Source organism: Ciconia boyciana, chromosome 3 (assembly GCF_034638445.1).
Source record: "Ciconia boyciana chromosome 3, ASM3463844v1, whole genome shotgun sequence".
Taxonomy (NCBI): domain Eukaryota; kingdom Metazoa; phylum Chordata; class Aves; order Ciconiiformes; family Ciconiidae; genus Ciconia; species Ciconia boyciana.
The window spans coordinates 122,691,010-123,203,130 of NC_132936.1; the positions used below are offsets into that span (position 1 = coordinate 122,691,010).

Genomic DNA, 512,121 nt, shown 5'->3' on the forward strand with positions numbered 1-512,121 from the left:
TGCCTTTCCCCGTGCTCCTCTGTTTGCTGTCATTGTGTGCCTGGTCTCAATTTTCCCTCTCTCCTCATGATTTACAAGAGAAGTGTTTTCCCCCGTGTCAAGAAAAAAACAGAAAACACCCACAAAAACAAAGCCGTGAGTTTTACAGCTGAAGCAGGTTCCCCATCCCTTTTCTCCTACAGCCCACCCTCTTGGACTTCGTTAGGGAACTGTCGAGTTTGGCCACCTGGGGCCTGCAGCCCGACCACCCCGAAGGGACACCTGCACCAAGAGCTGGTGGCAGTACTCAGAAGTAAGGAGAGGTGGCAAGCTACAGCTGAAGAAGTTATCTAGGGTGAGCTGAGGAAGCAGTGGAGGAAAATCTAAAATAGTTTTGCTAGCCAGTCATAATAAGGGTGTTGCATTGCCATGAACTACTCGATCTGGTAATGCGGTGGCCAGAGCTTACGGTTTATTATCCTATACCATCAACTGTAAAAATCTAGCTTGGAACTAGACCCCCTGCTGGCGCCAGGTGCTGTACCAGGATGTGATAAAAATCATTCTGCCTTCAAGAGCTGACACCGTGCTCCTGGAGCTGCCATGGAGAAATAAGCAAAGGGGTGACCGAGAACAACGGCAACGATGACGCATGATTTCAGGGACAGCCTGTCAGCACAGCAGACCTACAGTCTGAGGGGTTTCTGTAATTGAGGCAAGTGTTATTTTAAGGAGATGTTCGTATTTGCTTATGTCTACTCAATTAGAAATTCCTCATGGGCATGGTGGTAGAGGTAGGTCTTTAGAAATACATGAAGGGGAGCAAGGCTGCAGCTAAGGCTCTGGGTGGGCATATTGTGCAAAGGGAGGTGCGGGAAGGAAATAACAAAGGAACCTGCATGAGAAGCACATGAGCTGGATGAAGGCCAGTATCACTGGCAGGGCTAAAGGGATCGAGTTAACACACAGGATATGGGAGCCGCAATTATAGCCACTAAAGATGGAGGGCATCGGCTTGAATGTCAGATGGACACAGGGCTAGTGAAGAGGTTTTTGGTTGTGGTTCCAGAAGTGTTTGTTTCTAAATGAATGAAATGGATACATTTGTGGGTATACAAAGGAAGTGTTCCATGCTCTGTGTCTTTTTCATTGATTTTTAATTTTTTTTTTCTTTTTGCCATTGGGCTGCATGTAAATTAAGTAAATTATTATAAAAGTAGTAATAAAAAATATTTTAATTCCAGTGAGGCATAGTGGCTTACTCACTAGCAAACAGTATTGGACTCTCCCTAGGAATCCCTGCGTGGTTTGTGTTCAGACCTCTAGAGCTTGCACTGGCTGTAAGCACAGACACTGTTATTCTGGTCCATAACGCTGTCTGGCTTTTCCCATGATTTCTTATCTCCTTCCCCGCCAAAATGGCTTCTACGTGACAATAGGCCGTGGCTGCCTGCCTGTGCGAGGGGGTTTTATTCCAGGGTCAAATTCAAGCCTATATTATCTTCATTATTGTGGTTCTTAAAACAGTTTTAGCAAAATGTAGGGACTTGAAATGTTTGGGTAACTCCATGAAATGCAGACAAGTAGTGGCCTCTCAGAATTAGTGGAAGTATAGTTTCTTTAGAAAAAGCTGTTCTTTGTTCTTTCACAGTCTTTCCCTTTCCGATGTCAGCTCTCTGACCTGACTTGTTCATTGAAAGAAGGGCAGTCATCAAAGGAACAGTTGTCAGGACCATGGCTCTGCAAGAAAACGAGAGGTACTGACAATGTCAATTTTAACAGCAAGTGGACTTCACATTAAAAGACGTTTAAAGTCATGGAAAGTAAGGCCATACGGAGGGTTTGAAACTCCCCATGCAGCCGTGAGTGGCGGGGTCAGGCCCACATATCGAGATTAATTCCTGCGTTGCGAGTTTCATTGTGGTACAACTCTGTTTACACACTTGGACTTCTAAACACAGCGCAACTGATGGCAACACTTTCATCTTTGCTTCTCCACTGATTTCCTCCTGACTTCAGCAGTCAGTGTGACTTTGTCAGTTAGGGATGAGTTAGGAGTGAATCTGAGAACCTCTGATTTTACAGCTAGTTCTTAGGTTGACTTGCTGCCTTGCTGTGGACAAGATACAGCTGTACTGTTTCATTTTCTTCTCTGCAAAATATTAGTATTTCCCTCATGAAGAGTGGCTTGTCAATACAGGACAACATTTGCTAGTTATAGCTTTATAAATAGTACATATAAACGTATGCAAATGCTAAAGATTTCAGCCTTGTGACTTAGAAAGAAGACTTAGGAAAAAATGAACAATGCCAACAATTCATGTCAGTTGAAAACAAAATGCCCCAGGAAACACAGCAGAAAAATCCTAACCTCTGAAATGGTCAGCCGAAACCTGGTGCATTTAAAATGGTTGCCTCTGTTAGAGGTAGAGCGCCACATCACCTGATCATGTCGGCAAAAAACTGCAGCTGTCTTCAGAGGAACCTGCTCAATCTGCAACATATTCAGATTAAAAATTATTTTTCCAAAGACATTGAAAGTCTGGTAAAGTAACATGATATTTTGCTTTTATTTCTTATCCAATACAAGGGTGCGGGACATTTTACAGTCACAACCCCACTACGTCTCAGAATATCCACACAAAGGTGTTTATTCTCAGTGTTTTATTTCCAGGTTGTCTAAGGCAAAATTGTCCTTGGAAATCAGCATGCTCGGTGATTGAAAGCATGCAGTAGGTGTAGAAACACAGTAGCTATTTCAAGTTTGAGTATGCAAAATTCAGTGAGAATGTTGAAGCTGTGAGTCTACACCATTAGCTGACAGTCAGACAATCTCTGATACAGTCTGTGTTCATCCAGCATGTGTAGTGCTTCTTACCTCTTGGTCGGACCATTAATTTCTTTATTTCTAAGCCTGGATGTTTCTAGTAAAAAGATGTTGACATGGAATACTAAGGAAACCTTCATGTGCATAATTAAGCACCGTTATAAAATACTTGAATGAACACACCCTTCGCAGCTTTTATTTTGATCTTCTTGTACATAGATACTATAGTGCTGTGACACAAGTCAGTTCAGAGCTAGCAATGCAAGATATTTTTCCTCGGTCACAGTCCTTAGCATGTGCAAGCTCAAGAGGACACTTTTCATCTTTTTCACTCCCTATCTGCTGTTGACCTGCACATTGCACAAGAACGGTTTCCTATGCCACAGGCAGTACATCTGCATAGGCTTTTGGGGCAGACCACTCTGCCTGTGCTCAGAGCTTAATGGAAACTGCATTCGGATGATGCTCAAGCTAATATTCCTCATGATATGGCTTATTAACCTGTGCTCGGTGCTGCAGGCAGTAGCTACAGTGCATGTAGCTACATGGCTTTTGATCGGCACGCTCCCCGGGGAGGACTTCGCTGCTTCTTCTGACAAAAGGCTCTACTTGATGTGCTATCATCTGCCACTAATGGTACTGCGGTTGATATTGATGGGTAAAATACTGGTCTTGGTAAAGTCAATAGCAAAGCGTCCGCTTATAGCAGTGATTTTCCAAGTCTTACATTGCAGCCAAATCTGTGCGTCTTTAATGCGAAAGGCAATCCAATGGTCACTCAAGAGGCAAATTGCAGGCTGAAGCAGACATACACTGATTTCTCGTCTACTTCCAAAAAATGGCCGGGGCGAATAATTTTGATTAAAAATACCTTTTTTTTTCATAACCATTTTTGTGAACAATCCTGGACCATTACAGCTTGAGGCAGACAGCAAGCTTGGAATATTTTAGTCTGGTAGTTAAAATTTTGGCAAAATACTGAAAGTCTTGGCAGTTTAAACTGTAGATGTCTCTACCAGCTCTCCCTTGCAAAATGCTCAGCTACACAAATATTTTGGTAGACAGGACACAGCAAAATGGAAGAGATTTACTTCTTGAAGCTTTCCTTTTTTTGCAGGGTTTTTTTCCCAAGATTGTTCATTTTCCACACCTGTAAATACCATCCTGTTTGACTGTTCATGGTCCCAATCATTTGCATCAGCTGTGATAGCTTTGAGTTGTGGACCCATATCCCATCAAATACTTTGATTTTAAAAAGCTGAGGTTACCTTATTAAACGCTAGCTCTCTTGACAAGCAAAATTTCTTCCAGTATCAGATCCTTGATTCATTACAAAATAAAGTTATCGCTGATAATTTTTCAGAAAGACTGTTAGCTTCTTCCTAGGCTTTTCAGGAAGCTACACACACACAAAGATGCACGTAATAGGAATGCGTGGGAACAAAGGGAATGTTTTTCCTCTGCCTACAATATGGTATTAATGATAGACATTGCAATTATTATTTTTGAGGTCTTTCTTATTAAAAGGAGTGAATATTACTACTCAAAAGTGCAATAGTAGATCTATTCAGGATACTAAATAGTCTCCTCATTGTACTGGGAAATGTTTATCTTCAGGCTTGTGCTCCAGGTCTTCTGAATGCAGCAGGACAGAAGCATGGGGCTGGAGAAGAGTTCCTCCAGAAGCTGGATAATGCAGCAGGGAGGAAAAGAGAGCTTTCAGGATAATGCTGCTAATAAGATTGTGTTTTTCTGTTTGGATGTTAGAAGAAAGGGGTTGAGTTTCTTTGCCCAGTTTAATGACAAGAAATTAAATTTAGCATTGAACAATACTTTTTGAATCTTTTAAGGTACCGGTATCTCCACCTTCCAAAAAAATGTCATCAGTATCAAAAATATCACAGTACGGTTAAGCCTTTCAGACAAGGAGCCAGTCAGCTTTTATGCGTGTGAGACAATGATCTCTGTCCGTCATCAGCATCCCTGTCCTCATCTCCTGTGACCTGAACGGGGGCAGGATTTGTTGCTGCCGGACTTTACTATGTGCTAGAGGCAGCAGCCCAAGGTAGCCATGGGGCTCCTTTCTCACTTTTGAGATATAATTTCTCATTACTGTCTTAAGAAGAGCAAAGCCCCACTGACCCCAAACATGTATGAGAGAGTACATTTCACCTCCAATCTCTCCCTCCATGTATTTATGCATCGCTAATGAGGCTAAGATTGCCTGCTGAGCTCTTGAACCTGCTTGTACTCCCCCCCTCTCAGCTTACTGAGTATGTCTCTGCGGTGGTGCAAATCAAGTTGACTTTTGTCTAATGTTCAGGTGAGCTGAAGAGGTTTGGCATTGCCTGCAAGTAAATTGTAAGAGTATCAACACAACCACGGCTGAAACAACAATATTCAGTATTGTAAATGATATATAGAAAGACAAGCAGATTACATAAAAACTGCTCATTGGAATTCGTAAAGGAAAACTTATTAATCAACTGTAACAAATCTGTGCTCACTCGGAAGTACTCTGCTTTAATTATTAATGCAAAATGCAAGGATTTTTCAGTTTAGGATTTTTCAGTCTAAAGAAAGACTTCAACCCTAAAAGAAGACAAAGCGGTCCAACCCATGCATCTTCCTGTGTGATTTTTCGTTTAGCAGTTGACTGTCCTTTGTTTTCAGTCCCATCAGATGTTATTCACCACTCATTTTCCTAGTATCTCAATACTTGTGATCGGTTTATAACAATGGAGGTAAATTCACCATCAATAAATTGAAGTGGGAAATCTGAAGGTGCTCTCTAACATTAGTGGCAAGTTTTTGCAGTAGCCCTTCAATGTAAACAGTGAATTCGAGACACTCTTCAGTTTGTGGTTTTTATGTTTTTATCATGGATTGTATGACACAGCGCTTGCAGTGGAAGGTCCCTTCCAGTCCTATGTAAACATTTCCTGAACCTGCTTCTCTATATTTTCCTTCAGATCTTCTAGGGAAAGTAACTTAGCTAATAACACAACCCTGTATACCCCTCCTACAGACATACCTTCCTGTTCTTCCTTTGCCAGGGCTCAGATTGTTTTTTCTTTCTTGAAACTTCCCTGAGAAATTGTTGCATGATGTCATTGATCTTACTAAAGTGCAGTAAGCATTTAGATGTCATCTGACTCTGTATATGCATTTGTACAATGCAAGTCCTAATGCATGCCTGGAGTACCCGGAGGCTTTCCATACTGCCTCAACATCAGAGACGTCCCTTGAAAGTGGTGGTGTGTGCAATCAGACCGTGATTCTGGATAGAATAGTGAATAAACAAAAACATCACATCAGCAAACTGTCTGAATATCCTTGATATTTCAATTCTGCTGCTGCTTGTCACATTTCCCCTCTGGTACCACTGCAAAAAGTCAGTGACATCAGGCGGACTCGCCTGTCTTTCCTCCCCACCCGGGGAAGGCGTACAAGCCCACTGGGAGCCGGCCAAATGTGTTTTGTATGACAGCGAGTGCATGTTGCTCACTTCACCTGACAGTCAGCAACAAGGCGCAAGGCTGTCTGCTGGTGAAAAGGGAGGGTGGAAAGGACAGTGCAGGGCACCTGGATGCCAGAGGGGCCCAAGTATATTGATGCCACCCACTGCTGAGCCATCTGCACGTTATTACACATGATAGTGTCTTGACGGACAGTGAGTTATTAGAAAGGAATCACACCATGTCCACTGCATGGGCTTAAGTGCATCTTCTCCTGCTATGCTGTTATTTATCTCTTCACCTTACTTTCAGCATTTGTTTTTAATTCATATACTGGCAGTGACACATGGCAAGAGTCCACAAACGCATAAGATAGCAGCTGGTTGAGCCCCAAAGGAACTGTCTTTTAGCAATCAATCTGAGGAGCAGACAGCAAACCACACTTTAGTAGGTACAGAACAGGTTGGTCACTTGAATGCTTATGTACGTGCTTATTGCAGGGCATGTTACTCAGACAGGCACAGACAGCAAGAATGCGACATCAATGCAACACCAGTGGCAGTGTCATTCCCTGGGGACCAGTGGGGTGGGGATTACGGGACGTCCCTTTCGAGGGACCTCTTTGACATTAGTGCAGTATGGACAGCCAGTGGGTATCCTGAATGCACCAGGCTTGCACAAGGGAACTGCAGTTACCCGCCTCCTCCCTCCTTTTCACATGACTAGTTGCCACATCCTCTTCTTGAATAATTAAGCTACAGCTGAGTAATTCAGAGTGATTTGTCTATTGTCTGGTGTGGAGCAGGGGTTGGCTCTCTGCAGCACCACACAATGGTGTAACGTTCTTGCTAACTCCAGGGGTCACTTTTTTTACTAGAAGGCCACCAGTGGTTTTTTGTTATTTTTTCCTCCCTCTCGTCTCTACGTTAATACTGCCCTTAACCCTGTATCTTGAGGCATGAGTAACCAGCCTGCCCTTGCTGCAGAGTGGGGAGCAGTCTCTATCATCAGACCAGTGAAGAAAGGACTTCCTTCAAACATCACCTGGACAACAAGCTACATCAGAAAAAAAAAGTGGTGTCCTTACTAGCGGCCTTGATCGGTCATGCAATAGGAAGGCTCTGGCTTTCTCCTTGGGCTGTGTAACAGGATTTTATCCCTTGGCCCTAAAGATCTGACAGTGGATGGGCTTGAAGGAGCTGGAGAGGCTAGTATGATTGCAGCCAGGAGGAGCTGAGATGCAAAGGAAGGTTCTCACTTCTCTCAGGTACGAATCTGCTATCAGAGGCACATCTCCAATCTTTGTCCCCACTGTTGCCCCAGTGGGGAGTGCTTCCCCTGTGCTTGGCGTACAAGACCCTTTCCTGCTTGACCCCAGGTTGAATGGAGCGTGTGAGTACCGCTTGAACTGAAACTGCAGCATTGCCAGCCTCAGAATATATTCAAAACAGATAATAAAAAATGCTGTTTGTATGTTTCCTTTTTTGTCATCCTCCACTCCCCCTCACTTTCCTTCCCACCATCCGATACTACTGCCATCTCCCACTCCAGACCACCCACCACACGCCTTTTCCCCCTGTTCTGCTGGCCCAGCAAAGGAAGGGGGCTCTGCCTGTGGAACAGTAAGTCTACCCCAGCAGCACAAAGGGATTTGCAGCAGCAAAGCCAGGTACTCAGTAGCTGCCTCACTTCTCCAAGCACTACCAGGAGCAGAGGATATGCGTACCAAGTCTCCTGGCCTCAGCAGAAGCTGGAGTCAGAGCGCAGGGGATGCTAAGCAAGCAGTTTTGAGCAAAGGAAGTCAAATCAATTGCTGATGCAATTTCACCAGTTTCACCAACTCTGCCAAGGATGGATTTGGCCCAAGGAAGCAGCAGGAGCGCGGCACATGAAAAAGTCAGACCTTGGGAACCGGAGTCCCGTGCCCTACAACCCACGCTGACAATGCTGTGCGCACACGAGGACAGCCATACAACTTCATGATTGCTCATCTTCAGTTCTCTAACTCCATAGTATCACTCCTCAGACTAAAACCTTAATGAGTGCTTGCCAAGTTCTTGTAATCACACCAAATTTCATAATTTAAACATGTTTTGAAGCTCCAGAGAAAAAATGTACATCAGTGGGAACCAGCCATCTGGAAAGCTTTGGAGTCTTTTTTTGCTCATTTGTTTGTTTGCGATTCAGCTATTCCAGTACTGTAAGTGTAATTTAGTTATTTATTTAATTTTTAAGTTTTTAGCTTACAACATGAGTTTTGACTACGAGATGAAGGCACAACTCATGCTGGGATAATTCACTACTATGAAATGCAAATGATTTCCGAACGATGAATGAAGTTTGTGGCTATGCCAAGGTACCATCCGTACCATTATGACCTGTTACTTCTTCCTAATGCTCTTTGCACAATGCTTGATTGTAATGTCATTTTTCTCCTGCTTCTCAAATTGTAAGTGAGGGGTAGGGTCTTAAACCTAGGGTACAAAGGAAGAGACAGAAGCAGCCTCACCAGCCATGAGCTATTAGAAATATTATTAGTCAAATCATCAAAAAAAGAAGAGAGAGTGATACAAAATGCCTTCTAAAAACATCCTTTGGGATATGCCATGAACCCAGCCCAGGTGCACTGTGCATTATGTATTACAATATGTGCCAGCTCTGCCTTCATACAAAATCAAAACTGCTTTAAATAAGTGATTAGGTTATTCCTTCCATGTTCACACCTTTTTTTTTAATTATTTATCCTTGCTGACATGAGTTTATGTACCATATTATTCCTTTCTTTATATGAGTCTATGGAAGTTGCATAATTCTGTTTAAAGAAAAAGAAATCAGAGTGAAAAATAGATTTGTAGAGTATGCTTTGATCTCAGAAAACCTCCCCCTTTTTTTTTTCTCAGATAGCCCTGCACCCTTCACACAGTCCTGTTCTCACTGTGCAGGGAAAACATCAGTGTCGGTCCTGCCAGCATCAGGAATGGTGGACAAAGCACAAAGTGAGAGACCAGAGGAAGAAGCTGTAAGGTGGATTGCTTCTCAGTGCTGCCATATGTGAAATAAAATCACAAGAATATCCATATCGTATGGATATTCGAGAATCAGCGGTAGCATTTTTAGAAGTAAAACACAACTTGGATGTTCCTTATGGGATGTCTTAATGTTACCTTAACCGGAAAGACAAGCTGATATTATTTTTTTCATATCTGATGCTTCAAATATGATCCTCCCCACCATTAATTAAATAAAATAAAAAGGCAGAGTGAATTGAAGAAGACCTGCTCCATATTCAGTACCGCTCTCCCCAGCACTGTGTGACTGCTGCTTGTGGGGGCAGAAGAAGGCTCTGTCCACCGCAGGTCCTTGCACTCAGTACTCAGGGGACAGACAGACATTCTCTACCTTTCTGCCCAAAGCAGCAGGTTTCCCAGAAAATGAGAGAGGGTGGAGAAAAAGAGAATTAAGATACGTCTTCCTTGCAGCAGCTAGATAACCTACAAGTTCATCCAACACCTCACAGTTAGAGGTGGCAAAAGCCAGCTAGCGTCAGGCTACAGCTGCTAATTTCCGCAGCCTTTCTTTTCAGCCTTGGGAAAGTTTGAATACCAGGCTTAACCTTTCTCTTAAGTGCTCTCCATAACTAGGATGGTCTCGTGTCCCTGTGCCATCTTTTTCTGGCCAGTTTGTTTTGTTTTGTTTTGTTCTTGTTGTTTGTTTATTTGAGTGGTCCATTTAAGGCACCTAAACGAGAAAATAAAGTCAGGAGAATTGAGCATGAATTAAAGTGGAGGAAGAGAGAGACTAACAAGTGAGCTATGGCAGCAAAGACGATGACTTTTGTGGAAGGGAAAGCAGCACAAGCAGAGGAGTGGAAGGACACAGAAGAAGCAATAATGACAAGAAAGAAAGAAGACACAGTAAAAGACAAGAGATGGCAAAAAAGTGTAACACAAGCAAAAGCTACACAATCTGCTATAAGGAAAAGAAAAACATTGGACTGCAGGAGCAAAATGAGAAGGAAGTTAAAAGAATACACAATTTTATTCCAAAAACAATTAAGAGGCCAATAAAATGTCAAATATAGAACAAAATTGAATATTCCTTTAAATGGCAAGATATAGGACCTTGGAGGAGATGGCAGCAGTTTTCAGGGTTTTTTTCCCAGCCATATCTCAGGCAAAAACTGTAGGTATTGAGTAAATTTTTAATTGAGAGCATAAATGATTTACATGTTCACAGCAGTGCATCCGTCCTTCCTCTACCACCAGTGAAATTCTTTCAGCAAGTATCAAATCTTGATTTCCAGCGTCATTGTCATAAATAAAGGCTGGTCCTCTATGCTTTCTCTACTTTCTGATAATACATTGTTTTGCGCCCGCTGTCAAGCAAAGCTCCAATTGAGAAATTTCTCTTTGAAAATGTATTTTAGTGGAACATGGCAACCTAATCAAAATAGCTGTTTATAACCTTAGGAGGCAAAAAACCAACTGTTAACATTTGGATGATTCTACAATTAACATTTGTATGATCTTACATCTTAATGTGAATATATTTGAATGCTTTTGGGTGCTGCATAATAAAGAGCCGGTTACTAAACTTAGCAGCACTTCATGTAGATTAGACATTATAATTGATGCTTACAGAACAGGACCCAGAGAAATTAATTTTATGTTGCTCCAATTTCACTGGTTTAAATTAAAGAGTTACACAAAGGGCCTTTATACCATGGGGGAAAAAAAAGTGCATGTATTCATGGATGATCACAATTGTGTTTATTTGTTCTCTGGAAGCGAGTGGATGCGTTGTTATTCCTGCCCAGGGTGAGCTCCCCTGTGCTGCAGTCTCGCTGCATCAGACTTCAGCCTCCTCCAGCATCCCTGGGCTCAGACACTTTCCCTGTTTCCCTGCCCTCTGCTTCACTTCTTGTACAGCAATGCCATTACAGCCTTAAGTGACTCCCCTGCCCCAAACAAAACCAGAACAGTACTGCTCACATCGGGTTTTCTCAGTCCTGTAACCATCCTTTTCCAGCGTTAAGGCCTTGGACATACCATGGGTTTTCAGCTCACAATTCAGGAGCAATAGCAGGAGAGGTGTTTAGCCAGACGGGCTTGGGGAGTAGCCTACACAGCAATCCTCCTTTAGCTGGCCTACCTAGACAAAGAAACAACCCCAAATCCTTGTGTACCGGTACACATCCGTCTGCCTCCCTTCCCTCCCCATCCCTGCTCCTCCTCATGCTTCATTCAGCTCTTCCAGGGAGTCCAAAGCTGTGCTAACATCTCCTCCGGTTAGTCCAGGCTTTAGCAATTTTCCAGTCAAAGATCTGGCTCCGTGCACAAAGTTTGGAAGAGGAGGGCCTTACCTAGAACAGAAGTACTCTCGTTTCTTTCTCCAGAGCCTGCTCATGTATCAAAAGCCTTTAATGATCAACCTGGATAGATCCGCTGGCACCGCGCTGTGCCTTAAACAGAAAAAAGACTGCCAGAGACATAAGGTACAGATAATTCATACTAGTCAGGCTGGAACTTGTATATTGGGATAGATAACCCAAATCATCCCAATATTATATTATATGTGGGAGACAATTTACTGTATAGATGCCAGACCTGAGGCCAAGCAGCGAGATTTACACCTCCAGAGCCAGAAACATAATTCAGCTGCAGCTGATCAATGAAAGCCTGAAGTAGATGGAACAGCTCCAGGATTGTATCGAGGTACGAAGCCGTTAGTCCGAGCGCAGACTGCAGCCCTGGGCATCTTCCTCCCAAGCAGGTGCCACAAGCACCGACTCCTAGAGATGCTCTCTTTCCTGACTTTGCTGGGACAGTGAACAGGTTCTGCACCCTCCCGTATAATTTACTGTGGTTAAGGAGCTCCCTAAAGAGATCAACTCCCTCCCAGGCAGTGAAGGGGTTTGAACACAGGCTCCCCACCTGGCATTGAAAGGCAAAGTGGTACTGCCATGTTATGGAGTAAAGGAATAACTTGGGTATCTGACCCCAGAAGAAGACTTAGAGCGTTGAATCCGGCACAACTCAAAGGTACTCCTCCTGCTGTGAAAGGTGAGAAACGTCATCCTTCTCCTTCACACATCCTGCGAAGGAATATCACAGAAGACTTTTTGTATGTCGATAAGAAAGAAGGAATCCCCTGAATCTAGAATTTAACTGCAGCACAAATAATCCTGAATCATCACCATCAATGAGCACCGACAATGCTAGTATGAAATTCTGTCCTAGCAGCTCCTAGTTCAGCTGGCCCATTCCAAACACTCTAATCTAAAATTATATTATCAGGAAAGTCATAAAAGTGGGAACTCCAATCATCAATGTTTGATGAAAGGAAGGAATAGATAAGATTTTTTGTGCGTGTGGAATCCCTGGTTAAATATTGGCAGAAAAGGGAGGTGAAACCAACATCGGGCAGGAAAAAACCTGTAATTAGGCCTCATGAATACTGTAGTGAATTGATTTTCCGCTTAGATTCCGAGGAGCAGCAGGAAGCTTTCTTTGAGGTGGGGAATAGATTAGCACCTATTGGAGAGACAGAGAGGGAAGGAGGTACCTGTGTGTAAAAAATGTTAACTTTTCCACTTTTGAAAACTTTGATAATTTGCTTCAGAAGTTAGTATGAAACTCAGTGGTGCAGTTTTCATAGACTAGTTTAAGCTTTAAAATAATTTTTTTTTCCAACTTTACATGGTAAAAAAAATATCATTTTCACTGTTTGTGAGACCTTCGCTTTCCTTTTATCCTATCTGGGGAACCATAAATTGAAGAATCCAGCATTGCTCATCTCTGTCTAATCGCTTGGCCTACATTTTGATTCTTTTTTCATGCAGTGATTCAGATGCTATAACTAGTGAGACATGGAGAGAGAAGCAAAAATTATTTTCACAGAATGAAAAAAAGGGCAATATCATCCCAGGTACTACTCCATCGTACCTAAAGAGACACCAACACAGCTTGAACTGCTCTAAATTCTCAGGGTTTGTCTACACAGGGCTGTTTTAATTCAGTTCAGTTTAAACCAATACAGACTTTTAAGTGGTTGGTGCTGACTAAGCTTAAACAAGAGCAATACAGTGCCAGAAGGGTTGTCCAGGAATATCAAAGTAATGGTCTGTCTAAACACACAGATATGTTTAGATGGGATATAATGGGACTTAACCCTCGTACAGATGCAAGGCAGGTAAAGATGTCCCAAAAGACAGGTTATCTCCTACCGACCTACCTATAAACACTGTTGGATACTGGGTATGGTAGAGCAATAGCCTCATCACTGCTGCAAAGCCTGTATGCTTTTATTCTTGTCTTTAAGGATGTCATTGTAAGAAATCAGAAATCAAGTACGCATGCAAATGCACACCTGCTATACATATGACATTGCTGTGTACATAGGCTAAGTACTGTAGGCAGGCTCTGATGTTACAAGAGTAGGCAGATTAGTATTTCTCGCACCTCGAGATAACTTGAGTACAGGATGCAATTCTCACGATTGCTCTCAGAAATCCCATGCGCTGCGTCAGAAATCCCAGGGGCTGCAGAGCGGGGTTGGCTCGTGGTGTCCCCTGATGTCCTGGCTCACTGCCCTCCCCGTTCAGGGACTGTCCCAGTGAGAGGACGCCTTCGGCTCTTCCCCCAAGCTTTATTATCAGTGCAAGGAAACACAAACAGCACCCCACCCCCGCAAAACCCCAAGCCTTGATATGTCCATTATATTAGTGCTGAATTCATCCTAAATCCAAGAGCCATGCTGCCTTACACATCTTTCTAGCTCAAAGTGCACCTTTTTTTTTCTTCTAAAACCTTTTCCTATTTTTACCCTGCTTCAACAGCTGTGCCTTATTCCCCATTCAACATCCTTTTTCCCTTAAGAGGGATAATTAATTTAGAACTCCAGGCAATAAGACATAGGTGAGAAACCAGCTTTCCTGGTGTTGCCTTTCTTTTCTTAACCATTAAATGGTGCAATTCTGCCTCACATTTACATGGGAACAGGGGACTACACCTAAAATCAAAACCAAAACCAGAAAATAATTCCTTTTAATGCTATGCTAACATAATGAAACACAGGAGGAATTGCAGAAGTCATATTCCTCTACTGCAGTATTCATTCATTGTGGGTTCTTAGGTACTAAAGAGTCAAGAACTGACAAAATTAGGCTTTGATGTGTCATCTTCACTTAAGCAACCACATGCTTGCCCAAGTAAATAGTTTCAAGAAGTATTTTCAGGAACCTCAGGTGCAGGAGGAGTACTTCAGAGATTTCTTTTCCCCATCAAAGCGGACCAGCCTGTCTGCATTTATTTAAGCTTTCTGTACATGCTCCCTACTTTGTAGTCCTGAAGGCTGCTGGCAGTCAGGTGCTTCAGTTACCGGGCAAATCTCAGCCCTTTCTTACCTGACATGAGGGATCCAAGAGATCATACTGACCTTGCAAAAAGGCAAAAATGTGTCCCCAGGCTAAGGGAGCTGTCAACTTAGGTCTTTTGTCTGAACTGGTCTTAGGATGTTGTTGACCCTTACAAAGAGACTCATCCTCTGTGACTGGAAAAGGAAGAGGGGCAACTGGGGAAGACTCGGTGTCATCCTACTCCCAGTAGGTTTTTAAATCCTCAATTCTCCAAGGACCCATAATCTGAGAGATTACCTCCCTCACTGTCTTGAGTTACCTTGGTGCTCACAGCGAGCTTGTTCTGATATCTCAGGGAAGCTGCAAATGCATGCAGGTATCATGATAGGGCATAGGTGTCCTGAGAACATATAACCAGGCACATATTGATGATCTCAGTTATAATAAAATCCAGGTGATTCCACCTTTCCAACACAGCATGTGCTCACGCTATATGCATTGTGTTTTGCAGACGCTACGAGAGAAGCCTTATGGAGATGGACTTGCAGACAAGAGCGAGAGAAAACTACACTTACAGTAAATAAAAACATCACTCGCAGAGGATCTCTCAACTCCTAGCAGTGACCTTTGAAGTTGGAAGGACACACAGCCTGGACAGGTAAGGGAATTACATTGCTGATTATTTTATGTTATTTTTTGCTGTAAAGCATGCTTGTACAAAGAAAGAACAGTTTGCAAAACCGTGTTTAAGAAGAACGGGACTTGTCAGCTGTGACAATAGCTAGGGGAAGATTTAAATAAAATAATAGGTGTTTTTAATCTTTAATGTCTATAATTAGGTAATGCAGCATAAAAAAAAGCACATCATTACTCTTCCTCTCTCCACTGAAAAGAAAAAATCAACAAAGAAGAGAAAACATGCAAACCCAGTATTTTGTTAGCTCATCTTTTAAGAGCCTGGTTCCTATCTAGCATGTGTTTAGTGACGATGCATTCAAATGAATAATTTAGACCTCCGATGACAACTTTGCAAGAGCTGTTTTATCAATGTCAGACAGCTTCCCGTTTTTGACCATATAAACACAAGACAGGAATTGCCACTGACATTATTAGTTTTGGCTCATCTTCCTGCTGTTTGGATAGGAAAGCCCCATTTTTTTATTTTTTTTTTCTGGTGGTGAATTAGCATCGTTACTTTTAGAACTTCCTGATTGTAAATGCTAAATCAAATGTATTAACATAAAAGAAAAAAAGTCATGCCTTGTACCAGCGCTGCTAAAGTCACAAAGCCAGACACTCCTGGGAAATGTTAGAATTGCGTTTGCACCATCTTCATTTTGCAGGTTATTACTTCTGTGTTCTTAGGCACAGACAGCAACCTTACTGGTAGTAACGAGCCTGCTTACAACAGATCCGGTGATCCACGTTTACTCACACAGATGCTGAAAGCAGGAACCCATCCCCGCTCAGCGAAGCGTTTTGCTTTGTTGACAATACTTTTGGTGGTAGTTAAACACATGTGTAAGTAAGGATTATTTTAAGGACTTGTATGTTCAGCTGCACACAACTGCTCCGCACTCTGGTATTCACACCAATAACCTCACTGGCGATAGTTTTAAATTAATCACGATGTCTAGCCCTTTTTGTTGTGGGCGTATGGAGCTCGCGAGTGTAAGCAGCTCATCTTGCCCTGCATGAAACATCTCAGCTGAAGGCAAAACCAGCTCCAAGCTGACAAGAATTTTTTCCATCCCTGTGTTTTTTTTCCAATTGTGGCTTACCATTTCACTTTGTTCAGGGAAGGATATTTAGATTAAAAAGCACTTTGAAATAAAGAAATCAGCTAAAAAATATCACTAAGCATTTAGTATTCCCTTCCATATGCTCATGGAGATATTTTTTTCAGCTTTCTCTTCAAGCCTTATATTGTTTCCTGTTATCAACACAATTTTATGTAGGTGCACACCCTACATAAGGTGCCAAGCTGCACGGTGTTCTGTTGGATTGAGTAATAGACTTAAATTTAGCAATTTTCTGATTGAAAATAATGCCATTATTCATGTGCCCTTGTACCAACTCCCAAGCTACCGCCTGGCTCTCTTGATAATATTACGTTCTGATGCACATTATCTCAGAGGTCAATGCGAAAGGAAAGGTGTTACACAACTCTCAAGAACAAATCCTCCAAGGAGGAGATCTCAGATAGACACAAAAATGTTATAGCCTAATCTTGGCATAACATCTGCTGGGTTCTTACACACTTTAAATATATGCAGCGCTCCCTTTCTAAGTGTTACTTATAGCTGAGACATCTGCACTTCTTCAGTACGCTTAGTATAGTCATCGGGATATCTGGCCACAAGAATTGTAAAGAACAATGGTCTAGTGGGCTAAACTGGGGAAATATGAGCTTATTCTTATTTGAGGTTACATGGAGGTTTTTCTAATAGCTTATGTTACTATGTGAGTAACCTGCAAAGGCAAATACCTAAAGATGGCGATCTAAATCCAGAAGCAGCTGAGAAATGGCAATCAGTTTGTATTCAGAATTTTGCTTCCCCTACAGACCCAAATTTAAAATTTTGAATTTAGTTTCTTGGTGGCTTGATTGCTGTATCTGAAAAGTATGTGTAATGTCCTCTGTCAGAGAGGGCGTTGTGAAGAAGGAAAGGCTAAAACTGCGCCAGCACGACAGTCTATGTGTGACCACAGAGTAAGCTGGAGGTACAAGAGCCAGCCTTATAGTAGCTTGGGTACCAAAACATGCATTAGCCTGCGCTGACCTCCCTGCTGCTGCGGCCAACCTTACTCCTGCCTCCCTGTGTTATAGCCCGGTCACTTGTGCGACTGCGATGCAGGCACAAGTCGAGGCTGATGCAGCCCCGACGGAATGGGAGAAGCTGTGCGGCTACAAACAGCTGGCGGGGCCTGGGACAAGGAGCTGGCAGCTAATGGGTGTTAATGGGGAGGAGAGCACCTCTAGGCTTCTGCCCTCCCCACCCCCAGGTCTGCAGCTCCGAGCTTCTTCATGTAGTGAGTTGCATGCAATTGCGTATGAAAGCTGTCAAGAGCTGGAGATTAAAATATTTGATTTGCCTGAAAGGAAAGGACTTACTGACACAAGCCAGGAACTGTGATGAGATCTTGTTTACCAGGCGAGCGTGGGGCTAGAAATCAATACACCAAAATTGCCGTGACGAGAAATTAGAGTCACTTAGTGAACAAAATTCATTAAGACAAGCTATGCCTCTCATCAAACCTTTGCACGACTGATTTAACACTGTTACTTCCTTTTTGCTTTCTCTCAGAAGGACCCCTTTAGAGCAAAACATTTATACAGTGTCACTGTAAAAATTCTGAAGAATAATAAAAAATATTGGCAGTCCTTTCTAATGAAACACTCGGTAATAAAGGCTTTAATTAAAATGGTGTTGCAAAACTTAACAGAATATTTAAAAAACCACAAATGTGTGGAGAAAGTCACTTGTGCAACATCTTTAGCAATTGCTTTTGAAGAAGCTTCGATGGGAACACTTTAATTTTTTTTTTCCTATTCCTTTCCCCATAAACATCAATTGTCCCACACTTGCACTGGTCGTAGTCATATTAAATAGGTAAAAAGGTTTTCTTATCAGTACCATGCTAGGAGTTATTCTGCAAAAGTGATCTGAAGATGAAGTGAGAGGCTTTACGAACCAGAGAGGTAGCAGACACAGTAGCGGGAGTGTGTGAAATTGTAGAACAAGGGGAGAGATGGGAGTTGGTGACTGGATTACTAATAGAGCCGGGGAGCTCTAGAGGAGGGATGGAAGTGGGAGAGAGACACGAAGTACCAGTATCTAATAAACTCAGTGTATCTCATGCTAATATGCCTTTCTTCAGCTAAAGGACAGAAAGCCCCAAGGCCCTGCTCATGCAAATTGGCATGGTGCTGCTGGCTCTAACGGCACCCCTGGCTAATTTAGGCAAGCAGAAGAAAATAAGCCCAATAAAAGCTACAGAAGGAAAGATTTGTGCCCCTTGTATCTTCCTTTCAAACTGATAACCTTGGGATGGCAAACGAGAGTTGGCAGAAGGACCACCAGTTTGTGGTACAAGCATCTGGTACGTTTGCTGTATGCACATTTTTATAAAACACATTTTGGGGGGCTGATATTTCTTTTCTTTCCTTCCTCCCCCCTGACTTTTGCCTCCAAACAGAAACATCCTCCAGCTAGTGCTCATCCCAGCAAGAATAGTAGTACATATACTTGCAGACAGTGGAGAAAAAGAGCTTCAGTCTATATAGATACATGTATGTATTGCTGGCAATCAGCAGAAAGCATGAATTGTCTGCTTGCTCATAAATCCTTACGCACGAGCTCAGATTTCACCTGAACACACTAACCGTGCAGTTGTGGTGCACGAACTTGCCTAGCCCTCAGGCAGAGCTGTATAATAAGATTTTCATTGCCAGCAGATTAAAATTCCGTTTAACACCTATTTGCCCGCACAGAGCTGAACTGGCAGCAAAGCGAGATGAACAGGGTCTCTCCTTAGCACTCTGCTGTGCTGCCCTGTCGATGCAGGAGCTGACAGTGGTTATATATATCTTTGCAAAGTAGGTATAAAACACATAAATCATTACGGTTGTGCCTAGACTGGAAGACAGAGGTGTGTCAGCACACGCCGTGGTGGTGGTGCCTGAGGATTTGGGATGCGAGGCTGGGCTGGGGAAGGAGTGCACACGGCATGTGTGCCAGGGAGAGAGCAAGTGGCTCGCTTGGATCCAGAAGCTGAGATGCTACGTGATCCTACGGTCTGGTCGTGGCCCTGGGTAGCACCTGACAGTGAGGTAGCCACCACTCACGGGCAAGTCCTATGAGCTGCACCGAAAGAGTGGTTTTGTTAGGAAGAAATCCTCTGCTGACAAGGGAAGTGTGCTATTGCTATTTAAAAAAAAGAAATAATTCAACAGGAACTGGGATTTTAACTTTTGAAGGCACAGAGATCCAGAGCTATATAACTGTGGGTGACTTTCATTGCAACCATTTTCAGACTGGAGTTTGAGCCCCATTCTTTGTGCAGATCTTCCTTTCAAATAGTTCAAAGAAGGATGGGGACTAAGTTGAATTTAAAGCTTGACTATGAGTCATTCATCCACACATCCCACACATTTGGTAGACAAGATCTCATTGCATTATATTTGTCTTTGCCTTTCTGATTTAAGCAATAGCAGATCTTTCCTAGGAAACCCAACAGAATTTAACCAGTGCTGCATTTGAAATTACATAAGGGAAGCTGGTTTTACATGAAAAAAAGAAAAAATTCCGTTGCTTAAAGTTACCAGCTTAAAATTGTTTGTTCAAAGTTCATCTACTAAAGTGAAAACTCTCATAAAAAATGACAGTTTTGTATATGTATATAGTGTATGCATATAATTTGAATAGCTGTCATTGAGAGCCAGAATAGAAAATAAGAGGCTACACGCTTTTCAAGCTCTAACCCCAAGCCTCAACTGCTTCCACAGTCTCAGCACAGCTGGAGGTTTTTTGCTAAATTTATCAGCAGTAAAGCAGCGAACAACCGGGAAATATGAAAACGGCATAATTAGACTTCAGACTTCACATCCCTGGGATGGGAGTGGAGCAGCTCGCCACCCCTTTGAAACCAAAGGCAAATCTCAAGAAGCATTGCAAACCCGGCCAAAAAAGATGTCACTAAGTGGTTGCATTTCTATTTGGAATAGTTAAAAAGCCAGAACTGTATTTAATTGTACTTTTGAAAGAGAGATAGTCCAAAGCAGCTACAAATTTGATTTGAAACTGAAACGCTGTATTCTGGTTTGCTTTCCAAGTATCTATAAATGTTGCACTTCTAGGTGTTTTTTAAAAAATATTGCTGAAATCTAGCAAAGCTTTTTGCAACAGTTTCAGTGAAGCGGTGCTTCTGGTCTAGTGAGGTTATGGCACGTTTTCTGAAGGATGGATTAAAACATTGGGTAGGATTTTGCACAAGTGCCAAATCCTGCTGACATTCTAGATTATCTAAGCATATCTTCCTGTTTTGGAAAAGAAAAAAAGCAGTGAATTTTGAAAATTTTGCCTGTTTATCCTTTAGTTTCTCAAAAAAACACTCCATTTAGGGTGATGTCTCTGAAGTGGATATTGAGAAAAACGCTACTCTGGTCTGAGGATCCCCAGTTTCTCATGAAATCAATACCATGTGTTAGTTGCCCTCCCCATCTCTGAAAAATCAAGTCATAAATCTTTCTGGCATCTCTGTTCATTCTCCTAATTACACTGTATAATGCTGATGAACAAAGCAAGCTTTTTTTTTGCTAAATTGTTATGTCTGGAGGGGCTTGTGAGAGGGACTGTGTAGTTGTGTAGACAAAGCCTTTAACTCCACATTAATATATCATGCAAAAAGAAAATAAATAGGAGCTGCCTTTGAGTATGGAGTACAAGATACACCTTGCATTAGCATTTCTGAGCTGCAGGAATGGGCTATCAAGATTGAGGTGGCATAATATTCTGTATTCTATTAAAAAAAGCATCATTATCATCAGAGAACATTTAATATAAATCCTTCCTATGGATGCCCTACAGGAATAAGGTGGCCTAGCTTACAAAGCCTTGATTTATTCAATAAAACATACTCCTTTTTCCTTTAGAATGTAGACAGGGCACCTACTTCTACCATCTCCATGGCTGCCACTGCACAAATGTTCCTTTATATCCAAGGAGTACCTGGGCGCTACTGCATGTCCTTCCATACAATGGTCTCCATTCACACACCTTGCGAGAAAGAGCAAACAAGGACACAAGCAATTGCTAAACACACAGAAACTTATACAAACTCTCCCCCCACACACCACTTTCCCCCCACCCTGCCAGGATTTTCACATAACAACCTGTTAGCAGGCACATGAAGGACATCAAAACAAGAGCAGGATTTGCTGCCTTAGCTCTTCCCTTTGCAGCCTTGCAGGAGAGAAAGGAGAAAATCAGGGTCCTCACAACCCACAGTCTGGAAAACCTACGTCAGTACAGCTTTACCTGTTCCCAAAATATGCTTTTGCTTCTCGTTTATCAATCCTGCCTGATGAAAACGCTGTGCCATAGACATATATTCGTCTCTCTCATCCATTATATGGTGCCGCCAGGAGCACGAATGCCCCTTAGACCCGTTAAATGCCCATGGTTTGGGGCACATCGCACACCTGGGGCAAGCCAGCAGATGACCCAGATCTGGTCTGAGTTGGAGGCTCCCGCTGGCAATGCACGTTGGGGGTGATCCTTGAGGGGATCTAAAATAACGTGTCTATAGACTGAGTAGGTCTTATTTTTCAGCATCCCAGTGGGTGCTGACCCCCTGACAAATTCCAGCCCTAAATTAGGCACACAAGGAGCCCCGCTGGAGTCAGGGAGACTGTTCAGCTGAGCAAGGCTTACGCACAAGAACTGCAACTGAAGCTCCTGCTAATTGCAATGAGAGCAGGCTTGGCCCAAAGGAAAGGATGTACCAAAAGCATCGAAGAGGATTCTCAGGGCAGGAATTGTGTCCTTGTGTGAATTTACCTGTAGAGTACGCTCCCAATATAGGTACGTAATAGGAATGAGTGATACAGAAGCACTGATGGCATCCAGACAATATACCTATCATCCAGCACGCTGGCTATCTGATTATTTTCCTATATCCAGTCCGCTGTGTTACAGCCCTCCTTCAACCCAGTGTCTTACATTAGCGCAACGGTTTTTCCAAAGGAGACTTTCCACCGACCACGCATCAAAAACCTACTTCATGAAAGAAGTTGTGATGCTGTTTCCGATATAGCGATCAGAAACCCAACAGGGAGAGAAATGCAACTCAGGAAGTATAACTCAGAATTACGCTGCTGTAATATGTCTACTTTTTAGTGCGTGACTCGGATCAGATCATAAATAGCACGCAGTGAAGAGCAACCTCCAGACGTTCACCACTGAATCTATAAATGCACATGTTACCGCTACAATTAGGCTGAAGACATAGAGGGGTTTGGTACCTGCGTTATGAATTAGAACAACAGATCGCTTCCATTCCTGTGGCTTTCACAACCTGGCTATAAAAAAATAAATTGCAGCGTAGGGAGCTGGCAAGTTGCGGTCTGTATTTATAAGAGGAGGAGATGGCAAATAACTGCTGTAACATTTAGAGCTTTGCACTGAGAGTGTGTTACGCTATGAAACCCTCCCCTATTTTTCTCTGAACAATTATGCATAAAATAAAATAGCAGCCTGTCTTAATGCAGTTCAAACCCAGCCCCTCTGTGATACACGATTTAAAGATGCCTAAACCTAGTTTATTAGCAGCGTCTTCCTAGTTAGGATTAAAAAGCGTTCTGAGTATTAATCCTGCATTCTTCAGTGGGCTTAAAAGAAAGGAAAAGAAAATATATAGCAAAAAAATCTTCACTAACCAACATTAGCGCCAGGATGGCTACGAAATTGCTTTCTACGTACCTGCGATAATTTAAGCACAAATGATGCTTGGGAAGGAACATGAATAGTTGGTTACTTTGGGACAATACTCGCCTAGCTCCCTTCGGAAACCATTTGTGCTATTAAATCATTTATTCCCAGTACTGTGCTGAGATGATGGTACCATACATCAGCTCATCTCTGAAGAGCAGATCTATATAAAATTCGTCATCGAGTGGCACTTCCCCAGCGCGGGACTCTGGCGCCTTGTCCTGCAGCCAAGACATCGGTACAGTACAGTACCTCTTCTTTGAATTTATCAAACCTCAGGGAAGGCTGCTAATTTCCATTTCCCCCCTAAAAACCCAGACCTACTTTCCTTTAAAAACTCTGATCTTTGCATCCCGTCCCACCCCCTCGTACACCGCAGTTTCTATAATCGTCGCCTTATGTAAGAGACCCAGAACCTGGAGCGGTTATTTATCTGTGTTTGCGTGCCCTTGCTTTCTCCCCAGAGAGCACTAAAATAACCTAACAGATCCCCATTTGATACATGGGGGCCATCGCATATCCTTGTGCCCGGCGGTGCCTGCTGTCACCTGGTACCTGCCATTGCCCTAAGGGGAGTGACGCTGGGGACAGAGAAAACAGGTTCACACTGTTGGTACCATGGGCTCCGTGCTCCGGTGTGCCCCCTCTGCTCATGGCAGAGGTCCTGCGAGACACAGCAGGCAATGGGATACCCCGCTCTGCTGATGCCCTGGGTTTTGCATGACGGGAGAGATGCAGGAAAGCAGGAGGGAGCATCCACAGCCCCAGAGCCATTGCAGCGCGCGAGCGTGCATGCAGCCGGAGAGCTGGGCTTCCTTCCGACTTTGCCCCGGGAGCCCATTTCATGTCTTTTATCGTTCGCCTGTTTATTTTCAGGTGGTTCTTTTGCAGCATTGTCACTCAGCTGGTTTCTAACTGACCTGGCAGGTTTTTACTGCTCTCTTCCTGCTTGCTGGCAGAACAACAAAGTCTGGGGGTTTTATGTGCCCCGGCTCCCGTGCGGGAGCTGCAAGCGAAGCCTTCTCCCGAGGAGGGGAAGTTCTTGCTGACAGATGCCTCTGTTTGAAGTTTCCGTGTGTATTTAGGCCCTGATCCATCATAGTACCGGAGCATGCACTCAGCCTTAGGCACATCTATATTGCTGCCACCAGGCTATGTAGAGTAAGGTGAGTGTTTTAAGTCTTTTGTGGGCTTAAAGCTTCGGTTTATTGTCCTGGCAGCTCATGCAGTCGTTATGTAGCCTGCAGTGCTCTAGGTTGATGATTTACAGAGCAGCTAAAAAAGAAAGTTTGCAGCATGCATGTATTTCTGCAGTGAAAAAACACGGAATAACTTCCTTGATCCATTCTGGGGAAGGGCTTTTACAAGCAAACATGCATTTACCCTTTTTAATAGGCACTTTGGTCACTAAATTTATGAACTCAGCACAATTTTCCCCTGTGCAAAGCACCAGTAGGCAGGAGTTGCTCCAGGAGAAGTTGGTGGTGCATGCCCTATAAATGCCTGTTAGACACCATACAGGGTGCTGAGGCTAGCAGCAGCCTTATAGGGATAGATATGTTCTCCAAAATTTAGTCATTGCTTCAACCCACTCCTTGTCTTGGCTATTTGGTTCATGCCAAGCTCTTTTTTTTTTTTTTCTGATGTTGTTTTTTTGTTTGGTTGGTTGATTTTTTTTAAATCCCCCTTGACTTTGTCATGAGAAGTTACTTTGAGGGAAGCAGATGGGAACTAGTGTTAATCCCGAAGGCTGGAACAGTTTCTAAAGAGGCCAGAAAAGTCTGACAACAAAAAAAATCTAGTTTGTAGAATGATACTTTTCTTTTTTTAAAAAAGAAGAAGGTTGGTTTTATTGTGAAGAAATCTCAACTTATTATTATAAGTGAGCCAACTTTTTGGTGCAGACAAACCAGCATCCTAGTTTGAGCGTTGTGTTCCTGGTATCCTCCATCAGCTTTGTTCTTTGGGCAAACCATTTCTTCAGTGAGCTGCTGTAGCCTGGTGCCCTCAAAAGTCAATCATCCCTGCCCCATGCCAGACCACTTTCCTTCTGTTTCTCCCCATTTCTGCAGAAATGAACTCCAAAGACTGTACAAAGCAAATTAAAAGACCTCATTTTTATAACTTGCCACCCAGACAAAATTAGTTTTGCTGATAAGGGAAATCCGCTTCTTTGCTGGAAGAGATGGAGCTGTGCCAGCTTGGGATATCGTATGCAGCCAGGACTGGAAATAGCAGCACTCAACCTCAGAGTTCATCAGTGAGCCAATTCTTCACTAAAGTAACCCAAACAATTTCCTGATGCTTCCCTAATTGCCGCTCTCTGAAATTCTTCTCCTCCCCCTTTGGCTTGAAAAACAGTAATGCAAGTCCCTTTTACCTTTCTTCTCTCAAAAACTACATCGCTTTTACTGACAGGGTTGAAAACTCGCCTCAGGTTTTTGCTAAACAGAAGTTAAGCTTCTTGATTTTATTATTCGCTCATCTTCCACTGTGGTGGTATATAGCAATAACCAGTAAATACGAATTTTTACATTTGAAATGTAAAGCTACCTGGTGTCATCATCGCATAATCTGTGTTATAATAATGCTCAGTTTTTACCTGACCTTTAGAAATCAGCAGATTCAATTACTTGTAGCATTTGCTGAAGATCCTCCAGGGATCTCACCATAAATTATACTGTATTCTACAAATAGATATGACAACACTAATCAGCAAATTAAATGACAGCGATCATTCCTGCAGAGATACTTAAACATCTGATTGAGGTGGTACATTGGACCTACGCAGCCTACAGCTTCAGTCTGCAAGATCCTGCTCTCATGCATAGGAAATGCTGACCTTGCAAGCAGGAACCTGTAGGTTACTGAAGATGTCTGATAAAAGAAGAGAGAAAAAGGCTGATACCTCCAAGCGAACGCTAACGGACATTGACGGATGGTGACTCCAGTCCCTGCATTAATATTTTGCTCTGGTGTTGCTACCCGTTCGACTTTACACGATTATTTCCAGACTGACCAGGGCTGGACACTGTCTAATAACCACTCTTTCCCCAGCGTGGGGTAAGGCATAGGAGAGCCATCACTGCCCCAGCACCAAGATGCTGCCCCCCTCCAGGTGGTCCTCGCCAGATGGACCTAAGGCAGTACCTCCTGGAGGTATACTCAATAACCTATTCAACAGCCATTTCTCAGTGGATGTGGACCAGTCCTTGTCCCATCGCCATCCTCATTGCCTTGTCAAGTTGCAGTGGAAAAGCCTTTACTTGTTAAAACCCCACACTGTCAACTGGCTGCTGCTGGCACTGTGCCCCGTGTGTAGCCTGCACAGCGTGGTGAGAGCAAAAAAGCTGAGCAGGAAGGGCAGGATGCAGAAGGGCAAGACTCTTGGGTGCAAGAGACCTTCTACAGGTCATGAAGCAAAGGAGACCACAGCTGGGACCAGGCTTGTAAACCTTTGGCAAAGAGAAGCATGGAGGAACCCGAAGCCATGCCTCTGCTGGGAAGGTCGGCCAAATGAGCACTGAGACACATCCTGCACTCGCAGGCAGTGTCACCTTGATTTGGCCCCATCCTCAAGCCTTTCATTAGAAGCAGGTGCTGCAGGAGGTTGGGGCAGCGTGGAGCAGAGAGGTGCTATCGCATCCTCTACCGCAAGCTGTTATTTTGACAGCTCTATTACAGTCATATAGAAACAACTCCTGGGAAGTGTAAAGCACTGTAAAAAAAAGTCAGGGAAATCATCTGTCCTGTGATATGCCAGCTTTCACTGAGGAAAAGGACTAGATGCCAGTGAGAAGATATGTGATGGGTTCTTTCTCTGGCTTTTTCTTTGGCCATAGCTGGTTATTGTCCACCTGAAAACCACCATTTCTTCTCCTACTTCTGTCTGCGTGGCCCATCTCCTGTTTATTTCATAGCAGCCCTCTCCCCCAGGAGATGAATTCATTTTTCATATGAGCGTGAAGACCTCACCCCAGGTGAGGGGAAGAGATGAACAGCTCTTTCCCGAGGTACCGTTCTTGGAAAGATGCCGGACAAGCTCATCCCAGGAATCACTAGCTATGCTCAGAGTTGAACTTTCAACTCTGCATCCACATGAAGTAGTACCATTTGTGGGAGATACCGCAGTGATTTCCTACCCTAAGTGCCATTGGTGCCAAGTCCTTGCGTGCTGATGCATGCTGTGCGTGTCCATGCCAGGACTTTGGTGAGGGGTTTTGTGAAAGCAGCTGCATTTCTTGGTTTAACAATGGTGTCACATCCTATATAGACCAAGACTTGTCTCATATGAAAACACAGCAGCGCTTGAAGGAGCGTGATACAGTCTGGAGCCGCCTCCGCAATAGCAAATAGAGCCACGCGCTCAGCCTGGCACATAGCTGCAGCAACGCAGCCCTGCTGGGGCCCAAACGACGTGCTCCCACTGCTCAGCTCCTCTGGGAGCCTGCAGCATTGCCTGGGGGGGTTGATCACCAGAAGAGCTCTTTGCCTGCAGACCTCTGAGTGATAGAGATCCGTCTTCATAATCCAGCAACATGCTGGGAGTGGATGCACCCAGCCACTCTAACACCAAAAATTTGGTATTAACTTTCTTTCTTTCTCCTCTAAGCTGCACATAGTACTTCGTAGCAAACCATCTGATAACCCAACGCAAACAAGACTGCTCATTTGTATGGCCTCTGGCATTCTCCAGAGACATATACACAGTTTTCTCTTATTTACCACTCGTCCCACCTTGGGGAAGGAAAGCAGCAGAAATGCTGATGGAAGAGTTCCAGTCACACTCCCTTCCAGCTTCTGGTGGCATTTTCTCAACACTGATAGTTTGTAAGGCAGAACAAATGGCTTGCGAGGCAAGTGTGTGTTATGGAACCCTACCCAAAAGAAATGCCTGTCAAGTACTCCAGAAATTCACTGTGACTTTGGTACATTTTTGTTTGACAAGAGGTATCCTGAAAAGTTTAGATTTCATCCCTCATTATTGCAAATTATTCTGCCAGCTGAAGTGCCTTTTAGGCAATACACTGCAAATTGGTGCTGCACTCTAGCAGCCAAGGGAGGCTCAATCAGCAGCTTCCTTCTGTCAAGGGAATGCCTTTGAGGGCTGTGCTCTGCACCTGACACTTCTTGTGAAGGGGTCCTTGCAGCAAAAGGGAAAGTTTTCAACCTAAGGAGCAACACCTGAGCACTGCTGGCAGGAGGCATCCTCACTGGCAGCTTAGAGAAGCTTTAACTACTGCACAGACTGACATACTTAATCTCTTTCTTCCACTCCCAAATCAATGACGCTATCAAACACATCCACAGGAGGTCAGGTTGCACAGACTCAACTGTAGGAAGTAACGTTGCAACCTGCTGTAGGAAATCTGCATGCTACAGGAAGATGATTTCAATTTGAAACAAAGTATGGTTTAATTCATTTGTACTCTCATTTCCTTACTCACAAACAGCCAAAACCACATGTCCAAGCAGCCCCACAGGCAGTGTGATGCTGGTATCCACATTGCACATCCAGGGGCTTTCATGGTGCTATGGAAGCTAAGCGATGACCACTGCAGAACAACCCAACCTCTCTTTGAGATGATAACCACACACTGGCTTTGAGCTACCTTTTTATACCCATCTGGAGCTAATGAGGGTCCATCTCTCCACCCTGTCCCACCTGTGCATCATCAGGATTGACTCACTCCCCTGTCTCCTGCACCAGGTGGCCTGAGAAGTTGCCTGTAGATGTGTATTGTGTCTTCATAGCCTACTAACATATGTTCCAAGAGTATGTATCTTCCCATTGCCCTCATCATGCCCGCTTGCTCCTCCTGGTGCTTTCATACCCTGGTGTTCCTGTTCACACTGGTCTTAACGCTTCTACTGCCGTCTCTACAAAGGTGCACCAGGTCTGCAGAACTTCATCCCATGGGGGGCTGTGCTTTGGTGGGGATCTGCCACTTGTTTAGGTTGTCTTGTGCTACTGCTGATGCATGACACTCAGATGCTCAAACGTAGCATGTTGAAGAGGTGAGTGTACGTCTCTCAGGCAGAAGATTGTGATTTTGCTGTTAAAGCAGGTCTGGTAAAGACTGAAGCTCTGTGGCCACTTTTGACTTTCAAGCCCACATTGTACAGCAGGGGAAGTCGTACCCATAGCTTCTGCTGTGCTTAAGCAGCACATTTGCAATGACATTATCATTTCACCTCTAACAACACACTTCCAAGCGCTGATGCCAACCTCAGCTGATGGCACTGTCACCATGTCAAAGTGCCTTCAGTGCTTTAGGGTGCTAAAAAGTGGAAGCTATGTTCTCAAAGTTTAATTCTTCAAGCCCCATGCGTACGTGCTAGTACACCCTAATTCCTCGCTTCCCAAACTTGCTTTCTTTGGAGCCCTCCAGAAAGCTACAGTTTTGCTAAGGACCGTTCTCAGCCTCTGTACTCCTCGCAGGACAGCTCAGGGCTTGTCCCCTGTGGGGGGCCTCAGGATAGGTCTTACTTTGCCTTGCGGGGAGAGGTGTCCTGTCCTAGGGGTTGGTTTTTAGAGTACCTGGGAGGAGAGGACTTCATCCAAGCCCCACAGAGGACTGCAACACACTTTCTGTCCATCGGGATGGTGTGACGGTGTGCTTCCCCTGCCCCCGACCTTTATCTCCTGTAACCCTGCTTAGGTGATAACCACCAGCGGTGATTGTAATGGATGCATCTGGTCACGATGGCTGCATCAGCTCAAAGTGAATTCAGGAGACAGATAACAACACAATAGCCTAGGGCTATTGTGCAATGCGCCCACCGAAGAAATTAAAACCTGTGGTCGGCATGCAAATATGACTATGGGTCAATCATCTTATCCCCATAAATAGTGAGCAGCCCGAGAGCCCTTTGAGCTCTCCTGCACGGCAGCGGGCTGCACGCCAGGATCTCCCCTTGAGCAGGGACGCCTCTCAAGGTTACTCCTCGAGGTTGAGAGATTCCTTGCCGCAACAGATCCTCGGTAAGTGACTAATAGCATGCTAAACTTTGAAATCTTAGCTAAGTGATATAAAGGATTGATTGCGCATATATAATCCTTTAGATATAAACCGTTGACCAAGTCTGGGACTAGGACTGGATCTAGCCGCACCTAGACTCCTCTCTGAGAAGGAGTTTAGAAAGCAAGGGGATCCTTCCGAACCTCATGACTCAACGGGAGGGTCTCCCTGACAGTTTTGTCTGACCCTGTCCTCTATGCAGTAAATAATCAAGTGTGCCTCGCCATCGAATCTTGTTAAAACACTGTCGCATTGAACTTTGTTAACTCCCTATTCTGTATCAATAAACTATATTTTTACTTCTCTCTTGCGAGTGAAGTGCACTCTCACTCCTTCCGCGACAAATTGGCGTAGTCGGCAGGATGGCAAGTAGTATCACTGATTATTTACGGAGGCATGGAGTGAATCTGAGTCCCAAATTCTCAGCAGAATGGACTCGTGACAATTGGCATAATTGGGAAGCCATTGAAGAACACCTAAAAGTAACTAGAGGCCACACAAAAGATGGAAAAGGGAAAGGAATTATCTGCAAGATGCTAGGTGCCTGTTTAGAAGCTGCACATCAGGAAAGAGACAACAGAAATAAAAAGGAGCAGGACCTAGAGAAGGAAATAGAAGGTAGAAAGGCAACTGAGTTGTTACTATCTTTTAAAATTGAACAACTGCAGAAACAGTTACAGGAGGAAAAGGAAAAAAGACAAAAGTTGGGAGAAAAGGTCGAGATGATGCTTATACAGGCTCCCCGCCCCCCCGACATTGTACAGATTAGGAAACTAATAGTATCCCCTGAAGATTGGGATGGAGACATCTGGGGTGATCCCGATGACAGCGAGCCAGAAGACGACGACCCTTTGTTCCCCACAAATCCTCCTGAGTATGAAGCCAGACCCATTGTTAAAACAGAAAGAACTGTGGGTCCTCGGGGTGGTCATCCGCGACATACTACGCGAACCATCCCCTGGGATCCGTTGCAATTGACAAATTTGCAAGAGAGATATAGCAGAAAACCAGGTGAAACTGAAACGGAATACTTGTGGCGAGTATGCCTCAGTGGCGGTGACCGAATAATGTTGACTGAGGATGAAGCAAGTGGCTATTGGGGTCCGGGAGTTTTCTTAAATTTAGGACCTGACCCGACAAATACACCTCATTCTATCACCAGCCGAGTAGCTTATTGGGCTGGAGGAATAGACAGCATGGAGCGAGGTGAACCCTCCATAATTCCCATTAAATCTTTAAGTGAGCTCTCTACAGCCATCACAAAAGCCGCCTGTATACAAGCCATGCACAAACGAGGGTCCCATGATGTCCCACTGTCTGCTACAGTAGATTTTGCAATGTTAAAACCACTGATTAGAGGAGCCCGGCAATTCTTAAATCCCATTTAGTTGCAAAACGAGATGAGATCAAGAAAGACACAGAGCACAATGAGGGACTAGGTGATAACGCTCAAAATGCCCACAAGCAGCTCCCTACCTGGGCAGAACTGATGCACGGCATTGTTAACTACAGTCAGTGAGATGGGCTGGGACGATGCACCAGCTGAAAAACAAAACCTGAAGCCCCGGGGAGGAGATCACAAAGTAAGACCCATAAAACGGGGAACAGAAACTAGATCGAAGGGAAACAAATTTAAAACCCCCAAACGGAATCTCAAGAACAGAGGAATGAGTTGTGGAGGAATGCATTAGCTTTAGGCATTCCCAGAGCTGCAATTCAAGGTCAGCCTACTGGCATAATTTTGAGTCTAATTGAAGCATTTCAAAAACGAGATAACGGTGAAAGGGAAGGAGCGTATCTCAACTCCTCCTGCGCCACACCCCAGAAGGGGAGACAACCCCTTCCTCCCCTTAGGGAGGAATTGCAGGGCATGAAGTCAAAAACGAGTAGTGTCCGGAAGGCAATTGGGCCTGCCTGTCCCAGGAGGCTTATCAGTGGATAAGTGATAACGGCCCATACATTTTAATTCCAGTTGGTCCTCAAAGACAATTGGTAAAGTTTTGAATAGATACGGGAGCACAAATTTCACTATTAACACAACAAGATGCCGAGAAGCTGGGTGTACGACCCAGACGGCAAAGAGTTAAAATTACCGTCGTGAACGGAGTGAGTGTTCAGTGCCAAACTGCCAAGGTCAATTTATGGCTCCCGGGCGAGAAGCGCATGTCGAGTACTCGCTTTGCAATTAAAGATCACCATGAAAATATTTTAGGTTTCGATGTTTTAAACGGACGAACCTGGCGCCTGCCGAACGGCAGCGCGTGGTCCTTCGGCTCGAACATCGATCCCAACCCCAGCAGAAGCCGGGAGGCTGCAGTGCGGGCACTGCGCGCAGCCCCTGCGCTCCCAGAGTCAAAAATCACTAACGTACACAATACCCCATTTCTGCTGCGGCACGAAATGGAATTTCTGAAGTCATAGCTGATTTGGAGAAACGACAAATTATCTCCAGAACGCACTCCCCATATAACTCACTTGTCTGGCCCGTCCGGAAACCAGACGGGAGGTGGCGTTTAACAGTCGATTATCGGCGCCTGAACGCCAATACAGCCCCTGCTCACAGCTGCTGTGCCAAACATTGCCAACTTAACAGCTACTTTGCAAGCAGCTGCACACCCATGGATGGCAGCCCTAGATGTAAAGATATGTTCTTTATGGTTCCCTTAAAGGAGGAGGATAAAGAGAAGTTTGCTTTCACTTGGGAGGGAATACAATACACCTTAACAGACTCCCACAGGGGTATAAACATTCACCCACGATTGCTCAATGCTGCGCTTGCTGAACTTTACAGACAGTCTTACGTCCCCAAGAAGTGAAACTGTACCAATATATAGATGATATTCTGATTGGAGGAACTTGCTGAAAAGGTTGGGGAAGCAGCAGCAGCAGTATGGCAAGCACTAAATAAAGCAGAAATTGAGATTCCACCTGAAAATGTCAGGGACCAAGTAAAGAAGTAAAATTTTTAGGTACTTGGTGGATAGCAGGCAGTGCAGTGATTCCTCCAGATACCTTAAGAAAAATTGAAGAGCTGCAAATGCCCCAATCAAGGAAGGAGTTACAACAATTAATGGGAACTTTAGGATATTGGAGGAAACATGTGCCTGGATTTTCTATCATTTCCCGTCCCTTATACTCACTCTTACGGAAAGGCAAACCCTGGGAGGGAAATTAGAACATAAAGAGGCAGTCAAAACTCTAACTGAAGAGTTAAAAACATATCAGTCACTGGGACCAGTACACCCTCTGACCCTATTATAGCCGAATGGGTTTCGCTTCTAACATGCTACTTACTGTAACCTGTTCCAAACTGGACCCGATGGGCCAAAAAGACCTCTATTGTTTAGCTCAACTGCATTTAAAGAAACAGAACAACGATACTCTGAATGGGAAAAGGGACTTTTATCTTTAGTCCGAGCAGTTAAACAAGTTGAGAAAATACATCAGGGACAACCTGTGCAAACTAGAGGACCATTTAATTTACTAGAAGCAATCCTAAAGGGGACTGCTCCCCAGAAGGAGTTGCACAAAACCCACTGTCCGAAAAATGGTATGCCTATCTAACAGGAGTTGCAGAAAATATGCAACTAACTGAAGGACACACTAAGCTTTCCAAATTGCAGATGCCCATAAACACAGACCCTTTAGCTTTACAACAACCTTTTAAACCTTCACCCATTCTGGATGCACCACCTCACTGAGGGTACACCAACAGAAAACATTTGGTTTACAGATGCTTCAGCAAAAAGGGTAAAATGGTAAATGGCAATATAAGGCTGTTGCATTAGACATTACCACCGGCAAACAAGTAGTAGAAGAAGGTGAAGGCAGTGCACAAGTAGGAGAAATAAGAGCAGTTGTTTTGGCAGCACAGAATGGAGCAAAAATCATATATGTAGACTCCTATGCTGTGTAAGTGCCACACAGTGGCTCTAATCAATGGGAAACCTTGAATTGGGAAGTAAATAGATCCCCAGTTTGGAGAAACAAAGATTGGCAATTATTACTAGATATAGCCAGGAAAACACCTTTCAAGATGGGATGGGTAAAGCTCATGCTAAAGATAATCAACCAGCCACAAAGTGGAATCAAAAGGTAGATGAGCTAACTAAAATTAGGAAAATCACCTTAAATCCTGAGTGGTATCGACTGGGAGAATGGTTACATCAAAACCTAGGCCACACAGGTAAAGAAGCACTTTACTTTGCTGCACAGAGTAAAGGCTGGCCTATAAATAGAAAAACTTGTGAAACTATTCTTACAGAATGTCCTCAGTGTAGACTGAAATTACAAGCAGATCATCCTGCTAAAGCACCACCTTTACATATCAATGAAGGGAAAACTTTATGGTCTACATGGCAAATTGATTATATCGGACCATTCAAATCCTCTGCAGGATATCGGATACATCCTTACAGGAGTGGAAGTAGTCTCCGGCTTGCTTATGGCGACTAAATGTCGGAAAGCCGATGGGCGAAATACAGTGCGAGGGCTATCATTTTGGTTCTCAAATCTACCTACTCCTGATGTTATCCAGAGTGATAATGGCTCACACTTTTCTTGTAAGGAAGTGCAAGATTGGGCAAAACAAGAGGGAATTAGATGGGTTTTCCACACCCCATACTACCCTCAATCAAATGGGATGGTAGAAAGAGCTAATGGCTTGTTGAAAAGGAGTCTCAAACCACAGGAAGCTCAATGGGATACGAGACTTCCCAAAGTACTCCATCAATTAAACAATCGGTATGGGCCTACTGGAAGCCCTGTAAGCCGAGCATTCTTTGGTAAAACTGAGCTTAGCGCTCCACCTACTAGGAAAAGAGAATATCCAATGACATTACAGCCAGGACAGCCTGTGATGGTTAATTTACCATCTATCGGTACTGTCCCTATGACTTTAACTAAACCTCGTGGCCCACTTGCCTGGGAAGCTACTGATAGCAGTGGTGCAAAACACAGAATTAGTTCACGATGGATTTTTCCTTCTTCTTAATGGGGTAACCTGTTCGGACTCTCCCCACCGAAACAAGTCTCTATTTTCTCTTACAGCACCCCACAAGATGGCAGATGGAAATGCTGTGTTCATGTTACTATTCCAAACCCTAACAATGCTGCTCTTCTTAGCCTGTGGTCAAAGAACCCTAGAATGGCCATGGTCCCAAGCTCGTGTTAAGTACACTGGAAGTATGGGAATACACTCTAGTAAGGGGATTTAAAGCTTTCCACCGTGGTCATGCACGGAACTGAAACATACTTAGAAAATGAATGGAGCTGGGATAAAGATGATAAAGTTCCCCGGCTCCGAGGAACAGCAGGGAAAGAAATTAAAATAGGATGCCGGATGATCAATGGGTCTACCCATGAGAAGGCATCTCAGATTTCTGTGTACAACATTACATCAAAACCAATAGCCAAAGATACGAAACTTTGCGCCTTTGAAAAACTGGACTGTTGGTACAATTTTACCTTAGTACGACCTGTTTTTGTAGTCTGCCTCTGGGCTCACCATCGTGTGGGATTATCCTTTAAATTTAAAATAGACATTATTAAGCCTAGCACAACATCCGCCCTGACTGTAAAGGATGAGACAATTCTATCCCCACAGGTTTCTGAAGTTGGACCATATGTGATCAAAAATACAGGCCAACAACAAGTGTTATTTAATCCATCATGGTCTCTTAAACGAGTAGAACTACTAATGCAAATTAATATCTCTGCAATCAAACCGACCTGTTCACCATTCCTAGGTACGTCCTATGCAGGATGGTTAGCATGGTTACATGGGCGAACCCTCACCTCTCCAAGACGAACAAGGAGAGATGTGACCGGTATCATAGGGACAGGATTGGGAGTCTTAAATAGTATCGATGCCGAAGTACTCGTAAACAAACTGAGCACAACAACAAGTGATTTGAACAAATTAGAACACCCATTACGGTCTTCTCTATTAGCATTGGGAACTAACCAATGGCTCTTATCTGATATATTACCTCAGTGGAAAAGAATTAATGAAAGGGACCACCAACTGATTGTGGATGCACTTGGTGTAGCCCAAACCAATGTTTCTCTAGCTCTTAGTTGTATCCAAGCTCAACTGTGGATGCAATCTATGGTAGCAGCAATTATAAGAGAAGGTGAAGAGGGCACCTTACCCACTGAAATTCGAAAGGTAATTTGGGATAATGCAACTAAATTTGAGAAAGAATTCCAGTCCTGGTGGTATTTAGTCAATTTCACTTATGACCCCATTAGCAATAAGGCCACAGCTTTTGTCTTAACAATTCACAATGCTTCGGTATACACCATATACCCAATCATTGCGCTGGGATTGAATCACAATGGAACTGTACTCTATCCATTAGAACATAGAGTATGGGCCCACCGAAATGGAAACAAATGGCAAACTGTTGATGTTAATGCATGCGTTGTAATGGAACAACAAGGATTTATTTGTGAGAGTAACACCCTCAAAGCCCAAGACATTTGTCTTGACACTGAACAAAATGTTTGTCATTTTGAAATACGACCTGATGAAGCCCCTGAAACTGTACTTGTGTATACTGGAAAAGGATGTGTTTGTATGAGAACCCTTTGTGATGTTATATTTGTAGATAACGTTACTGTAGATACAAGCAATCGCTCAAATATTTGTGTTTGTAACTTTACTAAAATTGTGGGATGTGACTTCAATTATTCAGCTCCTGTTACGTCTTATCAATTGTTACAATCTAACTATACATTGAGTCGAGATTTATTGCCTACCCCCATCGGAATGAATCTTACATTGGTGAAGAAACTACTACAACACGATGACCTGTGTCAACTGCTAGAACGCATACGAAACAATGGACACAAAACTCTGATCACCATTCATCATGATGCAGAAGAGATACACCATGTCTTGGAAAGAGTAAAGAAGGATGGAGAACACCATTGGTGGGAGACTCTTCTTGGATGGTCACCGACAGCAACGGGAGTGTTTAATCTTATGCTTCACCCAGTTGTTATTTTACTAACTCTAACATTAGTGTGTCTATTGCTTATAATTATATTGTATATAAAGGTTTGGCACATGATAAAACAAATAACCCAACTTCAACCACCCAAAACATACAAATTAACGCATAACAAATAGCAGTGCTTCACTGTCTACTTACTGTGGATCTATAAGTGCATAAATTATCAATATACTATTTATGGCACAGAGGCAAGAGGTGACCGTACCACCACTCTGTGAGAATAAGATGAATTGACTATAGTCACGGGGTGGAGTGTGACGGTGCGCCTTCCCTGCCCCCGACCTTTATCTCCTGTAACCCTGCTTAGGTGATAACCACCAGCGGTGATTGTAATGGATGCATCTGGTCACGATGGCTGCATCAGCTCAAAGTGAATTCAGGAGACAGATAACAACACAATAGCCTAGGGCTATTGTGCAATGCGCCCACCGAAGAAATTAAAACCTGTGGTCGGCATGCAAATATGACTATGGGTCAATCATCTTATCCCCATAAATAGTGAGCAGCCCGAGAGCCCTTTGAGCTCTCCTGCACGGCAGCGGGCTGCACGCCAGGATCTCCCCTTGAGCAGGGACGCCTCTCAAGGTTACTCCTCGAGGTTGAGAGATTCCTTGCCGCAACAGATCCTCGGTAAGTGACTAATAGCATGCTAAACTTTGAAATCTTAGCTAAGTGATATAAAGGATTGATTGCGCATATATAATCCTTTAGATATAAACCGTTGACCAAGTCTGGGACTAGGACTGGATCTAGCCGCACCTAGACTCCTCTCTGAGAAGGAGTTTAGAAAGCAAGGGGATCCTTCCGAACCTCATGACTCAACGGGAGGGTCTCCCTGACAGTTTTGTCTGACCCTGTCCTCTATGCAGTAAATAATCAAGTGTGCCTCGCCATCGAATCTTGTTAAAACACTGTCGCATTGAACTTTGTTAACTCCCTATTCTGTATCAATAAACTATATTTTTACTTCTCTCTTGCGAGTGAAGTGCACTCTCACTCCTTCCGCGACAGATGGTGATAAAGTCTTGCTTGTAGAGGGTGGTACTACTGGCATCGGTAAACTGGTGCAGTTATCCTTGCACATCGGTCTGGACTATGGGGAGAGAAAATGCTTTTGTTGAAGCACAGCAGCTCTGCTTAGCCCAGAGGCACGTCGGGAATCACGGCAACTCGAGGACATTTTTAACTCTACACTCTGTCTCCACCACCTTGGTGCAGTTTGCCAAGGATGGAGAGAGCGGCTGCAGTCCCACGGAAACTGAGCCCTTTTCTCTTGCTTGCCTTTTTTGTCTACATATTTTTAAAGCAACATTTAGTCCGCTGGGGCCACAGGCTTAGCTGGGGCTTTGTGGGAGGCTCATTGTACAATATTAATATAGTAAAAGCTACAAATAAGGCCTTTTGCTTTCTCCCTCCCCCCTTCCCTGTGTCCTCTGCCATGGGTATCGCGGCATTGTTTTGAATGTTTATACAGCACCTCTTGCATCTGGGAATGGTTACAGGAAAAAATCAAGACAGGGCAGATATATTTTAGCTGTGGAACACCAAGGAGAGTTTAATTTGCCATGAGCTGGAGTAATTAAAAGTAATTTTTGCATGTTTTGGATGAGGGATGCTGACTTCAGTCAGGGCATGAGCTGTGCAAAGTGCTTATTTTTATAGTTTTGACGTAAATCATGGAATGTTTTCATTCTTAATTTGGAACACTTGCCCCACATGTTCCAAGTCTCTGTAGATAAGTCCAGGCTCTTTTCTTCCTCACGACGTACATCAATACACATTAAAGTCCCAGGGTTGACTGCCCAAGTCATTTAGCTGGACTGAAGACAAGACCGAGGCATCTTTTAAAAGTGGTAACTTCCAACTGTTTCCATAGACCACTGATCCCAGGTGAGATGCACAATTTTGCTATCTAAAATCTATCATCTTCTCTGCAGAAGTGCCATGGGTCATTTGCTTAACAAAACAAACTCAACCTCCTCCCCCAAACCCAGCATATACACAAAAATAATTTCTTTGGTTGTATTTTCCTCTGGGATGTTTAAACTGTCAACTTTGCTGAGCTACGTTCTCCCCTCTTGTTCTTTCTCATGGGAGATGTCCTATCACGGGGGACTCGTTGCAAACTCACATTTTGAAATTTTCCAGAGGATTTAATATTAATGCACATACAAGAGACTTGCAAAATCTTTCTCTCTTGAAATGGGAATATGCTATCAATAGCTTTTAGAGCTGGTATTGTTCACCTTTTGGATCTAGTGGCAAATATAGTCAATGCAAACACTTCTGATCCCAGGATAACATGGATATATCATTTTTCAGGTCAATCACGGTCTCAGGGTATGCGCACAGGATCGTTGGCTCACCGACATTGACACCCATTTCAAATCAACCCATGTTATTGGTATCATTTAGTGTTGAACGAGGAGCTTGCTGCATTCCTAGTTGTATCTTCACTTGTCCATGGAAAGTCCTACTTGGCCACCAACTACAAACTCTTGAGGATGGCAGGGCGCATCTCAAACCTCTAGAAGTGAATGTGGGAAAGGCAGAAGCTTTTATTTTGTTTTAATCTGAGACATTGGCTAGGAATCCATTATTGTAATGGACAGCAATACAAAACTTTGTGAACCCCCAGGGCCTGTTTCATATGAATACACCCTTAAGAAAAGGGTTTCTCACATGTGCAGTCTCAGCTGTCAATCTCTGCAGCCACTCACGGTCAGAAGTAATGGTGTGAGATCACCGCCAACACCCTCAAGTTGAAACTTGGCCTCAGTATTCAACATCCATGACAATCTATCAGTTAAAATCCACTAAAATCCAACTCTCAAAACAGTTTAAATGATTTTAAATAATTAAAAGCTGCCTATATAGAAACATAATGTGCCAAAACGCTGGCTAGAACAAGCAACTTGGCACAACAATTTGCTTTACAGCCTTTTCATTTGTTGCAATAAAGGAGATGGTGCAATCACTATTTCATTATTAAATGAATTTTTTTTTTTTCACTAACGTGGCAGAAATGTCTTTGTGGCAATAGGAGGGGTCTTGGCAGACCTGTGCCTAAATGGTGTGTCGATGCCTGTGCTTCTTGCCTTACAAGTCTCCTGTAGGGAGAGCACAGGTCTAGCCCGAATCCAGCCACCGTGATCATGAGTGCCTGGCTGTCAGCATGCCTGAATAGGCTTCATCTGCAATCAAAGCCACAGCGTGGCTCCCATGGAAAGCTGTCCGGTAAATTGATGTGATTTATTGTAAGACGAGTCCCATTCCTGCTGTAACCAGTGGCAGATCGCAATTTTACCGGGGAAAGCAGGATCAGGTGCTGTTGACTGGTGCCTGTATTTCTGATGTGGTAAGGAGTGCTAGCTAGACAGATAGCCCAAAATGGTTGTATAGAAACATCCTCCATCCCTTTTCCCGCCCCTTTTATATAAACACTGCATGCTTTTAATCAATTACCTGTCTTCTACAGCTCCCTCTGTTAGTGGTTTTGTGCCCTTCACTGATTTAGAGTCACTAACTCTGAATTTACTGCAGGTTTTACGATGTTTATTGGTTTTTTTGGAAGTATCTCCTAGAGTTATGTGCAAACAGCTTCCATTTCACAGCTCAGGAACGGTCCCACCTCTGCTGCTCGCCAAGGAAGGTGCAAGCATGCAACCAGTAACTGCTGTAAGCACCAGTAATGTTACTGGGGATAATTCTTACAATTACAAATGAAAATGAATTCTTTATTTAAGTAAAGCCTCATGAATGTCTTAGTTTGGTCTTTGAGTGGGTGGTAGTACTGAGGAATCAAACAACTCCCGCCCTACTTGATACTGCTGGTCCATCATCCCACAGTGAACGCACTACACTGATTTACACCATACTGACAGACGTACATCCTTACAATCCTGGCCCCAATTCTGAGGACTGTTACAAGAGATTAATTCGAGTGGCTGATACCAAGTCTTGATCCTCCAGCACTTGCATTTCTCCAGGCGTTCCTACCATCTGCTTCCATGATGCTGCTGGGTTGCTGAAAGACGACGTGGTTTGGACCAGATCCTCCTCTTGGCGGGGCGAGCACAACATTATTTTCATGCCACTATCTGAAGGAGGCAGATCTGGTGGCAATTTAAAGATCGTACATTATCATAGACTATGGAAAGAATAATTTATGCCCTTGAGCCCTTCTCAGATCTTTCAGCAAAATCAGACATCTAAAGGAAAATCTAGTTCTTTGGAGAGCCATAGTGATGAGTAATGCACCCAAGAGGATTTGGGGTCCAGACACGAAGGGATTAGCATGATCCACCAGCATGGTTTTGTCATCTGAGACAGACTCAGGCATATTCTTCATGTCTCCCTGTTTCATAACGGCCATCTGGACGTGAAAATGGGGGAAGACGGGAGCATGTTTCGTGGCTCTGGTTTGTCTTCTCATGGGCAGTAACAGCACTCTTGGCTTTTGCAGAGAGCTGTGGGATGCCTTTTCCGCTGTGAGCTTGCACCGCTCCCATTTCTTTCTGGTACACATTGCTGTAGACTGCAACAGCCCTTGGTAGGTGTAGCTCTGGAAGAGGGGAAATACTCCAGTAACACTTTAGCCAATATGATCACAGTCATCCAAAATGCTTTTATACCGGGGTGGAGCCCGCTGCTCTGTTGGGCATTTATCAAGCAGTCAAACAATGTAAGAAATACTTAGTGCTCCCCCCCGATCGTGTTGCATTCATGCAAGGAGACACTAGACGGCTTTGCCTCTGTTGGCATTTGCTTTCTGCTTCATGCTGGATAACCTCCCCCCAAAAACCCCCCACCCCCAAACCTGCCTGTTAATTGCTGCAACTGGGACAATTCCCATTGGAGATGGAGGGATCTATCTGCAGTTCCCTGAGCGTGCGGCAATGGGCAGTCACAGTCAGTTGACCTAAGGCAAGTCTAAGATGATCTAAGGATTAAAAAATAAAATAAATGTCCTCCCTCCCCTCTAAAAAGGAACAATACCACCCTGAATTCGTGCAAATGCAGGTTTTCCAGTCCAGCTCCCTCCCAGAACATTTGATGGTTCATTTAAAAAAGAAAAGAAAAGAAAAGAAAAGAAAAAAGCAGAGCAGAGGGTTCCCTGGTGGGCTGTAAGACCTCCAAAGGACTTTTGGCAGCATCTGGAGATATTATTAAGTTTTCAGACTAGGTTTGCATAGCACAATAATTAGTTCCCCTGAAGAGACCCCAGTAATTGATGGAATTTTCTGACGTCTATTTTGAAAGTACGGAACGGCTCTTCATAAAAACCAGCATTGGATTTTTCACTCTATATTCCAGATAAGCTAAAAATCAATATTAATACCTGGCTAATAAATTCTGTCACTTAAAGAGGTTTGTAGCACAAAGAGCTCACAACACTGCACACTAATTGCTGTGGAGCTAACGAGGGGAGGGAGAGCGCGGGGTGAGGAGGTGATGCTGCGGTGGTGCTCCTTAGGTGCTGCTACCTATGGGCAGGCAGACACGCACCAGTGGAGAGGCCGAGGCTCCCACGTTCCTGCACAGACACCTCGCCGCAGCCCAGAATAAACAAGGCAGAGCCGCAGCAGCCCCTCTGCCTGGCGAGAGGGGTGGCTGTGGGTGGCCGAGGTCCTGCTAAAGGGGCGGCAGCAGGCACGACGCACGGCAGCGAGACCCGGGAGGGAAGAAGGGTGGTCTTTTTGTGCACATGGAGCTGGTTTCAATCCCCCTCGATCTCTGAATTGGATTAGACAGGCTGCTCAAGAAACACCCTCTATATTTCTTTAAGAAATATCAAAGAAATCCCCTTCTGGAAGGAAAAGTTGTAAGTGTAATTTTGTAGAGCCGGTTCTTTACTTCTGGCAATGCTCCAGAGCGCTCAGAAACCAAATGAACGGGGAAGAAATAGGACGTGCACTGCACATTGGCATTGCGATTATAGTAGATCAAACATCGTACAGTTTTCATGCATTTTAGGATGGGGGCTGCAAACTAGCGAGTCAGGCAGAGAGTGCAAGTGCCGGTCGGCAGAGCAGCTCCAGAGGCCACCGGGTCTGCCCGGTCCTGCCTGACGGTTGTCCTCTGCCGGGGACGGCAGGGCTGCCCCTCGCCTCCGCAGCCGGGGTTTCTGCCGAGGCTGCTGCAGAGCGTCAGCTAGTGCCAATGGGTGGGAAAGGTTTTGAAAACGAAAGCGCAACCCAGGAGAAGGGCAGGAACGTGCCGGAGGAATCGATTTCTGTAAAAACCAGCTCCTTCCCATTTTACATGCAGCTCCCGCGCTGGTTGGCATACAAATATTTTTAAGGTAGCACTATATATATAGTCAAATAGTACTTTGCTGCAACTATCCCAGTGCTTGTAAGTGATTGGAATACGCAGAAAAAAATATGTTTACCTGTATTAACTCTATGAGGCAAGGTACGATAATTGTGTCAAATTCACCTTAGTCCGTAGTGAAGTGGGTCCAGTTAAAAACCAAGATTTGTACCACTATGTGGAACATCAGCGAATGCTTATCCCCATGCCCTGGCCCCATCCGGCACCCCCGGTCCTCAGCCGGCATGTGGCACGTCACAGTATTGGTTTGCAGGCAGGGACCTGCGACATCCCCCGAGGAGCTGAGAACAGCAGCATTTCCACAGAGAGCCAGATAATTTCCTTCTCATTAGTTACTTTGACACAAGAAAGTTATCACAGCTCCCCGCTCTGTTACCAGGCTGAGGGAACAGGAATTTGTAAAGCCGGATACGGGTTTTTTAAATTATGGCAATAGAAAATAGTTGCTTTTCATGGAAAGCTGCAGCGCAAAGGGAGAGTGCATGCCCAAAGCTGGATTTCCTCGGGGAAAGCAGAGCAATTATTTTGTTGCTATCAAGGCAATACCAGGGTGTTTTCTTCCTATTTCTAGGACCCTAATATAATAAAAGGAGCTAATAGCAAGATGTAGGAGGCAGTCACTGGTGAATGCTCCAGAGCACTGGGCTAAATTGGGTCCTGCAGAAGAGAGGCAGCGCAGGGTTTCGAGGCAGCGCAGGGTTTCGAGGCAGCGCGCAGAGAGTGGAGACCCTGTGCTGCCTGGGGTCCCAAGGCACAGCGGCATTTCATGGCATCGCTCCATGTGTGGTACAAACCCAGGTGACGCAGGACAGCACGTGCCACTTGCACCAGCTCTGCGCTGTCCCCAGCCCTGCCGAGGCGGGTACCAGCCCCGTTGCCCACCCAGTGCTTCCGCAGGCGCGGGAAAATACCTCCTGGGGAGCGGGGAAAGACCTTTTCCCCTTCCCTCCCTCTCCAGCTGGGCCTGGCAGCTGCCTGCAGGTTTCTGAGCGAGGCACAGAAGGCAGCGACGGCGTGAAGGGGCCTCTGTGGTCTCCTCCAGCCCATAAATCACAGCAGCTAACAGCCCTGCTGACGGCCGGGCTGCCGTCTCGGGCTTAACGATCAGAGGGAGCATTTTGCAGCAGCAAAGTGAAAGCAGGGCGTAATATTTGTTAACTGAAGGGAATACAGGCTGTTTCCTTCTAGAAGTCCCTTCTCATCAGGGGAGGCTTTTCCCCTAGATGGAGAGGGAAGCTCAAGGAACCGAGCTCTCTGCTGAGATCATTGCACCCTTGGATGGAAATCATGGCACTGCTGCCTCCTCCTCCTCCTCGCTGGGCTCCGTCTCCAGCTGTTTCCCCGAGGCCGACAGGCAGCACTCCATGAGCCAGAGACGCGTCTTACCACAGACTTTACGGCTTGGGTTAGCTTCCAGCCAGGGAGTTCATCTGCTCCGCTCAGCTGGTGGCGAGCTGCGAGAGCATTTGCATTGAGTTTCCTTATTTATTGCTGAGAGCTCCTGGGATGCCACACTTTTACTGATTTACACCCTTGGAGAGAGGCAGCTTGTTTTTTGGGAGACGTCTCCTATGGCTGAACTGCAGAGACCACGCTCAGGGCTACTTTACTGACCCTGGCAATTAAAGGACATTACAAAGCCTTTCCAAAGGGAATGACAACCTTTTGGGTGATCACATGTGAAAGTGCCCTCCTGGGGGGAAAAGAACCCTCCAAGAGAAGAGCCTTGTGATAAGATTCACAGACCTTAAGGCCAGGAGACACTGTGAGACCATCTCGTCTGGCTTTTCCATCGCATTCCTCTCTGCTGCATCTACACTGACCACATGGTGCGAGTAACACGATGTGGCACCGTCTTCTGCAGCTCATCATCAACCTTTTCTGTCGGTACTTGCAATTAACCATCTCTGGTGTGCTTATGCAGAAAGGAAGAAAATAAAGAAGACTGTGCTCTGTCTCTAACTCGTTTGCCTCCAGCTTCCCTCTGTCAGCTGGTGTTAAGCCCTTCCCAATGACCAGAGAGCTCACCAGCCTCCAGTGATTTTCTTGTGAAGCCCAACTTTCAGCTATCAGTCTATAGCCCAGGCAGGGCACAGAGCCGGCTTTTCTCTGCACCTTCCTGAAAATGCCGGTACAAAACCTGGACAGAGTATTTCACACCTGTAACCTCTTTCCCAGCTGAAGGCAAGTCACCTGCCCTGCTCGCAGCTCCTGCCAGCAGTAGATTAGATAATGCAGCGACATATACCAACTAAACTTAATCTTACCCAAGAATAGAACAAAGTTTGATTCCCCCCCACTTTTTTTCTTTTTAAATTATTTGATCCCTGTTACACAGGCTATAATCACTTATTTGAACAGACCAGTTATCCCACCACAGCTCAGTAACGCTAATTACATTACAGTTCTTGGCGATGGAAGTTGCCAAGCTCTCCTGATCATTAGCCAGGCTTCCATCATTGATAAAGCAGCAGGTTTTAAATTTCTTCTCTGCATCAGGTTGGCTTCAATTTGTTCCTAATTAGAGCTTGGCTCCTCCAGTGCTACTTAAAGCCCTTCTACCTGCTCTGGTTGGGATCCAGCCAAGAGGATTAGCACCCCTCACCACACCATGGTCTCCTCACCATGTTTTGCAGCCCACCATTCCACAAACCCCAGCCCTTTAAAATCACATCAGTTATACAGTAGTTAATGTGTTACCTCCAGTACTTTCTTCTTTACTGTCTGCAAGATGAACACCTGGATTTTTCATTTCTTCAGCTTTTTTCCCTCAGATCCTCCTTTCTGTTATGCTACCCCGTGATGCTGATCCTGAGGAACCTATGCCCTGAGCCTCTAAACCCACCCACTTAGAAAAAGTAAAAGGGAACTACGCTCCAGAAAGCAGCACAAGCCCCAAGCCCTCCCTCCTGCCGACTGTCCCACCAGTGCGTGCTAGAGGCTAGCCTCTCTTTAGAGGCCCTTTTTTAATCCCGGAAGGCATTTCTGCAGTCGGCTTCCGTACCTTCACTAGTGACCATCACCTGCTGCTTTTTGCACATGGCTTTAATTTCCTGCACTGACCCCTTTGCTAAGTAGACCTTCCTTCACTGCGCAGGGACTCCTTCTTCTCCTACTCAAGAACCCTTAAAGAAGAGAAGAGTAAGGCCAGGGCCCTGTCTGAGGAGGAACTAGGTCTAATGATGGCCAAGCAAATCCTGCTGTGCCTGTTTAGGGAAGCTCCATGTCTGGGCTGAGCTGGGAGGGGAGGTCAGCATTAACTGTTTCAACTCTGTGGGAAATGGCAGGGTCACAGAAGTGGTCTCACTTGGCATTCAGGTGTCTTCTGGTAAATCCAGGAGAGGACTTAGCTGTTTGCACATTAAGTAACCCTACCGTAGCCAGAAACTACCTGGCTCCTTGATGCCTGGTGTCAGAAGTGAAATTCAGATTTAGAGGTAGGTTCTTCTACTCCCTCTACAGTTACTGGAGCAAGCGAGAGGTCTCTGAAGGAGCGCCCAGACAAGCCAAATGCAGTTGTTGAAGCCAGTTTGTCAGTAAGAGATGCTGACCTGAATTTTGTAGCTGAAACTTATTGGCTTCAGGAGCTCGGGTGCTTCAGCCAGGGCTGGCAGATTTGACTTGTGCAGCTCCCACACTCAGAGCTCTCCTGAAGTGCAAGGGTCTGATATAGTTTTTGTGGGTTTAAATCCCCGTTCGTGTCTTTCAAAGGTACAGCTGCTTACCTTGCAATGACTTCCTAGGGTTCGAGTGCATGCCCAGGTTTTAGGAGGCCTGGTTGTACAGCCCTTCAGCCTGCTCGCCCGCTCCCAACTCTTCCTGCCCTGCTCAGTGACGTTCCCCGACGCCCCGACCCAACATCTCAGTTGGATCCAGACACCCTCCAGCTCCCGCCTGGAAGCTGCATCACTGTGAAGGAAACGATGTAAGGCTCACGAAGCTGAGGATCAGTTACTCGTGGTGGAACCTGGCACTGGCACCAGTTATCAAAGCATTCCCTTTGAGGGCAAAATGAAGTCTTTGGTCACCTTCCCCAGCTGGTAGCAGCAGACTTCTGCTGCTGGGGTGAGACTGGTTTTCTTCTGGCCATCACCAGGAGCATTTGCAGAATCCATCTGAAGCTTCAGCAACCCAACGGGCTTGCTTCGCGTAGTGTCCGCAGCTGCACGAGAGCACACAGCTCTGGCCCCGCTGCCTGGCCTCCGCGACACCGTCTTCCCCTGGGTCGGCCTCCAAACCGTTCTTCCACACATCCCAGCCTGTCGCCCTCTCTCCTCAGCAGCCAAGTCAGTCTCCCGTGGCCCAAGTACAACAAGCGCCGAGGTCGTCTGCTCGGCCGGCTGTGAGAATCCTGCCTCGCTGGGCCCTGTGGGAGCCCAGGGTTGGCTCCCGATCCTTCCCATGGCCTCCTGGCTTTTCCCTCTGTGCTCGCTGTCACCGTCTCCCCCTCATCCCCCTGAAATTCTCGCCACCGCGCTGCCTCCCCATGCCGTGGTCCCGTCTGCCTCCCCGCGCCTGCCTCGCTACACGACGGGCAGCTCGCTAACGGGGCCTCAGCAAGCCCCGCTCTTGATGGTTCCACACCCCACTGCTCCTCCTTTCGGAAGGAAATGTACCCATTTTTCTTTTCTTTTGCTTCCCCCCCCATGTTTCTGTCCTAGTCTTACTCCTCTCTGTCAAATTCACGGGCCCGACTTCCAGCTCTGTTCCTCCCTTCCTTGCCTGCTTTTACACCGTGCCGTGTCCATCCCCCTCGTCAGACCCCATTTCCCCACACCTCTCCTAGTGAGCAATTTGACTCTAGCTGCCTTGGAGACTATTTATTTTAATAGGTATATCCCTTAGTACACTGGATTAATATACCTGCTTATCTCTTCTCCCGGAGATAATTTTTTGCATTGTAAATTAAATAGGGAAAGGAAAGTGAAAAGCCAAAGGAATCGATTTATTCTTCAACGCTCTCAGTGGAAGGCCCCTGCAAAGGTACATTTCATAGCGCATATATAATTGCATAGATGTTTAGCGAAACAGCTGGGGCACTGGAAGAGAAGTAAGGCTGCTGTAATGTGTCGAGGCAGTTTACAGGTATGGCTGAAAAGCATGGAAGTGCTGTTCTACAACAGCCTGGCCTGTAAACCCATACATTTTCTTACCAGTTCAGTGCCTGCCGTGCCCTTTTTTGTTTTCCCTTGTTGCAGAGCACCAGCAAATACACATTTTGCTGGGAGGGGCGGGGGATGCCCAGGCACGTGCAATTTCTTGTTCTCGTCGTTGCGAACAGAAGAGGCCGCAGGGAAACTTCACTGACTCCTCGTGGCACTGCCCTGCCCGGGAGCAAAGGGGTCAGGGTAAGGTCTTCGAGGTCAGTAAGGTCTCCTGAGTCAACCGAGGCTTTTCAGTCAATGAAGAGAGAAAACAACCGTCTTGTGTTAAGAAATTTTTATTTGTCCTTTGGATCTGTAATGTAAGCACATAAAATTACAAGTGGAAGAAACATCATGCCACAAAATTGCATAGAATTTTTACAAAAATGTGAATTATGCCTCTGAACCAATCATAGATTGAGGAACCGAAAAATATGTACATGTTAGCTGAAATTTTTCATCCTACTTCGAAAGCAAATCATCAAGGACTAATCAATCACAGACACTACTAATACAATGTACAAGAGCAACACTGATTTCAAAGAAAGGCAAGCAATGATGTCCCCTTAGTTATCTTTCAGTGAATGTCTAGCTAATACATGAGCATTAATTAACATAATTATGAACATGTTAAATCTAAAATGTCTGGCCTTCATTAGAATTTTTAAAATTCTGTTTATACTGCCAAAACCAAGCTATTTTCAGTAGTGTAAAGATATCTGAAGTGCACGACCTAGTTTAATATAGACAGCTCTATTCTATACAGCAGAAGTCCACGATACAGCATTTCCACACATTCAACACGGAACAAGGCAAATACATAAAAGGCACAAGACTTGCACATCATAAAGACCCTTTTTTCATTATCTTACTCTAGTTCAAGTAATATCAATATTAAATGATATCTGTTTCACTGAAATAGTGTGAACAATGCAAGATGTACAGTATTACACGCTACCTTACACCTGCAGAAAGTGGCACTGTACAGATATAAAAAAATGTGAGTACAGGAAATGGTCAAATACAAACGTACTGTAAAATGACTACAGCTGATCGTATATTTAATCCAACCGGTACATTTATTTATTTGTAAATATAAATAAAAGGTTAATCGGTATTTGCCCAAGTTTCTTTGAAGACTGTGGTGAAGTCCTGGCTCCGCTGAAGTCCACGGGAACGTGGCGCTGAAATTCAAAGGAGCTAAGATTTTACCGAAAAGCCTGCGCTGTACAACGGTTTCTATAATGCAAGAGTCTTCAGTTTTATTGTGAACACTGCTATCGGTTCATTCTTTCAGTAATTTAGACAATATGTCATTTTTACTTTATAAAATGCAGCATTACCTCTTGACTCTCTACGTTTTCAATGAGTGATTAGGATTGATTTCAAAGTGCAAAACAAGGATTAACAGAGGATTCGCCTTTCCTCGCATTAAGGTGAAAGTCAGATTTTTGAATTTCATGTTCACTCACTTCATCATCATAAACCAGAACAGTTTAATCCAAAATATGATCTCCAAACAATGTGCAATTTTTCTTTCTTTCTGCTCTAAGTTTAAAAAAGAAACATGAAAATACTGCTTGTTTTCCAAGATTTGAACTTATATATATATACACACCATTATTTAACTGAAAACTTAAGCTTGCTTTGTATTTTATTGCTTAAATTTAAATAAAATAAGTTACTTTAGAGTACTAAAATCCTGAGGGAATGGAAGTAAAGTAACTTAACTGTTACGATGTATTAAAATGCCTCCCTACGCAATTGACTTCTTTCTCCGATTGCTTGTTAATACAAAGTAAGGCCCCGCTCTTGCAAACGTGTACGTGAACGGTATTCCCCAGAAGGGCTGCACTGAGCCCAGTGTGCGCAGGAAAAGTCATTTCTGCGAGTTTGCAGGGTCAAGCCCCTCGACGCAAATCTGTCTCTTCTGAGCCAGTTTATCCTTTGCCCTAAGATGCCGCCTCACCACACGGCTGAGGGAAAGGCCTTCAGCGTTATGCATTGGCTTGGGTACAAGGAAAGAATCCCTCCGTAATGTTTCATAATTCCTATTTCTGTTAGCACGGGAATCCAGAGAATAGCGTTTCTTTCCCTTTGCAAACATCCTGACTTTCACAAAGTCTCTCTGTCGTCCGATAGAAATTCCTCAAAATGTGCTGCTACTTCTCCCACGCATAGCACACAGTACGCTAACTTTGATTGTTCTTAGTTTAAGAAGTCAGTTAAACGGATTAATATACATTTTTAAATAACAGTGATCAGGTTTTTATCTTTCGCTTTTAAATTTCAGACCCTAGTAAAACTGAACCTCAGTCTTAAAAATAATGGAAGATTCTGTTAAATTTCCAATACTGTAGTCCTAAACATTTTATAATCCTATCAAATTCAGTAAGCTTAAAATATGATACTTAAAATCAATACTTTTGAGTCTGCAAAATATATATCAAATTTATATTCTAAAACTACTTTGATTTACAACACTAACACCACAAAAAGAATTTTATGATGCAATGCCTATTTTATAGCAGTATAACCCAGATGTTAGCTTTCATAAAGATTCTCTATTCACGTATCCCCGAAACTTTTCATTTGGCCAAGAGACCACACCGACTTCAAACAGAAACATGCCGTGTGTGTATACAGACGGATGTGTGCGCACATATAGCTATATATGTATACAAACATATATGCACTCACACAGTGTAACAAACACAGACGTACACAGACACCGACAATCTCCAGGCAGAGTTCTTCTCGCTGTTTTCCTCTTGTCCCCACAGTTCCAAGAATTTTCAGCAGCAAATATATTTCTTTCCACGTGATAAACATAATATCAAGACAGCAAGCCACCAGTGCTTGCAAAGCTAAAAAGGATTAAATGTTTCAGTGCAAATGTAAAATGATGGTACAGCTGTCAAGGTGCAGTTATAAAGAAGGAAACAAATATGATTAAGTACTGTTATAATATTCTCTAGGATCTGTGTTAGTTTGGAGCACCTCGCACCGGCACTTCAAAAGGAAAGCTGCACACATTTGTCTCTGTACAATACACTGGTCTTCATTAAACATTCTTAACAGTGAACATGGCCAGCAAATTACTCATTGTAAACTGGCCAAAAAAAAAAAAAAAAGGAAAAAAAAAGAGGGGCGGATGGTTAACATATTAATTTTCCCATTACGACCGCACTAAGCTTTAGAATAATAATAAGATGAAGAATGGGAATGAAGACCTTTGCACAATACTTTTTATAAAATGTTCCTTCTGGGAGATGTGCACTTGAATGCAGATGCCTCCTGCCTCCCGAAGCGCTTCAGCGGCAGCTCGCATCGGGAAAGCAGAGACGGGGCAGCTGGGGAGCGGTGCGCCCTGGCGCACTGATTGTTTCTTGGGCAGTTAAAAAGTAGTATCAAATACTTTTTCTGGATTATCTTCTTCCAATTCCTCTTCACTTTGCAGAGGTTTATGATTTGATTTTCCACTGTCAGATGCCAGGGAAGAGGGGGCAGAACTGTGGTCTCCATCTTCGCTGATTTTCCCTTTCATGGCCTCCTGTACGAACTCCAGAATTTCCAAAGGCAGTCTTTTGAATTTGTCTTGATATTCCTGATCAAGTTCCACCTGCAACTACAACAGAAGAGACAAGCTGTCTTCAGGTGTATCTAATGAGACCAGTGCTACAGTATGGGGAACATACCACACGAGGCAGGGGGGAAATTAATAACGCATTTTTGCATGATTCCAGGATATATTCCTCTCTTTTTCGTATTGGCACCACACATCCAATACGCCTATCGATTTCCATGCAGTCGTTGCAAAGCTGAAGGAACGTGCGGTCATTTGTGCGTAAGGCTGGTTTTGGGTACCATCCTTGGGTACCCAAATCCTTAAAATATATGTGGATTTAACTGTATTGGTGTCCATACTCCCACTGGCTTTCACAAGACTCGATTCAAGTGCAGTATGGATCACGGATAAGCCTTGGAAAGAGCAAGGCCTTTATTAAGCTTCAGGTAGCTAATCACGCATTAATCACACCACAAACATTGCTCTGAGAACAATGTAATAACTTTTGCCAGATTTCTTGGGTTGGAGAAGCCATTAGGAAAAAGTCCGTTGTCAAAGGGAGTCAAAAAGGGAGGGGAAAAAAGTTAAATTACATTTCTTAGGGCTAGATCATGGAAAGTTACATTATCTGATTAATGCAGTATGTGTCTTGGACATTACTGGGGAAAAAGTGTCATACCATCAACAGGATGCAAAAGGCATGCAGAAAGAAATCTGGCTATCAGTCTTCAGGAAGCTGTGGGCCCTTTCCCAGTATTTATTTGTATAGCCTTTGTTTTTAGTGCCCATATTAGGATCTGCACGATCCATTATTTAAAAAACATTAATGTGTATGAAGGTTTCAACTGAAGACAAAGCCAATTTTTTCATCGTGACCAATATGAGCATGGCAGGAAGCAAAAGGGGTGAGTTCCAAAGCCAAACCCGCTCTGTCTGTCCGTCCGTCCGTCCGTCCATCCATCCAACCATCCATCCACCCACCTTCTTAAAAAGAGGGAGTCAGGTTCTGCTAACTGTAGCTGCAGCAGTTTCACAATAGTTTCTTAGGCAATAGTTTTGAGCTGTATTTTTTTCCAGGATGCATAAAGGTGCTATGAATTCCAGTCCTTCAGCTCTATGCCTGAGTCTATCCTGTCTAGTTCCAAGTCTCCTTCACCCCATTGCGACAGCTCTCAACAGGCAATAGAAATTTTCACTCCAACATTAGGACCTATACTACTCTTACCATCCTTGACCTGTCCACAGCATGTGACTTTACCACTACGCCTCCCTCTGAGCCCTTCCAATCCCATTCCCCATGCTTCTGTCCTGGTTTTCATCCTGCATCTCAGATTTTATTTTTGTGAGGCTTCTTCTTCTTTCTCCTGGTGTGCAAATCAACGTCCTTAGCTCACCCGGTCTAGTTCTACATTCTTTAATTAGACAAATTTTGCAGTTTTTCTTCCTCAAGATCTAAGATCTGGCTTTTTCCTGCTGGTTCTCCTGCTAAAGCTCCTTTCCTGCCTTGTTTCTGGCAATTTTCCTGCTGTTCTGTCCTCAGTTTCCCACCTCCGTGTCACGGTGCTGACAAACACCCAGTCTGAGGCACAAACGGTTGCATCAAATACACCCTGGCTCTAAAATATATATTTGTATCAACTGTTAGACAATTGCTACCATAACACCCTTCTTTCATGCAGTACCCTTCTTTTTTTCCTGAGCTTCCTTTGTTTTCTGGCTTTATGTCTAGATACAAATTTTTGAAGGGCTCCTCCTTTCGTCTCCATTTTGATAACACTTCCAAGAGTACACGTATTATCGGAGGAACAGTGCCATAGCGTGGTTGGGAGGAAAACCCCACAAACGATGCTGGCCACCCCTCACTGCCCAGCTCACCGCCGGGGCTCTGCAGCCCCAGGACTCCACGCCTGCTGCCTGGTGACCTTCTCAACCACCAAGAGGCTACATCTGCACTGGTCTCTACTTCAGAGTGACGGCAGCATGGCACTCACGTCGGTCATATTGCAAATCCGAAGGTTGTGTTCTAGGCAAGAGGTCTACCATCGTGGTGCAATCATGCTTTTGCTCACAGTTCACTGCTAAATACCCGCACTGCTTAAAAAACAGGAGGGAGGGAGGGGAAGGTGAGTCCTTCTGTTTATTTATGACAATTACCCAAAGATGCTATCACAGTTAGAGGGAGATTTACGCCAAACGTGGGACAAAACATTCCTTGGGTTCATCCGAAACAGCAGCGATGGCAGAGGCAGTGCCTGCCAGTGGGCTCCGAGCACGCTGTGCACCATGCACGCCAAATGCCATCGTCCTTCCCTGTTCAGGAGCGTTTGCAGCCGGGCTCTGGGCCGCCGGTGCAGATCTGCAGCAGTCTCTGAGCACCCCACGAAGCCAGTTAAAGTTCTTGCAGGGCCAGGTAGCTCTGCGTACAATATTTTTTATAAATCTAGGAATCGTGGGAAAGGCTCCAGAGCACTGGAAGACAAAGCTTTCTATAAGGACATTAATTTCTTTATACACGAGTGTCTGAGCCAGGGATGGGCTGCTGCATTTCCCCGCCTCATTGTCGTACATGGAAGTGCTGAATATGTACATTTTGGGCACCTCAGGTATAGAAAGAGGTATGTAAAATCAAAAGTCAGAGAAAGTCTCCTGGCTCTCCACTTCCTTCAGAACCTTGATTTGCTTAATTAGGTTTAAGAGCAGTAGAAATATTTGAAATCCCTCAGAAACTGAACGTTATCTGAACCCAGCGCAACCATAAGCATGTTGTTAGATAGCAGTTGTGTCTAATATTCACATCCTAAAGCGCCTCCAGTGGATAATCCCCCCTAAGTCGAGCATTTAATAGAAATGACATGAATCTGGAGCTACGTCTCTCTCTTCAGTGTCTCCAGAGACAGTCTATATAGATATCTAATCATGAGAAGGTTGAAGTTAGTTGAGAAGGAGCAGACAGTAGACAAGGAGGGTTGATTAAAACTGCAACAGTGTGTAAAAATTAGTTTTCTTTTTGATTTCAAAGGCACTGTCGGTCCTTCCCCCTGCTCAGCACATTCCCTGACTTCCAAGCTGTCACCCAGGACGCCAGCTGCAACGAAGAGCACAGCGGGTGAGCCTGGGTGCCACGCAGCTGTCCCACTGCCGGACCCGATGACTCACCGAAGTCTTCCTCAGCGAGCCTGGGGCTTGCAAACCCACGAGAGTCTCACAGTGCATTGGCCGTGTTTCTGCTTAAGCCACCAGCCCCGGGCACAACACTGGCAAACAGCTGTGGGTCGAGGTTAAAGAAACAAGTTGCCTGCTTAAAACCAGCTGGCTCAGAAACCCAGCTGTTTTGCTTTTAAAAGCCTCAGTATCCTTCTGTTAGACAATGCTAACCATATTCTGTGGCTTTACAGGGACATAACCGTTATTCACTAATGGAAAGCTGCCCTCCCATTAGTAGCAGTAGTCATGTATGTCTTTTATTTGGCTTGCTGATGGCACGACAAAGTGCCACGTCTGTATGTGTGTAAGTAAAAACCTCTCTGCACACCCAGCTCCCCACCAGTCTCCAGCCCTGTGTAGCCTTACTGTTCAGTTTGCTGTCCCCTTGGGCTGCTTCCCATCACAAGTCCCCCTACCCCGATTTCTCTGCTCTCTAGCTACTAAACAAGGTGACCTATACTTGCTTTTAGGATTTTGGAGCCAGACAAGGGGGCGGGGAATGAGACTGATCATTCGATGGGCAGATCATTATCTGGACCACTGTTCCCATTAACACGTAACAACCTTCTTCCTTCTGTTATCTCACTATCTGCCCTCTTACAGATCCTCTGTCCTCTCTTTAACTCCCAACAAAACCAACTTATTAATGTCACCTCCATGCAGCTTCAGTATCCCACAAGGGGTTGGAAACATTATTTCTTGTTCAGGTAAATCACACTCCCATTTACTTTACTTACAGGCAATGAGTTAATACTTTAAGATTTGGAGCCATCATCAAATGTTTGCAGTGGGGTCCTTGGGGACAGATGAATGCGTTGGTCACTCTTGATGGCTGTGGCCAGAAGCTCTAACTCTTGAACGTATGCTCCTCTCTACCTACCCTTCATTTTTTACCCAACAGTGCTAGTTAAAAAACATCAGCTGATACTCACATCAGCTTTACAGATCGGGTAAGTATCGGTATTATTATCCCCAAATTACAGAAGAAGGAGAGAAATTAAGCTTAGGTAGGGATCAAAGCTCAGGAGGTGCCATCCTCAGCTGCTGCTGGTTTGAAAGGGCTCTCCTCTGCTCCCTTTATATGATCGCTTATCAAACTAGACATACCCCAGCACAGGCTTGGAACAGGCTGTGGACCACTGGGCCACCAAGTTGTCCTGCCCAAAATAACAGCAGATTCGGTGAGGCCTTGCTTGCGACTGTCCTGCCTCTGTTAGCTATACCCCCCAAGGGCTTCCACAGGGAAGCCGTGCCTGAGGGCCCCTCTGACTTCAGCCAGCCGTTAGGCAGTGTGGGTGACCGGGGGGCTTGGGCTCGCGCACCCTCGTGCCCCGGACGAACCCATACCACCGTATCCTTCGAACCTCGACTACAACCAACACAGCCCCTAAGCCTTAGGGATGGAAAACGAGCAGGGCTTTACATGACTAAGCCCGTACCTTAGGGAGCAGAGCTCCTGGCAGGCAGCCAGCTGCCCAGCTGATCGGCTCGCATTCCCTTGCAATGCAAAGGGCTCTTCGGCATCCTTGGCTACGACCGCTTTCCAAAAAGGGTCATCATTCAGAGAAAGGCCTCAGCAACCCTTCCTTGGAATGTGGGAGGTGAAAACAAATATGGTCATTCAGCTAAAAGCAAGGAAAATGCACTCAGGAAAGGAAACGGACGGTATTATTAAAACTGTTTATAGCATTTATACCTAGCTGTTATTAAACCTACCAAAATAACATAGGATAACATAGTGTTAAAATAGTGACCATAGCATTAAAACAGTAACTGTGATCAATAAAGAATTACAAAAGCAGAATTTGTGGTTTCAGACTATCCTGATCAAGCCCCTGTAGACTTCTGCATACTTGCAATGTGATCTAATGAACTTCTGTTTCTACCAAGAACAAAAATAAAACGATCACATGAAAAACGCAACGTGCTGCCAACACAAGTTACCAGGAGGACTGAAGTTCACATAGAGTGTTTAGGTTAAAAAAAATTAGAAAATTAAGAAAGAAAATAAATGTGTTAAACCCCTTAATCCTTAATTATTCCACATTTATGGTGTTTCATATTATCTTGTTCCTGAGTTTAGGCTTTGAATACTGAACTCCTCTCCCTTCTCACTACCTGCAATACATCTCATCCCTCCTTCCTGCTGCAGAATCTTTTTTTTTTTTTAATTTCAGGATTGTTTTAAGATAACTGTGGAAAAGCAAACAAGCTGGCCTAATGAGGTATAAGAATCTCATAATGAGCTACGAGAAGTTTCAGAGGTAGAGCAAAGTTGAGAAAAGTTTTGCAGTAGCTCAAGGCATGGGAAGTAGGTATCTGCACAAACGTAAACGGCATGCGGATCTAGGACCTCAGGTGTCAGGCGCGAAGACCTTACCGTGTGCATTAAAAACAACCAGCGGAGTGAAACGTGTCCCTATCACACACATAGCCAATTTGGGAACGCATCTGTGGGCTGGTGCTGTTGCTGGCGTCTTGTGAAAGTCTACTGCATCTACCCTACAGCCAGCCTCCACGGCTTGAAGACAAGAGGCGGATACGCAGCTGGCCGATATGCAGCACCGCTTCCATCTGACCTCCTCCCCCTCACTTTGGCAGCCCAAGGGAAAGGGAAATTGTGGGGGAAACCATGTCCAACCCATCTCCCTTCCTGCCACAGCACCACCTTTGAAGCTGTTAATGCGAACTCTGCTGCTCCTTCCCTTGTACCTTTACAGTGGCGTTTCGGAAGTCAGTAATGAAAGTGTTTTCCAAACAATTTTCCCCTCTCTTCCTTCCCCATACGGCCTGAGATACCCATGCTTGGTCTGCACAGCGCTGTGACCTCGTAGCATCATTCTGCTGATGTAAGATCCCACGCCAGAGGCAGTTACTTATCCGAAGCAAAACCAACCTACTTCCACACGGACTGGGATTCATTCCAGCTCACCCTTTTTTAAAAATATATTTTCAACTCAAAAATAACGGAAGGGTCACCACTTAAAAAGCATCTGAAGAATTAAATCTTCAAGCAAAAATGTTTTGATAAAGTTATGTATGAAATACAACTGGTTACACATTTTGGTGAAAAAACCCCCACCAAAATGCAGTTTTGTTGAATCAGACATTTATTAGGCCATTTTTGTTTTGATTAAGTTCTTCCACTGCAAAAATTTGATACGACTCAAAATAAACTTTTTTTAAGTCTCAGATTTTCCACTCCACTTGCGATTTTTCTGTAAGGCCAGTTTTTTGAGTTTTGTGTTTCTTTTATCCCTCCTTTAAAATCTATCTTAATTTGCATTATTTGTAGATACTTTGTTTTCCCGATCACACCCTTTCTTTCCCTGAATGATGCAGTGAATTATGAATGAAAAATAATCCAAATATCCTGGCTCAGCAATCCAGGTAAAAATGCACTCTGAGGACTAAACAGTTTGGTATCTCCAACGATGCCTGACATTTCCAACAGCAAACTCTTTATTCTCAAGTTTTTAAAAAGGTTTTAACAATTTTTGAGTTCCGAATCCAAATGTGAAAAATTTGTAAGTTGCATTATTTCCCCTTGAGGCAGAGGGCAGCGAAATATTAAAATAATGGCTTTTTGGGGGTATTTCGTTATTGTATTTCTTCACCAGTTGAAGCGTGATACTAACTCGTATCCATAATTACCGTGGCACTACCCACATGCAGTATAATATTTAATTCCACATAAACAGCACCTGTTCTTTTTTTTTTTGCTGATGAGAAACACAACTGCATCCATTCCTTCTGTGCAATTTCAGCACAATGTATTTTGACAAGAGGCAATAACTGGTCACTACACGATTCGTAACAAAAGGGGGACTGCAACCTCTGCAGGATACTTCTCTTTAGCAAAACTCCCTTTTTCCTTTTCACATATCATTGGAAATGTTTATTTTGTTGGCGTCAGCGACACTGATCTTTTCACTGGCCAGTGAAAGTGTACTGCAACAGAAATCCTGGTCTGAGATTGTGGCCCCTTTCTCAGTCCTCCTCTGTTTCTCTAAATCTGCTAGAGCTCCAAATACTTATTTTTCTTCCTGCAAATGTTTGACCCATGTGCCTAAAGAAAATTTGGAATAGAGAATTTGGGGCTTGTAAAACTGCATCAGACAACAAATATGCATAATGTCAGCGACCTCAATTTAGCTTCCAAAATAGCACATAGAGGACTCCCAGATAAAGGGTACAGAGAGCAAGCAAGCTGCTGTTCTGCTGCTTTTCATTTTCAGAGCTTACTTAATTAGAAAGCCATTCTGGAGGGATACAGCATTAAAAGACATATGAGTAGCAAGAATTGTTAAAAGCAGATGGAGGCTCAATAACAGGGAGAGTGAAATTGAGAAACAGAGCTCAGGGATCAAGTGATTTATAGGCAGCAATTTTTGTTTAATTGGAAACAGAAGGAGTTTCTTAGTAAGGACCATGTTATTCCCTCCACTAAGCAGATTTCTGCCGGGAAGGCGAAGGAGTAACCACTGCTTAGTCGTCCTCTCGCCTCATGGCTGCAGTCCCTCTGCAGCGCTCAGCGTGCTACGGGGGGCTGCAGAAGTCGGTGACTTGAGGCGAGGATGATGAGTTTGAGGAGAACCCAGGACTCATCTGCAGGACCTTCCCGAAAGCGGTATACCCACCTCTGCCACGTGGAAGAATGGCCCAAAGAAAGCAGCTGGGAAATGTGGTTTCTTGGGAAGCTGTTTATCCAGGCCTGGGAAAGGAGTTAACATCTCTACCTGTGCAGAGAGCACCTAAATGCTCTCTTTTTCTCCCAATGACTGCAAGCAAGTGCAAAAAGGAACACGCCACCATGTTAACATTTGGGCTTAACATAGCTACTCATAGACAATATAGCTAACCATGAAACGAAACTGTTCAGGTAGCTGAGGTTTTATCTCATAAGATGCTGGAATGTGGAATCATTAAAGAAAACCTTCGGGCACTTGGTATCAGAGACAGCGCAGGGAACAGCATTGCACTAGGTGAATGACAGCCAGTGTGGGAAATGTCTTTACACTGACTGGAAAGCTCCCATTAACGATTCCTGTCCTCGGACAAGGACATCTCAGTCCCGGTGCATGCCCATCACCGCGTTTTCAAATAATGGTTACCTTCCAGCCCATGACAGGCAGGAGAGACACCAACTCCAGGACTTTCTCTCCGCCAGCCCCACCCCACACCCTTTATGTCCCAGATGAAGCTCCCCTAGTTCTTCACACAAGGTCTAACACACCAAGCCGATATTCCCTCCCTGCAAGGCCTCCATGCTATTCCCGAGACCAGGGGCGCTTGCTCAGGAGTTGCTGTATTTTTGACTGCTCCACTGCTGCCGCCCCGGCCTTCCTACGTCAACAGGCTGCACAGTCCACATACTGTCCTTCAGAACTTGCCCCAAGCTGGGCTTGAAAAAATCACCGTAACACCTGAAGCATGTCACAAGCCGAGGAGTCTAGAAGCTGCCTACTGAGTTATCTGCCCTTATTCATATACTCCCCCTTTGACTTCCCCTGACTGTTATCTTCCGTGTTTCAGCTTTGTGTCTCTTCCCGTTAAGGGAAGGTGATTTCCTATGCCTCCCTAATGTACAAGCCCCCATATGAATGAGTCCTTCAATACCTGCTGTCTCAAGGCATTAGACTGTAACCTTAGGGCCTTCATCAATCTGTGTCTCCACGTTTATTAACTACAACCTCAATTAAACCAATGGGACTGTGAAGAAACCTGGGACCTGGGCTCCTAGATTTTAACACTCTCGTAAAGAAACTCATATCTTCTTTCTGTATAGTAAACCAACATCTATTCCAAGAGCTAATAAAAAAAAAAATGTTTGAGTGATGCGATGCCCATCAGTGTTGCCCAGGTTATATGGGTGTTATATATACACATGCCTGTACTGTACCTCTGATGAAAACTTTTGAGTTAGAGAAGCTCCTTACGGCAAAAGCCTAAACTGGTGATCTTTTCCTACCGGCAGTTGTATTATTATTAGTAATATCAGATCTCTTGCATTTTCTTTGAAGAGATAGCTTGTACTGAATTCTATGGGAGGATTTTCTTCACAATAACTTTGTTTCCTATTTCTTCATCAGTACAGCAGTTTATTCTCATGCAAAGCCCTGCTCTGTGCCTTGTAAGCTGCATACTTGGAATCATTCTTCTTTCTGATGACTATTTTGTGTAATTGTTTCCTTTTGTGGATAAAATGCTTTCTTAAGCTGTCAAGTGTTATTTTGATGACTCTATAAATACGTGACCTATGCATCTCATGATGCATATGAATAAAGATAATTTGAGCTGGTATGAATGGGAAAAAAATCGCCTCTCCATGAGCATGTATAACATTTTAAGGCTAGATTCTGCTCTTTTGCATTATCACTGGAGTAAGTTAGCGTCACGGTAAGCAAAGGAGAACCTGCTCAGTTTCAATGCAATAAATCCAGCGAAACTCCACTGAAGTCCCATCTATCATCAGATACTGCCCTTAGTTTATTGGGGTGGATCCAGGATTAAATAACTTTAGTGACATAGCTCAAATAGAGCTTCGCAAGTGGTCCTTTTACAAAGTGCTGTCCCTATTTTGGTTACTGTCTTCAAAACAAACAACTAAAAAAAGTCAGTGCATCCATTACCTTCTAACGAGTGAATTTTTCCACTTCCACGATGCCTCCCAAGGCACCCTGGTAAACAGGCAGCTGACTGTGCAACAGCACAGGCCTTGGAAGAGTAGCAGTATTGTAACTCTCAGCTCAAGAGATCATAACAGTCCCTTGGAAACTCCTTTTAAATGACATCTTGAGGTTTTAACAGCAACAATATATTCCAGAAATATTTCAAATCCCGGGTGGACCGGAGAACGCGGGACTCTCAGAGCTGCGCAGCACAGCGGCAGCTGAGCAGGATGTCTCCAGGGGGCCCTGGAATCCGCGGGGCCATTCTATATATAATGTGTTTTGCCTAAAAAGTGGTGCTGTCCCGCAGAGTGAGAGATTCTGGCTAATTTTGAAAGAGGAGAGAGACAAGAAATGAAAGCTTCAGGTGCTCAAGGCTTCCCATGTGAGGGCTCAGGAGCTGATGAAGTACAGATCTGAAAAAAATGTGGTGAAACCCACACCACAGCTTTTGGATCCTTGCCTAACCTGAACTCTGAAGACAGTTTAACAAAGTGTTTTTCAGTCTCTCACATTCACCTCGCTAATGGATAATTATAGTGTTGCCTGTGTCTGACTCTTGGCAGGACACCTCTAACAGGTCCCATCAGTATCGCAGAAAATTCCCTCCGAGCACAGAGATTTCTTCTCAAATATGACAACGAAAAGGAAATAAGTAATCTATTTCTCTCTCTCTCTCTAGTGGCATCACTGTGCTACTCAATGGAAAAGGAACAGAGTCATCCTATGATTAAGTCTGGCACCTCCTTTCACTGTGATACCCCACTCTGCGCTGCCTACTCAGCCCAGACTCTCAAGCCTCTTTAGAGTAATAAGAGCTCCTAACATACACTGAGGTCTGTGTGTCTTGAGACGGCGTGTTTCTTAAGGTACGTGATCACTATAATTTCCATGCCATTGATAATTGTCAGGGAACTGCATGGAGGTTTAGAAGTAAGCCATCAATTAGTTCAAAAAACAATCACACTGATAAAGCCTTATGCTGCACTTTGAAGTTTACCTTGCACTGACTATACCTCTTCACACCAGAAAGCCTCTGCAGGATGGAGCCTCATTGAAAAGTCTGCTTGGAAAATTACTGAGCAGTCAGTCCTTCTGTTAATATCCTGTTAAAAATGAATGTTTTTAGACTAGAAAGCAAGCACTCTCTGAATAAAGATCAAAGCTTTAGAAGTTTCTTTGAAAATCTTTTCAAGTAGTTGCAGTTCTGTAATCCCTTGTAACAAGGAAGGCTACTCCAAAATATTTCCTAACTCATTAACAACATGAATCTGGCTTCCTCTTTGCTCTATTAGCAGAGATGTGCATTGACTCTCCCCAAACGATGAGCCAATTTAGTGACCGACTGATTATTTTCTAACATAACAAGCTGATGAAAAAAAATCTATTCAGAACCTGGCAGAAGTTTAACAGTGGAGACAGAGCTACTGTCCCTCATTTTCCATCTTCCGGAAATGATGGTTCGGTATTTTGGCCTTTGTACTCCCAAGCGCCAGGGAAGTTTTGAGGCTGAGTTTAACAATGCTAAAAAGTTGGGACTCGATTCAAATTTATATATAGATGTGTATGTTCATTATTATATAATGAACATCAAATGGAGATGTATCATTGCTCCTAAGGAGACAGAGTCTGATACTGTTTATGGCTGCTCTGTGTTTATATACTACTACTATCTTCCCATCTCTCTACCTCCGCCATTATTTCATCCATGTACCCACCACTTCTCGTTGTTTCGTGCTGTGTTACACGACACTTTTTTTGTTTTGTTTTGACTTGAGGAGCAAAATTAGTGTGGAATTTTAACTGCAACTCTTAAAAACTTTATAGCTTAATGTAAGAGCGGCACTGCCCAGAGGTTCAACCTAATTAAAAATAGCCTGAAGGTTTTTACTTCCCGATACTCCAATGAACTTAAAAGGAAAAAACCTCCTCTTCTTGTCTGTACTGCTGTTACTGGGTTAAGTAGTACTACGCAATGGGAGGTTAATGGAGCCATCCTCATTAAGTTCAAGGGATTAATATTTCAGTTCAGTTGTTTTTTATTTAAACATTTTTTTCAAAGGTCACATTAACGCTGACTACTGCAAACTCGGGCAACTCTCTAATTACCCATCAAGTTTAAATGAACCGCGCAGAAAACTTTATTTCAATGTTCAGCAAGCATCCCACAATGCAAAAATTGACATATAAGGTAACTTCATAAAGCTGGATAAACAAGACAAAGCCTGTCCCAGCGCTGCGCAGAGTAGCTTGAACTCATGCCTGTTAAAGAGCATACCCAAAGTTCACTGAAGTCTACAAGAAGACAGCGGTTGACTTTGATGAGTTTTGGATCTACAGTACCAGCAACCGTATAAGTACAGGCACAAACTAACCAGGTCAAATGAAAGAACCACTGGCACAGAATGGCATGAAGTGCACACTCCTTCCCAAACCGCGATCTGAAGCTAATCTGACTCACAAAGGAGCTGTGCAAATGCCGTGTTTCAAAGGTTCAGGATTTTCAACTGTCTTGTCTTAGCAATTTAAGGAAGCTGCAAAGCATGAAAGGGTCTAGGAAACAGGACCAGGTTGCTGCTTAAAATCCAAGCCTGCTTCAACAGACAGGTAGAGATAACGAATTCCCACATAACAAATTCCTACAGAGAAGGTCAGATGCCATTCTCGCATCCAGACCCGCCCACCTTTCTCTCTCTTTGCATACAACCTGATGTGGGTTTCTGTTGAGCACCTGAGCTCCATGAAGAAGGGACACCTCTGAAGGTGTTTTGTTCTCTTAATGCTTAGTATGGGTGAAGGATTACCACCCTGAGCATGCTGCAGCCCAACCAGCCAGCACAGATCCTGAGGTCAGCTCTTCTCAAGTGTGGTGGAATATGTTCAGTGAGTTATGGTGACAGAAAATGTGCGTGTCATAGCGCTTGTGTGTTTAAGTCTGCACTATGGTACGCTTTTCATCTTGCTGTGCAGTTGGACATCTTAAAGTCCTCTTGAACAGATCTCTTAATGATATTGCCCATAGCACAGTTGGGTTTTGTGGTCAGACCTTCCTGTTGCCAGGAAAAGGGATATGCAAATTCCCTAGAAGCCAGCAGAGACAGAAGAATAAGGGATATTGCAACTTACAACCAGTTCAGTTCCTTTGGTATCTCCCTTCCCCACCGATCTCAGTGGGCCACAGCACGTGGAGGACACACTGGGGCCTCATCCACGTCTCAAGCCTACTACAGGAAGAGTAAGCTCTTCTATTGACATCAGTGTGTGCTGGATTTGGTTCTTGGCTTCTCTCCTTCTGAAGTTAATACAGTTCATCCAAGTTTAGTTCACCAGAGGGTCAAGCCTGAACTGAGATGAATCTCATGGAACTTCACTAAGTCCTTTGCTTTCTTTTCCACTGAGAGGCATGCCATCAAAATGTATAACAAGATCTCCTGAGAGCTCTGATTTGTTTTTAATCTGATTTCATTTATGTGTATCACTATTGGTAGCTTCTATCTTGGAAAAGTTTTGTACCACACAAAACCTTATTTAAGAAAAAAAAAATTGGCAGCAGAACAAAACCTCTTTCCATTATAGGAACTTATCTTTTTAATGCTCTATCAGTGTTTTGTTATTACTTTGGTATTTGACATCTTCCAAAAGCATTAAAAAGTTCTTGAGAGGTCTTAGAACTTTACAGTGTATTCTGTGATGCCGATTCTGATCACAATCTAGTTGAAGATAAGTTTAAGGAACACTAGAAAAATAAATGCCTTTCGTAAGCGACCAAGTTCTTTGAGGAAGCAAAAGAATACTTTAAAAACATTGGGTGCTTGGTTTAAAGCTCTATTTAAAATATGCATAGAGTACACATTTTTGTTGAGGATAATGGAAATTTATCTTGAATTTTGGGAGTATTCCAAAGGATGGTAGGCAACTATCAGAAATGAATGAGATTATTAACTTGCAAAAAACCCTTTTAGAACAATGACTATAAAATGTCATCTTTTCCCCATCTCATGTAAATGTATTTAGAACTGTAGAAATACAGTCAAGCATTAGATTTAGTGATAGTGAGTGAATAATTAAGTCATCTGCTACTCTATATAACAGTAAAAAGACTATTCTGAGTTAGTTACAGAAGTTATTCCTAAAAATTTCTTATCACTTATGTTATTTAAACTTTCTTACATATCAATTAGTTTGAAATAATAAGTCTTTAGGCTATCCATTAATTGCAGCACTGTAGACACGATCTGTATTTAAAATTATGCACTGAAAATTAAGCCGAAGCACCAAGCTGTCTTGGCTAACAAAAAAGGTTTCCTCAGCCCTTCGGATAAAGGAGGAGAGATAATGGGGGCACTGAATTCACAGGAGAACTCTTTCTCAGTTTACTAATCTCTCTCGTCACATGTTAACACAGACTACCGAAGCCACGAGCAGTTATCCACGTGTTTAATTTGCAGTGTTGCCTTTTCAGTGCATTCATTTTCCTATCGTACGGTATGACTGTTTTCAGAGAAAAAAGAAAAGAACTCCAGTGATTAATGCGAAGGAAGGACAGCAACATATATAACCTGAAGGACAGCTGATTAAGAAGATTCTGCAACGGGATCATTTACAAATGCAAGGTAAAGGTGGATGGGAAATTTAAATAGTTTAGTTACTCTCTTAGAAGTTAGAGGGAGGCTGGTTGCAGAGGAACATCTGGTCTATACATCAGGAGAAGACACCATTTTTAGTTTCTCTCTCTCCTGCTGTTATGGCTCTAGGCTCTCAAAGAAGGCTTCAACCCACTCTTTTAAGTCTTGCTGTCTTTGCAGAATAGATCTTAGGTCAACGGAACCTCTCTTGTCTGGTCATATTTTGCTTCACTGATACACTGCAACTACAACGTGGCATTTGTGCCATTGTAGCTGGTTCATGCCGGCATCTGTCAGAGCGTGGACTGCCACATCAGTCACAGCTGCTGCCTGCAGCCGCTGCCCTCAGCAGCAGCGATAATGGGAAGTGGGATTATTTCAAAAAGTGCAACCATTAATTGATAGGTGTTTTTTCCCAAATCCTGTACGCCTGCAGCATGAATGAGGAGTCAAAGATTACATTCAGCTGATTCAAACAGATCTTGGGAATGGTGTCTTCCTGCCATGGAAACGAGAAAAAAAGCAGCTGAAATATTTTCTGTTGAAAAGCATGCCTGACGGAGGTAATCACACCGGAGAGTGATGCTTCTTTCAAGTCAGACAAACGGCAGCAGCTCGCTGTCTATCGGTCTTCTCTCCATGCTACACCAGCAGTTACAGAGCTGTTCCACCTCACTGTCTCCTGTATTCTACGCTTAATTGTACTTTTAAATAGGAAAAGGCAGAGCATTGGGCAGTCAACTTTCTGTGTGTAATACAGCTCTTTTTATCCTCAGACAATAGCAGTTTACACTTCTGTGCACAAAAAAAAAGATATCCCCTTCAACATTCAGCCTAGCCACAGTGAGATTTCCTAATGTCAGTATCCTGCACTCGATATGTAACTCTCTTAAGAGACACTTAAAAATGTTCTCTATTATATGCATGTTTATTAAAGAAGTGCTCCTACTAATATTCACAAACAGTTACAGCAGGGAAACAAGGGTGAATACTGAGTCAATCCTCTTATAACATGTCTGTGTGCTTGTGGATGCATATACTCACAAATCAGGGGCAAAAAGGAAAGGCACCTGATTATTTTTAAGTCAATCAAAATAATGACTTCACTGGCATAAACACAGATTTTGTATAAAAATTCACGTTACTGAAATATTCACACAAAAGACACAGTTTGTTCAGGGAGGACAGGTAAGAAGAGGGTCTTTGGTGAGACATTTATCAAAGATCTTTTTTTTTTTTTTTTCTGATCTCCAGCATATTGTAAGAGAGGGACCTGCTGCAAGTCTCTGGGTAATGCCAAAATTGGACATGAAAATGGACATTGTCGTGGTGGGCACCTATAACAGATGATCACACTAGGAAGATTGGGTGGTGAAGCTTGCTTACTTGCCCAGAAAACTTTTCAAAAAGGGATACAGCAGGGCACAGAATACTTCAACTTCTTAGCAGGCAACTTTCATATTTACAGTATGTACTCTCTACTTTACTGGGGATTGGATGGGAAAGCAGACACCTATTTCACATAAAAGATCTGGACCTGTGAGCAGGCTTATTACTTTTTCACACTATACCAATTCCTGCAGCAGCCAATAGAAAGGATCTTGGCCTATGTAAAATCCTCAAGCATGGTTTATATCACTGAACTAAATCTGCTTTGAGGGAGTTGCAACCACTAAAGGGCAGCTGATATTACAAGAAATTAACCCCAGCCTTGAAAAAAAAATCACTTAAAAAGTAAAAAAGCCAAGTAATAATTTAAAAAATTGAATTAATTTTCAACCAATTAGTATTTTCAAGTGTGAGCCGCAGTAGCGTCTGTCTGAATACAAATGGGAATGAAGGGTACTCCAGGCCAAGAGGAGACGTTAACACTGACATGGAATTGGGGAGAAGTTACTGCAGAATTTATTCCATCGTGCCATGGAGAGCATGAGCCCCTGCTCAGAATTACAATGATTCCCTGAGAAAAAGACTGACAGTGAGTTACCGTTCCCAGAAGCTTCTACAATTTCCATGCTACTTAGCATCACAGGCTCGTACAACTATCACACCTCAACTTCAGCAGCATCCAAGCTATGCGGTGTATGGTGTATTACTAAAAGAACAGGGAAGGATTTAATTGCCACCAAGGCCATCAGTCCTGTCAGGAATACTGATTCCTGAAACCTGATCTCTGCTTTGAAAACTGAACCTGCAGACTTTCCAGTAAAAAGGAGCATTTTAAGAGCAGAAATATTACACTGCGATCTCACTGACCTATATAACACCCTGCAGAATAAAACTCTGATCCAAACAGGTACTTTTAAATATACTAATATAAATAATCTCAAGAAGGACCACAGATAAGCTATTCTATATACTAACAGAAATACTAACCTTCAGTATCAGCAGTTTGTGAAATAATTTGTCCTATGAGCTCCACGCTGTATGTTTTATTCAGGCATTAACACTTGCTTTGTGAAAATAAAGCTGTCAGAATGTGAGCTACCACGTGCAATATCATTCCCACAGGCTATCCAGTAATTAAACATGGAGGCTGACATTGCACCATGCACAATTCTGGTTGTGTATAACTGTTATTAAAAGACTTACAAAAATCCAGGTTTAGAAAAAATGCCAGCTTGATTCTAGACAACACCTACATATGGCTGCAGCCCCACTGAAAAAATCTGTCGTGTACTTAAGTGTTTATTTGAAACACAGCTTAAAGCATGAGGAAAGTGTAGCAGTAGCTTTTAGTTCCTACTTCTTAGAGCTCTACATGAGCCATCCCTACCCGGCCAAAACGTCCTAGTGGAAAAGCCATTTTGCATAGAATAACAAGAGCTGCGTGTTCAGACCAGACTTGTAAGTCCACGTTCTCTTTTTCTGTCTCAAAAATTTTATCTTAGGTTTCTGCTGTTGACAAACATAATTGTTAACTAAATCGAAGTTCCTCCCATAGATGACTAACGTTTAGTCACTAGTGGATTCAGACAGTTCCTGAATGAAGTTGTAAATTTAGGTCATTTCTCTAGATTTCCGCACAGCTATTATCATGGCTTAGAAGGATTATATGCCTTTCCTGCACAGAAATTTTTTCTAAGGTCATTAGTTTTGTTCAGCCCAAAGCCAGTGGTTTCTTACACGGCAGCGAGAGCTGAGATACTCCTTTATGGCCCGCAGGAAAACTTGACTCTTTCCTTCTGCGCAGCTTCCCCTCCTCCAATCCAGGTACTTCAAAGCATTCAAAATGCCTTGCCCTGTGGATGCAGCAGTGAGAGCTTAGGGCAGAAAGGGGTGGAAGAAAAAAAAGCTTCCTCCCATCATTCTCATATTTGCTTTGGAGAGAGGTAAACCTTGGAGCGATGGATTCCTTCACCCCAGTTTGGAGCTCCTTGTGTACTTGGTGCTAATCCATTTTGTTTCCCAATTTTCCTGCACAGGTAGGGTACACTGAATGGTAATTCCACCATGCATAGCTTCCCCTAATACCATTCTCTTTACACAGTCTATGAGGCTGAAGTCCTGAGAGTAAGACAAAGCAAAGGAAAGAATAACTCCAGTGGCGTCATAAGCGGTTACATGACATCACAGGAGGTTCTTCTCTGAGATCTCACTTCCTTCTAAATGTGCAGGAGCAACTGGATTGCCTAGTTCCCCAATATCCTCCCAAGATATCCTAATTTGACCCAGGCAGGTTATATGAGGTTGGCCTCATATTGTTCAAAATGTAAGTGATGTATGACAAGAATAGAGTTAAAACGAGTACTTTTGCTTTTTCAAATGTTCACCGAGTTGTTTTAAGGCAGCTCGGCTCTATTCTTACCCTCCTGCTTTTCAGGAAAGGAAGACAGAACATCCCTGTGGAAGAGAAATCAATATTCTTGTGACACTTAAACACAAACAACAAAGAAATCCCAGTTCCCTAGTGAGCAATTGCCAATTTAATTTTGCTGTCTTCAGTAAGCCACTCTTTTGAATACTGTCAAGGTGCCAACATATTCATTATGGGCTCTACTTTCTTTTGTTGCAACTACTCTGCTCAGGAAATGTACACTTTTAGTTGCCTTGCCTGTGTCCAAGAGGAAAACAACATTCATGAAATCAAGGTCCCACCTAGCAGTTTTAATCTCTAACTTTACCACAATGAGAGAACTAAACAATAGTTAGAATTGTGTTATTTTTAACAAGTGTTTGAAAAAATGCACACTTATTTTGCAACAATAAAAACATTAAAATAAACCATAAGCATGTAATGATATGTATAGATACATGAAGAATATGTCGGTGTCCATGTGGGCAGAGACAGGTGATTCACAGCAAAAAAGCCTGACAAATCAAGTTATAGTCACACTTTATAAGTCAGTCAAACTTACTTAGCATGTGCCTTTCAGTAAAGTATAGAAGTCAATCTGTATTGTGCAAGGCACAGATCAAACATACAGAGTTGGTTCCTTCTTTCTTGCCAGTACATGTCCATAGAAGTAGACATGATAAGTATTTAAAAAACAAACAAACAAAAAACCCTAGACAGGCTGATAAAACAACCCGGGGGGAAAGCACGAGGAACCACCACCCTGATGCCGGCCAGGGAGCAGAACAGCACTCACAGCAAACGTGTGCCTTCACTGCTGCTGAAGGTGCATCGCTGCTAACACTGGTACCGGCACCACACAGACTGGAAGAGGAGTAGTCCCCAAAACTGAGCCTTGGTTGTCATTAGGAAGGACTACGGATTACAGAACAACTATTAAGACCTTGTGCGGGATGGTGAAAAGCCACAGAAGGATGTTCCGTAGCAAGGAGGAGCTGCAGCTCTCTTGAGAAGGCTCCTTTTACTCCTGCACGCGTGTGTGAGTTGAGCCCGAGGACACTGAAAAGCAAACACTGCCTGCCTGGCAATTAACCAAAATCCCTTGCATCCAGATAACGGCAGCAGAAAGGCAGGTTTTGTTACCAAATACAGTCCTCACTGAGAAGCCATGGCAGTTCTCTCCTCAAAGACAAGCAAAGCATATCAAAGCATTCCAGAAGAAAGGAGTAGAAGGTGAAATATTAAATAAAAATACAAGGCTAGCAGGATTCACTGATTCAGTGACAAAGGTGTGTGGCTTATTGCTACCCCCTTGACAGTGAAAGCTCAAGACCTCCTGGCATGACTGTATTTACAGGCGGTTTCAGGAAGCTTGCTTATACATAACCATGACTCCTAATAGCAGAGATACCCCTGAAATAATACTTCAACCTATCAGCATGTTCTAATCATCAGCCCTTCCATAAAGCAAAGAAAAAAACTCTTTAATCTGCTTTCATCTTTCTTCCAGGCTTTGCCTGCCTTTCCCCAATTGTCTTCTGTTCCCTTCCTCCTCCCTGAAAAACTCACTCTCACCTCTAAATCTTCCCCTTTAGGCTTCACTAATCCTGTTTTACTCATTCACATTCATAAATTCTTTCTCTTTTTCCCCCATTTTTTCCTCCTGCTCCGATGCCCTGGTTAATCCTTTCTTTATCCCATACTCTGGTGTCCCAGATGACAAATCCTTTATTTATCTGCTTGGTAAGCTTAATCTTCAGAGGTACCCAGAATTCCTACCTTCAACACCTTTCCCCATCTCATGCCTCTACATTCAGATGCTCTCAATTCCTACCCCCACATCAATCTTCTCTACCTCTTGAGAGAGACATTTCATAGTGCCTGGTTTTCTGATCTGAGAGTACTGCAGCTACTGTGAGCAGAGAACAGAGGATATTCTGATGACCCAAAGGGCTGTGGAAAGAAAGCTTGTATAATCACGCTGTTACACACAGGCCCTGACCGCTGCACTGAGGTGGGGCAAAAGCAGCAATAAATAAAACAGGCAGGGAGACAATGGGGTGGGGTATGATTTGAAGAAGCCACAAATTGCTTTCACAGTATAAAAAGGATGTAATGGTCAGTGGCAGCATATGTTATGCAGCTAGCAGATAATAATCAGGGCTATAATTGCTCAAAGATTTCAGAAGAACCACCAGGCAGTAAATTGTGGACGCTCCTGACTTAGTTTTGACATGTAAAATGAAAACAACATTAGCATTACTAGATAAAAAGGGGAATGTTTCACTCACTTTCACTATAGTCTCATATTCCATTTCTACTTCTGTTTTTCCTCTACTTCTTGTTCTTCTATGCTCTTTAAAACAAAACCAAGGATCATTTCAATTCGATGTGATTAACAATTACTCTAAGCTGAAATGACATAATTCTGTGCATTACAGTAAAATAACATCTCTTTAATCTATGCACTTAATGAAAAACAAAAGATTACTTCATGCTTCTGTGTGCTGGCTCATTAATATTTGACTAGGTACATGTTAGTCAGAGAAATCAGTCTATTTATCACAACCTGTCAGTCCATACTAAAAGAGGACAACGTTTCAATGGTGTTATGTGGGAGATCCGGGTTTAGTTGAAGTTGCAGCTTACGCACATCACAAGAAGTGTCACTTTTTTCTGGGAGGGGGAAAGAAGCACGTCTCTGAAGGAAAAAATGAGCATCAGCCATGCCACCTGAAGTATGTGCTTGAAGAAATACCTCTGGCCATTGGAGCAGGAAGGCCTTAGACTGCAATCACGCCTAATCCCATGAACTCAGTGCAGTTCGGATGGAAAACCTTCAAGGACATCACCAAGTGCTTACAAGAGTGGTGCTGCTCCTTCACCAGACAGCCTGTTCCCTTTGAGTCAGTCTTGCACGAGTGCCTGAGCAGGACAAGGTGTGGGACACGCTGCTGTTGGAGATGTTACTACTGTTTACTCGCCTTCGTTCTGAGTTGGTGCTTATCTCTGGAGCTGAAACTTCTGTTTGATAGTTCAAAAGAGCAGCACGATTGTCAGACTGTCCCATCTACCTAGAAGACCCTGGCTTGCTGCAGGCAGCTACGTGCTACTCAGAGCTGACTCACTGGGGTAGCTGTGGTTCATCACGCACCACTCCGAGCACCCTGAACTTAAACTCTCTCTCCTGAAGACATCTAAGGTCTGGATCAGAGAAGTCCTGAAGGTAATCCAGCAGCAACCAAAAAGACCCAAGTTTTTTAGTTTGTGCAGTTACCAGAAGGTGGCTATAAAATTATAGCCAGGAACTGAAAAAATGGGTGACTTTTTGGCTCTTGCTAAGTGCAGTCTTTCAACAACGTTGCCATGCCATTTTCAAGTGGCTGCAGTATGTTTCATTCTCTGTTGTGTTAAATTATTGTGGTAACTGTCTTGTTTTACTCTAAAATAAGTGCTATTTCAGTACTAAGTGATTTACTGCTTCATATGGATGGTAATTGCATGAGTATATTGCTGAACTTGGTTCTGTTTGTAGAAGTTGAATCACAGCTCTTTTATGATACAGTTGGTGCCACTAAAATCTTGACACTTCCCACATCATATACTTTATACCCTACAATGTATTGAAGACAGTATTGTATTTATACTGTCCCGGAGTCAGAGCTGTAATGGTATCCAAGGTAATGTGGTGATACTAGGTGAGAGTCAGCCCTGGAATAATTGCATGCAAGTTCACTGAGGTAAACTGTATTTTGTCTTAGCTGTCAGCTTTGTTACAAATGAAACTGAAAATTAAAACCTTTAAAAAGAAATAGAAACAGACAATAGAACAAAATAAAGTTTCTCAATTAATATTTAAAGATTAAATAGCTTAATAACTCAAGTAGTACTTTTAAAATTTGTTACAAAACATTTCCTCTCCAAGCATTTTCTTAAACTGAACATAATTATTGAGTCACTTCCTTGGTAATGGGTGAAGAAGCAGAACAATACGTTTGAGCACTGTGTCCTCATTTTACTTTCATGCAGATTCATAAATGCCTTCTAATTGAGCCACAATGGCAGGCAAAAAAATGTAATTAGCTAACAATGTGGCTGGATTTGAAATTCTGTGTAAGGGAACTTATGCCACCTTCTTATATTGTGTTGCACCAAATGAAAGAAACCATTTTATTTATTTTCTCCTTGAACTCTTTCTCACCTTGATAGCAGCGGGCTGTAAAACTACTGCATTAACAGTGACACAAATGGTGTTATAAGATACATGTTGGGTATAAGATGGTCAGGAAACGGGTGCCAGTGATTGTGGTAGCTTGCACCATTTTGACATGCAAAATGAATCTAAAATATTAGCTGAGGAAGCAGAAGGTAACAGTTTGTAGCAGAAAAAAATGTAGCAGCAAGAAGGTGAAATGTAAAGTGAAAAAAGAAAGCTACTTTGTTTTGCATAGTTCCTTATCACTTCTCCTCATGCACTTCACTTTTCTGTCCCTTTGATCTACATACTTCACTGGTTTTGTGCTCCCACTGACAGACAAATCCGGTAAAATGCCTTACTTAAAATTGGCAATTTTTACAAAATTACATATATCTTTGCAGCACACAAACATTTTGTAACTGTGGATGTTGGCCTAGTTACTTCAATGAGGCAGGTTAAGATTCGATTAGAAATTCCCCTAAAACCAGTCTTGGAAAAACACTGCTAAGCATCCTCTTGCTAAATTCCTTAGTTTGTGCCACATTATTACTTTTCCTTACTTTTGGCACCGTTTTTAGCCAGCCTCCCTATTAAAGTACACATCTTGGTTTGTGAAAATGTGTGTCTACTTTGCACGCAGGTGACTGCAGGTATGTATTGGCTAGTGCTCACATGCCAGGATTTGGGTATGCAAAGTAGGCACACATTTGCAAATATGCAGATTTTACCTACCTGAAGGATGAACGTCAGGCTCAAAATAAGTAAACATTTCAAAAAAAGCAACATCCAAAAATGATAACAAAACCCCCTCTACTTAATCAAGCTGAGGATTTTCCCTTTGATTATTTATCAAAACACAGTCCACTGAAAGTAACAGAGATATCTGGATAGCATGAGTTCCACCGTGATAGGAAATGATAAGGTTACAAGATACAACTATTTAGCTGTAAGTAGGGTACACACCACTCAAAACCTATTCTGTTTATAGAGCTTTTAACAATATAGTCTGTGCACTTGCACCATTAGGATACTCCCGATCCAAATGACGCTAGTGTAGCAGACGTATATCATATATTATGCACACATGTTTACCACAGGGCTGCTCACTAGTTTTGGAGCTCCAGGCATTGTCTTGCAGCATAAGAAAGAGAAAGTCAGAGAGAGACACAGGGATTAAAACAAACACTGAATTTCAAGCTCTTTTCTATTCTGGTGGTCATGACTGTAGTTGTCATAATTACCTGGTCTTTAAAATCCCCAAGCAACTTCTTGATTCTATTGTGAGAAGTATCTTTCTGTATGTACAGACATTGCATTAAGCAGCTTTTTGTGCAGTCTCTAATGCATAGGTAATACAACACAGAAAATACGTATACTTTCCCAAATCATAACTAAGCAGCCAAATATCTATTGCTTTTATTAGTGCTGAGACATTTTAGAGAAGACACACATGGGAACTAGACTGTAGAAGAACACTAATGACAGGGGGAAGTGTTAAAACACTATCTGCTATTCAAAGGCAATGCCTACCTAATGCTGGTTTCCCAGCAGTTTTCTGGAGACACCAGACATCAGAAAGTCCAGAACTCAATCCAGTGCAAGTTTAAGCTTTTAAAATACTGAAGTTGAATATATTCTGGTTTATCTGATGATCCTGAATGTGTCCTCACTTGTGCAAAAAGCCACAAAAAAGGCTGCATTTTATATTTCTGGTTTCTAAGCTGTCGTGAAGAGCTGTGGTGTGTTCTCATTGATTGTGACATTACTATAAAGAACTACTACAACAATTACTCCAGATTTATATTCTTGCTAGTGCATAGAAATGTGGCACAGAACCTGGTTGTTCACCACAAGAAATTGTGCTGACCTAAGACCTCCAATCAAACGTAGTTAATATGACTGTATTCTTTACAATTGTCTTTTATGAACCTTTAAAAATACAATGAAGGAAAGTGTATTGTATTGGGGAAAAGAAAAAGGGAATACTGCTTATTGACAAGAGCTGCCTCACAGCACATCATTTAGTTCTCTTAATAATTCACACTTCTCTCAGTTATTCAGCAACTTACATGTTGTTGCTGTTGGCTCTGCCTTTGGCATACGCTTACAGTGTTTTCCGAGACCACGACAGCACAAAATCACCACATTAAAGAAAGAAGAAAAGATTTTAAAAAGCTGTATGAGGGGAAATGGAAAAAGTTTTAAGCAATGGTGCAACCCAAGTGACTTAAGATTTTTAGAAATGAAACATTCATGCCTAGCTCCTCCGGTTTCTGTACTATATTTCTCTTACCAAAGGTTCAGCTGGCTAAAGCATACCTCTTCACTGGTGGCAACTGGTGGGACATATTTCTCCTAAAACTCTGGCCAGCTGACTAAGAAGCAAGCAGTGCTCACTGGCCACTAAACTGGGGGAAAAACCAAGCCATCTGGAAAACAGTATATACTGTCCATTATTTAATCAATGGACCATGCAAAAGTGTCTTGGTCTTTATGGAAGAAACTCTGGCCTAAATTGCTAAGCCATGACTCCTTTTCAAAATTTGTTTCCAGCTGTGTTGTATGTTGTAGAGTTCATCTTCAAAATAATGGGCCAGATGTGTTTTACATAAGGGTGTTCTTTATATAGGTATCTAGAAACAGAAGATTGAATTGCAAAGCCAAGCAAAAAAGGAAAAGAAAGGATAGAGGGCATGCTTTCCCATGGGTGTAATCTACAGCAAGGTTGCACAAACAGACACTTAGGACAAAATCTAGCTCATGGCAACACAGAAACAGTACAAAAAACATTTAAGGTAGCAACTTGTAGTCATATTTTGAAAGTTGTGAAATCTTATATTCTCATCTTCCTTGGATCAGAAAAGATCCTCCACACCCCTATCACAAAGCCTACGCACATGTAGGTTTGCTTATTAATTGATCTGAGACTGACTGTGAAGTAGACAGACAGAGGAAGAAATGCAGGAGGAAGAGAATGGTCCTGGCTTTGATCTCCCTAAATGAAACAGTAAAACCAGTTCAGATTAATTCTACTCTGTGCCAGTGAAAATCACTGGTTTAACAACAATGTGAGTGAAACCCACCGCTATGCAATTTCACACTTAAGTTACACATACACAATCCAACTGCAGCAAGAATAGTTTTCACATGCACTCCTATTTCTCGTCCTGGGCAAGAAAAGTACATTTCCATTCCTGGTTCCTATTGATTACTTCAGTCATAACCTTTTTAAAACATCAGCTATTATAAACATCAGCTCCATAAATATCACAAGATTAAGTCAGAATATATGTTTTTCAGCTCAAAAAAGCCCCAAACGAAACTCCCAAACCTCAATACAAGATCCATGCAGAATATCACTGAAATTCTGTAGGTACAAAACGTATTATCTATCACCTTTACTGTATGCAGAATAACATTTATGAGCTTGCAAGCTAGACAAAGATCAAGAGAATGGAATTTATTTCTCAGAAACATATTGCCATTAACATAATAAATGACCGTTAGATACAAAAAGTCCAATCTGAGACTCTTTTATCCAGAGTTCATCTTCCTCTGGCCAAGCGTGAACAGTTAATGCACTGCGGTAATGAGGCCAACAAGATTCTGTGAATGTCTCAGTGGATGACTTAAATTAAAAGTCTCAGAGACTTACTCATTTAGGACCTGTGCTTGCTCCACTGAAGTCAGTCTGAATTTTGCTATTGATATCAGTCGGAGTACATTAAAAGTTGACTCCTCACTCCATGGATGCATTTGGCAAATTGCCTTAGTCTGAGAGGTAGTCAGGCAACCCCTGTGAATCAACTACTCATCACAAAGAAGTCAAAATTACTTTAAAAGCAGAAAGAATGCTAAGGGAGTCAGTATTGCTATAGCTAATCCAGAAGAGCAGGTTGGCAAGGGATTATTTTAGGTTTCATCAGCAGTTATGAAAGAATGCATTCCAATCTGGTCAATTGAAGGCAATGAAAGAATCAAAAGAGACTTTGATTACCATTGGGAGTGGGCTAAACAAAGAAAGGAAACATAGAAGTATAGTGTATTTTTATTAGTCAGAATGATTTTTTGTTATTATTCAGTAAGTACTAAAATAACTGCAGTGAAGTCAAGAGTTCTTTCGCTGGCCGTGGTGACATGGCCACCAAGAGCTTTAGGAACTACTAACTTCTTTCTTACATGACAATGAAGCCTTTTTAGCTGTCCTATAATAGTCCCATTACTCTAAAGCTGGATTCTTGTCTGAGTGCCAAGGCTCCTACACAGAAAACAATCAGTGTTCACAAAACCTGTTATATCATAGGAGAGTACGAAGCTGTCAAAGACTTTATGCAAGAATCTGCATTAACAAGGACACTTTTCTTCTCATAAAGACTTAGTCTGTCTAGATCACACATTCAAATATTCCTTTGATACACATTAAGTGTCTCAACATTTCATGTTAAGCAATGCTGAATTCTCACTCACCCTTTACAACTCAAGTGTTACGAAGATGTATATATATGTATAAGAATGTAACAAGGACTGGGAAGGACCTCTGTTCTCTGAGGTGAACCATAAAACTAAGAGAAATCAGCTTAGCTCCATCTTAAAAGTAGCTTTCTGTCCCCACAATGCGTAATTTTAAAATAAGGTATATAGTACCCAAAACTGGAACTACTTGTCTGATGCCTAGTTAAGCATCAGCTAACCTAGTTATTTCTGTAAGACCACAGCCTGCAGCAGTATTCTGCGATGGTTCAGTCTTCCCTCTGTCCTTATAGTAAACAGGTCAGAGAGGAACGCCCAAAAGCTTTTCAGTGAAACATACTCATTGCCCCAATTTAGCAAGTGTACCACATTATTTGATTGTTTTAAAGTGTTAATACTCGGATTTTGTAAATAAATTATTTTCAGGGGATGTAAAGGACCAAGTCCTCTGATCTTGATGGTGGCACAGAAATTGCTTTTCCATAACTGACACTCAAATTTGGAAGACTGCAAATTAAAAAAAATTCTTCTCCTATCCCAAAATGTCATTCTAAATCACACCAGTACATATCCAGAGTGGTATCAATAACATCTCTGAAATGATTACGAGCAAATGCCAGTGACATTGAGATAAGCATCAGGCAAGTGGACGTCTCATTGATTCAATGCTTCATACAAATGAAATAGTTTACTCGTCTTATCTGACAACCTGATTTCCTTTCCAACTTTCCATAAGTCACTTCACTGCTAAGGTCTCAACTCTCCCATCTGCAAAATTGTTTGAAATACAAGTTATTACTTCAAATTTTAACAGTATTAGAATCTGAAAGCAATCACATAGTCTTGTCTTACAGAGCTAGCATGATAGCTTAGGCAATTTTAGGTCCTTCTCTGTGTTAAATATAGCAGATTGCACAGCTTTCCCTGCAGTAAAAGGAGATTTATTTACTAAGAGTGTTCAAAATCCAAATCCTTTTCCTAATGAAGTGTCAGATAAAAGGATGTTTTACACAACCACCACATCAAGAAAACGTAATCTCCCAAAATTTCATGAAACATTAAATGATTGTGAAATAAACAAACAAAAATGTTGGATTTGACAAATTGTTATTAGTTCCATTTATTTTGTAAGATGTCATACATATACCAATTAGTTCTTCAAATGATTACACGGGGGAAGTCCCTTCAGTCCCAATGCTCCGTACTCTATGTTAAGCTCATTAGTTTGTGTCTAAGAACAGATTTTCAGCTTCATTCTTTTCTGAAACCAAAGTTAGCTCAGACAGATAATGTAGCTACTGCTGATAAACTCAAGATGGCTTAGTATCAATTTGCTCAATGGAAAATCCTGCTTATTTTGAACTAATTTAGTACAGCAGTACCTGTTTAAGATCAATTCACAGCAGACTATTTCCTATTTATTGCTAATTAAAATCATGGATTTCCTGTTCCAAACAGCATATGACCCTGAAAAATTAGCTACAAACCCAGTGTGTTATTGACTCAGCTGGTGGACTATGTCTAGACTTATCACCTAATTCTGAGGTTCATAAAAAAACCTACTCTAAGCAATGAGAAAATGGCCTAAGTGAGGTCAGGTGATGAGGGAAAAATAGGAGACACTCACTGAGATTTGTCTTCTCAACATTATGAAGTGCAGAATGGCTTAACTGTGTTTTTTATCTCCAGCCTGAGAAACCAAGAGCACAGTAGGCTGGAACTCTTTCTTGGAACATTAAATCTGGGGAACACCCAGCCTTTCTGTCTCAATTCCAGCCCTTTCCGGCCTTGAAGAGAATAATACTCTAGTTGTATGCCAAGGGGATATCTGCAGGTGGCATCTGGGTTTGACCTTACCCACCCACACTTTTGTTGTCAGGTTTATACAAAAATATTTTCAACTGATTGTGCTGGGTAGATACAGGCCAATTCTTTCACTTCTGGAACACAGTTAAGTCAGGAAAGTACACAAGCATGGGAACAGCTGAGAAAAATGGATATATTGGAGTGGTAATGAATTAAGGAAGATTCCACCCAATGCTTTCAGTACATTGCTCCTGAGCATTCACGTCGCTGAGGTTTGAGCCTCTATCTGAACTGCGGAGTTACCAGGAAAGCAGCACCCACTGGGCTCCATCATGATACCAAACTTCCAGAGGATAAGAAGGGGAGTGCAATCCCTGTCTCTTTTCACTAAACCTCATAAACTGAAAGAAGATGCAATTACAGGAAGAGTGTGCATAGCTTTTGTTTACCAGTGTATCAACTTTTTTTTCTTCTCCAAAAATCTTTGCCTCATTCCCACTGCAAAAGGCTAAAATCTGCCTAGGCTCATCTTAGGGCGATGTAATCAATCACAGCAGCCTGAACTGCATTTCCACCGAGAAGTCTGAGTTTAGGATGCTCTGCCAAAAGTGACGTAGAAAGGTAAAAACCCTCTAGGAAGCAACCCCGCAGACTTCAGAACAGGCATGTCTTCAGAGCTTTGGCAAATCAGGTGCCAACAAATGTTTCTTTATTTGCACCAAGTCCAGCAAAGCCTGGGTGAGACAGAGATACATCGCTTTTAAAGCCTCCTCTAAAGCTTTTATTTTACATGCCCAGATAAGCTAGTTGTCTGAGCATTGTACATGTGGATAATTTTAGAGTTTAAACTCCAACCAGTAAATGTTATGAAAGGTAACATTAACAAACGTCAGTCTGGAAGATTCCTAATTCTCAAAAGCTACAGTGATGCTTATCTTAGAGCAGTAACATTCAGAAGCAATTATAAGAAGATCCAGACCAAAACTGTACCAATTGTGGGCCAGCAGGTAAAATTCTCAAACCAGAAATAAGTGGAAGAACTCTTTATTCACCAGGCTAAATAGACTGTGATGACTGATGCTAGGCTACTACTATGTTTTAAAATGTTGCATTGAGTCTTACAAGACTTAAAAGGCAAACAAAAAATCTCAACGCTTTATAAAGCCAGGCCTGAAAATTTACAACTTCAGAAGAAACTGGATTCTAAAAGTGTCCAACTTTGTTACTAGCATTTTCTTTGACACCCCAAAAATACTTATTCAAACAGCTATCCCAGTCTGTCTCTTAGCTGTTGGATTTTTTTTTTTTAAAGTGTTTGGAGATATTAATCACATTGCAAAAAATATAATAGGTGTATAATTAATGTAATAATCATTCTGAATGTATATTCACTACATTTAATAGGAAAGAAGTACTTCAAGTTGTCTTTCATAATACAAGTGTTTAATTCTTGCTCGAATATTTATGTCATTCATTTGGTTGAAAACTATGTTCAGGAAGCAACTAGGGCAGGGACGGTCTTTTTGTGAGAGGCCCATGCAGAACCACGCATTTTAGGGTCTCTGTTCCTGCACTGAGCTATTGCAAATTCATGAACACTATAATTTCTCAAAGAGATGGAGTCCTACTCTATCTGCAAAAATATAAGGAGGCTAAAGTACTCTTGTCATGTTTCAAACTTACTCAGGCTACAGTTTTTTTTCAGGAGGGCTTCCATTCAAATTTATGGATAAATTAAATTGGTGTAGCTAAAGCAGATAGTATTCCTAGAAATCCTCCTTTTCTCTCCTGAAGATTATGCCATTCTTGCAGGCATAGCTGAGCAAATTCTGTATCTGCTTGCTAGTTGCTGTAGCTTAAATTAATTAAGTGCATTAATGTAATCTGCTGCCAACTGGAATTTACATTAACAAGCAGGACCACAAATAAGGAAGAAAGCTGGGGGTTACTCATCTCACTCAGCTGACTGCAGGGAAGGGTAGGGCAGAAAGCTAAGGTCGGTGTCGGATGCAGCTGACTCAGCATACAGTTCTGGAAGCGATCAAAGAATGAGAACCTATACATCGCCTGTGAAGTCTGATCAAACAGCAACATTTTTGGTTCCCTTCAACCTCATTTATTCGAGTAGTGCAACATGCCTGGCAAGCCAATAAAACCAGCAGTGCTGATACTCTTATGAAAGGGAATTGTGAAGTGATGGTGGGCAATTACCTCCCCCCTGGGGCATATCTGAGCTCTGCCAGGAGAAGGGCTGCAACTCTGAAGCTGTTTAAATGACAACTTTCCGAGGGCTCTGAGGGGCTGCCTCAGCTGGGGTCAGCTTTGAGGCTGCTCAACAGCACTAACCACTGATGAAATGCAGAAGTAATGGGAAGTGATACGAATGCAAGTAAATATTTGCAATGGCCCTTATTTTATCTGCGTTTCTTATGAAAAGAATGCAATCAAATTAATAACGATAAAATTAATATAAATATTAATGCATGTGTTGATATTTAGATTATGAAACGTACTTTCGTTGTTTAGAGGACTAAACAGTTCCTGTTCTTTGAAAGCTTGAAACAGGCCTTTGTTTATCTTCATCTTGTCTTCCGACATAACTTATTTACAGTATGTCAGGGGAGAAACCTAATTTCTAAGGACATTTTCCAATTAACTTTCTTAATTAAAAGAAAAAGTTAGACTCAATTGGTTTGTAAATAGTATTATCTAAACCCACAAAATTCACAGATACTGGGAAACGATTGAGAATACACCTACACAAGTACGATCAGAAATGTTCCCCATCTCCAATCTTGAGGTATTACACATGTTGTAATACTCCATCTCTTTGAGAAATGGTAGTGTTCATGAATTTGCAATAGCACTCTGAATGTCTGCTCATTTTTGCCTGATTTGGAATCAATTTCAAAAATCTCTAACTTTATTAGGGAATTATTGTTCCCTTTGGTTTCTGTCAGACAGTGCTATAAGCAAGCGCTTAGGTGGAAGTATGCGCTTAAAACTATTGGCTTTAATGAGTTTTAAGTTCTGCTCTGAATATGAATCTGTAACAAGAGTCTCTGTAGAGATCCATCTTCATGAATTTGTGCTAGAATCCTGTAATATCCTAGGAAATGTCTGCTGCTGCACTGATTCAAGTGCCTGCCATTCAGACTGAGATCTTTAGAAGTCACTGTAAGAATTCACAATTTCAGGAGGGGCCATGATTTCATCTTGGGCCCAATGAAATCCTTAATTAAGTTAGTATAAGCCTTTCAAATTATATCTTTGAAATTAAACCAGACTCATGAATAGGAACCTAGAAATCACATTGCTACGTCTGACTTGGTGATTGATTAGAAACAGACTCATCCAACTGAATAGTTCACAAGTACTAGAAAAAGATTTAAATCCAATAGAGTGAAAAAAGATGATTGCAAAAACCACTTAAAAGCACTAACACTACTTATTTCCCTAGCGCTTTTATGCCAAGTGAATAACCACACTCTTTGTGGATGCAAGGATATTTCACATCTAAAAATAACTTAAGTTGTACTCTGATCACAAATCTAGATATACCCAAGGCAGCCTGTAGTCATAGGTCAATTTATAATACTTATGTAAAATAAAGAAGAAAATAAGCTTAAAGCAAAATCAGACATTATACTTTTCACATATCCATCGTGGACATACGCTACGAGTTATTGTAAACTTTCTCTGAGACAGTTTCAGTACTAAACCAGATTTTTTTCCTATATGTTGAAAAAGGGATCTTCAGTGGACAATAATAACCTTACATTATGAGAACATGTATTATATTTCAACATTTGCTACTTCTCCTTTCATAATGCCAGTTGGCTTTCAGCAAGACAAATTCTCATCCTCAAACACATGCAGGTGAGTCAACCTAAAGCAGCACAACTTCTTACACCCTCACCTAAATGTTGGCCTGAGACATTCTTCATTGTGGGCGGGTATAAACATATGGCTAACTCCTGCTCACATCCCAACCATCTCACAACAGCTTCACATAACTTTTAAGCAGCAGTTTTCTTTGATTTAGTACTAGAGAAACAGAAATAAATGTGGTTCGATACATTTACTGTGCAAGAAGAGTAGTTTCTATGTTCCAAAAAAATGCTTTCAGAAATAGTAATAATGATAAATAATAATAATAATAATAATAATAATAATAATAATAATAATAATAATAATAATAATAATAATTTAATTATAGTAATAGCTGGAAACTCCAATAGGGCCTAGCCGTAACTGAAGAAACCAAATAACTCTGAATTTTGAAGACAATTAGTTCACAGTACGTGAACACACATTTTAAATTAGCATGTTTGTGTGCAGACAACAGCATTGTATTCTCATTTTGTAGTGGCATTTTTAACGGCATGAGTCATAATGCGGGGAAGGCAGGCTGAGGAAACCTGATGGCTTCCACGCTTCACAGTGTTTCCTTTGTTTAAGAAGAAAAAATGCTTCTTATGGTCAGGACAATGTTAAGAGTGAACTACTTTGCTGTAGGTTTGGCATACGTTAAATCCATTTCGTAGATAGCACGGAACCTGGAAATCCATAAATCTGCCTTTCCCTTTTTTGTTTTCCATACAAGGGAAACTCTGACTTCATTGTTAATGCAGTCAACTAGGAAAACTTGAGTAGACCACAAAACTCCTTCGTGGGATTAGTGGTTTCAAAACAGGACTGGGAACCATCAGAACTGGATTCTAATTTTGTCATGCAGACATGTCACTCAGAAAGATGCTTAAGCCAAAGTTTTCAAACATTGACACCTAAAGTAAGGCAGCAAAATGCAAAGTTAACTATGCACTCCAGCAAAGCCTTTAATACACGACAAATGCTGTACTGTTTTGAGTTGGAAACAACACAGGGAAGTTTTATTATACATTGCTTTCCTTTAGGAATTTTCTGTTGATTTTAGATTTCAGACCCACAGGTTTAAACTCAAGGCCAAATTTGTCTTGATAGTCTCATTTCAACTGAGCTACAAGTATTTTCTATTTGCTGGGTTAAGCTTCAGAGACTTTTAAAAACTGAGTGCTTCAAAAGCTAAGTTTCCTCAAAAACACATCCTCCGATAATATCTGGAATCTCTCTTTTTAGCAGCAATTGACCATAATGAACTATTTTTGCTTTTATTTGGTGTCTTCTGCCTCATTCATACCTCCTCTGAATTTCAGTGAATTCTCAGTCATTCACTAAAATGTAAGTATACCTGTAGCGATTAAAGTAATCCCTGATTTGAAACTAAATGTAGCTACCACTGACAAACAGCAGACTGCCAAACTGGTAGCGGTGGCCATAAGATTTCCTAGAATCAAGAATCCTTACTTTTGGATTTTCCCTTCAAGTATTCCAGTGATTGCAGGTAACCCTCTTGTAGTCTCTGCTCAGTGGACCAATCCTGTTACCAAGGTCACCTTTGCAGAGTTATATTTGCATCCAGCTGACGTTGATTCACGTTGCCAGATGGCTAAGGACGAAGCACAATCACTCAACACAACGTGTGACCTACTTACATGCCTAACAATCTGCTGTTTAATACTTCGTAAATGCACGGAGACTTTGATTAAAATTTTAATTTTGTTTCATAGTTAGCCCACATGTGGCATGTACATTTTGCATACCAGATACATCTGTTCCAACAGGGCAGTAGCATGATGCCTCCGACTTCTTTCTAAAACAGGGCATATGAATGCGTAAGTGTAATTTCCTTATTTCCTAAAGGCACTCTCAAAAATAATTACAAGTTATTGGTTTACATACGGACAACTAATGAAGAGCCAAACACTCTCACGCTGGCACCACATAAACAAATAATGACGACAGTAATATGTCAGCTCTAGAAAAGAAGAATGAGGACATGATACATACAAAATTCATGTAGGGTTTCTAATCAAATATATGGAAAGTCATGGGGAAACTCTCCATCTGTGTTCAAAGTCTCATACATATTTACAGGATAAGTGGGACAACAAAATTTCTGCCTTAACTACAATGTGAAGACATGCAAGAATACTAGAAGTGACATTTGGTCATTGTAGCTCAGATTCCCCAAATTCCTCAGGGCTTTAGGAAGATAATGATTACCAGACTGAATCAGACCCAAGGCTGACTAAGACCTGCACTCTGCCTCTGCCCTCGGCTAGTACCAGATGCTGTACAAAGGTAAAAGAGCTCTAGAGCAGACATAGATAAAATAAGTCCCACCTTCGAGTAGGCCTTCCTTGTCCTGATCTCTAGTAGTTAAAGACTGACTTAAGTCCCGGAGTTCAAGTTTTAGTAAAGTTTTAGTTCCTTTCAAAGTACTGGTCAACAAGAATTTCAACTCTGAAAATACTTCATTTCTGAAACAGTCCCCAGTCCCATTTTGAATCTACCTAGCTTTGACAGATTTTCAAGGGCTTGGCACCTATAAATGAAGTCGAACTGTTAAAAGTCTTGAGCATTCAGCAGCTCCTCTTGTGAAAGTTCACGGCCAGACCCTCAGGAGGAGTTTAGTGTGGTGTATGAAGCTAGACACATATAACTCAATAACTCCTCTAAATGAAAACAGAATGCTTTTTAAAATATAAATCCTCCAGACTATGAGAAAGGGAAGCAGAAACCAAAAAGTCTGCAGAGAAGCAAGTCTAATGTTTTATTATAGATTGAGGAGGAGGGGATAGATGCTAGCTGGAAATCATCTCATCACATATTAAAATTATTTATTCGGGGGGAAATGAGAAGGGAAAGCCAAATGCAGAGAGAAGCAGTTGTATCATCATAATGCAGACGGTGCTAATGAGGTGATTATAGATAACAGAGTAAATGAAAATAATTGGCAGGACATTGACTAAAATAAAACTTTATCAGTGAACCAAATATTTTATTATTGAATAAAGATGCGAAGAGTTACACTCAGCATGTATCATTACATTATTTGGCATTCTCAAGTTCTCCTGGTGAATACTATCTGAAAGTAGACACTAAATCAGGCTGAAGTGTGCTAAATGCAGAAGGGACCACTCCCTGAGAAGTTTTTCTCCAACTTACAGGTCTTGTGGGCCTAATTTTGTCTAGCACCACAAGTTCCTTCCCTCTCCCCATAGCTCTGCAAGGTTATCTTGCCAGCAGAATCACAGGAGGCTCATATAGGAACACTCTGACCCTGCTATGCCCCTGGTGTTTGCCACATAGCCAGAGACGGTGGTGTTTTTACTAAGAAGTTCCCTGCCCCTCTGAGACTTTAAAGATGCCTAGAAAGGACATTCCAGTTGCGGATGAGAGACAACAGAAATATCTTACAAAAAAACCCCCCCAAACAAACACAAAAAAAGATACAAAAAGCGTTTGTACCTATTATTTTCTCTACGCTCATGCTTTATAGGTAAGATTTACCCAGGGAAGTGCCATGTCTTAAAAGTTCTGTTACTTTGCCATAACTTAAGTTTTGAGAGAGCAAATAATGCATGCAAACAGAATCCAAAACCAGCAGCAAAAAACCAGCATTTATGTAATTATTGAGGAATGCACAATAGTTCTGCAAAAAATACCAGGCACCCCTTTTCAAAATGAAAAATGAGAGAAATCCCTTTTCCCTTTTTAACCAAAGGAAGCCCAAACCCAAATTTTAAGCCAAATCTTCATGTGTAAACTTTTACTATCCATAGAAGAATAACTTAAATTTAACTTTAAAAATAGTTATTAAGTATTTGTAGGAAGTGTAATATAATTATTACGATTACTCTGTCATACAAAACACAAGTAGCTTTCTCCTGAGCAGTGCATCAGCCTCAGACTCTGGTAAAAGCTGATCCTCATGGCACAGGTCTAGATCCTGCCACTATGTCCATCTGGTGGACCTGATTCCACAGCTTCTGTTCTGCATAAACCTTTTCATACAGACTGTCTTCAATTTACAGGCACCAAACGCACAGCAGAAAGCCTGTTTTAGCCAGTGACCCAGTTACAAATTTAAGGTTGTATATTGCCCTCAACCCACAGCACAGCTCCCACAGCTTTGCAGAGTCAGAGATCTGCCCAAAGAACCAGGAGACAACCTGACCTTCATGCAACAACAGCACTATTTACAAGCACTCATTATTATTTTTCTAGTTGCTGGACACTCAGTATGATAATATAGCGTGGAGAACACTTTACTACATCTGATTAAAACTTGCCATGTCTTGTGTCCATTAGGGCTGTGCAGTGGAACAACGAACATCCCAGTCCTGAAAGCACAGACTAAGTGAACTGAGATAGGTCTCTCGCTGGGCTGCTTAGCAGAGAGCATCCTCCTCCTTCGCTGGGTCTGATTATTTTTCGACTTAAAAGTCTGTGGAGGAGGCAAAGTGTCTGTTTAATTTGCTGTTGTGTGGGAAAGAGGCAAAGGTGTCTGTGACAGTATGCTGTGCTTGGGAATTGTTTGCTGTTGGTACAGCCTGCAGTTTTTAAGCAAGATGCCACAAAACCCAAACATAATTGGAGAGAGGCTCCTTAAATGAGAACAAAGTAAACAGAGATGCTTCATTAGAAGTTACATCCCCTGATCCTGCTTTTGCTGTCAAGTCCACTGATTTTTTTAGTCTTTGGCTCAACTTAAAAATTAATTATCTTTCATAGAAAACACAAGTTGTTATGGTTATGTTTACAATACTTTGAAGAAAAAGGGTTTCTTTTGGCAAGTCTGTCTTCAAGAAAATAGATACATCTAGTAAATATCATACATGCTTGCTTTTTAGATCCTTCAAACAGTAATTTGCAACTGCTTCGTGTGCACTGTAGCTTGATGTTTATATATGGGCTATGCTGACACATTTACAGGGAACAACAGCAATGTCTGTAACTGGCCAAGTGAAGTAGGACAGCTTTTGAGGGGTTCTGCCACCCCTTGACAAGATACAGCAGGAAGGGACCCAGGGACACATGTGGAGATGTTGCAGGTGCCCAGCGCCGTGAAAAGGCAAGCCTGCAATGTATGAAGAAATTATGAGTAAAGCTTAAATACTCCCTCACTCCAGTGATCACTAGCACACAAAACATCTGTTGGTGTGGTGCCTTGGCTTAGAGAACACAGAGGAGAAAGATAACTCTGTCTCTTGCGTTTCCCCAGCAGATACACACTCCTTATGTTCTTTTCAAATTATGTAGTTATGGAATATTTAAATTTTAATCATGGAGAAAACAAAGGAAGTAGGTTAGATAAAAAGTCATTGAATTTAAAGGAGGGGAATAATTGTTTCAAAATGTTTGAATTTTGTCCCAGTGATTTGTAGGAAATAATGGCAAAACTTGAATTCTTTCTGATGATGTTTAACAAAACTATGGGAGACTGTTGGCTGATGCAGACAAAATTTTTTATTTTTACAACCCCACCTGCATTTAGGATTCAAAATTGGAGTTCTGATTGTCTGTCTTTGCTACGTTTGATTACGTTTATTTCAAAAACGCTCTGCTATATTTGATTGAGAATAAAGATAGCAATGATAATTTGAGGTTACTTGATGGGCATTAGACATTTTTAAATCACATTCTCAGAAGCGCAGAGCATGTTAGAAAATATCATTAGTTTTATCACTCAGCTGTGGTTTGAGACAATCACTAAGCAAACACAAAAGGGAGAAATGTCTTAAATACTATGGAACTGGGGTAAACTAGGAATAGTAATACAATTGAACAGTTTTGCTTGGGTTAGTGCTCTGTTTTGGTTTTTTTGGAAGAGCTAGATGGATCATATTCAGGATGGCTCTTTATTTAAGGAACAGAGCACACACCATAAATTAGAAAGTATAAATATTTAAAGTTTTGTTGAAAGTGTACACAACCAATCTGTTATGGCTGAATTCCTTTTTCTAGGCAATGGCTACAATAGATGTCCTTAAAAGTGATCACTTAATATAATACTGGCCAAAGACCAAGAGAAATTCTGTTTCCATAATGGTGCGCTGGAGAATTCTTTATTTTAAAGTGCCACATCGAACGTCTAAATTAAGTCATAGGAGCAAAGAAATTTATGGTATCCAAAACCTTTGCTTGGGTGTATACTCCATGGCATCACTCAGTTAATCATACTGGAGCTAAACAAGGCTGTTCACCAATTATTAACTCAAATCATCAACTGCTTCAACGCTGTCAAGCCCGATGTCAGCTCTCTTCAGAACTGCACTCTTGACCACAAGTTTAGATGTGCTTTTAGGGTTATAATGAAGAGTAAGCCAAAAGAAAAAAAAAAAAAAGTGCCCAAAGTCCCATAGCCCATAGCAGGGCTATGTTTCAAATTCCCATAGCAGGAATTTGAAACAGTTCCCAATGCGGAAATGGCTGAGAGTAGAAGAAGAACGCAATCAAAACCAGTCTCCGGAAGCACGTGCTTGGAGAAAAGTATAGTTCAATGAGCATACCAAAAATCTCCCCAAACTAAAGGACAGTAAAGGATGAAGGCAAGCGGGGAAAATCAACACAGACTGGAAAGCACAGAGTTTTTTCCTCTCTCCGAAGTGGTTACAGAATAAATTCCAGAATTAAAACACATGGCCTGTCTACCATGTATTTTCACCTCTGTAAGATTCTTAAGTCATAACCACTACTTTAAGGTTCCTCTCGTTTTGTCTCTCCACTGTCTGTGAAGCTGTTCCCAGGCACATGGAAGCACTGCGACTGTTTCCCTAGAAGTGCGAGTGCCAGGCAGGTTTCTCCTTAACCACCCAGCTATAAAACACTTCCCTCCCCTCTCATACCTTGTCATGTACCATCAGCTGTGATCTGGGGTGATGTATCATCTCTGTGAAACTCTACTCGGGGAAGCAGTTAACACTCGTCTTCGTAAGCAAAGGGGAATGACCTTAATTTGTGGCCTGGCACGGCCAGGGAGCAGAGCACGGGAGGCACCCGAGCCGTGTCCCAGCACTGTCCAATGTACCACCGAGTCCTGCGCCGCTCCTCGCTGAGCATCTTGCTGCCAGCTCTTCCCAAGGATGGCCTTAGTCTGCTTGGAAACTGAAACTCTCATTCCTCTCTGAAGATTGTGATCAAGTGTCTAGAGAATGTGCCATTTTATATTTTTATACCCCAGCCTTTCTCTTTGCTTTGCCAGTAAAGCAATGCTGTGTATTTTTCCATGGATGAACAGCAGTGGCAGTTAAAATTTTTCTGAGTTTCAGCTGCTTAAACCGCTTTTGGAGGCTAAGCAGATACTGAGCATTCAGCTTTTGTTCTTATTGCATTAAAAAGCAAACCAGGAAAACAAAACTTGGATGTATACCTAGTCTTAAGTTGTTCACACAAGCAAAGACAGATGAAATACGACATATCTTGACAATAAAACCTACTCTTTCTTACTTAAATAGTCCCTCTTCAAATTTATTAGACTCAAAATCTTAGCAATTTTTGAAAGGTAATGAGAGATCTGAATGATCAAAACACTTAGCTGGTCCATGCTAAAGGTATGCAACAGAAATGGCTGTCAGTAAAACTCAGATGTGAACAGATAAAATGTACATCTGTAGCACAAGCCTCTGGCTGTCTGGCAGGATACGTATCAATATATCGAAGAGCCTTTTGTGCAAATGGAATAATTCTTCCCATAGTAAGTCTTAGAAAATAAAATAATTTCAGCTGACGGTATGCAATGTAAAATTCACTTCTTGTTTCTGTAGACAAGTGGTTACTAGACTGTGAAATTTCACTCTTTAACAGGGTTGGCTTTAATTTAAGCTCATGATTAAGGTCTGAATTTCTCTTTTAAAATTTTACTTTTTCCAAACAACAAACATTTTTTTTCCAATAATTATTTAGGAAATAATTTCATTAATTTCCTAAATTAATGAAAAGAGTGTAAAACATTTAACCTTAACTTTTATAATTTTCCCTTGTGTTTTTTTTATTAAATATGTGGTATATAAACATGAAACAAGGAATTAAGCCAGAACAGTGCTAATTATTATTCCTCTTGATTTGAAGGCATGCAATGTAAGTCATAAATCTTATTTAAACTTTAACTTAAGATTCACCAGTATGTTTGGGGTAATTTAAGCTGTTCTGGAATAGCATAAAACACTCAGAGCATACTGGCACTGCTTTGTATTGCCAGGCAACAAAACAGCTGAATACGCCTCCCAGATTTCATCTTCTTCCCATCTCTAAGCATTATCTTCCACACCACCACCTACAAACTGTCCATATCCGTGTTCTCTCATACACTTCCTACTGTTTTCTTCCTTCTATTCTTGATGTTTCATTTTCCCTGGAGGATGAAGAATATATTCTAACAGAAGTAATATATTTTTTTAAATGTTTGCCTGCCTTCATTTCTTACACAGGATTAAAACCTGAGGCTGCCCGAGCAAAGATGCTGTTGTTTCATTTGCTTGCTGTCCATCCGTTTTGAAAGAGAGGAAGTTCCCTGAGGACGCGCACTGTGCCTCATTCACAGTCCGGGGGTAGGTAGAGGTGGCTATTTAGAAAGAGGACGGCCAGGACCAGAGAGTCTTTGTACAAGACTTCAGTGGGGTTTATGGAAAAGTTTGAAAGTACTGCAATCTAGTCTTACTTTAGAGATAAATAGAGATAAAATAAATAGCTAAGATATTTAGAGATAAATTTAGAGATAAATAAATAGCTAAGATAAATCACTACTTTGTTTTAAAGAGCGATTTAAAAATCCTCTTTAACAGATAATCTAAAAACCAAGAAGGGTTATTCTAAGAAGATTTGTTTCACAGACAAAAATTAGGCGCAGTAGTTTTGAGAAGGACATCCCATATTCGTTTTCACATACATCAAGGAAGTTTCACACCTGTCAGAGGAGTTAATCTCAATTCATCCTTTGCTTAAGAAATGTAATGCCTGTCTCCTTAATTAGAGAGGTTTAAGCTGGTTCTGCTGACACCATTTAAAACCCACACACTCAATATAATTTTTAATCAAAATATATGTCACAGGTCCTATTGGAATCTCTACAAGTTCTATGTTAATCTTCTCGTAGAGCAGGCATATAAAATGGGTTAGGTGAATTGCTTCCTAGCACGATTTTGTTCTCTCGAAGGACTTGAGGACTTGCCCAGGTACACAGGTTTCTTGTAGGTATCTAAATTCAGATGAGATGAGTCTTACCTCTAGTTTTGCACCTATTGCCCTTGAAGTACTCTTCAGTTACATTTCATCATGACCCCTTTAATTCATAAAATTTTTTTAGAACTTTAAGACTCATCATTTAATTTAACTCAAAACAGTGCAGGAATGTGGAAAGATGAAAGTCTTGAAAACTGAGGAAATGCAATTACAGCATCCCACTTGGTCAGTTCTTGAATTGTTATTCATTGCATTTGCACAAATCCACACAAAATTAGGAAAAGGTGAAAGGGATGAAATATTCCCAGGGTAACAGTACTCTTTTGCACTGCTAGTTAGCAGCAGCATTAAATTTTAACAAATGATCTGCAGAACGCGCTACACTTCCTTGTATGTGTAGAGACTGAGACCCAAAAAACCCACGAGGAAGTGAAATATTATGCTGAAACTTAATCTGTCTCTTAATGATATAATAGTAATTATTTTCAAGAAAGGATGCTAAAAGAATCACTGGTACAGAAAACCAAGCTAAGTAACAATAATCTTCTTCAAAGACACTGATGATGTCTATCCATGCACCAGTAAAGAGGAATGCCAAAAAAAAAAAAGGGAAAAAAAAAAAAGAGGATGGCATGATTTCAGCCACTAAATAAAAGTAAATAAAACCTTTTAGAAATGCAGAATGGAATGATTACAGCCCACAGTTCTCTGCTGCTTATGGCACCAGATGAATTTCAAACTATAAAAAGGGTGAAAATTCAACATCTGGCAAGATATATGGGATAACTCTACATGTAGACATCTGGATGTCATTACAGGTAACATTTTCAAAAGGGCCTAACTCACTGAAGTACTTCACAGGTGGCATTTGTATTTATAATTTTACCTTTATCTATTTAGCAACTCTAAAGGTCTGTATGCTATGATCAGTTCATTAGGAAAATGAATAGGAAGTGCTATATATAATCTTCTGACTGCATAATGATCTACAGGGTGAACTATACACCATACTCTTAAGCATATGGTGTTAAGAAATCAAATTGTGTGTCTAAATAAGCCCAACTATCCAACCATTCTAAAAAAAACCCCCTTGATTTGAGGTGTTGGATGTTTTTAAAGTATAGTAGCCTAAAACAATAGATATGAAAGTTCAATAATATCTCATATATTAAAAAGACAGGACACCAGCTTGAAAGTTATTGCTCTTAATCAGTAATTTATAGTAAAATAACAAAAACTTCTGTTTCCGAAGAAATTAAAAAAAAAATCCACTATTCTATGTAAAAATAGAAAAACCAGGAGAAAATGTTGCCACTTAAGAGCTGTTTATCCAAGTCATCTCGTTCTAGCAGCTTTTCATTATTCACATTACTTGTCCTGCGGGCACCTCATGTGTGTCTGAAGTCTTTATTACCGTTATTTGAGAAACTAGTATTGCCTGTACAGATGTCTCCTGGACGGCACTAAGTACCATCTGCAATAGTCAAGAACACCCTGAAATTTTTCTGCTGCTAAATTGTGACACAGGCAAAAGCAAATCACTTAATAGGGCCTGTCTTTTGCAACAATTGAGAAAGACTAATCAACTGCACATTATCTTGAGTTGCCAAGAGAGTTTGGCAATGAAAAAGTACAAATTGGGGAAGAACAAGGAAAAAGTGGAAACTGGGAAAGCCTGACTTCTGGCAGCGGAGAAGAGAAACTGCTTCATCTGATGGGCTAAGATCCAGGGAAAGCTCAGGCTGATTCGAGCCCTGCGAAGGAGACGGAGGTATACAAAGAGCAGTGCTGAGCTTCCTTGCTGCACTGTGACTGTCTGATGCCTCTAACTCCTGAGAAAGCGCAAGTCAGGGACAGAAAATTCTTGAAGCAGATGCATTGGAAAAGAAATGTCCACCACATTCTGCTCAGCTTGGTCACTTGGTAGCCCCCAAAAAAGGTTACTTTCTATTCAGGCCACAAACTGATCCCAAATATTAACATGCAACACTTCTATGGATTAATGCCATAACTGAACATAGCTCTACAGAAATAATCCCCAAATGTCACCCCCAAGGAACTGAATCCTAGTTTTTTATTGGTGGATAACAATAACAAAAAACAAAAAACAACAACAACAAAGTAAGTCATTTCAGTGGAATTAAGGAGTCATAGGGAGGTCAAGGACAACATTTTGGTGTGTCTTCCAATACAGTATTCTGCACCAAACAATGAAGGAAGTGCAACACACACGCAGAGAAAGAAAGAGGGGGGACATGATTAAATGGTGGGTTAAAAGTTGGTTAAGATGCAGTTAAAAGATGTGTTAGAAATTTTGTTTCTTTACAAATTAACATGTTGATGTGACAAAGAATGCCTCAAAAGCCGTTATCTAACTGCATATTAAAAACACACATAACTGAAATGGTGGCTGCTGAGTATTTAAAACATTTTTAAAAGCCATTATGCGAAATGAGTAAGAAATATATAATGTGTAACTGCTGCCGGATATTGCTTTCTTTCCTCCCGAGCTGTGACGGGAAGCCTGACAAGAGCAATACAGTCTATGCTGTGGGAAGGCTCCCCTGATAGCTGGCGTCTCAAGAGCCACACTTGTAGTAACTAATGATCCAGTACTGCAGCCTGTACGTGCACTCTTACGAAAATTATGTTAAGTTTTATGTATGAAGGACTCAAGTGTGAGTGACAGGCTAAAACAGGAAGAGCATTAATAGCTGCAAATGGGATTGAGAGCGCCAGCTGAGGAATATTGAGGACTCCTGTGCCTATTGATAGGAAATACATAAAAGGGGAAACCGGAGTATTAGATAAGGGTAATTCGTGGTTCATATGTCACAATAATAGTATATTGCACAGAATATGGGATAGTACAGATGATCCTAACCAAGATGCTTCCTCAGAGAAACATAAATCTAGTAAGGCAATAGATGAAGTGGGATTGATTAATACTCTGAAGGCAGCTTTTCATATAAAACCAAAGGCCAAGTTGTTCCTAGTCACATAATGTGAATAACACACTTATAATTTCACACGCTGTATTATTAAAATTGCATGTTGTCATGGGCTTATGCATCAGACAATAAGTTTGCATAGATATCTGAAGGAGAAACAGAAGCCTTGACCTGAAAAGTCGTCATAAAACTTACTGGAGAACTTAGTGCTTTTAGTGGAAGCTGTGCAAAGCCATTTACCATCAGGAAAACAATCAGTAAGCCACCACAGAAAGGACGTTTCGTCAGTGCCCTTTGCATAGTGAGTAACTTTGCAAGCAAGGCAGACAATACACTCAACAAACCAACACAAGATGTTGGGGAATTTTTTCACAATATGTTATCAGCTCTAAATGTGACAATTTTCTGTATTTTTGTGAGCTACAAAGTAACATGATTTTTTATGATACAACAATCTACGAATGAATCTGACTGAAATGGGCTTGGGAAGGGGCTAACTAGACGAGCACTGACGACAGCAGCATTAGCAGTCAAGGTGATCATTACGAAGCTTTTAAACTTTGTGTGTAAAGATTAAAAATGTTAGGACACAGCCCTTCAGCAAAAGATAAAAATCAAAGAAAAATGCAGGAGCTTGAATCACTAAAGTATCTCAGTTAGCCTGCAAATGTACTTACACTACTATATGAATAAGCAAGTTATGGTGGATATACAGTAATTACATAATTAGGGCAGCAGGAAGTCCAGTACATCTTGTCTGCATGAGCAAAAATCGACTATCAGAATATAGCAGAAAAAACCTCAATGTAGAAACAGAAAGCATGCTTCATTACTGTCAGTATCAACATAATAAAGAATGTCAAACTATGAAACTATCACTATTAATCTGAACTTTGTTACAAGAAGTTCTCAGTGAAAGAGCTTTCCCTGTCTCCCACACCAGATGCAGCAGGTAGGGAGGTCAAGGCATCTGGATAATCCCAGGAAGCAGGAATGCCAGATTAATAAACATGAAAGCAAATGAAAAATACCATTTCCAATTAGAAAAATGGGAAAGGAAAGTGATTGGAAGAGAACATTTGTTTTCAAGCTATCAAACTAGGCATTCACAGTAAACAGGAGTGAAAAAATAAACACAGGAGAAGCTAGTGTTAGCCAGTATGGTTTATGTAGCTCTAGAGGTACGGATTTATTCCATTAAGAGGAGAGAGTCTATGCATTAATTGGGAAGTCATGCACATAATGAATGCATGACATTTTGATACTTCACTTATCTTCTCCCCTGCCAATCCATCTCTCTGGTTTGCAATCTGCCATTATTCACAATGTGTTAATCTTTGGGGTGAGGACATAAACATGTTTCAGCTCTTTCTGTATGAGGGCATTCAGAAACAGGTACTTGCTTAAACACCGCAAAGACTCTCTCCTTGGAGTGAACAGTCTCTGCAGTTTACACAGAGATTGCTGAAAAGAGAATTTATCTAGCAGCTAATTCTCAATGAAACCCTCTTTTCATTACTTTCTCCTATATTTATATCTAATTTGCATTTATATACGCCTTATTATCTAAACACCTCATAATCTCAAATGTGCTTAACCTAACATATCCCTAACATAATTCAGGAGCATTAGGGAAGTTTTATATAGATAAGTAGGGATGATGGTATTTATTTTGTCTAACTTAGGCACTGGAGCTAGAAGATTAGTCTTCTGCTTTCTATGGAGTGAAAGGAAGGGGATGGGTCCTCTGAATCGCTAATCAGCTGCTACCCTGGACATGTTCAAGCACAGGTACCTTCCTAAGCTGTGAAAAGCATGCACTGATGTTCAGTGCTGTGTCTTGCCTTCTCTTGGGCTGACCAAACCAGATCAATGTGGCATTACACCTTTAACTCCCATCAACTCCTTGCCCGATGTCTCTTTCCTCATGCCATTTTGCTGCGTTTGCTGCCAAGGAAGGCTCCCACAAAAAAAATTTCTCCACCATTTATTGTCTTTCTAGAAGGGAACAGAATATTAAGCAGGCAATTTTATGGGACAGAAAAAAACGTGGGGGTTGAATCATACTGTAATTAACAGAAAGGTGATCATGCCAGTTTTAAAATCACTAATATGTTTTTATAATAGTGACTTTTGCATCCTGCAAGGCTGTGAATAACTGTAATTTACCAGATGCATTCAAAATGTATATATGAAACTAATCTCTACAAACATAGCATGTGCATGTTCTTAATATATCTGGTGAGCATGCATGCATATGCATACACAATCAAATATTTACTGATATACACAAACACCCATATTAATCAATATAAACAAATGGACTATATCTACTCGATGTAAAATTTCCTTGTAATTTCCCTTTGACCAAAATTCATACCAGCCGGGAGGGGGTTAATGAGGTTACAGGTAACATTCTACTCATAGAATCATAGATTCTACTCATAGAATCATTAAGGCTGGAAAAGACCTCTAGGATCATCTAGTCCAACCGTCAACCCAACACCTCCGTGCCTACTAAACCATGTCCCAAAGTGACACATCTACATGTTTTTTGAACTCCTCCAGGGATGGTGACTCCACCACCTCTCAGGGCAGCCTGTTCCAATGCTTGACCACCCTTTCAGTAAAGAAATTTTTCCTAATATCCAAGCTAAACCTCTCCTGATGCAACTTGAGGCCATTTCCTCTTGTCCTATCACTTGTTACTTGGGAGAAGAGACTGACCCCCACTCCTCTACAACCTCCTTTCAGGTAGTTGTAGAGAGCCATGAGGTCTCCCCTCAGCCTCTGCTTCTCCAGGCTAAACAACCCCAGTTCCCTCAGCCGCTCCTCATCAGACTCGTGCTCCAGACCCTTCACCAGCTTCGTTGCCCTTCTCTGGACACGCTCCTGCACCTCAACACCTCTCTTGTAGTGAGGGGCCCAAAACTGAACACAGTATTTGAGGTGCGGCCTCACCAGTGCCGAGTACAGGGGGACAATCACTTCCCTACTCCTGCTGGCCACGCCACTCCTGATACAAGCCCGGTTGCTGATTGCTTTCTTGGCCACCTGGGCACACTGCTGGCTCATATTCAGCTGGCTGTCAACCAACACCCCCAGGTCCTTTTCCACTGGGCAGCTTTCCAGCCACTCTTCCCCAAGCCTATAGCGTTGCATGGGGTTGTTGTGACTGAAGTGCAGGACCTGGCACTTGGCCTTATACAATTGAACCTTATACAATTGACCTCGGCCCATCGGTCCAGCCTGTCCAGGTCCCTCTGTAGAGCCTTCCCACCCTCAAGCAGATTGACACTCCTGCCCAACTTGGTGTCATCTGCAAACTTACTGAGGGTGCACTCGATCCCCTCATCCAGATCATTGATCAAGATATTAAACAGAACTGGCCCCAAAACTGAGCCCTGGGGAACACCACTTGTGGCCGGCCACCAACTGGAGTAAACTCCATTCACCAGAAGTCTCTGGGCCCAGCCATCCAGCCAGATTTTTACCCAGCGAAGAGTATACCGGCCTAAGCCATGAGCTGCCAGCTTCTCTAGGAGAATGCTGTGGGAGACAGTGTCAAAGGCTTTACTAAAGTCCAGGTAGATGACATCTGCAGCCTTTCCCTCATCCATTAGGTGGGTCACCTGGTTGTAGAAGGAGATCAGGTTGGTCAAGCAGGACCTGCCTTTCCTAAACCCATGCTGGCTGGGCCTCATCCCCTGGTTGGCCTGCACATGCCTGTTGAGCGCACTCAAGATGAACCGCTCCATAATGTTCCCCGGTACCGAGGTCAGACTGACAGGTCTGTAGTTCCCCGGATCCTCCTTCTGGCCCTTCTTGTAGATGGGCGTCACACTGGCAAGCCTCCAGTCGTCTGGGACCTCCCCTGTTAACCAGGACTGCTGATAAATGATGGAGAGTGGCTTGGCAAGCTCCTCCGCCAGCTCCCTCAGTACTTTTGGGTGGATCCCATCCAGCCCCATAGACTTGTGGGTGTCCAGGTGGCGTAGCAGGTCGTTCATGCTTCCTCCTGGATCATGGGGGGTTTATTCTGCTCTCCGTCCCTGTCTTCCAGCTCACGGGGCTGAACACCCTGGGGATAACTGGTCTGACTAATAAAGACTGAGGCAAAGAAGGCATTAAGTACCTCATGAGCAATGCTTCATTTATTAACCTTCAGAAGATGCAGGGTGCAGACAATCTGATCTTCCCTGTAGCAGACCAGGAATGGCACTCTAAGATCACAAAGCCATGGGCCCATTCGGTCCCTCAGAACAGCGGGGCTGGGACAGTCTGCTCCAACCAAAGCGTCACTCGGGAAGAATTTACATAGATTTAAATTATATGTAGGCTACCTACAGTTATCATAATGCTTCCTTGTTCCCAGGGCTTTGAAGATGTGAATCTCAGTGCAACTGGCTATCAGATGCACTGTAAAATATTATTGTTGTATTCTGCTATAGGGTATCTGTACAGTACTATATGCATTTTGTTTATTCTATGATATGTATTTGCAGAGCATATTTTGCAAAAATAGAAAGCGGGTAATATTACCGTATCACAGAAATTAGCTTTCCTGTTTTTATCTCATCTTAATTGAGGTCTGTTTCTGTTGCCAAGCAAGGTTTAGTAGGCTTCCTTGATTTATAAATCAAGGGTGTTTGTTTCACTAAACCTGGTGTATAATTGCTTGTCAGCAGTCACCTTCGCTTTAAGAAAGGACTGAAAGAAATCAAAGGAAATGTAGAATATTACTGGAAACTGTTTTTGAACAATGAATAGGACTGTGTGAATAGCTGATCAGGTCCCAAAGAGGAAAAAAACCCCACATATAGGGAAGGATTTTGATATAAAAATGTTCAGATTTATTCATGCTGAAAATATAAGCTAAAAGGTTTTCATTTTGTATTTAATGAAATTCAATCTTTAACCTCAAAACTTTGTGCCTGTTTGGCCCTTTCACACAAAAGCACAGCAACGGAGCTGGTATGCGGGCTAGTCACAAGGAAAGGAGGGAAATCCATGCTATGAGCCTTTTATCAATACTTCTGTGTTCAGGATATTCAGCTTGTGCTCTGCCTAACAAGATTCAATCCCCTTCTGAGCACCGGGAAAATGGCCCAACCACTCTGACATGGGGTGATTTGGATTAGCTAGCTCAGTGTCGCTGGAGCTAATTCTACAACTGGAATATTTAAGGGGCCAAAGAAGGAGAGTGAGGGAAATGATACGGGCATGGATGTAAGTGGATCACTTTCCTCTGCACCATATGACACTATTTTGCAAATTCAACTTCTGGAAGTATTGGGGACACATTCTGGAGGGGGGAATACATTATTTACCAAAAAATCTATTTCCACACCGCTGGGCTGCACAGCCGAACAGAATGTACCCGTCCTGTAGACTCTCGTTCTGGAAATACGTTTGTAGTTAACTAATAGTTTCCTTTGCATTTGCTCCAGCATTGAAAATGTCAAAACAATGCATGCAAAATTTGATAAAGTGGGCTGAACACAACAGAGAATCCAGAAAAACTGTCAAATTATTGATAATTTCTCTTACTAGTTTCACATGCATAGCACACGGAGTGCAGCGCTGCCCAGCTCCCCGTTGTCATCAGTCCTGTGCTGCTCGTGCCCACCTACACGCTGCACGCTCCAGCAGCCCCTCTTCTCATACAAAACCTGCCATTAATCTCCAAGTTAGGGACAACAATTATCACAAGTGCTAAGCAATCCACATCTAATCCTCTATCAGTCCTTGGCCTTGATCTCCAAAGCAAGACTATAATTGCCCATTTCCTCATCATGAGACTAACTACACCAGCGGAACATCATCAGTCAGAACTCAAGTGGTAGCCATAAGGTGCAGCAGCGTACGGGTTGCAGCAGCGTACAGGTTGCACGCTGTTGCATAAACTTGGAATCATTAACCAGCTTGTCAGAATAAAGCCCGCTGGGCTTACGGCTGACAGAATTCCGAGCAGAGAAGTCAAGATTGCCACTTTGGTAGCTGCAATTCCGTTGCATTTTTTACTGTGTTGGACTGGATATAAAATTAAAATTGTAATAACTGAGAATGAGCCAAGAATCTATACTTAATTTCCCAGTAAAGAACCTTTCATCTATATTTCTCATTTTCTCCCTGAAGTCTTCACTCTTTCTCAATCTTGAATCTAAATTCTTTAGGCCCACTATCACATTTTTTTTTCTGTTGTCTTCTTCTAGTTTCAGTTGAGGTTTTTTTCATTGCTTCCACTTTAAATATCGCCCTTCCTATTACACCAGTTTTGGGGTGATCATTTCTTCATACATCTTTGGAATTTGTGTATCATATCTTTCACCTGATGGAAGACTTTGGAACATGTTCCACATACACAGTCAAGCTCGCACACACGCAGACCATGTCATCTCTTTAACATCTCTTCCCCTCAGGCTCCTTCTTCAAACATGTCTTTTAATCTGAAAGAAACACTATCTACAAGTACTTGTAGATACTCCTTGTAATTTAATAGCAGCAAGTGATGGCAAAGAGAAAGAGGGAGGGAAGAGTATAAGAAAAGAAATATAAGTAAAGAAAGTCTAAGAAAAGAGTATTAGAAAGAAATGACATACTGTGAAAAGAATGTCAATGCAACATGGAGAAGGACAAGTAGGAGACTGGGTAAAACTGAAGAAGTGGAAAAGTGGAGAAATAGAAGGGGGGGGAAAAAAAAGAAAATAAAAAGACTGAGAAAACACCTCCTACCATTAGCAGTAGGGTGTGGTATGCCTGATAAGCCTTTTCTCTTAGTAAATGTCTTCCTTAATTTCTATAAACCAGAGGCCAACCTGGAGAGCTGCAAAGTGGATAGAATGAACCTGGACTGAGATTTCCTGTCCCATATTCAGTAGGTTTGAAAAGAAAAATTTCCATCACATGAACATCAAAACTCTGATTTTTCTTTTATTTTTTCAGAGGGGGGAAGAACTAAAAATTGTCAACTTTCACCATCCTCACGACAATTTTCCTACAATCTCTGGACCCACTACTCACTTGGAAAAGTCAGTGTTACAACAGCTTAAAACTTCGCCTTGACCATCCTTGATATCTAACCATCTCTGCATTAGGCTTCTCCTTCCTGGACACATCCACTTATTCCACATAAAGCTTACAAATTTCTAGGACTCCATGAAAGAGATCATTTACAGGTTCATAGCTGTAGTTTACGTGCTTAGTCACACTCCACAATCTCTTGGCAAGAACCTCCTTCCATTAAACAGCTGAATAATAGGAAACTTACTGAGTCACCATAGTCAAACCTATATACTATCATCACCCACAACTAATGTATTTCTTTCAGAAAATGCTGATTTGTTGGAAATGAGTCTCAGGAGAAATGCAGTGAAAAGTAATCTTTCCAGGGAACATCTTTCTCAGCTATTCTGCTGCTAAAGAGGGCTGCCAGACCCTTGAAAGCTGCACCCACATAGCAGGGGAAGTACATGCTGAAACGTGGCTGAGATGCTGGTTTCCCTGTCACCACAGATGGGAGTGCACTTTCCCTTCAGCATGTACAGGGTTTTCTTCCCCTACCAAGCTCAGTACTCTTAAACTGCTGGGAAAGATACTGCATCTCAAAACAACAACATTTTCTTGTTGCAGAAATTGTTGTTGTTCCTAAAAACAAACCTCCCCCCCCCCCCGAATTAGGATTTTCGTCATGATTCTAAATATACTTTTTAATCCATGTATACTTTTGAAACTCCCACACTACTTTTGTTATTTCTCTTACCCTTTCTACTAGTATATTTATCATCCTGAAGTGTCTCACTGTAAATAAAATAAACTCAGCACCCATCTTGTCATGAGTGTACTAATAAAAGCAACCTGCATCTTTAAGGTGTACTGCAATGTGCACTACTACCTCCTTTACAGAAATGTAGTATTATTTTCATTAGCGTCTCTGCTCTGCAGATTGATTCTGCACGGAGACATAAGCACTGTCTTAACCAATGACTTGCATATGCAAAGCTGTGCATGTCTGACAATCTTTGCAGTGACTTTATTTCTCTGTTCATTAAGGAACATATTTTTTCCCCATTTCATGCATTTTAAAACATCTCTCTGATGAGTTTACACACTAAGCATTAATATTTCTTTTAACATTTTTCCATTAGCTGCGTCAAACCGAATCTCTTGTCATTTGTCATGTTGCACTGAAGGTCTAACAATTAACAAATACGTTGCTGCTGTTGCTTAATGATGAATGCAGTTGTATAAGAGCAAGTGGTTCTGCCTTTGTGGCAGTTCTTGTTCAATCTGACTCTGACTTAGAGTGATGAACATGAGTATAAGATGCTATATAAAGCACTACATTTGAAGAGTGCATGTGTGCATGCTTGTGCTACCATGTATTTCTTATATACTATATATACACACGCACAATGCATAATTTAGCTTATGTTTTATAATGTATTTTCATAGAGTACGATACCAGCTCATGAAAAGGTGAAGGAGAGTCAACAGCTTGTTGGTGCCCTCTTGCTCGCTTAGATGTAGCATGCAGAACACTTGCCTTTGCAGAATCACGATTATTTTCCTAGCAAGCACTTCTCTCGTCAGGTTGCAATATTGCATAGTCCAAGCTAAACTTCCCGACACAAAGTGTTTGCGGTCCCTGGCCTCTTTAACTTTTTCACATAATTTTCAGTTGTTTTTTCTTCAGAGATAATAATGTTAACACACCAGTTAATTTTGTGCTCTTTTTTCTCACAGGCAGAAGAGAGCTGCCTTGCAGCCTTGCAGCTTGCTGGCCACTTTGGGAAATTTTTGCTGCAGAAAGCAATAAATGCTGAACCAAAGTGAGTGCAGGAGTGGGTCACAGGGGCACAGGTTACTGAGTGACAGCTGGCATTTTGCTTTAACCCTAACAGATGTGCTCTACAGCCGAGCAGAGAATGGGATAGTGCAGATGAAAGTGCTTTGAGAGGTTACAGAGAACAGATAAGGGGCCTTTTCATGTTACACTATTCACTCCAGGTTCATACTTCCTTGTGATCCTTATCCACCTGCAGTACACAGAGGAGCATCTTCTGCAGAAAAACATGCTCTCTCTAGGACCTTATAATCCTGAACTTGACTTTGCAGAAAGAAACTATATGTTCATTTTTCACATCCTTTTCCCAGTTTTCTCTTCAACTACGGTAAAACACACTGCGCTCTTCTCTGCATAGGAAGTTCACTTGTTTTGAGAAGGATTAACTATTCACAAATGTTAAAATCAGAAGTTAGGTCCACTTTAGTAATTTATGTCACAAAGGGAGAAAAGATAATTTTTACTTTCTGATGTTTATGTTAAAAACATGTTTATGTTAAAAACAAAAATGATCAGTTAAAAAGCTGATAATTTTTATGGCAATTTATTACTTCCTTTTCCTCCCTTTAACTGAACTGCTTTCTAACTCAAATTAAGCATGTAAGAGAATTAGAGTAACAGTGCAGTATTGTAAAATGAGTTACTGTACAAATGCAAGTAATTTTCTTGCTTTTAACAAGTGGGTTTGTTTGCACATGGTGATGGTGTTCTGAAACAACAGTCCCAACTGCAAGAAAACACGGTCTGCTCTGTCATTTTGATGGATCATCATTGCAGCAGTCTATTATGAATTGGGGACATGCATATTTTTATCTGCATAATGGTAAATAATGACACATTTATAGCTTATTATTCATACCCAGTTGGGCTAATCTGTCCTCCCAACACCGCCATGATATTACAGAAGCCAAGGGTGGTAAAGGCATGCAGCTTGCCCTGGAGGAGCAGTATGGATGCCATATACTGCCCTGTGCTGCTGTGGCTGTCGGTGGATGCAAAGCTGGAGGCCTCTCCGAAAGCTGAGAGAGGTCTCTCAAACAGGCACCTCTGCGCCACCCCTAGACTGGACTGTTTTGGGTGCAGCTGTACTTTCTGCTGAGGAGAGGAGGGAATCTGGGGGACACTGCCTCTGAATCTGGGTATACGGAGTTACCTTTGCCATCTCTCCAGCCAAGTGGGAGTTTCTGAGCGCTGGGGACCTCTCTCAGTGCTGGGCTGGACAACAGTGGGGAGCAGCTGGGAACGCAGGACGGTCTGAGCTCTGCTTTGGGTTGCGTCTTTCTTATAGGTATCAGGAAGGCTAATTAAATAATTAACCACAGTGGGCTGAGACATGAGCCATGTGCTTACTGAGAGTCATTTGTGCAAATTAGAAAAAAAATGAGTGAGGTTTCTTTTTTTCAGGAAGAATTCTCAAGTTTGTGCCTTTTTTTCCCCCCCACAGACGGTAGCTGGATTCTGAACTTAGTTTTCTTAAAAAAAAAACCCCCTCACAGTTCTTATTTATTAGCATGTTATCCAGGAAAATCTCACCAGCCTTCACAAATCAAATCTGTCTGCCACATGACCTCCATTATGGACCATACTCTTGCCTTCACTCATATCAGTTTAAATCACCAGCGACTCTGCTAGCTTCTTAATGTTCCTTTTGATTTACACTAGGGCAAACTGAAAAAAAGTTTGCCCTTTCAAATAATTTATTTTCCTTTTTTTTTGCAGCTCCAGATCAAACCCAAGATTTTCTCTGATTTCTGGTAGAATGCTCCATGTGAGAAAAGTATCACCCTCTATCAATAAACTCCAATCTAAATTTCTCATATTTTCCCTCATGCCCTGTTCATTAAAATATATCTTTACGTTTACATTCTTCCTACAAAGGATTTGTGACATTTTTATTTAAAGGAAGTGACACTGGAATTCATTTAAATAAATTTTAAAAGCATTTTGCATATTCACACTGGAAATGTGATGCTGTTGATTTGAAAGTTAGTGTTCCCAAGACATATGTGTATATGCAAGATCAACACTGGAAGACATTTAATTAACACAATAAATATCACCTCAAATTGTTAGATGTATCTTTTGTGACCTGATACCTGTTTCTCACACTGTAATATTTACTGTGCTGGAAAAATAAACAATCATTAAAAATGTGGATTTGTGAAGAAAAAATGTAAACAAGCAACCAAGGTCATAATCGAAAATAATCCTTTGAGCATCCTGTTATTTGGACTGAAGTCTTTTGATCTCAGGCCTAGTGATGAGGTAGTCACTTCACAGAACTTACGGGAGTTTTATTGGTATAAAACTGGCATAGGATAAAGGTCAGTCTGTTTCATTTCAAGGAGTGAAGTGAGATTATTTACTACTCAATTTACAGGCTGAAAGTGTATTCTGGAGTGTTCATCCATTGGGAGAAACAGAAAAAAGGAGACAACTGTAGTTTCCCCAAAAAATACTCTGCAACTGGGGACTGCTTAGCAATTGCACTAATACAACATTTAAAGAAACATCAGGGCTTAAGCTACTCAAAGCTTATTAGATAATTAGGCTGATTGTCACTTAGGACTTGATGCTGAGAGGTGCTGAGGAAAGTGCCAAGATCCTCAAGCGACTAGTCCATAAAACCCGCATCCTTCAATTTAAATGCAAGCTCTGGTCAAGAAGTGGGAAGGTGCCAGCTCAAGTCACAGGGAGAGTTGGAAATCTCAGTCTAGAATTTTTTTTTTGTTTTTAAAATATTCCTTTTAAATATTTGCTGTTCACTGAGGCTAAGAAAATTCCATTAATTTCTCCATGCTGTTGCTCATTTAATGAGGCAGAGAAGCATTTTATTAGTCCCCTCTGATGAATATACAAGCACCAAAACCCAAAGCTGAACAGTGAAACAAACAGTAAATTATTTCAATCCTCTTCATTCTCTGCTTTTTTGGCAGATAACGCCATAAGTCATTTTAGCTTAGCAGCCACAGATTGAAGACAGATTTCTTTTTAAACTTTGGAAATGTTTGAACTGAATGAACGAACAGAAGAAATAATTTTTACCTAAACAGGGAGAAGATAAAAGGAGAACTTTTCAAATATTACAGTGGCTATCAATTCATTTTTTTCATGTCTTTTTGCAATGAGTCTGAATACAACTTTAGGAGGGCAACTTTCCCCCATTCAATCCAAATCCATGCAATGCAAAGTCCCACGAAACTCAGTAAACTAAAATAACCTTTTCCTCCAAACTCCTTCCCCAAAATTCTTGAATAGTTGCCTGTGGTTGAACTGGAATGCATTTGGAAGGGTTTGAATTAAGTGCAGCTAGCCCAAAAGGCAGTTTGGCTTCCTACAGAGGTGTAAAGGATAAAAAAGGCATTGTGGTGGACAGTGCATTGTTCCTGTGAATTATGTAGTGAGCTGAAAGGACACTGGAATAGTCATCAAAGTTCCTAAGAGCTGCTTGCTTCCAGATGAGCTAATAGAGTGGCTCTGAGCTCTGAGGTTAACTGAAATCAAATTTAACAGTGCTGTAAAATACATTTGCTGTATTTGACTTCTTTCTAAAGTTAGAATGGTGATTCTGCTGACCCTATTGTCACAGCTCCATTTAACTCAACATTATCTGCATGAAGATGACCACAAAGTTTTACCTAAAGCACATATGACAAGCTGTAACCTTCACAAAGATCGACGTATTTTTGGATATTCTAAGAAATCAGAAAGCATTGATCAGAAATCTATGAAACCATTCCTTGGGTTTTCAAATAACTTCATTTAAGTAACATTCAGAAGGAAGGAGTCATTGTCCAGCACTGTTTCATAAATAGGCTTACATGATATGTGATTGCTTGTAAAAACAGCTAGCCCTGAGAAGAAAGGCCTTGGAGGTCCTTTCCAGCCCTATGTAGTGGAAAGACGACACTGGAGTTATGAGAGACTTACTGCTGTAAACGATCAGCATCTCATTAATTTGTTCTATAACTTGACTATATATAATTTTATGTCCCTATACATTTTTCAGGTACAGTGCTAATATTAATTATTGATTGGATGTAGAAGTGTTGACTCCCACCGGGTACAATTAATAACACATGTCAAACTGCGAGATAATACATGTGTGTTCTTTGAAAGTGAGTTAGAATGCATCAGATGCTTTATTTTCCATTATCAAGACCTGATTTATAATATTAAAAACCTGTTTTCATTATACTTTTTGAAGGGAAGAAGGAATTTTATACCTTAAGGCTGTATTCTCTTCATTCATTTGGCAGACCACAGAGATGCAACACTTCGAGGAAAGTTTGCACATCTTATGCTGCCTTTGTAGATCTGTTGCACCTTTTCCCACAGATAAAGCCTTGGCCTGAATAGTGCCATTTTCCACATCCCTACAGGAGCCCATACCATCTGGCAGGCCTTGGCTAAGCTGGGGTTGTGAACAGTAGAGTAGGTGAGAGCAGAAACACGAACATGGGCTACAAAATGAGGAACCACATGAGTCACATCTTCCTTGACAGCTGGGGCTATAAGAATAGGGTCCACTGAAGCCGAAAGAGTCCAGTTAACTTGGCTGGGAGCAGGAGGTGACTGCAAGAGCACAGGAGTCTCAGCTATTACATTGAGATTTAAGTGTAATGCTGACCCATGAGCATGAATAACAAAAGTCTCATTGATTTCAGTTAGAGGAGGCTTGGGCCTATTTACTGTAACCGAGTAGATTCTCAGAAAAATAATTAATTCCTTGTCATGCCTCACGTGTATTGATTTTCATAATTACAACAAAATTGGAGGCAAGGGTGGGGGAAAGGAAATGCACTTGATTTATGTTTAATTTGATGCACAAGCTGTCAAGGTCAAAGAAATTGAGATGCAATGACCACGCCCATCCTCAATGCACTCCGCTGTGCTTAGATAACGAGTGCCAGACACACGCTGTAGCAGAGAATCTAAAATCACACACTGCTCTAACGTACAGAATTCAGTACTGAGGTGTAAAGAGCTGTGTTTCTACAGCACCCTCCACAGCATGCAGAAGAGATGCCCAAGGGGAAGAAGATAAGGATAGGACAAGCTTAACATGTATCAATGACTAAGAGGAGGAGACAAAGAATTAGAATGGGGGAGAAAAGAAATACAAGCTGTTGCTGATAATAAAGCTGCCAGGAGATAATGTAAGGAAAAAAAAAGGAGTGAGAGAAAAGAAAATACATATGGCCTTGCTTGGTAATGATGCTGTTAGGAAAAAGATAGTGGCAGTCGAGCATTTGAACTTTGTTTCCACTGTGCTTTCACTGAAATGGCAAGTTAGAAATTTTTTGACCTAGAGTCAGTATTTGACTTCTTAATTAGGTGACAGTCTCCTTTTCCAAACACGTTTGTGGGAGTGGTTGGCCTGTTTCCATACACACAGACAGAGATTTGGTGATAATACTCAATTTCTAGTTTCTACAGCATCAGAGATTAGTCTGTTATAAAGATATCCTCATTACTTACACAGATACAGCATGACATTTCGGGCCCATTAAACCCAATGCCTACTCTGATTTCAGCAGGACCAGAAGAAGCTGTAGAACTATTTCCAACCTTCTGCCTAACAGTATCAGTTCAGGAAGTAACGTCTCCAACTCTTACATGAGAAAAAAAGCTTTTTGTTACACAATATCCCTGCAAATGAAAGCTGCAAAACAGTCTCACATCCAAACATTAAAAAGAAATTATATGTATGAGGGAGAGGCAGAGTTTAAGGGTGTAAACCAGTTCTGAGTTAAGTACTTTCACCTAAACACATGTTATTTTAAACAAAAAGCAAGCCCTTTGCCTCCAGTACAGGGAACTAATTTGCATCCAGTTCGTGCAGTTTCTAAAAGCTGTTGTCTAAAATGTCAGCACTCTAAGGGAAATTTTCCTCTGGTGACCTACACACACCGCAACAAAGGAAGCTCCAAACTCATACTTTAAAAAAAAGAAAACCCCCAAAGCCTCACTGGTGTGGCAGTCTGTTGGCAACACTTTGTGAAACGATATTCTTCCTGGCTATGACAGAGCTCTGTGCACAAAGTCATAACACAACAAACTGTGAGTCAGTAATAAATAACCAAATGACAGTGATTCATGATGGCAAATCTGTCTCCAAAGGCATTATTGGTAAATATACTAAAAATTCTTTCCCTCTTTAATATATTAACTCTTTCTTTAGGGGTTGAGTTGATACTGCCAGAAAACCCTTTTAAAAGAGCTAGCGTAAATTTTAGTGGGCGTGTGAATACTGAAGTACAAGAGACTAGCCTGTTAAAAACGCTGCCCCTAGAAAGGCTGCTGTTTGCATAAAATACATTGGTTCTTCTCAGCTGGGAAATCATTTGATCTATTTTATATCATACGCCCTGTCACTAAGGAAGCAAATATGGATATGAAATATGAACATGAAGCAAAACATAAAAAGAGACTTAATAAAATGAGTAATTATGTTTTGCCTAAATCCCCTCATGCCAGCAAGAGGCACATACCATCATAAATTCAGCAAAGTCTGCCCATTTCAGTATGTGGGAAAGGAAAAAAAAAACTGCAGCCAGGCCCTGTGAGGCACATTACTGCAGAGGGTTTTCTCAGGAGAAATTGAGACCACTGACTGAGGAGGGCTGATTACTGCAGCGCTTTAACTGATGGCCAGATGCAGGGGAAGACAAGGGGTCTGGAGCCGCTCTGTGCCATGACCTAACGCTTGGCACGTGGACAGCTGATGGAAGAGTCTAACACTACCGGTCCAGCACAATCTTTCAAAATGCAACCCAAGTCCTTAGTGACAAATTTTCAGTGCTTTATGCTCAGTAAATCAATACATTAAATAAAAAATCAAGAAAAAAAGAAGAAAGGACATAGACAGAGGGAAGTAATCAAGTGCCCAAGTATTTGTGAAAAGCCAGTGTTACAAGTACTAGCAGAGTATTCTTTGAAATTTAAAATTCCCGCATTTAAATTCCAGTCTTTTTAGTTCACGTGCCTGAGAAGCTCATGATCTTACAGCACCAAATATAAAACATAATATTATGTATGGTCTTTACACCCAGATGCCCATGACATCGAAAAGTTCCAGCTTATTTATAAACATGATTTTTAAAAAGATGAGTAGAAAATCAGAAATGCAAACATTTTTATTTTTCCAAACTATTGTAAACTTCTAGCTATTCAGACCTTAGCCTAATTTATTCTCTGGATATTTGACGGAAATGACATGACAACACTGATTAGCTGACACCCAATGCTAGAATTCAAGCTGTAATACAAGCACAGAAACATCAGGACTGTGGACACAGACAAGAAATGACAAGTGAAGCCTAGAACACACATTTGGGCAAGTGCAGAAAAAATGAAAGCAGACAATGGGCTGTGAAAAATCATACCTGGATATGAACTCTGCTGAAAACAAGTCTCCCTCCGTACAGTAGTCTGATTATATAGTTACCTAGGTCTTCCTACAGGAAAATTGTGTACAAGTGGAGGACTCTGAACCTCCTCTAGTGAAGTCAATGGCAAAACTACCACCAGCTTCACTAGGAGCAAGAGTCAGCCCGCAATCTTTAGGATGAAAAACCGTATTTCAGAATATTACGTGTAGATGCAGTGCACAAAATCAAATAGAGGAAATCCAGCAAGCAATGTAGAATATTAAGCACTAATATTATGAAAACACTCATTGTTTCCCACAAAAATATATCCTCATCAATTATCACAAATATCTGCGGCAAGCATGCTAAAAAGATATCTCTTTTTTTCTTTTCAATGTAAACTGTGTTTTGTTTTTGTACTGCTAAAGCACAATAGAGTGAAGGGCACACTCTGCTGGTCAGAAGCACCATTTACACAGAAAGCTTTTTAACAATATGAGTACTAAAACATAAACCCCATTATATGACATCTGGACTTGAAGTGGTGCTCCATAACAGGCTGCTACTTGACTTTTTTTATCCTGAATATTAGAGACAATGGCTATGATGCTATGAATGGACTTTCTCATGTTTAAACATCAGCCTACCTGCTGTAAGAACACTTTCTTTCCTGAAGGACATTTTTTAGCAGTATAACATTGTTCAAAAACTCTTTACCTTAGGCTTTTCATCCAGTATTTGCTGACGAATCTCCTTGTGTTTTTCCACAAGTTTCTCCTGTCTCTTACTCTGAGCATCTTCTAGCTGTAAGAAAAGAGCAGAGAATCTTTTTTCAGAGATTGCACATCCTCACTTTCCCACCTCTTTCCCAACAAATACTTCATCCATCAAAATTAAAATGTTATCATTGAAACTATGAATAATTCTAATATAAACTTTCACACCATTGTCACAAGCATCCCTGAACACAACCGCTCTAACAGTTGTATGTGGACAATATATCTCAGATTTCACACATGGGATTTAGAATCAGAAATGTCTAAAGGACTTATTGTAGACTTCTAATGCTATTAAAAGCATTTTTAAAAATCATATTATTTTGCTTTAGCTTGTATTGCATGAGCTGTGTGAGATGGACCCTGTTCCCAGAAGAAGAGGATTTGCATCCTAGAGTCCTAAATGAACATGCTGATAAATTTTGGGCCTCATTTAATAAAGCACTCAGACATGTTTCTGACTCCAACAGGAATTAAGCATACTTAATTTGCTAATTCTTTAGGTTGCTTCCCGAATCAAGGCCTCTGTGAGCAAAAATGGGCCAACTTTGGAACTGAACTCTCTCTGCACTGAAATTAAGAGAAAATTCCTTACTGGCATATGTTTCATAGTGATTTCACACATCAAAACACTGCAGTGCATACTTTCAGACCAGTGCAAACCACCTATAGCTTCAGAAAAGCTAACACCTGCAATGGAATTCTTTGACTTGTATTTACAGAGCTCATAGAATGTTTTTTTGCATTTCAGTAACTGTACAAATGTAATTAAGGTTAAAATATACTCTGCAATTAAATGTTTATTGACTTCCAGAGTTCCTTATGCAATCTTTGCATTCATGAGACAGCAAGCCAATTAAAAATATTGGTACTTTTTCCATAAATAAACACAGGATATTCAAAGACGAAATCATAACTGTATTAAAATCTGCCCCACTTAGCACCATCCCCCAAACACTGACTAATGATTAATCAAGATTTGTCTGAAATTCCAGTTTTCCTTTAACTGGAATGTGAAGAGAAGTCTACACTGCATCTGTTAAAAATTGGCACTTGCAGAATCTTTATACCGAAGCTTAGAATCTGCAGTTTAATATGACCTAAAATTAGAAAGCTGACATTTTACCCCCCAAAATGAAAACTAAACATAAGGCCTGACATACCCGTTTTATGTACTGCACCACCTCCTGGATATATGATCGAATCATTTCAGTCTTCTCTCTGGGGAGAAGCAATCAACAAGTTATTGTAGTCAATAAGATCACACCAATATATTTTAATCCACCACAACTCCTTATAAAATAAGTAAAGCTATGTTTTGAATGTACAGATCTGCCTACTTAACTTTTATCCACTTCCTGAATGTGCCTTTTGTAACAGGCTGCATCTTTATTGTATGAAGGGCTCAGACTTCCCCACGACCTACCACAACAAACCCCCTGCTCTTTCACAACAGGCTTTTCCCCTAGGGTACTGCCACGTCTTCAAAGTGATGGTGGTGTTCCTTAAGGCCCAAATGTCAGTCTAGGAGAGTGCGCGATCATCAGTAGATGCACACTGCCACATTGTGGCACATTATATAGTAGAGAAATAGTCTCTGTCAGGGAGCAGATACTGCTGGTGACATCTCAGAGACAATGGCAAAGCTCCCACAAAGAGCAGGGCAGACTCGACTTCGGTCCCCGGCTTTGCTATGTAAACCACACAAAGCTGAACTTGGAGGAAATACTTGAACTTTAAGTGACTTGGTGAGATAGTTATTAGGTAACCTTTGGTCAAAGGCTGAAGATGAGATCCCCCAAAGGGATAAATACACATAAAATAACAATTTGTGGATACTTGTGTTGACCAGATTCAGGACAGTACTCTAAAACCTAATTAAGGGAATTTCTGTCTATTGAGGTGGCACTAAAATCTTATGTTTTTAGATAGTTACACAATCCCTGGGTGCATGTAGGAGTTAGAAAAATTAAGTACCAGTTAATTCAATGTATTATCTCTGTGTAATATTCTTTCCCAAATTTGTGTAAAAGCTTTAAATAAACAACAGCCTAGCCTGGATGACTTGAACGGGATTCACCAGAAGATCTCACTGCTCTCTGTCCTACTGCGAGAACGAAGACAAACTGTGTCACTTGACAGAGGAAAGCTGAGTTTCCCATGTAGTTCCCATCTCATCTTTCCCAAGGGCTCCTTGAAAAGCCTGGCAAAGGAAAGCCCTTGGGAAAAATGAGAAAAAAATAAAAGGAAAACAAAAAAGAATTTCTACTTGTCTGTTTCTGAGCCTTCTTACTAGTGTCTCTTTAACCTCTCAGCAAATCATTTCCTATTGCAATTGATTTTTACTGCTATAACATTTTCATAATGACTAACTAGTTTTTTCTAATATGACTTCCATGCCCTCTGACCAGCTCTAACCATATTAAGTATTTCTCCCTTTTTTCATAATCAATTAATTATCATTTTGTTATCTTTTTTCTAGGATGTTTATTAAAATTCTATAATATAGATTCTTAAATTATCTGATGCAGTTCATTGTGTGTGTGTGACCTTCTTTCAGTGCTACCAAATACACATATTCTATGTTGAGAGGCTCCAAAACCTGTATAAACCTTTTTACCTGTAGAAAACCAAACATAATTGTGTCTTTGTTACTTGGTAAAACTCAGATATTCCCTATTTTTCTTTTTTTTTTTGTTCATCCTGTATTTTTCACTGTCCTTAAATGTTACTAAAGACTGGTAACAAGAATATCCCAGCAAACAGTGCAAGACTAAAATGCTCCATTTTCTTTTTGAGCTGCTTGCCAAAACAAATGAAGGAGGACAAACAAACCTAGATACTGTGCCCTTGGGAAGAAAATAATCAACTTGCAGAACTACAGTTTGTATTGTCTGGTGGTGCACAAATAAAATTAATATTCCTGTCCCTGTTCACAGAAACGGCACCCTCAAGAGTTCAGCTTTCCTCTCTCTTCCACCCAAAGTGACTGCACACTGCATAACACTGTCACTGGGGGAGAATCAGTAGCACAGCCTCTGAGGGGAATTTATCACCGAAGTAGAGCAAACCTTCCAGCATGTTGCTGTTATTTCTTCTGGAGAGCAGCTTTAACAGTGTTAAGAAGAAAAGATAACTCACAAATAAAAAACTAAGTTAAAGTGAAATCAAACCCTGCAGGAACTGAAGCCACTAAGTCGATTTATACTCAGAGGAATAGTGTCTGGATTAACAGCATCTTGGTGAATCACTCTGTCATGCCACTCATAGGCATGTCCCCATACCACACATCAGCACCTTTGCAGCTGACCCGGACTCTCAATGCTTGCAGAACAGGAGATCAGATTAGTCCCAGGAAATTAAATTAGTACCAGCAGAAGTAAGAAGGACTTCACTGCTCTGGTGAGGTATCACAGTCTGACTAAAAGCTGCCTTGTATTCAGGGTCAAGACCTTTCTTTGATTTTCCAGTTGTGAAAAATCTTGTGTCTCCTCATAACATATAAGGATATGGATCTAGGGATATACTTACTCTTCCATTTGATTTTTATCCTTGGACTTTGCTTCTGTGATCTTCTCCTGCCTCTTTTTGTCCATTTTTTTCTTCAATTCTTTCTTTTCTCTAAAGCATAAAACATAAAGGCAAGTTCAAGATGTTTCTAAACAAAACCCACATGGAATAGTAATCAATTATAAGGGAATAGCACCTTACTTTTCACACGTTTCTTTCAGTTTCTTTAGCTGGCTGTTCTGACACTCCTCTGCTACATCTGTCAACTTCTGAATAAGCTAAAAAAAAACATCCGAAGAAATAAAAATATGTATTTGCAGCTAATCATCATACATACATCTAAGTTTCCTCAAAAGTCTGGAGCAGACATGAAAGTGTTACACCATTCCTTGATTAATTACCAACGATCAAAAGCCAGCAAACATTCTTATCGGTGTAAATGCATTCTTAACTTGTGGAGTCCAGCCAGACTTTCTATGTCCAACTTACACAGAAACTACTACTTCTCTGTACATCAAGGTGATATAGTTTCAGAATATTAAACGTAAAACCAAAATATATTTTGCAGATTTTACCTTTGCTAGGAATTAAAATGCCTATGATAACTCATAAATTGTCACAAACTGAATTTATGCAATATAAATTACAAACTGAATTCCTGTGTCACTGAATATTCAAGGTTTTCTGTGAGTGCTGAAAACATTCCTCTTGCATTGAGCATTACTACATGGAACAGCTTGGATTTCAGGGTGGTCAGGGGGATATTGAAAATGCATGCATGATAGCTAAGAAAGCTAATTATAGATAAGCATAGCCTATGTTCTGATCACAGAATGATGGATTTAAAAAATCTGCTGTGCAGCACTGGGTCCAACCTCATTCGGCTTGAAACTGCTAACAAAACCCATGCTTCTGGTGGTGATGCTGATGGGAGAGGACACAGACAGGGCTTGTGTGCAAGTTCAATGAATGGTGAATTAAAGTGGGAAATGGGACCAAATTGGTTTGATCACCCCCTCTAGTTTAAGTTTGATTCTGTAAAATAAACCTCAGGATGATGAACCAGAGAATGTATAATAATGCCCTAGCTAGTCTGATCCAGCTTTTTATTCCTTAGATAAAAGAAGAAAGATACTGACAGTAGCCTGTCTTCTAAAAGAAAGACATCATAAAGAATCTCTTGGCTGCAAAGCGTATTTTAATCAGAATATTAACTCCTGCACAGCTCAGAGGGAAAACTGTCTGAAGCTTCTGTGCTAAAATATGAATTTACCCTGACACTACCTAACTGGACAATGCTGAAAATGTAACTTTGCTTTGAGAAATGCCATTTCCCATTTTGAAATGAGAAATGAGTTAGCTTGCAATATAAGCTCAGCTATGTGGGTCCAAAATTGTTTGTTTTCATAAAAATTAAAACCCCTGAGATGCAGCCGACAACTGTTATTTGAGTGTGGGCTCTCTCCCTGCAGCACAGGTAACTGTGTCCATTCACCCACACTGGAGCAGCTCCTCTTGGGTAATGCTGAAGTGATTCACCTACAACTGGTGATAAACAGTGCACTGCCTGGGAACTGCAGCACCATGCTATGATCCATGGGAATGATTCTGTGAAAAGGCCTTGCTGAGCAACATCCATGCACTTCACTCCTCTGACCTGCTCTTTTTGGATGGCAGGGCAGAGTAGACAAATGGCTTCATCCAACAGTAATGAGGCAAAACATCATATAATAGAAAAAAATTGTGAGAGAGGATTGTCTGGAGTTGAGAAACAGCTTGCACTCCTGTAACACCCTTTAAAAATGTTCTTTTCTGCCTGAGAATATCCATCAGCATCAGCTGCCATCTGCCCAAGCTCCTCTATTTCAGCTCAGAGGGCCTATGATCCTGCTGTAGTTATCAGCCAAACTCCAGCTGTAAAAACACAAGCTGGCTTGGACTGATGGACGCAAAATATTTCTTCACCATATACAGATTATGTCCTGCATCCCTTTAAAGCACTCATCTGCAACAGGAACACTGTTTGGCACAACTCTGTGCCCTGGGGAATGTTTGAATCTATTTTCATTTATTTATTTTCATGGTATTCCAATTTATTTTCCAGCTAATCCTGACTCCTTGAGTGTTGTACGTTTAAAAAAGTGGCAGAACAAAATGGGAACATAATCCAAAAGCTGCAATAAACCGAGACTTACGTAACTAGAGGTAAGGACTCTGCATTAGCAGTAGTAATAATCCTGTTGCCTTTCTGCCTTCCATCCAAAGCCTTCCAAGTTGTTAGAAATGTTAGTGACAAAGTGACACAACCACCCCTTGAAGTTACAGCAGACCACAGGGAAATCAAGCTCTGAAATGGCCTCCAAGTAAGAGGAAGCCCCACTTAATTATAATGTCATGCTGCTTTCATTACTCACCCTGAGATCGCTAAAGAAAAGCAGATGACATAACAAACGTACCAGCTTAATGTGCTCTCGTTTCTGGTACTTTTCACTGTAATACTGCTCCTGTCGGAGATTTAGCAGCTGCTGTTGTTGCTTCTCCTTCAGCTCGACTAGCTTCTGGGTCATTTCAGAGTCGAGCGCAGCTAATTCCTGTTCAATAGTTGAAGAACTGTGGTCTGGGCTGCCCGTTTCAGATCTGCAAAGACACACACGCACCGTCAAGGCCTAAGTCACTAGGTATGTACACTCTGCCCCATATTTAAACCTTGTTTTTAAGGCAGCTGGTTATATGTAGCCCATTAAGAAGTTTCTCAGCACCACATATAGGGCCAGAAGATTATTTTAGCTCTACTAAGTCCAATAATTTAATCTTTTAGGAAAAAAATAGTGTTAACAATTTATTAATGGGATGGCTATTGCTTTTAAACCTCCTTTTCTAACCCATCAGGGTGGTGTGAACCAGACTTAGTATAAAGGAGCTATAAATGCAACTGCCAAGATCTCTCATAAACTAATGCCCATGGAACTTGTTTATCCACCTCCAGATATGCAACTTGAACTTTAAAGCTGCAAAATCCTCATCAGAAATGGTGAATGCTAAGTACTTTGAAAACCAAGTCATTCTTGCATACACTTAGCAATAAATTTAAGAGCATAACTTTACATCTGCATTTATAAAATGCTTAAAATGGTAGGACCATCCCTTTATTTGGTATTTTCTCCCCCCCTTCAGGAAATGCCATGCATAGCACACACAGAGGAAAGTGCTCTATGGACTGCTGACTTTAGGAGGAAAGTTAACAACCCAGTGGGGAGTAAATCTCAGAAAGGCAGCACATAGGAGCAAAGGAAAAATATAATGAGGAAGCTAAAAAGCAACACAAAGGAACAGTTTTGGGGTTTTTCTTCTTTCTTAAGACAGAAGGAAGGATAGATGTAATTGTGAAAGGAGACATGACATAACACTAAAGTGCTCAAGGAAAAAATAAGCAGCAAAAGCAATATCGTTCTCAGGCCAGCAGTAAACCAAACCCAAGAAAAACATTAAAAAAAATAATTATGCTGTGTCCCTGCTCTGCTGCTGTGTTTACTGCTGTACTCAGGTGTTCAATCAGTCTCCTGGGAAACATCAGGAACAGTGCATGAGATGGACAAAACAGCAAAACCTTGAACAGAGAGGGCCGACGCTGTGAGAAAAATGAGTTTGCTACTCAGAAATTTGCAGAGATTACAATGCAGAGAACTCGCTACACTGGCTGCCTCTCTTTTCTCTCCCAGGTTCAAGTTTGCAGCTGCTGTCAATTAGAGTAACTTCAACTGAAATAATGTGAAGCTGCTTTCATCAGTCTGAGGATATGAACCAAGGTAGCCTCTTTTTGTTTCTTGTATTTTTATTGTATTTGAATATTCTGCTAAGAGGTTAAGTGGTGTCAGTGTTATAGGTGAGGATAATTTAAATACAGAGCCAGAAGACAGCATTAATCAATATTAAAGTCAGCATATTATGCCATTACATTATACATTTTAAAGCTGACATCTCTCTTGTATTTTTGGGAAAAAGAAATAAGGCCTTTTTCTAAATGCTGGCTAAAATACTAAGACTGTGTTTTAAGGGACATAATCATTAAAAAAAAACCAACTTTGGAACAATACCAGCAAAACACTTCTGCATGTGTATGAATAAATACTTCAAACTTCCTATAGACAATGGCTTTACTGAGTCTTGGCTCAATTTTAGACAAGGGCATGAAACATGGAGTGCTTCTGACCAGAGACAACACATTTGTATGGCAATCTGATATAGGGACTCCTGATGAAGTAGTGATTTATACTTTGCAGTTACAGGCAAATAGCTTCAGTAATAATTTAAAATGATAAAAATCACCTTTTTCCTTGGGACGCAGTATTCTATTAGAAGTCTTCTGCATGAGATAATATGTACTTGCAAGTCTGAAAACCCCTAAAAATATTTTCCTGCCTTTTTAAAATTCAACCTCAGATTTTTTAACCTTCAGATTTCTCTGTATCTGCACATAAAACTTCACATCTCTGAAATCACTGTGACAGCTCCATGTAATAGACTGCAGGGTTTTATTGCCTGATATCATGAATGATTTATGGTCAGATCATAACAAAATAAATTTAAAAAAATATCCTTTTTACGCAAAGATAAATGAGTCATTTTATTTATTCAGTTTGTTTTTCTGCTTAAATTTGAATAGAATATGCTAGGGAAAAGAAACATCACATTGTTTTGTCTGCCACTATCTGTCACACACATTGATGATGGAAAATACAGTGGATAAAATAACACTGTGTGTGCAGTTGACAACCAGTCATTAAGGGAGTTTGTTAAACTCAAGTGTAGAACCCAGAAGCCTGAAAACTGGCAACAGTTGAGGCCAGCTGAACATAGATACATTATGAGTGCTAAGCTCTTACTAAGCCCAATGACATTCTGTCATCAGGCAGGCATAGATGAATAAGCTCCTTCCTAGGGACAAGTTATGGCCTGAATCCCAGTCACTTACAATGAGAGGTACTGTCAACAAGGTTAGCAGCCAGAGCATGCTTGCAGCCTTTTTCTCTGATGATCTCCTACCAAAAACTATCAAGTAATTTTTTTTAATGTTCATTCAGCGTCTTCATATTTAAGAACTGCAGCTATATCAATTTTATGTAAAAGTTAGAGGACTTCTGTGCTTATCTAATTACTTAAAAAATAAATTATGTTAAAATGAGAATACTGCACTAATGGGAGAAATAAAAATTTAGGAGGGTACCCCTACCTGATTATCATTCAACTCTAATAGTATCAGACGCTGATCGTACCTAGGTGTGTATATGTTTTGCCAGGAGTTAAGAACTGATCTTTATTAACATATAGTTCCTTACCATATGAACAAGACAACAATTGTGGAAAGATTAATGAGTCATAACAGCCTTTGCATTTCAAACTGATAATGATAAATACAACTCTCCTTTTTTATTATTACCTAAACAAATAACATAAAAATTATATCAGCACACACAAAGAGATAGGGCAATGCAAGATTTAGAAAGAGACATAGCACAGAAGGGGTGCGCAAGAAGAGGCAAAGCCAAGCAATCATTAAGAGATCCCCAAGTGGTCTGGATCAATCACAATTTAAACAGTAGTCAGATGTTAATAACTTTCAGGTGTTTCTTTCACCTAATTATACATCTGATGCCTTCTACTCTAGCATGGGTTTTTTCCAGGGCTTTGACTTGGAGACAATGCTCTTCATCCTCCAATTCAGAATAGCTGTTTTACCCATAAATAACATAAAAGAGGACTAAGTTTTGTTCCTGTTGTCCTGGTTTCAGCTGAGATAGAGTTAATTTTCTTTATAGTGGCTGGTATGGGGCTATGTTTTGGATTTGTGCTGAAAACAGCGTTGATAATACAGAGATGTTTTAGTTGTTGCTGCACTGGTCAAGGACTTTCCAGCTCCCCATGCTCTGCCAGGTGCCCAAGAAGCTGGGAGGGGACACAGCCAGGACAGTTGATCCAAACTGCCCAAAGGGCTATTCCATACCATATGGCGTCATGCTCAGTATATAAAGCTGGGGAAGAAGAAGGAAGGGGGGGATGTTCAGAGCGATGGCGTTTGTCTTCCCAAGTAACCGTTACGCGTGATGGAGCCCTGCTTTCCTGGAGATGGCTGAACACCTGCCTGCCCATGGGAAGGAGTGAATGAATTCCTTGCTTTGCTTCGCTTGCGTGCGCAGCTTTTGCTTTACCTATTAAACTGTTTTTATCTCAACCCTCGAGTTTTCTTACTTTTACTCTTCCAATTCTCTCCCCCATCCCACCCGGGGCCGGGGGGGGGGGAGTGAGTGAGCAGCTGCGTGGTGCTTAGTCACTGGCTGGGGCTAAACCACGACACAGTTTTGACACTTGGGTCTCTTTCACCACCAGACAGCACACTCTGGTGGCCCAGAGTAAAGTAATTGCTTAATATAGGCATGATGACCATGCGTGCTGGCTGCAAAAACTTCTCCTTGCTTGAAAAAGGAGCTACATTATAAAGTTATATTATTAAGTGTGGAGTAGAAGTTTCCATGGAATGGATACTCCTTGTCCTAAAGGAGGTCAGCATGGGAGAAGATGGGGTTCTCTGATGAAATATGCTGCAGCGGACCTCAGTAGGAAAGTAGAACACTTCATCCAGATAGGTTTGAGTGCTTTTGCACTGCAGTCTGGTTCCTGAACTGTCCCAGTACATAGGGGATGCCCCATCTCACATAGTTTGTAATTAAGCTCACTAACCAACCACTGGCTGCTGTTGCCAGTACAGCTGAGTCACCTACCCATACCAGTGGTCTAGGGAAAGTCCCAAGATAAAAATTGCGTGCCCTCATTTACAGGGAAAGAGGTATAACATGGTGAACAACTTATCTGGCTTCTAGCAGAGAAGCAGCACATCACGGAGAGGGCTTTTTCTGATGATTTCCATACCAAAGGCCCTGACTTCATTTCACCTAGGAACTTGCTGCTTTTGATTTTTTTCTGTGCTCTAATGTCACCTCTATATTAATTGTCTACTATAAAAGAAGACTTGAATAAAGATCTCCAATACCATGAACAGGAAAGCTACATGCAACATACCTTTTCTTACTGTCTCTTTTTGCTGTTTTTTCTAAAACTGCTCTTCGTCGCAGGTAGTCATTTTGGATTTCATTATACTTTGCAGTGTGCTCTTTGATAAGGTCAGTGGTTTTCTTGTGGTGCCTCTTTACAAGGTCCTTCATTTCCTTGTAGTGCTTCTTCTGAAGCTTAACAAAAGACTTCTGTTGTTTTAGCTCCTCAATAGTCTGTGCTTCCACTTCTACAATGATAACAACAAAAGCCACTTCAATTTTCTAATAACGTACACTTTCAATCAGAGAACCCAGAAATTGCCATTAGCAGGAATGAAACTAAGCATGCTTGTTTACTGCTGGTAAGTGAAATGTGCCAGCTTAAACTGAGTAGACTTATCTGGAAATAAACTAGCCAGATTGAAAATACTGTGGAAAATTTAATCGACATAAGAGTAAGGAGCGAGATGAAAATTTAGAACACCAAGATGTGTAGCAAAATAAAAACCATGTACTTTCTTTCCTCTACCCCTTTCAGATGCACAAGATTCCCATCAGCCCAACATATAAAAACATAATCTGACATAGATATGACTGCAGGTCTTTTTTGTACCCACTGTACCAATACTTCAAGTCTCCCTTCCCTCGGGATGGGCTATATAACATGCTGAAGCCTAAACCCCCTTCACAAAGAGCGCTTCAGCTGCCTGCTCTCCTGCCTTGACCCGGGCACTGGCTGGAGGCATCTGTCCTGGTATCATCATGGCATCTCAGGAGAGACTTCACTTCTCTCTTGATGGAGACCCTGCATCAGAGGAGTCATGGCCAGCTGGTTTCCAGTCCAGCAAAGGATCAATAGCTAAATGCTGAGAACTGCCCTCCAGTGCTGTCGCTCCAACAGCAGCCAGGAAGGATTGTCCTGCTCTGTGAACCCAGATCACAGCTCGAGCTCAGGGTCTGCTAGCCTGACCTCCACAAGCTCGCCCTAAATCAGCAATTTAAAAAAAAAAGTGCTGGAGGTAATGACGACTTTGCATGATCTGGGGTCACAGCTCTGGGAAAGCCAGGCTGAAGACCCCTTCCCAGACAACAGACTGACTGTATGAGGCCAGCAGGTACTTCCACAATCTAGGCCAGCCTCTTTCTACCGCACATGAGGGAGACTGAATAAGAGGCAACCAGCATGCAGAATTTTGTGTGTCTTACCTGTTTTCCACACCTAAATGTATGCCTACACAAGATTTGGACATGGAGTGGGTTCTAATGTAGGAGAATGACTATAAAATAAACTGAGTTATGAGATTTGCGATCTAAACTCTAACTCCAAGCTGGAGGACGTGACTCCCAACAGTAGGGCACTATCTAACTGACAGACCAGTTTGCTTGATGTAACAGTAATTTCAATTTTGTAGGAGCAATGGGAGCACTGCAAGGTTAATGGAGATAAAATGGTTTCACTACTATTCAAAACATTCAGAGCAAATTTAGCTTCTGTTCTCATAATAATGCTGGCCTTCTGTCTGCATTAGATGGTAACGCTGTGCTTGTGAAACTATAAAAATGGGATATTTTTAAAAAATTCCCTGTTGGCACCCAATACCAATCTCATGAAACATGCGCTCAAACATTTAATAACTTCAAAGCTGAGAAAGAAAACATGGTGTGTACATTTTCTATGAGTTACTGCAGTCCTAATCACGCAAAGAAATGGCTAATCCAGATGGCCTATTTCACAAAAAATATGCTTCTCTTGACAAAAAAGTGCATCATTCATGCAGTGTAAACTATTTATTACCTGTGAGGACACTCTGAATAAGATCTTCTGTCTTTGCAGGGGCTTTCACTGAACCTAGGGGTAAAAGAGACGACTGATTCTAATTCTTTTAAAGCAACAGCCATTATTGTGCTACTTGATTGCGTATTAAAACAGGCAGGTGACACAGGACATACGCTCACATTGGCATTTATTAATCATTCAAGAAAACACATCTCTTGAGCAGACGAGTAGCAACATGGAAAGCAACACTGGTCCTGTGAACCAACACGAAAAGGTAACCTTCCAAAAACCCACCTGAGCTTTGTTGTTTTACTTATGAGGAGGATGTTATTGAACTCACTGGTACCACTCACATAAGTCATTTAAGTGGTATTAGGCTGACAGTTAGTACAACTGCCCTACATTATGATGTCAGTGCAAAATTTCTGTACACAAGATGAATCCCAGCTCCCTGGAAGTCAGTTAAATCAAGCCAATGAAGACTGCTGTCATAAAATTATAAACACTGTCGTTTAACAAGCATTTGTTATAGGAGATATGTCAATACAAAATATGTAAGTTCTAAGAGTGTATTTTGTGTGTGGAACAAGTTGTAACTACATGCATAAATTAGGTGTATTTGTAAAAACAATTTAAAGAGATTCTTGCACTTGCAACAACAACAAAAAAAACCCCAGCAAACTTTCTTGCTTGTAATGAACTGCAGTTCCACCACAAAAGCAACTCTTAAATAGAAGATATTTGTATACTTAAAGAAGAGTGGCCCTAACAGCATACTGAAGTAGTGGGAAAATTTCTACCTATTTTATAAAAACAAAACAAACAAGCAAACACAATCCCCCCCTTTGCTCTTTAAATGCAAAGCACATGAAAAATTATTACCCAGATTTATTTTGAAAAGATGGGACTTTTTTGTTTTCCTTTGGTTTTTTTTTTTTTACCTGGTGCTGGCTGGCTATGGACAACCTGAGTTGCTGGTTTCGGTGTAAGAGAGGCAGTGTAATTTACTCCATTTTCTGCTGGTGTTGGCCTAGGTTCATTGTTAGCTTCAGATGGTGCATCTCCATGGTCAATCTGAAAACACATAATGATTTACATTACTCTTCCCGACTAACAGACTTAAAATTATTTATTTGTAGGTCTAGTTTAGCCTCATTTTTTAAAATGTAAAATTCTGTAAATGTTATATAAAAATCATTCTGAAAGAAAACAAACAAACAAAAGATATCCTTAAGAGCCACGGTAGTCCAGGTGGTTCATTTTTGCAGGGTAAATTTCAAGAAGAAATAGAGCATGTATTATTCTGAAAAAGCATTTTTATTTTAAGTGGATATAACTCATCAGGGACATTTTTCAGTACCATATATATTAGCTGCACCAGATGTGAAATCTGTATTTTATTGAAAAGCATTGTTCTCTGCCATAAAACCTTTCTAGAAATAATGGAGAAGCTGGCATGAAAATGCTACTCAAATCCCTACTGTGAACAAAATGTGTACACAAAATTACTTTTAAATTTCATAGATACACACAGCACGATCATTATTCACCGTTCTTACAGAACAGAGACATACTTCTGATTCTCAAGATCTTACATTCTTGTAATTACACTCCAAGGATAATATGTAAACAGTACCTCCGTCCTGCTGCATAAATACATCTGTGGTATCCAAATATTTAAGCATTTTCCACAATCTTTTCTTTCTCTCTAGTTTCCTAAAGGCTCAGGCTTACAGCATATATTGTACTATGCATTGAACATCTTATCATTTTCCTTATGACAATCAGGTTTTAAGCAAACACCCAGCACTCAGCAAGCAGAAGGTCATTCAAAGCAATTTTTATTTTGAGATGGCCAAGCCCCCCTTCCTGCTGTCCCTGCGAGGGGCCAGTTGCCATGGTGTCTCAGGGTAGTTTTGGATTTGTTCCTTCAGCTGCTTCCATTTCACTCTCTAATGGTAATCACATTACATGCAGAGGCAGGATACCACAGTTGTTGTTTTTTTTTCCACTTGATTACTCCACACTTGCAAAATATCAGCCTGCGCTGCATCAATGGAGGCAAAATTTTGATCTGTTTTGTGCTGCTCCTGCTGCTGATTTCCTCCATCTTGGCCCTGACAACATACTGTATATTGCAAAAGGATTTCTGTCTCAACAGCCTATTTCTATAAAATTATAGGAGAGAGGTACTGTAGTCAGAAACATGATGTAATTGAAAACCAATGCCAACAAATTCATTTATATCAAGCAGGAATTACTGCAATAAAATAAGGAAAACATGATCTAGCCAACATTTACGACAGTAGAACGATGTGACTGGCAAAAGCTGTAGCTGTGACAAACACACAGAGACACGGTTATCCCCTCAATTCTCCTTAAAATATACTCCTCCCAAGATGCAATTCATTAGTTTAATAAAAACAATGTTTGCTATATAGATCATCAACATTTAATACAAATAAAGGTGGAATTCCTAACTTCTGGCAAGTTTGTGCCCCAAAAGTCACTGCATGGGAAAGCGGGTATTATCTTCTTTTTTTGGGGCTAGGTTTGCATGTGGTGCGAAATTCTGCATCATGGCTTGTTGAGAAACTATTAATATAGCCCGTCAGTTTTGGACATAAAACATCTGTTTTCAGAAACGAAAGCAGAAATGTGAGACAGGATCAGGAAGTGAATAAAGAGTAATTTTCATGACATCAAGCTATCTAATTCATTAAAAACCACTTTCTCTTCTCATAATTCATCACACAGAATGCTAAAGTAAACATAATTTGTCCTTAGTGGAGAATATTTTAGGCTCTAAAACATGATGTAATCCAGCCTTATAATTTATAGTTTTAATCCTCACAGAAATAGTTTATATTCCACATGTTGCCATGTCTCTTGCAAGACAGTATATTTACTAAGTAGAAAGACAACATACCCAATACAGGTACAAATCTATATGGTCTATTTTTATTTCTACAGAGAAAAGGAGCTGCAATGTATTGGGGTTGGGACATGTCCTCTGTGCTGCACTGTTAGACTACATGGGCAGTTCTTAAGTCAGTTTGCCTCTATCCGCCTTGGCAAAGTATAAGCAAGTGTAAGCAAGGTTTCCCTATAAGAAGTGTCAGATCAACTTAATTTGCATTACTGTAACTTGGTGTGATCATTATGATTTGCAAAATTACGCCTGAATTTTCATTTTAAATAGTGGTATCAGATATGCTAAGTGCAGCTGCTCTCGTAGAGATGTTTTTGTTTACTTTCCCTATCAAAATAATTTCATTTAACCAAAGAAGCCAAGTGGAGTGATTACACACATTTGATTTATATGCAGGCATGCAAAACAATAGTTTCCATTTCAACACTGGTTTATGGGTAGAAACAACAGGTCAGACGCTCTGCTGCTTCCATGTCAGGCACGTTAATGAGCCAGCAAGGCCTCCCGACTCCCTGACTCCGCAGTGGGAATTAACATGCAGCCCCAGCGACATTACACCAGCAGGCACAGCCAAAACACATTTTGCTCTGGCTAGCTTTTCCTAGACCCCTACACACTTCTGCTCCTGTCACTGTGGGGATGAAAACGTACAAACTAGTTACATCAATCTACTTTAGGCTGGGATTAATTCAGCCCAAGAAACTCCCAGCTGCAAATTTTATGGCTTACTCCTCCTCTCTGTAAAGGACACCAGGCAGGGGAAGAGAAGGCAACATTCACTACCTGTATGCTCATAAAGATTTACTATGTATTCAAATAAGTACTGTTAAAAGTGCAAAACCCACACTGCAGGTATTACAATGCTTCCATTCTGCAAAAATTGCTGTTCTAAGGCCAGGCTGGAAAGCAAGAACTGGAAGTTATGCATTGACCAGAAAGCTAAAGGTAGGAATTCACGTCATGCTCATGACAGGAACATTGCAAATAAATACAGAAAAGACGCTGTAAACTTTGTCAGTTCTTCAGCATTCTTTGTTTACGTTATTGCACTGATAATTAACAGGCAGCGTAATTTGAAGCCTAAAGAAAGGCTACTTAATTTGTTCAAAACAATTCACTAATAGGTAGCTTATTTGACTACTGTTTTGCAAGAAGCCTGGGGAACTTCTTACAGACATGCCATTTAAACTTCTAGGTAGCAAAGAAAAAACCTCAGTTTTCCTGTGACAGCTGCAAGAACCCAGCTCAGATAAATAAATGTGTGCAAGGGGAGGGAAAGAGGAGTGGGGAGGTGGAATCTGTGCTAGGAGACAGCACAGCTTTGCACACAAACATTTATAGTGTGTAAATTTGAAACTGTACATAGGAAAATTGAATCCAGGTGCACTTATGTGTACATTTCTGGCAAACATACTTGGGTTTACTTAGCTATGTTGCCAGTGAACGTATTTGCAATTATTAACTGATGTGATTCTTGTGGGCCAATGTAAGTGAACAAAACAGTCAGCCCTGCTGACTGATGAAGAAAACGTTATCATCACGTAACGTGATCAGGCAATTCAAGATTTCCAAGTACAGCCCAGCTGCCAAATATCTTACACAGAATGGGTGTTTATAAATAGAAGGTAACACTGGTGTATTTAGATTGCCACTTTAAGCAGCAATTTTGTACTTGTCCCTTCCTAGTGCATCTAACTGAATGGTTATACATTTTAGCAAACACACCACTACAATCGTTACAGTTTTCTTTTAAAAAATATTTCCCTGCTACTGCAAAACAAGCTCCTTTATCCTATGAGCTTTCAAGCTCCTTGACATATGGTAGCACTACCTGAGCACTACAATTCATCTTTCCTTCTTCCCATTTGCTTTAGAAGATACTCTGTGACAGAATTTTTCTAACTGACAAATAAGCCTGTACAGACCAGGAAAATCTGTACTTTTTCAAAACTAAAAATGACCTCTAAGGTATTTAAAGGATTATGTTAAAAAAAGACTTTGCTATTAAAATAGAATCTCATGTGTAGAGCGTCCTAGATAAATGTCTAAGATACTATTGAGCATTTCACAGTGTCCTCATTCAGCCGAACTTGTGACACTGCACAAAGAGTAAATTGTTGGCCACTGAATTGTAATGACTTTCACTCATCTGGTCTGCTTTGGGAATGTATTCTTGGTTACAAAATCTAGTTCAATGAGGCTTTGCACATCTGAGAATTGAAGAAGACAGGCACCAGAGCTGAGAGCAGTTTAGGATTATAAAGCATTTCTCCATCTTCACTAGAGACCTGTACCGAGTGCCTTTGATTCACATGATGTGCATAACATCTGACACAAGCAATCTTCAAAAGAGAAGGCTGATATTTTCAAACACTGCTAGAAGACATCCCAATGACAATGTCTGGAACAGAGAGACTGAACATTTGAACGTGCATAGAGTTTATCAGAAACCAAAGCTGAACTACCAGTACTCTCAATTATGCTCAGAATAACATCTATGCATTTGTATGCACACCACCTCCAATTATACAGAAGAATAGGGTTTACAGGTTAGTCTGTAGGTAACCACATATACCCAAACAGATACCTAACAACTGAAAATGTGTCTCCCATAGCTTTCAGCTCAGCTAGAATAGGCCTGAACATGTATTTACTCTGTGGTCTCCTTCCTCTTCATCTCTCTTTCTAAGAGCTATGAAGGGGTGGATCAGTTGACGTCCAGAGGCCCTTTCCTGTGTAAATTATTGTATGATTATACCGGGTCTCTTTAGGGCACGCTTGCCCATGGAGAATATATAGAGACATCACAATCTGAGATACACGAATGCTTCTGAACAGAATAACCTCTCCAGAACAGAGCCTGAAATTCTGGAAAATTTGTAATATTTTCAGGAAAAGCTACTGATACAGAGTTATCTTTTTTGTAAGGGGAACTTCAGCATCACACTGGAAACAACAGGCAATGACTTACAAAGATTTCATTTACTACATAACAAAGTTGCAAATCAGCATACACATGTTTTTTTCACTCAGCTTTCAGTGTCTCTTTACCTCTCAACAATAACTTGCTACACGCACAACATGCTGCCTTCAGTGAAACCACACACACAATGCAATGCTTCTCGGCTGTAATGTACCCTAGTCTCATTGTAGGTGAGAAGTTTACAGGTGTTCAAGTAATCAACACATACAATTCCCAGGGTCTTTCTAAGCAAAGTAGGTGCTTGTAAATACTATAACATGATTTGCAGAGACTCTGAAACCTCCCTTACCTCTTTCTTTACCTCTTCTTCGTCTTCCAGAGTCAGTGCAGCCAGTTGCTTAGCTCTCTGCTCCATCAAGTTTACATATCTGATTGGATTGGATAAGGCCTCGATCACGTCTAGAAATGATGCAAATAATTTAGTTTCAAACCCCTTATGTTATGGTTCCAGTGCTCCTCAGGTTTTAAGAAAGAGACTGTATTTTTCATTCAGATCTGCTGCTGATAGGTACTCCTAGGTCCTAGAAACAACAGTGGAGGGGAGTACATCATCATGCAAAAACACTCTAATGCGAACTCTCTTTGAGTTTGTGCTTGGGTCTCGCGGATGTGGATTTTCTGCACAGCGTTCTGTGATGGATTTTCAAAGCTTACAGCATCAGCCAACTAGGATCCTGCTTCACAGGAGGCACAGAGGAGCATTAGTAAAAATCCTGTTTTTAAAAACAATCAAAACAGCTATACAGATACTCTTTTTCACTGAAGATGCACAGTATGGTCTTTAAAGCTATACTTGTTTAGAGCTGATTCCAAAATACAATGCTCTACATGGCACTTTGTTTAGGAAACAATTACATACTATTGTGTTGCGTAAGCAAAGTTTCATTTGTGTTTCAATGGCAAATGCCTCGGGTATTTCCTTCTTTAGAGTCATACAAGGTCTGCCGAAGATAAAAGAGTTGGCCCTAATCTTAAACATCAGGCAGGCTGCTGTAAATCAGGTCATCTTGTATGAGTGATGAGACATAATGATCCATCAGATGCAGAGGTTTGCTCACAGGACTGTTATCCCAATATGGCAAGCCATCTACACCACATTCATTTTGTGTTTCAATTAATCTTTATACTTCCCAGTAGGAAAATGTCACAGAATTACCTGCATAAGTATCAGGTACATAGTCTTTGACCTCTATGTACACAAAGAGAGCTGGCAGTGTCAAAGGTTGGTTCCTCTCATTCCTCAAACAGATGTAGTGATAGCCTGCAAAATAAGAAACAACCAGTTTAGAGCAAAATAAGAAACCACCAGTTCAGAGCATAAACTCTTCCACAGGCATTTCCAATGTAATTGTGTTATCATTTGTTATTTATAGTGTGGCTCCAACTGAGCAAGCAACCCCAGAGACTTCTGGTAAGGAAAGATTTACCTGAAGGGTTTCAGAGATAAGTATACAGACAAGGGACTGTTAGGAAGGCACATGCCACTGCAGTTTAAAATAGTATTTTCCCTTTATTTTTATATCTGTGAATAATGCTAAAAATTGTCATTTATGTAATTTTTTATGCATTCTATGTTATTACCTTTGGCTGGATTTTCTTTTTTCGTTTTGGAGCTCTTATGTAATTTTCAAAAGTGACCCTTGTAATACTTAGGAATCTGAATAGCCAAGTAAAACTGAGATGTAATAGTCCATCCACAACACAGTATCTAATTTAAAAACCAGACAACGTGGCACTGTATCTACAAAGTGTGTGTGTGCATATGAAACCTATCATGTGACCAACCTTAGAAATATATCTGAAAAAGGAGTATTTTCAGACTGTTTTGAAAGCTGGCTGTCTTGTAAGAGCAAGGGCGCACATTACAGTGCAGCTTAGCCAAGTTAATGGCGAGATATCACAGATGGGACGGCTGCAAACTCTTTCTCCCAGCCACCTACCACCATCACCTCTCTTGTGCACTGACACTTTTCTGACTTTGTAGATAGGCAGCTCAGCAAGCTAAGCTCTGGGCAAAGCAACCTTCAGAAACTGTGAAGAGTCTTCCATCAATTTAGCTCCCTAAAATGCCTCACCATAAAGTCAGACGTATTAAAACCAGTTTAAAGACAGTGATGGAAGTGCACAGGTAGGGGTGGGAGAAAGGGACTTTCAGTCCCAGCAAACTGTTACAGAATCACAGTGCTGCAAAGCTGCATCCTCTGCCTCACAGGCTGGTCCCTCCCGCACCATGGCTGAGGCTGTTCTTCTAAGGCATGATTACAGAGCCGCACATATGGGTAGTGTCAAGATACAAGTCACGAGCAGGATACACTTATCTGGGGGGATCCTCACTTGGCTGATGTGAACAATTCCCTCTCCAAGTAATGGTTAAATCCTCACTTTGGGAATAATGGTAATTCTGTGGATTTGTGTGACAGTATGATATAGTTTTCAATACTGTCTCAGAAAAGAGAGAAATTACATATTACAAAGGTTTCTCAGTTCCCTCAAGCTCCTCCAGCAAATTTTCAGCATGTACACAATCTACAGTCAACATGCTCTTCTCCATCACATGCTGTAAACTAATGATTACTGGAGTCAAAAGGACAGAAGATAGGCCTGCAGGTAAAAGCTCTCGAAAGTCCTTGTATGATTTAACACAGTGTCCTTTGTACTAAAAAGCACAAGCTTAAAAGCAGGTGCATGATTCAGTGCTCTGCTGCATGGACTCTGTGCTGCATGAAGGGTGAGTGCCATGAAAGGGGATCAGCCGTGGTAAGAGTTCACTTTCACCAGAAGAAGGAAATCCTCCACATCCCCCTTTCTCCTCTCCAATACCCTATCTTCCTCTGGAGCTCAGCAGATCCTCCATGAGGCAATTATACCCATTAAGCCAGGAGGAAACAGTGGAGAGTTGTCTGCTGCATTGATAAGCTGAGTTGGCTCACAAAAAAGGTGTGGAGATTGGCAGAGCTGGCACAACAGAATGGCCAGGGACGCATGGCCAAGAGCAGGGCAGAGAGAAGGGAAGGAGAAGGGAAAGCGAAGTGACAACTGGTGAGGAAATCCTGGAGCAGTGACATGCCCAGCAGCCACCTCCCATGGCTAGCCTGCTGGCACTTGCAGTGAGGCCATGTGACCCACACCAGCTAAGACAAAACTGCTTGGAGCTCTTCTTAGAAGAGCCCTGACATCACCTGCCACAAGAGAAGGGACTGATTTATACATTACCTGAGATCAGGTCTCCAGGAATAATATGGACAACAACTGTTAGATACAGATATATGTGAGTTTTGTGCTACTGCTGGGACTGGCGAAATAAGGTACAGGGTAGATACAGATATTCTTCCTTTTCCAGGGTGAGTGAAGCTGGGAGCATGTTTATGGCCCATATGCTTGCCCTAATTTAGTTTCCTCCCCTCCCCTCACTGGAAAAGCTGGCGCTGATGTCGAACGCTTCTCTTGTTCAAAATGCCAATGTCACCGCATCTTTCTGAAACATGATCTCTAACAAGTCTCTGGCCTGGAAAATAAGGGCTGAGTTGTTGCACAAGACAATTTCCAGTTAAGTGGCCACTAATTATAATAGAAATAATTATATGATTTGGAAGAGACCAGTAATAATTTTTTTTTTAAATTTTCAGCAAGAAAGATGAAAATAATTTTGGGTTGATTTAAAGGTTTTGCAGAGATACAACAGCTTGCATATAGGTCAGTCCTTGCATACATATAAAAATTACATTAAAGGACCATATTTTGCTTTCATTCCCAGCAATCTCCCATTCTCACAAAGATGACATCAAAATTGGCTGTTGCTGCCCTCTTTCCTCTTAAAAGTGTACAATTGCACTTTTTAGCATAAAACTGTGAACATGCAGTTGATCTACTGGAGACCAGTAAGTACCAACCATGCGTCTGACACTTAATTCTATTGGTTTTCCTGGTTCATTACAAATTTAAATTTCTGGTGAAATACGGTATTTTCCTTTTCAAAGTTGAGAGAGATTATTTAAATCCCCAGTTGCTATAGATCTGCAGAGTGGCTGCTGATTTACAGCACTGGGATTCTGGCTTGCTGCTTCTTTTCACGACACAATGTCCGTCTCAATGGAGAAAAAAGTTTACCTGGTCGAATTGCTGAGACTGGTAATATCCGATGACCAATAAATTTCCCTCCTTCTTCGTACACTGCTAGCCTCAAACATGCCAGGGAAGGTAAAACGACCTAGAAGGCAATATTGTTGCATTATTAACTTTCTGCTCTGAATGAAACAGCTCCTCCCAGACAGAGGTTATATAGCAGACAGAAAGAGAAAGTTCAGTCTAGCAGACAGCAACATCTACACATCCGTTGGAAGGTCCTACCATGTAAGAGGTCAGGGCATATGCACTTGTGTGTCAAAATAACTCTCATAGAAACATTTTTCAAGCAAGAAACTGGACGTGGGATATGGACATAGTATGCTGAACTCAGCAATTTGACCCTACATTTTCAATATGATACAAGGGACTTCGGCAGCTCAACTCCCATCACACTTGAATGCCACTCTGCTTTCTGCTTATTACTCATAGCCCTACAAGTTTTTTTTTTTTCCTTTGTGTTTGTGCCAATGGGATTACTTACTTCTGAGAAAAGTCACTGATAGGCATGTTAGTGTTGAAAACTCAACAAGCAACTCAACCTGTTTTGCAGAGCGTGAATGTATGAATTACATGAACCATGTCAACCCCGGTAGAATTTTCCAGTGCTGCAGCACACTCACTGGCTGGGCTAAAGACATTAATCAGGCAGGATGTTTACTAGCATTGGATGCTTTCTTGGCACTACATAAGAAAGAAGGCCAAACAGTGAAAAAAGAAAACAAGAAATCCAAAAAAGTTACTTAAACTACCCTACTAAGATAGAAATCCTTAATATTACTTTAAAAAAATGTGTAGCATAATTAATCTCATTGTCTTACTTAATGCAAATATACATACAAATACACATATTTTTAACCTGGGTACAGATATGCATTTTTTCAGAACATATGCTAAAATTTATCTAGACAATGAAAGAAAAAAAGAAAAAGCAACAATCCAAAACAAAGAGTTTCTCTAATTTATTTTCAAGATTACTAAAAATAGTAATCTATGCTTCTCTGAGCACAGAGGCAGTTAGGCACGATCGTTAACTAAATAGAGAAATGAAGTACACTAATTAGGAGTTCATTACAGAAGAAAAATGCTAGTGATGTTTCCAAACTTAAGGTCTGGCAGGCTGCCAAAGGAAAGTCATTCAGAAGGCCAAATATTCAGGGAAAAGGGCTGTCCTCCCTGGAAAGCAGGGCTGCAAGTGCCAATTGTATAAACATCTCTGTGAACTACATTTGCCTAGAGAAATATGAAAGAAATTGTTTTACAAACACCTGGACTCAGGATCCACTTAACCACAGTGCCCAATGAGCAAAACCCAGACATCCTGTTAGAAAACTGGCTGCCAAGTATATTGTGAAGCACAGTAAGACATTCATGTTGCACAATCCTAAAACATGCTCAGTATTTTCTGCCCCCTCAAAGTTTAGAGAATTGAGTCTGAGTAATATTGTTCAAATTGCATGAGTAACTCAGGAGCTTACGTCTCATTTCAAGTGGATGGGATTTATGTGGTTTCATCACCTAGGCTGTGTTTATATAGCACAATCTAGCGCTAAGCAGAGATAACAGATCGCTTTGAATGTGTTAGCTTGGACAGCCAGATTGTTTGTTATAGCTGTATTCACATCGTCTTGCTCACAGGTTAACAGGATCTGCTTTTCAGCAGGGCTATTCAGTCAAGGCAAAATGGTAATTCAGCTCAATTGCTTCTGGGATCTGTGCTTGCTCGTTCATAGCGTGGCACTGCGCTGTGCCATGCGGATGAGTCTATCGACATGTCTGCTGTTTCCAGCTGTGTCAGTGAAAGAATCAAGGTGACTTTAAACTCATTTATTTTAGTAGGAGCTGGCATGACTAGAGTAGCAAAATCACACCAAACGTAGTTAACAATAAACAGTTCAAGAAACAACTATTTTGAATCTCTTTATCTTCTTTCTAACAAATGCAAAGTTTCACTTATCCCCAGAATTAGTCTACTGGACAGTGATAAAACAAGCACAATGCATGTTTGGGAAGCAAGTGTTACACCGACCTTCTTAAACACTATGGTTTCCTCTTCCCAGACGGGATTAACTGCATTGCCTTGAGAGGTCTTGGTCTTCAAAGCTTTTCTTCTTGTATCCACAGGCAGGCCAAACATGTCGACTTCTACATAAGTACCGACTTTTTTATCAGAAAGAAACTGACCTGAAATTATCTAAAACCAAAACAAAGAAGGATCACTAGAGACTGCTTTGGTGGATTAGGAAATGAGTGGCTGAAATGTAGATGGATAATTCTCATTAATGATCAGATAGTATGCATTTAAAATAAAACCAAAACCACAATAAACAAAAAACCACTGTTTAATATTGCAGACACAGAAAAACAACTTATGAGGCCTGATTTCCTGTGACCCTGTGGTCCTGAATTCCCCTGTGAGCGATAATGTGGTTGAGATCATGCTGCTGCCCTCCCCTCAGCAGGAATACTCATTTGGATCTCATTCCTCAGTCTCGCTGCCTATTTCTACAACACAGTATCTTTGAGAGCTCTCATTTCTATCCAGTTTCAACAACAGGTTCAAAAAATGCTGAAAGAAAAGAGGTATAAGAAGCAGAGAAACTACATATGTTTTTAAGTGCAAGGGAGAAAACAAGATAAAAAGTTGGTATTCTAATAAAGGCTCTTTGCAGAGGGTGAGGAGTTTCACTATGAAAACAAGACAAGTATGAAATAGCTGGTCTTTTCTAGTTCTTATTTTTATCAGGAAACACAACTCTCAGCTTTAGGATGTTAAAGAAAGGTCTGCAATTACTTCAGAAAATGGAAGAAGCGCAGGAATATGTAGCAGTGTCACTGTACCTTAACAAATTCAGGCTTGCCTAAAGCCAATCTTACTCTGTTCTCAGCTGTATCTTGTATGGGCATTGACATTATAACCAGCAGAGTCTTCACCAAGCAGGCAGAAGCAGCTGACTTCTGACAGCTGTCTCATGACACCTGGATGTTCATTCCTGTTAAAAATGCTGTGCATCTCCTAATAGCTATTGAATGACTTCTACCTCCATTTACTAAAATTACAGAAGAAAGTGCCTCTAAACCCACAGGAGGACCTGAAAGCTTCCATGATTACAGGACACCACAAAAGGTCATTCCCACACAGTCATCTTTTTTTACCATGCATGTCATCAGATCATGACTTTATTCATATCCCTCCCAGCACTGCTCTGCTCTGCTCGTGTCCGCAGCCTGAGAGGAAATACTTGCTTTCTCTAAAAGAAAACAGGAGGATATTTTGCAGGTGGATTCTATAATATGGACACTGTTCTAATGGACAAGTCCATTAAAGGAATAACAGGATTTCAGGAAGTTTATGTTTTTATAACTAGAGATATACCAAGTATAAATTTGTGATCCTGTCATAGCCAATGCAATCTATCCCTCTAAACATTCATACAAGTAGTTTTCAATCTGCAGATTCCTGGTGGTCCTTGAACTTCATTAGAGGTCCTTAAAAAGGAAGGAAGAAAAGCAAGTTGGCAATGAATTGCAGCTGACATTTATGGTTCCACAGTTCTGCTGGAGAACTTAAAGGGAACCAGAAAATTTATTTGTACTAAACAGTGTACTGTTCTAGCTATTCCAGTGCAACCTACCACTTCATAACAGCGTGTTTTAAATTCAGCTCTTTGTTACTAAAAACACAGCCAAGCTAGTCTTAAATCCATTCACTTCCCAGTTACTTCTGCGGAAAAGAATACATACAATAAAAATACATTTATTTATCCTACAACATGAAATGTGAGGCAGAAGATCCTCTGCAATTTAAAAATGAAGTGTCACTTTTAAATTCATGTCTGGGGGGGAGTGAGCGAGTGGCTGTGTGGTGCTTAGTTGCCGACTGGGGCTAAACCATGACACACTCCATGAAATGAAATGCATTTTATTTTCTTGACTTAGTATGGTCATTTGCTACGCCACTGCATAACAGAAATACATCTATGCTCTAACTTCGTCATGAGAGCAGTTTTACCAGCTGCATACATACCTTGACAGACAAGGTGTTAGCTACTATTCCATCCACTATACTTTCAGTAAATGGATCAAAGTGTTTGTCTGGTCTTCTCATGAATTCGGGCTTTAACCTGTATCCGCTTTTGCCATTGTACTCGTACATTCCCATGTTTATTTGCATAGACAAATCTAGGTGTTAAAAATATTGATAAGAATAACATTCTGGTTAGATAACAATTTAAAAAAGCAATAAAATAATACTATTTACTGTAATTTCAAGTCCACTGTAATGTAAACAGCTATTTATGGCACATTGTTGCTTGTGAAAAGAGGTTTCAAATGTGATTGCAGCCACTCTCTTGGATTCTTTTGACAAGAAAAAGACATCTGCAAGACATCTTTCAGTGACTACTCAATAGATAACATTTGCAAATTTTAAAAGAAGCCTTGATACTTAGGTTTTGAGTCCCTCAGTGTTGTGCTGTTGTACCTGACCCAGCAGAGTATTTATGTTTCTAACCCCTTCTAACATCAGATGCTGGGTGCTTGATACTTGGCTGAAACTGGCTCAAAGAGGTTTTTATTACTCTGCAGGCTCCCAGCCTGTGTGGGGTTTTGATTTCCATGGAAAGGTGGTGTATACATGGGCACAACTGGGAAGGAAAAAGGGAATGATACTGTGGTACCACACGCCCAGCAGCAGAACATGGCCAGGATACGCCCTGGGATGCAGCAGATGGAAATATTTGCATGTCTCAGAACAGACAGAGCCTTGGAAGACAATACATTCTATTTCAAAAGTGACTTGTGCATCTAGGAGCCCAAATGTCTTTGTTTCTTAAACACTCACTTTTAAAATGGTATTTGCTGTCTAAGTCCCTTATGTCTTGATATACTGAGATTTTGGAAGACAGAGGAAAAAACCCCTGCCAGATCTGAAATGCTGCTCCATGGTAAGCCCTTACGAATGATGACAATATGGAGGGCATTATGTATGTGTATTATACTAGCTACAGCATGGTATTTATGAATATTCCTAGTTAAAAAACCAAACCAAAACAAAACCAAAACTGTGTTAAAAATGTTAATTAACAGCTCTGTAGTATCATTCAATCACTAGACATCTTTTGATGCATAAAGCCTTTCCTACCTACGAATCAGAAACTGTATCAGAGACATGGTCAGGTACAGCTTACAAAATCTATAGAGACCAGCAGAACTTACCTACAGTTTGGAAGTTAAGAGCAACCATTTGGCAGCCAGCGTTCCAAAAGACTTGTGGCATGTAGTTTGAAGAATCTACACGTGTTCCTTTTGGGTAAATTCGGCTTAGCTGCATTTTGTTGTATCTAAACGATGAGTAGTTAAGATATAGTACGTGTGACAAAAATAACTTTGCAGAGAAGTGCAACTGCAATATTTAAATGCAGGTGTTCTTTACAGAATGGCAGTGGGTTCCTTATTGGATTTCTGCAATCATAACGCTTCCAGAGGTCCACAATTTTGTAGGAGATATGATAAATATGGGGTAACTAGAGGTGCTGTTTGTTCCTGTACAGAGTACTCAGAATAAGCAAGGAAAGAGCACAGGCATATGCATTAAAAAGATAGCATTCATAAAATTCCATTTATCATCATGGTTACGAATTTGGGATATTCCTAAGATTGCATCTATACAGGCCGAATAGCTGTAAACAGCAAATCTTCCTCTGGCGGGGGGAGAGGTGGTCCGTTAAAAAGTAAGTGCTCTTTTGGGATAAGCATTAGAATTGGCCTCTACATACAGACAGAAATGATGAGTGTGCACTTCTTATAGTTGAGTCTACAAATCTCAGAGATGAGAACATGCTGGAGGTTATCTGTGGAAATAGCTTTCCATTAATCTTCTTTAAGGCACTATTTTATCTTGACCATTCATACTTAACTGCAGCCATCATGAGAGAGACATTGAGAAACATCAAAAGGTCTAAACAGAATGCTCCTTAGCTTTCCTTTAAAAGTTATTAAAAAACCCTAAAGAAAAAAGAAGAATTGTGTGGCAACAGAACAGCTCAGTGCTTTTAGAACTAGAAGTATGGTGGGAAAGCAAGCTTTCTCGTATGACTTTGCAAAAAACCGTCAGCCATGTTTGACAATTTGCTCACCGTAACTCATACCACCTTGTATAGGATGATAAATTTAACATTGAGAATACAAAGTATCAGGTCTTCCATATGTGGTTTATACCTATTCCCTCTAGTCCTAGCCCACAGCACAAGGACTCATGCCAGCTTTTAAATTAGCTCATCAGAACACAGGCCAATTAATTCATCTAGGAAGACAGTCAAATCTACAAATTTCATTTGGGTTCTCTATTTCCCCAGCTCCTGTCTCCAAATTTCAATAAAGCCCTGTAACAGATCTTGGATATAGAAAGGCTAAGAAAGCACCTTTCTGAAAGTCAAGGATACTCCACAAATTCCACAGGAGACTTCGTAAGTTGCTCAAGCCCTTTGGTTTCCACAAAGGAAGACATTTCAAAACTTTTGTTGCGTTCTGAAAGTTTAAAGGGGAAATAAAAAGTGACACATTAGAGCATGAAATCATAGGTGATACATGAACTGCAAACAACTGGTTTAGTCTCGGTCCCCTTATCCCACCTACTGTTCACCAGCTCATTTCACCTTGATCTCAAAGAATTTACGTACACAATGGTTTGCTGACAGCAGTAAGCTCACTCTGCACATACTCAAGAGCTCCAGCTGAACTCACATTAGCACTGCCCAAATTAAGGGCACTGGTACCACCTGAGATTGCTACTGTACCAGCTGCAGGCAACAGGAAGTCAGTGCACGGGCAGACATCTCTCATGTTTGCTTGCAAAATACCACCTTGATATATTTGAGAGGTAGAGCCCAAAGCTCACAGGTGTGACACAGAGGTGTTGTAGCAGCTTTTGTGGGGAACACAGAGGGCCCTGCTGGATCTCTAGATTGTCTTTGCAGACAGATGCAAGGGCTTTGAGCCAATTTGAAGCTATAATAACTAATGTCCGTATCAGATTAAACTAAGCAGTGTGCTAGCTGTGCCTACAGCGGTTCTCGTTATCTTCAGTATGTCAGGGTAAGGTCACATCTGCCTCACACAGTCATGGAAACATTGCTGTCTAATCAAGCCTGAAGGTACACTCCTGTGTCCCAGCAGGTCTTCAGACCTAACCCCGAACTAATATGGCACTTCTATGACCTCTTTAATTTGGTCAAGCCTCCTGACCTGACAGTGGTGAAAAGCTCCTCCTAAGCTTATGACTCAGTAGGACTAAACATTAATTTGCTTATCATTTGTTACTCACCTTTGCCTGATGTGTGCACAGCCTTTCAATATACCCATGCGACATGCTGTAGCAGAGAGCCTAAGTCAAGACCCTTCTAGCTTCAGTACTTTTTCCTTTACACTTTTGTACAGAAGGTAAGGATTCCTGTAAAATAACAGCTTCCCATTTCATCACTATCAGCTGTGTAGATTGCCTAGATGGGGCCACAGCGCTGGGAGGTCATATCCGTTAGATATCTCAGCACTGCTCTCTTTAAAAATGAGGGAAACAGTGCCTGTGTTGAAACATGAACTGTCTAGCCCCACCACTTTATTGAAAGCAAACAATAAGGCAGAGAAAAGTCTTGCCCTCATCTGGTTTTAGAAGTAATTGTGCTGCAGTAATCCAGGGACGGCCAGGAGGCCAGCCTGGCCAGCTCCTTGAAGTCAAACTGTGAAGCTGCAGGAGAGGGATAAAACTGAACAAAAGCACTTGTCTGGCAGAGAGAAGCAGGACAGAAACAGGTGGGCGCTTTCCTTATAGGAAGCCAAAAAGGAAGCAGTGGATCCAAAGAAATGAGGAGCTAGATTGTTTAGGCCAACATGAGAGGAAATGTGGTGCCAGCCTGTGAACTACAATCTATTCTCAGTGTATGTTGAAGAGTCAGAGGGTGACTGTGGTGTTCCAAAAGTGATTCTCTCCCTCTAGGAGAGCTGGGACTCAGACTTTATTGTGGTCCCTATTTCTAATTAGCAACCATCACACTACTGCCATTATTCATAGCTGTTATCTCCTAATGGTGAAAGATTCCTGCCATTCCCTAGAGGCTGCTCTCCTACCACTCCTCTTCCTTTCCAACAAGCAATATCCTCTCTTTCTCCAGACTCTGTTCGAGCCAGCTCACCTCTATCTCAGCTCGTTATAAAGGCACTGAGATTATTCTTATTCCATCCTTCCCCCTCACTGATGGGATAGCACTAGCAACACATATACAGTGGTTTTATTCTATTTAGAATACAGGTGCTAGAATTTGTTGTAATAATATACTGTATCTCTCAGCCTTATCTTAAAGTAGAGCATCTGTAGGAAACCAGAACTGGTACCTGTTAAATGATTCGGTTACTAAATGTCCAGGGCTTAATCAAACTCCTAATTAAAATAAGAACAATTATTTCCTTGTAGTATCTGGTGAGGATTAAGAAACCTGCCCTTTGAAGAAAAGACTGTGCAGGAGAGACATTTCTCTCTTGTGATACATTACACCACACTATCTTATCAGGAGTGGAGTGGACAAACAACTCATTGAAAAACTGCCTGAAGAACTTGAAAAAATACAGTTACAGCTACTTGCTGTCAGAGAGACAGAACATACCTAGTGAGGGCAATCAGAGGACTGTTACAGATCCAGTGCTATTCAATATTTCTGCTAACAAGTTGGATGCAAGACCAGAAAATGCACTTTTTAAATGTGTGAATGACAGAAGGAGTGAGGTACTGTTATCACCATGGAGGCAAGGATCACAAATCAAAACAAATTCTGAATTAGAAAATATTAAATTAGAAAAATGCTGTAACACTGAAATGATGAAACCGGATAAAAGAGAAGTATGGAGCTCTACACTTAGGGAAATGAAGTCAGGTGAACAAAAATAAAATCTGGGCAACAACTGGACAGGCAGCAAATTAAAAAACAATCCTCATCTAACTCCTTCTTTATTCAGCTCATCTTCACTGAATTTAATGAAGGTCCAGCAGTGAGTCCAGGCCAGGACTAAGACCAGAACCCACAAATCATGCTATAGGGCCCACGGCTTTAACCAGCCAGCAACATTTACCACGTAAGGCCACTGCTTTAACAAACTGGCCACATTTACCACATAATGATTTTTTTGACACAAACGCCAGAAATATTAACTCCTTAACATTATGAGTTCACAGAAACAGTATGATTGATCAAAGGCCACATCTAGACTCAGGATAAAAAATCTAGACATCAGCAGTTCTTTACAAAAGACAAAACTCGGAAAGGGATGTGAACAGAAGAAATCTACACAAGACAATTTTATAACAGCTGCATCAACTTGTCCTGCTAGGATTCACATGGCTTCCTTTCCAGAAGGAAGATCTCCTTCCCACTGTGTTCTTGTAACTCTCATTAGAGCTAGAGGAGATTATCAACATCCAAAGGGACACTACTATAGGGAACAAGCATAGCTCTCTGCATGATTTTGTGAATGCTTGTGTGTATGTCTGTATAAATACCCACATACAAATGAACACGTAGATAACTTCTTATATGTTTATTATTCATCATGAGTAAATGCAAAATCTTGTATACAGATATGGACTCAGGCACCAATTACCTGTCCTCTGCCAAGGCCTTCACAAATCCATAATAAATCAAAATGCTATACACTTTAACTAAAAAGCTCCAAGAGCATATTGAAACCTGTCAAAACAAAGTGAAAAAGGGCAGGCAAACAGTAGGGGGTTCGGCACCAAGAAAGGAAAAGACACTGCAGTGTTTACTGAGGATGCCACTGAGTGCATTCCTAGCAAGGCATCTTCTGTAAAAGCCAGTGGGGATGAAATTATGGCCTTTTCTATACAATACATAGAGGCAGGAAAGAGTGAATCTGCATATGGGGAAGGGCAGACTCTGCTTACCCTGAATCCTCTATAAAAGTAGCAGAGACAAAATATAAAGCACTTGCTCAATCCGTAGGAATATTTATGACCACCTTTCTCAAACTGCTTAAGCTACTCTTCAGTCATGGACAACAAAGACAATGTAAGTACAACATTTTAAAAAATGTTTTTGAAATGGTAGCAAGTTTACAGTTGATGAAGTTTGATATTTAGACTAATACAGGTTTCAAAATAAATATGGATTTATTTAGCTGGATACCAAGGGAACATTTTCCATCTGTGTGTCTGTATCTAACTGAGAGGCAATGCCAAGTAGCATTTCTCCAAAAGTTCCTTCCAAACACTTGCTAGGTAATTTCCAGTACAAGATGTTGCTCGTGCTTAGCTTACTTACTTTTTGATACTTCAAATGACTCAAACTTCACAGGCTGAATGTAGTTCACCAGGTTAGACATCTCTTCTGTGGCCATAGCCTCACTTCCAGCAGTACCCTAGGACAGGGAAGGGAAAATGCTGCAGTTTTGATCTGTCCACGGTGGCCATCAGAGGCCACAAATACCAAAGCCCAGTTTTCTGTCAACTGTGATATCTTTCACTGATCCTGGCTTAGTGAAGCCAACACTTCACATAGGGAGCGTCACATAGTAAAGAAGAAAATTTGCTATAAAATTTAACTGTGTAATTAAACTGCTGTATTCATCCTTTTCACGTGGCTCCTAGGGAAGGGACTGCATTACTTTTACACACGCATAGTGCTGAGCACATTGTCAGTACTGTTGGATAAATAATAAATATAGCTCTAAGTTTTTGATCTCAAGTTTTTCTTCCAACAATGCTAAATACACCACAAGCAGTTGTCTAAAACAGATCACCTGTGGTGCTATTAATTCTTATTCTTCAGAAATGAAAATATAAATAAACAAAGCAAAGATGTGCTTCCAAACGCATTAACAACCAACTTCAGAAAGCTGGTGGTGTGTTTCCCAGTGCTCTGCCTCCCTTTCTCCACTAGATGGTAGTCCCACTCCTGGTAACACACGCCAACCCCCAACTGCTGGAACCGACCCATCACCATAAAACATATCTAAACCCTTACTTCATCCATCGACGACTTTTTACAGTCATCATCATAGTCATCATCATCATCGCTCTCAATCTCTGCTTCTCCTGAAAAGTTTTAAGCAGAAGATAATTACTGGCTGAAGTAATAGTTATAATTACCAGCAATAAACTCGAGAAAGATGTACAAGTAGCACTGCTTAAAGGAGACTACATTATATATGTGCTTTTTGTCACAGCACGAATCAAACACACTGTCTTGAGGGATTCATCCATCTTCAGCATTGATTAAGTTCTTATTGCCCAACCAAACAAAAAGTCTTCCTTTGCAGCTGCTGGATGCTCAGTGTTTGGAAATCACGGGGTAGGTATCAGCACCAAGAAAAGAGCGTTGTGGTGTGTGTCGTGAGTGCAGCGTGTGGGTATAGTATCACAAACTACTCTGAAGAGATGTTCCCATGCTTGGGGCACAGCCCTGGGGTTTGGGAGCTGTGAGTTCAAATTCCCTCTCTGTTGCAGGGTCCCTGCAGGACCTTCAGTGAGTGCCTCACTCCCTCCGGGAAGTGCACATGTAACAGAACCACAGGGTGAAGAAATCACGCATGAAAATTGATGAGATTCTCATGTGCTGCGGTATCAAGGGCTGTTCAGCAAAATCCATCTGTTCTGAACGTACTGCAGTACTTGTACTGAGGTAGCGCAGCTGGGAGGATCTGGCACAGGAGCCTAACTCCAATGGCTTGACTTCAATTCCCTTCACAGACTGCTTTGGTGTGCCTTACTGTTAGGACGCCGGTGGCATAGCTCCGATGCACCGGCTGAGGGCAGTGCAAATCAAATAATGTGAAGAAGACGCATAAGGCTCATCCTTTCCCTGAAAATGTACTGATGGAGTAAATGGGACCAAATAAAACACATTTTATGCCTTGCTCCCAGTTGCGGTGTACTCATCGAATTCCTATGGGCAAGACACAGATTCTTTATTGTTAATTAACAAATGCCTCCCCTCGCTTCCAAAATGTTTTGATTTGGTTGCACCAGAAATTAAACCATTAAGGAATATCAAGCTTATCTTTCTCTTTAGTAACTCCTCCTGTGGGTCTGGCTGTCTGTGCATCTTGAGAAGACTCTGGAAAAGAAGGTTTAACTTATACTGCAGTCACCTATCCACACCTATAAGACTGACAACTCTCCCCAAAGATTTTATTCCACAAACCTTTCAGCTTTCTTCAGCAGTGGCGATTTTCTTTTGGCACCACAAAAATCTAACCACTGTGCAGCATTTCCAAACTCTCCAGAGAATGGTAATTCAGTCTCAGTTCCTCCTGTCAATTTAGGGTCTAATCCAAAGCCCACTGAGTCAATAAAGAAACTCTTCTTTGTTCCAGCAGGCCTTGAATCATGCCCAGTGGGCCCCTTCTGAACATGGAGAGCACATATGATTTAAATAATGAGTGTGCTTTTCACAACCAAAGGATGACTACCCAGGCTGCGTTTCCTTCCAGATGCTGATGTTGAAATGTCAGGCTTTTATTCATGAACACATTTCTTCCTGAACATTTCATTGAAGAAAATAACACGATTGCTCAACAGGCTCAAGGGATGGCTCAGGGAACCTCAACACATTGCGAAGAGCCAGTTGAGCTCTCACAGGATTTGCAGTGACAGTCTTTGGATGGGAAGCTCTCAATTGATTTAACCAGACTGGCAAAATAACACTTCGCACAGTCCACAAAATGAGGGACATGGGCAGATTTCAGCCAACTTGCACTGCTGAGATACCAGGTAGATGATAGCTTGTTCTTGCTAGAAGTGTCCAGGGAGGAAAGTATGCAACACATTATTCATTTATTTAAAAATATTTAACAAGAAAACTCCCAAGGAGATCAGATCTCATTTTCAAGTTTTGCATCAGACAGCAAAACCAGGACAAATAATACACAGGATTGCAAACACAGAATAAAAATGAGTAAGTGTTTTAGAAAGTATGACTACATCTGCATTGCCTTTCACCTAGCAGCATGGTCCTATGCTCAGACCCAGCTTTCTTTTCCCATTACACTGCTGGGACACAAAGTCAGAGCAAGCCCTGGCCAGACTGAGGAGATGTCTGTGCTGTGGACGCCTTCATGCTCACCCTCCCACAGTGGTGGCAGAATCAGCCCCCATGCCATCACTCCTGACCCTTCCCAGGAGGGCACAGACACTGTGTATCATAAATGCATGTTGGCTGGCATACGCAGCCGTGCTGCAGGTCCAGTCCAGTATGTACGTGGGAGCTTGTCCAAGAGACAACTAGCTGTAATGGCATAATTATTACTTGCATTTAGATAGGACTACAAACCCAGGTCAGGACAGGACCTCTCCACGCTAAGTGGCATAAAAATACAGTGAAAATAGAGAGCCCTGCTCCGAGGGCTTGCCCTCCAAGTACGAGACAAGCGCCTGCCCAAGGACAAGAGGCAGACAGAAGAATATCAAGAAATAAAAAGATGTTGCTCTCTACCACAATAGGTAAGTTATAACGCAGATACTGTCAACTGCTCATAGGCAGAAGGGCACAGGAAACTCCTCAGTGGAGTAATGGGGCAGTTTCAAGGATGTTTTCAAGGAGCTGCCCCTAGTGCGTGGGGCAGCGTGGGGAAGGCATAAAAATGCTCATCGGGCAACTAACAAGTAGACAAAGGAGGCTGGATCCCAACTGATGGGTAGAGGGGTTCAACACAGTAATACTGAATGGAAGACGATTAGGAGAGGAGAGCTGGGAATGACAAGCCAAATCCCTGTTACCAAGGGTTGAGGAAGCAGAGTGCTAAATATTATCCATTCTCACCATGCCTCAGAAGCATCACAGATATTGAGAGCCTAATAAAATAAAAGGTTGTACATCGCTTGAAATTCAGAGGAATTTGGTAATCCGCTTTCTCAGACCCCTTTAAAATAACAGCCAGAATGGACTATAAACGTGGTACTTGCTGGTGCAGCTTGTCAGCTCTATAACGTTTAGGCAGCCACCAACACCTTGAGGGGGGAAATCACCTTTTGTTTTTTCCACAGGCTGTACATCAGCACTTGCTGATTTTTAAAAAGGAAAAAATGAACTTTATTCAGTTTGCTAAAACACTTTACTTTGTAACAGTGGGCCATGGCCTCCGCTGGCATGCAGCAGCAATGTACCAATGCAGTTACATACACTGAGCCTAAAAGGTTTTATCCAGTTTTCTATTTAGTCATCATGAAATGATGGAGTCAATTCTACCCTCTCTCTCTGTCTTCCTGCGACTCTTTCCTTGCAGCACCCACTACTCTGACAAAAATGTCACCGTATCAGTAGGAAATCAACAATTTGCTTGAAAATTTAAATCCTGTTCAATTAGCAAGTTTTTGCTACTTTCAGTATAGGCCTACTTTCAGTACAATGTGTGTACCTGCAGAACTGCCACTGTTCCTTTTTGCAGTGTAATCTAACTGCTTTGAAAATCTTACTTACTTCTGTTTGTTGTGCTAAAACAGCCAGGTCTAAGATACTTGTTTACCAAAATGACAATCTATTTTACAAGTGTTCTCTCAGAAATTCTTTTTCTGCTTTGCCAGCCTTGCTGTACCTTTAGGGAAAGCTTTTTCCTCTGACAGATATTCTACCCTACTGAAGTTACTTTTTACATCAGTTTCACGAACATCTTGCAAGCCATTCTGCAAAGCTTGTTTCAAAACTGTTTTTTAATTATTGCTACTATATCATCACCACTTAGCTTTTTATAAAACATGGTATGTTTTATAAACATATCAAAAGAGTGGTTTATTTGGGTTTAAATCTGACCTCAAACAGTGTAAGACACAGTGAAGCTCACTAGCAACTGAAGTACGAATCTCCGTATTTTTTGCACTGCTATGAAAAAACTCATTTAAAATCTCAAGAAGGCTAAATCAGCACAACTTTCTCCGGAGATCAGCAGTAATTCTGACAGGAGCTATACAACAGAATAGAGTTATTTGAATAATATGCCCAACTTCCTAAATATAAAGAGTATATTAAGGTTGGAGTATTGAAACACTTCATGTAAAGAAATGTTAAGAATTAGGCTTCCTTTAGTGAGTCTTCAATGCTCCAGAAAGAAATTGGTACTGGGTACAGAGGAACATAATGCTTGCAGTGCTCCAGCATCACATGCTGCCGATATTGAGATGCACATAAGGAACGAGGAAGTGAAATGAAGGGCGTCATGGTGACTGTTGAGCACTGCCCCATGGAACCATGCTCTTCACTGGGTCTTGCCACAGCGGTCTTATAAAATGGTGAACAATTATTTTTTTTTACATGTTCACAGACAGAAATCTGGCATCTGATTTACAGAAATGCTGCGTGCTCATGGCTGTAAGCTCTAGCTGAAATCTCTGGAGCTGTGCTCTGAATACTTAAAAATTCAAAGTATTATTGAAAAATCAGATCCTGGATGTTCCTTGTCAGTCCCCCCTAAACTGTTCTTAAGCTCTCTCAGACTCGGCTGTCCCTAGATAAAATTGGCTTAATACTATTTCACTTCCCACAGGTATTGTTCAGATAAATTCACTGCTGTTTGTCAAGCGCTCATATGCAGCCTGGATACCCCCACAGAAACTCACTGCAAGATGAGGATGCTACATCTAGGATCAAGTATTGAATGACAGAGAGAGAAAAAATATTGACTAACTGCATTCTCCAAAAGAGTCATAGGTCCTAAAGGAGAAACAATGGCTGACAGAAGGATTACAAGTAATATATTTTGGCAGTCACAGAAGAACCAAGTGACCACATCAATTTTGCAGTCTCAGTTCTAGCATTTTCTAATTTGTAAGTGTTCATCTTCACAATCTACAGTTAACAGAGGTTGTTAAATAGGTAATACAGACATGATATTCACAGTTGATTTGTAAAATTACACACCCTGTTATGGGACTGACCACCCTGCCTTGCATTATCATCAACATCTAGATTCACAGCCCAGGTCTTTTCCTATAAAAGCTCATAGAAAGGCTCCTGAAAGACAAAGCTGGTAACAGCTATGCAGATTAGGCATTCCGAAAGCAAGAAGCATATATTTTGCCACTGGGTTTTCACTATGTGCTGGTACGTACAGTTAGGAACCCAGGGTTGATTTCAAGTGTTGGAAAGGAGTCAGTTGGCATACACACACTTATTTTTCTGTTGCTTGGGATTTGTCTAAAGCAAATCAAGAAAATAGTATTAAATCATTCCTGACACCAGGATGAATCTTCCTTTGAAATCCAAGCCTTGCTCCAAAGCATGCCCTTTTCAAAGTTTCTTAACACAATAGTTGAAAACTCTTTCTTTGCTTCTAATAGGGTAAACAATGTTATCCACAAATACAGCAGGTTTTTTTTTTTTTTAATTCCGCTTGAGGCAAACTGCCAGCATGAAAATTTTCAGCTCAATTAGTCGGAGTTTAGAAAAAATTAGAAACAATGGAAAAAAAGTTTTTTAATGGCAAATGGTAATGAAAGCAGTAGAGCTTTCAATTTGCTCTATAAGTATTCTACTACTGGGGCACAAATGTCTACGCTTTTAGCAATCCAAAATTTCAGCCTGAATAGGAAGAAGAAATTCTAGTGCAGGGAACAGACACCGGCCTGGGAATCAGGATATACAGGTTTTGTTGTTTGTCCTGCTGCTAACCTGCTCCTGTGGTTTAGAGCAAATCCTTACTTTATCTTTTTCTCTGCACTTCTCTTTGTCTTTTCTAGTTAGGTTTTAAGCTCTTCAGGACAAATCTTCAGGACATCCCTTACTAATTTTTGCATACCAACACTCACAATGGTCCCCTGAAGATCCCATAGGCATTACCAGAATATATGCGTTAAATTATAGTAACTTTTCTATTTCATTTCTGATTTTAAAAATTCTGCTAATAATGAACAAGTTAAACGTAATACACTGCTTTCCACAGGCGACATTCCCTACAATTCCTGATGGTAACAAATGTTTGTTTGCAGTATTATTTTTGCCTGTTTCCATCTCTGGAACAAAAGAACATCTTAGAGCACTTTGCATAGAGGTCTGTGACACGTTCCCAACTAATGCAAGACAACAGCAGGTTGAGCCTTGCCTGCCTGAGGAACAGATATCTCATTCACAGTTACCCTAAATCTTAAGACACTGCAGAACCACTGCAGTTCTCCTGTGCAATGGGTTAAGTCTGAAAGGGCACCAAATGGTAGGCACATCTCAGAGGCAACAGGAAAAAGAAAATATTTATATTTGATACTGGGCTTGGGCACATAGAAAAAGCACCCAAGGGTGGAAGAGTTGGCAGCTCGCTCTACTTCCTAAGCAGTGCAGATAAATGTTAGTACACATCACTGGGCTTTAGGTCACTCCAGAAGTGATTCCTCAGCCACGAGCCTTCACAGACTCCTAGATCAATGACACTTAGCGTTGTTTCCTACTGAGTAAGGCCTTGCTAGAGCAATGTAAATGGATTGAATTATAGCTGTAATTAAGCATTTTGTGGTTTAGGGAGAAATGTACTTGTAGATTCAATTCATACCTGCTCCAGGGGAGGAAGGTTCAAACATACTAGACGTATCACTGCATGTGTTGGAAGCTTGCTCCGAGAGCTTCTTTTTCGCACTTCCATCTGCAGACTTATGCGATTTCTTTTTATTCTTCACCAGAATTTTGTACATTAAATCCATAGGGCTTGGAAGAGGAACCCCAGGTTCAAGCTTGCAGAAAAAGGAAGAGAAATTTGTTACAACAACAAAAGAAACGAGCTTACGGCAATTTCTTAGGGCCCACATGGTGCAAGATAATTTTGTAACCTCTGTAAACCCAGTTAAAATGAAATGTATTTTGCACAAGAGGTAACCTCAACATTAAATGAAACAGGGCTACTGAGGACACTTAAGAAGAAAAGAAAAATGCTTTACGAAGTATCTACAATAATAACCAAAAAAAGTATTAGTTCAAATATGAAAGCCTACAAAATGGCAGCTAGGAGAATCAATTGCATTTATAAGACTACAATTCACTGTATCAGAACAATCTCAACATCAGAAATTGTATGCTTAAGTCACCAACAGCTCATGTTGTTTAACCCACTCTTTTAGGCTCTGTTTGGAAAGGCCGTATATGAAGAAAGACACAGGACTGAAACACTTAAAAATTCAGACAGATATCTGTGATCTGATAAATACCAAACCATATTACCGGGTATTTTTCCAATGGATCCATAAGCAATGCATCTCCAAATATTAATCTGCAGTACTCTGCCATTTTTGCCTGTTGTTTAGGGCTAAAGGGAAGAAAAGAAAGAAAGAAATGAGTCCTACTAATGCTACAGAGTGAAAGCAGCAGTAATGGAATATCTAATATCCCTAAACTAGATGTAATTTCCTGATCCAATTGCAGTGAATTTTTCAGAGAGACCTAGATATATCATGCAATTATTCTGATTCCTCTGATAGAGCTTATCAAAAGGATCATACATGAAGTAAAGGCACTAGTCAAGTGAATAACAGTAAAACTGAACTTTTAACACTGAGGTATATTTTCCCATGCGCTTAGTAGAAAATCAAAAGATGAGGCTGTCAGTTGTTACCTTTAGGGAAATAAACATTACATTAATTTGCCTCTTTCAGGCAACATTTTTATTCAAAGTTTAAATACTTTCTTCCTTATGTTACTTTATACACATGCCTGGCATTCTTCTCACACACCCATCCCCCAACCCCATTTGGATTTCGTTCTCTTTTTGTCATACCTGATCTAAGGCATAAAACTCAAACCAGCTACCCAGAAAGCAGTCTCCTGTGCAGGTGTCCCTGCTAAATTTCCCAAGCCAAGGGTACCTATCACCTCACTCCGCATGTTTATAAGGCACAGCCATACAGAAGAAGGGGCAGGAGACTACTTAGGTCTCAAAACCAGCAAAGCTGCATCAGTTCTAGGCACAGGCAGAGAAGCAGCTAGTGTTACTGCAGATTTGCTGCTAAAATGCAGCCCACTTTCCCACTCTATTTGTAAGCCCGTGTGAGGTGGGTGCTGTGCCTGTGCAGCGTGACAGCTTGTCCAGCCACAGCCCTGCCCGGAGCTGCAGCTGCACCTCTGCACTGGGCTCCACGTCGAAGCGCTGACCTACCCGCAGAGCTCCTGGGCTGGGTTTGCACCAAAAGCTTGCACTGCTCTTGCCAGCTCACTCAGAAGTATTTCCCCTGACATATCCTCACTGTCAGAAGTCATAGTGTAGATGTAATTGTGCTACTGCTAAGATGTATTATGTCAATTTGGAGAATTGCTGTAGTAAGTGCTGGTATAACTGCATTTTATATGCATATAATTACATACTGCATGCATGTTATGTGTATATAAATGGGACCGACATATCAGGACAGCCTTCTTAGTGGGGATCTGGATGTAATAACAAGCTGCTAGGTGGAGCTGCTCAATGATCATTTTAGCTTGTTTGGCTATGTGGTCAGATTCCTTTTTAAAAAAATTTCAATTTTATTTAAAATCAGAGAGAGTGTCAAATTTTACCATAGTAATTTACTTCAGTGGTTTTCATGACATCCTCTACAAGTAAACTGAACCTCAGTAAACTCTACTTATAATCGGTTTTCCCTAAGTGCAACTGAAGAATGAAATAATTCCTGCATATCAGTGACGGGAGTTTCAGGACTGAAGATAGGTTATAATACTCAGAAATATTACTCAAATCGTCTTAAAATGCAGCTCAGTGCTACAGTCACTCTCTAATTTTAGACGACAGTGTATTTTTGTTATATGTGCCTGTCTAAAATGTGTAACATCTGAGCTTAGGTATCATTAAAAGTTTCCTTTTTTGATACCCTGTTGAGAAGACTCGATTAAAGGACAGGTTTATATTGCTTAATATAACTTCCTCAACTACTGTTAATTATGATCTGCATCTCATAGAAGATACACAAATGGTATAAACAGTTATGTTACCATGGAGCTATTTTTCATGACAAAATAGAGCTGGGTATATAGGAAAAAAGGAGTGCTCATTTTTCTCTTGCAAACTAAGAGTACAGCCACCGCTGTGTCTAGTTTGTCATTAGCTACCAACTGAGCACCTGGCACTGGAGCTCTTCCTGGGGTCAGCAGGGCCAAACCAGAGCTGAGATAAAGGCTGGGTGGCATTTGAATCAGAAAATGTAATTTCCCCAAGATCAGCATTCTGGATGTCCCTTGAAGCAGATACGGGGTGAACCAGTCATTAGCTCAGTCATTGACAAAACATATTGCAAGAAGGCTTTAAATTATTCCACAAAGCTACGCAAGTGCTGCATGCAGTTTAAATCACTACAGCATTTTATTAATGCTTTCTTTTGCGTGCAGCCAATTCCGCAAAGAAGCTAAAAGCCACTTTTAGCTGAGGATGGAAAATTAAGATGAAGACAAGCAAGGCAGTGGAACTAAGAACCCACAAGGGAGAAAGTGATGGGAAGAACAGATCAGGCTACAACAGCGCGTTAGCTATTTCTAACCGCCAGCTACCAAGGAAAATAAAGGCACCGCACTCTAGCAAGCAAACGGACTGGGTATTTGCTATAGGTCTAGGGGTCATTATAGTGAATTTTATTTCCGTCTTCTCCATTACTGTGTATTTTGAATAGACCCATGCTCTTAGGGCCCAGAAAGCTCAAAGGACATCTCCTTGAATCGAAAGAGCACATTTATTGAAATCGTAGTAATTAGATGTGACATCAGCATTTTTAAATGGGCACATCAACTCCAAAAAGAACTCTTGATAGGAAGCCGAAAAAAAATATGCAAGAGTTAAATCTAATAACTTTCAAACTATCACTACAGCTAGAACATATTCTTCTGATCTTCTGTGTTTAATTACATGTTTACCTCAAAGAAAGCACAGTGAGAACTTCCATTTTTGCAAGAGAGAAAAATGTAATGCAACATTATTTTGGTTTAGCGAATAAATTCCAATGTCACTGCATCCCAGAGGCAGAATGAAGGAAAAGGAAATTATGGGAAAAACTAACGGGTTTTAATACTATTAAAAAATCTTGCAGTAGTAGACAAGGCCAAAGTCAGAAAATCTTGACATTACAAAATTACTTGTCTTTGTCAACTGGACTATATGCACAGATATTTTTAAAAGCTCCTAAGAAGGAATAAGAAATATTTAGGAGTACCAGCATTTAATGGAGTAGTATTTTTTGTGTGTTCCCTCTCTCTCTCTAATATATAGATATATACTGTTTCAAGAGGTAGATCATTAGTAATAGTATAGCTTATGTATTACTATTATAGTATTTTAGAAGTTGGAATATCAGTTTCTTTTTATTTTCCCTTCTTTCAAAATTATGAACCAGAGCAAGGGATTAAAATACCAACTTTTCTACATCAACATATTTCCCCGTTTGTGCTAAGGAACAAAAAAGCAGGTATTTCCTGGTCCACATCTACTGTTATTGGAAATTCTCTCAGCATTCATGTATTGTAATGAAAATTGATTGCCTCAAAAGAGCTGACTTTATCTGCTTTATGATTTTCACTGTGCAGACATGGACAGGTAGCACGTAGACTAATTATATTTGCCCCCAAAATGTGCCAGGGCAAGGGAAGATAAAGTGGGAACACGATACCTGGAGATATGGAAATATAAAGAATATTAAGAAATGTTTTCATTACCATTACTGTATTGCTTGTACTTTGTTTTACTGTGTTTGTATTATGCCTCTTAGGAAGGTCAATCACAGAGGCTCTTTGGCACTACTGCATGACTACTGCTCTTAACATTATATTATTATCACTTCTGCAGAGATACTTCTTCTGCAGAAGACAAAGACACAGATGCTTCCCAGAAGAGTCTAAAATAATTTAAAGTGTGGGAAGAAAAAGCAATAAAAATCCTGTTAATATTTGAAATAACAATTCCAGCAAGAAACCAGCAATATAAATAACTGTAATTAAATTTAATCTTGGAAGCAATCTTACATGGATACTGCTCAAGGATCACTTAACCTTTTTGCTATGTCATCAGTGCATTTCTAATTATAGAGTGTCTGCTTTCAGATTTGCAGATTGCTTATCTTCATGCAAGCCCAATTTCAAACGTCAAGGTCTTCTTGAGGTCTTTTCAACATTTTCAGGGCACTTTTCTATTTTTTGATAGAACCACATCTTTTCTTAGTACTGTCTTCTTCCGTGTGCATGTTTTGACTTCAATATAAATGATGACATACATAATATTTTATACATTCTAAAAGTTATATGCTTGCCTTTTTTTCTAAACTTTTTATTGTATAAAAACAGGCAAGAATGAATATAGTACATAGTGGAGTTATAGTGAAGCAAAGGAAAATTCTTCATATGCTATAAAGATATTAGAGAGGAGTCCTTTTAGTAAAAACATTGAAAGAAAGCAAAATGAGATGATTAACACTATGTGCTAACAAGTGATGTGTTCCCTAGGTGGACAAAAAGTGTTAAAAATATTCTCAGAACACAGACCAGAAGGAAGAAAAATTGCATTTTAAGCCAAGTGGTGATTAACACTGTCATATCTATGGTGGTGATGTCAAACTTATTTACCTCCGATAATCGCAGTCTGTTTAAAAGCCATGAATACAGAACACAGGCTAAAACCGTATTTCTGTTTAAGCCAATGCCAAAATTTCTACTGATTTGTACGGGACCAGCATTTCACACATGAATACTGACTCTTGTGACTTGAAAATCAGAAGAAAACTTTGGTCACCCCAAAATAGGAATTGATGTAATAGGATTTGTTTGACAGCAATTCTGTAAAAACACTTAGCATTTTTTGTTAATACTTAGGGCAAAGTCCATCTTTAGCATCTAGGAGAAAAACAACATTCCAAGTAAATGAAAAGACAAAAGGAGCATTCCATGAAATTAGGTGAAGGTTTCTGAGTGGCATGACTAATTGCAGATTTCTCTAGCAACTAGTGAAGAAATGAAGGGATAATTGTAGCAGTTGGTAAAATAACTAGAAATTATTTTCAGCCAAAGCAAAATTAGAAATCATACACATTAAGTCTGATGATTTACTGCAGCAGAAAATAATAAATAGCAATAAAGCCTCAGAAAGAGAAAATACTCGATACTGTTTTTGCAGACTTGCTTTGCTAAAACCCTATAGCAATGCAGGGAAAAGGACATCAAATAATACACTTAGGGATAATTCATTATTCCATGACTGGAGTTTTCTGGAGAGAAAGGTCTAATGGTTTCTGTGGGGCAAATTGTAAAGATCAGAGTAATGCAGCAGTAAGTCTGTTCCCTTTTTGACACATTCCTGCGGTATCACACCACCTTTAATTTTGACAGTGTTTCATCTTATAGTTTTAAAGCCACTTTTGTACATAACTTACATCTGACAGGAGTTTATTTGATACTTTTTTTTACTTCTTTACTTTCCTAAAATAGAACAGACCACCCTGGAACAGTTGAAGATTTAAGTCTTAATGACTTTAAAGGAAGCAAAATGTAATCCTTCTGGTTAAAATAAATTGGATGTTGCTTTTTCTCTGTCTTATAGTAACACAGTGAATGTATATTTTAACAAATACAGAAGAATGAATACAAAATATAATACATAGAAGAATGATGGCTGAGATCTCTTCTAAAGACCAGAGGCTGCATTTGGAAGCACTGAGAGAAGCACTGTGAGTTAAAACCTACAGCAGTAGGTGAGCACAACCAAGTCCAAAGTGATATAACTTACACCAAAAAGAAAGGAGTGAGGGGACCAATTAGAGAAAGAAATTAAATACAGTATCTGTGTGATCTTTCAGAGGAAGACAGAACTAACTAAGCAGGATTTAACAGGTAGCTGTTTGAATCATAACCATGTGGCCTTTAATTGTGTGCAGAGCAAGTACATATTTGCCCACAAAATGTAGTGTAAACTTATACTGTAACGTATGCAGGTAGCGTAGGTCAGCTCTCAGATTTTAAATTTTTCTACCTACATCATTTTTGATCAGTATTGTCACATCTGTTCTTAAAAACATTCTTACATAGCTTCTTCTACCAGTTCCTTCCCTTATGACGAGAATGTTCTTCCTAAAACAATGGAAAAGCAGTTAGCCCTCACCCTTTTCCTCTTCAAGAAGCAAAAGTGCCAACATCTTTTCTGATTCATATTAAAACATTCATAGCTGCCCCAAAGATTAATTTTGTATTTCACAGTAAAAAAAAAAAAAAAAAAGTTTCTCAGTCCAAACTGGCCCAAGAAGTGTTGAAAATGTTTTCACAGCAGAGAACAAAAGAAGAAAAAAAGGGGAAAAGGCAACTGAAGTTAAGGCACATGTTATGTGTCAACATCACCCCACTTTGAGCCATGTGGTCTCTATATTCAAAACCAAAGTTAATGTCAAACTTAAAGAAAAATCAGAACTAAAACAATAGTAATAAAAATGATAAAAAAATAGATCACTGGGACAAGTTTAGAAGCGTTCTCACTTATTTTTTCTTTTCTTACACAGAAAAATTGCCATTTCTTTGTAACAAAAAAAAAAAAAGAAAAAGAAAAAAGCTTAGGCAAACTGGTATTTTTTGGCAGAAACGGAACAGTTCCTGGCCATCCATACCACCTATTTTGCAATCCTAGCTAGTCTATGGTTCTGACCTCTACTTCTAACACATGAGAAACAGACCAAATTCTGTACACAGGGTATGTTTATAGTGCAGAATAGGGTCATAAGCAGGTGAAATATTGCTTCTTTTTCTTTCATGAAGTACCGCTACATTCCAGCAGCACATACCGAGACTGTAAAGTTAACACACTTTGTCTCACAATTATTCGAACTTTCTTTTTCATACAAAAGGTTCTAATTCAGGAAGGTTTTTAAGAACATGCCCAATTAATTCTGACCATCTTGGTGACTTAGGCTGATACAAGTTTTTCTGGGGTAAGAGCTGTTGATCATACCATATAATAAAACTGCCACAAGTGCATACATAATTCTGTGCTTTGACCTTATAAAAAATATAACACCATAAGGAAAACATGGTAATTACTTACGAATCCACATGATTTTCAAAGGAAAGGAGGATTGGAAAGGGCGATGTCTTAAATGCACATTCAGCAATAGCTTCTATTACTTCCTAAAGAATCAAAATGCATACAGTTACAAATTTATGTCTCTAAAGAAACAGCGTTTTGGTCTTTGAAGACAGAAAAGACCCAAAGAGGTCTGAAATCATACCTAAACTGCCTGAAATCAGACCTTCCGTTCTAAACATCCCAGAAAGCTCTGGATGTGCTTTTGCAGGAACCAAATTTTTCAACCTGAATTGTAATCAAATCTCCAAAACTTGATGAGCTTGATGAGCCTCAAGCACTGCATTTCTCAAGAAATGACTTATGTCTGCCTAAATCAATAGTTTAAATGTAAAACTTTGTCTGTGTGTTGTTGTTCCGTGCCTGAAGCTATGACTTTCATGAACTATTTTGCATAATAATAAGCATGCTCTGACAAATGCATATCTTCTGAGCATCATCAGCACAAGGACCTATCTGTAAAATCCTTAGTTACTCTGACTCACAAGTTTTAGTTCCCTCTTTTTTGATGAGAGAAATGCCTTTAAGGCAAAAGAAAGAAAAAAATAATAAACCCCCCACATTACTCAGTTAAAACAGTTGGCTGCGTAGTAATCATCAAACAGAGGGCTCGAAACTGAAACTTCTGTAGAAGTTTCCTTTCAGCTCTGATGGAAAATGGCAACTATAAATCTAGTAAAGGAATCATTTGATAACACTAATTTTAGTGGGGTGCACAATACAGTAATGCACTCACTATTACAAATTATTCAATGTTTCCCTATTGGAACACAAATCTTTTTTCAGAAGAGCTTATAAAACACTGAAGACTTTCCATATGCATTGCTGTCAAACTCTGGAGTTTGTAAGAACCCATAAGCCTGTTCCCTCCCAAATCATAAGGATGACTAAAACCTGAAAGATTTGTTTATTTTAAACAAGCCTCCTCTGGGGATTCCTTTTGTTAATTTTCTGTACTTTTAAAGGCTCAATTGAGAAGCATAACAGTAAGAAATCCACTTCTAAAATGAAAGCTGAGCTTCTGGTACATTCTTCTGATGCTGGGTTGCAGAATCCAGGGCTGGAAGGAAAGCACAAGCCATCTCAAGATTTGCTGAGATGAGCTAGGATACAAACAAAATTTACAGTCTTCATGTAAGTAGAAAAAAACACAGCTCATGCATAAATTGTTGTAGTATCTCTTATAAGATGAGAAACTAGCTCTCTCAGCACACACAGGTGGTGAATGACTATATTTAATAAACTGCACTCACCAAACATTTAAATGCTTCACATATCGCTAACCATTCATGTGCTTCAACTAAGGCCACTTCGAGTCTTTAAAGAAAGCCAAAAGGCAAAGCATTTATTGGAAGAATAGTAAATGGTGCAGAAGGCTGGGTGAAGGCAGGTAGGAAGCTGCAGTTTCACAGCAGCGGTGCACAATGGAGTGATTCCCGCTGCACACTTTCTTTCCAGCTCCAGTAAATCACTAAGATCTTAACGCTGTTCAGAACTGGTGGGACTTTCAAAAGCATCTAAGGCAATTCTGCCATTACAAGGGAACAGCAGTGCTGAGAATTGGGTTACAAATATTGAGTCTTCCCATCTTGATGCTCTCCACCCAGATCATTAGCACTGGCTTCGTCTCCACCCACCTGCACCCTCCCCTTGCTTATGGAGCATCATGGAGGGCTTAAGAACACTTGAGGCTGGATATAAGAGGTACTGCCAAAAGCAGTCCTGAGGCCTTTCTTGCTCCTATACGCTGCTCAAGCTGTGGAGTAAATCCATAAATTTATTTTCAACTGCCTTCTCAACTGCAAAAAGGGATGAATCCAGCATGCGTGGGGAAAATAACCTGAAAGAGTAAAATCAGGATTACACTGATGAAATCTGAGGATGAGAAGTTCACGCATTGGTTCAGTGGAGAAACAGGTATGCTGGTGATTCAGTCTTGCATTGCATTCAAATATAAATGCAAATTCTCTATGGTCAGAGAGGAGCAACGCGGTAAGTTCCATACTTTACTCCAGCTGCAGAATGACTCACCTGAAACAGGTCTCCAAGGTATATATAAAGTACGCACGCACAGATTCCTGGTTATGGCATGAAAAATATTGTTGGTTCCCTCTAAGACATTACCCTGGCAGCAGCTCACAATCTGCAGCTGAGAAAAACCTTACTGATTTCTGTATGTCATGAAGCAAGGTAAAAACCAATCAAACAAAAACCCCACAAAAATCCCAGCAACGTAAGGATGGGCAGTATATATTGCTTCTGTCTCTGCACTTCAGAAAGCCTATCTGAGGCAGTGACAACTGACAGACTGAACAGAAGCATTGTGTGCCGTGGTTGCGCCAAAAGCGTGAGCTGATAAATGATTCAGTATTCAAGACCCAGTGATCACTCTGAATTGATTCACACACTTCTGACACATTATTTCACTATCATTTTGCTCCTCCTCAGCCAAGCAGCACACTTTCAGTGTTGAAAAGAAACTAGCAGTCAATACATTTTTACATTCTTCTGTGTGGAGAAAAAATATTTGCCCTGAAGAGTGACAGATGAAATATCCCTGAGTAGGTTTAAAATACCTTCCAATATCTCTCCTGCAAACACAATGCCGAGGGTTAAACATCTAAATAACCAGGGATAATCCTCATTCCTGCTAATGATCCTTTCAAGAATCAGATTAACTTTGTTTTAAATTCCTGCTCATGACCAAAGGAGTTGAGAGCTATCTTCCTTAATTAAAGGACTTCCAGCGATCAAACTCTACACATATAAACATAATTGGTTTCATATAAACATGACTGGAAAGTTAATAACAAATGTGCAAGAAGGTTGTGTTTTATGTTTTCCGGTGATTAACTCAATCAGTGAAGAGTTAGAGAAAACAAATCGAAAAAAAGAAAGGAGTGTTCTGGTGCAAGTGAAATTTGGTGCTTTGTCTGTGTGTCAGTGTTTGCTTTTTTTTTTCTTAAAGGAAGGCACTAGAAGACAAAAAAACCCCAACAACTCATGCTTCAAGTGTGGGAGGCATGCTTCAAAGCTGTAGCTAGTAGAGAAGCCACACCTAACACCTGTAACGTAACCAAATTCAGTAATGAATATTTTTCCACGTCTTCTTGCACACAGGTAAACCTGGAAACGTATTTCCATGGTGAGTTCATGTCTCAGATGAATAAGAATTATTTCTTCACGCTTCAAAAACAATATCCTGAGGTATCATTATAAGCTGTGCTGACTACCAATCTTAATACTATAGGAAAACACCTCCACCCTGCTCCTCTAACACCTTGGATCAAAAACATCTTTGAGAATAACAAGAAGATAATAATTTAAGGTTATTGCTAAGGGTATAGTGTTTGCCTTTAATTATAGAAAAAGGAAATGGAAGATGAAATTCAGAAATACAAATGATATGTTTAGGGTTTGAGTGGCACAAATATCCTATCGCAGTCTCCAAAGATACTAATTTCTCTTTTTCTTCCTCCAGTGCTTCAAATCTAATCCCAGGTATCAGGGATAAGGGTAACATTGCACACACCACTATTAATTTTTTAAATAGTTAATAAAATGATGAGTGTCTGGTCCCTGTGGATGGGACCTGCCCAACTGGGCATGTGTAGCCTGCTCTCTTCTCATAGGAATTTAAAGGCTTGCAAATTGTAGAGATTTCCACAATAGCTGCTGTTTCCTACCTCAGTTCAGCACTTTTGTCTCCCACTCCCACTTACCAGGCAAAGAAGAGAAAAAGAGTATATTGACACATTGTTTGTTGCTGTTCAAATCTTTGCGGCCTTCAATCTCAGCTCTCCTCCCTGCCACATGCCATGGAGCTGTGACAGAAACCAGTCCTTCCTCCCCATGGTTCCAGACCCATCCACAGACCCGTTTTACACTGTGTAAAACCAGTTGTGGTGGCAATACCTGGTCCTTCAGCCCTGGCTGTGGTCGACCCTGTTTCTCCCGCTTCGTGAGATTTGCTGCAGGGACATCCACAGGAGTATGGACCTGGGCACTGAGCCCAGTGCCCAGATGGCACAGACTATTATACCATATAATCCCTTTTCCTCCAACTGCCACGATCACCAAGAACCTCTTCCTGTGCAAGGTCCAAATACTGCAACTCTTCTCTTCCAATGATTCTGCCCGTGCTCTGAAATCTCCTCTTAAAACAGCTTTTTGCCCTCACATTCCTCTTCCCTTCCACCTTTGCAGTAATGTATTTGTGATGCATTTTACATGAAAGAAACCACCCCAGCTAAAGACGACTACACCAGTGTGCTGCGTTGCTGTACCTTGAAGGATATTTCAGTTGTCATAGTGAATCCGTGTGTAATGACCGGCTCTTCTTCAGCTGTTCGTCCTTTCCAGCAGTCCAGCTCCACACAGCGGCAGCCTGACAAAAGCACTTGCCGATACATCTCCACTGATGAGTTACCAGCCAGCTGTCCAGCTGCGACAGCACAAGAACATGAAAAAAGGGAAGTCATTTTGGGCCTCAGGAATAAATACAAATAATCTAATAATAATTAGAGTTAACAGCATCTTTTACCCTTGGCTGAGAGGAATAACACTCAAAGGCATACAAAAAGCATATGAACATAATGGAAATAACTTAGGCAGAGTCAATGTCATGGTTTGGATTCTGCCCTCAGTTAAACTGCTGTGACTGAGGAGAAATAATCGAACTGAAGCCAATTCAAAAACTTCTGCTAGACAGCATCGAAAACATAAAATAAAATAAAATAAAATAAAATAAAATAAAATAAAATAAAATAAATGGCTTAGTTCTGAAAGACTTTGTTATCCTTTGACAAGCAATGTGAAATTCAGAGGCGACTCAGGGCAGCAAGATCAAATTTTCTCATACCATGCAATGCAGTTTAATACAAGCTAAAACAAACCTCCTGCACAATCACTAATGGTACCATTACTAGGTCTCAAATCAATATTTAATCACTAATCACTGCACTGAATTGGTCAGTTAAACTTCCAGATGTGATACTGCATTATGTAGGGAGAAATTTAATTAAACTACCAGTTTCCAACAATTACATAATATAAATCTAAAAATAAACAAGGAAAACTCAGCTTTTCCCAAAGTCAGAAAGTATTTAAAAAATCCCCCCCCCCCCCCAACCAACAAAGAAATCCAGTTGTATTCAGGGAATAATATTCAGCCAGGGTGTCTTCATCTGCTGCAACAGGTTTGATTCCAGTCATATGGATACAAATGTCTTGCAGCAGAGAGGTACAGGTAATGGAAGAATGGCTTAGTGCTTGGTTTAGATGTGAAGAAAATGGATGCAGTTTCCTGCTTTCTAGCAGACTTCCTAAGAAGACCTTCCTGAATTTCTTGAAGGGAATTCACTTGCTTTTTAAGGAGGCAGTGAGTTCATTTATGCTAAAGATTCTTCGCTGATGGGGGACATATAAATACTTGATCCAGACTGGCATATAATATAATGCAGATTACTCGAATCCTCATTTTATTGTCTCTGTGCTTCTGTGTTTAGGTTTTACACTGGGAACTAGATGTTTTGGTTTGCTTCGCTAAATAGCATTGTCTGCTTTCTCTGTCTTTTTACCTTCCACTAAAAAGTGTAACAGAAAATCCCTCCTATTTGAAAATTCCTGTTTACCACTTGTGTCTAATACATGAGCTGGAGCAATCATAAATACTCCACAAGGTATTAACATTACTCCTGTTGAAATCCGTAAGATTTCTCAGCTCCTACTGGAACCAATGGGAAATATATGTTACTAACAGAAGAATTTGGCCAGTGCTGGAACGTTCTGAAAATCCAAATGGAGTCAGCAAAGTGACAACATGTCTCTTTTTTTTACTTAACTTCTTCCTGTGTTTCCCCTTTGATTATGGCAGGTTATCTTCACTCACACAAAAGCCTTTTTGGTGCAATCCCAATGCCGGGGGTAAGCAGTGACTCTTTTTCTTTGCAGGATGCAAACGAGCACGAGCATGGATCGGGGTAGAACAGCACACATTTCTGTGTACTCATCCCTAAGCATCTGCTTATGAAAACTTGGCTCTCGTTATATCGATCCGCTGAACTCTGCCGCCTAAAAAACTACATTCACTTAGAAAGCTGTTTTCATGCTGTCTTTTCTTTTCCCTCAAAGCATATTGAATTTGGATTAACAGACTGTTTTATGATTAACAAACTCTACTATACTTCCTGAGAGACTACTGGCCGTTGTTATTGCTAAGCATTTTGGACTACAAGATCTTTAACCTTCAAAAGTGCTTAAGTAAATCATGACATGCATTGCTTCCCATATGACACTTCTCCACACTACCTTATTGCTAAGGCTCAGATGTTTTGGAAGGATTCCTGCTAAGGATAAGAGGCTATTCAACCTCCAAAACATTCAATCTTCAGAAAGGCTCCCAGTCAGAGTGCAAAACGCTAGCAAATGCTCTAATAGTCTCAATAGCTTATTATCCTGAAATATGGAATATTAGGAATGTTCCCTCAAATGTTTTTTGCATATATTATTTATAAACTTCTGTTGTGTGAGTCTCTATTTGCATCTATTCCAAACTATCCCTTTAACAGATGCATTCGAAAATGTGCTAACACAGACACTAAAGGGAATACTTCCAGTATGATATTATTGATATCCTGAGTACAGATCAATTTTTTAATACTGGAAATTGAAAGCATTATGTATTCCCTTCTATAATACATACAGCAACTACAGTAATACCATCATATTTGTATCCCATCACCCTATATGGGATAAGGAGAAACAGATTTTGACAAAAACTCGCTTTTCTAAAAATATAATCAGCCAAACCGTACCTGACAGGACACTAAGCAAAATGAGCCTGTGCTAATTGATATAAGCTGAGGATATGACCCATGTGTCCCTATATAGATCAGTTCTACACTTCTATAACTGCAAACTGCTCATTTCTCAGCAAGTGCATGCTTGTTGGGTTCATTCATCACTGTTTTTCCAAGCACAAGTTATTTGCAATACATGGACTTAACATTTGTTTACGGTTTTATGACATGTATCCTCCTAAAACTGGGCGATATTTGCATCCAGGTATTTGGAGTCACCTGACTCTTCACTACTCTAGAAACAGAGGCTGCTTCTGCCCCTTCGCCCACCCATGGCACCACCTTCTCCCGGCATGAAGAAGTGCCTGTATACTCCCTCTGCCGTGCACAAACACGAGTTGCTAAACCTCCTCTCTCAGGCAAGTCCTGGAAAAGCAATCTGTGCTCTGGATCATACGCTGTAGTTTGCAGCGTGCAAACTCAGGCCCTCACATACTGCTGGGAGCCTGGCTCTTGACTCCAGCAGCAACAGAAGGTGTTGGCGGCTAAGTTTTTTTTAGACACAGTACATTTATCTGAATTTCTTCTCCTTCCTATTTTGCCATGCACAGGACAAGCGAATTAGACCCCACACTGTGACATACTCTGCTACTGCTCGTATGTAAGTCAAAATAAGGCTCTTGCCCTATGGCTGTTATTTTTATCACTTTACATTGGACCAAAGCAGGACATGCGGTCAGCCTTGCTCCAGCCAGCAGCAGGAATACACTTGCTGTCAGTATTGATTCAGGCCCACCCAAGCAGAAGATGCAACACTTGCGTACGCCAGGAGGGCTGGGGCTGGCCAGCCTCTGAGTTTGCATTTCGGCTCAGCCGCTAGCAGCGCCCGGGCAGCTCCCACGCTGCAGCCAGGCTACGTGACGGACACTACATCCATCAGGGGAACCGGCACGGGGTGCATGGGGTAACCCTCATCCTAGCTGTGGGATGCACTTGAGAAAGACACACTGCATGACCAGCTGAGTCTCTCCAAGTGCAGTGAGGGAGTGGGACCCACTAGGATTTACTCAAAAGAGAGGGGTTTAGAAAATAACATATCTCTCATTTCAATATGCTTCAATCAGTTTGCCTAAAGAGGCAAATCAGAGAAGGCACAGAGGATCTTGAAAACTCACTAAGCAGCAGTGAATGAACTATTACTTAAAGGAAACAAAACACTTTCATGATCTTGACTTTTCTTCTCCTTCTTGAGAATCCAGTATCTCAGATCTGACCAAACAATATTTTTTTTAACTCTTTATGTTCACCTCTGCTGCTCCTGGAGGCAAGCTTCCTCTAGAAATGTTGGTGTCAGCTGTCAATCACTATTAGAATAATTAATTTTGCCTTCAGGAGACAATCTATATGATTTTTTTCTCTCCCTTTTACAAGGTTTCCGCTCCCTTTTAAAAGTAGAAACTCCCTCACTTAGAATATGGCTTCAGAAAGAGGGAACCGGCATGGGTGAAGAAGGTAAGGGGGGGCAGGTACCCCTTAGGACAACAAAAAGATAAACTGAAGTTTAATAGTGCTGGTAGGAACACTCAGCTGTCAAAATTAGAGCAGTCATGTAAAACATGACAGAGCAGGAGACCCAAGGAATTTTTGCTCAGAGTCTGCTTAATCGAGTAGTCATCTCCTCATAAAAGCCAAACTGCCTCAAAGGAAGATGCAAGAGAGAGTCAGGCAGATGGGACACACCATCTTATTGAAGCTATTTTTTATATATAGGATCTTTTTTCTACAGGATAGTTTTTATATATAGGATTTATTTTGAGAGCAGGGAACTGAACTGGTATCTCAGAAAGTTCCACCTAAGACCTTCCACACAGATCATCTTTCCATGTTGTGAAGCAACAACAGCTTTCCCTCCACTGATTTTTTTTTTTTTAATGGCTATGTCAGTTCAACAATGTAACTGTGGAAGCTGGTTCCACAGTTGGACTGAACTGGCCACAGGGAGCAGACAGTGGTCGGTAGCTTCCTTCCTGTAGGGTGAAGTCATCATGTTCAAATTAACTTCATCTCTGAAAACTCAGCCCTTTTCCTCAGTGTTACACAAGCTTTTATGATATATGTTCTGAAGGGGAATCATGAAAACTAATGACAGCTGGAAGGTAAAAAAACACCCCCACAAACTGCCGATGGATGGAAGAGCTGCACAATAACCACTACTCCTCCTTTTTAACCCTTAGCCCTCATGCTAAGACAAACCATGACGCCAGTGCCAGGAAGAACCTCATTTATCTGCCTTAGATCCTGCTGGACAGGATTAGCTGGGTCTGCTGGTGGGAGAAGAGCTACAGCTCCTCCTCAGCTCAGCTTCTCTCTGCTGCAAGAGCTCCTGGAGCTCTCCTACCCTCTAGTCCATTGGGAAAGATGTGGTAGGGCTGGAAGAGAGCAGAGCCTTGGGTCTTGCCAGCTGATCACCTGAGCTCAGCACAGCTCGAGAGGCACGAAGCAGCCAGCCAAAAACTACTCTTGGTGGTACCACAAACTCATGCTCAGAGCAGGCATTGCCCAGCTTTCCTTCCCTTCCATATGGTGCTGTCATCTTGGAAACTGTGAAGATACTGTCTTGGTGGCTTTGAAGGTGAAGAAGGCTTCAAGGAAGCGTTGAATGCAGATAATAAGCAGCAACAGTTAGGACTGAGGAATCGCTGACAACAGAAAAGCTGGAGGACGGTAGAGGAGAGGCCATAGCAGCAATAAAGAAGAAGAGAACATGCCCCTCATGAGATATTTTTCTAGAAATAACTGAAAGTACTGGACTGTAAAGCAGGGAAGCAGGTGCTGAGGGTGAGTGGTATAGTCCCACACTGGCTATATGCGCTAAACTGATAGCTCTGCAACCTTCTGCTGCTATTATTCTTCCTTTTAGCCAAAGACAAAATATGCATTAAAGGCTTGTGATTTTCATATTTTGCATTTCACATATACAACAGCAAGTTGCATAGCCATCAAAGTGTGCAATGCTGATAATGATACATAATCATTTGTCTTTGACTTTGGGTGCTGCTGAGAGAAATGCTGCAAAGTCACTCCCCACTGTGACAACAGCAGTAACCTGAGGTGAGACTGGTGAGAAACCAAAAAAAGCAGGGTTGCACATTAGGGGTTCAAAGGAGTAAATCAACATGATACCAGTGAGAAAAAAGATGAGAGACAGTTACAAAAAGTTTCCAAAAGATGACATTTCTTTAAGCTAGCCTAGGTTCACTATAAATCACTTCTTTCTTCATGGATTTTTACCTTTGTTCTTAAAAATTACATTTCCCTAAGAAAGCCGTAACACTTCTAAATAAATAATCAGGACTTGATGTACTGCCAAGGGTTTCTACTAAAGGCTAGGAAACTGATCAGGGTAATTAAAAATAAATTCAGAGTGTGCACATGTTTCTTTTTATGTTATAATGTTGTTTCTTTGTGCATGCTTTTTCGGGGTTTAAAAAACTAACAAAGGGAGAGATAATTGGTAGGGCATTAAGCACAGTAATCATAAAGTCTTGCTAGACTGAACAGTTTTCTTATTGTCCTAATAATTATTACATGACTAGTTGCTATTTCACAGTTCCAGTGAGGGCAGAGGTGCTACCAAAGCTTCCCTTCCAAAGCTGTGAGCACTTCAGCAGACTCTTCAAAATCTTCTTGGGAAAAAGAATAGTCTGCCACCATTAATTTTACAGGTTTCAGCTGAACTAAGTCCTTGTTGGAAGAAAGCAAATGGCAATGTGATTGCTGTATCTGGTCTAGCCTCAAAGCAAAATCTAAGGCTGTCAGTTTTTGTAATACCCAAATAAAAATCACATCATTAATCCCATTGTCAGACAGCTGCCACACATTCACTGAACATAATGAACCCATAAAAAGGAAAGGGCACGCATTTTGTGCCTCTAAATGTGAAAATACACACTCAGAAATGGACTTTGAAAGAGACCAGAACTTATTTTGCACTATCCCCTGAGTTTACTTTGATTTACTCCTCCCAATTTACTAAGCCAGGAATATTATGTTAAATTAAGACTGAGGATCATACTTCCAAATGCAGTTTCTGAAATTATTTAGAAATGCAGGCAAAGAAATCTATAGATGCAATCTGAGATGATTTGCAGACTTTCACATACAAGTCAAAGCGAATTTGGAATGCTTCAAGGTAAACTTTCTTTCTCCTAAAATAATTAAGTCTGTTAGGTAATTTGTTGTGCAGCTAAAAATTTAGAATAGGTTGGACTAATCATGAATTTCCATCCTTAATTCTTTGTTCTTTGGCTTCTGTGCTTCTAGACCTTTAGAACATGACTCTGTCCTGATCAGCCCTGATAAAAATCTGTGGTATGGTATTGGGTGTAAATTCATGCTGGTTGAGGGGAGAGCAGTATTTTATTTCTTCAGACCAACTTTAAACTGCACTGTCTGTCCTCCCTGTGGGCCTATGCTTCCCACATTTGTACAACAGCTTTACTGTTTTCTTCCAGAAAATCTGTATAAAGCTGCAGCATTTGGCTTAAGTGGGTCCTAATCCTCACTGACAGAACAAAGTCCATACTAGAGGTAAGAGGCCTGCAAAATATCATAATTAAAAATTGCTTTTGCTTTGGACAGGTCTGCAACTCTTCCAAAGAGCATAAATTTCTGCATATTGGAATCATAATTTAAAAGTGGCCACACTGATTTTTCACTTCTTTTAATTCAGAGAAACAAAACAGCTGTCAAGGCGAATACTTATGTGAGAAGTTTTAGCACAAGACACATTTTACAGCCAAGATATAAACCTCTGAAAAATGGTGTCTAATGGAAACGATGACAGTTCATTCACTTTATGAAAGCGCTAGAAGGTGCTGTAGAAAGTGCTATAACAAACACAAAACAGACCAAAGTAACTACCACATGGTCTGTTTAAACTGAGCATCACCACTGCATGGTTTTGTTTATGTTTTAGCATACTGGCATTCTGAAGAACTCAGTCAGTCAAGGCAAGACTGTTAATAACATTGAAAAGCCTACATTATCCATGAGCCACATTTTTAGCAAGCACCGTAAGCACTATTTTTTTTTTTTTTTTACATAATGCTAAGACATTAGCAAACATGACAAGACAAAGCAAACATCAAATCAAATAGAACACCCTGTGCACATCTGCTTGCCAAAAATGTTTGTTCTTACATAAACTAAACTAAAATTGTGACTTTACAATTATTTTCTCACAGTTAACGGCATCTTGGACTAGAAAATGAGTGTCAAAAGTTGGGTTTCTAAACTGCTTTAGTTTTTTTTTGAATCTTAAAGCATTGTTGACTTTGCTGTGCAAACGATACAGTTCAGACTCATTAACTCTAATTCAAATTAACAGGAGCTTCTGAGTGCTCAGCCTTTTTAAAAACATGATAGCACCTAAAAACTTCAGCTCAGACATTAGATATAGTCAGAGACCAGAATTCCATTCCTTGCAGATATGAATGGACTGTCAGAAAGCTATGTGCCATGCCGGGACCTCTCTAATCTCCGAATCAAAGCAAATTTCATGGAGCTCAATAAACTGTCAGATTTAATGTTTAGGGGCAAATTTACTAGCTACAGAGATGTTTCCCATATTCTGCTTCACATACTTGTTTGGCTATCCTTGGTTGTCATAAAAGGTACATTGCTCCCTCTCCTCCCCAAGTAAGGACCTTAATCTGGAATCCTATCTAAGTTGAGGGAAACTTTCCAGGGACTTCACTGGGCTTCAGACCAGACCTTATCTGAACAACGCAACTGCTGCTCACCTGTTAATAAAAGTATATTTGATGTATGTGTGTAGCAGCTAGAACAACAATCAAGTGCAACCCTTGCTTCCCTGAAGACTAAGCTCCATCATCATTTACTGCTGATGTTTTTAATATACTTTATGGTATCACTACAAATATGCTACGAATTTTTGTAAGATAAGAAATCAGATCCCGCCAACACTGTACCTGTGAGGTAGGTGTTGTGTGAGGAATTGATGAAATAGTGTGACAGTGGTTGAGACATATCTTCATTTAAATCCAGTTTCTCAGGTGGAACAACGCCGTTTTCTTCTCCACTCAGGTATCGCATAAATCCATCCACTGATATCTGTCCTGAGAGAAACACAGATCCAGGGAAAGCACCAATTAATGTCATGTACAGATTTTGCAAAATACAGATGTTATGTTCAATATACACTTACAGAAAGGTGTGTGTGAAAGACCATATAATCACCAGACTGGCCTTCAGCTAGTTATTCATATATTCTTTTGTTACTATTACCTCATTTTCAGCCATATAAGTTGTAGGTAATACACATCCCTTTACCTGTACCAAAGATAAATCAGTTCATAATCAGTGTCTACAGATAATCAAAGGCACAGGGGACTCGGAGTTACAGAGGGCTATAAGAACAGAGAAAATAAATTGAAGCCTATCAAGGAAAGGGGTCTTCTGGGGACAAAAGCAAGCACGCTTTCCAGAGAAAACCAAGAAACCAGCAGAGAGCCATGCAAAGAAACAGGTAACTGACCTCTTTGGAATATGATTCAGTGTGTGTATATGAATGAAACCAAACTGCAAAGCAAAGCAAACTAAATGAACCACCTTTCAAGTGGGAACTAAGCTTTGCTTTGTAATTTTTATATTTGTCTTCCAATTCATATCTCACTGGAGTGCCAGCATAAATGATCATTTCATATGCTGCTGGCAAATTAGAAAGCTGAGACCTATTCTCAGATTAAATATCACCATTGATCTCAGTGGAGCTGTGCTTATTAGGTCAGGATGAATTTCTCTGTCAAGCTCTCTCCATAAAGTTGATTTTAGGGTTAGTGTCAATTTGTACATTTAGACTAAAAAAAAAATAAAAATCCAGTAGTCTATATTTGAAGATTAATGCTTAACCGAACAAATTTGAGACATTTTTCTTTGCCTGGTATTTTTGTTGTTTTGTCTAGATTTCATCTGTAGATTTACTCAGCCACTTAGCTTTAGTTAATTCAGTTACTGTCTACAGTAAAACAGATCTTCTGTATCTCCGAGGAACCTTGAAGCAGCTGCGTGCCTGGTGAATCCCAACAATGACAATTTCTTACCTCTTGTCCCCAACTCAAAATATTTTGCATACTATCTCTATTGAAAAAAAACTTAGTTGACTGACTATGGCATTGAAAAACAGAAGGCTTCAGATCTACTCCTAACTCTGTTACTCTCTCCTTTTAGGCTCAATCCCTTTTTATCCTAAAATATATAAACTTACACGTATTTTTCTAGCATATGAAGAAGTAATGGGCAACCCTGCAGCACTTTTGTAAAGCTTGTAACCACGTGATGCAAATATAGTATGTAAAGCATTTACTTAAAATCTGGGCTTGGACCCTGGGATTTGGCTCTTGGTCAGAGAGGAAAAGATGTAACAGTCTTAAGTTCAGATGCCTTATTTTCATAACAACCCAAGATGGTGGCATTAAATAAACCTATTCATATGACAAGAAATGTAGCAACAATACAGAGCAATGCAATTATCATTCATTCTTATGACAACAATTGTAAGATGGTTGGAAGGAAAAACATCAAGTCCGTCCACTATTTTAAGACTGTAATCTGAGTGCAATCTTGTCAGGCTCCACAGCTGCTTTGTTACAGAGTAATTAATCATCCACAGACAGAGTACTTTCCTTTTCACAAGAAAAATATAAGATGGAGCAAATCAGGAAAAAACCCACCACTGAGGTTTTTCATGAAACTACAGATTTATGAACAACCTATCTGCTGTGTGAATCTACCAGAGAGACATTATGAATGTAAACAGTATCAGGCACTATCATGGGGTTAGCTTGAGCTAAAATCCACTTAAACACTCTGCACCAAGTTCACTGGGATATGATTTGTAGTGTACATTCACACCACACAAGCAATATCATACAGGAAAAAATGGGTAAGAGGCTACACAGGGAACCAGCAAAGCCATGTCACGTTATAGTGATTTGCAACTTCCGATGTTTGAGATAGCTCATCCAGAGTCATCTTCAGTATCTCCGTGTTGTTTTGAATGTACTCCTTTCAGCCAGACTAGGAGGTTTAAAGTTGCTTTGTCATTCCTGCTCCAGGCTAAAATGAAACATAGTAGTTTTCACACACACAATTCCTCAAAAAAACTGTGGCATCCTAATCACAGTGTTGAGAAAGAGAGGCTTCCATTTTGTTATACAGATACACAGGTCGATTCACCTAGACATAGTATTCAAGCATCTCAGAGTGATCTCTGTGTTTAATTCTCAGAGCGTACCTGAAAAACAGTCCTTGCAGTCCTTGTTTTTCAGATGGAGACCTGAAGCTGAGGATAAATTAACTGACTGGACAGTACCCCATGGAGAACCTGTGGGTTAAGCTGGGAGTTGAACGGCACAATCGCTTGAAGCCTGTTTGGGTGCCGTACTCACTTGAACACCTTTGGGATGAAAGGAAGCAAGACCCAGGCTTGCATTTCCTCCCTTCTCTCTATTTTGTGGTTCATTCTGCTTCTTTGCTCCCTTCCACACTGAACTAAGACAAGGTCTGCAGAGTGGTCCTTCCGCGTATTGCCACTGGTATTAACATAAATCACAGCAAGTATTATTCACACGTATAATTACATAGTTTCTGAGTTACACAGTTATCTGAGCTTATGGCTGTAGAATGCTATTTTCCCCATCATAATTAAGCAGTCAGCATTTCAGAAAGTGAAGCAATTTGCAAGTTCAATTACAGCCGATATTGCACCAGTGAGAGTTTGACTGTGGAACGGAGATGGCAGGTGTCAAAGGGACTTTGTATCCTGGATATTAAAGAGTAGATTGTTTGTGATCAGCGTCAATGATATTCTGAGGCCAACTGCAGTGAGGACCATCCTCAGTGGACAGTCATCCAAAATGAAATGGCCTCAATTTATTGGTAAGATTTGTTCTCTGTTTTCTTAAGCGTATTACAAATTTACCGCAGACATTGCCAAGAAAAAATAATTTGTGATCAGTTCTTTCCATTACAGCTGTCACCTTTTGTCTTCAGATATATACTAGGAAGATTTAATGATACGATTACATGTAAAAAGTTAGAGGGGAAAGAAACACAACAGGCAAAAACACAGGGACAAGACAGATTCACATTTTTTTTTCTTTTGCTCACACATAATTGCCTTAAAATCACTTGAACCCTAGGTCTTTGGGGAAACTTGCAAAATAACCTGGTGTGCTTTACATACTTAAAATTGTGGAGTTAACTGGCTTGTCTTTTTTTACTCACCATTGCCGTGTTAAATTTGATCTGATGTCACTTATTAGGACAGAGGCAGACCCAAAGCTCACCAGTGTTTGCTGAAGTGCCACCATCAACTTCAATAACGTCTGGTTCAAGACCTTTCTAAATAATCTTAAGTGCAGTGCAAAGAAAGACAAGACTCCAGACGACCCTCTTTTAGCCCTGTTGGCAAAGCCAGATCGAGAAGAGCACACACAGAGGTAACCAGTGAAATGCTTTCCTCTGCGGGGTTTGGAGTTTACCAGCACAAGAAATTCCACCCCCCCCCCTCCAATCTCTTCTCTAATTTATCTGATTAATTAGAATTTCCCTATGGGGTTCACTCAGTAGTGCTTTATTAAAACACCAAAACAGCACAAACATAAAAATGCCTCCTTCTTCCTGTGGTGTCCGGCCTATTTAATATCCAACACGTAACTCTTTCTCACAGTGCCACTGGAACGCCTTCTGCTATATGGGGCAATGCCTGCAGCAGGGCTGCAGTTCCTCCTCTTCCTCCTCTCCCCTCAGGGCTCACAGGGCTGCTCCTCACGCTCTTCCCCCCTCACTCCTCGCTCTTCCCCCTCACTCCTCGCACTTTCCCCCCTCACTCCTCGCGCTCTTCCCCCCTCACTCCCCGCGCTCTTCCCCCCTCACTCCTCGCGCTCTTCCCCCCTCACTCCTCGCGCTCTTCCCCCTCAATCCTCGCACTTTCCCCCTCACTCCTCACGCTCTTCCCCCCTCACTCCTCGCGCTCTTCCCCCCTCACTCCTCGCGCTCTTCCCCCCTCACTCCTCGCTGCCGTCAGCATTTTGCAGCCAGTGTGGCGGAGGGGCCGGGCTGTGCCCTGTGGCGGGGCCGCTGGAGCTGGCCCGAACCGGCTGGAACCGGTGTGGGGCAGCCTGGGCCTCTCCTGACAGAAGCCCCAGAGGCCTCCCGCTGCCAGCGTCTGGGCACTGACAGGCAATTCAACATGAAAGCGAAAATTAAGGATATTCTAATCAATTGTCCCGTTTTCAACTTAATGCAATCCACTTCTGCTCACAGGATGAGTGCTGTCTCAGCACATCTCGCCAAGAAGCGACCGCATAATGTGCCACAGCTGGATGACTTGCAAAGTTTGTCAGAACCACCCAGCTCCTACACAGAACGGAAGATGCTCAGATGCTGTGCTTGATGATTAACGTGGGTATTTTTTTCTTCTCTGGGCTCACTAGACTGAAGAAATTTGTGATGACTATCAGCTGCAGGATATTTGATTGTCAAAGCACACACACAAGTGACTGGCTAAAGTTTTGTGCAAGCCAAATAAGTAACAGATCAACTTTAATGTTTTTATTGTGCAATGGAACAGGTCTGTAAAATAAAAGAGCAAGTATTGAGGAGAAATAAGAAAGCATCTAATGTATTCTTAATCACAGACATTCCCAATACCTCAAAATTATAAATCTGTAGCTGAACACTTGTCTATAAATTATAACTTATATATAATATAAACTTCTATGTAATTCTAAAAACTTACCTGAATTAAAAACTTACAAGAGCTAGAGGCATTGGAAAGACTGGAAATGCCTTTACATGCCTCTCTCCATGTTTATACATCTACATACCTTCCAAAATCCATTCTCCAAACGGGAAGGAAGCTTCTAAAAGAAAGCGACCTTGAACCCTCCACGTCTTTTGAAGACTCGACCCATTACCTTCTAGGTATGAAATGCATGGCAAAGTACCCTCGCCGTCAGGACTGCCCGCTTGCCCACGCAAACTGTTAATCACACGATGAAGTTCCCATGCCATCGTTTCACAAGACAAATCTAGTCCAAACTCAGACAGACCTATTCCAGTCAGGTTCTGGCTTTATCCTTGCGCTACTTTTCTGCGCTGTGGATTTAAGCTCTGCTTGCGCTTTAGGTGCATGTGCCAACAGTCCTTTCACGGCGTGCCCACAATCCCCTTCTCCCCTTCACTTTTAATTTGGAAGCTGAACTTCATCTGCCAATTGCTTGGTGGGGAGTTTGCCAGCAATTGTCCCACCCACTGCCTCCAAACCTCATCCTTTATTGCAGAAAGGAAGAGGAAGCCCATACAGGGGACTCCAAAAATGTCCCCGGCATTCAGCGTTTCATCTGCAGCAAAGCATGAAGCAGCCCATAAGCAAGATGTTCCACAGGACACCTCGAACGGCTGCTCCATATGACCTGCTTGGTGGTGAAATTCATGCAGAGATCAAAGAACCACCACCAGATTGACAGTTGAGTGAAGTCAACCAAATCTGGTATTTTTTTCACTAAAATTTGGTAGAAGGAGAAATAATTTCCTACTAGAAGAGTAGTATATTTAACAGGGATGCTGAGAAATTCTGTTGAATTTCCCAGGCTGCGATCAGCTTCATTACGCGAGACAAGTGAAGTGTTTGTGCAGCAGCTTGATCTTCTTCTGCATCCCTGGCTCCATCCGATTGCTCCAAAATGGTTACAGGGGAGAAAAAACCCCAAAATAAATGAAGTGGCAAGCTCTGAGTATTTCACAATATTTCCTTATTAGCTACAGCTACATGATCCCATACCTTTCAAGATATATTACACTGGATCAAAGTCGTAAATGTTCCTGGATGGCAGTTTAAAAAAAAGCACATAAAAATGTAACTGTTACTTTGCCTGTAAGAAACAGGGCTCCTTTGTGGTCAACATTTGTCAGCTCTAGCAGACAACAGAAGTCACTTCCATCATCCCAAATTCTTTTTCTTGGAAGGTGCCTTCAGGCAGGTGGCATACTGCTGGCCAAGGACCTACTGAATATTCACAAAAACTACAGGGGATAATGAAGTGAATCCTCTCTTCTATGGTTCTTGGATATTGTCAACAGTCATCAATCAAAATGTTTTCTTATGCAGTTTATGAGATCTGGAATCTCCCCATTCCTGGGAGATAGTGCTCACAGATTTGCCATGAAACAGGAATTCCAGCCAGTCAGTTGAACTGGTTGATAGGATAGACTGTACTTTGTGAATAGACTTCTCAGAGGCTCCTCTATTTGAAGACTTACTGTGCTATCACAACGCTCTTCACAATCCTCGTTGACTAGATCTAGAGAACCTAGCATATTTTTCTCATCAGGGCCTGTGGCGGTCCTCGTGCATTATGCAGTTTCCTGTCCAAGTGCAGATATAGATAATATCCTCATGTAAAACTGTTCTCATGCAGTTTTGAGGGCTGGCAAAAGCATAGGCTGCTTTTGACACGACAATTCTTCTCCTGCTGCTTAATGAGACATAGGTAACTCGACAAGTTCCTGCTTTCCCAACCCCTCCAGCATGCCAGCATGATCGGCATATTGTTCTGGATGTAGAAATGCTCGTGGGTCCCTGGGAGCTTGCCAGCTCATCAACTTGAGGATGTAAACAAACCCCTGCTCACTCAACATCTGCAGCACTGTGCCAAGCACAAGATAAGAGACATGCGGGTTCAAAGTAGGGCTGAGCTTCTAGAAGAAGCTTCACAATGGAAGGCTGCTTCTGTAGCCACGAGGACTGGAGATCTACTATTTTAATAAGAGCGGAAGGTCAGTAATCTGAGACAAGGTACCGAATGCAGATGTATTTGGCTCAGCTGACTCTCCTGCTGACACAGTCTCCCCACGTCATTACAAACCACATTTTTGCTTCCGGCACAGTGCACGCTGGGGTCTTATATTTCAAACAGAGGCTTAAGGTTAGCCACAAAACTAAGAAAACAAATCCAGGGCATGATATGCTTTCGCATTATTCTAAGGATCAGCCTATTCCCGGTGCTGCTGGTCTCATCTTGCTGCTGCAGGGTGTCCTCTTGATCTAGTCCTTACTCAGACTGCCCCAGTAGAAGGTACCACAAGGGCAGGTGTAACGCAGTGGTGACATGAACCCAGGTTGTCCTTAGGCAGTGAGGATACCTCCATTCCCCGCAACAGAGAAAGTGGAAACTTTCTCCACTGCGAAGATCAAAGAGTATGCAAACCTCAGCCTGTCTCCTGGTCTGAGGAGAGCAGGTGAAATACATTGCCCACAGAGATTAGGGAATGACCTATTTGTACAGAGACATACATCCAAATATTGATGTAAAAGCGATGTGATTTAGTTTTAGGTAGCCCTGCAAGGAGCAGGGAGTTGGACTCGATGATCCTTATGGGTCCCTTCCGACTTGACGTATTCTATGATTCTATGATTCTATTCACCAGCTCAGTGCCCTCTGCAGAGGCCCAGGATAAAGGTCAAAACCCCACAGTGTCTGGAGGAAATATAAAAGTACAGGTAATCCTGCAAACTTCTCAACGCAACTGCTTGATCTGAACTTTGTCCCTCTTATTTCAACAGGTGAGCTGTATGCACAGCTACGTGATTGCTACTTGATTTCCCCCTGTCCTCCAGCATGCTCGGGTCTGCCTAACTTGCTCCCAGGAGCCTTCCGGTCCTTTGGGCGAAGTCTTGGGACAGAGTAGGACACAAAACAAGAGAGGCACAACTGACAGCACAAAAGACCACTTATCTGCACACTTTTCTTTGCACTTCAATCTTGCAACTTTCACATCAGCATTTGCTTGTTCCTTAAAATTTGTGGATGTTTTGTAAGACAATTAAAATGTGCATTTGCTTGTAAGCAGTCAACAGGTTTGGCTGCATGGATCTTAAACATTTCTTTCCATATATTTGCAAACTTAATAGAGCATTCCATTTGTTTACGCCCATGCTGTTATCCACTCACTTATAACATAACTGGAAGGCACAATTGTGCCAAGAGCTGTTATTAAAGTAAAAAAGAAACCAAACAAACAAAAAAGGAAAAGAGACAATTAATTGGCACCTCATATCTCTCAGCCAGCAACACAGAATTACATTAGTATTTTGTCTGACAGCGAAACCAGGTCTATTCCAATGCAATCTGTAACATTAATCACATTCACTGTAATCCCATACAACTGAGCAGTCCTCTCGCCGCCAAGTAAAGCAGATATTTTATAATCCTGCAAGAGATCTGTACAATATGTCCCATTGGGAATTCTATTTCACAAACCAGCACTGCAATTTACAGCTCATTAGGTATTAAAATTTTCATGCACGGTGTAGAGTAGGATGCATATACGCCCGGTGTGTCTCTTGACACTGGGCACACATTAGCTACTCTATGCTTTCTAGCTTTGTAAGCCAGCAGAGAAGTTCACAAGGATGAATTTACATAAAATTCACACTTTGTGGGACACCATGTGCCAGAGCCACTCTGATGACACTTGCAGCATTTGCATCCAACTGATTTTGGAAGTGATGCTGAAACCCGTTCGGCTTTCCAGACACGTGTGCTATTACTGTATTGCTATGGTGTAACTGGAATTTCTGTCTGTATTCAGTTCTGTGAACTAGGGCAGGACGGGACTGCATTGTCCAAGCAACATCCTCTTCACAGCAAAGTCATCACAAGGAGAGAACATGGTACAAGGTCAGCCCAGACTGAAAATGCCAGAACCCTACAACTGCGTTACTGGACTTTACCCCAGCGTCGGTGCCACTCTATTTTAGAAGAAACACTGGGGACAGAAAAGACTTTCAGGCCTCAGGTCAGGATCTGCAGATACTTCCAAAATATCTATGCCCCAACCATCATTTACACACCACAAGCAGAAGTCGTCAGTAACTCCTCCATTTTAGCAATTTTCTCAATGATCAGCAAGGGGAAAACTTCATACTAGTCAGACAGTTTTATCAAATTACTAAGTAGGTAGAGGAAGGGCAATACATCTGAATTGCTGTATCTGAATATTAGTGAAGCATTTAATAGAGTTTCTGAATTCAAATTTTTCCTTATTGGAAAAACTAATCTGTAGAAAGCTCAGACAGAAATAAACTGAGGTCAGACTACAAGATCAGAGTTTCTTTGAATTTGAAAGCTGAACTGCACGAGAGAAGCCCAGAGGCTGCCACGCTGATCAGCAGTAGGTCTGGTTTCATACAGTCTTTAATAATCTGAAAAAGTAGAATCAACAACACAGGGTTTAAAGAACAGACAGTTCTCTGGGAGCTGTTATCAAAACAAGATGGTAAAGCTGTAATGAACCAGGTAAATGGGACGGAAATCAAATGAGAACACACAAATAATAATTCAACCTAGGTAGCTAATCATTCAAGCAAAGAAAAATCCAAAATATAGAGCTGAATTGCAAAGAAGATGCCTAGAAATCCATCATCCTGAAAAGCAGACAAGATGCAGAGAACAGCAGCAATACACTTGTATGTAGCTGCATCAAAAAAGGTGGTTGGAAAAAAAAAATAAATAATTTTTTGGCCGGACATTTTACTATCAAGTCATTGATGAAAGAGGTGAACATGCATGGCATCAAATATATCAACATACGTATCCATAACTAAACCTAACCACCCAGGCAAGCCTATAGATTTAATGGACACAAGTGACACTTAACTTAACTATTGACAACATCAAGGATCTTAAGGGGACACTAACACTGCACCCGGTCTCGTGACTCTAGTTTTTGACTACTTAGTATCAGAAACGTGTCTGTATACAGAAGGTTATTTAGAGAAGTGTTATGAATAATAACGTATGTCACAATATATGCCAAAACAAGAAAGATCAAGCATGTAAAGCTGAAGTGGCAATAATATAATTGTCAACAAGTGTTTTAAGTGTAAATGATAAGGATGAGGAAGAAGAGCTATAGTGGCCACAGGCAGAAGCATGTAATGAGACCAGAGTAAGCAATGCAAAACTTGGGGTGAGCGTTTGCAAAAGCTTGGCGGTGCTACAACTAACTGTGCTAGGAAACAGTCCTGCAGAGGATTTATTGGTTGTCTCATTGCTTAAATCTTTTAAAATCAAACCAGAAGAATATCCTGTTGTTTTCAAATCTCCTTTCAGATTTCTAAACTTAAAGAAAATCATAATGGATGCAATTCTACCCTCAGTTATACTTGCTCAACTACTTTCTGTAATTAGACAGTTACCTGGCCGCAAACCAAAACCAGCTTTGGCAACATATTCTTGAAAAAGAAACAGAAAACTTACTGAGTAAGAAAGGAATAGAGCAAGATTCATTGCTCTCCCCTTGAATGTGTGTATTGTAACAGGACACAGGGAAACCTGAATACAAACAGAGAATGGTAACGCCTATACAATATCCAAAATAAATGCTTACTGAATGACGAGCAGTCAGTGAGGGAAAACATGAGAAGGTAAACATGTTGTATTTAAGTAGCGTACCTAAAAGAGCTTGCTCAGTATCAGTTAATCCATGCGGAAATATCACATGCCCAAGGACACTGAGATGCAGAGTATCTTGCAGAGTAAGGACTATCAACCAAGTAAAGCAGAATTCAGCATGTTTGAATTGGAAATGCCTGTCATTCTAATGAAGCTATCATATCCATTTTATCATCTGTACAAGTGCACAGAGAAAACTAACATTGGATACAATTGTTTTTTCTTGCAAGAAAATGTTTGCAAACCGAAAACCACTTTTCTGAATGGATTTCAGAAGAGGTACTGCAGCTCAAGACACTTAGTTCACTTTAGGGAGAAAATATCTCCTATAAGCTTCTAGGCAAGCCATGCCAAATAGCAAACCTCATATTTTTATGATAAAGAGCATTTTCAATCAGCATGAAAACTTTGGGAGCATTCCAAGGACACTGCCATCTCAAAAGGGAAAAGAAGATGGAGTGTTGCCTGAGAAGAAACAAAAGTTTCCAAACCTCACTTGTGTCTGTTGGCATGAGACATCCATTTTAACGAGATCTTAAAGTCACTGTGCAATGTTGAGCATGCTATTTATTTATTTTATTAGAAGTCACAGGTTTTTTCAGCCCTTTTCAAACACCCAAGAAAGAAGGGCTCTAACCCACAAGGGCTACAGCCTAAGAAATCTATGTATTTTCCTCTAGTAGTGCTAGAAAACAGTAAAACACCCACATAGGCAAGGAAGATTTTAGACAGTCAACATTTTCTCTCCCTCAAAATTTAAATGTTGGAAACACATTTATTTTGATGGATATTGATCATCTAAGTCTCCACAACAGCTTTAAAAACCTCTGCTGTAACAAAGTATGGCCACAGTTCAGAGATTCTGGTAAGCAGAGGTGTTGCGTTAAGGAGAACAATTATTGGAACCTGCTATACTGTAAAACAGTGTTTTATTAATTCCAAGTAGTGTGTATATATATATAGCATATGCCTATGATAGCTAACAAACACACAAGTATCCAGCATCTAGAATCAAGCACATCTGTGTTACAGTTCACACTTAACCAGACCCCTATATGTAGTATCAAGCCGTCTATTACTGATTATCATCCTCTCTTTTCAGCCACAGATAGCTCTTTCTTTAAACCAAACCGGTTTTTAAAACATTAGCAGACATATATACACATATCTGAATATTTGGTAATTTTTAAGGAGGGGGGGAAAATCCCACTCTGGTGTACATAAGGAAGCAATCTCTCCTAAGTCTCAAGACTAAAGCAAGGTGATCAGCATCATCTCCAAGTTGGACTGTGAAGAAACGCTGCATCTAAAGTTAGCTAGAAAACCACATGGGACTGCAGCTTATTCCTTGGCAGGCATTTACTTTTCTGCTTTTTTCTTTTTTGTTCCCCGTCCAAATTCAATTTTGCTTAAAAGTGCTGGCCTGATTTATGCAGTCCTTACATTAGCAAGCCTCAGCTACTGTCTTCCAGGTTCTTGTCCAAGAGTGGGGCCATGGCTATTAAAAACCCCAATGAATCTACAACTTGAGGACTTCAGCTGACATTGCAAGATGATGCAGAGCAACACAGCGATGTAAAAGACGTCCTTGCAGTGTCAAGGAACTGTCCTCAAGACCCACTTTCCCACCATAACTACTGTCTACATGCAAACATACCTGCTGCTCTGGACTTCAGCTGAGGTCTGGAGCATGATCCAGGAGCAGGAGGTGCTAAGGGCCCTAGCAGCGGGGCAGGTCTCGTTCATTACATCAGGACAAATTAAGCAAAGGCAAACACAGTGAGCTACACCCAAGTCTCCTGGCAGACATCTTTAGCTTGGTATTTCTGAACACTTTGAGCCCAGATTGCAACCATCTACAAAAACTACTGCAGGCAGAAAGTCACAGGGTCACAGGGTTTTGCAGACACAAGCCCATTCCCTAGCCGCTCTTGACTTTTCAGCACAGAAGTAATAAAGAAATCGGTTCTGACAGGATATCCCTTACAGGATACGAGAAGGCAGAGAGTTTAGATCCAATTAAATCTATAAAAACACTACCAAACCACCTTCATACTAGTTCCTAGCTAGCAGCGGAATGAGCACTTCATGCATGGCAGATTTCTAAGACAGGCAGACAACTAGGTAAGCGGAAAGTTTTTAAATCAGACAGATAAAAATACCATTAATCCCAGCAATACTACAGTTATTTCTGACAGACTTGAAAGAGGCCACTACTGGAATATGTCACTGTCTTCCCAAACCTCTGAAAAACACTCTCTGTAGAATGCCTCGGAGTGATCCTGCGAGATGTAATAATGTTAAATATTGGCTTACTTCCAATTGCTAAGTTGCATTAAAAGACATCTAAAAATACATTCTTTTTTTCTCTTAAGCGGTACTTCTCTACATAAGCTATTAATGCGCTTGCCAAAAAGACTGTTCTGCAGTATAATGGGAAGAGAGAAGAGTGTGAGCGTGCCATAGGTAGGAAAAAACCTAGGAAAAGTCTTCAGCGCGGCTAGTATTTTTACTTCCAGAAACTCCTCCAGTTGAAGAAGAGCTTAATATTAAAGAGAAGTGGAAAAGAATAAGGGCATGGCTCTGCAAAGACAGTTCAAATAAACTAAAAAGAAGGGACTTCAGCCCTTTAAAGGGACTTCCTTGTCTGTTTGTTAAACTTGGTCCTGCAGCTGCAAGCACTGCATTATACAATCCCTTTCATAAACAAATTCAGCTCTATCTTAATAACAATTGTTTTTTCTGCCTTCTTTACTACCTCTGGTAGGCTGTGCCAGAAACGTAACATTAGGAAACGTCTCCTAATTTCCAGCCTAAATTTATTCAAGGCCACTTGATAACCTCTGTGATCTTCTGCCAACATTGTCCTTTAGCTTACCACTTCTTTCTGCCTCCCCAGTGTTTAACCCTGATGTATTTATAGTCAACAGTCATATTCCAGCTAAAGGATATTGTGAGAGTAGATGATTACATCTGACATTATAAGGGAAACTTCCTCATATGGTCGTTGTATTATAGTAGTACACATACTCCAACTATGTTAACAGCCCTGTTATGACAGATACCGTACATACCGAAACACTCACAGATCATTGCTAGCTCCTGAAGGCAGAGACCGACTATCTATTTAGTCAAGTCAACCAAAGGACGAGGCAAAAACCAAAACGGCACATGAGAGGGGATGGCCAAATGTCAATGAGCTCGTTTGTGGCAGAGCCAGGAAAACCGCGCTCTTCTGCCACCCGTTCTAGAGGTCACCCACTGGATCACAGCAGTCTTCACTCCCTTTGTCCTCATGGGCCCCTTGCAGCTGCAAAGCACTACATTTGTAGCAGTCATAATGAAGAGGCAAACCCCACAATGTTTATTGCAAGTTTATCTACATTTGTTTCCTTCAGAACTTGAGTCCACGCTGCTTTATGTTTTCAGAAGTAAACTTTATCTGATATTCATCTTCAAATAATAAATCCTGCTGCTAAAATTGAATACCTCCCCGTGTTCCATAAAAGAGGCAGTAAAACAGCAACAAGCACAAAGAAGCTGTTTTACTTTTAGAGTAAGTTTTCTATTTATGGGCTCTGACAGTCTGAGGCTGAGTCAAACACAATACAGGCAGGCAGCAGCAGAAAAACGTGTCTCCATAACCCCTGAAATGCAGTATTGATGTAAGACTCTCTTTCCTTACCTCTGAGCAACAGCTCCAGCTGAAGGGAATGGTGCAGCCCCTACATATACTCCAAAACCTCTACTCACATTTGCTTTGTGGTCCTGTCACCCCAGGTTCTTTCATCCATTTTCAATGTTAGGACATGGGGTTTAAGTCTGCCTGCAGGGTTTGAGCCTGGGGTCCATCAGGCAGTCTATCAGGTTTCCAGGACGTGGGACGAGAGTCACTGGTGTGGTCAGCTTCCCTATTCGTTAGCGCAGGTCTCGTCTGACTGCTGAACTTACATTATCACGATTAGTTTATGCTCTGCAGATATAAATTCCACAAGAGGTCTGTCCATTTTACGTTCAGCACAGTTTCACTGATATCAGTGGAACTACTTCTGGTACCAGATACCACTCCCAAAACGCATTTCTGCAAAGGTCATGCTTCTTTCAAAGTAGTATACACAGAAGATTAGGAAACTTGCCCTCCCTGGAATCCTAAACGTATTTTTGATATTTTCATTAATTCTAGTGCCAACAGCAAAAACTAACTCTATGCATAAGCACATGGGTCTCAGATCCAAGCCAGTTCCTATACTTTTAAAATGCAACCAAAGAATAAAAGGTAAAAACTTTGCCTTTTTTACTAAGCCAGATACTACTGTGTCTTTGCTCACTGTTGCAAAATCGATTCTTACTAGTCCACATCACTGTTTCATTTTGTTATCAAGTTGTTACAGTTAAGTTAGAAAGATGAAGCACTTTACCTGTAAAGCAGATGCAAAAAATCCTCATAATTGAGGATTTTCCATTCTAAAAGATTTTTACAACATTGAGTCTTTTACTTGAGATGCAATCTTCCAAACTACTGCAAGATCTGAAATGAATTTTACTGCTTAACTAGTAACTAAAAATCAAGCAACTAAAAAGACAATACAACGCATTATTAAAACATATTTTGCAAATTCATTTTGACAAGTATAGTTTCCATTAAATGATTTATGGTGATAGATTATTCATACTAACATTTGTTGCATATATTTATTTAAAAATAATTTAAAAAAGGCTTTCTGGCAAGCTACCTAACAGCACTTGTTGCTGACAGCATGGGATAGGCTATGACTTTTGTGTGGCTTATACATTTTAAAGAGTAATAAATTGTGACTGGGATCTATTGTTCTGTCATCATTCGAGAATGAGAAACAACGCTGAGAGCTGTCCTCTTGTACAACTGGAATGCTGGAAAGCACTGAAAATCCCAAAGTTAATGGGGTTTTTGGGAAGTATTCTTCATTTCCAGCGTTACAGTTAGGAGTCCAAAGGATTTCAACCATTTTGCAATACTTCCTACAAATGTTTCAGTGCCAGAAAACCCCACCATTTCACTGCATGGTTTATACATCAGAATTTATGCTTTAAATATTATGAAGTATGTCTTAAAAAAGTGTAGCCACGGCTGCACGTACTTGTTTTTGCCATTAAAATCTGTTGCCTAGGAAATGACCCCCTTCTGCCATCGAAAGACTCCAATGTGTAATTATTCTTAAGCGGTTACTAAAAGGTGAATTTAATGTGATGGGCTGAAAACATTTAAAATGTATTGATGTTTAAGGGAGGAAAAACACAATTGTGCTGAAGTGAATGCTGCCTGGTGTTAAGGCTACCGTGAGAAAAACACATGTAGTAAATGCTGTATAAATTAAATGTATCTTAATCTAATGTTAATCGCTTAATTTATTTTATTACCTAAGAAAAAGCCAGCACAACTACCACCAATAAATGTGCACTAGCAAAACAGAATTAATAGTGGAATTGAAACAGTCATGGAACCAGCTCCCCTACAATCCTTCTAAATACGTGTCTAACTAAAACTGACATACAGCCTTTCCAAATAAGTACAGTTGAGAAAACCTGGAGAAGGAAACGCTGTGAAATGTAAGAGGAAAGATCTTTTCTTTTGTGCAGATCTAACGGTTTGGCCCTTTAAAATTAAATAGGCAGAGATACTATTTAGATGAATGCATACTTAAGAGAAAAAAAAACAAAACATCTCTATGCCATTCCTTATCTCAAAGATGCCTTCTAGTAAGTACAATCTGGTGTACAGATCCATTGGCCAGGAAAATCTCCAAAGCACTTCCAGACTCTATTTTTAAAGCTTCTACTACAGTCAAGACGATCTCTCTCAATAAAAACCACTCTGAAAATAATGGCTAATAATAACCTAACCCTTGTCTTGCTCCCACCAATGAAGATGGTAGGAAGCATGTATTTTATTGCTATAGCACAGTTCCAGCTTTTTCACATCTCCTTTCCCTAGCAGGCCTTGGTTTCGTATTCTTCATTGCTAGTCTGGTACATGGGTGTAGCTCTTTTTGCATGCTTAGAGTCTTTAAGAGACACAGGATGCCGCTAGAGCCACGACTGTTACTCAGTGGTGTTCAAAACACTGGTTTCAGAAGGAAAGGTTTAAACTGAGACAATGGGATTTGAGCTCTCAAAGCTCCAGGGTCCTTTTGAACTTTTAGAAACTTTTAGAAATGAATTGCATCATTAAGTCAGGAAGAACCAGCACATTTTTGTAGAATTTGCACCAAATGTACATGGTAAATTTCAAATAATTCTAGAAACTAAGACTACCGTTCCCGGGAGCCTGGACACTGCAAGCAGAGACACCCAAAACTCAGCATAGGTGTCCCATCTCCTGTCCATAATGTAACAAAGTCCTGAACAACTTACTTTTATACAAGCCTCCTTAGAAATAAAAGCAAATAAGGAAATTCCCAATCAAGCACTTGGCAACTGACTTATTAACACACATCCCATTATCAACCTGGTAACTTGAAAGGGAATACATTTTAGCAGTTTTGCCAGCCACCCAATGCAAATGCTTTACAGCCTGAAAATACCGAACTACAAGATGCTACTTAACCAGCCTAACAGTCCCCCAGCACGGTTTTGCTGACAGTGCGAGACCAGGAACTTCCTTCTGCTTCCACCTGATAAGGAAACATGCTATACATAGCGCATTAACCTCCTTCACTGTATGACACAAAGCATTAATCACAGCAGCTTGCTTCAACCACAATAAAATACTACTCCAGACGCTTAACCTATGTAGATGTCAAGCCTGCGTATCTGCTGATGTTGCAAAAGCTCAATCGTATCCCAGCAGTACAACACCTAAAAATACGTTAGTGACGAGCGGGAACACGGACAGCCTTTTTACTCAAAACGGTGCAACCTAAGGCTCTTATCCAGTAAGAACATTGGTATCTGATTTTACCAGGTACCTAAAGAGCCATGTTGAAAAAGTTTAAAATATGTACAGTTCTTGCTTATTCTGTTCAAAATACTGTAATTTAGCTGCAACAGGCACAGAAAAAGGGCTATAACAGCAATCAGAGGAATGGAAATTATGAGATGTCAAAAGCATTCGGCTAGTGCTGTGAAAGTTGAGAGACAGTACAACCATTCTTTAGAAACTCATTTAATTAGCTATGAGAGAAGAACAATTAAGTTAAAAGAGAATATTGTTGTACAGTGGATGTGCACAGATCATGAATACAGTTAGATGGGAAATTAGGAGAAGATACAATCATCAGATGAGTGAAGGTCTAGAACTGTCCAAGCAGGGTAGTGGGAACAAGGAGTCAGGCTGCTGTAGAAAGGCACATAGTTTCTATTTTATGAATTTGGATTTAAGCTTTCACGGAAAAATCCCTAATTCTATTTGAAAGAACTTCTCAATGCATAAAATTTTATTTGCTAAGAAATTTCATTTCAACCACATTGGGGAATAGGTAATCATGGGAACTGAGCTTCAATAGAGAATTAATATGATGTTCAAGGAAATGGAGCATAAGAGATTTTTACATAACTGTCCTCTCTTCCCACACCACCCATAAAGTTAAGCATATGCTTAAGTGATTTACTACTTCGAGGCCAGGACATTCTGCATGTTGCAAACATGAAATCTTCTTCCCACAGCATAAATGCTTTACCTCCTTGTGAACTGCAAGTATGCAGTTTAAGTTTGCATCTTGAAGTGCGCTACTGAGCACAGGAACAAAAAGAAAAACGATACATATTTTGTCTAACTTTGTGAAAGATGATCTGAAATGTAGGCCTTGTGTGTGGCCTTACAGAATACCTGAAAAACAAGGACGTTTGCCACTAACTTTGTCTCAGGCTTTTGTAAAAGTCATTTTCTCTGGCAGTTTAAACAAGGACTATGCAGGCTTTAAAGTTCGAATGAAACAGAAGAGCTTGGCTTATTTCACGAGGATGCTGAACATGACTGCCTTTATTTCAGTGGGCCACTTGAACATCAGATAGATTAATACAGAAATACTACAGAAACAAACATGAAAGTGGACAGACCTTCACCATTTCTGTGTATGTTTGTCCCAAACCTCTCTGCAATCTGATGTTACAACAATGAAACAAGATAATGAACGGAGCTGGTCAGAAAGGCAGCTTATGGAAAGAAAATCATATACCTGTGTGCAGGCATGTACGTACAAACACAGAGACTGAGCAGCTGCAAATGTTCGAACTCTAGAACAACCCGAGGAAGGTGATTTAACTGTCACGAAGGCTGGCAATTTATGTCACCTAATTCTTGCAAACAAGCCTTTGAAGTCTCTACCACCACAAAGTACTTCAAAATCACTCATTACTCACAAGAAGCAGTTAATCACAACTTTTAAATTTCTTTATGGTATTTTCTTCTGTTCTGGACCCGTACCTGTGATTTACTTCAAAGGAGTAACTTCTCATTGCCAAGAAAGAACAAATACATATACCATGTTGTCAGATCTTCTGGCTTGCTTTTTGAACCAAAACTCTGCAAAACTGCTCCAAAAGTCCCATTATTTAATTGCATTGCTCTGGTACAACGGCGATGAAGTCATCCTTAGGCCACCTGTAACTCAGTTTCCCATCCTGCTGTTTATCATGTAATTCTCTCACATCATTACCTCTGCCTCATGTGCCTTGTTACGCTGCTTTTCTCTTCCCTACGCTGCTCTTCTGTTTTTTGGTGTACCCCATTAATCCTGAGGAGTTGTTTAGGTGGGACCTCTTCCAGCTCACTTTGAAATGCAGGAGCATAAAGGAGCATGTGGACAACGACCCTAAGCCCATCTCTCTTCACGGAGCTGTTGCGTCCTGTTTTCTTTGAGAACTATGCTGGAGGAAGGCTTCTGCTACCTTCTTACCTATTTTAGCTGCTGGTCTGGGTGCCCTAAGATTTCTACCTGCTCTTACTATTTTAACTGACAGCACTGGGGCCGTTCCAAACATCTTACTTCCATCCCTACCTCTCCACTGACTTAGGCCCCGGCAAATAAGGGGACATAAGCAATGCCACCACAAGAAATTTAGCAGAATATCCGAGCAGCAGAGGTGGGAAGTTAAGGCCAACAAGTTCATGGGTGTGTAACAGTGGACCACATCTAACTGTGGTTTGAACATCCACAGGTCTCCCAAAAATAACATCTCTGCTCAGCGGCCCAAGTGAGTATAGTTTCAGTGGCAGGGAAAGCGTCACTGAAGTATGTCACTTTGGTCTGCCATCCCTGCAATTCAGCCTATGAACAGTCCTTTCTGACAGCAGAAAGCTGAGTGACAAACCTCTTTACAAAACACCATATCAAGAGGTTAAATCATTATTTTGAATATGCACTGTTATATTTTGGTGACATTTTACAGACACGCAGCATTTGTTTGCAATTATTCTACGAGTGTAGGATTGAGCGCACACCTACACTTCATTTAATATACAGTGAATTGCATTCCCAACTTGGAGCAGATGTACAGAAAACATTGTGTCCCCTTGCCATTCCTGATTAGCCAATTCCTGTAATTTTAATGCAGTAAGCTTGGGATTTGCACTGGAGCGTGGTTAGCAGCATGTGCCAGTTGCTGCAGCTCAGTTGCCATATAAGCAGCTCGTGCTATATAAGAGGTGGCATCTGCAGCACAGAGGTGGCCCGCAAGTTGTGCTAGCTCTGTCAGAGTTTGCTGGACCTCAGTGCAAAAGTTTGAAGAAGAAAAAAATAAATCCCCCACAAAAGGAATTAACTCTCTACGACCTGCCTTTCTCTTCTTAAAGTCAGCATTTTCTGTGAGTACTGATTCGGTAAGGGCAATATAAATCATACCCAGGAAGAGAGGCACCTATAGAAGAGCAAGCGCCTGCAGCAAATGTGTGCACCAACGTAAATTAGGGTAAGCTGGAGGTGTCCCACAAATCCTACTTGGAGGGTGCCAGCAAACACCATCACAGCACCCTTCTTTCTGAGGTTTGTTTCATGCTTCCTCCTTATTGCTAGTCAGAAGGTGATTTCATTTTGACTTTGGTCTTCTGCTAGCATGCTAGCACACCTCCTTCTAATAAATCCTTTATTTGGTTTATATGAAGTGCCAATATTTGGGTAATAAGAATGATCTTTTAGGTACCAGACTTTCTTGTAGCTGATATGAAGTAAGGTAAGCACAGAGCAACATTCTAATATTTGCACGGATGAGAGAGGAGGTCACAACATGTTTTCATCTACTCATGCTAGTATTCTCACTGACGTCTAAAGACAGTTTGCATAAGCGTGACAAAGAAGCAGGATTTAACCCTTCATCAAAACCTCTGGAAACACTAAATTTGATCAGACTAGAAAAATAAGAAGCCTTATGAGAAAAATTACAAGTGTGTTGCCTTGAGACGACATTAATGTGGCATCAAGAGCCACAGGTTTCCTTCAGGAAGGCATCTAGGTCAGAAGGCTTCCAAGGAGAGGGGCGGGAGTGCCTCCAGTTAACCTCTAGACTTTTGGGAAAGTCTTTTTGTTTCCTCTGGATCCAAAATCTCTGGACCAAACCATTCTTTTTTCATATCAGATCTGTTTTCCAGGATATTCCCATGCCCCTAAAATTTCTAAGGTACAAACACATTAAAAGCTGGGGGAATCATTAGGATATGTGGATCGGAATAAAACAGGATGCAGACACAAATTCAATGCTATTTTAAGACTTGTGGTGGTAGCAAAAACGTGCAGAGATTTGAGCAGGAGTTCTCTCGCTGGTTTTGGCGAAATGCCCGGTTAAGCCCTGACAACACTCGAGATTTTCAAAAGGGACTTTTCTGTGATTATAGCACAAAACACACTCGGCTACTCTCACATCTTACTTTGTGTACCACTTTATCAGAAAGCAGAGGACTGGACTTACTACTATTATTAAATGATAGAGTTATCATCTTCTTAGTTTCAATGCCACCAATTGTTTCTTTACATTTTATGTTTCAGATGCCGGTAAATAGTCATTGTGATAGTAAGGTTTCTGCTGAAGTTTGCATACCAGAGCAACTGTTCTAAACTATCAATTACGCATACTGAAAACTAAATACTGAAACCAGCCCCATCCTTCCTAAACTGATCCCAACCAAACACATTTGAAAATGAACGACACGATGTCTCACAGGCTTGTACGATCCGAAAGCAGACAGTTGGAAATGCAATTCGATTCTGAACCAAATTTTGCTTTAGCATGCTCTGTAGGATAATTGAGTAATTGTTTCCAATCAGAAACCAAGTACAGCAAGAATATAAAAACCACTGACCTTTCTTGGCTAGATTACTGTTGGGTTCATACTTCTCAATCAGTTGTTGAACTTGTTCTTGTTTTAACGGTGGATACAGGATTTCATTTAATCGTGGATCGCGTTGCTTAAAATTTATAAATTCCATCATCTGATCAACAGTAAGGTACGGCTTGCTCTTGGCACCACTAGAGACAAATTAAAGCAACAGTAAGGCCATTAAAATACGTTTCCTTGAAATCTTGTTCAATGTTCTTTAATTTCCCAGGGAAACTGAAACAAGATTCAAACTATCGTACAACAAAAACATTGTCCCACCGTGTCTCTGGACTAATTTACTTTGCCAGCATGTAATGACAAACATTCTTCATCAAACATCTAGGAGTAAGATTTTTAAAAGCGTTCAGCATTATTGACATCAATGGGAAGAGTTAAAGCAACGCTAAAAGCTTTTCATTCCTCTGAATTCCTGGAACTAAGCAATTTTAAAAAGGAAAAGAGAAAACGACATGGAATTCAATCCTGAGCTTGCCACAAACACTCTGCTGGCACTCCTGGCCCAACTATTTGGTTTTACTGCTGAATAACAGCAGCCCTGATTTCATTATTCTAGTATTTGCTTGTTTGGTTGGTTGGTTGTTGTTTTTTTTTTAATAAACCTGCTAAAAAATGCTAGGCACTCTGCAATGCAAGCAAAAAGATTTAGAGAGTTAGCAAAAAGAGCAGAGTCTGGGTACAATTTGTACCCAGATGGAGATCCAGGAAGCCTCCAAGCCAGGTGACGTGCTTTGGGTTGTCTACGGCACTCGGGATTGGCCTACTTCTACTCTGCGAGAGAGCAATGGTAAGTCTACCCCTGGGTTCAATGGAAGCAAACTAGGCCAAGGCTGAGTTCCTCTGAAACCTCAGCCTTAGAGAAAATAAGCACAAAAGGAGTACATGAGCACACCCATGTTGCAACGATAGGTTCACTAATTGCTTTGGTGGTCTTGGGATGTATTTTGGAAATTACTTTGCTTCCATATTGCTTCATGTTCCGACTCCATTGATCAGGCTCTGCTGAAATGGGGAAGTACAACGACCTGCTGCAAGGGGTAGAAGCAACACGAGTTCTATAGCTTGTAATGGAATGTATGAAATCAGTTGTAGCTGGCTGCTAATTTAATTTCACGGTGTGAATTCATGATGCACAAATCCTAAAAGTTACTGCATTTTTTGCGACTCCTAATTAAGCTTTTGGGGGTGATTACATGTATTCTCATGCCTATTGCATGCTGTTACTGCTTATTACTCGTCCTCCTTTACTTTCACGGAAGCCTAAACTATCTTAATCCATACAGAAAAACAAGACCCAGCAGTTCTGCTCCTCTAGGAACAAATTACTTTAAAACTCCAGGCATTAGAAACAGAGGCAAAAGCCTGAAAGAGAAGGAACCCTTGATCTGAGGTTAAGTAACAGCCCTGCTTGACATTGAGATCTGTTCTGGGCAATTGCTGCATGCTGCTGTAGTCTAAATAACCTACTTTGCCATCCCCAGCCCAGAAAATCAGTGAAGGGGAAAAAAAGAAAAGAAAAGGAAAAAAAGAGCGTCTTTTCTTACAACTCAGAAAAGATGTGGTCGATCTCAGGCCGAGGGCAGAGGTTGTTTAAGAACACCCTGTACACGTCTGGCGTGAAGTCGTCTTGAGGGATTGAATCATTCTGCAAAACGGGGAAAAAGCAGTGAAAGAACGATACAGCACTTTTATACACTCTTTGTAAACAGATCACTCACTACTGCACTTCTTTTGATTTGCTTCCTGCAACCTAGCAGAGCCTGGATTTTGCAGAATAGTAAATTCCCCTGAATAACATAGCAGCTTAAAGAGTGCATCTTTAAAAAAATAAAAATACATTCATCATCTTAGTTTCCACAAGGCAAAGTTATCTTTCTCTGAGCACCTGTGAAGACAAAAGAAAGGACATCTCCCCATCCAACCCCATTATCCATAGCATAAATAGGTATATCAATCCTGATCAAGCCCCTGAGCCCAATCCCTGCGGGGCGGCTGACCAGTGGTGTTGAGCCCACGTGCTCCAGCGAGCAAAACGGCAGCGTTACAGACGACGAGCACGTTACTCAACTATCCAAAGCTTTCAAAGAACCGGGGAATGAACTGGGTCACCGAGTCATTATTAATACTCTTGTTCTCTGACAGCAGCAGCAACGTTTCCTTTTCCTTCCTGAAGATACACGTTCAAGACATCGCAATTCTGGGCAAGATTCATGCAGTGTAGCTTTTCCATACACCTTTGTCCTAAACACTCAGTGTAATGCATTTGACAATCAGATTTCTTTTACAGAAGCTGATAAAAATGCTCTCCTATAGAAGAGATACCAGCATTTTTTCTTTACATTTTCTAAAATTTAGAACAATTTACATTTAATCCTGCTTCTAGATGACACTTTCATCATCCCCATTATATCTGCTGGCTTTTCTCTGAAAGAACAGAATTATTGTTTTTAACTGGAGGGAATTACTGGACTGGGTAAGGAAAACAGTCCTTTGCATGAAGCTCAAAAGCCCTCCTCCCACTTGCACGCGCTGCCTTCAAGCTCCAGAGTTTTTGCAGAAGACAGCAAGGACTACTTCTTTAGTGGACCTGGGAAGAAATGAGGACCCCAAGGAAGGTGCAAAGATTTTTTCAGCACAGAACAGTAATGGTGTGCTCACTGGCTTCTGCCTCTGCATCAGTGCACAGAGAAAGGAAAATGGCACAGAAGCTTGTATTTTGTGGAGAGGAAACCTTATAAAGGAATAAGAGAAAGGAAAACACAAAACCAGTGAAATGCAAATACTGAAAATCTAGTTTTTGAGTTTCCTCCACGCAAGCTACCTTTATCAAGAGCTATGACATGTAGTCTCCAGGAGCACCATGGGCCCACGTGATGCCTCTCCACAGCTCCAAAATAATACCTGAATCTGATGAACTGGAGGAGGAAAATTGTAACTTGAACACAAAGCCGTTTGCTTTTAAACGCCATTGAACCTGGTGGTCTCAGAAGCAAGCTGCTGACAGAGGAAATCGTTGCTTTTATTTATTCTGCCTGTTTAACGCCGTTGCCAAGGGAACTGGAAGCATCGATTCAAGCCTTTGTTAGACGGAAGGAAACTTTTCAAGATTTTTCCTGCTTTAGGTTCAAATAAACAAACAAGTGAATGCCACAGGCATCTCTTTATCTCTCCTTTCATCTATGAAACCTGCAGAGGCCTGAGGGTTTTGTACCATGACCATCACTCAGCGTTTCTATCTGCAAGTACAGACTGAACTGGACCCAGTTCATGCTTGGACCAAGCTGGACTGCTTCCCTGCTCCACCTGGGTACCCATCTCCAAGCTCCAACGGTCTAAGGTCACCAGCCATTAGACCCTTGTGCCTTTCCTTTGGCAGACTGTGCAAGTGGTTGCAGAGTGAACTGGTTCAAAAATTACCTGGCCAAAACAACCCTGTGCATTCTACCGTGGGATCAGCTCGCTGAGCCAGGTAACTCGCCAACAGCACAACTGCTAAATCCAGTGCAAGGGTGGATGGAGAAGTTTGTAACCTCAAGTTGGAGGATGCAAATAGCTCCTTTCAGCGACGGCCATCGGCGACACAGAACTACATGTGAAACTCCACCTACTACACTTCCATAAATTTGAGCTGCGGTGTTTTCAGTTGGAGTAGGACTGCTGATACTTGTGTTTTCCTAAAGACCAGGATTCATAAAGCTTGTGAATTTTCTTGTTATAGCCAGCACCCCGCTCTGCTCTGTTCCCTGTACCTATAATCCCTATTCAGCAGGCTACTGCTCCTCAGCCAGCACTTCTCCTAAGGGCATTTTAGATGTTGATTCTGTAATTACCACAAAATTACAGTCTCCCATTGACCTAATATATTCTTTCCTTTACAGGGGATTTGAAGGTACTCAACACTGAACAAAATGTGGGTCTTTTCTGATAACCTGAGATCCAGGCTTTGATTTGCCACTTGGTTCCAATTAAGAAAATATACCTGTTTCCCAACACTTACCTACAAACACCTATCTACAAAGAGGATAACAAACACAAGTCTTCAGGCGTAAGTGCAGAACCTTTTAATAATTATTTCCTGCCGGTAATGTAATCGGTGGGCTACAAAACACAGAGATCTACATGGGAGATGAAAGCCTTGCTGCAAGCATTTGCCACCCCAGGCACAACCTCGGACAACTATATTTGGATTCCAAAAGCCTGCCTGCTGAAAAGGATTAAAATACACTGCCCCTTTCCTCAGCCTGGTCTGAGCCATCCACATTTCAGTGGAACCACCCACACACCTTATGCACTAATCTCTTTTTTGAGACCAATGAAGAAATCACAAACTTTCTTTACCACATGAGAGCATCCCTCATTTCCAGCGTTGCTGAATATTGGCATTCAATTTTATTCTGTGATTAAGAGTCTCTACTAATTTCAAGCACTGTTGATTTATGATTTGTCTGGTAACCTGCCTCCTTTTATAACATCTGTATCCAGTCTGTTACATATTTGGCAGCACAACAGCTAATTCAGATTATTTGCACAGACGGGACTCAATAGCTGGTGTTTTTATTTTAAGTTAATAGTCAAGCTCACTGGTGCTTCATTGTGAACCTCTACATTAACTGGAAAGCAGAAACCAGTCTTCACAGCCAAACAGGCGACTAAAATAAAGCTCTTCAAATTCTATATTTAAGGCACCTTTGACTAAAACCAAAACAAACAAAAATATCCAACAATAACACAAAGCATCCCCCCTTCCCTAAAAGTAGCAAAGATTTTTAAAAAATCATAAGGGAATCAGATGCCAAACTCAAAAACTCATTGGCATGTTTTAAAACTTCATTTAAACATTTATTTAAACAGTCCTCTGCTTTCAGATCTGCTGGATGACAAATGCTGTTGAAAATCAGATCACACAGGGTTTGGTCCTGCAAGCCTCTACACATGCCAGGTCTGACCCTGAAATACATAACTAAATAAATCCACGCTTTGAAAATGTGCTTGACTTGAAGTCCATGGGTCATCCCACTGCAGTCATGCTCAACTGCTCGGCCGAATCAGGGCTGGAGTGCTCAGCGCTGCAGAGAATCCATCCCTTATGAAGGTCCCTAAATATAAAATAAAGAGTTTATTTTCGGCGCTTCTGGGAAGCCTCTCTGGTGCTATTCTTCTACAGCAGGATGAAGGCAGTTATCCAGGCAACGAGAACTCTTCGTCCTCTAGCACTAAATACAGTGCCCACACGTTGTCCCACGAAGTCTCCCGGCAAGCGCGTACACAGGGAATTTGCTAAAGAGTAGGGCTAGCAGACGCTGAAGTTTGTACTGTCACAGGCAAGTCCATGCAGTGATACTATCCCCCGGCAGCGTAGCTCAGGCTGCCCTATGCTCAGGTCACTGCGTAAGATATATGAGGGACTGTCCCAACCTTGAAGCTATGAATCAGGAAAAGAGTGATAAATGCTGACTTGGCATCCTCTTACCCATGACTGCAAATTTCATTCTGTGTTTTAGGGTCATCCACAGGTTCTAAGAGGTGCAGCAAAACGTCCTGTGATCAAAAAGCCATCATGGCCAACGAGCCCCGTATCTTCCTAAGCAATAAAAAGTATGTTTTTTTCTATGAAACTTGGAGAGAAGACCCTTAGAGGGATAAATGAATAAAAAACACCCAAAAAGCCTAAGCTGTTCATGTCCGTGAGTCTTTCATGAACTCTCCGAATAATTTGGTGTGGTTTTACTGAGGAAGATTCCTTGATATTCATGTCTTGCACGCTGCTGGGAGTCCAGTGCTCTTCCAGGCTTTACGGGAGCACCATTTGTCCTGTAGTACAACGGGGCAGAAAAGCTGGAAGTTGAAGTTAAGAATTTTACTTGTTCAAATAAACAGGAACACAAAGGGAAAGAGCTGTAGCTGAAGAAATTATTTTCTTCTACTCCATCACCTCTACGAGATTCAGAGTTTCATGCTTCTTAAGCACTTAGCTTCTAAAATATTTCTTTCAAACATGATCAACACAGTTTTCTTTGCTGCACGAAGCGTATATCTCTTTTGTCCCAACCAAAGAAAGGCTCTACTTTAAACTATGAATAATTTTCAAGATGGTATCCCAGCAACAAGTATCCAGCAATGTGTATGTAAAATTGACTGTACTTAAATAAATAGCAGAAAAAGGTTGCAGTTTCTTTCAGGGACTCCAGTGATGTTTAGATTTTTTTTCAGAGATATGTAGTAAAGAGAAGTAATAAATCGACTGATTTAAAAAGCAATGCTTTGGTGATTTTTTGCACATCTTATCTTGTTTGCTAACAATTAAATGAACCCCCATCTTTAAATTTATTATTTCCATGTTGCTAACCTCACAACCTTACTTTAGATAAGATTACAATAGTCTTTTATACCTACTTTACAAACATTCCTTGGAATTCTATGGAATTAAGCTCCCAAACCCATGAAGGAAGGTCTCAGTGGTAAGGGGTATCTGAGGTTTGGCTTGTGAAGATTTTGCCCCATTGCTCTTCTGGAGCTGTAGGAATTGGCTGTATTAAGAAAGCATTGGGGAAGCAATGGTTGAGCAAACATCACAGCACAGTTTTCGACAAGAGTGAGGGATTAGGAGATGCAGGCTCTCCTCTGCTGCAGACTAGTCCTGCCCCACCTCTTGGACCTCCAAATGTAGAAATTATCTCACAAGAAGCTTCCTGGAGGAGAAGGTCCACCTAGGAGGAAAGACTAAGGACATCTTCACTCCAGCATTAACTAGAATTACCTGCTTGAGCTCATTCCTCTTGAAAAAAGCCTTCTTGAGGGTGAGGTACCATCCTACAAATGCTCCAGGTTGAGGAGAGCTCCTGGATTAGCAGCACACAATGGCTGCATCCCCGCAGCACTAACGGCTTTGACACTATAGCATTTCAACATTTACTCCATGCACCTTTTAGATAAGCTACAGTGAGTTTAAATTGACACTTAACTCAAGCTATAGATTTTTTTGTGTGAGAAGGAAACAGATTACACCATTAGCTACACCTTGAGCTAAGACTGCTCTGAAGTCGTGCCTTGAAAATTGTGCAACAGTCACCGATTCTTTAAATATTCTCACAGGATTTCTCCAGGACAGGTCACACAACTCCCTGCCCTTTCCTTTAATCCATCTGCACTTCTTCCAGGCAATCCTGGTCCCTACACAATTTCAAATCAAAGGTACTTAGATTTGCAGACGGGTATCAGGAACTTCTGTGTGGGAAAGACAGACCTGCTGCTGAGGACCTACCCAGAAGCAAAGCCAGCACAGCATGATCAGCCTTGAACACATTGTCCTCAACTCAATAGAGAGTAAACACCACCGAATACAAGCAACACTTTGTAAGGGCCAGGAATAAATTCAGATGCTTACCCTGGAAGATGGAAGATTACAAGCTTCTAACGCGGTCTCTACTCGTTTTCTGTCAGCGGAAAACAAGCGGTATATGCTGCAAAACGAAGACAAACCAGAGTGAATTGGCTTACAGACGCGCCTCGATGGCCCATGCGGCTTAAAGACTGAATATCACTTCCCAGTCTATCGTATCTTTAGCTATTTATTTCCATTTGGCTGGCTGCTTGGTAACACAAGCGAGTTTAATGGTGCCGACAATGAGTTTAACCCACACAAGCCCCTATTACAGCGGAGAGTTATTTGAAAAAGTCATCACTGCTCTCTTCATATTACCCCCGCAATATGCTATTTGAATATCTTTATCCTCATGTCTCTGACATCTCAAACACATATTCACACTAAAAAGTCAGAGGAGACTACGTGGTAAGGAAGGGGAACAGAACTTACTTCTTCAGAGGAATGCGCCCTTCTGGAGTCACCTGCAGCTTAAGTTTTGTGTAACTGTGGAGAGAAAAGCATCCTGTTTTATTTTTACAGCATTTTCAAGTACCTCTCCACCAACCTTATAGGTCAAGGCCATTGTTCTGATCATGTGGCAAGTTCCACTCATCTCTTTTGCCCAATATGAAAACCTGTTGGGACACCATTAATCAGTAAATACCTTTTCCATCAACGGTAGTGCACCCGTAGTGTCCAATACTGTCCGTCTTGCAGCAGGACACTGCAAATACTGTTAACGCACAAATTTATCATCCCCCCAAGTTCCTTCTCACCCAGGCTGTCTGCCAGTCTATCAGCAGATTGAATTGTGGCACACAGGCTACACAACTTGACTGCAAAGGTGGCTGTGCTCCTCCTCTTCCAGGGGCTGAAAGCGTCCCTGAACGTTGCACACCAACACCCCTGCCTCCCAAAGCCTCCCCATCACGCATCTGTGAAGGTTTCTCCATTTGGCCCTAAATGTTGTCACTCCTCAGCTGGGAGGGAGTCAAATCACTGGCCACTGAAATATCTCTGCACCAGCAAGAGCGTCAGCATACTTAGCAGCCCTGGGCAAGCCCAAGACATTTCCAGTGTGAAGCAATATAAAAATTACAGGCTGAAACTGTCTACAGGCAGGCAATTACCCAGCTTTTGAACCGAGTATTTAGAGCATCTCAATATCTCAGGACCTGTGACTTCTCTTGCATGCTCATTAAGGCAGAAGGACGAGGATGTCTCTTCCTTTGTCCGAATCTTTCAACATACTGATTCAAAGCCTACTGAAACAGGAGTCATCCAGCAGCTTTAATGAGAAGCGGTTGGGCCTACAGCTGCTATCTGATGATCCTCCCAGTATGTGAGGACTACTGGTTACCAGCATAATGTCTACCAGCAGCAGCCTGCAAAGAGCACGACTTTGTGAGTGCTTCATCTCTTCCACTCAAATAGCATTAAAACTATAAATGAGTTTTGCAGTAATATGATCTGGTGAAAAATGTGGCAACACTTAAATATTTCAGAGGATTCTTTTATTCTTTTTTTTTTTAAAAAAAAAACTTTTTCACTTTACCCACTAGCCTACCAAAAGAAAAAGAAACTGCATGGTTCTAATAAACTTTCCTTTTTTTCCCAACCAAAAATGCCATTAGCAACTGCTTCAAAAACAAAGTACATGCTAATATCCCTAACTAGGATAGGAACATTTTCACAAGTCCTTGTCTCCTCATATGCATCTCCTGGAAACCGAAATCTCTTGTGCTACTGTGTCACCAAACAAAAATATTATCCCCTCTGCCCCCATCTCCCAGCACAGAGCTAGATTTAAAAAAAAAAAAAAAAAAAAAAAAAAAAAAATCACAGTGGTTAGTATAAAAAAAGGTTTCTTTTATTTTGCTTTCTATTTTTTGAAACTTTTGAGTACATTCTGGTCACATTTAATGATTTCCTCTACAGCCAAGAAAGCTAGAAATAAAAGAAAATAGGAAAAAAAAATTTCTGAACTTCAGTTAAAGCAAACTAAAAATGTGTGTCTGAAGAACAGTCAACCCCCACCACTACTCGCCACCTTTTTTCCTTCCAAATTCTTTGTTACACATGGGACAGTATTTTTTCCCCTGCAGCCATTATCCATCCATCCAAGAAAACCAAGCATGTGACTCCTGTTACAAAGCTTGCTAGGAGATACTCCCATCGGTAGCGGCCGAATCGACTCATTGCAGTAGTGCGGTGCTGACTCCAAGAACGACAAACTCCGGACGTAACGCTGACCCAAGGTTTCCACAGCAGAGTCACCCGTGGCTCATTGCTGCGCTGGTCAGCATTTCAGTGCTAACGTACCCCAGCGTCCATTTTTGCACCCCAACACAAAAACACACTGCATGATTACAACAGAAGAATGAGCACTTTGTAACCAAACCGGCAGTTTTTATTAACTACCCCTCCTCCCAAATTAACCCTATTTTTCTCATCTGACCAAACCACAGGAGAGCTGCCCAAGCTGTTTATTATTGCACTTCCAACGCTGCAAGGGACTGAATGCCACAAAGAAAAAAGCCTTTCTCATTCTGCTCTAATGCAATTTGCTTTTCTATTTCAACAAAAGTGTTCTGATAGGACTGCAACCAACCCTTTGTCTAGTACAGTAATTATACTAGGGAAATATTTTTAATCTTCAAAGTCAACGATTTCTTAAGTGACTCTGATTTCGCATCTGTGCAAGGACCCTGGAAACCCAACAGTTCCTAAGTGATTTATTAATTAGCGGAAAAAGAAAAGACACAGGAATGCCATGCTTGTCTGCTACTGAATCTACGCAGTGTGTCCAGTGACTTCATCTTTAATTAATATTGCTTGAACAACCACAGAAAAATGGCTCCAAATAAGACTGCTCTACTATACTGCGTGAGAACATGTTCCTCCTGTGAATCTGATAGGAAAATGCCCATTAGGTACAGGTACAAACCTCCCCATTACAGGCCTGTCAGCAAAGTCCACTGCCCACCTGGGGATTTGAGTGGTAAGGGCCATGGAAATAGTAATATTAAATTACTCCCGTAACTCATCTACAACCTATGGAGCTGAAGGAAGCCATCTCTGCTCTTGCTGTCACATCTGGATCCGCTCAGGTTAGCACAGTGCTTTCTCCACTGTCAACACGCGGAGCGAAAAGGAAACGTTAAATGTTTCCATCCATTTGGGATTTTGTTTGCCTAATATATCATTGCCATCCCAACGCAGCATTATCAGACACAAAGCTGTAGTTCCTGCAATGTCCAGCCTTCAAAGTTTCTTCAAGAATTTCTGTTGACTTCAGGTGCACCACAACGAACGCTATGAGAAGGAAACACACAGACACCCACCCTTCCCAGAACAGGCACCTACGAATATGTACATGGGATTAAGTTAAGCAGTCGGGAACCTTCTGACTAAATATAGGTGCATCTAATGAAATTAGGCATGCACAGACTTAGAAAGTCCAGAAAAAGGGTGGGTTAACTTGCTTCTTGGATGGAGGCAAGTTTTAGGAACCTAAGCCCCGGCTTGGTATTTAGCTGGACTGAGCCTCTGCCTGTGAGCAGAAATTAAAAGGTGTTTTGGGGGAGACACCAAGCTCAATTTAACCAGCCAACTCGTAGGCTGGGGCGGGTATATCTTCCCTTTTAGAACCCCAAAAGGTCAGCAAGTACCCCAGTTCATTACCATCACTATCTGGTAGGCTTTGCATGCTGTTCTCAACGCTATCACTTATGCAAAACTCTCTCAGCGTGTGCACTTATCATCCAGTTGAGAATCGCTAATCTCAGGCTTAGTTCTCTTTCCTTTTGGAGGTGTGTTTTTACACCCCAAATGTTCTCATAAACAGCTTTTCTACTTCATTGAAAGCAACTCAGAATCTGCGCACCGTGCAAAGCAATCTAGATGAATGGATTCACAGCTTCCCTCTGAATCACGTGAAAACCACAGAGATCGGACTGAGGAAAATGGACTTCTTGCATTTCTCAGTTTTTGATCAATAAGAGAAAAAAGGGGAAATAGATCAGAAGCAAGTCAGTCCAGAATATGCTTTCATTTTAAATGGAGAGCTTCAGACTACAGCTGAAGCTACTACTTTTGTATACAAGGGGAAGATGGCATTTAATGCTGGTTTTTTGCTACGATAGTAGTTTGCAAGAACCACCCTAACAAGATTTTTCTTTAAATGACGTTTAGATAACAGGCTTTTTAAAACCATGCGAAAAGACAGCCTGTGTTTACAAAAGTGACAACTCATCAAAGCAGAAACAATAGATGACAATGTGACTCACAAGAAAAGAGGAAAATGACGCAAAGAGCAACACCCACAGCATTAAATACACTGGCCACTTACGCTTTTTCCAGAAATGCATCCCTTGACATGTTCTGTGCCAACAAATTTGTTGCCAAACTGAACACTTCATCTGACCATTCCTATAGAGAGAAAAATTGATTAAATGAGGCTTCGTTTAGATGTTTACTTACACAATGCAAAATATTTTCGAAAATTATATAGTTAGTAAAAAGTGCCTAATTAAAGTCTGAACTTGATTTTCCCAATTACAGCTTCCTTCCTTGTCTGTGAGACCTGATTTTCTCATGGTGCCAAAAAATGAAGACTGTTACAAGTATTTTTTTAAAGATAACTTACTCCATGGAATTAACAAAAAAATAATCATATGGATAAATATCTGACGCAAAACACATTCAAGTTTCTGGAAGATGTGCAATAAATGCCCCAGAAAAATAAATTTTCTTGTGTGTTGGACACCGTTCTGGTTGACACACTACGGATTTAAAAAGGAGCCTCTATACCACCATTCTTATAAAATGAAGCTGAAATGGGCTTAAATCCCTCTGAAAACAGCCAGAGCCAGCGGGGCGGGATACAGACCAAACCATAGCACGTCTCTTCCTTCAATGTCCCCTCTACTAAGAGCTCGTTGTGAGAGCCTCCGCATCACTCTCTCTACAGATCACGAAGTGACTGAGACAACAAATACCACGCCTTATCTTTTATGGTGGATACCGAATTAAGAAGTGTAAGTTCTAACATCTTACCAGCCAACATAAGAAATACACTTAAAAAAACCAAACCGGCAGAAATATGTAGGAATAAGTATTCAGATATACAAGGAAGAAGATGCAAGACCAAATACAAAGGCTCCTCTACCCCCTACTGTAGATCCTTACACTGTGGTCCTATCCTTGCTAAATTATTTTTCCCTCTTGCTACCCTGATGTAGGGAAGACGTCCTCCAGCTGGTCACGGGAAACCTCCCTTCTCCCCTGCAGGCACTGCTCTTCCCATGGCTCTCCCTCACTTTTCCTCTCTTCATTTTCCGGACTTATTTTTCTCATTTCTATGCACGTTGCTGACATGCTTCCCTTAGGTCTCCATCCCTTCCCGCGTTCCCAGCAGGGCTGGTCCATGATTACAATCTGAAGTTTAGACTCTCGCTGCTCATCCCATTGCTCTCCTCCCTTGTAGATCTCTCCTGCAGCTCTCCATCGACAACTTCAGTGCATTTTTCCTTCCTAACTTGGTGCTTATTTACAATCTTCAATTGCAATCCTTTTTAATCACAACTGTGGTTTTGGATTGGCTTTGTTTCACGCCTTTAAAAAAAAGAAGGGAATGAAAATAAACAATGCCTTTGCAAACAATGTGGTGAGGTGTTTTTTTTTAACTTGATGAAGTTTTCTGAATTTTCTTGGAAACAAAAGTTGAGTTTCCTTTCATATCAGTCCAGATCCAAAATTCCCATCACCACACACCCTCCCAGATGTGTACTCCTTGGAGGTATTCCCTCTCCTTGGTTCTTCTTTTTCTTGAGGAAAAATACAAAAAAAAGGTGATTTCATTCTGACAAGAACTGATAATGATGAAAAGTATCATTGACTTCCAATGAAACAAACGTTGCTATGGCACTTTGAAGCTTACGAGCTTGTTTTACCCAAAAAGCCTCACGTTTCCACGTGACTAGGTGATCAGTTTGAGAAGTTTGGAAGTTATAATTTTTTATATTTTTTTTAACGTGCTAAGATTTGTTCCCTAAACTTATCAGATCTTGTTCCTGAAACCAGTCTCACACAGTTGCTCCCAAGGAGGAAGAGATAAGGCTACCTACATGCCTACTGTTAAAGGGCCTTTGATATCCTGCAGCTACCAGATCCTTAAGTCCACCTCATTTACAACCTCACCCCTAAGCAGCTGAGACAACACACCTCCCCATGACTGGTATTTCTGGCAGAGAAACCTTGCTCCCTCAGACACAGACTTGTTCCGCAGGTAGACCACTCTTGCCGACATATTCCTCCCCTCCACCTCTCGTGACTGCTTCTACTTTTTTTTTTCTTTACTTGTTTTTCCTTCTTAGGTCTAATTTGAAAAAAACAGGGGTGTGAGAAAGAACAAGAGCAGGAGTTGGGTTCGTTAGCAACACCACTGCTTTGCTGTGACTCTTGGAACAGAAAGCGTATTAAGTGCAGCATCTTTTTTTCTTCTTGGCAACTCATTTTTCCAGGCTCAAAATAGGCTCATCTTGTAAACGCTACTTTGTTTAGGCACTAATAATAGCAGTTAAGACTTCTCCCTGTGACGCTAATGGCTGCAAAGATTAATGGCAACATAAAATATTATTTAGATATTGAAAATATGTTGGCTTTTAACACATCTTGATAGACTTTGTTTTGATCTCACCGATTCTGCTGGGCTTAAAACCGATGTATTACGTAGAATACAGAATTAGGGCACTTCAGGAGTATCCCACACCCCAGCTCTTCCTTCTCTTTGTCCGAGTGCTTGTTGACCGGAATGTAAGGGGAACTCAGTTATTATGTGCCTGTCACGAGCATTATTTATATAAACAGTCTTGCCATTTTCCTTTGCTAGCTTTTCCTGGCTCTTCAAGCGATCACATCGCTCTTGCCAAATGTTCTAAGGGCTACCTGCAGGCTGAGCCATTTCTAACGATACAGGTGCCAAGTCAACAAGTCACAAGCAATACTTGCTCATTGCCTCTCCCATTTTAGGGTCTTCATTCCAGCCACCACAGAGCCGCAGCCAAAAAACCAAGATCAGAAAATACGCCAAGGATCACGTCATCTTTCCAGTCGCTGGTCTAAACCCTCAGCAGGAGGAGAAACAACAGCCAGCACAGACCCGAAGAAATAAAGGAGATGCTTTGGACTGACTTTGATGGGCTTGCATCAAGCTGTGAGCCAAGATGCACCTTGCCGCTTTAGCTACCAAATGGCTCCATTTCCTTGATTTTGCTGCATGGTACAGCGTAAAGCCCATACTCTAACTCTGTGCATGAGGCACTCTGCAGCTGTCTTTACCAGCAGCAGCGATTCCAGAAGGCAGCGCTCGGTGAGAGCTCCGCTCCGCGGGGTAGAAAGCTGTTATGTGTAGAAAGAAAACAGCCTACTGTGGAAAGGTTATAACAGCCTCTGAATCACTGCGGTAGCTGCAGACTCCTGTACAGATGCAATACAAAAGGAAAATATAAATCTGTGTATTTTGAAATAGGACTGTACCAGTGCCAACAAACTGTTTGCAGACTGGAAGCCTCTAATCCCGTTTGGTAGCGGAAGAACCCAGCCTTTCGACATTCAACTCCAAGCAAGTTACACCCGTCATGATAAGAGCTCTCTGAACTCGATCTCCCCTCCTGTTACACTAATTCATATTTATATCATTCCTGTGAACTTTACTAAGAAATTATTTAGCTGTTCTGTGCTTTGGCAGGTAGCATATAAGCAGCAGTTCATTTGGAAATCTGTTGCTCAGTGAAATAATCTCTCTGCTCTGTTACATGCATCAGGATACATACCGTAAGACATTTATCTCAACAGAAGAGATGAGACTTTTTTTCATAAGAAAAGGCAGCACACTTTCTTAAAAACACTTCCTTCAAATCAGAACTGACTACGTGTGAAGATAATGCTTCTCCCACATTTGTTTTTGGTGGGAGGTTAACGAAGCAAGCTGCTGAGATTCTACGCTTTCGGCATCCTTATGAATTTTATTTTTAAAAATCTATCAAGTTGACATGAATTTACAGAGTTTGTTTTACCATTTTATTATACTGATCAAGCTCTTAAATATGCCTAAGAAGCTGGAAAAATAAAGACGTATGCTGGAAAGCATAGTAGAGCACAACTTGTGAATCATCTTTGACTACATCATTTTACTTATGGAGGAATTCATCAGCTCTTGGTGATGGATCTGATCCAAAGCTCATCAAACTGAGGAGAAATAGACTTCCTTGGGCTCTGGATAGGGGTCTGTGTGGCCAGGATGGACTAGTGTGGTGAGAACAGAGTTGGCATGAGAGGGACAAAAGAGAGTGAGAGGAAAGAGATGAGAAAGATGGGATGTTCACTTTTGAAGTTACTGGATTTGGGGAGAGAATGAAATACTGTCGAGGAGACAGAGGTTCACAGGTTGTACTCCTTCACGTCGGGAACGGAGACAGAGAAAAAGAGCATCCGCTCCGAACAGCGTTTGAGAATAAACTCCTTTCTTTATCCTGGCTTCTGCAGTGCTTGTTTGTGGATGCTCACAAATCCTATCCCAAGACAGGCACAGGCACACCCGGCTGAAAAAAAGCAAGCACTGTATCAGTGCCACTTCTCTTCATCATCAAGATGTGTCCAGCAATCTGCCTTTTAGACCACTACCTGATGAATTTCAAGCTGCATTCTTTGAACAAACCAGCTGCTCAGTGCCCTTCAGCTCATCACTAATGTACTTTAAACATCAGTTACTTTCTCCTGGAGGAATGCACATGAAACAGTACATCGTGACTACATCATCGCTTCTAGCTCTATTTAGTTTGCTTAGAGCAAGTTGAATAGCCCAAGGTTCGTATTTTCATAATTTTCCCACAACTTGGCCAGTGGATGCGATGAACAGAGTTTGTAGCGGAACAGGAAGCCTTCTGCAAAGGAAGAAACCCCCATAACCGAATAATTTTAACTGCCTCACTAAGACTGTTACAGTTTACTTTGCCTTTCTCCTCCAAGGAAGGACTGATCAATGCTTGTCACACAAGTTGAAAAATAAGGTGTCACAAATGAAGGGTTAATCTGAAAAATATTAATGCACTGAAAAGGGAAAGGCGGGGGAGTTTTTCCAGCTTTCCCTGGAACATCAGCAAGCAGAAGGGTCAAAATTTGCCTGTGTGACATTGAAAACGTCTTGTCTTTACATGCCTTCTCAGAGCCCCCCGATGTGCAGATTTATAATGACTCCTCTGAGTCACTACATGGGTCCTTGAGATGATAAGGACCAGATTCTGTGGTCTGGCTCATACAGAATTGGAAAACATGTTAAAAAAGGAAGAATTTTTAGATGCATGCAACAGCGATCAAACTCTGCTCTCATTGAAATAATGAGGGTATTTAGCACGATATAAGGGCAAGCACAGCTAATCTGTAATGCTTTGAAAATCCCATCCCCAGGCTACAGTGCCTGATTGATAAAACATGAATTTATTTGGTCTGCCGCATTTACAAATAACGAGGAAGACTTAGATTCTTAGTTACTCAGATCGTAGCAGTTACTCAGGATTTAGAGCAGCCAAGCTTTTCTAAAACATGATTTTATCTAGAGTATTTTTAAGGTTCCATTACCAAACAGAAAATGGCCCTAAAATACCAATTTCTGCACTGTTTTAGCAAATAGATTATGGTTCACTGATTGCTGGCTAGACAGGAAAGAGAAAAAGAAGGACATATCTTTCTGATTTGGGTGATTTTCCCTCATCCTTGGTAAGGGCTAACAATTTTCGCTGGTAAAGCTTTAGCATACCTTTTCATTCTCCATCATAGGCTTAGGGTTTTTTTCCTGAAGAGTTGTTTCAATCACTTTCACTTTTGCAGTGTTAAGATTTCTTAACCACCCCTGTAGAGTATAGCTGTGCGTTTTCAAGTCTGAGGACAGCGCTTCCCACTCAGCAGTCCGTGGACCACCACAAACTAATTTTGTTTCTATTCTTTCATATCAAAGAAACAGTGGAAATTGTGTTTTTGCCAAATTGACCAATCGGCTAATGAAGATCAGCAGAAACAGAAACCTGACAAGCAAAACTTTATGCTCCCAGGTTAAGGCTTTCATCCTATGACCTTTTTTAACCTGGTCTGACCATCCCTGTTGCCTGGGAGGTGACAAAAGAACTCTTTACTGTTGTTAAGTAACAGCACTCGACGGAGAAATAATCTTTTTAGCGCAATCTAGTGGACTTGAGGATGCAAACCATATGAAAGCGTGCCCTGTGCGTGGTTATCTGGAGGCTGTCATCAGTCTACCTACATGAATTGAAGTGGAAAGAGGAGTAGCTTTTGAATGTTAATTTGGAGTAGATCAAGCAAAGAGCTCCCACTTCATTAAACACAACTGAGTCGTACAGAAATTGGAAGAAGGAAGAAAAACCCCAAAACATGCACTAATATCAATCATAACTTGCTTGTCACACACAACTGTGTTTTATGTGGTGTGTTGGACAGAAATGAAGGGACTGTATACCTGCATGGAAAAAATAATTTGCTAAGGTAATGACTTCACAATTCTTATCAAGGGCTATCAGCAAAGAAAATGCAATCCTTAAAATTAACCTTTGAACATGAGCAGAAATGGTCACGTATGCAAGTTAAATTCAGTGTTTGATTGCTGACATACTTGAGTATACAAGGTATAGCTGTAGATTGCCACTACTCTGATATAGGTCAACCTTAAAAAGTCAATCGTTTACAAACTTTGTTCTCACAGATGGTCCATAATTCGCACGTGCTTAGAACAAGCATAAAAGGATGATAACTACTGAAGGATATTGATATGTGCTTGGAGAGTCACAGTACACATCTTATAGCCAAGTAAAAATTTGCGGGTACCATTATCTTCACAATGCTTATTTGGGTTTTACAAGCAACGTTCTGAAGATGAGCACACATATCAGGGGGAAAAAATTTGTGGAATTAACTCCCAGAGAAAAAGCGAATGCACATTTATTCTTTGGTATCGAGTGGCAGAGCTCTATAGCAGAACTGAGGTTCATTTCATAGCAATCTCCAATGTTATCTCATTTATCCATGTCTCAAAAGAATACTTTAAAAACATTTTAATTTTATATGACACAGATGAATGTATATTACCTTTGCTATATCCTCTTGGAATGCCACCAAGTTCAAGTACGATATGTTGACCAGGTCTGGACCATAGACAACAGTGATCATTCGATTTTCCAGTCGACCTCCTAGGTTCCCAGCATCCAACAGTTCGCGCAGTTTTGGATCCTGCATGTAAACACATTACAAAATAGTTAAAAACCTTTTGCAAATACTTATACTAAAAGAGGTGACTATTTTTGCAAATACTTCAATGTTGAAAACTTGTGTTATTTTGAACATTTTAAACATGATGGCACTAGGTTCTGATCCACTTAATTAGTCATTAAAATATTTAAAGGTATTAACCCAGAATAAAAAGAAAATCACTACTGTAAATCCTTCAAAGCCTCTGAGCTCTGTATTGGTACAGTACAGACTAAAAGCTGTCCAGCTGATGGCTGCACATTCCTATTCTCAGTTATTTTGCCTCAGAAGTTAAGCGTATGTAAAGTGTTTAACTTGTGAAAGTAACACAATCTGTCCAAAGGCTACTGGCCTCAGCAGAGAGATTCTCTATGATTTTAATGGATTTTAGATAAAGCTCAATATGAGAACTTAGTGTTTCCTAAGGAATTAAGACGACTGTCTGGAATTAACTGTCTTCATATGAAATGAATAATGGAATTTTGGTGATGCCCTCCTCTTCCTTCTTCATGTCCAAAAGGCCATGGACTATTTAAATTATGAGATATATTCCATTTATATTTAGGTTTTAGTCTTTTTTTCAGGTTTACATCCAATACAGAAATGATTACATAACATTTCTGTGAAGGAAAGACAGTCACTGATTTTCATCAGCTAGTAATAACCTCAGCCTCAGCTTCATTGGTAGTATAAGCATGTGAGAAACCATTTCAGGTTATGTTGCAACTCTACCAGTTTCTATTAGGCTGCAGTGTTACCAAGAAATGCACTCAGTGTTTTTCAAACTAAGAAAACTCCTTGGTCCTTGGCCTCAAGATGCAGTTTATAGCGGCAAAGACAGATGGAAAGAAGCCCTGCATGACTGAATTCAATCCTTTGAATACGGCCAGTATAATTTGAAAGCTCAGGTTTCCCAAAAGGTAAGATTTTTCAGACTAGTACAACTACTAAAAAATGGCCAGCAAATAGTATCACTATGGGATGACAGATTCTGTGTAGAGATGAAATTATTTCAAAACTGACACAAACATATACTGCAGTTCACCTTTCACTCTCACACGAACCTTCTTCCCCCACTGTCTGCATATGTTTAGTGTTTACAGTACTTCTTAATATTTAATAACTTTTGAATAAGAATCTAAGTCTCCACCGACCGATACAAATTGAATTTAGTGTAACAGGATGATAAGCTTAAGATGATGAAAAGGGCCATTTTTCATGGATCTCACAGGAAATCTTATATCAACAAGACTTCAGACTAAAGGGCATCTCCTGATTGCTATCATATCTGCTTGCAGGCAATGGAGTTATGCATACGTTCACCAAATACTTCACAAGGTTTAGGAGGGCATTTTGAAGTATGGCCTATTAACTGGAAAGAAACTACAAGGCTGTCTATCATAAAATGCTGAGCCTCATTAAATACTGGGTATGATGGCAAGTGTTGCAGGAAAACAGACAGAATAATCCTATTTGAGGGTTCTGTAAAGAAGGAATATGATTGCGCTCTGAGACAAAGAAGATTTCATGGGTAAACAAGTTAATGACAGGCTTTCACGTAAGAGAAAAACAGAAGAGGGATATAAAAATAGTAGTTGCATTCCAGAGATGGGAATTTGAAGGAGAAAGACAAAGAAATTGTGTTAATTTACATCTAGGAGAAAAGCTAGAGAAATGCCCTGAAGATGCTAAGTTAGTGATGGTGTATTACTAGATGGGTTACTTTCTCTTTTATTTACAAGCTGAATGTTACAAAGCGCTCTTTAATTTCTCTGGGAGATGAGAACTCATCTGCTTTTTACTTTCTACCGTTTCAAACCCAAAATCAGACTGATAAATGCTTCTGCTAAAGGGCCTGTTTGGGAAGAGCATCGTTCTCTCTGAACTCAGACTGAACAGGATTGTCTATCCGGTTTTATTCTCTTTCATATATTTGTCATTCCTTTCTTCCTGTCCCTGGCTGAACCTCTTGCTCACAGTTTCACTCTCGGTGATGACATGCAATCATCTCATCCAAAGAAGAAAGAAGATAATCTTTTTCCTTCGTATTTATAATCAACTATAGGACGTCTCTACGATGGATCATACTCTAGTTAGTCTAAGATACGCATTAGCCATGCATCACAGAATAAAAAAGAAACATATTTGAAACGGGATGTTTTTCCAGAGCAAATTCATCAAATGAGAAGTTATCTGGGACTGTCTCAGTAAGGTTTTTAGAAGTGCAGAATAAGTGGCCAATCATGCAATGTGAGTATGAATTTGCTCTTCCAAATCACAGGATTTTTCTCCAGGTTTTAAAGGCAAGAAATTAGACAGACCATCCTCTTTGGGTTGCTGGGTTTGCGTGAGTAAAATGTTGAATTCTTCTATTGTGTTTAAGACTTGCCTAACAAAGTTTGAAGCAGACAGTCCATTACAGCAATCTGGCCGCCATCCAGCGCCTATTAATAAAAAGCAGACACTGCATATCCTGGGCTATCTCAGCGTAACCTGCAGTGTGCTCCACAGACTTAAAATAGGTATTCTTATTATAAGTTCAGTGAAACAGAATAATTTTGGTACTAACAGGATTCATGCCCTTTCTGACCCCTGCCATGGGTGTTATTTGCCCTTTAGAGGCGACAGCTGCATTTCCACTTGTCAGAGACAACTTAGCCCTTAACTGATGATCTAGGTCATATTCTTTGGTCCTTAGATCTGAAGCTCTCAAACTTAGATACCAAAGCACACTGTCAGCTCTTCACATTCCTCATGAACAGCTCTGCTCCCTTATTACCACACTTAGCTGCAAACACTACTAAGGAGATGAGCAAAATATCCTTTATCAAAATCTTGAAGACTATCGAAGCTCTGTGAATCAAAGCCCTTTTTAAAAAATGTCAGCAATTTTTCCTGTGGAGATGATAGGAAAGCACATGGAAAAAAACCAAGTGGCAAGACCAAATTTAGCTTCTTTCATGTAAATCGGATTATTTTGATTTTGATAATCCCATTTTGAGGAACGAGACCGAAAGTCTTCTGCTGTTTGGAGCTGCATTTGATATACTGGCTCACGAGCGGACAGACTGGTTTTTGGCATAAGCTCTTTGCTACACTTGGGCCTTATTATGAACATATTGAGCTCTGAGAGACATTCAGAATAATTATACCTATTGAATATTGATTATAGCCATTTTTTAAACACCTGAGCTACTGAAGCTCTATCATATTAGGTAGCATGCCCATGGGATGCTCAATAAACAGCAGGCTGTTGACGGTGCCCACGTAACTCAAAGTTCCCTTTGTAGCACAATGATTTATTAAGGCTGGTTTGATGTTTTCTGGCAAAACAGCATCCTTTTGCTGCTTTTACTCAAAAGGTCTGGGCTTCAGCTTGCTTTTTCCCTTCCACTGAAGTCTAGCAGGAGCTTCAGCTCTAGGACTGGAGCTGCCTGAAGACTTGCGCTGAAACCAGGTCAGGAAAGCCAGTGTTTCTGATGGGACAGCTCTGTGGTTAAAGGGCTGACAGATTCCTGGAGGGAGATGCAAATTGTGAGCAGGCAAACACAGAGGAAGTGACAAGGATGGTATTGGCAGCACAAACAGCTTTAGAATCCATTAAAAATAAGATTAACTATGTTAATGGAGGCAAGAGCTGGCCAGAGGGCTATCTGCTCATTTGGTAAAAAGCCCTCCCCGTATTTGGTTTTGTTGCCTTGACAAAACTATCAAAAGAAAATATACCTTAAATCAATCCAAACCAGAAAGAGAAAATAGAAAAAATTAGCCAGAAACATGAAAAAAAAATTAAAATAGAAGCTTATGAAATTCCTACAACGTTCATGAACAAACGCTGAATAATGATGTTTTGTTAGAAAGCAGGATCCTGTAAGACAGATGGATAAAAATAGATTTCAATCAGACTTCCAAAACTTTCTCCCGCTGTATTTTCCTTTCACTGGAAATCATAAAAATAATGTAAACTTAAAGAGGCTATTCAGCCACATTAATGACAATCTCTGCGAAGACTGCTTTCAGCTACGGTTGGTGTTACTAAAATGTAGCTCTTAACACTTAACTTCCAATTAACGTGTGCTCTGCACATCACAGTAAATGCCGTAACATCTTTTAATAGTATCCCCGTCTCTCTAAACTGTTTTTCTGAAAGCTTGCAACACACCATCTGTCTGTGAAAACTTTCTGTTTTTTTAACGCGCTGCCATACATATATATAAAAGGCTGCCACGCAGTTCAGTAAAACTCAAACGCTGATTTAAACACACCAAGGGGAAGCAGGCCAGCCAAGGTTTCACCTCAGGTAGAATGCACCACCTTTTGTTGCTAATGCTTCTCAAAGCTGCAGCACCATCTCCGAGAGCAGCGTTCTCTGATCCCAGACCTACATTAAACACTAAAAGAATCTGTCTGATGATAAAGATTTTCCTCAGGGTTTAATAGTTACAGACAATGTGATGGCCAAACTGGATGATTATCAAAAGACTCAGCCAGAACTTCTGGGTTGCTAGAACAGTAGTGCAATTAAAGAACTATAGGAAATTTTTTGGTGTTTGAAGACATTCATTTACAATGCAAACGATCTAAAGGGGTCATTACAGACTAAACTACACGTATAGACTACATGCAGTGTGTACGACATTATCTAGACAACATTCACTCCTGTGCATGCAAAATGTCATACACTCTCGGCCCCCAAACAGCTATCAACCGAAATCATTTTCTCATGCAGTAAAACATTCTTTAAGATGTCAATTAAATACTTGAGTCCTACTGAAGCTATAGGTATGAAAGGCATCCCAAAGCCTCTAAAAAGCAGACGTCTAAAAAAACCACCCAACCCAGAATAAACCCCCACCATACCCTATACACAAACTCAGTGTTTATCAGCTATTTTCATGACTTCCGTCAATCTGACTTGCAATTTCCAAATGCTTTCTGTTTCTGGTACTAAAAATATGCTACACTCCTTACTTTAAAACACTGTATTGAATAAAGCAATAGTTTCAGGAAAGCAGGGTTGGTCAGAACGGCACATTTTGTTGTAGATTTTTGAACTATATTACATAGCTATATGGGTACTTCAGGATTCCCTAGAGTCTATCATAATCCCAAATTGTTATATTTGTGTCCTGATAACTTCAAGACTGGAGAGGTTCAAAAGACTGGCAACAGAATTTCATCTTAGTTCCTTGCTTATCAGAATAAGATTTCCAAGTATTCCAAACTGCATTTCTATTTTTCCAGCTCTTTCTTTATCCCAGAAGAGGGGAGATGGGGGGAAAAGAAGCGTGACTAGATAGCTACTTATGCAAAGAGTTTTCCAGGAAACACTCAAGATTGTGCTTAAATTAAATGAAGAACTTTGCTAAAACACGACCTTACATTGTGACTCTGTCAAAGGCAAAACTCCCACAGATTTTCTTCAAATAGAACAAAGTCTTGTATCTTCAGGAATGCCTTATCACAGAGTGTTTATCAACAAAAATGCATATACATACACACACACACATATATATATATATAGCATGTATACATCGTATATTTGACCCAGATTGCAAAATACCAGATCTTAACACTTCAAGCACCAGGTAAGTAGCTGCAGCAGGGGCAGTATGAATAAGAAACACAAAGTTTCTCTTAAAATCAGACCACTTGCCCCTATGGCTAGCTAAGGACTTCAGCAGACTTCCCAAGCCCCGATTCCACTGAACTGATCCAACTGAACTCCGCAGCGCAAGCTGCCCAGCACAGAAGACCAAATAAGGGTAGGAATTACTTTCTAATACCCTGTTGAAGTGATTTTGTATCATCTCTGGGAGCTAAAGCACACAGTTCTGGTCTGCACAACTTCTTGGGTCCATGATGATACCTGAGAGTTGCTTCTTATCTTTGTCTCTACAGGTGAAGTGTCTCATCTGGGCCAGTCACTCCATCTGCACCTACAGCCAAGCAAGAGATGAAGCACCTCCCTAGGCAGGTATTTCCCCACCTGTACCACAGAGGAATAAATCACCCACCTGACAGTCTGTTCTCTGCCTAGTGAGTACACGAGGTGCAGGTGCAAGCCATTTACAGAAGATGCCTAACTTCTGGAGGTGAGACAATCCCCCAGCAAGTGTCACGCCCCAAACCTCTCCTTGCAAAGGGACCATCACCCTGCATTGCCTCTTAAGCAGGTGGGAACTGCGGCAGTGCACCAGCGTGGCCCTCAGGAACAAAACGCTCTTGCTAACCGGATTAAATTTACTGTTAACAATCCCGACACAGATTTCCAAACTGGTTCAAATACCCTTTCCGTCACACATCACCTAGCAACAGTGCAGGACTAGGAACTTCCCATCAAGTGGATTGACAGACTCATCCTTCAAAGAAACATATGTTTCTTCTCTCTCTCCTTCCTTTGTTGAGGCCAAAGTCAAAACTATCAATAGTTTATCTTTCAGCAATCCCTTTCACTGATTAAAGAGAATGTCCATACATGGGAATCACACCTACAAAACTCAATGACAGGATTTTGTCTGTCTTCCCTAATGACAGTCATGTGAAATGAATATACTCCAATTACTACATCAAAGATACTCAAAACAGTGTTCGCCAAACTCTCTTTTCTATTATTACACAGAATTCGCAGGAAGTTTGATATTTAAATACATTCATTTATATCATCAAGCCATTCTTACCAAATTCATTATCATTAAACCAGAAATACATTTAGTCCAACAAAGAGAAAAACGGCACTATGGTTTTTAATACAAATATGTCTTTATACATTTCGCAAAAGTGCACCAGATCAATATATGACCAAAATATTTGCAAATACTTATTCTTTGATTTTTTTTCTCATTTCTAGGGTTTAAGAATGGATTCCAAATTTTGCATATCACCATAGCTACCTATGCACAGAAATGGAGCCACTATCTTGTTTAAACCCTTGGTCTTCAAGAAACCATTTTTGTGCACACTAAGTCAGTGTGTACAAAACCAAAGGATGTTTCTTAAAAAATATCTCTCAGTAATGTAAACTGGTCTTAAGTTGACCATCTGCTCAGTTAATATGGTGGAATATTTATAGCATATAAACAGAGTATTGGGTAAAAGGAGTCAGAAATGCTTTAGACAAAGAGTCAGTCCCTGAAGAAGGAGATCAGAGACATCCACTGCCTTCTAGGACAGATCTTGCTTGGTACCTGCAGCAATAATGAATGCCTCAGATGCAACTAAAATCCAAGGGCTATTCTTCCCATAGAAATGATCTGGGATGAACGGATACCATAAATCATACATCAAACAGTCAATCCTGATTAACACTCTCTGTGAAACACTTATTCCAGAACAACAATCGCTTTTTCCAAAATAGCTTAATCCAATTCCATGCTTGACGTGAGAACATCAATACATCCAGTTTATCAGGAACAGGTTATGAAAAACAATAAAACTACTTCTTTTTCTATGATGTAAAACTTTTAAGGAAGAGAGAACATGTGCTGGCAAAAAGCATACTTTTCTTCAGTAGAGAAATAAGAGGTAAACAAACTTATACCTGTACAAATGATACTTAGGTTCAGAGAGGACTGTGTTGATACGCATTTCCAAATAGAATTCTAACTTTGAGTTCTGAAAATGTGGGATGAATTCAGAGATTTCATGTTGACTTTCTACAATAACCACAGTACAAGACATGAGATATTTAAAAACATAAAATATTATTAATTGTTATTTTTATAATACTTATGGACACCCAAAAAATCCTGTTGAGTAGTATGTCAGCAACCGGGTCAAGGGGACAGAACACATCCTTAGCAAGTTTGCAGACGACACCAAGCTGGAGGGAGAAGCTGGTGTGCTGGAGAGCAAGGCTGACAGGTCCCTTCCAACCTATAATTTTCTACGACACCATGATTTCTGTGCCAGACATGACCACTTGTGTTACAAGAGTTTACCAGAGACAACACTATGCACTTACTGATAGATACTCAGCACCAGCTTTGCCAAAGATGCTATTTCTCCTTACAGTACAAAATCAGATTGACTTCTGGAGGAAAGGGAGGGATATACCCAAATAACGATTCCAACTTCAATGCCGTATTCTGTGAAAACAGGATTTTATATAAAATACAAAGCGAACGAATTGTACGTGCTAAGGAAAAGCCTGGGAACAAAAATAGGGCCACCTCATTCCTCTTTTTCTGACCTTTCTCACAGTTCAAGTGATCCAAATCCAGCCTCCTGGGTGTCTCATGCTCTCACGACAGAACATTAAGCAAATACTCAGCCTGTGTATTTGTTTAGTTCTCCTTCTAAACGTCCATATTTCTCAGAATTTTTTTTAGGTTCCTGTTATTTATGTTTGAAATTGGTTGCAAGACTGTGTGTTCTAACAAAAAACAAGTGACAGTATAAATCATCTAAGCAAAATCAGACCAAATGTGGTATTTTTCAGTCCTTTTGGATGTGGTTGTGATTAACATAAAAGTACTTTATATTTCACAGTGTACATCTTAATTTAAAAGACAATTTCAAAAAGGCGAAATACGTAGAAGCTACAACCATGCACCATCTTCCTCTAGATGTTTTCTAACTCACGAACATTTTTATCACTTTTTATTAGCTGCAGATGGTTCATTATTTTAAAAATTACCTTTAAGCACACACATTTCCTTTCACCACTTTTCCTTTCTCAAAATACTTTGACATTTTCTTCAATATAATTTTAAAGGAAGAGATGAAGAGATAGCAGAGAAAAACTTCTCTCATTTTCATGTTACTTTTGTTAACTCATTTTCTTTGGTCTGTACGAGACTATTGGAACTATAAAAAGTCTTAGAATGAAATGATTTCTACAGCAGGTTGCACAGCACGTAAGGGCAGGAATAGCTGCAACAGCAGCTTAATTTTCACTTATCTATAAATCTCGTACGCGTTGTTCTTCCAATTCTGAATTGCTGTGTAGAGTTATTTTAATAGGGTTACTTCAGAGGTTGAGGTACAATCAGCTATTCATTTATACATTGTTTGAAAAAACCTAAGATGCTTGGAAGGAGCTGAATGAGAGGTATGACATGAATGCCCACTATGCTTTTTTGGAGTGCTCCATAAGGGCTGGAGTACAATCACTTGCATTTTAATGCATTTTTTTAGCTGGTGGAAGTATGTACACCTAGATGGTCTGTAATGCTGAATGCACCGACTACCCACCCTGTATAAAAATAACAGATGAAACACAGAAAGCTATAATTGAAACCATCTGACTAACGAACTGTTTATTATTGCAACATTTCAGTCATGCTCATCGGGAGGAAAAAAAAGAAGAAAAGAAAAAAAAAAAAAAAAGAAATATCCTGCTTGGCCATGCTAGCATTGTTTTGTTCTATCTTACCTGTTTGTGAGACATGTTTTGCTAGAATTGTTTCAATCACAAAGTCCTATGGGATGCTTACTGCTAAAGGTTTCAATTGACCTGATTTTAATTATTGCAAAAACCCACTAGTCCCATTACCTTTAAGTATTTAATCCTAGGAAACTCATTTGCAGTATAGCAAAGAAAAATAAACCCTTTCAATGATGATGCAGCAACAGCCGTAATTTTTTCCTTCTTGGACTGTACCAGACAGTCAGCTCCTGCAATCAGACCGTGAGCTTACAACAGACCCTTAATGGCACATCTATTTAACTACTGACTGCCAACGACAAGTTCTCGTGCGCTGTCACTTGTCACAAAACCTTCACTACATCTTATTACATATCAGTAACACTACTTCAGAAGTAGAAATATATTTAGACTCTTGACATTTGAAAATTGGTGCAAAATTAGCCAGCACAGATGAACTTATTTCCTGCAGATCTCAACAGAGTTGTCCCAGCTCATGGTGACTGTCCAGCTCAATGGGAACCAGAGCCAGGGTACCACAAAGGCAAGGGAGCGCTTGTTAGCTGAATGGTGCCTTGACTCTGAAAACATAACCACAACCATAAAGTCAGCTAAAAAGCCCCATGGCAAAATCATACAGCAGATGCCACTACTTCGGATGGTAAAGTTGAGAGAGAGGAAGTAATGTATAATCAACAAATTATTTCAGCTTGCTTTTTAAAAGTTGGTCGGCTTCAATTTACTCCAGAGAGGATGATCTTCTGTAAGAACATTTTAACTTTTTATATAAATATCTAACAGGAAAATACTAGAGACAGATTAGTGTTTTAGAAGACAACATGACTACTGAAAAAAAGAAGTAAAATCTACAAGGAGTATGAGTAAGAACTACAACTATGATTTTTTGGCTGAAGAGAGAGAAAACAATGAATAAATGCAGAAACTGGATTTGGGTGGTTGTATGACAGATTAATTTTACTACCTGTGAAAGTACAGGAAACGTGTTCAATCATTGCTAGGAAAAGAACATCCAAACACTAATGTCTTTGGCAAGAAGCTGCAGAGAGAAGGAATTCTTCAAGGGATGCCACGGACATTATTTTAAGCTGTTGGTTTTGCACTCTATGGTTTTGAGAAATAATCGATGAAGGGGAGATAAAAAGGGTGGCTGGATCAATCTGAGATCAGACCCGAAGAAGAAGGTAACACATCAACTTGGAGAACAGTCCTGACGGCAATCCTGAGTCCTACGTACTTGTGAGCAGCCAAACAATGTGAGAATACCAAGATACAGATGATGGAAAATCAGTGCAAGAAGAAAGTGATGGAAATGGTCCCAAAAGAAAATGAACTATATGGCATGAGGTCCACACAAAGAAATATCCAGATGCAGACACTCTGGTGCAGTGAGCAACTTCGTGCATCTGAATTATTCATACGTGTTATAGATCTACAATTCATTCATAAATACATCTCTCCACCTATACACTTGCAGGTATGGAGTATTAAGACAACTACATTTAGAAGTAGTGTCAGCAATAATTCCCAATTTGGTCCTTCAAGCTTCTTCATTTCTATTAGCTTTTCTTATGGTTCACAGGAAAACCAACAGGGGCAATGGTAGTTGCTCTTTAGAAAGCAGACAATACTCAGTGAACACCTCTTCAGTTAAAAATACAGCTGCATCCTTGGTATCCATTGATTGTTCTTTCCCACAGCGGAAATAATTCAACGGTACTTTGGGAAAGTGCAAGGAGCCAAAGGATATTTGCCACCTCAAAACCTTGCACGGTTTTGAAAACTTTGAAAACCCTCGTTTGAGTACCAATACCAGCTGATGCACTGAAATGAGAGGTAACTGGAATTCTGCATTAACTCGCATCCTTAACAACTCTCCTCACTTCAAAGATGCTAACCTGGCTTTACAGTAGTTGAGAAAGGGCAAAAATTGGCACAGGAAGTTTAACAGTTATTAATTATTTTTAAACGTGCCTTGTACAAACCATGGCAGCTTGCAAAGAATTCAATTTCTTACATTTAGAAGACGGATCAGCACTTCTCTTCCTAATATCACTTGCTAAGTGCCAGAGAGACTTCTAGTTATCCAAGAATTTAATGAACTACATCCAACAATTTAAGGCTGTTTCATTTAGATAAGAGGCTTTCCAATTTAAAGGATAAAACAGCCTTCGAGGCAGTGGAAATTTTGGTGTGTATAAACTACCCAAGCAGTTAGTTAATTCTAAAAGTCACATTATAGCTGGGGGAAGTCGAGTAAATAGGCTTGGCACGCAGACCGCAGACCAGAAGAGCGCACGGGAGGCTGGAAAGTCCTGCAAAAACTCCAGGCCATGCTTTGTGCTCCCCCCTTTGCCGTGTTTCCCAAGGATCCCCAGTGGAGTATTTGACTGACCAAAACTATGCACTCCGGGCTTTGACCAAAATATTTCTGGAAGGTTATGAAGTCCAATGCTTTTTAAAAAGAGAATTAAAAATATTTCGTGCACAGAAGATTATGGCACTGAGGGTACACTTTATCCAGTTGGATCCCTTCCAACACATCCTTGGAAAAACAAATAGTTACACTGCACGCAATTTGGAAAGGAATATTCTGCAAATATGAGAATATCCTACATGTCACTTCCCCAAAACGACATCATTTGACACTATGGATTTTAAAGTACAATTTGCAAGAAGATGTATCTCACGTGGACACTAACTTCAGGACAGAATTTAATAGCTTCTCTAAAATATTTCTGTTGTTGGAGCTAGATTTTCAGCTATTTTAGAACAGTAGCCTGGTGCTTATGCAGTAATTTCTATTTTTTTTCATTCAGTCTTAGCAGACAAACCAAATTGCGTAGAGCATTTGCCCACAGAAAACATTACTGAAAGGTAATGGTCTTTTTGACGTGATGAACCAGCGAGGTGTAATTTAAAGACCACACTCACTCACGACGTGAATGCTAGCGTGCAGACGATTTAACCCGGTATTTAAATATACTCAATCATGTAAGATGTGGTCTTTGCTCTGGAAGACCTCTGTGTTTCTGAAACACTCTTTTGCCTCTCCAGCTAAGGTGAGGAACTGTCATATTCGCAGTGCAAAGCCAATTTCAGCGACGCTCAACTGCCAGCAAGGAGCAGGAGGCAGGAAGACCGGCTGAACGTGCAGCAATTGTAGGAAGATTGATGAAGCCAGGGTTTAGGCTAAAGCTGAAAGGATTTAAGGGGTTTGGATCAGACCGTCAGGGAATGAGATGCACGGTTAAATCCCTGATGCTGCAGCTTGCTAGAATTGCTTATCCAGAAACACACACAACTCCTCCTCTGTGCAACAGGCTGTAGGATCAAGCAAAGACAACTTGACCCTGACCTCCAACAGTAATCGTAATTTGGCTCTACCACACAGTTCTTAGGTTTTACAGCACACATTACTATAATGTGTTAATACTTTGCATTTCTTGAGTTCTTTTTTTTTTCCTCCTTTTTTTCCCCATCCTTTAACAGGAAATAAGGAAACAAACACAAACCTGGACATCTCTTGTGATAGCAGAGGTCAAAAATACTGAGTTTCAGTGCCTTCATTTCCTCCCTCTGTAAATGGAGTTCTTCTCTCTTTTGCTGCTCTTAAAGTCTACTGAATTTCATTTTTCTCATATTCCCATCAACAGCTCTTGCCTCACTGAAAGTGTTAACACAGCAGAAGTGGTTTTTTCTTAAATCATTTTTAGAAAGAGAAATAAATGTATGCTTCATACTTACACATCTAAATAGACTCTGAAGTGATGAAGCATATAACCTCACTGCATTACTAGGAATAGAGTTAAGACTTTCTGTTTCTTGCACGATTATGTAGCCGAGGATGCTACTTTGAAAAGCCAGAACCACCCAGCCCCATACTGGCTTACAGTAGGAGTATATCTTGCAAAAGAAAACGGCGCAATGCCCTTTATGTATTTATACCTCCTGGAATTTAAAGGATCAAGTTATAGCTGGCTAATAATTCTGTCAGCGTGGTAGTGCTTCCCACTGACCACATCTGAGACCCTCTCACCGCGCAAGGAGTTTGGGAGGGGATGCTGCAGTTCAGCCATCCCGCACCAAGCAGCTGGGGGCAGGGGGGTGTCATGTCATATGTGTGTGTGTGTGTGTGTATATATATATATTTATTTCTTTATTGCCTCCTGCCCCAGTGCAGCCTTTCTTTCCAGTGTTGTCACTGTTTTCTCCTCTCCACTGGTGGAGGCATTACTATATTACTTTTCTTTCCAGCTTTCAATGTAAAATCTCTCCAAAGACGACACAGAGGTGCCATCTGTATGCCTCTGCTATGAGGCAGAAGTAACATGTCTTAGGTCTGCTAAACATTTAAGTACCCTTTCAAGATTTATGAAGGTGACAATTTCAAGCCTGTGGAGATGTATGCGACTGCTGAACGCGGTGCGTATAGAAAACTATGGAGCAAATGCTCTGCTGGTGTGAAATAATGGCATCTGTTTGCCCCAGGTCTGGGCCTCACAGCACTTCAACACTGAATTGCACACTTGGACTGCTCCGGTCTAGCCTTATTATTGTACATAAATAGATCCTAAGAGCTAATGCGGTGCACTGCATTTCTATTCTTTGCAACGTGTATGCAGCATACAATATTACCCTGTCGTTTTACAGCACGTAAGAAAAAGCTTGGTGTTATATTTTTTTATAACCACAAAAAGTCTATGGAAGCTTTCTGTAATTTTCTGTTACATTTAACTTTTCAAGGGAGACTTATTACAGAAAACTGAATCCCAATAGTAGTTTGAAAAACTCTTCTAAGTCTGTGACATCGGATCTTTACAGCAGCCTTGCTAACTAGGCTACCTGGAGCGACAGTGACTCCCAGCCACTAACACGTGCCAAACGGGTGACTTACCCCATGAACAAAGCAAACCCCCTACAGATAAAAATCTTGTGTGTAATGGATTGATATTATAAATAGAGAGATGAATAGTGCCTGGAGTCAGCCTGAACGCTTAAATTAATGACTCCCCAAAATAGCAGTAATACAAGGCCACGTGGCACACGCTGGCACCTACCTGAGACTATAGAGCGCGAGTAATACAGGGTCAAAGTCATTTAGGGACTTTTTCCCCCCTTTTCCATATTTTCCATACCATTTAGATACTTAAATAGGTTAGGGTTTGTTTGATTTGTTTGGTTGGCTTTTTTGAAAAAAGGACCTAAATTCATGTCTTTGGCAATCGGGAATCCTTTGAAAATATTGTCTATGATTTCTATTTAGATAACAAAATATATACATATTTATATTTATATAACATAATTTATGTTGGCACCACAATCTGTTTCTAATCTTTATACACTGCCGTGGTTCTTGTGGCATCTGCCCCTTTTGAAAGTGGCTACTCGCTGTGCAAGCACAAGTAAAAACAGGGAGTAAATTCTCAGTAAATGTGTAAACGTCTACTTTGATTTTCTTTTTAATCCTGTCTCATGACTAAGTGTCCTGGTTTCGGCTGGGATAGAGTTGATTTCCTTCCTAGTGGCTGGTGTAGTGCTGTGTTTTGGGTTTTAGTATGAGAATAATATTGATAACACGCTGATGTTTTGGCTGTTGCTAAGCGGTATTTACACTGGTCAAGGACTTTTTTCAGCTCCCCGTGCTCTGCCAGGTGCCCAAGAAGCTGGGAGGGGACACGGCCGGGACAGCTGACCCCAGCTGGCCAAAGGGACATTCCACACCATATGGCGTCGTGCTCAGCATAGAAAGCTGGGGAAGGAGAAGGAAGGGGGGGACGTTCGGAGTGATGGCGTTTGTCTGCCCAAGTAACCGTTACGCGTGATGGAGCCCTGCTTTCCTGGAGATGGCTGAACACCTGCCTGCCCATGGGAAGGAGTGAATGAATTCCTTGTTTCGCTTTGCTTGCGTGCGCAGCTTTTGCTTTCCCCTATCAAACTGTCCTTATCTCAACCCATGAGTGTTCTCACTTTTACTCTTCCAATTCTCTTCCCCATCCCACCGTGGGGCGGGGGGGGAGTGAGCGAGCGGCTGCGTGGTGCTTAGTTGCCGTCTGGGGCTAAACCACGACACTAAGCTACTAGAGGAAGGGAACAACAATACGTTTTGAAAGAGGACTAAACGTTCGTTATGTTGGGAAACTTACTATTTGGGCAGGAAAAGAAGTACAGCCTTACACCTTCCCTTGGAAAAATACTGCGCCCGATAAAACAAATGGTGAATGGAAGTATGCTTGAGCAAAGTTCTGGGCAGAATTCCCAGAAGAAATTTATTTTTGGCTTATCAAGTTTCTAATCTGTTTTTTAAACCAGGCTACTGAATAGGTACAAATCTCCTGAATGGTATGAAACTCACTATAGAGACAGAAACTTTTAGACTACAGTGGATGTTACCTACCCAGATATCTGACCTACTGAGTCCTTTAACTGCAATTCTAATGAGACACTACAGTAGCTTGTCCAAAATCAGAATCGTACTAATGTTTCAGATGGATTTTAAAAATTTTAAAAACCACAACCAAACAACTTCCCCACCCCAACCTACCACCGCTGGTATTTTCAGTATTAATACAAAAGAACAGGGAAATTTCGATTATAATGGAGAAAATTTAAATTATAGAAAGTTGGGATGATTGACACAAATAAACTTACTACTGCCCCCAAACCAGTTTGCTATAGCCTACTATTTTGCTGGAACCTTTAGCAAACACATCTTAATGTCACAGATTTAGTTTCCTGATGTTTTCCATCATTTAGCACCATCAGGCAGGCTACAGCCTAATCTGATACAGCTTTTCTCTGCCAGCCCTAAATAAAATGGAATTTCCATGTTCTTCATTTTATCTCTGCTCAGCCTTCAAACTCTGGAAATTTGATCTTTATTTTTTTGATACCATGCCTGGCTTGTCATTCTCTGAAAACAAGTGTCGTACAGAGAGTCTGATTCAGCTGTCTAACGAGCAATTGCATGCAATACCAACGTCACTCCCCACAGCGACTGCAGGAGCAACTCTCCCTACAGTCCGCAGAGCCGCTCTCTTGCCTCACTGGATGGCCTGACAGAATAGAGTGTGATACACAGAAAACAAATTAGCTCAAAATTAATAGTATGTTGGAAAAAATAAGAAAAATGGTTGGGAGTTTTTTTAACACATACATTTCCTGTTAATAAAAAAGCGTTTGCAAATGGGAAGTCTACAGCAATCCAAGACGACCGTTTTGAGAAGAGTATTGGGTCAGCTTTTGCCTCAGTGCCTGACTCTCTTCTGCTGCCATTTGAATTTTTGTTTGCTGCTTCTATCTGTAAAACACGTCTAATGATACCCGTGTCTTCTGTCAAGCATTCTGTGATCTATGAAGCTGGAAAGTGCTATCTAAGGTCTTGATTCATTTGGTACCTTCCAATGAAAAGCTCCACTCTTCTTGACAGATCTGAAGTGCATAGTATCTAATAACATCCTCCTCCATCTTCCTGACAGTGCCTCTTCTCAAAGTCTCTTTTCATTTCTTTAGGTTTTGTCCTTTGGATCTTACTTGGCCTCCATGAAGTTTGGGACAACAAATCAATCTACATCACTCTTCTTAGAAGTCAACGAAGATCATGGCCCAATTCTTAGCTGTTGGCCACGCCTGCTCTAAGACTGTGCGGGGAATACTCGTACGACCAATGCTACGCATGTAATCCCAGAGAGGTTACCAGAGAGACGGTTCTCCCAGATCAGTTATTTAGTGTTCTAATACTCGAATGCCCTCAATTCCCTGGACATCCCATTGGAGTCAGGAGGCTTGGCTCAGATCAGACCCTCGTGGTGCCACACCCGGAGACTCTGCACCTTCTTTTAGAAACCGATAAATGTAACAGCAAGTTTGTGCTCCAGTGAAAGGAATGAAAGAGATGGATAAGGAAAGCACGGAGCACAACAAACTTATTTGCTTTTTACTGCACTCAGTACAACCTCTATGGATATGCGAGGCAGGGCCTTTGAGATGAAGAAGCTGCTCCGGAAGGATGCCTGCTGCCTTCATGAACTAGGAAGAGAAACTAATGAACGGAACAGATCTCAGCTAATTTTGTGATAAGGAGAAAATCAAAATCTTGCACCTTAAAAAATAAGGAAAAGAAAAAGACTTTCTTAGACACATTGGCATGAGCTTTCTGCTGCTTTACTTCAGACCTCCTCCAAGATCCTTTGCAGACAATGAAGTCTGCTTACTGTTTCAAAGGAAACCAAATGTCTATTGAAAAACAAGTTCCTACTTTTTAAAAGCTCAGAGCAGCTCACCATGCTTTTTCCCCTCAGATCAAGTGTCAGCAGCAGTTGAGCAAATACCTGACCATAGCATATTTTATTAGATCAACTGTCAGGCAAATTCTCTTTTGCCTTTGAAAAAAAACATGGCCACGCACAAAAAAGGGAAAAAAAGAAAAGCAACATAGGAAGGATTTTTCTAGGTGGATTTCTATGAAGATTGCTTAAAAAAGCTTCCAAATACTAAACTAATTCCATTAATGGAAGCACTATGCAAGTGGATTTAAGAGATGCTGAACATAACATACAAATATAGCCTAGGGACTGGCTGACCGCCTGCAGTGCGAACAGCCCACTCTGCGAACCATAACCATCTACCTTCTGGTTCATTTTGCTGTGTCTAGACAGAAGTGGTATAAAACATTTACAAGGTAATGCAGCAAAATTACAGAATAAAATGTGAATGTAAAGCTTTGCTCAAAAAGTAGCTCAAATTTTAGTATACTGTGTGGCTCAAGTATCAATATATGTTCAGCATGCACTAAAGGACAGCCCTGGGGTTCACCTTGTCCTCCAAACCCCCAAGCCGTCAGGACAGAAGAGCTGCTGGAGCCCACCACAGCTCCCCCCCTTGCCTATGGGTTCAGTCTGCTTTGAAAGCAAGGATATGCTCTTAAATTTCACCTTGCAACTACAGGGAACGTAGCTGTGGGGTGCCCAGCTGTCCTGCAAAACGGGCACGGCTTTAGGACATCCGTTCCCGTGATATCCAGGTGTTGCAGATGCAAATGTGGTGCCATCCTACCCAGTGAATAGGAGGGGCTGCGTTCAGGACTTCAGTGTAGCGACTGATGGACTTTGAGAATAAAAGAGCATTTGGGATGAACTACGAAATGAAGCTGTACCATGGGGAACAAACTGTATTAACGGTTGCTTTTGTGAATAATCCCATTGATTTTAACATGAAAGCCTGAATAAGTCCCACATTCACATGACAACAAAGAAAAGCAGATGCCCACAGAATACAAGAAGAGTTAGGTAGGTGTGGGCTGCTTTAATGTGATGTTCTTAGGATATAGTAGTCATGGGGTGATGGCTTCCAACCGACGCAAGAGTAATTAGGCAATACTGAATCAAGCCATGAAGAAGCAAAATGTCTGCCCCTTCCTCCTCTTGCTTTAATGGTGCTGATTTCTCCCATGATCTTTAGTGGGAGCTTCGCAGAAGAGGTGAATGAATCCAGAACACGGCGAGAGAGAAGTATTATGAGTTGCGGTTTATCCCTAAATTTCTGGTCTAACTCCTGTTGACGGTGGGAGCTGTGCACACACCCAGGCTGTAACTGGGCTGTCCTGTTCAGCAACCACTGCAGCAGATGCTTGACCCAAGCACCCGAGTAGTCCCGTGAAAATCAGTGTACTGCAGATTCACGAGTAAGATGCCCAGAAATGTCACTTTGGGTTTGTTGGTTTTTTTTTGTTTTGGTTCTTTTTTGTGTTGTTGTTTTTTTTAAATAGGACTTTGATTATATTTACATTTACTGCAAGGACTTTTTACATTTCCAGTGTGGCTTGAACAGGCTTTCATATAAAGAAAAACAAGTTTTTTTCTTGTTTTAATGTACCTGTTTCTGACATGTTTCTTTTTCAAAGGTGTGACATTTTAACATGGGCTTATGAAAAAAGAAATTATATTTAGAGAAGGGTATACATTTTTGCAAGAGCTCTGATTTAAAAGGAGCTGAAAATAAGCCCTTAAAATCTTTGAAGAATTGTATTACTCAGGTACAAAATACTGAGAAAACTGATTATTTTTCAGGCAGTAGAAGAAATGAGTAAGTGGCTTTGATATTTATAAGACAACATCACTTGCTTTTTCCTTTCCAAGCCTTATTTTAAATATTCATATCTGAAAGTAGCAAGAAGCCTCTCCATGTTATTAGACACAAAGAATGAAGTATTTCATAGGAGAGCCAGAAAGGTTTTCTGTTAACCCACGCGCTGCCTGGGAAGAAAGCAGTGGAAAAGCGGATGGGGAGGATGGCTCACACGCCTGAGACAGTTTTTCCAATTAAGACATTTTTCAAGAGTAATTTTTTAATAGACTTTTAACCTGACTCAGATAAACCCGAGACCCAGACCTGCCCTCACCAGGGGTTTGTTCTTGGAATTAATACAGGCCATTTTCTAGAATGAGAGAAATAATGTTTAAGAAAGATGAATTCTTAGAGAGGAACTAATTTCTGCACTAAGATTCAAGAATTTTGCCAGTATACTTTGTGGACAGTAAAGAAATGCTAAGCATATAAGATTCTTGTCGAGATACCATTAAGTATAAGGAATGCTCTCGGAAGGTTTTTCAGAAAACAAGGGTCGTGAGTCTGAACCTATGTCCCTAATTCTCTCCCTTTTATGTCTCAGTACTCCAAGATACAAATATTAGCTCTGACTCCTTGGTAAAAATTGAGCTTAATAGGGCAGGACCTGTCTCCGTGGACTTCTACTGACCCTCAGCCTCACGGAGATCACGTGGCAGCAAAAGGGAACCCTCGCTCTGCAATCACGGTGGTTTCATCAGGGCTTTAGCACCTCCGCTGAGCACCGGCTGCCACTCACTCCCCTGAAAGTCTTTCCCAACTGTTTTCCCAATCTTGTCTGACCTTTTCTGCCCATTATTCTTTCTGTGTCACTACTTCTTGGCATATATTTTGCTCTTTCAAGTGACCAGCTTACAATATACCTGAGTCTCATTTAGGCTTTTGTATTGCTGATTTCACGCTTGTGTATCTTAACCGATACTCTCCGCATACTCAGGGAAAGCTGCAACGGGAAAATCCAGGTAGGCCGGCCCGTGTCAAATATGGTTATACCCACATCTGTGCACTTTCAAACTGAAGAAGGAACTATGCCTGCCATGCAGTTGGATGGAGACCGGGGTCACTAGCTCTGGCACTGGTTTATTGCCAGGTACACCAGCGTTTATACGCACATTGAGAGTGCGCGTGACTACATATGCTACGACAGAGTTGCAATTTAAAAAGCCAACATTTGCCAAAAGGTAGCGATTTTAAAAGTCATTTTATGAGAGAAAACAGTATCATCTTAGATAACATCACCATCTACGATACCACGGACATAAATATTAGAAAGTTAGAGCTTTCAGGATGGTATTTCTTCTATTTTTTGCCAAGAATTTCCTACTCGATGCTGTATTTCAGTTCTTTTTTTCAAATTTCTTTTAAGAGCCACCACATACTTAAATTGCCTGGATCATTGTTTCAGCCCATGTGGCTCCTGCTACATTCTGTCTTCTGTGAATTTCAGCAGCTGACATGCTTGACTTTCTTTGGTTGAAAGGAAAATTAAATATACACCATTTAATCAGCCTACAGATGCTACAGTTTTCCTTTACACTGTTAGGGTATAATAGCTTGGCCTTTATTTGCAGCTAACAGTCTTGTAAGTGTTTTTGATAAAATAATGCAGTGTTTGTTCAGCTCTGCAAAATAGAAATATATAAAAACGCAAGCCAAAGGAGTTACGTGGACAGCTATTAAGTGGAATTGATAAGCGTTCAGCAGCTGAGTGCTTCTAGTCACTAGCAGATTAAATTAGTACATTTATTCAAGTTCTAAAAGGAGAATACAAATTTTAAAGTACTTCATCAAAATACCAAGTTAGAAGAATGTCTTTTACTATTATTTATCCACATGTTACAGCACCTCAGTCTTTGTTTAATACTATTTCAGTTCCATATTCACAACACTGTCAACCCCAAGCATTCAAAAGCCATGAGTCACCTCCCTTTCAATGAAAGAAGCTACTTAAAATCCAGGAGATACATTATTATTGTTATTGCTGTTATTGAAAGAGCCTGGATGATTACCTTGGGCTCAGTATTTAGCTGCTGGATAGCTAAAGTTATGGGAAATAAACTTAACGTCATGAAACAGGATGGCTAACAATTGAGGTTCTTAAATGTTTAATGACCCCAGGAATGGGAACTTTGACACAAAGTAACTCTTGACTCAGTAGGACCCATTTGCAGATCAGAAATATGCACATACCTGTACAATTTTGCCCCTACTTACTGAAAACACTGAGCAGGAAAGCCAAACATGAACACGAAACATGAAAAAGTCAGGTAATAAGTACTTTCAGAAGAACACAGCAATCATTTTTTGCAGCAATTTTACTGCAATTACTTGCTGTTCAGATTCTGCATAGAGCCATTTTGGGATCCATCCCAAAATTCTGCCCGTTTCGTGGTTGCTTTTGACATCTTACAGAAATGCTACTTTTTCTATACGTGCAACAGCAAATATATACTAAATAACAGAAGCGTGTCATTTAGTCTCTCAAAGGGAATTCAAAGGTCTCTCCACTGTAAGAAACAGCAGCCCAACTAAGCAGTGGAATTCCTCATTAGCCAACCCATAACATAAGCACAAGAATAGAAAACGGTTCATTCAGTAAACCATATGTCCCTAAAAATATCTGGCCTACCACCAAACTACACAAGGTGCAGTTCTCATGCCTTCTTACACAGCATACCAATTATACCTCCATTGTACTCTAATCTCATATTTTTAGCAAAGAATGCACCCATACAAAAAGCTGATTAACTTCTCATCAGCGTCTGGCACAGCACAGGCTATTCTTTTACAGGTAGGCAAAAGCTGACTTTGAAGTTTTTTGCCAGCAAAAATGCTCCAGTGAGCAGTACAGGAATATTTATCCCGGACACAATATTGTTCTCATGTTAACATGCCGCCGTATCTTGAGATCAAATTGTAAGAATATATTTAAACTACTGAACGGTGAAAAGGTTTTCTGTAGGGCCTGCAAGCTGCCTCCCTTCCCTTTGGCAGGATGCTTTTGCATTTGATTGCTATTTTTGAAATACTAAAAAGTCTGTCCTGCTATTGCTAAACACATTCCTGCGGCAAATGAGAAACAGAAAAAAAAATCTCAGGGTTAAACCAAAGTATTTAAAATCTCGCTTTTGTTAGAAAATAGAAATATGTTATGCCCCGAAAGCCTATGGAAATCTGATTGCATTATCTTCTTCTGTTGTTGGTTTGGGTTTCTTCCCCCTCTGAAAATCTTAGCAATGATGACCCTCATGACTATTTTATCAAGCAATTCAGAACTCATGAGTGTTTCCCACCCGAAGCCTGTATAACATCTCATAAATTCTAAAATTGTGGTCTTTGCCTCGCTAACTCAGCAGGACGGCAGTGTTTCTCCAATCATCCAAAGGGTTCCAGTGCACTCTGTACAAGGTTTCCAAACTGAGCTGGTCATGCTGATTCCAACGCAAATGCAGAGGTGGTTACAGCTCCTCAAACTGCTGCTTTATCTGCTTCTGCTCCCCTTTACGGATTTCTGCAGAGACAGAAGAGTACCCCAGCACGTCAAGTAACCCTAAAGGGCATACTGCTGCCGCTGCGCTGGTAGCTCAGCTGGCTCACTCTAATTCCCATTTGACTATTCCCAGTTTCTGTGTAGCAAACTGTAACTTCACAATAATAACTTCCATTTTTCCTTTTTTTTCTTTTTTAATAACTCCATGGCTTCCCTGTTGAAAATCCTGTTTAGTGTTTCAATCTGCGCGATCTCTATGTTCCTGGTCTCTGCAGCCTCCCATGGCATCACGCTTGAGCTATCTGCCAGGTCTGACAGCATGGGTAAAATTGCTACAGTTCACGCAGAGTCCCACTGGACGGAGAAGAATGACGAAATGAGTATCTGGGTCATTACATCTGGATCGTTTTGCCAACGCTTCCCATCCCGCAGGCTCTACTTGTCAAAGTTTTCATCACTGATGAGGAAGGTTTGATCAAAATGTTTGCCTTTGTCAATGCTGCTCCCTTAGCAACGTCTGGACATTTAACGCAAATTTCTAAACCACAAAAAGCTGAAAAGAAAAAAAAATTCGTTTCTCCAAACACAATTGCAGAAGAAGTAACTATCATAAATAAATAATACACAGCAGAGGTTAAAAACAGGAAAGGCTTAAAACTAGAAAGATCAAGAAAATTCCCTTAGTTAAGGAAATTAAGACAGACTTTGATTGCCATGTCTCCAGAATACATTTCCAACACAGGCAGGAGAAGCTCTGGACAATGGAGTCCTTTCTTTAAGTACCTCAACAGTATTTACAAAATAACTTGCTGAAGTAGTTCAGCAGATTACTTAATTTCCATTTTATTTATTTTTTTTAATTAGTGGCTGGTTTAGATTTCCTTTGGAATGTTTTGGCTTTTATTTTCAAGGCACTTCCATCCCACTGCATTTCTGCACTGAAACGGTAACAAGCTAACCCGCTGCCTAGGTTGTCTGGAGAGTTTTCAAATACCATCTCGTGATGGAGATTTTACTGGAGAGTTTTCATGCACTTTAAGAGCAGAAAAAAATAGTACAAGATCCTAAGCAAGGCTTCCTGTTGAATTCAGGCCGAAAGTCAGTAATCCACAACAGTTCAACACTGTGTTAAGTCTAGTCTAACTTCATCAACCATAGTAATGTCTAATTCAAGCCATCACGCTTTTGACATGGCCTCTTTATTGCTCTTACGGTTTAATCTTCGTACGGCTGTGCAGGCTTCAGAAGGTCAGTCCTGCCCGTGTCGGTAATTCAACAACAGCTTTCACTGACAGCAACTAAGATAAATCAGGTTGCTGTATCTAAATAGGCTGGTGTCTATACAGTCACGTTAATATGAAGCTATTTACATATGAGTTAGTGCCTATACTGACATTTGTTTCATTGTCCATACTTTGCCAAAAATAAAATCCTGGATTCTCCTGGCATCACACCTAACCAACTACCAGGACAAGTATTATTACAAAGAAAATGAAAGGAAGAGAAAACTTCTCAAGTGGGCTGATAGAATTTGTCCCAAAAGTGCCTGAAGGGAGCTACGAAAAGTGTGGCTACTGCCGTATCGATATGGCCGGTTTTCGCTTTTCAGTGTGAATGTTGGTCAAGAGAGAATTCTGCCTGGTGGCAATTGTGTGGATGGCCCAGCCTGGGCAAAGCTTGTGTGCTTCTGTCAAGACGCCTGCTCACAGACTCAGAAGATCTTCAGGAGCACAATCTGCACCTCTGCTACTGAAGGGCTGCTCCTGGCTTTACGTGAGATAACCTCCCCTGGGAGATAACCGAGCTGTGTGCTAAGCCGGCTCTGACCAACAACCCCGGAAAAATCTCCACCCAAATCATTAGCTTTGTGATCCATGGAGTCACAAATGTCCCAACTAAGATTTTTCCTCAACTTCCAGCTTACAAAATCCTTGTTATCAGAATAAGCTGTCTTCCTGCCACAAAAAACCCAACTAAACCCAAACAAAAACCCCCCATTTCCTGAAAGAAATGACAATTTTTTTAAACGTTTCAGTAGTTCATGGGTTGGGAGATCACTTTTCTTAGCATCTTGCAAAGTCTCTCATACACACGTAGGGCTAAAGGACAGCGATATTTCTGCCTGCAGAGATGTGATAAAGATTTGTAAATTATGAGTACTGCAAATGATACATAATGAAAAACCGAAGCCATCAGGAGCAATGATGAGATTACTAGCATGGAAAAATAGTGCCTGATGATCAAATCTGTACTTGTAAAAGTGCATGGTTTACATACGACTTGCCGTCACTAGTGTACCCCTGTTGCCTGGAGTTGCTAAGCCATCCTCTATAGCTTCATCCCAAAAACCCCAGTTCTGGCAATCCTGTCCCCGCAGAGGGATGCCTCCCCTGTGAGATAACCCACAATTCATGGCTGGTTAGCAACTTTCTGGAGAAAGGAAAAAAAAATAGACAATACTCTTTTTTTATTTTCCCCAACAAAGTACCTAAAAGTTTTTGATCTGAGTGAAAATGAATGCAAATTTGCAATATCTGTTTTGGAAGTTTTTATTAATTCAGAATGTCTTTAGTGGTTTTGTTTATTTTAAAAAGTCATGCGATACTCTTTACTGTATGATCGCATCCTAATCCATGATTATATGAATCACATTTTAAATGACAAGGACATCTATGATCAAAGAATCTCATCTTTTCTGCATCACCGTATCTCCTGAAATAACCTGACACTGATCTAGACAAGAGGAGGCTTGGGTGTTAAAAACAAAATCAGATTCACTAGTAGCCTACAGTAACTTTCCTTTCTTGTTAATAATTTCAGTCCTTACCTATTGAATCATGCTGAATACATCAGGCAGATTCTCAGCAAGCAGCATCTGTAAAGTATTCTGGTCTAATTCATGTTCAATCTATTCAGGAATCCCAGAGATAACCCGCAACTCCCTACATACTGGCTCTGTCCCTGGGTGATCATTTCACATTCCCATGGTATGCAAAATAACAAGTATTTTGCTCTTCCAAGTATCCTCCTAATAACCCATTTTTAAAAATTATTTTTAAATCTACATGGCATTCATGGCCATGCAGATCGATATGACAAACCTGACATCACTTCTGCTGCTGACTGGAGTTTATTTCATTTCTACTTTTTCCAAGTTCACATCAACTTTATAACTTAATTCGCATCTTGGTAATCTCATGCTCATTTCACTTAAATGGCACATGCTGTAAAATGCAGTAAAACATACTGGCATCTTAACTGACTGCAGAAATTGCCTCGTGAGGATTTTTAGATCCAAGGCTTTGTCCCTGGATTTAGCAGTAGCATGATGTTCCCATGGTATGTGAAGCTCAGGGCTTCACACTTACTGCTTCACCAAATTTCCAAGCTGTTTTTTATTCTGCTGGGTTTACTAATTGTGAGCCCAGCTAGCTCAGCCCAGGATATAAAATCCAAGCTAATTAAAGCTACTAGAGAAAAGGTGTGGTGAGATAATTTCTCAGTGTCTTGATCCTCAGGTATGGCAAGCAGCAGTACTGGGGCTGCTCCCTGTGCAATTACAGTAGCTGATTGCACTAAAGTAATTCATTTAAATTCTAAACATGGTCTAACGAGGTGTATTGTAAATAGCAAAGATTCACAGAGAATGACCCCTATTTAAGATGCTTTCCAGCAGATAAAAAAGCCCCTTGATAATCATGATGTTTCAGCATAAAAATAATAGAGGTAGGAGAAGGCCAGATGCAAAAGACCTCCCCCACTGTGCCGTCAACATTTTGCTCTTACATTCTACAGCTAATTCCTTCCAACACTCAACGTTAAGCAACTGCCCGGGGAAAATGACACATGGATTAAACACAAACACACTTGCATGTACCAGGTAACATAGCCAGCAAACATGTATTTTCACTGCAACTTGCTCCAACGCTACTGCACCACTACAACAAGCACATACCTCTTAAATCAAAGAGGGCTTGCAAATGACAGAGGCTTAAATGGACTTTAAGAAACTTTCCAGATTCACTTTTCACAGTAACCAGTGTTTGGTTACTGGCACGAGCCAGGTTTTTCCACACAGAAAAGATGACCTTTTCTTTTAGCGTAAACACCTGGGCTTCCTGAGCAGATTGGAGGAGGGAAGGTCTAGCTCGAGTAGGAAGTCTTCAGAAGTAACGAGGCGAGAGCGGAAAGACGGAGGAATGAAGTTGCCTGGCTTACTAGAGGGATTAAAGTCTGTTTAAATGGCGACTGATTGTGAAAAATGAAAGAGCATCGGAACAATAACTGGGACACAGTGTGGACAACCATTATGAAAATCCACTGTGGGGCTTCAACTCGCCAAACTTCCACAAAATCAAAAGTTAGGCATTTCATTCAAACTCATTGGCTAAATCCGCTCTTGGTCAACGGAGAGACAGGCACTTCCAGAGGGAGCTGGCTGCTACTGGAGCTGTGCCCAGAGACACAACCTGGCTAGCTGTCTAGGGTTTAAGTAAGTGACATGAGAATTAATGCAGAGGAACAACAATCGGACATGACCCATGCCATACCTCACTAATCCCTGGTCTTGGAGCACTTTAAAACTCACCTTTTCCCAACAGTTTGGCTGGCAGTTAATTACGGAGACGCTACAGCCTGATGGAGACCCACACTGGAGCGCTGAAAGCATCTGGAACTACCAAGAAAAAGCTCTTTGCGCCTTTAGTGACTCCACATAGAAAGTTGAGGTGAGAAAGGAAAAAAAAAGGTAATAACCTTTCGGGGGGTATCACACTTAACTTAGGAGCTCCCTAGAGTCTGAATGCCTTTAATGCTTTCAGATCTCTGCTGCAATTTTCCTGGCATGGCACTGACCGGTGGCCCAAGTCCTGGGCACCCCTGTGCCCCGCGGTATGGGATGGACATGCCCACAGCCATAAAATCTTAAAGGTCAAGAGATAAGAGTCCTGTGGTTTTTTTAAAGGGTTGTTTTCTTTTAGTGGGACAATATCCAAGGGAGAATCTTCCCCCAAATCAACAGTATCCATTAAATAATAAAACCATTCTGCCTCAGAAACAAAGCTCACAGAAGGCAATAAAACTGTCCGCTGGTCACAAATCAGGCACTTTAAAGCAATACAAACAGCAATAAAAATGTTAGAATGTGATTTCTGAAAACTTTGCAGCTAAACCAGTATGACAATTGTGCCTTAGCACACAGATCAAGTAAGGATTTTATATTTTTTTTTAAATACTTTTTTAAGAAGGAGCAAACTGTTTAATTCTAGAGAGGGACAGGACGAGGCAGGCAGTCCAAACAGGACAGCTGCGATGTCCCCTGTGAATTAAGGAGTATAGCAGGAGCCAGCCCTCCCGCCTAGCCTGGCACCTGAGCCCAGACGGCCCGTGCAGCCCCCGGCACCCTCCTCCCCTGAGGCTACAGCTCAGGCAGCACAGGGACCTCTTCTCTACAGCACAAATTTTGCCTCCACCCCCCAGAGCGGTCCCAGGGATAACAACGTTCAGCACTGGGATCAGAGGTTGCTTCGTGTGACGTGACAGCGCACAAACCCAACGCCAAACAAACCCGAACCGACCGCTTCCCAGCATATAAAGAGAGTCTCGGCGTTGGGCTGCAGAGAGGAGAGCTCCACATCAGCGAGCTGCAAGCAAGCAAGCAGTTTCTCAGCAGCTTTTAACCGTGGTTAAAGGAAACCCTCCAAAGCAAGAGAGCATTTGTTCCTATGAAGAAAGGCTTTAATTTGTAAAGCACAAATGTCAGCAGGGACCAGACTTTTGCATGCAGTGGGCCTGATCCCGCTGTCAAAAGTCTCTCCAGGTTGTTGATGCTCCAACCATTCACCAGGCTCTCAAAGCCACTGCTGTGGGACTCGGCATTTCGCGGAGCCAGCAAAGCAGCGAGCACGGCCATCTGGAAGACTCGCTCAATAAGGACATTTTTCACAGAGACTTATTTCCCACACAGAGAATAAGGTTTATTTGTCTTTGCAGTGGTTAATGTTCTGTTCTGCTTCCCTTCCCTCCCAGTGAATAAATCCCAATTCAGATGCAGTTGCCCCCATGGTTACAAAACAGATTGTCAGCTCCCCAAGGAACGATTGCTGAGGGCAAGGACAAAAAAAGTTTGGGGAAAAAAAAAAAGGGAAAATACATAGAAAAAATATAGTATTACTGCTTTCTGCAAGCAGAAGCAGCTTCTCTCAAATACTCTACGGGGACTGAAATTTAATAGCATTTTTGCAATGTTGTGGCATGTCAGAATTCACAGATACCGAAGAAATTATGGCTCAACCGTGAAAGTGCTCTGCATGCAGGACTACTGAATGGATGCTTGACAGAGAAAACAGTTGCTAGTTAAAGCATTAGTGCTTTGGAAGCTTCTCACTGAGAGACGTGGGAACTTCTAAATATTAAAAATGTACTGGCTTTGAAAATTTGCAGATCTTTAAATCTCTAAATTCCTTCTAAAATGTATATCATATTTTTATTTGGGGAAAAAAGATTTGAAACTCAAACTGATGACTGGGAACAGAAACTTCTTTGGATTGGAAGAGGAATCAAACAGACCTTAAGGAGATATTGTCAGATTAAATTGAGGCGGTAACAACCACAGGTATCAATATTTGATGTCAGTGGAAGCAATCTGAAGCACGACCAAACAGATAGGCTTTAGCAGCTCCTACAAACCCTGTGCTACAACCTTGTGCCACCAAACTGAACTGCCCCTGGGGAAAGTTTGCAAAAAGTGGTAATGCCAATCAGAAGTATTACAAAATAAACACACTAGCTTAGCAAGTTTCAAGAACTTCAAGATTCAGAAGACATTCAGACATTCAGAACTTCAACATTCAGATCCAGAGGAGCTGGCAGCACAAAGAAAATAAGCGTAATTTCTTTATTTTCAAGGAAAAAACTTTGAGAAATCCAAGAAGCGAGTGGCACAGCAAAGTACTACAAACAGGACTAAACACACATCTCTAATGAGGTTGTCGCTGAGCCCTGATAAATAAACACCTCATTAAACCCAGGAAAGAGTAGGATGAGTCCTACAAATATCTGTAGAGAAATTCAAACCCAACCAGAACCAACTACCTAAACACCGTATGTCAGAAAGGTGAATTACGTGAACCAACCTCACTTTCAGATCTCATTGCTGTTACCTTTTTAATTACAGAGAAAGGTTAATAAAATCTAGCAGAAGTACATTTATTGCACTTTGAAGACAAGACTTTGCTAAATTTATCTCCAGTTCTATCCTGCAGTGAGCGCCCAAGACAGAAATAATAACCTGTAACTTAAGAATCTTTTATTTTTAGTAATAAATACAGAAAGGTATCGCACAGAAATTCTCCCCTGGGGACTACGAATTTATCCTGCAATGATTAAAGTCAACAACAGCAACAAAGCTTTCACAACTTTCCAAAATCCTGTTGATTCTTTCAGGCAAAGCCCTCAAAGTAATAAAAGCAAACCAAGTTCTCCTCCTGTGGGGCAACACCGGGTTGGATTGCTACAAATAACACGAATAAACCCCAAGTTGCTGCAGCCGAGTCCTTGGACGTCCTCCGCAGATCTCCATTCATGTCTTCCTTCTTATTTGCTCTGATTTATTTTGCTTCAGCTCTTCCCGAAGATGAATGTTCAGGCAGCAGCTGAATTCCAGACTGGACCGGGGACCAGTGCAAGTTCCAGGCTCCAATCTAAAACTTGGTGGTTGTTTTAGCCTTGGGCAATTTCCTCCTTTCTTTGAGGTATAACGGATAATTAGACAGAATCAGCAGCAAAAAGGCAAGTCTACCATCCCTGTGAAGCTTTCTCAGGACTGAATTTTTCACTGACATAGTTTCATAAGAGATCAATACAGTGCTGCAGCCATACTGAATAATCTGTCTAAACCAAGACTAGCAAATGTGGCTCAACAATTATTTTTTTTTTTGCTTAGAAATGTCAGCAAAGTGGCAATGAGACTCGGCAACCATGACTTGATTATATTTCTCTCTGCAACCTCAGGTTCATCTAATTGCTGCCTAAGATAATGGCAAAAGACAAAGATACATAAACTAGTATCTGTGTTATGGAGGGCTGGGGCTTTGCTTTGGCTTGCAGCACACTTGCTCTACGCTCCTCTGTCCTCATATGACAGGGCCCTACAACCATAAAGGCTCCTCAAAGTTGGAAAAGCAGAATATTTTCCAAGTGGCTACAGACGGGACGTGCCCTGTACTCAGCAATGCCTCCTCCCGTGCACAAACGCCGAGCGGGGGATGACTGGGCTGGTCTTCACTTGGGGACCTGATATCGCCACTCATTTTGTACCGCAGGAAAGGCTTTGCTTTCCCCAGCAGCTGCAGCTATGCTGGATGTGCTGCTGTGTGAGCTCTCCCTGGTGGCCATGGCCATCTCATGGTCTCCTGCCCAGCACAGCAGCAGAAGCCGGAGAGACGCGTGCCCTGGCCGCAGACCATCGCTTTCCCTGGTAGCGAGACTGCCCGAGGCAACTCCAGGGTTGGCCGCACTGAAAACCAAACTCCTCTCCCCGACTGACCGTTACCTTGTGTGCATCCGCCACAAGAAGAAACGCACGCCACAGCCTGCGCCCACGGTCAGCCTCGTGAAGGAACACAGTCTTCGAACGACTTGACTTCGGAGAACAAGTCCTGTCCCCCAAAGCCAGCTAACCCTGATCTCGGCTTTGGCTTCATTCACCATCTAAAGTGTCTCATATCATCACGACCCCCCAGAACATGTTGCATGAGCTGCAAAGCCCAAAAGATTGAGCAAAAAGCATGCTCGGTCACAGCGGAGCAGGAATAAGACCGGAATGAGGGTTTATCGGTGTATAACACTGTCCAGCAAGGGGCTGTGGTTGAAGCACACCGCGAAGAAAATGCTGTTGGATAAAAAGTGACAACATCTCGGGGGGGAGCAGAAGGGCACATACGCCAAAGGACAGGGCTCAGGAAAAGACACACCGCAGACTGCTGGCAACTGCAAGGAAAATAAATTGAACATAGTTATGTTTTCAGGTCTAAATTAATCCAGACTTCCAAGTCTAGCTTGGGGAAACCAAATGGTAGGTTTGGGTCCTTCATCTGCTCAGAGTACCTCTAGTTCTTAACAACATACTCAAACCACATGGATGTATTTATTCGCTGCTGCACAGAAGACCCTTGTACAGCAAGCAGCTGCATATGATAAGCACAATAGTGACATTACATCACCAAAAGAATTCAAAGGAAATTCAATAAACTCCAATTTAATAAATTCAATATCCTGAGCACCTAATTCCCAAGCCTGACAAAGCCTTAATATATGCAGCTGATTATAAATGCCTAAAAAGTACACAACAGTAAAACGATGTTTATTCAATGATGTTTAAATGATGACCCTAATCTTATTCACATTCTCCCTCCTTAAAAGAAGCAAATGTGCTGCTTTTCACGTCCCGGCCGCGGTCCATCAGAGCTGCGTCAGTGGCACATCTGTATGCACTCGACAGCGGTTCTGCTGGTTGTCTCTCTGTCTCCCGAGTGCTGACAACAATCATGCCACTTCTAAGCACCTGACACCGGGGAACCCATCAAAGCTGGGCAGTTTTATTCCCTCCGCCTAAACTTCACTGGACTCTATTAAAGTGGATTACCAGATAATAAAGGAAGGGAATATACTATGCACTCGTGTAAACACTGGGAGAAAAATTATGAAGCTCAGAGAAACAAAGGAAAAAGGAAAACATAAATTAAGAAGCTTGTGCACTACAGCAACTCTGCTACTGCAATACCCTGCTCAAGACACCCCGAACCACCTCACAGGATGAAGGCGTAAGCCACCTCCAGCAGCAGTTACGCAATAATTTACTGAAACTTGTGCTCCTAACCTCCACAAACATGTATTTATAGCCCATTTGATACCTTCCCCGCTTTTGTAATCCTACACACCTACAGAATTCGGGTCAGCACTTTGAACCTCAGATGCTTTTTAGACTCCTGTTTAGCTGACAATATCAATCATCTCTTTTGGCAACCCATTTCGTTACCTATAGCTTAATGAAAAGTGTGTACTGACCTGCAGCTGTCAGATCAGATTTTTCTTATTCACAGTGGCAGAAAAAAGCAGAGCGTACACGCACGATAGTCTAATCCGCTCTGGTAATCCACCCAGGGTAAGTGATACCCTTTCTTACTGAAAGCCCGAGGGAAAGCAGGTGAAACCCAATCATTGATCTGACAAGTAATTTGTGGCTTCACTTGACAAAGATTAATTAATATTGGAGGAGAAATGGGAGCAGGAACGATAAGCAGCAGAAATCCCCCAGGGAACTGATAAACCGGAGAGATGTGTTTCGCAACTACCAGGCGCATCAACAAACCACTGAATTGCAAAGTCTCTAAAATCAGGACGGTGCTTAAGACGGCAGCTCCAGCCCTGTGTCCGCAGTAGCAGTTGCTGACAGACCCCTCTGGAAGGAGGCTGAGTTCAGAGCAAACCACCCCAGAAGCAGCAGGCACCCAGCTCTGGGGCCCACGGCCCTTTGCACATTGGGTGCCCGGGCAGCTGTGGCCATGGGAGCAGGACACCAAGGGGAGCTGGGTGGCCAGCCAGGCTGTCCCCAGACCGCAGGACGTGACTGCAGTCACGACTCCCCAACATCACGGAACAGCGGGCGGCTCTCTCCCTGCACAGCCACCTTGCGTTCTGGTCGCAAAAACCAGGACGTGAAGATGGTGCATCCCTGGTCTCCTCCGGAGAGCCATGACGTCCTCCTGACTCCCACAAGTTAGATTTGGCTACAGAAAGGCTTTTGCTTTTTGAGTCCATCCAGGAGCAAGGCTCAAAGAACAAACATCCCATCTGTCAAGTTTCTTTCTACTTCTTTCTCAAAACTTAGTCTTACTTGGAATATAACTACATCTACAACTATTTAAAAGCATAATAACGTGGCTTTCCGTACAAACCGCTACTCCTCCAAGCTGGCAGGTAGACTGGGGAGGGTGCTGTAAATCTACCAGGTGGCATTCTGAAGAAAATGTGGTACTTCCATCCCTTAAAATACATCTGCAGGGTCCATAGACACACCTGGAGCTTCTCACAGAAATTAAAATTACAGCGTTTAACAGAGGATGGTGCTGGACATATACGTATCTGGCAACAACACTCTCCCCACTTTTCCTAGGAAAGGGAACAGCCTTGTGTCCAAGCCGCAGTTTGGAGTAACTATCTGAGTGAAAGTGATACTTAATTACAGAAATGAGTTGTCATACAACTAGATTAGGATTACTTACCCCAAATATACGATATCTAGCTTCATCACTGTAAATCAGTGAAGACTTGTAAATGTCAGCTCCAAGTTAGGCTAATACAAATATTTGACGGATGTTCACAAGAACGTATAAACAACAATACAATAATGACACTGAATTATTTTGTAACATTTGAAATGAGCTCTTACTCCTAACGAACTTACTGCATACTGAAATTATTTTCAACTATTTGTTCTACCTACAATTGTTCTGGTATATAATGAGATTAGATTAATGAGGTATAATGCTGATGCATAGCAACTTGTAGTGATGTGTAAAATACCAGTTCAATAAATATTGAATATTTAGTCATATTAAAGGCATAAATATCAAGGAATCCTGAAGTTTACGGTCAAGTAAAATCCCACTGCTGACTGGAAATCAAACGCACGAGGAACCACTCTGAGGTTAGCAGGGACGCCTGAAGATGTCGGTGGAAGGAAAACTCAGCCACATTGCAGGTGCAACATCCACCCTGTGCATCACTACTCGGGCACAACGAGACGTACAGAGCAATTAGCAGGTTTTAAACAAGCTGAGGACAGAGTCAAGACCTTCTTTACTGGCTCCCACCTTGGACAAGGTAGCAGCACTAAAGACAAGGCAGCAGAACTAAAACGTGAGCCTAATTTACATCAGGTGCTAAACTGAGCTGCTGCCAGGCTTCGGTAGGCATGAGATCCAGGAGCACCGACTGCCAGCTGTGCAACCTTAGTGCCCGCAAAGCTGAGAGAAGGGACCAAGACCTGAAAGTCTGGCTTAACAAGATATTCAGGATTAGACGATGTGTGAACAGGAGGAGGTAGCTACTGGCTCCAGAAGAACAGAGTGGGAATTGCTCCAAGGCAGGAAAAATACCATTTCCTCAGTCAGGCAGCCGTAATAACATTTGACAGAATTTGTACTTTTCTGAAGAAAATTTCGGCTGAAGCTGAAGGCAGATGCATAAGTAAATGCAACACAAAAGCAATGAATTTTTTTCTTTTTCCATGCTGGATCTGTCTTAATGAGTTTGCTCTTGTACATCTCCTCCGAACAGCAGTCACGTCCGCCTCTGCTTTGGAAATGTCTAGCCGCTGGATACAGGCTTTACATTTGTGTTTCTCACTTGGGATACAGCGCTTCTGTTTAAGCCTACACAGCAACCATTTCTTGCGCTGTGTACTTGACTTTAAGAACACTAGTCAGTGTTATTAATTGGCTGCCTCAATAATTAATTAATCTTGTTGGTAAAACATCTTCATTCTGTGTAACACGCATTTGCATTTCCATGAGTTAATGAAAGTGGGATATCAATTAAGAGACAGAAAAGGAGCGACCTGGGGAAAACCAAACCAAAACAAAAAAAACGAAACAAAAACCAACCAGAAGATCAAATCTTAGCTTTTTCCCCCCACCTTTTTATCAAATCCTTTTATTTACCACTTTTTGCTATTATTTTTTTAAATTCAGGAAGGTTCCTGCACAAAAATTCAGATGGCAGTTCAGGTGCAGACTTCATATACAGATGTTTCTTTCTAATTTATAAAATAAACATTTTCTAAGGTGACATTTGGTCATTTTTCAAAAGTACGTGTCTGCCCACAGGTACCCCTGGGACTCTCGCAAGCGCCTGCTCCCTTTGCCACCTGAATACTTTTACAGATCTACTCTTCAACCTCTAAGTCCCGCAGAAGCCGGAAGGTGGTTTCCAGGGTCATGTCTACCCCATTCCTTTCGGTTAGTCCCTTTTATGCAGCTGCATTTAATTTGGGTACTGGGACTTCTCAAATTTTGGAAAACTTTAAGGCTCTGATCATCTGATTCAGATGCAACCCCAGACTCGTAGACACCTACGTTGTGGGGGTGGCTGGATTCTCAACTCTACTTCAACCTTCTCTCTTATTTTAGCATTATATAATGCATCTATTTCAGTCTGTACCATCAAACAGTAAAATTAAGAAAAGCCACGCTTCATAACTGAATATAAAGTAACTTCTTGATGCTCGTGTTCCCAGCATTTCCTACCCCAGGGACATTTAACCATATCCAGTCACCTACCACAGGCACACGTGCAAATGCCGTGGAGCAAACCTACCTTCACACGCTCGCTCTTCTTTGTATGCATTTCTGGCAGTAATCTGGCTGCAGGTGGACCTTATCCCTGCACATCTAGGGATCGCTGATGCCAGACGTACTCACTGACTCGATCCTGCAACCTACGTGCAGTGAGCACCAACTTCGCCCGCATCGGTCCCGCTAATGCCCTTGGTTTTTGCTGCACCGGCTTCAACCGGTGTTTTTGACATCACTTTCTAGCAGCAAAACAAAGCCTACTAATATGTTTCAGTGACAAGGTGGGAGCTAGCTAATAGTTTTAGCTCCCACCTTTCTTGTAATTACACTTTTGAGAACAAGTACCTGATTTTTTTCCTGTGCAAGTACAAGTCATTCTTTTAATAAAAATTACAGATACATATTAATATTTTAAAGTACGAACTCCAGAGAGTGTAAGGTATGCCATTACTAAGACTTGCCCTATATCTCCATAATATTTCTTAAACTTCTTAAGGTTTTATATCTATTCTTTTATTCCCAGTGACAACCTGTGAGATTTCTGATAATAAAATACAATTTAAAAAAAGCTTAACACTAAAATTTAAAGCTTAATAAAATAGTAACTGGAAATTATATTAAAAAAGCAGCCCTTTCATATTTTATTCACAGTTTGGCTTTGAGTGGGGAAAGCTTGCCAATTACTTTTCTGGATAACCTATTGTAATGTTGCTGATTTTGAAAGAAAAGGCATAATTTTACAGAACAGTTGCAAGCAGGGAAAAGTAGACAATCCCCACCAGCAAAGAGAAAATAAAGTGCTCTCTCCTCTGGCTCTTAACAGAGGTGAATGTTATTTGTTTTAATGAAGAATGGCTCATAGAAACGCTCCTTGGATCTGTTTTTTTGGAAAGACTTTTGTCAGATAATGTTTTAAAGTATTCTCAAATGTTTTATATTATGCAGCCTACCCAATCCATTGTCTAATACGTAATGAAAGCATCCAGATTCATCTGTTGAGTGGAAAATGCTTCTAAAGTTAATGGCATTTGATAAATGACACCTTCTTCCCCAGCTATCCTTAACCTGATGTGGTGATCACACATCTGTCTCCCTTCCCAGTGGAATATTCATTTCTGCTACCTCCGAGCCCCGAAAGCTCTCACCTGCCAGCTGATATTAAGCAACAGCCTGACAGCAGAAGAAACAAAATAAAACAAATCTGTGCAACTCAAGAGTAACTGGAAATATGCCTAGAGAGGGACAGATTAGCACAAGAACAACTGCTGGTCATTAAACACCGTCCAAAACATTTTGCAGCGTAGGTCCCTCATATTTTGCCTGTGTCTACGCTAGGAAAATGTGCTCTGCTTGCAGAGCTGTATCTATTTTTATACTACGTGAGGGAAGGGATTCAATGGGTTTCACACTGCTTCACATACACTGTACCCTGGATAATTTTGTCTAATATTATGTAGTAAAGCCGTTACAACAAAAGAAAACCAGTGCCACACATTTCCCTGAGAACCAGGCTGGACTTTTCCTAACATTAAGCAGCAATGGCTGCTACTGGACGCAGCTGGGAACAGAGTCACCCACACCACTGTACTGAAAATACAGAAAAATATCCAAACCTACACCCCGTACAACTTGTTTGCAGAAGAGTGAGGTTGTTCACCAAGTCCAAAGCTACAATCTTGGGAGATAAGAAATGCCCTCAGACCCTGTGTCCCTGTGGTCAGTATGAACACTTCTATCTACTTACACCAATTGTCTCCCAGAATCAAGTTGCAAAGAGCTTCAAGGGCTTGGGACGTTCAGCCCAATTCATTCCTCTGCCAGCAAAATGGTGCTGAGAATTGTGTATGGAAAATCCAAGAGATATTTTATCAAGGAATTCAGACCAGGAACAACAGGCTTACAGATCTCTCGAGTCCTCAGACTAGCGTCAGCTTTCCTATGGGGTTTGCCATGAAACTTGGCCACAAGGAGAACACTGCTGCATTCAGCAGGGTGGAGTTTATCCTCTCCCAGTAGGGAAGGGGTAGGGGCTAAGCAAGACCTCAGAGTCTTCAGATGTTGCCTCCTGGGGGTCAGCTCATTCGTACGTACAGCTATGTACACAGCCCTGCCTGGGAACGCTTACCCACTGCAGGCTGCAGATGGGCCGCGGCACTAGCTGTAGTGCTCCACTCCCGGGGTCTGAGCGCCTGAACGTCATTCCCTTCCATCTGCACTCACTCCTGATTTCATGCTTCATAAAGGCCTGTTGGATTTCTCTGTTGTGAGCATGCCTTTATTCAGTTGACCTAGAAACTCTCAGTCTATAAATCCAGGCACAGCTGCTCCTTCACGTGGCCCTGCAGCTAATAACCCTCGCAGATACACCCCAAAGGTCTCCCAGCCTTCACGGTGGGACTTCCAGCACAGCCCAACGGGGGTAATCTTGACCATTGACTTCACCATAGCATTAGATCACTTGCGAGTGCTCAGGAAATTCCCATCACAAACTGGATGTGGAGAAGACACCACGTGCCTTGGTGGTTCAAAGCAAACAAGCCCTGGACCTTTCCAGGGAGCAGCCAACCTCTCCGTTTCCACACTGCAGCTTGCGCTCAAACCACTTGCTCTGGAGCAGCAGCTGTTGAACGATGCCGTTTCCTGAGCCCTGGCACTACCAGGGAACAGTGCTGGCAGACATCTGTTCTGGCGTGATAAGGAGGCATAAAAGTTAGCTGGTATCCCAGCAAATGAACCACTTCACTGGCACCATTCAAAATACAGGAAAAAGGCGATGGGTGGAGAATGAAACAAATGAGGAGAGGAAAGAACCTGTCTGAGACTCCCAGAAATGCATAAAGCAACAACGTGGAGGCTCAGAAACCCTCTCATAAGAAAGAATACGACTCTTGAGGCGGCCAGTGCCTCCCCTGTAGCCGGGCTGCGCTAGAGCTGGCTCAGAACCCCCTCCTCGGCACGGGAAGGTACAAGGTCCCTCCGAGCAGCAAGGCGCACGCGCCATGGCCAGACACACCGGGATCGCTGCAGCCCAGATGCTTTCCCGGCGGTACAGCACGTCGCGCAGGTTGGCAGCAAATTCTTAGCATGAACACAAGGATTTTATCACTGCCCTCTTTGTTTGACAAACTTTTGTTAAAATTTTCTCTAATTGTCGTAAAGCATATGTATTCATTTAAAAACACATCAGTCAAACAACCATCCAGCACACTTGGAAATACATATTCAACAGGAGATGGGAAACTCAGCCTTCTTAAAAAGCCTCAGACGACTTTCCTCATAGAAAGAAATTTAATGTTTTCTCAACATTTGCTATTAATTAAGTAACCAATTAAGCATAAAAGCAGTAAATACCAAAACTGATCATTTATAGAAAGGGAAGAGTACACAGAATGCCAAGTAATTTTCCCCTCCTTCAAAGATTAGACATGTAAGACCCATTGGAAGAAAGGCAACATACAGTGAAGGCAGGGCTCAGTAACCAAGGAAGCCGTAGAATAAGATTAAACTCCAAATCCTTTATGAATACTCTTTTCTGGTCAAACTGAACTAATAATTTGCCCTATTCCCTTCAAAGGGATTACTTAAGTGCAAAGTTATGCATGTACCTAAAAATATTTACGGGAATGGAAGTCTTTATGCAAATTGAAAATAAATTCATCAGTTCAGCCAGACAGTGTTTCACACGGACCCCTGGTGAAGACAGAATACATGACGCTGTCCGAATAAAAGATGAAGTCATTCCATAGCCTCCATGAATGTAATTCTTGATGAGGTTATGAATAATATCAGCTCTCATTATATCTCATGGTTGTTTGAAGTCATTCTACATGTCAGTATGCGCAAGTCAAATATCGTTCCATCTGGAAATACGTTCCTTAAAGGAAGCAATTTTTGTTCATGTAGAAAGCCTAATCCTACAAAGTCCCCAGGAAAAGATTTTGCCAACTTCAAAGCAGACCGTACTTCATGCAAAATATGGTAATAGTTATCCAGCCCTTCTGCACATTAGAAATATTAATTTCATCAAGGTCATGCAATGAGATACATTTGAAGGACTTCACTTGCTCATTTTAAAACCCGATTTCTACATATTGCTCCATAAGTCTGTGTTTAGTGCGAACACGAAGAACATGGTAAAACTCCCAGGTTGTTAGGTATGAAAGCTACACTTGAACCCATTAGACTCATTTAAGTTTGGGGGGTTTTTTTGTCTGTTTTTTAGATTAAAACATGCTTTTCACCAAGCAGATAAAGTTAATTTGAAGCTCATGCATACAGGGAGATTCATTATTTAAGATGCCAAAGAGAAAAATGAAATATAAAAATAATCAAGTGTCTTTCTTAATTGCTTTTATCTCATCTAGGGTCAAAGATATCACTGTGTCTTCATCACAACCACATACCTAATGCATGACATCCTTAGGCAGCACATTCAGAGTTGCTCAGATGCTTTGAACACATACCTACAAAACATGCAATCCTGTATAATACTTTGGGTTTTTATATAAGTTATGTCCTCAACGTTGACCGAATCTCAGTGTGGGTTCTGGTCCGGGAGTTGGCTAATAAAAACAAGTTGCTAGTGGCAGACTTTTGATGGAGGAGTAGAGGATCTCTCCTCCCACGCCAGGCAAGGAGATGCCATTCCCTACAGCCCGCAGGACAACCAACTGCAGGTCGATACTGCGCTGGGGAAGGGGAAAGCACAGACCAGGCTGTACGTACACATGAGCAGCAATAGCACATACCCTATCTTAAAGAGTTGCCAATTTCATTATAATGTTTAAATTTCTGAACCTTACCTTTCCAGCATCTTCAAAGGCTTATCAAGTAGCAGAATTAAGCAGCTATGCCAACGTACAGTGAGGTTAACGCCATTGCTAACTGCAAAAAGAAAGTCGCAGCAGAGTTGTGTTTGTTACAATAACAACAGTCCTATGGGGAGGGTGAAGGGTTCCTCGCGAGTTTTTTTGCAGCTTTTCTAGCAGGAAACTTTTAAAAATGAGACATCCCTGCCTAAACAGAAAGATAAGTGGATGCAATCAACATACTCTTTAATTGCCTTTCTCATGGCTCACTACAGAAAAAAGCCCACACCTTTATTCTGCAGGTACTAATTTCAGCGTACTGTATTTTTAGGAGGGGGAAAAAAAAAAAAAAGTTGTATGACTGACATATATTAATTAAGCCCTGCTGTGATGTTTATTAGTTTGGGAATAATTATTTAATCAAGAAATAGCCGCCAAGCTTTTGATTCAATGCTGATGAATAGATATGTTCAAAAAGGTATTTGAAGCCAACTGAAGTAGGAAAAAATCCAGAATAATTCATAGGAATTTGAAAGCAGTGGATCAACATAAGAACATTGACCCTGCATCTATTCATGTTCTAAGTCTGAGACCTTTAGCTTCTTTCCTGAATAAACACCATTTTGAGCTGCAAATGTTTATTGGCATAACTGAGCCAAACATAAAAAAAACACCCTACTTGAAGGAAATGGGATAAACAACTTGGGAGCTCACTGACAACTTGTGCAACATGTATTCATTCCTTCCACTGTTCTGACATAAAAACTTCTAATAAGGAAAAAAAACCCATGTCAAGTGCATGTCCACTTGCTTTTCCTTTAAAGAAGTGGATAAGCTTTGACTTCTTGACCCACATTAAAGCCAAGTGTGAAACACGTTGCATAGCTCTCCACTGTACTTTTGGAAGAAAATTCAGTTTTCCTTTTTCAATAAATAAGTGATATATTGGAGGTCTCCTGCCCTGGTTGTATTCACAGTGCAAACTCAAGCAATAATCCAGTGGAGAAACTGTCAGTGAGAAGAGCTCTAAAATATATTCTATATTAAAAATAACAGACGTAGCCGGTTGCCCACTGACTGAAATAAGAATGTCCTGCACGTAATTCATTAAATTTTTAGGTCTGTAATCAACATCACAGCACAGTCCCATGTATTACGACTATTACAGATAAAGCCACAGTCGTGCTGCATCTTCTGGCAAAACAAGGTATACCCCAAACCAGAAAGCCTGCAATCTAATGCTGTCATTGCTGCAAGAAGTGGCTACGGAAAGACTACTGCATAGTCAGATGCAAAATTAGAATTCAAAACTCAAAATTAGAATTAAAAACTCATGTAATGAAAGAACAAGGAAATCCAGAAAGATAATAAGGAGAAGGAGGAAGAACAGCCCTAATACGAAGCCTATATGATTTTTCTGCAGTCAAGCAAATGTCACGGTGGATTAAAAACCAGTTAAAACTCTCCACACACCGACACACTTATGTATACATGTGTGTGCATATATATACACACACACACATACATATAATAAACCAAATACATGGCTTAGAAAACAAAAGACAATTACTTTGGCAGACACATTTCTTCAGGATCTGAATCAGGGAACTGGATGGAAAGGGAAGATTTTCCTTTCCAGACAAGTTTTTCTGTGTCTTTCTGAAAGCAGAATAATAAACTGCAGAAGGGGTTGTCAATTCAGCAATTCATTTATGCTTCTCTAAAAATGATAAAACCTTCAGAGGATCGATCTTATGCCAGTAACGTCTGTTCCACCAGCACTGATTTTCTCTGGAGCGGCAGGACGTACCGAGGAAGAAATTGTGCCTGGGCATGAAACCAGGGGCTGCACAAGTATCTTGATGCTGACAGAGGGGTCGCTGGTGGTTTAACAACAGACTTGTCTTTCTGCTATTGAGGTAACAGTCTTCTAAATTTAGAAAGAGTGGGAGATTTTGCGAGCCTGAACTTCAACAAAGGTTTTGTCTGTCAGAGTGAGGAGGTGTAATGGGAACTAAGGTAGGAGGAGGGCATCACGTAGTAGAAAAAGTGCCCGAACTCTCCCCAGCACACAGATTTTCTCCTTCCCGAGCAAACCTGAACTCAAATTTGCCACATCTGAGGACCCTCTCGAGAATATCCCATTGGTGCCATCATTTCAAACCCACCCCATTTGTTAAGTAGCGCTTGGGATTTTAGTTTTGGCCTGCCTTATTGGGGTTCACCTTCTAGCTCTTTCAATGAACGTTTTACGATGCCAGAGCTTTGCAAGACGGCAGTCTGCACTTGCTAACAAGGTATGAATAATTTTAGCAGCACTACTTCTTGAGGCTCCCTCTCCTGTTGAGCAAGCTGAGCGGTATCGCACGGGCAAGGCAAGGGGCAGAGCACACACCCCGTCATACATGGTTCATCTCCTCCCAACTCTTCTACGTGCTTGGATATCACAGGCAACCTTAGTTCTGCCTTTTCTACAGCTTTGAGGGATTAATTTCTTAATATTAACAGTTTTCTTCTAAGACTGTTTCCTGTGCTTAACTTTCCTGTGTTTAACATAAAGTACCTCAATTAAGTACCTAATTTTCTGATTCCTGGAGTAAATCATGAACAGCAGCAACCTGGAATAAATATCTGCACTAAAAGGAGCACTCTTTACACAGTTAACTAATACGTAGTAATTGATTTAGGATCAAAGTCTAATGAAGATGAGAAAGTTTCTATTTTTCACCTGTTTAATCTCTTCTGTAGTATAGGACAGGCTAGCTGTTCGTTTTGAATAGCCAATACATGCTCAGTCTGCAAACGCCCTGGTCTCCACTGAGATTTTCCTTCGAGCTCAAAAACCATTTACTAAAGACAAGATTTGAAGGAGTGTCTAGACTAGTCTTCACCCAGGTGTCATCTGTTTAGAAACACAGAAACACGTTTATGCTGCGTAAAAGTAACCCAGTGTAGGTAGGAATTACAAAATTTTTATAGTTAGAAAGCCCAAATAATTGTGGACAAGACTTTCAGGGGGCTAATACAATAAAAGGCTTGCAAAACCTTAGAGGAAAGCCAGAAAATTCAGATTCACGATTAATAATATCCTGTTCCATATATTTAACATTTTTAAAGGGCAACTCTCTCAGCAAGGACTGCCTGCACGAAGGCTCAGAGCTAGTCCCATTTACTGCACTATACTTTTACAAACGCATGCAGGTGCGTGTTTTACCCCTACATGCATAGAAAGGACTTGAGGCTAAACTGGGTCAGTGTGTTACTGTGCCAGTAGTTTTTATGCTGAAGATGGGCACACATGGTACACTGAAAAGACACCAGGAGGACAACAGAAAAATTACATCTTGTTTTTTTCTCAGACACAGCCTTGGAAGAAAGACAAGCAGAGTAAGTTGCTTGGTTATTGACTTTTGCATTATTTTGTGTTGCTAGATGACACAGTGAACTGCTTTCCGTTATCGCTAATGGTTCTGGGTTGGAGCACAACATCACCACCTCACCAAGAAAGAGGCTACAGGCAAACGGATCAAGACCAAATTACTATCCATCCTCTCACATCATCTCTCCCCTGCCCTCCGCTCTCCCATTCCTCTCAAACTCTTTTCCTCTGGCAGGTCAGGACCACAGCACACCTGATAGACACATAATTATGAAGGCCAAACCAGATGTATGGCTCTGGTTGGGTTTTGCATCTCAACAGCCTTTCAGGGCCATCCATCTCTCTCTGGTTCTCCGCTTGCTCTTTGAACTGCTGTGGATTCAAGGGCGCACGTAAAGCAGGGTATGATAGGTCTCCAGGCATATACAGTGCTTGGTCCCATTTGACAGTAATCCTTCTGGCCAGACAAATAATAAATATTAATACATTTTTAAGGTGTAATCTTGCAATTGTGATCAATTGCCTGACTGTAGAGACATAACAGCATACATAGAAGAGCATTAAAAAGTGTAAAGGAATACAAGAAAATAGACCTTGGGGTCTTTTAATGGCTTAACCTCTCAGGGGAAGGAAGAAGGAAGCATGCTGTGAACACAGCAGCATTTTGGTTTAAAAATAAGAGTGCAGAGTTTATTAATTTTGATGAAGCTTCTTGTAGCAAATGTTACATCTATCTAATTTAAGAGAATAAAACATATTTAATCCTGATCAATCTTGCTGAATTTGCAAGCTGAGCTCTCCACCATGAAGCTGAACCACACTTTTGTGTACAGAATATTTTTAAGGAAATGGCTGCGCCTTACTGGATTGAAAGCTGCCAGCAGCTGTAGAACAGATTCAGCAGAATCTGTCTTCTAAAGCGAGCTGAAAGCTTAGCCTTCTGCTGGTTCTGCTGTAGATGGCATTATTGTTTCCTATGGACTTAGCCAAATTAAGTCACATTAAAACCAGGTTATTCTTCAAAGCCTGTACCACCTCTCATATTATACGTACCGCTACAAAACATTTATCTTAGCACTGCTTTGACTCCTACCTAAGCTATGCTTCAGAAAACCTCAGAAAATGTGTAACAACATACTAAACAGCAATCAAATAAGATCTATATTTTGGTTTTATCACCAAAGGGATTGTGGAAACAATCTGTGACAAGAGAACTGAAATAATCAAGACAAAGAGATAGAACCATGCATACGAATCGGATATGAACATTATCTCTGATAAGCTTTGAGATCTTGTTTGTCTGCCTACAGCTGGCTCGGTGAAGGCAATGGGCACGTCAAATATTATTTTTTCATTACCACTGGAAGGGCACCTACCTACCTTGTACCATCGAGTTGTATGCTTTAACTTTCTGTATTTGCAGAGTGATACAAAAGCTTCATGAGTATTTCATACAACAGAAAGGTTTTCATTCATCATTGGAGATTGAGGGGGAACCCCCGTGCTGAACCACGCTCATCACAGAACATCACCTGGCTGGAAACGGACTACTTAAAACCAAATAAATATCCCTGCTTCCCAGCACTGGGCCATTCTGCGGCTAGTCTGCGGCACTCAGAAACAAGGAGAAGGGCATTTTGTGTTACCTGTTCAACACGAACGTAAAGCATATGATACGACATCCTAGCAGCTAGCTCACCAGGCAAATGTAAAGACATGCAAATACAACTTGCTAAAGATTTCCCTCTTACCTGCTGTGACAAAACAGTTGATTTTGATGTTTAAAAACTTGCTGCTCTTAAGCAGAGTGGGCATGAGCCGTTCTTGTATCTACTGCCTGGAGCACACAGGATCAGAAGGGAAAGAGAGTCTGAAATTCATCTTGGCTCTATTTTACACGTGAAAACAGCTCTTACAATGAATTAAAACTGAGCATTATTTTACGGCAATAAATGATGCTTTCTCTTCTTCTCTACACCCAAACTGCCTTAACTGTAAAATTTCATTCTTCCTAATACTTTAAAAGCACTTAGTAGAGCTATAAGTTTTGGAAAGAGCTGAGTCTTGGGAAATAGGAGAAATTAAATTTTAATGCTGTACAAACATACTGCAGCTTCATCAGGAGTAATCAGCGGTGATGAATCTTTACCTATCAAGAGCTGCTGTCTGTTGCTACGGCCTTATATCACTTGCTCCTATCGCTACTATTCTCAACCCCAAACTCTCCCCAGTTTAAATAAAGAAGAGTGATGCAAGTTGGAAAGTAGCCTGCATTACTTAGGTAGTGATACAGTAGGTAACTGGGATTGAGAGATTAGGTTTTATACGCACCTCTGCCAAAGCAACCTAGATAATAGTACTGTATTACTTGACCCCCCCCAAATGCTATGAAATTCTCAAAGGGAAACCAAGAAAGCATTTGTAACACACAAATAGGTGAAAGAAAAGAAAAAGAAAACCCAACCTTGTTCCCCTCCACAAAATGAAAGACTTTTCCTCATGCCTGCTCCATGTATTTGGAGGGCTACGGTCAGGACCACGTAAGGATAAAGCAGCACAATTTCCCTGCGGCACAATTCTCTCTAAACATCCACTTGTCCTTGTTAACACCTTGAACTCAAGTGGCCTTTCCTAGAATTAGCTTAAATCCAGTGAAGGTGCCTATACCCGTGGTGCACGGTGATCATATTAGCCGCTGATGAACTGGGATGTGTCTGAATGTGCCTGTAAGCCTCCATAATGAAGCAGGCAATTCGGTTTCACACAGGTTATCGCAGGCTTTGCCCTCCCGAGTTAAGTATTTTTATGCATGAGCAGGAGTTGAGCGAGGGCCAAAGCATAAAATCGTAACGTGCGTTAATCCCTGCAGCTACGGCCTTGGGAAACACAGAGAAATCAGCCAAATATTCTTCTAGTAAAAAGGAACTCGGCTGATTTCAGCTTAATGTTTATATCGCTGAGGGACTTGGCTCTGGTTTTCTAATTGGCATACAGACCCATGAAAAGCTTTATCGCTCTTTCCAAAAAAGTTATTTTAACCTTAGAAAGAATGGGACTCTTACATGAGTAAAGGCTACAGACTTGGATGCCTTGACGTTTCTAGACACGTTCCAGACTTTTAAGAGAAATTGCAGGCAAAACCTTTTAATGCCTTTGGCAAAGGCGGCCTTTGTCCCGTCTCCAGTAAGAGAAAGCCCCGGGCGCTCTGCGGTCCACGGCCCGCAGCCGAGACCATCCCCGCGATGGCTGCGGAGATGTGTAAGCAGCACATGCTTTGGAGCAGGACCCGGGAGCCTACTGGCTAAACCCAGACTTTCCAAGTATTCACGGCGTCAAAACATTTTCTGACGGTAACACTGTGCGGAGCACTCGAGGCTTTACTTCTGTTAAAAACTGAAAAAAAAATACTGTCCTTCTCAGGAGTGGCCAGGGAAGCCAGGACCTGTTAAAATTAGCGTCCCAAGAAAGAAAATGTATTCAAGTTATAAAAGCTGCAGCATTTTAAAAGAAGGCTTCCTCTTCTTCCTTAACTCCTCATTCAGGTTTATGGCATATTTCACACAGCTTTTGGCTTAGCTGATAAAGTATACTGGTAAGTGTACATCTGACACTGGCTGGTCAAATAAAACGGCAGGCAAGCAGCCTGTCGAGGTAAAATCCCAGTCCTCCTTATGCCAACAAAATGCTGCTGCTGCCATCAGTGAGGCCCGGATTTCATTTTTGATTCCCCGCAGTTGCCATTACTATAAACAAGTGAAATGTAAGGGAGGCATGGTCATACCTTAAAATATAAGAGTAATAAGAGTGAAAATAAGAGAAAAAATAAGAGAATAAGAGAAAATAAGGAATATTATTATTGTAATACATATCTTATTCTGAACAGCAGATTTCTCTTCCAGAGCAGTACGTAAGATGTCAGGGAGCTACATCCTTTAGTAAGTACACAGCGTATCTTATAACTTCATCAGAAAGAGTCAAAGTTTAAAAAAATATAATAATAAAAGAGAGGTGGAGAATGAGCATAAGCTTTCAATGACAAATGCAAGCAACTGATCTTAAAAGATCATTTTTGAGCTAGTTTAAATCAGCCTATCTCCATAAACGTCAGGGAAACCATTGTAATGCCACCAGAAAATCAACCCTAGCTTTCCATGCTGTACCAAAACCAGGGGAGACAGAAGAAAACGTAAATTCAGTGTAAATATGCGCTCACATTTAATTATACAGTTGCTACAATTTGATGTCTCTGATCTGGACCAGAGTGAGGAAAGGGCAGTTTGTATTGCAATGTTACATAGAGTAATGCATAAGAAGTAGTTGCCTGCAGTATTTAGAACTCGGGACACTGGAGTGAGTAATTCCAGAGTACATCACATCGACAGCCGGGCAGATGTATCCCCCACTGCAAAACTAGCAAGGGGTTTTTATCCTTAAATGAGAATCTCGCCACAACAAACTCCAGAGAGGAAATATCTGGTTTTATTTAAAATTATTTTAGTAGAAGTTTAGCAAAAGAATTTACTCGGGCTCTTCCTGCTACAGTAATTGCAATTGACTTTTCATCCCAATTTTATTAGCGCTGTTGGGGGAAATGAAACCAACATTTCATTGTAATTCCAAGTAGGAAAGCTCAGTCCTTTAATGTTCTTCTCCCTTGTTAAAATATTCTTCCCTTTACAGAGCAACAATAAAATGGCCTTCTTTTCAGTATCATACTACATATGAACAGATTTCTCTGATCTCCCATTATATCCTGGAAGTACTACCCGATCAGCTCAGTGAGGCACATACACTCAAAGGGCAGCCCCTAAAGCCCACAGGGATCCAAAGAGTTTTGTTTTGCATGTCACACATACAAGCTGACAGAACAATTTCAAAAGCTTTAGACAATATTAGAGTAGCATGCTGGCATTTTGTCCTCATTTTTGCCTTTCTTCAGCATCTGTAAGAAAAACTGACACGTGCGGACAGTGGTTTTATCGTTCTCAAAAGCTGCTATTTCAGAACAAGTAGGGTTTCTTTACGTGTAATACGGCCAACATCCTTCCCCTCCACCAAAAAAAAAAGGGCAAGGAAGCAATGCAACTGAAAACATGACATCCCTCCCGAAATTCGAGGCCCCTGGAATGAGTTGGGCTGCCCCCGGCACAGCTCTCCATCCCTCCTAACCAACCATCAGCATTTCACTCGCACAGGATCTCAGCGTCTGCTTGCACCCTCTGTACTAGCAGAGACACATTCCCAAATTAACAAATCCCCTAAGTGAGACCCCCGCGTTAGGGAGGTTAAACAACTTAAAGGAACTTTTAATGTCACTCCTGCGCCTTTTAAATAAAGGGAAAGGTGCATGGCCTTTGCTCTTGGAAACCCAGGCTTTTGTCCTCTCTGCTACCACTGTTTTCCCTTGAATCTCTGTGGAATTTGTTTGCATCAGTCATGAAGAAATAGAGATGATGGCTCTACTTTCTTTTTTTGAAGTTCTTTAAGTGATGCACAAATAAAACTTACAGGGCTAAAAATAAGATAACACTTAATTTGATTTTTTTAACGACCCTTTCTGACAGCACCACCAATCTAGCTGTACTACTTCTGCACACAATTTCTCTAGTTCCAAGGAGAAAATGTAAATCTCCTATATTTAGCTGGGAGGCATTATCTTGATTAAATTTATGGAGAGAAAGAAGGAATTTTCCTTACACAAAAATACAGAAAACAGTGAAGGGAAAATTAGAACTTGTGGGGGCAAAAATCACTTGCAAGCTGTGCAGGGGTTAGTTAAATATAAAAGCACGCTTAGAAACCAGTACTTGGCCAAGCAGGCGCCTAGCAACCAAACGCGACATGCGATGGGTTTTTAAATAGGCGAGAAACTCCGCAGTTGTGTTGTCGGTAAGTGAAACAAGAATTCCTGTTTGAAACATCATCTTGCCACTGGTCTATCAAATGCCAGAAGGCCAAGGGATGCTCTCGTGACATCAAACTGAATTGCTAAATTCTCCGTTTCCTGCTACATTTTGATAGCAGCTGTACCTTCGCCATAGCCAGACAGACGTTTTCCTTTTCTTAATGGGTTTTGTCCATAAAATCAGGGAAATCTTTAAAGGAACTGACGTTATAAATTTGTGATGCTCAAGTGGCTGCAACACTTCAAACCTGACACGTACCATGAACAGATGAAGATGGTACTCAAGATACATGCTGCATTTCAGTGCTGCATGGAAAAAATCCCTTGAAACATAAGCCAAGAACGTCTCCACAGTTCAGCATGTCCCTGGGATAACGTCACGTCAGTGCCCGCAATTTGGGGGAGCGGAGCAGAGGCTTAATTGGCCCTTTCCTTATTTTTCAACCCTATGTCCTGAAGAAAGATGCATGACTGAACCTGCAGTTAATCACTGTAATTACGGACACTTTATAGTTCTGTGTATTGAATAGGCATAAAACTATTTGCACGTTGACAAAATAATGTACAGCTTCGTATGTGTGTAATAGCTGGAATTAAGAGCTTACCTCTACATTAAGAGACGTGTAGTCATTAGAACACATACAATGATGGAAATAAAATAAGAACAAAGGAAATATTCTGTGGGAAAGGCTATTATGCACTTGTTAGTAATAAATGTCAATTCACATATAGTTGTTCCCCTAAAAAAATAAAAAAAAAGTGAGAACTTGCCAATTGTGAAAGACTGTGCCATGAAATCCCAACAGAAACAAAAAGCAGTGTAAGAAACTCTTCTGACATACAAGACGGAGTTAAACTATCAGGGTACATAAACTGCCTCATTTTAATAAATATAAAATGAAAATAAATGTTTGAAATTGTCTAAAAATACAGCAGTGTCAGTCATACTGAAAATGGAAAATAAAAGTGGGAAGGGGAAAAAAAAAAAAACACCAACCCACCAAGTAAGATATGGGTCCAAAACAACATCTTGCAACTTAAGCTATCCAACAGTAGTGTATAAATACCACCTGTGAAGCCCTTCTTTTCCACTTTCACGTTATAAAAGCATATTTTATCAATTTCTCATATGATTTGGGGGAATATTTTGCCTAGCATAACTGTTAAGACTGTTGGGTTTTCTCACAGATGGATTATCCGCTGCTGTCAATTCCAATGTCAGTGGCAGAGCTCTAGAGAAGTCGCTTAGCAAGTGGAGTGGTTTTAGCTACAACCTGTGCAGCTCTCCTGTAAATGCTGTATTTGAGCAGGAATGGAAGAGCAATCTTCATCTGGGCCACAGCAATAAACCCCATTCTCTGAATCCCATTCTGAAACCCTTGTTCTTGTGGCAGAGTACTTGGGGAAGCCGAACACGCATTAGACCACTTCATAAGTATATGCAGCAGCCTATGGAGGAAGCACATCAAGAATGGATTTAAAAGCAGCACAGGTCTTCTTTAAAGTTGCAAAGAAGTCAGTATGTTTACAGGGAACTACTGTGAAAATCTGGCTATCAAGATGAAAAATGGAGTGGTCATTTTCTAAAAGATTGAATTCCGGTTATGCCAGCTTGACACTCATGAGGGCAGCTTCTTAGTGCACAAATTTATTTCTTTTATTAAAATGATTGAAAAATGTACTTTTGCTGCAGCAAAAGAAAAATTTATCCAAAATATAACTGCTACAGCTGTTCTAACTCCCTTTAACCCCTTTCTGATCGAGGTTTCAAGCCATAACAACTATTATAGCAATTAATTTTGTGTGTGCACATGCGCTGAGGATGCCTAACCTACCGTTTACACATAGACAGATACACAGACATTCACACATGGTGCTTGCTCACACCACTGACATTCTGCTTGTGGAACATTATATGTCTCCTGGATAATGTTATTACATATTTTATTGACGTCAATAACCTTGTTTTTCAAGGACAGTAATATCTTTTGGCTGTTTTTACCTACTAGCAGGAATTTGCAAATATTAATTGAGGTCTACGATCCTTTAGCGTAACAGTTACCAGAACATACAGAAAGGAACATCACAACTTCTCCTGTAAATAATGTCAGGCCAAGAACAAACATGAATTTAAGCTAGTATTTCAGTTGCTCTTACCATGTTTTTTTACTCCACAAATTAGTAAAAGAAGAAGCTATAATAAAACAATTCTACTTCACCCTTTTTCATGTGATCAACCTTATTTGAGCTCGAAGAGCATAAGAAGCATTTTGGGAAATGTGCAGGAAAGCAAAAATGATTAAATGATATTTTCTCATCTTTCAAAAACAGGAAAGTGAACTTTCTTCTTCTCTCCTCTCTGCCCCTGTGCAGCTCAGCTCTCTGCTTTCATACCCTGCCGCTGACAAAGATGGATAGTGGTGGTGCAAAAAGCTTAAGCCCCTATACTATACCCACTGCATCAAGAGACAGCGTTTGCACTGCTGTTATGAAGCTGTTCTCCTGTTACCAGGTATACCATGTCCAAAAAAGAAAAAAAAAAAAAAAAAAATTATTTATTTATTTAGCTGTGGGCCACTAAAACTTCTCGGACTTTTCCAGAACACCATGTTTCACTCTCACTTGCCTCTACCACTTCATTCATCTCTTTTCCTGTTGCTTCTGGACTGTGCCTACATGTTCTACTGATCTACTCTTACAAGATACCTAGGTAGATCACCTTCTACATCCAGCCCACACAACCTATTTTTCTCTCCTCTTTTTGGACACCTCCCAGTGAACTTCCTTTTCTCCTTGGTTTCTTTTCCTTCTTTCCATTCTTCAGACGACGAAACCCATCGGAGGCCACAGAAACCCGTTGCAGCAAAGGAAGCCACTGCTGAGGCTCCATCAGATACAGCACCTCTGGTGGCTGGAGGAGCTGATGAGGAACTGAGTTGTTCATTGCAGTCCTACAAAAATCTGAGTGGGAACAAAATATAACCCATCTCCTCCTCCTTCCCTAATGTCTTGCTTAAACTAGCAGGTTATCACCCCCCAGGGCTCCATTTAACCGGAATGCCCCACCACCAGCCACCAGCCTAACCTGCCCATGTAAATGATGCATTTATTATAACATCTGAAACATGAGAGTGACCAGCAACTTTTTAATGAGCACGCAAACAAGAACAGCAAAACCCCATCGTATCATAGACGAAGAGCTCTTTTGTACAGTGATAACTGGAGCTTTTCTTGTCAATACAGTCATTTGTTCAGTTTAATGTTCACCCAATGAGCTTAATGCATTTATAATTGAATCTTTGACTGCCTGGCTATGAATAAAGGATTAGGCCTGATGCAAAAGGTCACGGTGACCTTGAGAGCTATCAAGTTACAAGACATTTTAGCAATGGAGTAAACAATTTAAATACGTCTTGGGAAGTAAAAAAGGTCCTAACGATGGAGCCAGTCAGACAATCAAATGATATTTTCTTCTACTAATAACAAGTTTATTTTGTCTCTTACAGCTACGTTAACACGGTGATTTTTATGTACTCCCTGTCAACTTGGCAACTCAGTTTATCAATTATAGGTATTTCTTTCCAGCAGTTTCCATCATGTAAAGTTTGTAAACCCAAAAATACAGATCTTCAGCGATGCACATAAAGAACGCTTGCCTCATTATTAAATGACATCACCTACAATGATCTTGTACAAACACGATCATACCTTTACTTCCGGGTCTTCTGTAAATTAAAAGGCAAACCAAAAATCCATTTAGAAACTGGAGTTTCTACAAATTTTTTTGAGGGGGAAATGTGTCTCAAACATATGTCTCAGAGCTGCTTCCAGTCGGAGAATCAGGCCCTATACTTACCTATAGATTGTTTCGTGACACATTGCTGAACGTAACAGGGAAAGAATCCCAGAAGCAGCGAGAAAGTCAGCTTTTGGCAAACCCTGTGAATACTGCAAGTTACAAAACACCACAGCTCCACTCCTACATAAAATCACCATTTCTTTTTTTCCTTCAGACTACTTTCTGGCAGCTGTTGACAAAACCCGACTTTTTAATGGCCTGCATAAGCTTCGCTGACGAAATTCACAATAGATATAATGCCCGTGTAACACACATCACTGACAAATGACAATGCCCTCCGAGTTAAGATCACTGCTCCAATAATCCTGTATGCTCTTCACACCACCACCAAAATACATTTATTTATTCATGAGTTTCAAATGAAGATTAACACTTATCCAAGTGAAGTTTGAAGATGGATGACGTCCTTTTCCTTATCATTTTCAAGATAAACCAAAACAACAGATCACAACACTAAGTGCCAATCACAGCAATGCTCTTGTAGGCTTCGTCTGACTTAAATGGATGCTTAGAAAGTTTAACCTCAGAAGTCACACGAAATTACAACCCCACAAATCACAAGCAACTGAAGGACAGCCAAAATGAAATACGGAAATGAAACCATTCTGGCCTGTCTAATCAAATGATTGGAAACGTAACAGGGATGGCATCTGATAAAGACATTTAAGGAAGTTCTGCCAAAGTGTCCTGGGGCTCTCTTTGGCAAACAGCTCCTTTGTACCTGCCCCCGGGTGACTCAAGAAGCTTTGGGCACGTCTACACAGCTACTGCAGGGTATTCAACATTGTTAGATTAACAGCCAGTCTTGGCATGGTCAGCAGCGATGACTTCTGAAATCAGGGCAGATTTATCGACCTCTCCATTTATTGAAAGAAAGAGATATCACGATCTCTTAAAAGAGACAAACCAGGAAAAAAGTAATAAAACAGCAGAACTTCCGTGGCAAGGGTTGCTGGTAGGTCTACAGTCTTTCAATTCCTGCCAGGGATTTTCTCAAAGGCATCCTATTTTTATTTTTTCAGAAAGAAAAAAAGAAGACAGATGTGTGAAATGATTTCACACGCTCCCCCTGTGATACCGGATACAGCAAGGTAGGAGGAGGGAACCGCAGCAAGTGGCGTGTGTTTGTCTGGAGGGTAAGGCAGCAAAGAGCGGATATGAGAAAACCCTACTGGTATCTAAAGCAAAAGCAACAACTTTTACAACGCTGTGAGATACAGGAACATCATCTTGGCATGAGATAGCGAAAAGCAGCCCACAAGCAGCTTGCACACAGCAACACGCTGCAGCATGGCTGCCTTAGACCAGGTAGTGCTGGCTTGGCTCAAGCGTCACTGGTAGCAGTGGGCTTTCTAGCACCAGGAAGCAGCAGACGTGCACACTTGGCTGTATCGTGGTAGCTCTGATTTCTAAAATCTGGGAAGTAAACGCAAATTTGAACTTGTTTTCTACCTACTTTACTTAATCTATCAAGAATATTGACATACGCTTGAGACCACATGACAAGGCTGGCCAAGGTGGTCATTTCTAACAGGGTATTGAAGACTTGATATCAAACCCTATTCTGTTTACCTACCCGAGTAATTCCATAGACCTCTATAGAACTAGTCAGGTAAGTTGAATATAATTTTGCCATAAAAATCTAAATCCTACTGCTTTCTGGTGTTTATGACCAGGAAATTTGTAATAGTTTTCTTCAATGCTAGTAGACTTATTCGGAACCTGAATTATAAAAGCAATTTTCAATAACGTACCGGCTGTGTGAACAAGCTTTTTCCATAATAACACCACTTATTTAAGAGGGATGATACTTCACAGAACACAATCACATTTGAAGAGTTCTTATTATAGTAACTCCTCTATAACTGGAGCATTAAATAAGTTCTACTGTGTTATTAAAAAGTCTTGAAAATACTCTTTGAAGTTACTTAAAGTTACATTATGGCTCTGTCACTTCTTTTTGAAGAAATGAGACCTGGGAATCGGGGAGAGGCACAGAATTACAGCATCCGCATGAGAGCTCCACCGCAGGCAACTGTGCCGCTGCAAGCAAACACCAAAACCCCTTCGTGTCTATCGCCCTCTCCCATGGGCAAAGCGCCTCCAAAGACACAGCAAACCTGGCTTATCTCCTGCCAGGACTATTCAAACCTCGTTTGACCACACAATACGAGACTCGTCCTTTGTGCATATTGTTGCACTGCTTTCTGCTGCCTTCGGTGTGAATCTTCTGCCTGTGAAGCAAAACAGGGAGGCCAGAGGAAGCCAGGGAGAGGCTCCTCCCTAAAACTGGCTGGTCTTGGATGTATATTAACCTTTTCTTATTAACCATATTTTTCCTATTGCTTTTGATATTGCTGAGGAGAGACTGATTAAGACATTTAAGCTTTAAGACATTTTTTGTCGTAAATCTTACCGCCCGCTGAAATGTCATGCTGCACATCGGAGTTCAGATGGCAAGATGAAGAGCACTGACCCAAACCTCTCCATTAAATATATATCAATCACAGAAACGTGACTTCTGCCCTTCAAATTTAAGTTCTTCAGAAAATCAGTCACATGAAGTATCATTCATAAAAGTACCTATAAGGAAGTAGCTAAACCGACTAAACAAAATCTCTGCATTCTGCTCACTTGCATCCTACCAGCTCCTCCAAGAATTTACTTCACATGGAGTTAAAAAAGCCAACAAACCCAAACTGAGGTAGGAACGCTACTGTAGATGACTCAAGGTTTAACAAAAATTCAGTTGGTGATAAATGTGCAGCAGTGTTAGGAGGATAGGCTCATAAACAAAAGAAGTGAGAGGATTATTTTCCACTGACGAGCAACGGGAGGTGGCCAGATTTCAGCAGGCTAAGGGAGTTGAAAAAACAGTTTGAAAAAACTGCACATGGTACTCGCAATTTGTGTTCCTACTGACTGTGCAACTCCCCCCTATGCTCTACATGGACAACCTCTCCTCAACTAATTGGCATCATTTAAACCCTCAAGAGTGAAAGCCTGGTTGTAACTGAGTTGCGTAATTCTTCCCAATGGAACTTTTCAGCTTCAGTCTCTCTATACATCACCGAAAGACCATGAATCTGTTGTTTGAAACCCTGTGGCCCCATTAAGAAATCTCAAGCTTTGTTCAGAAAGTTGAGAGCGTAAAAATCGACGCATGTAGAACCTTGGAAATTTAGACAATAGATATTTTATGTTCTCAGTTTTCTCATCGGGAGTGGGAAGTAGGACTATTTTTCTGCTTCGCCAGATAATGCTGATAAGTTTAAGTCTCCAGTCTCAGTGGATAAATGAATCAATAACTTTATTTCAAACTTGCAAGCACGCACCAGTAAGTTTTAAAATCAAATTCTTCTTTACGTCTGGCTTCCTAACAGTGGCAATGCATCACACGTCCCTCTGCTATGAGCAGACAGCGCAAATTCAAATGAAATCTTTGTCCCAGGACAGCCCAGACAAGGCACTAACTGCAATATTCTGTTTTCTGGGTAAAGCTTCACGACTTCAGCGTTCGCAGATTTCTCTATGTGTAAGTACGTGACACCTTTGCAAAATTAACTCATGGCAATTTTCCACCAAATACAATGACTAGTCAATACAAAGGGCAACAACATTTACATCCTTGACATCCGAAATCTAGCAGATGAAGGTCAGCGAGACTGACGCACTTTGCAATTACAACTGAAAAGCTCTAATACTTTAAATGTAACTTTACCCAAAATTATGGCCAGCCACCTCCAAAAAAACCTGCACGCGAGATGCAAAGGTACCTCATCTTAGTATGTTTTTGATGTACACAAGCATTAACTTTAATATCCACATGGACCAGAAACGATTTAACACATTTACTGGCTGCTTAGAAGCAGGGAAATTGCAAGTAGAGTTCAGAAGTGAAAACATCACTACATAATCTGGCAAACTATGTTGTATAATCTGTTATTAAACAAAGAAAAGTTTTGCCAAGATAATTAAAATTATTACTAGCGGAAAGCATCCCCACTGCTTGTTCTTATACTGTCAAATCAGCAAAATAAACAATCTACTTAGAGGAATGTATGAAGCACTCAACGCCCTTTGCAAGTGGGAAAGTAGTCAGTGGGGGGACATAGTGCCAAATGAGAAGAGTATTTCTCTCGCCTCGGTTCGTGGGCAGCGGGCGTCCCAGCTTCTCCAGCGCATCGCAGCTCCCCGCACAGCCAGCAATTAATTGCAAGCCTGCTCTTGCTCACCAGTTGCAGTAATCAATATACAAACTAGTCATTAACTATTCCATAATACGTATCATACCGTAAAAATGAAAGCACCGTGTGCACGGGTTCACAGGAAACAAAGCAGATGGTGGTACCTTCTCAGGCGCAGGCAACTCTTTAAAAGAGCTAATGCAGGAACAGCACATTGTGAATTCAGCTGGAAAATGGGCAATTACTCCTGGTTTTGCATACTGGAGGTTTTCTGCAGAACTAGCCTTCCCAATCTTAGCACTGCTAAAATAATTACTTTGTGCTAGCCTCTTAGCATTTTAACAGCTCTGCTGTTGATGGTGTCTTAGATAAATGGCACGATGGACAAAGAAACAACCAGATGTTAATTTGAGTTACAAAGCTGTGTTCAAGGACAGTTGCTCACTTTCTCTTTCTCGCTCTCTCTCATCTTTTTTATTCTGAAATCTGAATCAGAGAAATGAAAATGGGGAAAAAGAAGGGCTGGACCCAGCTTTTTCTCATCATGAACACCCATAGTCAAATAAATCTGTACTTTATTAATGCTCTCAACATTTTCAACCAGAGGCCCTACTCTCAGACTACTTATCTCAAACAGTATCTTTCTGTTTCATTCAGTGGACTTTGTAGGAAACCCCAAACACATAAATCCATCTGCATGGAAAACAGGGTTATAGCAGTGAGCTATTTTTTCGGTCTTAATAGCAGAAGAAACTCAGAATGAATCATTTTACGGTATTATCTCAGAGCATGCTGGTAACCTCTAACATCACCGAAACTATGGCTCCAGAAATATTTTTTCCCCTAAGGTATAATTTAATAACAAATCAAGTTTAAACAGTTTGATTCATTTTAGCAGACCAAAACTCCATGTTCAGATCAGTCAATGGTGAAATAACCTATCTAATAAACTGAGACCGCAAAGACAAAGTAGTTCAACTTTCTATAAGAAAATTTAATATATAAATTCTTACATTTTTCCTCCAGTCAAGATGGAAAAAGAATCAGATTTGCCTAACTCCCCACAGAATAGCAATTCTGATATTTGACTAACTTTTTTAAAGACAACCCTAATCCAGTTTTCTCACAGTTGATCTGCCACAGGTACACCTATAGCAAATTGCTGTAAATAAATGGATGGCAGATTTTTGAGAGTTATTTCCTTGAAACGTTTCCCTAAACCAACATGGTTAATGGTAAATCTGCAGCAATCTCTTCTGAACAGACTGTGCTGCTTATTTGTTTTTAAATTCTCATGCCCTCTTCCTTCAGAGGGATGTTTTGCTACTGTTAAGAAACAACTACCTCCTCATGATGGGGATGGTGGAATACAGGGTATGTTTATTTGATTTGCAGGTGCCATGAAGCCCGGAGGGACGGGGAGTGCCCTGAGGCATGGAGCAGACTCAAACCCAGCCTTACTAACTGGGGTTATGGGCTGGAGTGATGGGGTGCTACGCATGAGGCACCAAAAAAGTAATACATTTAGGCTTGACAACTGCATGAATACAGGATGGGAAAAAAAAAACCTGTGGATGAGAAGTTCAGAGGTAATCACACCGCTCTGAGAAGCCAGACAAGATCTGTTTGTATGTATGTATATAATAATGTCTGTGCACATGAACATGCCCTATGAGACTGAAAGCTCTTGTGATCCCCCTCAGCTCTAGTAAAAGGAGCTGGCTGGAAACCCGCATCCGCTTTTGGGCACTGCCTTCCAAGGAGATGGGGACCAACTGGAGATAGTCCCAAGCACAACGGGAAGAATGAACCGAGGTCTAAAAGACATGGTCTGTAAAGGAAACCTGAGTTAGCTGGGAGCCTGTAGCCTAAGGAGCACAGCAGGCTTCGGCAACAGGGAAGGCTGCTGCAGAGAAGAAGGAGCTGAATATTTTCCAGGTCCACTGGGGACAGAAAGGGAGGGATGAGCTCGCAGGGCATCTGGGAAGGTCCAGATGGGGCACTAGGAAAAAAAACATAGTAAGGGCAGCAAAGCATAGGTGAAGTTTATGGAGAAATGTGGAATCTTCATTAAAAGTTTGTTTTAGGGATGTGGGAATGAGGATCTTCATTAAAAGTTTGTTTTAGGGAGGTGGGAATGAGGATCTTCATTAAAAGTTTGTTTTAGGGAGGTGGGAATGAGGATCTTCATTAAAAGTTTGTTTTAGGGATGTGGGAATGAGGATCTTCATTAAAAGTTTGTTTTAGAGCTATTCAGAGGAAAAAGGAGGGGAGGGAGGTAAAGGTAAATTGTCATATTCTGACACAGGAGTCCAACAGCTTCCCATCACATTGATTATACCCAAAGCAAATCCAATTACATCCCGGTTTTCCCCTGGATTTACACCATTACAGGACAAGTGAGAATCTGGTAGTGAAGTTAAAGATGGGCACTCACTTACGGGGTAGCTATACTAAAAAAAAAAGAGCTACTCCAACCCACAGAATATTGTAAAACTTTATCTTCTTGACTGCCAAATCATCTGCTAGAAAATAGTGTGTACCCTACCTGTTTATACCTAATTGTCTACTTCTTTCCTACGACACCCAGTTTAAGCTCTTAAAACCCTGTTTTTCTGTCACGGCTCCATATCTGAATCTAGGAAAATACATAAAACTGTCACTGGCTGAAATGTTTTGTCCAAAAGTTATTTAAATGAAAAATGTCTTTTTATCCTTTTGGTGGTGGTTTTTTTTTTCCCTCTCATATGTACAGTTTTTATTGAATTTTCTGGATTTAATTCTTCATTAAAATCAAATAAGCAGAACAAACTGTGTCTTGTTAAATGTTCATTTTCAAAACATAGAAAATGTTTTGTAAATGTCTCCTAAGCAGCCAAATAATGCTTGTTTCACATTTCTTTTTGATTCTGATAAATCAAACAAATTTCATAAATACCCTGACAAAATATATATGCAAGCATTAGTGCATTTGGAGGGTGGGAGGCTGCACAGCTTGTGACTAGGAGAAGAGATTGCTCCGCTTGCAAGGGAACGATCCCGCTCTGGAAGCCGGAGGCAGGACGGGATGCTGCCGTTGGCAGTGCCGGGGCCGCGGAGCTGACAGCTGTGGCTGCGTGGGAGCTGAGACGCACACAGCATGACAAGGTTTACGGGCTGGGAGTGGGAAGAAGACACGGAGAGGAGGCAGCTCATGGGTGAACGTGTGGGAAGAAACAGAGAGACAACTAGAAGGCTCTTCCAAGGTAACTGCCGAGAGCCTCTGTCCTGCTTCTGAATTGCAGAGGACGTGAAAGCTTTCCCAGCTCCGAGTGTGCACGCATATACCCCCCAAACGCTAGCCCGGGCACTTCTGAACGTAGCAATAACGGCAGCCATGTAACAACTTGCACAAGACACGCACAAAAAAATCTACAAAAATCACGCTACTTTACATGAATGAAGAGTTCGGTGCAAGAGAAAACTGAGATGTGGCAAATAAAGACCGCAGAGAAGGTGGGAGTTGGAAATGACAAGCGTAAGGAGTCCTCAGCCCTCTCACTGCACTGAGCTCGAAACCCTTGAGTAAACTACAGCCCAACTGTGCCGTGCCCTGGAAGCAACACGGCTTTGAGACTGGCTGCCTCAGATAAAACAATGGCTTTTGTGACTCACGACAGAAGCCTTAATGCTAAAATTCCCTGCAGAACTACTGAGTGCGTCTTTTCGACCGAAGTGCTTATTACCAGGGACTTGTCGCCCCAAGATCAATCGTAACCTTGACATCTGCTTATTTTCCTTTAGAAAACTACCTTGCTTAGTTATTATATATTGAAAGCACTACGGTTGCCAGCGGTTAGAAGGGGTACAAACTAGTAAGGAAGTGCCACAAAGGGGTAATACGGTAGCTGCAGGATGCAATGCTGCCGAAAGAAAAAATACTTTTAGTACAGACACTTTCAAAAAATAGAAATTCCGGATTTTCCAAAGAAAAATATAAAGCAAGCCTTGCATAACTTCATTCTACAGAAGATTTCCACTGAATACATCCATTTGCCTTTCATATTGCTTCGGCTGTCACTTAGCGAAGGCTGGAAAGGGAACGGAGGTCTCTGCCTGCTGCCAGGAAGAAGCGAGCGGCGCGGTCTCGCCGGGCGAGGGTGAATTGAACCTTCCCCCCTTCTCACCAGCAACCTCTGACAGCTGGTGACAACCAGGAGAAGCGTTTTGCTGTGCACAGCCTCAGTGAAACACCCTGCAGAGCTGCAGGCTGCTGAAGGTATTTCTAAAGCTTGTGCTAATGATACCCGTGTGGTTTTTTTCCAAAACTCTCTTCGTGCCGTATGTGCCGCTGAACTGATCCATAGGAACGCAGTCATCGGTGCGGCTCTCTTCCCTGCAGCTAACCGCCTCATGTTGGAAGGTCATTAAAAGCGTTTAGGGCAGAAGGAAGCAGCCTACCCGCCATCAGCTGCTGCAGATCGGTCAACACAGCGCAAGCGTTTCCTCTCTTGCTGCTTAAATTGCACAGGGCATAACCCTCACCAGGGAAGCAGTGGAGAAAATCAGATGAGGGCACAGAAGCCAAGAGGGCAGGCATCCTCGCCGTCTGGTTTGCTGAGCTGTGCCTGCTGGATCTCTCCCGGGTCTGCACATCTCAGCAGTGCATTTTGGTTTCTTCTCACGTACTTATTGGGTGCCCACCAGGGAAGGGCTTCAGCACCTCCCAAGGACTAGTTTTAGAAATACATATGTTCCGACACTTCCCTCTCCTCTCCCTCCCCTGGTCCCTCACACCTGTGGGGGCTATATACAGTTCTCCAGGCTTTTTCTTCATGTAACGAGGTGCTGGAATAGGTGCAGAGGTGGTGAAAGGAACGGTGGCTCCTTCATAATGCCATGAGGTTTATGGGGATTGAGGAAAAACTAATTTAGTCGGTGACTTATGGCTGAACTCTCCTAGGAGAGGAGCAGACTGGCTCTTTGTGCCCCAAAGGACGCCAAAGTCCTGGCTGTGAGCAGCCTGGAAACCTGCTGGCAAATCAGTGGGTGTGCGAGTAGAAAATACTGCACGTGCTTCCCTATGGATTTAATAGGACCACATATGCCAAGCTGTGGAAACCTGAAGGTCACTGGACAGTATCAGAGATACTGATACTTAGATGATAACATAAACCAAAATGAAATGTATGTGAACTGAGGGTCTTAAATGCCTTGTAGGATATACCTTACCAACTGTGGGATGAATCCCTGGTGTTCCATTGGAGGTTTTTTAAAAAGACATTTTAGGGCTCATTCCAGAAGTGTATGATCCAAAACGTCACACACAGTTTTTCAGATTTAAATTAATTCAGACAATTTTAAATACATGTGTAAATAAAGCAATACCAGGAACATCCTTGACAATTTTAATTACACTGGAGTCAGACACAAAATGTATGAAGGCATAAAAATGTCAAGATTAGTATGAAAAAATAGGCTTTCTATAGGCATCGTTTCCATACATGGTATGCTCTGAAAGAATACCGCTATATTGCAAAGATGGTAAAGGCTCTAGCTCTGAGGCAGGAGAGACTCACTGCAGTGGGAAGAGCAATGATTACAGAACACGAAGGGAAAAAACACAGAGTGAAAGTTCCCTGGCTGGGTCTACACCATCTCAATATGGATATTCTTCTGCCAACAAAAACCGAAAGGTGAACTCAGCTTTCCTTCCTCACCCTGTTACAAAATACCAATTCTCACGCTCTTGGTTTCCGACGCTGTTTCTTTCTTGTGGCACCCTGCAGCAAAGCTTTCTTCCGGCACTCCTATCCCCAGCCCCGAATTTAGCCTCAGAGCTTCATCAGCTGAGTCTTTCTCGCAGTTACTCTCACAGCCAGACTCAATGTCTTTTGCCTCTTCTCCAACATCCTTTCCAAAATCCTATCGATCAATTGGCAAAAACAATTACAAGCTCTTGCCTGGCTGCCAAACACCTCTGTAAGCCCTTCTCTTCCCTCTTCCTCCCGTTACTCAAAATGCTCTCAGCAAAACCTTCCAGGTGTCCCTATGCCATTGCCACCTGATAATAAATCGTTTTGCTCCAAGACCCTGAACTACTGCCCTAGCTCACAACTGCGGTCTTGGCTATTCCTGTAATCTCTTTTATTTTATTTTAATTTCTTTCCTCTCTCCCTCCTCTGTGCCTGCACCTCTTATTTCCTGCTTTCTCTGTGTACCACTTCAAGAGCAGAAAAGATCTGTTGTTCGCACATTGAGGAATACTGCTTCTGCAAAAAAAGTTATTTATAAGGATGGGAAGGCTTTTTTTCTGATGAGCATTGTTGGGGAGGTTTTGGTGTTGCTGGTTTTCTTTCCAAAAAGATCTTTGAAAATTAGCTTAAAAAGGCTGCAAAAGCAAAACAGTTGAACAGAAATGACTTCAGAAAAAAACCTAAACCCTTTGGAAATATTTTTCAAATATAGATGTGTGGCAAGTTCCGTTAACCCTCCAAACAACTAAATAACCACTGAGCAATGAATGCATTTTCTAGCTTCTGTGATGGGGTGGGATAATTCATCTGCTTTTGTTTTTTTGGGTTTTTTTGGTGTGCTCTTTGACACACGGAGAACTTACCCTTCCAGAATTAGGTACTTTGAATCACACCTTTCAGGATGCATCACTTTAAATACGGTGTGTGAGTACCCGGAGTGTCTATTGAAATACAGAGCTCCTAAAGCATCCTCCATTGGCAATGCCAAAACCAGACTGCTTGATCCTCAAGTCCCAGTCTCCGTTTAGGACAGTTGTTTTGAACCTGTCTTAATTATTTCAACAGTAAAAATGTCTCCCTCTTTTGTATAGGTTCTGGTCTTCTTTTTCGAGGTAGATAACACAAAGAGCTGACGATACCAAAGAAACAGATATCATTAGAGGGCATTGTGCCGATGTTGCTGTTAACTGCTAACACGCTGCTATGGGCTGGATGGTAATTAGGGAAAACGCTTTGGCAGGGACCTGGGGGATTAGTTTTGTGTCCTGGAAGAGCTACTGTTCTTGGAGAAGAACTTGTAAGAGAGCAAAGTCAGAACAACACTCAGGGTCTCTGCTTTCTTCTGAATTATCAGGCCTGTTGTATGTGGCCAGCAGGTCAGGAATCTGGCCCATGCGTTAGCAGCAGAGGCAGCGAAAGGCTGACTTTCCCCTGATATTTGACCCCACATAATGTATAAAACTTCTGTTTGTTTTCCTTTGCCTAGTAAGACACTTGTGTTCTGTTTACACAACCACAACAATAGAAATTCAAGTAAAAACACAGGTTTTCTAAGAGATAATAAACTCGGAGCTTATTCTGTTCTACTGTCTAGCAACCAGAAAACAGGCAGCAGCTAGATTTGAATACCCACAAAGCGCTAATAACAATTTGGCATTTCGTCTCAAAAACAGAGGGAAGGACCCGTCTCTGTTACAAACGGCAGCGCACGAGAGGATTTTCACCAGCCAGAGGGATGATAAGCTTCCTAGCCTATGGATCTGCCTTAGCATTGCTCCTCCATCGCCAGCAAGATGAAGAGTGGGCAACAATTCACCGTTTCCCTTTGCTACCTAATTGGAAAGGGATGGCAGTGTAAAAGGGAATAATCGTATGGCAGTGTCAGGATACGACACTTTAATTAAGGGGATACAAGTCCCTCAAAGCAGCGGTCCCTCCCCACTGCGAGTTCCTAAAACGTACCTGGTGTCAAATCCTGCCTCGTCGATGGTGGGTTCGTTCTTTATTTGTAGCAGCTTTTAAGGAGCTTGGAAATAAAATGCACATTTCTCTACTAGTTGTAAATCCTTCTTCACCTGGCAAAAATACATTTATTTTCCTACCGCTTTTACTCGTGAAAGTACTATTCTAGTCAAATTTACAGACTGTGCCCGTTGTGTATTTATCATGGGGACTGTGGGAAGTCCAGATCTCTCAGCAACATTGCCATAACTTAAACTGAGCCCTGAGAGGTCTGTGCTTCCAGACAAATGCCTTATCAGGATATTATTGCCACTGTTAAAAAGAAAAGAAAACAAAATGACTTTTTAGGTTTCTGAAAAGATAGCTATGGAGCTGTAACATGGCATTTCATTAATATTACTTGTACTGTATATATTACAAGCTCATTAAAGAATCACCAAGCAAAGTAATTTTTTTGTTTATTTTTTTGTTCTCTAAAGAGTATCATTTAATATGATGATGACTCTTTGCATTTCTGGATATTTTTTTTTTTTTTTTTTTTTTTAGTTTGTAAATATAATATCAAAAGCTGGAATGAAACTATTCTACAGTAAAGCATTTTGAAAAGAATAGTCTACCAAATTAATTATGTGACTAATCATAAGAACAAACTTTATTTTTTTATGTACCCACTAATTGTGTCATGTTCTTGATTCCTAAGCACCAAAGCACTGCTCTCCAAAAAATGCTTTTCAAAGCAAGATCTTAATAGTCAATCAGATGGAATAAACAACTTCATAGGAGACTTCTGCTCAAAACTTCATGCTCAAAACTCTGACCACACTGGAGTAAGAAAATAAATGAGAAATCCAGTGTTTTAAGATTAAGGTCAGTGAAATCCTTCTACTTGCCTGATACCAATTGACTATACTGGACTTCAAGCAACAGGTCCATGTTGATAAAGCTCTTAAGAGCATGGTGAGCCATGGAGTAAGCAGGACCTGTTTTAACAGGAGCTGACCATACTCAAATGGAAACCATTTCTAGTCCCTCCTCCATCTGCAGTCTGGATCTGCCTATCAAGCAAATTCCAGAAATAAAAGAGAAATAGGGAAAAATTTCAGTGCATGCAAAATTTCAAGACATTTAAAAGACCTTTGTACAATTTAAGAAATAATATTTCAACATCTAGAGATGGACTATCAAAATAGTAAAATCACAGCAATATTTATATCATTTTAGAAACTTCTTTTCTATGTTTTCTATGACTCACTGATAGAAAAAAAATCAAACTATTTTATTTAGATAAAAAAGAAAGTTCTGTTTGAAACAAAAAAAGCACTAGACTGTATTTCCCTTCTCCAGAAAGGTGAATGGCAAAATAAAAGAGCTATTCTCTAAAAGATTTGTTTTCTTTCTTACTGGTGTTTATGTAACTCAGCTAGCACTAAAGGCAGTCTCCAAAATGTCTGCAAGCGGTGACCGAAAAGCAGCAGATGCCAAATACTAACCTACGATTGAGCAGTTTCCAAAGTGGGATGCTACTCCTCTGAAAAATGTTTAGGGATCCACAAACAAAGGAAGCTGGAAATCACTGTCAAACTGAAAAGCCGCCCATTCACATGTCATCAAATCCACATTTTGGTTACCAAAGTAATTAAGTTTCAGAAAGTCCCCTGTCCCTTTGCTTACCGGAGAGAGGCTTTCTGAGGCATTTAACTAAGAATGAGCAGCATGTTTTATTTATTCCTTGAAAACTCTACATAGTTTTCGTTCCATGCTCTGAAAAATAATCAACAATTTTACGCCACGGGGCCAGGACTGAGCTAAAGCATAATACTGCAGAAAGCAATATTGATGGTGCCGCACACACAGGAATAGCAGACGATGGTACAGTTTAGACAGGAAGAAAATAACACGGCAGAATTGAAACCACAGGTAGAATTTTAAGTAGGCTGAATGCAATATCTGAAACCTTTTTAATGCCATTCTATTAACACATCTCTTTAAAATATTCTTTAAGATGCTTCGGTTTCAGGTCTATACAGTAACATTTAAAACTAACTCAGTGTGTGCGTGAAATTGCTTTGAAGTAGGTTACTTCTTTTATTGTCCCTTTTACTGCCATCCTTCTAAAAAGCTTGCAAAATACACCACCCTGAAACCATTGCACAAGGAAGAAATATTTATGATGGATGACGTTCAAATATTATGATGTGAGCTTATAAGAACAATTCGGTTAATTTCTTGGGAGAAAAGGTAAACGTGGCTTGGAAAAGAAAAATGAACTTTATTTTTGCACTTCATCCAAATATAATACCTCCAGCAACACTGCCCACAGCCCCATGCTGGCGCAAGGTTGATGTTTAAAGCTGGATCGTGTATGATGATCTATGATTTATATTGTTATAGTTCAGGATTTAGCCTATGACTTAGAGCACACAAATCCATGACCGTATCTACAGCACCTTTATATTTGCTGGGGGAGTGGTCTTGGGGAACAAGGGAATTACGTTTTTTTACATTGTGTGAAAATTTAATATAATTATAGCCATGACAGATATGAGGGATGCAAGGTCTGCAGGAACAGTAAAATCTTTTATTAGACTAATTGGTGCAGTTGGAAAAGGTATAAATTTCTGATACAGCACATTTTGCATTCTGCCATCTATGTGTACCTTTAAAAATGTGTCTAGATGATTACAGCTTCCCAACAAGGGAGAAATTGCCTCATTATCGGTAAAATATTCAAAGTGACAATATACACAGCATTGTCCAATGTGGGAAATCAAAAAACGAGGGTGGAAGAAAAAAGAGGAAATTATAGATTTCAGCTAAGAGATTTTCAGTTCAAACTTCCTTGGCAGAGTAAGACAGATAAAAACTTGCACTTTTTCAAAGCAATCACAAACGGCTCTAAGAAAAGACAACAGAAGGCCATGGCTAAACCTGTGTGTGTGTGCGTCAGGGGGCCAAATCCTGTTGAACCACGCCATAAAGTCGCTACAACTGGAAAACTTGCTATTATACAGACCAGCCCGTAGTTACTGGGACACTTTTGTGCAAACACAGAGACACGTTCCCACCCACCGGCTCCTGCTGAAGTTGCTCACCTGGTAGAAGAGCAACCGGCTCTAGGAGAAAGCCCTTCTTCTGGCACCGGGAGCCAGGCAAAACCACCTTGCTCCTTTCTTCCTTTTCCCACAACCCTCAGTATCGCGACCGATGTAATTCATAAGAAACATGTTGTGACAATAGCTCCGAGCAACAGCCAGAAGAATAAAATATTAAGAAGTTCTAAATCCAGCTCAACTTCTTTGGTTATTTGGCTCTAAAATATAGAACAATCCACATACGTTCATTTTAATAATGCATAAATGCTACTTTCTAGTTCCCAGGAGTTATTTCTTCTTTCAAATGATCTCTCAAGTTCATAAGAAATTAGCTTAATTTCTTTCTGTACTAAAAGTGTAAAGATTTCCTCTTAATTACCTATATATCTGTCGGAAGTATTCCTATCCACACAAGATTATTTGAAGCTCTCAAACTATTCAGCCACCAGAACTTAATTCATTTAATGATTACATGCAAAACTGAACCTTTGAGCCGTTTCAATCAATTAGCTTTTAATTGTTGTTTAGCAGCCCTGTAATAACTACAAATATTTTCCTAAATTGCGGTAAAGCTGAACTGAGATGTGTAATCTGGAGTTCAGTAGTTTCTCCACAAAGACTATTTAAATACTGTTGGCACGTGTATATTTATAACATTGTCTTCTGAGTGATTCTTCAGAATTATTTTTAGACTGACAGTATTTACGGAAAGCTCCGTACATCTGAGTTCTGCGGACACTGAAAGTATTCACCAGTTCATATTGAATTTAAAACCACGAGGGCCAGACCTTCAGCCTGAATAACTCAACACAGCTCTATTGATTACATGGCTGCTCATCTATCTGATCCATCTGGCAAACAAATACAGAAAGAGCATGCTGAAGACCTCTTAATTCTGCTTTCTCAGGAACATTGGGTCATTTTGTGTTCCACAAGCTTCAAAGTTTCAAACATTTCAGTACAAAGGGATTAAAAAAGCAGATTTAATTTTCACATAACTTAACCATACTGACAACTCACACCAATTACAACTACATAACCTCTGCCACCTGCCCACAGCTGAAGTTTAAAAAAAAGAGAGAATAAATGACAAACGATCCTGTTTAGATGTATGCAATATTTTCAGTAACAAAAACTGCCTGGAAAATTGATAGCATTTTTAGTAAGGAAGCATACATATAAGGTGTAAGTAACACCTTCTTATATCTTCTCATATCAGTGGCTCTAGGTTTCAAAAAATAAAATATTCATCTTCCCCAGCTCCTTCACAGCCTTTGCATTAATTTTAAGAATAAAAGCAAATAGTTTTGAGCAGAAGAAGAAAGCCCAAAGTACAGACTTATTGAGCTCTATCAGTAGTAATAAAAAGGCGGAAGAGTTTAAAATTCAGTTCATGAATTTTGAAGGCAGCAAAAAAACCACCAGCAGATGCTTCATCCAACCTTGTTGTTGTTTACACAACCTCAAAAGATGTTCTACAAGAGGTGACCCTATTTTCCGTAATTAGGATCTTCAAATTAGAAACCTAGGTGCAAGAAATTACTTCCAAACCAAATCCAAACCATCAAATTCATAGCATGCTTTTTCAAAACCTGCATCCCATATACAGGTATAAATAATGTGGAAAACAAGGAAATGCATTGTTTGAGAGGCGCCTAAAAGGGAAAGTTTGTACCTACTCAGAATTCAGACATTTGAAGTTTTGGAGCAATGAATATGGTGACAGCTGCTCGTTAGGAGAATCCTGCAGTGACGATTAACAGATTTGGCGTCCTACCCCACACAAACCTTAACAGACCCAGGAAAACCTCTTTTTCCCATGTAATTTGCCTGGAGGGGATCGACTAGTTCCTATTTCGGTACTTATCTTAGCAAGGCCTACTTCCAACTGCTCGTAGAACAGCCATTTGATGCCGTGTAAGCACCAGCTTGCCAAAATCCCCCATCAACATGAATACCTTCACAACCTTCAAAATTAAACTTCACTGGGCAGAGAGAGTCCAGAAATTTATTTCCTTCATAGAGGAAATGAGGAGACATTTTCGAACTTTGGGGAGAACTTTAGGTTTTAAGCTTCAGTAATTCAGGATAATTCTTCTCCCCTTTATTGCAAGCGAGCCATTCTCCTCTTCATTACAAAATTGCCTAACCAAGACTCATTTAATTCTTTAAGGGTTGCAGTTTCGCTCGTGTATCATAATGGTTAGGAAACAGCTTGAAGGAATCATTTTGAAGAGACGCAAGAGTTTTAAAAAGGATAATTTATAGATTATTTGAACTATAGTAAATAGCCGAGGCAATTTTTAATAAGACAGAAAGGTAAGGCAGCATGAAGAACATAACACAATGTTGAGCATGAGAGGGAAGTTAAATCATTATGTTCCTATTCTGCACGTCCAAGATGAAGACCACTGCTGTCTTTCAAGACTGTCAGCTCTAAATTTATTTACTTACAATGGCTCTGTGTTGAAGGACCATTCTGAACAACAAATACATGTTAAATTCAAAAGATAGCTGAATCAGCAACTGCAAAGCAGGAGCATATGGTGAATGAGATGAAAAAAATCCCCATTACCAATAAAACCTCTTGGAAGATGTACAGCAAAGCAGTTTAACAGAATTCAGTGGTACAATATCGATTTGAAATGAGCAAATATAAAAGACTCCAAATTAGCTATCTGAAGTTTTCATATAAAATACATATGGTCTCCAAACGACCATGGCAGGGTTCATCTCTTTGCTTTAAAAAAATTTCTATCTCCTTCCCAATTTTAATATTTTTATATTGTGTGTCATTTTGTACCTTAAAAAAGAGTGCCAGTTAATTTTCTGAATTTTTTAAAAAAATTTATCATTCTTTCTGTTGTAACTGATTTCTTTCCCCCCAATAAAACTTCAAGAAGGTTATCAAACAAAGGAGAACTTGTATTTGCCCCTCTGCTGTAGCACTGTACTCTGGCAAAATGTGAAAAGCATCTGTTTGCCATACTACTATTTTGATATTCAAGGGGAGCCAGAACTGCAAATTTAGTATTTAAATCACGTAATAAAAGCAGAAGAAACCTATGCAATTACATGACTTCTTCCTGATTACTATATCCTCTCATGCTCTCCTACAAATCTATTTTGTTTTCAATCACTGAAAAACGACCAGTCCAAGCGCTACGTTCAATCTTTAATTGTTCTTAGTAAAGAAACGTGTATCAAAAGAAAATAAGGTAGGAGGCAAAATGGCAATCAGGATGATGTATCTTATGGCCTCAACACAGCAAATCTCTTAAGCCCTAGTGAATCCTTGATCCTTTTCTACAAAATGCATTTATTATTGTTAGCCTGTCTCAGGAGTGGCACTGTCCTATTAAGACAAACTTTCTTAGTGGTGGTACTGGCTTTGTAATTCTAATTCTGCCTTGAAGGACTCTCACCTTTCTGTTGACGGATTTTATTTTTTAATCTCTACAAATACAACCTTTCTAATGCTGACTGAAGATTTGTCCCTAAAAACTACAGTTTAAGCAAACCTGTGCGTTGCAGTTCATCTATATAGATACCTGCCTAGTCTGAGAAGGCACAAGGACATAGGTTCTTGGACACAACCTATGTCCAAGAACTACATCAAACTTCCTGATCATATATCACAGGCAGCACGAAAACTTGTAGAGCTTCAACAGGGGCAGAGGCACCATTTCGCACCTCTCGTATTTCAGCCACTTGAAAGCCGCCTTTGTGATTTTCTTTACAGATTGTACTTTCCTTCAAATGTACATAAAACAGTATAAATAACCCTCACAGCTAAGACGAAGCAAACCAAACTGAGAACATTTAAACATCTCTTTCCCTAATACAAACATTATACAGCCCCAAACCTAAGGAGGCTAAGGAGGTAACATTAGCTTACCCTGTGGCTGTTGCCTATTTTACCCCAAAGTGCCTCCCTTCATCGATGCTCATATTTGATAGAGAAACACGTGCCAGTGTCACTAACTGCAGAACACCGTAGAAATGCCTGAAGTCCATCAGGAGATTTATGGTGGATAGAAGCAGTTGCAGAGCAACTGTCTTGCCAAGAACATGCCCTGCTGCAGCTTGAGTTGGACAGAATATATCTAAAACAAGCTACCTACGGCCTTTTAAACATGCACTTATTTGATCTAATAAATCTACACGTCTGCAAGGAAACTAGCTGGCAAAAAAGTGCATCCTATTTGCTAGCTTAAAAACTTCCAGGTATTTCATTCACTTCCCACACACATTCACCATGCTACAGTTAATGATTTTAGACATACTTTAGGACAATCAGATCCTGGTCTCACACTCCGAAACATAATGATAATAATGGTACTACTGCTACTACTAAATAATTTCTTTTCAAGCTCAGTGCCTTCCCCACCAGTCCTGTATGGACAGAGACATCTCAGCACCTGCAGTTCCTCAGGGATGCCAGAGAAGTCTCTCCATCAGAAGGCAAGATTCCTTTAAACGACGTACACTTATAAAAAATAAAAATAAAAAAGCCCAGCCTCTAGGTAATTCCTGGTTTGTTCACTAATTTATTTTGCACTGGAGCACACAAAAGTATAGTTTCCAACAGAGAAGGAGAAACACAGTTTCAGGAGAGGAATGAAAAATGTAAAATCATAGTTACTACAGTAAATCCCTGAAGAGGATAAGATTGACTTTTCTCTCTCAAACAGAAAAGGGAAAATCTCTTACAGAAAGCAACCAAAGAGTTACGCAGACCAGACACTTTAAAAAAAAAATTAATTATGTCATAATTCAAAGGGCAATTACTTTAAGAGTTTTGAGATACACAAGCACCCAGTTCCTCAGTGATAAGAGCACTGTTATAGTCAATCCAACTACCACTACTCCCTGTATGAGCATCACCCCTCTCACTGGTGTATGGCCTGATTAAGATTGTACCATTCAACCAGCCAAATATAAGGAAAATTTCAACGTTTGCTAACTAAAAACTGCAGGCTAGAATCCCTCGGATGGTATAAATGACAATATAACCCCTGAAATCAAGGGAGATTCATTAACTTAATACCACATAGGACCTGGCTTTTCTTCTTCACAGTTCAACTGATTTTATTTCTTTAATGCAACTTTTCAGAGTAACAATATTCCTTGGATTTAGCTGCTGCAATAGCCAGCTCTTGCAGAATTACAGATACAGCCAAATCACGAGGGACCATGCCAAATTCTCCCCAATTTGAGGCCAAGCCTATTTTGCAAATTAGAGGAATTGACTCCAAGTACTGATGGTCTCCATCGCTTGCAAAAAGCTTCTCATAGAAAATAAGGAGATGTTCCTTACATTACAAAAACGTTTTACACTTTTTCTATGGAATTTCAATGAGATTTAGTTAAATTATGAAGTGCTAAAAATAATTCTCATTTTGCTTCTTTGGAAAATGTCAGCATCGTAGCTGAACGAGTAACGTAAAAATGACACCTCCTAGTTTTCGCTCTTGTTTTGTGACCTGCATAACCTCTAACTTTTTTCTTTGGTAATTAAATACATATATGATAAAGAATTCAAAGAATTAGGAATTAATGACTTGGGAAGCCAACTTCCATCACAATTCCAGTGGAATTCAGCCCATAAACTCCTTAGATCTTCTGAAAATCTTCGGAATTACTCTTTAGACCAGTCATCTCCATGCCCCAAAACTGAAAATCCACAGAGGTGTCCTCTGTAGGTCAGCTATCGAAATATTAAACAGGAAAGAATTTGCTCTACAGTTTGGAGTAACAGACCAAACCAAAACCAGGCAGAGCGGCTGTTTTCACACCTGTAGCTGCGCTTGCTGCTGTCAAACTAAGAATGATTCCTGTAATCAAGACATCCAAGGATATATGGGTCTAATTTGTTTTTTTAAATAAATTCAGTTATTTGAAGCCTAGCTTTATTAACACATTCTCTTTCAATTTTTATAAATCATTTAGAAAAGACAGTACCTAGGAAAGGTAGGGATCGTTGTTAGGGATCTGGAGGGACTTCTATAATTGCCAGCATTATTGCAATGAAAGATTATATGAAATCATGGGGTAAAAGACAGGAACAAAACACTAGAAATCTTCAATTTTTCAAATATAAAGTACAAAAATTGGGTGCATACAAGAACAATGTAATTATTACCACACAGTTTAAATTTATTCACTATTAGCTCTCCTTGCATCACCCAAAAAGTCAGCAAGATTCTGTGGAGTTGCAGAAATATAATTACCAAGATCAACTGAATGCACCATGCCATTAACAAGTTATTATAAGGAGGCTCCGATATGAAAGCCTCTCATAGACAGGACTGTATTTTGCAATTCATAGTGCAATTAGGTCTAAGCCTGATTCAATGAATCCGGTCCTAAGTGGAATGCAAATTCTGGATGTCTTTGTCCTCAGATATAAAGGTCAGTCATCTAAGTCAGAATTAACTTCAGTGGGCAATTAACAGGAGAAAGCTCTCTACTAACACGTAAGGGCTTTTCTAGCAAGCAAAGCTGACACTAATAGCAACTATAGTTTAAAAAAAAAACCCCACACAAACCCTGAAACACTGATACTTCATGTTTTTAGTCAAAATATTCCTCGACATTTCCTTTTTTTTCCTCTTTTCTTGCTTGATTTTATTTGTATGGTGACACAGACTTACACCAACAATGCAAATCTGTAAAGCTTCATCAAAATTTGCTGTGCCAGGGCTTAAGACTAAGAATCCTGAATTCCTGTGTTGTATATTCTAATGTTCAGAAATACTTGCCTGAAAAATAAACAGGCGTATTAATGACTTTTTCCTAAAAGCTAAACTATCAGTCCTGTGAACATTTAAGTATAGTCCTCAACCCCTGCAGAAGTACTTATGATATTAATTTTAAGTAGGAGTGTAAGTATTTCAGCCATGTATTTGAGCATTTTCTTTACATCTTTATAGACAGTCCTAATTCATAGCAGCAGCACCAAATGCCACACACGCACTGCATTTATTGGAAGCCGTAGCTACATTCAGCCATGTTTCATCCTCATGTTCAACAGTTCTGGTTGCATCAAGAGGCCCGCGTGTGCCCTGCTTAACACTTCGTAGAACCTGAATAATTAGTAGTTAATCAAAAGTCTGTCCTCGAGCATTAATGATATAACAACTCCAGATCAGCTAATATTCATATCAGATGACCCTTAGCCATGTACGCATTAAATGTGTGAATGAAACTGAATTTTCTTCTTTTTTTTTTTGTTTTTGTTTTTGATTCGTGAACATCTAAGATGGCGCAGAGCGAGCTGGTCTACTGGCTCACTGCAGAAACACCCAAGCCATGCTTATAAGTACAGATCTGCTATTATCAATCATTACCACCTCAGATTTTATAGTGCAACACAATTAAACTACTGAAAAACAGTGAATGCTTGATGTTGCTCAATTTTTTTGTCTTTTACAGCAAAGCACAAACCCAATATGCTAAATAAATCAAACCCTGAGAAAGAACTTCTGAGACAGTGAAATTAAGCATTTAAAAGTTTCCTTTGGATTCACATGAAATTCATTCAGTGATACTAGGATAAGGCAGAATGTATGTTGTGATTTCTCTATCTTAGATGCGAACAAAACACTCTCTCCAGTATTTTTTCTTCTCAAAAGACCTTAAACAGAGCCTTTTGCGCCCCTTTGTACGTCATTCTTCTCAAGCATCTCAAGCTAGAATATAACCCGACCCGAAAAATGAACTTCCATCTGAGTTACATCTCCTGGCTGAAAATCCTTTTACCAGAGCTACAAGATGTCTCCTAAATTCAGTGAGAAAAAGAAGGCTGAAAATGGACACTTTAAACAGGGAATTGAATTTTACACAGCCTGAACACTTTTCAGCTTTATCAGGTAGGAATGTTGTTTTCAGCAAATATTATAATGATATTCTTAAGCAGCTCCAGTGACTCAGTGGTAAGTCTCTCTATTGCCGTGTGGGAAGTTTGAATTTGAATTCTTCTTCCCCCTGGGTTGCCACTTTCAGATTCCTGTGCCGAAATAAAGCCCCAAGTTTTGCAGAGGAGGAATTTATCGCGTAGCCCCATGACACCACGCTTGCTCAGGGAGGCTGTTGGGGCTCAGGGCTTTGCCTGGAGGGGGTTTGTGCTGAAAACCACCCTGGCAGAACAGTGAGTACCTTAGGAGCCTCCAGGAGGGGCCCAGTGCAAGGAATAAAGGCAGAGTTTTGTTTCAAATTCAGCTTTTTCTTTTTCTTTTCTTTTTTTTTTTAAATACAATGTGTTTACCAAGTGCCAACTACAAATGAGGGCATAAAAAGTCAGACCAGCCTACCCTCTCTTAAGCTGATGATATTTTGTTCTCCAAGAAATGCTTTTACTGAGCATCCTGCCGGGGCGAGGGTATTCAGTGTCTCCGGATGAACCTCACTGGGGTGTGGGCTCAGTATTTAATCGTTTGTTAAATGCGTCATGAACTGAACATTGTTGGGTTGTTTGCAAAGACAACAGACACTGTACTGGAACATATACATAGGACCACAGCCTCCCCAAAACAAGGGCTAACCACCAACCTTTCTTGAGTCTCAGCTGGATTAGTGTATCCCATGGGCACTTGAAGACGTGACCAAAGGTGTTGATGTTAAAGGAGAGACAAAAGCAGAGACAAATGAAACACAAACTGAATAAACGGGCGCTGAGAAAGGAGCAATTTTTCTCCTCATACATGACGAGCAAAGCAAGAAGTAGCGAACACAAATGACAAAAGCAAAGATTTGTGCCGAACCTCAGGAGAAGCTTTGGAGTTATCCCAGGCAGAAACAAGCCTTTGCTGACTACACTGCTCCTTGGACTGAAGGCATTCAGACAGGTGCCTTATGCAATCTCCCTCCTAAAATACACCCTTTGGGTTTCAAGAAGTTTATGTGGAAGATAAGTCTAAATGAATCAAATCGCTCAGTTGATACTATAAGCTCGGGCATTACAAAATGACAAGTATTACACGAGGCTTTGAGGGCACAGACATCAGACACTACAGAATATTGGTCCAGAGTCTGGTCTCAACATACTCCACGTAGGTCCAAAATGACTACCTCTGGCTGTGAGCCCTAGAGGGACAGTCTGGAGAGAAAGTACTACAGACCTATATCCGCGGGCAAGTCCAGGATCTAGCCACAGCCACTAAGCTCAAGGCAGCAGAGAGACTTTAACTGATGTCTCCAGAACAACAAGACTTCCCAAGAGGAGGAGGCAAGCCCCGTAAAATAGGTGTACGGACAGGCAGCCTTGAGAGCTGCAAGTCTTACCCACTTGATCCTGGGACTGCTGTGTACATAACTGATGGAAATATTTCAGAAAGTACTAGAAATAATAGTAACCAAGACTTACTGTTTAACTTTAAACTCAGCATCACATTAGATGTTCCCATGTCCAGTAAGGCAGCTCATTTCCCCTTTGGGCAAGAGAAAGGGAGCGGTGTGAGAGGTAAATAACTAAAGCACTTCAGCTGCACAGCTCAATGTTCAGGCCTTAAGTAGCTAAAAAAAAGCCTCCATGGAAGCTTGCATATGAGCGTGCAAACAGCCCCATTCTTCTGGAGACCATGCGCACGCTAAAGCAAAGCCTGCCCATAAGTGGATAAAGCCAGATTTGCTCAGTAGCTTGTAGGATTGAGCCATTAAAGCATAATCCACAAATACCAGTCTAGAAAGTAAGGCTAATTCAGTCTTATACATAGCATGAGATATTATTACTAAAACAATATTTTTAAAAATGTTTTTCATTTGCAGCTTACGCTGCAATTTCTAAGCTATTCCATATATCCCAACAGAAAAGTCAGGAAATTTGTTGGAAGCACTTCATGTTTAGCAGAGAGTCCTTCTAAGGTGCACACAAAGACGCTGCTCTTCTTACTCATAGTCTCCTCCTAGTCTTCTTCCTACCTTTAGCAGGGTAGTACATTAGGGGCAGATCTATACAAGAAGCTTCTTCTCCAGCAAGCAGTGAAAAGGGATGACCCTGTGGATGAGCAAGTTGGGCTGAACAGACAGGGGCCCATTTCTTGCTTGACACTAGCCTAGCCTATGGACGATACAGCAAAAGTTTTATATCTATTTTAAAGGGGGGCAGAATTTCCCTTGTGTTTTGCAGTCAGAAAAAAACCCCTCCAGAAATTACTTATTCTCAGAGTGCTACAAAACTTGTCAGCAGAGGCAGAAGTGGGCACTGTGGGAAGGGAGGGGAGGAAGGGTGTTAAAGTACTCCTGCATATATTTTCTTCAAGAGGTTGGGAAAAAAAATGTTGGAAAGAAAACAGATGAAAACGAACTGAAGGAAGGATTAGTTTAGCATAGACATTTCTGTGCGATATCTGTAATTTCATACCCAGCATTGCCAGTGACAAAGGTATGCTCATTATCCCACACTGAAAAATTGTGATTGCATGTTAATGTGCTCTCTCCCTGATTAGGCTGAGGGTACAGTACTGAAAGCTGGACCTCCCACTGCCTGCAAAGGACATCTGACCAGTAACTCAGCATCTGGAATAAAACCAGCTCATTGTTAGGCTTGCAGTTGATGAGGGCCTTTTCTCCTAGAACCACCTCAAGAACAAAGAAAAATGAACAGGCTCAAAAAATAGAATAGAAAGTACACTATAAATTCTGTAATACAGGAAGCAAACTAGGTAAACCATTTGGTTCAATTAAGACAAGCCAATATGGGAGCAACTTCATTATCCAATTTGGATCCCAAACCACTGTTTTATTTGCTGATATTCTCATGCTTTTAGCTCCTGGGAACACTAAATTAATCTCTCAGGACCATATTCAATAAAAGTTCCATCCTGTTTTGGCAAGACTGAGGTTTCTTTTTTTTTTTTTTAGTTTATTTGATGAGGGGTTTGGTAGAGCAGAAGCAAAGCATGGTGTTTAAATGGATACCTTAATATTCCTTCCCCGTGGCCCACAGCCCCACTTCTGCGCAGCCTGGGGCCATCAGTCCCTGCCCCAGTGATGCTGTAGGATGCCGGTCTCCAGCCCTGCCCAGCCTGGCGGCCGACATCCCGGCCTGACCTTGGCCCATCCCCGTGAAGGTACCACCCGATGCCCCGGGGCAGGGGCTTCCCCCCGCTCCGGCTGCCCCAGCAATTCCCTGGCCCTGGCCGCACCCTGACCCTTGCAGTGTCATTTCTGAAGCACGCAGAGCTAGCAGAATCACAGCCAAAGCTATTTGTCTTACCCTCCACCCTCTGCCACACATCTGAAACACGATTTTCACTATTTCACTACTACAAAAAACATGGAATATAACTATTTATGGCAGAATAGCGATGGGCAAAGAAATGCAAAGTCCATAAAGCGTAGGGCCTAACTCATTTCTGCACCTCAAAGCCGTTCGCTTCACGTGAATTAAAGAATTCTCTCTGTGCAAGAGAAACCACGTTCTTTCCCCTGGTTCATACTCGCCGTTTTCCCTCCTGCGGGTCTCCATTCCGACTCACTGTGCCCCATCTGGCTCCCAGCGTGGAGCACAGCAGCTGCTCCAGCACCAGGATCAGGCAACCCAGCCCAGCCGAGGGCTGGCACCCAGCAGCACCCAGCAACCGCCCCGCGAAAATCAGCGGGTGGGTGCACCAAACCTGCGCACAATCCCTGCCGGAGATGTGGGAAGAGACCTCCATTGCGGGGAGGGCAGGAGCTAGAAAAGGATTTTCTTGTCAAATTTTGTTCCTCTTTACATTTTTCTTTTTTTTTCTTATTTCAAAGAGAACAGAGAGAATGGCAGATGGAGGTTAAAATTAAAAGAACAGGTTTGTCACAAAACCCTTGCAGTTTTATATGACACACTACAAACCAATTATTCACATAGGTGAAAACATGGGATGACAATGACCAGTTTTAGTTAAATGAAAAAGAGATGATAAGGAAAAGGCAGAGCAGCGAGCCTGTTTATTCCTTCTTTTCCTTTTTTTAAATCAGAAGCTGTGTTTCATCTCTACCAGCTGAGATTACAACAAAGCTTTAGTGATGACTTCAGTACCACCAGTGACCCATGAGAATAATACCCCAGAAAATAGGATTTGAGTTATTAAATGGAGTATTAACTTTCACAGATTACAACAAGGCAGCCAAGAAGCCAGACAAAACACTCATTTTGAAGAAATCCTAGGGTTACTTAATGGTCAACAGAAAATCACTGGCCATTAGCGACGACAAAATAACCATCAGCTAACACGTGCCAAAATCAGCCAGGACAGCTGAAAACTGGAGGCCATCTACAAGAAGAAATAAGTGAAGCTGGCCGACCAGCTGGACAGAGCTTTATTTACAGAAAATACAAAATCAAGTCATAAAAAAGGCAAGTCCTGTGTGCCCTGACTGTTGAATCTGCAAGAGCCCTCTGTATAAACACTTTCCCCTTATCTCAGGAGCTCAGCTGGCCCCGTGTTATTCACACCTTTACTCCTCGCCCCGCCGGGATCGCCCCAGAGATCACCGGGCAATGCTTAAGGCGACTGCGGGGCAGAGGGGACATAGCGGAGAATGGGCAGTTGAGGAGACAGAGAGAGACGGCACGGGAGTGTGAACGGGCATATTCTCTGATTCCCCCTAAATCTCATCACCTCCCACCAGGGCTCTGACGAAGTCTTCTTCTAAAAACCAACAAAGCTACAGCAGTGCCGGTGGGGAGGCACATCTTCAAGAGGAAGATGCAGAAGTGGTGCAGATCCACCTCTGCGCACGACGCGGAGGGAATAAAACCCAGCAGCTGCCATGAAATGCTCGTATACCTTTGCGGCAAGTGCCATATAACGTACGCAGAGAAGAGCCGTGTCTATTGATAGCAATTTCTTGCTGTGCCATGTCTAATTTGGAGCGTCTTCGCCTTGGCTCACAGTCCGAGCCTTGTGTATATCTGTGGAGCACTTTGAGTATTACCGTTCTTTGTAATTAGTTAATAGCAATGAGATAGATCTTTTTGAGGAGCAGGCTGTGACTGAGCAGTTTTTAAACACAGAGAAATACATGCAAAGAATTTGCCCACAGCTATTCAACACCGTATCCAAACACAGCAAGTTTGGGAAATGCTGTTTGAACAGTGGAAGTGAATCACTTTTAACCAGCTGTTGATGAATCGATATAACATCAACTTTATATTAATAATATTAAAAAATAATGATCACTAGACTGATGGGCCATGAATAGGTGATTACCGAGGATTGCAAGAATATGTTTCAGTGATGAACAGTAGATTAATAGAGGAAAAAAGTTAATAAGCACAAAGGAGGATAAAATTGCTTATGAAGATAAATGATGGCTTCCTTTCCACTGGAAAGCATGATGTTGCAAGAAATACATGACACTTAGGATAAATATTACAAATATACCTGATAATTGGCCTCTACTCTCAGATACCCCAACCTGACTCTGCTGTATACCTTGCTTATACAGCCTCAGAGAAAAGCTGACAAGGTCAGCCCCTATTTAAACCACACTCTTTCTACGCAGCTAGGAGGCACAGGAAAATTTTCTTCTGTCACCTTCAAGACTTCCCTGTCCCTCTGTTAACCAGCAACATCTCAGTCATGCTCTCCTCTGCATTACACCCGGGTGGAGCAAGCAGACAGAACAGGAACACCATGACCATCTCTGCAGCGTTCTATCAGCATGGTGTTCCTCCCTGCCACGTTCAGCTGCTGTAAAACCACCATGTAAGCCTGGTAAGAAATCTCCGTATTAGCCGAGAACCCAGCTTTCCTCCTCTCCTTCAGACAGTCTGTCCAAAGTGCCTGATCTTCCAGCGTGCCGAACACCATAACGGTACCATCAAATGGTAGGGACCATCAAAGGGAGTGCTCAGCCCTGGGAAAATGATGTCTTTACATCTGCGTTTACATGCCTAACCCCCCACAAAGACCTAGGTACTTGGCTTTAGACACGGACAATCGAAAAGTGACTTCACATAAACAACTAGCTTGGGGGGGGGAAATACCTAAGGATTTTGTTGCCAGTTTTAGAAGAGTGAGCTGACTATAAAGGCATTGCCCCAGCACAAAATAATTGCTAGGGGGAAAGTGGGAGGATAAATGTGAAACTCCAGCAATGTCGATGACAAACAAGGAAACAGGGCAGGCTTTTAAGACTTCAGCTATGAAATTAAACAGAGTAGCTTAACCAAGTGGAAAAAGGATGGAGGTAAAGGAGTGGAATACTAGGAATGAGGGTTTGGTGAGATGATCTGGGTAAGGGAGCTGTGGCTGCAGAACAGGTGGGTAGCTCAGTCAAGCAGGGGCCAGGCATTGCATGGCTGAAGGGTCGGCACTTCAAATCAGAAGCTGGTACTCTCAAGGAAGCACTGAATTTCTGCACGTCTTTCTTTTAGCTATATTGTGTCCTTAGCCTGTGTCATTATTAAACGTGAAATCAGAGATTGAAGTGTATGAAACATTTACACGTGCACACATACACATGTATGTAATTTGTCCTACGGTTAGAAAATGTCTCGGAGCTTCAAAACCACATCTTCACAAAGCATTTTAAAATTCACAAAATGTAGACTCACTTTGTCACGTGAAATGCCTTGGGACAGAAAATAACACAGGAAAAACAGCTTGAGGTAAATATTTTCCAAGTATGAAACATGCCAGAATTGGGGAAATGTCTTAATCTCCAGTGGTGGAAATACACCAAGTGAAACACTTTGATATTAAAACAACTAATGTTTTTAGGACAGAACAAGTTCCCCAGTAGTATATTAATGCAAAATTATGTGCTTTGAAATGGGAAGTGATTAAAAATATACAAAATAAAACCAAAGCACAGGAAAGCTTTTTGGATGGTAAGATCAAATTAGGAGTAATTTTTATTGCACTTGGAGGGAAAACTGTATTAACATCCATTAAAATCTATAGTAAACTGATTACCAACGATTGCTATAGTTTAAATATGCACTTTGCCAACTTCTGAAAAGTACACATCAAAAATTAATCCAAAACGTCCTCGGAGAGCCTGGGCACAGTGCCTTAGCAATGGATGGACAGAGTTTTACACCTGCAGCCCGCTGACGAGGTCGCTGCTTGATGGCAGCCAGGGTGGAGGAGTAAGTCGCCCATCCATACAGACCCAGACTGCCGAAAGCGACCTGGCTGCCATGCAGTATAGAGGAAGCCCATGTGTCTGTATCACGCCCATCATTGCAATAACCAAGCACTTGCAGAAGTTCCTTAAATAAAAAGAAAAGTATGTGTCTGGCAGAGACACGCGTAGGCAGTATGGAGCACAAACCCCCTGCAGGCTGCGGCATTTTGGGCTACAGAAAGCAAGGAGGTTGTGGCACCGGATCGCCCCGGGGAGCACCACCGGGCACGCGTGCCCTAAGGCAGCCCAGCTTCACCTGGAAGGGAGCACCGCAAGCCACCCCATCACGGTACCCGAGGTAGCAAATACATCCTTTAGTATGTGACTTGACCTGTGGTACGTTAAGCAACAGAGATAAGAAACTTCGGAGATTGGCAAATACAGTACAAACCCTGCTAATATTCCTTATTGATTAAACTGTGTCTCAGTAAGGAGAGAAACGGCTTAAATAAAACAGGCATCTCTGGGTGCACAGGAGATCTGCTAAGGCGAGCTGTGCAGTCTACATATTCTTTATCATGTAAGTCTCACACTGACCCATATTCTTTATCAAAATAATATCTTTTCTGTTAAAGCTATCACAGCTTTGCCCACAAAACATCCACTAAGCTACAAGATGAATCCCTTAGTATGGAAATTTTCATTTGACCTCACTGTTACTTGTGTGCAGAACTAACACGGAACAATTTCCCAAGACACACTTAAAGGCAAAAGTGTATTTTTCCATACAGTTGTAGATGGACTTCACATAAAATGCCGCCTTGGATACTTTCATCACATTTAACCAGTTGCATCACACTGTTTAAATGCGGGTTACAGATCAATGCAGCCAAACAATATGAGACTGAAAATTTCAATGTCACAATTAATATTTAATCAATTTGCGGTGCCTTGTTCTTCAGCAGCCACTTAAAATGCAGGGAACAGGTACAGCCTTAAACTGCTGAAAGAATAATTACCACTCTGACTGGGTCCTGAACATAATGCCACTCTACTCTATTTTTCTGACAAATATATATAGACATTTTCACAGATTCGGTGACATTTTCTTTTCTTTTATTAAATATTCTGTGTGGGCAAGAAAAGAAAAAAGGTTACAGTATAATGTATGATACCATTTAATAGCAATACTGCAATACAAATGAAGGAATTTTAAAAGAAAGTTGCAATGTTTCTTCCAATAAGTTCCCCTTTTGTGGTATCTGTAAGTCATATTTTTGATATTCACAAGGCAAATGATTGGTTTTCCTTTCTGAAAGAAAAGGGGGAACTCAAAGCACTGTCAACTAAAAGATTAAGAAACAATGATGATGCATTTTAAAATTAAGATATTAAATAATTAAAGACTAAAATTAAGAGTCCCCACTACAACAAGGAAAAGTCTGAGATAGGATATGTAGAAGAGATGGTAGGCAAGTAAAGATCTAAACACATGTACGTGCTTTACCATGTGCCTAAGAATACAAGAGACAAGCTAACAGTTTATAAATTTAATGAAAAAAATCAATATGTTAACGGTAGCGATCCACACAGCAGCCATGCCCTGGATACTGCAGAAATGCCAGCCATTTCGTAAAGGCGCATCAAGGAGAGGTCAGAAGAAGGGGAACAGAGATGATGGTCAAAAATGAGCTTTTATGACTGGAGAGGCTAGAATTCTCCAGCTTGGAAGTGAAATGGCTGTTGGGAAAGTGGTCAACAGAATCATGGAACAGCACAGAGAAGACAAGTAGGTGACAATTATTCCCACAACAAAAGAGACAGAGAAAACAACTTGAACAATCCTATATAGTTCAGCACCCACTTTTTATTTTAAGTCGTGCTGTTGCAGTGAGTCGGGCTGAATCAACTTGACATGTATCGAATAAAGGTTTGCAGCTGCATTCTGCCTGAACACGATGAACAGCTGTGGTGCATGCAAATTCTTTATTCTAGATCCTTGCCTGGCTCCTCCTCACTGGGCTGAGAGATGGGCCATCAATAGGCAACTGTAGGCTGAGTCCTTAAATCACGACGGCAGTCAGCTACGTTTTGAGACTATTTCCATACTCACTGCAGCAGGCAATATATGGACAATACAGCATTTAAATGGGTATGTTCTCTCTGTACAGGCACATTTAGATACGATGCCAGGACGAAGTGCAGATACCCAGTTATACAATCTCACCTGCAGGCTACTTCTGTCTGCACAACACTTCACAAGATGCAAAACCGTAATTTTAGATTCGGTAGAGACTCCTCAGTTTTACGTTAGATAACACGGCTTTAAACTGACTTAACACTAGAGCCCTAAGAGCAACCCTGGTATCGATATCGGATGTTCCCATCTGAATTTGATTTTAAAATATGTGGGTTCCACACAGTGATGAAACTGTTTGGTAGTTATTTACTACTGTTCGTAATTGGTGCTGTCCTGGGGACAAGTGTTAATGTAAGAAGTAAAGGGTTGAGAAACGTAGATACCAAGCAGTGAATTAGAAGAACGGCATTGACTGCATTTTTAAAATTCTAATATTTCAACCACTGCTAATCGTTAGAGAATCCATTTTCAATCGCGTCTCGCCATCTTGTCCTGGGCAACTTTTAAGCTAAGAATTTGATCATTGACACTATCCATCAGCTAAAAAAACATTAAGGATAATTGTCTGGGTCTCATGTATTGGGCAACTGATTTGCACACACAACCAGGCATCAACATACATGTACTTTCAACACAGACTGCAAAACTACCCATTTCTCTGACTTTGTGAGGTTTTGCAAATGCTGAATCCATGAATTAATCAGCCCAGTTTGCCAGTCTATAAGTGCATATACCTGAAAGGAAAGAACAGACATACTAGTAGATTTGTTGATATACTAATGCCTAAAGGTTGATCTTTTAGCATCAGTTAGAGAAAAACATATGTATTCTCTGGGAGACAAAAAAAATAAATTTTTCATTTAAGTACTTGGAATTTACCCTGTTCTCAGAATGATGTTGCCAAATAACTGACTTTAACAAAAACGTTTAGCAGAGGAGCAGAAGAGATACTGAATGCAAGAGATGCAGTGCACTCTGCAAACGTCTTCTCCAGGGAAAATGACATCATGTCTTGACTGCTCTCAGTCAGACACTCTCATACGATGGACAATTCAGGCAAAATGGATTATATGTTGTCATTTTCCATTCAGAAGTTGCTGCTACTTTGCTGGATGACTGTGTGCTACCCATTAATGCTCTCCATCTGCTTCAAAGTTCTCACCTGGCATGCTAATGATGCCTATCAAAATAATACCAAGATGGGACTGTCAGATACAACTTTATACTTGCGCTGACTCTGTAACAACCTGATTTCTAATCCACTTGCCTGACCACAAAGCTAATATTGGTGCTGTTGATGCAAGCTAGCATTGCACTTGGGGACAGGATCTGGACTTTATGGACTATTCTCTCCGTTTCCCTTGCAGTCCAATCACATTCAGATCATCAGACCAGAAGACTTCTAAGCTGCAACAAAGCAAAGCCTTTAAGTAATTTTCCCCCAGCAAATAAAACTTGCACAAATACTGGAATTAAATTAGATAACCTCTTGTGGAAAACCCAGATGCAAATTCTGGCCAGTGTAAGGAAGGAAAGGAAGAGGACAAGCACACAGTCTTTCCTACGGCATCTCTCCTCACTTTGGAGTGGAGAGACACAGTGTTCATACAATTGCTTATACCTTGCCCTTACCTTGTACAAAAGTGTGAACATTTAGAGTCATTCTGTTCTGGTAACTTCACCTTTTCCTCCATCTCTGTAATCAGTCTGGAGGTCATATAGCGCTTTGGGCTCCATACCTGCTATGGTATACACTCAACGGGGAGATGTCAGAGCCAGAAAGGAAGGCTGCCCATGCTGCATTTCTTTGGAACAGGGCTCTTCTGTTTCTAATTTATAATAATTTCTAATAAGTCACAGGCTCTGTAGCTCATCATGTGAATGGTTTATATTAACTACAGTTTGAACCACATGTATAAAACAAAGAAATCAACCTTGGAAGCTTTTAAAACAAAGAAACAGATTCCCACCTGCATCCTAAATCTGAAGATTAACTGAATTAACACAAGAAGGCTCTAAGATAAGGTTTGCACTGTCAGTTCATCAACTACTGCATACTGTGATAGCCCAGGTGGTTATCTGTTAGGATGAAATACAATTATTAAGTAGGTCCGAATAAGTTGGAATAAGCAGTAACAGTCAGAAAGTAACAAGACACTCAGTTGCCACTGATCGTCCTCAGAAGCAACAATAACTTCCTCTCCTTTCTCATCTCAGCAGCATGATTCCTACTATTACTTCCACAGAGCTAATGCTGAGAAAGTACCAGCTTCTTTAGATCACCCATATGGGAATTCCAGTGTTGAGCTGTTTGCATTTGCTCTTGCTTTTTTTCTCTTTCTTTTTCTTTTGACGGAGGGATGCAATTCACTGCCGTGGGGGAAAGAAAAAGAGAAACAAAATAAAACACCCAGCCCCTTCCTCCACTAAACAAAAAACCCCACAGAAAACCAAACCAGACAACCCCAAAATTAAACTGTAATGAAACCAATGCACCTTTGCCCACTTGTAGAATCTCTTCTATCTTCATGGGGCAATTGAAATACAATTTAGATGCCTCCGAAAGAGCAGCAAGCCTGTCAGCTCTAATGCATTATGCAAGAAGCCAGACTTCACCTAATGCAATAACAGCATCCTGAACAGTACCAAATCTCCCTGTCTCCATCTCTCTACTATCTCACTCTTCAGCTTTCCCACTTAAAATAGGCCTCTCTGTTTTTTTTTTTTCCTTTTTAAAGATGTTTGATATGACCGTGCAATTCAGGTATTAAAAGAAACGCATGATCATTTCATATTTATATAGATTACAAATTAATACAGAGCTAGGGCATTTCTGGGAACCCCACTGCATAATCTGTAGGGTATCTAACTTCAAGCATTTTAAGATCTAAAAAGCTAAATAAAGGTCAGCCTCAGGAGTCTGTATTACTTTCAACATTAAAACTGAACTTCTCCCACTCCTTAAAGCTTCCTCGATCAAAGATTAAGAAAGGAAAGCAGCAGCACTAAACAAACATTTAATCCTTTAAAGAAGAGAGTAAAAATAGGTCTTTTTACTCTACAAAAATAAGCACTACAGTTTGGTGTATTTGGTATAGGGTAGATTTGAACACATAAACCTCTGCTGGTTTATGAACAAGAAGGAGCCATAGCACATATGCGTTAGCATGACAGGAGAGTAACCGCATAGATATTTAGGATTTAAAGGCCCGAGAAAATCTCAGACTACATTGGACAAAAATCACTGCCCAACAGCTTCCAATTTGTATGACCAACCTCAGATTCATCGAAGAATTAAACACCCGGGTAAGACAGACTTACTTGGCTCTTCCGAACCAAGCAACCTGAGTAGATCAAACCCAGCGGTGACTTGCCCTTCTCCAGAGACATCGGCCCTTGGTTAGTCATGACGTGAGACATCCTGAGGCCCAGACCAGTCACCAGCATCTGCAAGAGCGGGGAGCCCACCCCTGCTCAGGCACCACCATGCAGTACGGGAGGATGACCTTCCAGCTGTAACACCGGCTGGGTCCTTGACACCGCAGGCTCATAAAGATAGGGATGCAAGTTGTATTTTTATCCATTAATTTCTATGATGAGAGACTACGGGTACACTAGAAAACTGTCACACCTACCAACATTTTAACATGAAGAACACGTCTGAAGTCAGTTAAATATGTTGGTTCCAGGAAGGGTTTTGGAAAACGGCTAGGGAAAACTACACGTATCCTGCCAAAATGTGGAAGGGATACTTCCCAACCAGAAAGATAGATTTGGCAGGTATGAAGCATTTACATATCTCATAGCAAAATGCAGAATGCTTTTCTTAAAATATTTTAAAGGGAAATAAAATACGTCTTTCAAATACCCTTTTTATGAACATGTGCTATAGTCCAGATTACACAACACTGCTTCCATTAAAAACAAAGCCTAGTCGGGAAAAAAAAAATCATGATGTTTTGAAATAAGAAATAGATGACTAGGAGCATTTTCTTCATTAAGTAACAAATCGCTTCTCAGAGATGGATATTTTAAGATAGAGCACAAGTGGTTGATCCTCAGCTGGTGTAAATTATCCCTGTTGCAGGGAGCTCTATTTTTACCAGCTGAAGATTTGCCCCTAAGCATCTGTCAGTGAAGTAGACCAGGGAACCACAGAAATGTCTATGGAAAGGCATCGATTCTAAGTAATGAGAAGAGACTTACAACACGTCGGACAATTACGGGGACAGGGGGATTTGCAAAGGATGAAGAAAGTCACAGTAAGTAAAGAAATGAGCAGGAAAGCAGAACAGCAATACTGATAACTCTCTAAGTATGGTGATACTGCACCGAAATCTGTGTTACAACCCTCCCTTCTAAACCCTGTGCTGCAGATCCCGTATATTAATTGCGCTTAAGCATCTGGGCTGAGTCAGCACCTCTGGTTCCTCCCTATAGCAGTCAGTGACAGCTGGTGAATGCACTGCCGAAATCAAAACAATGGTTATTCTGAACAGTGGGATAAAACATTTACAGACAAAGATTTTAAGATAGTAATTTTCATGTGCATCTTGGCTCAACAAGTCTAGCCAGCGTATCCGAAACTGCCTCCTTGACGTCTGGATAGCACGTCCCCCTGCTCCGTACGCTGTGCTTGACTGGCTTCTGCCTGCGTGGCACCCGGCGTTGCGCAACCTGCCTGAAGGCTGGAAATGAGCCCGTCCCTGTTAATCATTGGGGCACTCTCCCTTGGATCTGGGCTTGCTTACTGGGGGGTGGCCGTCCTGAGCCATTGTTTCGTTTTCTGCTTATTTTTCCCATAACCTTTGTTGGTGTAACCCAATACAGTCATGCGCTAAACAAGCCACGAAGCCCGCACTTGATATGGCGTTAACAGACTGTAACAGAGCAGCTTCAAAATCATCACATGCGTAGGAAAGAGTACTCGAGAGATCAGCCAGCTACAGTTTTAAGCAAAATACCTTCCCCAGCATTACATGTAATGTTTCAGTAAGTTCAGAGGACAAGAGGAGAGGATAAAAAACGTTTCCTCGTATCATCCACGTAAGCAGTACCTTTTCGCATCCTGAAAGCTCACCTTTTCCTACACTGACGGCAGAAATGCTGCTGACAATAACCATCCTGTTGCTTCATTTGCGGGAAAACAAGAGACTGGAGCTGTCGCACAGTATTTGCAGACATGAACCATGCCAACCTAGCTGGGCAAAGCTGCCTTTTAAAACTATAAACTTTCATTGCTTGGAATACGTCACTTGTTAGATCCAAAAGCCATTAAAATGAGTAGCCCAACTACTGTTAAAGAATGACGTCTAATTACGTGCCATAATCAGTAGTTACCGTTTATCCACAGATGAAGCCTTGATTCACAGGTGATAAATGACGTGATACTGAAGATGAGGCCAGTGACTGTATGGCAGGAGTCACACATCTGACACATGGATATGCCATCACTAATGCGTCTTTACGTAAAGTCTGGGTACCTTTCTAAATGGCCACTTATGCTCAAAAAGCAGTGATAGATGTAAAAATCTGTGGAGGGAGGTGATTTGGACTTAAATTCAGAGCAGATAATTCTGTCAAGGAAACATGATGAAAACGATGAAAAGTAGCAGAAGCAGATTATTAAATTTACACTCTGCTGGATTCACTGCCACCAATTTTAACAACAGGCTTTATCCTTCATGTAACCAAATTTATGCTAATCTCTTCAAGACTTCCAGAAACCAAAACCAGAGAAACTCACGATTTTCAGCATTTCAAAACTTACTCTACAATACCCCGCTTTAATGACCTTTTCTTTTTTATTTTCATTTTTATTTTAACTCCCCCATGAAAGACGGTTTTAGCCTACTACAGTAAACACTGCAGGGTATTTACTCTGGACGTCAAAGCGCTGGCGGTACTTCCATTTCATTGTAAAAGGCCAAGATAACAAATACAGATTTATTATTAAATGTCCCACCTTTCACACTATGCAAATTCACCCAGCCTGCAGCCTACTTTTGGCAGTCCTCTTTCCCAAGGGCCCTTTAGGAAGAGGCTATCAGCCAGATTAATTATTTTAACAATAGCAGCCTTTTCCTAGTGCCATTTTTTCTGTCACCATTATATGACATAAAGCAGGGGGGAGGCAGAATGAATTTATCCAGCCTGTAATATATCTCAGTCCAAAGCTTCCCAGAAGCACTAGATTCAACGCGCAAGTACAAAGCCATCGGTCCCGCGTGAGTAGTTACAGGGGACAAGAGAGAGTGTCGCGTGTCCCTGCTTCTGGAAGGGGCCGCATGGTCCATCTGGCTGGCAAGGCTGACCACCATAAGAAGACAGATAGGGACAGCTGTTAAAAACCCAGAACTAAAATAACTTTCTCCTGCCTGTCGTCATTCCTTACGATACATTAGCTTTCAAATGGAAAATGTGGCAACTCATAAATCCTTTGATGTTCAATAACTTACGTACAGTTCATTTACCGGTCCTGCTCTCTTGACAGGTATTTGACAGGATCATCATTGTAGCGGCACGCGATCTCTGTGCAGCACGTACCGAAGGGACGCGTACTGACCTTCCCACGCATCTCACGTGGGAGCCCTCATCCTCCAGGAGCGAGCAGTGCAGTTGTACAGCACTGCCTGCCTGCCTTGGGTCATCCCAGGGGCCAGGACAGGCTGGGGCCAGTAAGTCCACCCAGGCAGTGGCCCAGCATTCGTGTAGCTCCTGCGCAGCTGGGGGAGCTGCTGTGCTGCTGCCGTTGCATCTCAGGGCGTGAAGGGGAATCCTTAGGGATCCCTATCATCTGCTATAGACACAGATGTAAACTGGATGTGTTCATTAGGAAAAAAAATTATGGACAGCATTTATAAAAATGTAGAAATGAGGGATTTTCTTACTCCAAATAACACCTCAAGTTAGCAGCCCGTAGTGGGTAGGATAAGACAAAACCAAGGATACCCTAACTCCTCTTTTTTTTTTTTTTTTACAACTCAGAGCCACAGATCTGTGTGGAAGGAGAAGGAATCATTGCTCTTCCAACCTGAGTCACCCTGGGTGTCAGGACCTGCCCTTCCACTGGGGTGACCACAGCCTCACAGCTTCTTATTCCAAATTCAGTCATTTTTGCAGATGCTGGTCCCAACGATACAAAACAATGCAGGCACTGGAGATTAGTTCATGTGAATGGGCTGTACTGTATGTTTTATTTAACAGAAAACATAAAGCAGTTGGCACTCTGCAGCCTACTCTGTAATGTTTTCAAAATGATAATAACCCAAAGAAATGCCAACAGGAACTTAGCACAAGTTAAACAAATCACCTTCAAAGTGGCACTCTGACACAATGGTGTCAAAACACATTTCCTTTCCCACTGGAACAATCCTATTATTTCACATTGGCAAACGGAGGGGAGAAAAGCTGTTTTAAACCCATGGGAAAACAGCAAATTTACAGGGAGACGAGAGTGGCTGGTGAGCTCACAGAAGTACTTGGGGTGAAGTTGGGCTTCTTCAAGAAAGAGCTTCTAAAGGCAAGGAGTGTTTGACAGAAAAAAGACTACAGGATTATCCCAGAGGATCTCACCCATGTCAGCGTAAATTTGTGAAGACAACGTCATCTCCATGCCTCCCACGGGCACCAGATCATAATCCCTCCCACGAAATGAAAAAATCTGATGCCCCTATGATCTGCCCCTCCTCAATACCAACACACAAGCAAATGAGTCCGAGTAAAAGAAATTATTTTCCCATTACTCCAAGAATGGCCAGTGTAAGCTTACACGGGTATCAACGCCTAGATAAGAAAGCCTGAAATGGCATCAGGCACTGAAGTGAGGAGGAAGCAGTTACGCAGAACCTGCGCTACTGTGCAATATTCTTATTTTCTTACAGAAAGTCTGGTGTGTTTTTGTACATCCCTTGCCAAATGTTGGCAATTTTTATGCTTTTATGATTACCTATCAGCCATCTGTTTTGCAGCACTTGGTCTCTCTAAATTGAGATACGATGCTAGTATTATCTAAGAGTACCACAAGAGACAGGGCATATACCAAACATGCAAAAGACAATCAGATGTGGCTCCCTCAAGCTGAAAGAGAAAAGAAATTTGAGAGGTAAGAGTGACCTCAAATTTAGCCTGCCATCTTACACAAAATTTGTATGTTTATCAGACACCAGTTTATTAATTTGGCAAAGATTGCATATTAAGATGCAAGAGGCTAAGTGCCTTTTGGACACAAACTGACACACATCCTCACAGGCAAATGAGAACATCTGATTAGGAGAGGGACCTCTCTAAGCTCTAGCAGTCAGGAGAGCTTACCCATCCAGCGACACAACCTAGATTTCCAACTCAATGCTTTATTTATTTCACTACCATGTTTCCTCAAAAGAGGCAATGCTTATGGAGTGAAAGACAGACATTCAAAGGAAAAAAGATGTCAAATGTCTCTTTCGCAAAGAAGAAAATCAAGGGCCGCTTCCCCCTGCACTTCACATCCGCGGGAACCACTTGACAGCTCTCCCCCATTTCTCCCTATGGTGTGAATGGTTCAGACGTCAGCTGGACACAACAGTGTGTCCATAGACTTCAGTGCTGGTTGAGGCTGGGCTGGAGAAGTGGATGCCTCAACCTGTAATACTTACATAGAGAAACTCAAGAATCAAAGGAATTTAATAAGTCTTTGAACAGGATTTTAGGACAAAGCTTATGAAACCAGGGGGTCCAGGACCTAAAGGCCTGGTAAATCTCTCCCAACTCTACCCTCCTGTGCAAGCACAGGTCCAGCACAATGAATCCTGAAGCAGCCATAAATGGAAAGTCCAGTGACTACAAGCTGAGCATGTCTAACACTGCCGGCAAGAAGAAACGGGCTCTGTCAGTGAGATTAACGTAATTTCTTATCACAGAATTCCAGCATAAGATGCCTTAGCTTAAAGCAGGAGGGAAAAAGCTTAAGATATCTCTGGCTCTCTGGTACATTAGCAAGTAGTGAGGATGCTAGCAGCAGATCCGTACTGCAAAGATCCTGTTAGTGGTGAAAACCTGACGTTCAATTCTTCTGTATCTCAGGGGTGAGGAGGGGATCTGCTTTAGCACTGTAGATGAACACCCACTAATGGTGGGAGCACATTAGGTATGCACCTGGAGCACAACTGCTAATTTAGTTTCCTCCAGTTTGTGTACGCCAAGCCTGCTCTGCAACGTGAAACAGGGGAGATGTGCTTCAAAGCACGCTCCTAAAGCACTAGCGTGCACAAATCTTCTGTTGGCATGAAAGGAGCTAGCGAAGCATACCTGTGCAGTGCAGGCTGCTGGCTGCAGAAATAACGCAGTCGGATGTACAACGGGTGCACTCTGGAGAACAACAGCATGAGCAGTGAACCAAGGTACTGATAAAAAGCCAAACAGTATTCAACACCGAGAAGGTGTCTTAGCCAAGAACCTGTGACACCTGACACCTGGAGTTACAACAAGTTCCCTTACCCAGACATAAAAGAAATGTGTGCCAGCTGTAAAAAAATAGCCTGTTGTGAGTGTTAATGTTTAAGGGTGACTGTGGTAATCGGAACCTACGCGCGCATACAGTCACAGCTGCGCCGGTTTACATGTATGAACACCAAATGCATGAATGCACAAGCAAAGGAAAAGACCCCCCTGAACAAGCGACAGCAATAGTTATGCACTCAGCTACGTTTTAGTTGCACTTTACAAAAAGAGCTGAATATAGAGAAAACAGAGCAAATACAAACCATGATCTGGCAGCTCATGTGGGAGCACATTATTTTATGTAACATGCTAAAAACATGACAAAATTACATATTTCTGTTTTCTTTACTTTCCAAGACTACTTCCTTCCCTGTGTCTCAAATTAATTCGTAACAGTGTTTTGCCTTGGGCTACAGGACAAGGAGGGAGAGGAGTCTCCCTTGAGCACCCACCAAGGTCCTCCAGGCCATGGCTGGGAGAAGTTGACCCTGCTCTGGTCCTCCCTGGCTTCTCCTGCGCTGGGCAGCACAGTGCTTCTGGGGAACAGGACAGCTTCAACACACGGCTCTGCCCTAAAACATAGCCCAGCTCCTAAAAACCTAAAGAGCTTTTGACACCTACCTGTCATCTTGACAAACATCAAACCGTTAACGTGCCACAATTTTCGATATTTAGTAGGCTTGTATTTTTATTAACCTGTGTAAAAGATTGGTGAAACGGCACTATAGCATTCCTAAAATGACACAGCACAAACAACTATCTGAAGTGCTGCTTATGTTGAAGAATGTCTCTCAAATCTCAATAGACTCAATAACTAGCCAGAGATACAGTTCTCACACGGCTAGGGAGATTATTCAAAACTATGCTGAACTCACAAATATCCCCAAAATTTAAAGAGGGGGAAAAAAACTGGTACTTGATTTACCTGTCTGGAACAGAGCATCACTGAGTCCCCTGTATTACACAAGTTATTGGAAAACTTCAGGCCAATTACTAAGACAAAACTCCAATAACAAACTTGTACTGCCTGACCGTCGAAGGTCAAGAAGTGCAGGAACTGCTTTATCGCTTCGTCTCTGTAGTTCGCCGGAGGAAATCTGAGGCAATTGCAAGTGGAGATGGTGAGGGGGTGGAAGGGGAGGATGAGGGCCAGCGGCACCATCAGCTCTTCATACTCCTAAGAGAAAGGTACGTCTGGGAGCTGGAAACCCCAATGCGGACGCTTCTGGCATCCCAGCCAAAGCCTTGCTGACAGGGAAACGCCGCGCACAGCAGGCTCTGCCGTGCCTATTCACTACCAATAATGATCGTGTCCTTAATACACAATACTGTTTTTCCTCTTCTGTTTGCGAAAACTTCTAACTCTTGGACATCTCTCTTTTTATTGAGGGTTCCTAAGAATTCCTGGAGCTGAACTGGCTGATTTCCTAAGAAAGCCAAACACGGGTGCGGGCACCTCACTTGTCTCTAGAGGCATCTCAGCTCAGTAATTAGGTTGCCACCTTTCACTGCCTTCTGGTTCCAAACAATGCATCTGCAGCCTTGCTCTGAAGCACACCAGCCACTTATCCACACACAAAGGGATTTCTTCCTTCCCAAAGAAAAACAAGGCAGATTTGTGAAATTCCTCAGAGAAAAAAAAAGGTATAATTACCAACCATTAGTAGCACATCCTCCCCCCACAAAAGGTTGAACACCAAGATTCCTTAAAGGGTTTCCTGAGCCTTTTTCACTTGGTAAAAATATCTGACAAGGGTGGGAAAAAACCTCTCCACAACACAAGCAGCATGGAGTCCTTTTGCTGCATAATACATTTCTTATTTTGGTAATAAAGAAAGGAAAGTTGCGTGCTTTCTAAAGCAGTTTGTTCCAGCTTGCTAGCTCCTACTGTACAAAAATAATGACCCCTTCCCCACCCCATCAAAACAGTGGCATGCAATCCCGGCGGCACAATATCCCATTGTAGTGTTCTGAATGCCGTACTGGCAGAGGAACCGGTGCGAAGGAGGGAGCACAATCGCCTCTTTGCCCTCCTACTGCTGCCCGTGCCAGTTCAGGGAAACATGACTCACAGCCGCTGCCAATATGTTGATTCGAGGGAACGAAGAAAGAGGCCACGCTAAGATAAATGCATGGGCAAATGCCACGCTCTGGCCTCGCCTCCTTTTAGCTACTGAAGGAACTTGGGAGAGGAATTCTCTTCCGATGGAGATAAACCGCAGGCACACACTGCCGAGCAGGACTGTCCGCTCCAGCAGCATCGCGTTCTCTGTTCAGAGGCACACCTGGGCTCGGCTGCTTTAAAAAAATAACAAATCTCCTTTTTCTCATGATCCTGGAGTATAAAACAGAATCTTGCTTTGCACACAGAGAAAATCTAATGATTTTTAACCTGTACTTCAGCTCTCCCTGCTTTTTTGCTTTCTATCACACCTTCCTGTCCTCTGTCCTTTATGGGATGAGTAGATGGATGGTTTAAAAGTCTCTCACGATCCACATTCAGCAACTGTGATGCCACCCTGAAGATTCATAAATAGGCTGAAGCCACCTTGCAAAAACAGAGCGCACACGGTACAGGAATGGAGGGACATAGCAACCCAAAGCAAAATTATATACGCCCAATTCCTCTGTTCCATTAATAACACATCCTACCACCAAGGATGCGATTCAAAAAGCAACCTCCACGCTCAGGTTATTCATTTAAAGTAAAGCAAACGAACCGACAAATAGCATTTGTATTTCTAAACGCCTTGGCCACTTCCAAGGCTTCCCAGCTAGGCCAACGTGCCCGGCAAGCCTCTGCGATGCAGAAGGCAGGATCCTATCCCCAGGAGAGCCTCATGGCACAACTTGCCGGGTGAAGGCAAGAGAAAACACCCAGGCGGAGCAGTGCACAGGGGGCTGCAGGCCACCACGTTCCCGCTTGGACTGCAGCCCCGTGACTATTGCCGCTGCTCTTCCCCCGACTCCCGCTTGCTGTCCTTGCATGTAAAGCCCAAGCTGATATTTCACCATCCTCTTTTTGTTTCCCATGACTCTTCTGACACCACTCGCTTTTTCCACAAGCCGGCGATGGCAAGGCTCTTAGCTGATCGCTTCCTGCAGGACTTGGTTGACGGTTCTGTTTTGCTTATGGCTCGTTTCAATTTAGCCATGTAATTATGTCCATTTGCAGTGCAGAAATGAATTCCAAGAATAAAGTGACTCACATTCATTAAGGCTGTTTGTACAGAATTTGACAATGTTGTACTCCATCCAGAAAGGACTCTCTGTCCATGTTTGCGGCAAGGCTGGATGGACTCATGACAATGATGAGATAAGTGTGTAAACTGAGATGTACCCATCCCCGCCTCCGCCACATGACCAGGAGCACGCAGAAGACCGACGATGAGAAACCTCTACTTTCCGTAGGTACCACAGGAAACCTTTCATGGCTTGCCACAGAATTACAACCATATTTAAAAAAAGGGGTGGCGGTGGCGGTAGGTTTTGTTTGCTTATGGGTTTGTTTATAAATTAGGAGGATGTTATATTTTGCAGGACAACGGAGATCATCTGATACCCATACAAACTGTGTTGCAACATTAAACAGGTTTTGTACCTGACAAAAAGCACATTCCAATTTTTCTGGAATTCTTTTTAGAAATTATTGGGAGGTTTTCACTCCAGGAGAGCTATGACAACTTATTCCTATAGTCTTGAATCAAACGCCGCGTTTATGATTATTTAAGTTGGACCCAGGATGATACAGTACATAGTTTTAAGGCCATCAGTACGTACACCACAGCCACACTTCTGGACGGGCAAAGCGGTGGTTACACGTAACCCAAGCGAGGTGATGACACAAAGAAGGAAACTAAAATGCTGGCGTGAACTTTATCTGCAGTCACGGAATCCAACGGCACGTTCCCCTGAAGCACAGGCTCTTGCCGGTACACCGATTAAAGAGCTATTTTAGGTACTTGGAAGACCCCAACTTAGGCACAGTGTGAAAGCTTTTTTTTTTTCCTTTTTTAAAAAAGTCATAAGCTTATGACTTACAATCTCTTTACATTTATTTTGGAATATTTGCCCATTGAAAGCTATATAGCTGACCCTGAGGCACCTCATGGGAAATTTAATATTGTTCTTTAAGAATCAGGTCAGAATCTGATATTTTGACCTCTGTGTACTACTGCTGAGCAGCATGAGCAAAAGTCAGTATAACCTGAGGCTTTCATGATAGGGTCGGCACCTCTTTACTGTAAAATATTCCAACTGACTCCGAGGGGATTCAAGTTATTACTGGATATTCCTTCTCTCACACAAACTGTCTCCTCTCCCACCGACAACAATGTATAATATTTCCATCAGCAAAAAACATTTCCCACTTGAAAAAGAAGACGTCCTTCTCACTCACAGTCAGCAAGTGTCATCTCGGAGATGGTATCTTGTCCTCTGGCAAACACAGTAACTTTTTCTGTACTGAAGTGGCAAGTAAAATCTGTATCTGGTGCTGACTTTAGTTAGAAAAGTGTTTTGTTTTTTTAAAAAAAATTAATCTCATTTTCAAAATCACCCAAGTAACACTAAAGCTGTGTCCTGCTGCCTGTCAATAGCAACTAAATCTTTACGAGATGACACAATGATAAAATTGTTGAAGAAGCAGAAAGGAAAAAAAAATGGTTTCACAGATTGAACGTGGCTATTTGCAATTTTTCATAACACATGTAAAAAAAGCGATACTGAAGGCACAGTACTATGTGCAGAAGATTTTCCAAAAAATCTCCAATGAATACAACATTGCTTTTGCTACACGAAATGAAATCCAGCTGCGCTGACCTGAGTGCTGGACCTGGTTATATTCCGACTAATAGGTACTGCTAGACTGAAGGACAGCTGACAGCTTTCCTTTCCCAAAACTTTTGGGTCCATCAAGTTCATATAAGTCAGGTTAAATGTGTCATACAAGGCTACACTGAAAAACGTGGTTTTCTCTGCTCATTCTTCCATCTGCCAGAGAGCAGGAGATAGATGGCAAATTGGATTGTAAAGCTGCACCACCGATAACCACCTCACTTTATTCATTCCTCCCCAAAAGACTAATTTGTTCATTTTTCCACAATCTTGATTTATTATTTCCAGCAATCCAGATGGGAATTAATTGGGAGAAAATGCAAGAGCTGTCCAAACAGAAGCCTGACACATGAGCTACTGCCTGAAAAGCAAAGCTAGAGTGAGAGCTGGAAAGGTCACATCTTTTTATTTCTGCAGGCAATTAACCATCAGAGTGACTAATCCAAGGATTCAATCCATTCTTCAAGTAGAAAGACCGAATAACTTTCTCAATTTAATATTGACAGGCAATTTTGCTACTGAGTTAATGCAGCTTGATGCAATTTTCAAATACCTTACCCCACCTCAACTGTGGATTTGGCTCAGGAATCGGGGGATGAATTTCCACAGCTCCTCCTGGGCAGGACAGCAGAGCCACCAGGCTCCTCGTCTGTATGTACGCAACCCCGAGGCGCTCGCAAGAGCTGCACACCTTGTCACGGCACAAAAGCGGGGCCGACCTGGTGAACCAGAACCAATGTGTTCAACAGCACCCTGGAGAAAGAGAGCTCTCCTGGGGCAGTAAAGCAGAGGTTACAACCGAATGGCAGGAACCTCCTAGGGAATAAAGCCCAATAATGTATTTGAGAGGGTTTAAAAATAAATTTGATATTTTTTTTATGTCCTCTTCTCGCAAAACCTATGGCGTATGACAAAGTGATACTACTAAAACATTAAAAGAACCGTGAAGTAATATCTAGTCACAAATAGCACTGAGTCACAAAGAGCTAGTATTTCTCAAATACCCCTTCCAGCAACATGCAACATAAAAAATTAAAAATAAAAAAAAAAATCAGAATTTTCAACACTGCTGCTAGCAGCTGCAGGTCAACTCACCAATCTGAATTAAGTGTATTAAATTCAGTGTCGCTTCTACTAGTTTGGAGACAGCTACCAGAAAAGGCAGAGGGACTAGAGGAGAAAAGGAGCGAACAGCTAAATGAGGCACGTGCTCGGTGCTCCTAACAGTAATGTCACCAGCCCCAACCACTTTGTGTAGCCAGACAACTTTGTGCTATTGCATGAAGACAACTTACTACTTGGCAGTATGACAAATAAAAACCGATACCATGAATAAAGGCAATTTAAATATATATTTATTTTAAAAATAAAAGAAAGCCTCAATTGCTCTGTTTTCAGAAAACAGCTTATTGAAATAGTACCATAAGCTTCATAAAATGATGCGAAGACAAATGCAGCTCTACTTTCTCCTGCCATCAGTGAAACAGAAGAAAAATGGCTAGGGAAAAAAACCCAACCTTTAGCAAGTGTTCAGCTCCAATAGAAAGCACTCCTGCTTTTAAGTTTTGAAAGAAAGCCAACCAATTCACTTAGTATTTTCTAGTAATAGACATTTACCCACATCAGCTATGCCAGCCTTTTGTTTAGTACAGAATTATCGCCTGTATGTCTTGAAAATTGAGCCTGTCATACAGATATTTTTTTAAACAAAAGCCCACACCCATATAATAAATGCAAGCATCTCAGAGATAATCATAACCTTGCAGGGAGCAATCAGACACAGGAACGTGGTCATTTTACAGAGCACTGAATCAAACGCACACGCATCCAGCTTCTCCCCCCTTCCCTCCACCTACTGCACCTTGACATCGCTGAAATATGTATGGAGCAAAATGCAGTCAGCTCAAATATGGGTATCAACATTTCACTCAGACGCCAACAATTTCATACAGCACAGCAGTTTCATAGACAGAAGTAAAGAATATATATAGCACATCCTCAGCTAGCTTAAAGCCATGGGGGTCCCTCTAAAGCTGCAGGTGAGTTTTACACCTGATCTTGAAACAGGAAAGACGATTTGAACACAAAGGTACAAAGCCACTTGCCGTGATGCAGACGGATGATGACTTGAATACAGCTAGTCATAGTAAGCATGTGACAACACATATAAACACACACGTATTTGCATATTCATTTTTTTTCATATGGAGATAAAATATTATCTGGTATAGGAAGAGAATATAAAGATGAGACTGCAACTGAGTTCACTTATTAATATTTTGGAGATGATTATCAAAGTACAAGCAAATACTTCTTGCTCAGAGAGGCCGATAAAAATCAGTGGAGAGCACTGACAGCACCTCTCAATTATGCAGCCATTACCAGGCACGTTTTACTTTTATTAACTTTCCCTTTGTAGGAGCTTTGGCATAGCACCTTTTATGGAATGGTGAAAACAGTTCTCTGCACCAAAATAACAAAAGGAACAACAACCAAAAAGAAACCCAGCACCAGCTAACGAGTTTTTCTCTGTGATGAATATAGCTGGAGTTTTCTGCTTGCTTCTTCACACAGATACATCATTCCTTAGGTTTATTAACCAGAGGGAAGAAAACATTTTCTTCTGCTGCTAGTTTATATTTAATCATCTATTTTCAAGCACTCCTTGAAGTTCTCAGGTACCTCAAGCTAACAGAGTTTCAGCCCAGTAACGTCTTAACTACATGACGCTAAGTGTTTTTGACAAGCTCTATTATAATTACATTTAAATGTTTTGTTCTAATGCTTGTGCTTGCCGAAGTCTTTGATGGGAGATTAAATTACCTGCACCCTAAAGTCCTATAATAAATAAAAGAAAACAGAAACGTAGTGTCAATTTGTGTCCAAATCTGCTTACAAAAGAGAATTAGCTCAGGCCTTTGCCCGGCCAAGCACTTAATCATGTGCATAATTTTTTATTACGTCAGTATTCCCACTGATGTCAATGAACGATTGAAGCTATGATCGTCAAGTTACATACATGCCTGAGTGTTTTCCTGGATCGGGGCCTAAGAGAATTCACAACACATTGCAGTGACTCAGGACAGACGGTCCAAGGAAAGTCTCTCGGGACAGATGTCAGGAGAAAGCTTAGCACACAGCCTGATGCTCCCTTACAGATAATAAGAAGTCCTGCATAATAAAACAGATGACAAATTTGAATTACATTTGTAATACAAAAAACAGCGTTATGCTGGCCTGAGTCGACGAAGTACCACCCAAAATGCAGGCAATTAATTGATGATTAAGAGTAGTGCCAGTTAATTAAATAACACCATGACAGATACAAACATTGTGTTCTTTATTGCGTTTCTGCAAAACCAACTGTTACCTTATCATGTTTTATACAGTCCAGGGGAACACACTGACATCTCTAATTCCCAAAGTAACTTGTGCCTGTCTAGCACAGCCTCACTGCTTAGAGAAGAGCTCACCTGGATGAGCAGCAAACGAAGATGTCTGGGGCATCTCAAGGTAACAGGCTAATTTGTGTAAAGGACTTTCAGGTCATTGGGCATTTCCCGCAGAAAAAAGTGGCTTCTGGTGACTCTCTTGAAGTCTACGTGTGCTGGTCAGCAACCAAGCTTTGTAAAAAACACCAGGGAGATTGCATCCTGAGCCTGGAGACGAGGAAACCAGGATGACTTGGGAGACTTTTCACAAATGCTTTCATGAAAAGCTTTCACACTGACAAAGTTTTGGTTTTACGTAGCAGACACCAGACGGAGAGCTTCTGCAAAGGAAAGACATTTTTATCTGTGTTATGGAGTTGAAAGCAGGCTTAGGCAGCCGGAGAAAAGGATTTAATTATCGCTTCGTCAACCATATCCTGTCCACAGCAAGTGCTGCCTACTTTGATGACTGCGGTTGCTGCCACTTGTTCTCCCCCAGCAAACAGGAGGGGAAGATAAGGTGCGTTTGGATTCTTTTTGCTGGAGAGGATATTGTTTTTCTTCTGCTTGTTTTATAAACTCCAGCTCTGTAACATCTCTTGGTCATTATTCAGCCAAGTGAAAAACAAATATTTCCGGCTTTCTGCACAAGTCAGTGATTGCAACGTCGGAATAATTTGTATTGTTCTTCCCCGAATCCCGTTTAATTTGCAGTATATAGTGTGTGTGTGCATACGCACAATATATATATTTATACATTATATATACTGTTTACATATATAATTTGCAATATAATTTGCAATATTGTGCATGCAACCTCTAGATTTTTCTCAGAATCACTGCTCTCCGACACCCTTTTTAAACAACAAATTTTAACAGTAAGTCATCATTACTAGTACAAAGACAAAAATACAACTTTAATTCCAGACACATTCTTAAACTCATCCTGGTACCACTAGTTCTTTACGCTGACCACTACCTAAACCTACAGCTACATGAGAAGTTGGTGGGTTTTCTCCAGTTTTAAATATCTTGTTCTATGTTTAGCTTCTGCAGAACAAACATATGAAAGTTTTGTGTAACTGTTTGCAAATACCAATCCTTGCTTTGAAGATAAAGCATGAAAAATCTTCTGCTTGGTACCCAACTTCATCCGTCTTGTACCATTATTCTTGGCTTGCTGACAGTAGCAGCTTCAAACCTTCGGGAGACCAGCAAAATTATAACAAACCCTTCCCAAGCTTCATGCTTAATAAAAACAAACCCAAAGTGTCACAATACACAGCACAGACCCTGCTTTAGTCTTTTTGTGCCAGTGGTTTCTTGTTTATACATAATAAAACCACATTTATTTATACAGATATGGTGGGTCACCAAAACATCAGGCACATACAGATATTCTGACAGCTGAAACTGGTGCTTTTGTTAATACTCAAAGAGGATGAGCATAGGATTTTATTTGTTTTCCCCTCCCTTAGGAATGTTTTCCACAAAGGACAAATTTCAGAAAAGGTTACTATATTAAGAACTGAACCTGTATTAAGTCACGATCCTTCACCGAGCAATTGCAATATATATAGACATATTTGGCTCAGGAGATCCCTTTTTATTACTATTCTGTTTGGTTTTAAACTTTCTTCATTTCTTCATACACTTCATTAATAACAGTTAAGAAACATTAAGTATTTCCGGGTGAGGCTGAGCAGTAAGGAGCATAAAAATCTTCACAAGAGCCTGGTTTTGCATATTTTTTCACCTTGCTGTGAAAACTTCTGGTGAATTTTTGATTCCGTGGCTGTTTCAGACCTCTTTCTAAACAGACAGCTTACCTTTGAGGTTCAACTTTAATTACTTTTAAATGATTAATCACCAGCTAGCCACTGAGCAAGCATCTCTATTAAAGTCCCGACTTTGTTTACAAAGCCCGATGAAAGAAAGATCTCTGGGCTGCCTGTCCAACATTATTCCCCAGAGGACCACGGAACAGCTCTTCTGCTGAGGCTTAATCCTACATCAACTAATGACAAAGAAAAGGCTTACAGAGATCAGAGGGTTTGAAGTTAGTCTGTAATAGTCACCAAAATTCACTTTCCCACTCTTCCATTAGCACCATCGGAGCAAACTTGCACGTCAAAGCAAAACCAGCAGAGGAACGGCACTCAGAAGATAGTCCCAACTGTTTAAAAAGCTGTTTGTATTAATTTTTATGTGGAACTGACACAGCTGTAGACACTTTTCCTTGTATGCCCTTAGTAAAGAAGATACATTTTGAGCTGTTTTACAAAGGCGTGATTCTTCAATTAAGCTCGTGAGGCCAAACGGAGGTACTTAGCTAAATGGCTAAATATGCAAAATGCTGGAAAAACAGCAGTTCTCACTAATACTTTGTTCTAAATTCATAACATTAGTCCTAGAAGAATAGATCTGAGATTTAAAATGCCCATAATCTTTATATTCTGCTCAGTTTCAAAAACGTGAATTCCGACAAGTAAATCTGATGTTTTTTAAACTGCATCTCAAGTTCCTAAAATGCCATTTTCTAATTTGAAGCATCTAAATTTAAAAACTGAGACCGTAACTGCATAAGTATAATTCACACATACATTTAAGGGCACAACGTTCCATAGCGCTGAAATAAAATGTTTTATAATTATCTGCTGTAGATCAGATAAGATGCCTCATGCATTTGGCCTTTGCGCTAAGGAGCCAGAAAAAAACCCCACAATAATTCAGCCTGCATAGTTAATAGATTTTGGACAGAATTTTTTCCCCCGCATTCTGTAGATGTTCATTCGTTTCCGAAAAATACGTGTTACGAATTATAGTGAGGTACAGAATGAAACTATCCATGGGCACACAAGGATTTTCACAGGATGGCTGGCGGACATCTGGGGCAGGGCTGAGAGGTTTAAAGAGGGTACGTGAACACTTCTATAGCTTTATTGATCCTATCATGCCTGCCAAGATGCCTGCCAAGTCACAAAATACGTGACCTTAAATCTGTCAACTATGGAAGAAAAAAAAATTATTTACATGTTTAAACCATTGGTGCTGCCTGGGACATCTGAAGACTATTAGGTCTTACCATCCTTTTAATGATTTTCTTTTCTTAATGCCAAAGAGCCTGTGTTAGACTAGTGGAAGCCAAAAAGAGAAACGATTCATCTTCCGCCATGCCTCCAAAATAATAGTAATAAGGAATCCAACGTTTTCTTCTCTTAATTTCAGCAGAAAGTTGAAAGTTAAACATTCTCTAAAATGTAGAATAAAAAACAGGGCAAAGGAAAGACAAATCTCAAGTGTCCAGTTTTGCCTCAACCTGATCAGAGGCTGATGTAACTGAAATTATTTAGATGGCGGCAATTTAAAAGCAAGTGAAACCTTGGTATTACTAACCGCTTGCCCTGCAGCAAGTGTCTCTACTATTTGCAGGAAGCTTATGTAGCTGCTTTTAAATGTTAGGCCAGACCGTCACCAAACAAACTTATTGCTGCATTTGCCGTCTTTATGTTTGATGGAACCATCTCAGCAGGATTTCTCGTGCATGCCAGCAGGGCTACTGCTTGGTCAGGAAAGGAAGAGGAAGAACGTCTCTGCTCTGCCAGTGCCATGACACTCGATATAGTAAGACCCAGGCATCGCCAACATCGTACTTTCTATTCCTTGAATTCAAGGTTAAGGGACATTTCAAGGGGCACTCGGAAGAGACCACAAGATTTCCTGCACCACGGTACTGAATAAACTGAGCACTTGCTGACAGCCTATGGACCTTGGCCAAAACTGTCAGAAATGAACGGTGCCTGAGTTACTCCCACCTTTCACATTCTCAGTCTGACGTATCAAACGTGCCTAAGTAGGAAAGGTGAAAGCACTGCCTAAAAATTTGCTTTTGAGGAGCTCTACAAGGAAAGAAAATCCAACCGCCATTGAAAACAGAGGCCCAGAAAAAGCGTGAACAGTTCTCCCCATGCTCCACAGAACTCATTTTCGAATGTACAACCTGAAAGGAGAAGAGTTGACCATAAAACCAAACGTTTTTCAAGGACTTTTTGTTTTTCAATGCCCATTCAACCTCCAAACTCCTTTGCTGGTTAATGAGGCTGGTGAAGAGGGCACTTCTTCAAACCAAGCCATGCGGGTTCCTTCTTAGGCAGTTTACAATGTACAAGATCACCTTGCGATGGTGCCAGAAGTCAGGACATAACTGCAGACTACCCAGCAGGTATAAAAATACATAACATACACTCAGCCCTTCTCATTTCTAAACAAAGACTTCCATTTTTTGTCTCTTCTCTCCAGACTTGAACATTTTACTTAGGAAATGATAAGACGCTACAAATAATTTGTTTCCAGTTCTTGAATTGTCTTGCCCTGAGGCTAATTATATTAATAGACTTCCCTGGGTTTAATTAGTATTTTGTCTAACCCCAGTTGATCGTTAAAATTTCATTTAATCTGATCACTAAAGTACATATTTTAAGTCCAGTCCAGATGAAGGAATTGCAAGTGTACAATTACCACTGAGTGGATGAGCCACTAAATTTAACTAAGGCCAGGGCATTTTTCACTCCTAAATTTAATTTCAGTATCTCAACTCCATTAGTGTGGATTGCAGAATCTTCCTCCTCATTTAACTGACAGCAACAATAAATCACAAGCTCTTATTTTGTGTATCGGAGACCCTAATTCTCAATTCCTGTCACTCGGCAGTCGCAGGTGGCTCTTCCCTACACAAAACTCAAGTTTCTGCCCATCTTTGAGCCTCGCTGGTAGGTAACAGCAGACATCTCGGTGCAGACATAGTTTCATACTAGCAATAAGTTATTTTGTCAATAAAGCCATTTCACCGAAGGAAATAAATTTCTGCCAGTAAAAGAACTGTGTTGCTTCTACGGTTGTGTTTGTAATAGCACTTTTACTACCAAAGTTTTTCTGGCAAAACCTTTAAAAGTGCATTAGTCTTGCAAGTAGCTGAACCTCTCATACAGTTTCTGACGAGCTATGCTTTCGGGTGAGTTATTGGGCTCATAGCTATGGAGGCCCGAGGGGGAATTTTTGCAAGCCCAAAGCTCTTGGCAAACATAACTCCACGGCTCCTTTACCGTGCCCGCAGGGACGTATTAACTCCTTTTCAGAGAAGTGTTATATGAAGGCGTGAGCACATACACTTCCCCCTTTATATGAAGCGTAGCTACTTGTGGAGACTCACTGTGGAGTCATACATCCTGCAATTCCCAGCAGGTGGGAGTAACGGTATGGCAAGAAGCAGTACTGTAGCTAAAACAAAGTCCTGAAAACATGGCAAACACAGATTAAACCAATTCTTTCGGAGGAAGTAATTTTGGAGGTAAGCGCATACATGCAATTCAGCCAAAACAACAGCAAAAGCAAAGCCTAAATTTTCTGTACATGTTAAAATCAAAATCAAGCAATAAAACCAACATCTGCACTGTTTTATAACATAATTCTGTACTTTATATAGACCTAGATAAAGCCCCAGAAATGGGCTTACTACACAGAACTGAAAATATTTTTATAATACAAATGGACAAATCTCTGCAGAGTTGTAGACACACCTATATATAATGTAAATTCATATGAGAGCACCTTCCTCCTTCCATGAGCTCATATATACAAGGCTATAAAGGAGCGTAGTGTCAGAGATGCTTTGGGTAGACCCCTTCCACTAGACAAATTTGGCTATAATGACATAAAACAGCCACAGCTAATCCTGTCGTCGGCTACACCCAGAGAATCACGTTAGCCTGAACTCCATCTTCTCCTTCAGACGTGCAGCTCCGGTAGACCAAATCCTCATTCCAACAGGAATCCTTCAAAGTGAACAGCGTTGTGGCTGCTCGCAGGAACTGGGGTTTGTATACTGCCTGTATAGGTACAATTTCCTCACAGGAGTAAACGTGGCCAAGTGCACACAAAGACCTTTTATCTCCTGAAGACAAGTAATTAAATCCATCGCATTTAATAAAAGCCGCTATAACAAGCTGCGGCGTGGAAGTCCTCCAGCAGACTTCTCTACCAAAAGCCACGTTTGGTACTTTCGCTACAAACGTTGGTGATACCTCTGCTCCCTATTATACAGTACAATAACTTGTAGCTTTAACACTGAAGTGCCAGCTTCCCAATTTACCTATGTGCTGATTTATCAGCAGCTGCTATAGGACAAACTTCAAACCCTTAGACCTCTACCCCAATATGGAACCAAATAAAGAAAAACTTAGCGACTGCTGTGTACAAGGCATTTATTGGAAAAGTTCAAGTGTTTGTTTCTTTGCATAAGGCCAATTCCACTAAAGAAAAAAAAAACAAAACACTGAACAAAAACCCCCTTTCATTTAATTGGCAGTTCTGTCTGCATGCCGATTTATAATGTACTGTCTTGGTATGTTTAAAACAACTATTTTTCTGGTTGTGCCTAAATACTACCTCTAGTATCGTATTACAAAGCTACTTCTTGAAAACCAGGCTTTTCCTTGATTTCTCAATGACTTCTGATTTTCCCTAATACGATTAGCCTATGAGGACTCAACTCCATGTGACTTGCAATCATCGATATAAAATTAAGACAGTACAATTTTCCAGTGAAAAATTTTCTAACCTCAAATTGAAAATGCTTCTTATAGATTAATGAAGGTTCTTCATGGCTGACGCTGCTTACAGTATTTTCTACTTAACTTCTGTTGTTAGAATTGTTCAATAATTATTCTCATGCGGTGGTGGCCATCTATTTCTATGTTATTAGCTGTTAACTCCACTTCAAAAGAAATCACGGTGCTGGATACAAAGCCTGACACTGGGTAACTTCTAGAACCATTACCTCCTCTCCTTACGTCTCGCTTCCTTATAACGGATGAAATACAGCTAACATCTCTGTGATAAAAGGAATTTACTCACAGAATCTCTGCTGCTTGTGACTACTGAGAGACTGATTTTGCATGATGCTGAGTGCTCCTGTCGAGGTGCAGAATGACTTCAACTCCCACTTCTTAGTTTAGTTTAGATAGAAACTTTATTCCGATGCTAAGTTAAATCTTGAATAAACCACTGCTACGTACTGAATCTTGTGTAACTCAGATGTTTACAAGGCCTGGTTTACCTACAGTTGTGCTAGCAGGCTTTAGGTTAAACTGAGAACATATAAAATTGAAATAATTGTTTGTATTTCCAAGAGTTTTCTTTAATTGTACAATATTTTAATAATCTGCTTACAGCCTGTCTGGTTTTGTTTATCTGGAAGAAAGCAGCTTGCATGAGTAAGATAATTCAATTCAAAAAAATACATTCCCTTGTAGATGTCTCCAATATGTAGAATATTTTGGTCAGTGCTGTTTTTCAAAAAGGTTGTGCTTCTCCTTCTACACCAAAGCCATAATACTATTCCTTAGGGGAAAAGGTTATTTGGTGCATGAACAGCTTCGGATTTTGTTCTTTAAGTATTTTGTTGCAGATCTGAATTCCTCCGGCCATTCTTGTTTGCACGAATCTTTCCCACCAAGTATTAGTCATGCTCTGATTTCTGTTAAATATTTTTGATGAGTAGAATTCTCGTAGCTGGTGTAGGGGCTCAAAACCAAAACGAAGCTGATTTGTAAGCATTCATGTTATCTAATGTCTGTAGCTCAGCTGCTTATCCAAACTTCCATTATAAACTTGGGCTTGCTTGTAAATCTTAGGAAAGATCTGTTCATTAAACCGCCAACCATTAAAATGAAAATTCAGTAAAGAAAAAACAGTGTTTTGAAATGAAATTAAAAAAAAAAAGAAGCTCTTATTCAACCTATTAGTACTTTAGGAACTAGGTTTCTAGATACAATTAAAGGCAATTAAACTCCAAAGCTCCAGACCTGCACTCCAACGACAACGGACTGTGGCAGAAGGATGAAATCAGAGCTCTGTTGAAACTGCTGATGTTTTGCATGCCTTTTGCCTTTAAAACACACAAACGGTAACTGCACTGAGAGAAATGATGCTGCTTGTGATTCAACAGCATGTATGTGAGAGGGGAATCAAGCAGCTGCATCTTCCACATTCTGTAACTGCTAATCAAAATCAGAGAGCTGGTACCATTTCCAGACAAAACTACTGTTTCATCCTCCCTCTCTGTAAATCAAATCTTCACGTTTAGTCCTTCAGACCCCACCCACTTCTCGACAACTTAATCAGGTTTTCAGATTTCAGCACCAGGCAATTTCTATTCTTGCCGGGGAATATAACCTTACGACATGCCCTCTACGCAGCCTACTCTATTGCTGTTATTTCCTGCACAATTAGCATTTGGTTGCGCATCCTCTCATGAGTCGAGAGCCTCTGTTTAATTAACAGCATCCTCAGTCAGAGATTACCCAGTGATACAAAAGGGAAATGCCTCCATGGACATTTGAAAAGAGAAGCATTTGCAGAAAGATCTCTCTCCATTGAATACCTTGCCTGTAACTCTATACCCATGGCAGGGTATATTTAGCCACTCTTCCACTCCAGAGTTTTTGGAACATCTCTTTCTAATTTGCTTCCAGGTACAGTCTCATCATCTTGTTTTGAATATTACAGCTCAACTCAAATAGCTTATTAAAAAGACATTGCCATCTCCTATAAAACAGGAACGTCTTCTTGACTGACAAGGAAGGGTGACGTTCACACAAATGCTCGAGTCAAGCTGCTTGAAGAAGAAACTTGCTCTATACCTGTACAGAGACCTCTGCAAAGGAAAGGAGGTTCAAGACAGAGGATCAAATAAGCTGATGGTGGAGAGGAAAATGAAAACAACACTGCTGCGTGCAGCACCTTTACAGGCTGACGATGTCAAGAGTTTTCTGTTCTGTTGATCACTGATCTCCAGTCTGTTTCCCTCACTCAACTTCCTTTCCAAAAAAATACATTTGAGCTCTGCCTCTTTTTAGCCTTCCTTTTTTAAGCAGAAAAAACAGCATCCCAGTGTTAATACCATTTCCCAATAAGGAACTAAGTAACAAGCAAAGCGTAATTAGGAAAGACACGCTATCAGGCCGTTCTACATTCCTGATAAAGTGACATATAAACTTTGCGTAAAGTTCATTTCGTCAGTGCCATGGCGTGAACCACTGCATCATTTACTTATCTTCAGCTGCTGCAAATCCTCAGAGCTGGAGGATGGAACAAGAACAGCATTAACCCCAGTGTTTCTGTGTCAGGCGTCGTCTTAGGAAGCTGCCGTTCTCCAGGTACTCTTTCCAAGACGTCTTTATTTGATGTCAAACAATTCAGAATGGAAAGCCAAGGAGTCGTGCAAAGCAACAGCAGCAATTCAGTGGCAGCAGATGTGTATCTTTCTTCAATTATCAGACATGTACATAGCAAAAAAGATTATTCAGAGCCACAGCTATGCCTTCTGCATAGCTTTGGAAACCTTCGGCTTTCCTCTTTCATATTTCCTGGGCTTTGACAGTTAACAACAATCTCTCTTTCTCCAAGAAAAAAATATCTGATGATTCACAGATGCACAATTAGATTGAAATACTCCAAGTTAGGGAATTAAAAAAAAATAGCATGTGTATCAAATGTGACGAGGTTGTCAGGATTCTCCTCCCAGATTTATGGAAACAGATGAGATGTTACATAAATTCCTCACTGATAATTGAGGTTAAGCTCTACCGCAGGTCATCAATTTAGCACATTTTACTACTCCGACCTAAAAGATTTACTTATAACTACAAGTACTCTCTTCCATAATTTACAGTTGTTGGAGCAAAGAGTAAATTAGAGCTTATTTTGTAAAAATAAGATTCATAAAGAAATGTAAACTTGGAAAGGACTTGAAAGGTCATCAACAAAGTGTAATGGAGAAGAAATACTTCAGTAAAACAAATAGGTATGCTGTTGTAAATACTGTTTCTACTTCTCAATGCTTCACTCTGATTTTACAATACCCACACTATCCCTACTTCACTGTAAAAAGGCAAACAAATATTGAGGGCACTGTCTGATTTAGTTACTACTGGAAAATTGCACTAGGCACAGATCCCAAAATAATAACTGTTCTGCTCCTTGGCTTTTAAACAAAACATACACATTTGCAAACACTCTCTATGCCATGCCTGCTAGCCTGCAGTTTATTATAAAGCACAGCAAAAAGACTACATCGATAGTACTGCAGATAATGTATCTTGATCTTTCACTTTAAGTCACCTCTTCCATCACCGAAATAACGTCAATAAACAGTCACACAGCTACAGAAGTAAAAATGGTTCTGCCTTTAAATATACCAAGAAAAAAATGAAAATATTTGGAATTAGATCGTAATACTTTGTAGGGAAAGATCAGACTAGCAGGAGGTCGCGCGATTTGTTTATATCCATCTTCCTACCTAGCTGGTGCTTTAACTGCGTAACATGCTGAAAGAGGTTAATGGACGGTTAGGGGTCATTCCTGCTGCGTAATTTGGACAACAGGATGACATGAGGTTTTCATTAATAGAAACATGGGGGCCAGCTTTCTAGGATTAGACAAATTGGATTTTACCTCTCAAACATGAAGTGCACTGTCAAACATAATTTCTTCTTCCAAGAAACATGTCATAGATAAAGGAATGGAATTGTAAATAGATTATAAACCGTACTTAAACTGATTATGGGTTAATGCATGATCCTAACCAAAGACATGTAGTGGTGCAGGCTGCGTATCATTGAACTGAGCTCCTGTTTTAGAGTGATTTCACATGCGATTTTCAAGAAGCAAGACTAACTACAAAGAAACTGTCTATAAGAAAGAGCGAAATGCACTAAAAATGCAGCCTCACTAAGTATAAATACTTTGCCTAGTTGGGTATAGGTAAATAAACTGACATTGACAGAAATCGGTAATTGAAGGTGCTTCACACGACACTTCAAACCACTTCAGAGTAGTAACTGTTTGGATTCTAGCTAGGAGTAAGTACATGTAGTTGTAGAAAGAGTCGAGAAACAAAGACATTGACGCAATAAAATTGCACCAGCGTTATTAATGGCTGATTAGTGGACTTTTTCCTGGCTCAAATGCGTGGCTCAAATTTACGGGGCTCAAATGCGTGGGCTAAGGTTGTGCTTTCAGCGCTGTGGGACTGGGGCCAACCTGCAACGTCCTGAACATGAGTGTAGACCTCTGCCCCTCTTCTTTGGTCTCCATAGCTAGCTGGTGCTTGCAAGGACTGTAGAGCGTTTCAGGAGACGAAAAGTAACATTTACCTAAAGGTTCATCCCGACAGTACAACCTGTCTTTCTGTTTTTAAGGAAAAGTGGGCTCCACCTCCCCCAAAACAGCACGTGGCGCTCACTCTTGGGGCTTCTCGACACGCAATGCTTTGCATCAGGCCCTGCTACCGCTGTTTTCACGTGTTTCATCCCCCCCGGCTGCTAGTCCTTAAAATTTAATGTCCTCTCGTTGGTCTTCGGTTGTCTGTTCAAGATAACTGCACTCAGATGCTGATGCTTCATTCCTACCAGACAAGGCATGTGATCACCACCCATCTCTTCTCCTGTTCAGGAGAAAGTCACTTATAACAGAAGACAGGCACATTAAACAAATAAACAAAAACATTTCCCACATTTCTAAAGGAGTATCTTTTAGACAGTACGGTTCGTGCCTTGTAACAGGACTCCTACCTATAACATAGATAAAAACAAAGAATAGAAAAATATTTTTTAAATTTGAAAAAATCTATGTGTTTTAATATAAAACTATCTCCAGTCTAGCAAAAAGTAGATCACTTCCATTGATATCAACTATATCAAAGGAGCAAATAAACAGAAATATTTGCAACAGATTTAAATTAAGGAGTTTAAACAGCTATTGCTTCTAAAATACGTAAGTTTTCCTCCAAGTCTCCTTTGTGATGATGTTTGCTAAAAATGCTCATCAGAATTTTTTTGTTCACTTCGTTCAGTCAAGTCTCATGCTTAAGCAATAAAATTTATTCTACATGTAAACAGTCTCCCGAGCTTTTAATTAAGCTCCTAATGTATATATACAAAGAAATCAGAACAGACGCATCAAATTACACTGAAAAACAAACAAAACCAGTTGAATGATTAACAAGCCTGGCTGAGCTGTGTGTGCCCAGCCGGCGCGCTGCCCTCCCATCCCCGCGTTTGCAAAAGCATTTTTAAACCCAGTGTCAGCCGCTGCCCCCATCACTCATCTCTGCATTTCAAGAAAGCTTTTCAAACACAATAAGCCATCATATTCCTTTCCCAGCCCCAGTTTCAAATATTAGTGCCTTTGTTCTTAGTTTGTGTATTATTTTCTCTTAGACACATACAACGTGACAAGTCAGCCCATTTTTTTGCGACGCGACAACGTTTCTTTTTGTTATATCTGCTAATCAGTGGCAAGAGCAACTTGGGAAAGAGTGATTCGGGAAGTGCAGAGCCCACTCAAGTTGGGTTTTCAAGCCAAGAACTCATTATTTGAAGTAAAATTAAAAGCAAGCCAATCAACTCTCCTCTGGGTGATGGGAATTTTAAAGAACACTGCCACATAGCTCAAGAAGTACCACCACTGAAACACAGCTTTTTTTATTCTTTCCTGTGGTGATTTGCCTGTTGATTGCCCGTTCGTTTCCTGGAGACATTTCTAAGCCCTCTACTTCCTAAACCCAAACAAAATCAATCCCCCCGCCAAACTGCAATCATACGCTGACGTGAGAGCAAAGAACTGGAGGCAGCAAAGGAAGCCTTACGCCTGTCGCCTATGCTCCCAGTCCCAGCAAGAAAAGCATTTCTTCCCTTATTTCATTTTGGGGGTGGGCTCGCTCTGCCATCAAGGAAACTGGAAAACACGTGACATACCGATAAGCATCCTATAAATAGATTTTGGCTTTACCCAAGAATGCTGATTTGCGGCAATTGACATAAATAAGCTCTAGCTTTAAAGCCTGTGACAAACAATACTCTAAACCTACTTGGTTGTATAAACAACTGTCTCCGTGGCACAAGTAAGCATGAAATCCACTCCTCTGCTACCTCTGTCCAAAACTGAGCACATGGATTTCAACGAGAGCTTTGGCCATGTGCCCTTTGCTTTTTTTCTTTGTGCACGCTGCTGAAACCACAGAACCCATATTAACACATATACGGTGGTCCTTGACCCGTGGGTGTTGCAATTCTCAAGCATAATCCCGTATTAGAAAGGCACAGAAAAACATGCATTTCTTAGCTTTCCTGTTTCCAGCCCCTTATTTTCAGCAGGTAGAACAACTGTACAATGTTCATCTGGCCAGACTGGACTCCGTACTCATGCAATTCAATTCCGTACTCCTAGGAGCAATCGACAATGTGCACCCAAGGGGAGAAAGAAAAATATCCATCTGCATCTACAGCAGGGTCCAGTATTTTCACGCAAATGAAAGCGTTCCCTCCTCATCTTTTTCCCTGGTTTATAAGCAGTTAGAATCACAAGTCTCTCTCTCATGTTTAACTGCCATTGAAATAACTTGATATCAAACAGTTTTATATCACGTTTGACATTAGCTCCAAGAGTGAAGGAAAATGCAATTTTTTTTCTAATACTCTAAATAATCCTGCAAATAGTTTTGAATTTATCATGAGGATAAACTGCATGACTAACAGGCGCAGTTACTACTCAGGGAAAGCTTCTGACAACACTTTTACATTCTCATCACTCATCTTAATTCTGGGCTACTTAATATAGAAATCTCTTTAAACGGCGCTTTGTCTCCCAGTTCTCCAGTTCTGGGATCACACCTATCCTGGATGTGCAAAACAAATACTTGGTCATTACAGGTTTTCTTCCAACAAGATTTCTGAAGCATATGCTAAGCGCTTTGATGAATCAGGCTCCGTAAGCAGACAGGATAGCAATACATTTCCTTTAAATGGGATGTGCGTGGTACAGCCATCTAAACCCAGCTCAGGCAATTCTGTATCTATGCTTGTCGGCTCTCAGCACGAAGCGAGTTCACAGTGGATACTGTATGTAAGAGGAATCTTAAATAAGGGTGAGCAAACTGGTACAGGTGTGCTAGAGAAGTGCTCATGTTAGTGCTCCCTGACTCTGTGGAGTTGCACAAACTCTTCAGTTTGCTTTCTGAGGGCTGGAACAAAGATAACTGAACAGATAATCTGAATAATTATCCCAAACAGTTTACAGATATGAAGTTTCCTAAAGCCAGCGTGGAGGCATCCACAGTGCCAGCAGCGGGCACCTGATCTGGGGGCAGGGGAGAGGGAAGCTCACAACACCATCACCGACAAGCGTAAGGTCCCCTTTTGGTCCGTGCAGAGAGACAGAGCCTCTGGAGAACAACTTGGGGTTCCTCCATCAGGGTGGCAGAGCCCATGACATGAGCACCATCACCTCCACCGCACCTTCTCTTCCCCTGGCAGCACTACCAGCTGTGGGAGCCTCTCTTAAAAACGTCCATTTTCCACATTGCCAAGAACAGCATCGTTGCAAAGAGCATAAAACTGTCTGAGGGTAACTGGGGTTTGCCAGATGGCAGAAAGCTAACAGAGATTGTATAACGTTTGTTTACAGCCTGGTATGTTTTACCTTGGCATTTGTAATTTGCCCGAATAAGTTTTCGATTAAAGTAGAAAACACGGTACTCCCCTTTCAAATACACGGGAATTTAAATGCTCTTAATCAAGCTAGGATCCGATACCTAAAAAAACAGTAAAGGGTTTCTTTTAATTACATAATTTGCAAGTGTCATATGCCAAAAATTAAACTACCAATATCAAGTGATTATGCTTCCAGAGAACAAATCACTTTAAATATAAACCAAAAGGAAAAGCCAAGCATCATCAGAATATGACCAGCCCTGAGCACAGCTTTCAAATTCTCCTTTTTATTATGTAAGTAACAGTTAAATAATCCCGTTTCTCCTCCCACCATTTGCAACTCTCCTGACTCTAGCAGGATGTAAAAAATACAGTGTAAAAAAAATTAGTTCCCCCATCTGAAATACTGTCACAAACGTATCGGTGCCTTACAAATGAGCTAGATCATATTCAGTGTTGCCTACAACAATTTACAGCAGCAATAGTTCCTTTGAAAACACGCAGAAGTGTCACCAATTTGACTACAGCGGGAAACACGATGCAACGATTAACGCGTCAATTATGATGACTTGCAACCAAGGACAAATCTCACCCCTTTAACAAAATGAATCGTCACCATCTGCAAGGGCTTGATGTTCTCACAGGACCCAGGAGGAGTGAAAAACTTACTTTAACTTCAACTACTCTAGTGCATACTAGTGTAACTCTAACCCTGCCACCTCTACAGCAAAGATCTTTGGTCCATACTGCTGAAAAGCAAAATCCGTGCATAGACCATGAGAACAAAAGCTGACCTGTAGGCACTGACCCAAGCAGGAGTGAATTTCTGCACCCTCAGCAGCCTCAGCTCCCAAAGCACCCCAGTGCCGAGGGTTAGCACAGCAGACCCCTCCGAAGGACAAGATGAAAGCAACTCCAAAATAATTTCTCCTCTTCTTTCAGCTAAAACCAAGCAAAACCAAACCTCTGCAGCAGTTCTGAAAATGTTGGTCCTGCACTGACTTGTAAAACACACACCCCGAGATGTAAACAACCTCCTCTCCTCCCCTTCCTCCTGCCACTCACCCACCGACAACTTGCACCTTTGCCCCGGTAGCAACAGTCCATGGCTGTGAAGAAAGGCTTTACCACTGTTAAAACCAAACAGATATAAATATTTCTGGAGAAGAAGGTGATATTCTCTCCTACAAAACCACAGTGTTGCCTGAGGTGCATGTAAACACAAGGAAAGAAAGGGGGGAAGATTGGCAGGCTGCAGCTTGGGGCTTCCTTCTGGGCACGGAAGCAGCAGCCTGGGCAGATCCCCGGAGCTGGCTTTGGGAGGAAGGGCAGAAAGGCATCTTTGTCCTTATCAAGGCAAAACACAGCAAAACTGGACTGACCAGGTTAGCTAAAATCAGCTTTCCTTCTCAAATTGCCAAATGACCATTTTGTGGTTTAGAATTTTTTACCGAAAATATACTGCCGAAAACAAGTCCGTGTTGGCTTTGTTCTTTAACATGATGAAGGGAGCCTGGGTCTCGGCAAAAGCCAAAGCAAAACTCCCACTGCCCTCCGAGGGCTGGGATCTGCTGCCACGGCTCTATCAGCTATCCCCACACGCACTAGTTTCTTCTATTTGTCTCAACACGCAGGTAACCTTCAAGGAGTCTGCTTTAGTTTACCTGAATTGGGTTTTGTTTTTTTCTTTAAACATTTTAACGACATACAAATTGCTACCATTATTTCTGAGATGAATGTGACTGCCTTTTCCCTTTATATTGTGACCCTACCTAGCATGACTATTCTGCTTCTGCCACTTCATTAGCAAACATCATTTTGAAGCCATTTATACTAAACATTCACAACTACAGCATACAGTTTCTCATATAGATTTTTTTTTTTTTCTGTATTTCATTAATCTTGGAGGAGGGAGGTTAACTCAGAGCGGCAACAAGAAAAAAATCTTTGTGTAATTTTTTTGTGTTACAGCATTATCAATATTGGATGTGTTTCAAAACAGGAAAAAAGCACTTGGGATGCGCTGCAAGTCAGACCTGCAGTCAGTGCAGCTCCCCTGAACTACCAGAACCTTCCATCACAAAATTTCTTATAAAAATCACTGAGCTGGTAATGCTTTTTTCTGTATTTGGACACAGCAAAAAGGTCTCATTTCCTCTGACCTATTTTTTTAAAAATCCAATTATTTACCAGTTGCGATAAACTATAACATTTAACGCTCTCCTAGAACCGGGACTGGATATAACTTTCTTGCAAGAAAGGAAAAAATTCAGACCCAAAGCCCCTACACGTGGCCAAACCTTGCCAGATTCACAGCTTGCTGGAGAAGCACCTAAGCCCAGCAGCTCACCTTTCTATCTGCACATCACATCTGCTCAGTGCAGGTACTGACTAGTGCAGGTACGGCAGAATTCCAACAACCCAGATTATGATGTTAGTATTTGCAAGTTATACTGACACTGGTTTTAGGATTCCTCCTGGAAAAATGAGGAAAAACCATGTTCTTTTAATGGGTGTTACAGTGATTAACCATCATTGGAAGTCTAGTATCTGGAAACTGGTCTCCCTTGATGGGAATGAACCCAGATGCAGAGGCAGTGCACAACAGGGTGGAAAAACATCAGCTGCCATCTAGGCCTGTTCCTAAACTGCACGTTTGCAAGTTCATTCTAATTAAAAAAAAAACCACAAAGAAGCTGGATACTGAAAAATACCACAGTCAAAAACTCTCAGCCAAGGGTATTTCTCCTCCCAAGTAAGGTAATTTGGGTTTTATCCAAATTCCCCAAGTTAGAGAACGTAACTCAGAAGCTCACAAACCTAAAACACATGGAATCCACCTTCAAAAGAGCAAACCTGCATTTTAATAGATTACTGTAATTTACAGTTACACACTCGGGTTTTTTCTGCTTTGCTTGGTAACTCAATCAAGATCGTTCTACTAACTAAAAATAGAGCTACACCGAACCTTAATGTAAGATCAGCATTGAATCTGCCCTTTCTGCACACTGTCTTTCTAGGACACGCCACAATCCCAGAGCACTGGTACATTGTCAGTATTTCAGTAAGATCCTTGAAATTATAGGCTAGTTAATAATTCAATCTACACTTCAGGGGTATGAACTCAAGTTCATACTCAAGAGCAGGTAAGTTCTGGAGACGTGTAATTCACCTACTTTCTTACACATGCCATACAATGATTTCTGTGCAACAGGAAAGACACGTAGGTCCATGCACGGGATTTCTCAGCAGATCGATCTTCTCAAGAGGAATGAAGACCTGATTTTTATCATCAAAAGACAAAATATGAAGGACATTGGACACTTACAGTGCTAATAACCATACAGAAGGCCCGCCACATGCAGAAAACAGCCCCTAATTCTGTCTATATGCACCGCTAGTGCAGATCAGCCACATCAAGGATGGGCTATGGCATTTTACCTGTTCAACTTCATAGTGGTAGAAATGCTTCTCCTTGGGAAGGATGTATCCGCGATGCAGTTGATAGCCAGAAAAACCTTGCTAAATCAGATGTAGCTGTGCATCAATCTTAACATACAGCAGTCTTTACCAGGAATACGCTACACTTTATTCCAGTGAATCACCAAGGGTTGAAAAATGCATTAAGCAAACCTTTGGCCCTCAGAAAATGTTCTTTTAGCACTGACACACAGATAACCATTTTGCTCCCACGTGCACATGCTTGTGTATCAGCAAGTGTCGCGGTGCCATCCATTTTGCAGGAACATCCCTGCGGATGGCTCATTAACACCCCAGGAGTGGAACAGAGTGTCTGAACTCCCGAGCGGCAACAGCTGATAATTTTGTTTATTTAACTAGGATTAGGCTGGGAGGTGATGGAGCTGTGAAAGCCAGAGACAGGCAATTCGCGCTCAATACAGCTATAGCGTTTTTTGTTATCACCACACAAATACTGCCCAGGATTTATTTTAAAATGAAGTATTTGTATGCCTTGCTTGGTAGCATAATCCTATTTATAATTAAAAAGGAAGGGTGTTTGGTTTGGTTTGTTTTCAGAAATATCCTACTGTATAAAATAACCTACCGGCTATTCAGATGCACTTGCCTCTACCTTCTTATACATCCACAGCAGACTAGAGCAAAAGAAAACAGTCTCATTTCTACTTGACACTTTGGAAAAATGGTAACATGGACTTAACATGTATATACTGGTATTATTACATTGGAAATAGCCATAATTTCCTGCTGCTTTATAGTTCACACAGACCCTTGGCTATTTCCATTTGCTCCCATTAGCTTCCTTATCTGTAGCAGACTCTTCTAAGTCCCACTTTCACATTCCTAATAAAACGTGTCCCTGCGATACTGGTAGAGGTCTCTCTGCAGGACACCTGTGTCACGACAAGGCACAGCAGTACATCTGCCATGGACATCACGTCACTGGGGTGGCTGGGGTGTCCGACCGGCACAGACGTGCCTTGGGACACAAGCAAACAGACTGAAAAGCCACAGCAATGAAACAAGGATTATTTATGGCAGAGGCTGTAATTATTTTGTGATCAAAGTTTTAGCTCGGAGAGCCAAATTTCTTCCCATCACTTTTTCTTAGACATCTGTACTGGACAGCATACAAGTACGGATTAACAAACGTTAGGCAAATGTGCCATTTTACAGCCAAATGTGCTTAGCTGCAAGACCGTGAAAGTGCTAATGTAATATGGAAGATAACGAACTTTGAAGCTGGAAGCTGTTGCAGTGGAGTTTAAGCAAGCTTAACTAACTTCAGTATTAAAGAAAACTTTTCTTTACAACTCCTCTAAATCTCAAAACCAAATCTCTTCAGTTACAAGCTCTGACCAAAGACAGTTTATACTTATTTAAATTCAATCACAAATTGCTCAGTTCCTGCCATGTGCCTGAGGGTTTCCAGGCAGGGTTTGACCTCCACTGCAGCACACAGGCAGCCCCATCCAACACGGGTAATGACTTACCAATGCCGATCACCCGCCACTGCTCCTCGGCTACTCAGCACCCTGCTGTCCTGTTGCTAGTAAAAGAGTTTTCCCTGCAGAGCTGAGTAGGGAGGCACCTTCACCCGGTTGCAAAGAAACTGGCATCTGTCAGCCATGCTTACTCGGGATCTACACCTAATCCTTTTGCTTCGCAGTGGTCTCTTTTCTAAGCCTAAATGGTTTTGCTGGGTTTCCATGAGGAGATACTGAATGAGCTGGTTATATGCAGATGATAACAGAATCACAGAATAGTATAGGTTGGAAAAGACCTTTAAGATCATCAAGTCCAACCGTAAACCTAACACTACCAAGACCACCACTACACCATGTCCCTAAGCACCTCATCCAAACATCTTTTGAATACCTCCAGGGATGGCGACCCAACCCCTTCCCTGGGCAGCCTGTTCCAATGCTTGATAACCCTTTCAGTGAAGTAAAATTTCCTAATATCCAGTCTAAACCTCCCCTGGCACAACTTGAGGCCATTTCCTCTCGTCCTATCACTTGCTACCTGGGAGAAGAGACCAACCCCACCTCTCTACAACCTCCTTTCAGGTAGTTGTAGAGAGTGATGAGGTCTCCCCTCAGCCTCCGCTTCTCCAGGCTAAACAACCCCAGTTCCCTCAGCCGCTCCTCATCAGACTTCTGCTCCAGACCCTTCCCCAGCTCCGTTGCCCTTCTCTGGACACGCTCCTGCACCTCAATGTCTCTCTTGTAGTGAGGGGCCCAAAACTGAACACAGTATTCGAGGTGCGGCCTCACCAGTGCCGAGTACAGGGGCACGATCACTGCCCTACTCCTGCTGGCCACGCTATTTATAACAACTATATCCAACCTTTGCAACTAATTAAAACCTAGCAGTTTTCTCCAACCAGTTATTTACAAGATAAGGGGTGCCATGGAAAGTCACCAAGCTGGATTCCAATAAAACAGGGAAATTTAAATCATTTGTTGTAAACAACTGCAGAAAAATGTTTCTGCTTTGGCATTTTCACTTGAGCCTGTTGCTGCCACATTTGAAGCTTGAGGGTATTGCCCTGCCATCAGATCCCTCTCTGGATGCACGGCTCCACACTACTGCTAAAATATATACTTTAATATTTATGAAATATTTCTAGATGGAGATTACCGCTCAGAAGGAAAGACTAGTATGACTCGGTTATTTAGTACCTTTACATTTTCCAATGAAGAATTTTGAAGTTCTTTCCAAAGTGAGAGTTCATGACAGAGGCTGAATGCAGCATTTCTTATCTTTATGGAAAGCAACATTTTACTTATTAGTTTTTGTATTACTATTGCACTTAGGAGCCCTACTCATGAAACAGGACTTTGCACTTTCAGATATTGTAGCAACACCGGAAAAAAAGGACTGTACTTTCCCAAATCTTTATAATCTTAGTGCAAGTCAAAAGCTAACGTGGATATGAACACACAGGGGGTGCAGGATAACAAACAGATAATACAGGACATGGATAGGCAATATTAACATCTTAGCATCACAAAAAGCACCTTCGGATTAACTTTATATTGTCCCAACAATTTTTAAATTTTGTGCCAGCCACTGTAAAAATGCCATTCATCAGATTCAAGTGAGCTTTACCGCGATTGACAGTGGGCATGGGTTTGTGCTAGCTGTGGTTGGACGTGCTGTCCCAGCTGCATTCTCATCTCATTAGCGTTATTAGCTGCAAAGGCAGGAATAAGACATCCACGTCCCGTGTTACTGATCAGCAACACAAATGTTGTCAAAAGGCTGCCGACAGCGGATACGGCCTCGTCACCGCGGTGAGACAGTGACAGCACGCCACCATCGCACCCACACGCACAGGCGAGGGCTGCCAACGGCAGCAACCGCGAGGCTCACCAGAAGTGGTACCTACCAGCCGAGGGATGCCACTTTGCAACCCACTCCTCCTCCTGTGAGCCCCATCCGGCGGCAGGGAAAGGCAAGAAGAGGAATTCCAAGCTGAAACAGCGCGGAGGTGATTACAATCAACGACGCTAACACAGGAAATATCACCGTAGCACTGAACTGCACCTCTGCATGAAGCACGTGCTCAATTAAGCGATGAGTCCATGCCCTCCGGTGTGCTACTTAAATCCCCCACCGCCGCCGTCTGAAAGCTCAGAGTGGCTTATGTATGGATTTAAAATAGTTTTGGAGTATTATGTGTGCCTGAGAGCACACAAAGCTGTCTCTCTCAATCTCTTGTCAAAATCGCACAAAAAGTCACACTGAAGGAGAAAAAGGGAAAAAGGGAAAAAAACAAACCAGATGTACACAGGTTTATTCAAAAGCATCTTCAGCAGTAGCATTTAAAGCACAGCTTTACCGATACTCTCTGGTGTTCCCAGCAACTCAAATATCACGTATTTAATTGAGCAGTGGCCTATTCTACCTTTTGAAATTTAAACGTCAAGTTTTAAAATAACATTTATAAAATGCCTTTGTGCTTCTGAAAATACAGAATTCCTTGGCATGAAAGTATACAAACAAAAAGAAGATGTATGTTTTATAAATATAACTAAGAAAAACATAAAACCAAGTAGCACAGAAAGCTAACTGAAACAGCCAGTGATCAGGAAAAAAAAAAACAAACCAAATTAAATCTTTTTGGCAATGATTCATAGTGAAAGCCTTGGATGAAAATCTGTGCTTTCTACTCTACCCTGAATGTTAGTAAATAGTGAATCCGATGAACTACCCAGACAGAGCTAAGTCATACAGTTGATGACAAGCTGCTGAAAAGGTCCCAGCTCCCTAAAGATTAGAGGGTTGTAAATAAAATCACCCCCACTAATTTGGGCCATTCTGGTGGAGCACCGGGAGGTCAATCATCTCGGAGGTGGCCTCAGCCTCAGGCATGAGCAGCCAAGTGAACCGCGCTCCGAGGCGGGCGAGGAATCTCTGCAGGCTTCCGAGCACAGGTGCAAAGCGCTTGTGCTCATCCACGCCGCCAAGCAAGCCACTGTGTTTGACACACGGCTTCTGACCCGATGAAGCAGAAAGAACATGGCTACTGTGCTGCTACTTAACGCCCCAGGCTTCGTTTGCGCTTTCAGGAAGCTTTGCTTTGCTTCCAGAACAGCATGAATAATGTTTCTGATGGTGACATTTCTCTAGGTGATGGAGAAGTGAAGACCTGTTCTCCATGCTCCCTGGATAGCAGCACCGACAGCTTTACCTTTGGAGATGAGAGTCTTCCCCAAAGAAGTTAACTTTCAACAGATTAAAAAAAACAACAACAAACAAAAACAAACTCAAAAGCTTCCTAGCCATACAGAAATTTGCCTTCACTCCTGAATAAGCAGCAGGACTTTACTGTGGGCAGTGGGGAGACCTCTTCTGAAAAAAGTCTGCACTGGTGGGGAAAACTGGGGAGAGCGAAAGATGCCGGGTGCCGTTAGGAGCCTGTTCAGGCTGGTGAAGAGGCGATGCCAAGCTGCAGAGAAGGGCAGAGCGAGGTTCATCCCCCCCAAGGAGGGTCCCAGGCAAATCTCCGTCGCTCTCACAGTGACCACGGCTCCCACGCTCTTGGCAGCATTTCAGCTCCATGCATTCCCCCGTCTTTACAACTGTGACCACATGAACGCTGGTCAAATATCACCCAAAGAAAGTAATCTTAACCTTCCTTAATAAAGTAAAACTCAACCTAGAGAAAATGTTTATGTAATTTAATCATTATTATGAAAAAAAGCAGTCATGTAGAAGAACAAACAAATTGGGGGGATGTTCCAGGATGTCACTGTTATCCCTAAGGTGAGTGGGAAGAAGGTGAGCTGCGTGCATATTCCATTTTTATTTCTTTTTGGCAGAAACAGAACATTGCTTAGGCATAATTTACATGAGAGTTTCTAATTTAGCACCAAGGTTGTTGAAGGGAAAGCAACGTGCATTTATCAGCAGATAAAAATAACAGCAATAGCAGCATCTGAGACAGGCAGAGAGACAGAAGCTGGTGCTGCAAAGGGCAGGCTTGTTGCTCTCCTGTGCGATCCATGTAGGCAGCTGACTTTTTCAGGGAATTTACTGAGTGGACCAAAAATAAAATAAAATAAAATAAAATAAAATAAAATAAAATAAAATAAAAATAACATCTACCTGCCATTTCCCACGTGCAGTCTAATCAGGATGGTTATCAAACACAACATAATTGTCCCAGCATGGACTTTATCATAAAGAAATGAATAACTGCTCGGCCTTCAAATATTTCAGAAGTGACAAGAGGCCTCTTTTGTTCTCCTGATAAAAGAAAAACAAACAACCTGACCATAAAAATCACAGGCTGCCAGCAAAACTCTAAGTTCAGATACCATAAGGAAATCAAGTGATTGAATTAGGTTCATTTTGACAGGCTCTTGTCATTGGACTCGTAAATTAGAAGTTAGAGCCTTATTCGGAGGCAAATCAACCAAGCGTTATCTGCGATTTATTTCTTTGCGTATGTGTGCTTTGAGTGGGTTCACAAAAAGTTCTTCACCTGCATTTGTAAATTCAGGCAGTAAGTTAAAAAACAAAGAAAGAAATAGGAGATTACTAACAACATAACAGACAGCAGTCTTACTTTCTGCTTCTCTGCATAATTTTTACCCAAATGTCAGTAAAATCCTACCGAGTCTAAGTCAGCGCAATGGAGTACAGAAGCAGATGCAGAAGACAGCAGTCTTGATAGCTCTGACAATTCAAATACACTTGCACATCCTCATTTCCCTGAAAATCACCAATTTTTCCATTAAATAATTATTTAGGCTTTCCTTGTTAGTTTTCCTTTTAGTTTTCGAGCCCGTCTAGTTCGTGAAACATTGATTTTTCTCTGCAGATGTGTTAGAAACCAGCAAACCCTCTACAGTGAGGAAGAAGCATGTAGTTTTTAATCCCTCAATCATCTCACTCTACTTGAGCATTTCAAGAAAACCCACTAAATACAGAGAGGCTGGTGATGGTATTAATAGTAGTTGAGGTCTTGGCAAATTTCTGACATTAAAAAAGCTTAATTATTTTTCTCTGTAGAGCTTTCTTGTTAAAGTGAGAAAATTTGGGGCAGCGGAGCTGCGAGTGTTTTTAAAATTGGGGACTACGCTCTATAAACATTTTGGCATTAGAGCGATTCCATCATTCATAATTTCATCTCCTACAGGTTCCATAGCATATGTCATTTAAAGAAATTCATTTCCTGCTGAATGATTTATGGTATCTTTGAGGGAAAACAGACTGATCAAATGCATCAAAAGTTTTCAATATGAACATTTGCCATGGGGTTATTTCCTTATTGCTGCCAACTCATCCTGATATTTCTCCTTGCTACTAAAAACACTTATACAGTTGCATTAAGATTTTAGTTTCCATAGAAACTGTTATTGGCTAAAGTAAATACGAGATGGTAAAAAGTGTGACTTCCCTAGTCCTGCGAGGATGCTTGCAGGTGCCAAATCTTCACCTAACCTTTCACCAGTACCTACTGCTGCGTGACATTTTTAGCTATGTCTCCCTTTTAAGAACATGGACACTCTTTTGAGTGGCACTTCCACGCTTCACAGAAGGTACGTGAATATTCAGAGCTATTTCTATGCCTCACGGTACAAAAGCATATGTTTCTCTTCACTGCTCGTTGCGTTATTTTATTTTGCAGACCTCTTTGCTAAACTTTACAAGGGAAAAGACGTCTCTTCGTTAGTCTGCGCATCAAAAAAAAGCTCCAGAGAGTGCTACCAGGTAATGCGCGAATAAAAGGAAATAAATAATTGCTTCATCGCAACTAATGATTTTCACATTCCTTCAGCATTTCAAAATACAAACAACCTGAGCCCTGAGCATCCTGACACTGCACCCTTGCTGACACTGGCAGCAGCTCTGAGTCCCTGAAAGCTGTGAGAAAAGGCATGTCACGCTTCAAAAAGGCTGAGCTGAATTTATGGGCAGTCACGTCTTCTGAAGGAAAAAATGAACTGCATATTAATCTCCTGTTCTCAAAACTTCTCTTGCTCCCTTCCTAAATGATTCTAATGCTTACTAAAAAGGCAAAGTCCTGATAATCATCTTATAATTCCCTCACTTCTGTATAAATTTCATTGTATTTTGCATTCAGGCACTTTTTCCTAACATACACAATCAAGAAGTCTTTTCTTGTTCTCTTCAGAACATTACTTCCATTTTTCTTCTCATTTAGGGAGCTGCTGCAGTGCTCTGTGCTGCCGGAGATTTGCCCTTATTCCAAAGAATAAGCCTTTGCATGTATATTGCATTGAGATGGAAAACTCTGTTATAGTTTCTGAAAATAGCAGCTGAAGACAGAGGGACTCATCCCTGACAATGTGGAAAAAGAAGGTGATGCTGAAGCTTCTCAGTAACACAGTGGTCATTTGAGTATACTATTTACTGATTTTGGGACAGAGGACGATCTTCTCATCCCCAAGCATCAAGTGTTTTGGTACCCGCTAAACATCTCCCTTCTACATCATTAGAAGCCCAAGTTCCTACGAAAGACATACAGGCTTATTGTCAGATGCCTAAACACTCTGACTGGTCTAACCTTTAATCTTTGTGCCCCACTTCCTTTGCTATAAAACCATTCTGACTCTCTGCCCAAGACCCCCAGGGTCTACCTAACCCCCTAAAAAATCTACAAATTCCCTTTGGGTGCCATTAGGCACCAAAGTCGCACAGAGACTTGTGCAAGTCTCCTGAATTTGTCTCGTCTTCCCAGCCTCAAGCACCACTTGGAAGAATTGGTGGACACTAAAAATACAAGTTTTGAGTTTTGGATAAACACAAAGCCACTCTTACACCCTGAGAAGCTGAGGTGGGGCTCTAGGCTTCACACCATCCACAAGGTAACAGCACTTCCCAGGGGCAGCCACAAATTCGTTACAGTACCCCGAAGTGTGAGAGCACAGATAATAATTACCATCAGCTGATAAGACTATGACCTTGGCTCTAGGACCGTGGTCTAGCACTGGGCTACTCTATGTCGTTTCAGCCAGGTCTTCTGGGTAACTATTCCTGAGGTCTGCTCAGGAAGGTCTTGCTTTTGCAGACACCTTTCTGAGCTACTCCCTTACACTGCTGTCATGGCCAGGAATAGTGTTGGTGCTCTGCTCTTAAGTCTCCAGGGAACGGGAAGAACAGGAGAGAGGTTTCAAGAGACTCTAATGATCATCACAAACCAGAAGCTGGAGAAGGAGAAGTGGTTTTGCACTCAAAGTGCCAAGCAGAGCTGACCACCTGCATAGCTGCAACATAGCGCTAACATACTTTGAGGAGATCTCAGCTCATTCTTCATGCTACCTTAACGTGACGACTGTAGGATGAGAGCTGCGCTTTCATGCCTTCAAGGGAACTTTTGAGGCCAAACGTAATAGGGAATGGAGAAAGGAACCAGACCTCCTGGATGAGAAACCCAGAAAGAAAAAGCTCTGAGCTTACGAACAGTGTACGGTAGCATAAGTGCACTTATGTATCCCTTTTTTAGAGTCTGCTGTTACCCTTTTTTACACACGCTATGGCCTAGGGAGTAATACAAAACATGAGCATGCCTAATAACTACCTTTCTCCAAAGCACAGACTATGCCCCTTAGCCAAAGCCTTACGGAAGACAATCCATAGCTTGGACTTAATTACTGGAGCAAAATGTCAACACATTTTCAACAAATTTAGGGACACTGTGAAACAGGATAAAACAAAAAGAGCACAATGCCTTCTAAACAAAAACAAAGCATTTGGCTGTTTATCCTTCATCAATGAAAACTTCTCCAGAATGAAAAAGCTTCTTTTTTCCCCCCTTATGATAACGACTAGAAGATACAACAACAAACATGCAAGAACTATCACAAAATATATATGTCTGGACTTACGGAAAAATATAGTGAAAAATGAATGTCAGCCAACAAGGCTGAAAGAGAAACAAACTGAAAAACCCTTTGTGTTTCTATCTCTTTTTCAGAAATTAAGAATACTGATGGTTGTGCAGAAGGTACACTGAATGCAGCGTGAGCACAGACTCTGTTTCCAGCCATCAAAAAGACCAAGAGCTTGGCAGATTAATTAAGCTACCAAAGAAACGTCCCCGCTGGTGGATATGGCAGCATATGGGGAAGAACTGTGTATTCCAGATGGTGATGGGGAAGAAAGAGTTTGTTGGTAATTATGACTGCTTATAGTCCTCTAAAATCATTACTTGCTGATGATCTTCTGTAGCAGCACACCTAACAGGTTCTGGTAGCTTACTATGGGTGTCGTCAATGACACCGAAATTTAGTTTACTATAAAAATGAATTACTTTTTTTTTAATAGAAAAGTCAAGGCTTATTAAAGATGACACTTATTTCTATCAAAAGGTAGCAGTAGATCAGAAATACACTAAATGAGGTTTAAAGATTCCCATTAACTTCTTAAGTTTTTAATGACAACTCAGAGATTAAATCCACCCTTAGAATTCTGAAAATAGATTAAAAAATTTGCATAAACTGGCAGAACTCCCTTAACGCAGTATAAAAGTTGTCCAAGACGATGGGCAGAGGGAGGGGTGGTGGGGAATGAAGAGAAAATTGCCTAAATCTCTTGTTTTACAGTGAAAGATGCATGAAGGCACAACAGCATGTTGTCCTTTCTGCCTGGCAAGGCTACTACAGGAAGCAAGTTCCCAAGTCAATGATGATCCCACCAGATCATGAGAGATTAACTTCTGGGATAGCTAATAAACCTGTGTTAAGTGGTACCACAGCAGTAAGTATTTGTTGCTGAGGCAGCTGAACTCCGTTGCATGTCTGCAGCTGATACCGTAGGCTGTATTACATAGAGGGCAAGAGGCTCTGCAGGTACCAGTAAATCACAGCAGAGCCATTCTGCTGGATACAGCTCAGACTCATCATCACAATACAATCATCACGTGCATCACGCTTTTACCGTGCAACGAGCAGATTATGAATGTCCAGAGAGGTGGTGGAGTCACCATCCCTGGAGGAGTTGAAAAAACCTGTAGACGTGGCACTTTGGGACATGGTTTAGTAGGCATGGAGGTGTTGGGTTGACGGTTGGACTAGATGATCCTAGAGGTCTTTTCCAACCTTAATGATTCTATTCTATGATTTCTATGCATGCTACATGAGGGAAGCTTGCTTTCCCACACAGGAACTACCCCTAACCATAGTTCATTATTTATGCTCACCTGAGAGCAAGGGTTGCTCCCACCTGGACGTAGAGCTGTGGAAAAGAGCCTCGGAAAAGCTGGGGACTTTGGCAAGTATCATGCATACGTGGTGCTGCTTTCTTAAGCCAACATCCCAGTGTTTTTACTGGAAACCTCCATGCAATCATAAGCTGCTACTGCTTGACTTAGAGCCAAGCCTTCCTGCTGCTATATGAGTTTTAGATCTTCCGTGGATGTGACACAAACAGGGCTTCTGTAATGCTTGCTCACCTGCAGTCAACACTCCTTTGCTCAGCCCCACAACGTGGATCAAAGCAAAACCGACACGACTGGCCCCAAAATGAGCATTTTGTTTCACACCGTTTGCAAGATCCCATCAACAGCCAACCCAGGTGTTGTTTTCATTCTGCCCACACACAAATCAATGACAAAAAGCAAACTCATTCACACAGGTGGTGCATTTCACCACCCTAAAAGTCAGGATTTTCTCATACCCTTCATTTAATGCCACTGCTGTCAAATCCGTAACATGTTGTAACAAAAACAGCCTTTATGTAACCTCATAAATAAAAGTCACTGAGGCAATAGCTATGCATAAATTTTAGCTAAAAACATTTTGTTAGAAGAACATGAATGTCCTCTGTAAAGCGGGTAGCATTTTAAAATAATGTTCTAGCCATTGTTAATACTTTATTGCTATTCATCATAGAACCATTAATCATGGTGAACTCATTTGGTATTAATGTGGATGTCATAAAGTACTTCTGTTGCATTTCAATTATAACTCAGCCTTTAAAATGCTGCCAGCACTACACGGAAAGCTTTGAAAACCGAATTTGAATAGTCTGTTCAGAGATAACTACAATCGCATTCTGGCACGGAGAAACAACCTTTTCCGTTCCTAATGGTTTTCCTCCCCTGAGATGAGGGTAGGAGAAGCATTCCTTTGGGCTGCTTCAACCCCACCGGTTCCACCACGGCTAAGCAGCAGCACGGCCATACTTTCAGGCCCCTAAGGAGATTTCCTTTTTTCCTATCACTCCTGCGACTCCCCGAGGCACTATCTTGCTTCTAGAGCTGAGTGCTTTGGGTTTTTTTTCTCTGATGTGTAGTGTCTGTCCAAACAAAAACACCAGAGAGAACATATATCTACAACCTATTGTCTTTAAAGACAGCAAAGGAGTATGCAATACATCAGAGCGGACCCAAGGGAGCTGATATCCTGACCTCTCTGATGACAGTTTAAAAAAAAAAACAAACCACCGACTCTTTCTGGCCTCAAGAGGTACTGCAAGAGGAAAACAGGCAGCACAAAATGCAACGTGGGCCTAAACAACTATCAGCTCCTTGCCGTCAGGAAGCCAGGAACTTGTGTAAGTTTACCTTGACAAACCAGGATTTTTGTTCCCTCACTGCCAGCAGAGCTTCCATCAGCATTTTACAAACAGAATCAAAGGACAACGGCTCAACAATCATAACGCTTCTCATCAGAAACCGTGTTAAATGGAGAAAAGACAAAATACTTCTTATTAGCTAAGGGAACTTCTTTTTTTTAATTCTTGCATATAATTCCCATTCTATTTTATCTAGGTCATCAATGTAACATGTCAGCACGCAGCAAAAATTCCTACCTTGGGAGCTCTGGCATGTTTTCCACATCTGGCATCTTTGACAAGGCTGATATCTAGCAGCTCAGTCTCCTAGAAGGAAAAATTGCAACACAGATAATTATTACATTAGTCAAAAAGCTTTGTTTGTTAACAGTGCCCCACTTCCCGCATCGGTCAGGGGTTTGCCTGTTTGCAATGATGCCTGTCCAAACTGAGAACAGTTTCAAGGAGTGCTCTGTTGCACTTAAGCTATTCTAATAGCAATGCTAAGACCTCAGACACATAACTTGATTTCCTTAAAAATGTGCAGGTCTCTTATGATATATAGATTATATAGAAGCCATATGAGTCAAGTTTATTTCCTGGATCACTAAATACCAGCTGCTGTGGTTTGTTTTTTTTTTTTTCTTTTTAATATATTTGTAGCATTTTGATGCTAGTCACAGTGTGAAAAAGGCGATGTTACAAACAGAAAACCCTGCCTCTGCAATAGAAAACCTACATTATTGCCAGAACATCTTGAAAAGTGCACATAAAACCCAAGAAGTGTTATATCTTCAAGGATAGCAGGCTCAACAACTTTAGTGGCTACTGCTCAGTAAAAACCATGTACTTTTGACAAGCATTTCATAGTTCGTACGTTACTCTCGAGTTTTGGGTTATACAACACACGCCGTACTTGGAACAAAATTGGCATGTGATGACAGCTTCTGTTAGGCAAATTCCTGTCCTCCCCTACACGCGTGTAACACGAAGAGTCTCCTTTAACTGATAACCTCTTGGGTCTCCACTCTCCCTGCTGGTGCCTGGCTGCATGGGAAGGATGAGGGCTGGGCTGAGCCCACGGTGCCCGGGGCGTGCCTGCCAGTGCCAGCCCCACGGGGTGCACCCACCCCTCCGGGATCAGCACGGAGCATTCACCTCTCCAAACACGCAGCAAATTATACCCTTCAGCCAACATAATTTTCCCCAACCTCATCCTGCGACAGGACATTTTGGGACGTTGCCATGTTGGTTCTTTCTTGAATGCCTTAACATTTATGGGCAGGGAGCATTTGGAAGGAGGAAGGATGCTGGAGATGGGAGCAGCGCGATTCCCAGCTGCCGGCTGCCTCACAAGCACGCACATCCATGCGGCATTACGTGTATTTTGCCAGGAGCAACGCCAACTGTCCTGCGAGACACGGCGAGAACATCTGACCTGATTTAGCATTACTTGACAATCTTAAAGCACATCTTAATACCGTCTGCCTCATTTACACTAGCATTTGGACTAATAGCCCATGTTAGCATGGCTCAATTACATACTAAATATAGTCTAAAAGTACTTCAGCAGGAGTGTGACCACACTGCAATTAGAGCTACAGCAGTTCAATGCGTTTCAGCCTTCCAACAGTAATTGCAAATACTGTGTGGAGAACTTGAAATCTCTGTGCTGGGCAAAGTCACTACTTTTTTTTTTTAACTCCAAGCAGAAAAGAAAAACATATTTTCTCATGGATATGTTATTTTGCCATGGGTTACTTTGTATCTTTATTTCTTTTCCATTTTAAGGGACCCACTCCCGCACAGCTCTTGTAGACCTTTATCGTCTACTAAGCCATTAGCTCTACCACCAAATTTTCATGCAACCGTACATTCATCACATTCCCCTCTGTCCCCCATATCAATCCCAATTCTCTTCTGTTATAGTACCTGCTGAACTTGCATGAGCGTATTTTTTTTTCCTCTTCACCTAGCCTGTTTAGGGGAAACTTGGACTTTGGAGATCTTTATTTTTTGCTCTTACTTGCCTGAAAGAGGACAAGGGTATCAAAACTTGCAGGGATTAGAAAGAAGTATAGGCAGGGCTGCAAAAGGTGATATTTTGTAAACCTCCTTAGGATTATCACCCAAACTACAATACACAAGGCATATGGACACAAGCACTCTTCTGACAGCGCTGCAGCCTCTCACATGGACGGCTGATGGCTCTACATAAAAGCTTGTCTACAGCTGTCCCTGTTCCAGCTCAGGAGCACCTGATGGTTTGTGAACCCAATGTTCAGGTCCATCTTACTTCCAGATCTAAACTACATTGATCCTTATCCTGCACAACACGAGCACAACTGACAGCAGGAGTTCAGGCAGAGCTCAATACTGAGCGCAGAAAAGCCCTTAATGCACCAAAGCCCGGGTAATCTCTCACTATTCAATGAGACAACTGCGTAAGGAATAGCTAAAAATTGCAGAGGACAGTGAGAACTAGCTCTCCATCTCCCAGCGTGACTGGCCTCCAGGCCTGGATGGGGTCAGCTCCTCACCAAGGGGAAATGGTTGCAACGGTGAAAAAGCAATGCTGATTTTTACCAGCCACAGATCTGTCCCTGGCTTTTACGATAACATTCCCACACTCCTATCATTCCTCCCTCTGTGGAATTTATGTCTCGAGTCCCAGTGACGTTGGAGTAGTGCAAATATGTCTCCATATATTTTACATCTTCTGAAATCTAGTCCATGCCACGTTTGCATCTCAAAATGCACCATGATACTGCTAGTGCTCGTGCAGATGCTACAAATTATTTGTCAATTAAAAGATAATTTGTTCTCCCTCCCTTTTCTTTTAAAGAAGCGTTGGGAGAAGGGAATGACTCTGTTACTCTCTCAAGTTGCTCCTGTGAAACATGACAGTGCCAGCTACATCACGTTACCACCTGGGATATACCAGTAGTGGCAAGCAAACTTGCTGCTCAACACAGGGGAAAAAAGATTATATATATATAAGTAATCAGAGAGAAAAGAGCCAAGAAGCATTATTAAATAGCTATGTGTGCAGGTATGGCAGCAGGTGCTACTTTAAATAAAACAGGAAAATGGCACACTGGAGGGCTTATCTTTGAGTTAATGCATGCGGCCACTTAGATACTGCCAGAAGTGGAAATAATGAAATATGGCAGAGCTGCATTCAGGTTTATCACACTCGGAGCAAGAATTGAGGCAGGAAACAGGAGAGTCACGACATAATTATGGGGAGGAGGAGACCAGACAACACTACACAAAAGGCAAGAAACTGAAAAGAAAACCAGGGCCGAGAGCCAGCATATTCCATGAGCATCAAGCAAAGGGAAGCCAAGGCAGGGCAGAGACAGGCTGAAAATTCATCAACAAAAACCGCGCAGAGCAAATGTGCAGAGCCAAGCACGGAGACGACGGCACTTCAGATTTACAGACCATGCGCTCAGCAAGGGTGGACATGCCCAGGTTTGCTGTTATCGGACAAGAACGTGGCCTCTGGGGTGGGAGGCCAGGGGTTATATTTACCACAACAAATAATACTCGTGCCCCACAGTGGTCTCCAGCCCACTGTGAAACATTCTACAGAAGCTATGGACACATGCAGAACATGTCATAAAAATAAGATTTTGCCAACTGAAAGGACTGACAAGCACTAAAAATAAAGGCTTTAACAGCAAACACATGAGAGAAATGAAAGATGCTGAAGAAAAATGGATCTTAAACAAAGATGCTAGGCCACACACAGAGTGAATTTCAGAAGCTTTTTTCATTGGATTGGTCTGGCATTTTAATTTAAAAAAAAAAAAAAGAACAACAAACAGAACTAGTCATTTATTCACTTACAAAAACGCAACTAGACCTTCCATAACACAAACATAATAAGACCCTTTTAAATGGTATCACACACATTAGAAAGAGACACAGAAAAGGAAAAGGCAACGACCAGCACCCCCAAGGATGGTACAAGGAACCTGAACAACGCCGCTCAGGTCTGCATCCTCCTGGATGGAGGAGGATGAGGAGGTATCGGGTTGTTTTGGAGTTTTGACTACTACTTTCAAGCTGCCTGCATGCCACCAAGCCACTTGCAGAAAATGTGATAGCCTGAGGACCCGAGACCTAGCAAGGACAGTCTAAGAAGAATAGGGAAGAGTGGAGTTTTGGGGTCTACTTTGACCAGACCAGCTGGCATGGCTGTAGAAAAGGTCGACCCCCTGAAGATCCATCTTATGGCCTTGCTGCGCTGTTAAGTCTTTGCTGTGCTACCTCTCTGATGTAGAAAGCAGTTTTTATAATCCTATCCCTATATTCCTTTATATTCCTATTCTACAAGACCATTTAATTTGGGGGGATTCTCTCCCAGGCAGTAATTATGGAAGCCGCAGGAAAATAAAGTCCAAAGTCTCAGCCACCATCCGATATCAGAAAGGAATGGTCCAGTTTCCATACATACATTTTATATGTATGTTCAGGTCAGCAGAAGCAATAGCCTGATAGATGCTATAGCCTATGCTCTAAATAAAGTAGATGAGAGCAGGTTAGGTATCCATGTAAGTGCCTCTGCAGGCAGCATTCAGCAGGGTTTAGATAAATCAGAATTCATAATGTGCCACTTCTTAGAAGTTCTTTGGTTCAAAAATACCAAACCTCCTGGAATTCCCTGACCCCTGGGCACTTGCTTTCATCTTTCAAACAAGTAATTAAGAGGACAGAGAGCAACTTCCTCCCAAATGAGAGAAAAGGCAATTTCCTATTTCCCTGTTGCAAAATGTGGACAGACTTTTGTAAAGGGAAAATACGCTTAAGTACTGGACAGAAAAATGCCCCATTTCCTGTGCAGCAAACCAGACCAAACCCTCCTCTGCTTAAGTCAACAGGAGTTTTGCTACTGACTTCCTCTGTGCAGGCTTGGAAACTGCACTCTGTGCTGCACAAGGCATGAAAGCCATAGCAACTGGAAAAAAAGAAAAAAAAACCCAAAACCCAACAATCAAAAACCTCTGCGAATCCAACTTTTCCTTGTTTAGACGCCTCCAGTCGTTGCTGTTGGGACTTATTAATCTTGCAATAGAGTAACATCTCTTAATGCAACTGGTAGATCCCCCCACCAATTTATAATACAGAAATTCCGGAGGAGAGAATTATTAATCCTACCATGTTTGTTTTCAATTAGCAGCTGAGACAGAGACGCATTCATATAGGGTTCGATTGTGCAATCTTACTTTTATGGGTGAGCACACACTCACAAAAGCAATAGATTGTGCAACCCTCAGTGACTGCTTGAGCACTTATAATTAGGCCCGTCTGAATTTAATATAGTAACACCAATTTATACCAGCTGAGGCTCTGGCTCACTCCTATTTTAAACTGCCCAAAATGATGCCAAGTGAATCACAGTGTCTTGGGAACTTGCTCGTGACGTAACCCCGGCTACGAAGCAGGATTCCTTATCGATCCCACTGGAGAGCTCTGCTGAAGAGCCATCGGCAGCACAGCAGGCTGAAAGCGGGATCAAGCGTCCTACAGAATTTCACAAAAACTATGTCAAGGAGACATAGCAAAAGTGGGCGTGCATTACAACAGCTGCATGGGTTAGCTGGTCCAGATATCTAATTACTGTACTTATGTGCCTAACAAAAATAATTCCACTCTGCTCTGAGTACTCACTGTGGCCGAGTAGCCGGGTATTGCTCTGACCCACGTTTGTTCAGCCTCCATTTCCTCGTCCCTTCTGGTCGGATGTTCTTTTTTCTCATTGTATGAAGTGTCACTGCAGGCTGCCAGCAACTGTGGAGCACCACTCTCACGGCCATGTTGCTGTAGCCATTGCCGTTTAGGGATACGGTCTAACTGACGCACAGCTAATTAAACTCTAAAAACTCATTTTTCCACTTAGCTTTGAAATCTGCTCCTTCTAGTTTCAAGTTTGAAGAGGAAACTGTGTGCCTGAAAGCTTACCTAATTCTTATAACTATTACCAGTCAATCTAATAGAAGACAGAGCACTGCCGAAGACACAGCACTGCCTTCAAAGTTTGTCTGATGCAGTGCTGGCAAAATAAACTTTGAAAAATTAAGCCCCTTCTGTAAACAAGCACCATTTAGTGCTACTGGATGGGAACATCTGGTGAAAGTTTGCAAAGGGAAAAGGCCATTTTGCTGAAACAAACTTCAAACGGAGACTTAAACAACATCTTCTACTGGGAACAGTTAATCGTAGTAAAATGTTTCTTTAACATAGAAAGACTCCATTTTAACATTTTCTGAACCTGAAAGCATTGACTATTTCTTGAAGCAAAAAATTTATGCAGTTCTAGGTTACTTTTATTTTATTCTGCATTTAAAAAGTGTTATTTAAAATAAAAACACAAGTGACTAATTTCCTTACAACACGTTAGAAAGAAAATATTAAGATCAACATTTGAATCTGATTGGGAACAATTACAAGTTATGCTAAAGAAGCATCTGGCCCTATAGATTCAGAGCAAATATATATGCAAACTCAGCAATTTACAACCATTTATAGAATACACCTCATTCAGGTTTCAGAGATTTTGACAGCGTGCTGATCGATCAGCCACACTCAGATTACTCCAGGACTGACATTCTCTGCAGTGAGAATGAACATTTAGCGCTAATTTAGAAAGGGTGCTTTCACAGCTAGGGGATTTCGTATATAATCCCCCTGTTAAAACCGTATCTATTTTTCCCCATCATCATTAAGAATAAATTGAATGAAACACAGCCGTTTGTCTCCTCATCCCAAAGGAAAACTGTGGAGGACTGGTGAGGTTGATTTAACAGAAACCTGCATCGACGGCTACAAGAAGAAATAGCAAGGCTGTCAATGACATTAATGGGAGTTGAGCTAAGGTAGTGCTGTGTTTCCCTGAAAGTCCCGTTATATAATTCATAAGCTGCATCCCACTAGAGAGAGACAGTCCCTGAAGAAACTCTCTCCATGTTTCCTCCTGGCAGCACACAATTCAATTATCAGGCATCAAAATCATCTGCTGTGCCAATAAACAAGCAGCACAGTAGCACGTACACCCTGAAGTCGATGGTAAAACTCTCCCTGACAATAACAAAGTCTTTTCCTGCATAAAGTTGTTCTTCACAAGTTCAAAATATTTTATTACCTTCCCACCTACTCTTTTTAACAAGCCACTGAACATCATTATATTCATGCTGTAGCTCGCCAGCCTGCCCAAAGCAACCAGACCTCTTCCAGCTCCTTGCAGGTGATGCTCTCCTCACAGAGGTTATGAAGAAGCAATTTCAAGGCATTCAAATAATAGAACAAATACTCAGGTTAAACCAAACACATATTTCTAGATTAGCCATTGGCTTCCCAAAGGGTTACTAAAACTTTTTGTGTGTTCAAACTTGGCTAAAGCGATGCCTGAATTCTCTGCCTTCTAAACGTGTATTACAAAACCCAAAGCCCAAAACAAATCCACCACCCTGGCACCCAAAATGAAGAAAAGAGTGAGAGGCATAGCTGTTCCTGAGAGGCGAGAGAGACAGAAAACACTTTGCTGCCTCCACTACTTCACTCCAAACCACTTATTTTCAAGCTCTTCCTTTCTGGCCAATAAACACTGGCAGAAAATCACCACAGCCCCATCCACTTCAGGCCCATTCAGAGCATGAGGCTGGGCACGTTTCACCATACACACAGGGGAATTTCAACTCCTGGACCTCTGTCTCTCGGGAATTATTTTAAGTGGGGAGCTGTTTGTCATCATCAGCGCTACATCTCCCCATGGAGTTGGTGGAAGTGCTCTGACATTTCTTCTGCTACCTACAGCACTAAGAGGCATCCCCTGAGGCAGGGAGCGATGGAGGTGGAAGGAAGAACATAGCTGTGCTCCTCTTACACGGCACAGGAACTTGGCCATCAAGAAGGGATAGTTTTAATCATTGCTTTGACCACACGAGCACCTTAGGTCTGGACCAAATAGTCCAGGCAGACACTCGCCCTCTTTACAACTAGTGGCATTCAGCCCTGATTCAGGCAAGTGAATGGTTAAGGTTAGCGCTTTGTCCAATTCAGAGTACAAATGACCCCCACCATCCCACTTTTCCAGTGAATTCCCAGCCAGCTCTCTCCGGAGAAGCTCCCTGGCTTGCTTCCTCAGCCTCTCCTGTTATGCCTTCTGCAAGTAAATAAATATGGTCCATTAGGCAAGGGGGAGAGTGATGCACCTGGGACCCCATTATACCTGGCTCCCCAGGTGGCTCTCCCAGCACTCTTGGTTAAAGCACCCGGTGAGGTGACCACAACTACAATCAACTTTAACTGGATGATGGATGACCTTCTCCAAGCAAACAATTTCAAGGGGTTTGGTATCACAGGGAATGGAAATTTTTCAAAAATCACTTGAACAGAATGACTTCTTACAACCCAAAATGAATTATCTGCAAATCTGAACCTGAGCTAAGCTTCATCTGGGTGGTCATTAACTGTTCTTAAGTCAAAAAGAGTCGGAGGACCTCAGCACCTGCAAGGCAAGAACTAGTATTTATGGTTTGACTCAACTACTCTGGGACTAAGCTCCAAATACTTCGCAAGGTTTCTTTGCTTGCAGGTTCTCCTTGAAGTGCCAAGTTACATGACATCCCTACTGAAAGGCCCTTATAGCAAGCACTCCTATAGAAGAGTAAGCCACAAACTGAAAAGTTTTTGCTATCTTAATAACGCTCAGTCTCTCAATGTATCCCTGGAGACATAAGAACAGCAACATTTTCTAGTACAGGGAAAATAGTCTGCAGTTTATATGAAGCACTGGGCTATTAGGGAAAAAAAAATGAGAAGGAATTTTCATGCTAAATACCCTTTTAATAATGAAAGCAAACCAATTCTTCTGCATCTATGCATATAGATCTTTGCTGCTTCATTAAGGAAAATTTCATTTATTTGGATTTACAGACGTTGTGGCTAAGCAGTCTAGAAACTGGTGCATACATTTCGCAATGCAGGTCTTAGCGCAAAGAAATAGTCGGGAAGCAGAAGAATATGCAAGAGGTAAAGATTTGCTATCTGCCTTCATCACAGCAAACCGACCGGCACAAACAGGTGAAGGACACACCAAAGAGTCAGTGTGCTATGATCAGCAATCATCTCAGATTTTAAAAGTAATGCACTGGAAAAATAGAAAATTTCCATAACTACAGATAAAACTTAGTCTGCCCCCTCTTCAACCATGTCTGAAGCTACAGTTCTAGTCCAAAGTCACCGGTGCTTGATTGGGTATAAGCTCAGCTTGGCAGATAAAAAAAATTACTTCCCCTGTTCACAGGAGTATCAGTATATACTTGACAAAAACAAGCCACAACCCTAAGATCTTACAGCCTAAATACACAAGACAACCAGCTTCAAATGAGAAATAGGTATGTGGAGTCATCTCCCAGCAGCACAGTAGAAAACAGTGGCAGAGCTGGAAAAGTATCTCTGTATCTTAGTCCCACACCCATTAGCATGCCGTCTCCCTACCATGCTGCCGCCTTTGCATTGGTCCCTAACTATCGGTGCTCTACCTTTCCAGGAAAGCCAGCGTGCCCTGAAGAGACAAAATTGGATAGAAACTTGTTACAAGAGAATCAGGAGCTTTACAACGACAGGAACCTGATGTTTTTTGAAGAAATCAGTGCCCAGACAAGTCTGGTTGTAAGCGATGTGCCATAAACTAAGTGAGAAATCAATCCCTGGCAGAGCTACAAACAGGTCCCTGGTCATTTAGTTCCCCATTAGAGCGTGCTACCTCCCATGGCCAGTCAGCTGTGGAGGAGCTGTATGGCTGCTTTCTTGTTTTAAACGTTTTGAGGAGCTTGTCGGAGATTCCTTCAGAAGCTGCATCCCACTGCGCTACACTGCGACATAACAGGACATCCCGCACCAACAGGAGCTTGCCTCTCAAGTTTAGGGCAACGCAAGCACACCCATGGCTCAAAACTAGAAGTTTCTCATCCAAACAACTTGGTTTTCTTGCAGCTGGCTGTAGGAGTTGCACGGACACAAGCACCTTGAACTGTTGGAATTGGTTTGGTTCTGCTAAAATGGCTCTCGGGGATCTGCTCGTCCCACTCGCACAACTGGGTAACAACAGGAGGAAAAAAGGAGAACTGATGAGGTGCAGCCATATTCAAAAGAGGAAAGAGCTGGGGGAGGACCTGCTTCAAAAGAAAATACAAAGCATATTGTAGGCAGCCTTCATAATGGTACTTGACTGATTTTTATTCACATAACTGAGAATAACCTGGCAATTTTTAGCTTTAGAGTCGCAAGGAAAAGTACAGTGAATTGAAGTTTTAAGCGGCAGATAAAAAAAGCAGTATTTCTATTAAGAAATTTCTCTTTTCATATCAAAAGTCATAATCATGTGTGATTATGATGATTAAACGCCTTCCCAGAAAGGGCCATATCGTATTTTGGGGGTGATGTTCTTGCGCCATTATTTCACGCTGACAAGGCGTCACAGAGCACATAGACCAGTATTATGCTTTTTCTTTTGAAGCAAGTAAAGTGCATGACTGTCAGCAGAGTGCCCCAAATAGTGAACAACTGGAGTAGAGACTTTCATCTCGGGTGGAAGAGCCACTGTACAACTCCTGCCCACTGCCCTGCACGCTCTGCCACCACACCCGACATTGCAGCTCCTCCTCAGGCAAATCTCCTGTTGGTCAACAGAAGATTTTTCCAAGCTGGAACAAGATCAAGTCCTTTGAACTTCTTCTATAAAAGTCCTTTCCTATTCACGCAGCATAAGTTTGATGCATCTAAAAGAATACCAACACATTTATGGCTTTGAATATAGGTGTTTAGAAAAGCCCAGAGCTTTTGACTGCTTTATATTAAAACAATAAATACTTTTTATACATGTAAATTTAACAAAACTGGGAGAATAGGAACTTGGAATTGCCCTGCTCCCTACATAGCACAAGGAGTTTTAAGGTTAAGGCTCAACATAGCAATACATGCCCTACTTACATGCCTGTGACTTCCATGGAGGGATAAGGTAAAAGGATAAAAACTGAAAACTGTACAGAAGCAAAATGTATATTCCTGCCAACTCCTCTAGCTAAGGCCCTGGCACGTGTTACTGAACTGGAAAATCCACAGGCCAGGCACACTTCCAACTGGAGGCTCCAGCTATAACATGATGCTTAAGCACTGAAGACAATAGCTGAAGACTCATGAATTGACCTTTGTAAATAAAGGCACTTCATGTTTTTCGGGTCCAAGGTTTGGTTTCTGGGATGTATATAAAGCTGAAACAGCACTAAAAGACATGTTGACAAGATTTCTCCCCAAGACACAAAAACCTCTTGGGATCAGTTATTTTGCTAGCATATCTGTTATTAAAAGGTGCAGATTTCTCACTGGGTTTTTAAATCAATCATCCTGGTCTTACATCTAATCTGTACCAGACCTGGAGACTGAAGAAAACCTAAACCAACATGTGCTGGTTTTGGCTGGGATAGACTTAATTTTCTTCACAGTAGCTAGTATGGGGCTGTGGTTTGGATTTGTGCTGGACACAGTGTTGATAACCCAGGGATGTTTTCCTTCCTGCTGAGCAGTGCTGACACAGGGTCAAGGCCTCTTCTGCTCCTCACCCCACCCCACCCCACCAGCGAGGAGGCTGGGGGGGCACAAGAAGCTGGGAGGGGACACAGCCGGGACAGCTGACCCCAGCTGACCAAAGGGACATTCCACGTGCTCAGCATATAAAGCTGGGGAAGGAGAAGGAAGGGGGGGACGTTCGGAGTGATGGCGTTTTTCTGCCCAAGTAACTGTTACACGTGATGGAGCTCTGCTTTCCTGGAGATGGCTGAACACCTGCCTGCCCATGGGAAGGAGTGAATGAATTCCTTGCTTTGCTTTGCTTGCGTGTGCAGCTTTTGCTTTCCCTATTAAACTGTCCTTATCTCTACCCACGAGTTTTCTCACTTTTACTCTTCTGATTCTCTCCCCCATCCCACCAGGGGGGAGAGGGCGAGCGGCTGGGTGGGGCTTAGTTGCCAGTTGGGGTTAAACCACGACACAACATCTACCTTTTAGAAAATGGAAAGGAGGGGAAATGACCCCAGCAGCTGTAGGCACATTAGGCTGATAGGCAAAACTTTAGATCAGATGATGAAAGGAGTATAATAACGTGAAGGTAAAACAAAAAAAAATAAGAGATGACATGAGCTTGCCAGCCCAGATCACATCTAACTAAGCTGATAAATTTTCTTCTTGGCACAGGAAGCTCTGAAGATCTCTGCCTGAATTTTGATTAATTACATGAGCCAGAATTAACAGAACATCATCCAGAACTCTGGTCACCAGTACTCAGAGGTGAATTTAACTTGAAGGAGGTATAGAGAGGGTTTCAAAAGCGATCGCAGAACTGGGAGTATGCGCTTATTAGAGAAGACTAAAAGAGCTTGGCTCCCCCAGAACAGCAAAAGGAAGGCTAAGAGGGGTATGATCATTGTGTATAAATATATGCATTGTGTAATCAGTTGAGAGGAAGAGGAGCTATTCAATCGAGAAAGAAATAAGAACTGAGCTATATAGATTCTAATAAGTATGGACCAAAATTAGGACTATTTTTCTTTAGATACTGGAAGCAAAAAATCACTTTCAAAATGGAGTGTATTCAGAAACATTTGACATGTTTCTGAATATGAAAATAATAAATGCACTAAACAATATCCAAAAACAGAACACACAGAGGAAATCTTTTCCTATAGTATAGACTTAAAGGAATCATATTTATTTACAGCTAAATCCTTGACTTCTCACCATTCCCACCACCATACAGCTTTATCTATAAAGTTACCACGGGACAGGTAAGGGAATAATTCATTAAATACTAATTCATAAATGGCCTATTTTGTAGGTCTTGATACTCCCACAGTTTCAGTGGAGGTTTATCCCAAAGCAAATTTATACTTCCAGGCTCTTTATGTCAACATCAGAAAAAAGCAGCAGAAGTTGCACATGCAGAAAGAAAAGAAAGAAAAGGGTTTTTTTCCCAGATTTTTTTTTGCCAGACAGATCCTCGACAGTTTGCTCCTCTCAAGGAGGACGAAGTACACAAACAATACCAGCTGAAGATGTCCACGTACAGCCAAACAGATGAGAATCATTTAGGTGAACACACAATATAAGCGTAAGAAAGCATCGGTTTGTCATTAGGCAAATCATATTTTGCTTCTTCGAATGTACATAGTTCCTAGTGCAGTAACTCGGCAGCAACTCTGAATGGCTGCATCCTCCTCCCTGTGCTGTGCCGGCAGACAAACGATTCTCCTTGTCGGAGAATGCTCGTTCCATCCTCCTGCAGCCCATTTCACTTCACCCGCTATTGCCATATTTTAATTTCCCTTATTACCTCCATTTGCTGCTTACCTGGTAAATGTGAGTTCAGGACATACTTATTTGTTCGGTATTTATTAGGGAATTAATTAGAGGGGGGTAAGAATTTCTTGCTAATTTACTTTGTACAAGCTGTAATCATTGTTATTTTTGCATGCTCCCAGGGTTTATGGATAAGTGCATTTTAAAAATCAAAGCGAAAAAAAAGAGAATCCCCAGATCAGAATCAGTGGGTGAATCTCTAAAGATTTAATTTACATTCATCTACTATTAATCTGAATGCATAATATTCTTCATTATTATTTTATAAATCTCTAGATAGATCTGGGAAATTGTTTTTATTAAGGTATTTGCATATGCATGCCTCAAATTCTTCTAGTCTTGGCAGCTGTACTTGAAATTAGAATTTACACTGAATAAGGAAATATGGGTCATTCTGCAAACACAGCAGAGATGAAGTCAATGGCAACTTGTTGGAAGACCTTGAGCTCTTGCCAAGCCACGTTTCCCAAAATATTTTGCCCTACACCACACTCAAGCCTCAATTATCAGCTCTTCTCTCCTGCTGGAGCCAGCTGCTCTGAGCATGAAAGGCACATACACAAAACATAACCAAGTCATAATTCAGCAAAAAACTCGGTGACACTTAGACAGGTGTTTGATTAGGTCATCTTATCTTTAATCAAACCGAAGAACGCACTTTTCTTAATAAGGACTCACTTCAGCCTACACCTGAAGTGTGCTAATGCTTGCTTGCGTTCAGCATTACACTTGGTCATGCCGTAACACACTCATAATTTTGCATTTGTTTCATTGCCTCGATCTAACAGTTTGGGGGCTGTTATAAAGGTTTTTTTGGCTGTCTGTGACTTGTCTCCACTTGTTGACAGCACAGACACAAAAATACATTTTTCTCTCCTAGCGGGGCACTCTTTGCTCTTTCCTGTTTATATTTTGTTCCAGTATGCGGAGTTAAATGCAAAGTGGCAAACTCAAGGTTAGCCCTGTTGTCTAATGATGTTTCCTTATTTAGCAGTCAGTTTTACTGCAATCTTCTGGTCGCTCCCCCACAAATGTTCTCAGTTCTGTTCTCTGGAGCATAATTATTCTAAGTACCTTTCCCCCAGCAGCAGCATGCTAATACTTCTTGGCTTTTCAAAAGAAGGTTTGTCTTCTTGAAGGTGACCGAAACACGTCTTGAAAAAAGTATCAGAGGGCTCAATCCTAACAGGGTACTGCAACAGAAGATTAGGACCCAAATACTTTGCAGATCCGCACAACTGAGATACCCAAGCCTCTAAAATGTACAGCACAATACCACAATCTCTGCGTTTTTGACACACCTCGAGGGCAGTTTCCACGGGCACGACCAACCTGCAGCCCACCTGCAACCAACCTTGTGTTACACACAAGGGTGTGTAACACCCGGGCAGCCTGGTTTGAATCTGTTCATATTTCATATTATCAGAAAAACAATACCACTGCCTGCACTTGTCCAGCACTCTCCATTTTAAGACCTGGATGTCAGCTCTTCATTTCTTTGCCAGAGTTTAACCATTCAGCATGAAATAATCCTGCTGGATGATTGCCTGGGCTGGGGTGGGTTGGTTGTTTTTATTCTTAAAGTATCAGCCAGGGTGATTTTACCAATTTCCTCAAATGAAGCTGCCATTTCTGAAATAAGGCACACCTCTCCAAAGGAGATGAATGTAAGCCAAAATGGTTTGGAAAATGTTTTATGCATGCTCGAAAATATCAACTACTTCTTGTATGTGGGAAGATCTAATGCCTTCCTGCTTGGAGAAATACCTCTGGATTTGAACAGTCAAACAAGTTCTCCTTCTACCAGACCTGTGAAAATACAGCCAAGTTTGAACAAACTAGAACACCGGAAATTCTCAATTTGCACATAAGGAATATAAAAATCTGAAGGGGAATATATGTTCATATTATTATTCTCACAATGCAAGAGGAAACTGAAATAAAGTTTATTCTAGCATTTCCTAACTTCTAAGTGGTTGACTTTGCAGCCTAAGTAATCTCTTAACAAGTGTTTCATTTCTTTCTAAATGAAATTTCAGGTGTAATAAAATTATTGTTAAGAATCAAGAGTAAGAATTGGCATGTCTTCCAAAGCAGGCTAGGCTGCCTCCAGAATAACACCAAAAAGTGCTATTAATGGGTAAAAGCGTGCTAGTTAGAAGAAAAAAAGCCTCACAGACTTAGAAAATGGATGCTTTTTCAGTCATTATGTGGACTGAGAAGCAGCTATTTTTGTCGACATCTTCAAAGACACTTTTAAAGTTATGGAAAGTAAACAGAGGAAAATCAGCAAGCACAATGGTTTGGGTTTTTTGGGTTTTTTTGGTTTGTTTTCAGAAAAATGGTAGTTTGAAAACCAACAACGAAAGCAGACAAATCTATTTAGGAGAACAAAGGGAACGCCATTTGGGTAGAGGCTAGGGTTAGTGAAATCACCTACCATGATTTTAATCCATGCACACATCAGATCAGGCATTTTACTAATGAGATTTTAATTGGAGCTTGGTCACCCTTGAAAACCCCTCCCCTAACACACAGCTAGGCTGGCTGTAAATCAGGACAGTAGGGATGATGACACAAGATACTCAAAATTAGAAACTGTCTGACAGCTAAGCCCATTAAAAGATGCATGGTGGGGGAGAGAGCAAATAAACAGGAACTTGCTAGAAGGTCAAATTTGTGTATTTTGTGGTCTTGCAGCTTTATGATGACAACTGTGATATTTAGGGTTATATTTGGAGATTTTTTTATTACTATTTGTAAGTCCAAGCTCCTGTATGGGAATTGCAAGATTAAGCATGGAGCGTGATGTGTAGAGAGGCACACAAGATTTTAGGCACGTATCTCCTGACCTTTACGTGTATTCAATGAAAAATACTTTATCCAATTAAACCAAACAGATTCTCAGATTCTCATGATCTTTTCCCAGGTACTGATGAGCAAACTCTAGTAAGTATAGGCCACATCTTGCCATGCTCTCTTATTTTTTGCAGGGTGTTTTAAATGAAACCACCGGTGGCAAATCCACAAAGCTTCTCACAGAAGGGTCAAGGGTGACCACAATGAATGTGTTTTACTTAATAACAGGCAAACATAAAATGTGCAGAAACCATGAGACGATCGCTGGGTATGTGAAAGAGCTGCTTTCCAGTAACCCTGGTTTTGGCCTCACTGGACCAGACCTGGAGCTATTAGTCAATACAACTAAGGGAATCCAAGTCTATGCTGCCACAGAAGAGTTTTTCCCATTATGTATGAAGTGTTAAGTAATTTTACTCATTTACTCAAGCCAATGACTAATATTACAGAAGTTTGTGCAACTCTCCATTTCATTGCAGAGCTTTTGCAGAGCAATTAGCTAGCACAAAGCCAAACTTAGAAAAGACATTTTGGCCATGACTCTCTGATGGCACCAGCTGATATGCCCTAAACCCCAACTTAAAAAACTTCCTAACATAAACATGGCTCTTACTGTCTTCTGATATTGTTCCCGTGTATGAAGAGTTTTAAGAGCTTTGCTATAAATGTAGCAATTGTCTTAAAAACAAACAAACAAAAAGAAGAGGGACTCTGACCTTCTTTCTTCCACATCTTCTGCGTGTATTCCTGTTACAAAACTTGCCTCTTCTGTAACAAAGAGAATCTCCCTTGCAGATATATGATGTTGTAAAACCTTATACTTCTTTTTCAGCTGGATTATAATCTCCAGGATCTTCCAAACCTGACTCTAAACACTAATCTGCGTATCAACAGCTCTTGGACTGTAGGTATACAAAGATGTAATGGTGTGCCAGTTTCCTTTCCTAAAGCAAATATAATTTTCCATTCCTGAAAACTTGCAGAAACAGCTTTAATTTCTCTGAAAATCTGGCTTTACATGTCAGAATTTACCTTTTTCAATACAAAAAGGCCTCTTAAATTCTAATGGTGTTTATCTGTTCTTTAAAATAAGTTTTTATTCAGGTTGGCAGAGGCTTAATCTCTCTCAGTAGTCTCGGTCTTTTCAAAAGGATTATCTACCACCTCAGTTAAAGGAGAACAGAGTAACGTGGCCAATTAAAAAGATGAAGGAGCTAGGGTTTTCTATTAAACATGAAATTACCCTCAACCTACAATTGCAACTATCCTCATGGATAAACAAACCTTAGCCAATTATTGCAGCAGCAAACCAAATGAAGATACAGTATCAAACCAGATTAAACATGAGATTAATTTCTTGAACAAGTACGTGCCCAAGATGGGAGAACTCTTCCTTCAGCAGTCTGTTTTACACAATCCAGCATATCCTTGCCATTACGGCCCTGAAGGAGGAATACAGATCATCAAGTGGTGTGAAAACCCAAATGTTTAAAACCACAGAGCTGTTTTCGCACCAGTAGATATTTTAGTATTTTTTTCATTAGTTTGAATAATTTTTTTTACGAGTTTAACAAACTGATTTGTGCTTCAGAAAGATCCTATCAATATTTGAGTAGCATGTCTAACCTTCACCAAATAAATCAACCAATCTAGACTTTTATTGCCCCGGATAGAGTATCTACATTTGATCATCTCATAAATTATTGCTCACCTCTGATTCTCAGAAGATTTTCAATGATCCATTATTGAGCAAAAACCTAAATAATGTAATATTATTATTCCATTGATGGTATACAGTTTCCTCCCCTCCAAAATTCAGAGTTAAACAAAACTGCAGGCTGGGCATATCAACTCTATTCATTTCAGAAATATTGGAGGCATTTCTTTGTTTTTTCTATATTCGCCATATAGGGACAGGAATCCACACATCATCTTTTCCCCCAGCCATAAATCCCAAGGAAAGACGACAGCAATGCAGAGAGTATTTCTCAACATCCTCTATTACCAGATCAGTTTTGTTTCTGAAGGGGTTTCTTGTTCCGTCAGAGTCCGAGGCAGACTAAACGCCAGGCGGTATGAAGGGGCAGGAAAGACTCGTTTCCTGAATGGATTTAAAAGGGAAATGTTGGAAATAGCCAGAGAATTACCATTTACTTTGGCTACATAAATCCTCCTAGAGTTTCCCTGGAATACAGAAATCCTCCCCAGGACAATCGTAGCATGTTTCTGCATTCAGCAGCTGCTGCAAAAAAGGTTTCACTTTCACGAGCAGACGCAGTGGTTCCTCCCGTGCCATCCCCTATAAAACATCAACGCGTGCCCCGTACACATGCGGCACGTGCTGATGAGGGCAGTGCATCTCGAACGCTGCCATACGCTATTGCCTGTACATTTGGAGTGCTTGCACTATGCTCCTCAGTTCACTGCTGCAGGGACTTACCGCAACGCCCCAAATCTTTGGACAGCTTCAAAGGCTGTTTAAAGACATGCAGCCCAGCCCGTGCCTTTCTCTGCTTACAAGTCCAGGAACCAAGCATGCACTTGGTAATAAAATGTGTCCTATGGGTCTGCAGAATCATCACTTCTCCCTTTACATGCATATGTAGCAAGTCCCTGTTTCTCTTCTCTTCCAACCTCAAAATTAGATTGTTTCCAGAATGCTAAAGGTTATACAACCAGAAAAAAAAGAAACCTTGTTTCTGGTGCCTGGTAGGAAAATGGATTCGTTTCTAACAATTATGGTCTTAAATACCACTCACCATAGGCCTTCACACATCTGCACTTACAGCTCCCTGAGCACAAGGAGATGGAAAAAAAACCTGATTTGAATTTATTTTGTAATTTCTATGGTTTTTATGGAAGACATTTTAACAATCATCTACTACGCACTCAGGTTAACATATGTCTCAGATATTATGGAGTCAATATCCCACCCAATGTTAGTCTCCAAGTTCAGCATGCCCTGAATTAAATTCTTCAATGACTTCTAAAGATGACACTACAATCTGCAATGTCAATACCGTACTGTAGTCCATGGTTATCATTTGTTAGGCCAATAATTCACCACAGTCTACTAAACTTAGGACTGGCTTCCTCAAGAGCGCTAAAATAAATGTTTAAAAGGTTCCCAATAGCATATTTATAGTCATCTATAATTAGCTCTGCAGCATCACAGAAATTATATATATATAAATCAGATTGCGATCTCCATTTCACACTTATTCTCCAAGGACTGGCATAAACAGTTGCAAAACCTCCTCTAGATCATGATAGCCTTAATCCACAGCACAGTCTGCACAGTCAGTGAGACTCCTTGATGTCGTGTTCTCCTTTGACTACATCAAGAGTTTGAGCAGAAGCCAAAGGCCAATTCCTATCTAAGAAATAACAGGATAGCTTCTCATTAGAAAACCATCCGATTTCACTGTGTAATTCAGCCCCAGCAAGCAGCTGAGAGCGGTCAGGTCTTTGGGCTGCAGTTGTCACAGAAAAGGACGTGGGACCACTGGCTACAGGGACCACACAGTGTTAGAGAGATGCGAAGGGGGAAGAGTCCCAACCCCAGCTAGAGCAGAATTTGATAAAGGAAAGGACCATCATGGAGAGGTCCTCTCCTTACTGTGGCTGCTTATTCTATTCAGACGTAACCTTCTGGGTGCCCTACAAGCCCTGTTCAACAACAGTCAGTGAAGTACTGATTTTCAATAAAAGGATGAACAGCAAGTGTTAGCTCGGTTACCCATATTACATCATACTGTATTATTAGGGAGGGGGTGGAAAAAAAGGATAATAACATTTTCTCTGTTAGGCAACCAGGACTTCTATGGCATGCAGAAGCGCTGGCTGTGATCTGTGGTGTTTGAATGCTTTCAAAAGCTTGTCACTACCTTTCAGATAGATATAAGCCCCATGAAGGGAAAAAATGGGGGGGGGGGAAGCCTAGCTGGCACATGTTGATGTACAGCAGCTCAAATTATACTGCACGCTGCCGGCTTTCTTTTTTTCATCTATATGCCAGGAACAATTGACCTAAGGCAAGACTTCTTATTGCAACTTTTGGCAGATCCAGTCCATATCCATTATTTACAATTACGCTTTTTGTGTGTGTGTGTTTCTGCTGCAGTATCTCTGTCCAATTGTCAAGTCCAGAGAGGACTTCACCATATAATTATTCAAAGTTCATTTAGTAAGTGATGCAGATGCAAGATACAGGAGAAAAATAATACCAGTCAGTATGAAATTACACTCCTAACAGCCCTTCTGCAACATATCTCTCTAAGCAGAAGGTACACGGCAAGTTAGCACTAAAAACCTCTGTGTGGGCTCCAGACCCTTTTTTCATGTTTCCTTCAGTACCTCAACATCCTTTTTTTCCCCTAATCTACAGCGACAGGCAGCTGCCTGGGCTGCACTTGCAAAATCCCACTTCTACCACCATGCAGCACAGAACCAACATCACAGATCTTGCTTAGGAAAAAAACCACAACATACTTGGAGTCCTGTACGCCCGTGTTTTAAGCAGAGCCGTAGAAAGTAACATCTGAGCCCGTAGAAACAGGGAGGGGGGGAAGCGCGTGGTAACTTTGCTCTGCCTTCTCGGTGTATTTGCTCTGAGCAACTGGCTGCCGTGTTGGTGACACGACGGTGCTGTTACACCCCCTCTGCACAGCACTGCAGGAACAGCTTTGCCTTCAAAGGCAAAGTCACTCCTGCTTTGGGAACAATCTCGGACTGGAGGACAAGCGAGGACCAGGAGGAAGCAGAAGAGCGCAGGGAAGAGACGGGGGTGTAAGTGGCTGGAAGAACATACATTATATTGTTACCTACTCCCAGAACCACTTCTCTGCTGAAAAATTCCAAACAAACATCAATGGGAAAAAAAAACCCTAAATAACATTAATCATTTTTTTAAGGTATTACTAGTTAAAAGAAATATCAAATGTTTTGGATGAAGGTGAAAAAAATTCTTTAAAAATTGATATTGTCCTTTTAAATTAAAAAAAAAAATACATATACCTACAGCCAAACCCCTCTTTCCCTTCCAGACCAAGAACACAGCCTACGAGCCTGCTGCCCAAGAGCAATATACCAGTGACAAGCAGCAAGGAGGGACCTCGGCCACCTGCTAGAATAAAGAGCCTCCGAAGAAAAAGCCCCTGCTCTGCACCAGGGTGACAGGGACAGCAGGGCTGGGGGACGGCACCGGCTGCCATCCAAGCACCGTAAGCATGGACCTGCTCTCTCCAAAAGTTACAGCTCAAAAGTTAAACTCAGCTTGACTCAGTCCAACTGAGCAGGAGGTTATGGAGTTACAGCTGACAAATTTTTGACGTGACATTTCAGCAGGGTGACAAACTTATAATAAGCTGATAGTTTGTCATGCGACAAATCCATTTAATGGCCACAGGTCCTGAACTCTCTCTCTAGTTAGCTGAGGGCAAATTAGGCAGATAACAGTTTATTACCCAGCTACATCTGTGCTTCTCTCTCTGCTCCTGGGACAGCCAAAAGTTTTTCTACGGCAAGGTGGGGGAACCAAAGCAGTTTCAATATCAAATACAGAACGTGAAATATACTCCATCTGTGCTTGCTTTAAGGCTCTTTACAAGTAACCACATCTTGATCCATCTCCCTTGCTTTCACTCATGACACGCTCCTTTTTGCAAGCATCTTCTAGCTAGAGTAAGCTTCAGGCTGGAATTTGCAAATGCACTGAGTGTGGGAGTTGCTCAACTCCCCCTGGAATAAATGGTATAAGTACTAGCAGTGCTAATGGAGGAAGGCGGCCAAGAATAATTCCTCTGAGACATGAGCTTGTATGAATTACCTATCCTGCTAGGACTCTTGGAGGACAGAGGAGCTTTGGCAAAGCTGCACTTTGAACATCTCTTTCTAAGCCAGCATAACAGCAAAATTAGTGTAAACGAATAATGGCAGACCAAAAAAAGCTTCGGTAATACAATTTTGCTGTGCGCTAAATATAGTACAAATGCGTGCATTCTGTTCTGAAATGCATCTCTACCAAAACAACAAAGGATAACTTCTAAACCCTATTTTAACACTTTTCTTTGCACAGCCCTTCTAAGGGTGAAGGCTTAGTCTTTGCCCAGTCTTTGCAATCCTTGAGCGTAACATTGCAGGGGCACACATCGCAACACAAATAACTGGACAGTTGCTGCACAATCAAGAGTGGCAGCTGAGTTCAGTACCTCATGCAGCGTTCATGCAGGGATTATAGGAATCAAAACTGGAAGAAAAAATTGCTCCTCAGTAAGCATGGGAACGGGCTAGCATAGTGCTACAGATTCCTCAACAAACCCTGTGCAAGTTCTGCTTCTCCCAACTTAAACAGGGGATGGAGGGAAATGTACTGCTAGTTTATTCACATATGGCTCACCGATGCCAAGCCTGAGCAGCTCCTCTAGCCATGGCAGAACCAGGCTGATGTTCCCGCTAAATCGGGCTGCAAGGACAGCTCACAGCTTCTCTGGGAAAGAAGCTGCCGCACGCCCACAGACTGCCAGTTACGCTTCTAAGCTCGGCTGAGAGCACCCACGAGTCCTTGTCCCTGCTTCCACAGGCGAGATAACCTGATGATCTCAGTCCCGCTCCAGTGGGGAAAAAAAGTTCACACAATCTGGAAAGACAAGCATTTGAGCAGGCTTTTGTCGGCATGCTGAGCTGATAGATCCCATCATTCCCCGTCATTTAATTTTTGCTGTCTGTAGGTAAGAAGTCTCTGAATTTGTTAAAAAAAAAAAAAAAGAAAAGGTAAAATACTTACTCCTAGCTTGTTGCAGATAGCATTTCAGCATTCAGCCTAAGGGTCAAAAAGGCTAAATTCCCTATCCAGCCCTGGAAGCCCTGCCAGACCTGCCTCCTGGCTAACAGCATCCCTACCTAAGACACTGCCTGTACTTCCATGGGCAGGAACTGCTCAATTCCCACTGCAGCTCCTATCTGATTTACTCCCCTTCGTCCCTTTCCTCTCATCCCTCCAGAAGACTTCTTTCTTGGCATCCCCTCCTCAGGCTCACCATTTCCTAACGCTGCCAAGCCACTGCTTGTCTACTCCAAGTTTTCCGTGCGTTTACAAAAGTGACAGCGTGACCTCTTGTAAAAGTCACTTTTACAACACATCAAATGGACAGCCAGAAGACAAACACGCACTTCTCCTCCATGCATGCTGCATGTAGCATCAGCCTGACTCGCTGGCGTGGGACGCAGAAGGAGCTGGGCCGCCTCTTCCCTGAGCTAGCGACTGCTGTTCACTAGTGTCCTCTGTCCCCACGCGGCACTGGATGGTGGATTCGGCTGCTGCCTGTGGGGATTAAGGGATGGTTGTGCACAACACAACTTACTGATGGCTTCTTGCAGGACCGGATTGAGCCAGAGGCAAGCCCTGCCTGGAAGCTAAGTCATCTGAGCGCAGGCAGAGACATCATTCATGGGCCAGCCTCACCGGTACAAAGTGAAAGGCATCACTCGCACGCAGTGGCCGAGCAGCAGCTTCTTCAATGTGCAAGAACGGCACTGAGCAGAGTGTTAAGTCCCAGTAGACTTCCTTGGGTTTGAATTTCCAAAGCCATTCAGCCAACACTTTCAGCCATACACTCCTTAAGCAGAAAGCTAGAAGTTATTATCATAGCTAATTGCTGCAGCTAACAGACACCTTCCCCTCAGTACACTGCTAATGCAGCGCAGGGCTCTGAGCACGCAGTGGTAGGCAAGAAGGAAGGGGAATTTTAAGACCCAATTTCTATTTCTGCTACTTCAGGTATTTGTTAAAATCTGCTCCAAAATCAGCAACAGAATAAAAGTGTTACTTTTAGGGCCATTCTCTTCTTAACAAACACAATATATGCTTAGTATTACGCTTATGTTTAGTGCTGACTAAACATAAGCGTAATACTAAGCATATATTTACATAATTTAATACTAGACACTATGCCAGCTTATATACGGGTACGGTCTAAAAAACCTCCAAAGGTTACATGGGAATTTTAGAAACAGACATTTGTTGAAAGTAACAGCCTGGCACTCTGTAGAGCGTAATAGCTGTGCTGAGGACGTGTGGGAGCGTACAACGTTACGGCTTGCAATCTGAAGCCTCCTTCCTTTCTGTAGTTTCCTCTCCCTCTTAATATTCCCAGTTCTGGACTATCGAGTGTAAGTGGTCAGGCTCTCAGTAGCTGTGCTCAGAGGGACAGAAAGATTCCTGTCCCATGAGAGCAGAAAGGTGCCCTAAGGCTGAGCTGTGAGCAAGGCCCAGCACATCTGCTCCACGCCGTCAGCAGCTGGAGACCACCTTCATCCCCATCCTCACCAGGTTACTCAGGGACTGTCCCTACTCCAGCAGCAATCCCTCCTCCAGACGCCTGAATGTGAGCAAGAGACCTCTCTTGTCCCCAGTGAACGGACCTTGCGACATCTGCTCCACCTTTGCTGACTTTGGGAAGCTTTGCAGCAGTAGCGCTCTTGCGGTGGGGTGGTTTTGGTTTGGGTTTGGTGTTTTGGGTTTTTTTTGTTTTGGTGGGGTTTTTTTTCCCAAAAGGAGACCCTTAAGCAGCTGCAGAGTTTCCATTTGGGTGGTGATGCTCCGAGGTTCAATTTCACTTTAAAGTAGCGACAGTAGCCAAACAGATTTGCTGGCAACCGTTCATGTCACTTGATACACTGCAATAATGTTCTCTGCCAGCAATTTCGGCTGCACAGAGCCTGTGCTGGATTCATGCGCGCAAGGTAGGATTTCACAAATGACCCTTCATGCAAATAAAATCTCCCTCCCTCCCGCAAACCCAAACATACTGTTATTTCAGGCTCAGGATGTTCACTCTGACCATAATGAAGTGCCTCGGGTTTATTTAGCATGTCATTACACATTAAGGTGTAGCAAGCACATCTTTTGACTGACCAGCACACGTAAGCAAGAGACGGAAAGACAAGGCTGTTGAAAGACAATCTCCTGTACCTGCCCTCTCCTGCAATTTCTACTTACCTTTGGGGGGTTTGGACAGAGAAGAAAATGAAGTTTATTTCAGAACATTAACTTGGAAAACAGGTAGGGCAAGGAAGAAAGCAGATTTCCATTTTAAATAAAGATCTTGGGGAGACATGCTCTTTTAATGCTGACTGAACATTTTCTATGAGAAGAGAATTAACCTTGTTTTCTCCTTTCTGCTTCTCTAAAGCAGCTCATTTCCTTCCAGTGGCTATTTTGCAGAACTAGTATGTATTTCCTCACAAATCTCTTGCTATCAGCATCTGAACTTGTCTTTAGTAACGTACAGCAAATGGCAGCATGTGGCTGTACTTGAATTCTGAAAAAAAAGGAAATCACATTTGTCCTCCCACGACCAGGCAAGCCCAAATAATTTGGGGGTTAATTTTAAATTGCACATGTGTTTAAAAATATACATGAAAAAATACTTTTGGTTTGTTTGAATCAACAGTGCATGTCACAGACAATCAGCTTCAACCTCTCCTAGCCTTTGATAGCTTCTTGTTTAGCCACAAGGGAGAAGAAGAAGAGATGTCTTTTTGTGGTAAAAAAGAAAAACAAACAATTCCCCTTCCATTCCTCCAGACCCACTCCTCCTCACACACACCAGAAGACCCAAAACCAAACAAACAAAAGCCCCAGAGGAAATCAACATTAAAAAAACCAAACAAGCATGAAATTCCTTAAAATGTATCACCTTTGAAGAGAACATTTGGCAACCACTTCAAAATAATAAAAGGGGACATGCAACCCATAGCTTATCTCCTCCCTTTGCAGAAATAAATTGAGAAATCCCGTGACACTTCAGAGATCCATCAGCAAAAAAACCCCAACCAGTGGGGCTTTTGCGTGCGTGTGTGTGCGCCTGCAAAGACTGAGGTCAATAGGCCTACAGTGGTGGTTGATTCTGCCATCTTCAAAGACATGTGATCTTGTTTGAATTGTAGCTCACTATTTAAAGTTGGCAAGTCACATCTTCTAAACTTTCCAGAATGTCATTTAAATTAGCTGGGGGGGGGGAGTTTTGGGTATTGCCCCCACCCCTCACCCCCTCCCCAAATACACATCCAGGGCTCCATCTGCATGACACCTTGTATCATGCAGACACAGTTGTGTCCAGTGATCCAAGAAAATCTTTAAACAAGCTTATGTATTATATGACTTTAAAAATTATGCATTGAAGCTTATCTGTTATTTGCTCTTGATCTTTTTTTCTTAACTGTTTAAAAGTTTTCACCTACAATGGCAAGAAAATTCCTTTCCCAAAAGAAGCAAAAATCTGACTGTTACATAATTATGGGACTGCAGAAATTAGGACTTCAAACAAAACACCAAATATAATGAGGCTTAGGCTATCCTATAACTTCACAAGATCTATGAACATCTGAAGGAACAGGTGAAACCAAAGGTAAAAATAACAGCACCTTGGACATCAATGGGAATTGCACCATGGATTTCAATAGAACTAGGTTCTTCATATTGCCTGCCCAAATTTCGTTTCTTTTGTGTTAGTCGATTATGGCTTGGCATCTTGCCCTCCTGTTGCGAGCCACAATTTGTAAATGAGCTTTCAAGATTAAAAAAAGTGTAAGGAAATGAGATTTCCTACCGCTAAACAAAAATTGCAATTACAGTATTACAGTAGCTTTCTCAAAAGTGCACATTGGTCACTGTTCTGATAAGGAAACATTAAGAATAAATCCAGCAGGTGACTCATTTGCCTTTTACCGCAACCCACAGCAGCAGAGCCCTCTGCCAGGAAGATGCTCTGACCCACAAAACGACGGCTGCACTAACATCTCCCCATCTGTATTTTCACACGGGTGCTGCAGAGCAGCTGCCCCGAAGATGCCTTCGCCGCATGAAACAAGCCTAAGCAGAAAGCAGGTGTAACGGGGAAAAAATACATGGCAAAATTCAGGCAGTAAATGATCCTCTTCTAAACACAAGGTACATTTGTCTGCTCTACAGGATAATCATCATCATCATAGTATGTCTCGGAAGAAATCTGGAGTCATATCTTGCTGTCTGTTTTGCAAACAGAGTTAATGAGAGTCATGTGGATAATGTTTTTCATTAAATTGAGGATATGAGCCTGATTCAACTCCACTGAAATCAATGGGAGTCTTTCCATTCATCTTAATGAATCAACTTTTATAACACTAGAATGCAAAACCCTTCACTCATTCTGCCTCACAGAAGGTGTCTGCTATTTTCAGAAGAGTCTAAGGACAACTTTACCCTACCAAACATTAGTCAAATCGGGCCAGGTTAAAAGAACGTACATCCATTAGGGCATTTCCATGTAGAAATGCCTTATGTCAGTAGGAAATATCTACATATTATCCTTACTCTACTCTTTTTTCAGGGTTATCTTCATCCTAAATGAATCACGTATTCTTAAACATGACCTGAAAAACCTCAGAAGGTACTGACAGAGAAGTAACGTGCATATGTGGGATATGTGCAGACAACTGAAGTGTAGCACAGTCTTGCATTTTTATGTAAAGCAGTGTTCATATTATGAATCTAAGGAAAATAAAATACAGTATTTTAAAAAAAGCTAAAGAAACTGCTTCATTTTTTCCAAACAGAAACAACCTGATTAGCTTCAAGGACTCATTTACAAGAAAAAGGAAAAACAAAGGAAAACAATGCTTTCCTCTACATAAGTTCTGCAAATGATGTATTTTAACAACTACATAAACTATTTTCAGGGAAGGCAAAAACGGAGCGTGGACTCTGACTCCAACAAGGACTCCTGTGTTCTCTTGTTACCCTTGTTTAAGGGCAGCAAGTGGCAGCACCTCCACAGATTAATTTTTCCGAGTTTCTTTTACGGCTTTTTTTGTTTTTATACTAAATAATGGCAAGGTGATGGGCAGGAAGGGAGGGCTGCATCAGACCAAAAGTATGTCAGGACAAGCTGCAAGGATGGATAGGATTGTTATTATTTGTACCACAGCAGAGCCTGGAAACCCATGCCACGCTCAGTGCTGTCTTTGGCCAGGTCCAACGCAAACACGCTGCAAGACAGACCCTACTCGCAAGAACACAAATTACAATGATGCTAATTTAACAGCTGCCAATTGGATATAGATTTGGAATGAAAATATTTTTTACTTAACTGTTGACTTTTAGCTACTTCAATGGCAGCTCTACCACTCCGGGCAAATAAACCTTGCCACCAACTTTGAGCAACTTCCTCCCTCCCTAGTTTTCCTCATGGTTAGCAAAGACATCTATATTATTTTTACTCCTGTTTTCCTTATAAACTGCGTGCATTATGCCACCCCTCCTCCCAGCCTTTTGGAAGCTCTGCACTTCAAAAGGACAGAAACTCTTCTTCTGGCATACGTGCAACTTCTGTTACAGTGAATGAGGGTTACGTGTCAGAAGCTCATTCGGAGAGGTTGCTCTAGTTCCTTGCCCATTTCCTGTAGCGTTTGGGGATGCAATTCATCTTGGGCTAGTGCTTTGTCAACCCTTCACAGTTCTAATTACCTTATCATCTGCTTCACTACTCCAGTCAAGCCTTTTTGTTTTCTACATTGCCTTTCAGGGTCCTATTGCTCATCCTAGGGAATATTTTTTTCCACCTTTTCTTCTTGCGTGCGAAAAGCAGCGCAGAGAAACCAAGTGAACTTGCTCAGTGAACTTCCCAGCTCTTGCCCGGCTGCAAGCCTGAAGGCACAAGCTAATTAGGCACATGCCAGACAGCTCGCATCTGATGCCTCCTGCTTTGCTCTCTCCAGCTGATTGCCTTTTATCAGCACCTTCAGTCATCCTCAGCTTGCTTTATTTTTTAGGTCTTCGTGTGCCTGTCACTTCACAAAGAGTTATTTTAATAAGAAGTATCTGGAGACAGACAGGATGGAAACAGACCTGAAAAAGTAGGAAACCGAATACAGAAAGAACCACAGCGATGGTGACATCAGACTCCCAATTCTGGGTTTCCATGGCTAAGAATAAGCTATCCATGCTATCACAAGTATGAAAAAGCCCTCTGGAAGGCAGAACATTAAGCATCCACCAAAAAGACAACCGACTTCTATTTGCAGTTTACCCCATTAAAGAGAATTGCTTCCAGTGCATCTACAGAGTTCTATCTAACAAGGTGTTCAGATCTTCTCTACTCTGGATTGAAACACAGCGAAGATGAGTCTGCGCCTTATGAAAGTGGATTCTGGACACCGGCTCCAGCAGTGAGCATTCTGTTCCTCTAGATTCTCACTTCTAACCCAGAAAGCTGTTTCCTCATTTTTTCCCCAATCCTCTTCTCCCGCACCTTTCTACATCCCCTCCAAATGTGGCCCTGGCGGCAAGAAGACCAGGCTTCGGCTCTGTTCTGCCATAAGCCTTCCCTCCTGTGACACTAATACTCCTGAGGCTTTCAGTACATCATCGCCAGCTGATTTATTCAGCTTTCAGTTTATAAAGCATATGCAAAAAAGGCATCTTGGCAAGAAAATAGAGCTACAACTATTCTATCAAAGGCAATTAAACTCACAAGTGCAAGTCAACAATTTCCTTTCCCCCCAAAAAAATAGAAAGGGATTGAATCCAGAAGACTAAAGCCAGCATTTGATTCAGCACACCTTTCAGGAAAGAAGAATAACCCAGCTTGATGGCCATGCACCATGCTGAGTTTACGTTGCTAGCTGTTAGCACAACCATCTTTTTATTTCTGTTGACCAGGAAGCACCAAACCAAGAACACAACGAACATGGGTCTCCACATTGTCAGTGGCACAGAAGAACATCAAAATATTTCCAAGAAGCTACAGACAAAAGCCCAGTACATAAATATACGAGGCTCAGAACTTCGAATATATAAAGAATACTGGTTTCCATAAGCATTACCAAATATCTTCACTGTGACAAGGTGCCCATGAACTTATAACCTGCTCAGACCAGTCTTCAAGCGCACAAAGTCAACAAGATCCTGACCAGCTACTTTTAAAACTGCTCAGGCCCCATTTTAAGATTATTTTCAAGAGGTTCCCCCCTTAGCAGACTGAGGTCTTCTGAAAATGTTGATGTTGGTGCTGGTGTGACCCACTAACATGTGCAGATTGTAAATCCCACTTTCTCTTGCCTAATCTGACATGAACAGGAGCCCAGTGCTGCTGTAGATGGGGAGAGCTCTTGGTCTGAAGTTGCTTCATGTCCAGTCACTGCTGGGGGACCAGCCAGGGAAGCTGCCATGGGGGCAAACCGGCAATGCAGGGGAGAGTAATGCTGAAAACCCAGCTCTAGTTTTGGGTGCCAAAATCCTTCCAGGTTTTCTGAAAGGCAGCTGACAGACTGGAAGGAGCATCAAACTGGAGGGAAGGCAGAGTTATCTTTTCCTCCATTTTCCTCTCATTCTGTGTTTGCTTCCAGCAAGCACCTCTAGCCTCCTGGTCCCATGATTTGTTACTTCTACACATTAACTGCACCTATTCTTTCTTTCTTCTGTTTACCTTTTCATCTGCTTTCTTTGGCATTATTTTAGTCATCCAAACAGCTGATTTCCTTCCTTTAATCAAAAAGTGCCTGTCCTCTCTTATCGACACAGTCCTAAAATATACAGCTCTGAAAAGCAGCAAGGTTTGGGGGCAGAGGATTTGTTCTTGTTTTCTTTGGTTTATTTGGCTTTTGTCTTCAATCACCTCTCTCCTGCTCTAGAAGCAGAACGTTGCTGTGGGGGACCTGTGTGATCAGATCTCTGTTGATGAGAGTACATTTCCTGCTGGATTTCTCAAGCCAAAAAAAAAAGAAATAATAATCAAAGGGGAAAGGCCAGGCAAAAATGCTTTTTGATTTTTGGATTAACTGAATGGCATCAATCCTCTAGGACGGGAACCCAACAACAGCCCAACAAAGCCCTTAAAATAAATTACAAAGGAAGACAGCCATTAATACAGAAAGGCAGCCATACCAGCATGATGGGAGGGAATAAAGCAAGCCAGCTATGCCCCAAAGGATGGCTGCTGCCACGGAAAGAATTCAGACTTGGCATAAATTACAGGATTTTGATCCCACCCATGGCCAGCACTTCCAAAGCGTTCGACACTCACCATTGAGACCAAAATTTCAGAAAGGGCTCAGTTAGTTCTCATTTGGGCAAAAAAGGACATAGCCAAACTTTTCACAGAACTCAACATCTGGTAGCGAGCTACCCTAACATCTGTTCAGAAGAATCTGGCGTTAATATATATTTCTCTCATTACTCTGCATCTCTCCCGAGTTTGCCGATTCGACCTCATCTTCCAGGTATGTTCAACATCCACTCGGTTAAACTTTTCTTTTCTGTTAGCTCCTTCGCTGCTGTTTTCGCTTCTAGTCTCACATCCTCAGTCATTATTCTCCAAATTACTAGCATTGCTCTCTCCTTTGCCAGTTCACATGTATTTTGGCTCTGGAAGCGAGCCAAGGCTAGCTGCACACACATACCTCCCTGTTTATTTCCCGTTTAGTGGAACGCAGCCTCTGGTGCGCAGGTAGCGAAATCCTGCCATTATCTCACTGACCTTTTTGCATATTTTAAGAGGCTGTTTTGTGGCTTGTGCAAATAACGCAGCAGAGTTCACAGAGATTTGTGTTGTCTTTCCCACATCCTCACCTCTCCCATTATAAGGCCCCTCAGTGGTCATCTCATAATCAATTAATGCAATAGGTCTAACCCAGCCTATTCCTGTTACACGCCAATGCTGCAGGAGTAAACAGGGAAAGAAGCATTTTGATCTGATGCATAAAGAATAACTGCATTACACTGCAGCGCACTGTGAATCACTTTCTGCTAGGAAAGACCTAGGCCACAGCAGAAGGAATGGAGAAACTACGGTACTGGGGAATAAAAGAAGAGAGAACAGAAAAATACGGGACTGCCTGTACGTAGTGCCACATTCTGTAAGTGTCCTTCCTAGGCTCCCGGGGAGCCTGAGGCATGACGGGCTCTGGCGCAAAAAAAGAGAGGAGGGCAAAGGATGCCCACCTTAGGGGGACTACTGTGGACGGGAAAGCCAGAGTGCTACTTGAAAGCGTGGCAAGGAGGCTGCTCGGCTTGCAAGCCGTGGCAGCTAGCCCCCATGGATGAGCCAACTGCATGAAAACCCAAAGATGAATTTTGATGGCCTCTCCTTCTGCAGCTGTAATTGCTGAACAGTAACTGGCTGGCTGCAGTGCCAGCCTTGTAGGGGACAAGGTCTTCTGGAGCACTTACCTCCTCAACTCCCACTGAGCTTGTGTTAAAAAGGAAAGCTAGGTTTATACTTACAGCACTAGACTAAGATTCAGGAGATTAACGTTCATTTTCTGTCTTTGCTAAACCCATGGTAGGACTGCCACCAGACCACTAATTTGCACTCTGTTTCAGACTCACTTTTACAGGATGAAAACAGTATTTTTTTCTGTTCCAGACTTTGCTTTGTCATTTAAGAGTCTGCCTGTTTGTTTTTCCAGAATAAGGACTAAATTCTATGCTTGTTTGGAACTTTCTATCTACAAATGAAATAAAAATAATACGAAATTTTAAAAATATATCAAAAGAAGCTGCATGACTCAGTACTTTACAAGAACACCGCTTTAAATGACAGATATTTCATTTTTCTGCCAGAATGGAAATTCACCCAGTTCAGGAACTTACCTCGATGCTGTGAATATGTGCCAGTAACATCTATGCCATTCCTATGCAAGTTTTTAGTTCTGCAATATTAAATAAGGCTCTTATTAAAGATTTATGACAACCTGTCCCTTTGCATCTGGTGGCTGTGTACCGCAAAGCTAGAGAAGCACAGCAAAAATAAAGTAGCTGCTATAATGCCAGCCGTGCTTCCTGTGAGTTCCAAAATATCTTCTGACACCAAGCTTGCTGTGTAACAAAACACAGAGCTATTTCTATTTAAAACTCCTAATGATCCATTAAATTAGTGTGTGGAATGAGAAGGGACGGGGGTGGGAAAGGTGTTGTGTTTTGGTGGTTTGTTTTAGGTTTTTGTTTGTTTGTTTTTATAAACATCAATATGAGTTATAGTGTAATTAAAAAAAAAAAAAGTTTGCCAAACCTTACATCAATTTTCAAACAACGTTTTTGTGAATTTAAAAAAAGTTATTCTCCTACAGTGGAGGGATTCGACACAAAAATTGTTATGGAGTAAAAGATGAAAATTTTCTCTCATCTTCTAAAGTCACTACATTATTGAAGACCAAAGAGAAAATAAAACCAGACTCAAAGGTAAAATAAACTTTCACAAAAGGACCAGACAGAGCTACAGCCACTGACTAATAAATAGCAGGAACTGCATCAGGACAGGAGAGTTGGTACTTCCTTGCACTGCAGTTGTTTTGCATCAGGATCTAACCTCATGTCAAAATAAAAATAAAAATAAAAATAAAATATTCGCCTTTCCATCTGAAGCAATGGTGAAATTTCTCCCTGTAATTCCAAAGATTCTTCCTGTACTGCAATTGAACGAATGCAAAATGACTACTCTCAAAGCTGGCAGGGTTGCTAGGAAAACAACTGTGAAAACCTAGAAGTCTGCAAACAAAATGTTAGAGCAATCAGGGCCATGAAAACGCTCAGAAAAGAGAGGCCTGTTTCTTAGAAGACTAAGAGGAAGAAAGGCAGCTGTGGGTAGCTGTTTTAGATGCACATGGAGACTTGTATGCATTTCGTGTGACATCAGAGGGACCAACTCATTACCTCCAGGGCTGCCATGAAGTTCCCCACACTCCAGAGGTTTCAGTTTGACACCGTAGAATTTCTATGGGGTATTGAATAGTAGTTTTCTGTTAGAAAATACACACCTCTTGTTCTTAACCTTTACAGAGAGAGCTGATTAAGCTTCTCTCCCAAATTTAATTTAGTACTGCATACTCACAAAATATGTCACAATTGTATTTTGTTATAAATCAATAGGGATTATAGGGCACATAATCAGATCAAAAATGGAGAACACAACTTGCCCAGCAGAATCCTGATACAATAAACCTCCCCATTAAGGGGTAAGTTGTACCATGGGAAAAGGAGGTGCACTTCTGGCCAGCTTGTATTTGTAGAGGGGGACAAAGGGGGACAACAACCGACATTTGTATTCAGGACAAGGAGGCAGCAGCAGAATATATGGACCGCAAGTATTCTGGCAGTCCACACCAGCACTACGCACTATTGGCTTTCCGCATTATCCTAAGACTCTTAAATCAATAGCGACAGAAGGATTCAGCTATCCCAACAGCACCTCTATCGCTCTATTTTACAGCTATGCTATATCAACTATCACTAAACAATGCGCCCCCCACCAAAAAAAAAAAAAATCCCAGAACATATACAAATTCCTGGAGTATTTAAAGATCTTTGGGAAGTCCCACGTGAGTGGCAAACCTAATAAGAGCAGTCAGGAGCTAATGCCGATTCCCTAAGCATCCGGCCGGCTTTCATTCACAGGACCATTTGCCCTGTGATGAAATATGAAAACTTCCAGATGAGATTTCTCAGAGAAAGTCCTATACTAAATGAAAAGAAAGGACAAAGATAGCACTTCTTATTTTTGAGATTCACACCTATTGCTTTCCATTTTATTTTGGTTTTCCCTGTGTTTAAACATGGCACCCCACACATATTAACACCTGTTTAAACACCGTTTAATCACTTGATACTCACTGAATGCATTCTTGTTAAGTGGGATTTATGGCACTGACCTGATTAGGCAACAACCATTGGCATTGATAATCATTAGGCTAAGATGGTTCCCTGGGAGATGTCCCAGTAAAAGTGGCTGTCTCAATTAAGCACATTCCAATTAAGTGGACTATATCTATAGGGTGATCTCACAAGGAGAACAAGGCATTTCAAACGCCTTTTTTTTTTTTAATATATTTTTAATGCAAAATTAGTACTTTTGATTGGAGAAGAGAATACTACTTACAGGTTTCTCTAATAATTCCTTTTTTTGGTAACTGCAAACTCTTATTTCAATGCTAAAGATTTCCTCTCCAGTCTGCATCAATCCTATGGTAGCACATCTCTGTGTCTCTCTTCGCCTGGCCCTAGAGGCACAGGTTGCACCGGAGGCTTTGCCAACCAGAGCTGTCCCAAGAAAGACCCCCTTTGCCCAGGAGATGAACAACAGGGAGAACAATTGCAGGGTGTGCAGTGACAGAGGCTACTGCCTGCTGATCTCTGCGTCATTCATCAGGGGAATTGAAAGAAAACAGGTAAATGAACCTGGGAAATGCAGGGAGACAAGCAAAAGTCTCATGGGCAAAATCAGTTCAGTTTTGCTGTCAGCAGCCCTCTTTTCTCCAGAGTTTCTTGGAGATGCCAGGTCAACCTCCCCAGGCAGGCCTGCGTAACCAAGCTATTTCAGTCCAGTATGCAGAGGTTGGTCCCAAGCCCCTTCCATCTACACACACAACTCTTGCGTGACCTTGGTGAGCTGGCTGGGTAACACGATGGGCACGTGCCAAGGATCCATTTCTATTTTGGCTCATAGCCAGTCCTCCCCGCAGCAGAGACATACATTAGCCCTCCTGAGTGCTGCTGATCTCCAATGTTATGCCAGTCCCCCCGGTGTTTAGGAAAGGCGAGTGCTTATCCCATCATTCATGGGAAAGAATCGTATGGCAGCTCAGCTTACGGCTGCATGGAGAACCTCAGGGGGCACAGTCATTAAGCCATGGGTTTTCAGCACATCTGAGCCCCAAAGGCCGGGTGCCAAATGCCCCAGAAACTTTGCAGTGAGGCATATTTTTAACCTTGCATAAAAGGCTGTTGATGATGCATTCCCCATTTCAGGGGAAAGGAAGAGGATGCATAGTGGGAACCTGTAAGACTGATTTGCTGCAGGGCCAGTATCTTTAGTTCCAACCAAAACCGATGGGAGCTGTGCTTGGAGCGTATAAAATTCTGCCTAATTTCAAGAAGCCCGTAAAATAATCCTACCTACATGTCTCAAAGGCAAAGGACACATTCTGCCTCCTTACTCTGTGCCCTACTTTCTTAATATGCAACTGCGGTGAAAACATCTCCTGCGTGACAGTGGTACAGTAAACAGAGATCAATTCTTTGTGGCGGTTCTCCTCGATACCACAGTGAGGTATGCCATATACCGTATCACAAGACAATTAACATTGCTGTTGTCTGTGCAGAAGTTGACTGTAATGTCCTGTATAGTAGATGGATACTGGACACTGAGCAATGAGATGAAAACAAGATGTCAGATAATCTCTGTTCATCCACTGAACATCACCTACTTGTTGCTCTGAATGAGGTAGAACCCATAGAAAAGCTAATGCAGAAACACATAATTAAAGACTGTAACACAAAGCATGCACATAAGAAGCTTATAGGTAGGTTCTCAAAGTAACTTCAACTTCTGGCATTTCTAAGGTTTTAACTTACTGACTGAACAATCTTATGTCATTTCAAATGTTTTGGGGTTTGTTTGTTTTTTTTTTAATTGGAGAGTGTAAGTGAAAGTTTGTGTATACTCATAAGTAGTCAGGCAGTCATCCTTCTTTACAGGAAAGATTTGGCGTGCACTTACAAGCCACGAAGCATCCATGGCAAATAGGAAGTGTTAATCCCCTCCTGAGTGCTGCATGTGCCCACCAGCACAGCAGCTGTTCTCATCAAAGCACCGGAGCCGACACTCGCAGTATTGTGCCATCAAATGGATTGCTGAAATTGAAACTTAGGACTCTAAATCACTGGGGGAAAAAAATTCACCTTTAAAATAGGCCTTTAATCTTCTAAATCATCAGATTCTTGAAAATATTACCCTAAACTTACAGCTTAATCCCCAACCTGTAGGAAAGAGCAAAGCAAAGCTTGTAGTAAGACAAAACTACTTTTACATTTTTTAGAGGTACCGCAGCAAGTCCTCAGTCCCTGGCATCAGGCTTCCGGGTAGTTGAAGTTACTGATTCATACCTCATTTCTGGCAAACTTCATTTAAACCAGTTGACCCAATATCTCTTTCCCAGATGAGAACAATTAACACAGTATAAAATGCACTAGGCACAGGCTCCGGCGCTGCTTCCATATGCAAAGCAGTGCCATGGAAACAGAGAAATGCCAGTGCGGTGGTAAGGGCAAGCGGCAGTCACCAGATGAGCAGTGAATCAAGGGCTGAGGGAAACAGCTGTCAGCAGGATTACTTAAATAGATTGCATTTCACAGGGCAGCTCACATTAATACGGCCGTATGGTATTTAAAAATCGGGACAGAAATTTGTTGCTTCATCATTAGCTACCATGTTATCACTTGCCTGACCAGATAACAAAAGGGCAGTGGCGTGACCTGCAGCCTGGGGTAGTAAAGGATTCAGCTTTAGCTTTACCTCTTCATTTCAATGGCCATTTCTACTTACTTTCTACAGCTTGTAATTTTACACTTTTCCGTGCAATACAACCTGAACAGCTGTATATTGTTTTCCTCCCCTTCTGTTTCCCAGAGAAAGAAAACAGAGCAGCCCGTGTCTTGTCCTACTGCACTTTCTAACTTTCAACAGCCAAACCACTTGTTTCAAAGCACAAGCTGGTGGAAACCTTAGTATCCTCTGAAGCAAATCTGCCAACGACTGCTTCCCCAACGAGCTGAGCAGCGAGCGGGACAGCCTCCCTCTCTAGCTCCATGCAAACATCTGCTTCTCTCTCCCGCAGGTCTCCATGACATCTAACCAAAGACTTCAGGGAAGCCTGCTCCTCCGCTGCTCAGCATCGCTTCCGATCACTCACGACATTGCAAAGCAACTGTTGAACGCTATCAGCTCAGAATGGGAGAGGGGTAAATATAATACAGAGCAAGTCAGAAGAAAAAGAGGCAACATACGCTAAAGAGGCAGGCAAAGGCTCTGCCAGATGTTCTCCAGTGAAACGTGCTGTGGATGTGTCAGATCTCCCTCTCCACGGACGTCTGCCCCGTTGGAAGATAACAGGGCGTTGGGTAGAGGAGAGGAGCGAGGTGCCACACTTGAGGCACAACCCAGGGCCTTAAGCCAGAGGTGGAGATAAATTTTAGCTATCATGCCAGACTGACCCGCAGCAGCTTTTTTGCCTATTCTGCTGTCAGTGAGGTCTTAAACCACCAAAGTTTACTGCAGGATGTCTGTCAGAGCCCGACGGTACAGTACGACTTGCATTACAGAAAACATGACAAATTCCCTCTGAGCTCAATGGGCTGTGACAGCAGCTGCATCAAGCAAGCTTGCCTAGGCTTATTTATGTGGTAATGTTTGATAATCTTGTAACTAGTCAACTGCTAATGAACATGCATGCCAAAAATATCAGAGAAATTAGCTATATAACACCTCTCATAATTATTTCACTACTATTTTACCAGCGCTATTGCAAGGTGGTGAGAATTTCTACAGGACTTAGCTTTTTCTGGTTTCGAAAACTCTGCCTTCAAATTAGGTGCTGCATATATATTTGAAGTCCCATTGCAGACATTTACTGTCGTCAAGTTCCAATGGGCATTTGTAATATTTTGGATCACCAAAATGAGAGCCAAAGAAAACGCAAGATTTTTTTTTTTCCCGTTAAAAACAAAACAAAACAAAACAACTCCTCCAAAAAAAGGTCTTCCCAGGGCATTTCATCTTGAATATCCTGAGAACCAAGGCACCCAAGTTCACTAGCCGCAAGAAAAATTGCCTGAGCTTATGAGGCTGTATTTTTCAAAACAAAATGCAAGCCTTGTGCAAGCTGCAGAGACGCTGGACATGGGCTCTGTACCACTATCGGGCCCTACAGAGGAACGTAACTGCTGCGCTCCAGCACACTTGACACGCTCTTCTGTGTGGCAAACACCTAGAAACCCTGCAGCTACAGTACCTGTCGCAGCAGTTAGCCACAGCAAGCGGTACAACAATCCACAAAAGAGAGGGTGGGAGGGGGAAACCCCAAAGCACACGTGCAGTGGTTAGAAGACCCAAGATTTGAAATCCAGAGAATTCAGGCATTTTCATAATCTGGTCCCTAATGAGTATTTGTTCATTTGAAAATGTCCCTTTCTGTGAATGAGGTACGTCCCCCCTTTTTCTCTTTCTTTTTAAACCATAACCCTTCAAGCAATACGATAAGAGGAAAAAAAAACAAACAAGGAGCCTTTCACCAAAAACCAAAAGAAAAGGGTGATGCTGCCACTTCAGCTACATTCCTCATGCCTTCTCCTAAAATTCTCTAATAACATGCTTATTTAAACACTGCAACAGGAGACTTTTAACCATTTCTATTTATACAGTATACAGAATTCCAGTGAAATGACCAATGGCAAAATTTCAATAATTACTCAACTAATCTGGCTTTTTGAATCAGTGATTTCCTGTTTTGCTTGCACTATAGGACTGATTCAGATCTCCCCTGAAGCCAACGGAAAGTGATTTCAGTGTTTATCAGCCCAAGGTTCCCATATTCTGTAATTCACAGATCTGAGAGACAGAAGTAGTGCTTATTTGCCTAAGAGCTACCCAGCCGAAAGGCTCAGAAGCCCAGCACTCTCTTTACTTCCCATTTTACTGGTGGACAAGAGTTGTAATTGGGATGATCTGGGTCATCTACAAGAATATGAAAATTTAGAAAGTATCAGCAATATATTATTTATATTCCAAAAGCATCAGTCCTTTAAAATGTCTTTAATGATAAGAAAGCATGTTCTCTAGCAAATGTCCCAGTGTAACGAAAAAATTTTAAGGTATTTTTCCCATTACTAAAAGTACATGGCTAAGAATAACAAACTCCTTATCACTTTAGATTTTCTATTTGCATTTGCAAAATAAATCAGAAAGTCTAGATTTTTTTTTGCAAGGAAGCATACTAAACACATCAGTCTCACCAGGAATGACACAGAGATTGGGAACAAGCTATCAGCCCGTTGCGACCAGGACCGTGAAAGATCTTTTATCTGTTTTTAATGCAGATTTTTGTTCTAAGGTTTTGAAAACAGTCCTGCACATTTAAGACTCAGATTTCTAGAAAAAAAAGTTTAAAGTTGTTCTGCCAATAAAAATGCTAACATTTTATTTATAGAAACTTTGTTCACTTCCTACAGCTGAACAGATAAACTTTAAATTGTGTCATTTAATAATGGGCAATTAAGTAGTATAAACAAATTAAACGTAATACAAGCAACTCAACAGAGCTGAATACACACTGTTCTCATAGAAGCAGCAGGTTCTCCTAAAACAATCTGACACTTCCACAAATCAAAAATTTTCACGAACACTTGTCCTCCCTTGTGAATATTTTTCCTCCCCGGTCATTCAGCAGTTTTCGATTAGTGATTTTACTGAGGTTTTTTTCAAATGCCTAAGTCCCGCAGCGAGGGGAGACAGTGTTAGGTGTTTCAGATGGGTGTGAATATGTTAACTTCTAGGCACATTAGCAATAAATGTGACATTTCTCAGCTTCATTCTATACAACTGATGTTTGTCATACCCAGAGCCTTAATTCTCTGTCTACGAACTATCCCACAAGGTTGCAAAAGCTACAGCTGTTACTTTGAAATATCTATATCCAGATGCTACTTTTTGGATTACTTCTTTTCTTTTAGATTTTAGAGAAAAACACAGAAGTGGTTACTGCAACATTTTCTTCTTCCCTCGCCTCTTTTTAGCTTTGATAGATTTTTATTTTCAGGTTGTTTCTTCTGTTATGGAGGCACATCGAATCAAACTTTCAAACACAAACAGATGCATAAGGAGGTACAATGGAGGTGATATTTATGAGAACTTTGGCAATTACCTTCCTCATGTCACCTTTTCCCTTCACAGCCCAACTCCTGCTTCATTCGTTACGTCCGCTGTCCTCAGTGACTAATGTTGTCCCTCCCTCCCTCTGCACCACTGGAAAGGCAGAATTTGGAGCAGGTCAGCAAGACCCCTTCAAGCCCACCACACAAGAGCTTCACCCACTTTGTGAATGCCAGCACTTGCCACAGCTGCAAGCTGGGGACTTCAGTCCACAGCTGAACCAGCATTAGGTTACCTGCAGCTGTATAAACTTGACAAGAACATATAAAGCCTTCTGGCAGGCTTCCAGCCCCCAAACATTTTCCCTCAAGCTCCACAAACAGCTCCAGCATAAGCCTGAAGCAGCCTTGGCCACTTCCATCCTTTCCCGGCCGCAGCTGCTTTGCTTGCCGAAAAACCCACCCTGTTGCTGAGGTCCCATCGACTTTTTCCTGACATGATATCCCCAGCCTGGGCTGGACTTGGGTCCCAAGTGACAGGAGCCAGACTCCAAGCAGAGAGGAGCTTGCTGCTATCTCCTCACTGAAACCTCGGTGGGTTTCCCTTCCGCCCCGAACACGAGCACTGGCTCTCACTGGCATAAAGGACTGACCGTGATGATGTTCCATTGCTCTGTACCTACAGGGCTTAACCCTTTCTAGGGAAAGAAATGCCAAAGAAACAAGAGCTTTGGCGTCTTCCCCAGAGTATCTGGGCTTCTGGGTCTGGCCAGGATACTTTGTGCATTTCTTACAGCTGTAAATGGATGAAATTCTCAAGTTCAGGCTGTAGAAACACAAGAGACCTGAAAGTCCCTGTTCCTGAAGCCCAGCATTGGCAAAACGACAACCACGAACCCTGAGTGAGGGACAGGTTACTGTCCATCCCTAGCAGACCTTATGAAAGAGCTCCGCTTTCATTTAAAAATGCCTTTCTTCTGCCTTCTAGCTTTGAAAGTACAGAAGGGGAGGTACGCTACACTTCCCCTACAGCTTTCAGAACGAGTAATTCTGTTTCACAAGTCTTTATTTTATCTTTTCAAGAGACAATAAATCTCAAGGTATAAATTGGGAGCAGATGGAGCAGGATGTTAGACTGTCAGCTTCCATTAACAACACCGGGGGCTCGCCACACACCACAGCCAAGCCGGAGCCTTTCATCTCGCCCCTCCACATCTGGTGGAGCAGCTACTTGTCTGCGTTAGAGCTATTGACAGAAGAACACGAGTTGAAACCAGATGTGACTACTGACGGCCAGCCAATTATTGTTATAGGTTGGCTCTACCCATAAATCACTAGATCGCTAAATCACTAGACTCATTTTTAAAGTCGTCAGGAGGTTGTACCAGGGCCATAGAACAACAGTGAAAAGCTGCCTGGGAAAGCAGAGGTGGATCTCCGGCCTCCCGACCCTCCTTCCCTTCAAAAACTGCAAGCTGCACTGTTGAAATGGGGCATTTGAGGACTGGGGACCAAGCAGACTGTGATGCTACTCTGTGTTGACCCATGCAGCTGTAAAAAAAGGCAATTTTGATGAGCAGCCCTTGTAGCACTTCTCAGTCCAAAGGAAGGCGACTACAGGAATCTGCAAGCCAGGGAAATGCAGCAGGAGCAAGCGAAGGCTCCCCGGGAGAGGGGAGCTCCCTTCAGCTTCTGAGACAGAGCAGTTCTGAGAAAAAGCAGCACAAAGCTCCTCTCTGGGAAAACCACACAGAGTACATAAACTAAAGTGTGATGTTTAATGAATACCAAACAAAGCAAGCCTGGGGGCTCCTGTGTTACTACCACATTTGCTTTTTCCAGACTTCCAGGAGTACGATGACTGTACAAGGGAGCCAAGCACAAGATGTTGGCTGCTGCTGCCTTCTCTGCTCTCCATCTCGGCGTTCCTCCACAATTTCTAGAAGTGACCAAGCCTGCCTGAGCAGGTAATCGGTAACAACCTGTAACTCCATGCCTCTGCCACCAGTGACAAAGGCAGTCTGCCCACGTTGAACAGTTATCAACTTTACCAGCCAGCTTCCCTCACTGTCTGCTCCAGATCTAACTGTGTCCTGCCGCATACATGTGAAGCCTGGGGTCACAAGCGCCTTGCTACTGTGAGCTGAACTCCATGATGAGGAATGAGAAACTGCCACCCCAACAAGGAGGCCCAGATCTGCACATCCTTCGAGACTGTAGCTTCATACCGTGATTCTTCTAGGACAGCTAAATCACCTGGAGCATGAAAGGACACTCACAGAGACAGATTCACAGTCCTTCTCCTCTTTTTTTTTTAAAAACACAAATTGCTGGGCAAGGGAGAAACTGTTGTATTGACTCAGTACCCTTACACATCAACCAAACTCCTATACACAGTCAAACATACCATCAGACTGATGCATCACTTAAACAGATGCAAAGCCTAGATATTTTGGAAAGCAAAACTCTGGAAATATAAAATGTTCATTTGGCGCCACAAGCCTTCTCCAAGCCTCTTTCCCTCTCAGCTATTTCCTGTTTAATCACCAATACATACGTTATGCAATTTTTGCAAACTGAAGAGCAACACATTGCTTTTATGAATAGAAGGAACACAGCCATGTTGACAAGAAAAACTGAATAGGGAAGGAAAAGAATTTTCAGCTAACCCAGTGACTGTCCTAGCCTGAAGTAAACCGCAAGATCCGTTAGCCCATGGAAAAAAATCTAATTTTGCAAATATGTAATGAAGTATCATCTCTCAAGGTTGTGTACACTCTACGAAATTAATAAGAAATGCTTTGGCAGAAATTCAGGTAGCACATGAAAGCAGAATTAAAAGGAGGTATTTAAAGAAAAGAGAAGGGGAGGGGGGAAAAAAAAAAAGATGTTATGTTTCAATTCCTAAACCATTAAGATACCTCTCTCATGGTGTGAGGGGTCTGGAGAAAGACTGTAGTTCAGCCAGTAGATGACAGTAAGGGCGACCTGGCAGGACGCGCATTATCAAGTCCCTGTTCCTTGACAATCAGTGCAGCGGGCCTTTCAGCATCTTCAGTCCTGACTTCATCACTGTAGCATACTGATTGCTTGTGACAGGTGAAAAAGGACACGAGAGGACAAGAAATGCTAGGGGCAGACAGCTTTTCCTCAATCTTGCTGATCGCAGTGTAAAGTATTTTTGAAGTATTATGCCAGCACTTTGACAGAGTCCAAAGAAGGAGATAAGTGTGCAAAGTCAGGGTCAGATGGATTACCTTGGCTGACGAATGTCCCGGTTAATCGGGGTTGTTTGCATACTGTGAGAAACTCCAGTATTTCCGGTAGTGGCTCTTTGTCCTTGAATCAACCAGCTCGGTCTTTGGCTTCCAGTTGCAATATGGTGTTTATTAATCGCACATAACCCCTCTCCTGAGGTGGGCTCACGTACAGCACTCTATTCAACGCACCTGGTAACAGTGACCATGAGGTGCTGTCCCAGATGAAAAGGAAGCAGGAATATTTAATGGTGAATTTAGGACGGACTAGTTTGTAAGTCAGACAGGAACACAGGCTGATTCTGGTTAATACTTGTTTTTTCCACCCTTACCACTAGTTTGAGCCTAAGTGAGTCTTATTTCACCTCCACTTGAAGGGCAATTAAACAATGGGCAGATTCTTTTAAGTTTCAGCAAAAGGATTTAAGAAAATGCACACTCTAAAGACAAAAATAATGCTTTGAGTAGCATCAGTGAAATAATTTAAAGTAAAACCTCTGAAGTCACCTTTTTTCTCTCCATTAAACTGGAGAATATTCTGGAGACTCAGGGCTGTTGGTGTGTTTGCAGAGTTAAGAAAGCTTTAAAAGGAAGGAAAGATCCTGAGATAATTATGAATAGTTAATTTAAGCCCAACTTCAAGGAACATTTTGAGGAAATTGGAAGGCTCGGGAGATGAACAGTGAGTCACTGAGCTTTTTGCTTGCAGGCAGTCACTGCTAATCCAGCCTGGGTAGTTGACAGCAAACCCTTTTGTTACCTGCTAGTGGTTTGTATTAAATGGTTACTCACCAGCCTCCTCTGGAGCCTCCGCATTCTTATTAGAACAGCTGCAGGCAGGACCATGGGAGGGAGAAGTACTTCCCTCTCCACATCTATTAGTTTAAACCAGGCAGGACTGCTCATTTTCACATTGTGACTTTTGACAAAGGGACAGCAGTCTCTGGCAAAGCTCGTCTAACCTTAACTCCAGGCCACCTTCCTCTGAAGGCAGGAAAGCTCCACGTGGAGAGAAGCGCGACGTGATGAAGCTTTGAAACCGCAGCGGCAACACACAGAGCCAGGCTAGAACATCACTATTAACCAGCAATGAGTTAGTTTACCACAATAAAAGCTGTTGGGGCCATTTGCATCATCATGCAGACTCCAGCTGTGCTCACACCTTGCTGAGAAAGTTTAACGCTAATGTGAATTTTGCATGCTGCAGAGGCCACAACCGCAGGCCTGGCACCGCGCTGCTCTCCATACAGGATGCCAATATACCCGATTTGTCTGCTCTGCGTATTCCCAGGTACGTTGCTTTGAGCTGCCAGTATTTGCCAAGGAATGTTCACCGGTAGCAACTAAAGCCCTTCACACTTTTCCTATCCTGGCTGTCAACGACCTGATAAAGCCCAACATCAGCCTTGCATTAGTCATGTTACATCCTCAAAACTTTCTGAAGGCTTTTTCAAAAGTTTTGCAGACAAAAGCATCTGCTCCAAATCATTTTGTAGCTGGTCCTGGTATCATACCTGAAATACCCTTGTCTTTATTGATCCAATTTTAAAGAACCGTTTTATCAGTGTTTTATCAGTAAACCAGCAATTAAGGTCATATTACTTGGAGGCTTTACAATTAACCACATCATATTTCAATCACATGGTTTCCTGGTTGCTCTGAGTATTAGACTAAATGCAACGTCGCTGTTGCATTAAAATGAGGAAGGACCAGTGTTTGACAAAATTTTCATCAATGAAGTATGTGCCAGTCCCTGTCACAGGGCCCTACAAGCCACAGCTCTGCATGGCACCTCTCGGAGCTCAGCAGTGTTTGCAGATTGTTTTGCTGCTGCTTTAACTTTCTACCTCTCAGCAACAACTGAAAACCAATTATTTCCTATGACTCGGGAATTAAAAAAAAAAACAACCAAAAAACCAAAAACATATTTTCAACTATATCATCAAAAGTAGCAAAACCAATGAAGAACCTGTCAGAAAACTCCATTTGCTACATTCAAATGGCCACCATTTCTAACAGACACACCCAACTGTACAAGCAGCATTAAGCAAACAAACCAAAGACAAGGAGAAATTTGTCAGCAGCCCAGAGCAGCATTCATGCCAACTGGCCACCAGCTGATGAAGCGGAAAACACAAAACCACAAATAAAAAGCCACAAAGTAGAAACAACCTAGAAGATACTTTCTGGCATATTCAAATGATGAGATTTAGTTTGGCATATGGTACTCCCACATCTTATGAAAAGCTGAAAAGTTGTTTGTGTTGTTTTTTTTTTTTTACTAGCAGACAAGTATAAACTTTTTAACAGACTCTGCTCTCCAAGAAAGTCAGCAGCTTCTCTGCTTTTTGGACATAACTTATTTTTGTTAAAAGTTATGACTACAGGGTCTCCATGAGACCCAGATTACATCAATTTAAGTGCTGTCTCAGAGAGGTATCAACGGAGACAAGCCATTAAGGAAGAGAGAAAGGAAGTACTGTTAATCCCCACATTGGAAATCAAGACCTGAAGCAAAGCAAGGTTAAGTGAACCCTTCTTGTTTACCCAGGAAGTCTGTATCTAGCCTGGAAAACAAGTCCAAGTCTCCTAATTTCCAGTCCAGCCTTTTAGCCACAAAACAGACTGCTTTCCAACTAATAAAGGCTTACAGGAATTTCAGTTCAACATTTGCACACAGGCAAATCTGTAAATCTTTCATAGCAGGAGACAGAGAGCAGATGTACACAGAAAAAAAGGAGCAGATAGAAATGCTCTTTTAGAACTTCTTTCTAAGCGTTTTTTTCTGGCCCTTCCCCGACCCACCCTCTCCTGCCACCACATGGGCAGATAAATTCTTATCTATCCACATAATGTACACGCAGCTTGTTTCACTTGCTGCACTGTTGTAACTCTACTGAATTTATCTTTGTTCAGGGAGACAAAGGGAGTGATACAAAAGCCGCTAAATGAATAGCTTAAAGTTGAAGGAAAGACAATTAAACCGATGATTGCAGTAACGTGAATTAGTTTGAAGAGCTTACGGGGAGCTGCCGAAGTGCAGCTACCTTCTCAGGAGCTGAACAGCCATTGCAGATAGCTCTGCAGACTGGAAGCTGCGAGTTTCTCCTTAACCATTATAGAAGTCACTGTGCATTATATATTGCCTGTAATCCCCATCATGAAAGCACAACCTTCTAGGTTCTAGCAGGGGTTTGAGCTTTACAAGGAAACTGCAGGGCCGGGTTGGAATTAAATCAATACGAATTAGTTCTAAACTGAAAAGGCGCTGAAAACTGAAAAATTAGTTGACAGGCGAACTGAAAAATTAGCTGACAGGCAAAAGAATTTCACCCTGAGAGGACAGAAATGAATAAGCCTGTATTCCTTTGGTGTGAGTCCCCCTGTCAGAGATGGCTCACGGGTGTCAATGCATTATAGCTCAAGTTTGACAGAAAGAGTTGCATGTAGCGTATTTCCAGAAAACATACAGAATTTTAACTCTTTGTTGACCTGCCATCACGAGATTTGCAGCAAGCCTTTCCAAGTCCACCAGGAGTCGGTCTGGGTACAGAGGGTGCTCGGGCTGCGAAGGGGACAGCTGGCAATGCTGAAATCTACAGCTTGCCTGATGCACGTCTCCAATTACTGCTGATGCGACACATTTACGGTCCTGTGCAACATATTGAGACTACTACCCTACAAGGTGATGTTTATTTATATATGCAGAATACACCATCAAGTTAAAAATAATTTTTTTTGCATGTGAAAATACCTACACTTGGATTATAAAAGCACGTTCTACACTCTGACTTGGGGATGCATCTGCTAATGGCAACTGCTCGGGAGCTGCTGCATACCTGAAAGCAGTCAGCGAGTCCTGCCAAGTCAGTGTGTATCCAAAAGAGCTTCTGAGCTCTGCTCCTGTCCTGTCAGCAGCATTTGTTTCTCCGGTTGGATGGAAACCCTTGACCTAGTCAGAGTAATTTCTGGATGTAGTCCAACAGCAGTGAGCATTGTTTGCAGACTTTCAGGCATCACCACTTGTAAAGCTCGAGTCAGAGCCCATGGTATGCAAGTGCCATTTTAAAATGAATAATTTTAAACACTTCTAAACATTTCTATGAAACAACTGGTAAATCTCCTTCAGAATTCTATTCCTACACAACAAAGCAAATTTTACACATCAGGAAACACGCTTTAAATGTTCCTTTGGAGGATCTGATCACTAGTACTTTTATAGATTAATGTTACCACCTATTTCTTTCAAAAAGAAGTAAAGGCAGAAGGCGTAAAATGGCTACCCAGCCAATCGGTTCAGGAAAGGGCCTGCTTTCTCATCACTGCACACCAGGTTCGTAGGAGGCAAACGAGGGCTTTTGTGTGACCTCAAGAGTATACATATACAAACTGGCCAGTTTTAAAATATACAGCATTCAGAATTTACAGGTGGTTTCAGTGAAGGCAGCGGATATCGGCTCTGTTAAAAACTTGACGTGGAATCATAATGGGGTTTGATGCATTTTAGCATCAGGCTGGTCAAAGAGCAAGCAAAGGCTCATCTAGCCTAACCTCCACCCAAGCGCCATTTTCCTCTTGGCCAAGTATTCCTGAAGATTTGCACAGCAGGAAGCCTAGGCCAGACACGGAAGACTTAGATGGAGGTTCAGGAGAGATGAGGCTTTGTAATTGCACAGCAGGATAAAACCGGGATGGCAGGCAGAACTACCCTACATGCAGAATAAACTAAGTCAAGTGAAGAAACCTATGTTACCAAGGACAGCATCTATTCGTGAATTGCTAGGTATCAATGATGCAAAGTCATTTAAATGCAGCTCTTCTAACATATACCTAAATATCAGACTATGGTAAGCAGAAAAGCTAACATACTGCCATATTAACTTTGGAGACATAAGGAATTAAAGAGCTGAAATGCAGTAAGATCAGGACAATCATAGATGAAAACAAACAAAATTATCTTTGTCAGAGAGAGTCTGTCTCTTTTATATTCTGCTCATAAAGGAAAAATGTTTAATTTCCGCATCCTTCAAATGAACTAGAATAACATCACCTAATCTGCATAATTTAGATGCAAGACTTTATATCCAGGACAAACCAAAATCGCAACAAAGTAGGGAAAAAAGTGTTCTTCAACAGAGTGGATAAAAAGCTGTACAAGTTTATACAGAAATGTATTTATTTATTAAAAATCTTACAACTTATTAGCAATAAAGTGTATGAATGGTATCCATTTGCATGGAATGCACAGAGTGGAAGGACCAGAACAAGCCTTAAGATTAACAAGCCCTGGGTTGAGCTATGCCACCCATGACCCCCTTGACAGCCAGCTCTGCCACGGCCCCCCAAAACACACACAGAGGTTCCCGCTGATTTGAGGTTCCCGCAAAGCAGGGGTGGGGGACAGTGCCAAGAAAGATCTTGATGTTATCACATTTGGCCTTCTCTACCACAGTATGTCTCACGGCTGTGTCCATGCAGACTGTTGGACTCGCTCTGAGATGCCAGAAGTGCCTTGAAACACCTACACAACGGTCTCCAACCCACGCCGCTGCTGAGCGTGCAACGCCGAGGTCAAGACCCGAGAGCGCTGGTACGCACAGCAGGACTGTGGGTGCAGTAACAGGCAAGGCACATGAGCAAGAGCATCTACTTCTGCGTTCGCATCACAACCAGGAAAAAGCAAATGCTCGCAGCAGGTAGCGATTTATAGGGTCCGGGTGCCCAGAGTTTAGACCAGCGCAAGCTGCAAGCTTCATGCAGGGAGAGAGTATAAGCAAATGTACGTTCTGCAGCACTACTGCAGAGTGTAATCTTTCTCAGGGGTTGTTGCTATAAAAGACCTTCAATATACTTGATCTCATTTACTTAAAAAAGACTGTCAGAAAGACTTGTCAGCAACTTCTTGGAAAGGCAGTAGAGGGAGGGGAAGCAGATTGTTAACATTAGAATATCACCTACCATCTGGATGTGTTTAACATAGGATCAGATATAAGATTTGAACGTAAATTTGAAGTCCTTGGTCTCATGCCCAGACAAAACTTGAACTCGAGAACTTGAAGACATGTTCTCGTCTGTGGAATGGGGCACGTTAATAAAAGCTCCAAACACTCAGGCAATTTCACTGCATATACTCCCTTGCACTTCTTTGGAAAAAAAAAAAAAAGGGGCATTTAAAATAAAAAAAGAAAACTATAAAAAGCCAATAAACACCTACAAGCTCTACTGTACACTGAAGAAAAAAAAAAGGAAGGAAAGGAATAGACAGAAGTACTGCAATCCCTGAAATTCTGCAGTATCAGATAGTCAACTAATAAATGGACTTATTGACAGGCACCGGCTCAAAGGAAGTTCATGACTGCTGCTTATTTAACGATGATCTCAGACCTAGTGTCTGCTTTTGAATAGAAGGATTAGTGTAAAATGTATGGAGGAACGGAGAACACAAGAAAGTAACCATGTACTTGACGTGGAAACATTTTGAAAAGATATGTAAAATATAAAGGAACTAAATGCTGCATTCAGTGAGGTGGCTTATTATTGACAAACTGTATTTTTCAGCATCTGAGTAACTACAATGATTTGAATTCCAAGAGGAATCTATAATCGCCCATGAAATTCCTTGTTTTAAGAAGAGAGGATATTTAGGTCTCATCCCATCATATTCACGAGGAATTCCCCAGTATCACCACAGGCACCAGTTTCCCTCCCCCTCCACCTCTTCCCATCCCTTCAGGACTACTTCACCAAACGAACAACAAATGAACCCCAAACTGCCTCTTGATCAGAGTGTTTTTCATAATATTAGCCTAGTTTCATTAAACAGATTTAATAAATACTTCAACATGCAGAAAAATGCGACTTTGCCTGCAAATAAGAGGAATGCAATTCACCTGGTCTGTCAGCTACACTCAGTCCTTTCAAAGCAGCAGGACTTGTCCAACGCACCGAGCACCAGCCAGAGCCTCCCTGCAGCAGCTCTTCGGCTGCACTTATGAGACTGTTCTTTAAAAGCAACAGCAAAGGAGCAGCACGATAAAATGAGTTTACGGTAGTTCATACTGGGTAAAATAAAGAAGGGCAATATTCTTCCTGCTAGCAAAAAAAAAGCAGAAAATTGCATTCCAGCCCCACAGACCTGGGCTTATTTCTTAAGCTCACCTTCTCCCCTCCCTCCTGGCAGCAGGAAAGACTCGGAGGGGGCTGAGAAAAAGCCCTCGCCCTACACCATTCATCAAAGATGCCCTACTATTTTGTTAATAGGTAGATTTATAGGCAGCACATGAAAGAATAACTATGGTGAGCTCTGAGTTTTTTTAACAGCACTTATACCCAGAACACATCAATGTGAAACGCAAGACTAATACCAAGAGCAGGAGACTATCTTGTCAGCAACATGAATTCACAAAACCCAAATAAACTTCAGGAAAATCAGCACCGGCCTTGCCCTCACAACTCTCCCCATCTCTCTGCAGCGCAAACCAGCATACCCTGGGCAAGATCGCCTCCTCTACTTTTAAAGACCTTTTAAAGTCAAATAAAAACTAGAGCATAAAACTTTTTGTGCATTTTTTTAATACATTATTTCTACATTTTAAATATTTATTCAACACCACCACCCAATAATAACCCACCGGTACCCATCTGAAAAATACAATCTATGTTTTGCACTTGCCATAGTGATTTCCCATATTTATTTTCTTAAATAAGTAAACAGGAAGTCAGACCAAGAACAAAACAGATTTTTCTGGATGGAAAACGTTATTTGGTGGTGAATTACTTTCTCTCCCCCTCGTTCTTTTTAAAGGGCGAGAAAGGAAAAAGGACATTTCAGATCGGAAAGTGCTAAAGATTAAAACAAGAATTAAAAAAAAACCAAACACATCCTAAACCAGCCCACAACTTTCACTGTCGCTTGTAACCGTACCCGTTCCTTACATAGCCAAATGGCGCTGCAGACATATCTCCACCACCCACACAATCAGCATGTCACTTCCCAAGTCATTTACTGCCTGCAGTGCTGGCAGCTTTACACCTACACGGGTTGTCTTCTCTGCCACGGAAGGTACCTTTCTGCCACAGGTAGGTAGCATACAGTCACTACTTTGTAAAAACCAAGCAAAGAGACATTGTTAAGTTAAAACAGGCAAGGTCAAGTGGAGGCAGGTAATAAAGCATTGCCCTCACCCACTTATCTTACAGTAAAAATGACGCACATCCTCACTGCTGTAGGAGTAGTAATGTTGCACCATGATGACTGAAGGAGGCAGGAGAGGAAATGGCTTCTAATAAGATAACTGAGCCAGTGGGTAAAGACAGGACGGACCTGAGGAAGGGACCACGAACCCAAAAGCCTGTCCTTTTCCAACTACCACATTGCCAAAGCACACACCTTTTTGCCATAGGAGAACATCACCATCTGTTCAGCAGGCCACAAAGTGCTTACATTTCCGATCAGGCTGCACGTAACAGAGGAGAATCACAGAATCACAGAATCGTATGGGTTGGAAAAGACCTTTAAGATGATCAAGTCCAACCATAAACCTAACACTACCAAGACCACCACTACACCATGTCCCTAAGCACCTCATCCAAACGTCTTTTAAATACCTCCAGGGATGGCAACTCAACCACTTCTCTGGGCAGCCTGTTCCAATGCTTGATAACCCTTTCAGTGAAGTAAAATTTCCTAATATCCAGTCTACACCTCCCCTGGCGCAACTTGAGGCCATTTCCTCTCGTCCTATCACTTGCTACCTGGGAGAAGAGACCGACCCCCACCCCTCTACAACCTCCTTTCAGGCAGTTGCAGAGAGCGATGAGGTCTCCCCTCAGCCTCCTTTTCTCCAGGCTAAACAACCCCAGTTCCCTCAGACGCTCCTCATCAGACTTGTGCTCCAGACCCTTCCCCAGCTTCTTGTGTTGCAGAAGCTGCAACACAAGAAGCCCTTTGCCCAGGTTAGGTGAAGAGTTCATGAGCAAGCGAGAACTTTTCTCACAAGAAATTTCGATGAAAAACACCACATTGTCAGACTTTTATAAAAAAAATATTTTCTTGCTGATAAAGGAAACATTTTCACTTTGGTGGCTCAAAAAAAGGAACAGTTCCATGTTTGCCAGTGTAACCATACATATTTCTTACAAAAACAGAAGTGTTTTATAAAAGCTGTCTATCTGATCAACTAAGAAATCTCTGTTAAAAAAATTTACCATCTCAAACATTTGGAGAGAACATGCTCTACCAGCTCTACTTAAAAAAGAGAGGACTCACCTCACAGTAAAGCTCTTAAAATGCACAGAAGATCACATTCAGAAACACTGTATTTCACAAGAATTAGTTGGGAGAGATTGCAACTAAAATATGCAGTTACTGCTGGAGTCCTGGGATATGGTACATGCTAACATAGCAGCATTAACTCCATTACACTCTGTGTGTGTGTGTGTGTATTTGTGTGTCTGTGTACATAAGCATATGTACACACACGCACACACGTGCATATATATACGCATGTATGTCTGCGTACTTCATGGTATGTCCAGGCTAGGATTATAGCTGGTTCAAAAGCCAAAATTGTTTTAAGCAAATTATCTGGAGCAAAACATTTAAAACATTATTTCTTTTCCAGCTGCTGTGACACAGAGCTTGGCTGGGCTATATCTGAACCACAGCCTCACTGACTCCGTGGTGCTGCATTGACTAACAAGGCTGTATTAACCTAAGCTAGATGCAGACTGTTTCTCTCTCTCTCTCCCCGTCTCTTATTTTTTATTCTTTTATTTTTTTAAAAAGGTATAGCAGAAATTACAAAAGACTTGAGAATAAGAGCCACCAGCCCTCAGTACAGTAATGCAGGCAATCAGGTCTGTAATGTACATATGAATAATCATGCAAATAAGCGAGGCGTATAGCAAATTGATGTTTCATAGCAGGAGCTTTTCCTTATGAAAGTCGGCATGTGCCAGCATAACATAACACATTAGCGTAGCGTTAAGTTTTATTTTGAAGCATTTTAAGATCCTGAGAGGAAAAGTATTCTCTGTGTAGAGTCTATTACTATGACAATGTAAAGCTAAATCGGAAACCTTCTAAAATACATTTAAACAACAATATTCCTCAGCTGGTCTACAGCACTGTTTTCATCTCGTCAGCCAGCACGAGGAGCTGTGTGCGTTAGGGAGTGTGTACGTACGTGCTAGAGCAGCGTGGGAGGATAAAATGGGACCCATGTTAAGAACAGCTGTGCGAGACTTCCTTTCACTACGAACAAATACTGTCCTTCAGATGTAATATTGACGACGATGATATATTTCCACTGTGTTTTTAAACTGAAAAGCCCCACTTGGTCACACATTATTTCAGATACGAACACTCCAGTCCCAGCCCAAAGCTTTTGTTATATCAAGGTACACATGAAGTACTGTGAACAAAAAGCCCGCCCCGTCAAAGCTCGTGGGAATTTTGGTACAGACTTTAATAGAGTCTGAGTTTTTCCCTATTGCATTCACATTATCCAGTTTCCTTTTATCATCATTCAGGTTCTCCTCCAACCCGAAGCATTAACCTTGCAGTCAAGGTACACTAAAAGTATTTATGGAAGAAGAGTACGCATGTTTATTGCACATTCAGCTGCTTCTCAGCACTGACAAGGACTCGGGCTGCATCAGCCTTACGAGCTACAAAGCAACATTTGATCATCTCTTATCACCCTGAAAGCTCCTTCAAAATACACAGATTGAAGTGGTTTACAAAGCAACTGTCACGCTACTGTTACCGCTAAAGAACACCATGTGAAATTAGCTTATTCTTTTTAAACTGTAATTCCGCCATGAGCAAAAATGGTTAGATGCATTTGAGCTATTAGGTATGACATGCAGTCATCTTACTAACCCAGACCTGTTTAATCAAATTGGCTTTTTAGTCATTCTCAGCTAAACCCAGGGAAGCATATATGAACACAAGAACATCCGTCCCTACCCAGGAACAGGTTAAGAGCATAATATAACTTCTATTCTAATGCTACACCCTGACATTGGAAAGCATTTCTGAATCAGGACATTACAGTCACTAAAAATACGAGAGTCAAATCGAACCAAAGCAAACCAAACCATCAACTCTTATGCAGACAAAGATCCTGCCCTGATTAAAATTTCCATTTATTTTCATTAAAAGCAGGCAAAACCTTTAGCTGCTCTGCACCATTGGGTAGACTTTAATTTTCAAAGCAGAGACCACTGCTTAAAAGGAAGACAATTTTTTTTTAAAGCATCTGAGATTTAAAAGATTTATCTAAGTCACAAAGAAGCATCAATTCCCAACCAAAAAAAAGCTGGTGACTTTAAGAGTACATGAGATTCTACATCATTAGTTGCTTTAACCTGTCTGCTTTGACAGGCAAACTTGTGCCATAAACAAAGGCTTTGTAAAGTCTGATTGTTTTACATCCTTCACAATTAGTCCTTGTATTCCTGATTTGTCAGCTTAATATTAAAGAATAACAATAATTTTCTATTATAACGTAGTGCTCTAAGAGCATTGAACAGTTCCTCTTTGCTACTGAATGATAAGAGACTGCACTAATTAATTGCATTCCCTCTGTTTTATGTTTCATAAAAACTTTAGCAGAGATTTCAAAGGCACAAAAGGACATTTAAGCAGCCTACACTCCCTAGAAAAGAGGCACGTGTGCCTTTACAAATTTCTTCCTAAATGAAGTGGCCATAATGAATGAAGTTAGAGATTTCTGTTTTAGAAGGACTGAAAAGTTCGTGTCTAGTTACAGCTAGCACTCTAATCCTAAAGGTGCTCGCTCCCTCCAATTTACTGGATTTAAATACACTGAAATCAGTAACATTCCCCTCACATGAGTGAAGTTTTCCCATAAAGGAATAGGCCTCGTATATCTCAAAAATTACTATACAAAGCTAAACAACTGAAACCAGCTAATTGTTATCTGGTTTATCCATAAATAAAGGATGGAGTTATTTTCTAGATTTCAAAAGTACCGATAGTAAAATTAAGAAAATTAGAAGAAATATATCAAATATCAAACAAAACTCCAAAGATGTCAGAGTTGGAAAATTAAGATGTGTTAAGGTAAAAATTCCTCATGAATAAATATTTTCTCTAATGACCCTAGTAATGCCTTTTTGGGGGGGGGAGAAAGGCAGCGCAATCTGTAAGCTATCTGAGAAATGCTGAGCACGATGGCAACAGACTCTTATTTAACAAAATATGCAACCGTGTATCTATATCAACCAGCTGTAAATTAATGCATCATAAAATAGGTTTTGTTCATTTCATGATGTGTTAATGCAAGGAGGTAAAATAAGGGACAGATAATCTATCTGTTTTTCTTGCCCTACAAGTATATATGATCTCATGTCAGCACCGACACTTTTCTTTCATATATAATTAGGACATAGGATGCCTATTACTAGGACACCTACGTAAATATTAAATTAGGACATTTATTCTTCTCAGTTATTACAGTTAAGTCACTGGAAAAAATCCTTTTACTTCTACAAATCTAGCATTAATCAAACTCTCAATAAAGTAAAGCTACTGCATAAGTGTATTGCGCTCATAGAGGTACTATTTAACTTTTATAGAGATTACTATTTAACTTAAGTCCAAATAAATATTTTCCAAAAATTGTGAAATATTATAATCCTCATTTTGAGATTCCCTTTCAAGAAGTCAACACCATGGCCGTAAAAATGCAGCGCCTGTATTATGTAGCGGCTGTACGCTCGGTACGCTAATTGTCAGACTGCCAGCATTTCCAATCAGTGCAGTTACCATAACAAATAACCCGTGCCTAAGCCATGAGAATTATTGAGCCCCTCAAAACTATAAATTCTAAGTACTTTAAAAGAAAGACACAGTTTATGCGTATTTCTGTTAGACAAACTGGGTTAAAAGAGACGGCATCACCGTAGATAGATGTTCAGTTAGATGAGAAAATGCCGTAATGGGGGAGCAGACATCTGAGAGCCAGCTCACGGCGTTTCTTTCAAGTCACCAGGTCAGGGATTGGTTTCCTTCAAAGTGGGTTAGCCCAACCCCTCTGAAAGCCAGGGGTTTCAGGAGACTGATAAACAGCCCCGAGGCATTTAGTACTCCAATAAATTGGCAGATGCTCCAGGCACTACCTTCATTCTAAGGGATGTTTTGTCACATAGCCAAGGCTTCATCCTCAACCTTTTCTGTTCTTTTTTTAATGAATAAACAGATAGTGTTTCGTGGCTCGATAAAAAAAAAAAATTGTTAGATCTCATCACGTCTTTACTTGCAAAGAAAATACTCTCCGTGAAAGGATGGCCTTGTATATTTGTTGAACTAACTGTGCAGCACACAGAGGAACTCCAAGGTATGTCAGTGAAGCCCAATTTTAGAAACGAGAGCACGGGATCGCTCTGGTGAGCTAAATGCAGTAGATTAGCACAGCAGAAAATTCAGAACTAAACCCAAAGGCTTTTGTAAGGTGACGAATGATAATGTTATCTAACAAAAATACCAGAATCCCTATCTCAATGTACCATTACAAACTTCTGCTGGATAATTCAATATACTGCAAGCAGGTCTCCAGTGCTGAAAAGAAGTTACAGTCCAGAAAGCAGTGAAATGCTATAAAAAATTGCTTATGGTCTTCCAGCAGAACTAACAGCCTCCCACTCTGTTAACCAACACTTCTTTTGTCTCTGGTTTGAACACAAAGAAACAAAGCAAAACCAAAGCATTTAAAAGACCTCAAACCCAGCTCTTCTGTCTGCATCACCCACACAAACAAGGAGTCCACAGAATTGCTTCACCTTCACTCTGCAATATGGGAGAGCAGACTATGGCACTTTCCCCTCCCACATAAGTATTGATGAATAAAATGTGTGAAGGCTCAAACTGAAGCATCGTACTGTTTGCCTCTAACAAGAATCCCGTGTTACATTACACTGACTGACCGGCCACATTCATGCTTGCTACCAGCGCAACACATGCTACCTGCATGCTCCATATTCACGGAGGTTGCTCTGTCTCAGACTCACCCCGAAGGTATGGAAGAGCAAGGTTTATATTAACAGCTTCCATTTCAAGTCTCTACAGTAACTTTTGGGCTACAGCTGGGAAACGCTGCCCAGGGAACGCACTGAAGCAGGGCAGGCCGGCCTGACCCAAGGGTCTCGTTCCCAGCAGCTCCCAGCAGCTGCCCCCGGTGCACAATCTGGTCGGTGCCTCAGCAAAGCAGAGTACCCTACCGCACTGACAAAAACCAACTTTTCCTTTTTGAACTGCGCTATTTCCAGTCAAGCACTAAGCAACTATTTAGAGATCTAACCAGCTGGGACCAGTCTAGATGTGATTAAACTCCTGTCGGTGCAAAACCAAAGGTCACCAAGTTGGACTGCAGCGTGACAGAGAGGGGAGAGTGCGCTGCCAGCACGATGCTCTCGGGGGGAACCCACTAACTCTGCATTTCACGCCATGGGACACCTCCTGCTTGTATCAATTCTGGCGATAGACTGCAAAGCACATCTACTTTAAAAAGTTTCTCGTGGAGAAGAGAAGACGGTTGGGTAAACACCTCAGCTGGAGTGAAGTACTGGATTATTTGTTGCTCAGCATGGCTGTGCAATTTTAAAGGCAAGAACCAGCTTCAGGATTTTATCTGTTATTATAATAAGGCTTCGCCCATGACACAGCTCAATTGCGTTCAGCTTTGTGTACACCCTAGGATGAAGTCTATATTTAATAAACTTTGCTACAACACCTCATCAGGAAATAGGCTTATTATAGACAAACTTATCCTAACTATTTATGGTTTAGCTTTGTCAAACTCAGCAAAATGAGCTATACCAAGAAAAACTAAACAAAACACCTTTATGCTGGTATAGCAACGTTTATGTCAGGGCTTTCATCAGCGTAAGGTGATAAAAACAGAGTTAAAGAACCTTGTGCTCTCCTACCTCTTCCTGCCCTGAGACAGAAGTAGTGAGTGCTGACATGGGCACAGTAAGGAGCAGTCCCTACCCTGAAGGGGTGACAAATTATGTCAAGAACTACAGAAGGAAAAAGAAAGTGTTACTTTTACTCCACTCTTGGGAAAAAGGCCACAGATAAAGTGAATTGGCCAAGGTGAAGCCAAAGCTCTGTAGCTGAAATGAAGACAAGACTATCTGTTCAGCTTGCTTGGGTATCGATCCACAAGACCTAACCTCTCCATGCAGTCAGAGTGCAATCTGAGAGGTGTACAATTTTAGCTTTGTACCTTTTATTTTAGGAAGGTTCCTCCTTTATCAAGAGGAATGCATGACATTCATTCACAGTGGATAAGGAGTTTGAAGAAGAGAAGATATGTAATCATCTCAGCAAATGATGAATCACTTGCAAAACATTCTTCCCCTTTACTATTTTATTGGGAAATGCAACCTTTCTAGAAGTCAAAATACCAGTATCGTGCACGTTTACACTAATGGCAATGTGTTTCACACTGACCGGCATCTAGTCTTGCCAACGGCACTGTTAACAACCCAGGGAAATAAAACAACATATACTTCAAACCCAAGCACACAGAAAACGGAATCTGGAAAGATGGGAGGCTTGTATTAGCCTGGAAGAGTCCCTGTTGTCAGATGGTCCACATCATGAAACAACTGACCAACTCCAAGAAACGCAATAAAACTGAATTCTCCACTGACAACTCTGGAACAATTTTTTAACAAGCAAACAGAAAAATCCAGGACCTGATTTTATTAGTGGGTGAGAGTACGATGAACAGATGGGGTGATGCAGGGAGGAGGATCCCCATCATGACAAGAAATAGATGATTCTCTTCAAAGAGATGACAAGACCGTCAGCAAGAGCAGCTGCCAGACAGGGCTATGCTGGATCTGGTCTGGTCTGGCCAACAGAACATGCCAGAATGCTGGGTAACCATCCTATTAAAAGAGCGAAGACTTTTACAACCCATAACCAGGTGCAAGGGTGGATTAAGTCAGGAGGAGATGCTAACCCTGTCCCATTTGCCTGGTAAATCTCCCAGACAGCTCTGCACTTTCAAAGGCAATTTTATGTGACCCATTTCAGGATTTGAAGGCCAGCATGTCACCTATGGATGGGGCTGTGATTGCTGATGGTTGCAATTAGCACATACTAATAGGCTGCAAATTCTCCTCTCAGGTTAGAGATCAATTGCTATGATTGCCTCTAAACCGGGGAAATCTGCGGCACACAGTAGCCACAGACTAATCTCCAGGACAGTATCTCCCTACTGCAAAAAACTCCCCAACTCACAAATTAACCAATAAAGTAAGGCATAAACCCTCCCTGCCATGGCATTTTTCAGACTGCCTGGATGGTAAATTAGGGCCCAAGTTTACCAATTCTTATACCAGTGTTTTTCCCCCGTACGCTTAGTAAGTTAACAGAAGTACACTGGGCTCTTGAAACAGAAGTTAGCTCGTGTCCCAATTCTACTGATGCCTTGCAAACACTGGCTTCCACACACAGTCTCAATCACAGGGTGCTGAAGTCAAAGCCAACATTCCTGTAAACATTTTGAATCCGGGAATTCAGCATTCTCCCCTTCCTCTGATGATCATTTGCAGCACTGCTTTGCCTTAAAGTGGGGCACTGTAAAACACGATGATGCAAAACCAAAAAAACAGACCGACTAAAGCTGCTGTCAGAAACGGTCGGGATCAGGGCGCGCATAGTACGGTATGCATCTCCTCGGATTTCTGCTTGCCAAACAGAACGCCAGCTCGGCTAGAGCGGGATGCCTTGGAGGATTCATTCACGTACTTCTAACATTTTTATCTGCCAAGATATTTTCAAGCTATTTCTTTCTGGAGTCACCTGAAAGGAATATATCAAAACATAAGGATTTTTCTTGAGGTTTGAGGTCTGCTTCAAAAATACCACTGAGGTTAATGCAAGTCTTTGTTAAGCTCTAGCTTCAGCCTCAGCAAAACACAAAAAGAAAGAAAATTTAACGCTTGCATACAACTTCTTGATCAAACCTGTGCCTGTCCTCTGCTAAACATTCTGGGACATCACTACCAACACTTACAAAATCTTCTCACATTGGATCACATAATTACCTACCAACAGAAGACATTTATGAATCCACTTACTAAGTGGTGTAACTTATGCTTTCAACTTTTTCTTGTTTTCTGGATGTCAAGATATCAGCTGATGTTTTACTGAATATACTGTGCAGTCAAGTGGTAAAAGGACCCTTCCTGTACATCCTTCACGGCTGCTGCATCAGTACTCCAAAAGGCACCCGTGTTCAGGAGCGATCCCTGGCCGCAGGCCAAACGACACAGAATAACTGATGTCTGCACTGATCAGAGCTTCCCCTCTCCACAGCAGATTAGTCATGACCAAACAACCTATGCGATGGACAGAACCATCCCCTGGACCCTACGTGGAGCCTCTCATGCCTTGTGACATGTTTATTATCTTTTGCGTGCTCCCCTCCCTCCCAGCAAAACATACAAAATACTCCGAAAGCTGGGTCATAGCCTCCCCATAAAATACCCGCTGAGACCGCGTGCCATTGGGGTGGTGCTATGTCAGAGCAACAGGGTGGTTCCAGTGACCTGGAAACACACATCCGCATTTGTCTTTTTCAGAGACTGCCAATCGAAGAAAGAATAAGCACTTACATAAAGCCTGATTTTTCATTTTTTAAAACCTACAAATCAATTCTGGAATGGGTTACAGCCACTTTACTGCAACCAATCCCTAATGTTTACACGCAAACGAGTAATACATGCCAAGAGATACTCTGTCTCACCTGTAACAGAAATGTAAAGCATACTTTAAATACTTTGGATGTATTTTTATTTAAAAAGGCTGCAATAGTTGATATGCATAATGATGAAACAAATTATTTTAACACACTACTTGAAAAACATTTCCTTAGAGCTTCATTAACGCAGTATTAAACCAAATTAGGATATAGCAAGCATATCTACAGGGTAGAAATTAATGGCATATTTGCATTTTAGTCACACTATAACATTATACAGTTGGGCCTGACTGCCACCTTCATCTGCAATAAAATTGTCACTGAAGTCAATGACAGCTCTCAGACAAGGTCTACAGCTCTTGGGGCACGACTTCGCAGGGGTGCTCAGGGAACTCAACTGGCATTAGTTTAACATATGACCTAAAGAAGATTAGTTAAACTCTATGTGGATGCTTTCCTTCAGAATTACAGTGGCTTTAATATGATTTCGTTACTTAAGTTTGGAAGTGAAGTAAACTAAATCAAATTAGGCCACTTTAATGGTGAAGAAAAGCATCCACACAGAGTTTTGACGCAGTGCAACAAGCTGCTGTAAAAATTAACTCATATTAGTTTTCCCATGTGTCCATTCATTCAGAAACCCTTTAGGAAGGCTATAGTTTTAAAACTATTAATCTGATTAAATGAAATTTCACTTCATTAAATTACACAATTCCACTTGCTAGTGTGAAAAAATCACTAAATATTAAAGCGAGCTCTCTGGAAAAGTCATCCAGCTTCAGAGAAAACAGAGCATTTTTGCTGTGATACTTCAGTGAGTTATAGTGAAGGACTACAAAAACACTCACCCCTTTCTAGAATTTGATGAGTGACACCCAGTGCGGTATTTCAGGGGGTGGGAAGAGGGGTTTGAAGTACCTTTTGGCTTTGCTTTAAGGCAAAGTAACTTCATTAGCAGAGTGGATGCTCCATATCTACTAACACAAAGCACAATTTCCAGGTATAATAAGACCTCTAGCATTTTATATAGCCTTCCACGCAAACTAATTCAGAAAAGTCAAATAATAATGGTTAAATCATTATCAAACAGCTCAGAGGAAAAGACAAGACAGTTAAGTAAGGCTGAAAGGATGATTCGACACGTACTATCTCAAGAGTACTGGGCCAGTGGATACTGTATTTTATAGCTCCTCTTGACAAGAGAAAGAACGAGGGAAGAGGAATCCAGAATGAGTGCTCAGGTAATCTCTAACACTCCAAAAGTACCGCTTACTTTTTTTCCTAGACCGTTTTAAACCTCAGTCAAATACTTTCCCTTCTGTCATGTTGGCATAGAAACTCTGCAGACACCATTACACCAAAGGTGGAGAGGTCTCTCAGTAGAGCTATAAAGGAAACATCTCTTCACAGAACAGATTTTAAACATGCAGGGCATATATATGCATTTTTATAGCACCTTATTACAACACACGCATCTGTTGGTCTCCAACTGCACCAGAACATGTCGTGTTTTAGAGACATACAGGTTTCTTATCGGAGATGAGCTAGTAATAAGAAAGTTCTCTCAGCTAGTCCTTGCACTCTTGAAGAAGTCAGACACAGCTTCTATCAGGACATCCAGCTCTCAGCACAACATGACCAGACCCACCATTACTGTGATGAGTAAGATCTTGCAGTTACATGCTTGTGCACCGTGAAGAAATGGGGCACACGGCACATAATTAGGTACATCACAGAAGTCTGCATTTTCTTTAAATTTTCCCATAATAGCTACATTCAAAACTAAGCTATCAGATGGATGGATCTGTGAGCTATTTTAAGTGCTTTGCCAACTGCCCTCTGGAGTCTGACAGAAGTTAGCAGCGCTTATAACAAGTAAACTGAAACTAGTGGGCTTAAAAATATTATAATACCCAAAGTAACAGTAAAAACAAAATCAGTGGTTTGCAAGCTTCTTTTCTTTAGACCTTGCTGGCTCATTGAATTAAGAACAGGGGGCAATTTCAGCTTTACAGCAGTTTTTCAGACTGAATGTTTAGGATGTGGCAGATGCATACTTAATAACAACATGTTTGAAGTAGGCATCAAGATCAAAAGGAAAGAAAAGTTACATTAAAAAGGAGAGAGTTGGTCTAAAGCTGCAATTAAACACATGAACTCAAGGGAAAGAGTTGTTTGAGTTGGTAGGGGAAACATTAGAAAGAGAATTAAGATCAGTATTATAGTTTTAGAAATGAAGCAAGCAAGCTAGATAAGCAGCAGCACATAATAATTGAGTATTTACACAGCTGTAAAACATCTACCAGGAGAATTGCGGGTACATGTGTTTGGAATCATGGCAGGGGAAATCTTCTCCACCTGATCCCATACAACAATTTGCTTTATTGCCTGGCTGCTCTTGGTTCCTACAAGAACACCAGGAAAGGTTCATTGATTTAAGCCACGTGTATGTGAGTAAACTAACAGTCCAAACTGCCAGTTTATTCAAAGGAAAACAAATTACCAATAAGACTATTAAAGCTTAATAGAAGAAAATATTTAATTAAAACCTAAAATGGAGGAATCTTTTGCTTAAAAGCCTGGAAAAGGAATTGTTCTCACCCGGGTGTGTTCTGGGTGAGAGTACTGTGTGGTACTGGGAAGAGTAACTCCACTACCTTGCTTGCTACCACACTGCGCACGGAAAAACAGATGCTGGTCAGGTCTGCCAGGCAACTGGTTTCACAAAAAAGCTCCTCCGGGAAAACAAAGTGCTCAATGTACTTCTACTAACAGGCTGACCAGTTGTTTCATTAATTAATTGGTCCCAGCTTATCAGCAGACAGACTTATATCTGTCTTACCTTCAGATGTTTACATAAGAATAATTTATTAATTTAGTATGTTTGTTTATTAGACATAAAAAGCATTTTAAACTTTCTCAGGTTTAGACTTGTAATAACCTTAGAAATTACTTAATCATCACTGATCTATTTAGTACTGTGCTTTAATACAAAGTATTTTATAGAAGCTGGTGACAATACTTAACCCATAGATTAAAACAAAACAGGTACCCCAGGAGATAAAGAAGGACCCGCTCACACCTACTATATCCTCTGCCTTCTACTCACAGCACCTTCAACTTACGCTGGAAATAAACATTCCTAGTCATTAGTACAACATCCAGCCACGGGGATCAGAACGGTCATCTCACACTTACTCATTTCTGCCCTACCAGCCTCCCAAAAGCTATCTGAGAAAAATGCAGCCATGGACATCAGCAACTTCTGATGTGGCAACGTCTTAGCCACTTACAACGAAGTGGTAAAAGTCTTTAGCAAACGCTGAACACCCGCTTCTGCAACTACAGAAGAAGGCAAACACCCTTAGCTTTCCTGGGAAGACTGGGATGCTTCAGAAGAGGTTTGCCTGCACAAGAGCTGCTGCAGACTTCCTAATACAGTCACAACCAAAATTATAGGGAGTCTTCCCAATCAACAAACTTGATTTCCTCCTCCTCCTCTTTGCCACTTGCTGTCAGTATCTGTCATAACTAGGACACAGTCTCTGCTGTGTCCTACTGGCCTTCTACCTGCCTGTTGGCACAACAGAAGGAGAAGGAAGCCCTGCTGCCCTGCACATTTGATACGCAGCTCCAAGATACTCCAAGGGCAACTCTGAAATTCCTTTTCCTCCAGCCACGCTCTCTTCACAGTCCCAAACCCAAGAGCAGGAAACACATGTTAGGGTAGAGAGCAAATGCCGAGATATATCCCTGCAATCTCAAGGAAGCAGGTGGTTCCTCGCAGATCATTGCCAGTTCCCGCATCTCAGAGCGGTCCACGGCCTGGGTGTGGCAGAGGTATAATCAGTCCTTAAATATCCTTTTCTTCTCCGTGCCATTCAGCCCACGCACAGCAAAGCCTCCGTTTCATTACGTCTGGTGACACCACGGTAGCAAAGAGATTCAAGACACACAAGCTTCCTGTTTTCATTGTTTAGCACACTTTGGCAGCGATATGCTCAAAAACAACTGATTCGGGTCATTAATCAAATCAACAGAGGGCTGGCTAACAATCTGTTTTAACTCAGCTGGCAAATGATAGTTGTCTACATCTCTGAATTTGTGTAGCCCCGGTTAGTTTTTATCAGCTGCACAGCCATTAAAACTGTCCTTCTTGTTCTCCAAACGAAGGAGACAAATTCTGGGAATTCAACTGCTGATGTGAATAGTTGTGCTCGCTCATTCGGGGAGCCCTTACTGAGAATATTCCATGTCTGTCACTCAAACTTGGCTGTTTCCCTCAGTGTTGCTGCCAGTAAGCTGTTGAAAAATGAAAGCCAAAGGGCAACAAAGGCAGGCAAGTGGACATCCAGATATGGTAAAATCTTGAGACCTTGAACACAGTCCAAAAAATTATCCCTTTGCCAACATGAAAACACATCTCAAGTTTAGGCCAGAAAACTAAGATCAGAGCTCTGTCTTTATATGATTTAGAAACAGTATGCATCTGTCAGTCTCAAGAGAAACACACTCACCTTAAAATAAACAAATTAATAAATTGTTATAAACTACTACTAGTAACAAAGACTAAAATTAAAAAAAAAAAAAAATCAAAATACTAAGTTATTCCACCTTACCAAGCATGCGCTAGTGCAGGACTGTGACCAAATAGCTTTTCTATTTCCAAATACGAGACTTGCAAGCTATAAATAAACAAGTTCAAGATGTGCACTGATATCACAGACGCTACCCGCTCGCTCCGCTGTCCTTCACTCGCTACAGCCCATTTCTGATGTTGTCTTTATCTTCTTCCCCTTTGCAGGCATTAAGAGACCGAAGGAAAATGACGCAGCCTGTCAAACGCCATCAGGTATATTAGCACTTGTCTTTTATTCACTTCATATCGTTTCTCACCCTGGATTTCTTGTATTCAAGTAGTGCCTCCTAGCCAGCATCAGCTCCTACATCGCTCCGTAGGATGAAAAATCCCTAGATCCTGTGTTAAGATACTAGTTGTTCCTCAGAGAATATTATACATGGCTTGGGTATTTTAATAATTATTATTATTTAAGCAATAAAGTGGAGGTGGGAAGAGGCTTATCAAATGGGCAGCATCTATGCACCCAAAGCTTCACTTCAGCCACTGAGGTCTTTCCAGAGGTAAAATTATTTCATGTACAGATTAATTGGTCTTACTGTATCCTGACCATAAGAAAGAAATGTTCTGCTTTGGAGAGTTGCTTTCATGTGTAAAAATCTAGGAACTCTACCTGAATAATACCACCGTTACTATGACCAGCAAGTATATGACAGACTTCCACACTATAAAATTCACAGGGTCAGCCTGTGTATTTATGACCTGTTTTGCAGTCTTTCAAAGTGCTTGCAGTTAAGATAGGAATGGATGCAAAATAAATGCAGAATCTTTGAAAACAAGCAACAACCAGCTGGTCATAGTGTAAGCACATTTTAAAGTCATGACAGTAAAGCCCCTCAGAGTATGAGTAAAGACAATGTTTTTGTTGGAGATTAACTAGGATTTCTTGGGAGCTTCAGATTAAAAGAAAACTATGCAAATAATTGAAATCACCATGTAGATATGTAGCACGAGTCCTCCTTAAAAGCTAGAAAACAACTCTGCTCTAATGTTCCAGCATCACAAGAATCAGCCACCAAGTATACAACAGGAAACTAATGTAACTGTAAATATTTTATAAGAATGTCAGCTAAAAAGAAACAAATGTTTAAAAAAACCCAACACTTCTACATTTGCATATAATTGAGCCATGATCAGATGAAGCCCCATTCAAAGTCCTACCAACCTTATGTAATGCCACCAACCAAAGAAATTTCTTAGGTGAGTCATTTAAGGTCTTCCAGAATATAACATCAATTTCCACTAAACAGTTCTGCTAAACTTTAGGAGCAAGGAGCACAAATGGGCTCTCTCAGAGATGCTGATTAGCTCAGGCTCAGCACAAACTAATTGCGGCGTAAGTCTTAAGTCTTCTGACATCAACTCACCGAAGACTGAACAGACATACCTCACCAGAGCTGCACCACAAAAATCTTAGTGTTTATGACAGCAGCAATTTCTCAGAAATAGTTTGAAACTCCATGCTATATAATTTCATTCTAACTCATTTCAGGTGCTCATCTGCACAGATGACAGGAATACACCCCTTCAGTCTTCGCTCAAGCTCAGAGGACCAGGCTTGGCTTGCCTTCATTGCCTTTTCCATTAGCACTATAGGAGAACAATTTATATAGCTTGAAGTTAATGGAAATCTTGAATTCAAGTGATATTACTGAAGATTCTCGGAAATGAGATCTGAACTTGGCAAGTACTAGTCTTTGAACTGAAACCCCAGCTGTATCAGAAGTTACGCTCATCAACAGGGAGAACAGCTACGTAACGGAGGCCCTACACATCCAACGCAGCCTGAAGGTCGGATGTTAAGTACACATTATTCATTAACCGTCATTTGAAGAAATTATCCATCCAATAATTTGAAAATGTACACACTTGATTCTCTCTAATGACTGATGTTGAGTTCTTAAAAAGAAAAGCAAGTCAAATTCACTGAGGAGAGAATTTAGAATGACTTACAAGGGTTTGGCTCCAGGTATTTTCAGCAGGCGAACCTGGAACATGGGAGGCCTGCAGGTACTAAGAAGATTTAGTAGCTACCAAGCAGTGGGTGGCAAAGCCCATAGCTGCAACTAGCTATTTATTTCCAAGCTTAAGGGGCACATGGCTTCTGAAGATTATCATGCATTTTTGCTCAGAAAAGTGGGCAGACAGTTCTACAGACAGCAGCAGTACCTCATCAGCAAACAAAGATACTCCTTACACATTTATGAAATTTGCTATGAAAAATCATGTCGTTTTCCAGAAGCCTGGTATGAAGGACTCCACCAGACCTGTCAGAGAACCTGGCAGCTGTAAACCAAACAGACTTCTAAGAGCAATGAACAAGTAAATGAAACCCAAAAGGGTTTTAGGGCATGTCTAAAGTAACCAGGGAAACCTCAACCCATGCCCACCCGTTGCTGAAGCCACTGCCAGTGTTCCCAGTAGAGTCTGAAGCCTTTCTAGCTGTACAAATGGCATACTTAAAAACTTGATTAGCGGAGTTGGAATTGGATAGCCTTATAAATTTGCTGGCTTCATAGCTTACTAAATAACTTCTGCTTCTGAGGAAGTGAAGGGTCTCCAAAAATAGAAACATTTTATCTTAAGATGTTAAACTGCAGTCTTATACCCGTATAACCTCAGGATCCATACTTCATTTTGGTTCATAAGTGCATGCCTTTGTGTGTTCACAGCATATGTGAAAAATGGTAACACAAAGGGTTAATACCTTAACATTTTCAGCGTTAAAGAAAAAAACCTCAATATAAGAATCCTACATGTTTTTGAATGCTTAAATTTTTGCTAATATGTTGCATTAATACTAGGGTGGGATGGCTTTTTTTATAATTTATTATCCTCTCACCTTCAAATCTTCACAGCTCTTTTAACAGATCTCACTACAAATCCCCAGATGCAAGAGAACAGATAGTGTTCCTCTAGAAATGAATCTGTCTTTTTTTGTTATTAATGCCACAGCAAACACCACTTGGACACAGCCTGAGTATAAGCTATTTAACATTGCCCATGGTAGGAGGAGACAATGAACTATAAATGAATTTGATCCCTTCACACCTTCTTTCCTTTATCCTCCTCCGCAGTGAAGCTAATACTCAGAGCCACGTGTAAAATACACTTGGCAACTGAATGGCTGAAGCTACCAAGTTTCAGAATTATTTTTTCCTGTCTTGGCAACAGAAGCAGGAACACTACCACATGTTTTTTGTCCATTTCTGGCTATCCCATTGAAAGCACTGAATTTGGTGGTACATGAGCGCTGGAGGTGCTTCTAGCAGAAAAGAAATTTAAGCAGAAGATCTACTCCGGTGGTTTTCATGTAATCAGAAAAAATATTTACTTACTACAGGGTGAATTTAAATTTTTATTAGAGCATATGAAAGACAACTGTCCTACATTTTAATCAACCTCAATATCCACAGGTCTGGGCAGGGCAGAAATGTTCTTTTTCCGTAGCTGTGAAGACACTCATCAAGATGTTGTCCTTGTTTGCATGGAGAATACTTTTGAAGGCGGATCCCAGTCCCTTTTCTACCAAGTGTAATCAATGTAAACTTCAGAGAATTTTCTTAGAAAAATAAGCAGGCTGGACAAATTTTGCCCTAAGCTTGTAACTCCACACACCTTCTACTTTTTATGGCATTCATACCTGTTCCAACCCTGCACTGTAACTGACTGAGTTACAAATTAAAAGTGATGCCTGTTAACTTTAGTTCTCTTCCATGCAGCTTTTGGGAGAGACATCACCACAAGACCCAAGATATTTGGCCACCCACCTGGCCAGTGCTCACACCTGCTTTGCAGAGTAATCTTAGAGAGCAAGTGAAGCCCAGCTGCATACCGCAGTTACGTATGAAACATCATGCTGGTCTTCATCTGAATAAAACACCACAGTGTCGGATATTGGGTTTTAGTGTGTTTACAGGTAACCAATATGGTTTTTTGTCTGATGTGACACGACACCAAGTGGGATGCTGGGACGGACCCCTGGAATAGCGTCACGGTTTGGTGAAAGAGACGGAAAGTAAAAGACAGCAAAGATGAAAAACCAGCAGCAACACCACATAGAGTTTTAAAAGGAGGGCTAACCATTAGAAAATGCAGCCACCAGCGTTGATAATGACATTTTCTGACACAACAGACAGAAAAGCATTAAATGTCAGCTTCCTCAGCCTAAAAAAAATTATCAAAGTTACAAATGAGAGTTAAGTATAACATCCTTCTCTGCAATACACGGGGAAAGGTTCTCCTGCTACAACACCATACATAAACATGTGGATTAGGTGTTGCTCAATGCATCGATCATATTTCATGGAGGAAAGGGCCTTGTTTGAAAGTTACAACTCTGATAGCTCAGAATTTAAAGTTTAATACCAGCAACTGCTGTGAAGAGTACAAGCATCTAGATTCTCCAGGAGTTCTCTTTATATTCCTATAACGATACCCATTAAATGGTAGTTCCTTCAGAGTTAACAGCAAGCAATTAAAAATCCTCTGCCTTGGCTTACAGCAGAAGCTGCACAACCCAGCAGGACTGGCCATGTGTGATCAGTGGCCTTGCCTGGGGACAGAAGCTGAAGAGGCCAAGAGGAGGTCCCAGAGCTTGGCCAGTCACTGGAATCATGTGAAGGATGTCGAGAGCCACAAGCAAAAAGCAGACGCTGGTTGAAGCCACGGGATTAAGAAGATAGCGCTGCCCTCCTCCCTTCACTCATCTGCCGAACCGAAGCCAAATCGATGGCACCCAACCTGCAGAGCCTCCTAATGGTGCTCACACAAATCACAGCAGAGAGGAGATCTGACTGACAGTTACGTTTCTAAAGGCCAATATTTATGAGCTACAGGACTTTCACAGCTATAGGCTAAATCCATTTGAGAGCACGGAAAACCCTGTATTTCGTTAACCCATGAGGCAGTATGGGTTCTAGAATTAGGCACTGTGTTAACTCACTCTTCAAAGTAGCTAACAAAAAAGAAAAGAAACATCACAAAAATACGTTACAGGCATTATTTCTTTTTCTTCCCTATTAAAGTGCCGTAAGTACAGAGGAATCTTTTTCCCCAAGTATTTACTTATCACGCCTTTTTCCTCGTTTTAGGTTCTGTTTATTTTCATTTAAATGTAACAGATGAAATATTTAACTTCACAGTGTAAACAATATATCAGATACATCAAATGCTGGACTAAGTGGGCCAAAATAAATTGGAGATAGCTTGCATTCTCTTTATTGCTACTATTACGATCTCCAAATGATAGCACAATCTCTCATTGCAAAATGCAGTGGAGAGTTTTCCCAGCTAGCTGGAGGGCTAAAATCAAACCTGGGTCTTCTCATCACAGCACCCAGACAATTTGATTTAATCCTGATTAGACCATTCATTCTCAGGGGCTCCGCTACAATATCACATACGTCTTTATAATCTGTCTTCTACCTGTGTGGCAGCGAGGCTGTTCATACCAATAAATGCAGCTTTAATTGTGTCTATGGGATATAAAAAGCAATTTTCACAGAAATAAACAATTACTCAAGTCAGCTTCTCACAGACCAACTCTGGTCTTATATTTCTTGCTCTTGAAGCAAGCCCCTACCTAAGACTTACTCTTACAAGGCCCCTAACATTGATCCAAAACCAGAAGGTCTTTAATTGAACAGGACATTTTAATAATCATGTCATTGGCAAATTCATTTTAGTGTGACAGATGCTTTCCACAGCAAGTATACAATAAAGCCTTGCCTGTGCAAGCCACAGAATTTAAAGAACATAAAGCACATTTCAAAACTGTGATTTTACACTGTCCTCGCAGCTATAGTGGCTGTGTAAAATAGAAAGGAAAAATGTCTTTCCTGGCAAATCAGGGCAATATTGCATGTATTTAATGCACTTAAAAGAGGTATCTAATATTGTCCTCATAGTTGGCAATTAATGTCTCAACCGCAATTCTAGATTAACGGTTAACACACTACTTATCTCTTGAGCTATATGGAATGTGAATTATTATGTACCTAAATGAGTAACATGCATCAGACAGTAGAAAGTGGAAAGACTCTGAAACCTAGTTCCGTGATCACGCTAATTCTCCATATGTTACAGAGACAACAGCACTAACTGGAACATGGATATCAGAGGAAAAGATTTGTGCGCTCAGAGTCTGTTTGTAAATACACCAGAGCAGTTCAATACTTCTAATTAAGCAGAGATCAGAAGTGCCATGAACTAACAGAAATGCCTTTGGCAGCATTATATTCAATCACATTTCAAAAATATTCTTGAAATTCATCTCTGATGATCACTTACTGCCAGTACCTTCTGAAATCCATGGCACACTCAACCTTACAGACAACAACAGCAAATTTCACGCTGACGTTGCATGAAATTGAAACTTTTGATTGAACAGTTCAGCTTTTGTTAATTGTGCAATATTCATTAGTTGGCCAAGTCGGCTGACTGACTGTTGCCTGTCAATTTAGCCAATGGCAAACAGATAGAAAGGTAGATAGTACAGTTGTAATCTAGGCTACCAGTATAAATCATTCTTCCAGCCTTTTTAAAAGTTCCCCCTAAGACCTTTATGCACACTATTTTAGCAAGAGAATGCATGTCTGCTGTGGACAGACAACAGGGATCAGTGATTTAGGTAATGTCATGAAACAATCTTTTAAGTTGTCAGCATCAAGAAGCAGAAAAGGATGAACAAATTTCAGTGCATAAAACCATTGACATCACGTACGTCATGTAACTGATGTGAAAGCCAAATATTAATTTTAAGGTCTGTGGATGCAAACTTCTTTTTCCAGTGATGTCAAACCTTGCGAGTACAGTAGACATTCTGGAAATAACATTTTATTTTAGTTCAGGGACGGAGCTGAGAGTGGCTCAGAAGACTGTCACTTCTCAGAATGATGCAAACACAGAATGAGTATCAGCACACACTATTAGGAAGGATATTTGTGGAAATAGTCCTGTGTTCGTGCAACTTAGTAGTCTCCTTCCCTCTGAAACTAGTATTTTGGAAGCTATCAGAGAATTAACGTAATTTGGTAAGGACACACCATGCCATTGAAGCAACTGGACTGAACATTGGATGTCTAGAAGCATAGAGTTTAGGTGCAGAAGAAACTCAGTGGGTTTCCCATTTCTTAACCAGATAGCAGTGTGGAAATCAGCTTCAGAAGATCAAAGCTTCATTGAATGTGACAGTGGGCAGTGTCAAGCCCTGGGAGCGAGACCCTGAACCCTGTACAAGTACAGCAGCTCCCTGCAGAAGCATCGGGAAGGTTACAGAGTAAGTCACAGGAACAAATAGCTTATGAGAGTAAATACCAGGAACTTGTCACTTTTCACCAATCCCAGGAAGCACTGGACACAAATACTGTAGTATTAGCTTCAAATGGAGTAACTCCTGTGCTTAAAACTAGATTAGGTCACGCTCTCATCTAGTTCTTGCTACACCACTGGACTAGATCTCTGTCATCAGCCCATATCCAAAATGGCATTTAAGACATTTCTAGGGTGATGAACTGACAACACCCAGGACCCATTATGAGCGATATGGCTGCTCTGAACACCTTAGGGGAACAAGCAAAACAAACCCAAGAAAACCCATAGACAACAACCATCCGCCCCACCCACACACACAGCCAAAACCTCACAAATTATGAAAACACTTTTACTTCATCCCCCTGAACACAATGACTGGACACTGAATTTGCAAAACTGTCAACTCCTTCCTTTGGGCATCAGACTCATCTAGAATTATGGTATCATGGAAGTAGATTCACTAATCTGATATATTTGAAGACTTTGTGTTACTAATATTATAGTTGCGTATGAAGGCAAAGGATTTCACTCTGCATCCAGAAAACGATGACCCATGTTCTTTTGAGCTGCTTTTGCTAAAACAGGAAAGAACTAAATTATGGCTTAGAAGTGTCAGGCAGGCCGGGGAACAGACAGAAGGGGGAAGAAAAAAAAAAAGAAAATTCGCTTTCTAAAGATAAAATAGCTACACTTAAAAGGCCGAGATTGGTCTGTGTACTGAGTGAAAGAATAGTTGCTAGAAACTTAGAACATTAACTGAAACTCAAATGTAGACTGGCCTAGAGAGTATCTGTGACAGAGTCAGGAGACAGAAACTCGTCAGTTAAGATGCAGTAGTCATCTCCTACATTGCCAGCAGACAGTCACCAAAATACTCCACACCTCTTCCTGATTCTTCCTTTCCTTCCTCTTCTACCTTGTCACCTTGAGTATATACAGGAAAAAAATCTGAAAGTCCTTGCTGTTGAAGCAGTAATAACATTTTAGTGCAGACCATTAATGGCAGAAAAGTTATTTTATTCTGCCAAAAGCATCTAACTACTAATTGAGAGCGAAGCGGAAGCACCCCAGCTTGTTATTACAAAGCATAAATTCCAACATCATCTTCTATGCGCATTTTGATGCTACTGCTCCAACTGACAACAGCTTGCAGAACTCTCTGCTCTTATGGCCAAAGAAACATGCCTTTCCATCACCACTGCTCCTCAGAAATGGGGGTTTCTTTTCTGACCTAACCAGCACCTCACTTGGCACATGTTCCCAGTCCTCGCAGTTTCCCAAAGAAAACTAATATCCTACCTGTCTTTCCTCCCTAAAAGCACTTTCTCCTAAATATGAACATACACATCACACGAGATCACCCAACAGCAGGGAGCAGGGGAAGAGGTCGTGCCCACTTTGGCCATCCCAGTGAAGGCTGGTGAAGAGTAACGCACAGAGTATCTGTGCATCTTCTGTGTAGAATGAGACCTACTATCACCAGGACACTTCCAGGATCTGGAAATACTTGAGCAACACGCTGTTGATAGACCATATGAAACCAGACAGATGACTGAACATAGCTAGTGGCTTGCTGCCCACCTAAGTCTGCTCAGGATTTCTATTAGCTTGGTTTTTTCCTCAAAAACAAAAGTTTTATAAAATAAGTTAGAATGGTAATCTTGAAAGTAACTTTACAAAACCTTGAGGATTTCACTTTGCCATTCTAAATAATTATTTTCTCTTATATAAAATAGACATCTTAATAAAGGTACAAAAATTGTATTGGAAGTATTAATATTTCTTTGAAAGCACACATGAGGATAAACAAGATTCTGGTTGCTGGCAAAGGAAATTGCTTATTTAAACTTTTACGGAGCCACAGGTCATTTATTTCTTCAAAACTCCTTCTAGCCTAAATATAACTACAATATCTTTAAGTTTAAGTCGAACTGGCATTTTAAAACACTTGGCCTTAGCAATGGCATTTAAAATAATGCGGGGATAATTACTGACATTTACTGTGCTGTAGGGAGAGCATGCAGAAAAGGAGCAAGCAAGCATTTGAGCTATGCTGATGCCCAATAGTTCAACAATATTATTAGTGTCAGTATAAGGCCACATTAAATCTGGTACTCCACATCCATTCAAAGTTTGTAGACATTCAAGGAGCACTTATCTTCCAGTAAATAAGAACTCAAACACTGTTCAAAATACTTGCGGATGCATATTATAAACTTGATTCTGGCACTGTTCAGGATTACAGATACAAACGATACAGTGTATTCTCAAAGGAGTAAGAGCATTTTGCAGGCCTTCATATTTCTAGCCTGAAGTATAAAATGATCAAAAATATTTGTGACTAGGCTGTCAACAAAAAAACAACAATTTTATGTTAAAGTAAACAATTATTTCTACCATTTCATCTTGGAAAGTTACCTGGAAATCTCCAAGTAAAACCTGTGTCACCAATTGCTGTGGCTGTTTTAAAAAGACCTGCTGAAATTATTTACAAATATCTGAAACACACCTAAACCACCCATGAGACAGACAGCATTTTCTGCTGGTCAAAAAGATGTAAGTTCTTGCAAATGTCAGGACTCTTGTCACTACATTTCCCACCCTAATTAATTGAGAAGATGACACCAGCAGTGGGTGCCTTTTCTAGTGATCATCCCAGGCTCTGCTCCCCTGTATTTAATATGCATTCTGCCTTTTTTTGCATTTTCTTTATGCTAGTCCACCTGTTAAAAATACCACCTCTTTTTTTTCCCCAGAAATTCCCTATGCAGCCTATTGAACCCCCTGAAAAGATTCCAGAAGGAATTCCCTATTCATAGTACGCCAGGAGTTCCTGTTCCAGTGCTTATCCCATATACTGCAAAGAGATGAGTATCTCTGAGATAGGGACTGTATCCTTTTTTCCTTCCCCCTTCTCAGCATGCAGTAAGTTTGCCACTTGTGGGTATTTTGATACAGGGAGCCAAATCCTTTTACTGCCTGAGAACGGATGCAAGTCTTCCAGGTCTCCAAAAAAGCCACAGAAAGGCAGAACTTTTCACTCTCCCTGCCACTCGAATCAGACATCCTATTACATGATTTTTACCTTAATTTGGCAGTGACATCTCCAGCAAACACTTCCAAGGACTGTTTATTTACAACGGCATTTAAAAACCTGAGGCATTGCTCTCTGAACACAGGCACATACATTTCAGACATGCTATCTGGAAGATAATCACTTAACTTTCAAGGTCCAATTATCTCAAAGTTCATTTTTTTGGAAAAAAACTTAAAGGGCATCAGGGAGGACAAAACTTTCCCAAAGCTTATCAAAAGCCCCATAAAAGATGACTCCTTTTCTCACTCAGGATGGTAAAGACTAGAAGAAGCAAAAAGCACTGTACTTTGGACAGGGTGCCCTGCTTCTCCAGCACTTTTACACATACAAGACATATAAGGGTGGGACTACAAGAAGGTTCTTGGGAAAGGCTCTATAAATAAGAAAGTGGCAGCAGAATGGTAGGAAGAAGGAGGACTTAGAACACTGACTTTTATGGTAATTTCTTACAGGGCTCTCAGCAAAAGTAATTTTTTCTAAGACTAACTGCCTTTCTGCAAATCCCTTTTACCACTATTAATAGCAAACAGCCACTGTGCCCACCACCACCACACACAAACACAATCCCTGCGAAATCAAAAGAACACCTTCCCTGGTCTTGCAGGGATTTGGCAGCCCTCACAACACACAAAGAGCCAACAAGCTACATTTTTCTGCTTGTTGGTCACAGATCCAGCCTTTGGATCCTTCCCACTCTGATCCCTCAGTATTTGGGACTAAGAACTTTGATGGAAATCTCTGCTGGCACAGAGCTCTTCACTGTATCCTGGTGAAGAGACAGAGAGACTCACCCACACGGGAGGATCTCCCTGTCAGCGTGCTCAGAAGGGTGACTGGGTGTGTGGCCACTCACCCCACTCCATCTGAGAGTCATCCTCGACAGCAGATGCTACCAGCACAACATGCCCAATACACCATCGGACATCCGCTGATGTCTGATGGGGCCAGCTGGAGACAGCGGTTGGTTGGACAGCCACGTGCAGAAGGCACACAGGAAAAACTTGGCCTGGCTCTGCCAAACTGAGGAACTGCTAAACACAGAAAAGGCAAAACATATTCTTTAAATTAGCATGTCATGTTAAGGTTTGGTTACTGGCTTAAGGACAATAGCAAGTTGGAAAATTGAATGTTTGGGACAGTAGCGGATACACTTAAATTTCCTGTTTTCCCTGGCAGCTATTGTTTATCTTGCAAGAAGCACTTGCAAATGACACATTTCATAATAAATATCCAATTAATTGGAAAATAAACCTCTATGTTTAGCCTGACTTAAGCTTGTCTTGTATGTTTACATGTCTACTTCTCTTTTTAGCAAGTGCAACAAGAACTTCAACAAAAACACTAACCATACACAGACGTTTCCTTTGGAACTTTCCATCAACCTTGGCCAGGCCAAGTCTTGCTTTATTTATTGCATAACTTTTCTAGGAGGTAAATATGTATCATCCAGGAAATAACAGCAGAGTTGTTTTCTCCTGACTTCATCAACATGGTTAAAACTGTTGGGGAAGGCTTAATCTCTGAAAAAATGAGTCTTCTGATGTCCCAACACAATACGCTGCCTAGAGGAAGACACATGAGCATGCTACACGGATGTGTACAACTCCCACAACTTTTAAGCGCCTGCTCCTCCTGAGCTCTAAAAATGCTTGACAGTATGTTTACGTACCCAAAACAATCCTTTCCCATGGAATTTCACCAATTTTATATGCCCTGGGAAATGAAGAGCTGGAACACATTCAAGACAAGCAAATACACGTAGTAAAACAAGCTAAGGGCTCAAATGGCTGAAATTTCTAGAGATGATACATAACAGAAGGCAATAGTAATTTGTTTACTATTATTCTCTATGCAAAACACAATAGTATGCTTTATAATCAGAAATATATATTGAATCTAATGGAAGAGCTGACATTAAGGAAAAGGGAAAAAGCAAAAATGTTGCATAAACTGGAAGAATATTTTCATTCTTGAAAGGATATCATTTGGGTAACGATTATACGGAAATGCTGGATGAGTTCCAAGGTTTCTCCCCAACACCACACACTACTGCACCTTCCAACTAATGACTTCCTGAATTTCTTTAAAAAAAAAAAAGCAGCTCTCATCCTAAACTTCCACTGGTTTCTAAATGTCTAGTGAGAAGTAGCATAATAGCCAACAAAAAAGCATTTAGCTGGCAACCATTAAAGGAGCTTTGTACATTTGGCTTGTAGGCTTTAAATATTAAACATACACTGTAGACTGCTAAAAAAACGGATTATTTGCATTGCAGTGGCACAGGATGCCCAGTCACAGGTCAGGATCCCATTCTCCCAAGTATGCAATTAGTTTACGGCCGGGACTGGAAGAGAGCAGAACAGCACTATATTATTTGTCGTGCAGCCTTGAACATTACAGCCTGACAGAGGCAGACTCTTGGCCCATCCACCAAGGTTACAACCTGCCCTTTTTGAAAGAACTATTTCTTCACAGCAAAAGGGACCTTGGCTTAATATTTCATCGGAAGGACAGAACCCCTATTAGGGACAGGGTCAATCTTATTTCTGTTGAGTAAAGGTTAGCTATGAATTTTCAAGGACTGCATTAAAACCCCCGGAATTTTACAGTACATGACACTGTATCAGAGGATTAGCGTTGGGAATGAACACAAATATCAAAGTGGACCTTATAAAACAAGATTCCTCTATGATTTCTATGAAAAATACTCTAAAGTGTCTATATTAAACTCTTCAATATTGTACGATTAAACAACTTTTCATTGCTTCACCTGAACTGCATTTTTCACAAACTAAGCAAACAGCACAGCCCAGCATTTCCCAAATCTCAGGTAGCAGCCAACATAAAATAATGGAGTATCTCCATTGACTCACACTGAAGTTAAAGGTGAGGTCTTAGAAGTGTTTTCTACCTACTGAAGCACGTGCTAATATCAAACTAATACTCAACTCAAAAAGCGAAGGATTTAAATTCTGTTGCTCTAGCTCTTATAGATCCATCTATAAAAGCTTTAATATTTCAAAAGGACACAGTAATATCTGCCACAATAGCTGTATTCTGTAAACACCTTGAAGAATTTAAGTTTCATTCATTCAGCTGCAGCCATGAATTTTCTCACTTTTGCATGTCCAAGTTAAGAAATGCTTTTAAATGGACATTTTGCCTTAAAAATACAAAACCCTTACAATATTAAGGCTAGCATTTAGGGACATTTTCAATAATCATTGTTTGATGAATTGAAGACAAACGCTGTAGGTTTCACATAAATACAATTACAGGGCTTTTTTCCCCAGAACTTTCAATCAGTCTCTTGCAAAGTAATGCCAATGAACTTGACAAGACATCAGATTATATTTGTCAGCTTTAATGATATAAATTTATTTTTATTAATTACTCCAGTCAATCACAAAGGAGAAAGTCAACTTTTCTACCTAATATTTCCACTTTTCTTCATTGAACACATGGATTGCAGCAGTGGCCCAACTTTGCTAAGAATCTTTCAAAGTGAAATTATTTCCTCCAAATACACAAAAGCTAACACAAACCACCAATCTCGCAGTAAGATCTATGACCTATACATCAGGACATTGCACAGAATTCAGATTTGGTTATCAGAATGATTCTGTCCCAAACTGACATGAAAAGGCGGCGATCCAGCAAGACGTACCTCGTTCACACAACTCCTCTCCCAATCCTCCACAGTTCAATTCACAGCTTTCCCTTTTACCAGGACCCAGCTTCAGTTTTCATCTCCCTCCCCATGCAAACTAACAGGTCATTCATCCTAAAAATAAGTGAGTATACTCATTAATTTATTCCAGCATTTTTCTTCAGTCAATGCAGTGGGCTGCACCCTGAGCTTTGGAAGTCGTACCAGCTCACCCAGCAAATGAGACTGCTTCTGTAATCACACAATGAAGTCATTTTCCCTTCACACTACCAGAGGATGAATCATGAACAAGACTGAAACCTAAGACTGTTCTCCCCATTTTCAAGAAAGTTTAAATAATTCTATGTGCCAACCCAAAAAAAAAAAAAGATTATTCCTATCTCCAATGTCTCTTTTTATTTCTCCAAAGACAATGACAATACCAGAAAAGCTACAATTATTGCATTTTCCACTATAGCTCTACTTTTATTTTTAAAATTTTGAGTTGTTGTTTGTTGGTTTTGGTTTGGGGTTTTTTTAAACTATAGCATTACTTCACTGGACAAAGCATTAGTTTATACTACCTTGAGGACTCAATGCTACCTTGAGGACTCAAAAGGCATAACTTCAGCACATGATTTACTATCAAATGCAACTCCATGTGTACACTGAAGTGGCTGCAGTACCACCTGTGCAACCCTATAACTTTGCCTGCTGCAAACAAGGCTTATGCAACAGCAGTTTGTGTGTTTTGCAGTTTCCCCAGCTCCACTTTCCACGAGAATGCAAAGAATTACACGATGAAATCGTCTGAACTGTAGAGGAAGTTATAATAGTAATAACAACAAAGAAAGCACCAAATTAAGTCATTCTCTGGATTACAAATTTTCTTGTTTCGCTTTTACACCTCTAGAGAAGTTCAGCACCATTAAGTACAAACTTTTCAACAAGTCTCAAGGGTTACACACAACCAACCATAAAGCCACTCTAAAAGAAGTCAACATGCCTGGAAGTTTTGTTAGCACCTAATATCCTCTGTGCTGATAATTATTTCCAGTTACTTTAAAAGGCCAAGTTAATGATTATACTCATAGTAACAGGTGTGGATTATATACAGCTGGCAGAAATCCTTTCCTCTGCTAAATTATGCCTCATTGCTATTCACCTGCAGAAACAGGAAGCCAAATGCCCTTGGGAGAAGATTCAGACCAAAAGCTAATGATCATTCACATAGGTGTGATATAGCCAGAAAACATACCCTGCCAAACAAGACACACCCTTATGAAGATACCAACGTTTCAGATGGTTTCAGACTAGCGCTGCCCAAGCGTACGCTTTATTTCCACTTTCTCGAAGTGCATTTATACCCCCCCTTCAAGGGTTTGAAGCAACTGTGCTCACACCAGATTATTTAACATTGCTCCTGCAGCAGTGGTACAGTTGTATATTCAGTGACACTGAAGAGTTACTTTGTGCTGAGATCTCAGATAGGAAAATCTGACCTCACAGCCCCAGGGGCCTGTAATGCTCTCTGCACAGCCAGGAGACATTAAGACAAAGCCTTCACTTTGCAAAAATTACTCTTTGGTAGGAAGATAAGCACTGTCTCTCAGAAGATGCCACCAGGAAACAACTACATTTAGCTTCTGGCTGAGAATTTCAGGATTCTGTTAGAGGCTGCCTGGTGGCCCATATCGCCTTTCTACCAAAGGACAGATGACAGATGAAGCCAATTTTCATTTAAGTACAGAAAACTCAGAAAAGCCTAGCAAAAATATAGTCAGGGTTCAAATAATCCACCAATATTTAATATGTTCCATATTGCCTCACCAGACCTTCCCTTTCCTACATCTGCCGTAGGATTATGAGGAAGGAAACAAGTTTAGTCCACTGCTTTGAGAGTTTTGCAAGGCACGTTCAAATTATTCAGGCCAGCACTTGATCTGTCACTCCAGGATTAGATAGCCACAGGTGATGAGGAAATCTGCATCAATAACTGCATCGTTTTAATTGACTTTTAATTTTACAAAGAATGAAACACTGCTGCCAGAAGGACAGATCCCAGAGAAGAACCTGTCTCATGGCAGCCAGCTGGAAGAGGCAGGAGTTAAGCCAACAGCTACAATATCAGTCAACAAGAAGAAGCCTTGCTCACACACAGGGTAAGCAGGCTGCAGAGAGAATGCCAAGAGAAGCAGGATTTTAAAAAAGCAAAAAAAGCAAACCCTTCTTCCCTCTTTTCCCTCCCCAAACTCGTGAGGTGCAGTGAATCCTGCTTTAATAATACAGCTGTACACTAAATGAATTACTTTGTCCTATCATTAGGAATAAGGATGCTCAGGAGAGCTTACTAACTGCAGCTCAGCTCCATGTCCCAGTCCTAGCTTTTGGATCAGAGCTAGCCCACGTGCTGCTGGCTCACACCGCAGGTCCAGCAAGCTTACGTGTGCCTGCAGTGTGCGACACAGCATAGCCATGATGCTTCATAAAAATGCCCACCTGTCTGATACTAAGAAAATCCTTAGATAACTTTCCTATAACTTTTATCTAAAACAAAATAAATGTATTTCAGAGCATCACGCCTATGTTAGACACCCTTTGTGGATGTGATACTTGCACATCTAGACACAGCCACAGAACCAAGGCTGCCCCAACTTTCAATTTGAGGGCCTTGATTTATTCAGGGTACTGCCATGGTAATTTTGCAACACGCATGGTCCTATCAGCATGTTTCATCCTTGCTCCCACATGCAACCTTCTTTGGAGCCAACATCACCCAGGCTATTCTCCCTCTGCCAGGTCTAATGCCCCAGGCAAGTTTGTAGGCAGTTGTCTGGGCCTCAGTGTCACCTGCATCTTCAAGCAAAGCCTGCTAGATGGGAGCGTTTGGTGGCTTCCCCTAAGCCATGGGAATGAATTTGCATGGATGAACTATAACTGAAGGGTTTGCAGTTCATCAGCAATACCACACAGTATGCAATACATGAGCAAGGGCTTAGAAGCTGGACAGCCCATGTACACGTTGCAAAAAACAACCACCATAAAACAAGAACACTCCTAGTATATTAGGACACCAAGTTAAGCACTGCAAATTCAGCACAAGCCAGAAGCCCCTGAGCTTCTCATTTTATACAGCAGGCTGGACAATGTTCAATGCCTGAGGACATGAACTTCTATCCCGGTGTGTGTTGGTGATGGGGATATTCGTAAATTATCACTTAAATTATCTTCTATTAAGAAGCTCCCTTGCAAGGAAGAAATATCTGGGCACAAATCTAAGACAACACAAAGAAAGTTCATCTCTGGAAATCAATTTAGCTTCAAAAACCAAGCCTTATAACTGGCTTTCTATCTTGACAGCATGCATAACATAAACCCACTTAAAAAATACTGCATGACTTTGAGTTTTCAGAGGCACAGAAATTTATACTTCTTGCTCAAAAAAAAACAACAAAAACCAAACAACAACAAAAAAAACCCAACAACAAACATGTTTTCCTACTTCAGTGAAGGACTTCCCAATGCCCAGCTGGGCAACTGTAAAACCATACATCTTCATCTTACTCTGAAGTTTAAAAACCACACAGTTTAGCTTGACTACTTAGAAAATGGCCTAACTGAAAAAGATTCTGGAGTTCAAACGAAATGCTCTGAGCTCTCTCCCCATGGTTCGCAAAGGGAGGTTTTGATGGCTTTGGTCTTGGGGTTTGGTTTTTTTTTTTTGCACTTTAATGTAATATTCATTAGTTATTTGCCTCCCGATCTAAGGTTTCAATTCCAAAAGCTGTTTATCATCAGCATAAAATTTTGAAGTGGATGCAAACCAGAAGTCTGCTTATAGCTCTGAGATTGCTAGGTAACAACCAGTACTCGTCCATCCCCAACTCCCCTTCTCACCCCTGCACACCAGCACTTTGGCTAAGACCAGCAGTCCAACACTGCACCACGTGTCACGCCACAACTTCAACATGTTTCTGACTTACTGAAGCATCTCTCATACACCATTACTAAGTCACCTGTTCTGTAAGTAAGATAGAAAAAAAGACTAGAGGATGCAGAAGACATTCAAGAAGAGGACAGGTCAAAATAACACTTTATGTAATAGGAAAAGGCTTTTCTACATTCTGCAAGCATATCAAGTAATGCACGTCATTCACTTCGTGATTAGCATACATCAGTTTGACAGAATGCATAGTTAAAAAAAGATTTCCAGATCATACAGGATCTTGCAATATATTGTATTTTTTCTTATCTTGTTGATATATGCAATGGTTTATTAATTAGTAGCTGTCTGACTGGAACTGAGTCTCTGGAGTAAACACTGCCATTTGTATCATAATGATATTAGCCAAAGACATTCTCAAGCCTCTTCTGGGAGATCATTCATTTCACAGGTATATTAACTTCTTGTGAGCTGAGGAGAGGAAAAAAAAAAAGAAAAGCACATGCACATAGGTCTATGTTTGTGGCACATTTAAAACTCCAGAATATCCTTTTAGACAACCTCTAGGAAAAAAACAGGCACATCTAGACACAGGAGATATGATTTATCTCCAAAGTAAACAGAACATAACTTTATTAATCCACATTAGAATATGGCCTGTGTCTTCAAGCAAATCCAGGTTAGAGTACTGCATCTTCACCTCAACTACTAAGTGCATGGAAAAGTACAGATGTAGACAGAAATAACATCATAATATTTGTCTTTTAACAAAATCCAAGCAAGTCTGGATTTGAACCAGAATTGTTCATTCTGCCTTACAAGACAGTAAGCAGATACTAATGTCTATTCCTACTCCCCATGACTATAACTGAAGTCAAACATGTCATTCGAGATTTCCAAAAGCATTCAATTCGGTGCGAGAAGGCTTCCTTACACAGAAAGTAATGAGTCTGATTCTGCAAGTTATCCTATTTAATTTTATATACACCTACAGAATCAAGTATGAAAAAATAATTAATTTAAAAAAAAAAAAACAACTATCAAAATGAGGGAGTATATCTGCTTTGCAAATAGTCCTGAGACAAGACCCGCTCTCAGGAAGGCAGAGCTCCCCCACACCCCTAACAAACAGGGCAGGTAGGAGCCTGAGCTGGAAGAAGTAGTCCCACCTCTTCTGGTGCCCATACAACTTGTTGGGGTACATACCACAGTAATCCCTGGGCCTCCTGGATTAAAGGCGAGGTAACTACAGTCTCCCTACCACAACCATCGGGGCAACTACCAGTCCCGCTCAGAAAGCCCATATCCATTTCTCAGCCATGTACAGTCTGGCCCCTACAATACCACCCCAAGCTGACAGGTCAGACAGTTTTTCTTCCATAATAAATACCAGAGCCACAGCTGCAGCAAGTTGCATCCTTAGGCAGCAATCAGTTCTCAGTGTTAGCAGGATGCATTCGTAGGCCGACTGGCAAGATTCCCTCTGAGAGCTCTTTCCAACCTAGTGCATCTGATGGCAGGGGGCAATGACAGATGATAGCAAGCGCTCATCTGTCACTGCCCATGAGAGCTATACTCGCACACAAAATTATCGCTGTTGCAATTCTTGCAAGCCAGCAGAAGGAGAAAAAAAGAACAAAATGCTGAAGTGAACAGTATCAACTGACTGGTAATAACCCCCTTGACCCCTAAGTGGAGTCCTCTTGATGCTCACAGGTACTTCTATTCAGTCTGACCTCCATTCTGCTGAAACATCCAGGTTAAATTGAGTTTTGTCATTTCCCAGACATTATTGAGCTTCAAAGCCTGGTACCCTCTCCTTGCACACACCCCTCTTACACAGAAACCCATTACCAGTATATTCAAGCAAACTCCATGCACGTGAACAGTGTTTATGAAGAGCTCATTGCCTAGCCAGAGAAAGGAAAATTCTCCACCTTCACAGATAAGATACACAGATGTGAGAGAAAGGGGCTTTTATTCAGCAAGCCACAAGCCAAGTCTTTTCTTGAACAATATGAAGTTTGTGTCTTAAATGTACTAGACCTGCAATGGGGACAAAAGTAGCCTTTTCAGTTTGAGTCTTCAACTTGAAACGATGCTATTTTGTTTGGCTGGCGTATGACTCTACCGCTCGTAACACACCTGTTCCCATGTTCACAGGCCAATTCTGTAAATCATTAACAGCATAATCAATGATATCAATATATGAACATTCAGACCACCCAGCAATCTATATTCCAAACATAAAGCCAAGCCAATTAAACAACATATCTAATGATGCTAGGATGTTATATTAATGAAGCAGATTTACAATTTCTGAAACAGTCCATTAAGATTATGTGTGAAGTGCTTTTAATTCCCCTAGATCTTACTCTTTCAGTCATACCCATATAACTGGCATCTTCTTAGTCTCTGGGGAATTTACTGTCAATTTACAATGCCCTCATGATTCAGAGATTATCCTCATGTTGGTGTCATCATCATGTAGATTAAATTCAAATGTACAAAATTAATACACAGCTGAAACAGCTCAGTTTCACCAATCTCAGATATAGATGTTAAAGCTCCATGCTCCAAATCCCTCTTTCGAATCAGGCAGAGAGAGACTGAGGCTAAGTATCTAGACCTGAGGGATCTCATATTGGTCAGTCACTCTCTTATTTTATACAACAGGAAAACTGAAGTATGCTGTTCTCACTCTAGGAAAAGGTTCGCAGAAGAAAGTCTAGTCAGAGTCACCAGCTGAATGCTCCATTTCCATCTCTTACTTTTTCGGCTCACCTCCTAACCCACTTTGGACGCAGGAGGTGCGACCTGCCAGCCACCACCACGCTCTGCACTGTGCAGTCAAAGCCGAATGCCGGACTCAAGCCTGAGAATCCCAGGAGGCAAATGCAACTCCAGGTGTTGGTCATCTGTGCTTCAGGGGCTATAGTCTGAGGCCACATAAAATTGCAACGGCGATGTGAGCCAAACATGTCTTAAGTCTTATGACACAGGACTGTTTTAGCAAGTTTGGACTTGTTTTTCAAGTCTTTGAAATCCTCAGATGCCAACAATGTCTGAAAGTCATCTATAGAGCACCCTTTTGTGGTACTACTGATACCAAAGACCTGTTCCTTAGGCTCTGAGCTGAGACTGTTGCAGACTGGCACTTTTGACTTAATTCATTAAAATTACCACTTCTGTCTCTCATTGTTCTGATAATATAATACCATAGCAACAAATGAGAAGCTCCAAATTATATGCGTGACTCTGAAAGGAAGTGCATAGTTCCTGTATATACAAACTTTGATCTACTGCAGGATGGTCAACAGCATCTGTTACTCTAATATCCCACATTATTACAGCCATTTAGCTAAACAGATCATAAAAAGATTGTTCCATTAGCCATCTTCCTGGCATAAATCCAGGGATGTTGCTGAGTGGCCATGACCGAGTACCAGCATAAATCCAAAGGGTTTGGATGGACGGCTGTAGCTAAATGCCTGCGTTCTTCAGTGGTAGGAGCCTTATGTTGTTATTTCCAGGCTCACATTTTTAGCGACGATATTACACATGCATTGAGCACTCTGAAGAAGGTGACACAAAGTGACATGTCATATACAGTTATGTTTGTAATTGCCAGTCCAACCATATGCAAGTCTCCTTCACATTTTAAGCCTGCTCTGAAGGCAATCTGTGAAGAGCTGTTTTAACATAACATGGATGTATCAGAGTCGCACAGCTCGTGTGCACTGTACAGCCCATCCAGAAACCAAGAAGAAATGGCAAAAGCCATCATTCTGCACAGGCAAAATTTCTGCATGAGAAAACAGGACATGCCCAGGAAACTCAGATACGAATCGAGACAGAGCTGTGTACGCAGATCCTATCAGTTCTGCATGAAGCAGAATTTGAGGCAGGAGGAGAAATGAGTGGAAAGAGGACACACAATTTTAGCCTGAACCCCGGTAAGTCCTGCCTGAAATGCCGGAGGGGAAAAAACAAAAAAAAGAAGTAAAAAACAAAAAAGGCTTCACTCCACCTTATGAAATGTGTTATGTTCCTTCTCAACCAAGAGGAAAGGCATTTTCAAGGAATTAAGATATCTTGTTTCAACAATCAGCTTTGCAACAGGACTTCTGAAGAGACTAAGTTACTTCCCCCCCCCCCAACTGTAACTACAAAAGGGTAGATAATTCTCTCCTTACACAAAGGCTATGAAGGCAAAACGATTTTTGTCAGTGAAATGTAGGAACACTATGGAGATGAGTGCAAATACATCAGACATATTTCAGTCTGCAAGTCAGAATGGCTGACGTGACCTCCAGCTTTCTTTATCTCACCTATACCCCCTTCCTGTATACCCTTATTGATTTCAGAAAAAATATTGATTGAAAGGTCAACATAGGTGAAAGAGGGACCTAAATCTGGATATGCAACACAGTGATATGCAAAAGATACTGGTATGAGTTGTCAGTGACAAGATACATCTGCAGTCAGTACGCTGAAAACCTACTTCTGGCAGCAGAAAAGCAGTGCCACTTTTCAAACTGATTTTCCACATTTTAAAATATACTGTATGCAAGTCTAATGAGAGAAGCTTTTCACCTCATCCATCTAGTATGCATGACATCATCATGCTCGAAGAATACTACTGCAGCATCTCTGGCAGGCTCTTCCCAGCAACTTTCACTGGCAAAAACGTCTATAGGTTTCTGTCTTCTGCTATGTCTGCAAAAGGGTACAATGCAAAGCCAGAGATTTATCTGAGATAATTTTAGACTATGACATTTGCTGATAACATTCGCCGTGAATAAGCCAACTTACTCGGCATACAAGTAGTTTACAACCAACTCAAATCCGCACACTGCAGAGAGGATGTACTTTCCGCCTACAGAAAGCACACTGTCTACTGAGTTCCTTTGAATACAATTTTTACAGGGCACTGATAGACACATTATTTAAAACACAATTGCTACAGCATTTTTCTTTGCTGTCAAGTACCAGTTACTTATTAGCCACCTCGCTGAATTATGGACCATTGTATTATAACCGATCACACTGCTTTTGAGGCAATGCTAGTAAAAAGCCATTGTGGATCCGCACCTAAGGACAATTCAGCGTCAGGGGAAAAGTCTCATGCTAGAGAACTGAAAGGCAAAGTTCCAGCTATCTTCAAATCCCAAGAGTATCGTAGCAACCAGATATTTCCCTGGGGCAGGGGAAGCATATATGATACTTAATGATCCAGCCTAGTCCTCGACTGTGGTATGTGACTGCTAGGAAGGGGATGACAACGGCAAGACTCAGACCGTCCTTGGAACAGCACTGTCGCTGCTCAACATGCGTGATGCCAGCTTCCCTTCAAGCACGTTTGGGAACTTTTAATTACAGCATGGGCTAGTGACGAGTGAAGATCTGGTTATGGAAGACTGGCTGGCAGAAGCGCCTGGCAGATGACTTTAAGATGTGCCACCGCAATGTGGACTTCAGTGGCAAGGGAAAGAACAGCTCAGAAAGTCCTAAGTCTTACTTTCATTTAGAAGGATGAAAACACGAACAACAAAGTCCTATGCTTATTTTAGTATTTAGCACGCAAATCTGGATTAAAAGCAGAAAAACCACCTCAATTTTATTTATTTCTTTATTTTTAGGGAAATTACAGAATAAAGCCAGCTTTTCTAAGATACCGTATTGTTCTTAAAGTTCCCTTAAATACAGAATATTTTTTATTTTTCTCAGTCTCAAAGTTGAAAGTGCCTAGGATAAATTACATAAGTTTCTCTAACAGCACTCCCTGCATATTTTTTGGCCATATTCCTGACTTTCAGGCGTTAGTATTCCACTTCATAGCTACTTTTTATTAAATAAGGCCTTATGTCTAACTGTCCTGAGTAAACCCAGAGCAGCTAGAATAAAAGACAAAAAACTTCCTTCAGAATTTCATTACTGTTTTAACAGGGGCTTCAATGAGCATCGCTTAGTACCAGACAGCTGTACCCTGCTCATCAATATTTTTATATTACTCTTGTTAAACAGCACTTACTGCTGTTTATCAATCAGAGATAATCAGCTCTCTGGGTAGTAAACCACCTGTCCAAATTATCCACAGCCCTCTTAAGTGAGACATATTGTACAGGTAAATACCTTACAATTTACACAGTTTATTCAACATACTGCGACTGGCAAGACAGCATTCGCCTAGGTCAGCTGCAAGCTAGCCTTCAATAAACAGTACTTGAAATAGCTGGCAGCACAGCTGTGCTATATCGGCTAACAACCCACGGACTGCTCCAATTTTGAGGCAGGCTGTGTCATCTGGATGGTGTCTGCATAGGTTGCAGCCGCGGCAGTAGCAAAAGGCTCAGGAAAGCTCTGCAGGCACACTGTGACCGGCCTTGAAATCAGGGGTAGGTGCTGGTAATCCCCAGCCCCCAGACAATACGAGAGCTCTTTGGGATGTGGTGCAGGGGTAGAATTTCACTTTTCACGTATAACTGCTGCCTTGAAATAGCAATGTTATATATACCCCCACAGACAAAATTGTTGTTGGGCTAATTGGACAGCCAAGTGTTTAACATGCCCTGGAGATTCAGGATTTAAATATGTTCTTCAACCACCACTAACGGTTCTCTTGTACAATAGTACATCTTGTTCCTCTCACGCGATTCAGAGTGCATCTTGGATAAAGGCATGTGCCAGTCTGAAAAGCAGGCTCAATCTCCACACTAAAAATTCAGATACTGGGAATTACTTTTCCTGGGATATGAATGAAGACAGAAACCTGAAATCCTGTATGTCGCAGTCCCTACTCCTTCCCCCCAGCATGAGTGCATGAGGAATGACTCAACATCAGTAGAGCTACAATGTCATAAACGAGGCATCAGAGACGAGAACGTATGCCTATTACTGTTTTCTGTTAATAAGTGAAGGATGGACAATGACATCAAGAAGTCATAATACACTGGAAAACTTGCCTATGTGGAAAGATTAATTAGAAGAAGTAATAAAGATGCATACTCATTTCCTGTCTAGTGAAGAGCCCTAACTCTGAGAGGGTGAAAAAGGAGATTTGCCTGCTGACGGCACACGCGTGCACACACGTACACAAAACACAGCCGGGGAAGGCACAGCCACTTCAGACACAGTCTCCCCTCCTTTGGGGGTCTGACGTCCTCCGGAGCTAGTTCAGAATTTTTGCAGCAAAACCACTGTCTGTGGAGGAGATAAAGTAGCACAAAACATCAGGAAAACCAAAAGCCAGGCTGTAGACAAGAGACTGTGCACGCCACTGGCAGAGGCTGCCTGAAGATTTTACAGACCTTCTAATCCAGCAGAATATTTCAAGGAGACTGGCGATATAAACAGCATCTGTATAGTTAGAAACACTCAAAAATAATAACCACACAGACACATACAGAGTGAACCTAAAACTCCCACGATCTGTAGCGTGAGGTTGTTTGTGTGTCTTCCCAGTACTGGGATATATAATGGCAAAGCTGTCATTAAAGCAAAGAAGATGGGACTGAAAGACGATTCTCTCGGAAAGGATCCTACAGAGTGTCTTCTGTCCTTACACAGTAACCCCAAATCAAAAAGGAAGGCAGTGTTGTACAATGGAGTACATTGTTATCACTGTACATACAGGCCAAGGGCTTTATCATTTCTGCTCCACATGAAGCCAACTGCAAGTGTGCAGAGCTGCTGTGAAATACCACGACTGCAGGAGTAAGCAAAAGGCAGGAGAGGGAAGCAAGGGCAAGTCCACATTTTTAATGGTAAAAAGCCTTAAAGCAAGTAAGGCAAGCATTAGTGCAAAACTGACATCTATTGCCAGTCACTTGTGTTTCAAAACTTTTTTCAAACTCCTTAAAAAAAAAAAATTAAAACTTCCAAACACATTTATCACATAACACTGACTACTAGTGGAGTGCTTACACTCTCACAGGAAGATCACATGTATGGAGACAGAATACATGTTATTTTCAGTGCACTATCTCTTAAAGAGGGTTTTGGTTTTTTTTTTTAAAAAAAAAAAGAGTTGTTTTTTTTAAAAAAAAAAAACCTGAAAGAATAGTGGGGAGGGGAAAGAGCTAGGATATGAGCATTAGAGAGAAGTATCTGAACTGGCAGAGCTTCAGCACAGAAGGCAATCTGACAGGCACGCCGAGAGATCAGTTACCCTCCCAGCGATCAGGAAAGCTGATGTCCTAGAAGCCAATTTTTGAACTGTGCTAATAATAGGTCAGTCAGCAAAGCCGATGCTGCATATTCAACCAAATCTATGTACAAGCTGCAGGCATGAACACAAGAGACTTTTTTAATTAAGGAGGAGAAAAGAGACTGAAGGCTAGCTTATTACACACCATTGTCTCCATTTACTGCAAGCCCTTCTCAGCTAGAAGACATGAACATCTCTCACTCCAAAGCACGTGTACTGCGGTGGGCTGGAAGCACGCTGTACCAGGTGCTAATGAGGCAGTTACACGGCGATCCGGCTGCAGCCCTGCTCACACAGGGCTTCTCGAATAGACGAAGCCAGGGCAGAAGTGGAAATAGGCACAGGGATGCAGAGAAGCCCATTGCTGAGTTATGGCAAATCACGACCAAGAAGAGGCAAGTACCCAGGTCTCCTGACTCCCCGCTGTTTCCTAAAAGCATACACTGCTATTAGTTAAGGCCAAGTATATACTGAAACATTAAATGACATTATGACTTGATGAGACTTGAATGGTAAGAAAATTCTTATTTAAGCCGCATAGCATTTGAAAGCTTGACTGGCATCCATTAAAGAAGTCACTTTAGTATATGCTAGTTGACTTGGACACAAGTTTTCTTCACAGAAATATTTAAGCTGAAAACTGTAACAACGAAACAGTTCACAGCAGCCAGATCATTAGGGTTTCTTGCACAAAAACCTCAAGTTTCCAGAGGTTTTTTATAACATTTACAGTTATCTGTAAAAAGACAACCTATAATCTTATCTTTATAGGAAAGTCACAACCCACTTCAATTAGACAGCAAGGATAATATTCTTGCATAAGACAAAATACCTTACGACTGTTCTCAGTACCTGAGAATTCAACAGTACCTAAATACAGATGACTCCAGCGTCATCTTCCCTTTTTGAAGTTCTTTGGCTTCCTCATTTCAGAAACTGGACCTATGTTGTGGATTAAACCCAAAACTCATTTTCTATTCCTGCCTTCCTCACAACAATAAGGGAGATATTTAGTAGTGGGAAATGCTTATTAGAGACCGTCTGTGTTTGATGTAGTACCATTTCCCTAATGGGCCTTGAACAATTTCCATGTTTTGAAAGCAGAGAGATTTCCTTTCAAAAATTAAATCAACAGTCTGATGGGAAGTTGACCTCCATGAAATATTTCCTTCCATTTTCACTATCTGTGGCAATCCCCTACCGCTTTCCCCATCATCTTTTATTCTCCTTACATGCCAATTTTTAAGCGGTTGTGAAAAAACATGAGCTGCAACTTCCAGGTGACCATGAACTGTTGCTAGGCTGACTCCCCTACTGCTTTAACTGTTGAGCTAGAAATTTTCCCCGCTTCAAAATACAACAGGCTCTTCTACCTTCGAACGACCTCTGTAGTATAAGCCAGCAAGGAGGCAATGTTCTTCACTGACAAAGACACTGGCACACAGTTTCCAGCATGGACCCATCAGTATGGGTGTTAGCTCATGTACTGTTATTTATTTCTGAACTCCTAGGTACAGCCTTTAGAGATACAGGTGAGGAGTTATTTCTATATTAAAGAGAAAGCAAATGCATGCAGGTGAACTTTCCAGGATTACTGCTCGTGTTGCTATCAGAGCTAGCAGCTCAACCTTTGAATACTTTACCCACAGCTGCTTCAAGACAGTGTCGGGACCCCCAAGCTGAGAACTCCTGTTACAGATTAGTAAGCTTCTCTACTTTTGACAAGTTGACTTTTATGCTGTGTATCACATAACTGCATCTTTACTGGAGGAAGAACTCACTTTTAGGATTTCACTTGCGATTTCTGTACTGCTCAGCCTAATGGTTACAACAGTCTCTTAGCAAGCAGATGCATCCTTGAAGAGTTTCTCTTCCATATCCCATTAAAAATGTGACAGACACACAACTTTGGATGTCAGTATTTATGGGTCATTTTCTTATTCAAAAATTGGCATTTACATTCCAGCAATGACATCCCTGGTCTCAGACTTCTAATGCCACTATGGCAGCTCCGAACATTACACCTCAAATTTATGAATCGAGACAACTGCAAAACCCAGGCAAAGGCCCCGATTATTTGCTGTGCCACCACCGTTATTTTACTAGCTGCTTCAGGTTCACTCCCAATTTCCAGTGTTACTGAGAAACAAAACTTCACATCACCACAGCTCCTTGTCCAAGTGGAGTCCTCATCCAGATTTCCATTGAAAACTACTCTGTGCCACCTCTTCCAGCATGTGACCGACTTGTTTTGTAAAAGAGATTCCAACCCAACTCCATCTAATTGTGCCAAAAGACTGGCATCGCCTCCTCAGGACCTTGTCCACCTTCGAGAGCCTGAAAGCCCTCACTCCTTAAATTTCCAGCTGAAATATAGTGAGTGAAAAATCAGAGGCAATCCACCCATAGCTTCTCGCTCAGTTCACACACGCAGTAAATGGATAAAGGAATAGTGCCACATGGAGCAAGTCCTGAGCAATGCCATTCATGGAATGAATTTAACTTCCCCTTCAGTTGGAAAGGATTATAATCTGATATCACAAGGGTCCTTCTGATAAGAAACTTTCCTAGCGTTGGTATTATTTCCATTCATACCAGTTTCACACCAGAGAACATGCGTATGTAGGTTATACATAATGTTTTTATGGAAGTCCATGAAGAAGTACAAGTACTAGAAAACACAAGTCATCTAATACAGAATTTGCTACTAATAGACAAAAAACCCCACTCCATAAAGACCTAAACATACAAGTCTTTTTCAGTGCCTGGTAGAATGCCAGTGTGGTACATGGGTCTAAGTCGTTCTGACTCCTGTGTTTTGCAGCTAAAGCAAAGGCAAATCTATTCATATGACAAACCGTGTGATAGAGGCCCATGTATCCAATATGCATTATCAAACAGTATTAATAATAAGAGATGTTGACTGCTGAAATGCTAGAGATGATACAAGAATGAGGAAGAGCAGAGAGTTTTTCATGGCACATGTTAAAATAATCCCTTATGTGGAGACATGCACCATCTTTTCTCATTCAATTAATGGTATTTATAATCTCAGTTCTGCAAAGGGTCTAGTTATTTAGCTTTTTCTTTTCCTTTTACGTGCCAGAAAGAGAAGTGTGAATACACATTTAATGATGCACTTCTTGGATGTTCTCAGCAGTGAGATGCATCACTGAGTAACCTTGCCCTTGAATAAATTAAGCCAAACAGTTGGGGTTTGGAGCAGGTATTTTTAAACCTAGTAGTAGTAAATATTACATTATTCTCATTAAATTATTAGGTGTATTTTAAATATTGATTTATCAACTTCAGCCTTTACTGCATGCTTGTCAAATGTACTGTAAAACATATAAAGATGTAATGAAAAGATCTTTGACCCATAGGGCAGTACAAATATCGACCCAACTGTTTTGAATAGGAGCTTTAAAACAGCCACAAAAGAACTCTCTTAAGTAATAAGAGCCAAAATCCCCAGCAGCTGGAAAAAGGCCACCTCTTCTTTCATTTGGATGAGGCAATGGTATTGCCACAGAATTTACAAACATGCTGAAGCCAAGCCTAATCCTACAGAATCCTATCTACTGCGGGCACAGCCCTCAGGCTCCACTTCACACATTCACTCTGCAGTCTGTGTTGGGTTTTCAGGCCCAAAGAAACTCATGATCACCTCAGGATACAAGGGGGGAAAGGACCTTCCAGGTCAGAAAAATCCCCTCCTCTTTTATCATAAGGAATCACTTAATGCTGTCTCATGAAATGAGAAAGCCCTAGCCCAAGGTACAGTATTTTTGCTACAGGCTCTTGCAGCAAGCTCATATTCTGTGGCTGAGCTACAGTATATTAGTACCAGTTCTGTCAGCGACGTTCACACATAAAAACAGGCCTACCCCTGTAAGAGAAGAAACTAGCCCTGCTCCTTCCCCTGAAAATTGCAAAACTGTTATTACTAAAAAGCTGTACAGATTGAGTCTCTCTGCCTTTAGATATCCTCAGCCTGTCAGTCTGAGCAAGCCAGAGCTGGGGGAAATACCCGGCTGTAGGTACTTCTGTACCACTGTGGTCTCATCACCCCACCTTCTCTCAAATACACATAAAACTTCAACTATGAATTGTGCAAGCTAGCCTCTGAAGCTGACTCCTTCCTGATAAACCATTTGGTTGGGCTGTGCTACTGCTCTGATGGCAACCAGCAGAGGAGGGGAGCTTCAGCCACACATCCCCTCCTACGGAATAAATATCACCTCGGCACTTGCAGTAGTTTCTTAACACAAACTTCCTTTGGACAAATGGGATCATCATCTGTTTACAATAGCATTTCTGCAGAAAGCATTAGAAATCGCTGTTGACTCCTCAGGACTGGACTCTAAGTTTCATGACACAGACTGTTAGCTGATCTCTCTTCGTGGTGCTGTGGATGAGACTGGGTCTGCATCCTCTATGTTTTTGGCATGCTGCCATGTCAAGTGTGGTAACCTACCTTTAAAAATAAAGAGGAATAAATCAGTACGTGCTAGTGAGATGAAGAGGGCAGCGTACTATACCATCCTCAGACTTTAAAAACCTAAATGACTCCACCATAAAAGCAATTAGTTGCCTTCCTCCTGTCACTCCTTTTCTTAGGCAGCGTCAGAACTGCGCTGAGTCAATGGCTAAGTGTCTTCTCCTAACATCCATTTGATTGTGTAACATAACTTACAGCTAAAGGATGCAAGAATAATAATGCACAAACTGTCTGACAATACACATTTCTTCTCCTACCCTGCCTATGCATCCATTGGTATTTTTATTCATAGACAGAAATCACAGTCTTTCTCTGGCTTTGCTTTGCTAGCTAGGCTAAACACGCTTCCAGCCTCTTCTCATCTCCTGAGAAATGCTTTTTATTATCACTCCTTTTTATTTTAGTAGACTTTCTCTTCACCTGGTCAAGTTTTGATTTATCTTTCTTCAACACTCATGACCAGCATAAACACATGAAAGAAATGGCATTCCTGTTTTTTTAAAAAAGTAGCGAGGAATTGAGATATGTTTTAGTCAGGTCATAAAAATATGACAATGCAACGAATGTTGTCTGGTTTTGCTGTAGTTAAGAAACATTACAGAAACAGTAAGATATAACAGACGCTAGCTTGTCACATTAATTAATTTTTCTTTTTTAAAACCCATGTTGAGGATCATTCAAGTTAATAATATGAAATCAGTCAGCACTCTGCATACAGATGAAGCAACTATTCCAGAACCTTCAGTAACAAAAGAATTTCATACTGAAAAATACAATTAAAATCAGAAAGCTGTCCTGCCATCTGTTTAAAAATTTTTAAATTTCCTTCTTGTTATCAGAAAATAGCAAAATGCTATGTATGGCTTTATTTTATCTTTACTCATGACAGTAAAATATACTTAAACATGCAAATACACAGTAAGCGTGTCAAACTGCAGGATACCACATCATTATTATCAAATTGTAAGATCAGAGCTTAAATGAACTTAACAGACCTTCACTGCAGGTATGACCATACTAGGATGGGCAGCGAAGGTGAACCTAGCACATAAAAATCAAAGAGAAATGGCTTGTGGTCAGGAGAACCTGTATGCATTTTCATCCTAGGCTACCATTTACTCTGCTGATAAAGTAATTCAAACAGAGAAGTTTGATCAACCACTTTTTAAAATGGCTCGTTAATGTCCAAAAGCAGTCGTGCTGGACCTGGGTACCTGGCACGACACACTGGAGCCAGCCCAAATTAAATGGTCAAATCACACACAGTCATGAAGAAACAAGCAAGGCATATGGATACTCATTTTGCATTGAAGGAGTCTTGAGCAATTAGTTTACTGTTTGCCTTGCCTATAAGTTGTCAGATGTCCACTCTGCTGCAAAGCAGGCTTCTGGGGGCTCTTTGTCTCTTCAGTCTGCCTTCCTTCCAAGTTCTGTTCCTGCTCTTAGAAGTAAATGCCGAGAGGATGGCTCCGCTAAGCCTGGCTGCCACTGATATCTTGTACCACAAGAATGGGATACTTACAGTCTTTCAGCTGTGGCGTAACATAAGTGGCATGGATCTGAAACTACAGACCTAGGATAATTTATTAGGAGCATATGGCTCCTGCAAGCATGAAATTTGCTACTAACTAACTTATCAGAAAGCTAAAGGGGACAGCAAGTGAAGACTCCAGACTGGTCACATATATAAAACTTCTCGGTAGGAATGACTTCACTGGCAGCCTTTTTGATCCATCGTCTGTTCGACTCCAGCATTATCCAGACTCGTTGATTGGGCTGCAGACCCTGGGAGGATTGCTGGTTCATGGAGAACTACAAGATGGGGTCAGTGACACTGATGGAGGGCTGCACTGAACATGCATCTTCACCAGGAACGTCGAGCTCCGACTGCATGAAGAACAATCTAAAAGCCTGTCCATACGCTGCTAGACACCAGACACTACCTATTATTTTCCTTTCTCTGCAACAGAGAAGAAACGGAAAAGGAAGGGAACAAGAAAACAATGCAAGCAGGAGCTCAACCAGCCAACAAGTTAGAGAAAGCTGCAGAGCTACAACCACTAGTTCCCTAAACTAAATAAAAATTTAACACGGGGGGAGTGGCTTTTTTTGTTTTGTTCCTCCCTCGCCCAGTGATTCATGTAATTTTTGTATAACTTTACTGATAAGGCAACAGCAACCAAAAGAGCCAAATTCCTAATTTAAAAGCCATACCATTATCCAGGCAGTAATTTACTGCTTCGCACAGTGTCTGGCAACCAGGACAGTCAAATGGCTAGAAAGATGACTGTTACTCGTGCCTTGTCTCCATACCCGTTTGTAGTCAGCTCCCAGGAAAATGTGCCTGACCAAAGATGCTAGTGGGCAGGCTTCTCACAGTTCACCACTTTGTTTAGCAAGGCCTATTCTTCCACACTCAGAAAATAACAGACCCTGGTTATGACAAAAGCAATTGCTAAAAAATAATAACTAGGGGGAAAAAAAAAAAAAAAGAGAAAGCAATCACTTAGAGGGTGTATTGTCCTGATATTATTTCTTCATGTAGTTCCACTGTCATCACAGGATTACTTTACACAAAGAGAAGGAAATTAAGAAAATTTCCTATATAACCTCCTTTTTCAATATATTTGTAATTTCACAATAAACATGAACCCAACCATTCTCTGCAAAAGCAGAAAGTGGCATTTCCTTCCTGGTCCTTGCACTATCAGCACCCCAATAGAAATATATTTACTTTCTTTAAATAGACACTGCTAGGATGGGGTTTAGAAACAAGCTTCACCTAGTTGTCATGAATTATTAACCAGAAAAAATCCCTCTTGTTGCCCTTTCCAGAGGCTTGATCTGCAAGTTTAAAAATCGAACTGACACTTACGTCTCTTGTACAAATACCCTACCTTTTAAAAAATGCTCTGAGCATTATAAACACATTTTTTCATGCATATGAGAACAACAATTCTATAAATAGCTATTCTTCACAGAATTGCTTCAAGACATTGTTTTTACAGACAACAGTAGGAAACTGAAGGAGGTCTTAGTGCCAAACAAATTAAAAGTGAAATAAACTCTCCAATCAACTCTGGGTTTCCATTTATTATTACAAAGTTCGCTGTTATTTTTCAGCTTATACAATTAGTTTATGCAAAGGAAGGAACAAAACAGAAGACTGCACTGTGTTCTGGCATAGCTACCGGGTTGGTGTAAATCAGTCATATCCTTCAACTTCTGAGGGCATTCACTCTGCTTCCAACTTAACAACTCCGGACTGTCAACAGATGAACCTGCCACTCACAACCACCACCTTGTCCAAGCACAAGCAAAGAGAGACAAGATTTTCATTATAACTCCTTGATATGATTTCCAAATACACTGACTCAAAACTGTGCTCCATCTCCTCTAAAAAGCAAACATAGGAAGATAAATATGATCTAATGTAATAGCAAACTGCCTGTAGAGTCTGCACATTTAATGGTTGCTACCTCCTCAAGCAATTTTTGCACTGGTATCTAATCATAAAATCAACAGGAACTGCTGAAAAACAGCTACACAACTTGTAAACCAGGTTTCCATAGCCAGAATACTACAAGTACGTATTTAGTTATTTTGGCATATACTCCAACACAAGGCCAAAGCTCAAGCACTACCAAGTTCTAACACCATTTTTCAACAGGGAACTGGTACAAGCACTTACTTTGTAAGTACTTGAAAATTCATCTGTAAAAAAAAAAAAAAAGGAGGAACTCGTTCAGTTACTAGTTTTGATACAGTATTTTGCTATAACAGCTGCAACAATAATTTTCTATTATATGTCTGATATGGTATATGAAACAAACCGTATCCAGTTGCTCAGGGTACTGATACTCTTTCACCCTAGTGCAGCTCCAGTCTCCAACAGCTGGAAACATGACAGTGCTGATTTCAAGGGGTGACACGGATGTGAAACTGAAGTAACACGGCGATGAATCAGGTCATGAGCTTTCCCAACAGCTCCCCAGCCATAACAGTGATCTAAACATACCGGAATGTTTTTAAAAGAAAGTAAGTGTCCAGCGAGGATTAGTAAGAACTTAGTGACGTGGCCCACCAGGCATGGCCAGGGAACATGCGGCAGTTCAGGAGGAAGAATTCAAAGGTAGCTCTGGCCTCTGGGAATTCTGGGTCTGCCATGCACCACAGCCAAAATCCTCAGTGTACAGAAGGCAAGACAGAGAAACCACAAGCCAACTATGAACCACAACAGCATCCCAAATGGATCCTTGCCTGTAAACCAGGACAATTATACACCTCACTGGCCATCAGGTCATTAACATGACTGGAAATTACTAAGTCTTCCATTCATCTCTCCAAGTTTTGTGCACCAGGGATGAGCCACAGGCCTGTTGTATTTGCTCCTCAGAAGAGCAGAGGAACGTATGCTGATGTAATGCTTGTGTGCTGTGCCAAGACTGGCATGCAAAGCCTCCCAAGTCCTGCCCGTCACACCACAGGAAAAAGAACGAACCATTCTGGAGCAGGAACCTTTTCTCTTACCTTATTTTGATCTGTCCAGTAAAAGAAAAATCCCTGTGGATCTGTTCTGAGAATAATTGGAGTCACAACAGTGGAGTCCTGGAAGAAAAAAAGGACAAACAAAAAATCCATGTCAGCACACAGAACACATAATTACACACTTGCTGCTTAGCCACCCATATTAATGAATTGCAACATCTAGAAATTACCCTGAAGGTATCACTAGCAAGATGTCACTAAAAGAATTTAGTATCACCTGCCTAATCTCCATTTTTCTGACATAACGTATTTCCATTACTGAGAAGACAGCACTAAATAACTCCAGACTTGTCAACACATGGAGTTACTCCAGAAAAGCTGGAAGTAGATGAAGTTAAACAGACACAACACACTAACTGTCAAACTAGAGCCCACATAGTAAAGTACTATAGTTATCAGAAGTCCACCGCCCACCTTGACCTAAATTAACCTTCAGATACAGACAAGAGCTAAATGCCTATAAGCTTTACTTTAACATACAAAGACTGAATTTGCCTAGAAAATCTGGAATAATATCCACTACATTAAGACTTCTGCCAATTACTTTCCATCAGTGTTTTTCGATTTTTTTCTACAATCCAACTACGAAGATTTTAGTAACAGAAGTATATACATGCCACCCCACCTCCAAATCAGTTGAAAACCTGTCTACTCTGGTAACATCTATAGCTCAGGTCATTTAAAGCCAAGCACATTTGTTATAGTACTATAAGTAAGGCAGCCTGGTTTCCTACATATTCATGTATTCTGACTGACAGCAGGTACCTCACTCGGGAGATACAAGCTCTAACCGAAGCCTTTCCTGCAGGTGGGCATTCATTACAACTCTCACCCATCGGGATTCCCTGGTGCCTAACAATAATTGACATCAGTGCAGCCTGGTCCTAATAGGATTCCTCTTCTCTTTCCTCTACTATTTTTCATGACATCTGTAAAAACACTGTTGTCTTGAGACCTCTACCTGTTGCCAAGCTCAATTTAAAAGTTAGGAAGGGAGCATAGATAGGAGAAGGAAGACAGGCAGACAGAAAAATTGCGGAAGCCTTATCTCCACAGCCTAAACACGCAATGCCTCCTCAAAAAGGATGTATATTTCTGTTAAAGTGTTACAGGTATATTACAGCTTTAGCATTCACCTATTTCCAAAGCAGCAATATGTGAGGTCAGTCTACATTCCTTTAAGGAAAAAAAAATGGGCTCATATAGGTTCAAATGTAAATCAAATAGATTTAACTGTGTCTTTTCTAAGTGCGAATAAAATTGATGGAAGTGACATTATCATAAATAAATAAAACCTAACTTTTGCAAGTGCCTTTTCCGAGGCAAGAAGATAACACTTGTCTGTATTATGCCACCATTACAGTCCTTTGTGACAGAGTACCAAAATCACAGCAACGGGCATTTGTGAAACAGGGAAGTTGAATTATTCCCAGTTTACAGCTGGAAAAAATGAGACCCAAGGAAGCTAAGTAACAGGCCCAGCACCTGTCAGAAGCCTGCAGGGGAACAAGTAGAAGAATAAAATGGAGTCAAGCTGTTTTTGTCTCAGCACAAGAGAAACACAAATAGAAGAGCAAGTTCTACACGAAGAAGAAACACAAGATCAAACCCTTAATTGAGCGTAAAAGTCTTCTTTATAACTGGAAGATCCAGGCTGTGAATTAACTGTGCCACAGGTACAGTGACACTCAAATGGGTGCTACGTCAGCTTTCGGAGGCTGGGAACAAGTGTGGCTGGACCAACGCCAGGTGCTGGGAATGTCCCAGCTGGGATCAGAGCTAGTCTACAAACCACCACTGACCCTTCTTTTCCCCATTACAAGAAAACAGCATTGTATGCACTTCCCCTAGGAGAACAGTCATACAGAATTTGCATCATCTATTTTTTTGCCTGTTTCTCCATAGTTTCTAGCATCCTGTACACCTGAGAGTTGGGTACTATTTGAATGCAACAGGCAAATTTATTTTTTAAATATGCCAGGCCTTGAAGAGGTGTTGACTGGCTGTCTATATCCACAAGCTCCTACAAAAGTGTTCTTAAACCTCTGCCATTCAAAAAGAGGAAAAAAAAAAAACCTGCTCTGGAGATATAACTCTCCTTTTTTAGCTTATTTCATTATGTCCCATGCAGCCTGTGTTTAAGTATGTAAAATGAGGAAAGAAAAAGACTAAGTGTCCTTCTGCCTTGGGATGAGACATACAGAACTTCAGAGGGGGAGAGAAGGAAGTGATTGGAAACAGGCATGAAGCGATTATGTCTAGGATTAATCAATTTTGCTGGCTAATCATTGCAAATCAGTCGCTTCAACCCAAAAGCTGTTTGGATTTGTCTGTGCTAATGACATACAGCTGTCAAAGTAATATTTTTGTAGATGTGGGTTGTTAAATGTTGACTATAATCAGACTCAAAAAAGTGGAGGATGAGGGGAAAGAGCCTTCAATATCTCTTAGGTGACACAAGGAAACCTCATCATGACAGGGATAAGGATGAGTCTTAATTTAAGATCCTCTGCTCCAGGAAGTTGTTTGTTTGGGTTTGGTTTTTTTTTTTTTTTAAATAAAAAAAAAAGGCAGTTGTGCATTATGCCTCTTTTCTAAATTAACTATGCTACTCTGACATTAAGCATAGCACAATTAACGTGCTGATGAACACAAGAAGCCCACGCTGTCACGCTGTATACAAACACAAGATCTGGGAATAACTTCGTACATGTAACTGTGTACCATGTGTCTTAGGAACTCTTCCACACAGTTAACAGCAGCAATAAAAGTCATGTGCACAATGTTTTATATATTCTACAAGCTAACTATGACTCTTATAAGTCCCTGCCACCAAAAGCCATGCTCCTTAGTTCTGGGTGTAGAGAAATGGAAATAAACTTCTCTAGTCAGCTCTGCAAGTCCTGCTCCCCACTCCACATTAATGCGGAGTCCTTTGTCACGTGGAACAGGTCTGTTGCTTTTACACTGCTCTGCAATCAGGGCTTGCAAAGGCAGGCAACAATCAAAAAGATAGATGAAAAACCTCTTTATACACTATACATTCAAGAAGAAGAGTGGTTTAAGGCTCTGAAATAGAAATTCGTTTCAAATTAGAATTGTCTGGTACCTTTATTTGCAAAGACAATTGTACTATATGGGAAAAACTGGTTTATTACCCAGCAGACACACCTGCAGTCATTCGTGAGAGTATCCTAAACCCCATTAATTCTATTTCCTCACCCAAAGTGCTGACCTGTCTCATAACTCCCCTGAACAGATTTACACAACTCTGAAGAAGAGGGTAACAGACAGGACACAATAGATAAAGGGAAAAAAACCCAAACAAAGCTTGAAGGCCAAACAAATAGGGAGCAGACATTCATTTCTTCCCTAACCCACTCAGATCCAGAATTTTAGAATAAAACAGGGGGCGGGGGGGGGGGGGGGGAAGATCAGTGTTGTGCATCTCCAAAGCTGACAGGTTTGGAAATTAGCATGTATTTAGGTGTCTAGTAGGGGCATAGCTCTTGCAATCCTCTGGATGTCAACAAAGCAAGCAGCCCTTTGAGTAGGAGCCCCAGATTCTTGGGACACTTCCAAGTATATAAGAAAAGAAGCAGGAGGAGGTGACCAAGGCAAAAATCAGATGTGACCAGAAAGGAGAGAGGAAGAAGAGAAAGGCAGAGTGTCCCAGTCAATGATGCGAATGCTTGTGGGTTATCAGGCTTTTTAAATGCCACCCGTGGGTGCTTGTGCCAAGCAACGGCTTGCCTTCTGACAGATTGCTATTGCAAATTCCTTGAATAGAAAGACTTGGAGTGGCCCTAACCTGGCAGTCCCAGTGTGCTGCATACCACACCAGTCTAAACTTAAGTGAATAATTTTTTAAAAGGGCTTTTAATTTCACCTTTAAAAGCCCCCCACCTTTTTCTTTGTTGACTTAAGGCCAATTCTCTACTTTCCTCCAATTTCACAGCCTCAAATGAGTAATGTGGTTGTTCTACACTTATTCCATTAAGTTGCCTCCTAATTGGCTGTACAATCTCAGACCCTGCATTAGCAATATTCTTTATTTTCCACTTTTAAACAAAAAGGTTTCAAATTTATGCCCACAAAGTGCCACAGAGAACTTTGGGATCCTTACCTGCCAGGCACAGCAGAACACGGGCATAGAAGATTAACAGCCAAATCCATATTTAAGTGCCTGCCAGGTAACTGTTTCAAGGTCTGATTTTAAGTGTTGCTCCCCTAGACTACATCTAACATCAGTGAGCAAAAAGAGCCACCTCCATTTTAATATTACTGACCAATAAAGACTATCATACAAAGCCAAACAGCAAAGAGGGTGAAAGCCTTGGTTTAGTTCCTTTCTAACTATACGCCCGTGCTTCCTACTCCTCAGAACACCCCCACGACCAGGCTGTGCATCCAGCCAGGAGGGACGGAGCCTTCTACTCTAGTCCTCAACCATCACTGGTAAGACCTGAGGAGTCACAAGGCGAGAAAGAACGGCTACATAAGGGTGCACCGCTCTGCCACCCACGTCCCGGGCTTTGGCCCTTGCTCCCAGAACTCTCTGTACTTCATTCAGTATGTATTAAGGCAAGGGTGTAACACTATTGCCCCTGTGTTTTGTGCAAGCACAGTTCAGTGTTAAAATGATCATGGAACATCACCAGCTGGGACTAGTGTGCCTGCGATGCAGGTATCAGGTCAATCCTGCCATAGATGAAAAGTTCCTAATGGATCTTAAAAGTACCTACAGGGGAATGAAAATCTACATGTACCTTGTCAACTAGCAAGACCATGAGTCAGATGAGTATGTGTTTTAATAAATCATATACAGATAATCATTATGTTTCTTAGAAACAGTTGCAGTCAAAATTCACATCAACAGGTTTTAAAAAGAAAAGCAGACCAGCCTTTATCTTCAGCTCTTACAATAGATGGGGCTCATGGCACTGCCTTATTAAGCCAGCCCGTTGTTTCCTGGCTTTGCCTTGGATTTTTAGAGACATCGAATATCCCCAAATATAACCTGAAAACTTTTACACACATCATTATTTAATTTGCTTGAACCTTCTCCTGGAAAATTTCTGCCAAACTGCTTCCAAACACAAAGCTAAGAAATACAGATTGTTTCTGGCAGAGGCAAAATAATCTGCAAGTTTTCTTTCACTTTGGCAAAAGGGCTTGAAGTGTGGTTGAGCAAGGGTGTAAGGCCATGGGAAAGGTGTGGGGAGAGTCCCTGCGAAGAGTTTTCTTGCCACCCCACAAGCCAAGGGGATTACAGACTTGGGGGAGTGGAGAAGGAGCAAAGGAGAAGGGATAGCAAAACCACAGTTTACACACGGTCAGCAGATGTATTAGCTGCTAAATTCCATAATACACTGGGTGTACTCAGACTGGAACTAAGCAGGATTACCCAAACAATTAGCACTATGAATTTCTTTAGACTGACAGCTGAACTATGAGCGAGAGGGAGAGAGTATCCATCCCCTGGTTTTGCAATGAACTACTGAAATAACTCAGAAGGGTAAAGATGCCCTCTTTTACTGAGGGCAGAACCACCAAATCTGCCCTGTAAAGGAACAGATTGCCAAAAGGAAACGTTGGAGAAGGCGCAATGATTGCTGGAGGTTGGAAGCGGGACAAGAAGTCAAAACTGGAATTGAGCTTACAGGACCCGCAAACTGAAATCCCACTTGTTCAATAGGAACAATAGGAAAATATTCTTTGCTATTAAAGTGGTTAAACCCTGGAGAAACTTTGGTGATGGCACCACACGACAGAAGTCATCATTCTGCTAATTAAAGACTAACTTCCTGCAAGTTTCAAAGAGCTACGTTGAGCGGGGTTTGTTTCTCAGAAGCAGACTACCCTGCCTTGTTTCTCAGGATGTCCATACCTGTGGGCTAATTCTAGCCTTACCTTAGGGAGTCTTGATTTGACTGCATGAATCCTTATTTATTGTAGATGTTGCAAAGCAGGCAGTCGAGAAAGAAGGAATAAAGGGAGAAATTCATAGCTAAGGTAGCCAAATGCCAATCAGGAAGACTTTCTCTCTGCCAGAGAGTTCTTATGGGATGCTGAGCAAATCATTTAAACCAGTCTGTTCATGGGCATAAATGCTGTATTCTGATTTTGAGGAAATACTGGAACTGTATTTCCACATTTCATTTTCTAATTTTTAGAGATGCTGAGCCCAAATTCATCTGAAGTCACTGGGGAGTAATTCTGAACATCTGACTGTATGGTGCTATGCAGTCTGAAAATTAGGTCCAAGGTATCTAATCACAGATTAAAAATTAGTAAGTTTTTCATGTTGGTCTCTTTTTTTGGACCTACAACAGTACAATTGGGAACACATTTTGTCATCTAATGGGTCTTGTGAAAATAAATTTAAAAGTGTTTATGAAGCATTTACTTTACAATAGATGAAAGACTCCATAATGATTAAAGGTAACACTCTATTTCACAACAGCCTTTGGTTAAAAATAAAAATAATAATAATTAAAAAAAAGTCTTGAGCAGTCAGACATTAAAGTGAAGAAAGCATACAGTGCACAACTTCAATTCACTGTTAGCTTTCCCTTCACACAGAATTCCTCATTTACTTAAGAGAGTTGTTTTCTGATTCTCAGTTTCCCTAGTATCTACCACCACTCCAAAGGGAGCAGACGCTACAATAACACAGATGTTATCTGTGACTTAAATATGTGAAGTCTTCACCAGACCTTCCGAGGCAGGCATCTAACCATTCTGCAGGGGATCCAAATCTTCTGTCTCCCCCAAGCCAAAGTCAGCAAGAGCTTTCCAAAGGAGTTAACTACATTCAGGCTTTATTAAATGTTAACCACTGAGAAATTTTAAACTCAATCTAATTAGTCGCCTATGTTGCAAAAGACCAAAACCACAACTTCTACTCGGTTAGACAAAATATTTTTATATAGCACAGAGCTGATATTTGTTTGCTACATAAAGAAACTACATAAAGCTTACTACAACAAAGAAAGAAAAAGCAACAAAAACTCTAGAATGTTGGACTTACTTCTTCCCTCCAGACTGAAAACATTCAGAAAAAATAAACTCTTTTCAGTTTATTGTTTTAGTTTTATATGCACAGAACAATGGTTGTTCATTTTTCATGGCCTCAGTAATGTACTGTAGTGACAGACTTGTGCAGAGTTAAAAAAAAAAAGGGCAGAAAAAAAACCAAGTTACTTGAGCACAAACATCTTAAAACCACTTCTGAAAATTTCCAGTTTTTTTGCTTTGTTTGACCTCAGCTTATCCATAATAATGATATCCGATGTTATATTTACTTGAAAGGTTAAAGGGGATGTATCTCATACTCTTCATAATCTTCTTTAAAAGATTCTAAACAAATAAAGAAGCCAAAAACTTTACATAGCACTCAGCATCTGAGCTCAAAAACGTTTCATAAAGATGAAGAAGTGCTCTAAGAGAAAGGCACTAAAATAGAACTTAAAAGACCTAGGTTAATAGGTTAATTTTTGCTGGAATACCTGGTGAAGTGCTGTAGCCACTAAACAACGCTACCTATCAGCAGGTTTGTTTCAGTAACTAAATATTTAGAAAAAAATATATGGCTATAAAATGGGAATCACGTCCCCCCATTTTGGTAGAGTTACATTACCTTACTGATATAGTTAACTTGCAAGTAAAAGTAAACAGCATAAGCCACAGAGAGACCAGTCAAATTCTTTATGTAAAGTACATATTATCGCTAGGGAAGATAAGAAAGCCTTTAAGCAAGAACAGAAAACAAATCTATTTTTGAATATACACCATCATATTAACTTGCTTCAGTGTGCCAATTACCGCTCTTAGAAAACATCAGTTCAGCTGTGCCCTAGCTGTTGAGCTATTTGTTAACTCAGTTATGTCTGTCTTGTTCCCACTACAAACCACAGAAAAATAAAGCAAAAAAGACAGCCAAGGCAGGTTTCAGCCCCTTCAGATGTCAGATCAGTCCAGAGAGAAGTCCCCCTTCATACTCTGGTTTCATTAACCTTCTCAGCTACCAACACATTTTGCTACATTAAGTTTAACCCCCTGCAAAAAAGCCTCACCAAAAGACATACTTACATCCTTTTTATTTATTTATTGAACTGTTTTAAAACTCTCATCAGGAAGAGCTATTGTAACCTGGGTTTCACTACAGCAGAGTGGATCAAGTCAGTTCTTTAAGCCTTCCCTCTCAATAAATTACAAATTACAAGCCTTCTAAATTACAAGCCTTCCCTCTCTCTCACAGATAGCGCTTCTCTCTAGGAATAAGAGACTGCATCTGTTCAAAGACCAGACCAGTACTTAGGAGACTCAGAGTCTCTACCCCGTAGTAAGGGAAAAGTGGTTACAAAGGCCCAGCTGAAGGCTGCGTGAGGAAGCATGACTTGAAGAAGCGAGTGCTCGGCCAACTGGCATCTTACACCAGACACACACATGCAGCCACCCACAAAAAAAACACCTAAGCAACCAGTCACTTTTAGCTTTCACCTATTCAAACGTCAGCTATTTCTGTTCGGTGCCTTGTGAATCCAATCTATGTATCAAGAACAAGAGTTAATTCTAAAATTTGTTTTCCGACCTGTAATATTGTTCTAGAAGAAAACAGAAACAGCGTGAGGAGAAGCAAAGTAACAGGACAACAATCATCCATTTAACTTTAGTGCTTTATAACCCGATTCAAAATGGAATTTGTGAATAGACTCTGTTAGGCATTGGATGGTGTAAGTGATATTACATCCATTCCCAACGCACAAAAGTGTGACTTGTCTTGCAAAGCTGGAACTTTTTAATTGATCCTAATGCTTTTACAATTTAGAAACATAAGATGGTCCGCAGAGGAAATGGAGTTTCAAGCCCCCTGAGCTGCTTGCCTTCCACCTGCCTGTACGTGATCTTGAGTGGTTGACATAACCTCTTCCTTTCCTCTGCCAAGATCTTAGCAAAGCTCGGGCAAGGCATTTCGCTTTCAAACTGGATCATCATCACGCTGGCGGTGGGGAGGCAGACACTGGACGAGGTTCATGCGTAACACGTAGCAGACTTCACTGCTGTTCCTCAGAGAGGAGGTCCATATAACCACATCAGTACCACATCTGCTTATTAGCAGCCTCAGAGTTACTAATTAGGCACAGAGCTACTAGAAGCTCAGGATGGGAAGTCCATGGGTGGATTGGCTTTACAGTCTGTGTCACTACAGCTTTTGTCAGATTGCTCTGCACGCCGTGCTGCAGCATCCTTCTAAAAGCTGGCAAATACATTCTTTAACAACTGTTACTCTATACACCATGAAATTCCTTACAAGCCTCTCAAGCTCTGGTTTAAATCCTTCCAGCATTCCCATTTAAAAAAACACACTACTTTTCAGTGGTTTATAACTCAGCTGGAAAAATTTGCTTTGAGCTGAAACTTGGTACCAGTCATAGGAATTCACCAAAACCACTCTTTTGCTTTATGAAACGCAAAGCAAAGTCAATAGAGCCATCTTTAAACTGCAAAACAAAACAGCAGGGAACTGTACTACAAGGGTATGCCTTGGACAGGAACGAATGCTGCCCTAGAGCACGGGCGATGTGGAAGAACTGAACTCCCGTTCTCGCTCAGAAACAGTAAATAGAAAATGGTGCGTAATAAACATCGGTATGTGAGCCTCGCTTTTCTGAACAGCCCTGTCAGCACAGCAGATCCAAAGTACTCATTATGGTCAATTCTATTTTACTGTTACATTTTGTAGTTTACTATTTCTCATTACAGCCTATTGTTTCACTGGAGAGTTTGTGCATGCCTATTTACATGAGAGACCACAGAGGTTGGTTCAGATTAATAATCATCATTTTTTAAAAACCCTTCAAGCAGATTAATTTGATAGAAAACAAAGACTCTGAAGTGGTTATTGGCTGCTCAATGGCAAATACTTTTCAAAGTCACCAAACGTGCATTCATCTGAAGACCTTCTCACAGCCAGAGTGCCAAAGGAGATTAATTTCCCTCAAAACCTTTGATTTTGTGGGGCTTCCACTGCTGACAAGAAACACTACGGGGAAGACAGGAGGTCTGGGGGGTGGGAAATGCATACATACACACATAATGCATGGTCAACAATGAGTTAATGCTAGTATACTTCATCACACAGTGTGGCTAAACATGCATCAACTTTCACAAGGTTGCTGGTGAAAGCACTCGCTAAACACAACAGGACTCTCTCACATCTCGGTCACAGATTCCAGGTAATACCTGTGTATCGCTGACTAACACCTTTAACCTGAAACGCACATCTTTTGCCAGAATTCAGCCGTATTTTATTACTGCAGCCTCCAGGTTTACAATTGAAAATCTTTTTTGCAGTTAGTCTATCGCAGACAGGTTAGCCACGGAACATCCACTGTGCATGGAGAACATCTCTTCTTCAAATTCTACCTATACAATATACTACTTGGGAAATAACACTTAAGCTAATAATTTAAACTGTTGCCTAATTGCTTGGACTTTCAGTCTGGAGACTTAAATCACCGTTAACTTGACCTCGGCATATACCTGTGGAAATTTCTTGGTAGCTTACCAAAAATAAAACAATAACTGCAATGACAAGGCTGAGGTTATGCTGCTTTTTCCTACACTAAGGAAAATATCAACCAAAGGAAAACATTTTCTCAGGCAAGTCATTCAAGCTTAGTTCCCGAACATGAATAACCTCTGTCAAGCCAATGTTTACTACTGCAGACAAGGTCAGGTTGCTGAGCTTATTAAAAATTTATTAGCTTATTATTGTAAATAAAATTTCACACTCCAAGTTGCTCAGCTTTTTTGGTGTTCTTTCTCTCCTTGAGAGTGTTTATCACAGGTTTATAGAGGTCAGGCTCACACATTTGGCTGCTGGACAGGCAGAAAGCAATGGCAAAATAGCGATACGTAACAAGACAAGAACAGTTTTTAGAAGCACAAACTGCTCCTTCTCCCTCTCCCTCTGTTGTCCCTCCAGTTGTTGCTGTGGATGTCTTCAGCACAGCCGAATTTGCAGCAAAAATGAGAGCTGCGTTAAGGCTCTCAAAACAAGTTATCCTCAACAATTCTCCTGATGTTCAAACAGTACAGCATGCCTGCCTTCTTTCCCGACCACTCCGCTACCACAGCTCAAGTCTCGCTGTGCCCCTCTGTCTCCAGACACCATTCGCACACAGACTTTTTGGGGCACCCGCTCCTCCATGCACAACTGAGACACAAACACCCGATGTTGTACTGTAGGAGCAAGGCTAGCAAAGGACTCGTCCTTTCTGCTTTCCTTCTCTGCAGCACAACAGTCTTACTTTCGTGCTCTGAGAAAAGGAAAATTAAACAGAGAAAAGCTACCTTTCTCTGAAACGCTCCCGGGCATAGCCTGTAAGTGAAGAAAGAAATCCCAGGTGCTGAACAGCTGCGCTACCAAAGGTGAAGTGAAAACCACACTCCTCTCCTATACGAGGCAATACAAGTGTAAAGGGTTGGGAAGCAGCAAGTGGTAAGGGGAAAGCAGATGTGGTTTTGAGGCAAGTCTCATGCCCTAAGGAGCCAAGGAAGAAGAGTGCTTTCTGCGGAGGAGGGAAGGTGAGCGGGGGTACCCAAGGAGCGAGCCCTGGGAGAACGCGTCCAGGGCTTGACGACCCCATCAGAAAGAGAGAGACAACGAGAAGGGCGGGAGACAGAATGGAGGAGAGAGCCTGGGAGGAGGAAACGGGAGATGGAACAAGAGAGACGGGGAACAGGTTGTGACAACTACGTTACGGCGACAGAGGTGCCAAAGCGCACAGTAAGACGAGGGAGGCAGGAGAGGAAGACGCTCCCGAAAGGAGCCAGCTCAACACAGCTCGCACCGGCCAAGCGAAGCGAGCCGGCAGAACCTGTGGAGAAAGTTTGCCCGGCAGACGGCCGGCGGTTTAACAACGCCTTTCGGCTCGGCCCGGACCCCCCACGGCGCCCGCCCAGCCCGGGCGGGGATCCCTGTCGCCAGCGGCCGCGACCGTCCCCGAGCCAGCCCCGCCAACTCCGCCGCCGCCTCAACTCCCGCCGCGGGACGGCCCCGCCGCCTCACACCTGCCCTCCGCACCGGCCGAGGCGCGCTCGGCGCCCCGCGGGCCAGCCCGCCGCGGCTCCCCGTTGCCGCGCAGGGCAGGGCCGGGCCGGCCGCGGCCCCGGGCGGCCGCAACATGTGTGCTCGGAGCCCTCCTGCCCGATCGATGCGCCCTGCGCGTTGCATAACCCCGCCGTGCCCCGTGTGGGGCACGGCCGGGGGAAGCGGGGAGGGGGTGAGCTACTCACATCGTCCCACTTGACGAATTTGATGCCTTTCTTCAGGGTGTCGGAGACGCAGACGGGCTTGAGCTGGAGAGCGTGCACCCCTGGCTGTGCCCCGGCCATTTGCACCGCATTGACGCGCTCTCCCCCGGAGCGGAGAAGCCGCGGGTAAGCGGCCGCCTCAGGAGGGACGCCGGGGCGCCGGAAACGGCCCCAGGAGAGAGGCCGGCAGCCGCGTTCGGCGCGCCTGGAGCGGGCAGGAAAGCGACTGCCCAGACGGCGAGGGCGAGAGGCTTCACTGGCGCCTGAGGAGAGACCTGGCGCGGCAGCGGCCGGGGCGAGCCATGCAGCGGCACATCCTCTATATACAGCCGGCTCGCCACGCACGCACACGCCCGCTCTCACTCACTCACACACACACACACACACACACACACGCACACGCAGGGGCACGGAGCGAACGGCGCTGCCCGCTCCGCTCCCCTCCCTCTCGCCCGCCCCTCCTCCCTCCCTGTCAGGCTCGGCCCCCGAGGTTCCCCCGCGCCGAGGTCAGCGCGCCGCGCCGGCGGCACTGCGGCGCCACCTGCCGGCGGCGGCTGGCGCGGCACCCGCTGCGGGGCCGGGCGCGCCGGGCCTCAGGCTCCTCTCAGCGGGAGGCCCCCGGCCGGGAGCCTCCCCCCGGGGCTCCCGCTTCCCCCAGACCTCGAAGCGCGGTCCCAGTCATCCCTCTCAGCCCCCTCAAAGCGAGAAGGACAACAGGGAGACGCTTGAAAACGCACTGAGGGAGCGAGGCACGCGTGGGTCTCTGCTAACGCAGCGTTACACCTGAGGAGAAAGCAAAGGTGAGTGTCCGTGTCGCTTGTCCTACCGAGAGATGTGGCCGACGAGCGGTACCTCTCGCCCACGTCAGGCTTCAGAAGGGGTGAGCGCAGGGGATGCCGAGTGCGATTTTAGGAAATAGGTATGGTAAAAGCAGAGTGGAAGGGCAATGCTTAGCCTGCAAAGCAAAGAGCGCGATGCCAAGAGAGGAAAGGCTCTTCATTTAAAGAGCGTGGCGCATACAATTCCCGTCGAAGCTTGATGCTTTAACGACACAGAAATTGTTTTACCAAAGCTTTTTGCTCTCATAAGATGAAGGGGCTTCCTCAGACCTAAATATACCTGAAACTGGTATTCCTCAGACCTAAATATACCTAACTGGCTTCCTCAGACCTAAATATACCTAAAATATACCTAAAACTCCTCAGACCTAGTACACCTAAAACTGAGCACGTGACCTTAGCTCAGTTTTAGGTATACTAAATTCAAAAGGCATAAAGATGGCAAAATGTCCTCTTGCCCAGCAAAATCCTAAATCCAGGGTTTTTAAGGAAAGCTTTTTGAAGAACAAAGTTATATGTGCTCCATGACTGACCTTCTCTCTGAGAGCCCCTGTGCAGACATAAAGCATCGGATGACATAGCACATGAGATTCCTAATCTCTCTGTAGATATTTCCAATTGACCCTTATCATTTAGGGGCAGCAGGTCAAACTTCTACTATAGACAAAGCAAAAGATGTAGAAAGAACATCTTTGAAGAAAAATTGATTTAGTTGCAGAGGAATGATATTTCAAAAAATTATTGGGTAGAAATATATACAACCTGAGTGGGGAGATGTTCTTTTTTTTAACTAAAAAGCTACAAAACTGGCATATTGGACTCCCACTTTGCTCTTACTGTTAGTTACGGAGTTGTTAAAGCTCTTCCTCTAGGCCTCTTCCAACTACTTCCCTTCCAATAAGAAACTTTTCATTGCCTTTAGTGGGAGCTGAATCTGCTCCTTTACGATAGTCCAGGCAGGCAGCGTACACCTTCCAAGGCCAATTAATCAATTTGATCTATTTTTTATTCTTAGCAACCTTCCATTCAAATACGGGTGTCACATCCGTCAGGATGAAAGTCTGCTTTCTCACTGCTGTGCTTTAATTTCCATTAGTTTGCCATGACTTAAAGAAACAATAACAAATTCTGGGTTTGACTGCACTGATGTAAGTACAGGATCGCTCTATGATGGGCTAAGAAATTTTCAGTACCATTTTCACAACTGCCTTTTCATCCCAGTATATAGTATACAAAAGAATAAAAATAAAATAAGAATAATAAAATCTCCCAGAAAATAAGAGCAAAGAGCACTGATGCTACAGTACTTATCCATGATCCCTTAAGCACTTGTATTCACAGCAGTCTACTGAAATCAACTCTTTGGAAGATGTAAAACTACCATGGATGGTGGCACCTCTGTGGCGGTTTTCTCAACAAGTCTGTAATACATTTTCACTTGGCCTAGCCTTCTTTGCAGTCTCTGTTAGGGGAAAAACAAGCACAATTCACGATGATACCTCGTGATTCCTGATGATATACCATAGACTCCTGGCAATCCGTTAGTCTGAACATGGAAGAGGTGATCTTATAGATCAGTGTAGGCTCTGATACTGGCATCTGGTATTTCAGATGTGAAGTATTGTTTGGAGCAATTCTGTGGCTTTTCAGACTTAAGTATTTTAATCCAATGGTATTTGGCTGAAGAGAAACATGCCTTTTATATGGAAGATACCTAATGAATTTTGCATCGAAAGGAGGAAGAAGCACAAAAGGAAATGGCACTATGATTGTGCCTTTTAAACAACAGTTCTGGAAAGTGCTTGTGATTCAGCCTTTCCTGAAATCCTGGGCTCAGTGAAATCAGTGGGAATTCTAGTTTCAACCCAGATAGCTGGCTTATGTGTTATCGTTACTGCTTAATTGGCATCTGCTCCAGCTAACAATACAGTTCTTGGTACGTAGTACGTATCGCAAACACTTAAATTCAATGCACGTCTAAATTCAAGCTTTCTTTCCCACAAAGCATGGGATCAGTGACCTGGACACCAGCTACGCTCAGCCCGATCGCTACACCTGGAAAGAGTATGAGTATCTTATCATTAGACGATTGGACCAAGACTGGCAAAAGGAAAACAACCAGACACCTTTCTCCAAATGTGCAGTAAGTCTCACTAAATAGCTAAAGTATTACGCATGTCTTCTATTTCTTCTTGACTCAGCCCCTTTTAGTTCCAAGAAATTAAAGGGAAGATGTACTGTTAGAAATGAACTCGGCAGAGGGCTTATTCAGGTAGTTATTAAAACTGTACATATCAGATGTGATACACGCTGGTCTTACGTTGCTGCAGGAACTGATTTCTGGATGTTTTAATTTTTGTAGGTTCAAAAATCTCATCCTGGACAGTAAAATGATTGCCTTGTATAAATAATTTATTGAGTTATTTGAATGCAATATACCTGTAAAGCATTATTTTTTTATATAACGCACTTAGGTACCCTAAGTTCTTAATATTTCATCTCCAGGGAAATAAACCGAATACACATTATGTTTTAGATACACATGTGGAAATGTACATAGACAAATATAAAGGAGCAATAACTGATTTAAATAACAGATGGCGTTGATCAAAGTCAGGTCAAATGAAGATAGGGCAAAAGCTATACTGAACAACTGTATCATGAGGTGATATGAGAAATGCATTAAAAATAAAATTTGCTCTTTTAAATTTGATTTCAGAGAAATATATATGAAATATCTGGGTGTCACTTGCTATCCTGAGTTTATTGGTGTAAGTCTACATTTTGAAAAGAAGCAGTGGCCTCAGTGCAACAGTGCACCTAACATACTAAGGGTTAAACATAAGTGGCAGTGTTTGCAGGATTTGGGATTAAAGATAAACTCAGCTTCACCAGAAGTATATCATCCTAATTGCATTTTAAATTGGGCCAAATTATATTTTAATTATCAGTGGGAACAGGATCATTAAGTTCTATGGAACAACTCTCCAGAAAAGAAATGTAGAAAACTTGACCCCATCTTTCTGATAAAAGCTCAGTCATTCTGAGAAAAGCACCTTTCAAGTAATGCAGACAGTAGAACTCACATCTTACCAATGAGAGACGAGTGCCACAAGGTGTAGTGAGACTGCCTTGTGTGTGACTGTTGTGTTAAGGAATGAAACCCACCAAATGCGGTAGTCCCAAAAGAGGGACTACCTCTTTAGTCCCATAATTATTTTTTTTAGTCACTCATTTACTAAAAGAATTCACCTGTTAAATTAATACTTCCATAAACTCATGGCCAGTGGTCACTGGAATAGGTTTATGTTTAATTTGATCCATTTACTAGATGTCATACGCACATAACAACAGCAGTCAGCTGTACCCTTTATCTTTATGAGTGAGACTGATAACTTATGTGGCACAGCCACTCAATCAGGTGACTCTTCAAGAGTGAATATAAAATTCTGGCACACAAAACACCACCATAGCAACAAAGACAGCCTGGCAACAGCAGCTGCTGCACAAAAAGAAATTGGAAGGGGAGGGGGAATCTTGTACAAAAGTCCATTTCCTGTCAAAATCATTTTAATTTTTTTTTCCTTCATATCAGCATCACAAACGTCTTTAAAATGCTGGGAGAATAAAGACTAATGCACAATGTTTGAAGTAACGACACAAATAGTATCTTTGTATATATGAAATGACCCAGTCACTGCTACACTCACAGGGACCATATTTTACTCTGGATAGATTGACCCTATACCCAGCTGGCAGCCGCCTGTGGATCTCTGTGCCACAGGAAACGGTCCACGCTTCTCCGTACAGCACCCTCTATGAGGAAGAACCAACCCCTGATGGTTTGGACAGAAGATGCTGCCGAACAGCATTCCTCACCCACTGGCACCCGAGACCTCCACCATGACTCTCTTCATGTCATGGTAGGATTAATTCATTACTGTGGCAACTAGCAGAGCTCTGTGCACCTGCTTTTCACAAGTGCATTTCACAGGCAGAATCAGAAGCTGGAACTGATCTGGATGGAAATACTTACCTTTTACTCAGAAACTTTTCTCCCCCTCACCCTGTCACAGCCCTGAGGGCCGTAACAGGCTATAATGGCCCTGATCAGTTCCTCCCTGGGGGCTGCCCCCACCCCTGCCCATGGCTCAGGACCCCATTGCATCTCAGCCTGGGGCCATCAGTCCCTGCCCCAGTGATGTTGCAGGATGCCAGTCTCCAGCTCCGCTGCAGCCCTGCCTGGCCATGGGCCCGCTCCCCCGGGCCCGACCCATGGACTGACATCCCAGCCTGGCCTTGGCCCAGCCCCATCCCCATGGCCCTGCCGTCCCAGGGCTGCGTCTGACCCTGCTTCTCCTCGCTGGGCCTGATCCTGACCCCTACGCCCAGGCTGGCATCCTGCCCCAGCCCCATGGAGGTGCCTGACACCCTGGGTTGGCGTCTGCCCCCTCAGCCTGCCCTGCTCTTTCGCTGGGGACAGTGGGATGGGCCCTGGCTGGCGAGGTCCTTCCCTGCTGCCCCTCCATCCCATGGGACCCCCCCACGGCCCTCAGCATCCTGCTGCCCTGACACTCCCTACCTAATTAACCTCTACATTAGAAAAAAACCTATTACCAGAAGAACACTAAATTAATGCAAGACTTGCACAGTTAGAATCACAAGTCAAAAAGTCAGTAGGTGCGTTCCCTAGAAAGTGTTAAAATTAAACCCTTTTTATGTAATATAACCTGCTCTTGCTTCCCTGTTAAGTTTATAGCATAATACTTTTTTGCAGATTGTTGAGTGCGTAAAACATACAACGCATTTAAGAATGCCGAAGTTAACTGCGAAAGACTTCACGGCCTACCAGATTTGTTAAATCACAGCTGGTGTAAACTGTCAAAGGTCCACTGACTTCAAAGCTGTGCATTTGTTTATACCAGTGTAATGTCTGCACCTTTGCCTTTTTTTTCTCCTTCTAGCTCTTAACTATTGTCCCAGCTGTATAGGCAGATTAGAACCAACTGGAAAGCAGACTGTCTCACCTGCTTTTATTTACATCCAAGTTTAGCTGCAAGTTGAACTAAAAGACAAAGACATTAAATGGGTTGCAAAGCAGAAATTGCCTTGAAAAAATCCCCAGTGCTTTTGGAAACCAAAAATTATGTGTGCTGGACTCTGTAGCTGCCAAATGAACAGGACCTCTGCGCTTCATGCAAAGAGGAGACAGCCCGGTTTATGCTTTTCTTGCAGTGCCTTAAAATTACAGAAATCCTTTTATGGTATCTTTTGGAAGCATAATGAGAGAGTCAGCGCACACTTTCTCTGGATTCCCCTCTGTAATTCCCACAAAACTATTATGTGTATCGCTATGACAGAACAATATTCTGCTTCTAGAAAAAAGGAAAATAGCCCTCAGCTGTATTTCCCATTACCATGGTGGAGTCATGTCCCATGGAAGCTAATGAATGTAGGCCTAGGTTACAAGTTTGGTACAGTTTTAGAGAAATTAATATATTAAAGCTGGAGGCAGGATGGTTTGTCTTTAGAAAGGATGTCAGATTGAGAGTCTGAAAAAGTGAATTCTGTTCTCAGATCTGCCCCAATCTTCTTTCCTTAAATTCAAATTAATTATTTCATCTTTCAGGTCCCTCTAAATGACTCTGTTGCCCATGTAGTTCCTAAAGGCAAGCAGCCCAGCATATCCATGATCTGGATTTCTAGAGAGCACCACAGCACAAGGGCTTGGTTTAAGGAGCTTAAAAATTAGGTGTCTGTACACCAGCAGGTGTACTTCATTCCATTAAACAGTCATAGAAAGGGTTTTACAATTCTTTCAGATGATGAAAGTTAAGGAGAAATTTTGTGTTGAGTTTGTTACATTGGAAATTTGACATATTTCCAATTTTTCTTTTATTTTTTAGACTTCCCAAGTGCTGTTGTGTCTTTTCATACTCCTTACAAATTAAGCCAAAAAGATTTTGATGGTATACCTTATCTTGAAGTAAAGCAGCTCGTTTAAAATTTTATGTCTTGCTGTAACCCACTAATATTTTTCTCTATTCTCTTTTCAGAAGTATTCTTATACTACACTATTCTGAATCATCACAGACTCTCATTCCCATTCTGGCTATTTTACAGACCTTGCAGTTATAAAGGGTGAAATTCCACAACTGACAAACCATTAGTCACAAAGCAACAGAACACCATTTACGTAGTTGAAAATTGTTGCTCTCAACTATATTTCTAAGACTTGGAGGAATTGTGTTGTGATGTAAATCTTGAGCCACAATATCTCTTAGAATGAATTGTAACTCTTAATGGCAACAAACCAACTCCCAGTTACATTTCAGAGAAGCTGATTTAAATTTCATTCAGTTCTTAACGTTGCTAATCTAAAAAGAGCTCTGGTCACTAATAACATGTCTAATGGAGGAGAGGACTAGTTAGTCTCCTACAATCTACTAGCAGCCTAAGCACAGCTTCCCAGGTCAGACTAACTAAGGACAACAGTGTCCTCCATGACCATAAAGCTCAAGGTGAACCAAATAAGCTAAAAGCTATTATGGCCTATCCAAACTCTTATGCTGCCTAATCATTAATAATTTTAGGAAGGATTTTTCAAGATTTAGTGCAAAAGATAATGGTGCTCTTGAAAAAATAGAGCACCGTTCACCAGGAACTAACAATAGCTGCTGCAGTAAGTCTAGGATTTAGGTAAAAGCTATGAAGCTAGAAATACAGGTTCAGTGAATGGTTCAGTTGATGGTACTGTCACTCTGTGGCAAGGAAAAGCACTAACAGGTAAAGCACTTGGCTGTCTGAGAGGCAATCTGCTCTAACAAGATGCCTGCTGAGCAATCAGAAACAACATTTACCAACCTCCCAACCAGAAGACATTGTTAGAAATGTAAAGACATTGTCAGAGAAAGGTAGGAGGTTAAATGGAGGAGGAAAAATGCCTTTTTTTAAAGACGACCACAGGCTACATCTTGGTATTTATGACCAAAACATAGCTAGCAGGAGGAGGAGAGGAAGAAACAGCCCATGTCTGTCTATTCCATAGCAGTACCAGATCACCAGACAGTGCTGGTTGCCTTACTCCCATTTTCTCATCATATTTTGTATCAGACATTAAGCTCCACAATACCCAAAGTCCTCTTGTTCCAGGAAAAGAGAGATGAAGAGTACTAATAGGTCAAACTGAAAGGGCCCGATCACATTTCGGTTGAAGTCATTCCATCAGCTTTGATGGGAGTTCAAACAGGCCCTTTGAAAGCAAATAACATAAATTATCTTGCAATTATCTTTTTATGACATTATGCAACAGTTTTGATGAAACAGCTGATGATTAATTTAGGATTCCACATTCATTTTCCCAGTAGTCTTGTAAATATATAAAAGGTCATGACATATAATTTCAAATAAGGAAGAGCAATTATTGTAAAGAAATCCCAGGTTTCAGAGGAGCCAGCAGATACAGAACTGCAAGTAAAACACAGCTAAAAGTGAACATCACAGACTATAATAAAGAATACCTCTTGACTTCTCTAAACACAGTGAGATTTGCAGTAGTCATAGGGAATATCTGGCGCATGCACTGATTTGAATTAATATTCCCACCATCGGTGTTGCCAGTATTTCACAGATCATCTGCACGCAGACTGTCTGCTCACAAAATTAATCTGAACGTAAATGCTGATTAAAGAAAGTATTTTTTTTATTTATGCCACAGAAGAACCAAGCACAATAGACATTATTTGCTTTTACAGCGCCAACAATACGTTAACTTATTTATAATCTTGTAATACACCAAGAATTCAACCATGAGTATAGCCTCATTTTGCACATACACAGTTAGCTGTTTGGACAAGGGCTGTTTATTACTATCTAAGTCAGTGACATAGACGAAGAGAGGAAGTGTGTTCAGAGTGAGTATTATCAGCCCCCTAAGAGACCACGGTCTTACAAGAAGTCTTAGACAAGATGAGAACTGAGTCCAGATTTCCAAGAAACCTAATCAAATACTGTTTCTCTGTTCTCCTACATGCCTCACAGCACTGATAAAAAAAACACAGATGTTTTGGATATCATGCAATAGCGAGAATTTACAGAGCAGTATAGGGTGGGGGAAAGGATCTTGTGATTAATGTTATATAAGCATCAATTGACGGTTAGCATTCCATATTATTTGGTACCAAGTTTGTCAATAAAATTCTGAACATTGATACTATCTCAAAGCTAACATAATAGGAGTTATTCTTGAAGAAGTATTTGAATTAAAGCATCGCTGCCTTGCAGACTAGTTCAGGAAAAGTGCATAAAAGCAGAGGAGAAACACAGGAATGCGACTTCAGCTTGGCATTTCAAACAAAGTCACCAAAAATTCAATAATGCGAGCTCATCACTACAAAGCCAGAGCAGTGTCAGTCCTGCTTTGAGAGAGCTTCAAATCCAAGTGCCTGATCATACACAGCACTGATCGTCCTTGGCATTTCACTGATTTCCACTGAGCTGTAGGTACTGATTTCATGAAAGGTGATTTTCACAGACAGAAATTCAACATGGGAACTCAGGAGGCCCTTAGCATGGAGGCTGCATCTATTTAAAAATCCAGAATTTTACATGCAAATTAATGATGGGCATCTATTTATGATAGGAGATGCAAAATGCTAACATATGACTCTATTTGCACAAAGGTAGGCTCTATATTCTATGAAGTGGGCATTTCAGAGTCAGAGCTCCTTGCTTCTTTCCTTTCTATACCACTATTCATCAGTGAAAACCTCCTCCTACCTCGAAGTACCGATCTAAAAAAATGGACATGGGTATTACCTGAGAAGCATCTTGCAAGCTCTAAGTAATATCTAATTGCACCATAGAATGTGGCTAAAAAAATGCTAGCTTTATTGTAGAAAAATATAAAGCACCATAAATGTTGGCAGTAGAGACGCAGGCATTGGTTTGGGGCTAGTTTGTTTCCCTAGCAGAAGACTGTTTCCCTCTAATCATTTTGTGGAAATAGGTTGGGCCTTTTACTTAAGTAACAAAGGGGAGTAGGAAGGTGAGGAACCCACTCCCCAGATTCTATGCCCTCGGTATCAGCTCTGTGTCTGTATCTCCACTATAGAGAAATTCTCTGCACCTAAGACCTCCCTACGTATTTTTTCAGCATCATCCTACACCGGGGAAGAACATGTACATCTTGGCCCATCCCCATGCTCCAGTATTTGGCATAAGATCATTTCATTTTGTACTAGAAGTGTTTTAATACCAGACTGTTAATACAGGTGAAGAATTCCAGTTATGTGTGTGAGCATGGAAAAACTTTGTAGTCAACAGAAAATGCAATGCAATCTGCAAAGATGACAAACTGTGAATCTCAAAATATTATTGTGGTGACCGTAGAGAAAAGTTCATGGATAGATAATGGTTTCTTTTTTGTAGTGTATCTTAACAACATGCATCTCAGACTGCTGTATATAAAAGTTACAGTTACATTAACAGGTAATACAAAACATGATCAGAGTTTATGAATGCTGTGGCAACACATGCAGAAGGGAAGGAGTTTCACTAAATGGAAGCCATAAAATAATAGAACTTGTGGCATGCATGCAAAATCTGGAAAAAACAGAACAAAGATCTGTAGAAACAGTTTCACAGAGCACCCTGAAACACTTATGATGACTGAAAGACTAGCAAGTTCAAACCAAACTGCAAAGATACAAGAATGCCGGATTTCTGTATAGCCCCTAGCAGGACACTCCAAAAGTGCTCCAACATACTACCACTCCCAGGTAGGAAATGGCTGACTTCTGATATGCCATGGAGGTGCCGTAGTCTTCTCGCTTTCCTTCCTGAACCGCTTTGGAAGATAACGGATCTCCACAGACTTAGACAAGGTTGGAAGAGCTGGTGGGCTTTGAAATCTTCCATTCTCATTTGGTAGGCAAATCACTGTTCCTCCGTGCTGTACCAGCCTGAGCAACTTCTTACTCACATTTCCTGCCAGATGGGATTTGTCTCCCTGGGTGGGTAGGCATCGCGTCCGAGAAGCTTTAGGGAACACTGGTTTGCAGGCAGCACGTAGAGTGGCCTGGGAGGGCCGGGCAGCAAATTGCCAGTGTGATCCCTTGCTTGTTTCTGGCAAGACAGTGTATTGTGTACTCTCAAATACCTTTGCGTGTTTCTGAGTGGTTTCCACCAAAGCTAAAAGTGTAATTATCTGAGAAATACAGTTTATTCCTCCATAGAAAAAGAGCATTTCAAATAAGACTAAGCTGTGCTCCTGTTTATGTTGCCGAACAATTTTTTTTTTCAACCCTCTCTTCTCATGCACACATCTTCTATAAGAATTAGCATTTTGGGATAGTATTTTCTCAGCATACTGTTTTGGTTTTTTTTAACAAGAACGTTGAATATGAGCGCATTTTTAGGTATTTTCTGAGGTATGAGAAAGGGAATTGATAAACCTTTCTCCCTTTATGTGGATAAAATAAGTGATAAAGGTATGTTGTCTATGCATGCACACATCCCTACTTATATTAAACCGTAAAAATGTTATGCTTGGAACATGGCATACAGGTATGCATTCATGGAGAACTAGACCTCTTGCTGTGATTTTTTTCTTCATTTTCTAAATCAAATTATTTGAAACATTATGAGTTTTCAACAGAAGGAATACTTCTTTTCCTCTCTGCAACGCTTAAATCCTCAAGCCCAATTACAGCTTCTTTTGCCAGCCTCTTAAAACTCATTTCTGCCCTTAAAGAACCAGCCTGCTAGACTGCAGCATGGACCAACAGATAAATCACAGCTGAGAGCAGTTTATGAGGCTGTTAGTTTAGGAAACCACTAGCCACCACTTCCCAAATGAAACAAAAATCCATCAGTTCTTCATTTCCCTCTTGTCTTTAGGAGGCAGCAACTAGCCCTTGCCACGGCCACCTCTTACCTGCGGCCCGCACCTATTACCTCTCAGGAGGTGATAGACCACAATGCTATTATGAAAAAAATGGAATTTATATGTGGCCATGCTCTAGGCATAGTTGGGGAGGTGCTGGGCTGAGTTGCCTTCTGACAGTGCCACTGTCTGCTGCACTCAGCTCAGTTCCACTCCACTTCACCTGTACACTTGTGGCTAAAAAAAGCCATCGATCTGAAACCATGCGTGCAGCAGGCTAAGGCTATGCATGTATGTCCAATATTAGCCTGGCGATCAGAAGGCATGGCTGGCTGAGGCACACGGCAAATCGGCGAGGGACGGAAGGTGCATCTTCTTCAGGATTCTGGATGCTGCTGCCAAAATGTGAGTTTGGCCCCAAAATACAAGCAAGGTTTGGTGACAGGAGAAATGCATTGGCCTTGCCTTTTGGTACTTCAAGCTGAGAGATGGAGAACAAGGCTACTCTCAAAGTCACCAGGAGGTAGTTTTGTAATCATACCAATGCACAACTCTTACATTTTAAAAGTTTATGCTGTATTCCCAAATAAAGGTTTTCTTGTTTGACAAATCAAGTTAAAGTTTGAGTGGGAGGATGCCTGTTAAGATAACTGGGGAATGTATTTGGAGATACTTGACATTTTGGCAAAAGGGGAAGATTCATACTTGGGTAGCTCCTATTACATATAATAGCTATTTGAATTTGGCCCGTACTGTTTCCAACAGTTTAGCTTCGAGAGGCTTTTCTGCATAACTCATTTTTTTTAAAACATCTCTAAAAGCTTAAAAAACAGGAGTTAGCTTTTTGCTTGAATATATAAAGTCATGTACTCTAATGAAGAGTCTTAACCTCTGTGGAAGACTTCCTTCTTTCTAAGAGATAACAGATAGCCACAGCCCACCTCTAATGGTAGCATTTCTATGGTCTGAGAAAAGGCTATTAGGAAGATACTGCCTTAAAGTGCTATAAAAATGAGTTAAAAGCCATTTTGCTGCTAGGTGTTTTATATCTACAGCTACTCAGAAAGAAACCTGTCGTCTGTTATAAATTTGAGAGAGGAAAACATGTACAACACATCTTTATAGGTAGAAATTGAAAAAGGAAAGGTGGTTTTATGTATAGTATATAATTATATACACTGACAGTTTTCAGTGTATGAAAATACTGTTCAATATTTAAAGGGGTATTATGTGTGTCCCTTAATACCAAATGATGCAAGATCAGCTGTGCATGAAAAATAATGACATTAGAGTGAACTGGATCTACCGAAGATATTGTGTAACTGTAATAGAGTTGCTGCACTAACGCCTTTGGAGATATTTTCATTCTAACTTCCTGATCTTGGGTGTTCAGTTGTCTGCAATAAACACCCTTTAGCGTGACGTTTCTCTGCCTTTCCTGAAATTAGACTTTCAGAAATGGGCGTGCTACATGCATAGAGACTGGTTTGCTCTCTGGTGGATTTGTTATAGTGCATTATTTAATCTGTGAAGGCTCTCTAGGGCTAACTAGGTTCGACACAGTGGCAAACAGGGGTGATTTGTCTGTGCCATGGCATACAAATGAGTTTCCCCAGATGCACAAAGAAATTGCTACATTGCATTCGTGATCATTTCCCATGGCATTACTATTCATTCTTGATTAGCTCTGCTTGCTGTACCTGTATCACACATATGAGTCAAAAATTTTTCATATTTCAGGTAAGCAACTTTGTGGATAGATAAATATTAGTGAGGTGTCTGCAAAATATACTCACATTTGTAATTTAAAAGCCAACCATTCTGGCACAGTTATAGCCCACATGGAACAAAAAGAGGCTACCAAGCAAAGTGCATATGGAGCGCTGCCAGAACCTCTAAAGGAAATTGTATAGTATCTCTACACATCCATCTGCCCACCTCCACACCAGTAAGCAAGAGAAAACTTTATGTTCTTCTGTGGCAACCAGTATAACCCACCACAGTACACAGAAACTGGTTTAGATACTCACAGATAAAGGGGAGGTTGCATTTTGAAGCCCTTACCCTCTTATAAGCTAAGCTTCAACTGCCCCAAAGGCCCTCTAAACCATTGTGGCTGGCCGTGCTGAAACAGCTCTGGTGCACTCCTAAAATACATCCAGCTGACACTGCTGCATCAAAACCTAAAGAGCTAGGTCTTAAAGCTGTGCCTGATTGAGCAACATGGTCTAACATACACTCTGAAACATGGGAATAGTCACCCAATGAAGGCAATTCACAGGCTTACTAGTAAACTGTTAAATAGCCCAGTGATTAAGGAGCAGAGTGATCTGCAAATCCTTCTGCAATAAAACACCCTAGTATTTGTCTAAATTCAGGAATCTGCTTGTTATAAATGCAACTGCCATGGTTAGTGATCCGTTAGTGAACTATTTGATATAAAACACCATAATAGCTTTGTGATTTACACTCACTATTTAACACTCTTCCTAACAGCCGTATTTTGGCAGTGATTTGCTTGTTGTAAGTGTTCAGTAGAGAACAATTTTCTTGCAGTCAGTAATTGCCACATCTCAAATAATTCTAGCCTTTTAGTATCAATTTTAAGAGAACTTTATGAGGAGTTACATATGAATATTCAAGAAGTATTGTATTATAAATATAACTGGTCGAGCACACTACGTCAGATTAAAAGAGAAAGATCCTTACTCATTACAGTATACTTCTAAAATACAGCAATAATAATTCCTTTTCTATTTCAGAAATAATAGCCAGGCTCCTAGCACTGGCACTTTGATATAAATCAAACTTGTTCTCAAATGATCAAAGTCTTTGCAGTATAATTCTGGCATATATTATTTTTAGGTTGCATTTATAATACGTGTTTTCTTTACTCCAGCTTTAGCCTTGATGATTTTCATAAATCAGTTAGTCTTTCAGCTGAAAGCTTCCTTAATGACAATAAAATCAGAGGCTAATGCATATTTGCTGTGGACAACTTGCCAGTCAACAGGCATTTACAATAGACAAGTCTTTTACATAGGAGAACTGTGAAGTGCGAAAGCAAAGATGGATAACCAGAGCTCGTTTCCATTAAGAGGACAAGTTTCTCAACTGTTTAATCGGGCTGTACCCCAAGTTCTGTGGCTTCCCATGACAAACTCCTGACAAATGTATTATTTTGAGAAGCACGGGAAAAGTGCAAATATGGTGTTTGTAGAGCCAGAACTTGTGCAAAAGGACCAACTTCAGAATGGTAGCTTCAGCAATTTGCAAGATCGTGAGAAGACGGCAAGAGCAAAACCCCAAAGGGATACTGAAAGAACTGACTATAAAAATGGATAGTGAAAGCATGTATAGCAAAGGCCTGCTGACATATGTAAAGCACATACAGCCTTCAAAATTTCATACAGAGAGGAAAGCAAGGGGTGAGAGTATGAACATTTACCACAAGCCTTCTCCCAGTAATATTTTAGATCTTTCTCCATTAAAATTAATTTGCCACTTAGAAGTAAACCAAGATCCTCCAGTGATATGAACTGGTACAAAGCAACAGAGCAACACTAATTCATAACCCCCAGAGATCCAGAAAAAAAATCTAGCTCATTTTAGTCAATAAAAGCTAATATTCTTACAGACAGACTAGTCCCAATGATTACACAAAAACAACTTCTGAGACAAAAGATGATGGTTAAAAAAGGCAGAACCTGAGACTTTACATTTATGGCAATAATTTGGAAAAATGATTGAACAAGTGTGACCAACATATGAATCATAAATAGAAACACCATTTGTTATTGGGACAAGGACAGTAGAAGGACCACAATGCTGTTATGACAAGTTCTAGCCCATCTTTTACTCATTTATTACATTTGGAAGAACAACACATACTAAAGGGTATATAATTATCTAAGGGATAATTTGTATGATATCCTAAAGCTATAAACTTATATGCAGAGAGAAAAGAAGATATCTATATTGATAAACAACCTTGTTTGGAACAACATTTGGTAACTGATACTGCTTTGTCAGAGAGATGTCATAAAGATGACAAATAAAAAAATGCAGGATATGCCTCTCAAGGATCCATGCTTCCATGGAATATCAAGATATTAGTCAGTGGCTAATCCTATAAAACACTGCTTCTGTTTAATGCCGTTTATCAGAACAATATGACCAACTGGCAAAGGAACATAAGCATGATTACAGATATTCCTGTTCTACTGTCAGCTATTAAAGATACTAATTTTATTCCCTACTTTACATGTTTATGCTGACATGAATAAGCAATGCATTCTTATATACACCAGTGATTTAACCTTTCTCCTTCTTAAGCAAATAATTTTAAGACATAATTACAAATAAAGATTTAAAATTTGCTTAGAGTATAAACAGAGTTTAAATGTATAAATACACAATCAAAATGTTTAATGGTTCTTTACATTAGACACTTCTGAATTTATCATATCACAAAAAGTAAAACAAAATTCAATTTCCTAATCCATTTCAATGTTATTTAAGGAGACACAGAAAATTTTCCTCTAAAATTTGTTCACATGGCATGGTTTAAATAAGCACAAAACCTGCTGTAATTACTGTAAGACAGCTAAAAATAATGATCTGCCTGTGTGTAGCTAAGTGGGATTAAGTAAGCACTGGACGAGATCTGCACATGCTCTGTGCTTGTAACTGGATCAAGACTTTCACAAGACCTCTGATACCCAGTTAGGGATTCCCTCAGAGGTCCATATCTTCATGAACACTCAATGCCGAAATGTCCATCGGGAAACATGTCCAGGTATTTAACTGCCTAGGCTGTATGGAGAAATTTGGCTCTGATTTGGATGCTGAGCTATTCTTTGAAAATGGAGCTCAATGAACTATTCAACGTCTCTGATTTAACATCCTACCCGCCTCAAGGACGGGAGCAAGTAGCTATAATGGAACTTAAAATTTGCTTTAAAGCTCTCTGGATTCTAGAATACTTTTCCTGACTTTCACATTCCAGTGGCTGGGTTCTAGAATACCTTTCACAGAATCACAGAATCGCATGGGCTGGAAAAGACCTTTAAGATCATCGAGTCCAACCGTAAACCTAACACTACCAAGACCACCACTACACCATGTCCCTAAGCACCTCATCCCAACGTCTTTTAAATACCTCCAGGGATGGCAACTCAACCACTTCCCTGGGCAGCCTGTTCCAATGCTTGATAACCCTTTCAGTGAAGTAAAGTTTCCTAATATCCAGTCTAAACCTCGCCTGGCGCAACTTGAGGCTATTTCCTTTTCCTCACTTTCACGTTCCCGTGGCCGTGTTTTCATTAGTAATACAAGACCAGAAAACCACAATACAGTGCTCGCGCACCTGCCGACATGCACACACCCCCCCAGCCCGAAGGGCGTCCCCGACTTGCTGCCGTCTGTACTGACAGTGCCCTACCTTGACGCAGGCTGCTCCTGGTGTCCGGCACAGCGGCTGCTCGGCCAGGCCCAGGCGGGGAGGTCTTGATGCCACGGGAAAACTTCTGGCAGTGCTAAACCCAGCTCTGGCAGCTGCTGTTTCTGCTTCAAGGTCTATTCCCCATTGTTGGAAGTTTTTATGCCTTTTTTTTTAAATGCTACTTTTCAAGCTGATGCCTTCTTTATTTCAGAAGTCTCTTGATAATTCTGCCTGATGGTTGTCTTCCACTTTCATATGAGCAGTTTTGGGACAAATGTGCTCACACCCTTTTGTGGAGCCCAGTCATACACCCTGTGTACCCTGCTGCTCCTACCTTGGCATGGTTTGCCGTGGGTAGGCTGAGCCAGCACACTGCCTTCTTTTAATTTTTGTGGACACGGACATTTACAAATCTGAATGACTTGAGGTGACTTACACTACATGCAAGAATAGGAGAAATCATTCTGATTGATTCATTTAATTTTTTGATAAAAAGGTACAGTTTTTGCTCAGTGACCTTTCTGTGTAGCTCAGTGTTTTGAACTGCTCAGCATCACCATACTCAGTATCAGGTTTATTACACCACAAAGTTATGCCGCCTCCTGCATCCACGTGGTGTTTCAGTATCCAAGGATCTATTATTGGTTCTGACAGCAGAATTGGAGCTTTTCTTTCTTTTCTATAGAAAATCTAGTGACCATTTTGAGGTTTGACAGTCCTTTTGTTCTACAGGTATGCAAAGCTGAGAATCCAGGAAACTATCTTCCCTTGCAGCCATGCTTCAGTTCTTTCCCCTCCTCCCACCTTTGTTTTATCTCCTAAAATGAATGTACGCCTTGTTCTCAGAACGCTTGCTCCTCACACAAAAGTGCATGAAAAACTATGGGAATGATAAGTGGCATCTGAGATCATCTTTGAATAAGATTGAGCCTGAAAGCTCTTCAGAAGTTCAGACCTACTCTTATAGGAAAAGAATATGAAATATGTCAGCCCCAGCTACTGTGACCACTCATTTATGCTAATGGACTTTGATGGGAACTTCTCTCATCAACAATTTTTAATGCCTCTTCAGAGTGTTTCAGATTCTTAATAGGCCTAATAGTGTGGGGAACCAAAAGACATCCAGATGAATTATGCTTTCACAGTAACATTATACTGTCATTCTCTCATTGTTAGAACTTTAAAACAGTACTTAGGGTTAGAGTGACCTCAAATGCACATCAGATCCTAAGCCATTTTGAGATCCTTTTAGCTTTCATTATAACTTGGTTTATTCTGCAGACACAACTTATTCTAAAAATCTGATCTGTAAGGAAACAGGAATTGGACTTTAATGTGAATATGAATAGCCACAGCAATGTTGACTAGAATAAAAAGCATTTCTGAAGAAAAGACATTCATCTTTTAGAATAGCCAATGTCCTCCCGGGGTGAAGACAAGACTGTCTCAATAAAATGTTGAGAGAGATCCCAATATAGTTGGCTTATGCTGTCCCATGCTTTAAGAGGGGAAAAACTACCCCTTTGTAGGATTCTTAAAACGCACAAAGCAGCACGTAGGTAACGACAAAGTCAACAGACCTAAACTGTACTCCTGTGAGGCCATGCTGGAGTCTGGTCAGGACTTACAAACTTACTCTGGGTCTCTGAGCAAGGGCGAAGCAACAGCTATACAGGGATGGCTGCTTCAACTTACCTAGGACTGTACCAGGCCAGAGCAAACAAGTCGGCAAGCTAAACAAAGCACAATTTATCCACTTGGGCTAGTATTTCTGCCTTTCTTTATTGATTTATTATTATTATTATTGCAGAAGTTGGGGATGAGATTTGTTCAGGTTTGGGGGGGGGTTAGGTTTTCTGTTTGGTTTGGGTTTTGGGTTTTTGTTGTTGTTGTTGGTTTGGGGGTTTTTTTTGCATTTTCCTCTGGAGTATCTGCCTGTTGCTTGGTATGGGGGATAAGATAAGAGCATCCCAATTTTCCAAAGATACATTGACTTAAAAGTGAAATACAGACTCTAAGAGAGACTTCCTGAAAAGCTCTTTTCTCACACAATTTCATAGATGAAAAAGGAGGAGAAAAGTTCAGAGGAGCAGGCACAAATGATATCATAACACTCACCAATGTTTACAAATAAGTAGAAACCATTAGAGAAACAGAGAATGACCATGTATATAATCTCTTAAAAAGCAATAATAAGGTCAGAAGAATCCACGCAAATCAAGATCTCTTAGCCAGAGATTTTTTTAAATTAAAAATCAAACTAAACCAAACCCCTGAGGGAAAACAAGCTTTGTGTTTCCTGAAGGCAGAAAGATGCTGGTGCAAAAAAAAAAAAAACAAACCCCAAAACAAACAAACAATCAGGAGTTATGAAAAGTTCAGCAAAAGAAGCAGATATAACAGTATACAAATGACAGGCAAGTGATTACCTCTATTCCCGCAAGCTTGGACATGCAAAGAATAGATGGATCAGAGAGAGGTGCATATGGGCAAATTTTGAAACGTACAAATGCTGAGATGGGAACCCGTGACAGTTTGTGGCACACAGCAGCAGAACCTTACCAGGCTGGCATTTGGCAGCTAATTAATTTGAACACTGAGAGAACCACGACACGCTGATACACAAATGTTACGGATCAATACATGCCAATGGGGAGAAGGTTTGTATTAAAAGGGGCTCTTTCCTGAATGTTCTTGATTCACAGAGTTGCAAGCCATGAAAAAACAACAAAACGGTATGCTTATCTATCATATACATACTAGCATATTGAAATTCTTCACAAGAAGGATGCAAAACCTAGCATTAAACGATGTTCCAGCCTGAGTAACAGAAGCCACAAAGTAACTCAGATTCTATGTGTAATGCAGAGAACGTAACTAAGGGCTAGATGCCACTTAATTTATTGTGTCCGGTGTTTCTTACCGGTTGGCTCTAGCGCTTCACAGCAGCTTGGGAAACACTGGGATTTAGATATGGGTTAGATCAGACAAATCTGTGCCATCAGGTCTAATCACATTCATTCCGTTCTGGCTTACACTGAAAATACACCCTGCAACATTGAAATAGCAAATAAGAATACCAGTTGCAAGTGCAATCAGCCAGTGGAATCACACGGAAAGAGGAAAAAGAAGTTGAAGATTTTTATATCCATGACAGTTAAGAGCCTAGAGCATGAAAATTTTGAGAAATGCATTTTTTTAAGTAAAAAGCTTTAGAGGGTTTTCCAAAAGGACACTCTCTCCACTCCCTGAAAAAGGCAGGTCTGCTGGTAGCAAGCACAAAGAAAATAGAGCCATCTAGGATCTTCGTCTAAGGCTGGTCTTTCACACTTCTGTAGTACAGGGCTACAAGTTTGTTCATTAAAAACGTAACTGTTTTTTTCCCCAAGAAAGAGAAGAGAAACTGGCTTTATAAGAGGTGCATTCCTACAGTCATAGGTAATTAGCAAACAGAAAACTGTCAGAAGATTCTGGCAAGCCCAGGCAATAATGACTCACAACAATTTTTTTAGCCAACAAAATTTTTCTGTACCTCTTCAGTCCCTCCTTTCTGTTACATTCAGTGTGGCTTTCAACTTTTCACTTGGTCACCTGCAACTGCGTGTGTCTCGTGTTTGGGGAGCACAAAAGTCAACTGAGTGGGGTAAACTTAAAAAGAACAAATAAAACTCTACTCCCCTGGCAGCTGAGGGTCCTTGCTAAGCAACAACAGGGTGTTCTCAGTGTAAGACCTGATAACAGGATGCTTCCATTTGATATTTGCCTGCTCACCTCTGCCAAGAAGCCAGAACACTCTTGGATTCTACTAATCCAGTCCTTGTTTCAGCAACTCTTTACTGGAGATAAAGGAAGGCCTATTAAATTGATCACAAGACAAATAGTAAGCAATCTGAGGTTTAATTCTGGCTTTAGTATTAACTTTGAAAAATCACTTCTTGCAACTGTATTTTACATCTGTGATAACAATTGTGCTCTGTAGATGTGCAAGGGTTAATTAGTTATCATTCCCCTTGAAAAATGTAAAGTGCTACATAAGTGCTAAATACCATAAATTTTTCCAATAATAAATTGGCATAATTCCTAGACCTGATTACAACTTGTCCTAAAACCATGCATAATGCATATGTACACAAAAAGGTACATCATCCATTATATATGACCTTGAGCAGCCTTCAGAAAGGATATTAGCCTAAGTAATCCACTAAGTATTTTGCTGTCTCTAAAACGGTCCAGAATTAATAGATTGTAAAATATGTATCTCTATCTTCCCCTACCTTTGCTTGCAGTTAGTATGGTAATAAAAGTTGTTTCTTTAATATAGTATGAATTATGGAAGGTTCACATGCAACAAAATTAAATTGGCATTCATTCAGTTCGGACAAAATGCAAAAATAGTTACGGAGTAATAATGCTGTTCTGATTATCTAAGTAAATTGTACTTGGATACTATATAGCAATGCAGCTTGAGAGCCTTATAGGAGTTAACAGATTACAACATCCTTATAAAAGGGTATCATCCCCATGTTTACAAAGAGCAAAAGAAAAGGATGAAGTGAATTAAATGAATTGCCCAAGATGAAGTAAGGGCCAGACTGAGCTAGAAAACTTGGTCAGTATCTGAAGTTGTTGGTTAGCAGTCACACCTCCAGCTCTGTTTTATCAAAGGATTTCCTGTCTGATATAGCTATTGTTTTATCTTGTTATTTGTCAAGAATGAAAATCTCCAGAATGGTCACATGGAGATACATAACTCTGAAGGAAGTAGCTATTAGCATTAAAAAAAAGCAGACAATGTGGTGGAAGAGAGGTAAAGGAGGCAAAACACACCAGACTGAATTTGCAACAGAAACATAAAGGTTTGTGGGAAGAAGTCCCTAACAGTAAGCTCCCTGGATCGTCAAGACCAATCAAAAAAAGCAATCCTGGGCGAGAGGAAGCACAGCCTTGGAAGCCCTGGTTTTATTTCACTTGCATAACAACACAAGAAAATCTGGTGCCTCAGTCATGCACAGAAACTTTTGTGTTTATAATTGCAGACAATAAGGACTCTGGCTGCTGGGAGGGACTCAGTTTCTAAAATAAGACCCTAGACATTTGTGGAGCCACGCAGCGGGTATATTTCCTCAGCCAACTTAGATTTCTCTTCTTGGGCAGCCTGTGCTGCTAGTAAATTTTGGGGGAGATTTTCATGACTCAGCTCCAGCTCGGGGCTTGCTTCAATGAGTGATAGTTCTTTAGGACTCTCATCCACTCTAGTTGTAACAAAAAGCACAAGGTGACAGAAGGCTCTTGCCATCTTTGCCACTGCAACTCAACATCTCCTGAATTTCAGGGAGCAAGTCATTCTCCGTCCCTGAAAAGGAAGAACAGGACATGGGAATCCTCCTGACAACCTTACACTCCCATACCTCCACGCATGCTACCTGAGCTTGTAAACATAAGAGAACAGCAAAAATCTGCTTGCCCGTTTGCTATCCTGTTAGCAGAAATGGGTTGGAAATGAAACTGCATGCCTCCTACATTTCTCTGCTCATTAGTCCCCACCTCTGAGTTTGTTACTGTAATTAACAGCTGCTACGTGCTTAGACTGAGGGCATTAAACCGTAAGAGCAGGCAGTAATTGACTTGGACATACCTGTCTCAGGCCCTTTCTAAATTACAGCTGGACTGGTGCAACTTGCAAGCTGACCTCTGTCTGTCTGTGCCTCCTAAAGCTTTGCCTGAGCTGTCAATGCATTTGGCAAAGTAAGCGTCTCTCCAACCTGACTCCTATGCTCAGGAAAGACCATTCATCCTGTTAGTGTCATGCCAACTGCCCAGAGCACCTTCGGCAGACAGGAACACCACCTTTCCCACCTTCTTCGGGCAATGCATTGCGCCCTGACCTGGACATGGCTGCTTGCCATGAAGGCAATTAATCCCTCATGACTATTTGGTCCTTGGCCTCTCTGAGGATTCCCCAAAATGTCAGGTAATGCCAACTACACAGCTCTTCTGAGATATGCCGCTTGCCAGCTAAGAGAAGGGACTTGACTCTCACTATTTGCAGAAAAGACTATCAAATAATACTTTAATTTGCTTACAGCTTGCATCGCAGTTCAAACCAGAGATAAGAGAAGGCATTGGAGAACTCTGCTTTCCTTATTAGCAGCTCTGAGTCACTGAGATTGCTCTGAACCCTGCATCAGAACTGTTTATAAAACCCAGCTTTATTAACATGCATCTGGTGAGAACTTGGCAGACAACTTTGCCCAGTGGCAAAAAAAAAAAAAAAATCTATTTAATCCTTGGAACATTTGCAGTCTCCAGACAGCCAACCAAATGCTTAGCTGCTTTTCCTGAATATGCATTTGTTGGCGGCTTCCAAAGGGTTAAGGGCTAGATCTAATTGTTAATAAAGTTGAAAAAAATATTCTCAAAGGCATTAGTGGGAATTGTTTCAGGCTCTAAATCAGTTAAACCAGTTTTTAATTAAACAATATTTAATAAATAACATGTAAAACAACTGAGCTGCTATCTTAAGGCTTACTAAGGAAAGGCTGATTCTTACAATTATTTTTTTTTTCAGACTCTCTGGCTGCAACATAGAGGACATTGGACTGAGCTTTTATAGTAGAATAAAGCATTTATCTTAGTGAGATCAACCTTGCTGTGATAACTGATTTCAGTTGAGTCATGCCAGGTTTGCAGCAGATCAGAATATTTGATTATTTTACAGTAGTCTGAGCTGATCTCAGTGCTTTTATTTGTGAGAGGCTCTTCCTTACATACAGACTTTCACATTTGTACTTTTTCAAATCCAGCATGTTGAGACTTTTAAGCTCTTGGAGCTGGGACTGCCTTTGTTCTGTTTGTGCAGCACCTAGCAGAGTGCAGTTCCAATACACAAACAGGGCTGATGGGCATTCCACTAACACAAACTGTAAGTGATTTACTTACATTTCACACGTCTTCATGTCACAAAACAGATGCTTCTTCTGTCACGTGCAGAGGGTTGTATGTAATACACTTCTGACTAAGCAAATGTGAAAGGCGTCAAAGACCTACCTGACAAGCCATATGGCAGATTTATTTATAAAGTAGTGTACTTTCAGATGCACTGCCTGAGAACATGCTTGTCAAACACTTGCGTGGTCTACAAACACACAATAGTCTTAATACGGTGGGAAGCGTAGATAAAATGCATCCAGACTCCAGTACCCTTGCTGGCTCCGAGTCCCTTACTTCACCACAGTCCCACTGAAATTAGCTATTCAGCATACCCAATAACTGTATCACCAGCCAGCTGTTAAACGTGCTAATTCTGATACCACAGCATAAGCCATCTTAATCCACTTGCCCTGGTCATACTTGCTGGTATCGGTTTGAGTCACTGCCATTCTTAGCTCCACTCTGACTTCCCTAATTATGACAATCCCTGAAGGAAACGGGATTATCATCTTGGAAGCCAACGTGCTGCCCAGGCCATGTGAGCTGCTGCCATTGACTGGGACCCGCTCAGAGCTCTCAGCAGTGATGAATGTCCTAGTGACAATATTTCAGTTAAAATTTGTCAACTAAGGGATATGTCCTTTTTTAAACTGTCATGCGCATGGCCTGAAAAGGGTACTACAAACTACCAAAAGAAATTAGCAAGAAAATAATTCTCTTCACACTACAGAAGCAGTGTAAAACTTCCTCTTCCCCCCTAATATGTTTTTCCTTCTAATAAATGGTTTATTTAGTACTGTAAGACACACAAGATTTAATTCAAAAGCTTTATTCAAGCATGCTAAGTTTTCATTAGTGCAAGTAAACAATGATTTGTATATATTAAATACCAGCAAAGCAAAATTCTGCAGACCCAGTGCATACACTACTAGATTGATGACTGCTCTGCATAATGCGCAAGGACCAAGCACATGGCAAGTTAAAAGCACAGTGGAATCCCAGGGATTTTCTTCCTTTTTATTTTCTGCCTATTTACACAGGCTCTTGATGTCGGGCCTAGAGCATATCTCTCCCCACAAAACTTCTAAAGGCTAGTGAGCTGGTAAGCTCTGAAGCAAGCTAGGAGGAGTTGCCTCAATAGTTCTGCTAAAATATCTTGGGGGCGGGGGGGCGTTCCCCCCTTCCTCCCTTGTAAGCTGAAGCTCTCACCCTTGTCCCCTGCCTGAGCTATGTCTCAGCTGTGTCACACAGCTATGCCTGTGCCTGGCCATGCATGCCCTTGATCCGGACGCTGATCTGTGGACTGCCTTCCCAGCTGACCTTGGCCTGTCCCCAGAGGTGCCTGATGTCCTGGCCAGGGCTGTCCCCCTGCCCTGCCCTGGTCCCTCGCTGGGGCAGTGGACAGGTCCTGGCTGGCAAGGAATGCCCAGGAATCCCCTGCAGCTCCTGGTTCCCCAGCCAGCTATCAGCCCACGCTGCACCCCGATATTTAGTATTCAACAGCTGTATGTCAACTTCTTCTAAGTCCTAGGAAATACACATTTCTTAAATCTCAAAAAATATGCTGAAAACACGAAAACTAAAAAGCACCCAATACAGACATGCATAGTTTTCCAAGGGGCAGGGGCACATACCTTTTTCAATTGCTATTTTAAACTTCAAGAATGAATTAATAACCCGATTACAACTCTTTGCATCTTAACACTTTCATCTGAAGAATTCAAAATTATTTCCTATCACCTAAAAAAGTATGGAGTATTTATTGTTTCCAGTTGAAACCTATTGTGATTTGCAGTCAAAACGTAACATCCATTCCATCAACCATCCTAACTGCAGGCAGAAACAGTTCTATTCCAGAGGAAATCATCTTTACATCAGCTTTAGTTGTGAGTGGCCAAGACACTCTAAAATAGCATGCCCTTTCTGGTGCAACAGGGTCACAGCAGAGGTTTCAGAATGGAGAAGACATTAACGGGGCCATTTCTGCTTGCCTTCCTAACAGAAAAAGTGTTACTCAAGGCATGTTCTGCGCAAGAAAAAAGAAAATTGAGCAGTACTTTACCTAATGCCAATAGTACTTTTTCTCCTGCTCACAGATTTAGGCAGTTAGCTTGAAACCTTCTTAAACGATTTCTACCCCTGGAAAGAACAGTGGACATTCATATCTCTCCTATCACAGACTCGCTGGGAAAGCACAATAAAAAGCGAAGGTGAACCGCGGAGAGTATCACAGAAGCTGCAGCCTTCATAAATAGTGTCTAAGGGACTGCCTATCACTGCTGGAACACACTTTAATTCACTTGGGAAACTGAAGCACTTATTCCACATCTAAAATAGTCGATATCCTCATAGCCCTTCAGAGAACACCAGCTAAATTCCTATTCATGCGTTTGTTCTGCTCACACTCAATGCAGGGCTAGATGACAACCACCTCGCACCAGCCAGCGTAGCAGTTTGCTCAAGAGAGACCTGCCTTTTCAGTTCTTTGCTTCCTAATAACATCTACACAACTGATGGCAGAGGCACCCATACCGTAGAGAGCGGACAAGCTATACTGAAACTATTTCCTGCTGCCGCTATGCAGGCATTGTTTGACTCTGTGTTAGTGCCTGCACACAGGCACTTGTCGTCGTTCGTGAGTCTTTGCCTCTTACAGACACTCACCCCGTGGCTCTGGTTAGCACCAACCCAGCAGCAGGGTCTGATCACTGGCAGCCACACATGTCCAAATGAAACATCCGCAGCCACCCGCCAGTGTCTGAGTGGTGATGGCTGCTAGACTGAAGGGAGCTGCTTCTCCATTTAGAGAGGTAACGAGGGCCAGTTGCTGCAGCAGTTGCTGAATGGTATATTGGACATTTTTATCAGTGGCAATCCTGTCAAACTGAGTTTGGCAAGCCCTGTTTTATAGCACTGATCCTCTAAATCACGGAGAATATATTGCTAAATCATATACAGGCATCTGGATAGGTAGCCTGAATTTCAGTGAAAGGATGATAAAGTTCGATTCTAATGTAACATCCATTGAAGCTCATGGAAAGGTCTTCATGAGTTTCAAAAAGTACTAAATCTACTCCTCTGTCACCTCCACACTCAGTCTGTTAGAGACAGATCTGAGCAAACGCTTACAGGTGTGAGAGCTGTGCTGTGAAAGTCACCACGGTTGCCAGAAGAGGAATGCAAATTCCTCAGTTACTGGGCTTTCACCACACCATTCACACACAAGCCTGGGGATGTCCTGGGTGCAATACCTAAGCACTGGGTAAGGGCAACCAGTGCTGCTAGAAACAGGTCAAGAACACCCCAAGAGATTAATATCAACACCTTGAAACACATCAGGCAGCAATCATGGGTTGATTGTGTAAGTACTGAAAAGTTTCTGACTTCATGTGTAGAAGACATCACAGCAATTCAATAGTGACACAACAGAGAAATGAAAAAATGGGGCCTCAACACAAGCAAAGACAGCAATATTTTTCAAAGCCCCATTTGAACTAAAGGCTCATTAAAAAGGGAGAAAAAATGTTTGTCAAACCTAATGGTAATCTGGGAGCACCTTCAGATTGGATATCTTTCAGAAAAAAGCATTAAAAATATTTGAGACAGTCCTCAGAGCATGCACCAGGAACTATAGGGATAACTTCATTTCAGAATTTCTATTATTTGCTAGATGTGCTACATCTTGGGAATTCTCTTGATTCCAAATGGTGATGTTCAAATAAAACTTAGATAACCATTAATGCAAATACTCCAGATTCATACTCTATATTTTTCTCTAACTTTTCTTGAATGCGGTTAATGAATAATCTTATGTTAGGATGGGTACATACACGTTTTTCACAGAATATACTTCAAGTTGTTCTAGAACAAGCTTTCTCCCCCTCCTGAAAAGACATATGGAAGATAAGCAATTTTATAGAAAGTCTCTGAAGAGTAAGCTTTTTTCTTTTCAAAGAACTTGAGATCTTAAATCAGATGAAAATTAATTGCATGCAAATGTGTGATGCAACTCCAAGATTCGGCTCTGCCCCCTTGTATACAGCTGCAGCTGATTTTTGTCCCCTTCTAGGTAGTCATGAAATTAGTTTGAAGCCTGCTGCTAATACTTCAGTTGGGATTTTAGGATTTGAGGTTAGCAAGTGAATATGTCTGAGGCTTGATAGATCAGGCAGGGGGCTTGAATCACCAGAGGGATTAACTTTGTCCATCAAACCAGCCGTAAGCCTTCAGACTGAGCTTTTAAACTTGTGGAATGGAGAATCAAAACAGGATGAAATACTTAACGCATAGAAATAATTGGTAATACACTGACAGCACAAAACTTTGAGTCAACGCACCTCTCCATGATTCACAATAGAGGTCTCTAGCTTTATTAACTGGGTTAGTAAAGTCATGTCCTGAGAGTGAAGACTTACAGAAGTCAAGCTAAAAATTGCCAGTGCCTAGGAACAGGTATGCTAGAAAAGCTAGGCAAGGTCTCAGTGGTGGTGGTTTAGCTGCTAGGACTGTGCATTAGCAATTGCACTGTTGTTCAGCAGTTCTGAGCTTCTAAGAGGAAATTCTAAGGGGAGAGGGCAGCAAAGAGAATAAGGAGGATTAATTTAAAATACGTATTTTATCTTTTTACTCAGAAAACCAATGTTCAAATAATAACATCTGTGCTTAAAAGATAGAGGTAAAGCAGCAGAGAAAAGCCAAAATCCATTAGTACAATGAGTACTTCCAATTTTAGTAGTAACAAGCAGAGCCCGTTCATACGGAGCTTAGCTAAACAGTTATTTTAAGGACTCACTGTCCTTAGTGGAAAATTAATAGAGCAAGTGTCAAAAGCCTTTCACGATTTTAAAAATTAGAACAGTCTGTCTCCACTGGGTATCTGTCCTGCATAGACAGCTTTCACCTACTGAAATGTAGAGTGTGATGTTTATTCGGCTCCTAGAACTTAGCACAGCTGTCCTGAAATCATGATATCTATGTATCTCAATCACACATGGCATACGATGAGTATACTGGCTACCTAGAGCAACACAATTCCTCTGCTCAAGTCATTTACGTCATTCACAGCAGTGGAAAATTTAAAATACAGTCACTTGGAAACAGAGAATCACAGCACACTTCAAAAACCTCCCTTTCTGGAGGGAAGAACAGGGGGCACAGGCGGTTATTAAAGCTGCAGAAGAAAACAGTGGAGGAAGGAGAGTGAACAAGGCATGAAGTTTGCCAGATTGGAACTTAAAAGCAAAAACCCAAACCTGAAGTTCTGCATTATGTCAGGCATTGAAAGTTTTGCTAATCTTTTTTGGGGAATCACACAGGTATATTTGAAGGTAGACCTAGGTTTATAACATCCATGGCTCAGAGGATGACTTGATGCTTGCTTCTACACATGTCGTTTGACTTTTGCAAGAAGCTGAGCACACTTGTCAATCAATCCCCTGACCCGCAATGGCAGTTTTCACTTGCTGTTCAGTCCAGCGTACATAAACTTATTTTTGGAGTGCAGCTACCATCAACTCCCACTTGTCTGTGGGTGGTTTGCCCAAGTTATAAACTAACAGTGCCACCTATTGCACGTAGGTTCTGATGGAGACATGAGATTTGTCTCTGGGTAGGGCTAGCTCACGTTCGGCACGATCCTTTAGTACAGGTGCAGTGCTGTGCCAACGAAGTACTTTGCTTCCAAAGCTGGCATGGGCTTTGAAGTGGAGCACCAGTCATGGCCCCAACTTAGATCTAGCAGGGTTTGTTTACTCCAGTTTTAACCAATTCCACTGGTCTTGCATGGGTTTGGGAACAAGCCACTCAGTCCCTTTATACTGCTCTTCCCAGCACGTCCTCTAGTGACATGTCACCTCTAGTCACCTAGTTATAGCATTCTCCCCTTACATCAGGCAACAGAGAAACACACTGCACACTCTTGCCAAGTTTCTGACACATACTTTGCTTTTCCATCAGTCTATCAATCAGAGATGTGAATTTAAAGATATGAGAGATAAAGGAATGTTGAGTCCTTCCAGCATCTTCTGCCACAGGGCGAGCTCAGCTGGCTTTGTCCATTATTGCAATGACAGAAAAGAAGCAAAAAGCCCTTTCCTGGGCTGTGGCAGACTAAGGAAGTCCTGCTGTCTCCAGAACTGTCCCCTGATGGCTGTTGCCCCTGGGTCCATCACACTTAGTGGCTGCTCTGTCCCACTAGGCACTGGCAACAGTCCAGGGACCATAATGCCCCCAAGCATAACACTATGCACAAGAGCCAAACAGCAGACACTAACGGGTCCTGTTGTTGGAAAGCCAAATAAAAAAAAATTCAAGTTCTCTCCCTTATGTACAGTCAACCACTTCCTTTTACACTTTCTCTCCTTATACTCTCCTACTAGCTACTGTCACGTATTTCCTAGTCGTTCAGTTACTCGACCCAACCAGAAAGCCTACTCACAATCACTATTCATTAGCAGTAGCACTAGTACAGCCATGTGTTTAGTTGATGCTGCACATTTTTAAGCGTTATACCTTGACCATTCCTATCACATCCTCATGCCACAATATTACAGGTAGCTTGCATGGACCTCTTGTCTTATTTCTTCAACAGACTAGAGATATTCTAGTCTATTATCCAGCTGCTCTCAGCTGTACTCTCACATTCTGTATTACACCATCAACAAAACTGCAATAATGTTTATTTTTCAGGCCTACCCCAAGCACAGCTTTAATCCGTCCAGATCAGTGTGAGAAAAGGCCAGAGCCCGAGTCCCAACCAGTTCTGTTCCTTTCAGGTCTGGGCTCTGATACATATGTACATGATGACAACAGAGGAAAAGAGAAGAAAGGGTGATCTCTTGTGACATTACTCACCTCAAGGTTGCATCTACTGTCCAATATTAAGCAGTTAAATTTAACACAAACTTATGGAATTGTATTTTGGATCTTAATTAAGCTTCTCTGGCAGAATGAAAGGTATATTGAATCTTTCTCTTGCCTGTCCCTACCCCACAGCCACTGACAGTAGTCAAGATTGACTGGAGAGTGAACTGGAATTGTTCATTTTAGTAAAAATTTGAGCTAATATCTTATTTTGACAAATCAATACTTGACAAAGTTCTTTACAACAGGTTCCAAAGTGTTTTTCAGACTCATGTATATATTCAGCTTTACTCAATGTTTATAAGGAGAAATGAACAGGAATGTTATATGACAGTACACACAACTTTGCCCTGGTGAACATGACTTTATAGGTAATCTGATTATACAGATCAGATAAGTGCAAGCAGATGAATGTGTTATCATTAAGACTTTCTTGTTCCAGCATTCAAAAAAAGCCCCTTTCTCTTTTAATCTGCTTGAATCAGCACTTATCTGTCACCCAGCTTTTGGTAGTAAGTAGTGCTTCATTTTAACCTCTGATCAGACATAAGGACAAGACTTTTTAGGCTTAATTTTCCTTAGTGAACCTTTTATTTGTTTTTGTGCATCATCTCCACAATACCTACAGTTCTGATATTCTAATAGCAAACTAACATTCTTGGTATAACTGTAATTTAGCTGTAATGTTGTTGGTGAAAGTGTATTTCACAAGAAAGTGACTTTTCAGATATCATAACTATTTGGATATTCAAGCCCAAATGCCAGTATTATTCACAGCTGCACTTCAAACCCATTTTGGTTTGATTACTCAATTTAATTCTAAGACAACAAAACCAGCAAAATCCCCACTTTTTAAGAATAAGCCTCAATAATTCTGGTTGAAAGTTACCCTTGAAAACAGTTTTACAATGAATTTGAATTAGATTTCTATTTAGCAGCTAAAATAATTTCCCATAAATTACGTTATGGCAAGTGTGGTCTCTATTGCCTTTCTAGCAGCAGAGAACTCATGACTATAAAATAAGTGAGAGATTCAAAGGCTCTAGTGTGCTGCAAAATGGATCCTGGGGGAAACTAATAACTTACTGTGGAGCTGGAAACTAGATTTTTTTTTTTTCCCTCACTCCCCTCCTTTTTTCCCCCCATAGAACAGCAGTAACTATGCATCCAGGGGATGCTCTGCACTTGTTACTTCTGAATTAAAAAAAAACCAGGCTGGATGAGCACATGATGAAATTGCTCAACACTAAAGAACAGCACATATATTCTTCGGGTTCTTAAAATAATCGCCCAAGGGAACATTGTGATAGTTCTTTGAGACTGAAGACTATATGAATGCCAAATAAAGTTCCCATGTACTGACTAATCCACTAGCTATCTATCATTCTGCCGGCCTGCTTCCAGTTCTAATTCCCTTTGTCTTTTTCTTGGCTTGACTCAACCACTCATTGTCCTTTGGAGTTGCTACATACACACCAATGACAACAGGTTTGCCTCTTGGGGAATCCCCCGTTAAAAGACATTCTTGGGTGGCCCCTCTTCTACCTTTAATGTACACATAACAGCCTTGCCCCCAGTATTTTCAATTTGAGCTATTCTAGACATTTAGACCCAATTCTGTACTGCATTTCTCCATGTGTAGCTGTGAAAAGATAACTTAAGTGAGGTGTATGAGGCTCTGGAAAAACGCTTTCCAATTGTTCATCATATATATGGAATCAAATTTCTCCTATTTCTAGGCGAGACAGTTCTTCAACCAGAACTGTAACTGCAGTGGCCGAAGTAGTTAAAAAAATCCACACTGTATCATAAAAACATACAACATTGAATAGTCTCACTATTCAGAAGGAATAGATCTGCTATGACTCATGAGCTGGCAGAAAATTTATCAGAAGGTAATTTTTCAAGGGAAAGCCAGATCTTTAAATAAAATCTTTCATGGAGACTTTTTTGGCAGAAATGTCAGTTTCTGAATAAACACTGAATGCCTGAAACATGGTAAATATTAGCCCGAAATGAAAATACAAGAGAAAGTTCCACTACACAGCTTTGATTATATAAAGGACCAGGGAGAAATGACTCCGAGGCACTTTGATGACAGTTCACAGCTGAGATGTCATTTAGGGATGACATGTTTTAATTTACTGACCTTCAAAGCACTCTACATTTTCTATGAAGTAATTTTTAAACTTTTTGAAGTTCATCATCATCTCTGCATGAACCAAAAAAACCAATAAGAAACTCACTCCCCCAAGCCCCACACAACTTTATGTTAACTGCCAGAATCTTTTTGTTGTTGTTGTTTAATTGATTACAAGTTCAAAGCTTCAGAGCATGGCGGTCTTAAATGCTAGTTTTTAATCCTTTCAGAGATTGTGAAAAATTAGGAGAACTGTAATCTAAAACACTGGCAGGCAATGGCCAATTTAACTGTGCTGCAACTGTTGCCCACAGTTTCTGCCAGTAATATCCAAAAAACTAAAATCTTTGAAAACTCTTCTTATACTAGTGTAGCAATTACTAAGAATTTAAACTGCTGTTTCTGGATACACAAACATAGAAGGCAGGAATAAAAGCAGCTAGAATATACTTCCGTTCTAAAAAATACTGTTCAAAAATTTTGAATATTATCATGCCTATGGTATTGTAGAAATTGTATTGTATTCCAAAATGTTGAATATTATCATGCCTACGATATTATTGCCATGCCACATCCAAGGTTCAGCAAAGTCAATGAAAGCAATTCCACTGGTTTCAGTTGACTCTGAACTGGATCCCAAGCACTGTCAATGACAAAGACTACTAAAAATATAGGCAGAAGGCAGTAAGCAAAATGCTGTGTTAATCTGATTCTACTTGTAATCACTTGCATTCTGGGCTTGTGGCAAAGTATATGAAACAGCTTCACAGTTAACATATGTAATTTAGAAATTAAAGACCCAGCTGTCAGCCCAGAGCACATTCCCCTTCTAGGAGTGCAAATTGGGGGAATTAAGTAGTTTAGCTGGCTGAGTCTAAGGGCAGCTCCTTTGCTGATAAGAGCTGTTGTGAAGAAAGCTAGAAATGAGGGCCTGCCCCTTCTTTCCTTGGGAAGTGATTATAAGGGGAGGCTTTACTGCTAGCCCCTGCCTCTTCTCCATCCCAGCTGTGCATCTGTGCCCAGACTTGTGTCTCCGTGACTCTGACCAACAACCACTGCCCAGGTTTCTTGGCTTGGCCTCAGACCTGCTTCATCACAGCTGATAGTCACTGGCCTACATCTGACCCTGATCCCTCCTGGTCACTCCTCCTGCCTGCATTATCATCATGCCCCACTCCTGGCTCCTCTTTCCCTGCAGAGCAGCCGGTTCTTGCTGCTCCCTCACACCAGCTTGGAATGGGAGGCTTATAACTGGCTTAAACTTTAACACTGACAAAAGTATAAGCCATTTGTGATTTTTAGACTCCTCCTCTATTTTTCCTATCGGAAATCTTAGGCCACTCTTTATGCCTACACACTGCTAACGTATTCCCAATACACAAGAAATTGAAGATGCCTGCTGCAAAAAGGAAAAAAATCTAGTTTAAGTAAAGCCTTGAAAGTCAAGAGTTGTAAACTTGTCCATGCTAGTGCACTGTAGACTGCATTCGCTCTCAAGAGTACATTTGTAAAACACATTTTAAATTAATTCTTCTACTTCTTCCCCTCAAATACTTTTCTCCCACCCAAACCTTCAAAAGTATCCAGTATCCAAAGAATTAAAAAAAACCTGTATTACCCATGTGCTCAGAGCTTTAAGTTTTTTCTACACAATTCAAGTCCATCGCTCCTTTTCCTAAAATAAATGGCAGTCTTGCCAGAGTAGGGTTGGGATCAAATCCTTTAATTAAAAACAAGCATTTATTCACTTGAGTTTGGCAACAATTAATACTTTCATATTCCCATTTGTATGGGCTAAATAATTGCTTTGTGCACATAAATTAATACATTCAAAGTCAAAATAGTATCCTATGTTCCACTGCCCCTTTCCAAAGATAATGTGATCTGTTCAAAAGAGCTATTGTTTCTACAGGAAGGCCTGTGACAGGACAGATTTTCATTGCTGGCTTTCATTTCTCCTTGGATGTTCAAAGGCAACACCCCTCTTCTTTCCACCTCTTATTCATTTTTAAGTACCTCTCAACAGTTTGCAACTCAGGAACTTGTGTACATCAGCAGATCAAGTCGAACTGATAGTAGTGAATATGCAAAAAGTAGACTAAAAGGAAAAGATTAGCATTTTTCAGTACTCTTCATTTCAACATCTGCATACAGCATTTCACTAGAGTGGATATTTCTCTCTTTTTCTACCATAAGCCCAGCATTTTGCCATGACTATCAGTCCCAGATTCCTTGTGTACAAACATACCGCTAAGGGAACTAGTGACTATTTGTCTTTAATTAATAACAATGAAAACTGGATAGCATGGAGCAATAGGGGATGAATTGTGCCATCCATTTCCAGGAGAGAAGCAGCAGGAACTCATTACTTTTTGTAAAAAGTTTCTGGTTTTCAGAAAATGAAGGGCCTAGCACACTGTCATTCCGTAAGTGCACTTTTACATTTATCCAAAAAGTTGTTCGCAATTTTAGAGAAAGCTGTTTTCACGAAATGCTGAATTTCTATATGGATGCTTTGAGCATTTGTATGTCAATGAAACAAAAGAGGAATACATTGTCTTCTTAGTATTTAAATAAATTTACTCCGTACTGAGGCTTTTAAAAACAATTTCTCATTAAGGTATTTCAAGAACTAAGAGTTAAATTAGGATGCTGTCTACAGAAAATCACACTACTTACTTAAAAAACATACTGGGTATCTACCTTGAAAATGCCAAGTGACTGTGGCATTGCTAGCTAACTATACTCTTTCCTAAACGAAAAATACAAGATCCGAGTATAACGGCAGTAAAACTGTTGGGAGTGTATCACTGTTCTCTTATGTATCTTTTACAGAGTGCTTTTTATCTGTGCTTCTCATTCCATTTGCAGACAGGAAAGCAAATGCACCAGGAAGCGAGCTGAATTGTTCAGAGTGGCAGAGAAGGGACCAGAACCCATTCTTCTCACCCAACTGGTAGCTTGATCCCCCCTGCTGCACACTTGAGACGATGCCAGCTCAAAGCAAGCATCTGTTCAAGTAATATCTTAGCAGAAGTGGGCTAATTTTATCAGTTCTCTTCTTTTAAAATATGTACATGTGTTCCATTGTACGAGCTGGCGTTCAAAGCTAAATTATACAGTGGTCTTAAGATATTTTTAGTAACAGTTATTTTACAGCTGGAACATGCCTCACAAGTAGCCTGCAGAAGCTTTTCAGCTCAGACCTTATTGTAGTCCCCAATATTTTTTTGGTTCCTTCTTACTCTTTATGGGCTTGTGTAACATGTTCAAAGTCAACTGTGTTTGATTAAAAAAAAAATTAAAATAAAGAATCCAAATTCACACAGGAAAATGCTTCATTTCTAATGCTCAGCCTGAGTACCTTTTTAAACCTGGCAAAGAGCCTAATTCTCTTGGGTTTCAATAAGATGCAGGATACAAAGCGCTCAATATTTACTGAGCTTTTTAAAAACACAGATTATATCCACAAGAGCTTTCTGGTTGCTCACCCACTCTTGGGCCAGAGGGTAGGAGAGGAATTTGAAGGTCTGCTTATTACTATTATCTCCATGCTCCTGGAGCAAGAAATAAGCAAGTATGCTTCCTACCATGCTTCCAGGCACATAGTGGAAGAAGCTGGTGGCAGAGTACAGGGGGCATTTTCACTCCTTCCACAATTGTACAAGAATTCAAGTCTCAACCTGTCACCATGCCTTGCACAGTTTTAATGTTCCTTTTTTAGCGTCTTTCTTTTCCTTCAATTTACTGTAATGGAAGTAATGCATTAAGAAGCAATGTTTTGACAAGAAAAATCAAGACAGGACTATGGAACTGTTCCTTTTAAAGTAATTATCAAAGTCCAAATTCATTTTAGCAAGGAAATCTGAGCTTTAATCTGGTAATTAATGGAGATTATTCCAGAAAGAGGACTCATTTTTCATATAGTATAATGACAGATCTTGTTTTCCATAAAAAAGTTGAAGGCTTGTGAGCATTCTAGGTTTCAGCCAACAGTTTAACACAGAGGCCTCCAAGAAGTAATTTTATTTCCTATCTTTATGTGCAGCTGAATTTTCTCCAGGGCAGAGAATGCAGACTGACTGTCAAAAGCTGGGAGCTGTGAAATCCAGACACAGCACATTTTGCCATATTCAATTTATCCCCCTTGTTTTTAAAATAAGAGAAAATGTTGCTAAAGGTGCAGGCAGATAATCTGGTTTTGTTATTTTATTAGTTTTACCTTTAATTGGGATTGTCATTTATAATGTGTACAAGGGCACAAGGTGAAACAAATTCATTACTTCTGTAGAGGCAGCAAAAGAATATTCTAAATATACATTGCAGCAACAGCCATCAAGAGTCCAGTAATGAGCTCACATATGTCCCAAAAAGAAAACAGCAGGCTATTAACATGCTATTTAGTTTTAATAAGATTTTCTTACATCTATTTTTATGATGGAAGTCAATAAAGTTTAACTGCAATGCAAGACCCACATGGAACTGTCTGTTACAGTTTCTACTCTCCAGAACACACAAGTGGGTAAACAACTGGAAAAAAGCTGAGAAAAATTCTAGTCTATATGAAAATCCAGGTCTAATGTATCTAATGATACTGACCCCATTGCTTTGATGCCATTAAAAATGGGAATGTTAGAAGCCAGCCCACTGCAATCAGTGGAGCTCTATCAAGGTGAAGTGTCTCTGAACATGGAGTTCATCAAGCACTCAGCATGACGCAAAGATCATTCAGGTTGACACCTGTCCTATAGCAATTCTCCCTAGACTGAAAAAGTCCCATTCAAGTAAATTGCAGAAGTGATTTCTGCCATAAAGAACTAGGGAAGAGAGGGTGAGAAGGGGAGAAGACATCAGTAAAGTATTCAATAAAGGTTTCATTGTGTTGCATTCTTCTGAAGTGAAGAACCTTGAAACAAGGTTCACCACCAGATTTCTCTCACAAAAGAAAAGTTAAGACAGAACATTTCAAAACATTAAAAAGCTCAGGTCAGATCTCTGAATGCTTAGAATTATACTGTATTTTCTGGAATCAATGGATCTTGCAAGAGATTTAGGGCTGTATTAGGGGTTATTTTATCCCTGAAGGAGACTACACCAACATCTGTTCAATAAGCTTTCATGTGGGCATACTGATTTTACATTTTTAATTGCTTCATGCTAAGCTTTCCAAGTAAGTCTTAAAACATTTTGGGTCAGATCATGTGACCTCCTAGCATATTTCCCTTCAACATTCCCTCCAGCCTCTCTTCCTCATACTATTCCCTAACAAAAGCAGAATACAAATTGTACATAGCAAGCCAGGTAAAGGAGATAAGCAGCACGAATAGTGAAGAAATCAGACAGATGATAACCCCTGCTTCTGCCCTCAGCCCTGCAGAGTTGTGTGCATATGCAGAGATGGAAGGATGGATGTGAAAAGGCTGTCTACGCAACTTGGCCTTGAGAGCCTGCCTGAACTCCAGCAGCATCTCCAAACTGGGATATGGGTTTCAGTGACACTTAGAGTTAAAGTTCACCATTCTGCCTCCAACCTTTCATCCTTCTTTTTACAGTGCAGCATATGAGGAGAGTGTCCATGGGCAGCCTTCCAGCTGCCATCCCAGTTCCAAGCTTGAGAAAGTTTGCTCTCTCCCACCTCTACTCTGGCAACATGGAAGAGACAGAGCAGGAAGGTAGTGGACTCATCTTGAGCCCATGCACTCAATTTATGCTTGTGACCTACAATTTCTAGACAGAGGAAGTTGAGAAAGCCATCTTTGCTTCGTACACACAATCAGATAATAATGTTCTCACAGGGACTGATCAGACTCCCAGGAGGCCTGGGCACTTATGCATACCTGGAAAAAGCAAGCATTAAATGCTGCCTTTCTGATTTGGTAGTGTTTTTTTCCCCACTCTACACTGATGGAAATGCTGGCCATAGCATTAGCTCATACAGCTCTCATTGCCTTGCACTAAGTGCAGAAATGGAAATTTGAAGAGAGTCTATTACTATTTATCCTTAAAGCATTCTATGCTTCTATTCATCTCTTATTATAAGCTAAGGAACAGCATAATCAATTGCCTGGTACCTGTACCTGGCAGAGAATTGAATCCATAAGTATATACTCTAAAATGCTACAAATAAATAGAAGATGCTAGAACACAGTTTGGCCACTTTGGAGCACAGGCTGGAAAAAGCAAGCATCAGCTTAACATCAGAAAATAGCTAAAAGAAAATGTGAAGGGTCTCTAGAAAAAAAGATATTTTTTAACAGACATTTGGAAGCAAGCATTCACAATGAAGGGAGAAAGAGCCAGTCATTTTACTTGCTGCTATAGACATGCCTCAGGTGCACCTTAAAGAGACAGCTGAACACTTAAGAGTAAAGCCTTGTGGAGACAAGGACAAGTAAAAGTACTCAAAAAGCTACAGTTCTGCTAAAGAGAAAGCCCATATGCCAATCATGTATAAGCTTACACCACACAAGAAAGCTCAGTCAAGATCAAACCTCCCCAGGGATGTGGTGGAGTCACCATCACTGGAGGTTTTCAAGATGCAACTGGACAGGGTTAGATAGATAATCTCATATATAATCTCATCTGTGCTCCCTGGGCTGAAGGGCTGGACCAGATGATCTTCTGAGGTCCTTTCCAACCTGGGCTGTTCTATGATTCCATGATGAAAATGGCCCCTTCACCTTCTGTGAAGCAGAGTATTTTTCCACAGTCTTACAGTGACTTAAGGCTTGATTTGTCACCAAGACATTTCAGGGCCAGTGTTAATTCCTTGCCATTGTGAAGGAAAATTGAGAAAACCTTCAGAGTCTCAGAAACTGCAACAAAGCTGCTGTTCAGACTGAGGCTCTGCACAGCAAGAGAGGCTAGAAGTACCAGCAAGGAAACCAAGCTCAGCCTGGAAACAGAATGTCATTACCAAGGTGCCGATATCCTAAGAGAAGCAAAATCTACTTAGCAGGAGGTGCTATCTTAATTTTGCTATCCTGTAATCAGCTGTTGACAAACTGTTAATTGACTGAGCACAGCATCCACCAACACAAGCAAGTGCTGAGGAGGACATGGGTTGTCTAACTGGATGCATTCCCAATCTGTCATCACATTTTCAAAAGATAAGTACGCAACTGGTTCATCACACAGAAATGGAAATCACACCTGCTCCAAGCTGTCATTAACATACTACAATGCCAAGTAACTGGGAGAGAGGTAGGAAATGCAACTTGCATTTGCATCTAGAGCAGGCATTTGCCTTCACTTCATAAATCAGCAGCCCAGATTCTACCACAGTCAGTGGAGCAACACTCAGTCTACAGAATGCTAAAAAGGAGGGGGAAGGAAACAATAGTTATATTTCTTACAGTACTAGGTCTAAGAAGCAACTCACTGGTTATGAGGCCACAGGTCTTCAGCAAAGAAAGGAACTATTTTTGCAATACGAAGCATAATTAAGTTATGGAACTGCTAAAGGATCCAAGAACTGTGAACAGGTTCTAAGAGGGGATAAGCAAATTCACAGAAGTCCATTGCTGACAATTAAAGATAAATTAAATGCTCCGGAAACCCTTATTAATGGCAAGTCTTTCCAAGATAGAAAAGATGGTATGCACAGCCTGAACTTGTAGTCTTTCCCTAGGAATTTGTTGTTACCCAGTGTTGAGACAGGACGCTTGGTTTGACAGAAATTTGTCTGATCCAGCCTTGCAATTCTTATATTTAGGTTTAGTCAGATGAGAGAGAAGAGCCCAGCCTCAGCGCCCATAAACAGGTAACTAAGGGAAATTCCACAAATTCACTTAATCTTAGCAACTTTTTTTCTTTCAGATCCAAAGATTCAGGATGAGTTGTCACATGGTATTTGCTATAATTTCCAATTTGTAAGCAAGTACAGCAATAATATCAACATCCCTCACTAGGGTATTCTGATACATAAGTGTTTATAAAGGCACTCACCTGTACAAAGTGTTAGTGACCAGTAGGAATGAAGGGGAGGCGTTGGAAAAAACCCTTAGCTCACTTTTAATATCATACAGCTTGTCAAGTACATCTGAACACAGAGGTTGAACACCCCCCCAAAAAGCCAGTGTGTTTCAAACCAAACTCCTACATCTATCAGGAAAATCTTTCCTGAGGACAAAATAAAAAATAGGCTGCAAAAATCCTATTAGCAAACACAACAATATAACATTTGTCCTTTCATGAAGAATGGCTCTTTGGAAATTGAAGAGCAGTAGGCATTTGTTTTGTCCAAGTAAATAAAATACCGAGAAGACATGCGAAAACACAGCTGAGTTGTTAGAACAATACCATGAAGGAAGCACATTTAACTCTGTTCTACTCAGATGAGCTTGGTGACTTTGGGCTACATCATTCTCTATCTGCATCAGTTTCACTAGCCTTACTGAGATATTCAGGATAAAAATATATTTAGGGTGTGCACACAGTATTATGTGCAAGAGGGCTTACACAGACCTTGTCAAGCCTCTTAAAACCAGAAACTACAAAGGAGACTGTTTGATTTGCCCCTTTATCTTCATCAACATTAAACCCCTCACAATGCCACTCTCACCTGGATGCCTTGAGAAACAGACAACTGAACAGGGACTGCAAAGCAACTCAAAGATAGCAAGACATACTGCAAACTGCTACAAAACAGCAAGATGTACTGTAAAATGTGCTGGCAGAGGGAAAGATATTTGTTTCAAGTCAGAGAGGAAGGAAATTTTGATCTGAAGAGACATTTTTGCTTGGCAGTCATCCTTAGAAAGTAGAGACTTACACATTCCCATTGTTTTCTCATGCCTCAGGAAAGGTCAGAAGTCCAAACGTCCCCTCTAACTTTTTTCCTCCTCCCAGCTTGTATTTTAATAAATAGCCTTTACATTTCTTCAGAACAAAAGTAGGTTGACAGTTAAAGCTATGAAAGCAGCATGGCAATCTTAAGTATGCCAGGTTTGCTATGCTACCCTGCAGAAAAATACAGAGTGATGCTAATTAGAATCCAACCGTAAGTAGCTGAGTGAATCCAATTCAATGAGCACTGAAACAGTATCACTTTCAAAAGCTTTAACTGCATCTGGCTTAAGTATAGCAGCAAATACACATTTCTTATCTGATTTCTCCAGGAACCTGCTGGTGGTCATTCATGGAAACTAGATACACTGCAAATGGGTGTTCAATCTGAATATGACACTTGTATTCATACTTTCTGGTCAAGCATACAAGACACAAAAAGCCCTGGCTATAGACAGCATTAAACATCTCACTTCTCAGCTCTCTTCTCTTGAGAAACTATCAGTAATCCCCATTCCTCTCCAGGCTGAAAGTAAGTAGGTTCTTTCAGAAGATTAGTTTAGCATCCAATAATCTGTTTCTCTAAACAGCCTATTCTGAACTACAGAAGCAAATCTCACTCTCTATAATCCTGTTGGTTTCATTGACAGGAGTTTGTGACAAGCATACATCCTATGGTAACAAAATACCATGCAGCATTTGCCATTTGAGAAATACTACTTTCTTCCCTTGCTTCTTAGACCAATTAAACTCTAAAAAATTTAATGAGGGAAATAGTACATTGCCCATTTCTAAAGATTTTCAAACCAAGACTAGATGCTTCTCAGTGTTACTAAAGTCTCAGAAAACTCAAAGTTTAACTTTTAAAAATGACACTAGCTTTTGTCCTCTGTGGTTTCGTTCCATCCCTAGTCTATCCATCTTCCCACTTAGCACATCAGGTAACAGCAAAAACAGTGCAACCCCATGAATAGGGCTGAGCCAGAACCTGAGGGTGACCCCAGCACAGACCTACCCAGAACACCATCCTGCAGGACCTGAACATGACACACAGGACCAGTTACAGATAACACAATCTCTCAACAAACCCAGACACTGGAGAATAATGAACCAGACCCATGGGCCATCCAGGCAGCCCAGAGAGGAGCAACAGGGGACAAAGCTGCAATCTAATTATGGACAACAGCCATAAGACACAGCTAGAGACTAACACTCCTACAGCACAGCTTAAACCAGCATATAGTGCCCAGGCCTGAGTTTAAATGGGGCCCAAGGGACTATGGGAAGGGTTGTGGACAGGGGTCCCAGGTGAGGCTGATGAGGGCCAGCAGAGCTTATTAGTGCCCTCAGGGCCCTGACAGAGCTGTTTGTGAGAGGAGAACTCTCTGGAGTAGCCAGATGTTATATAAGTTTGTAAGAACATAGACCTAAAAGGTCCTTTTTATCTGAGGAGACAGGCTTCAGGTATGTAGGAAGCAGTTCAATGTATGGTGGGCTGTAGCTCATAACAGGTTTTTAATATGTTTTGTTAAAATGTAATTGAGCTTTGTTTTTCCATAGCTGTGTTTGCTACTGTATCTAGTAAACTCTTACCTATTCAGTAGCTATGAACTCCTGCCAGCCATCTTAGTTCTTGCTGTTGGTTGTATGAATGTGTAATTAATTTTATAGCTCTGAGTAGGAAATTGCTATTTTCTAACTGCCATGGTTCTTCACTGTATTTATTGCAATGGCTTTTAACATTGGGGGTTTTTTTCAGCTTGTCCACCTACTACAATGGTCTCTGCCTTTCTATGGAGCCTGGATTAGCAGATAATGCTCTACACATTTGGAGCCTGTAATTCTAAGAATCTCTACCTAGTCAAATAGATTTCAGGAAGCTAAAAGTAGTGGTTGGATTCCTTTGTTTTTAAGCCCCTTCTGTAACACACCTTTTTTCTATCTATAGAAGGTTCTGGTGGTTACTTTGCTGATAAGCAAATAGAGCCCAGAATATGAGGACTGGCTCTTTAAAAGCCATCTGTACTTCTACCAGCAACCCTTGGAAAATAAGAATAGAATGTAAAAACAGCAGAATATTAGTGCTGCAGTAACCTCAAGAGAGGGGCTACACCTTCCCTGCAGTCCCCAAGCATTACTGAGATTTGATATTTTGTTTGATATTTATGTTAATGGGTAGTACTGAGCATCAAAAGAAATTTTGGGCATAAAACCCACAATCCTTCTTGGGCAGAGGAAGCAGTCAGCACCTGTTAGCAGCCAAAAAGTTGTTCTAATTGTCTGGCCTTTTGTTCACAGAACAGATTTTACTGGGAAATAACTGAACTACAAGTAGCAGCAAATGGTAGGCCGACAGTTAAGAGGACTTACAAAAATGTCTGTTACATTTCCAAATGGCAGCCCTCTGTTTTAGAGAATGGCAGCAGAGCTCATTTCTAGGGTGTGGTGGGACTTGGGTGACTCCCTGCACATTTTTATGGCTTTTTTCTGCCTTCTGCAACAGAAATCATATGGTTACATTTAAGAAATTGCTTGGAGGGTTCAATCATTTAAAATAATTTTTACTGTTTTCTAAACTGCAATTAAGTATTTTTTCTTCTACCTCAATGAGGCATGTAATTCAGCTTCTTCACAAAGATGTGCGAAAGGAGGAACAAGAGTGCTGTTGTGTTAGAAGCTGTGATTTAGCAGGGCATATTCCATGTGTATGGATCTGTAGTTAGATCAAAATGAAACAGGTAATATATAGCTATATCCTAACAGTTTGCCAAAAGTACAATTCTCTATGAAGCCAAATCAGAAAGTAATCTTCTTATTATTATGGCTAAGGGTCTGTCAGTGTTACAAGTATAAATGTCTGCTCAGCCATTTAACATGGCTGTTTCAAGACACTTTTGGCTTCAATTGCCTTCAGGTTTACAGTCTTGGTGGTTTTCTTACATTAATGCATCTTTGAGACAGAAGCAAAATGTCTGCCTGAGGGGTTTTAGATGTAAACCGAGAAGTCATATTAGAAGGTCATTATTGTCTTATGCTTTCCCATTTTTACCTATTCATTTCTCATGGAAAAATTCACAGAAATGGGAGAATAAAATGTAAAATATCAGCTTAAGGAATATCCATTGCTTGTGCTACAGAAGCATTTGGATCAAAAGCTGTTTTGCTGGGCGAGGCACAGAAATATGAATTCCACCCTTTCCCAGTGTTTTGAGCAGTGGGACAGTAACATTCCCACTGGGTAAGAGTTGCGACATGAGCTATAATTAGGGTCAAGTATGCCAAGTGGTATACTTGCTTGAGGGACAGGCTGTAGGAGTGACCAGAGAGTCACAGGCCTAGAATGTAAGACTGGGATCTACAGTCTCCTTGCCAGAGGCAGGAGGGTCTAAAACCAAAGCAGACTCACTTTGGCAGTTGCTGCTTAGCAGATCTCTACTTTGGAAACTGTCTCTTTTCTCTGTGCTTAAGTGTATGCCAACAGCAGTTTATTATAGGGTCAGGTCTGGGTCCCTGAAAATTACCCTTCAGTAACCTTGATATAATAAACTACATGCCATTTGCAAAGCAAGGTAACTTGTTTCTTACTCAATCAGTTGATACAAGTGGAAAAAAAGATGTTTGAGGATGTGTAAACCTTAAAGTACACAATGTATTTCAGGTTTCCCTCAAGGGGAAAAGGCATCCAGGAAAGTCAGGCTTAAGAGCTTATGGATGAAGCTGAAAGACCAGGAACACTTTTCATGAAATGGTTGCCACACAGAAAGCTGCACCATGGCTAGAAATATTTCAGTGATAAAAAAGAACTTTCAGTAGAGGGCTCTTCTGGAATAAGCCATTTAAGATGACATATTTATATCCTTAAAGCATCCTTTAGATTGTTACCATACATAATCCACTTATCGATTATATCTGTTTTATGTTGTCCACTTGTGGATCTGAACAGTACTTAACAGGAAAAGGCTGGCAAATAAGGCTCTGAGCACTTACGAACTTCAACATTCATATTCCGTACAAAACATGCTATTTCTAGATATCTGCTAATGCATTCTTTGGCAAAAGGGTAGCTCTGAAAGAAAGTTTTAAATAAGCCCTGTCATCAGCCCACACTTCAGATAAATGTGCACCCCCTGCAGTTTTTCTTCTTTCTTTCAAAAGAAAAATATTATCTTGACTTTGTGCCTGACACCCTTGTATTCTAGGGCTGGATCACACAAGTGCTCTGCACAGGAACCCCTCAGAGAAAAATCAATAATTTTCTTTACGCTGATCACCTTAATTATCAAACCACATGTCTGAAAGTCGCAATAGGCTTAAATATTTATGGACACTTTGGAAGTTGCATTTAATCAGAGGATGATAACTGGTTGCTGATTGTCTTTGTATATTTGAAGATTTTTGTGGCTTTAGCAACTAAAAGACTAGAATTTCAGCTTCCTGGAAGCTTGAGTAGTCTTTTTCTCAGACAATTTGCATTTGAAAAGACTTCTGCTTTCATATGTTCCAGCAACAAGATACAACTTCTCAATGTAATAATCTGTAGCCTAATCCAGCAGTAACTCTTCAAGCAAAACTCCTGCCAAATCTAACAGAGTTTTTCCTGAATAGGGATTACCACAGCAGGCCCATGATCGCTGCCCCACTACCCAAAAGGCAACTGCAAGCCCCAGATGACAAAACTGCCTAAAAGGGTCTTTCAACAGCAGCAGCGTATGGGCCTCTGGCAACCATCACATGCAAGCAGCTGCGTGGTGAGCTACAGGGATGCTCTGTGCCAGGTGGAGACCAGACTGGAAGCAGAGTTATCTGGGTGGCCCATTTTCTTTGGCACCTGCAAGAGCATTTAGTCCACAACAGCAGAGGCCCATTCATAAATAAGTCCTTGCAGAGGCTTATTGATCTATATGCCACCTCTTTTTGGAGCAGAGAGAAATATTTCTATGGCCACACAAATTCCTGTGAAATGTAAGCGATCTTCTCATTCCATTTTGTAGCAATGCTGCAGAGACAATCCAGCCTGTCAATGGTAATAAAATCACCTTGTTTCGGCTCTTCATTCAACTGGATTTTTGGTTATGAAAAAGACAGTCAGGAGCAAGAATTCTTAACTCAGCCTGCTTTACATTTCAATACAGAAAACTTCTTGGATCGCATCCAATTTTCATTCAAGTAACTACCCTCTCTAAAATCAGTGGGGTGATTTTATGACTATAACTGAAAGTGATCTCGTTCCTAATATTCCAGGAACAATTTGAGGCCAAAGAATAAATGGCCTGAAATGTCTATTGGACAGTAGTGATGCAAGCTGAGTGATGAGATAAACTCAGATCATATTGCTTGTAATTCTTTAAGTGACTTATTTCAAACTATCCCTGGGAAAGGAAGAGCAAGGAGAATTACAGTGGCAAAGCTATGGCAGAATATAGTAACACAATTACATTTCTTACCTTCATTGTGCATTTCAGTAAGTTTCCCTGTCTGGGTAGATTTTTCCAGGGCCTTGCAATGTCTTGTGTAGTTGTTTACCTTCTTTAAATGGTTGCTGGGGGGAAAAAAAGGGGAAAAAAAAAAAAAAGACTGAGCATTACTTGTCCATTGTCCTTGGTCTACATAATGCACAGGTCAGTGGGAAAGGAACGAGAGAAACATGCCCAGAGTTGTAGGTAATTACTGGTTAAACAGGAGGTCCAGGATAAGGATTTTATACCTGTTGTGTAATACTGAAGGAAAGAGGTGAACATTACTTTATTAAAACTTGAAAATTATTAGAGAAGACTATTCCCACAGAAGTCTCAGAAATATGGGCATACACATCAAGCCAACACACCCATTAACTGTTCAGATGGGGGCCAGAAATATTATTTTTCACTGCATTTAGATGAAGATGTATTTTCTTACTGTGGGAGAGAATGACTACAAACTCTGAAAAGGTAGTGCAGACACAGCAATACATTGGAAAATATTTCTTGTTTCATGTTTATCCTGCTGCTTTCATGAGAAGTTGCTTATCTCAGCACTAAATTCAGATTAATATATAAAGATATTTGCAAAGGTTGTAATTTGTGGAAGCTTGGCTTGTGAACTACATGCGATGGCATCTGGATTTATGGCTCTGCTGCAGTATGTCTTTGAGATGCTTATCCAAAAATTGACTAGAAGCAAGAACTTAGCTTATGATATGACAGTTTTCATTTTCTCAAACATGCCATCTTTTCAGGTGAGCTTTTATTCTTTTCACAGGAAGTCTTGAAGTATTGTGACCCTTAAAAAAATTACAGCATATATTTTGTGTTATAGAGTTCACAGTAGATACTCTGCCATAGAACATCTGTGAGCTGAGCCTGGGTTTACATCTGTGCCTTTGGGCAGCCTGCTTCACTGCTGAGCTCCTGCAGCATTCGGAGCAGGTTTAAAATGAGTATGACATACTGTGAAGAGAGCTGCCTGCTGTTAGTGAGACTATCACTCTGCCTGGGAAATGGAAAAAGCACTTGCTGTGTTTGCAGTACCCAGTGCAGCTTTCAGATACCAGATTCTTGTGCAGTCCCTGCTAAGTCAGTAGAAGATCTCCATGTCTACCTGACTTTCACACCATTTGATCCACTACTTTAACACAACATGCAGCTGCCAGAAAGGAGCTGAAAAAGGGTTATTTTTGAAACAAGAAGTCACTGATAGTAAAAAGCCATGTATAAATAAATATCTGTGCCATATCTAACAAATCTTACAGTCTTGTGATAAAGGCCTGCATTTTGGATTCATGTATTGCATAAGGAAGAATAACTCATTTGCCTTTAATAGCATTATTTCTGATTTAATTTCGGAGCACAATCAGAATTATTCTATGTCAATGACTGTTTATGTTGTAAATCATGCCCTGTGTATGCCCATGTCCTTCTGACAATTGATGGAAGGGAACCAGTATCACAGTAGGCAGGAACACTGACCACAAACAGCAACATGTAGGAGAGCAGAATTTGGCCACAGACGTTTGCACTAGATTTACTGGCTGACAAACC

At 41.3% G+C, this 512,121-nt stretch overlaps 1 protein-coding gene across 8 annotated transcripts; it reads right to left on the minus strand.

The window, feature by feature from the left end:
* Positions 1-48,455: 48,455 nt before the first annotated feature.
* Positions 48,456-463,670, minus strand: PLCB1 (phospholipase C beta 1). Of its 8 annotated transcripts, none has more exons than XM_072857461.1 (33): positions 463,203-463,670; positions 450,879-450,956; positions 349,294-349,362; positions 214,589-214,729; positions 207,783-207,862; positions 203,882-203,935; positions 203,453-203,528; positions 197,613-197,713; positions 196,033-196,199; positions 174,213-174,359; positions 165,706-165,863; positions 161,381-161,463; positions 154,552-154,636; positions 153,890-154,067; positions 147,382-147,452; positions 146,680-146,776; positions 142,795-142,879; positions 141,569-141,693; positions 140,379-140,533; positions 138,381-138,545; positions 136,337-136,436; positions 133,386-133,490; positions 132,519-132,628; positions 127,256-127,388; positions 126,333-126,386; positions 124,566-124,785; positions 119,948-120,128; positions 117,693-117,769; positions 117,513-117,602; positions 115,145-115,202; positions 113,923-114,009; positions 72,789-72,853; positions 48,917-48,946 (listed from the first exon to the last, which is right to left on the minus strand). In XM_072857461.1, the coding sequence occupies exons 1-32, from the start codon at positions 463,299-463,301 to the stop codon at positions 72,815-72,817; spliced, it is 3,468 nt and encodes a 1,155-aa protein (XP_072713562.1). In that variant the 5' UTR covers positions 463,302-463,670; the 3' UTR covers positions 48,917-48,946; positions 72,789-72,814. The 8 variants fall into 8 exon arrangements, with proteins under 8 accessions (XP_072713558.1, XP_072713556.1, XP_072713555.1 ...); XM_072857460.1 differs by lacking the exon at positions 48,917-48,946 and adding an exon at positions 52,121-52,261; XM_072857462.1 differs by lacking the exon at positions 48,917-48,946 and adding an exon at positions 52,156-52,255.
* Between the last annotated feature and the right edge of the window lie 48,451 nt (positions 463,671-512,121).

Bases quoted from the DNA above. Each gene is read 5' to 3' on its own strand.
- PLCB1 (XM_072857454.1), bottom strand. From the start codon at position 463,301: ATGGCCGGGGCACAGCCAGGGGTGCACGCTCTCCAGCTCAAGCCCGTC. The intron at 450,957-463,202 runs GTGAGTAGCTCA...TTTTTCTTCCAG, and splicing joins AATTCGTCAAGTGGGACGAT to GACTCCACTGTTGTGACTCC. The intron at 127,389-132,518 runs GTAAGGGAGGTT...ATGTGTTTTCAG, and splicing joins AAGAAGAGGTAAAGAAAGAG to ATTGACCATGGAGATGCACC.